The sequence below is a fragment of the Pelodiscus sinensis genome, chromosome 23, assembly GCF_052426305.1.
Source record: "Pelodiscus sinensis isolate ZL-2025 chromosome 23, ASM5242630v1, whole genome shotgun sequence".
NCBI lineage: Eukaryota > Metazoa > Chordata > Testudines > Trionychidae > Pelodiscus > Pelodiscus sinensis.
This window is the reverse complement of record NC_143074.1, coordinates 2,796,256-3,364,168: the sequence shown is the minus strand read 5'-3', so window position 1 is coordinate 3,364,168 and position 567,913 is coordinate 2,796,256. Positions and strand designations below refer to the sequence as shown.

Sequence of the window (567,913 nt, the reverse complement as noted above, 5' to 3'; positions counted from 1 at the left end):
CAACTCTTGTCACTTTTGGCCTGACCAAAGTCTCCTCCAAACGCAGGGTTGACTCTAGGGCTGTCAAATAATCACAGTTAATGCAAGTGATTAGCTCAAAACAAATTAACCAAATTAAATAGTCGTAATTAATGGCAGTTTTAATCACACTGTTAATAACAGAATACCAATCGCTAACATTGTTTAAATGTACAGATCAGGCTGCCTTCTTTTTATTTACGGTGCCACCTAAAAGTGAGAACAGCTGTTCACATGACACTGCTGTAGCCAGCATTGCAAGATATTTACGAGCCAGATGTGCTAAACATTTGTATGCCCCTTCCTGCTTCCACGTCAAGGCTCCAAAGTTTGACGTTGTTTTGGTTTTGAGGGCGGCTGGGTCAAAACAATTCTAATCTGTAAGGTGCATGTTCCCGACAAAGCGATTACACTTCAGTACTTGTATGAGCTGAACTGAAAAATACTATTTTTTACCTTTTTTTTTTTTTACAGGGCAAACGTATGAAATCAAAATGAACCGCGTAAAGTGAGCACGGTACACTTGGCGTTGTGTGTTGTCATGGAAATCAATACATTTGAAAATGTAGAAAACATCCAAAACATGTATACTGCAGTGAATTGATATTTTATTTTCACCAGGCAATTAAACCTGTGATTAGTTGAGGTCTTTTAGTCATTCGGCAGCTGTAAGGGTTGCTATGTGTGTTCAATGAAGATCTCTGTGCACCCTGGAGGGGAAGTCATGCCAGGGGTGCGGTGGAGGTGAGGCTTGCATTGCACTGGCCGATAGTGCTGCCTAGTGTCCTGCATGGAGCAGGCTGTACCATCCCCTTGCCTCTGGAAATGTAGCCCCACCCGCAGCTCTGCAGGCAGTGGTAGGGGCCTGCGCTACCGGCCATGCAAGTCACGGTGGAACTGGCGTAGTCTTGCCCTCCGAGTGGGACAGTCCATTCTCCGCCCCCTGTGGGACGTTCCTGTCTTACCTCTGCCTCTCTCTGCCACGGCCAGGCGATATCCCAGAAGCTGCCTATATGGATGGCTCCCCACATGGTGGTTAGCCCCAGAGCACGATCAGCGTGGAGCTGAAGGCAGGGAATTCGGCTCAGCACTTCCTGACCTGCACTAGCGCTCTGCCCATGCCCAGGGCACTACGGCATCGCTTTCTCTCTGCACCCTCTGCCGACTGGCACAGCCCAGTCTAGGGCCAGCCCCCTGGGCCAGCCAGGAAATGCTCTCCAGGAATGCCCTTTGGAGGAGCAGTTACATCATGCAAGCTGAAGGCCGAGGGGGCAGAGACAGGCCCTTTTCCAGCAATATGAACTGATTTGTAACAAAAGAAATCCCTTCTCTTACAGTGATAGAGATGTAGCCGTGTTAGACTGGTGTAGCTGAAACAAAATACAGGACGATGAAGCACCTACAGCCCCCAACTTAAACCTGTCCAACACATTATCAATAAACTACAGCCTATACTGGAACAGGATACTAAACTCCAAGAGGCTCTGGGAAACAGACCCATAGTCTCCTATAGACAACCACCTAACCTCAAGATGATTCTTACCAACAACCACAGGACATACCACACTAATACCAACCCTGGTACCTTCCCTTGCAACAAACTCCGTTGCCAGCTTTGTCCACATATTCACTCTGCTGATACCATTATTGGACCTAACCAAGTGAGTTATAAGATCAAGAACACATATTCCTGCGCATCCAGAAATATAATTTATGCTATCATGTGCCGAAAGTGTCCGTCTGCTATGTACATTGGACAAATGTCTCAGACACTTCGCCAAAGGATCAATGCCCACAAAACAGATATTAGACAGGATCACAAAGAAAAAACAGTTTCTTGCCATTTCAACCAGAAAGGACATTGTCTCAACGACTTAATTACCTGCATCCTATTTCAGAAGCCTTTTAAATCTGCACTTGAAAGGGAATCCTCTGAACTGTTATTCATGCTAAAATTCGACACTCTACGCGGGGGTCTCAACAAAGACTCTAGCTATCTTACCCATTACAAAGATAGCTTCCCCAATTATCACCTCTAATACCATTAACTCACATTTACCTTCCCCCCTCTGCCCCGCATCCTCCTCCTGTTCTGAAATTTGATTTGTCCTTTTCATATGTGTTAATTTTTTTTAATTGTATCCTTTGGTATATATGGTTGTGACTATTTTCTTCCACTATTTGATCAGAGGAAGTGGGTCTGGCCCACGAAAGCTCATCATCTAATAAACCATCTTGTTAGTCTTTAAAGTGCTACATAGTCCTGTCTTTTGTGTCTTCTCTTACAGGGCACTATTGTCCCTGCCACGCCTGAGAAAACCGACAGCCGTTTTCTTCATAATGCTGCTCCAGTCACCCTTCTCCACCCCTGGCAGCTGGAGGAAGGGCATGTTTGAGAGGCCAGACCAGCAACCATCCGTGCGCAGATGGCCCTGCCCATGTACCACCTGGGCCTGGAAGGAACACTGCTCCTTGCGGAACCGAGAGAGCAGGAAACAGCCAGGAGACACACAGCCAGAGAGAGCGCGCTCAGCAGGAAAGGGGGGGGGCGCATTTTGGCCGTTCGTACGATCAGGTTTTGGCAGTTCCTCGGACTCGTCTCTGGAGGACAGTTCGTGTATTTGTGCATCTCCATCAGTGAGCTTCATTAGCAGCCTCAGCGGAGGTAAAACAGGGTGGGCCAGGTCCCGAAGGAGGGATATTCATAGATTCCAAGGTCAGAGGGGCTGTTTTGATGATCTAGTTTGATTTCCTGAACAATTCAGGCCAGAGAACTTCCCCAAAACAACTCCTTTTGAACTTGGCAGTGCCATGGCAAGGAAGTATGGGGCAGGACCCCATACGTTTAGGCCCTGGCTTTATAGGCCCCATCTGTTCCTGCCCATCTGAGTCCATTGTCTTATTTGGCCATTTTAACCCGTCACCTGTGTGTGGTGTGGACATGCCATACAGGGCCACACAGCAATCCAGCCGGTTGGAACATGCTGAAGATGCCACCTTGTTCTTCAATACTGAGCACCTAGGTCGTCTACGTAGGATCTCTGAGACCGCGGTGCCCAGTGACAACCGCTGGTATCCGATACTTTTCTTCATTCAACTCTGACTTTTCTAGCATAGACATGGGCGACCAAACAGCTGCCCTCCCCCAGTTAGATGACAGCATCTGAGACCCATGCCAGCTGGCAACCGTCTCGGTCTGATGCTCTTGAAGCAGAGCAGCTCAGCACAAATATTTACCCCCATGGCTGGTCGTGAATGATTTCAAACAATAGAAAAGTGCCCAGATGCCACCATCTGCTGGTGAACATTTTTCAGAAGCAACCTGAATATTCAACGACGAGTTGAAATAATTCCTGAGCTCCACCCGTAACGTCCCCCACTTTCCTTCACCACGGGCACACCGAGGACGCCAGATTGGGTCAAACATGGGAGATGTTTGAAGATACGATACATGGGCACAGAGTCTGCAGGTCGTTGAATGCATTAGCAAATCAATGCATCAACTAATTACACAAATATCCCTGTTCTTGTTAGAGTCTTGCAAAGAGGTTCCAGAGATCAGGGCCCCATTGTGCTAGACTCTGCACAGAGCCCTCCTCCTCTTCAAACAGAACCCCCCCCCCACTCACTCACCCTATTTCCTCAAGAGATAGGGGGTGGGAACAGAGGTGGGGAGAGGGTTTTCTGGGCCCGGATCTCAGGTGGAGCTTGCATGTGGCTATAATCAGGGCTTGACAATTAGTGTAATCTACTCACCCGTGGCAAGTAGATTACTAGCCGGCACAGCCGTGCAGTGCGGTAAGCACATGTGCAGCGCGGTCTGTGCATGCGCAGCGTGCTGAACCACGCAGCTGGCGAGCGGGGATCACTACCGCTTGGCAAGCCCTGGCTATAATGATATTAAATATTGTTTTAGGCTCTACATCTCTGGCTACATTCTAGACTGCATCCCTCTGCTGACAGAGAGATGCAAATCAAGCACTTCAGAAGTGCAAATGAGCCCGGGATTTAAATATCCCGGGCTTCATTTGCATACTCATGTTGCGGCGATGTGTCAATCACGCGCCCTTTCGGAGGATGAAAGTAAAGCGTAGCCGCAGCTCTGTTGACAGCAGGGAGCTTTTTCGGCAGATCCTGTACTTCTCTGACCAGGGAGGCACGTGAGTATGCAAATGAAGCCTGGGATATTTAAATCTCGGACTCATTTGCACTTCTGAAGTGCTTGATTTGCATCCCTCTGTCAGCAGTGGGATGCAGTCTAGACAGAGCTCTGTTCATCCAGCTGCCCAGCTGACAGCTTATCTGACAGCTTATCTGGATCTCAGGTTGCCAAAAGAAGTTTTGAGAAAACGTGCCCTTCGATCTGCTCGAGGAAGGATTTGCACGATATTTATGGTCTCTAGATACAAAACCCAACATCGTAGGGACCATGAAATGAGAGAATCACAGACACTGCTCAGACGACCGTCTTTCTTTCTGCCGTTGGAACAGTTGGTACAGAGAAAGAGATCAACTTGCCAATGCGTACCCACCTCCGGCCTTCGCCAGACAACCCCTCCGAGGCTGCCAACTTCGCCAACCACTGCGGGTGAGCTTGAGAGAGACCTCAGTGCCCTGTGCCAACCCCAAGTGTTCAGAAATCAGGAATAACCGCAAAGCCCAGGTCAGGGTGAGTTTGGACACTAATTCAGGGCCTGTGAGCTCCGGTGAGGGTGGTGTTGTGGGGCACAGTTATCAAATGTATGAAATGTGCAGGGGACACCAAACTGCGGAGGTGGGTTGCAAACATTTTGGAGGAGAGAGCTAAAGCGCAGAAGGAGCTTGATGAACTGAGAACTGGACTAGAGACAACACAGTGAAATTCAACACAGACAAATGTAAGGTTCTGCACTTAGGGAGGATACAAAATGGGGGATAACTGGCTTGGGAACAGCACTGCTGAGAAGGATCGGAGAGTTGTGGTGGCTCACAACCTCCTCACGACTGGTAATGTGATGCTGACGTAAAAAGAAAAAAGAAGGACTTTTAGGGTTGCATTAACAGAGGTATGCCATGCAAGTCTGATAGTTCGGCTGTACTCCGTGTTGGTGACGCCTCAGCTGGAGTGCTGTGTCCAATTGTGGTCACCACAATTACAGAAAGGATGTGGAGAAACGGGAAAGGAGCCAGAGGGGAGCAAGCAACAAATAGGATCAGAGGGAAGGAATGCAAGCCATATGAGCAAAGGCTGTAAAAACTGGGCATGTTTAGTTTGGGAAAGAGGAGATTAAGGGGGACTGATAACAGTCTTCAAATGCTTGAAGGCTGCCATAAAAAGATGGAGAAAAGTGGTTCTCTCTTGCCACACTGGGCAGGGAAAGACGTGATGGGTTCAAACTACAGTTTTAGATTAAATCTCAGGAAAAACTTCCGACTGCGAGAACGGTCATCGGACAACGGAACAGGCGCCTCCGGCAGGTTGTGGAATCTTCTTCACTGGAGGCTTTCAAAATGAGGCTGGAGAGCTACCTGTTTGGAACAGTGTAGACCCAACCAATCCTGTTTTGGCAGGGGGATTAGCCCCGAGGCTATGGCAGCGCCTTCTAATCCCGTGGTTCCCTGGTTCCATGGCTCAGCGCTTGGATGTCCACATGATGCTACGAGGAGTCCTGTGGCACCGTAGGGTATGTCTAGACTACGTGTATCTGTCGACAGAGGCATGTAAATTAGACTACCCGACATAGTCAATGAAGCGGGGATTTAAATATCCCCAGCTTCGTTAAAATAAACATGGCCGCCACGCTGTGCCGGTTCAGCTGATTGTCGGCACAGCGCGCGAGTCAAGACGCAGATCGGTCAACAGGGGAAGCCTTTGTCGACCGTTCCTGTAAACCTCGTTCCACGAAGCATAAGGGAGCGGTCGACAAAGGCTTCCCCTGTCGACCCATCCGCGTCTTGACTCGCGCGGTGTGCCGGCAATCAGCTGAGCCGGCACAGCGCGGCGGCCATTTTTATTTTAACGAAGTGGGGGATATTTAAATCCCCGCTTCATTGACTATGTCGGGTAGTGTAATTTACATGCCTCTGTCGGCAGAGGCATGTAGTCTAGACATACCCTTAGAGACTTACACAAATATATCTAGTCTCATGCGCTTTCGTGGGCAAACCCCACTTCCTCGGATGAGCAGTTGCTTGACTCAAGGGGCTGAAGCCTTTTCAGTAAGACACTGATTTTTTTTTCTCTTTGGAGAGCAGCTTTTCAATTCTGGAGGGACTAGGTCCAAAAGTGACACCTTCCCTGCCTTTACCAAGGGGTCACTAGCTCAGCGCTCGGTAAAACGGCTTTTCTGAGTCTCAATCCAAATCAGACAGCTGGGACCCCCGGAGGAGAGCTACGGCACACACGAAATAATCGACTAGCCACGAAACAGAGCTCAGAGGAACTTCTATGGACATACTGAGGCTGAAAGTGACTTGACCCATTTGCTATCACGTTGCTGTTGCCTTGCGGAAGCCGGTGCAACTCAACTGAACACACCCAAGAGGGCGCAGGGCATAGCACACGTGTCCATCCAACACTGTTTCCAATGGAAGTTCCCCACTGGAATGGGATGTCCGAATAGTTTAAGAGCTGGAGAATGGAATGTGTGGTTGATAGACCACAGGGCGAAGGGGGACTGGTGTCTAGCAAGGGGAACAATGCCGGAGAATTCTGCTTATATCCGCAGGGCTCATTCCCGGGTCAAACCTAGGCCTGGAAAAGGCAAGTAGTCATTGGAGGGACTCAAGACCCTCCCCCAGGCCAATCAGGGATTGGGGGCGGGGGAGTGCGTGACGCGCTACATGCTCCTGGCAGGGCAGAGGAAACGTTGTGCACTTCCCCCGCCCCCAGGAGTTGGGGGAGCGTGCGAAGCCTCTTCCCACCCTGCCAGGGGCATGGGTGCTTAGTGGGAAGGGGGGGAGGGCAAAGGGGCTCCCCCACCCCCAGGCCTAGCTAGACTGCAGTCGATGCATGTGGTCCCACGTTGACGTTAGGTTTGATTGGAACTTGGAAGCTGTTGGCGAGGGAGTTTGCAAACCCCGCACTGAGGCCGAAGGGGTTAAAGGGCAGTCCTGGGCCCAGCTAGCCCCACCCCACCTGCCCAGGAGAGCAGGCGCCAACTGGCACAGGGTTGACAAGGGAGCAGCCCTTCTCAGGAGGCTGGAAAGGAGTGCAGATGTCTCCCTGCAGCATCTGGACTGGATGCTGAACCCTTGCGGACTGGCAGTTCGTTTTCCTATTCATCGTTCCTTATCTGGGCCCTGAAGCAGAGGGAGCAGTGGTGGGAAGTGTCCCAGGGAGGGTAACTTAGAGGATTTCCCCCACCAGGGGTCAATGTTGTTGACCTTCATAGGGCCATGGGTCTGAGCCCAGTGGAGTGGACTTACTTACCACTACCTTGTGACTGCAGAGGTACTAACCACTAGGCTACCCAGCCCTCTGAGGACCTGACTTCACTCCTTCACAAGTTTCCAGGAAAATTACCTTTAACAGCACAAACCCAGGATCCCAGTGGAAACACTTAGCCCCCTGTGATGTGTCCTCTCCCCTGAAACGGGACATTGGTTTGTATTTAAAGTGCAACTCTGAAAAAGCAGCCTGATTGCATTCCCACTCAGAACCTCTCCTGCCGCCTACGAGCGTTGGAGGATATGCTTGATCTCAGGCAGGCAGGTAGTGCACACGTGCGTTGCAGATTGACTCGTGCTGATCGCACGTGCAAGTCAATTGGGGAGGGGAAGGAGAAAGGAAAGAACCCCACTGAAAATCAAAGGGGTATCCCGGAGGGCTCTTCCTTTCCTGGCATGGGAAAAAGAAACAAAAGATTCCTGAGCTCTGCTGTGGACTGTACCATGCAGTGCTCATTGCTTGGACCTTCCAGTGGTGGATGTTCCACAAAGTACAAAGATCGGCATCCAAATGTGGGTTGGGGCCTAATTGCAGAAAAATCATTGGGGAGGGAATTTGCCATCCCAGTGAGCCGGTCTAAAATTGGAGTGTGGGGAGGCCAGTGAAAGCCAGGATGGAGCCCAGAGAGCGGTGTGGAAAGTGGGAGGTTGGCCCAAGGTTTGGGGCAGCAGCTGCCCCCCTTGTCCCATAGCAAATGACTCGCACTGTCCCATATCCCAGAAGCCTTTGAATGATGTGTTTCAAACAGGCAAGCAAACAAAACAAAGCATGTTCCCTGCAATACCTTCTGGGTAATTTGGGGCATTCAGTTCCTGTGAAGTTGGAAGCCTGAGGCAGTCGAAGCGTAATTGTGAGTTAGTGATGGGCCCTAACCAGGACTCTAAGGCTAGCTCTACACTACCAAGCTTTTGTGCAAAAACTCGCGGAGCGTCCACACCTCAAGCACGTTTTTGCACAAGTAAAATGAAAGAACAGAGGATTTTTTCTGGTGTAGATATTCCTCCTTCTACGAAGAATAACTCCTTTTTGCTCAAGAGTTTTTGCGCAAAAAGGTGTGTGTGGACGGACAACAGGGGGTTTTGCGCAAAACCAGGAAAGAGGAAAGGCACAGGTACCCTGGTGGCCATTCTGTGGATAGCTAACAGCACTTGTGCTTTTGCAGTGTGGACGTTCTCTTGTGCAAGATGTTTTTGCGGAAGGTCTCTTCCGCAAATAGCTTCTTGCGCAGGAAGCCTGCAGTGTAGACATGGCCGAAAATACTCAGTTAAATCTTGGAAATGCCAGGAAAAAGAACAATTCTCGGAGACCGTGCTGAGCATAATCTGGAGGGTCGGACCCATCTTTGCAGGGAGCGTAGAAACCAGCCTGCTCTTCAGAAACAGATCTGCAGTCAGTCTGACGGCTGCTGCCTTGTGCAAAATACGCCAGCTCCCAACATCGGAATTAAAACCTGTCTTATGAAAGGAGATTCAAGGAGGTTGGCTTGTTGACCTTAACCAAAAGAAGGCTGAGAGGAGACAGGATTGCTCTCTTTAAATATATTAGAGGGATAAATACCAGGGAGGGAGGGAGAGGAATTATTTAAGCTCAATACCAATGTGGACACAAGAACAAATGGATATAAGCTGGCTAGTAGGAAGTTTAGACTTGAGATTAGACGAAGGTTTCTAACCATTAGAGGAGTGAGGTTCTGGAACGGCCTTCCAAGGGAAGCAGTGGGGGCAAAAGATCTATCTGGCTTCAAGATTAAGCTAGATGGGTTTATGAAGGGGATGGTTTGATGAGATAACATGATCTTGGTAACTAATTAACCTTTCACTATCAGTGGTTGTGGCGGGGTGGCCCCGCCCCTCCCGGAAACCGCCGGGACGCCGCAACCGCGGGGGAAGGACTCACCCCCCGGAGGGGAGCGGAGCACCGCCCGCCGTCCCCGAACGGGGGGGCCGGCACACCGGCCGGGTAACGAGCCGGGGCCGGCAGGCAGTGCAGGGACGGGGGCGCCGGCACACCGGCCGGGTGACGAGCCGGGGCCGGCCGGCAGCGCCGAAAGGGGGCGGGGCCGAGCAGGCGTGGCGGAGCCGTCATGGGGAGGACGGCCCTGGGAGGGGCCGGAGTCTGACGAGGGGGGTGACGTCATCTGCCTGCGTCCGGCGGGCAGCTTAAAAGGTCGCAGTGGATCAGCCATGGGGGGGACGCCGAGGAGACGCATCCCCCCCGTGAGCCGGCGAGTGGTCGGCAGTATTGGAGACCCTGGGCAAGGTCAGAAGAAGGGCCGAGGTGAGCCTATGGGACCTGGGGGGAAGAAGCAGCCCAGGGCGGGGACGCGGACCCTGAGAGCAGGGGAGTTTAGGGGTCTCGACCCCCCCTGCTAGGTGGGGGAGTCTTTTTCCCCGACCTTAGGGCCCTGGGCTGGGGTCCGGAGAGAGGGCGGGCCCGGACCCCCTTCCCCCAACCGCCTAACCGAACCAAGCGGAATCGGGCGCGTTAAGGCGTCGATATTCAGAGAACCGAGGGGGGGCGGACGTAAGCCCCTCCGCACAGGGGGAGAACCCCTACAGCGGTAAATAGGCCAATGGAGGGATGATAGGAGTTACTATAGAGAACTTTTCCTCGGTGTCTGGCTGGTGAGTCTTGCTCACATGCTCAGGGTTTAGCTGATCACCATATTTGGGGTCGGGAAGGAATTTTCCTCCAGGGTAGATTGGCAGAGGCCCTGGAGGTTTTTTGCCTTCCTCTGTAGCATGAGGCATGGATCACTTGCAGGAGGATTCTCTGCATCTTGGGGTCCTTAAACCATTTGAGGACTTCAATATCTGAGATATAGGTGAGAGGATTATTCTAGGAGGGGTGGGTGAGATTCCGTGGCCTGCACTGTGCAGGGGGTCAGACTAGATGATCATAATGGTCCCTTCTGACCTTAAAGTCTATGAGTCTATTAAAGTGTAGAGGTCAGTTCCAAGCTCTCAGTTGCAGGGCTCGTTTGACATGGACGTTGAGAAGGCGCCCGGGAAGGAAGAGTTTCCAGTGATGGCATTTTGCACTTTCCTCCTCTTCCTTACGTGCATTTCAATGCAGAAACTATTCTGATGCACAAGGGCATAGAGGGGACGTGCCTGGCGTGAGCAGTACAATATGGGTATTGTACCGTGTAAGTGGAGGAACAGCACCTCCTTGTGGTTCCAGTGTAGAATCCACTGATAACAGGGGTCTCTTCCTTCGCACCCTAGAGACGAGATCCTTCAGGTGCCAGCTTAAATGATCGACAGCAGGAAGCATCTGTGCGTTGACGCCTGTGATGTATCAACAGCTATTTCACAGCAACGGAGGAACCACCAGTGGGAAGAGGCGCCAAAGGGAGTAGCTGGGAGGCAAAGCAAGGGGACCAAGGAAAAGGTTGGTTCAGAAAGAGATGCAGACAAGAGGCACTATGGAGTGAGAGGAGCAGGGGAGAGGGAGGAGGAGACCCTGGAGCGGGAGGAGCAGACTCCTGCAGCGGTATGGGGCAGAATCTGAGATGGGGCCCATGGCATTGGGAAACTGAGGCCCAGAGGCACCAAATCACATTGCCCCCTCGCCCACAGACCTTCAGATTGTCTGGGGACAAACGTCTGTGCTTAGGGACAACTCAGCTGACCCACAGAGCGTCGGAGGGCAGCGGAGGAGCCAGGCTCGCCAGGGTGAAGCAGAGAAAGGGAAGGGCGGGTGCTGTGAAATTCTGGCAGACGGCCAAAGGGGAACTCCCAGGGGCAGGAACAGAGCCATCTGCCCTTTTTGCAAATCACAACAGGGGACTTCTCTTACTCCCACAGGACATGTCTTCTTCCTCCCTGCTTGAAACAAAACTTATCCTGGGGTAATCCCCAGAAAAGTGCATTTCAGCAGGAGCCTGGATTATAAAAGGGAGGTACAAACCCGCCATAGATACTCTCTCTCTCGCTCACTGGGGAAGACAAAGGAACCAGCCCTTTGATTTGGGGACGAGGTGGATCCAGACTTGGGAATCCCTGTGTAAGGATTCGACATTGAACCAGGTCTGGCTTGCTCAGTTTTAACTACTCGGACGTGTTTTATCTGTAGGTGTCACATGTAACCATTTATGGCTTTAAAGCCTTAAACTTGCATGGTGGGCTCAGTGGCAGAGACCCCCTTGAGACTGTCACCTGATGTGCTGCAATACCACTGAGCCCGGCATCCTGCCCTCTGGGGCTCCCCACCACCCGTTCCTGCTGCGCCAGTCTCCTCCAATGATAGTACAAAGTTGGGGACACAGGGTCACGGCCCACCGCAAAGCAACACAGACACTGGGAAGGCTCAGTCAAAGAGACTTGACACAGGCTCCAGTGGGACCAGCACCCCAAGGTAAATCCATCTTACAGGGCATAAAGTTTTGTGCAGCGCAAGCTTATAGATTGTTTGTTCCCTTTGGCAATGCAAGAGAGAGATGCACAGCCGTTGTCCCCCTAGGCAGCAATTATCCACACTGCGTTTATTAGTAAATAAGCATTAATAAATAATATTCTGCCCTAGCTAGCCAGGTAATGATGGAGAGGTGAGTAGAAAAGCGAGAGACATGTCAGGTAATGACAGTGTGAAACTTTCCCAAATGGCCGCCCTTCCCGGAGCAAATTGTGATTTTCTGCTGCTCACGTCACCAGGCACAAAAATGGAGGCGGAGCTTTGCTGGAAACGGTGCTGGTGATGCTCGAGGCTGAGTAGCGTTCAGCTTGTTTTACCCCAGCTCCATTGTTTTCTTATGGGAAAACCAATAGATTTTCCTTGGACAGTGGAACTATTCGAGTCCAGAGGTTTCTGTGCGTGTCACCCGCTGGGTGTGGTGCACTGTCCCGCCTAGTGACACCAATTAAGAGAGAGACTAATGAGTTTGCTCTCCAGCCTCAGCAGCGAGCTGCTTGGCTTAGCTCACACTGTAGAGGCTCATCCATTAAGCTCCAGAGGGCCAGGTTCTGCCTGTCAGCCTTACGAGGGGTCATTAATACATTCGTTTTTCTGAGTGTAGCAGCTATTTTCACTGGCACACAGAAGAATAAAAATTAAGCGATCAAAGGCGCATCTTGCAGGAGCTGTTTGACGGGACACCCATTATGAAAGGCAATAAACAGCAATTGGTCTTACAGCCGCTGAATTATATAACTGGGTCAGACAAAGCGACGGAAGCGACCCCAGGAAGATCTGAGCTGTGACTTTTGTAACACTGTTACTTCACCGGTGACATCAGGGTTCGTAGAAACAGACTATTTAAAGGGGCAGAGCACATGTAATGAGGTCAGGTTGAATTGAGAGCCCGCCAGCCTTCTCAGTAAAAACGAAGGGTGAGCTTCGCTTTCATGACTCATCTGTAAGTGAAGTCAAGAAGGTGAGGTCAGGCTATTGTCCATGGGACAGTGTATGTCTCACAAGCGGTTGTGTAACACAGCACAGCCAGGAAAAAGAGCAGCCAGTGAGAGAGGCCTGCAGAGTTCAGAGTAAGGATGTTAAAGACCGACTAATTGACTAATCGAATAGTCGGTGCATTTTTGCATTGACTATTCGATTAGTCGATAGGGCGCCCTAGGGCTGCTGCTACACTTCAAAGGCAAAAGCGCCGTGCGGAGCCTGGGGTCAGCTGCAGGGAGCTGATCTCGGGCTCCACACGATGCTGCCGCTTTGAAATGCCACAAGGAGCCTGATGCCAGGCTGCATGCGGTGTTTCAAAGTGGCAAAGCCACATGGAGCCCGGGTCTGGTCCCAGGTTCCAAGCGGTGCTGCTGCTTTGAAGTACCCCCTCTTCTCCCCCCCCCTTGCTGCCTCTTTCTGATAGAGGCAGCAAGGGAGGGGGAAGCGACTAGTGGATAAGCCTGTTGACTAGTCCTTCACATCCCTAGTTCAGAGCTAAACATGTTGGGGTCCAGTCCTACCAACTCCTCCGTGAGCAGGCACTGAAACCCACTGCGTGTATTCAGCCACGGCTTGTAGATTTTGGACCCTGATTTAGACTCTTTAACCCTTGTATCTTTCTTTAAAACGTTCTTCTAAAAGCCTCCGTGGGCACAGGGCTCTGTGCCTGTTCGTGAAACCAGAAATCCTGAAGAAAAAAAAAAGTGGTGCAATGTTTTCCCTGAATCTTGCTTCTCCCTAATTTAGGGGTTCGAATCCTGCAGCCAGTTTCAGTAACAGGTTTTTTTTCCCATCGATTCCCAGGCCAGAAGGAACTACTGTGATTATCCACTCTGATCTCCAATATGGCAGGCCACAGCACATCCCCAAATTCATTCCCCCTAGGGCATCATTTTCAGAAAAATGTCCAGTCTCAATTCATAATTTGTCAGTGATGGAGAATCCAGCATGCCCCGGGTATATTGCGCCCAGGGTTATTCACCCTCACTGTTCAAAATGCATACCTTCCTTCTGTTCTGGCTTTGTCTAGCTTCAGCTGCCATCCACTGACTTCTGTTAAATGTGGCTCAGCTCGACTGAGGTGCCTGCCGTTAAATATCTGTTCCCCAGGTAGGTGCTGATAGACCAGGGAACACTTCTCAGATTGGGGGGAAAATTAGCTAGAGAAAAATCAGTCAGGGGCCATGTGACGGACCGGGCCGTGTCTGGGCACAGCTGAGGACGTCCGCTCAGGGTGAATTGCTCAAATCCGGGGCTCCTTACAGCCCCCAGACTGGTGACCTCTCCACACAGGCCACAAACCAGTCCCACAAAGCGCTTCAGCTGCCTGCCTGAAGCCTCACGAGCAAAACCCCTCCCACACCCCCAGCAATATCCGTGCCCCAGATGGCCCCGGGCCTCGTACACAGGTGGGGGGTCCTAACACCCAATCCCACCTACCCTGAACAAGTCCTGTCCGGTTCCAAGAAACCAGCCACAGATCCCTGGTCAATTTACCCTCTGGACCTTACCCACAAATCACGCTGGGCCAATCCTTTAGAATCTATATCTAAAGGTTTATCATTACAATAAAGAAAAGCATGAGAGTAAGGTTATTAAAGTACAGTACGTTACATGCACCGAATCTCCCAGTCCTCGATGCAGGCTCTAGCAGAGATGTTACAGCTGCTGGTTTAAAAGTTCTTGTTGCACATCCTAGGGTCAGGATGGGTTCACAGGTCTTCCGGGCTCTTCAATCCCTGCACTGCTGCCTCTGGGATGAAGTGCTGAGCTGAGAACAAAATGGCATCTACCACATGGCCTTTTTATATCTCCTCCCTGGCCTCTCCTTGTATGCGGCCGGTCACCTGGTCCTCAGCCTCTCTCTGCTGGCAGCTCTTAGGTCTCCGCCCTCATGCTTTAGGTGTGTCCTCGGCCCATCAAGTGCCATTGTCCCACAGGGCCTCGCTAATCAGCCTGTCCATAGCAATGCTCAACCACATTCAGAGAAATATTCAGCTTTCACACAGATTACAGATTCCTATCTACACACACAGACATTATACACATAAATAGTGTACACAGGATCAGCAAACAACAAGCTCCCATTCAATACCCCACATGGCCCCCTTCTATATCATTGTTGGGGCCAGCACCCCCACCTATGGGTGCCGCAGCTATCTGGCTGCTTCCCTCCAATTCGGTAATGTGACAGGCCACACATAAGTGAGAAGAAAAAAAACCCCACACTGACCTGGCCCCCCAAGTAAGAACCCTGATTGGCCACAACCCCACGGTGGGGGAGAGGGCACTGCGTATCAGAACTGCCCCCCCCTCCCTGGGCAAAATTAACTCTTGTCAGGGTCTTGGGACACTAGGGTGGGGCAAAAATAGAGGGGTTCAGTTGTGGGAGATGGGTTCAGCGTGCCCCCCCCCGAAAGGGAGCTTCAATGTGTCACATCCTCTGGAGAGAGGGTCCCAACTACGGGATTGTTTCTCTCTCTCCTCTTTGCTGTGTCCTTCCCCAGCCCTTCCAGCCTCTTCACTCACTCGGAAACTGTGAGACCGGGTGTGGGACCGCTCTACTGTGTGCCAGTAGCCTCATCGACCTGCCTCTGCCTCCCTGAACTCTTCCAGGTCAGCCACACCCATCTCCAGGGCCTGTTCTCGGTCTCTGAGGTCATGAGCTACGTGCACCGAGGGCATGTCGAGACTACATCCCCTTTTCGATAAAGGGATGTAAATTAGACAGATCGAAAGTGCAAATGAAGCCGGGATTTGAATTTCCCACACTTCATTTGCATAATGGCAACCGCCGCTTTTTTTCAAAACGGGACTTTTTTGAAAAAAAATGGCAGTTTAGACAGAGATCTTTCGAAAATAAAACCCTTTTTCAAAAGATCCTGTAAACCTCATTGTTTGAGGAGTACAGGATCTTTTGAAAAAGGGTTTTATTTTCGAAAGATCCCTGTCTAAACTGCAGTGGGGTTTTTTTCGAAAGAGCTCCATTTCGAAAAAAAGCAGCAGCCGCCATTATGCAAATGAAGCACAGGAAATTCAAATCCCAGCTTCATTTGCACTTTCGATATGTCTAATTTACATCCCTTTATCGAAAAAGGAATGTAGTCTAGACATACCCTAAGTGCACACGTATGCCACCCACCCTTACAGCAGGTCACCACAAGGGCTGCATCAGATATTCCCCCACCCCTGGACTTTTGCATATTCCTCCCGCAGCTTTGGTTGGGTTTTTTCAAACATAGCCAGACATTCCGCAGTCCCAAGAACCCACGGTAGCTCCAAATGAAACTGCATCAAGTCTCCGCGCTGTATAATTTCACTTCAGGGCAGGTAAAGCGCCTCTTGAACGAAATCAGAATTAAGTATTGCAGTGCATGTTCTTCCTCCCATCGCAGAAAACTATGTGTCCCCATCAGCTGGACAGAACAACATCTCTTGGACTTTTCTCCCCGCCCCAGAGTGATGGAGCTCTCCATAGAGTTTGTACAGAAATTCATCAATTCACCCAGAAGGAATCCAAAGATACCTGCAGGCATTTGACAAACAAGTGAGGAAGCTAATAAAAGCCAATAAGCTGCTTTGGACCAATACTGAAGAAAGAAGCCGTGTGAGAGCACATGGCAAATGCAGGTGTCCCAAACAGAAGCATGTAGGAAACGTGTTCAGAAACTAAGTGAAACGTGTCAGCTGGAAGCGCATGTCTGGTCTCTGAGAAACACGGGACTGAAGAAGGAAATCAGGCAAGTGACTGGTACAAACAGTGTTCAGATGTCTATTTGGACAATAACACAATTACAGCGTGTGAGTGCCTGAAATAGCAGCAGTGAAAGATAGATGCAGCTTCTAGTGGGAAATGAGGCTGCTGTTAATAGGAAGGGGCACTGGGGAGTTATTACACTCTTTTCATTATTTTCATGTGTGACTCACTTTTCTGCCACATTGTCTATCAACTCTAGCGGTCTCTAAGGGCTTGTCTATGCTGCAGAGAAGATCGAAGCTGCCGCAGTCGATCTTCCGGGGTTCGAATTAGCGGGTCTAGTGTAGACACACTATTTGGAAGTGAGAGGGCGCTCCTGTTGGTACTGGTAGTCCTGCTCCTCATGAGGAGTAATGGAAATCAGTGGGAATGTTTGCTCCCGTTGACTTCCTGCTGTGTGTACACGATGTAAGGTACTTCGAGTCCAGCTACCTAATTCATATAGCTGGAGTTGGGTATCTTAAGTCAACTTTCCTCATTTGTGTCAGCCAGGCCTAAAGCTGCTCTTACCTCTCCCTTTCCTCCTAAAACGTGAGGAGGGGATTGGTTGGTCCCAATTCCATCAGCGAGACCACAGTCTGGCCCAGAGTACAAAAGCGACTCTCTGTTCCAATGATGGGACCAAGTCTGTCCTCACTGACACCACATAGGGTATGTCCACACTACAGAGTTTAGTCAGAAAAATGGTCATTTTTCCAACAAAACTTGAGGAACCTCCACGCTGCAATCACGTTCGTCCGGAGGAAAATTGAAAGACCAGAGGGGTTTTTCCGGCTTGGTAATCCTCATTCTACTAGGAAGAAGTCTTTTTCTGAAAGCGCTCTTTCTGAAAAAGGTGTGCGTGGACGGGGGAGAGGGAGTTCTTTCGGAAGAAGAGGAAAGAGGAAAAAGCATGGGTGTCCTCCTGATGGCCATTCCGTCCACACCAATCACACCATTCAGTCTGGACACTCTCTTTCGAAAAAGCAGATGGCTTTTTCGATGCACTTCGGCAGTGTGGATGCTCTCTTTCGGAAGTTTTTTTGGAAGATCTCTTCCGAAAAAAACTTTTTCCAAAAGAAGCCTGTAGTCTAGACATAGCCATAGAGACTGGTGTCCCACCATTGCCCTCAATATCATGGCTCCAGATTTACTCTGGGATTTGATAACAGCCTTCAGCTTCTTGAAGGGAGGTTCCAAAGAGGCTGGAGAAAGGCTGTTCTCAGTAGTGACAGATGGCAGAACAAGGTTGGATATTAGGAAAAATTATTTCACTAGGAGAGTGGTGAAGCACTGGAATGGGTTACTTAGGGAAGTAGTGGAGTCTCCATCCCCTGGCTGGATTGATTTAGTTGGGATTGGTCCTGCCTAGAGCAAGGGGCTGGACTTGATGACCTTCTGAGGTCTCTTCCAGCTCTGATTCTATGATTCTACTCCCGTCTCTGAGAGCACAATCCTGCCACACATCCCCAACACAAACCTGACACTGCACGTTACCTCACCTGGCTGGAGTCCGGTGTCTCTGGGCCTCACTCTGGCAAAGCTGAGCCCCCAGCGGCTCCCAACCAACAGACACTTACACGCACAGTCGGATTTTGAAAGGGAGCTGCTGGCTTCTGAGCAAAGCTGGGGGCTTCCATGCAGGTTTCTCTCTGCTACGTGAGGTCTCGTACCCATGGACACTTTCTGAGATCTGTTTTCCTGGCGATTTCATGTTTCCAAACTGTTCTCAGCGCAGTGTTGGAAGGTTTCTGTGCACCGGGTAGCATAGGTGCTGCTATTGAGGGGCTACGTCTAGACTGGCATGATTTTCCGCAAATGCTTTTAACGGAAAAGTTTTCCGTTAAAAGCATTTGCGGAAAAGAGCATCTAGATTGGCACGGATGCTTTTCCGCAAAAGCAATCTAGACGCACTTTTGAGCAAAAAAGCCCCGATCGCCATTTTCGCCATCGGGGCTTTTTTGCGCAAAACAGTGCTGTGCTGTCTACACTGGCCCTCTTGCGCAAATGATTTGTGCAAGAGGGCTTTTGCCTGAACGGGAGCAGCATAGTATTTCCGCAAGAAGCACTGATTTCTTACAGTAGGAAGTAAGTGTTCTTGTGGAAATTCAAGTGGCCAGTGTAGACAGCTGGCAAGTTTTTCCGCAAAAGCAGCTGATTTTGCGGGAAAACTTGCCAGTCTAGACACAGCCAGGGTGTTCTTAGGCTGGCGCACCTATAGGAAAAACATAATGGGTGCTCAACCAACCAGCAGACCCACAATTAACACCTCCCTCTCCCCCCAGAAAGACCTGCCAATCAGCATCTCCCCCTCTCCTCCAGCACCTCCCACCCACCGCAGATAGCTGTTTAGCGGCAGGCAAGAGATGCTGGGGTGGAGATGAAGGAGTGAGAGCAGGGGGCGCTTGGGGAAAAAGACAAGTAGGGGCTGGGAGGGGCAGGGATGAGGATTGGGTGAAGAGGGGAGTGGGTATGGGGCATGAGACAAAGTGGGGGTCAGACACCCCCTGGGAAGCTGGCACTTGTGCTGAGCACTGTTTAGATGCTCCAGACGAAGTTCTCCCAGTTAGCTGTGGCTTCCCTGGGGAAGCGGCCTGTAACTCAGGGATCACTTGATGGCAACTGGTGGAGGGAACGGGATGTAGATAGGGTTTTCCAGGATTTCCTGGGTCAGATATAGGTATACTATTCCACCCATGCAGGGGAGGGGGGGAGGTGTTATGCGAATTCTCTACTACGACCCAGCAGTCCACTGGTCATCAGAATCGTTGCAAAATGCACAGGTCTTTAAGGGGCTATATGCTGACACTGAACATCATGTTCTGAAGATCTTGGCTTTCAGGCAGGCCACCTGGAGGGGACATGCCTCATCCAGGTTCCTTTCAGACAGTAGGTAAAAGTCGCCTTTCTTCCTCTCTGTTCATTTGTGTATCATGCATTGTGAGCTTCATGTTCTGGACCTGTTTGCATCCCAAGTCACAGGCTGAAAAAGAGAGTGTGGCATCAACACGGGAGAACATCCACAAAATGAAAATAGCTGGGCCGTACTGTGAATATAACAAAGGTTGGGACTGATGTGCCTGGAGACAGGGGCAAGAAAGAAACACACGGAAGCCTTTGCCTTAGAAGCAAGCTGACTGCATGTCTATCCTATGAAAGAAGGGTCCCTGACCATAAAATGTCGCAAGGATTTTTGGGTGAGGCATATTTGCTTAGACATGAGAGTATCTTGTGAATTAAGTCTAGACTCTAGCATGCAGGCCATGAGTTTATTTTATATGTAACCATTGCTTTCCAAAACGACTTCTTGCTGTTACTTGACTCTCTGGATCTTGTTGAATGAATTGCTCTTTGATTTCATTATAAACACCTCCAAGTGCAATGTGTTAAGCAGAGCGGCGATCAGAGGTGGAACAGGTCCGCTGGGTCGCACTGTTTCTTTGGAAGCAGTGGATCTGTGAATACCAGGCATGTCCCTGTATCGGGGCCTGGGAGATGCTCGGAAGGCAGGAGTGTCCTTTCACTATCTTGTAGAGCAGGGGTTCTTAACCTTTTTACCTTCACACCTCCCCTGAAAGTGAACTTCATGTTCACACTCCCCTGGGAGCCATTTTGTGCACAGCCTAGCCCCGCCCCCTCACCTGACAGGAAGCTAAGGGGCGTGGCTAGGACTATAAGAACTCTGCCAGGGAACTCAGTCGGGGCCCAGCCTCTGTGGGAGACAGAGGCCTGCAGAGAGCTCCTGGCTGACGAGGCTGAGACCTGGCCTGGGCCTCCCACAGCTGCCTTCCCTGAGGTCAGTGAAGGCTTCCCTGCCTGGGCCGCCGATCTCTAGAATTTAATAAGAAATTAATGTTTATAATTGTAATTCATAATATCAATTATGAAGAAATCTAAACCTTAGAATTTTATCCAGTGAGAAGGTAATTGCGATAAATTTTCTGGGAGGCACCTCACACCTCCCCTGTATCCCCTTCACACCTCCCCTGGGTGACAGGGGGTCCTGTGAGGCCTAGAGGCAGGGCTTGCGTGGCCGTAGCCATGGGGACGGGAGAGCTGACCCCTAGCAGGCAGAAACGTGGCTTCTTCGCAATATGGGCAAGTGGTAGAGAGATGCCTCACACAGCCTCAGAAGACTCTCCTAGAGCCTCTTAATTGCAGCTTTCTCCATGTTTGATCTGGTGACAGGCCAAACCCACTCTGGGTCCATGGAAAACGACTCTGCTTCTCCATCTTCTAGTACAGCGTTTCTCCACCAGTGGTACTAGCACCCTTAGGGGCACTCGAGAGAAGTCTGGGGGGTACGGCAACACAACTGAAATTAGGAGAAAACTGAATTTTTGTTTTAAGTTTCATAGCGCTTTATTATTTTTGTACTTTTTACACCCAAAAATGTCATCACCTGCCTGGCTACGATTAAGTTGTTTAAACAAATGAGTTGCAATGGTAGAAAAAAAAATTGTGTGTCTGAAAACTGTAGGTACTGAGGGTACTTATCTTTTATTTTTTTTAAAGGGGTACTTTATAAAAAAAAAAGGTTGAGAAACACGTCTAGTAGAACCCAACACGCCATTCTCCCTTCACTTTCTTTCCGCTCCTTTTTCAAGCATCTAAAAGGATGTTACAAGGAGGCAGGAGAAAAATTGTTCTCCTTGGCCTCTGATGACGGGACAAGAAGCAATGGGCTTAAACTGCAGCAAGGGAGGTTTAGGTTGGACATTAGGAAAAACATCCGAACTGTCATGATGGTTAAACACTGGAATAAATTGCCCAGGGAGATTGTGGAATCTCCATCCTTGCAGATATTTAAAAGCATGTTGGACAGACATCTATCGGGGTGATCTAGATGGTGCTTGGTCCTGCCGTGAGGGCAGGGGACTGGACTTGATGACCTCTTGAAGTCTCTTCCACTTCTAGTGTTTTATGATTCTTTGATTCTGCCGTACCAATGGACCTTTCCTTTAAAAATGCCTCACACGCTACCCAGAGGTGACCAGCAGGCTGAGGGAGTTACCTGCTCCTCAAAGCTGGCCCAAGGTACGGGCTGACCGGGCTACTGCCCGGGGCACCCCGTTGTAGGTGGCGCCGTGTGGGGCTGCCGTGCTGGGCGTGGGCGGGACCACGCATGTGCCCAGCGCCCAGGGGTGGGGCCATACATGTACCCGGGGGTGGTGCTGCGCTTGCACCAGGCACCCGGGGGCGGTGCCACACATGTGCCGCGCACCCTTGTGGGGCCACACTTGCGCCCGGGGCGGGGCCATGCATGCGCCAGGCACCCAAGGGGGTGGCACCATGCTCCACCCGAATGGCTCAGGCCGGGCCTGCTGCTCCTTCAGCTTGTGTTGATTTGTGTCAGTGAACGTTCTCACTTGGCCCCAAGTGCTATAGTGAGAGAAGACTTGGGTAGGCAGCCTGCATCCCGAACCCTGATGGAAGGGAACAGTGTACAAATTGGAAGGGGGAGTCTCGGTCTGCCTGGTGATTCTGTCTCCTTTCTGTATGGTTTTATGAAAACAATCCCAGTCCAGACACAATCCCCATTTCCTGGCACAACCAAACCCTGACCTATAATACTAGGAAACTGAATCCTAGCTCTGACCGGCGAGGAGGCGTTCTTGAACAGACAGGCAGACATACTCTCTCAAATATAAAGTCGTTTAGACCAACTACCCTGGGACCAACATGGGGACAACAACTCTGCACCCAAAAATCCAGCCCAAGAGTTAGGGAGTTAAAAACAGTTTCCCGGGGAGAAACTGGCAGATCTTGGAAAACTAAAATGTGACCCTTCCTCCTTATCTTTGAAGGCACCAGAAGGATTTATGATTCCATCATTAAAGAAACAGCAGGGCAAAAGAAATGAAACACAATATTTCAGGCGTCAGCACAAGACGCCTTCTGAAAGCAGCAGCCCAGACAGACCAGACCGGTTGCCCTAATAAATAAACAGACCGAAGACAGGAAAGCGTCTGTGAAGTGCTTAGCGGGTGCAGTTCAGTGGATTCAAAGACATGACGTGTGTGCTTGTCATGTGCATTCCCTATGGCACAACCTCAACCCGACCCCCCAAGTCCAGATACCAGAGAGCCCATCACAGGCAGACTGTCCACCCGAGGAAGAGCTAAGACATCAGCCAGCCAGTAATGTGTTTCATTGTTTTTAATTAAGGAGCAGCTCAAGGCACGATGGGTTAACGTGCTCTGTGTCTCCTCTGGAGGCCTTGGGCAGCAGCCTGCTTAGGTCGTTGAAGCAAAATGCAGGACAATGTAGCACTTTAAAGACTAACAAGATGGTTTATTAGATGATGAGCTTTCGTGGGCCAGACCCGTCGTGTGTGTAATGAATGTGGGCGACCGCAGTCCCATGTAAAACCCTGTTTAGTTCATTAACCGGCTCAACGTTAAGTTGAACGTTAAGCTCTGTTGGCAGGAGAAACCCTCCCGCTGACACAGCGCTGCGTGGGGAGGAGGGCGGCGGCGAATAGCACGGCTCTCGGTCAGAATGGCAGACCTGGCCGACCTCTGTCGTGGCCCTGCCTCTGTGACAGCAAGCCCAACCCACTCAGCCTGTGTTAAGGCCAAACCTTATGGTGCTTCTGGCCTGTTCTGCCCAGGGACCCGGTGCTGGGGCTGGCACGGGGGCTGTTTATGACCCAGTCCCGTCTAGGATGCTCTAATGCCGCACGAATGCCCCCTGGTCCGTCACTAGGGTGGCCAACCCTCCAGGATTGTTCTGAAGCATGGGTGGCGCAGGGAGGTTAGTCTGCTGGTCCTGCCCCCGGCACACTGGAGCGCCCAAAACACCACCCCCTGGACAAGGAAAAGCCCTGAAGGGCCCCCCCAAAGATGTGGAGCCCCACTACACCCCATAGTGCCCCCAGCACCAGACCAAGCCTCCCCCGCCCAGGTGCCAGGTCGGCCCCGGTCGGCCAGCAGCTTCCCTCAGCACCAGCTCCTTCTGCCCCTGAAACTCCCCCGGCAATCGCGGGGCGGCCGGCCCCAGCAGCGCCTGGCCAAGCCTCCTCAGCCGCCGGTTTCTGGCTCTCTGCGTTGCTCCTCACTCCCCTGTCCTGTGGAGAAAGAGAAAGAGAGAGAGAGAGAGAGAGAGAGAGAGAGAGAGAGAGAGAGAGAGAGAGTGTGTGTGTGTGTGTGTGTGTGTGTGTGTGTGTGTGTGTTTATAGGAGGTGGGGGGGTCTCCAAGAAGGGGGGCACTGCAGCCCAGCTGTCTGATGGTGGTCGGCGCCCATGTCTTGGAGTCTCCAGCAATTAGAGATTAATCTCCAATTAAAGATTGTCGTGGGATGAAATCTCCAGGAACACGTCCAACCCAAACCGGAAACCTGAACCCTGACTGGGACTCGCAGCGGCTACCACAAAACAGAGACCTCCCCCCCCCTCGCAATAATACCGGCGTCCAATGCACCGGCCTACTGTGCTGGCTGCGGCCTCGCCGGGTCACTGAACCACACGGGCCTGCAATGAGCCGGTCGGGCCCCGTCTCCAGCAGCTCCCAGGGTAGCAGGGTTGACGTCAGAGGCTGCTAGGAAACAGGAGCCCTGCAAGGTGGGGCAGAGCCTGCTCCGTGTGATGGATGCGGGGCTGCCAGACCCCGGTCCCCCGGCACGCTAACAGCTGTATCCCTGACTCCCTTCTCACCTGCCCTCTGAGCTGCTATTTATGGCTCCTTTGGAAACACTCTGAGCTATTTCTAGAGATTTGGGGATGAATGGCAAGAGTGCTCTCTAGTGGACGACAGAGTAGGCCAGTTCTCGTCTGCAACAGCTGCTCCATGGTAACAAAACCCTACGGCCAACAAGCTCCTCCACCAAGGACAGAGGCCTGAAAACTAGAGGTGGTTGAAACTTTTTCAGAACTTTTTCAGTGAGAGGCCTGAGTTGAATCCTACACACTAATCGTATCCACTCGTCCCTGCTCTGTGAATTCCCACCACATTTGTACGTCGATCCGACCCCGAGGCGTGCAGAGCTGCGCACGGTCTCTGAGGAAACTCTCCCCTGTGGCCAGGAATCTGCACGTGCAGCACCGAAGGACAAACTTTTTTTTTTTTTTTGCCTCACAATCCCTTTGCAAACTCCCGTGAGGTTCGTGGGTCACCCTCAGGGATGTGACTGTCCCAAACCGTAACACTAGGTAACGTGCAATTCGCACGGCCGGGTAACCTGCACCAGGGTTTTTCCATCACACTGCTCCACTAGGATAAAGACCGTCAGCCCTCTTGAAGCCTATTTGCTGCATCCCCACTACATGGGGTCAGCCAACTCCTCAGAACAAACACAAAACACCCCCGGCCGGGAAGGAAACGAAAAAGCAAACATGCAGGGGCATGTGGCAGAGCGATTTATTTTCCCATCAGTCACATGTCTGCAGACAGCAATCCCCTTGCACTGTGCAGAAAGGTGGAATGGGGAATGTTTTAAACAGCTGGCTCCAGAGGAATTTGTATTAATCAGTATGGACTTATTTTATGAAGCCCTCTGAGAGATGGTCTCCCCAGCTCATGTCGCAGCCAGGTCTCTCTGTGGTAAATGCTGCTGTATTTTAATTTGAACTCTTATCTCAGCTGGTTTTGCCCCTGATGGCACCATCTCTCTGGGTTTGCCTCTTCACCAGCAAAACAAGGGACCAATCTTTCCGAGTCGGAGAGAATTCCCAGAGCTGGGGGCTTGGGAGCATTCAGAACAAGGGCTTTGTCTCTGTGGAAAGACAAATACACAGGGGGTGGGCAGCATGTTCACGGCTAGCGGGAGTGTTGGGTCCTTCCACCAGTCACTAAGTCCCATTCCCCTCTTGCTTAGTACACAGGCTCACAAAGGAATATTGGCTCATCTTGTCTGTTCCCCTCCCCGGCTGATGAGTGGTCAGGAAGCAAATGTGTGTTCCTTCCCCTGTACTGCAACCGTCTTCTTGTGCAACCTTGGGAAAATCTTTGGCTACGTCTACACTGCAGGCTTTTTGCGCAAGAACAGCTGTTCTTGCGCAAAAACTTGCCGGGTGTCTACACTACACACGTGTTCTTGCACAAGTAAATGTACAGTACAGTGTCAGAAAACAGGGCTTCTTCCAGAAGGAGTAGTCCTCTCCCCATGAGGAATAAGCCCGCTTGTGCAAGAGCTCTTCCACAAGAAGGCAGTGTGGACAGGCAACATGATTTTCTTGTGCAAGAAACCACTATGGCTAAAATCGCCATCAGAGCTTTCTTGTGCAAGAGAGCGTGCACACTGCTGTGGACGCTCTTGCGCAAAAGCACATGGCAGTGTGGACGCGCTCTTGTGGAAGACCTTTTGCACAAGAACTCTTGCGCAAAATAGTTCTTGCGCAAGAAGCCTGCAGTGTAGGGCTGCGTCTAGACTGGCATGATTTTCCGGAAATGCTTTTAATGGAAAATGTTTCCGTTAAACGCATTTTCGGAACAGAGCGTCTAGATTGGCACAGACGCTTTTCCACAAAAGCACTTTTTGCGGAAAAGCATCCGTGCCAATCTAGACGTGCTTTTCCGCAAAAAAGCCCCAATCGCCATTTTCGTGATCGGGGCTTTTTTGTGGAAAACAAATCTGAGCTGTCTACACTGGCCCTTTTGCGCAAAAGGGACTTTTGCCTGAACGGGAGCAGAACAGTATTTCCGCAAGAAGCACTGATTTCTTACAGTAGGAAGTCAGTGCTTTTGCGGAAATTCAAGCAGCCAGTGTAGACAACTAGTGAGTTTTCCCGGAAAAGCGGCTGATTTTCCAGAAAAACTGGCCAGTCTAGACACAGCCTAGATGTAGCCATTGACTTTCTCCCCCCTTCAGCTGTAAAATGGGGACAGAAGCCAGGCCCTGCTCCCTAAGGCCTGGTCTACACTACAGCAGAATGTCAAAATAAGCTGGAGTCGACATATCTTAAATCGTGTTTCCGTGCCGTCCACATAGAGGGAGGCCGACGGGAGCAAACTCTCCCGTCGGCTTCCCTTGCTCCTCACAAAAGGAGGAGTACCAGCCACTGGCCAGAGCTGCCCTCGGTGTTCGATGTACAGCTCCATACGTGGTCCGCTAAGTCGAAAGCCAGAAGATCGACTTCTGGAGCATCAATCTTCCGCGTAGTGCGGATGCGCCGTAAGGGTGGTGCGCCTTTTTTACGGTCTCCAGGCAAGAGGCTCCAAATGAACACTTGGGCTTCCCTGACGGGAGCTCTGAAAATGACGTTCTCCTCAGAGCTGGCTCCTCTTCTGAGGTTGAGAACCTTTTAATTTCCTGTAGCAACTCTAAAGTTCCCCTGTGATGATTCAAAACAGCCACCCTGGCCTCCTGCTGCTATCACAGGGGTTTACAGTGAGCAACTCAATGCAGCAGGAACCTCCTTGGAACGGTCTGGGAGCATCTCTCCCTGCTCTGTGCTCTGCTCTGCCACGGTTATTGTGCGTGGATTCATTTAGGGCTGTTCCACAAACACGGCAAACGACTGCTCTTAGAGCTCTGCGAATTGCACCAGACCTGAGCTTGCCACAAACTGGTAACTAATGAAATAACAATACAGCCAGGTGAGTGAGTTGCCAGGGTGGGCGGTGCTATGATCTGTGTGCTCACCTCGGGGATGGCAGACTCGAGTCATTTTCCTGCTCCGCCACTGCCACCCTGTGGGGCCTTGGAGAAGTCACTCAGTCTTTCTCAGGGACTCCGTCTAACAAGGACGAATAGATTAAAGTTTGCACAGCACTAAGACACCACCATGATGGAGACCAGCCACAGAAGTAGCATCAGTATCCCCTGCCACTTAGCATTCGACAGAAGCTCCATTTGCATCATGGGCTCTTCAAAGATGACCCCAAGCTCAGAGGCCTGCCCTTAATGAATGTCAGAAGCTATGGATAGCATCCCTGGCCATCTTAGCTAATAACCATTGATGGACCTGTCCTCCATGAACTTGTCTAGCTCCTCTTTGAACCCACTTATACATTTAGCCTTCTCCATACCCCTGGTCAATGAGTCCCACTGGTGACTTTTACTGCCACAGAATTTCCTTTTGTTTGTTTGCTGCTATGGATTTCATTGGATGACCCTCTGGTTCTTGTGTTAGGGTATGTCTTCACTACAGTGTTATTTTGAAATATCCAATTTCGAAATAGTTATTTTGAAATAACTTATTTTGAAATAACGCGTCTACATAAAAAATGCATTTCAAAATAGCTTTTTGCTATTTTGAAATAGCGCGTCCACGCTGCTTGGACGCTGAATCACATTTAAGGCCAGCCGGAAATGGTTCTGGCAGGGCATCAGGTCAGAAGTTACCTTGTGGCCAGGGTGGCCAGCAGGGCACCCTGGAAAGGGCTGGAGGCCCCCTATTTCGAAATAGGCATCTACACGGCGCTTATTTCGAAATAGCAATTTCGAAATTGGCGCTATTCCTCGTGGAATGCGGTTTACCAATTTCGAAATAAGCCCTCCGCTATTTTGATTTAATTTTGAAATAGCGTGTGTAGATGCTAGAAAAGTTATTTTGAAATAACGGCTGTTATTTCAAAATAACTTTGCTGTGTAGACATACCCTTATATAAATAACACTTCCTTATTCACTTTCTGCAAACCAGCCCTGATTTTATAGACCTTTATCACATCTTCCTGTTTCTTTTCCAAGCTGAAAAAGTCCCAGTCTTTTTATTCTCCCCTCTTAGGCTGTGTCTAGACTGCAGGGTTTTTTCGAAAAAACTTCACCTGCGTCTAGACTACAGCCGTGTTCTTTCAAAAGTAAATCGAAAGAATGCGGCTTTTCTTTCAACGGCGGTACGCCTCATTTCATGAGGAAGAACGCCTTTTTTCGAAAGTGCTCTTTTGAAAAAAGGCGTTCTTGAATGCAAACATGGCTTTTTCGAAAGAGAGCTTCCAGACTGCCTGGGTGCTCTCTTTCGAAAAAGCAGCTTGCTTTTTCGAAAGTACTGCTTGCAGTCTAGATGCTCTTTTTTCAAAGAGGCTTTTTCGAAAGTATCTTTCGAAAAAGCCTCTTTCGAAAGAGGCTTGCAGTCTAGACGTAGCCTTACAGACACTGTTGCCCTTCTCTGTATCTTTTCCAGTTCTAATATATCTTGACCAAAACTGCAGTCAGTATTCGGGATATAGGGGTACCATGAATTTATATAGCGGAATTACGATATTTTCTTTCTTATTGCCGATATCTTTTCGAATGGTTCCTAACCCGCTGTTTGCCCTTAGACTGCCACTGTGCATTGAGCAGATGGCCTCAGGGAACTATCCACAATGACTCCAAGATCTCTTTCTTCAGGGGTAACAGCTATTTTAGACCCCGTCATTTTTGTACGTATGGTTGGGATTATGTTTTCCCATGTGCATTCCTTTGCATTCACCAGCACTGAATTCCATCTGCCATTTTGCTGCCATGTAGCCCAGTTGTGTGAGAGCCTTTTGGAACTTAGCAGGCCCTGCTTTGGTTTACCTGTCTAGAGCAGTCACCTGCAGAGTTGGTGCTCTCTTTTGACAGCTGCGGGCCGCTGTCAGGCTGGCTGTGGGATGCCGCTCCGGCAATGATCGGCGGCTGCTTTGTGGCACTGGAGTGTGGCTCTGTCTTTGCAATTTAATCGTCACACCTGGCTCCAAAAATCCTCCCTGCCATTCCGCTGCTCTTTCTCCTTTCTCCTCCGGGACTGAGACAATTTGACTGACTGGGTTCTGGGGGATATCAGGCTCATATGTCATAGCAAAGTGAACCTACTGCTCCATCTACAGGCTTCCAAGAAAACTGCTACCACTGCAGATTGGAGTTAAAATGATTGTTCCGTGTTTCCTCTGCTGTTGTCACCATACTGCACTTTCCTATATAGGATTTCTCCCCTGTCTCTTGTGCTGTTCTGCCCCTAAGTCAAATGGAATGATTGTATCTTTGCAGCAATGAAAAGCTGTCCATCAGTAATTGTCTGTGCATGAATTCATAAGCCACATTTTGTTGGTGGTGATTGAATTCCCTTCCTTGATGTCTCTGGAGCCAGAAGTCACTGAGCACAAAGTAAACTGAGGCAGGTCCTCAGAGCGTGTCAGTGGGTGTGGCCCCGTTCAGCAGAGATGAGGATCTGAATGTTAGCTGAACTGAATGTTAGGATGACATAGCGATTTACATTCTATAGTAAGTCTGAAAATGACAATCACCAGGTACACGGAGATGGAAGAAACGTGATAGTGCTGATACTGAATGGGTGGGTTACATTGAAAACTTGGTTGCAGACCAAAGCTGGTCAAATTATTAATTACAATTAATATTCATTTGAAAAATAATCCCTGATTTGTTTGCAAACAACTCACAGAATCATCCCATTTTTCACCCAAAAGTGGACGCTCTTTGCAAATATTCACCGATCCATGTGGATAATTTTCAGTCCGGGGGGGGGGGGGGGAAGGTGTTGTGAACTCTCTTCTAACTGGGACCAGACTTAGGAAATGGTATAATTTGTGTTCCTGTTGGGATGGCAGCACAATTTTCAAATAAGGGTCTGTCTACACTACAAAGTTAATTCGAACTAACAGCCGTTAGTTCCAATTAACTTTCATAGGTGCTACACAGGCAAACCGCTAGTTCAAACTTAATTCGAACTAGCCGAGCGCTTAATTCGAACTAGGTAAACCTCATTCTACGAGGACTAACGCCTAGTTCGAATTAACTAGTTCGAATTAAGGGCTGTGTAGCCACTTAATTCGAACTAGTTGGACGCTAGCCCTCCCCAGCTTGCCCTGGTGGCCACTCTGGGCAAAGCCAGGGAAACTCTTCTGCTCCCCTCCTGGCCCCGGAGCCCTTAAAAGGCCATGGTCTGGCTACGGTGCCCGTGCCAGGTACAAGCCTGCCAGCACCCAGCCAGCAGACCCTGCACATGGCACGGCACGAACCAGCCACCCGCTGCCACTCAGCCCTCCGCCTCTTCCTAGGACCAGGCTGGCAGCTCCCAGGAGCCTGCCCAGGGCCGCAAGAGGCGGGCGCCCGCATGGCCTAGTGCAGAGATTGTGGACCTCATCCAGGTTTGGGGGAAGCCTCTAACATCCACAATCTCTGCACTAAGCACAGGAAAGCGGCCGTCTAGGGCAGGATAGCTGCCAGCCTGGCCACCGAAGGCCACATGTGAACCCAGGAGCAGGTCTGAATGAAAACCAAGTTGGTCCAGTGAGACCCCCGACCCTGAGCCCTGAGCTTAGAACATAAGAACAGGCCGTACTGGGTCAGACCAAAGGTCCATCTAGCCCAGTAGCCTGTCTGCCGACAGCAGCCAACACCAGCTACCCCAGAGGGGATGGACCGAAGACAATGACCAAGAGATTTGTCTCTTGTCATCCATCTCCAGCCTTCCACAAACAGAGGCCCAGGACACCATTCCTACCCCCTGGCTAATAGCATTCCATGGACCTAACCTCCATGACTTTATCTAACTTCTCTTTAAACTCTGTTCTAGTTCTAGCCTTCACAGCCTCCTGCGGCAAGGAGTTCCACAGGTTGACTATTTGCTTTGTGAGGAAGAACTTTCTTTTATTAGTTTGAAGCCTGCTACCCATTCATTTCATTTGGTGTCCTCTAGTCCTTCTATTATGGGAACTAATGAAGAACTGTTCTTTATGTACCCTCTCCACACCACTCATGCTTTTATAGACCTCTATCATATCCCCCTCAGTCTCCTCTTTTCTAAGCAGAAAAGTCCCAGTCTCTTTTGCCTTTCTTCATATGGCATTTGTTCCAAACCCCTAATCATTTTAGTTGCCCTTTTCTGAACCCTGTCCAAGGCCAAAACATCTTTTTTGAGGTGAGGAGACCACATCTGTACACCGTACTCAAGATATGGTGTACCATAGTTTTATACTTCCCCTCCTCCTTCTTCCCCTGACTTCCCCCTTCCAGCTCCCTCCTCCCAGGTTTCCCCCTCCCCTCTCCCACCCTCTCACTTCCCCTTTCCCACCTCCTTTCCCCAGTCTCCCCAGAGGTTAATCTCCCTCCCCCCAGTTTTGTTAAATAAGGAGAATTTCTATTTTTGAACACACATGTCCTTTATTTTTTACATCAGTAAGGGGGGCTAGGGAGGGGTAAGTGGAAGGAGGTGAGGGAGGAATGGGGTATGAGCCCCCGATGGGGAGGACTGGGTTGGCTCTGCAGGCTCCTCGGGGTAGAAGCTCTCCTGCAGGGCCTCCTGGATCCTGACAGCCCCCCGATTGACCCCCCTGGATGGCAGCCTGCGGCAAGTGCAGCCGGGCTGATGGTCGAGTGCTGTGATGTGCCGAGGCACTCCAAGCCAGGACTGCTTTGCTGTCCCTCGTCGAGGTAGACAAGCAAGCGGGGAACCCTGAGAACTGTCTGTCCGTGGGGGGGTTGGGTCCCTTTAAGCACAGCCCTCGGCTAGCCTGAGGCAGCAGCTCCATACTCTAAGTCCTAACCTGATGCCCTGCTGGCACTGGTTCCGGCCAGCCTTAACTTCGGTTCAAGGTCCACTCAATGTGGACATGCTCGTTCGAATTAGCAAAACGCTAATTCAAATTAGTTTTTAGGTCTAGATGCACTAGTTCAAATTAGCTTAGTTTGAATTAACTAATTCGAATTAAGTTAGTTCGAATTAGTGCTGTAGTGTAGACATACCCTAAGAGAATAAGAGTGAATAGTGAACATTCTGGGGTGAATAGTCATTCATGCCAGAATTATGAGAACCTTTTGGAATTTGATTCCTTGCACAAAAACCCAGCAGTTGCTGGCATGCTAGTTAATAGCCAAGCAAACCCACGAATCAAACCCAAAGGAACTTACAGTTTTCACAGAAATAAAAGCACTTACCATTTCTTTTGCTACGAACCCAGCTCTGTTGCATACCATACTTTGCAGAGGCTGGCCTGATGAAACAGAACCAACTCCATATTCAGAGGTTGCTGGAGAATTAAGATGAAGTCTCAGAGAAAACTCAAGGGGACGCATTTTTTTTCTTGGCTAGTGAATAAACTACTGATAGCTATGATGGTGAAATGAAGAGGTAAAAATAGATCTCCATGAATGCAAGTTTTCTATGGTAAAAGCTAATGGCTACTGTTTTCTAAAATAACCTGTTAGCATTCACCACCTCAGCAAAAGCAGATGCAGGAAACGAACCCATAACAGAGTTCCCACCAACTCACACAGAGGGAGATTTTCTGATCCATACTGATAACGAAGTTCAAAAATAGATTCCAGCGTAAATATCCAGAGGCAGATCTAGGCAGTCAAACAATGAAATGCCAAGCGAGTGGGCGGGCTGCCCCGAAACCCCAGAAGTCAGTGCAGTGACCTCCTGAACCGAGCGATGGCTTTGGTGCTCCAAAACAGTCTAAGCGGCATGTGTCATTCCTGCAGAAACGGCAGGTCGGATTGCCCCTCCTTGGCTGACATTGAGCCTTTCATGGCTTGTGGTTTGTAATGACCATGCAGAAGGGTCCAGGAGCAAGTTCCCCTAAAGACTGAGGGGAAATTTTGTTTCCATCCAAGCATGCCTGTCTGGGAGGCACATTCCCCCCTTCATCCTTCATCAGTCAGGTCCCGAGGGTGCCGGACCAGCCTGTACCAAGTAAATTTGCTGGAACTATAGTAAAAATCAGAGTGATCAAACACCTAGATTAATATGAAGAGGGAAGAGATAACCTGGCTTTTGTAACAGGAAACCATGCTTCACCGATCCCTTAGACTTCTCGGAGGCGGTCAGCAAGCGTGCGCACAAGGTGATCTGGTGAATATAGTCTACTTGCACGTTCAGAAAGCCTTTGATAAGATCCCTTACAAAAGACTCTTAAGCAAATAAGCTCTCATGGCATAAAGGGGAAGTGACCATAAAAATGGCCATACTGGATGAGACCAAAGGTCCATCTAGCTCAGTGTCCTGTCTTCTGACAGTGGCCAGTGCCAGGTGCCCACAGAGGGAATGAACAGAGGGAATCATCACCCACTCCCATCTTTTGATAAACAGACACTAAGGACATCATTCTTATCCACCCTGGCTAATATCCATTGATGGACCTGTCCTTCATTAATTTATCTAGCTCATTCTTGTACTCTGTTAAAGTCCTGGCCTTCACAACACCTTATGGCAAGGAGTTCCACAGGTTGACTGAGTGTTGCATGAAGAAATACTTCCTTTGGTTTGTGTTAAACCTTCCACCTCTTAATTTTCAGTTGGCAACCCTTAGTTCTTATGTTATGGGAACAAGTAAATAACTTTCCCTTATTCACTTCCTCCACACCTGTCATGATTTTATAGACCTCTATCCTATCCCCCTTTAATCTCCTCTTTTCTAAGCTGAAAAGTCCCAGTCTTTTTAATCTCTCTTCTTATGGCAGCCATCCCAAACACTTCATCGTTTTTGTTGCCCTTTTCTGAACTTTTTCCAGGGATAAGACATTTTTTTTTAGATGAAGTGACCACATCTGCACATAATATTCCTAGACTAAGTCACAGGTACACCCATATCTTACGCTCCCGGGACCCTGCCTGCAAACCCATGCATGCCCTTTGAGATGTGCTAGGGCTCTCCACACAGGAGCCTGCTACCTGTGACTTTTAAAACCACAATTCTGTTTGAACCGCCAGAGGGCGTTGCCGTCATTCACGGTAGCATGGCAAAGTGGGAGACACAGAGTGAATGCCATGGCTTTGAAGTGTTTGTCGATAACATGACAACATCAAAATCCTGAATCCGTGTTCCTGGGCTGACACGTGGCAAATGAAATATGAAGTAAAAACTGTCACCTAACAAATGAGCTGCTGGAGACCTAGAAGGCTGCGGAATGAGCCAAGCCCGAGGGGAGACGCGGGCTTTGCAGCAGACTGTGCTGTCGGTGCAGCTAAGGAGAAGTGAGTTCTACAGACTGAGGAACAGCAGCCTGGGAAGGGAAGAACGGGAGAAGCCAACGCTGTAGAGAGAAAGCTAAAAAAACTGGCCCACAAACACCGGCCTGGGAAAGGACCAGCGAGACTCATGTACATTAAAGGGAGGCCACCGCCCTCCCTGTTTGACCTGTGGGCTCAATGCTGCCGTGGACACAAGTGCCATTGGGGGGTCCGCAGGGAAGACTCCTCCATTAGCACCCTCTTGGCATGGTGCCCTCTTCCTCTCTGGTAATTGAAGAGCTTGTTCCTCGGCCCACGCCTGCCCATAACCCCTCACGGTTCAGCTCCATTCCAGCTGCTGGCATTGCCCTTGGGCCTAGACACAGCAGGGAAGCCATTTCAAGCTAGAACTATTTTTTTTTTTGTCAGCTTTTCCATGGTGCCTGGTGGGACGGGATCTCTGAGGAGAGCCGGGCAGTGGTGGGGGAAGTGTGCGACCCCACGTGGGATGCGATGTCTAATCAGAAAGTTTGCTCCATGCTAACATATTGGGGAGCAAGCAGGCCCTTGGCTCTCCGGCTGGGTTAGGGTTTTGTGTGGCTTTCCGTGCAATCAAAGGGCCATTTAAAAACGTCTGATAGTTCTGTGCACGTAAACTAGAAGTTAGAGGGAGCATCTGTCCTGAAAGTGTCTGTGCCGGTGTGAAATGAGAAGAGCAGTCGGTGTAAATCAGCTTGTCGTCAATGGGCCGCTTTCATCTTTGGGGTGGTTGAATTTGAGCAGTGCAGCTACCTAGGAATTAACTCGAACCAGCAAGTGGAGCTGAATCAGGCCCAGACGAGGTCAGGTACCGGCTAAGGACGAAAGGCTGGATTGGTTGAATACCCGAGTTATACCCTTACCTGGTAGCATGGCTTGAGAAAAGGGGGTGAGGTGGGAAGTGAGAGAAAATGTAGAGCAACGATGTGTGTGGGGGTGCACTTAGTTCAGGGGGGGAGGAAACTTTTCTGAGTTGGGGGGGGCCACAGAAAAGATCAGTCGGGGGCCACACACCAGTGAGAAGAAAAAGACCCTCACTGACCTGGCCCCCAACTGAGAAGCAGAAAAAAAGACACCCCCCCTCATTCCCCTCACGCTCCAGCCACATGGGGGCAGGGTGCTGAGGGTTAGGAAGAACTTAACTCTTCTGGGGGTCCCAGGGCTAGCAGATTTTTGTGGGACCCTCTAGGCTCTGTGGTGGAGCCGAAAATGAGGGGCTTGTGGGAAGAGGCTGCCAGTGAGTGGGTTGAAGGTAGAGGTAGAGGGGTCTGGGTGGGAGGTAGGATGCAGGAGCGTGCTGAGGTTCTGAGGTCTAGGTGGGAGGTAGGGGATAGGAGCGGGCTGGGTGGGAGGTAGGGTGCAGGAGCAGGCAGAGGGGGCAGGATCTGGGTGGCAGGTAGGGTACAGGAGCAGGCAGAGGGTGCAGGGTCTGGGTGGCAGGTAGGGTGCAGGAGCGGGCAGAGGGGGCAGGATCTGGGTGGCAGGCAGGGTACAGGAGTGAGCAGAGGGTGCAGGGTTTGGGTGGGAGGTAGGCTGCAGGAAAGGGCTGGGGATGCGGAATCAGACTGGTGGGTAGGATGCAGAAGCAGGCTGGGGGTGAGGGGTCTGGATGGGAGGGAGCGTGCAGTAGCAGGTGGGGTGGTGGTGCGGGATCTCAGGGAGGAGGAGGATGCAGGAGCTGGGTGGGTGTTTGGGGTTGCTGGAGCAGAGTGGGGTGTGTGGAGGGAGGGTGCAGAAGCGGGTTGGGGTGGGCTCTGGGTGGGAGGGGAGTGCAGGAACAGGCTGGGGGTGCAGGGTGTGGGCAGGAGGGAGCAGGGAATGGGGTCACCCACCTGGTGCAGCTCACGGGGGAACACAGGTGGCTCCGTGTGGCTCTGCGTGGTGCAGGGAAGCTCTCCATGCAAGCACCGCCCCCTTCACTCCCATTGGCTGTGACTCCTGGCCAATGGGAGTGACGGCAGGCCATGCCCGCAGGTGGCACTTCCCGGTGGCACTGAGAGCCGACACACACCCACTTCCGGGCAGAGCCGGCTGTCCGTGGGCCATAGGTTCCCCACCCCGACTTAGTCCATTTCTCCCTTAGAAATACCTGTGCTCTTCGCGTTAGGCCCCTGCTTAAAACTGGGAAGCTGCTGATTTAGTGACAGTCTGGCTGTCCCTCTGCGGGGTGTGGTGTAAGGGGGGGGGCTGTCCAGCCCCAATGCTTCGTGTGCTGTTCCAATGCACGGCCTCTGCTTTTACCACCTAGCCACGTGCCGTGGCCCACAGATGTGCCTCACTGTCTGTCACTTTGTTGTGTGAAATGTACGGCAATTAGCTGCTCAGACTTCTGACTGTTTCCTGGTTTTTGCTTTTTCATTCATTTATTATTCATCTCCCCTGCTTGTAGGAGATGTTTGCAAGTCTCCCAGCGTTGAGCTGCGAAGAGTGCAGTTGGGCTGGAAATGCTGGATGGGGGTTTGATGCCAGTAGTTTCTTGAGCAGTTTTGCATTGAGGTGGGACATGATAGCCGTTTTCAGGTATCTAAAAGGGTGTCATAAGGAGGAGGGAGGAAACTTGTTCATCTTGGCCTCTGAGGATAGAACAAGAAGCAATGGACTTAAACTGCAGCAAGGGAGGTTTAGGTTGGACATTAGGAAAAAGTTCCTAACTGTCAGGGTGGTTAAACACTGGAATAAATTGCCCAGGGAGGTTGTGGAATCCCCCATCTCTGGAGATATTTAAGAGCAGGTTGGATAAATGTCTATCAGGGATGGTCTAGACAGTATTTGGTCCTGCCATGAGGGCAGGGGACTGGACTTGATGACCTCTCGAGGTCCCTTCCAGTTCTAGTGTTCTATGATTCTATGATATGAACATGGAGACAATGGGCTGCAGGCAGAGGGCTGGAGTTTGCCTGGCTTGGGGGCACTACTGGGCCATACTGCCCCATTGCGGGTGGCAGGGGGCTCCGTGCCTACAAGAGAGACAATGCTTCTTGGACCTCCCCGAAGCCCTCTGCATTACCCATAGGATGTACAGAGGGCCCCTTCCCATAGCCGGAGAGGTGGACCTGTGTCTGAGTCTGCTCCACCCCTCACTTTGAACATCCTGGATGCTGCATGAAAGGTTGCTGAGAGAGGGAGCTGGCCATAACCTGGACAAAATCATGGCACATTTCAGAATTTCCAAGTCATTTCTGGGAAGGCCATCATGTTGGGAGCAGCAAGAAGAAGTCATTTGCAGCACACAAATGCACATTTTATTGTGCAAGCAAAACCCAGACCTGTGCAACGTATCCTTGAGAACCCACAACTGGCACCTTATCGATGAAAGATTTCCATACCTACCTCTCGCCTTCGTAGAGCTCTCCTGCAGCAGCCTCCATTTCCCAGGATTCAGAATGGACCCCCTTTTCCCATCTAGTTCCAACTTGTTCCCAACTGTTGTTTTAAAGACACTGGCTGTTTAACAAAACATCGGTTCCACAAAACAACAACTTTCAATAACCAGTTACAGGCAGTCCCCGAGTTACGCGGATCCGACTTATGTCGGATCCACAGTTACGAACGGGGCTTTTCTGGACCCGGAGGACGGGAGCGGCAGGAGGCCCAGATGAGCCGCGGTCCCACCGCCCGTGTTCTCCGGGGTGAGAAAAGCTGCTCCCCGTCTCCTTGGTCTGCTGGTCAGACCAGGGAGACGGGGAGCAAAGCCTCGGAGGCCGCCCGCAGCGGGACAGCCGCGGTGCGCCTGGACTGTCCCGCTGCGGGCGTCCTCTGCGGCTTTGCTCCGCGTCTTCCTGGTCTGCTGGGGGAGGGGGGGCACAGCTAGTGCCCCCTCCCCCGCAGCAGACCAGGCTTTTCTGCCCACAATGCCTGGGGAGAGCAGCTGGGGTGCTGCTGGGTTGGTCCCGCAGCGCCGCTCCTCGGCGCTACTGGAGCAACCCAGCAGCACCCCAGCTGCTCTGCCCCAGGCCTCCCCAAGTCAGCCGCTGCTGAAACTGACCAGCAGCTGACTACAGTAAGCCCGAGGCAGAGTTGTTCTTAAGTTGAATCCAGCTGACTTGAGGACGCCTGGGGTTCTTAAGTTGAATCTGTATGTAAGTCAGAACTGGCATCCAGATTCAGCCGCTGTTGAAACTGATCAGTTTCAGCAGCGGCTGAATCTGGACACCAGTTCCGACTTACATACAGATTCAACTTAAGAACAAACCTACAGTCCCTATCTTGTACGTAACCCGGGGACTGCCTGTATATAACATTTTGATAAAAATTTCATGTACAATTTTGCAAAACAGCTAATTTCTAAAATTGGGGGGAAATGTTATTTTTGAAGGAAGGCCAGTTTAAATTAAAAACATTTTGCTTGTAACATGTTGCCCGATGCTACTGTGAAGGAAGGCCCTTTCCTTCTCTTTCTCCCAGCCGTGCACTTATTCATGAAGGCTATGTCTACACAACAGCGCTATTTTGGAATAACCTCAGTTATTCCAAAATAACATGGTGCCTGTCTTCACAGTAAGCCCATTATTTTGAAATAAATTCAAAATAACGGCCTTCTTACTGCGACTCCTGTAACCCTCATTGTATGAGGAGTAAGAGAAGTTGGAGTAAAGTTGAAATCAGTTTTGTTTCCATAAAACCATGTTGACTGGTTATTAATTAATTATATTCCTATTCTCAATACTTTGTTGATTGAATTCTATGTCAGCTTTTTCTGTTATTTTGTACAGTATTGATAATGGATTACCTAGATTATTTTTGATTCTCTTCTTGAATTTTGGCACAACATACGCACTTTTCTTGTTTCAATTCCAAAATATATTAAAACATTAAACAAGTGGGCCAGAGGTCTACTTAGTCAGAATTTTTAGAACAGTATAGTGGAAGTTATCCAGCCCTACTGATTTAAATTATTTTATCCCTAGTAGATGTCATACAACATCTTTCTTAGCTACTAGTGGACCGGAAAGTTATTTATCATCCTTGTGTGGCATGAATTCATCATTTTATTTCTTTCTAAATACAGAATAAAACTATGTATTGAATGCTTCAATCTTTTCCGCCTCATTATTGACCATTTAACCAATTCCATCTAATAGTGATACAATTGGTCAGATCATTGTGAGGCAGAAAAAGAAGGAACATTGAATAAATATTTTTGTCAGGCTCTACCATTGCTAGGATTTCTTTTGTTCCTGATATACTTCTTAATGTCCATAACCCAACTAACCATGTATTTTTCTCTGATGTCTTAAGCTTCCCTTATCAATCTTCTACTTCTAATTGATCTACTTTATCTTTTTCATGTTATATATATATTTTATTTCTAATAAATAAAATATCTGTCACTTCCCTGCATAAGTAAGGGTGGGCCCTTAATCAATTTGTGATGGCAGTGAAATTGTGGCTTAATAACCATCCAGTAAACTTTTCTTAAACAATTTCCAATTTTCATTCACATTTTCTTCTATATCTTTCCTCTCAATCAATTTTGCTCATAATTTTCTTCAGCTTTCTGCAATTAGCCTTTTTAAACTACCAAGCATATATATTACTGGTTGGGACTGTCTTCTATTAGCCCATAATTAATGTAATTAGGTCATGATCACTGGTCCCTAGGCAACCACCAATTTCTAGGCCAGTGATCAATTTATCTTTATCTGTCATAATGAAGTCTAAAATAGAGTTACTTCATGCTGGGTGCAATACCTTTTGTATTGGAAAATTATCGTGTATAATTTTTAGAAACTGTAATAATAATTTATTACTGGCTTTGAGACCTGTATTGCATCAATCCATGTATATATATATATGCACAAATGAAATATCAAGGTAATTTCTGTTATACGTCTATAAATAGTATTTTGCTATAGTGCACCCTCATTTCTGCTTTATTATATCTCCACTAAGATATAATATACTCAGATACACTCAGGAAACTCAATCTAAATTATCTAGGGGTGTGAATTTAAAGTGGATTAATTCAACCGAATTTAATCTCTGTGAAGATACTCTCATATAGAATTAAATTGACCTTAACTTGGTTTATTTTAATTCCCTTAAATTAAACCAAATAAAGGCCACTTTAATTCTGAATCAGTGTGTCCACACAGGGATGTAGTTCAGTTTAATTAATGAACTCAATATGTGAGTTTAAAGTGAATTCAGGTTAACTTTCCTGGGTGTTTCAGTGTAGACAGGTCCCATATAGGACACCGAGTCAAGTGTGATGACCCCTTGGTAATTTGCATAATGATCTAGATTACTCTGAAAGAGCAAAGCCAAATAAATCAGGAGATTTAAGGCTTCAACCTGCCATTAATTCATGTGCACAACTCCAGGGATATCTGTCATACACATAGCCCCGGTAGAGCTCTCCCTTTGGCTTTAAATGCTCCAGGCTGCTATTTTTGGAACCCACATCACTGGTCCTTTGTGGGCCCTTTAAGACTCCTGGCTCTCTGGGGTCTTGAGACATATTCTCTAATTAGTATCCCCTTCTAGGAACTGCAGCTCCCTGGACCAACTGTTCAGCCTTTGAGATTAGCACCGATTTCACAACATTGGCCTGGGTGCTCCGCTACACCCAGTGTAACGCTACAGGGGCACCTCAAAATGAAAGTCAGCAGACCCACCAATTCTAAAGTGTCATTGCTCTTTTCTTAGCAGCACAAGAGCTACACTGCTCCAGATGAAAATAACAAACACAAATGAATTTCCATGCCTCAGTTTCCTCCCCGCTATGGAGAGGTCTTTGGGTTTGGAGTACCCAGGATGCTTCCCCTGCAGTTCATGTTTTTTTTTCAGCATCATGGAGTCATTCTAGGTCTAGATTATTGTCTCTGACTTTGTTGGGTCAAGCATTGAAACTGGATATCCCTGCTACAAAAGCATGCCCATTTCATCCCCTGTTCAGGCCAAAACTTGTTGGGTGAGTCCCTGGCGTTCTTATTTCCCTCTGCAACATTTGATTCATAGCTGAGAATTTTCCACTCCCTCCTCTCTGCATATCATCTTCATCACTGCAAAAAGTAAAAATTCTCCTCAGCAAACAGGCTGCGATAGAATGTCTGACCCACACAAGGCCTGAAGGAGCCAGTTAACATATAGGTCACACCTGGAGGTGAGCCAGGGCATGCTAAGGCCTGATTTGGTGATGAAGGCCAGCTGGGGGGAGAGGGCTGGTTTTATAAAGCCAGGAAGCTGGCCACAGAAAGGGCATTTCTGGGAATGTTTGCAGTCTTCCCTGAGAGGAGAAGGGGGGATGTGCCTGAAACAACAGGAGTCTACAGTTATCAATTTAAGCTGGTAGGCCCAGAGATGAGAAAGGGGATCAGAAGGAAGGAGTCCAAGGAATGAGCAGCAAGGACAGAGGGAAAGCAGACCACAGCTGGCAGCTACAGGGCTGGAACCCGAAACAATGGGCAGGCCTGGATTTCCTTACTGGCCAATGGAGAAATGGCACCATTAGGGCAGTACTAGAGAAGACTGTGGCAGGGCTTTGGGGAAAGCCCCTAGTAACTCGCTAGAGGGCTGAGCCATGAAGAAGGGGCTGCAGGATGGCTGGGAGGAGACGCCATTTTCAGTGACTGGACCTTATCAAAGACATTTTCTGCGAAAGTTTTCATGACCGCATAAAAAAGGCACCTTTCTATCAAACTACAGAGTCAATGAAAATTTTGACCAGTTCTAGCCTTGAATAATTTTGACCAGTTCTAGCCTTCTAGCAAGTCTGGAAGTATTTATATTTCTGTGTGACAGGAGTGTGCCTTTCATCAAGAAATGGGCCAAATGTATTCGCACACCTCTAGACCAAGTCTTTGTAGAGACATAAGCCGTCTCTTTGTGGAAACAATGGATTATTACAGAAGGCAGAGAAGAGGATGGGAGTGGAGGCTGTTTAAAAAATATATCCTCTCTCCTACTCAAGCTACAAATGGATTATAAAGACTATGATGCATCAGACCTGGATTCATTATTTTATGGGTTTAAAGTCAGACTGTGGGGAATATGTTAAAATGGGAAACCTGGGATTTGTGATAGTTGGGAGGCATTTCTGCACCGGTGAGCTGAGGAGCGGTCATGGTGCCAGACAGCCAAGGTATGGAAACAGTAAGTACTGCTGAATTTCCCTGTTTTGTATCTGCCGCTTGTCCACATCAATTGCATTCTATTGCTCTGCTGCTTTATAAGAAAGTTAACTGGGCTCATCCATGTGAAAAAATGATAGGCTTCAAATATTGCACTTCCATTTGTTTTTAATATCCATTTTTAGCCACTCAATTTGTTGACTTAAAGAATCTGTGGCCATCTAGACTCCAGAATCTCTGATGCAGTAACCAAGGAGAAAGGAAAACTGTTGTATGAGATCTCTGTGACTAACTGATCAAAAAAATCTATTTTTACAAACAAATTCTATATTCGATAGCTTACTTTTGACATGTTTTGATTGTTCACTAGAACTTTAAATGGAACCAAAATGAAATTTTTATTCCATTTCAATTTGGTTTCCAAAATTGTGTGTGTGTGTGTGTGTGTCCCTACACCCCATTTCGTTTCTCCTTGCCACTAGGTGCACCAGAATGAATGTCTGGGGGCAGGTGTGAGGGAGATGTTCTGTGTCTCTTTTCTTTTTTCCATTCTGTAACTTCCAAAGCTTCCCCGAGCTTGGAAAACTTGGTGTCAAAAGGAGAGAGAGAACCTGCTGTGGGGCTATTAGGGGAAGACCTTTGCCTGTAGTTCAACACAACTGGCATCATCTCAGGAAAGAGGACTAACTGTTGTCTCCGTCCTACATAGTGAGATGGCCTTTAGCTCTGTAAGGGGCCCTCCTTGGCCAGCCCTGGGTCAGACCCTAAATGAGAAGGCAGTGCTTAATCTCTGGCTTTCCTGTCTCATTAGGAGTCTTTGCTCCTTGCCTTTAATTTCTCCAGCATGAGTCCCCTCTGTGAAACCAGCACCACTTCAGTCCCCCTGAAATTATCATCACAAAACTCAGTGGGCCTAGGCTATGTGCTGGTTTTCTGTGCTAGGCAACTTCTACCACCGTTGGGCATGGCCTTCATGGGACTTTCTCCCTCCAGGCAGTAGGACTATGTCTACACTCGCGGCTTCTCACGCAAGAACATCTTGCACAAGGGTTCTTGTGCAAGAAGTCTTGCGCAGGAAAACATCCACACTGCCATGTGCGAGCTGCGCTTTTGCTCAAGAGCGGCCATGGCAGTGTGGACGCTCTCTTGTGCAAGAAAGCTCTGGTGGCCATTTTAGCCATAGGGCTTTCTTGCACAAGAAAACCCTGCTGAGCATCCACACTGCCCACTTGCACAAGGGCTCCTGCACAAAAGGGCTTACATCTATTAAAGAGCGTAGCTCTTGCACAAGAAGCCCTCTCTTACCACGCTGTACTGTAAATTTCCTTGCACAAGAGCAGGCGGGCAGTATGGACGCTCTGCAGATTCTTGCGCATGAACGGCCATACTTACGCAATTACCCACAAGTGTAGACATAGCCTAAGTATGCTAGGGAGACACCGCGGTTGGGGTTGGCTTGGGAGGCAGGCCGCTTACATTTTGCCCGAAAAATTGTATATAATATTGGGAATGGTGTCTCCTCAGAAACAGCAGAGAAACTGTTAAAATATTAATGGTCTACAAGGACGAAAACGTCTCCAGGGAGCTTGCAAAGTGTACAAAAATCTCCCTTAAAAACGGTCCAAATGGGAGTGATTTAGAGAGAGTTAAAAAGGAGATTCAAGAATAGACTTGTTCTAAATGTCTCCATGCTGCGTTCAGTGCCTCCAAATGTGAGGTACAGGTATTTGTGGAGTCGTAAGTAGGTCAGTTATTTTTGTCACTCATTATTACTTGTGAAAAATGTGTGTAGTGAATGTACCGACATACTGCAGTGACTGACTTTGGGAAGCAAGCATTTTTTACACCTTTTTTGGATGTGTGTAAACGACATAATTTCCTGACCTAAAAGTGGATTATTTTCAATTCCAAAGTCCAGCATCTTTGGCCATGCTGTATGAAGTCTCGTTCTGGTGCCGTGAAGTGGCTTCTGCACGGATCTAACTAGCTTTGTGATAGTTTGGCCCTGAATGGGGCTGGATATATCGGGTTATTGAGCTTGGTGAGTAAAAACCTCTCCTCCTAGCCACACCTTCCCCTCCTCTATTGATGATGTTCTGGCAACATGCTCTGACCACAGCACAAAACATGCCACAGTCTCTGCCATGTAGCATGAACCCTGTGGGCCTAGTCAGTTGGCTCAGGTACTTGTTACCCAGGGTGGGGGACAGGGAATGTTTTTCTTCATTCATCGCAGTCAACCTGTGGAACTCCTTGCCAGAGGATATGGTGAAGGCTAGAACTTTAAGAGGGTTCAAAAAAGAGCTAGATAGATTAATGGAGGTTAGGTCCATCAATGGCTATTAGCTAGGATAGGTACAAATGGTGTCTGATACTGTTGGCCACTATCCCGTCTGACCCAGTATAGCTGTTCTTATGTTGGTGTAGATGTTCCCAATGTCACTTTTGCAAATTCTACCAAGGCTGACCAGAAATGACTAGAGTATTCCAGGTGAGGCTATGCAGCAGTTTCTAATGTCTCAGTCATGCCATTCTTCATACATCCTAGTAAGCTATCTGCTGTTTGATTGCTTTTGCACACTAAGCAGAAGTTTTCTTTGAGCTATGTGCAATTATGTCCTATGTGGTGACAATTAATTTAGAGTCCGGCATAGTTCACCTTATGATTTCCAGTGCGCATTACCTCATATTACGGGTGCTGACTGGCTTATTACTCCAATTAATTATATACTCAGTCTATGGCAAAATGTCCTGGTATAATTCCCTAACTCCTTCACCTCTCTTCCATCCCTCTCCATCCTACTTATTTATGTCAGTCCCCTGGGAGCGATGTGTCTGTTAGTCTATGCGCTCTTTGAGGCAGGGAATTACAATTTACTGTGCGTGAAATCGGTGGCCAAAAGTCCTATTGTCATCAATGATGCCAGGGTTTCATCCTGAATGTTTGTACAGCACCAAGCACAAAAGGGCTAGGAAGACAGCATGCCCCTAATCTACACACTAACTAATCAAAATCATTGCATCTTAAATGCTCTGAGATTGAGATGAATTTGTTAAATACCCCCCACCAAAGACTGAAAGAGCTTAGTCATGTTCAAACAAGAACTGAGCATATGTTGAACTATAGGACAAAATATTACTTCAGCATACATGCTTACAACTGCCTGAATGAAATGCCCCTCACTTTCCTTCAGTCCACAGTGTATTTAAATGTATATGAAAGCATACCTGACTTGAATTTGCCTTGTGGAACTTAATAAAAACAACCATCCCTAATTCCTGTCCCAACCCATGTTTTCTCCACTGCAGTGTTGCAGGATATTTTTAATAATTCAGCTGAAACATCAGATTGTGACCTATCCCATCACACTGCATCAGTCAAATTGTGTTACATCCAGCAATAAGCCATTGCAGATGATGTTACCCGTTGTGACAAGCCAAATACAAACACAGAGCTGGGAACAGAAAGAAAATTCTCTTGTTGGAAGAGGAAAAGAATAGGTGGGCTCCCGTGGCTGGAGATTGTGCTTGCGATGAAGACACACTCGCCTTTCGAGGCTGTGTACCAGATGCTAAGGAGGCCTATTTTGGCAGGCAGTGCTGGGTATGGTCTCATGTCTGGGAGATGGTGGTTTTCAAAAAGTTCTTCAATGTCTGTAGGGCCAAAAGTCCACCTACTCCTACGCAGGGTGAAGGGCGTGAGCTGGCTGAGAAACGGAACAGGAGGCACGACAGTGAGGAGAGGGATATGGTGCATTTTGTCACTTGTCACGGCTGCAGAGCATCAGCTGCCACAGAACAGAGCATGCTGTTAACACATGGGGCCTGATTCCCCGCCTTTACTCATACACCAAATATCCTCTTGTTCTGTCATTGCACCTGTGTGACGGGGCCTTGGTGCTGTCCTGGCCTAAGAAGGGTTAAATCCAGCGCTGGGAGAGGACTGAGCCTGTGGCGCCAGCAGTTTGCAGCAGATTAGGAGTACTGGCGCTGATGGGAGCGGGTGCTCTCAGCGTTTGATTTATCGGGTCCTGACAAGATTCAGAAAAATCAAATGCCAGAAGATCTATCTTCCCGCAAGTGGAGACATGGTCTGAGATTCAGGGAGCGTGCCTGCCTTTTGGCCTCTTTAAAAGATGTTGACACTAATTTATGGGTGCTGTTAGATTCTCAGTGCTTCCCAGATCTGCAGGTGAGCGTGTTTGGCCATCTTTGCTTGGCAAGAAGATTGCAGCCTTCTTCTCTGATGCAGGAAAGCTGATGCAGTCATCACCTTTTTCACATTCCAACTGAACTGTGGCCTAACTAGAGCCAGCAAACAGAGCTAGGGTGAGGGGGAGTTTTGTTGGAGGAGAATGGAAGAAGCAGACCCCTCCCCTGTCCTTAGGCACAGTGAGTTGCTATTGGTGGTGCACATTCGCACATGCCTCAATGCAGGTCAAATTATTCTGCACACGGATGGCAAAGATTAGAGGGAACACTGGTGGACGTACCTTGAGATCACCATTTTGAATGGTGAAAATCTTGATCCGTTAATTTTGATTTCTGCCATCTTGGGCCAAATATCTGTGGGAATAGGCATTCTCACAAGAATTCATCCATATTCAAATCAGAGGTGAAATACTGGTCACTTCTAGATTTGAGTCCAAACTGGATCTACATCCACGGGGGTATTTTCAGGCCTGAGGGTTTGATTCATTACAGTTGATTCCAATGGAAGACTAGATTTGACCTGTCTCTGCGGCTCTGCACCCCATACCTTGTACACTTGTTTGATTGTGTGCCATGGATGAACCTAGAGACTGGGCCAGAAAAAATGCAAATCACTATAATGAATTTTTTGAAGGTAAAACCCTATTTTCAATTAAAATGTGCAGTGAAAATAAAGAACTTGGCAATCTTGGAAACTATCTTATTTACAGCATCCTTTAATACTGAGGACACTTCTACTCTTTAATATTTCTTGTGTATGTGAGAAATAAAGGAAATCATTATAGATTCTGTGTTCTTCATCTTAGTCATTTTCCATTATTGTACAGAAAGAGACAGATTGATAGAGCTGAAATTTGAAGCTGGTCTCAGAGGATTAGGTTCACATTCACTTAGTTTCCTGTAAAGTTTCCAAGTTTATACTTATTTCTGAAGAAAAAGCTAAACTGAAGGTTGAAAGCCATTAATGATAACTCACTTAGATTTTTAACTCATTCTGATGTTTACTTATTTTGATTTTAATTTACTCTGATGTTTTGATGCAATTTTATTGGCAGGTCTCCAAGAAAGTAAGATCTGAATTGTTCCTACTTGATATTTGGCAGCAGAATGTACGCTATCCGTGTCTAGCTAACAACCTTTTTCTTCAGGATTGAGTCCAGTCATTTAATTTCTATTGACAAAGATTGAGGTTCACATTGATGCAGACTTGTTTAGATTCTATCTTACGCCAGGATTTCTTGAAAGTCTACAAATCTTAGTGCCTTAATGACCATACAAATCTTAGTGCCTAAATGACCATAAATATCTCTAAATTGTATACAGCCATGAAGGATACCGGTGTATCAGAAACCCACTCTGTCACGGGCTTTGTTTGATTTGAGCACAGAGGCATCAGACAGGCAAGCGACACTGTTTGGAATCCATGGTGTCAGTACATTATGTTGGTAATCGGTCAAAGTGACAGTGTGAGAGCCAGCTCCCGATATGGCATGATATAAATCCGCTCTCCGCATGAGCGGAAGGTCTGTTTGTAGAACAATAGTATGAATCGATTCACAGCAGGAATTCTTGTAAGTTTCCAATACAGCATGGAGTGAGTGAGTCATCTTTAACTCAGTGACTGCCTCCCATGTACGGTCAGAGTGGTACTTCATGCATCAGAAAGCAGTATATGTCCTAGAATAAAAAGTGAAGATAACTTGCTCTTCCAGCCCTTTCTTAGGAAATCTCAGTAGGACTTACTCATGGAGAATTCAGCATATGTAAGGGTCCTGATGATGAGTCAGGCATAGCAAACTCAGTGCCATATGGATGGACACGAAGTGAAGGTGAAAGTAGTTTAGCCAACGTGAAGGTAGAAATAGAATTGCTGTCACTGTTAACCTTGAGCAGAATGCTGAGGGTCTTAGTCAGTTTTTACTGACCTCTCTGAATGTTTATGAGTAAGAACTGCTCGGGTTTGGACGATTGTGAGGAATTAAGGGGCGGTGGCATCCTAAAGCCCTTCCTGTCATCCACAGAGCTAACTAAGAGTAGAAACAGAAGGAACTGCAACAAAGGCTGCAGGATCAGTTTCCTCAATATATCACTCTTAAGTGCCTCAGTAAACTTCAGTTTTGACAAACCTTCACAATAGAAAGACTGTCAGCATTTTATAAACTTTTGAATTGCAAACAATCTCCATAAAGAAACTGGAGACATCCAGATAGCTTTTATGTTTTGTCTGCTTCCCCCACAGCATAAATTAATCTGTAAACCCTTTCCTTTTAGTGAAGAAAGTCACAAACATGACTGTGAAGGGGTTCTAGCTATATTTCATGCATGATTTATACCTCAGAAAATATGAGACAGGATGGCTTTGGGATTAATGTATAAACATCTTCCAGAGTGTTTCTGTCTCACAACCTCAGACTGACTTGTAGCTAAAGTTCTAAGAGCAACTTGTCAAACTTGGAGAAATATGAAGCTGTCTTAGAAGTGATTAACTTCTGCAGCATGAGTGCTACAGTCATTACCATAAAAACCCAAGGGCAAAAAAGAACTCCTAAGCTAAGAGTGACGAATTCTAGCCTACAAGCACAAGTCCTATCCCAACAGAAGATATGTTTAGAAAGAGGCACACGGTGTAATAAACGCATGAAATATGGACCTTTTGCAGCTATTTGAAGCACCAAAGCAGTCAGGGAGTTGACTAATATTATAGACAATCGAGACATTGTTTCAGGGATCGATCACTTCCTGGACAATTAAACTGAATATTCATGGCGAGGGTGAGTTCAAAATTAAAACCATGGTATCAGCTCCTGAGATCTCAGAAGGCACTTATAATAATCTTCAACCCCTTCCAGAGCTGATTAATTGTGTGAGTAATCTTTCAATTAATCACACTGTCAAATAATAAGAAAATAGCATTTATTTAAATTGATTTTCAATTACCACACAATACAAAGTGTACAACACTTATTTTACATTTATTTGATTATAATTATTTGCACTGTAAAAATAGTATTTTTCAGTTCTCATAATACAGGTACTGCACTGCAATCTCTATCATGGAAGTTGAACTTACAAATGTAGAAGTAAAAAAAAAGTGCATTAAAAAAATAAAACCATGTCAAATTTTAGACCAAAATTTGACCCTGTCCTCCAGTTGTGGCCCAGCCAATGCTGAATAAAGCCTCTTTTAGTGCAACCTAAAATTGCATTTGCTTTTTGTGTAACAACATCACATTGCTGGCTCAGGCGGAGTTTGGGATCCACCAAAACTCACAGATTCTTTTCAGCAGTGTTGCTGCCAAACAAGTTATTCCCCCATTTTGTGTGGGATTTTTTTTCCATTTGATTTTTCTTCCCTAAGTGTAGCACCTCACATTTGCCTGTGTTGAATTTCATTTTGTTGTCTATAACCCAGTTCTCCAATTGATCAGGCTCCCTCTGAATTTTAGCTCTATCTCTAGCCAGAGTGTTGGAAAATCCTTTGGCTTTGTCAGTATGCTTTGATTCCTATATACAGCTCACTAATAAAGATGTTCTGGATCCAGAACAGATCTCTGTGGGTCCTCCTTGAGCGCTCCCTCCAGACTGACATCATTCCATTAATAGTTACTTTGTGCTTGTTTAATTCTATCTCCATTTAATGATACATCTACCAAGCCCACATTTCTTATCTGAATGTCTTGTGGTTCTGTGTCAAAAGTCTTGCTGAAGATCAAATGTAACACCTTGTACAGGCTCTTCCATTACTTTGCCCAGCTATCAGGCTAACTAGGCTATAATTACTTGGGTCATCCTGCTTTCCATTTTTTGAGTATTTGCACAAAACTTATTAAAATCAATGTCAGTGGGCCAGACTTCTCCCCAGCCAACTCTTTTGCAACTCTTGGGTGTTGTCTATCTTAGCCTGCTCTTTGAACAAATTCATCTCTACTCGGTGATTACTAATGAAGTGGAAAGTAGTTCCTCCTCCTCCTGGGATCTGAGCACATCGTGTCTCTTTTCCAAATACAGAACAGAAATATTTACTGCTTAAAGTAAGGTCTATGAATAAGTATCTTGGAAAATCAGGTCCATAGCTATCCTGGTGATAGGTATCTTGAAAGACCATAGTTAAAACTGCATTTGGAAACAAGCAAATAGCTTGTGTGTTTGTGGGCACATCGCTGCCAGCTACAGACTGGGAGCATGAAATCGGATGTGCTCCTGTTTTGTGAAGTCTCTGCTGATGATGGATCACAAACAGAGTGTACAAGAGCCGAATATAAGTGTATTCCTCAGCATGGTGCAATGGTTGGCAGGGAACGGTAGCACGATCTACATACCATCCATTGTGGCTATGGCCATAGACCTATTCTGTCTGGAGGTATTGGCTGTTAGAGTAAGGAGAGGTGAATAAAATACAGTATCTAACATCAATAAGAAATAAACAACATTTGGTTTATAAGCAGCAAGTCATGCCGAGCAAACCTGATGGCTTTTCTTTTGCTGCACGGATGAGTTGTTACAGTCCCATGGCTTTTTGGGGGGGGGGGGGGGGGGGGAATGAATCTGTTTCAAACCTTTCATAGTGAAGGTCAAAATACAAGGTGTTCGGGTCTGGGCATTTCAACTAGAAAGAGGCTGATAAATTCAGAAAAGAGCACCAAAAGTAACACACAGGACTGGAAGAATTGGCTCTAGGGAAAAGGCGAAAATATGCTGTACATGAACAGTACCAAAATTCCTTAATATTGTAGTATATTCATTGTGCTCTGTTAATTTTTTTTAAACAGGCAATAACAAGCATTCTGAAATAAGATACAACAATCAGTCCCCTGGTACTCGATGGATCTGCACTGTTGAGCAACCTGAAATGTTGATTAATTGCTTGGAAAATTGCCTGGGATGGAATCCAGTAGGGTTGTACTAAAAGATTGGGGTCACAATTCTGCGCTCAGACCTTGATGGCCGATCACATCTCTGATCTGTTAGCAATAGGAGATCGGTGCAAAGCGTGATTTCAAGACCAAAAAGTCCACTGGATTATTTACTAATGCAGAAGAGTGCTGATATGGAGAATGGATCAGATGCTACTAGTTGGAGAATCGGGCCCAGAGTATCTACATGATGTTGCCCTTTGTGGAGTCATTAGCACCTGTGCATTCAGACTTGCTCATCAACTCCATGAACCATGCAGGTAGCAATGGCTAGGTGGGGGAGTGAGGACTGCATGGAGGGGTGTGTTTAATAGAAAGTGGATGGGAGGTTTCAGATGTGAAAAATGGTGTTTAAATAAGGCATTGAACTCTACTAGCTAATGAGGCCCATTCTGCTAGGGTGACACAACATGTCTCTTGCTTGTGTAATTTTCACACTTGGCCTGTGGATTTTAACCCAATGGGTAATTTGGCCCTCACCGCAGAAAGCATGCAACACCTCTGGCATAAGCTGTCAGTACCTTGGGGTGGGCCAGCCTCTCGCTTGGAGTGTGCTGTGCCTAGGATAATGGGCACCATAACAATAACCACTCTACAGAGCACAGAGGCTGGGCTGGCCAGGGGATGCCGATAAGGTGCCTGCCTCAGGGATGTTGCCTGGGCATGTTATGCCTTTGAAAACCTTCGTGCCTCCTGGACTGTGGTGGAGGAAAACATAGTGAATGTTCATCTCCAGTGCGACTTGCACGTGCGTGTGGGCACTGTCCATATCCCACTCACCATTTTAGGCTACATAATCTCCTCTTCCCTACCCCACGCCTTCCAGAAGAGCAGTATGATGTAGCCCTAAACATTAACATATATTGCGACTCTACACCGTCTCCTCCAACGCACCCCCGACAAGCACTTGCTTTGAGGCCTACTGCTTCCGTCAACGCCCACCCGTGAAGCAGCCTCTGCGGCGGAATGAGAACACAAACCAACTGCCAAGCAAAAACCTGCTCCTGTGAATTTTACAGAAAGGGGAGTTTTCCCCACAACTGGGCACGTGACTTGGCTCAGATTTCTGATTATGCAAGTAAATTATTATCAGAGGCTATTCTACGCACCCATTGGAAATCAGAGAAAAGAGCTGAAATCTGTGTTAATCCCCAATTCTGAGCTCCCATTTCTGACCAGTTTGGCACATCATAACCAAGAGAGAATTTGACTTTTTAAGTGGAAATAATAAAATGCCTCTTTGAAAGTTCCTCATCTATGAGCCAATGTATTGTCAAACCTGGCTCTGCTGGGATTTGTAGGAGGTGTTAAATGTATTGGGATTTGTCATAAAATATTAAGTGTTACAAAAATAGGTTTGGATCACCTCTGAAAATGTTTGTCAAGGCTGTTGCCCACTCTGGCACTTTGAGTGCAGAAAGAAGGGACACGCAAGAGACTTTAAAAATAACACAAGCCTTTAGTGGCAGGGTAAAACAACCCAAGGTCACCGATTCCCTGGCCTTGGATTGGTATCACTGCTCCATCCAAATGCAAAACCCCTTTGATCACTTAGGAAGGTGCTCCTGGGAATGTTTTCCTGTAAGGTACCCTCAAGGTCTTTTAACCTCTCCTCTGGAGAGGGCTTCAACCCCAGCTGCTGAGATCTGATAAAAATGGAACTTTAGATTCTCTTAGAAGCTTGGCCTTGCAGTCTTCTGCACATGCATTCAGAACTTCCCGCCTTCTAGGACACTGAAATCAGATCACGATCTTAAAAGGGTGATTGTGTTTTAAATGAAAAAAAAACCACATTGGGAGGAACATTGCTTGTTTGGGAGGTGTTGCAGAGCAATTAAACCCAGAGCATTGCTTATTCTGGGATTCGGCTTGGAAAGTTAGTGTAAAAGGGTAGTTAAGTGTGCTCAGCACAGAAGTCCAACAAAGCCAAAAATAAGGAAAATAACCTGATCACGTCTGACTAAACATTCCCTGTTCTACTCACGCATCCTTCGTTTCAAGACTTAGTCCTTCCCCAGATGTGGATGTTGCTGGATTCTCCATGCCTGGCTCCCTGGCTTCTTACAGGCCTTTCCAGGGGTCTGGCCATGAAACAGGAACAAAGGGCAGCTGCTTCCAATTCAAAAGCCCCTATTCTGTTTTCATTTGCTCTCCTGGCCTCCTGCCAACTCACTACCTGCTTCTGTGAGAATTCCTGGGGACTCTCTAGGACTCGCTGTCTATGGAGGAGTTAACAACTTCTAAGAAGACTTTAGTTAAATAGATGGCTGGAACATCCAGAAAATGGTGTTGGGGACTGTAGTGAATGGATAAGAGGGTGAGGTAATATCGACTGGTGAGAGATAGAAACTTTGAGGTTACACGGAGCTACTTTTCTGTCTGGGAAAGGTACTCCAAGTGTCGCAGCTAAACACAAGGTACAAGAGATTGTTTAACACAAGTAGTTAGCACATATTCTAAGGACAATTCAAAGCGGAGAAGCTCATTTACTCACCACTTTAGACCTATGACTTCAGAGGTGTTAAGAACCAATGTCTAGTTCTCTGGGACACAGGCTATTATGTAGGCCCTAAACCTGCAGTTTGAGTTTTAGAGTTTTATTCTCTTGGTTTTGGCAGGTGTCTTCTCTGGTATCAGCAGAAGAGTCACCTCTAATTTCCATCCGCTCTTCAGGATTCTCAGCATTTTTATTTATAGGTGAGCCCATATTTTCATGCTTCTGCAGTGTCATCTTTTCATAGCTTTCTGCCGATCATGTTGACCTGATTCACTCTGAGGGGTCTCAGAGCTTGACAGCTGGCAAAAAAACTCCTGTCACACTGCTGCCTCCCCTAGGCAAACTTCATTCAATTAAGTCTTCATCGTAATCTCTTCGTCCAAACAACATAATCTTAGCTCCATGTGTATCAGATATTTGCCATGTCTCATGAGTGAGATTTTTTAACCTTTAGGTGACCTTCTATTTCCCATAAAAAGGCAAATGACAAATTAAGCAGAACTGAAAGGTAGCACATACTGCTGTATTGATTACTCTGGAGCAATATTTTTTTGAACTTTCCTGAAGATAAGATTATTGTGCATTGAAAGCTCTGCAGGTTGAGAGAGAACTTTCTACCTGTTTTGCTGGCCAGTTTTTCATTGTGACACTGGAAGAAAGGAACTATAGAAATATAAGGTGTATTTGGAGGCTGACGGGAAACTGATAAATCTACCACAATGAATTTAGTAGTATATTTATAAAACATTGAATTGAATTGTAGTAGTGTCCTTCAACCCACCTGTTTTATAAGATTGATTCTATTCAACTTGGAGACTTACACGGTGTTGCTTGAGTCCTTCAGGGCAGGGGACTGAGAGCGGGGAGTGTGCACAAGAGTTGGGGGCTTCAAGGTAGGTAGTTTGGGGTGCAGGAAGCAGGGCGTTGAGTTGGGGGGGGCTCAGGCCAGGGACTTTGGGTGCTAGAGTAAGAGCAGGGGTGGGGTGTTCTGGCCAAGGGGCTGGGAGGTAGGTGGTGGCATATACAGTTCTGCAGTTGCTCCCACACCTGCCCCCCATGACTCCTGGGGGAGGGCTGCAGTGCCCTACAGGGGGAGGGGCTGGAACTGCGTGGCCTGGCCCTGGTCCCCAGTGTTGCTCTGTTTGGGTGGTAGAGCTGCTGGCTAGCACCTTCCACCCCCCCACCCCCACCCCAATCTGGCACTGCAGCTGAGAGCTGGGGGAGGGGTTTGAGGCAGGAGGACCACTTACCTAGGCCGGTGGCTGTCAACATGGAGAGCCCTGGCCCTAGTAAGAAATTGCGATTTGTAATTTCCTTCCACATCTTACTCCAAAATTGGAAATTCTTGGAGGAACCTGTCCATTACCAGAGACTTTGCACCTTCTGAAAGCGCGCATTATTCCTCCCAGATCACGACGATCGGTGCACATTCCGATGTACTCTGCTGATGACACAAGACCTTTTCCACGAATACTGAAGCACCAGTGACAATTCTGAGATCCGCACTGATTGTTGTAGCTAGAGTAATGCAAGTACATTTTGCCCATGAGCACTGGGGAGGCTAGCCCCGCCCCTTCTTCCAATGGCCCCGCCCCTCACATGAGCCAAGCCTCCCCCCCCCCCCACCACCACCACAGGGGCAGGCCTTTAGGCCCCCCACATGAGCTGCCTCAGCTCCAGCCCCTCAGCATGGATGAAGCTGAGGAGCCATGCTGGGGGGACAATAGGAGTAGAGGTGGGGCCATGCCTTCCCCTGCCTCTTAGACCCCCCACCTGTGATTTTGCCTTAATCTCTACCAGTGAATTAAATCTCTGAACCTGTTTTTTTTTAATCATTTTATTCTATAATTTAAAAAACCCCAAAATTTTAGCTTGTACAGTGTTAAAGACTATATTATACTGAAATAAAATTACAAGCAGCCAAACCAGTCCAAGAGACTTAATAAACTATATTACCTACATGGTGAATGGCAATGTTTGTTCATATATCAGAAATCACGGCACTAGCACTATGGGTATCCAAATCAGGAATTTCGTGTGTGTGTGTGTATATTTATAAATGCTTGCAGGCATTTAAAAAAAATCAGCACAGCGTGCAAATATAAATTATTTCTGGTGAAATTACATTCAAAGAGTCAAAGTAGAAACAGATGTCTTGAAAATATACATACAGGGCTTAATAAATATTTTATCATCAAATATTTCAAAAATGTCATCTTTAAAAAATGTGAAAATTCTGCCTGAGGAGAATCCAATTATTTAATCACTCTCGAGAAATTCTTAAAAGGGAACCTATCTGCATCAGCTTCATTCCAGCAGGAGAATAAATGTACAGGTGCTCTGAGCTATATTTATTTTATTTTCATTAATATCTGTAACTTCACGCAAGGAGGTAGAGTAATCAGAGAGGTCGTTATTAGGTGAGATAACGACTTCTGAATGAGGGGTCTCATTAATCTCATTATGAAATGGGAATAGTGTTTTATTAATCAAGCCGTTAATTGAATCAGAAAATTGAATGCTATAATCACAGTTATCCAAAGTGCATGTGCCTGTCTGACACTAATGCTGTGAGAAATTCGGAGGAATTCATGTTTACTATGGATAGGGGCTGGGACAGGACTTCAGTCCCTGGCCTATACAGTGGCAAGTGCAGTAAGTACGCAAATAATTACGGTTAAAAGATTTTTCCTGCACTTCCCACCCACAAAAACCGAGCCTCAGCTAAGAACTGGCGGAAAATGTGGCCTGGCTCCATTGTGACCTATGATCATTACCAGTGGGCAGGTCCCATTTCTGGAGTGGGGTGGGGCAGATGAAGATCTCGTTTCTGCAGAGCTGCAAAGCCTTAGTTTGACCAGCTACATGCTTGCTCTGGCATTAGCTGCTGGTTTATTATGTGATCTTCCAATCGCTATTTGGCCCTTACCAAGTGACACCAAAAGAAGCCGTGCTGAGCAAAAGCCCATTACAGTTGTCAACCCTCACCACATAGACGCTGGCAAATCTTTCCTCTGTCGGAGGGTTTATAGGGAGAGGATTTAGCTGCGATGTCATGAGAGAAGCCATGAATTGCAAATGTGGCCAGTCAGCATGTTGCACGGAACTATTTTCATTGCAGAGTTTCATTCATTGCTGTAAGGTGCCCGGAACCTCATGTAGACACAAGGAGCATGAGATATGTGGAGTGAAATCTAAGTACAGCACCTGCCAGCCAGCTCACAGATTCATTGCTGGAAAGGTTGGAAAAGACTATGATGGATTTCAAGAAGGCAGATTTTAGCAAACTCGTGGAGTTGGTAGGTAAGATCCCATTGCGAGTCTGGGGGGGGGGGAGGGGAAACCAGTTTGGGAGTGTTGGCAGTTTTTCAAAAAAACATTAAGGGCACATGAGCGACCCACCCCAATGTGTAGGAAAGATAGGAAGTATGGCAAAAGACCAGCCTGGTTTAACTAGGAGCTGAAAAGCCAAAGGCTACGTCTACACTGAACATGCTATTCCAGAATAGTTACTTTGAAATAGCATGTCTACACAGCAGGGAGGGCTCAAAATTAGTCCTAGGCAGATTTGTCTAATGTAGATGGGTTATCTCAATTTAGAGCCCCAGGAGAAATAACTTAGCCCCTCCCCAGAGCTATTCTATTTCGAAATAACAGAAGTGGAGCGGCTACACATGCTTTATTTCAAAATAGTTATTTTGGATTAGGCATTATTCTTTGTAGAATGAGGTTTACAGAAGTCAGAATAAACCGTCTTGTTTCAAAATAACGGAATTGCTGTGTAGACTCTTGCACAGTTATTTCAGAATATCAGCCGTTATTCTGAAATAGCTTTGCTGTGTAGACGCACCCAAAGAGTCCTATGCAAAGTGGAAGCTAGATCATATTAAAAAGGATAAATACATAAAAACACCCCCAGTGTAAGGGACCAAAACTCAAAAGGCCTAGGCACAAAATGAGATTAAACCAGCTAGATCCGTAAAGGGTAAAAAGAAAAACCAATACATTAGTAGCAAGAGGAAGACCGAGGATAGAGTAAGCCCATTGCTCAATGAGGGAGAGGGGGGAAATAATATCCAAACATGTAGAAATGCCAGATGTGCTATATGTTTTGATTTTCAGTAAAAAGATTCATAGCCTTTGGACATCTAAAATAACAAACCCCTGTGGAAATGAGAGAGGCTCCGAGGCTAAAGGAGCAAGAGAAAGTTAAAAATTATTTAGACAAGTAAATGTTTTCAGGTCAGCACGGCCTGATGAAATACAGCCTAGAATACTCCATGAGCCAACTGAGGTAATACCTGCACATTAGCAATTACGTTTGAAAACTCATGGAAGGGTAGGAGAAATTCCAGAGGATTGGATGAGGGCAAATCAAGTCCCCTTTGTAAAATGGGAAACAAGGAAAATCCAGGGTTTTACTAAGCCATCTGGTTGAGCCAGAGCCCGTCTTTCTAGAAAGACGCTGTCGCTCTCCGTTGAAAGCCTGCTGGTGCCGGAGAGCCTCTGTGTTTATCTGATAAGCAGGACACATTTGGGTCCTTCTTGACTCCCCTCTAATTTTACTTTTTGTTGTTTGTTTTCTAGACACACCCTTTGGGACTCCCTGTGTTGCCCCTATGGCTCAGTCCCAGAAAAGGGCCTCCTAGCTCAGTCCTCACCATCACGGGCCAACCTTCCTCCAGAGCTGTCAGTCCGGTCCTAAGTCTGTCACAGATACCCTCTCCCATGCCCCCTGACTCAGTCTGCTGCATCCTTACCAGCTAGTGCTGGGGAAGGAGTCACTACAGGGCTCCTAGCAAAGTGCACCCACCCCTCTGAGGTCTGGGGAGCCGGTGCCATGACAGGAGGCTCAGAGGCAGTGCAGTAAGGAGGGCAGAGCTCTCGGTGGGGTCAGGTGGTCCTGAGTTCGTGCTGGTTCTGCTCCTTTGTTTGCTGTGGAAACTTGGAGATGTCCCCTCTTTGCCTGTCTGTGCCATGGGGGTGGGGATGACACTTACTCACCCAGCAGACAGGTGGTGTGAGGCTTTGTTACTCTGTGTGTGTGTGTGTGTGTGTGTGTGTGTGTGTGTGTGTGTGTGTGTGTGTGTGTGTGTGTGTGTGTGTGTGTGGCTTCGTTACTCTCTGTGTATGTGTGTGTGCGTGTGTGTGTAGGGCCCTGGCAACTGCGTGGATTGGGTGGGGAGACTGAAGGCCCCTGGAAACCAGGGGGAGACTAGGAGGGTGAGTAAAGGCCCCACGAAATGATCGCCCCACTCCCTCCTCACTTCACAGCCCTCACTCACACCCCCCGTGGCCCCAGCCTCCTGTCCTACCCCGCCCCCCATATAACCAAGGCCCTGCCCTGACTCCTGTACCCCTCCCCCTCCACGCCACCAGCTTCCTCCCCTGAAGGCCCCAGGCAATGCTGGGCAAGTCGTCTACTTACAGATAAGTTGATTAGATAGTGGGTAATGAAGCCCTTGTGTCTTTGGCAACGTGCTGCCGCCATCTGCTCCGGCATGGTGTGTTGCCTTGTTCCAGATACTCACGGTAGCAAAGGATAGAACTGCCCAAAGCTGGGCCTTACCGACAAGCCCTCTGCACAACTGCCCTGCACATACCAGGCTTTCCAGATGTAACGACGCTGACTGGAATGTATTTTCCTGACCAAATGTTTGTGCCTCATACTGCGTGGGTCTGGATGCATCCATTTGTAATGTTTTTTTTTTCTTGGCCAAAGTGCTGCCTGTAAATAAAAAATGAGCGTTTTTCAAAGTGGATAGTACAGCGACCTAACTCCTTTTTCCTTGAACAGCCTTGTGCATCAGCCACTGGGCCCTCTGCCCCATTGTACAGATAGATATACTCTGTCATCTCTGTCTCAGTCACTGTTTGTCATGCCACCTCTGTCAGGCAGGGAAGGTTTCCAAAAGAACAGCACCACCCTTGTATTTAATTGTTCCATGTGCTTCACTTTTGGGATGCTTCGCTTCAGACTCCTTAGCGCCTCAAAGCAGTAGCCACTTTAGAGGAATATGTTCTCAGAGGGGTAGTTGTGTTAGTCTGTATCTATAAAAACAACAAATTCAGTTCAGTCAGGGTGGATGTGGCTCCTTCCCAGGGGTTGATGGGAAGTGTGAAAGCCAAGAGAGGCAAACTGCCTTTGTAGTGAGAGAACCGTCATAAGTCCTTATTCAGTCCTAATCAGATGGTATTAAATTTGCAAATGAATTGCAGCTCTGCTGTTTCTCTTTGTAATCTAGTTTTGAAGTTTTATTGTAAAAGGATAGATTCTTTTACATCTGTTACTGATAAGTAGCTGTTTCAGATACGTGTCCAGGGAGGCTAAAGTGTTCTCCTACTGTTTTTTGTATGTTACCTTTCTTGATGTCTGATTTGGGTCCATTTATCATTTGGTGCAGAGACCGACCGGTTTGGCCAGTAGACATAGCAGAGGGGAATTGCTGGCACATGATGGTATAGATCACATTAGTAGGTGTGCAGGTGAATGAACCCTTGAGGGTGTGGTTGGTGTGGTTAGGTCCTGTGATGGTGTCTCACATGAAATATTGGTGTAGAGAACTTCTACATGCCATGGTGGCAGGATGGTGTTTTCTGGAAGATCATCGATGCATTGTAACTTCTGCAAGAAGTCCATGGTGTCTCTTGAGTGCTGGTAGCATAGGTTCTATCTGCTACCCAAGATCCATAAACCTGGAAATCCTGGATGTTCCATCATCTCCGGCATTAGCACCCTCATAGCAGGGTTGTCTAGTGATGAGGACTCTCTCCTCAGATCCTACGCTATCAGCTGATTTCAATGGAAAATCAGGGCATCCATTTGTAAGTTCCCTAAGATATCTACCTGTGTATCTGGGCTCCAAAATACCTCTGAAAATCTGGCCTTTTCTTACTGCACCCCTACAGATACTATATTTCTTTCAGATAAGTGTTCAGTTGCACTTATTAATGCCCTGAAGGCTAAAAGCCTGAAGAAAAATCTCTCAGCTATTCAGAAAAAGGTCAGGTGTATAATCTTTTCAGGAGATGCAAGATTTAAGTGGTGACCCAGTAGATGTTCCAATAGCTCCAGTTAAAATAGGACCACAGAATTCTGCACCACAGAATTTGAGGATAATGTATTCACACCCCCAAATCAATAGAAGTGGTCATATTTCCTAATGCTCGTTTAATAGGTCTATACACAGAGGGCTGCGTCTAGACTGGCATGATTTTCTGGAAATGCTTTTAACGGAAAAGTTTTCCATTAAAAGCATTTTCGGAACAGAGTGTCTAGATTGGCACGGACGCTTTTCTGCAAAAGCCATTTTCGCGATCGGGGCTTTTTTGCGGAAAACAAATCTGAGTTGTCTTCACTGGCCTTTTTGCGCAAAAGGGACTTTTGCCTGAACGGGAGCAGAATAGTATTTCCGCAAGAAGCACTGATTTCTTACAGTAGGAAGTCAGTGCTTTTGCGGAAATTCAAGCGGCCAGTGTAGACAGCTGGCAAGTTTTTCCGGAAAAGCGGCTGATTTTTCTGGAAAAACTGGCCAGTCTAGACACAGCCAGAGATGTATAATTCATTATGGGAACAATTTGGCAATGGGAGGTACATTCGCATCTTACAGATATAAGAACTTGTCACTGGGTATGTAGGCCCTTTAAGGGGATTTAGGCCAACTCTCCTGAATCCGTTGACTGGGATCCTCCAAGCGAAGCCCTGCTCAGAGGAAGCAAAAACAAAAGGATTACATGCCTTGGATTAGGCAGCTGTAGACTAGAAGTGGCGGGGCCAAATGCTGATGTGTTTATGGTGTTTTTACTGGGCCTTTAGTTTAGTTAACTGCCGCTGACATCAGGAACTCAGCTGGACTGTAACGGCTATGGACAAAACAGACACCACCTGTATGGCTGATAGCAGGCAGTAGGCCATGTTACAAATTGCTAACGCTTAACCGCTCTTACTGCATATGTGAGCCCCATGCAATTTTATACCTTGTGTTCCGCTCAGAGCCTCTGGTTATCCTCTCCAGCTTGAAGTAGCTCAAAACCTACTTGAACAAACTAGTTGAAGATATTACCTCAACTAGTTTGGGTCTCCCTTATCCTGGGACCAGCAAGGCTACAACAATTCAAACTGAAATCTGAGAGTTTGCTAGATGTAAGAGCTGAGTGATGACTAACTAACTAGGGTTATAGTTATAAAGGAGAAAATCTACCGTTACAATGAAGTTCTGTTTCACCGTTTATCCAGAGCTCCTACCTTCTCACTGCCTACCCTTAGCAAAGACATGGCGTGACAGCATTAACCAGAATGCCGCATTCAGTCCAAGCTTCTAATTAATAAGGCAAGGCCTACTGCTCCACTCAAATTCTCCAATAGTTAGTGATTAGTCGTTTCCAGTTTGGTCTCCTTCTGGCAAGTTTTTTCTCAAAAAAATTAAGCTGAATGCCAGCTGGCCAGACAGGCTGTTCTACTTTTACTAGCAGCTGCCTCATTGGACCAATTTCGCAGGAGCCGGGAAGACAGCTTAACATTTGACTTGTGTGTGCAAAACTAAGGATCAGCAAGAGACAGGGTGACTACATACACATTTTGCTGGCTGTTTCTCCAGTAAGCCTGGGCCCCTGGACAGACATGAAGGTGGGATGGCGCATCGGGGGGGTCCCCGACCCTGCACCCCCATCCATAGCCTAATGTGACTCTCAGCTGGCCAGTAGAGTAGAAAGTTTATTGGCTCACAGAGATGCAGCGTAGCATAGAATCGATGTTAACAGAGCCACCAAGAGCAGACTGCCTTCATCCTCGGGGGGGGGGGGGCCTTGGTCTAAAACCTCCTCACAGCCCAGCTGAGACTTCCCTAACTCACAGGCCTAGTTCCCCGCCTGGTGACAATCCCTGCCTATCTCCTTTGTCCTTCTCTCGGGGAAGAGAGTCATTAACTCCCCAGTATGGCCCCCCAGGTGTCTAGGCCTAGTACACATCTGGTGTGAGTCATCAGGACTCTCATGACACAATACAGCCAGGGAGAAACACAGGGTTACAGCAGTAGACAGCACCCCTACTACGTCACAGAAGGACACTCCTCGCGTATTCTTCACCTTGCTACATTGGGACTCAGCTCCTGCCAGCATCACCAGCCTTCGTCCACTGAGTTGGAATTAATATCTGCCCCCTAAAACAGCAGAGAAAATGTGCATCAAATTAACCAAAAAGGACAGCTGATATTTGTGAAGGATACAGTTATTATTCTGCCCAGACAAAATATTGTATCTATCATATGCAGCTGCACTGGGTTGACACTGGAATCTCTTGGTTATCTCAAGCAAAATGCAGGACAATGTAGCACTTTAAAGACTAACAAGATGGTTTATTAGATGATGAGCTTTCGTGGGCCAGACCCTCTTCCTCAGATCAAATAGTGGAAGAAAATAGTTACAACCATATATACCAAAGGATACAATTAAACAAATGAACATACATGAAAAGGACAAATCACATTTCAGAACAGAAGGGGAATGCGGGGGAGGGGGGGAAGTGTCTGTGAGTTAATGGTATTAGAGGTGGGGAAAGGTAGATGTCTGTGAGCTAATGGTATTAGAGGTGATAATTGGGAAAGCTATCTTTGTAATGAATGACAGTTAGCATGAATCTTAGCATGAATGACAGTTCAGAGGATTCCCTTTCAAGTGCAGATGTGAAAGGTCTTTGTAACAGAATGCAGGTAGTTAAGTCGTTGAGACAGTGTCCTTTCTGGTTGAAATGGCAAGAAATTGTTTTTTCTTTGTGATCCTGTCTGATATCTGTTTTGTGGGCATTAATCCTTTGGCGAAGTATCTGAGACGTTTGTCCAATGTACATAGCAGACGGACATACATAGTCCTGCATTTTGCTTCAGCTACACCAGACTAACACGGCTACATTTCTGTTACTATTGGTTATCTCAGTCCTTTCCCCTGCCAGACTCAGCCTCTCTTTACCGCGGACAATTCCTTCATGTACCATTTTACTAACTAGAAAGAAAAATCTAGTTCTTAAATAATCCACCCCCATTATCTTCCTTCTGTTGCAAAGAACTCCTATGTTAACACACTCAGACTATCATAATTATTGGCAAAGTTTGTAAAACAACCCCCACCATTAGGTTATAAAAAGAGGGATGTTCTAGGAGCAAATTTGGAGCCAGTATAAAATTAATAACTTGCAAATTATGAAATCTCAGACTTGTTTTTTGAAAACTACAACACAAAAATCCTGTTGAGGCCAATAAATGAATTTGAGCCAATGTTTGTTAATACAGCAAATATTAACGGAGTTTAAAATGAACTCTGTTACTTTCTAATTTTTCTGATCAGTGCCAGAATGTTTCCTACTTTTTTTTCTAATCAAAATTAATACTGGTCTGGTGGTTTTTAAAAATATATCCATTAGAGCATCTATTTGTCAATATTATTTAATAGCTGAAAACCTGATTATCACAAATCACTGTAATCCGCTATTTTCAGTTTAATGGGCCAATCCAGCAGTTACTCATTGATTTGACCTAGACTTCAGTAAGGCATTTGATACACTCTCACATGACCTTCTTATCAATACAGTAGGGAAATACAACCTAGATGGGGCTACTATACGATGGGTGCATAACTGGCTGGAGAACCATTCTCAGAGGATAGTATCAGAGGGGTAGCTGTGTTAGTCTGAATCTGCAAAAGCGACGAGGAGTCCTGTGGCACCTTATAGACTAACTGAAGTGTAGGAGCATAAGCTTCCGTGGGCAAAGACCCACTTCATCAGATGCATGCATCTGATGAAGTGGGTCTTTGCCCACGAAAGCTGATGCTCCTACACTTCAGTTAGTCTATAAGGTGCCACAGGACTCCTCGTCGCTTTCTCAGAGGATAGTTATCAATGGTTCATAGCCATGCTGGAAGGGCTAAACAAGTGGGGTCAGTTTTGGGACCGGTTCTGTTCAATATCTTCATCAACGATGTAGTGGCACAGAGAATACAATTATTAAGTGATCCCAAGCTGGAAGGGGTTGCAGGTGCTTCGCTGCATGCTGCCCAACACCTGGAGGCTGAAGTTAGACATTTTAAACCTGTTTACTGGGCATAAGCAATGTCCCTGTGTGGTTGTGGATCTAATGTCTCGAGAAAGCTGATCCATCCTACTATGGCTCACTTTTTAGTTTGTTTTTTGGGACTGGTACAACTTTGAACATTTTCAGCTATAACGTATGTGCTGTAGCAAGGACTGTGTTGAAAGGAGCTGTGCTTAGAGGGTTGGACTTGGTGACCTCCCGAGGTCTCTTCCAACCCTAGGATTCTATGAAATTGCAGCTCCTCCAGTTCTGAATGGGGGGGTGGAGGGCTGCTGGTCCTGCTTGCAAGCAAGGAGGCTCTGTGGGGAAGCTTGTGATCACAGTATAGAAAGAGCCAGCCTACACAAGGGCTGTGTCTAGACTGGCAAGTTTTTCCGCAAAATCATCTGCTTTTGCGGAAAAACTTGCCAGCTGTCTACACTGGCTGCTTGAATTTCCGCAAAAGCACTGACGATCTCATGTAAGATCCTCAGTGCTTTTGCGGAAATACTATGCTGCTCCCGTCCAGGCAAAAGTCTTTTTCTGAAAAACTTTTGCACAAAAGGGCCAGTGTAGACAGCAGAGATTTGTTTTCCGCAAAAAAGCCCCAATCGCAAAAATAGTGATCAGGGCTTTTTTTGCGGAAAAGCGCGTCTAGACTGGCCACGGACGCTTTTCCGCAAAAAGCACTTTTTGCGGAAAAGCGTCCTGCCAATCTAGACGCGCTTTTCCGAAAATGCTTTTAACGGAAAACTTTTCCATTAAAAGCATTTCCGGAAAATCATGCCAGTGTAGATGTAGCCAAGGTGTATTGTGCCTCATTTTCCTTAGGAAGCAGCCTGCTTTGTGTCTGTCTGTTTTCACAAAATGCAGGACAATGTAGCACTTTAAAGACTAACAAGATGGTTTATTAGATGATGAGCTTTCGTGGGCCAGACCCACTTCCTCAGATCAAATAGTGGAAGAAAGTAGTCACAGCCATATATACCAAAGGGATACAATTAAAAAAATGAACAAATATGAAAAGGACAAATCACATTGCAGAACAGAAGGGGGATGCGGGGGGGGGGAGGGGGGGAAGGAAGGTAAGTGTCTGTGAATTGATGATATTAAAGGTAGGGAGAGTGGGATGTTTGTGAGTTAATGGTATTAGAGGTGATAATTGGGGAAACTATCTTGGTAATGGGTGAGATAACAAGAATTTGAACTAAGTCCTTGTTGGCAAGTGTCGAATTTTAACATGAATGACAGTTCAGAGGATTCCCTTTCAAGTGCAGATGTAAAAGGTCTTTGTAGCAGAATGCAGGTGGCTAAGTCATTTAGAGAGTGTCCTTTCTGGTTAAAGTGGCAAGAAACTGTTTTCTCTTTGTGATCTTGTCTGATATCTGTTTTGTGGGCATTAATCCTTTGGCGAAGAGTCTGAGATGTTTGTCCAATGTACATAGCAGACGGACACTTTCGGCACATGATAGCATAGATTATATTTCTGGAATATGTGTTCTTGATCTTATAACTCACTTGGTTAGGTCCAAAATGGTATCAGCAGAATGAATATGTGGACAAAGCTGGCAACGGGGTTTGTTGCAAGGGAAGTACCAGGGTTGGTATTAGTGTGGTATGTCCTGTGGTGGTTGGTAAGAATCTGTTTTCAGACACTGTGTGAGTGTTCTGGATTCTGAATAAAAGTAGTGTGATGATGCAGCCTTCCAGCCAGCATATTTTTTGTTTTTAGAGTGTGTGTGTGTGTGTGTGTGTGTGTGTGTGTGTTTAGCTTTACACAGAATAAAGTGACAATGGCATCATCTGGCAGTAGGGACATCCTTCCTCTTTTTCATTATGTTGGAAAATTTTTGCAATATATATTCTAAGACTTGAGCAGTAGTTTTATGCAAATACTGTAGATGACACTCATAAACAAAGGGCTATCTTCCAACACTGGTGGGGAACACGCCATTCAGGCTATGTCTACACAGCAGCATTATTTCAGAATAACTAATGTTGTTCCAAAATAACATAGTCTGCATCTACAGAGCAAGCCGTTTATTTTGACATAATGTTGAAATCTTGTCGAGCTGGAGGACTTCTTACTCCAACTCCTGTAACCCTCATTTTATGAGTAATGAAATTGGAGGACTAGTGCTGTGACTCAGACTTCCTGCTTGTAGACAGCGCCGAAAGCCAAAATAAGCTATTTCGACCTAAGCTACACAATTGATGTAGCTCAAGTTGTGTATCTTATCTCCGCTTTAGCCCTGCTGTGTGGATGTGCCCTTACAGAGGTTAAAAATGTGTTTCCGCAACAACCTACTGAGCTAGAGTATGAGGACGAAATAGAGATTTTAAAGCAACATTATGCCCTGGTCTACACTAGGGCTTTATTTTGAAATAACCCCCCCATATGTCAAATTAATAAGCGGAACATCCACACTTCCAAGCCTGTTCCTTTGAAATAATGGGCTGCTTATTTCAGAATATGTGCTCCTGTTCTCCTCATGGAATAATGCTCATTTTGAAATAGTTATTTTGAAATAATGTTCATGTGGATGCTCCAATGCCATTATTTCAAAATAACTACTCCCCGTAGTAACTGAAACTAATTACTCCCCAGGGGTACCTGGGGCTCTAAGTTGAGATAGCACATCCACATTAATAAAGCCTGCCTTGGACTAATTTCGAGGCTTCCCCTTAGTAAGGACACGCTATTTTGATTTTGTTATTCTGGGAGTTATTACATTGATTTTAATTATATTTAATAGTTTCCTAGTATAGACATGCTCTGTGTTCTACTATCAGTTTTTTACTGGAAGGATGTAAGGTTCACTTCAGAAGCCGTATAGAAGGAAAAAGTATGTCTGAATTTTTGGTACACCTGCCTCTTTTTTTTTTTTTATATATATAACTTTCAGAAAGAGGCTTTCAAAGATCAGTTTGTTTTTGGAATCAAACACCCCACATTAAGGGAGAGGCTGTTGAATATTCTGTATAAAAAAGAGCCACTGATGGAGTACTGTGACTTGAGAGGGGTTGTGTGTAGAAGCAGGGTTGTTCCCTTGACAAAGAGATATGTGACACAGATTCTTCTACAGGCCTGTAGGTAGCAGCGAATGAACAAATATGGCAGCCCTCCCCCATATTACGCTGCTGTGAAGGTCAGTAATGTGATACTGGAAAGGGAAACGGGCACAGGAAAGGCAATGCCCATGATCACCAAAGACCATTTCCTGAGGTAAGATTAAAAGAAACAAACTGGCTTTTACAGAATTACAATAAAGCGCAGATAGGCACGTTAGTCAGTCTCCCTCGCACTGTAACGTACACAAAGGGATCTGTTCACCATTCGAGTTTGTTCGAAAGGAAGGAAAGGCCTGCCTCTGGAGGGTAGACGTGATCGACTACATGTCATTTGGACTGGAGTGTGATGCCCCATGTGCCAGACAGTTTGGGGGAACTGAGCAAACAATACGAAGGTATATTTAGTGCAGACGTGGGTTTGACAAGCATGACTGAGAGGCTGGTGCGCCCAGCAAGCTCCTGCCAAGATTCCTGAGGGACAGATCTGGACCATTTGCATCATGAAATCCGGGGGAGGTGGGGAATCAAATGAATTGCTAAAGCAGAGCCTCTTTTCATCCATGGAGTTCAGTGACTGGGCTGCACCACTGTGTGTATCCCAGAGGGGGATGGCAGGATTAACCTTTGTGGGGACTGTACTAAGTCCTTAGTTCGAGTTAACGTTTGACTGCCGCGTGTAGCCACGGGCAGTTAGTTTGGACTGAGGGGATTTAAAAATGGCGCCCAGATGGCAAGATGCAAATAAAGCCCGGGATATTTAAATCCCAGGCTTCATTTGCAACTTCGAATGCCTACGTTAAGCCTCCTTAGTTCGAACTAGGGAGCTAGTGTAGACATACCCTCTCTGGCTGGAAGTGGACCAACATCCAACTCCTAAACCACAGCACTGACAGCGGGGGTGATGTCTATCAAGCTAGACTTATCCTACTCCACCCATAGGCAGTGATGGAACCAGATTTAAAAACTACCCTAGTCCGGGAGACTGTCTTCGTTACAACAATCTTGTGGCCCACTGAGATGGAGGCCGCTCCATGGTTATGCTGGTTGCCAGGTGCTCTTTCTCCTGTGCCTTTGGCTTCCCATTTGCTCTTCAGCAATGCTCCATGTATCCAAGGTAACGATCCCTCCAGCTTCTGAAAACCCTGTGCGGTTTGCTCCCCCGTTGGGTTACTAGTAGAATAACTGTAACGTGAAAGTGGATACAGGGATGTGCTGAACCTGGACATGCGAGTGTGGGAGTGTGGAACTGCTGCTCAACCCAGCCAGCTGAGTCAAGGGGCATATGAAGATGAAGTGTGGAAGTGCTGTTTGACCTGGTCATGCTCTCTTCCAGTGCGGGGCACGTGGCATGTGAGGGTGGCAGCTTGGCCCATCCTATCGAGTCCAGGGACATAAAGGGGGTCATCTTGGGATTGCTGATTAACTAGACTTGCTAAATCAAATTCCAGAAGATCGATTGCGGAAGCAGCGATCTTCTGTGGAATGGACACGAGCCCCGAGTCTCTTTTCGCACATGTAATTAGCACATATTGGAAGGGACCACTGAAAGTGAAGGTTAAAAGACCAAAAGGGGTTAAGTGGGTTACAGTTGATTGTAACAAACCATAAATAGAGTGTCAGTTCAGTCCATGATTTCTAATGTTTAGCACAGTTACAAATGTAAGCTCCCAGGTCCATGTTTAGAACGTGTTGTACAGGCTTCCTTTGAGCATGGGGACAGCTAAGCCAAATTGCTCTGTGAAAAGTTTTCACCCACAAGTGATAGGGCAGGGTTTTTTTGTTTGATCATTTTTCCTGTGAAAGTTCATTTGGGGTATCGTGAGACAAGGATAGCCCATACTTAATGAGGACCCTATCCTGAAGGAAACCTTTCCTGGACCCCCACTTCTGATTTTCAAACCACCTTCCAAGCTCATCAGAAGCACGCTCCCTACAGACCAAGACAGATCGATTGAAGGCCACACCAGGCCCTCCCAAAACAACAGGTGCAAAACCCAGACACACGTCTCCACTGTTACAATGATCAATGCCCCACATAAGACCCCTTTCAAGACCCATGAGTACTATACATAGAAACATAGAATTCTAGGACTGGAAAAGACCTCAGAGGTCATTGAGTCCAGTCCCCTGCCCTCATGGCAGGACCTAGTACTGTCTAGACCATCCCTGATAGACATTTATCTAACCTGCTTTTAAATATCTCCAGAGATGGAGATTCTACAACCTCCCTAGGCAATTTATTCCAGTGTTTAACCACCCTGACCATTAGGAACTTTTTCCTAATGTCCAACCTAAACCTCCCTTGCTGCAGTTTAAGCCCATTGCTGCTTGTTCTATCCTCAGAGGCCAGGAAGAACAAGTTTTCTCTCTTCTCCTTGTGACACTCTTTTAGATAGCCATTTTCAGCCGTTTTCAGGTATCATGTCCCCTCTCAATCTTCTCTTTTCCAAACTAAACAAGCTCAATTCTTTCAGTGTTCTTCATAGGCCATGTTCTCTAGACCTTTAATCATTCATGTTGCTCTTCTCTGGACCGTCTCCAGTTTCTTCACATCTTTCTTGAAATGCGGTGCCCAGAACTGGACACAATACTCCAACTGAGGCCTAATCAGCGCAGAGTAGAGCAGAAGAATGACTTCTCGTGTCTTGCTCACAACACACTTTTTAATGCATGCCTATCGCAACCTGTGACATACTTTTTTCCAGTGCACGAAATGCCCCCGATAACAACTACGTGGGTAAAACCAGATAATCGCTGCGCTCTCAAATGACCTCCCACAGGAAAATGACGAAAGACAAAAATATCATCATTACCGGTGCATGAATGCCTTTTCAGGTGGCGGGATGAGTTCTGGATCTCTGACTTACAGAGCAGCCTGCTTTGTGTGTCAGCTTTTCATTACCATCTGTTATTGTTCCCGTTTCTACGAATGAAATTAACGCTGCACTGCAACCTTGCGGCAGAGTATTTTATGTTTTTATTTAATTATTCTGCGGGTGAGTAGCGATCATATTTAAGTGCCTAAGCAACCTGGCTACAGGTATTGCTTTTGGGAGCCCACTTTTTCATTTGTTTGTTTGCTTGTGGTTTTTGGGTTCAGATTTGTTTTCCTGGCTATTTTTCTTCAGAGTTGCCTTTCTTAAAACTCCATTTTTGGTGCAGTAGCAGCTTTAAGTGCTTTGCTGCTGACACGTGCACTGGGAAGGTCAAAGAAAGGCACCTCCAGCAAATGGTCTGATTTCAATGGGACGTGACAGTCGCAACGGGCCATGGCAGCGCAGGCTCTAGAGTGCAGGCCCAGCAGCCAAGCAGGGAGCAAGCTGCGATATTTGTGTCCTGTTTTCTCTGTGAATGTTATCGTATTGAAAAGGCTGGAAGGGCATGAGAAAATTAATTACACTTTCCTTGATTTTGATTTCAAATCCGCGTACAATTTAAGGATGGCACAGTAACGAAGATAACAGTAATTAGGAAGGCAGCCAGGCATATACTGGGATTTCGAAATAAACTTTAGCCTCCGACAGAGACAAAATTAAAACAGAGTCCCTATTCCACTTCATCAAAGACATTGCATTCATTTTCATAGGACCCCTGAGGCATTAGATACTTGTAGCTGTACTGAAGATGAAATACAGGAGGCCACCTCACCCTTTCTATAGAGTAACTCAGCAGATCACATCAGAGGCAGGAATACTCTGTCAAGTGGGCGATAGTTATCAAATAAGCGATTAAACAACTCACTGGGCCAATGAGATGATATTCCTTACCGAGCCCAGCTGTGAGCCTTGTGTAATATCCTACTTTCCCTGAAAATGGGGTAAGTTGGGAGGACCTTCTGAGGACCTAGGAGGGGAGTGGCTCTCTAAACAGCTATTCCCAGAATATTACAAAATCTGTTTCCTAAAAAATGCCATTCGAGGAGCTGTACCAGAAATATGCATTTTAAAGCTTTTGACACTCTCTTTCTATAACACACTAAGGCTACTTCTAGACTGCATCGCTGTGTCGGCAGAGGGATGCAAATCAAGCATGTTGAAATTTCTAACAAAGGAGGGATTTAAATATCCTGTGCTTCATTAGCATAAACATGACCGCCGCTTTTTTTCGATACGGAGCTTTTTAAAAAAAATGAGGTTTACAGGATCTGTTGAAAAAGGGTTTATTTTTGACAGGTCTGTGTCTAGACTGCTGCTTTTTTTTTCGAAAAAGCTCCGTGTCGGAAAAAGTGGCGACCATGTTTATGCTAATATAAAAAAAATATAATGGAGATATACCTATCTCCTAGAACTGGAAGGGGCCTTGAGAGGTCATCGAGTCCAGTCCCCTACCTTCACAGCAGGACCAAGTACTATCCCCGACAGATTTTCCCTGACAGATTTCATATTTGCATTTCATATTAAAATCCCTGCTTCATTAGCAATTTCGACGTGCCTAATCTACATCTCTCTATCGACAGAGAGGTGTAGTCTAGACACACCCTTTGTGAGAGGCTATAGTTCTGGCTCTGTTCAAGTCGGTAGTGTAATGTCTCATGTCCATTACAAAATGTAGAAATTCCAAGGATGTTCTGAGTTTCAAGCGTTATCAACTTTACTTAACGAATACTGTCCATGTTTTGTAATGGCGGGATCTTTCTAACCCTGTATTCCAGGGACCTCACATTGTAATCTTACATTCAAATGAACAAAGAGGCTTTGTGCAGGAATAGATTTTGTGAGCTACTCCCCCATCTACACATAAATACTTGAAAAGTAACAACCATTTGCTCCTGTTATAGGTATTGCTAGTCACACTGCCTGTCACTGAGTGCCTTACTCTTCTCATTATAAAAAGCATGTTGTCAATTACGTATACTTTTTTCTAAAATGTAAGCATTTGGGCTGAAAATGTCCCCTGCTGAATATCTGCTTCGGGTGAATATTTTTTGGACAATTTTAGCACAATCAGTTCCATCGTTTCTCAGATCAAGATTAGCAAAAAAGGCACTGTTGTGCCCCTGTTAAAAAGTTTTTCATAATTGTGCTAAGGAGTTCTAGCACTTGTATGCTTTGGAACCAGGTCTTGAGATAAATGGAAGAAAGGGGATTAGAAATGAAAATGAACATTAGAACTAAAGAAATTCCAACATATAGCACAGGGTGGAAAGCAGAAACGGATAGAAATTGGTGTGTTGGAGGAAAATGATCTAGTATCTCAACAGAGGTTTGTCGAGAGATGTTTGGTTTGGCCACAGAATTCACAAGTGGGTTACACAGTTTTCATCCCAAGCACAGCATGAGAAAATATTTTCACCAGACAGTGATGTCTTCTCATGTGCCTTGAGAATTATTTTAAAGTTTCTTTTGCTCTGATTGGAAGTCAGATCCAGTCTGTATTCCAAGTGCACGTGTGCCAATTGCGTGAGATGCAATTGATTTCAGTACTTCTCAGAACAATTGAAATGGGAACATAATTCACATACTGAAAAGGACACAGATGAGGTGAGGAGGACAAATTCACCTTATTATGGAAGTAAATAAAACCCTTAACGACAGTGAGTTTGCCATCTCTGTTATAAAGTAAATCAGGTAACGTTAATAAGCTAACTAGACAGGTCTTCCTTCTCGCACTACTCCTGCCCACCATTTTAATTCACATCTCAGGAGTTTTGGTCCAACAGCTGAGTCAGAGATTCACAATTGCCAAGGCCAGAAGGGACCATCGTGATCTTCTAGGCTGAGCAAAGGGGTTGGTACAAAAGGCATTCACGCTATTAGCAGAGCATGCAGACTAGCCATTGCAAAAGGGGTCAGTGAGACGATTTCACCAGGTGACTGATTCTAAACCAGAGGCGTATGATCGGAGACCCGACAAAGCCAAGTGCGTGGAACGACCCAGGGAAACACCCTTGGAGCATTTGACAGTAACAGTAAGGAAATGGGTTTTTTGCTCCTGTGTATCATTGTATTTAAAAATGATGAAATAACTAATTAGAATGTTCTCTCTGCATTTTTCTTTGGATAAAATTAAAAATGTATAAACCCCTCAGTATGTGTATGTATATTTTATTGCTGTATAATTGGGATCTTCGCTAGTTCCCCGGGTGGCACAGTGACAGCCTTTTCATGTGGTACAGACGCTAATGCAGCGAGATGCAGTTTTCTCCTTTAGCTCAGATGCTCCTTCCCAAAGAGCGCATCTTTCCCTAATGAGGATTTACATACAAAGCCTCTTTTGGGGGGCAAAATTAGCTGCTGTAGAGTAGTTGAAAGGAGACACTCCAATTGCAGCAGAAGGGGGGAGGGTTTGGAGACAGAGTGTTTAATCATGTTCCTCCAAACCCCAGGGTATAATTGCTTCTGCTCTCAGACAAAATGTTACTTTTATCTAAATTACTAAAGTGGGAAAGTGCCATCCTGTCTCATTTAGCACTGCCGCTCCCAAGCAGACACACAGTGCGGAGCTAAGGGGAGCTCCTGGCAGCAGGGACACTCCCCGCAGCCCCGGCCTTCTTCGCTTAAATCAGCGGTTCCCAAACGCAGGGCCGCAGACCAGTGCGGGGCCGCGAACCACGACCGGAGCTGAAGGCGGCTGTTGGCGGCACCTCTGGGGACCGGGGCTGAGGTGCATCCCAGCCCCCTGAGTCTCCGCACAGCAGCTGGTTTCAGCGTCGGCAGCCGCCACGGCAGTCTTTGGTAGACCCGTAACACTTAATTTGCATATTCATTACTCGCATAATGAATAGGCAAATCAAATATTACAAGTCCACCAAAAGTTTGTGAATGGGTTTGCCCGTCGGCGGTATAAAAAAGATTGGGAATCACCAAATTAAATTGCTCCAGATGGTTGCCATCGTTCATAGCGCCCTGCAGCGGAAGCTGGCCCAGAGCAGGCCTGGCCAAGAGTCAGCCAGGCCGAACCTAGGAGGTGGGGAGGGAGGGACAGGAACTTGGGGACATTGCTCCTCCACTCGGAGATGACAGCACCGATGAAAATGGCCTTGCTCATACAGCAGAGAGAGGCCCAGGGCGCCATTTCTTTTTCCCTTTCTCTGGGGCTTAATCCCCACAGTCCCACTCTGGTGGTCGACCTATGGCAGTAACGCCCGTGTTACAGCGGACCCTGACTTTTGAAATGGCACTTTGTGGCTCCCAGCTGCTCTTAGTTACACCGGAGGACTGGCTCCATGCCCAACCAGTGCACCAAAGTGGGCTTCAAATACCTTGGCACCCTGTTATGTACCATATGGCCCTAGCACAGACCTCCGGATCTGGTCTACAGAGCAGTCTAACATTGAAATACACAATTTAAATCAACGCAATCTGCATGTATAGGTACAACCCAATTATGCCATAAGGAAAAGGCTTGGAGAGACTCTTGCTCATCCTAGGGAGGCTGCAGGTGGGAGATAGCTCAGTGGTTAGTGCAATGGCCTGCTAACCCCAGTGTTGAGTTCAGCCCTTGAGGGGGCCATTTAGGGATCTGGGTCAAATCTGCCAGGGATGGTATATGGTCCTGCCATGAGGGCAGGGGACTGGACTGGGCTTGATGACCTCCCTTCTAGTCCTATGAGATAGGTGTATCTCCATATAAGTCTGTTCCTATGTTCCACGTGGGTTGATTTAGTTGGGATTGGTCCTGCCTTGGGCAGGGGGCTGGACTTGATGACTCCTGAGGTCTCTTCTAGCCCTAGGAATCTGATTCCTCAATCTTCTTTCTCACTTTGCACTTCTCCCCTCGCCACAGTCCCCTCCATGGGGTCAGCGTGAGGGATGATTCCTTCCTTTGTGCTACAGCCAATTTCCCTTTTTTTTTTTCCCGTGACCTGAACTGCTTGAAGCAAATATAGCTCAATGATGGAGGTGGAAGCGGCACCATGTACACATGCCTAAGGTAAGGTGCGCTGCTGGGGACGAGAACTTTACTTACAAGTTCGAAGGCTCCAACATCCTGGTTGCACTGAGGGTGCGTCTACACAGCAACGTTATTTCGAAATAATTTAGTCCACATCTACACAGCAGGCAGCTGTTTCAAAATGCTGTCCAGCTGGAGGACTTCTGACTCAGACTCCTTTAACCCTCATTGTACAAGGAGGAAGATGTCGGAGGAAGAGTGCTCTGTTTCGAAATAAGTGCTGTGTAGACCAGGCCTACTGAAATCTGGAAGCCCAGGGGGCCACAATGATACTCACTGCACATGCCGAGAGCAGCAACTTAAGTATGGTTGCATATATATGTAAAGAAGCTACAGCCGGTCCCCGAGTTGCAAACGGTCAACTTACGACCATTCACAGTTACGACCGAAGCTGTCGTAAATGACGGACCCCAAGTTACGAACGCGATCCACGCTTACAAACAGCGCGGTCGCGTGTAACTCTATGGGGTCCGACTTACAAACAAACCAAGTTACGACCAATTGTTTGGTCCGTAACCAGTTCATAAGTCAGGAAGAGGCTGTATTTCACACTGACGAGCATGAATAAAAAGATTAAGACAAGACTACACAACAAACAGGCCCCATTTAAGACTGTTCTGCTGATATTAATAAAATGCAATATTTACCCAATTTCCACCCATATGACAGCACTTTTCATGAGCAATGACAGTCCAGGAATTTCACTGCTAAAACACCTGTCAACAGAAGACCATTCTAGTGACTCGCTGTTGTGGAGTGTGTTCCCAGTGGGGGCCATGTTCACGTGTTGAGCCCTGTGTAAACCCAATCCACACCATGGGCTGCAAACAAACGGGCTGCGGGCCACATCCGGCCCATGGGCCGTGTGTTGAGTAGCCCTGGTGTAGACACTCCCAATTTTGAAATAAGATATGTTATTGACGTAGCTCAGTTTGTGTAGCTTATTTCGAGCTGAGCCCTGCTGTGTAGACGTACCCTGAGCCAGTTTTGGTATTTCTTGTGAGTCTCGGGGCTTGTCTACTCTAGGACATTATTTCAAAATAACGAAATTCGGTTTACCTCCTGATTTTACAAAATCAAAATGTGTCCCCACTACAGGGAAGCCTCAAAATTAGTCCAAGTCAGGCTCCCTTAATGTGGATGCACTACCTTGACCTACAGCCGCAGGACGAACTGGGGCGTAGTTAGTTTGAATTACTCTGGGAAGTCATTATTTTGAAATAGCAGCACCGGAGCATCCACACTGCCACTATTTCATAATTAGCATTGTCCCTCAAGGAAAGCAGGAGTACGGATTTCGAAATAAGCAGCCCGTTGTTTGGAATTAACGGGCTTGGTAGTGTGAACACTGCTTATAAACTTGATCTCAGGGGTGGCCATTTCAAAATAACACCCTAGTGTAGACCAGGGCTTGGAGTCCTCTTGCACAATGCTGTTCTTCCTGAAAAGTAATTGGTGTAATGGCATTGTGCAAGAGGGTTTTTGTTGTGCAAGAAGGGGCAGTGTAGACAGCTCCTTCTGGCGCAAGAGCCTCTTCTGCAAAAATGGCGGCTCATTAGGTATGCAAATGAGGCTCGGTGATATTCCACGCTTTGCCTCATTTCCATATTTCTGGCGCAAGAAGCCACGAGTGTAGGCATAGCCCAGGAGCTAAACAATGGGACGGTGGAGTATGATGGTGGAGGTCCAGCATCTATGAAATGACTGACCAGTCTCATTTAGGCAGCTCCATAGAGAAGAACTTTTCCATGCAGTGCTCCTGGTGCAACGTCTTTTCAGACTTCACTCTCCAGGAAAACGTGTACATGTGAGAAGCATTTGTACATCTCCTACAGCACAGTGATTAACACTGATAGATGCGTAGCCCTGTCACTTTGTAGCGATAATAGTAAATTGTCTCTGTTGTGTTTTCCTGTAATGACAGGCGTAAAATAATGCTCATGCCTGGAAGTCTGGATGTAAAGATAGCAGAAATATTTGAATACAAATCCCATGTAAGTACTGCAGATTCAAGGAGCGCATGGTGTATTGTACTGGATTAAAAGACAATATGATTCTTCTTCCTGATGTCATAAGTAAGCCTTTGGCAAGAGAGGAATGCATATCCTCTGTGTTACAGATTCCAGTGAGTGTAGAATAATCCAGCAACCCAGCATCTATATTGAAGCCATTCTCAAATTACAAAATGAATGTGCATAATGCTACACACTAATGCTGCAGGATACAGTAATTCCTCATTTAACACTATAGGTATGTTTCAGAAAATGATCATGCTAAGTGAAAACGTGTTATGCAGGGTCAATTTTCCCATTGGAAATAATGGAAAAGGTGGGGGTTGCATTTCAAGCGGGGGTGTCTGTTGGGACCGGGACATAAGGTTGGGGGAGAAAGGGGACTGGGTTCAGCAGGGAGGGGAGGGGTTTGGCTCTGGGGAAGGGAAGGGGAGGAGAGGGGAGAGGGATTGGGTTGGGATTATGTCCCTGTGACGTGTCTGATGGGACCCACACTGCATCTGGCGGAGGGGGGGGTCACTGGGGAACAGCACGGCGAGTGGCAAACCCTCCGCTGCTTTGTAGGGAGGCCGGGGAAGCCCTGCGCAGCCACCGGCAATGGGCCAGCTGAGGAAATCATGTTATTCCGGGGATGGTCGTGTAATTCAAAAAACGTTCCCTTAAAAAAAAATCGTGCTATCACGGAAACGTGTTAAGTGGGCAACTGTTAAATAAGGAATTACTGTACTGAAAACAAGAGTCTGTCTATGTATATGGCTGGCACAGGAATTAAAAATGGAATCAAAAGGAACAGAAGAAACTTGACCAGAAAGGAATAAAAATAATTCTAATTACATACATGAATTGTAGCAATTCTGATTAGAGAGAACAAGTGTCGTTCTTTGTTGCCCATCTTTTTCCCTTGTCAAAGGGGCATCCGCCCGCTCACTATACCCATCAAGCAGGTCAGTACAAATGTGTGACATTAGCATGAGCTCAATCAGCCAGCTTTTCCTGATGGAGTTGGGATGAAATGCAGGTTCCAATGGTAAAACCAGTGCTGGGGGGAATTCTGCAATTTGACACTGGCTCCAAATGCAACAATGGCAACATTCTTCCTGGACTGAGATGCCTCTTGAATTTAAGGGGCCAAGATTTCACAAGTTGGACCGAAGGTGCAGATTATCAAAAGCACAACAGGGAGCTCGGTGTTACACACCTTGTTGTCCTTTGTGCCAGGGCCGGCCCACAACATTTTGGCACTTGAGGTGGGGAGCTCAAATGACACCTCCATGCACCAGCAGCTGACACAATTTTCTACTTTCTGGGTCCTAGTGGCACCCCCCTTCCCCTCTCCCCCACAGTTTGGCACCTGAGGCAGCTGCCTCAGTTCACCTCATGATAAGGCCAGCCCCGCTTTGTGCCTCAGGAAGCCACCTTCTCAATGTCCCTGGGCATCATTGTAATCTAGGAAATGACATCTGCTCCCAGAATGAACTACTCTACACCTAAAAGGATCAAATATTACCACCTCCACTGCAAAATGAGCAGGCTTTAAGCCAGTTCTGACCACGCCATTTTGCCTCTGGCCCTGAATCTTGCTGAACCTCAGACCTGAAAAAGTGGAAGGAATGTATTTGATTAGCTCGGGAATAGTTCACTGGAAAACACAAAAGAGGACCAGGAAACAGAAAACTCCCTCTCCAGCTCTTATAAATGGCACACCTTCACAGCCGTGTGCGTGTGCGTGTTACGGAATAAAATCAACAGGCTCCCAAGAGATGATGTTCTTCTTTAAAAAAATAGTCTGGGCCTTGTTTTGAGTCTTCAGCAGAACCTGGAGCATCTCTGGGTACCATGAGTAGGGACGCCCAGTTGACAAGCATGGACATTTTCTGAGCAAAGGAGAGTCCACGGTATGGGGGCTATGGTATTTTTTGGAAAAAACATTATTGAATTTATAGAAAGAGTTTGAGAGGCATGAAGGGAGAAGAAATTTGGGTTTTCCACTGAAAGAAATGGGAAACCATGACACAGAAGAATGAAGGGAAGGACTTTGTTGATGGAAAGGTTCCCCAGTAACGCTCTGTCTCTCCTTGTGACATTTTCACATGGTCTGTCACTCCGTGTGTATTCTCCAGCTCAAGCTGAAGGTCTGAGTTCCCACTTGAGGTACCTAGCTCTAATCAAGCCAGGATACCCCCCCCCCCAAAAGTGTGAAGCCACGATGATGGGAGTTGCTACCTCTCGGGCCACTGTTCCATTGGTGCGGAATTTCGTTAAACATGCTGCATCACGCTCCAAGAAGCTGATGGTCAGCTTCATTACCCATAAAAAATGATGTAAACAATTCTTCAGTTAGGCTGCTTTTTTTTTGTTAGATTAGTCCATGGCCAGGTCTTCACTAAAGGGAAGAATGATGCTGCTGTGACTGATCTTCTGGAGTTTGATATAGTGAGTCTAGTTAAGACGCACTAAACCAAACTCCAGAAGATTAATCTCAGAGGGTGGTACCCCCATCGGCGTCTGGGCTTCTGGTGGCACAGCTCTGTGGTTTCCGGGACCTGGCTTTCAGTCTCATGGTCAGGTTGCTCCCCCCTCCTCCCACATACACTCTCTCCTCAGGGTCTTCCATCTTCTAGGGCTTTGCCTTTTTCCCCCACTGCCAATCACAGGCTCAGCTGAGGGTTCAACTGAGTTGCAGTCTCAGCTAGAAGGGACATTTGCTTCCTTCCCTGATTTGGCCCTGACTGCTCTTACATTTCCTGCCCCACCCTGAGTCCTGCAGAGAGTGTGGGGTGGGGTCACTTAAGCCCAAGGAGGGGAGTTAACCCCTCTGTAATGGAGGGAGGCAACTTGGCCTAACTAAAAGTATCCAGGCAGAATTGTTCATTGACTTAGCAGAGCCAGTTTCCTTTAACGTGCTACCAGAAATCGAAGTCCTCACGAGTGAGAATTGTCCAAGGCGAGGATTTTCTCGTGTATGTAGGAATGGGAGAAAATAAAGTAATTTTGTGCAAAGGAAATAAACACATTTCAGTGACCTTCAGATGAATGGACATCCTGTAAGCAGTCTGTAATCTCAAAGAGCCTGCAAATTGAGCCCTAGTATTACGATGTCATGTGTTGTGCTCCTGTAATTAAAGGTCTGTCAGTGTTTCCATTGTAAACTCAATTTTAAGGGATTTATACCTTATTTTAAGAGTGCATAGCAAAGACCTAGTTTTGCATTCTACGCATGTTTTATGGTCATTATTTAAGTGTTAATGTTCCGTTACAATATACAGTAATGAAATGAGACTTTCAGAGTAAGTCTTTCATGCTACTGGCAAAAATGAGTATATTCATCTTAATTTTAGCCTTCTGCACATTTCACAAGCTGTTCTAATTAAACATTTATTTGCTTCCTTTATTTGCACCCTGCAAATAATGGGAGAAAATCCTTGTCGTGAAAACAGTCCTGCCCCATCCGCATGTCCAGAGAGGAAAGGAAATAACTCTTTAGGGAACTTCTCCTTAAAAAGTTAAATGGTAATGTTGTCAGATGCATGCTATTTTCTCATACACACTTAGACCATGTCTTCACTACATGGAAGATTGATGCTGCCACGTTCGATTTTCTGAGGTTCGATTTAGCGGGTCTTGTAAAGACCCGCTAAATCAAATTCAGAGTATGCTCCCATCAGCACTAGTAGTACTGCTCCTCACAAGGACTAAGGGTTAGGGTTACTCCTGTTTGCTCCCACCAGTCTCCTGCTATGTTGTCAGCATGGAAACTCGATTTAAGATACATCGACTCCAGGCTTCTGAAGCAGGATGCAGGTAATTAAGTCGTTGAGACAGTGTCCTTTCTGGTTGAAATGGCAAGAAACTGTTTTTTCTTTGTGATCCTGGCTAATATCTGTTTTGTGGGCATTGATCCTTTGGCGAAGTGTCTGAGACGTTTGTCCAATGTACAAAGCAGACGGACACTTTCGGCACATGATAGCATAAATTATATTTCTGGATGCGCAGGAATATGTATTCTTGATCTTATAACTCACAACTGTTCCAGGCTAGGTATTACTTGATTGAATATATTCAGAAAGCTGTGAATGCATAAACCTTTCTGACAAGGTAAAGAGCTCTGAAAACAGAGATGGGGCTGTATGAATCTCGGCTGGTTTACACCCACATTTATACCATATGGAAGGTATTTCATTAGTTGACAAGCTAAATAACTCCGCTACTGTTCTTTGCTAAGGATAAAGCAGCTATTTTAAAGAATAGGCGTTCGAGGTTATGTACTCCTTCACTTTGTTTGAATTGATTTTCAGTGATTCTTTATTGACCTTGCTGTATAAAATAGCAGAAGGGAAATAAAATGTGTTAGAAACTCATTAGAAGGTCCGGTATGAACAAAAGCCAAATTGCTAGCATTAGCCAGCATATCATCCCTAGCTAACCTTGGCCTTTATTTACATTTACCTATTACATTGTCTCGTTTATGCCAATGATTATAGTTACTGATACATCTTTAATTTGGTCATTATGTCTCCTCTTCTGTGAGGCAATTTAAAGAAAGTCCTCATCCAAACCCCAAAACCTTCCTGTAACACAGCTGGGCCATAGAGAGGTCCCCCAGGAAGCTAGAGGGGCTCTGGAGGAACTGGCCAATCAAGGGCCAGGGAGGCCTACAAAAGATGCTGCAGGACAAGAGGCAGCTCATTTGCAGCCCACATCTGGAAGGGAAAAGGTCAGCAGTTGCTGGTAGAACCAAGGACAGCTCGGGGTGGGGAGGGGCACTCCAAGGTATGGGGGGCGGGGTGCAGGTACTATGCACTGACTAGGAGAAGAGAGAAGATTTTTGCATGAATCTGATTTATTGTTTTAGATGTATGAAATCCCCTCTAGGTGTCCATCCAATGCTCTTCAGACCCTACGTTCAAAGTAAATAAAGGTGGTCACACTAGTGTTTACTAATATAAATACATATTTCTCCAACAAATGATAAAAATGTAGGAAACCCAAACCTTGAGTCCCTCCCAAACATCACGGGTTACTTTGAGTTCAGGTCAGGCAAAGCCCCAAAGGGGCAGCACCCTATCAGAAAAAAGATATGAACCCCCCAACAATATCTTGTAGAACATGGAACTGCTTTAAAGCTTGGTCAGGGTTCTAAGGCCTAAAGGGGTCACTCCTGCACATGTCTCAGTTCTGAGCCCTCTGCGTGTTTTTTCAGATCTGCCTGGGTGGTTCCGAAATGACTCTCACCCACCTGTGTCCCATATGAACAAAGTGTTTGCCCTGCATCTCACTGAATTGGGACATGCCACCACAAGGGAAATTCTTCCACAACCAAACATTTTTATATGGAAATGAGTCGTCATTGATGTAAATGAGGCGTTAAATGCAGGGAAGGCTGATTTTATAATGCAACATCCAGTTAATGTCTTTGTTCAAGTCCGGGCAACTGGTATCAAATTTGCATATGAATGTCAATTCTGTAGTCTCTCTAATTGGTTAGTGAAATTCCTTTGCAGAAGAATGGCTACTTTGCAATCCATTAATAAAGTGCCCAAGCAGGTCAAATTCTCCCTAAATTCTCATCTTAATTTAATCCGATTATCCCTCCTTGATGCAGTACTGGGATGGCGATTTATTATACTGCCATCTAGTGGTGTTTTGTCAGATACCCAATTACAACTTGCTATGTTTTTGCTCATTTCTAGGTGTACAACCAAGTTATTACTGACAAATGGGCTGTCTTTTGCCTGACAATCTGCAAAGTAGCCAAAAATTACTAAATACAGGACCTTCAGAGCCCAAAATTTCACCAGCCCCATGGGAGTTTAAGCATGGGGAAAATAGTGATATGAGACTGCTACAAAGCTAAAGCAAATAACAGGAGTAGCCCAGCAAGCCGCATCTCTGACAGACAAAAGAAGGGGAGCATGCTATTTGTCCTTCATTTTTACAAGCAGAGAAAGAAAATGGCTGGGATGAAGTTCTGCCGAAGTCTGATGAGATTTTACCTTACAAAGGAACATAATCCAGAGGACTATGTTTCTCTGAGGCTATGTCTACACTGCAGGCTTTTGCCAGCAGACGGTATGCTAATGAAGCGCTCAAATAGGATCTTGTGCAAAAAGGGTTTTTGCACAAAACAGACCCGTCTACACTGCTTGTTTTTGCGCAAAATCCTCTTGCGCTAAAAGCATCATTAGCATACTCTCTGCCGGCAAAAGCCTGCAGTGTAGACATAGCCTAAGAGATGCAAAGTACTCCACTTAGGAAGGAACAATCAGTTCACACATACCGAATGGGAAGTGACGGTCTAGGAAGGAGAAAGGGATCTAGGGGTCAAAGTGGACCACAAGCTAAATATGAGTCCACAGTGTGACGCTGTGGCAAAAAATGCAAATATGATTCTGGGCTGCATTAACAGAAGTGTTGTGAGCAAGACACGAGACGTCGTTCTTCCGTTCTACTCTGTACTGATTAGGCCTCAGTTGGAGTATTGTGTCCAGTTCTGGGTACCACATTTCAAGAAAGATATGAAGAAACTGGAGAAGGTCCAGAGAAGAGCAACAAAAATGATTGGTCTAGAGAACATGAGCTATGGGGGAAGAATGAAAGAACTGGGCTCGTTTAGTTTGGAAAACAGAAGACTGAGAGGGGACATGAGCAGTTTTCAGGTACCTAAAAGGGTCTTACAAGGAGGAGGGAGACAAATTGTTCTCCTTGGCCTTGGATGACAGGACAAGAAGCAGTGGGCTTAAACTGCAGCAAGGGAGGTTTAGGTTGGAGATTAGGAAAAACTTCCTAAATATCTGGGGTCGGGAAGGAATTTTCCTCCAGGGTAGACTGGCTGAGGCCCTGGGGGGGTTTCTCCTTCCTTTGTAGCATGGGGAACGGATCACTTGCTGGAGGATTCTCTGCATGTTGGGGTCTTTAAACCATCATTTGAGGACTTCAATATCTGAGATATAGGTGAGAGGATTATTCCAGGAGTTGGTGGGTGAGATTCTGTGGCCTGCATTGTGCAGGGTCAGACTAGATGATCATAATGGTCCCTTCTGACCTTAAAGTCTATGAGTCTGAGAGTCAGGGTGGTGAAACACTGGAATAAATTGCCTAGGGAGATTGTGGAATCCCCATCTCTGGAGGTATTTAAGAGCAGGTTAGGTATCTGTCAGGGATGATCTAGACGGTACTGGGTCCTGCTGTGAGGGCAGGGGACTGGACTCGATGACCTCTCGAGGTCCCTTCCAGTTCTAGTGTTCTATGATTCTATGGCTGAAAGCTATAACATTCAAATCCAGTTTGAATTCAGGGTTTTACAGTCTGAGCTTATTTAAATATCTGTGTTGAAAAAAAAAAAGCTGTTTTGCAGTGAATCGAAATTTGTGTTAGAAACATTTATGAGTTTGGCAAAATACTGGTCAGGAAAGAAGAAAATATCAGAGACTTGAGATGGGAGTGGACAAGTGAACCATCTGAGAGTTTTACCACTAAAATTTGAATTATGTCAAAGAAATTGCTCACCCTGAGCAAAACCTGGAGCAATATTTGCAGTCTTGTCATATTCTTAATGCTTGGTAGGATTTCCTACTCTGAACTCTTAACATTTTAAAGATAGGGTTATATTCTCCAGGACCTCGAAGGATTGAACATTGGTTATGGAAGTATTTTCCTACAACCTCCAGTAAGACAGTTGTTGGAAGACAATTTCCGGTTATTTTTTAACTTTGCTCACTCCTCTTTATTTATTTAAGATGTGTTGAAAGAAAGGTAGCTAAATATGTTTGCATACCAGTAACTGTGGATGTACACAGATAGCTATTTGCGCATGGCCCTTTTTCAAACATGGCATCACTTTTGTATCTTTTCTTATATATGTCCTTCTCCCTCAGGGAAATCCTTAAGAAAACGTTTATAGAAAAATACTATTTTTAGCAATCTGGCAGCCTTCTAACTCAATATTTAGATTTTGTACTGTGCTTTTTATTCCTCTATCCTAAAATAATTTGAGAAAAGGGGTATTGCAACTGCCCCCATTCACAGACAGGGACGCTCAGAGGCACAGAGAGGACGAGAAGCAGAAAACGAAACGCAGAGAGCTCTAGAGATCTCCTATATTTAAGACAAACACTGGCTTTCTATCAGTCTGGGTAGAATACAGAACAACACACTTAGGCTGCGTCTAGACTGGCAAGTTTTTCCTCAAAAGCAGCTGCTTTTGCGGAAAAACTTGCCAGCTGTCTACACTGGCCGCTTGAATTTCCGCAAGAACACTGACTTCCTACTGTCTGAAATCAGTGCCTCTTGCGGAAATGCTATGCTGCTCCCGTTTGGGCAAAAGCTCTCTTGCACAAATGCTTTTGAGCAAGAGGGCCAGTGTAGACAACGGGGTATTGTTTTGCGCAAAAAAGCTCCGATTGCGAAAATGGCGATCGGGGCTTTCTTGCGCAAAACCGCATCTAGATTGGTACAGATGCTGTCGGCAGAGGCATGTAAAATAGGCTATCCAACATAGTCAATGAAGCGGGGATTTAAATATCCCCAGCTTCATTAAAATAAAAATGGCTGCCACGCTGTGCCAGATCAGCTGATTGACAGCACAGTGCGGCAGTCAAGATGCAGATCAGTCGACAGGGGAAGCCTTTGTCAACCTTTCTTGTAAACCTTGCTTCACGAGGCATAAGGGAGTGGTTGACAAAGGCTTCCCCTGTCGACCAATCCGCATCTTGACTGCCGCACTGTGCCGTCAATCAGCTGATCTGGGCCAGTGCAGCGGCCGTTTTAATTTTAACGAAGCCGTGGATATTTAGATCCCCGCTTCATTGACTATGTCGGGTAGCCTGTTTTACGTGCCTCTGCCGAAAGAGGCATGTAGTCTAGACATACCCTTAGATACTATCACAGTTTCCATCTACTGATCTCAGAGTACATCAGTGCCTGCGCATCATTAACTTCATTTTACTGACAGACAGAGGTGAGGTGACTTGCTCAAGGTCAGAGAATGAGTCACTGGCAGAGCCAGGAAGATCTCTGGTCCCATGAATTCCACATCTAATCCACAGACCATAATCACCCCAGAGATTATTCCCCAGATTACACATACAAAGAATAAAATCTGTTCTCCGTCTGCCACGAGCCACATCATCTTCCAAAAGTGACACCAGCTGCTGCCCTGACTTTGACTTTCTTCATTGACGTGGTATGATAGCAGGAAAGCCTGAAGAGCAGAACCGCAAAACGAATGTAGAGATACCGTATTTTCGTTAGAAAAAAGCTACGCTGTAGGCTTGGTGGAGTTAGAAGCAGAATTACGAGGTATCTGGAGTGCATATGCTCTTCGGTATGAATCCAGGGACACTGAAAAGGACACAAATTAATCATAGAAGATTAGGGTTGAAAGAGACCGCAGGAGTCATCGAATCCAACCCCCTGCCCAAAACAGGACCAATCCCAACTCAATCATCCCAGCCAGGGCTTTGTCCAGCCAGAATGTAAAAACCTCTGAGGATAGAGATTTTACCCCAGTGTTTTTTAAGCTTTTTAAGACCAAAGAACACCAAACAATAATTTTTTTTTATGAGGAACACCAAGGATTATATTTTGCCAGCAATCTTGTTGACATGTATCTTTTTCATTTAAAAAAAAAAGGTCGGGGGAAAAGTTATCGAGGGGGGAAAAAAGGGTCGAGGGAAAGTTATTGAGCAAAAAAAAAAAAAAGTCGCCTGCCCCATTTTGAATTTGGTTCTCCGTGGCACATCTCCAACTGCCTCGTGGCACGCTGGTGTGCTGCAGAACACAGTTTAAGAAACACTGTTCTTCCCCCTCCCTAAGGAACCCATCCCAGTGCTTCCCTATCTGCCTGATGAACTAGTTTTCCCTAATATCCAACCTAGACCTCCTGCACTGTAACTTGAGACCATTGCTCCTTGTTCTGCCACCTGCCCCCACTGAGAACAACCTGACTGCTATCAAATCCTCCCTCCTTTCTAGAGTCCATCACAAAAACCATAATCTTAGTGCTCCTGAATGTGTGCAGAGCTCTTCTTCCCCATTTCATCGTACACACCAGTATGCCTGCTGAGCAATGCCTTTAAGATGGCTGCCAAAAATGAAAGAGCTTCTCCCTAGGACACTGTGCAGCAATCAGTACAAGAAATAAACAGTTATTTTCAACTATTTCACCCCACACAATCCATCAAGATGCCTTGGCCTTCCTATGGTGTGACATCACCTGGTGTAGAGAGGGCATCGGACTTTGTCAAGTGGAGCTATATTTCAGAAAAAAATGGAGCAGGTGAGATGTGGGAAATTTTGGGTGCTGAGTATCTCCATTATACAAAGGAGCTAAGACTAATTTAATACTTATTCACTGATATCTGAGTCATTCCTTCTTTCCAGGAAAATGGCGTCTGGAATCCACCATTAGTCAGTCATATTCATCTCATATCGGTAGACTCATCAGCCAGTTTAATTAGGCAAGATTCTTTAGCTGTCCATTAAAATTGAGAACAAAAGTTATGAACTCCTGGTGGTGAGAGGGACGAACATTCAGCTTATGCAGAATTCTTCTTCAGATCTCTTGTTTGTCAAACAAAGTTTTGCTATCGACTCTTAATCCAACAGAATCGTTCTATCTGGACTTTCTGCTTATAAATGTATTTTGTCAGTATTCAGTACTAGGGATCGTTGGAGAAAAATCTGATGCAGCCTTCTCAGTAACAGTTTATTAATTAATAATCTTAAGATCTTATATGTAGCATTTTTCATCCTAGATCTCAAAGATGGGTAGCATTATTGCCACTTTACGGGCAGTGAAACTCAGCCACAGAACTGAGTCCGCGGTTTAAAAAGGATCTTGAAAAATGAGGGAAGGTTCAGATCAGAACCACAGGGACTCATCTTAAGAAGATAAATCTCTTCAGTTTATCAAAGAGAAGATTAAAGAGGTAACTTGAACAAGGTCTCATGGGGAGAAGATTTCGGCTAGTGGAGGGCTCTTTAACTTAACAAAGGCACAATAGGCCCAGTGACTGGAAATTGAATAATTAGATATTTACTCATTAGACCAACATGCCAGGAGACATGATTGATTCTCTCACACGACTTCTTCAAATCAAGCTTGGATGTTTTTTGTACAACATATGATCTACCTCACCCTGACACTGACGCCAAGCTGGGCATGTTTGCAAGTATTTGGAGGACAGGATTAGAATTCAAAATACCTTGAGAAACTGGACAGTCAGTCTGAAATGAACAAGGTGAAATTCATTAAAGATTGGTGCAAAGTATTACACTTAGGAAGGAAAAACATCAAATAGGGATGTGACGGACTAGTTGACTAGTCGATACGCTAGTTGACTAGTTGCTTTCCCTGCCCTTGCTGCTTCTATCAGAGGCAGTTGGGGGGGGGAAGGGGGGAGGCTTCAGAGTGGTAGCAAGGTGTTTCAAAGTGGCAGCGCCGTATGGAGCTCAGAGTCAGCTGAGGACTCCCCAGCTGGCCCCCAGCTCCATGCCGCATTTCAAAGCAGCAACACTGCGTACAGCCAGGGTCAGCAGGGGAGTCCCCAGCTGGCCCGGGCTCTACGTGGTGCTGCCACTTTGAAACGCCACGGGGAGCAAGGAGGCAGCGGGGGACTCAATCAATCCTCTGCTGACCCAATGCTCCCCATAGCACTTTTGCCTTTAAGTCAAAGGCGAGGCTTCCTTATAGACTAATCGACTAGGTGATGCAAATTGCATCGACTATTTGATTAGCCTATTAATCTAAATGTAACATCCCTATGTACAAATACAAAATGGGGAATAACCAGCTAGGCAGCTATGGCTGAAAAGGATCTGGGATTTATAGTGAAGCACAAATTGATGGGGAGTCAACAATGTGATGCCGTTGTAAAAAGACAAATAATCCTGGAATGTATGAACAAAAGTGTCATGAAAGACACGTTCAAATGACACAGGAAGTAATTGTTCTTCTCTATTTGGCCTCGACTGGAGTATTGTGTCTGGTTTTGGACACTCCACGTTAAGAAAGATGTGAATAAATTGGAGAGCTCAAAAGAGAGCGACAAAAATGATAAAAAATGTAGAATACCTGACCTATGAGGAGAGGCTTAAAAAAAGTGGGCATGTAAATTCCTGAGAGAATAAATCTGAGAAGGGGAACTGGTAAGTCTTCAAATATGTTAAGAGCTGTTATAAAGAGGACAGTGATCAATTAGGCAGGGCAAGAAGTAATTGGCATAGTCCTGAAGTAAGAGCAATATTACCAATAATTTCTAATAGTCAAGCACTGAAACAGGTTGCTATGGGAAATTGAAAGCCATTGGATCTGTTCTTAAAAATCTCCAGGGGTGAGGATTCTACCATCTATTTATCACTGTAGGCCCCAGGCAATATTACCTGTGTGGCCCCAAAGATGTCACATGTGCCGCAGCTGTGTGCTGATTGGGCTGCAGATGGTCTTACATTGCAGTGGGGGAGTTCTAGGCTGGATATTAGGAAGAACTATTTCCCGAGGAGGGTGATGAAGCACTGGGATGGGTTTCCTAGGGAGAAGTCGGAATCTCCATCCCTAGAGATTTTTAAATCCCAGCTTGACAAGTCCTGGGAGGAATGATTTTGTTAGGACCAGTCCTGCTTTGGGCAGGGGGTTGGACTACATGACTTCTGCGGTCTCTTCCAATCCTAATCTTCTGTGATTCCATGAGATTAGATCATCATAATTGTCTTAACATTTGTGATTAACGAAAGGTCTTACAATGAGTCAACAGCACAACTAGGTTTAGAATGCAGTGCGCCAAGACTGTTTCGTAGGCCAGAAGAGATCACAAAATTATCTAGAGCAACCTTTTCCATAATAAAGGCCATTTCACTTGGTTAACCTCATAGGCTTCGTCTTCACTGCGAGGTTTTCTGGCAGAACATACGCTAAGTTAGCATAAGTCATGACATCATTATCCGCGTCTTGACTCACGCGCTGTGCTGACGATCAGCTGTGCCGGCATAGCGCAGTAGCCATTTTTATTTTAATGAAGCCGGGGATATTTAAATCCCCGCTTCATTGATTATGTTGGGTAGCTTATTTTACATGCCTCTGTCGGCAGAGGCATGTAGTCTAGACATAGCCTTAGAGAAGACAATCGGGCCCGTGAGCCCTTGAGCTGTGTAAGAGAAAGAGGAGCACTCGGAGAAAGGAGAAGGCTGCGAGGCACAGTACTGCATCACAAGTCTGACGGGGCATAAAAGTAAGTTTCCAGCCTTGTCACTAGCTCATCTATCTTGACAATACAAAGGGAGGGAACCGGTATCAGCCAATCGCTGGCTTAAGGCTTGTCACGGATGTACCTAAGCAGCATTAAGTAGCCCAGTGCAAGCTTGTTTATGGGGAAGGCCTAACTTGAGATGGAGCTGGATGTCCCCAAATTAGATAGTTGCTCTGCAAATATTTTCTTCTTGCCCTTGTCTTCAGTGGAGTCTTTACTTCATAGACTGGTTCTGAACAACATCCTGGAGCTTTTATCTGCAGGTGACAAACAGAGCCTTACAAACTGGATTGGCAGGAAAACAAAGGAAGCTTTCATCTCCTCATTGCACAAGGTACTCGCAGTCACGTCTCTCGGAAAAAAAATGACGCATCAACATTGTGAGCATCAAGACAATTTAAAAGACATGTTAAGAAACTTCATGTCAGGAAAATAGAGAACATCTGCAAACAGACAAGTATTCAGTAATGTGTTGCCTCGATGATCTGGGAGGAGAGAGTCTGTGAAAAGACTTTAACATATCGTGGAGGGGGGTTTGGCAGACTCAGCGGATCTTGTGGTTAGGGAGATTAAAAATGGCCGCAAGCAGGGTTCCAGAAGTGTGTATGAAACCCAGTTTAACTTTTGATGGCAATGCTTTGTGTCAAGACCATCGACTTAATTCTCTGCCTGACACCTCCGCTAGACATTTACTCCACTGGTAAGGCCGCTGTTCTGATGTAGCAGTATGATGACCGCTGTTTTGGTCAATGTACCAGGGAGTTACAAAGCTAAACACAGTGGCCTCACTGAGGTCATTGGGAGTTTTGCCTTTCTCTTTGGTGGGACCAGGGATTTCAACAGTGCCCCCTCAGCTGGCCAAAGACAAGTCTTTGGGGTACGTCTTTATACAGAGGGGCAAACAAGTTACCCATCACTCCTGGCGTATCAGGTTGCCACCCTCTGATGTAGCTGAGATGAACCTTGAACGAGGGGGGTTCAATCACAAACTATCAAGTCTCTGCAGCTTGCGTTAAAGAAGTGAGCTAAGTAGCTGTGGTCAATCCAGACTCACGTTCTCTGTGGAACAGGCACAGAGATGCGCCCATGCCAGGGCTCGACAAATAATGTAATCTACTCGCCAGTAACGAGTAGATTACAACCTGGAAGAGCCGGCGCAGAGCAATCTGCACATGTGCAGGGCGCAGAACTGCGTGGCTGGTGAGTGGGGCTCACCGTCGCTTGGCGAGCCCTGCTGGGAGCTATAATAGGAGCACCTTATAGAAGCTGCAAGAATAGAAATACTAAATAAAAACTCAAAAAACAACCAATAGTCTTGCAGCACATTAGAGACTAACAAAACATGTCGATGGGATCATAAACTAGGTGGGCACAGCCCATTGCTTCAGATGAATGGAGTTATTAAAGGTCCATTTTCTAAATAAATAGGGGATGGAGTGGGGGAAAGAAGGGAAAAAAGAAAAAAGGGGGAAAGAAATACAGTGTTCATGCTACGTGGAGCTGACAAAGAAGGTGCTAATTGTTTGGGGGTTTTATGTCTTTAGGTTGTGGAATGAGTGGGTCATCCAGCCAATGTCTTTATTCATACCTCTATGATAGGAATCAAACTTGTAAACGAAGTTAAGTTCTAATAAAAACAGTAATGCAAGGACTATTAAACAATATTTGGACTGATCTGTACATCTCTGGCTTTTTATGTGGTGGATACTATTTACATTTCTGCTACTAAAGTTTTAAGTCTGTTTTCTGCCTATATAGAAAGCATGCCATTAAATTTCACATTCACTTGCTAACGGGGATATTTAACCATCCTTCTCCCCGCCCCCGCTCCACTAATGAAAGTTACCAGTGTGGTATCTTGACATGTCTCCTACTCCATCTATGATGCTAACCCTTTGGCTGCGTGCATATGGTGTGTTGTGCTGACTTTGTACAAGTAGTTGACACAGCAGACTCAGGGTCAGCCCCCAACCACCCCAAAATCAGATAAGGATTGAAGGCACCAGGCCAGGTATGTTGTCAAATGAAATACAACAACAGTTGTCAATAAACTCTACTCAGTCACTCCGCATATATACCCCCTGACAATGGATAAGCTCAGTCAGCTGGAATGCAACAGTGCCCCCTCAGCTGGCCAAAGACAAGTCTTTGGGGTACATTTTATACAGAGGTGCAAACAAGTTACCCATCACCTCTGACGTTGCTGAGATACACCTTGCCCAGGGCTCCGGCAATAATGTAAAGAGGCCACAACTCTGGCCATTGTCAGTATCTTTTAAATTGCCAGGCTTTAGGACAGCTGCCCTCTTGCCCCCCCTGAATTGGAGGCCCTCAGTACAGTGTGTATTTGCTGTGCTGGTTAAACTTCACTTTTTTCTTTTTTATGCTTCTGCTGTTGCCACAAGATAGACTATGTTGTACTCAACCTGCTCCCAGACCAGCCTGTTCTGTTTCTGGGAAAGAAATGCCATGAAAATACAACTTGTTACATTGATCACTTAGGCCATTGATCACAGTGCGTGGTCAACCTGTGGAACTCCTTGCCAGAGGAGGCTGTGAAGGCTAGGACTATAATAGAGTTTAAAGAGAAGCTAGATAATTTCATGGAGGTTAGGTCCATAAAAGGCTATTAGCCAGGAGATAGAAATGGTGTCCCTGGCCTCTGTTTGTCAGAGGCTGGAGAAGGATGGCAGGAGACAAATTGCTTGATCATTGTCTTCGGTCCACCCTCTCTGGGGCACCTGGTGCTGGCCACTGTCGTCAGACAGGACACTGGGCTAGATGGACCTTTGGTCTGGCCCAGTGTGGCCGTTCTCACATTCAGATGGTGCTAGCGTGGACGCAGAGTACCTGCCTGGGTGTGTACAGATAGTGAGTGCACTGAAATATTTGTACATAAGCCTCTTCTTCATTAATGGCATTTTCAGTGACAAAACATTGTTCCAGTTTCTTCCTCTCCGGACTTGGCAAGACACTGGTAAAGAGCATAAGTAGTCGGCTCTGCCTGCCACCAACTGCTTTTCCCAAGTTTTGACTGTATTTCTGCTTAGCTAACCCAGCTTTGTCACTTGGAGGATGTTCGGGCAATAAAATATGACAGGGTATGAATTATAGTGCAATAACTCACGCCTTGAGCATTGTCAGACACAAGACTGAAAGCTGAGTGCCATCTATGCAACTAGGCATGAATTACTGCGTCATAATTCAAGCCCTGAGGAAACCGTAAGGGACCAGCCAGAGACTATCAATATGTGGGCTGGAGGGGAGCATTACATCCATTCCTTTGAAGGAGGCGATGGTGTTGAATGGAAAAAGAATAATTGTGCTATTTAGGGCATTTTTTTCTGTCTCTCCCCATGTTTTCTCTGCAGAAGTGAGGCAAAAGCACAGGGCCTGGCTTAACCTAGAATGGGAAGGTGGTGCCTCCGAATCCTTAAGGGAATGCCTGGTTGTGTGCAGGCCGGCTGTCGTTTGGGAGCTATCTGTACAGTTCGCCATCTCTGTTTGGCACATTGGCTCCAAAGGGCTTGTCAACACCTTTTGAAGGGTGTACAAATTATAGGCCAGGATTGCTCCCGCTGTCATGGAAAGAGTCGGAGCCCACGAGGAGGAGACAGAAGGAACATCTGAGTTAGAGGGTGTGACTTGCAAGAGGAATTCATTTATATCACAGGTGTAGGTCAAAGCAGGTGACGACATGGTGACCGTGTTCCACACAGCTCACCTGACAGGCCCTTCCCAAGGGAGTAGGCTGTAGTGTACTGACGTTCTGCCAAGGTAGTAATGAAGGACAGAAGCAGACAGGAGGTTAGTTTGCAAGCATCCGATGAGGAAACGAGAGGTAACACAATTTGCATGGGAGTGCTCGCTACTGTGTGGCAAAGATGCGCTAGTGGGGCCAAACTGTGCTCCCCCTCACTGGGAGGAGAGAGCATTAGCCGGAATGGCCCAGGATGAAAGCTCTTGCCTTGGGCATCTCTAGCCTCTGACTGCCAGAAGTTGGGAGTGGACAACAGGGGATGGATCATTCAACGATCCATTTGTTCATTGCCTTTAAAGCACCTGGCATTGCGGGCAGATAGGATCCTGGACTAGATGGTCTGTTGGTCTGATCCTGTGTGGAGGTTCATACGTTCCTAAAGGCAGGTCTGCTGGGCGTGATGTTGACCAGCACTGTTGCTAACATGAGGCCTGCTAGGCTTTCGGCCTACTTCACATGTTACAGTGTGGACTTGAGACGCAGGATAGCACGTCTGAAAACCACATCAGCTGTCTGTTGCTGGACGAAAGGAGACGGTCAACATTGCCCTCTTCTCTCCGCTCCCCAGGAGGTTTCAGGCACAAGATTCTGTCAGAAGAGTACCACCGGTTTGACCCACTTTGGCCATTTTCTTGAGGGCCAGCAGCTTCGGGCTGCCAGATGGGCTGTTTCTGCCTTCAGGCAGGTGATGTCACAGGCTGTCCTGTAGCTGAAAAGAAGTGTGGCGTTGTGCTCCATTGCCCAACATGGAAATGTGCTGAATTATTCCCTGGAACAGAAACTGGGCTTGCCCAGAGGTCAGTAATCATGCTGCGATTTCATTCACGATGGGCAAATAAAGGACAAGCACCAAGCCAGAATCGAGCTAAATGGTTCTTTCCCCTCACCCTGGTGTATGAAATGCAATGTGAAGGAAATCTTTGACAAATACAAACATGAATATTGGAAATTGTTTTATAAAGAATTTACTACATAACTAATAAGTGACCATTCTACAATTGCAAAAGGGTTTTGTTTTGTTTTGTTTGGTAAACCCCCTCCCCAGTCAAGAAGGAAAGTGAAGGAAACAAGTTAAAAACAAACTATATATAAATATTGGAAAAATAAAAGGTTGATAACAATCAATATAAGTGAGCACTTATGAAGAGAAGCTGAAGATATTAGACAAAATTCATGGTCTATTATAGATATACCCCCATTTTCAGGATTCCTTTGTACCAGAAATTTTCAAAAAAAAAAAATTCAGGTACAAAGGAATCCTAAAAATGGGGGTATATATCTATAATGGGAAGGTTTGGCGACAAAAGTGCTGTCAACATGCAAAAGTTGCCAAAAGTAAAAACTGGTCAAACCAGGTTGTCTGCCACCCACGTCTAGATTTCATGACCACTTTGCTAGCACCCTGACAAGAGAGAGAGCAAAGCAACGTGGGTAAGCATCCCATCATGCCTAGCGTCACCTTCCATCGCTAAGCACTGTGGGAATGCGCAGTGTTCCCAACATTTTCGGAATGTAAAAAATGCCCTGTCAGCTGCCTCTTGGCTTCCCAGCCCTCCCTGGGCTTCGATCTTACTTTTGTGCCACTTGAACGACAGTCCTTGCTGCAAACTCCAGAATCTGCTGTGAGAAATCCTGGGTCCCACTGTTCTCTCCCGTGCAGTGTTCAACAGAGGACAAAAACTCGGATGTGGACGACAGTGGTGAGAAGACCAACAAATTGACATGGCATTGGGCCGTCGCAGATCAGCTGTGCACCATAGACCATCGCTTTGGGGCTGGGAAAACCAGCACTGAGTGGGATTGCATTGACAGGCAGGTGTGGGATGGAGACCAGTGGCTTCCTAACTTTCGGTTACATAAAGTGACCTTCCTGGATCTGTGCGGTGAACTAAACTGCGGCACAAGGACACCTCAATGAGACCTGCTGTCTTGGTAGAGAAGTGTGTTGTTTGGTGGAACCTGGCAACCCCAGATTGCTACCGTTCAGCTGCAAATCAGTTTGAAGCGGGGAAGTCAACCATCACGGCAGCATTTCTGCAGGTGTGCAGGGCAATCAATCACATTTTGCTGCGTAGGACTGTGACTCTGGGAAATGTAGATGACAGAGTGGCTGGCTTTGCTGGTATGGGCTTACCAAGCTGTAGAAGGGCAATTGATGGCACTTCTAGTCCCACTGTAGTGTCACTCACCTTGCTTCAGAGTACATCACTCGGAAGGGGTACTTCTCCATGGTGCACCCGGTGCTTATGGATCACTGTGGCTGTTTCACAGACATAAATGTGGGGTGGTCTGGAACGGTGCACGATGCATCTTCAGGAACAGTGACCTGTTCGGAAATATGCAGGCCGGCACTTTCTTTCCAGAAAAGAAAATTACAGTGGGGGATGTGGAAATGTCCATAATGCCCTTAAACGGGGCGCCTGGGCAGCAGTAAGGAGCGGTTCGACCACAGGCTAAGCAGATGCCACATGGTTGTTGAAGATGCCTTTGGCAGACTGAAAGCGAGGCTGAGGTGTCTCTAGGGCAGGCTGGATCTTTTAGAGGCGCTTATCCCCAAGGTGCGTGGCCACATGCTCTTGCTCACATATTTTGTGTGAGAGAAGGGTGAAGCATTTGGCCATGGATGCAACATGAGACACAGAACCTGGATATACAGTTTGAACAGCCAGACACTCGAGGAGCCCCTAGAGTGGCCATCCTTACCAGGGAGGCTGGGAGGAACCACTTTGACAATAATGAGGGGCGCTGCCATTTCTGTGTGTTGGGGTTGCCCCAGTCTACTGCTCACCCTCAATGAGGCATTCCCATGACACCCAAGGGATCGTTCAGGCTTCCACAGGGGCCAGAGTGATTGTGGGTTGAGTGTGGCAGTACCCAGGTCAGCAAGAGAAGCTCTCCTATGACATAAGGTGATAGGGAACACCCAGAAAGGATTTGTAAAAAATGAATCATGTCAAACCAATCTGATAGCTTTCTTTGATAGGATAACGAGTCTTGTGGCTAAGGGAGAAGTGGTGGATGTGGTATACCTAGACTTTAGTAAGGCGTTTGATACGGTCTCACATGGTATTCTTATCAATAAACTAGGCAAATACAACTTAGATGGGGCTACTATAAGGTGGGTGCATAACTGGCTGGATAACCGTACTCAGAGACGGCGAGGAGTCCTGTGGCACCTTACTCAGAGAGTAGTTATTAATGGTTCATAATTCTGCTGGAAAGGTATAACAAGTGAGGTTCCGCAGGGGGTCTGTTTTAGGACTGGCTCGCTTCAATATCTTCATCAACGATTTAGATATTGGCATAGAAAGTACGCTTATTAAGTCTGCAGATGATACCAAGCTGGGAGGGGTTGCGACTGCTCTGGAGGATAGGGTCATAATTCAAAATGATCTGGACAAATTGGAGAAATGGTCTGAGGTAAACAGGATGAAGTTTAATAAAGACAAATGCAAAGTGCTCCACTTAGGAAGGAACAATCAGTTTCACACACACAGAATGGGAAGCGACTGTCTAGGAAGGAGTATGGCAGAAAGGGATCTAGGGGTTGTAGTGGACCACAAGCTGAATATGAGTCAGCAGTGTGATGCTGTTGCAAAAAAAGCAAACATGATTCTGGGATCCATTAACAGGTATGTTGTGAGCAAGACACAAGAAGTCATTCTTCTGCTCTACTCTGCACTAGTTAGGCCTCAGTTAGAGTATTGTGTCCAGTTCTGGGCACCGCATTTCAAGAAAGATGTGGAGAAATTGGAGAGTGTCCAGAGAAGAGCAACAAGAATGATTAAAGGCCTAGAGAACGTGACCTATGAGGGAAGGCTGAAAGAATTGGGCTTGTTTAGTTTAGAAAAGAGAAGATTGAGGGGGAACATGATAGCTGTTTTCAGGTGTCATAAGGAGGAGGGAGAAAACTTGTTCATCTTGGCCTCTGAGGATAGAACAAGAAGCAATGGGCTTAAACTGCAGCAAGGGAGGTTTAGGTTGGACATTAGGAAAAAGTTCCTAACTGTCAGGGTGGTGAAACACTGGAATAAATTGCCCAGGGAGGTTGTGGAATCCCCATCTCTGGAGATATTTAAGAGTAGATTAGATAAATGTCTATCAGGAATGGCCTAGACAGTATTTGGTCCTGCCATGAGGGCAGGGGACTGGACTCGATGACCTCTCGAGGTCCCTTCCAGTCCTAGTATTCTATGATTCCATGATTCTATAATGCTGTCCACACTAGTACATATCTCAGTGTAACATATTGCTCGGGGGGGCTTATTTACACTCATGAGCTACCGAAATTTCGCCATCTTAATCTGTAGTGTAGACATAGCCTGGGTCTCGGAATGGCGCTGAACTACCAGTGCCCCAGTAAGACCTGTATTAGACCACCCAGTCTCATACAAGGGAGCTAATATCCAAGTGTTGGAATCCAGTCCCTACTGCAGTGATTCTAACCCCAAGCATTCAAAGAAAAAAAGTCACAAGTCAAGCCCACAAAATCATGAGATTCAATTAATTAGCTTATTTAAATCCTCATGATTTTTAATATGATGTTGGGCTTATTATTTACCTTCTGGTTTTGGAGTTCTTTGGTGGGGAGGGGAAGATTTAGTCTTTTTCTTCACAACCGTAAAGGGCAAGAAACATCCGCTCAACCAAAACCTACCAGTGGAGATTCTCACTACCCGATTCTAGGAGGTACCACGTATTTTTAATACTGAAGAGTATGACGCTTGCCATAAAATAGCAAGAGCTGGCAACGATACACCTTTAGGCCTAGTCTACACTAAAAGGGAAAGTCAACTTAAGATACACAGCTCCAGCTACATTAATTACGTTGCTTGAGTCAAAGTATCTTAAATCGCATATTGGCACCGTCCACACAGTGTGAAGTTGACAGGAGCACACGCACCAGTCAAATTCCTTTACTCCTCGTGAGGAGCAGGACTACCAGCACTGACAGGCACACCCTCTCAGTTCGAATTAGCAGGTCCTCACTAGACCTGTTAATTCGAACCCCGGAAGATTGACCGTGGCAGCATCAATCTTCTCAGTAGTGTAGACAAGCCCTTTGAGAATCAAAATGATTGATGCGTAATTATCCTTACTCCCTCTACCCACAATTTTAGCCAGTAGAATGTTACCTCTGTGTGCAAAAAAAAAAAAAAAAAAGAAAAGAAAAAAACCCACCAGTGCGGACACACCCTGCAGACTGAAAGGAGTGTCTGTGTGAAAGTTAGTTACCTCTCTCTCTCCATAACTACATCTATGTACCTAAGGCTTTGTCATAGTCTTCTCCCTTAACTACACGGGTGAGGTGTCTGGTTTACAACCATACTATTTGTATGAAGGGAGAACAAATACAAGTGAGGTGACTGAAGTTGGCATCTGGGAAGTGTTAGATTTTCTCTGTAATGAAAAACACAAGTTTCAGAATGCCAAAAAGCAATTTAAATGGTAGAACATTTGTGATTGCAAAAATGGTATGTATTATTACCATCTAATTGTAACAGGATACCTTTTCTAGAATAATACTAATAATTTATATTATCTTTAATAATATTAATTCTACTGAAATTTTTCCCTTAATGTTGTTCATTTAAGGGCAGCTACGTTGCGCTCCAGAACATTTAGCTCAAGGTAGGCAGCAAATCGCTTCTCATTTGCACAAGCGAGGATTCCGTTTAGTAATTTGCAGAGAAATAAAGATCAGTGTCTAGTGAAAGGAAGTCTTAAAAAGTATCATATTAAATAAATAGATATTAAGGTGTCATAGTTAGATTATGAAATAACCCATCATCCGTTCTGAAGTCTCTTCTACCTCCTTATAAGATTTCAAAGGGCAAAAATAAGTTTTTCTGCTATGTTACACTTTAGGCATTACGAGTCTAAATGTTAAAATAAAATTGTTAAGATAACATAAGAGAAATAAAAGCTTGGCAGCAGAATAATGCCCTTTGAGCCACGCATCACAGTTTGCTGGTAATGGAGTTGTATTAAAATTTACATTGTAAACCAAGGACTGAAGCATTATTTTACTAGGTACTTTGAAATTTCACCCAAACCAATGGAGCTATAAACATTTTACTAATAGAGAACTACAAATATTTGCTTATTACTATGTATTTACAGTTATTTAATATCTCACTTGCAAAGCTAATGAAGAGTTAGGACATGAAGTCACAGCAGGAAGTCTGTTCTTTTAGATAGCTGCTCCTTGGGAGAAGGCAGGAGGATAGGGGTAACATTAAGGAATTCTTGGGGGTTTGCATCAGTGAAAGTTTTCCGTGTGGCTTTTGGAATCCTTTTGAATAGCTCTGAGTCTGTGGCTGGTAGGTGGAGCTTTTGCAGGTCTTAATTGGTAACAATTCGCACTGCTCCTACGTAAGTGTAGATGAGAATTTGGACCTTTGGTCAGTCAATATTCCTTTCGAGATTCCAACCCTTGAGAAAATCTTCATGAATTCATGTTCTGAGGCAGGTGTTTGTTGAGCATCGAGGTTGCATTCAGGGTACCCTGTGGTGTAGTTGACTGTCCCTGTTATGTGATGGTAGCCTGATGAGGCCTTCCTAAGGGGATACACTAGATCCAACCCTATTCATTCCAAGGTATGTCCACCATGGAGAGAGGAATCAGGGTGGCTTTTGGTATCCCTTTGGGCCCTGCCAGCTGGCATTTGGGGAACAAGGCACAGAAATCGTGGATCTGTTTGTGGATCTCTGTCCATGAAAACCAAAATGCCACTTGTAAAGCCCTAAATATCTATGGATACTCACGTCATGTCTGTGGATGCAGGTATTCATGGACCATTTTCGTGGAGGTGATATTCATGCAGGGCTCTCTCCCCCTCTGCCTGGCTGTCTCGGGTGGAGAGGGAGTGCCAGGGCAGGCCCCCCTGCTGCCAGAGGTGAAGGGGCAAAATAAATTCCTAAATCTCCTTTCACGAGGGGCCAAGAGCCAAGCCAATCCTGTCCCCCCTCCCCACCTGGATTGGATGATGAGTTGAGCCTGGTAGATGCAGATCCACATTTTTATACCTGTGTAGGGCTCCAGTCACTTGTGATGGGTCCCCCCTGGGGAGCCAGCTGGAAATGGGGTAGCACTGAGCCCCTGACCCACCAGTTTGGGCTCCCTTCTATTATGCTGCTGTGACCAGCCTGCCAAGCGCTCTCCCAGATGCCAGCCTGTGCTCTCTCATCAGCTCACATACAGGTAAGGACAAACCCAGCTACAGTTTGGCTGTGATCAGCTGTGCATGAAGAGGCTTCGACTAGGGAACCTCCCAGCTGCTCAGGTACACACTCCCTAATGGAGTATAAAACCACAATTACACTCTAGTGTGTGGCACAGAGAATGTCACAGCATAAACACCAGGGCTGTGTCTACACTGGGCCATTAATTCTGGAAAATCAGCCGCTTTTCCGGAATAAGCTGTGAGCTGTCTACACTGGCCCTTGAATTTCCGGAAAAGCAACGATGCTCTACTGTACAAAATCAGCCGCTATTCCGGAAAAACTATTCTGCTCCCACTCGGGCATAAGTCTTTATTCCGGAACACTGTTCCGGAAAAGGGCCAGTGTAGACAGCCCAGGAGTCTTTTCCGGAAAAAAGCCCCGATCGCGAAAATGGTGATCGGGGCTCTTTTCCGGAAAAGCGCGTCTACATTGGCCACAGACGCTTTTCCAGAAAAAGGGCTTTTCCGGAAAAGCAGCCTGCCAATGTAGACGCTCCTTTTCCAGAAAAACTGAAAACGGAATAGTATTCCGTTTTAAGCAGTTCCGGAAATTCATGCCAGTGTAGACACAGCCCAGAGATCCAGGCAGTATGGTCTGGGCAGTGCTGAGGGCTGGCTGTCCCCAGTCCTGCCCCTTCTGATAGCACAGAGCTGCCCCCCCACCTTATCCAGAGGCCCAGCAATCCTGTTGGCCCCCCAATCAGTGGTAGCAGTTTGATTTTGATGAGAATGTAATCTGTCTTGGGGGGGGGGGGTGATGGATAGGAGGAGTGCTTAACTTTTCTGAATATCCCAGCATTTGGTGATTAAAGGATTAAACTCAGGTAGCTAGTGGGTGTTGGCAGGGAGCCAGGAGAACCAATTGGAGAAGGTGGTGAGATTTGAATTGGAAGATATACCTGCCTGCTGTACTTCTCTGTGTTACTTTTCAGCCAGAAGTTGAGGGAACAAGATGAATTGAACCAGGCAGAGCTACCATACCTACAAAGAACAGTGGGCATAGAAATGGACTAGACCTTGAAGCACAGATTGTAAGTAAATAGGGAAATGGCTATTTAGTTGTGATCAGGTTATTTTTGTTTTGTTTTGTTTGATTTGGTTAAACTTCTCTGTGCTAAAACCATGTCCCCCACCTCCACCTGTACTTTAAGCTGTAGCCCAGGGATTGAATTTTCTGTGTTTTTAAATTGTTCTTTTCTCGGTTGCTCTAAAACACCTAGCAACCAACTATGCTTCGTCGAGTATCTCTTTTTGTTTTCTTTAATAAAATCACCTTTTTTAGACAGTGATTTGACTCTTGTGACCTGGAAGGTAATAGGAAGTTAGTATATGCATGCCTAAGACTGAGAGCTCAGCTATCAGAAATTGCAGTTTTCTCTTTTTATTCAAGCTCTCTTATGTTTAGAAGAGCTTGGGGTACCCCTCGGGAAGAGGTTCCCAGTGCTTCTTCCGGGGTTCAAGAAGAAAGGGTTTTTTTCACTTGGTGGTGGCAGTCAGGGAATCTGTGATCTTGAGGAGCTTTTAAGCAGAAGTTTATAGAGGCAAAGTGTTTTAAGGTGTCTTGCGGACCCTGCCTTCTGCTCTTGGAGTGCCGGAGTGGGGAACAGCCTTGACGGGGACAGCAAATTAGGCATGTGAATGCTTCCTGGGCAGGGAAAGTATTAGGAGTCAGGGAAGTGGAGATGTTAGAGCAAGAGTGGTGTGGGGTGAAGGGAAGAGGGGATTGTGAGGATGAGTGACCGGGGAGGGGAGAACAACTGGAGTTGAGTTGAGTAAGGCCTAGCACCACCCAACTCTTCCTGTGCACCCCAACATCCTGTGCTCCTCACACCTGCATTCTGCTGCTCCTCCAAACCGCACTGCACCCCAGATCCACACTCCAACACACCCACCACCCAGTTAGCAGACAATGGCCAGCACTAGCGGTGTGATGGATAGGAGGAGTGCTGGCCAGCGCTCCTAAACTGTAAGAGCTAGGACCACCAAATTTGGTATGCAGCTTCCTTGGGTTGTTCCTGGAAACTGGGAAGTGCCTGGAATGGGACTATTTCCCATAACATGGAAAGGGAGGGGGGAAGAATGGGAAAGGGAGGGGCAGAGAGGGGAAGGATGCGATACTGAGAATGGCCACTGGGGGCAGTTGCAGCACCAAGAGAGTGACCAGCAGGGCTGGGACTCTGCCATCTTCCCGGACAGCACACCGGTAAGGAACCCTCCCTACCCCAAACCTGGAGCCTACCTGCCCTCCCGCCCCACTGGGGAGAGCCTGCAAGCCATGGGGGGTGGGAAAAAGCTGCTGGAGGAAGAAGCAGCCCCCAGAGCCTGGCCCTTCCCTAGACTGTCTGCCATCCAGGAGGCATTGGGATGGGAAACTACTGGGGGGAAGCCCCCAGAACCTGGCCTCCCTCTGGACAGCCTGCAAGCAACGGGGAGGGAAGCAGGATGGGCACTACAGGAGAGGGCATATATATATTTTTCATTTATTCAAAAACATCCTTCAGTTACAGACCCGAGCAATGCCAGGTACATCTACTAGCTTTATAATATTTGTATCCAGTCTTTTGTCCATGCAATAAGAAGAAATCCAGTCTTTAGGATCTCAACAAATGTTTAGCATTGTGGTATTCTTTGGAAATAGGGTTCCATGGGCCAGTGCAGGAAAATCTATTAATTCAGATACTTTATTCATACTAATACTAACTATTAACATGGGAATGAAATACCCTCTGTTTACAGCAGGTAAGTATGTAGATAGCTAAAGCTGTACATTTTAAATGGGAAAAATGTTATATTTTTGTTAAACAAAATAGAACATGGCCTAAAGAGAATCTTCCAAAAATTAATACAGCAACAATCAACCAAACACTGCTATAGAGGGAGGCAGGGTTTTACAGTACATAGCTGGGCAGAAAATTTCCAACTCGCGTTAGCTTTATTGCATGAAGACCCAATCCATACACTGTTAAGACAGTGAGGCTACGTCTAGACTGGCATGATTTTCCGCAAATGCATTTAACGGAAAAGTTTTCCGTTAAAAACATTTGTGGAAAAGAGCGTCTAGATTGGCACGGACGCTTTTCCGCAAAAGCACTTTTTGCAGAAAAGCGTCCGTGCCAATCTAAACGCGCTTTTCCGCAAAAAAGCCCCGATCGCCATTTTCGTGATCGGGGCTTTTTTGCGCAAAACAAATCTGAGCTGTCTACACTGGAACTGTGGGGTGGTTACCCACAATGCATCGCTATAAGAGTCGACCCAACATGATTATATCTTTGGACTAGAAAGCAGGGAAGAGCTGCAGGTTGAGAGGTATGGGAGGGGGTGAGGGCTCTAGGCTGGGAATACTGGCTCAGGGTGAGGACTAGGAATGAGGCGTTCTGGGTGTGGGGAAGAGCTCTGGTCTGGGGCAGGATGTGGAGGGACGAGGGCTGTGGGATGGTGCTGGGACTGGGGGCTCTGGGTTTGGGAGGGCTCAAGGCTGGGGCCAGGAACTGGAATGCAGGCTTACGGCTAGTGGCTCCTGGACAGCTGTGCAGCAGGGGTGCTGAGGCAGACTTCCTGCCTCTCCTAGAACCACAGCAGGTCCGGCTCCTAGGTAGAGGCATACAAACGGCTCTGCATGGCTCCCGTCTGAAGACAGCACCTTCCCCCCCACTCCAATCTTGGAGAAGGGGTCAGTGTGCCCCATTCTCCCCACCCCATTTAGGAGCCAGACCTGCTGCTAGCCCCTTTTTGGGACACAGCACAGTCGGCAGTGCCAGGACAGGCAGGAAGCCTGCTTTAGCACGCCCGCTGGTCACCTTACAGCAAAGTGCCTGACATTGTTACCTAGGGCTGTTGACAAATGCTGGTCTAGTCTACACTAGAGGCCTGGCTACACTGGTATAACTACCTTGCTCAAGGGTGTGAAAACCACACTCCCAAGGAACATAGATCTGTAGAAGGTCAGTGTTGGAAGAGACCTCAGGAGGCCATCTGGTCAAACCCCTGCCCAAAGCAGGACCGACCCCAACTAAATCATTCCAGCCAGGGCTATGTCAAGCCAGCACTTAAAAACCTCCAGGGATGGAGATGCCCCCCGCCTCCCGGTGACCCATCCCAGTGCTTCACCCCCCTCCTAGTGAAATAGTTTTTCCTAACATCAAGCCTAGACCTCCCCCACTGCAACTTGATGCCATTGCTCCTTGTTCTGCCACCACTGAGAACAGCCTCTCTCCATCCTCTCTGGAACTCCCCTTCACAGAGTCAAATTCCCCCTCATTCTTCTCTTCTGTAGACTAAATAAGTCCAGTTCCGACAGCCTCTCCTCATGAGTCATGTGCTCCAGCCCCATCATTTTTGTTGCCCTCTGCTGGACTCTCCAGTTTGTCCTCATCCTTTTAGGGTGGGGTGGGGGGTCGGGGACAAAACTGGGTGCAATACTTCCGATGTGGGCTCATCAGTAATAGTTATACTGACTTTCAATCCTGGGTGTCGATAGCTATTTGGGTGGGACAGTTTCTCTCCCCGATATAGCTACCCCCCTCTCACGGAGGTGGAATAACTGGGAGAGAGCCCTCTCTCGGTGTATTGGCTTAGAACGGCTTCCTTAAGCGCTGCAGTGGGGCACAGGTGCTGCTGTGCCTATGCCACGTTTAAAAGGTAGACGTGCCCTGGTTGCAAAGAACGGCCGTTTTGCCTTGCCTGCTCCAACTGAGTTTTGCAGAGGAGCTGGCACTGAACTTCATCTTGCAGCCAGGGAACCTGCTGGGCTGGTGGCCTGTAAGCAAGTCACCAGCATTAGTTTACTCGTTAGTTGGCAAATCAATAATATTTCCCATATTGCCTGGGGGCTTTGGGGTAGATGGCGAGAAAATGAGAAGTTTGGCTTTAAGCTGCTACTTTCCAAAATCTGTACTGCTGAAACTCATGGCAGGGGGGAGGGGGAGCTGTAGGATTCACCGGTCACCTCAGGTGTGCCAGGCTCAAAGAGAAGTGATGTGCTACCCATACTCTTCCTCAAAGGCTCTCCCATGGGAAGTCCCACAGGACAGAAGAGAAGGGCCCAGGGCTTGCCAGACGCCACACAGAAACTTCTTGGGGGCGGTGGAACTCTGCTCCCGGAAGACAGTAGAAATAGTTGCTCAAACTGACTTTTTAAACGCTCTGCCTGTCAGAGGTCTCACACCACAGATAGTTTTGGGGGAGGGGGTGGGGCGGTGATTATGAAACGAGCTCCTCAATTGTTTCCATGACAGGTAGCACTCCCAGGTCCTGCCAAGGTAGGCCCCTGCCCCTGAGAGGTGAACAAACCACCTTAGGCGGGGCAGGGGTGTGAACACCAGCTTCCCTTGTGGGGCCTGAAGGTGGGAGAGGGCTGTGGGGGCCAGGGAAGCGCAGAGCCCTGAGAGGACCCTTCTTTGGGGACTCGCCCCCATTTCTGGCCTGCGGGTGGGGCGAGGAGCGGCCCGTCCGCCCCTGGGCCCCGTTTCTTGGGGCACATGCCCCTGGCAGGGCCCCTCTCCACCAGGCTTGGCGATGGAGGGCACCCGCCACCCTGCTTCTGGAAACTTGCTGCTGTGGGGGGCTTGATGAAAAAGTAGAACCCCGCTGGTTCTTTATGCAGGTGGGTCCCTGGAGCGCAGCATCCCGCCCGGCCGCCTTGCTCCCCCCATGCACCCTGCTGGGGAGCGCTCGCCGGGCCGGGGCCCCCTGCCGCGGGGTGCTGCCCAGGCGGGGGACTCCAGCCCCTCGCCCCGTGGGAGCGGCGCTGCCGGGGGCCGCAGCCCGGGTCCTGCCGCGCCGCGCCCGGCCAGACTCAGCCCCCTGCTCCCGCCGCCGCCGCCCGCTCTCGACGCGCTGAGGCTGGAGCTGATGGCGGCAGCGCGGGCTCCGCACCGGGACGCGCCCTGCCCGCCGCAGCGCCCCCGCTGACGGCCCGCGCCCCCGCGGGGGAACCGGGCTGCGGCCGCCCACCCGCGCCGCGGGCAGCGCCCCCGCTCGCGTCCCCGCCGGGCGGAAAGGCGGCGGCGGCGGCAGCGCGCAGCGGATCGCAGGCCCGGCAGCCGCGGGCCCCCCGCCGCCCCCATGAGCCAGCCGGACGCCAGCGCCCCGGAGCCGCCGGGCGAGCAGGTGAGGACGCGCCGCGGGGCAGCCCCCGGGGAGGCGGCGCGCGGGGCGCCCGGCCCGGCCCGGCTGCGGGAACAAAGCGGCGCCGAGCAGCCATGTCAGCTCGGACAGCCCGGGCCGCCCCCCGCCGGGCGCCCCGCACCCCGGGGCCGCCGCGCGCCGCCGCCCCCCGGCCGCCCGCGCCCCCGGCCCCCCGCTTTTCGGGCCCTTGCTCTTTCCCAACACACACACAAAAAAAATTTTTTTTCTAATTTTTTTTTTCCCCTCCAAACGGTCGGGTTTTTATTTTTTTCCATTAAAACGGCGCCACCTAGAGGAGACTATTTCGTAAATAAAAAAAAAAAAAAAGAAATTAAAATTGAAAAAAGAGGAAATATTTGCTATTTCTTATTTCTTTTGGGGGGAAAAAAGTTTGGATCGCGAGGGTTTGCGGGGGGGAAGGCAAGGCAGGAAGGGGGATTCTGTGCTCAGAGCAGCTAGTTGGGAGAGCTAGGTTCGTGGGAACAAATTTGGTGTTTTTGGAAGCCAAGCCCTGTTAATATGTAAATGAAAATTAAGCTGGAATTTGGACGAATTCAGTTTTTTTCTCCTGTTTTGGAAGAAAATGGGGTTGGAAAACAGCGACTGCTTCAGAAGGGATCTGATTTGAGTTTTAGGCAAGCCCATGGAAATGAACTGCAATAAAATGTTACTTTGGGGAAAGTAGGAGAATTGCTGTTTATGAAGCAATTATGAATTGTGCTTCATTGTAATTTTTCAACTTGCCAGCGTAGGGTGGCAGGGCAGATTTTGGTATTTTGTAATATTTAAAGTTAGTTCTCTTAAATAATGAAGAAATAAAGAAAAATACAGAATTTTTTTTTCTGTGGACACACCCAAAAAAAATTTTTTTGGTGATTTTTGGATTTCATGCAAAACTGCTTTTAAACAATAAGATCCTATACACAGAGCAGAAAAACAGTAGGGAAAGCAAAATTAAGAGTAGAATGCCAGTTTGGGTTTTGAATTTCTGATTTTTTTTGTCTTGATTGTTTGTCCTGGGATAATTGAAACATAATTTCCAGTAATTTAATTTCCTACTTCTTCTTTTCTAAAGAGAAAAATTTCCATAGTAGGCTTTTTGCACATACCCTGAAACTATTCCAGATACTGTGAATCATACAAATATAGTATTACATGGATTGATTTTAAAATCTGCTTTGATCATACAAAATGTGCATAATTAACAATATCATGAACAAAATTAACTGCAGATTTGAATATTTTAATTTTTATGAAAAATCAAGTAGCTGGAAAGGGCGCTGCCATGATATTTTCCATAATTTTAAAAATCCTTGTCACCTCTCACTCTTTTATAACCTTTCTGGAGTTTGAAATTGAAACCTTTCCATAATTAATGTTTCTCTTACTTTTTTGCACACATTTTGTTATTAGGCTGCCTGCAAGTAGTGGGGCTACGCAAAGTGGGTTGTTATTGTAGGGTTGCCCTTGAATACTGGGTTTTTGGTATTGATCTTTCTAAAATAAATAACAAAGGAGCACTGAAGGTTTCATTGTTTCAATAAAAGCACATATAAACGATATACGTGGCCTTTGCACACAAAAGAGAATGTGGAAGATTAGGTCAACATTTGAGTCTTACCAACCTTGACACAGCCTCCTCTCTAAAATGGGGACAAAATAGCAAGATGGCTGGCTCCAGAGCTGCAGCATTTAATTTGAAAAGAACATTTTTGAATTTGAAACACAAGTTCCTGCAACTCCTGCGCTTCCTTGCTCCAGTAACTGAAATTTAGCCTCCTTCTTTTTAATTAAATTTCAGTCTGGAATGAATTTTTCTGAAATGAATTTTTCAAATCTGAATTTAACCCCCCTGAAAAGTGTTTGATGTTTGGATTGTTTCACTGTAACTTGATATTCGCTTGAAATTCAAGTCTGGACTTCCTGATAAATGCAGGGAGAAGGATCTATTTTTCACTCTGTTCTCATTTAGTCATTTCGTGTGTTGGGTTGTGCAGGGATGGAAAGACTTGCAAAGCAGGAAAAGTGTTGGGTGGAGGACAAAATGTTCAGAAATGCAACTTTATTTTTTTCATTTTGCATTGATCTCCAGAAAAAAGACCCACCCTCTTCCTGAATTTTTTTTTCAGCAAGTATAGAACAACCTCCCGTAGTCATTAGCAAATAGTGGCACAAACATACTGGAGTATCACGTGTGTAGAAATTGTACACAGTGCATTAAATTGGATTAAACAATCCTTGTCAATATTTTGTTCTTGGTTTCATTCAAAAGCCTTAAAGGTGGTGACTTTTCCAAATTCATGTCCTGCATTCATTCTTTTAATTGAACTGCACACTAGAACTTCAGATTAGTCTAAGAATATACCAAATTAAAACCATTTGGCTGTAATATTTTTGAAGATAAATTAATGTCATGCTTCCCCCCCCCCCCCCCCACTGGAGAACTTTTGACGCGTCTCTTCTTTCCTCCCTGCTCTGCCTATTCCCACATCCTCCCCCTAAAATCTTGGGAGAAGCACTGATAATTGGTGTATTCAGGGCCCAGGGATATAATAAATTGATGGCTTTATTATTGTGATTATAAATAGTGGAATATATTAAGTTACGGTACATAAGAGGTTCTGTTGCATTGTTTCACATTTATTTCTTGGAAGTTTATAATCTAAAATATAAAATTTGAAATTTCAAGGGGCTTTTTATATCTCTACATGTACTAAACTGCTAATGCAAATAAGTGACTTTCCTTATTATAAATAAATATATAGTTTAAAATATCTGTAGCCCATGTCCTCTGCAGAGACTGCAGATGCAATAGCATTAGATTGCAACTTGTGGGGATGTTGTAGGTGTGTGTACTGCAACCTTTACATCCTTTAACTGTGTGCATATCGGTTTCCTTTAAACAATGGCTTCCATTATATCTTTTACTGGTGGTGAAAGCTATAGTTTAGGTTACAATAGAATTCTCCACCCTAACCTTTTTTTCCACAACGCTCTTGCATTCTGGAGAAAGCCTTTTTGGTTGAAATTTTTTGTCTTAGACCCATTTCAAAGGGAACTTGTTTTGGGGAAAATTGAGCAAAAATTGTTTGCCTAATTTTGAGTTATTTGATGGTAGAAAAGAAAAGAAATTGCTGCAAATAGATTTTAAGACTGAATTTTTGTAGCATAAATTATAGAAAGACAGAACTTTGGAAATGGGAATTTTCCAGGAACCTGGTCCTCAGTGAGGTCACAAACATAAGTAAATAAAATACTAGCATGTTCAATGATACATAGTGTTAGCACAAGCACAATGTGACATTTGATTGTTACATTATTTCCAAAATTATTACATTGTTTAAATACATAATTTCCTAATATATTTCGTTATGTAGGTATAATTACACTGCTGGATGATGTGTAATTAAATTTTTGATTATGCAAGTGTTAGAGAAGTCAATAGAAACTAATATTTTAAAAAGATTTTCCTTTAAAAAAAATGTAATGTAAGATTTTATATTCTTTAGGGTACAGTCTTTGGACCTAGCTCTTGAAGCCCTCGCATGTAGAATTTGTGTATATAGAGGGTCTGTAGGATTGGGCCTTTCAATCCTCAAATGTTGCTACCTGCCAAAGGAGGGGTTACTCTGTACTGCCGTCATTACGTTCAGATCCTCTTGGATTCAACTGGAGGGGGTTGCAAAGGCCCCAGTCCTGTGGATAATTTATGCACGTGTTTAACTTTTAACATGCTAATATGACTATTGGGTTCAGTCAGGCGACTCAGATTCGTAGATTCTGCCTCCCGAGAGGACCATTGTGATGAGCTAGTCTGACCTCTTGTATATTTCAGACCACAGATTTTCCCCCAAATAATTCCTAGAGCAGATCTTTTCGAAAAACACTGACTCCCGCTATAAAAATTGTCAGTGGTGGAAACTCCACCATTCGCGACAGTAGGTTGTTAAAAGGATGAATGATTATTTTCAGTCTGAATTTGTCTAGATGCCACTTCCAGCCACTAAATTGAGTAGCCTCTTCCGGATTGAGGAGCCTGTTACTAAATATTTATTCCCCGTGTAGGTACTTCTAGGCAGTAGTCAAGTCACGCCTTAGCCTGGTTGGTGTTAAGCTAACTAGCTTGTGTTCTTTGGGCTTATTATGGTAAGGCCTGTTGTTGATATTCTCCGAGTCCTTTGCTGTTGATCAGTATCCTTTTTAAATGGTGAATGCTATAACTGGACGCAGCAGTCCAGCCTGGTGGCACCAGGATGCATTAGTCCTTGTGGCCACAGTGCTGCACAGGGAGCTCATGTTCAGTAGGTTATTGACTCTATCCCTTAGCCCCTCCAAACCCCAAACCCCAAACCAAAACATTCCACTCACAAAAATCTTGTACACACTCATTGCTTCCCAGGTAGAGTTTCCTATCCTGCCAGTCTGGCCTACATACTTGGTTCCTAGAAGTACACAACTGCATTTAAAAGTCTCAGAGGGGTAGCCATGTTAGTCTGTAACTAAAAAAAAATTAATGAATGGGCTTGTAGCACCTTAGTCTCGGAGGTGCTACGTCTACATTTAGCCATATTGGAATACATGGTGCTTGCTTATCTAGGTCTCTCTGGGTCAGTGATCTCTCCTCGGCGTTATTTTACCACTCCCTCACGTTTTGTGTCACTTGCAAACTTTGTCAGTGTTGAGTTTGTTTTCTTCCAGGTTGTTGATTAATAACGCATAATAGCGTAGGGCCCAGAACCAATCCCTATGGCAATCCGGATACACATCCGTTTGATTACGGTTACTTGTTTATAATGATAGCCTGATTATAATCCAGTTAATGTGTTCCGTGTCAATTTTATATCTTTCTAGTTTTTAATCAACCTGTCGTGGTACTAATTCAAAAGCCTTAAAAAAGCCTAAGAGTATTACATCAACACAGTTACCTTTATCAACCAAACTTGTAAGACTCAGAAAAAATTTGTTAGATTGACTGGAGCTATTTTCAATACACTTATGTTGATTGTTATTAATTATATTACTCTCTGTTAATTCTTTATTAATCAAGTCCCGTATCAGCTACTCCATTATCTTGCCTGGGATTGATGTCAGACTGACAGGCCTAGAGCTACCTACGTCATGTTGCTCATCCTTAAATATTTGCAGAACATTCGCTGTCTTCCATTCTTTTGGGCCTTCCTCAGAGTGCAAAGGCTTGTTGAAAATTAACATTAATGGTTAAGCGAGCACCTCCTCCAGGTCTTTTAAAACTCTTCGGTGCAAGTTATCCAGACCTGCCGATGTAAAAAACTCTCGCTTTAATAGCTGCCGTTTAACATCCTCCAGAGATGAAAGTAGAATAGAAAATGTGGTTTCATATGATATGTCCACATAATTTGTTTTTTTGCCCCAGTTACAGAACATAAATAATTGTCTGTATTATTATGGATAAATCTTACTTCAGTCTAGTTACGGCCAACATCATTCTTGTTCCTGATATGCTTTAAAAAGTCTGTTGTTTTGCTAGCCACATGCTATATTTCTGCTTATGTCCCTTTGCTTTTCTTATCAGTTTTCCACAGTTCTTGGTTTGTGGTATGTATTCATTACTGTTCATGTGCCCTTCCTTCCATTAGTTATTTTATAGGTGCCTTACTTGCCAAATAACACTGACTTTTTTAACCAATACAGCCTTCTTTCTTGACTGTGGGACTCTGGCTTTTCAGGCATCTAATAAAGTGTTCTTAAATAATTCCCAATTATCATGCATATTTTTCTAATTACATTCTTCTGGGCTGGTTTGATATGTAATTATTTCCAGGTATGTGACTGCTAGATTGTACTGAGAGAGATCTCTAGCTCCGTGGTTTGGTGTCAAGCTAGGAGGATGTATCTACTGGAATACTGCAAGGGTCAGTCCTGGATTGGGTACTATTCAATATTTTTAGTAATGCTTGGATAATGGAGTGGAGAGAATGCTTATAAAGCTGGTGGATGACACCAAACTTGGTAGCAAGCACTTTGGAGGAAAGGCTTAGACTTCAAAACAACATTGACAAATTGGAGAATTGGACTGAGATCTGCAAGATGGAATTCAGTTAAAACACTTGCAAAATTCGGCATTTAAGAGAGAAAAAATAAAGGCCCAAATGCAAATTGGGGGATAGCTGGGTAGGCAGAATCCGGAGGAGAGCAAGAAAATGGTAAAAGGTTTAGCAAACCTCCCTGACTGATGAGGAGAAATTAAAAAACAAACCGGGCATGTTTAGTCTTGAGAGAAGACCAAGACTAAACATAAATATTTGATAAATCTTCAAATATTTTAAGGGCTGTTATAAAGAAGACCAATGAGTGGTCCTGTGGCACCTTAGAGGCTAACAAAAATATATAGTATCAAGAGCTTTTGTGGGTAAAACCCACTTCATCAGATGATCTAGAGTGGAAATAACAGAAACCAAGATATTTACAATAGAAAAACAAGTACCTGTCTGTTGTAGGACTGGTGCTAACGATGCTAATTAGGCTGGAAGTGTCCCATTCTTAGCTTTTGATGTAAAAATATGTGATTGTTCTCCAGCCATTGAAAGAAGCAGTGTGTTTAATCTGCAACAAGGGAGATTTTGGTTAACTACTAGGAAAAATGTTTTGAATGATTAAAGGTCTAGAGAACATAACCTATGAAGGAAGGCTGAAAGAATGTGGCTTGTTTAGTTTGGAAAAGAGAAGATTGAGAGGGAACATGATAGCGGTTTTCAGGTATCTAAAAGGGTGTCACAAGGGGGAGGGAGAAAACTTGTTCTTCCTGGTCTACGAAGATGGAACAAGAAGCAACGGGCTTAAACTGCAGCAAGGGAGGTTTAGGTTGGACATTAGGAAAACGTTCCTACCTGTCAGGGTGGTTAAACACTGGAATAAATTGCCTAGGGAGGTTGTGGAATCCCCATCTGTGGAGATATTTAAGAGTAGGTTAGATAAATGTCTATCAGGGATGGTCTAGACAGTATTTGGTCCTGCCATGAGGGCAGGGGACTGGACTCGATAACCTCTCGAGGTCCCTTCCAGTCCTAGTTTTCTATGATGATAAGGACAGCTGAGTGCTAGTCTAGGGTTCCAAAGAAAGGCATGGAATCCCTGTTACCAGAAGTCTTTAGAAACAGAACAACAAATACCTGTTGGTGTGGTTGAAGTTTACTTGGGACCTGCTACCTGCACAGTTAAGGAGGTTTGGGTTGTTTTTTCTCATTCAGAGACATTCTGGTTAGAAGGAGGTACATTTCCTGAAATTCTGAGAAATTGAAACAAATCTTAATGTTACAATAATTTTAAAATTTTGCCTTACTCACTATGTCCATAGTGAATTGCTTCACTCGTACTGCATTTCTGGGAAGAAGTTTCTGATTTTTAGTATCTTATTTTTCTGTGTGGCTTAATTGCTTATGATCTGCTTCCTTTTTTGTTTTAGTTTTGTTTCTTGAATATTTCTTCTTTTGTACTACGTGATGCCAGTTTAGCGGTTAACTAGTAAAGAAAGTACATCTGTATGTGTTGACTAGGTACAAACAATCATGGATTTGTTGGGTATCGGGTAGAAATGAATGAGGCTGTTTATCATGAACAGTATGTGAGTGATAACCCTTTTGGAATAAGCTATCCTTGTTCTTTCTATTGATTGGGAAACTGACTTGGAGTATTTTGCTCCCTGCCCCTTTAGCCCATCAGATGGGAATTGGGTTTTTCAGCAATAACACAAGTAGACAAAGACAACATAAGCAACCAGTTTGCATGAGTTGCATGGGAAAGGTTTTGATTCTGTATCCTGTTTAGCAAAGGCAAGTGACTTTTCTTTTTAGTCAAGACAATGATAAGAGCAAGAGTGGAGTAAAGCAGGAAGGGAGACAAAAAGGATTTAAGATTTTATGTTCAGATAATGGAGTTGTGAAACGCCAATGGAAACAATAGAGAAACTGTGGGATAAAATAAGGCCAATATCAGTCATGACTATTGGACTTGATGGGGCGCGTCTGTGGGTGGCTCGTTTTGTTCAAGAACTGAGCATTGAGGACAGAAGCTGCTTTTCTAGAAGGGGAAAGAGGGGGAGACCATCCTTCATCCAGTCTGTTATCTAAGGAAGGCAGGAGTGAGCCTGCATTATTTTTGCATTTGGGTGAGTCAGATGAGATCCTGTCTTCTCTGGGCACATGGAAGGTCTGTAATGGCCTTCTGGCATCTTTGACTGACAAATTCATAAAGGTGCTCTTGAGGGAGGATGAAGGGAGGACAACCAATGAGTGCCTTTTACAAGGGTTGGTGGAGAAAAGGGACAATTTCTAAAGTGGGATTGGTAGTGATGGCTCTGGGCACGTTCTGTGTAGACCCATTGAATACAATGGTAAGTGATGGAGCTGAGAACAAAGCCTTCTCGGATGATCCCATTTCTTTAGTTATTGTATACGGAGCTGGTAGGTGGACTGCAATTAAGTATGTAACTAATTAGTCTGGAGCGGATTAGAGGTCTTGGGTCTTTATGCACAGGAATTGTGTTTCTGGGATCTGAATTGAGTATATTACGTGCAGATACCATAATGATGGGTCTGTACATTCCTGTAACATAAATCATAATAAAATTTTTGCATTCTAAATATGTATATACTGTGTCTAGATGCACATAGAATCACCATGGTAGGCTTATGATTGACCAAGCAAGTTATTTGGTTTTTAATTAATTTGCTGTCTCTTCAAGACTTCCAAAGTTAATGTAAAAAAGTCTCAGAGAGGTCGCCGTGTTAGTCTGTAACTTTAAAAACAACAAATAGTTCTGTAGTACCTTAGAAAATAAAAAAAACATTGCCCACAAAACCTTGTGACACTAAACCCACTTCATCAGAAGATGAGCAAAAATGTTAATGTTAATTACAAAAAGTTAATGTAAGATGTGCGGGGGAAAAAAGAAGGTTAGGAAGAAAAAGATACCTCCTTCCAATCCATGCACAGTTGAGGAGTATATGGAATGCACTTGTTAATTGAATGACAGGGAAGTGTACAGTGGGCCAAATTAAGAGGGGAAGTATAAAGATCAGGAAAGTTAATTGGACTTCACACGTAAGGTGTGAATTTTCAACCCTCTGTGGATGCTCTTATGCTGGAATAAAGCTGCTTTATTTCAAATAATTCTAATCCAATTTGGAAGTGGATTACGCTAATTCAAAATAAGGGATTCTTATTCTGGAATAAGAGCTTCTATAGAGGGAGTTAATCAGGAATGACTCCCTGTTTAGACAAGCCCTAAATTAGAACCTGATTTACCCTCGGAAGTCCCTTCATTGTGTCTCTCCTCTGTGTGTAAGGCCTTGCCCAAACAAATTGTGCGCAGCAAGAGGCGTGTGCTGTGCCCTAAGGCCGGGTCTATACTAGATCCGGCAGCTTAAAGTTTGCAACATGCGTAGATGGAGTCGGCTTAACCTAAGCGGAGCTGTGGCGGTGTTTGCACAGCAGGAGGTTGGCGGGAGCACACGCTCCCATCGGCTTTCCATATTCCTCACAAAACGAGGAGTACCAGATGCTGACGGGCTATCCTCAGTGTTTGATGTACAGGTCTATGTTAGAGGTGCTAAATTGAACGCTGGAAGATCAACTTCCCGAGGGTCGATTTTCTCGCTAGTATAGACGTGCTCAAACTGTCCTGGGGAACTTTTAGTGCAGAATCGCAAGGTCTACGCTGTCGGTATTTGACGCACCAGAGTGCTGTAACTTTACACCTCTACTCGCTGTGCACCCACTGTTCATCTAGAAAACCCCTAGAGGATGTTGATTTAGACTTTATTTTCAATGTCTGTTTGATGACAAATGGATCACTCAGTGATTCCCTGTTGTGTTCGCTCCCTCTGAAGCACCTGGCATTGGCCACTGTTGGGAGACAGGACACCGGGTTAGATGGACCATTGGTCTCTGTCCCAGTATAATTGCTGTCACGTTCTTATCCTGGAACAAAAGTTTGGGGGAAATCCAGATTAACCATAACAAACTTGAGTTAATTGGCTGTCAATTAATTACTCTACTGTAGACAAACCATTACACATTGGTGAAGTAGATAAAAGTTGTCTCAGGCCAGTTCTACACTAGAAACCTGCCTGCTATGGCAAAAAGAATTTTTTTTTCCTCTCTCAGAATGTTTGTCTCAGCAAAGGCTCTTTAAGGTTAGATTAAGCCTTAGTTACTTGAAGTGTTATAATTTACTTTACTGCACATTTTTATATCACTTCAGAATTTGGCCCAGAGTAAGTGAAAATAAAAGTTACAGCTGAGCCAGAAAAATGACTGGGTATTTTAAATAGCCTTACACCAGGTTTACAAGGGATAGAGGAAAATAAAACTGTGAATCAGAGATGGAAGCTATTGAATCTGCAGAAAACAAGGTTGTACGTTTTCAGGGTAGCATAGCAGAGAGTCCGGATTGCCTGTGAGCTGGCCCTGTTAGCCCGTCATTGCTGCTGCCCAGAGATCCTGCATACTCACTGGGAGGAGGGGATTCATTATCTCTCCCAGAAACAAACTATGGTGGGAGTGGCCCTAGAGATAGGAGAACAAGTTTGAACTGACCAGTCCGGCCTTAGGAGTCCTAGAAGCAAGATGGGAAGAAGGTTTAGGATGAACTTTAATCTGTTACTACAAATTTCTTTGTTAAAAAGTGTAATCGTGTGTGATTTACGTACTGTGTGGACTGTCTCTCAGAGCCGGTTATAATAGGCACCTGCTCTCATTTTGTGATGATAAAGCACACAATGGGTGTTTTTACACTTTCCCAATGAGTGTACCATTAGTTTGCAAGATCTAACAGGTTCAATTTTTTAATGATTTTAATAATTGTAATTCTCTGTTCCTCACACTCCCCTTGCAAAAACTGCGGTTGTCTTGTATTTCAATAATCAGTTACAAAAGATTTATGTCCCAGGAAATGTTTTCAACTTTCACATGATTTCTGTAGGTCGCCACATTCACAGCCAAAGAAATTGTGTTCCTAAGGTCAAAATATAGCCAAAGAATGTTGTTACAGCCTCAAAATCAATTCATGGATGGTATGAATGTAATAATACAATTTTTGTACTACTACAGGTAGATTCCCAGAAAGATTTCTGTAACACCATCTCTCAGTCTATGGGAACATGTTTAGTGGAAATAAATAATGTTGTCTTTCATAAAAGTTTGGGGAAAAATACAAGAAAAAATAAGGCTCTAATCCTATAAACACTTCTTACATTTTTTTGAAATAAAAATTTAATGTGATTCCCTTTAATAATATCCTGCTATTAAGTGATTTTTTTTGGTGGGCGGCAGGACAATATATTTACCAAAGATGTATATATTGGTCATTTTATGACTTTTGATTACTGCTAGTATTTTGTACGTAACAGTTATGTTGGTTTGCATGAGGTTTGTGGATCTTTCATTTTTCAAGTATCAGAGGGGGAGCCGTGTTAGTCTGAATCTGCAAAAGCCGCGAGGAGTCCTGTGGCACCTTATGGACCAACCGAAGTGTTGGAGCATAAGCTTTCGTGGGCAAAGACCCACTTCGTCAGATGCATGACTAACACTTCGGTTAGTCTATAAGGTGACACAGGACTCCTCGCGGCTTTTTCATTTTACAGAAAAGTGTGGCCTCCCCATTCCAGCTTAAACAATAAAATATTTGTAATTCATTATGTAACATTCATATTGTGTAATGTGCAGTTTTCCTGACTATAGCCATCAGATCTATGTCCACATTCAACAATTTAACCTAATTAAATATATATGTGGAACTTTATGAATTTCAGCTACTAGCATAAAAAATGTGATTGCCATCCATGAAATCAGGAAGGAATGTTTCGTTTGTACCTGATTTTCCTTTTAGATATCCTTTTGTCTTTAGTGCTTGAAATAATTTATTGTTTTCCTTGGACATTCACTTAGGTCCCAAAAACTACGCAAATGCTTATCTTCACATGTGAGTAGCTCCATTTGAAGTCAGTGGAATTGTTCAGTAGACATACATTGAAGCATGTATCTGCTTCTTTGCAGGAATGGTTTCTTAGATGAAGACAGCATTAATATGAGTATAATATAATTTTAGAATTGTAATGCCAGGAAAATGTTTATTTTCTCCAATTAAAAATAATGATTTTTTCTGAATATTGACTGACTGTCAAGTCTTAAGCTACAGTTCTTTTCAAGACACACACATTTTCAATTTTATAACATATTGCAAAAGATGCATTGGTATTTTTAAAAAGGATACTAGTAAACAAGGATAATAATAAAGAAAAAATGTAGGAAAACTCTATTGTTAGATGCTTTCAGTGTTAAGTGTTCTTTCTTTCAGGTTAATACATTTTACTTTCTGTTCTGCTAAAGTTTTCTGACCAATTCTAATGACTGGCCACATTATGATTGTTTCTTTATAATATGAGCAATCATTTAGTATGCTTTGCTTGTAAGAAGTTGAATCCATTTTATTTACATAATACTAAATGTTTCTCTTTCAAGAAGACCAACTAATGTACCAAATATAATGAAAGGCACTTGTTCTCAGCAATCCCAACAGAGTAAAACAAATATCCAGTTACTAGAGCAAGCCATTTTAGAGAGATCATGAACCAAAATAGCAATAGATTTTTTTTGTAAAAAAAAAAAAAAAAAAAAAAAACCTAACTGCAGCCAAATTGTTAGGAAACCAAAACTTTTATATTCTTTGTCTGATTTTGACCAAGCTTTCTGGAATAAGGAGATTGTAGAATGAGGTGTGAATTACAAGATTTTAGGAAGTCTGTCCATGTGTTGAGAAGTTAGGAGGATGAAAAGTGGTTTTACAGTGGAAAGGTAGCTTCTACCCCCTTAGCCGTGAAGCAACCTCTGCCATTGCATAATAAATAAAAAGCCATTGAAATTGCTGTATAAAGCCGGTGAAGTATTACATCATGTAACTGTTTTCTACCTTCTAGGCATTGGCGTTAATTTATCCTTCATTGACTTTTCCTCACAAACTTGCATCACGTTATCATTTCCTGCCTTCCATTCCAGTGCCTTCCATTAACTCTGTTCCAGGTTTTATCACTCATGGGCTTTAATACTGGAAGGAACTGTCGTGATCAGCTAGTCTGATCTGCAGAGAGATGGCCCTAGAACCTCATCCATTCACTCCAGTAATGGGCCCATAACTTTTGGCTGAGTTACTGAAGTCCTCACATTTTGATGTGAAAGACTTCAAGTTCATAGAATCCTAGAACTTGAAGGGACCTAGAGAGGTCATCAAGTCAAGTCCCCTGCCCTCACGGCAGGACCAAGTACCAGAGACCATCCCTGATAGATGTCTGTCCAGCCTGCTCTTAAATATCTCCAACAATGGAGACTCCACAACCTCCCTAGGCAATTTATTCCAGTGTTTAATCACCCTGACAGGAAGGAGTTTTTCCTAATGGCCACCGTAAACCTCCCTTGTTGCAATTTCAGCCCATTGCTTCTTGTCCTATCCTCAGAGGCCACGGAGAACAATTTTTCTCCCTCCTCCTTGTGCCACCTGTTTAGATACCTGAAAACGGCTCTCATGTCCCCTCTGTCTTCTCCTTTCCAAACTAAACAAGTCCAATCCTTTCAATCTTCCTTCACAGGTCATGTTCTCTATACCTTTTATCGTTCTTGTTGCTCTTTTCTGGACCCTCTCCAATTTCTCCACATCTTTCTTGAAATGTGGTGCCCAGAACTGGACACAATACTCCAACTGAGGCCTAATCAGCGCAGAGTAGAGAGGAAGAATGACTTCTCGTGTCTTGCTCACAACACTCCTGTTAATGCATCCCAGAATCATGTTTGCTTTTTTTTGCGAGAGAGACCTGTTGAAAACAAAGAACACTAATGAAGGAAGAAGCTATTATACCCAGGCTAGAGAAGAGATCAGCTCTAACTTGAAGGATTTTAGGTGAAATAAGAAATATGGAGGAGTTTTGTTTTGTAACAACTTCTCTTAGTGCATTAGGCTTATCTGGCATGTTTTGTTTTATTTTTGCTTTGTAGCTTACTTTGTTCTGTATGTTTTCACTTGGTCACGTACTTTTTATACTTAATAAAAGCACTTTTGTTTATTATCAATCCTCATGTAAATAATTGTCAAGTGGGAAGGGTCAACAGCTGGATGTATCTGTCTCTCATTCATAAAGGGAGCGAACTCTGAGCTTTGTGTGTGTGAAACTTTTATACAGAGTAAGACAGATTTATTGGGGTGTTGGTCTGTGCTCCTGGGTGCTATCAGGTCTGTGTAGCTGAGCCCCCCTAGAGCTGTTATCAGCGTCTCTGTCTCTTCTGGGGGGCTGTTACCTCAACTCTGTGCCTTTGTTATGGGAGACCAGAGCATCTTGCCCAGCAGGGCAGGCAGGGCCGTCCTTAGGATTTATGGTGCCCTACGCGAGATTATTAAACTGGTGCCCCGGTGCCTGACTTGCTCTTCCATCCCTACTCCCTCTCCTTCCCAGAGACCCCGGCAGCCAATCCCCTCCCTCAGACTGTGCTGCAGGCAGCGCATTCGGCTCTGTCTAGGACCCAGCCCTGCTGTTACATGCTCCACTGCTTCCTGTCATAGGCGTGCACAGCACATTTCAGTAGGGTGTGCACCTAAAGAATTTTTTTTAAATGTACTTTGACCCCCATTAGCCACACCCCCTGACCTCCATTAGCCAGGCCTCTGGAGGCAACACTCTCGGGGCAAGATGGACACATGACCAAAAGTAAAAGGTCATGTGACCCACCCCGCTCCCGAAGGACTTTTCCCACCATCCTCCTACCAATCGGGATTCGATTGGCCCCCACCAAACCTCCCTCATGCAACTATCCTGCAATTGCATTAACCCAATGTGTGTGACATTAACTCAGGGGCGGAGAGGCTGGGAGACGTGTTCCCTCCAAGAGTTTCCTCTCATGAGCAGAATGGATTTTGTGTTGTGCACCAGTACTGAGTTCATGTGGCTTGTTTGGATGCGCCACTGTGGCACCCAAGTTATTAATAAATATCTTATAAACCTCTACCTTTTCCCTCTGCTGCCCTGTCTCCTCCCCTTGCTCCATCAGCTCCCCTGGTGCCTGCTGCCCCCAACCCCTCACCCTCCTCTGCTGTCCTGATTCCTGCCCTTCTCACTGCCCTCAGCCCTCCTGCGACCTGCCCCCTCCACCAGCCCTTCTCTGCCCCCTGTGCCCACTCCTTCAATAGCCCCACTCTGATCATGTGAGCTACCCCTCCTCATCCCCTCTCTTAACACGTCCCTCTATACACCTGCACTGCCTCTCTCCTCTGGTGCTGGTCCCTGCCCTTCTGCTTCACCCCCAGAATCCCCTGGCACCTGCACCTTCCCTTACTCCTGCACCCTCCTGGTGCCTCCCCCTTCCCTTACTGCCCCTGCCCCGCCCCCTTTTTCCCTGATGCCCACCCCCTCACCAGTCTCTGCCCCCGTTCCCCTCTCACGCCCCTGTGCCCTCATACATGACTTGCTCAATCCTCACCCCTTCTTTGAAGCCTTCTCCCAGCACTCCCCCTCCAGCCCCCAATGCCCTTCCCCTCTCCTCTTCTTTCCCAGCATCACCCTGTCTCCCCTCCCACTGACACCTCCCCTCCTTCCCTTTTCCTCATTGTCTGCACTTGCCCCCCTTGGCATTAGTCTCTCCTCCACCCCTCCCTTGGTGCCTTCCCCTTTCTTCTCCTCCTGACCTGCCCCCTCCCATCAGCACGAACACCTTCCTCTCTCACCCCTTCCCCCTGTTTTCCTCCTCGCCCTCGCCTACCTTCTGCCTGCCTGTTTGCAGGGCTGGAGTCTGCTGCGATCGGGCCCCAGAAGTCCCTGCAGCCCAGGCTCCAGACCACCTGCCGGAGCCGGAGCTGGGCTGCTCGACTCTCGCAGCCCCGGCCCATCACAACAGGGCCGGTCCCGCCTCTAGCGAGGCTCCGCTCCGAGGCGTGGCTTGGCCATTTTTAATAATGGCGCTGCAATGCCAAGCCGCGCATGACCTCGCCCCTTCTGGCTCGCTGTGCGTGACCCCGCCCCCGGCGCAGCCCCGCCTCCTCCCGACGCTGCTGCCCAGGCTGACAGCTTCCGTTCTCCAGCCGGGGTCAGCTTGCCAGCCTCCTCGCCGTAGTCCCTCAGCCTGGTGGGGTCTTCTGGCGGGGCCGTAAGTGTTGGCAGCGCCCCTACTGGCTCCGGTGCAGAGCGCACACGGATGCTTCCCCTCCGTCCCGGGCTGGCAGAGTGGTGCCCCAGAAAGTGTGGTGCCCTACGCGACTGCGTACTTCACGTATGCCTAAGGACGGCCCTGAGGACAGGGTGGTGTGGCGTTCCAGAGGGTAGGCAGGCAGGCAGAGCGGTGTGATCCAGCCCATCGCAGCAGACATGAGGTGGGTTTGTGCAGTTGGCGTGGGCTTAGGGACAGATATTTTTCACCATTATGTGTTGTTGCATTATTGTTAACTGAGAACCACAGGATCTTGAATGTATGTGGATGGGAGAGGGAAGGAGTATTGATGGGGGGAATGGTCTGTTACAGACCACAGAATCAAACTAGAAAACAGGATGAGTTTCTTACAAAACAACCATCAAATGTGTAAGGGGGAAAATTGTGTTTAATTTGGGTTACATGCCTGCGGTCTCATACACCCAGCAGTGAAACATCATTTGAGTTTTAAAAATGCTAGATGATGGTTTTCTAACACAATCGGTATAGCAGCCAACATGGAAGTAACTGTATTTTGGACCTCGTTAGGAGAGATTAATGTTAAGTAAACACTGGATTGGAAATTGGTGGTTGCTTAGGGACCACTGATCATGGCCTGATTACATTCCATACAGGCAAACAGAGGACAGTCCCAACCAGTAATGTATATTCTTGCTGCTTCCAAAAGGCTAATTTCCTAAATTGAGAAAAATGATGAGCGAAATTGAGTGGGAGGGAAAATGTGGGCAGAAAAAAGTGAATGAAAATTGCGAGTTCCTTAAAAAGAGTTGATTAGGAGTCCAAAGAGTCACAATGCCACAATCAGGAAAGAAGAAAACTTTGCTTACACTGGTTCAGTGGCACAGTGTAGGCAGAATAGAAATAAAAAAACAAACAACACCCAGTGTGAAGGAAAGGGTGACTGGTTGAACCACAAAAGTCTCCTTAGGATTGCCCTCTGGTGTGCCCATCTGGCCATGGATGCCTACCTTCCTGCTCTCTGGGGCTCCCCACCACCCTGTCTCCCCCAGACAAGGCCCAGAGTTGGGGTTACCACCCCCCTGCAGAACAACACAGACACTGAACCAGCCCAGTTCTGGGAGAATTCAGTTCTAAAGGCTCAGAATCCAGGAAACCAACCCACAAATGGCACTAAAAGGCCAATTAAATCTGTCTTTGTGTAAAAGTTTTGCATAGAGAAAGTTTATAAGGTCCGCCCACTTTATTAATGAAAGAGACCTATGCACATTGGTTGCTCTTCTCCCAGGCAACAGTTATTTACACTGGGCTCGATAATGAACAAAAGTGCTTTTTTAAGTATAAAAAGTAAGATCAAATTAAGTTATTAAATTAAAATGAACAAAAAAAATGCTTAGCTAGTTGAAGAAACTTGTTACATGTAAATTCGTACCCTAAACAGCTGTTCTTATCACAAATAAAAGCTTCAGGTCAGACTTGATCTTTACTCTCACTTGGGTCTACAGCTTTTTCAGAGTTCTTTGTATCCTCCTAGGTAGTAGGGCCAGGTAGTTTCAAAAGCCAGCTGAAGAGAGAAGACTGATGGCTTCCCATTGGAAAAAGGGGACATGATAGCGATCAGCAAAAATTAGAAATGATGATGAATAGAAAATATATAAAAGAACCGAGAAACGGTGGGGGGAAATCTAGGGAGGGTGAGGCTAAGGACAGGCCAGAGGAAGGTTATTAAGTATGCTAGGAACAAAAGAAATCCTAGCAATGCTGTAGACCTATTAGTGGGTAGAGAGGGTAAAATTGTTAATGACGCAGAAAAGAAGTGTTCACTACAGATTTCTGTTCTACATTTGGAAAGAAGAGTGAGGCTGTATTTGTGTCCCATGTGGATGAAGCACTTTCTAGTGCATAAGTAATTAATGAGGAGGTTAAAGATCAGCTGCTAGAGAGAGAGCTTTTTAAACCAGTAGGCACAGATAAATAGCACCCAAGAGTTTGAAAAGAGTTGGGTGAGGTGATCAATGGCCCATTGATGTTAATTTTGAATAAAAGCTGGAATGCTGGGGAGAGTCCAGGAGTTTGGAAGAATGCCAATGTGATTGCAATATTCAAAAAGAGCAAGTGGCGTGACCTAGTTATTCATAGGTTCATAGAGCCTGCCATGCACCCCAGGCAAAATCACAGAAAAGCAGATACTAGCTTCAGTTAATAAAAATGTAAAGGATATGATTTGTGCTAGTCTACATTGTTTTCTGGAAAATAGATCTTGTCAAACAAACCTGATTTCATTTGTTGAGATTACACCTTTTTTAGATAAATGTAACTCTAGCGAGGTAATAGGCATAGACTTTTGTAAAGTGTTTGACTAAGTACCACACAACACTGTCTAAAAATTATATAGTATAAATAAAACACACATTACATGTATTAAGAATTCGGTAACTGACAAACCTCTAAGCGGAGCTGATAATGATCATTTAATGGGGGTGTTTTTGGTGTGAGATTGACACTATTCAGTATTTTCATCAGCGATCTGGAAGTAAAGATAAAATCACTGCTGATATAGTCTGTAGATCTGACAGAGACGAGTGGAATGATAAATAACAAGAATGGGGCAGAATGAGCTGCATCGCTTGGTAGGCTAGGCCCATTCAAACAAAATGTGTTTTAATGCAGCCCCATGCAAAGTGGTACATTTAGAAACAGGAGTGCAGGCCGTATTTACAGAATGAGGTATGTGTCCAGGAAAGCAGTGACTTTGGGAAGGAAGTTCCCAGTGCAATCTGTCCAAAAGGGCTGATGTGACTTTTGGGTGTTAACTGGGGGGGTAGGGAATAGCAGGGAGGAGAGTATTTTAACTGTGCCGGTGGCTGATCATGGAATGCTGCATTGGTCTTGTAAAGGGATGTTGAAAAATTGGGGAGGGTTCAGAAAGGAGCCACAAAAAATAGGACTGGAGAAAAAGCCTTTCTATGAGAGATGTAAAAAGCTCAATTAAAAAGAAGATGAAGAGGTGACAATGGCAGTTTATCAGGATCTTCACAGGGAGAAAACTGGGGATGCTGAAGGTCTCTTTAATCTAGTTGAGAGAGGCAAAACAGTAGGTGGCTGGAAGTTTAAAGCACAAAATTGAATTAGAACTGAGACGCATGTTTTACACTGAGGATGATTAACCATTGGAACAAACTTCCTGAGCCCTCTTGATGTCTTCAGGCCACGCCTGGATGTCTTGCAAGATGTGCTTTAGCTAAGCAAAATGTATGCTTTAGTCCAGCGTTTCCCAAACGACTGGGCCTCAGCGTGGCTTCCGGGAGGGGAGCCGCTGGGAGGAGGTGTGTGTAGGGGGGAAACTGGCCGCCGGGAAGCAGGGTTGGGGGCAGCAGGGCTGTCCTGCAGAGATGGGGGGAGACGGGCAGCTGGCAGAAGCAGAGTTGGAGGCAGCGGGGTTGTCCCATGGAGATCGGGGCTGGCATCCGGTGGAAGCAGGGTTGGGGCAGAGGGGCTGTCCAGCGGAGATCGGGGAGGGCAGGCGGCGGAACCAGGGCTGGCCGGGGTTGGAGGGGGGGGCTGGCCAGGGGAGATCAGGAGGAGGAGGACCGGAGAACCAGCTGCTGGAAGCAGGGCTGGACGGGGGCAGCAGGGCTGGAGTGGGAAGATCGGGAGGAGAAGGGGGCAGGGAGCGGTACTGACCCAGGCACATGCAGACCCTGGCAGACGGGTGAGTCCAGCCAGGGATTCCATCCCCCCATACCCTCCCTCGAGTAGTTGCGAACTGCCTGGCAGGTAGACACACTCAGGCAGCGTGAGCACATCTACCAGCCAGGCAGTTCGCAGCTATGGACTGATACACCTAATTATAATAAAACTTACCTAATTAGAAAATACCAGGCATTTTATATGTCTGGTAATTTCTCAATTTGTTTCCCAGACAAAACCCTCAAATAGCAGACTGTCCGGTACAAAACCGGACACCTGGCAACCCTACCCCTCCTTGTACCCTCCCTCTTAGCCAGATACCCCACCCCCAATCTGCTCCTGCTCCCGCCTCCTGGAGTGCCCATGCAGCTCCGCGTCCCACAAGCCCTGGCCCAGGCTGGGCGGAGGATGCAGCCGGGTGAAACACTGAACATTTATTCATTTTTCATTTTTTTTATGTGTTTTATATTTTTGGGCTGCAAAAAACCGTACTGAAAAAAGCGGGTTCCAACTAAAGTAAAAAGTTTGGGAACCCCTGGTCTAGCCAGCTTTCTATCCATCTTACAGTCCATTTATCCAATCCATATTCCCTTAACTTACTGGCAAGAATATTGTGGGTCACTGTATCAAAAGCTTTGCTAACACTGGCACTGCGGGCTTTGGGAGGACCAGAAACAACTTATTTGAATATTCATCATTTGCTTAATGAATATTCAAATATGCAAATGAATGTTACTGGTCCTCCAAAAGCTCAAGAATGGATTTACTGGTCCCTGTGTCAAAAAGTTCGGGAACCCCTGCTGTAGTTCTAGAGTGGGGAACCTTTTTTGGGTCAGGGGCCGCTGACCCATAGAAAAATCAGTTGGGAACCACATACACATGAGAAACAAAAAACACAAAAACCCTCATTGACGTGGGCCGTGACTGAGAAGGAGAAAGATCCTCCCCACCTCTCCTCACTCACCAGAGTCTACGGCAGGGATGTCAAACTCGAAGTCTACTGAGGGCTGCACAAAGGAAAACTGATAGCTTTCAGGGCCACCTAGGGTTCCCAAATGGTTTGACCAAAAAAGAAAAAAATTGTCATCGAGCCAAAAACAAAAAACCACATCTGGCAACCCTAGGGCCACCAAAGAAAATGTACCTTGTCGGAAAGTTGTAGTTATTTATTATTATAGATTATGTTTTAGGTATATTTTATAATATTACAATAATTTGATGTGTAAAATTGTAACTTGCTCATATTCAATCATTTTAAAAATAATTTTGCATAATTTTTAATTTAAATATAAATTTAAGGTACTTTTACATTTTGTATGATACATAACTTGTTTTGTTGAAATAAAAAGAAGTATAGACCGTGGTTAATCAAATAGAACAGGCTTCTGTGAAAATTTCAGATACTTTGTAAGTTTGAGATTTTGCATAAAGATATAATTATTCATGCAATTGCAAGAAATTGACCTATTTTTATGTAAAATTAATATACATTTTGTGATTTTATTTGGGAATAAATAAACAAAATATTAACAAAATAACCCTTTTCTCTCCCCCTGAGCCAGGCACTCCCATACCCCCATTCTAACCCAATCCCCTCCACTCCCCCAGAGCCAGCTCCCCCTAATCTAATGCCTCCCCCCCCCCTTCCCCAGAGCCAGGCACTCCCAGCCCCCCAATTTAATGTTCCCCCCCTCTTCCAGAGCCAAGCACTCCCAGCCCCCCAACTTAATGTCCCCCCCCCTCCAGAGCCAGGCACACCCAACCCCCCCAACCTAATGCCTCTCTCCTTCCCCAGAGCCAACCCCCAACCAGGCATGCCCACTTCCCACAACCTAATACCTCTCCCTTCCCCCAGAGCCAGGCCCCCCAACTTAATACCTGGGTCCTGGAGTTGACGTTGCCACCTGAGGTGCTGGGGCGGCGTGAGCACAGCGGCCAGCAGTGAGCGCCTGCTGGAGAGCCCAGTGCAGAACGCCTGGCTGGCGGTGAGCTCATGCGCAGAGTGTCCTGGCCGGCTGTGAACAGGCACTCGGCCACGTGCTCCGAGTGGCCAGCGGGCCGCGCTTCATTCTATTATAAAAATGTTCTGGCAGGCCACCAAAAAATTTCGATCGGGCTGCATGCGGCCCTCCAAATGCCGGTTTGACATGCTTGGTCTATGGGGGCCTGAGCTAGTAGATTTTGTGTGCTCCAGCTCCACCATGGGGTGAGAGGTGGGGAATGGAGTGCCAACGTGGGCTCCCCGATGCTGGGGGGGAAGCCCTGAGCATTGGGGAGCCCATGCTGGCACTCCAGCCTTTGGAGGCTGAATCCAGGCAAGCCGGGGGGGCCTCATCCAGCCTCTGGGCCTGAGGTTCCCCACCCCTGCTGTCGTCAAACCCAAGTTATTAGGCTTCATACAGGCGTAAGTGGGGACATTTTATTGTCTGAGTTCTACAGGAGGGCAGGCTAGGTGACCTCATGGTCCCTTCTGTGCTCAGACTCGATGATGATATGTGATGGAAGACCAAGGACAGGGTAGGCCCACTGCTCAGTGGGGAGGGAGACGCAGTACCAGGAAACTTGGAAATGGCAGAGATGCTCAATGACTTCTTTGTTTCGGTCTTCACCGAGAAGTCTGGAGGTGTGCCTAACGTAGTGAATACAAGCAGAGAGAGGGTAAGTTTAGAAGATAGGATACACAAAGAACAAGTTAAAAATCACTTAGGAAAGTTAGATGTCAGCAGGTCACCAGGTCCTGATGAAATGCATCCCAGGATACTCAAGGAGCTGATAGAGGAGGTATCTGAGCCTTTAGCTATGATCTTTGAAAAATCATGGAAGACGGGAGATTCCAGAAGACTGGAAAATGGCAAATATTGTGCCCATCTATAAAAAGGGGAATAAAAACAACCCAGGAAACTACAGACGGGTCAGTTTAACGTCTGTCCCAGGGAAGATAATGGAGCAGGTAATTAAGGAAATCATATGCAAACACTTGGAAGGTAATAAAGTGATAGGGAATAGCCAGCATGGGTTTGTGAAGAACAAGTCATGCCAAACTAATCTGATAGCTTTCTTTGATAGGATAACGAGCCTTGTGGATAAGGGAGAAGCGGTGGATGTCATATACCTAGACTTTAGTAAGGCATTTGATACGGTCTCGCATGACATTCTTATTGATAAACTAGACAAATATAACTTAGGTAGGGCCACGATAAGGTGGGTGCATAATTGGCTGGATAACAGTAGTCAGAGTTGTTGTTAACGGTGCTAAATCCTGCTGGAAAGGGATAACAAGTGGAGTTCCTCAAGGGTCTGTTTCGGGACCCGTACTGTTCAATATCTTCATCAATGATGTAGATATTGGGATAGAGAGTACGCTTATTAAGTTTGCAGATGATACCAAACTGGGTGGGGTTGCAACTTCTTTGGAGGATAGGGACATAATTCAAAATGACCTTAGCAAGTTAGAGAAATGGTCAGAGGTAAACAGGATGAGGTTTAATAAGGAGAAATGCAAAGTGCTCCACTTAGGAAGGAACAATCAGTTCCATACATACAACATGGTGATGCTGTTGCAAAAAAAGCAAATATGATTCTAGGTTGTATCAACAGGTGTGTTGTAAGCAAAACTCGTGAAGTCATTCTGCCGCTCTACTCTGCACTAGTTAGGCCTCAGCTGGAGTACTGTGTCCAGTTCTAGGTGCCACATTTCAAGAAAGATGTGGAGAAATTGGAAAGGGTACAGAGAAGAGCGACAAGAATGATTAAAGGTCTAGAGAACATGACCTATGAAGCCAGGCTTCATGAACTGGACTTGTTTAGTTTGGAAAAAAGAAGATTAAGGGGGGACATGATAGCGGTTTTCAAATATCTAAAAGGGTGTCACAAGGAGGAAGGAGAAAATTTGTTCCTCTTGGTTTCTGAGGACAGGACAAGGAGTAATGGGCTTAAAGTGCAGCAGGGGAGGTTTAGATTGGACATTAGGAATAAATTCCTAACTGTCAGGGTGGTAAAATATTGGAATAAATTGCCAAGGGAGGTGGTGGAATCTCCCTCTCTGGAGATATTTAAGAACAGGTTAGACAGACATCTGTCAGGGATGGTGTAGACGGAGCTTGGTCCTGCCTTGAGGGCGGGGGGCTGGACTCAATGACCTCTCAAGGTCCCTTCCAGTCCTATGATTCTATGATTCTGTGGGTGCCACAGCATCCTGGAATGTACTGGAACAGCCTGACCGTTGCGCAGCGTCTGTGTGTGGTGACACTGAAATGCCTCTAACAATCCGTGGTGCTGTTTGAACGTGTTAAACCATTGTCCGTGGAGCACGCTCCTTGTCGAGGTGACTAACAAAATTCAGATTTCCCCTCAAACATCATTTCATCACGACTCCCTTCTGACAGCAAACATTACAACACTGCGCCGGGGGGGAACCTGAGCCTTCCCATGCCTGGGCAAAAGCCAAGCCAAAATGGCAGCCCAAGAGTTTCAGCCCTGGAGGACCTTAAACCTGACCATGCAGGACTGCAGCCAAAGCAACAGGGATCAGCCTAGTTCATTGAGGCTTGGGCCCACACCTATTAAGATGGTGTCATGATTATGAGGGTTAGCCAGCAGCTTGGGCATAATCATGACAGATGGAGTCACAGCCCACTTTGGAGTCCTGGCCTATAGCTTGAGAACCGCTGGATTAGAACATTTGTTTAACTATTTATTGAGGAAAGTGATCATGATGGAAGGTAGAAGTAAGGGAGCGCATTGGATTCAGTTATTAATAACCAGTTTAGCATTCTTAATGCAACCATGAGGCTACTAAGAACTTGACACAAGCTGCATTGCGAATCTTAGGTGTTTGGGAACAGTGCTGCCGAAGTACTGGGGTATTTACAAACCACTGAAAAGATTAAATATATATAAAATATAATGGAGATTGCCTGTCTCCTAGAACTGAAAGGGACCTTGAAAGGTCATCGAGTCCAGTCCCCTGCCTTCACAGCAGGACCTCGTACCATTCCTGACAAATTTTTGCCCTAAATCCCTAAATGGCCTCCTCAAGGATTGAGCTCACAATCCTGGGTTTAGCAGACCAATATTCAATATTCTTGTTAGTCTTTAAAATGCTACACAGTCCTGTTTTTTGTTTCAATATTCAAACCACTGAGCTATCCCTCCTCCTATAATAAATAAATAAATTAAATAAATTCCCCTGCACAATAAATTCCCCTGGTGAGGACTGAAGATAGGAAGAAGGCAACAACTAAACTGAGATGGTTATGTGGAGATGTAAACAGTTTTAGAAGCTGTAAAAAGCTGGCTTTTAAAAAGTATAAACAGTCTGGTAAAGAGGAGGCTAGGAAGATTTGTTTAAAATAAGCAGAAGGCCGCTAAAAGGATAATCAGAGGAGTGAAAAGAAATAGGGACACTCTAATTGCTAGGAGTATTTTGACTTCAGAAGGGTACTTGAGATGTACTCATCGCAGACAGAAGGTAGCAGAGGCAACTTGTCCAGTGATACTGGTGTGAGGAATAGGAAACAGGCGCTTTAGAAATGATGTATTTGTTAAACAGTTATTTTATGTGCATCGAAGGAGGACTGTCCAATACCTGAAAGAGAAGCCCAGCGTCCTGGTGTGGTAGGGGAGGAGTTTTGTGCTCCAGGGAGTGTGATTTAATAAATTGGACACTCCAGCACACATGGCAAATCCTTCAACTGAGTCATATGGGCAACTTGCCAAGAAACGTAAGGCCCAGATTGCACACTTAAGAAATTGAAATTGCATCGCCCTCATCGTTAATATGGAGTTATGATTGTCGAGGCAGCGTAATATTGCAAGAAAGACTTATTATGCCATCTTCTTTTGGACCCGCACACCTGCACCTATTGGATAGTTTTTGGCACTATTGGATCAGAACAGATCCCTCACATTCTGAAGTAAACAAACAGCCATCTCAAAAATCCATATCCTTATTTGTGTTGTATCATCCAGCAGCTAGGGAAGGCAAATGCTTCAAAACCCTCCAATTCCATGTGGATCAGATGGTGGATCTTGGAGGGACACAAAGTGACACACACACCATCTGAACTCAGGATTGGCTTTCTCAGAACTATATCTTGCATGAAGAAGTCTGCAAAACAGCTACATAGTGAATCCATATAGTTCAGTGTTTCTCAAAGTGGTCCGCGAAACCATTTTGAGAAACACATTAATTGGCTGCGCTGGTTTGTTTGTTTATCGGTGCCACGGAGCCTCGTGGCTCCTATAGGCTTTGTTTTGCTATTTCCAGCCAAGGGGAGACACAAACAGCGAAACGAAGCCAGTAGGAGCCGCTGTGGCGCTGATAATTAAACAGACCCGCACAGCTAGTTAATGCGTTTCTCAGAGCCGTTTTGTGGCTCACTTTGCGTAACATTGAGCAAGTTAATAGAATCCATGGCAGGAGTGGGGAACCTCTGGCGTGCAGGCCACAAGCAGTTTCGTAGGGTTAGCTGCTGACGGGCTGCTGGGAGGTTTGTCTGCCAACATGGAAACCCTCCATGAGTAGCGGTGGTTTGTCATTGCCAGCCAGTGGGAGCTGCGGAGAGTGGTGGCATGGCCTGCGCCACTTCCTGTCGCTCTCCCATTGGCCAGGAACGGTGAACCACAGCCAGCGGGAGCTGCAAGCAGCCAGGCCTGCGGATGCTCAGGTAAACAAATCATTTCTCGGCCTGTCAACCGGTACCCTCTCCGAATCGATAGAACAGACCTAGACGTTCTGGTCAGTGCTGCTGTATTCAGAAAGAATGTCCATGTGGCGTACCTCCGTGTGTAAGCACCGAGTGTTATCCAATAGAGAGCCCTGCAAATCCACGGCTAGCCGCAGCTCATTTTGCGGGTACAGCGGTGGACACAAATTTTGTATCTGCGCAGGGCTCTAGTTATAAACTCATGTCTGTAGTTAAGGGCTCTACCCAACCTTGTGTCACCCATACGGTGCACCCTCATGTCACACTGCAGCCAAGGGGAGCCGTGGGAAACATCATGGGCTGGCTGCCGCTTCCCACGGCTCCCCTTGGCTGCAAATAGCGAACCGGAGCTGGTAAGTAAGTGTGGCCATTTAGCAGGTTTCTCAAAGTGGATTTGCGGCCCAATTTGATAAACACTGGTGTAGACAAGCACTTAATGGGGAAAGCACAATTAGGATTTTCAGGTATCAGTCTTTTCAATGGGGCTTATTACTTTGATCGGCAGTCCCAAGGAAATAAAGCCTCACCCCTAAAACAACATTCAGGGACGAGATTCAGATTTGTGCTCTGCAACTGACTTCCTGGATGACCCTGTCCAAGTCTTTCTGTACCTCCATTCTCCATCTGTAGTGTGGATGCAATAGCACTTACTGTTATAATGAGGATAAGTAAAGATGATGCAGAGATACTACAATAATGGGGCCATATAAGTGCCTTACGTTTGTTGTATCTATCTAATCTGACTCACTCGCAGTGCGTTCATGTGAAAATTAAGCATGAGCCCGTATTTCAAAGACTTAGTTTGACATCTTGAGAGTTTCGTTCCTTTCCTGAAAGACTTGTTAGGATGTTGATGGCTTCAAAGTGAAATGCTAATCTTAAATATAAATAAAATAAATAAATCAATAAATAATCCTCTTAGCATTTCCAGAGATAAACATATTTATTTCTTTTTTAAACCGCCTCTCTCCCTCTCGGGCCCCACTAAAGGATTGTTGGACTCTGATTAAAAACAACAGCACCACCACCACACACACGAATAATATTGTTTTCAAAAATTCTCTAACTCCAGTGAATTTTCAGTAATTGAATGAGCTGTTTGCATCAACTCGGAGTTTGATCAACTCTGATCAAAGCAGGTGCAGAGCTAACTTATATGCAGTATCTTATGTGATCTTCTGTCGTTAATGTGATGTGCATTAAATTACAGCATAGTTACAAACTAAATTATTTATTATTAAAAAGTTATATTTGTTAATGTTAACCTCCTGGGAACAGCTAACATAGCCTCAGAAGATTCTCTTGCCATACCAGTGGATGTACCCTTGTGTCTGGAGGCGCTGTCCAGGAGGACTTTATATTGAGTGCCAGACTGATTTTTTTCAATTTGACTACTGTAGTGTAAACAAGTGGTGTCCAGCTCCTGAATCCAGCCCATGTACCAATGTATGTTTGCAGCACCATGGTATGTTCAGATTCCAAAGAAAGAACTTTGATTTTAAAAATAAAGCCCATGTTTTTAGCTGTTTGCAAAGAGAGATTTCCAAATATGACTTGAGTGCGAACAGATGCAATGTTGGTTCCCTGAGGGTATGTCTACACTTGATTCCTCCTTCGAGGGAGCAATTCAAATGTAGACATCAGAAATTGCAAATGAAGCGGGGATTTAAATATCCCGTGCTTCATTTGCATAATTGTGGATTGCTGCTTTTTCGCAATAGCGCTATTTCGGGACATCAAACTACCCGTGAGGTTATTTCGAGAGGAAAACCCTTCCTCGAAATAACCCTTAAACCTCATTTTCTGTATCCTCATATTCTGTATTTAATCAGTGTGCAGACTTCCCCTTGACATCAGTGGGAGTTCTGCTGCTAATTGCTTGACATATGTAACCATAGGTTTAACCCAGTTCTCAGACAATAATTCAAAATGCAATTCAGCTCTCCCTGCAGGATGATTAGACTCCGTTGGTATGAAGATTTCTTAACTACATCTTCTGTCTTTCAGCCATTGTATATTGACTATGTGTGGATAATCAACTGTACTCCACACCTCCCGACTTAGCTTCGGAGTTCGTTTAGTTATTGGCTCAGATCCAGCTCTGAATCCCGAGAGGGTGACAGTATGTGTGTCCCTGTAGCATAAGGAGTTTTAGACAGTGCAGAGTGGTATAATATGTATCCCAAGAGGCCAGAGTATCTCAGTGATACAATTAATTAGAGCAGTGGTCCAAGTGCAGATACTGGGGGAGCCTATTACCTCTCTACCCTGTGAAAACTGACTAGCTATTCCTTTTGTTTCTTGTCTTTTAACCAGGTACTACTGATCCAGGACAGGACTTTCCCTCTTGTCCCATGACTGTCTACTTTGCTTAAGAGTATTTGGTGAGGGACCTTGTTAAAGGCTTTTGGAATGTATGCTGCATCTACTGGCTTACACTTGTCCATAAGTTTGTTTGACCCCCTCAAAGAATTCTAATAGATCAGTGAGGCACAATTTCCCTTTACACAAGCAGGGCTGACTCTTCCCCAATATATCCCATACATCTGTGTGTCTGATCATTTTGTTCTTTACTATCGCTTCAGCTCATTTGCTTAGTGCTGAAACTAGGTTTGCTGGCCTGTAATTGTCAGGATTGCTTCTGGAGCCTTTTTAAAAATAGGTGTTACCTTGACTACATTAGCTGTCCTCGCATCATCTGTTACGTAAATCAGTTTAAGTGTTAGGTTACGTACCACCCTGAGAAGCTTTTCAAGTTCATTTTTGTGTGTATCAATTTATTGCAAAACATTGTCTCTTGGCAGCTCAGTTGGGCCCTTAGATTTTCACCTAAAAGAATAGCTCAGGTGTGGGAATCTCCCTTAAATCTTCTGCAGCGAAGCAATGCAAGGAATTAATTTAGCGCCTCTTCCATGGCAGTGTCTTCTCTGAGTGCTATTTTAGTACCTCGGTTGTCCAGTGGCTCCGCTCCACTGCCTGTTTGGCAGGCTTTCTGCTTCTGGTGTATGTAGGGAAAAAATTGCTGTTAGTTTCTGTCTCTTTTGTTTGTTGCTCTCCAAATTCTTTTTTGGATTGCCTAATTGTACTGTTACACAAGGCTTGTCAAAGTTTATGTTCCTTCCTATTTTCCTCATAGATTTGACTTCCAGCTTTTTAAAGGATCTCTTTTTACCTCTGACTGCCTCCATTTCTCTGTTGCTTAGCTATGGTGGCATTTTTGGGGTCCTCTTATTGCTTTATTTTTAAATTTGTTGTGTATATGTGTGTGTGTTTATATATACAGAGAGAGACAGAGAGGTCTTTTTAAAAAAGCTTTCATGCAGCTTGCAGGCATTTCATTCTTGTGACTGTTTTTTCTCGTTTCGATTTAACGAGAATCCTCATTGTTATGTAAAGCCCTCTTTTGAAATTAAGTGCACTGTAGTGGGTTACGTTTCATTACATTATGGCCGTTGTTACTAAGTGATCCATCTCTTGGATCCATCTCAGCTCCTGAGCTCCATTAAGTATTAAATCAAGAATTGCCTCTCCCCTTGTGGATTCTAGGACTAGCTGCTCCAAGAAGCTGACATTAATAGTGTTTATAAATGTTATGTCTGTATCTGTTCCTGAAGTGAAATTTTCCCAATGTGGGGATTCTTTAAATCCGCCATTATTATTGGGGTTTCGGTTTGGGTTACCTCTCTAATCTTCCTGAGTATTTCACAAGCACAGTCCTCATCCTTCTTGGGCAGTCAGTAGCAAGCTGCTGCTCCTACACTTTTATTATTCAAGCATGGAATTTTTATCTGTAGTGATTCTGTGGCACAGTTTGATTCATTTAAGCTTTTTGTGATATTTGATTCGATTCTCCCTTTCACATATAGTGCCTGTTCCACCAGTGTGACCTGCCATGTTATTTCTATATATTTTGTACTCTGTATTATCATGTCCCTTCAATTATCATCATTCCTCCAAGATTCTGTGATGCTAATTACAATAATGTCCTCATTTAATGCCAGTCATTCAAGTTCACATGCGACTGGTCGACTGGCTGCCAGCTCTTGCCCCGGCTGTAAGCATCCGCGGAATGCTGAGAAATTCATTGCTGGAAACCAGACCAGCTCACCTGTTAGTAACGTTCTGGATGGGTGTGTCAGAGTTGTAAAGACGTGTTTAAAATTTAGACTCTGTAAAATGCTTGTCAGTTTCTGTATTAATTAATCTTATTTGTAATAGCTGCATCCCTTGCTATGAGGTAATAGGTAAGGGTTGCTATATTGCTATAAAAATTACTGCTCTGAATGTGTAAACTCCAGCAGGACGCGTGGTTCCTAGGAGTATCAAAACTAAGTGGCCATTTGGAAATCTCCCAGTACCAAGACTGGATTAAGGTGCTGTCACACTGTGAAGGGGCTACATGCACGGAAACTCGTCCCATCAGCTCGAATTCTGGAAGAAGGAATTAAAGATCAGAGACATGAAAATTCTTCAACTCTTAATGGTTTGGATTCTCACAGGACTGGAGCTAGGAAGCGAAAGCAGAGATTCCCAGGATCAAGAAACATTCAGTGCTGATAGATTACTCATCTCTGTTACTTTTGGAAACATAGACTATAACTCATGTGTATATGTGTTGCCTGCTTTAACCTGTACATTCTCATTTCTTTTTCCTAGTTAATAAACCCTTAGTTTACTATAGGGTTGGTTGCAAGTGTTGTCTTTGGTGTAAAATCAAGGGTACAAATTAACCTGGGGTAAGTGGCTGGTTTTTTTTATTACTCATAGGAACCTGCATCTTTTGTGAACTTTGGTGTAAGTGAGCATTTGTCAGTTAGTCGAGCTTGCATGGGTGGCAAGATAGATTGGAGTGTCCAACGGGTGTGTGTGTGAATCCCTGGGAAGGATCTGTAACTTCACACTGAGTTGGTGAAATGTAATTATACAACATACAACCAGTTGGGAGAGTCTGCCCTGCTTTTTGACAGTCTGCCTAGAGGTTGGCACTCAGGGTCGTGAACTGTTGCGGGCAGTGTGACGTCACCCATCTTAGTATTTAAACTTCTTGCAATTGCATGCTACCATGTATTACATTTGCCATTATTTAGCTGTCTGCCTTCACGTGAGGGAACAGAATAGGACTCTTTTTTGTGTGTGACTCTTTCTCTTCAGTTTCTACCTGTAATTTATCAACTTCTGTCATCTTCTGTTTACTAGAGTACAGAATATCCCCTTTCATAAATTCTCCCGTAAGGCATGTGGCATTGCAAATTATGCTTCTCTGGCGCCGTGAGCTTTCGCTGGGCCCTTCGTTTAAATATTCGTCTACAACCTTTTTAGTTTCACATGTCAGCAATCAGGTTCCATTTGGGCGTAGGTGGAAGCCATCCTTCCAATGTAGGCTCCTCCTTTTCCAAAATGTTCCCCTGTTCCTAAGAAACTTAAATCCCTCCTTCCCACACCATCGAGGCCTCGTCAGTGCATTGAGATCTTGCATTTCTGCCGGGTCATAGCTTGTTTGCCCAGCACACGGAACTGGAAGTATTTCAGAGAATGCTGCTGTGGAAATTTGATCTCTTACCTAGCAGCCCAATTTTGGTCTCCAGGACCTGTCTCCTAGCTTTTTCTATGTCATTGGTACCAACGTGTAACGTGGCAACCAGATCCCCTCCTCAGCATTGCACGTGAGCAGTTTGCTGAGCAGGTAGATCTCCCTGCCTTTCTTCTGGTCATCACAAACCCAATTATCGATTTTTAACAATCAGATCCCATAAGAACAGCCATAGTGGTTCAGACCAGTGGTCCTTCTACCTCCGTGTCCTGTCTTCTAACAGTGGCTGTTGTCAGATGCTTCCGAAGTGGTACCAGAACAGGACACTTGATTGAGTGATCCATCGCCTGTCATCCGGTCCTAGCTTCTATGAGGCAGGCATTTAGGGACATCCAGAGCATGAGGTGTGTCTCCTATCTTGGCTACTAGCCACTGACAGACCTATTCTCTGTGAAGGTACTTGTGTTTGAACTGAGTTATACTATTGGCTTTCACAACATCCCCTGGCAAGGAAGTTCCTTGCTCCCCTGTTTATTCCTCTTATTTGCTAGCTCCTCTGGTCAGTTGAGTGGTTTTTTTTAAATGTTTGTCTGTGTCAAACTGGGACGGAGAGGTGGTAGCTCCTGGTTGCAAACAGTGGACATAGACATACTGGACTTGCAGGACTCTTTGTCGGTAGTACCGCTATCCTTCCTTTAGTCCAGGCTGCAGAGCAATGGGGAGATGAGACACGCTATGGGCAGTTCTCATCCTACGGTTGGATCAAAATGTTTCTCTTCCCAGACTAGTAGCAACCAACTGGCTCCATCACCCTCTCACTCCAGTTCCTGAATGGTGGGCAGATCTCAGGCAGTTTCTTCACAATATGCGTGTTAAAATCTCCAAAAGTCAGTGAATTTCACACATACAGGTGACTCTTAAGCTGCCAGAGTTCCTTATCCTACGTCTCTTTGCCTTGACTGTTTCAATGCAGGGTTTCGGCTAACCTCACTGAATCTGACCCTAGATAATTAGAATGACTCAAGAGATCTCTTCTGGGTTGTAGTCTCTGAGATAAAAATATGGTGTTGTTACATCACTCTACTTTCATGGTGTAAGTGTCTCCTTTGCTGTTTTGCTACATAATCAGTGTTAGACTGGTTGACAGAGGACCGTGAATCATAGAATACCAAGGATGGCAGAGACCTCAGGAGGTCATCGAGTTCAATCCCCTGCCCAAAGCAGGACCAATCCCAACTAATAAGTGATGGAATATGCAAGCACCAGAGACTGGATCATCTTTAAACATGGGCCTCCTACTATATGTGGATTGAAGCTAGTTATTGGCACTACTTTCATGCCTCCTATTATGCTTTACGTTTATCTTGAGAGTAGTGATCTGGCTGGTGGGACAAAGCCAGAATTAACAGTCTCTTTCTCTACTGATTTTTGCCAGGGCTGCCACATTCAATTTTCAGTTTTACAGAGATTACAAAATCGGAGGAAGCTTTTCCCCTCTTGGTGGAATCTTTTCTTGGCTAAAGTGAAAAATGCAAAATGGAAACGCTAGCACTTTCTCCCAGCAATCTGGCCACTTGAAAAAGAAATAATCCATATGAGTAATCTATTACAAGTGAAACTTACGAGGTCCCTGCCTCCAACAGACAGACTTCTTAAGATGCTGTCCAAGATGTGACCACCTTGTATTCTCACTGTTCTGCTTTGACAGCAGCCCACACACAGAATTTGGGACTAGAGACGGCAGCGTTCATAACAGTGGAGTAGTGAGATTGACAGGATTTCCATTTGTGAGGTCAGCAACACGGAGTTCATTGTCAGCATTCTTTCCCTGCATGTTCTAAAGGCAGCCTAGAAAATGATCACACTTCTGTCCTAATGAAATATCCGTTACCCCTGTCCGAGAGCAACATGCCTATACGGCAGTGTTTTAGTCCTGCATCTTCATTGATCGCAGTAGCAGTGCTTATATGATGCCTCCATTTACAAAATTTCAAAGTACAATGTATAGGTTGATGTTGACTACAGTAGCTTATAGACTTGCTGGTGGGTGGGTTTAATTTGCATTAATAAAAAGTTACTGACATTAACACTACTGATCAGTGTATTTCGAAGTATTAAGTAGGTGAACTTGCCTCTTGAGGCTTGAAAGACTCATAGGAAATGTTGATACATCTCCAGTTGTTTCTAGAGTCTTTAAGTTGAAAAGAAAAGAAAAAGTTCCGGAGCTCGTTTGGTTGTGAAGGAAGCCTGCCAAGCGTGAGTTTGATCAGTGTCTTGATTCTGAAAACACAGGCAGATGAGCCTGAAACCATCTCTCCGAGGCGTGATTGGTTCACTAGGTGCTAACTCGAGTCTTCTCTGCGTACTGGGATAATGCTTTGGGTGCACACTCTTTATTTGGTCCATCTAGAGTCTGCTCCTGTGCACGACAAGCTTTGTCCGCTGTAATGCAGCAGTGTTTCAAATGCTCTGTTGAAGTGCTCCAGCATGGCGGTTGGGAGATATGGAAGGTAAAGTTTTGGGCTGGTGAAAAAGTGTTTCATACCTTTTATTACATGAATCAGAGGGTGAGCTCAGTAGTTTAAAAGACTAGAACGTCAGGGGTCTTTTGCTGTTCGATCAGTGCTCGAGTGAAGCTGAAAGCCAGATAGGGGAGCTGCTGGGTGCCAAGTGCACTTGAAAATCTGGCCACTTCATAGATGTCTAACAGGAAATTGATACCTTATGGAAAAGTGGTCCTGACTAGCGATGTAGTAGTGCAGTCGATTAACCGATTAACCTATAAACAAAAGCTGTAGACTAAACGTATTTCTCCGCCCCCCGCCCCTTGCCAGTAAATTTTTTAGTAGGCTGGCTAGCAGCCCAGCTTAGTCCCAACTTGCACTGAGTCCTGAACCTATCCCCACTGCAGCTCTACATTTAATGTTTATTAGGAGCCAAGCAGGCAGGCAGCCCAGCTCAGTTCTGGCTCGTGCCAGGTCCAGGAACTCAGACCCCCACCCTGGACAGGGGCTGCCCATGGACTATAGACTAGTTGACTAACCGATAAGAACTCACGAGGTTAATCGACTATTCAATTAACCGATATTTAACATCCTTAGTCCTGACTGAATGCCGAGCACTTGTGGAAATTCTGGCCACGACATTTATCCCACCCTACTGTTGCTCCCCTAATGATTTATCTGCTCTGATGGGTGCTGGGAAAAGAACCATGGGTCACTAAAATGGTAATTGGGTCGAGGAACAGTCAAGAGTCAGTCGAGCACCAGCATTGCCTTGTTTCCACAATCGCTGCTATTTCTGTTGATTTCTTGTAGTCCCTAATCATATGACAGCCCTTGTCCTGTTGCTGTGTTTGACAAAAATGTGACCAGACCTTTCTCATGCATGATAAGCAGCACCCATAGCTGTGTGTCCAGCTACCTGGCTCATCAGAAAACCCTTCCTGGCCTAGTTATTTTCTTGGTCTGTTAACTTGGTAGGGGGGCCCTTGTATGTTACCAGGAGACTGAGACCTTTAGAAAACATTCCTTTGTCTTCACTCTCACGTTCTTCCTGCCAGCCATCCTGAGTCCAATTCATTGGGACTTTAAAACTCTATTACTGCTCTATTAGAAACCACTTCCTCTTTAAAATCGGCAGGTTCTATGCCTTGTGTTCCACAGATTAATGGATTCCAAGGCCAGAAGGGATTACTGTGCAGCCAAGGCCAGAGAACTTCCTTGAAATAATTCCCAGAGCATATCTATTAGAAAAACATTCAGTCTTGATTTTAGAATCCGCCACAACCCTTGCCAAATCGGTGCAGTGATTGATTGCTCACTGGTGAAAGTATGTGCCTATTTCTAGGCTAAATGTGTCCAGTTTCAGCTTCCAACCATTGGATTGTGTTAGATCTTTCTCTGCTAGATTGAAGAGCTCATTATTAAATATTTGTTTCCCCATGTACGTACTTGCAAGGGAGTGTGATCAAGTCACCTTTAAGCTAAATAGATTGAGCTCCTGTAACCTACCATGGTAAGGCATGGTGTCCAACCCATTACTAGACCCACTAATTCGAACTTCAGAAGGTCAGTCTGGAAGCCTACAGTCTTCCCTGTAGTGACGACGTGAGTAAGCAGCGTCATCAAAACAACTTGTGTAGATTTTGCATGTGTCAGCAACACCTCATGTTAAACAGCCTGAAAGGCAGGTGAGAAGCCTAGTGAATTCAGCATGAGCTAACCTTTCCCCCTTACCGGAAGGAGCCCAGATAGAGAAACCAGTGTATCTCCATGATATTCTAAAGCAGGTAGGAACTGGCCAGTATATAGATTAAAATTTAGTTGCTCTGTCATGACCTTTACAGTGTGTTTTGCTCCAAAGCTGAGGATTGAACCAGGCAGTAATTCGGAAGGCTGTTATTGTCCAGTAAGGACTTCTGGAAGAAAGGCCTTACCGCTAGAGCCCTGCAAATCTGCAGATCTCTGCATCCATACACGCAGTTCATTTTTGCATCTCTGGACACCACTTGTGTATCTGCGCAGGGTTCTGTTTACTGTGCCTTTTTTTAAAAGGTGAAGTGTGACTTGCCCTCCTTGGTGGCACTTTGAGGAACGTTATTTGAGAGACATTTTAAAGCTACATTAAGGGTAACTCAGTCAGATGGCTAGTCACCCTTTTTTTAGCAAGGGAAAAACCCAAATAAATATTCCATATCGTCCACATCCACTTTTGACTTTTTTTTTTTCCAGAATGAATGATTGTGTTTCCTGGCCTTGTTGTTCAGCTAGGCAGTGCTGCCAGCGCTGTTGATTATTAAGGTTGCCTGATATTTTATAAAGTGCCTGTTTCAGTTGCTTAGAACGTTGCCAAATTTTAACCCACGTGGGGTGAAATTTTCCATGCTGGATGTCAACTTGAGACCAGTTAGTTAGTTATTTATTGGAGGCAAAATTGCAGCCAAAATGGTTCAGCTATTACAGAAAACACGGTTAGGGAAAAATACATTGCGGTGGTGTTTTCTGCTTGACCTTTTCTCTGCAAAGCTCTAGTCCAGTAGCTCTCAACCTTTGCAGACTTCCGGATTTGTCTTGGTGACCTCCAAGTTACACCTCACTTAAAAACTACAAGCTCACCTCCAGATGTGGGTTTTGCCCACGAAAACTCATGACACTGTCTATATATTTGTTAGTTTCGAAGGTGCCAAAAACTACACTCAGACATAAAAATACCAAAGTGCCGTAGCACACTATTGTTGAATACTTGCTGACTTTTTCGCTCTTACCATATAGTTATTAAATAAATCAATTGGAATATAAGTATTGTACTTTCAGCATATACTATATAAAGCAGTGCATATTGTCTGTATGACACTATAGTTTGTGCTGACTTCATTAGTGTTTTTTATGTTGCCTGCTGTAAAATTAGGCAAATAGCTAGATGAGCTGATATACCCCTGGAAGACTTGGGCGTTCCTGCATGAGTACTTGTGTGTCTGGTTGAGGACATTGTTCTAGCCTACCATACTTTGGAACAGGGACTTGAAATTTTGCCATGCCTCTGAAAATCTGCACAATTTTGGCCAAGGTAAGACTTCAAAAAAATTGACACAGCTCGTACATGTTCACGAAACATAAAGGATCTGTCGACGAAGGGTTGTGGGGTTGGCAGTTCCCCATCTAGACTGCCGCGCTGTGCCGACAAGCAGCTGATCAACACAGCAGTGGTGGCCATTTTGATTTAAATGAAGCGGCGATTATTTAAATTGCTGCTTCATTTCCTTTTGTCGTCCTGCGTCATCTACATGGCTCCATCGGCGGAGCCATGTGGTCTGCACACACCCAGAGTGCCTTCCAGTAGCTCATTAGGTGATGTGACTACACAGTTGGTGGGGGACGGGGAGGAACAGGCTGTCTGAGGGCCAGCATCTCTATGGCCAACACTAGTGTAAACACCATGGGGTTGTCCTTCAGCATGGTTTGGAATTCGTTGGAGTCCACGTGTCTTTGTAGTTGTAGAAAAGCGCAGGAGCAAATTGTTTTCCAGCAGAATTTGAAGCATTTGTGGTAAGTAAGGTGGGGGGCCATCCAAGAACTCAGAGAGGAAACGAAATACTGAATAGCTACTCAGTCTGAGAAAGATGGTCTCCCAATGGAAGCTCCCAACAGGGCCAAATTGGAGTTGCGCAGGCAACCTTGATTCTGCTGTTTCGTGCCTATCCAGTGCATGACGTTGCAATCTTAATACTCTTTGAACTTTTTACACGTGTTAATTATATTTAGGGTTGAGGCAATGCTTCCATTTCCACCCCCACCTTTTAGAGGTTTATGTACTTTTCTGCAACAATGATTATTTAGTTTGAATTTTCATGACATCTTCACCCAGAAGTGATTATCCTGGAGAATTTGATGAGTCTCCATTCAGCCATATTTGTCGATTTAGCATTCAGAGAAATGTTAATACTCTTTTTGATTAAACATTCCCCCTTCCCTCCCAAAATAAATGTGTAGCAAGCAAAGTAAAACAGTACCTCAGTGCAGTGTTAAAGATCTTAATTGTGGAATCATCAGTAAATTGGAAGCAAATGCTCCGGTTTGTTGGGTCTTTCGTTATGTAATCACACAACATTGGTGCGTGAGAATCTCTTGATTTACTTCATATCAGGTTGCCAAAAAGGTGCACGGAAACCAAAAACGTACATGATAGATGGAATAGACTGGTTGCTTAAGATCATGAAAAGGTTTGTTGGTTTAACTGGAATGACCGTGTATGTAGGCAGGTAAGACTGCTTGGCTGATTGCATGGACGTTACTGTCTATGACAGTAGAGCACCTTTTCGAAGAAAACGCAGTGGAGAAAAATTTTGGATTTTTTCTGCTATTCTTTAAGTCATTTTACTTCAGTTGCAAACATGTAAGAGATTGTTTTGAATCCAGTTGGCTGATTTCACTGCCCTCTTCAGAACAGGAAACAGAGAAGCTTCAGTGTCAGTGAGGATTCTATAATTAATTAAATTAAATACTTGTTCAATCTTGTTTAAACCAGCAGAACATGGAAATTTATTAAAAGTCAATTAAACATGACTTTACAGAAGGAGGAAGGCAAGGAAATTCCCATTTGTGGGTTTTTTCCCCCCACTGATATTGTTGCTGCATCTTGGATTTAATGGTAACTTCTTTTGACAACATGCTCTCCCAGTCATTAACCTTGCCTTGCAAAATTAAGAACATTTTGCCTCTCCGATATACTTTCGCTTTCCCCTCGAATGCTTGAGAATGATGAAAAAACATATCCATATTTTCCTTGTGGGTTTAAAAAACACTTGTTGAAAGTGAGTGATTGAGTAGAATTTTAGCCTTTCTAGCCAAGAAAAAATAAATTGTAAAGAATTTTCATACATGGGATATGGCATGAGAAATTCAGAAAAAGGGTTTTCTCCTCCTTCTCCATTATTTAGCCATTAATTTCTCTCACCTGTTTTATTGGCTTTTAGCTTGAGCACAGCAATATATTATGTAATTGGACTAATGAGCTCCAGCCCACATTCTCACTGTGTTGTAACAGCACAGTGCGCAGCAAGATCAGCATGCTTCTCTTTGCCCAGTTCATTTAATGATTTAAAAGTATCAATTAAAAAATCTGTTTCTGTTCACCACTAAACCCTTCTTTTTTATTCTTTGGAAAGAGAAACCAGGAATGATTGTTAACGAGTATCTAACAGGCTGAGGAATTTAAAATGATTCTCCTTGTGCTTAGCAAGGTCAGAAGAAGAATGCATCCACATTCCCAGTTGTAGGTTTTATTTGTTTTCTTGGGGGAAAAAAAGAAGCTGAAATACAAAGGTGGTGCTAAGATTTATAGTCATTTATTTTAAAAAATTCTGTTATTGCAGGGCGCCAAGCTAAACATTTTAGTACTTGTACTAAAGTGACAACAATTACTTTCCAATATGTAAGTTAGGAGGAAAAAATCAAAATGATTTACACAGTAGCCACTGGCAAGTCAGATGGAAGTTAAGCTGGAAAGAAGTTGCAATTGCTGGGTAGAGATGGCACTTGAATCGATCACAACAGAAAGACAGTTTCCTCAGTACTTTCTGTTTTTCAGAAAACCAAACCAAACCAACCCCTGAAGTTTACAGTGTTAAAGTACATAAAAGGAATATGGCCTCTAGTCCTTACAAAACCTCTTTTCAAGGAAGGACTTCACGACCCAGAAATAGCCGTCAGCCTGTAAGGATGAACTTCCATTACATTTTCTGGGAGGTTGTCTTTATACATTTTTTTAAAACAGTGAAGTATTTCCAGCTGAAAAAGATTTGAGGGGCAGAATCCCAGCCAGCATAAATCAGCCAATTTTTGCCATCTGAGAATCTGTCCATGATTATATTTTTATTTCTAATTAGGAACCATTCCAGCCCTAAGCGAAGACACGGGGATGTGATTAATCACGAAGCCTGGTCTAGTTGGCTACCGAAAGAAAAACGGTTCCAGGATTTCTGGGTTCTGTTCCTGTCTCTGCTGCTGCTGCTTCCTGTAAATTTGTGCGTGTCCCTTAATCAGTCAGTGTGCTGGTGTCTCGAGGTGTGGCTGACCTGCCTAGCTGGGGAGAGGGTGAACTTTGAAACTAATTTAATGTCTGTAAATCTTTGAAAGATTTTCCGATGAAAGGTGCTATGGAAGTGCAAAGTCTTCCTCTCATTGTTCCAAATTCTAAAGACAAAGGGAACTGGCTGTGTAGCTAGTTCTGCAGTTGAATATAATGGACTTGTTACTGTCCCACACTCTTTACAGTAACTTGTTTAAGAATAATCAAATCCCCACATTTTTACCAATCACAATTCCTTAACTTGGGCCAAGCAATTTTGATAGGGAAGAGATTCCTCTAATGGTGTTAGTGGGTATGTTTGTGTTATTTTCTCACTGTGGCAGGTCACAACAGGAATGGCTCAGCACCCAGCATTTGAGCAATCTGCTTAGCATGTGGGCCGTTATTATTGCCATTTGTTAAGTCCCAACAGTGCTGTTGGCCACTACTTGGCAGCTCACAGGGTGTGTCTAGACTAGAGGGTTTTGTTGACAAAAGTGGAATTTTGTCGACAAAACTATACTTGCGTCTACACTGCCACTGAGTTCTGTCAACATAACGTTGACAGAACTCAGCAATTTTGTCGATGGCGGTAAACCTCATTCTACAAGGAATAACGCCTTTTGTCGACAGAGTCCTGTTGACAGAAGGCGATATTGCATCTACACTGTCCTTTGCGTCTACATTGTTCTGTCGACAAAGCGGCTTGCTTTGTTGACAGAGCTGGCTGTAGTCTAGATGCTGTTTGTCGACAGAAGCTTTATCGACAGTATCTTTCGACGAAACTTCTGTTGACAAAAGCCTGTAGACTAGACATACCCACAGAGTTGGGCTGACGGAAGTCATCTTGCCACAACCTGTCTGTGCGTGTGGCTACACTCAACTCTGTCTCTGGCGGATGCTGAGTGCCCCAGAACAGCGATGCAGGAAAACCGCAGCCCCGAATGGCATTAAGACATTGTTGACCTACCCGTGTTGATACTGTGTGAGTGTAGGCGCTTCATGACCTCTGGCAATCCTAACCGAACCTTTATTGCCTTTCTGGTCACTGTTGCAAACTCCGCTCCCCAAGGGCCATAGAGGCTGGAAATCATCCCCACCGTTTAGTCCTTCCAGAATGTTTTTGAAGTGCAGTCGCCTGATTGCCCACCTTGGCGAAATCTCCTGCCAGCTAACCACTGTGGAGTGCCACTCCTCCACTGACTCCAAGTGCTAGACATTGCTCCTGCCTGGAGTAGACCGCAAGGTTTGGCGCTCCCGGGCCTCTGGGAAGAAGAGGCTGTGCAAGCACAGCTACAGACTAGCCCATAGAAATGTGGGCAGCTTGCATGGGGAAGGCAGACAGGGAGGGGGATTTGCATGGGGAATGCAGATGGCTGTGCCAATCGTGGAAGCGAAGGAACTTTGCCAGGGATGCCACAAGGCCAGAGAGCACAACAGTAGACCTGGGGCTGACAGACAGACAGACAGACTGCTGCTTCTGTAGTGAACTGCATGTCGTACTTAGAATCATAGAACACTAAAATTGGAAGGGACCTCGAGAGGTCACAGAGTCCAGTCCCCTGTCCTCACGGCAGGACCAGGCACTGTCTAAACCATCCCTGATAGATATCTATCCTACATGCTTTTAAATATTTCCAGTGATGGAGATTCTACAACCTCCCTGGGCAATTTATTCCAGTGTTTAACCACCCTGCCAGTTAGGAAGTTTTTCTTAATGTTCAACCTAAACCTCCCTTGCTGCAATGTAAAGCCCATTGCTTCTTGTCCTGTCATCCAAGGCCAAGGAGAACAATTTGTCTCCCTCCTCCTTGTAAGACCCTTTTAGGTATTGAAAACTGCTCTCATGTCCCCCCTCAGTCTTCTGTTTTCCATACTAAACAAACCCAGTTCTTTCATTCTTCCCTCATAGGCCGTGTTCTCTAGACCTTTCATCATTTCTGTTGCTCTTCTCTGGACCTTCTCCAATTTCTCCACATCTTTCTTGAAATGTGGTGCCCAGAACTGAACACAAGACTCCAACTGAGGCCTAATCAGTGCAGAGGAAAGGGGAAGAATGACTTCTGTCTTGCTCACCGCACTCCTGTGAATGCATCCCTGCTCCCTGCAGATCAGCATGGATAGCTCCAAGAAGCTTGAGGCAAAGAACCCTGCTGTGAACAGCAGGAGTATGGGGGAATGTGGCCAGGGACTCCAGCGATGCCATGAGCCAGCACCTGTTTGAGACTTGCCCACAGTCAGTCCTGCCAGTTTGGGGGGCCGGGGAAGGGGAGGGAAGCAGGTACACATGGGCATGTTCTTTTTCCTTACACTGTTACATTTCAAGCTGATTCCCAGCCAAGTTAATGAGACAAAAGTCAACTTTTCATTGTTTTATTCATGTAAGAAGAGGTAATAGTCCCACAGATAGGTAGAATTGTTATCTGCGTTTTCATTTCCTGTAGGATTAAGTGGCGGTGGGCCCTGTGGACAGTCTGTTTACAAAGGGATGTCCCTTTTGTCTTCCGGAGAGATCTCAGTGAACATTCATGGGGATACTCTGTAATCCTCTCCTGAAGATTTCTAGGGTAGGGTGCTTTCTTGTGCCACTCCACAATCATTTTAGCTGGCACCATTGCAGTGAACAGATTGTATAGGACCTTCAGTGGCAGCTGGGCTCTGTGTACTTTTGTTACCCTCAGGAGTGAGATATCGGCTGATACCACCATAACCTGTGGAAAACAGGACAATATTCAGTGTCACGTCCTGTACTTGTGACACGGGCACAGGCTAAAATGTGTAGATTTGTGCAGCAGAAAGTCCTTTTCCCTCTCTCCCTTATGCTCCAAACTTGAAGTTTCAATAAGCATTTCTTATTAAAAGTGTTTCTGGGAATAAGGAAATGGAAATTAAAAACTGAACTTCCCCTTTCAATTAAGAGTGTAGACCCAAAAACACATGTGTCTGTTTTTACCAGCAACTTCCAGGTCTCCTTGTCTGCAGAATCATATAATGATAGAACTGGAAGGGAGCTTGAGAGGTTAGCTAGTCCAGTTTCCCACACTTGTGGAAAAACAAAGCATTACCTGCACCATCCCTGGCAGGTGTGTGTCTTACCTGCTCTTCAATATCTCCAATGATGGAGATTCCACAACCTCCCTAGGCAATTTATTATAGTGCTTTAACCATTCTGACAGGAAGTTTTTCTTAATGTCCAACCTAAACCTCCCTTGCTGCAATTTGAGAACTTAATTGCTTCTTGTCCTATCATCAGAGGTTAAGGAGAATAACTTTTCTCTCACCTCTTTGTAACAACCCTCTATGTACTTGAATTTATTCTCATGTCCTCTCAGTCTTCTCTTTTCTGAACTAAACAAACTCAATTCTTTCACTCGTCTCTCTGACCTTTAATCTTTCTTGTTGCTCTTTGGACTTTCTCCAGTTTGGACTTTTTCCACATCTTTCCTGACATTTTGTGCTCAGAACTGGAAACACTACTCCAGTTGCGGCCTAATCAGCGTGCAGTTGAGCAGAAGAATTATTTCTCATATCTTGCTCACAAAACTCCTGTGAATGCGTCCCAGAATCATGTTTGCTTTTTTGCAGCAATGCTACTCTTTAGACTCATATTAAGCTTGTGGTCCACTATGACCCCTAGATACCTTTCTGCAGTACTCCTTTCTAGGCAGTCCTTTCCCATTTTGTATGTGGAAAACTAATTGTTCCTTCCTTAGCAGAATACTTTGCATTCGTCCTCATGGAATTTCATCCTGTTTACTTCAGACCATTTCTGTAGTTTGTCCAGGTCATTTTGAATTCTAAGCCTATCCTCCAGAGCACTGGCAGCCCCTCCCAGCTTGGTATTGTTCACAAACTTTGTAAGTTTACTCTGTGCCATTATTGAAATAGTTGATGAAAATATTGAACAGAACTAGACCCAGAACTGGTCTCTTCTGCACTCCACTCTGGCTGCCTTTTCAGTTTGCCTGTGAACCACTAATCACTACATCTGGGAGTGGCTTTGCCACCAGTATTTCACCCATCTTACAGTAGGTAGCTCCTTACAGACTGTCTGACCCCTGTGAGGAGGAGACAGGGGAAGACGTGTGCTGTGGGATCCTGCAAACCAGTGCTGATCAGACCATGGACAAAGGGCTTGGAGGCCCTATATGACCAACAGTACGAAGAAGGAAGAAGAGGACAAGAAAAAGGCTCATGAATCCCAGGAGGACAAAGAGTGGGAAGGGCACCAGGATGTAACAGGTCTTCTAAAAAAGCAGACACCAATGTTGACGATCCTGGTTGTTCCACAAGTCTAAACCCCAGACTGTCTCCCATTTGAAGTCCTTGGAGAACATGGTCACTGCTCCTTACACCCCCAACGTCCTACGTGGCGTTACATGCTACCTCCTTACTCATACCAGGTGTCAGAAAAGAAAACCAGTTTCAGATACGCTGAATTGCGAGAGCCATGACTGGTTACATAGTAGCCACAGTGGACTACATTTGTTTACTCAAATAGACATAAGTGGGTTCTTTTATCATTTTAAATGTTTACCCTGTTAAATGATGTTAAAATGGTCTATAACACTATCTGGGAATGGAGACCGGGCATTGATTCTCAGCACTGTTTTAGCAGTTGAATGTCCTTGATGCTGCAGAGGTGGCTAGTGTGTTGCTTTGTGAACTATGGGAGCAACAGGTAGGTTGGATCCCCTGGAATCGTAGAAGCAGTGCTTTTTTTGTTTAAAAAAAAAAAGGGGGCCAGAATTCCAGGGGAAAAAATTGTTGAGGAAAAAAAAAAAGGCAGGGGTGGGCCCACATTGTCCTTTTAAGACACACAGCCCAGCCAACTGTTGGACATTTGCATACGTTCCATTCTTTCCAGGTAAGCTCTGACTGGAGGTGCTGGTACTGCGTACCAGGCTGTACCGTCACAAAACCAGCACTGCATAGAAGCATAAGGTTAGAAGAGACCACAAGGGTCAGCTAGTCCCTTACCAAAATACAAGATTTGGAGTGTTTAAACCATCCAACACAGATGGCTGTCCCCCTTCCAATGAAGAGTTTCCACAACCTCACTCTCAATGTCTTGTCCATTCTCCTACTGTCCTTATAGTTAAGAAGCTTTTTCCGACATCCAATCTAAATCTGGTTTTCTGTAGTTTGAACCCATTGCCTTTTGTCCTGCCCTCAGTGGTACAAGAAAACAACTTCTCTCCCTCTTTTTTGTGGTGGTTTTTCACATGTTTGAAAACTTCCATGGTGTGCCCCTTTCATCTCCTCTTTTCCAAACTAAACATACCCAGTTCCTTCAGCTTTTGCTTGTATGACTTGCATCATCATCATTTTGTGTCTCTTGCATCTGCACCCTTTCTGTTTTTTTTACATTCTTTCTCTCTATTGGTAGTAGAGCAGCAAAATACGGACTGTAGACTTGAGAAAAGCAGACATTGACACCCTCAGGGAACTAATGGGCAGGATCCCCTGGGAGGCTGATATGAAGGGAAAGGAGTCCAGGAGAACTGGCCGTCTTATTAAAGGATGAACAAACCATCCCAATGTGCAGAAACAATAGCAAAGATGGTAGGCAACAGATGCTGAACAGAGAAATCTTCTGTGAGCTTAAACACAAAAGAAAGTGGGAACTTGGACAGATGAGTAGGGAGGAGTATAAAAACTTTGCTTTGAATATGCAGGTGTGTAGTCAGGAAGGCCAAAATGCAATTGGAGTTGCAGCTGGCAAGGAATTTGAAGGCCAATAACAAAGGTTTCTGCAACTATGGTAGCAACAAGAAGAAGGTTAAGGGAAGGACAGAACAGGTCAGTGGTGGGGGAGTGGCACTATATGTGAAAGAAAATGTAGAATCAAATGAAGTAAAATTCTTAAATAAGCCAAAATGTTCCATAGAATCTCTATGGCTAGTAATTCCATGCTCCAATAATAAGAATATAGCTGTAGGGATATATTATTGACTACCTGATCAGGACAATGATAGTGACTATGAAATGTTAAGGGAGATTAGAGAGGCTATCAAAATAAACTCAGTAATAGCGGGGTATTTCAACTATCATATTGACTGGGCACATGTCACCTCAGGACGGGAGGCAGAGATAAAATTTCATGATACCTTAAATGACTGCTTCTTGGAGCAGCTAGTTCTGGAACCCATAAGGGAAGAGGCTATTCTTGATTTAGTCCTAAGTGCAGCGCAGGACCTGATTCAAGAGGTAAATATAATTGGACTCCTTGGAAATAGTGACCATAATGTAATAAAATTTAACATCTCTGTGGTGGAAAAAACTTCTCAGCAGCCCAACACTATAGCATTTAATTTCAGAAAGGGGAACTACACAAAAATGAGGAAGTTAGTTAAACAGAAATTAAAAGGTCCAGTAACAAAAGTAAAATCTCTGCAAGTTGCATGGAAACTTTTCAAAGACACCATAATAGAGGCCCAACTTAAACGTATACCCCAAATTAAAAAACATAGTAAGAAAACCAAAATTGTCATCATGGCTTAACAACCAAGTAAAAGAAGCAATGTGAGATAAAAAGACATCTTTTAAAAAGTGGAAGTCAAATCCAAGTGATGAAAATAGAAAATTGTCAAATTAACTGTAAAAATATAATAAGAAAAGCAAAAAAGGAGTTTGAAGAACAGCCAGCCAAAAACTCAAAAAGTAATAGCTAAATGTTTTTAAGTGCATCAGAAGCAGGAAGCCGGCTAAACAACCAGTGGGGCCATTGGATGATAGAGATGCTAAAGGAGCATTCAGTGATAATAAAGTCATTGCAGAGAAGCTGAATGAATTCTTTGCTTCAGTCTTTATGGCTGAGGATATTGGGGAGATTCCCAAACCTGAGCCATTCTTTTTAGGTGACAGATCTGAGGAATTGTCCCAGATTGAGGTGTCATTAGAGGAGGTTTTGGAACAAATCGATAAACTTAACAGTTACAAGTCACCAGGACCAGATAGCATTCACCCAAGAGTTCTGAAAGGACTCAAATAGGAAATTATGGAACTATTAACTGTGGTTTGTAACCTACCCTTTAAATTAGCTTCTATACCTAATGACTGGAAGATAGCTAACGTGATGTCAATATTTAAAAAGGGCTATAGATGTGATCCTGGCAATTACATACCATTAAGTCTAACCTCAGTACCAGACAAATTAGTGGAAACTATAGTAAAGAGTGAAATTGTCAGATACATGGATAAACATAGTTTGTTGGGGGAAAGTCAGCATGGTTTCTGTAAAGGGAAATCATACCTTACTAATCTGCTAGAGTTCTTTGAGGGGGTCATCAAATATGTGGACAAGGGGGAACCTGTGGATATAATATACTTAGATTTCCATAAAGCTTTTGTCAACGTCCCTTACAAAAGGCTCTTAAGTAAAGTAAGTTGTCATGGGATAAGAGGAAAGGTCCTCTCATGGATTGATAACTGGTTAAAAGACAGGAAGCAAAGGGTAGGAATAAATGGTAAGTTTTCTGAGTGGAGAGCAGTAACTAGTGGGGTCCCCCAAGTGTCTGTCCTGGGACCAATCCCATTCATCTTGTTTATAAATGATCTAGAGAAAAGCGTAAACAGTAAGGTGGCAAAATTTGCAGATCTCACTAAACTAAGTGACTGGCAACAAAATGGCAAGTTAAATTTAATATTGATAAATGTAAAGTAATACACATTGGAAAAAACAATCCCAATTATGCGTACAATATGAGGACTAATTTAACTACAACTACTTGAGAGAGATCTTGGAGTCGTTGTGGATAGTTCTCTGAAAACATCCACTCGGTGGGCAGCGGCTGTCAAAAAAGTAAACAGAATATTAGGAATCATTAAAAAAGGGATGGAGAATAAAAGAGAAAATATCTTATTGCCTCTATATGAAACTATGGTTTGAATACTGCGTACAGATGTGGTCGCCTCATCTCAAAAAAGATACTCTCGCATTGGAAAAGGTTAAAAAAAGAGCAACAAAAATGATTACAGGTTTGGGACGGGTCCCATATGAAGAGAGATTAAAAAGACTGGGACTTTTCAGCTTAGAAAAGAGGAGGCTAAGGGGGGGATAGGATAGAGATCTCTAAAATCATGAGTGGTATGGAAAAAGTGATTAAGGAGAAGTTATTTATTTATTCCCACAATATAAGAACAAGGGGTAACCAAATGAAATGAATAGGCAGCAGGTTTAAAATAAACAAAAGGAAGTTTTTCTTCACTCACTGCACTGTCAACCTGTGGAACTCATTGCCAGAGGATGTGGTGAAGGCTAGGACTTTAACAGGTCTCAAAAAGGCGCTCGATAGATTCATGGAGGTTACATCCATCAATGGCTATTAGCCAGGATGGGTAGGAATGTTGTCCCTAGCCTCTGTTTCTCTGGAGGTGGGTGACAGGAGAAGGATCACGTGAGGATTACCTGTTGTGATCCCTCCCTCTGTACAGGGCAGCACAGTATGGGGAGGAGGCGGGCAGCCCTCCGTAGTCAAAGAGCAGGTTAAGGACTGTTTAGAAAAGCTGGACATACACGGAACCACGGGACCGAATCTAATGCATCCGAGGGTGCTGAGAGAGTTAGCTGTTGTGATTGCAGAGCCACTGGCCATTATCTTTGAAAACTCTTGGTGGTTGGGGAAAGTCGGAGATGATTGGGAAAAGGCAAATGCAGCTCCCATCTTTCAAAAGGGAAAGAGGGAAAATCCTGGGAAACTACAGACTGGTCAGCCTCCCCTCACTCCCCAGAGGATGCAGTCAGGCTATTCTCAGTGGTGACAGAACAAGGACTTATAGTCTCAAGTTACAGTGGGGGAGGTCTAGGTTGGATTTTAGGAAAAGCTCTTTCCCTAGGAGGTTGCGGAAGCACTGGGATGGGTTCCCTAGGGAGGGAGGAATCTCCCTCCCTAGAGATTTAAAAGTCCCCGTTTGACCAAGCCCTGGCTGGGATGATTCAGTTGGGGTTGGCCCTGCCTTGGGCAGGGGTCTGGACTCGATGACCTCTTAAAGTCTCTTCTAACCCTAATCTATGGCCAAAATTTTACACGGTACTCCAGCTAAGGCCTAGCCAATGCTTAATAGAGCAATACGGTCAGACTTGCATGCCTCATGTTAAGGTCATGATCCACCCCATCTCCTGGATCCTTCTCAGCAGTGCTGCTGTCATTCCCCACGTTGGGTTTGTGCATTTGTTTTCTTGAATGTCATTGTGTCTGTAGCCCTGTTCTCTAATTTATCAAGATCCTTGTAAAATTGATCTGTATCCTCCAAAGTTTTGGCAACCTCACTGGTTTTGTGTCCTGTGCAAATCTGATCAGTATGCCGTCTGGTTCTACATCCAGGCAATTAGAAGATATCGAGTAACACCAAACCCAGAACAGATATCTGTGGAGCTCCACTTCACGCCAGATATCCCATTAATAGTTACTCTTAATTTGCAATTGCTTAAGCAATTATGTATCCACTTAAAGCAGAGTGGAGCAGGCTGGGCTTTTTTCTTCCTGCCGCCATGTTCATACAGAGGAACCCGGCTGGCACATGAGCAGTGGAATGGAGGAGGCTGCCGAGTTGCTCCCACTGCTGCAGGGAGCGTGGGGGGCCTGCTCCTTGCTGCTGTCCCACTTCCAGGCCTCCCAATAATACCCTGCGTCACGTATGTTGGGGGAGTGGGCTTCGGGGAAGGTATGCAGTGGGGGCCAAAGGGAGCAGAACTGGGGCAGGGCTTAAGGGGTGGAATGTCATAGGGCAGGGGCAGAAGAAGGGTGGGAAGAGGCGGGGCAGGACCTGGGGTTGGGTGGTTTTGCCCAGAACACCCATAGATACAGCCTTGTCTGTGGGTCCTTGTTTCTCTGTTCTTTTGATATTTGCCTTTCGGAAGTCCAGTGTCCTTGTTTTGCTGTTCTCCTTTCCACAGGAGCTTGAATTCTATCAAATCATGATGAATCCCCCCTCCCCCGCTCAGGTTCCTGACCCCCTTTCAAGTGCACAACTAATTCATCCCTGATAGTCAAAACCACATCCAAAATGATGACTTTCTGGATGAGGAAGTTGTTCTCTACACTTGCTAAGAATTTGCAGGACATGTTATATTTTGCTGTAAGAGTCTTTCAGCAGATATCAGGGAAATTAAAATATCTTATTAATACGAACTCGTGTTAGCTAATCGTGTTGCTTACTTGTTGAATGACTCATCCACTTCCTCTTCTTGATGTAGTGATCTATAACAGACCCCCATCAGACCATTTTTACTCCTTTTTTCTCTTTTTATCGTAACCCAGAGACTCTCAGTAGGTCTGTTGCTCACTTCCTGTTGGACCGCACAGCGGGTGTATATGTTCTTACAGCGCAGTGCTGACTTCTTTCCCCCCATACCTATCCTTTCAGAACAAACTGTGTCCCTCAACGCTGGCACTCCAGTTTCAGGAGTTGTCCCACTAAGTCTCTGTAATGCCAGTTAAATCATAATTTTCTTCATACACCATGAGTTCGTGCTTGTTCCCCATAGGTCTTTTATGTGTCTACAGGAAGTGAAGATATTTTGCAGACTGCCCTGTTGCTTTTCTTCTTGTCCTTTTAATCCAGTTGATGTCTAGTCGCTTTTCTGGAAATTTGGTCTTTCCCTTTGTCATTACTTGAGCCTGGATGTGCATTGGCTGGACATTTGTTACCATCCTCCAGAAGATCTAGCTTAAAGCCCTCCCTTTGAAGTTAGCCAGACAATGCTTAAAGATGCTCTTCCCAGTATTTGATGGTCGGAGTCCATCCTAGCACATCCTGGCACGACAGTTCATTGTTGAAGAAGTCAGTGTCAAAACCCAAATCAGACCATGTCCTTGCTTTGGAACAAGATTTTTAATGCAATGGCTGTTTTTGTTTGTAAACTCTGAGTTGTTGATGCTGGATGGGTTGGTGGTTTGGCATTGGGAAAAGAGCTTTTCACTGCTTGCTACTGGCTTGAGCAGCAATGGAAATTCATCATAGTCTTGCAGCTGTTCAGTCTATAATGTGAAACGAATTTGTTCAGTCCAGTTTTTTGAAAGGATAATGCAAATTTTAAATTGTTTCATGCAGAAATGGTATTTGATCTCTAGTAGTGAGGGAGAGGAATTTGCATGTGATTATGGATTTTTAAAAAATGTGATTTTTTTTTTTTAACTGCTAACAATTCACCGTGGATGGTGCATTGATGGATGGATTTAACTGTCAGATTTTCTGCCTTCTGCATATTTACTTTGCCTTTAACAACTGTCTTTATTAAAGTATGACAAATAGAACTGGGCACTTCGATTACCTTAATTACTCTGGATTGGAAGTGCCATGTCCAATGTGATAGATGCAGAGAATAAATTAATAGAAATATTGTAAATCACTAGACTGATCTTCTAGTGAACTTTCTGTCCCCCTTGCCCGTCCCTATAATCAGCAGATGGTAATGAATGAGTTGTACCTAATTTTAAAATTGTAGCTCAGAAGGGCACTCAAATAGTTGTAAATCCCATAAAAAGATTGGTGAGCTGTAGGTTGTCTCTTGTGAAAATTTGAGATTTCTCCTGTACTTAGCAGCCTACAATCAAGTGAGCAAGATTTTACAGGTACTTAATAGAAACTTAGAAATAAGAAGTTTCTGCATTGCATGTGTCTAATTAAAGTTTAGAAACTCACCACACCTCTTAGCTTGTACTAAGAGAGCACTGACTCTCTTAAACATATTGTAGACTATAGGATCTTGATTTCCTCTCAGGCACGCAGATTTATTAGAAAAAGGAAAAAAGTCTACTTAAAACTTACTTAAAAATTCCTTGCTTATGCTACTAATGCTACAGTGGGTTATTAAAACTGAATACACTACAGTTATGTGGGGTGTTTTTTGCTGACTATGCTGTTATTTGCATTGCTGTTTGGATCTGAGGGTTGGCTCATCACATTTACTTTTTATTTTCTCAGTTCTCAGGTGTTGGCATAATGCTTCACAATTTGGATTGCAAATATTTCAACAGAATATTAAAAAAATGAAAAATAGTTGATAGTATTTAAAGTGTTGAAACATTTTTACTAATATTCCTTGTAAACTGCACCTTCCCCTCCTTCTCCCCCGGGAGCATCTTTTAAAAATAATAGCCCCTGTGTGTGGAACTCTGGTAGTATTTCTTTAAAGTGCCCAAGTATTTGACAAGTTTTGAAACCCACCCACCTGTCGGTGCAATTCTCTTTAACTTTATATACCTTTTTGAAAGACCCCCTCCAAGGGAGATTTCTTTTGCAGGATTGCAACTGAGGTTGGTGGATTCTCTCGGGATATCCAGAGAACATCAACTAACCTCTTGTTAATTGAATCAAAAATTCATTTCTTCCCCGTCTCTCCTTTGCTCAGTCTGCCAACTCACAATAAAAGCAATGTTTGCTAACTCCGAAGTGTTGCCATGGACAGTTTTGTTTAAATTTGTTCCTCATTTTATACATATTCGTCCAGGTGCTGTTTCAAAAAATAGCATGCAGTGCTCTTGCGATACAGTAGGCGGTGGGAGGGAGAAAAATTGCACAAAGCACAGATGCTGCTTCAGAGTATTTCTGTTGTTGTGAATTTAACGAGCATCATCTTTAAATAAACAGCGGAATATTGGACCCTGAGAATTGAGATAGACATGCCCTTTGTGCATAGAATCACTCATACAGCCCACAGTCCCGCTAAACACAACTGCTGTGGCAAGGCTGTGTTCTCACTAGCCTGAATTTACTCCCTAAAGCTAGAAAATAGGTAGAGCCTTGAAAATCCGTGGCTGTCTCTGTTATATCCACCGGTATCTGCATCCGCGTATGTGGATATCCGCAGCTCGTTTTGGTGGATGCGGCTGTGGATACCGTTTTTTCATCTAGAATCCTGCAGATTTGTCGATGTCCACGGATGTCAGTGCAAATGTTCACAGTTCATTTTTGCAGACAGGGATGCGGATGCGAATGTGGATACAAATGGGAATCTGCGCGGGGTCTCATTTGGTCACTGTTTAAAAAGCTAGGGAATGCCTCTAGTGGTACTCAGATGACACAGGTGAACAACTTGAGGGGCACTTGCCAAGCTGAACACACAAGCAGAATGAGAGAACCTGGCTCTCTCCAAGGATCTGTGCGGCTTCTGCTCTTCTGTTTTCTGTTAGGCATAATGTATGACCACTGTACTGAGCAAGGCATTAAATGGTTTCTAATGGGAATGGTTAGTGTCTCTTCCATATTTCATACACAACTGTTTACAATTTGGCAGGAAAGCTCATACACCAAGACTAACCAGGGACTCAGCCTGACTGTTTTTGGGCTTAATGTGATGGAATCTGTTTTAAGGCTTGACTCGTCAAGATGCTGAGGGCTCGGGCCCTGATCCAGCAAGATACTCCCGTGCATGCTTACCCTTAACACCGTGGTTCCTTCCAGTCACTTAAGTGTTCAAATGCAGAAAGTTATGCATGTGCTTAAATGCTATGTTAGATAGGAGCCACAGGATGTGTCTATACCACAGGGCTATTCAATTGTGTATCTTATTTCGAAATAGCTTATTTCAAAATTGGGAGCGTCTACTCAGCACTTATTTCGAAATAGAGCACTCTTCCTCCAACTTCCCTTACTCCTTGTACGATGAGGGTTATGGGAATCGGGGTAAGAAATCCTCCAGCGTGGCAGTGTTTTGACACTATTTTGAAATAACTGCCTGCTGTGTGGACGCGGACTAAGTTATATTGGAATAGCTCTAGTTATTTTGAAATAGTGTTGCAGTATAGACGCACCCCTAGTTTTGATGGCTGGCTTGAAGACGCTCTTACAGAGACATCCACCCTACTCCGCATAAAGTAGAAACTCTGCATTCCCTGTATGTTTCCATGACATAGCTAATACAGGGAGCTATTTTTTATTAACACACAAAAAAGGAAGAAATGCTAAATAGTAAAGGGTGAGTCCTGAAGCCATCAGTGGGTCATTATTGGCTCCATTCAGAAGACACAGAGTGAGAAAACAGTAATTTAATAGGATGCACCCGTGTGTTCTCTTTATTAATATACGGGAAAGCTTTATTCCAGCATTGGTAGCTGTCACGTCATTTAGTCCTAACACAACTCCCAGTCCGTTTTAGGAGTTATTTATTCATTAATTACAAGCATGGCAGTAGAGTGATTTATGGATATGAAAATGTACTGGATGCTAGGGGATGAAATCGACTAGCCAACAGTTGCCCAGTACTCCGTTTTAGATTCCAAGATCAGAAGAGACTTTTGTGACCTGTTAGTCTGATCTGTATAACACAGGCCAAGAAGAACATCCAGATTTCTGCTTTTGCTGAGACTCCAATGAGATTTGAGCTCGCAACCCCGGGTTTGCAGACCAGATCTCTAACTCCTGAGCATTGGAGTCAGGCCTGTTTTACTTACAAAGCTGTCTGTGATTTGAATCCTGTATAGCTCACCTCTTTAACTGAGCACGTTCCTTATCGGATGGTGTGAAAGTTGATGAGAAGTGGGAAGTTTCAAGCTGATGTGACGGTTTGAGTGCTGTCACTTCCACCTGCTGGGATTTCTACCAAAGGGTCATCTCTGGATCTGATTGGTGAGTTCCATTTTTCATATCAGTCTCTGAATAGCTCTACCTTTAGTGCTAGGAGGCAGAACAGTTGGTTGGTCTCGCCCCTTTCTAGAGCTTGCTGGCTGTTGAGAAGGGAAAGGAGCTCCATTTTTCTACCCCTTTATCAGAGGTTTCTGACTGATGTGTGATGGTTTTTTTGGGAGGGGTAGGGATATTAACTAGCAATTAATTTACTAGTTGAGTAGTTGATGGAATTTCCATTGACTCATCGACTAGTCGGTAGGCACTTCTGCTTTCTGCCTTTGAAATGCACAAGAGCCCCAATAGGGGCTCTTGTGCATTTCAAAGTTGGAATGCCAGGTGGAGCCCAAGGCCATTGGGAATCCTGCTGACTCCGGGCTCCATGCGAGCGCTTTCTCTTTGAAATGGACAAAAGTCCCCAGCTGATCCTGGGCTCCAAGCTGCTTTGGAATGCCGCGCAGTGCCCGGGGTCAGCTTTGTGCAGCACTGCCGCTTTGAAATGCAGCAGTTTCAAAGGGACAGCGCCGCATGGAGTCCGGGATCAGCTGTGCGGTGCTGTCGCTTTGAAGTACCCCCCTCTTGCTGCCTCTTTGTAGGGGGAAGGGCAGAAGTGACTACCGTAATTTAGCGACTATAACCCACGGGTTATATTCATTTTTACAAACCCCGCACCCCCTTCCCCCCCCCACGGGGTATATTCTGGTGCATGGTACACACCAGCGGGTTTTTTAACTCACCGGAGGAACCAGGGGGTAGGGGTGGGGGTTGGTTCTCCTCTGCCCCAAAGATGGTGGTTCCTGCTCCCTCACTCCTTCCTGCGGCTGCGGAGGAACCAGGGGGATAGGCGCTCCCCTGCCCGGAGGCTAGAGGCTGGCGGCTACGCAGGAACTGGGGCGGTGAGTGACTGGCTAATATAACCCCCGCACACCGTAAATTAGCAAATATTACCCCAGCACAGAAAAGTCTTGTATGCCCTGCGGGTTATACTCGTGCGCAGGACATAGAAGATTTTTTTTTTTACTGAAATAGAAAAAACCACGGGGTATATTTGGGTGCGGGTTATATTTGGGTGCAGGGTATATTCGCTAAATTATGGTAGTCGACTGTCTAGTCGACTATCCGATACACATATGCGTATCGGATAGTCGACCAGTCCTTAACATCCCTAATAGGGGTTGTCAGTGATTGCGGTAAGTATCTGCTATCCATGTAGAGGAAAACATTTCTGCTGATTGGCAGGGTTCTGAGTGGCAGCAGGGGCATTTGGGTTTCTTGTCCATAGACTCAGGAGACCGCCCTTCTTCGTCTACATTCAGTTCATGTTCAGAACCAGAAGTGCAAGACTGTTTATCGGTACAACGAACGTTTACATTGTGCAGAAGCCGATTGCTCAGGCTCTTTCGCTCGGCACAGCAAGTTTCCTTCTCGCCATAGAATTTTTCAAGCTCTTGACTTAAAGATTCACTTTCTTTCTTTTTGGCATGCCATGTGGCTTGCACTGATGCATTCAGAATTCACATTTTCCTTTTTTCCTACTGCTTCACTCAGTATCGAGAAGCATGTAGCAGCTAGTTATTGTTACCAACAATTTTTACGTCGATATGCAGCGTAGGTATGCAAAGGAATATCATTCCTCCCTCTTCCCCCAAGATTTGGCAATAACATCACATGAAAAAGTTACTTTATGCAGAGCCCACTTTGGGATGTCATTCTCAGGTTTCACCCTGGACTAAACACATCTCCAGCCTGTGGCTGTGACTATTAAAATGTAGAATGAGCCCAGGATATTGGTTCCACGCCACCAATGCTGAATTAAAGGCAAAAAGCCAGCAGTCTCATTATTCTTAATGTGCTCATGAGCCAGGCCTAGATGAGACCATAGAATAATGCAAGTAATAGACCAACATCGCTCTCCAGCTCTAGAAGGTGGTGTCTGTTACTTTTTGCACAAATGCTCAGTATGTATGATAGATACTACTGTACTACATTCCAACGCTTTCCTTCACTTTAAGAAAAGAGAGAGAAAATGTCCCAAAACCTACAACGGCCACATAGGACCAGAGAACAAAATGAGCTTCCTTGGGGGTTGTCCTATCTAAATCCAGTGGAGCTAAAGATACTCTGGCATTGCACAAAATGTCTGCTGTTCACTGGAAAGATGAAAGAACGGCGACTTCGGGTAAAGTTCTCCGTTGTCTATGACCTCCAAAGCGCGCGGGAGGGCCTCAGAACACGAAACTTCCAGTCCAACAGTCACAACACACTCCGCAGATGTCAGTTGTCCACTTTCCAGGTCTGAGATTCGCAATGGAAACACGTGAGTCTTAAATCCAGAGCAAAAACAGGCGTATGAAGCATTGAAGACTGGCCAGGATTGACTCCTAGGGTGTAAACCTCAGAAGGCCAATACGTAGGCCGAAAGCATAGTGCAGTGTGTGAATGGGAGAGAAAGAGCAGCCTGGAGCAATGCAAAGAACTGATCTGTCAAAACACTCAGTAATTTATCTGAACCTTGGAGGGGGAAGCTCTGCATTTATCCTAAAATGAGTCCAGTAAGGGCAACGGCAGGGCAAGCTTTTCCCCATATCACTTCCTGCTGCTGTGCTCGAACCCTGCCTAACGGAAATGGGGGAATTCATTCTCAGCAGACCCCAACATTGAATAGACCGTGAAGAATGAACTCTCCAGAGAGCGCCAGCAAGATCCTCACAAGTTGTGGGTGCCATTTTGTGAGGAGCGTAGTTATCCACTATTATCTGAGTTTGCATCTCTAAAATTAAGCGGCTTCAGAGGGGGAGCCGAGGAAACAGGAAAAACTTAACAAATACACCAGTAGTACCTTAAAGGCTAACAAAACATGTAGATGGTACCATGAGCTTTCATGGGCACAGCCCACTTCTTCAGATGACAGGAGTGTTAGAAGTCCAGATCCAAGAATGAATAAGGGCGGGGGGGGGGGGGAGAGAAGGAAAAGAGAAAGAAAAGGAGAAAAAAAGAGAGGAGGAAGAAAAAAGAGAGACCGTGAGTAGATAAGCGTCAGAGGGGTAGCCGAGTTAGTCTGTAACAGGAAAAACAGCAAGTAGTCTAGTATCACCCTAAAGACTAAATCAAGAGGCTGATAAGAACCACTAGCACCTCCATTGTTTGGTTGGTAGGCTAAGTCATAGGATGTGGAAGGTAGTACACGAGCCAGCTGATGGCTTTGTTGAGCAGTTACAGCAATATCTTGGTACCTGAATAAGAGACATGATTTTCAGAGGTGCTGGGCACCAGTGTTCCCTCCTAATCTTTTTCATGCATGTGTGGAATAATTTTTCAACATGCGCTGAGGCATATATAAGTGTGCACCACCAGTAGAACAGAAAACCTAGCTGTGAGTGCTGTACTAATCATCTGGGCTGCATCTGAATTTCTCCTGAGCAACCAACCGCACAAGTTCTCAGTTTACAGGGAACCCTGCTGGGCACCAGAAGCTCCAGTCAAGTCAGCCCATCACTGGTTAAATCAGCGCTTTGTCTGCCAACAGAGAGGGTGGTAGGACGAGTGGGAGTCCAGAAACCATGGAGATTTCAAGTTGGATGAATCATGGAGACAGAGGCCTGGACTGAAGAATAATCTTCCTCTGACTCGTTCTAGAAGCCGTCACCTTTCCGCAAAGTGCTGCAGTTTGGCCTTATAGGTAGTTGCATGTGTTGATAGAGTTTTACAGATGTGAGGAGCTGAGAACCTTTGGGAAAACGGCGTGTATTTTAGAGGCGCTGAGCTAAATTTCATTATTTTTCTTGCTGCTGAAAACTTTAAATTCCTTCTTCATTTCTTAGATTCATACATTGAGAGGCCAAAAGGGACTGTTGGGATCATCTGAATTCTTGCTCCACATAGGCCATAGCATCTCATCCAGATGCTCCGGTAGGAGCCCAATAACTTGGATGTGGGTAAAGCACATCTTCCACAAGGGCATCCAGTCTTGATTGAAGATGCCAAGAGCTGGTCTGCTCCAGTGGCTAATCACCCTCCCTATTACACATTTGTGCAATAGTTCTCATTTGAATTTGTCGGACTTGAGCTTCCAGCCACTGGTTCTTGTTCTGCCTGTCTTCACTAGATTAAAAAGACTTTTATTCCCTGGCATTGTGTCCCTTTGAGATAATGACACGTCTGTCAGTCAGTCATCTGTTTGATAAGCCTCCCCAGTTGAGTTCCAGCAGTGTCTCGCTATCTGCTCTTGCTGCAGCCACTTACCTTTATTCTTGTAATTAAGGCCACCCAATCTCTTTGTTTCTGACGGGTAGATTTTCTCTGTGTACCGGAACAGAGATGCCCTGGCAACTGTCAGGTGGGTCCTGCGTTAGTCGTCTCGATCGATTTTTTTTCTGGTGTCTACATCACACAACCTCCCTGAGTACTGATTGGCCGTCTGGATGGAGAGGCCAAGGATGTGATAGGCATGGAGCGCCGTTGCCTTTTCCTCACAGGAGAGGTGCTGGCTCCCGGTCAGGCCTGAAGCATTGGGCAGAGGGCTGTATGGGAAGCGTGTGCTACGCTGGCCCCTGCTTTGCCAAGCCCGTGGGCATACAGACGCTTAGTCTTCATCGCTGTCCATCTGGCACCCTTCTCTGGCACTAAGCTCACTGAAAACCAGCCATTTTTAAAGTTGCTGCAGCTTTGTTTTGTGAAGGGCTGATGATAACCTTTGAAAAGGTCCAGTTTTCCTTTCCAGAGCGGGTCGCCATGACGACTCTCTGTGCAGCGTTGAACAGCCTCTCCAGCAAATGCAGCAGCCACAGATTTGGCTTTTCCCTTTGGATGTAATGAATAGCAAGCAGCTGCGTGTTGGAGAAGAGAAAGCAACTTGCAAAGGTTAAGTGTTTCATTTCAGGGAGCTTCAACTGGATCAGCCAGGGATATAAAACAAGGAAGCTGGGCAGCAAAGGAGGAAGGGGGGGGGGGTTGTGTGGAAGAGGTTGATAAGTTCTAGCCAATTTCTTCTCTTCTGCTAGGCTCTCTGCAAGCCCAATCTTGGTTAGGATCCAAAATTTTCTAGCTGCGAAGGTCGTCTTTAGATGATCTCCTGCACCACCAAGGCAGAAAATTTCACTCTGATTTCTGCACCAAGCCCACAACTCCGGAATGTCTCTTTCCAAGAAATACAGTCTTGATGATCAGAGACCTCAAGTGATGGAGAATCTAAGGTGTTCCCATGGCTGGTTACCCTCCCTGTTAAATATGTGCACCTTAGTCTGAGTGCGTCTAGCTACACCTCAGCCATAGGACCTTGTTGGGACAACTGAGCCCTTGGCTGGATCCATCTTGTTTCCTTCTGGGAACAGGAAGGAATCCCAGGAATTTAGCTGAGGTCTGATCAAATGAGCACTTCCCCAAGTCAGAACAGAGACTTTATTGTTGTAGACCAGGGCTATTCTACTTTGGAAGCCCTGGGGGGCCACAATGATGCTCACAGCACATGTCGCGGGTTGCAACTTAATTGTGGTTGCATATACGTGCAAATATATATGCAAATAGCTTCTTTTACACTGACGGGCATAAATACAAAGATTAAGGCAAGACTACGCAACACGCAGGCCCCCTTTAAGTCAGTTCTTCTGATCTTAATAGAATGCAATATTTACCCGATTTCCACGCATCAGACAGCACTTTTAATGAGCAATGACAGTCCAGGAATTGAACCACTAAAACGCATCTCAACAGAAGACCATTATATTGACTCGCTGTTTTGGAGCACGTTCCCAGTGGAGGCTGTGTTCAAAGGATTCCACCTGCGGGCCGTGTGGTGAGCCCACATAAACCCAAACCGCACCACGTGTTGAGTAGCCCCGGACTACATTAATGAGGTCCCTGCTATCAGAAGTCTTTTCCCTTCACAAGTAGTTGTAGACAGTGATCCACTCACCTCTAAATCATCTCTCGGATAAGCTAGATTGAGCTTCTTTAGCCTTTTGCTGTCAGGCAGGTTTCTAGTCCTCTTTTTTTTTTTTTTTTTTCTGAACCCCTTTCAATTTGTCCACCTCCTTTTTCAAGCGAGAACACCAGAACTGGTATTAACTGGTACGTTGATTGCTAGTCACCTTTCTTTCTTGATGAAGTACTCTGCTTGTGGGATATATATTTTAACTGCTATTGGTAGGACAGATAAGGAGCACAGTACATGCCAATACTTTTAGACCTCTACTCAGCCCAAAGCCCAGAGGCTAACTAGTGATTTTTATTTCTTCTTAACTTTTCCAAAAAAATATATGTCATGATGCTCAGAGGAAGGTCAGAAATAAGCTGTTTTGAAGCTAAGTGGCTATAATAAATTACTTCTAGCATGTCAAACACCCATATTTAGGCTTGATTTTTATTTCTTTTTTTATCATTTTGATGCATTATATGTATGATTAGTTTAAAGCATTTTCCCCCATTTTGATCAGTTTATATTTTCTCTGTCTAAATGTTTATAGTTGTAGAAATTATGGGGGGGATCAGGCAGTTATTAAATGACTGGAGATATCGAGATTCAAAAAATTAAAGCTTTATAATAATTAAAAAAGAAATTAACATCACATGTCAAAACTGATAATTCTCAATTTTTTTATACATTACTTTTCTATAAATCTTGATGATCATTGATGGAAATATGTGTCCATTTGTGTGCATAAGGGAAAAATGACATTTACTAAAAAAAAACCATAATCCTTCCAGGTCTACCCATAATATTGTCTTTCAGTGGCCAGAGATTGAATACTTGGTGACCTTTTTATGTAATAGGCTTTTTATGCTACTTTTAAAATAAGTGCCAAGATACCCAGCCAGCAAGCTCATCCTGGTTTAGGAATTTTAGCATTAAAATTGGGTGGCCCAGGAACGTTCCGAGGGAGTTGTCGAGAAAGACCTTGGTCTGTCATTGTTGGTAGCCACCGGGTTGTGTTCTAAAAGGGAGATGAATGCTTTCTAGGCTATGGACGTGCAAGGGAACAGAAAAATGTGGGGTTCTTCTTGTAAGCAAAGTTACCTGCCTATGGCACGAGGTTGAGTTAAATACATAAAACCAACATGGCAGTCGATAGCTACACAGACACCTGACAGAGTGGGAATTGGGTGTCACCGGCATAGAAATGAGAGAGTAATATCCAGCCTGAAAGTTTGCAGTGAATGATCCAGATGAACTGTAGTAGTTAAAAAGCTTCAGCGGGGTAGCCAAGTTAGTAGGAGTTAAGAGCACTTAAGACAAATCCATGGAGGAATCCATTGTAATGCAAAGGAAAATCTGTGAAGGGAATAGAAGAGGAGCAGTTACAGAGATATTGTCAAATTTGAACTGTGAGACTAGATTGCTGGAACCGCTGGCTTCTTGTTTGAGACACTCTGGAAGAAGACAGTGCTCAGCTGATCTCACGCGTGAGTTTTGAAACTAAAAGAAGGTAGAGGAAATTGTGACGACTAGGTCGGTAATTACACATTCGTAATGCGTATCTGTATGACTTCCCGTAATACTATGTGTGGTTGTAGATTCACAGTATTCTGCCATATGCATTTTTGTTTGGTCTTTTTAAAAATAAATCTCAGAATCTTTTCAGTAGGGACAAGTATTTACAAGAGCTCTGTGTGTCATAATACATCGTATTTGTAAAATTGAAAGGGTGTTGAATTGTGCCTCACCAATGCAGAACTATGGAAAAAAACCATTATTCGCTACTAAATATAGCCAATGAGTCTGAGAGATTTAACCAGCGACGGAAAGGGCATATGCAGTAGCTGCATGTTTACAAAGGTGACAATCAGACATGTAGATCTGTTTGAGTTTATGAACGATCCTGGGAAGATGCATCTTGGCACAGTTGCAAAGCTGCTACCAGTATCGGTGGCGGTTGTGTTTATGTACTGGGGCATTTTGATTCATTCTGGTTCTTTAATACTCTGACAAGTCCTCACCAAAGGGCCTGCATTTTTCCATGGAGCCTAATTCTGTTCGTTACTGTAGCTTTAACTTTATTACTGTGAGCAACCCACGGAGGCTTAATCTTCTTGAAGGTTTTTAACAGTTTTGGTTCCTTGGGGTGGGTGGGTAGGGATAACAATAGGCTACATTCCCTGGGGCTGTGAGATGGCAAAATAATTAGGGACAGTGTTTCAGAGACTTCCAGGGGTGGGGGATGCTTCAGGAAGTGAGGCTCAGTGGGCAGTGCTTTTCCTTTTGTTTACTGAACCTATATGCTATAGCCTGTTGGGCAGTAGGAAGTGCTGGGCTGTCAGAGGCTATGTTTCGGGGATGCCATAGAAAACCAAACTGGTGAAAAGAGGAGGCTAATGGGAGGACAGACGTCTCTCATTTCTGCTATTCTCTGTCAGATACCAGTTTACATTGTTGTTTGGCACAACAGCAGAAAATTAAACAGCCAAGATAATTCAGAGAAGGAACTCCAGAAATGACCTTAATCTTTTAATAATCAAGGAGGCGTTTGCCTCCAACCTTGTGTATATTGGGATCTGTAGATTATGAGATTATGTAATAAATATGCTGAAATTATTAACTGAGCAGACATTAACCCTCTTAATTCTGAATTGGAGGGATTAGTATGCTAAATTGAAACAGTTGTTTCTTTTGGCACTTGATTAAAAAGCAAGCATCTTTCCTTTGGAATCCTAATTGGCTTTGGAGCGTTCATAAATATTAGCCAATGACAGTTTAAACACTGGACAGGGAAAAGGTAGAATACTAAATAAATAATTTGGTATCCTACCTATTCCCTGTCCAGCGTTTAAACTGTCATTGGCTGATACATGTGTTTGCGAGTGAAGACAAACCTGGCTCAAAAGTTTGTTTGGTTCTCCATCTCTCATTGAGTTGCTACAAAGATGATAGTGTTTCGTGAAGGTGTAGGTTAGCTGGGCACAAAAATCCCTCAATTCTCTAGGGTTATACTAAAAAGAGGCTAGTTGCCATTAAAAGAATTAATTTGGATAGATGAGAATATTTTTTTCAGTTGGGCTTGGGTGAGTTTAATTTCTAAAATGATGAAGCACGACAGATTCTGCTTGGATTTTTTTTTCTTCAGAAGGGATGATGTGACTAGAATTTTAGCTGAAAAAATGGACACCTGAAATCAAAGGATTGTTGTGGTTGATTGCTGGTTATGAGGGAGAGGTGATGAATTTTAGTGTTTCAGTTTTTTTGCTATGAGGAACTCTTTCCTTAATATGCTGAACAGGCCTGGCTGATATTAGCAGAGGCATGTTTAAATGTCACTTAGTTGAAATAAAGGTAATATTCTTTGTTACCAAATAACAGACTTGTTGCTTTATTTGTGAACAGCAATGATGTCGTGAGACTTAAAATTCTTTATTTGAAAAATTTGCAAAACCTCAATTTTCAGCTCATGTTTTTGGAATTAACATGATGGGGTCTACAAAAGTTTTATGTCCTAATACATTTCAGAGCTTCTCTCCTGGGGAGCATGCATACATGCAAGGTATCTAAAATGTACATAAGGGCTATGTCTACACTGGCAGCTTCTTGTGCAAGAACGCTCTCTTCCGCAAGAAAGCTCTGATGGCCATTTTAACCACAGGGGCTTCTTGCGCAAGAAATTCATGTTGCCTGTCCACACTGGCCTCTTCTGGAAGAGCTCTTGCACAAGAGAGCTTCTTCCTGGGAGGGAGCGTCAGAGTTCTTGCGCAAGAAGCCCTGATTTTCTACAGTACAGCGTCAATTCACTTGCTCAAGAACGCGTGGCCAGTGTAGACAGGCAGCATGTTTTTGCGCAAGAGCGGCCGTTTTCGCGCAAGAACGCGCCAGTGTAGACACAGCCAAGGGGCTCAGTGACCCCTGCCTTCAGGAGGACCACATTTCAAGCTAATTATTAAATGGTGGCTTAGTGTCTTCCTGTTGTCGCCATACAAAGATAAGCATGACAAAGTGGTTTATTTGTTTAAAAAGGCCCCACGGCGTTTTGGGCACACCTGAAGCAGTGCGCTGTGCCCATGAAAGCTCATGATACTATTTATATATTTGTTAGTCTCTGAGGTGCCACAGCAGGACTGGTTGTTTTCAGAGTTTGGGTGGGCTTTTTAAACTAAAGGTTATGCAGAGTCTGGAAGACAAGTATAATCATTGTAATGCTAAGTCTGCAATCCCCTTGGAAAAACTCTCTCAAGTCTTACACTGTGGTTTTGGGACATGGCTTTGTTTGGATGATCCTTTTAAGAGATTTGGGAATAACCTTTAGACTCAGTCCTCAGCCCACATGGGCATAAGCAGGGCTTGACAAATTGTACAATCTGCTCGCTCGTGGCGAGTAGATTGTAACCTGGAAGAGCCGGGTTCCGGCAATCTGCGCATGCGCAGATCGCCGGACAGCGCGGCTGGCAAGCAGGGCTCACCATGGTTCGGCAAGCCCTGGGCATAAGGATCCCCGTGCATGGAGTCGGGTGGAGGATTTGGGCCTTGTTCTGTCCCTGGCCTCTCTAGCCATTGTCAGTGTTGTCTGCAGAATGCTAGGATTCAGCCTTCTGATGGATCACGTCCTCTCTCTTTAGAGCTGTGAAGACATGTAACCCCAGACCGCCAGTTCCATAGAAATGCTTAGTGTGGCGGTGATGATTATCAGTCTGGTTTTGAAGAGAAATTCATGGTACGTAACAATTCACAGCTTTGAAGATCTGAATCTTCTGTTGACACAGATGGATGCAGTTGGAAAGTACTGGGACTGGGCAGGTATGGGCTCCCCCAAAACTGAAGGCCAGGTGGACCACTGTGAACTGACTTCTTGAGGCTAAAGCGAGAAGATAGGATGGGAATGAGGTCAGATGTAAAGACTCAGGGATCCAGAGGGGGACGCTGATCAGAGAGCCCTGGAGAGCACCTTCTGATCTACAGAGACGCCTCTTAATATGTTTAAAAAGCAAACACACGGAAGGGGGGGACAGAAGGAGGGGAACCAGGAGTGAGCTGGGACAGCTGTTTCCCGTCTTGCTCCCGGTCACCCTCCCTGCACCTCTGCTTTTTAAATGTATTAGGAACCAGGCGGCTCTTCATATATTTAAAAAACAGAGGTGCAGCGGCGGGGACTGGGAGCAAGCCGGGAATCAGCTGATTCCCCGCTCACTCCCAGTCCCCCTACCTGACAGCTCTTAATACATTTAAAAGGCAGAGCCACAGTGGGGTAGCTCCCAGGCTGGGAGCTAACCCCTCTGTGGCTCTGCAGTTCCCCCCCCCATCGACTACTCGATTAGCTGATTACACACAGTTTAACATCCCTAATAGGATATTGGCCCATGAGATGTCAGTTGCATAGATCAGAGCTAGTTGCTTGTGCTTGAGGAGGTCTTTCTTGAAGCAAGAAAGCAGGGTTTGTTTGTTTGTTTTCCCCATAAAGGAGCTTTTTCTGTCACAGAGCCACCGCCAAAGCACCGTGTTATTTCTGTGCTTTACGATGGCCATTAATGCTACAGGAAACAGAAAGAACTGGTTTGGGGCAGTTACGAGACTTCACATTAGCAGAAAAAGTGGCACTTGCACCCCTGAAAACTTAATAGAGTCAACAGTCTTCATCAGTTTCTTGTTTGATCCTCTGTAAGAACTATCTGGGAGTGCACACATGTACACTGCATTTCAGGGCTCTCAAAACTGCATTGGCAACATTTATACAAGATTTGTGTTTCAGAGCAGACTTGGTTATGAAATTTAAAAAAAAATTGAAGTCAGCTAAGCAATATGGGTGGTGTTGGCCAAAAACGAGTTACATGGTTCTGCAGCTAGAACCTAGGCCTAAGCGGGTCTTTTAAAGTACAACTCGGATTTCTATTTAAAAAATTGCCCTCCTTCTGAGAGGAGATTTGTATTGACTAAGACGGCGTCTCAAGGTGTAGCAAACACCATTTGATTAAATCAATCCTGGATACGGATTTAAACTCAGCTGGCACAGGAAGGACCTTGGTGTGACAGAGGAAGTTGCTACCTCTCATTTGAGTCAACAAGTATTGTGTGGAATACTTCTCTGTCCCTAGCGCAGGAGAAAGAAATAGTGACGTGACACTTAGGACTTGTCCACACCTACTGGGGATCGGTACTGCAGTGATTGAGCTAAGGATGGTTACATTGCAGTTATCTGGCTAATCATGTAGTCGATACAGTTTGTACCACCGTATCGATACACGATTTGTCGATAAGGGCCGCTCTGCAGAGCCGCAGCAGAGCAGCTCCCGGAGTTGGCTCAAGCCAGGACTGAGCAGTCCCTGTTCGTGCCCGCTCCAGGAGCCACCCGTGCTGTAGCTCTGCATTTTAAATGTAGTAAGCACCACCGGGATCTTACTTCATTGGAAATGCAGAGGCGCCGCACCCTGGACCAGCGCAAGCTGGGACTGCGTGGTCCTGTCTCGCGCTGAGTCCAGCAGCCCCTGTTCAGTGCAGCCAGGTCAACTTTGCCCTATAGTGTAGATCTGCCCTTAAATGAAACAATGTATGATTCGTGCTTGGTTGCTTTCCTGCATTCTTTTTTTTTTTTTTTTTTTTTTTTTTTTTTGAGATTTGTCTTAGAGGAATATACTGACATGTGGATTTTTGTGTAAAAGTAGATTGTTTTCACAGGTTTTCTGTTTTACACATTAATTTAGATTTGTACAAATGCAGGAAAAGGGCACCTTACCATATTCGTGGCAGATGTAAAAGCTCTAGATGCTTTTGACAGAACTTAAAAATATATCACCATAATACCTAAACGCACCTGTTCAATTTCATGACGAGTAAGACAGGCAACATAAAATCTCAGATGCCCTTCCCAGTCCCAACAATTAACAATTGCCCAGTGATTTCAACAAGTTTTAGATCAGGACATAATTTTGCACTGGTATGTGTTTAAAGCTAGTGCGATTGTTTTAACAGCTTAGAGCGGCTGGGTCTGTATATTGGGCCTCTTCTTAATGGAAACATTTTACCTATCATACAGCGCTATATCGTTGTCCTCCCATTTTAGCTGATAGATTGGGAAACAGAGAAAATATATTCACAAATCCATATACATTTCAACCTGTAGGTTGCCAGAGACTGGATTTCTCAAGTGTTTAAGTGGATATTTAATTGAGAGGGTCCCAAAAGAAGGAACACAGGTGAGAGAGACTGTAAGTCATGCAAAAGAAATCCTTTGGTATTTAATCCTGCAGAGGTGTTTCATTTTTCGTTGATTTCACTGTTTTGTTTTGTTTTTTGGAGGGGCTAGTTGTGTGTTTTTAATGTATATAACATGGACTTACACACCTAGAAGAAAATGTACTTGGATGTTGATAAAATATCCGAATAGCCCATATTCGTTAATTCATCACTTGGTTCTGCGTCAGTGGAAAAGTCCACAGAGCCATTACATGGGATCATCTTTCTGCGGGCAGCTTACTGAAGGCAGAACTAACCCTGTCAATCAAGGCAGGCCGGTTGGGACCACTCTTGCTTGAACAACCCTCTTTGTTCATTCTGCCTCCAGCAGGGGCAGGCGCCCAGAACAAAATGGGACTTGAAAAGCAATTAATTTGGCTGATGTGACCTGCCCTCTTGGGCTTGTAGTAGCCAGTGTGGCTCCTTTCTCTGGCACTAGGATCTCGCCCTGTGGTCTCTGCCTCCAGGCAGATCCATGGCGGATATAAAGCTAGAGAAAACAAAGTCCAAACAAAAGGTGGGGTGGTATGTAGGTGAAGCTGGTCCCTTGGTGGATTGTAGGGACAGGAGCTTTGCCTCTGTTAGCACAACCTTAAATGACATTGGCTTTTTTGGCACTAGCATCACCTTGCTGACTCATATTGGTCCCCTGCAACTCCAGATTCCTGCCGATCCAGTTATCCCTATGTGGTATTTGCCTAACATGTTCCATAAGAAGGCCCTGTTGTTCTACTGCTTCTAGCTCAGCCCACAAACTCTTCAATTTTGGCAGAAATTTTCCAAGCCAGGTTTTCAGCCTCTGGCTAATTTCCAGCAAAAATAGTCCTGCCCTTTCTGATAATGAGGTTTCAGAAAATGTGATTGTTTTAGCCATGGTAAAAATGAGTCTAGTTGCTTCACAGAGCCCTCGTCATTTGAAGCGAGGACTTGAAATTCCTTTGGGGAGGAGAGGAATGCCCTGAGATGAGAGAAGTGTCTTTTGTGTTGCTGTGAAAATGAACCCAGATTCGGCAGGGAAATAACCCTCTGAAATTCACTATGTGCGTAGGCTCAATAGGGACTGAGCGTCTTAAAATCCTCAAAGTTTCCATCTGGACTGGGCATGCTCCATTCCAGAACTGCAGGAGCGGAGCGGCATGTTCCCTCCACCTGCTTCTGCTGGCATCCAATGAGAATTTCTTTCCTGTGTTCTTAGTAATCCCACTTTCTTCCTTGCTGGAGCAGTTAGGGCATGAGACACAGCATGCGAGGGTGGGGAGGGGGCAGCGTGGGTGCATAAGAGAGAATCTGGGAATATCGGCACGGAAGGACAGAAAACAGAAGGGTCTATAGCCATTTGAGCCGATTCTTTCTGAGGAACTTGGAACAGAACTGAAGATTTTCAAGTGTCATTGTTCCTCCGCTGTCAGCAAATATCTGTGTTCCTCTGGCTACATATGTGTCCAGTCCATCTCGATTACTTTTACATAGGGGATGATGGCATGCGACTACTATCAGTTCCTCTGTTAACTCAAGTAGTAGCTCTGTTCCATGTGAATCTGAAGTTCTTACCATGCTGTCCACCTGTATGCCACCATTGTTCCAGATGATGGAAGTTCGGTGGGTTTTTTGGTTCTCATTCAGGCACCCTCCAGACCTGACCAGTGCCGAACTAGAGAATTGGCTGACCTTACAGAAGGTCAGTATTTTCTAGCAGCATTACCAACATGTCCACTGCTTAATGGGCTCTGAGAAGACATTTTGGGACAAATTAGAGCTAAATAACAGCACATAACACAGAGAGCCAGGTCCGGTGACTGTAAACAAACTTTATGGGACCACGGGAAACTTGGCCACACTCATAAGTGGACATCTGGCTAGTTAAAATCATGCCGGACCACAGATGTTGCCAGACCAGAGAATGCTTGACGAGAGGTTCCTCCTATGTTTGTTTTTAGTTTGCTTTTTTAAAAATTGAACACTGAGTGAGCCAGTAGTCCTATGTAAAAAATAATTTGTGGGCGTGTCATTAAATATTGTCATCGTAATGCATATACACCAGGGGGCTAAAAAGGCAGCCTTAATTCTGGAATTTCCTAATTTCTGAGCACTTGACTTGGCTGCCTTCATGTTCTTTTTATATCGTTTTTAATGTTAATTTTTGTTACCTCTCCCCTCTGATGTTTTCCGTATTGAGATTTTTTTTATCAGTGCCTTGTAAACAGTTCTTGTTTCTGTTTTCTTCTTTTTCAGTGTAATTGTAGTCTATTGCCTCTTACGATGTTGTTTTAAGATTTTCCATCTCCTTTCCTCGCTGGTGAATTTCCATAGTTTTTTCATTCCACTTTAACTTCCCAGATTTCTTAATTTCTACAGATTTGTTTTGCTTAAATCTGGTATCCACAACTGCTCTGTTTTTGAAACCTATCCCCTTATTACTGCAAATTCGTGGCTCATAATGACTGTTGCCAAGAACCCTGTGACTTTCATATTGTGCTACTTCCTGGGGTGAAAGTAACTTCAATTTCTTATAGGCACTGTACCGTTACAGCCCAGTAGCTGTAAGAAATTTAAGTGCTGGTGGAATGCGGAGGCTCAGGGCAGAGGGTTGGGTGTGTGGGGATGGAAGTGTAGGAGCCAGAGTTGAGATGTAGGAGGGGCTCAGGGAAGGGGGTTGAGGTGTGTGGGGGAGTGTGGGGGAGTGTGGGTGGGTGGGTGGGTGTGGGCTGGGTCAACTTACCTGGCCTGGACCAGGCTACTGCAGCCAATTCCACTCCCCTTCCTTCCCCTGCCGCACAGGAGCAGGATGGGGGGGACAGGGCCAAGCCGTCACGGCCAAATTGGGAGCAGAATGTGGGACCTACCCCAGGGCCAGGTCTGCAGTCAGGTCACCACAACTGCAGCTGGACAGGTGCCAACTCCGTGCCCCACATCCTGGCAGGAGCAGGCCAGGGCCAGGCTACCGCAGTGGGAGTGGAGCAATGGCCAGATGGAGGCCAGACTGATTCCACACCCCAGCCCTCGGCAGGAGCGGGGTCGGGCACCATGGCCAGATGGGAGCTGCTGCCAGTCCCTCCCCGTAGCCTGGCTGGGAGCATGCATGCTTTCCCTACCATGTGCCCTCAGCCAGCCCCTTTATATTGCCTGCTTGCCTCCAGCAGAGCGACACACCTCTAGGCAGAGCTGCACACCGGAGCGCAAACGCTGAATTTCTCCGCTGGCTACTTCCCTATTGCTAGGTGGCTGATCTTGGGTAGCAATCACTATTTACCCGCCTTATTATGTTAGGCACTTCTGCAGTATGAATGTTTCCCGGTTTGTTTTCCAGCAGATTGGGGGAGATAATATTATTCTGAAAATTTTAATTCCGTGGATTTGAGTACACTTAAGAGTTGTCCCAGGAATGTTTTGTTCTCCTTTTATGGAATTGGACAAGCCGAAAAGATGCTGTTTCTGGATTTCCCCCTTCCATGTCTGTATAAAATCCTAGGGTGCAGAAAGATGTTGTTTTTCTACAATTCTGTTTTATTTGTATGAATCTGCTATTTTGAAAGTAAAATTTTGTTTAATATTTTAATAGCTTTTAAGGTAATACATTTGAAAGAGGGAGAATGTGATTAGAGAACATTAAACACAGTTCGGATGGAGTGGCGGATTCCTTTTCTCTTTCACCATTTTGTTTCCCTTGATGGAAGAACAACAAAATGGCGGTTCTCATTATTGCTTGCTTGGTGAGACTATTTCTGAATAAACGCTGTGGACGAAGATGTGATCAATCTGTATAGGAGCAGAGCAGTGTTTCCTTCATGTCTTTATTGGATTTTTGTGAGCTTTCCCGTGCTGGGTCATGCATGCAGTGCAACCTCATAAATGTAGCAGTGGAATTTTTTTCCTCTGAATTGTGTGCCTCCAGCACACCCTAACTCCACTGTAAATGCTGAACAGGAAAATTGCAAAAAACCCTGCAGAATTGAATTTGTGTCAAAGTGGAGGGTTAGAATATGGGATTTAGCTTGGGTTAGAGTCATCGTTTAAATAAAGCAAAGAGGCTGGGATGGAAGGGAAGAAGGAAGCACAGTGAAATGATGAGATTAATTTTAGGATTGACCAACTAGAGAACATAAATCTGTAGTATTTAGAAATCAACCCCCAAAGATTCTCCGTGAAGTATCTCAGTGGTTTAAAGATTGAAAAGGAGTGAGCCCAAGAAACCAAACAACGGGTTCTTGTAGCCTCCAGAGTGTGTTGCCCTCTGCTCTCCTTTGAGAAAAGTCTTCTCTGGGCGTTTTTGGTCTGGTGTAAAATTAATTTAATGAGGCCTCACAAACCTGAAAATCATCTTGTTCTTAGAATTTTGTTTTTAAATACTGTAACTTACTGTAAAAAGTTCAGTATTCTAGCCATGAGGGAAAGGATGGGTTAATCCGTAAGGACATGAGCCATCATCTTCATCATTAACATATTGGCTCTAGATTCTTATAAACAAACAGGCTAAGAGAACAAGAGGTGTCTGGTAGGTATCTCATTTCCATTCCCAAACCCCTGTGATCAGGTGAAGCTGCTGTTTTGTCTGGAAGTGGAGATATTTCCCCTTTTACTTATCTTTACGGTGCTGTATCTCTATGGGATAACAGCTACTCTCCTGTACCTAAGTGTGTCACGCCAATAAGAGCATTAAGATTTCACACCTGTACAAGGGTTGTTTTTTGTGGCGGTTCATTATTAATGAGGCCAAATGACCGAAATTAGACTCTTGCTAGTGAGAAATGGGCAGACATCAGGCATTTTTGCAATCTTGCACTGGAAGGCGACTCTCAGGCTGTTTCGAGAGTCCTACCTTTCTCTCTCCCATCAGAGATTGTTTTAAAATGATTTCCGTTTTCCCAGTGACCTTCCCCCACCTCTTTCAAATCTTGCAAGTAAACCCCTGTAGATTCTGCTTTAAATAGGCAATTAAGCTAACAACATAATTATATCCCTTAATGCTCATTTTAACTGGTGTAGAGAAGAAACAAAGGGAAAAAATATCAACATATCTAGAAACAAAATCTTATAATTTCAAGATATTTTGATACCGCTTGTTAATCTACAAAGAAGTGGGAGTTTATTCACTAGTGGTAGTGAGAAAGCATTGAGGTTACAGTTTTATGGGCTAGGGGAGTTTCTAGTTATTTGTCTTCTAAATTTCTTTCAAAATGCTTTTTAGGTGGCTAATTTAGGGGAATCCCAGGAAACTAGAGTATGTCCACTTAATATTGCAACTTAGTGTCTGCCTAGCCATGGCATTGGTTTTTCTTTTCTTGGTACCTATGCAGTTATTCACAAGAGACCAATATGCTGGGTGAACAGACTGCTCTCTTCCCATATGAATGAGGGCGAAACGTAGACCATTGAAAAATGTTAATGAAAAATTATGGTACTGAGTCCATGCCCAGTGAGTGAAGCTCCTCTATACCTGGGGTGACAGGCAGCCAATCCGTGAGGAGAGCTGGTTTTTAAACTGGCTCCCCTCACAGACAAGTTCCCGCCTGGTTGCTGTCTCCACCTCTGGGGACTATAGAATAGTTGAGGAACCGATAAGAATTCATGAGGTTAATCAATTAACTGATATTTAACAACCCTAATTCTGACCCATGCACCTTTGTGGAGTTTGCTAAGTTTATTGATCATATTGTAGGATCAGGACCTTAGGATCGAATCTTATTCATAGCACGGACTCATTTGATCACTTCATGTAATTTTGCTTCTCTTTTTCTCTCTGTGTGAAATGATTATAATATATTATTACAAAAAATTACATGAGACATTAGTAGTGAACATTTGTGGAATGCTTTTGGATTCTATCATTATAGGCACTATGGAAGTGAAAAGCATTATTATTCATTGAACAGTATGGGCTCTGTGGGTTTTTTTCAATTCCTGTAGGTGCAAATAGTGTATGCGGTTTAATGTATAAAATGTTTTTTTTCAGTGTATTTCAAAGCTATTGGATTCAAATCCTATTGACGATTGCATTTTAAACCTTCTCTGTTTAGAACTGTGATACATCTTCCAAAATACATTTAAAATCCTTTTTGATGAAGTCACATAGCCACAATTTTCCAGAGAGGCAGCCAACTACATGCTGAGGAGAATGCACACCGAACTGTCTGCAGCATCCAGAGGGTTAAATCTGGTTTTCATTAAATTTTGCATAAAGCTGGTTTGTGCCCAGGAGCTTATATGTTCAGTGCACCCGCCTCCCCCGCATGTGAACAACTTGGTTTTAATTCTCTAGAAATTTTGGTCCACTTTTTCTAAAGAGTCGAATATTCCACTTGTTCTCCTGTGGGTTGCTGTGCTCTTTGGAAAATTAGGAAAATTTATTTTGAAAATGATGTATACTTCTCTACTATTTGCGGCTGTGGATTTGTTGCCGCATGTCGTGCGGCTGATTTTTTTTAGCCCTAAATTTCTCATTATGTTTATTGGAGCCATGATTTTTATTAAAATTTCTGTACACTTGTTTGCATCAATGCCACTCATTAATTCACTCATGCATCAGTGCCATTCATTAATTTTCACTTCATTTGTAAAGTATAAATGCGATGAAAAATTATCTCAACTGAAACATTCCACTGAAATGTATCAGGAGGGCAGCTGTGTTACTTTGGATCCACAAAAACAACAAAGCATCCTGGGGCACCTTACAAATTATAACAGATTTGTTTGGACATCTATTTTCATGGGGAAAAATTCACTTCATCAGACACCTCTGATGAAGTGGGTTTTTACCTACGAAAACGTATGCCCCGCTCTGATTTCACTGAAATATAACTGTTTAAACACCCACAGTTGAAAAATAAAAATAACTTAGATATTTTAAGGCCCCGTTCCTGCAACAATTTATGCATGTACTTAATTTTACTTATGTGGGGAAGTCTCATTGAATTAAGGGGTGCTATTCATGCACGTGTGAAGTTGCACATAAATCTGAGTTTGCAGGATTAGGGCTTAATGGTCAGGTTAAAATAAGGCCTTGTGTGGATGAGGAAGAGTTAGCATGCAGCAAGCTGGGGTATAAGTCAGTGTTTGCATGAGTGTGCCATGCACTCACTGTTCCAATGTAGTTTGCTCAAACTCACTAGAGTGCCTTTAGTGCACTTTAGCAGGATCCAGATGGCCAGGTGTGTGTGCTCTAGATTTATACCCCAGCTTGCCACACACCAGCTCTCCATCTGGACAGTTTGTCCTCTCCACCAAGAGAAGTTGCTCCAATGAAAGGTGTTATCTACATACCTTTTCACTCCCGGATTCTGGGACCTCTAGGACAACACCACCACTGCAAACAATATCTAATCTATCAACTCGTCCATCTCGTTTTGAATCACTCAAACAAAGAGTATCGACACCTTGTTATAATAAGAGTTTAGTAAACTCAGAGAACTGGTAGGTAAGGTCCCATGGGAAGCAAGACTAGGAGGAAAAACAATTGAAGAGAGTTGGCAGTTTTTTAAAGGGACATTTTTAAGGCCCAAAAACAAACTATTCAACTGAGTAGGAAAGATTAAAAAGTATGGCAGGAGACCACCTTGGATCAACTGGGAGATCTTGCATGATCAAAAAGTCATCTACAAAGTGGAAACTAGGCCAAATTACAAAGGATTAATATAAGCAGACAACACAGGTATGCGGGGCAAGATTAGAAAGGCAAAGACACACAAAGAGCTAAATCTAGCTAGAGGCATAAAGGGTAACAAGAAGATGTTCTACAAGTATATTAAGAGTAAGAGGAAGACCAAGGACAGGGTAGACCCATTGCTCAGTGAGGAGGAAGAAACAACAATAGGAAAGTGGGAAATGACAGAGGTGCTTAATGACTTTTGTTTTGGTTTTCATCAAGAAGATGAATGGTGACTGGATGCCTAACAAAGACTACATCTAGACTGCATTCCTTTTCCGGGATACCTCCTGGAACGCTGCATCCAAGGAACTCATCTGGTTTTCCAAAAAAATTTCAAAAAAGCGGAAATGCTCTTTTGCCGTCCCTGTAAACTTAATTCTACAAGGAATAAGCCAGGGATGTATTGAAAGAGCATTTTTTTCCAAAATTTGGTGCCGTGTAAATGTGCCAAATTTCGGAAAAGCCTCTTTCAAAAGTAAATTGGAAAAAGATATGCAATTTACCACAAATTGCGTATCTTTTTCAGATTTACCAGTGCAATCTAGTTGTAGCCTTAGTAAATGCCAGGGGAACCGGAGTAGGTTTAGAAGTTACAATAAAAGGACAAGTTAAAAATTACTTAGAAAAGTTAGATGTCTGCAAGTCACCAGAGCCTGATGAAATGCATCCTAGAATACTCAAGGAGCTGATAGAGGAAGTATCTCAGTCTTCAGCTATTATCTTGGAAAAATCATGGAAGTCAGGAGAGATTCCAGAAGACTGGAAAAGGGCAAATACAGTGCCCATCTATAAAAAGAGAAATAAGAACAACCCAGGAAACTACAGACCAGTCATGTTAACTTCTATGCCAGGGAAGATAATGGAGCAAGTAATTAAGGAATTCATATGCAAATATCTGGAAGAACATAAGGTGATAGATAACAGCCAGCATGGATTTGTAAAGAACAAATCATGTCAAACCAACCTGATAGCTTTCTTTGATAGGATAACAAGCCTTGTGGATAAGGGAGAAGCAGTGGATGTGGTATACTTAGATTTTAGTAAGGCATTTGACACGATCTCACATGATCTTATCAATAAACTAGGGCAGCTTTCAAGTACCTATAAGGGTGTTACAAGGAGGAGGGAGAAAAATTGTTTTCTTTGGCCTCTGAGGATAGGACAAGAAGCAGTAGGCTTAAATTGCAGCAAGGGAGGTTTATGTTGGACATTATGGAAAAACTTCCTAACTATCAGGATGGCTAAACCCTGGAATAAATTGTCTAAGGGGGTTGTGGAATCTCCATCACTGGAGATATTGAAGAGCAGGTTGGACAGACACCTGTTGGAGATGGTCTGATGGTATTTGGCCCCTTCTGTGAGGTGAGGGGTCTGGACTCAATGACCTCTCAAGGTTCCTTTCAGTTCCAGTGTTTAGGATTCTGTGATTCTATAGTCAAGGGCAACTCAGTCATTCTGCTTCTATTCAGAGCTTGTGCATTCGTGTCCACACAATCGAATCCTCCTTCCGCAGGATGGAAATATAGTTGTCTGAACAATGCCAAACACTTCCCTAGAGTATCTTCTTTGAAGCTTTTGGTTCAGCCTGAGGGGTGGGTTTTGCTCTATTTCTCTTGTTTGATGTGACCAATTAAATGTCCAGCCTTTTTCTTTGTGGCTGTTTCCTTGTATGTAAAATGATTTTGGATTGATTAGGGAGCAGAAGAAATGCTAGATTCTGTAGGTGCATTTCTTGTTGGAAAAGGTGTATAATGGCCACCCTGAGGAATGTATTCAGAATTCGTAATGGGGATAGAGAGACCATCCTATGCTGCAGTTCCCAATTAATTTTGATATCAGGGAAAGAAAATTGAAATGGTTTTACCCCAAGTAAATAAAAACCGATATTGGCAATTGGAGAGTGGTCTCTCTTTCTCTTTGCCTTTTGGGTTCTACTATCTGTATTTTCATAATGGGTAATTATAAACGAGCAGTTCGGAGACGGAGTCAATCTTGATAGGTCATGGTTGGCAAAGACGTACATACTAATCAAAGGATGTTGGTACATTGCTTCAAGAAGCACCAGTGAAGGAATGTAGATGGAGTACTTTTTTTTTCTCCTTCAGAATTTCACTTTTTGAAATATCCTCTTTCATTATGAGGAGACAATGTTTTTACTGTATAGAATTTATTGCAACATCCAAATTACTTCATTTCCAAATCTTGTTCAGAATCATAAAGGCATGTGGCTTCCAGTACTTTTGATCACAGGATCTGCTAAAAGTTATGTAGGCTTAAGAGGTTTGGAAAAAGTTCAGTATAGTAAATTTGTTAGACATTGTTGCACAATCAAGACGCAAAATTTGTCCTTTGTGAAAACTGATTTTGATGTAGCACACTGTGTTCTTTGGATACTAAGTACCTTTAAAAAAATCCACTTGTGGAGCAAAAAGTTAAGAACCCAAATAACTATTCTTTGTGTAGACTTCAGTGCACCGTAACCAAAGCAAGGTGAATGATTATCTCTTCCTTCTGCTGAAACAGCAACAGACAAGTTCAAACTAGCTAGAAACATAAAGGGTAAAAAGGAAACATTCTACAAATATATTAGAAGCAAAAGGAAGAGAGGCCCCTTACTCATGAAGAGGAGGGAATGATAACAGAAATGATAGAGCTGCTTAATAACTTCTTTGTTTTGGTTTTCACCAAGGAGGCTGGTGGTGACTGGGCACCTATCATAGTGAATGCTGGAGAAAATGAGGTAGGTTCAGAAGTTAAAATAGGAAAAAACTAGTGAAAATTATTTAGAGAAGTTAGCTATCTTCAGGACTTCAGGGCCTGATGGAATGCATCCTAGAATAGTCAAGTAGCTGATTGAGAACATATCTGAGCCATTAGTTATCACCTTTGAATAGTCTTGGAAGATGGGAGAGATTCTAGAAGGCTGGAAAAGGGCAAATATAGTGCCCATTTGTTGGAGAATCAAGGAAACTACAGACCAGTCATATCCCACATGGAGCTCTCCGGGGGAAAATCTGGCCCACATGGATACCAGGCAGTAGAGAAGCATGGAGTTTCTGGGGAACCCATCCTTCGGTCTTGAAGCCAGACAAATTCAGATCATGAATAATGTTCAATTCCTTAATAGTGAAGACAACAAGGAGTCCTGTGGCACCATAAAGATGAACAGATTTATTTGGACATAATCTTTCATAGGCAAAGACTTATTGTGTCAGGTGCATTTTGTTCTTTTTGCAGATACAGATTAACATGGCTACCCCCCGATACCTAACAGAGACAGTAATTATTCATTGGAAAAATGTACTAAGGGTTGTGGTCAACCAAAATGGCATTTTTCTGTGAATAAACTATTCACCTGAAAAACGTCACTTGGCTGTATTGATAAACCTGTGTTAGGTGCAGGGGAGATGATCGTGAGGTCACAGACGATTATGTCTATGTGGAGAATCGGTAGCCAGATAAGCTGAACAACAACGATTCTGTGTTCATGCACAGGGTTGCTGAGGGAGTTGGCAGATGTCATTGCAGAGCCTTTGGCCATTATCTTTGAAAACTCATGGGGATTGGGAGAAGTCCCTGACTACTGGAAAAAAGCAGATGTAGTGCCCATCTTTAAAAAATGGAAGAAGGAAAATCCAGGGAACTACAGACCAGTCAGCCTCACCTAGTACCCGTATAAAAATCATGGAAGGGATCCTCAAGGAATCCATTTTTAAGCACTTGGAACAGAGGAATAGTTAACATGGATTCACCAAGGGCAAGTCCTGCCTGACCAACCTGATTGCCTTCTATGATGAGGCTCTGTGGACATGGGCAGGTCGGTGGATGTGATATATCGTGACTTTAGCAAACCTTTTGGTACAGTTTTCCACATAATTCTTGCCAGCAAGTTAAGGAAGTATGAATTTGGATAAATGGACTGTAAGGTGAATAGAAAGCTGGGTAGATTGTTGGGCTCAACAGGTAGTGATCAACGGCTCAATGTCTGGTTGGAGGTCTTTTTCAAGCGGAGTACACAAGGATTGGTTCTAGGGCCAGTTTTGTTCATCATTTTCATGAATGACCGAGATGAGGGGATAGATTGCACCCTCGGCAAGTTTGCAGATGACACTTAGTTAAGAGGTGAGGTAGATAGGCTGGAGGGTAGGGATAGGGTCCAGAGTGACCTAGACAAATTGGAGGATTGGGCCAGAAGAAATCTGATGAGATTCAACCAGGACAAGTACAGCATCCTGCATCTGGAATGGAAGAATCCCACTGTTACAGACTGGGGACCAACTGTCTAAGCAGTAGTTTGGTAGAAACTGGGGATTATAGTGGATGAAATTATAGTGGATGAGAAGCTTGATATAAGTCAACAGTGTGCCCTTGTAGCCAAGATGGCTAAAGGCATATGAGGGTGCATTAGGAGAAAGATTTCCAGCAGATCTAGAGAAGCGATTATTCTCCTTTCTTCAGCACTGGTGAGGCTGCATCCCAAGTATTGTGTCCAGTTCAGGGCCCCCCACTATAGAAAGGATGTGAACTCATTGGAGAGGGTCCAGCGGAGGACAATTGAGATGATTAGGGGCTGGAGCACATGACCTCCGAGGAGAGGTTGAGGGATTTGGGCTTGTTTAGTCTGCAGAAGAGAAGAGTGAGGCGGGATTTCATGCAGCCTTCAACTACTTGAAGGGGGGTTCCAAAGAGGCTGGAGAGAGGCTGTTCTCAGTGGTGGCAAATGACAGAATGAGGAGCAATGGTCTCAAGTTGCAGCGGGGGAGGTCCAGATACAATATGAGGCAAAACTATTTCCCTAGGAGGGTGGTGAAGCACTGGGCTGGGTTCCCTAGGGAGGGGGTGGAATCTCCATCCCTAGAGGTTTACAAGTCTTGGCTTGACAAAGCCCTGGCTGGGATGATTAAGTTGGGGTTGGTCCTGCTTTGGGCAGGGGTCTGTACTTGATGACCTCCTGAGGTCTTCCAGCCCTAGGAATCTATATATCCACTATATATTTGAGAGAGTTTGTCCATCTGTCTGTGTCCGTCCATATGTCTGAGAGTTGGTTTGTTCAAGAATTCTTCCTAAATGGTAAGAGCTAGGACCACCAAATTTGGTAGGCAGCTTCCTCTTCTCCTAACTTAAAGCAAGGTCAGGGTTTGGTTGTGCTAGGACAATGTGAAGTGCATGGAATTCAGTTGTTTCTCATAACATGGAAAGGGAGGGGTCTGGTAGGAGGGACAGTTATATTGTAGAATGACCACAGGGGGCAGCAAGGGACCAGTGGTGGGGACCGGGACATGTGTAGACCCATTGGGCCTGCAGGGGTAGGGGTGGAGAAAGGAACAGCTATCTATTACATATTTCCAAGAGTCTGTGTGTCTGTCCCTTGACCAGGGTGACATGTACCTCTCCCCCAGCGGAGCCCGCTGCAGCAACCATGGACAGGCACTTCTCAGCTGGCCCATAGCTGCTGCAGTGGAAGAGGCAGGGGGTGTCTGACCTACATATAAAACCCTTCCTCTCCAGCCCTACCTCAGAGCAATGATTTAGGAAGAAAAAGCAAAATGTATATGAGTTAAGACCCAAGCAATACAGGGTAAATCAACTTATTTGGAAAGGAGGAGGAAAACACATTCCTGCAGAATGTTTCAGATTTTTCAGGACAGCGAAAGCAAAGTTAAAATTTAGCTGGTAACATTTTTCTTTTTGCTCTTCTTTCATTTTTCAAATGACTCTGAAGGAAACAGGCAAAGCCATCCTTCCAGAGAGCCTCTCTTTTTTGTTTTGTTTTTGTTTTTTAAATCTCAGAGGTTTTTTTTTTTGTTTATTTATATCTGCTAGGGGAGTTGATCTTGTGATATTTATAGTGTTTGCGGTTGGCTGGCCAGGAGTTATTTTGCAATAAGAATTTCTAAGATATCTACTTTCAGTCTGTCTAACTCCCCTCCCCCCAGCCTTTTTTTCCCCCAGCTTTCCCCCCCCCCCCCTTCATTTTTTTTCTTTTTGGTAACGTCTTTCTCAGACCATAGTCTTTCCCTCTGTAATTATTCTTCCTTTTTAAGTTTGAAAAAAGTCCTGCTGTATGTGCCTCCCTGCTCCCATCTTCATCTGTGAAGATCAGTTCAGTTTGACTGTCTTTTCCCTTTCCAAATTAGAACTGCCACCATTACACACTATTGGAAAACCATTAACCCCTCCCCCACCCCAAAGGAAAAGAGAGAACACTGAATATCCGTTAGCTAAACTTTCATTGTTAATTGTTTCTTCAGTTTCGTTCTGTCAGTCTTTTTCTAAACTCTTGCAGACTTTAAGACTTCTTTAACGTGGAAACCTCTGCAGATCTACTCTACGTACTCCCTTGTTAGGCAAGTGGTTGGTTCTGTGTTCTTATATGGGACATGAAGGGATATTGTGCTCAGGGGACATTGTGTTTCCTAGTGTTTTCTACCTTTGAATTTAGAGTCTGTACGGTAAATCACATCCCCCCCCCTTGTCCATTCCTTGCAAAGCCCTCAATGTGCAAAAAAAGTAATGATGTTCACATTTTTGCTTACCCTGGTACATCCAAGCTTGGTAGCCCTGTACAAGAATTCTCTCTTATTTTATTTTTTTTCCTTCTTCCAGTTGCAAAATGAAACACTTCCCTTTATTGTATTGTGAATACATCTTATTTAATCTTGTGGTAGCAGAGCTACAGCATGAAGGAGATATGACCATTCTTGCAGTCCCTTTATCTAGCACCATTTTATTGTGGTCCGGAGTGCATTCCCACAGGGGGTAACTTCTCAGAACAGTTAGGTTTGTAACGCTAGTTATAAATTTCCTGTTTGGATTTTCATGTGTTCATCAAATGCTTAGTGTTTCATTATCAGCTTCTGATTTAAACTAAACTAGGGGGCTGCGCCCCCCTGCTCTCAATGCTTGCCAGCCCTCCTCTTTTTGAGGGTAGGTGTCTGGGCAAGGGGCAGGAGCGGGCTAGGGGCAGGGTGTCTGCCTGCAGGGGGTGGGACAGGGGCAGGCTGGGGCAGGGTGTCTGGCCAGGGGGAGGGGACAGGAGCAGGCTGGGGCAGGGTGTCTGGCCAGAGGGAGGGGACAGGAGCGGGCTGGGGGCAGGGTGTCTGTCCAGGGGGAGGGGACGGGGAAGGCTGGGTGCAGGGTGTCTGGCCAGGGGGAGGGGACAGGAGCGGGCTGGGGGCAGGGTGTCTGCCTGCAGGGGGTGGGACAGGGGCAGGCTGGGGCAGGATGTCTGGCCAGAGGGAGGGGACAGGAGCGGGCTGGGATTATGGAGTCTCAGCAGAAGGGGTGAGGGTGTTAAGAGCTCGGATGGAGGTGGGGATGCGGGGCGGCCCCGGGGCCGGGAGGTGTCGGGCTTGGATGGAGGGAGAGGACGCAGCCCCAGCAACTCCACCCCAGTGGCACAGCCATGAAGCTTGAAGCCAGAGCTGGAGCAGCTCCTGCCCAGAGAGGATGGCACCGAGGCTGGCCACAACAAGCGGCTGAGGTTGACGCCAGAGACCGCGGCAGCATGCGGACTCAGACGATGTCATTCTGTCATCCTGCAGGAAAAAGCTTTTTCTTATATAGAGAGAGAGGTGACACAAATATTGTGTGTTGCTGTAGGCGGTGTGGGGGGAGGGCCAGTTATGGAAGTACTTTCCACGCTATCAGATACACAACGAAATCGAGATAACGTGGGTCACCACGGAACTAGTCTCCTCTGGCATGAATCGGGGCAGCAGCTGTGCACCGCACGGTGTATCCTCTGCAGATTTAAAGAACAATCAGCGTGCCGGTTGTGTGGCGATTTCCTCCTGCTCCTAGGTTATTACTGCCACGAAGATCTGGTCAGTGGATCTACGCAGGATGATGGTGTATTAATTTAGATGGAATATAGGGGCTTGAAGGAGTCAAGGGGGTTAACCTGATCCTATCCCGACATTAAACAGTGTTAAACAGGGTCTCTCTGCTCATCTGAGGTGTTCCTCGCGGAAGCTCAAACAGGGTTTGCATTCAGATACTTTACCTTAATATTACCATGATAAACCCTCCATCCTGTCCCTTCCCCCGTGGATTCCTCATCCCTGCTTCTCCCCTCCCTCCCCAGGCCCTCCCTGAACTTGCGGCACACTGGGAGAGCAGGGGAGGAGTTCCTGAGTGGAGCAAGGGGCTGCTTTGCCCCAGACTGCATATGGTGCTGGACTACAGAAATCCGGACCATGGAGGTGCACACATTTGGGCAAGTTTAATTAAACTGGTTTAGACACACTGGTGCATACCTCTATGTTTTCAAGGATGCTCTTATTTCAGTTTGAGGGTGGCTTATTTTGATTTAATGTAAACTGTTCCCAGTTGACTTGAAGCGAGATCAAAACATGCCTAGTTTAAACCAGAACTGTGTTTTGCACTAAAATGTTTTGAACAACACGCCTTTAGTTAAATGGGTGCAGTTTGTGTGTAGACAAGCCCTCATTTAAACATTTTTCACGCACTTATTCCTTGTGGGATATGTTTGTTTTACTAACTGGGGAGATCTTTAAAAAAATAAATAAATCCTGCCATATAAGCAGTTTCCCCTGAAGTTTCCAATGAAACTGGAAACCTGGAGAAAAGGGATTTTTTTTTTAGTGAAATACAATCATATGACTTTGCTTTTTTCCACCCAAGTAAAAAGTAATTTTAAAAATGAGCTACGTTTGAGCCACATGCATCCCCTCTGTAAAAATGCCCAGTTGTGTCTTAGTCGTTTATACCATTCGTTTCACTATAAAACCATACTTTGTTTATTACTATTCACGACCAGTAATTCTGCTCTCTGGTCTGCTCCTCTTACTTTCCAGCTTTTTATAATGTACAAGGAAGTAGTCGATGGCTGACCTCCCCCCCCCCCCACCTCCCCACCCAAAATTCTTCAGATTAAATTTTATTGTGCGTCTCTTTAAGAATTTAGGAAGAGCAGCATGAGACTGAAATTTTTTTTGTCTTTTTCTGTTGCTTATAACCAAGGTGGATCAATTTAAATTAAGGCAATTTAAATCACTGATTTAATTTGTGTTTTAAATCTCATAGCTTCTAAAAAAACCCATTGATTTAAATTAGGTTGAGGCTTTCCAAAATTAATTTGAACATTTGTGTTATTTAACTTTAGATTAAAATTTATAATGAACTATATTCTAATTGCTGTGGTTTTTTCTAAAATGCTACTTCCAGTAGGGTATCTTATTTGAATTTCATAAAACTGATAAAGGCAAAACCCAAAATATTGAAAATTGAAGCCTTTGTGCTGCCAATATGTAAGGAAATACAGGTTGAACCTCTCTGGTCCAGAAACATCCATCATTCGGAATGATTTTAGTTCTAGCTGGATGTCCGCTTTCCATAGGTGTGGGCAAGTTTCCTATAAGTCCTATAAAGTTTGTTTATAGCTACCAGTCTTAACTCTGTGTTCTGTGCTGTTATTTAGCTCTAATTTACCCCTAGATGTCCTCTAACAGCTCAGTAAGCAGTGAAAATGTTGGTAGTGCTACTCGACCGGGAGTGGGCAAAAGGGCCTCTCTAGGCCGGATTCGGCCCACCAAGTGTGCTCCTGGCAGGGCAGGAGGAGACTCTGCGCGCTCCCCTGGCCCCAGGCCCTGATTGGCCTAGGGGTGGGAGGAGCGCGTGAAGTTTCCTCTGCCCTGCCCCCGCCCTGCAAGGAGCACACGGTACTTAGAAATGCTGCATGCTTCTGGCAGGGCAGGAGGAGGCTTTGCATGCTCCCCTGCCCCCAGGCCCTGATTGGCCTGGGGGTGGAGGAGCACGGGAAGTCTCTTCCCTCTGCTAGGGGCATGGGTGCTTGGGGCGGGGCAAAGGGGCTCCCCCATCCCCAGACCAATCAGGGTATGTGGGCGGGGAAGCCCGAAGCATCTTGGCCCCGCCCCTTCCGTTTGAGACCCCACCCCTTCAGGTGCAGCCCGGGGCCACTTCAAAAATTTCTGAAGTGGCCCCTGGCAAAAAATTATTGCTCACGCCTGTGCTAGACAATATTGACCTCCAGTGGTCTGGACATTTTTCTGGTTCAGAACCGGTCAGTTCCCAAGGGTGCCGGACTAGAGAGGTTCAACCTGTACATAAAAGTAGTCACAAATAGTTCCATTGACTTCAGCACAAACTGCAGGGGCACAAGTGTTTTTAGCATCAAAGACTAAAATTTCATTTTGATTAAGATCTCTTTCCTTAGTGGCATCAAATCTGTTGCTTCAAAACAAAATTGCTCCATTTCTGAGAATGAAAGTTCATTTAAACATTCGGAACATTAACAAAGTTATTTTGGGTTTTTTTGGTATATGCATAAGACAAAGTTTTCAAAAACAAGAACCTAAGTTAGTCTCCTAAACCCCATATTTAGGCTTCTAAAGGTAGGCATTTCAAAACCACCTAAATGACTTACAAGGCCAAGTCCTACTGACTTTCAGCTGCAGACTGTGGTGGAGGAGTATAGGTTGGTTGAAGCGTTTCAGTTTGTTCACTTTGAGGAAGTTGAAAGTATCAGAAGATGGTGTGTATTGTAAATAAAGTGCCAATATTATTTGCTTAACAATTTTGTTTTTGTATTTGCATCATACTGAGGGAGTTAAGGCCTAAGGGAGCTAACTAAAGAACATAGGTAGAAAACATCCAAGTTAGTAAATTAAGACTATACATGGTAAGAAACAAAATAGCACCAAGCAAATTTAAAATAAGTAAATAAAAAGTAGATTTTTAGAAATTTTTAAATAATTTTTATTCATCCCACTGATAATTTTTTCAAATGTTTACCTTTTATGCTGAAGTTTTTCAGATCTGGTCTCATCTTGAGTCTGAAATTTTTGGGGAAGCTTGAGCAAAAATAGCTCAGCTGTTTTCAATAGCAAAAAAACCCCAACAATAACAAAAAAAAAAACCAGTTTAAAGAAAAATAGACTTAAGCCAACACACAGAACGTTGAAATTTGGCATAGAGAGATTCCCTGAGTTAGTCAAAGGAAGTGAATTTATGGGCAAATATCCCAGCCCAGGTTTTCCAGTGTGTTCTGTTGTGCCTTTTGTGTCTCCCTTTAGACAGTTTTGTTATATCAATCTGCTTGTATTTGTATTACAGAAGCTTCTAGAGACCTCGGAGAGATTAGGGTCCCATTGTGTTGCATGTTGTACAAACCTATAGTAAGAGAGAGAAACGGATGTCTTTTCCAGGGGCAGCTAGCAGTTTGAACTAGGCGCACACACACAGAGATGAACTGCACATGATAGTCCCATGATCTTGTGAGTCAGATCTGATGTAGCAGAAGGTTTGCTTGTGAAGGGAATAGTAATATTCAAAATGGCCTTGCTGGCCCATGAAGAAACAAGTCATGTATGTACCTAAGATATTCCACTCGCCATAGGCGTCTAGACTTAACGAGGAATAGTTTGGCTATTTCTCTAATCACAAATTTACACCAAGTATTACAGAATATCGCTAGCTAGATAGAGAGGTACAGATAAATATTCTAAAGGACACAAGACAGACAGTATTTCTTGAACACAAAAGAGAAAACCCTACTTTAAAATCTCCCTTAAGTTCATAGCTCCAGGGTGGGCTCTTCCAGTAACCGTTCTGTTTGTCTGTTCAAATTCACCAGGCAGATGGTCTACCTGGTCTCTTCATGCTTTCGCCCCCTTTTGCCTCACAGGTATGAGGTAGAACACTACATGTAGCTATAAGCATTGGGATGTTTTTCTTACCGAAATCCTATCCAATGAGCAGACAATTCCAGCATCTTGTCAGTCTACCGAAAGTATATTCACGAGTCATTTTGCACCTGTGGAGCTGGTCGTTGGCTGTTTCCTTGGCAGTGCTGAAGTGGCTAGCATAGGCTGTGTCCCCCAGAGTTATTGTTGGCTTTTCAGAAGAGCTTCTGGTCTGGAAAAAAGTCCTTGCTTTTGCTTTTTTTTTATTATTTTTTTTTTAATTTGAGTGTCATGAACCTTCTCTCCTTCTCTTACCCAACCCGCTCGGATGTCTGGGAAGGATCCCTCGCAACCCATGAGCCCATGAACTCCCAAAGGAGTCCTTTCTACTAAGGTGCTTTGTGACCAGGTAGGCTAGTGCCGAAATTGGGATGTGCATGCATCTCCACTTACAAATCCAGCCACTATTTTCTGTACAATGCCAGGAGTCAAGCCCTGCCTTGCAGGTGATGTTTAATGGTCTTACACTATCACAACAGCTCCCATTGTGGATTTTCCACCTCCAAAAGGATTTCTGACTGACGGATTGCAACTTGGTGTTGTAAGTGTCGCTACTCACTTTTCCACCATCAACGTTGCTCTGATTTTAATATCTCCACCCGGCAGCTGGAGGTGAGTTTGGCGCACAGCTCCAAGAACTTGGCATTTCGCGTCGGAAAGTTCTGCAGTTGCCACTCATCATGTCAAACCTGCACTATAATGCAGTCCTACCGATCCTTGGGCCCAGAAATGGTGCCCTACCGTGTGGAACTGCTCCAGGAATACTCGTAGCATCCAGTTACTGTGCTCAAGTATCTCCATACTGTCCCCCTTGCAATCCCAAGTGTGCAAATAGTGGAGAATCCTGCGTCCTGTAATTAACAAAGGAGAAGAGACTTGTGCTCAGCTCTGCAAGCTCCTTGCTTCTGTCAGTGTGGTGGCAGACACCAAAAAATGCCTCTTAGGCCTGTGGGCGTTTTTAAAAAAGATTCACAAACTATGGAATATGAACTCTAATGTGGGATGTAGAAGGTGGCATGGGCAGAACTTGATCTCTAGCATCCAGAGAAATCTCTCGGTGACTTGATACTCCTCTACAAAGTACTTCAAAAATGCCCAAAAGACACTGGGATGCTTACCCAGGATGCACTATGCTTTTTGTGGCATTACGTGGACACGTGTCCCCGGTGAGTATATATTGCCTTGACACATGCTGCCAAGTGTGCACACACCTGAACATTGTCTAGACTTCATAGGCCGTATGCCAACATAACTTGCATCTACCACATTTTGTAGCATGGACGTAGCCCTATGTTATCTGAGACCGAACCTTCCCTCGGTCTCTGACGAGAGGCTGCTAATGGTTTGGATTTTCTGGTTTGAACATTATAAGGATGCCATGTCTTTGGCTTTTCGACTGTCCTGGAAGGTGGGGTGTGCAGGTCAGGTGCTTTGTTGTACCACTGCATAACTTGGGGCATCTCAAATCTTGACTCCTCCTTTGTGCACCAGACCAGAAGCAGACACATTGACGAAGTTATCAAATGCCCAGGCTCATTACGTGTGGTGTTCCCTCTCGGGACACATGTTGTTCTCTAATGAGATTGTCCACCAGTGTCTGAGGGAAGCTGCCGATGGCCTGGAAAGGGCTTGGTGATACTTGTTTTGCCATCCTTTTATGAAAGACACCTACTCCAATGGGGCTTTATATTTCAGACTAGGGGTTTTAGAATGAGTTCAAGTAATTGTGTAACCACTGAAAAACTCCCTCGTTGCATGAACATCAACTTCTGTGGGTGTCACCAGGCGTGTTCGGGGGACCAGAAAAAGGACCCTCAGTAATAAATAGGTTGGGGCGAGCGGGGAGCCTGAAGGAAAGGGACAAGCAGCTCCAGAACAGGTGAGGACAGATCCCTCTCCCCAGTGGTTAGACTGGCCAGTTTATGGCAGCAAAGAGCAACTGGATAGCAGACTGGACCCCACTGAACAATCTCCAGCCTCACAACAATTGGTCACAGATTTACGACCTTTCTACCACTGCAGATGCCTGGATTTGGTGATCTGGAGGAAGGAATGAAATCCACAGCAAGATGCAGAACCCGGAGTTGGGCTGGAGGCTGAGTCACTCCCTTTGGAGCGATTAGTAATGAATGAAAGTGAAAAGATGGCAAAACAGCCCTGGCGAGTGCTGGATGATCGGGGAAACCTCCCCTCCCCTCCCCTCTCCTCCCCTCCCCTCCACACACACCCACCCACCCACCCACGCCCAGGTGCTTCAGAATGCTGTAAACTGTTGGAGCCGGTGGGGTTACTTCACAGCATCTGCTGTTGGCGGATCTGAGGGGGAGCAGTGGTTTTTAAAATAGTCTCCCGTTATTTTTCAGTATAACAGAGCGACACCGGCCTACACTAACAGGGAAGGTCGACTTAAGATACACAACTCCAACTACGTTAATTCTCTAGCTGGAGTTGACGTATCTTAAATCATGTTTTCGCACCGTTCACACAGCGGGAGGTTGTCGGAAGCAAACACTTCTGTTGGCTTCCCTTACTCCTCGTGAAGAGCAGGAGTACCGATGCCAATGGGGGAGCCCTCTGTGTTCGAATTAGCAGATCTTCACTAGACCCGCTAAATCGAACCCTTGAAGATGGACATGACCTGGGTGTGTACGTTGTGTAGGGAGAGTTCAGAAGTGTTCTTTTCGGTCTAATGGGGCATGAATGAAGCACAGGTGGCTGTCAGCTTAGCCCCTCCCCTGTGTTGTATAGCAGGCCCGGTTTGAGCTAACGTGAGCCATGAAATAAGACATTCTGAGTCTAAGTTCAGATTTTACAGGTGGTTTTCAGTGAGACCAAGGATATGTCAACACTACAACGCAAAACCTGTGTTGCTCAGAGCCTGGGCCAGCTGGCCAGTGTCGACATTGAGGCTCAGGGTGGAGCAGAGGTTTTGAAATCAGCAAAGGGGGCAGAGGGTTGTAGTCTGAGCCTGAATGTCCACCCTGCTGCTGTTAGTCCCGTAGTCTGAGTCGATTGACCCGGGTTCTGAGACTCAGTTCTTTGGTTTTTTCTTTGCAGTGTGGACATGCACTTAGGGTTCTGAGGGCCTATGTGAATTCTGAAAATGGGATTCTGGTGTTGTTTCGGGCCAGATTTCTGAGGTTATTTAGGTGCATAACGCCCACGGACTTACTTGGGAGTTAGGAGCCTAAACATCTTTAAAAATCTAGCCCTGAAGCACTTCTGAAAATTCTACTGCAGACTGCAAAAGGTGACTGCTGTTTCCTCGTGTGTTTTCCGTTCATTAGCTGTGTTGCTGTTTGTGCTCAGGAGCCATAGTCCTTCTCCGGGATCCCATTGGGTTAGGTGCTAGTCAAGCAAGAAATGAACCCAACTAGGCAAATCTGCGGCTCTCTCGGACCACGTTTGCAGATCGTGAATGGATGTAGATCCACGTTTTAAAACTGCAAATCTGTGGGTATCCGCTTTATATCTGCAGTCGCAGACTGCGTTTGCGGTTCAGATGCGGATACAGATTTTGTATCCACGCAGGGCTCTAAAGAACATGCAAGACCAGGTAAAGCCAAGCTCTGGAAAACTTTTGTCCAGTAATTACCAATGTTTGAAAATGTATCACCATGCATAGCGAATTGAAGATCTGTCGTTTATTTTTGTAAAGCAAGACACCTTTCATGATGAAGTGCTAATATAAACGGTGATAAATTTAAAACTGCAATTTAAAATTCATCAGATTTGGCTTAATGTTTAGATCAGAATGGGATCCCAGTAAAGAAGTCCAATTTTGGGGGTTCCATCAGCAGCAGCTTTCCATGAGTTGTAGTATGCTGTTAGAGCAACTGTCTACATGCTAAACAGTGCAGACACCCTGACACATGCTGTCTTAAGTCAGACTTCATCTCCGGGTAGCATCTTTGAGCAGAACTATTAAAGCTTCTTTTTTTCCTTTTCATTTCCCTTTTCCTTTCTGTCTCTCTCTCAATTCTAAAATTACATGGAAACCCTTTAAAGGAAGACTATTAGAGCCCCCTTTGTGTGTTGTAACGTGCAGGTATGTGCTACTGTGTCCAAGTGGAGCTCCAGTGATAACAGTAGGACTCTGTGTAGTTACACAATCTACTTGCATACTATGCATTGAAGGAATGGGACATAAAGTTCTGCGTGGAGGCCTTCAAAAGACAGGAAATGCTGAAGTTAAGGTGGCATTCTCTGTATGTGATTGTGATCGATGTTCAGTGCATGGTTGTGTGCTGTTTCTCAGATTAGTATTCTTTCTATAACTTTAGATAGCTGTCTTGTATTTTGTTGGTGTTACGCTTGACGGGGAGGGATCACGTGAGGATTATCCGTTGTGATCCTTCCCTCTGGGGCATTTGATATTGGCCACTGTCGGCATACAGGACACTGGGCTAGAGTGACCTTTGGTCTGACCCAGTCTGGCCGTTCTTGTGCTCTTAAGGTCAAGTAAGAAAAGAGTGTAAGGGTACGTCTAGACTACCGCGTTTTGTCGACGGAAGTTTTGTCGACAGATACTGTCGACAAAACTTCTGTCGACAAAGAGCGCCTAGACACATTGAGTTCTGTCGACAAAGCAAGCTGCTTTGTCGACAGAACTCCGTAGTCTGGACGCAATGTTACAGGCAATAACACCTTCTGTCAACAGAGTTCTGTCGACAGAAGGTGTTATGCCTCGTAAAATGAGGTATACCAGCGTCGACAAAACTGCTGAGTTCTGTCGACGTTATGTCGACAGAACTCAGCGGTAGTGTAGACGCTGGTATAGTTTTGTCGACAAAAGTCCACTTTTGTCGACAAAACTAGGTAGTCTAGACACACCCTAAGTGTTAGTCATGAAAAAGTTACAAAAAGTTACAAAAAGCAAAACAGTCAGTATTAAAAAACTGAAGTAGATGGCAAATTGTTAAGGGGTTAAAGTGCAAAGTGAGCAAGTAGACAAGGTCTGCAACACACACAGAGAAGAGGAATGTAAGTAAAAATGAATACGTAAAATTGTCTTCTGCAGCAGTCCTTCCTCCTTTGTCTATCTTGTCTGTATACTGTATAGACCCTGATCCTGCAAGGACTTACGAATGTGCTGAACTTTAGGTACCCGAGTAGTTCCACTGAAATATCTGGGAATATTAAATTTTCACACGCATATTCTGGCCACAAGTGCTTTTACATTCTTTAGTAATACACTATAAACAGGGAGAGGTTAAAGGAATCAGCTACTGTATTTGGTGGTGAATTATTCACTTAGCGCTAGATACAAACATAAAAAGGATTGTATATGTAATTACATACATGGTTCTTTGCAAACTAGTGGCTGCATTCAGTTTGAAGATCAGAAATAAAATAACACACGGACACTACAAAAAATAAATAGGAAATATAAGAAATTCTGTAGTCCAAGTAAAAAACTATAAGAATATTTCCCTTAGCAACAGCTCCTTGAAAGGTGTACCAGTGTGCACATGGGATACATGCCTGTTTGTGTGTGATGACAAAATAATTACAATACATACTGTTTTATAGAAAATAATTTCCCCGTTAGAGAAGCATATCACTAAAGATATACAATGTCATGATCATGAGGAGCTCTCTAGCGTGTTTAAGAAAAACAATGTATATCAGGGCTGTATAATAAAATGGTGGCGGTTCGCCTGGGGTAGTCCCTGGTGGGCCAGCGCCGCTATATTTACCTGCTCCTCTGCAGGTACAGGCAGTTGGAGCTCCTGTTGCTCATGGATCGCCATTCCTGGTCAAAGGGAGTTGCAGGAAATGGTATGGACCGGGACATCACTTCCTGAAGCTCCCATTGGCTGGAGCAGCAATCTGTGGCCAACAGGACCTGCAATCGCCTATACCTGCAAAGGCATAGGTAAATATAATGCCGCCGGCCTGCCAGGGGCTAACCCTGGCAAACTGGATCTGGCCGGCGGGCCAGTATTTGCCCACCCCTGCTATACATGTACAGGCAGTCCCCGGGTTACATGGATCCAACTTACATCAGATCCCTACTTACAAACGGAGTGAGGCAACCCTGCACTAACTGCTTCCCCCCAGCAGACCAAGGAGACGCGAAGCTAGTGCCCCCCCCCCCCCCCCCAGCAGACCAGGGAGACGCGGAGCGGCTTTTCTCAGCAGACACCTCAGCTTGAGAATAAAGGACTGAGGGAAGTGGGGTGTGGGAGAATAAAACTGAGCTCTGGAGAAATGTTTGGCTAGAGTTTCCCCTACAATATGTACCAGTTCCGACTTACATACAAATTCAACTTAAGAACAAACCTACAGTCCCTATCTTGTACGTAACCCGGGGACTGCCTGTACCTGAGCTTTTACAAACTATATATAATACTCAGGGGGGTGTGTGTGTGCGCGTGGGTGTCTATGCAGGAATTTGTGCATGTACTTAATTAATGTTCAGTTCAGTGGGATAACTTTCAGCGCATACATTTAAGCATATGTCTACACTTTTGCAGATTTGGATGACAGATTTTTAAAAATCTTGTGTTAGGCCCCAAACCTGCAAATGCTTATGCCCGCTTTATGCATGTGACTAGTCACACACCATGCAGTGGAACTTTGAATTTTAAAGTTGCTCATAGAATCATTGGTGTAGCAGGAACTGCAAAGGTCTCCCGGTCTAACCCTCTGCCAAGATGCAGGATTTGTTGTGTCTACACCATACAAGGCAGTTGGCTAACCAGCCTCCTTTTCAAAGTCTCCAGTGAAAGAGGTTTCACAGCCTCCCGAAGCATCTGTTCCATTGTCCTGCTATTCTTTCAGTTAGGACATTTTTTCCTTACATTTCATCTAAATCTGCTACACTGCAGTTTTAATCCAATGTCTCTTGTCCTATCCCCCGAGGCAAGAGAGAGCAACATTTTTCTCCATTTTTTTTTTAACGGCAGTCTCAAGTGTTGGAAGACTGCTATTGTGGCCTCCGTCATGTGTATTTCCAGCATCAGGGCTTTTAAATTTTTGAACAGTAGTTTTTCATCGTTGGTATAAGCAAGTACCATCATACGTATGCCCCCTCCCCCCCAGGCGCAGAGTTAAGGTTGTGTGTTAAGATATAGCTTTTGTATTTCTTTGAGTGTGTGCCCAGGCAAGTTTTAGCTACAGTAAACAATTCTAAGTGTGGAAATTTAATTAAAGGAACCCCCGACATCTCCCTTTGATCCAGGACTGAAGAGTACAGTGTCCCTTATGAGGGCATGTTTTAAATTAAGCATTTCAGACGGATGGAAATACGTATTGTCCCCTACACGTTGGGTGCTTTAGATGGTGGCAATGCCCTAGCACCTGACTCAGTTCCCTGCAGACTCCTTTTTTAGGCACACATGTAATCTTCTAGAAAATGCCCTGAAGGTTGAGCAATCTACCACTTGCAGGTCCCCTTACAGCCTTTTTTCCTGTTGTGTAAGCATGACAAATCATTAATTTTTGATTGATTGCTTTGAATTATGGGAGCTCTGACAGCCTTTTCTGTAGCTGAACAGCTGTATAACAAATGAACATATCAGTGCTCACAAAAGATTGGAGATCTAACAGAAGCAATTACATTGTCAACTCCTCCCTTTTGGCTTTTCCCAGGCAATGGAGGCAGGAAATTTTTTACTAGAAATTCCTCAAGTGACTTAAAAAAAAAAAGCTGGTTTATAATTGAATTAAATCTTTATCTCTTCATTTCTAGTAGACTGCCCCAGCCATCAGAACTCCAGATATGCCTGTGCTCTTCATGACGGAGATAAATCTCACTAACAAAATTTCACATTAAGAATTTAAAAGAAATAAAATTGCAATTTTTGTTTCCTATTCCTTTAAGATTTCCAAATTGCACCCAGTGCACTAAATGTGACCTCCTCAACTTTTAAATTAAGAATTTATGCTGGCTTGAAATTTATGAAATATTTCAGCATTAAAGAAAGCCTTTTCCCTCAGGAAAATTGAGCAATAAATCACAGCTCTCTGGATTTACAGCCCTACAGCCAGCCACGGATAGGATTTTTCCACCCTTCGTTCTGAAAAAAAAAAAAAAATGTAATCATATGAGACAGCTTAGCTGCTATCCTCCCACTCTCTAGAATTTTTAATTTCAGCTGTTTCTGCTTGGATTTATTTCCAATATTCCTGCTCGGCTTTTCAATTTCCTCAGTTATTAAATTTTAATTCAGTGCATTAGCATTTAAATTAAAAAAGGGTTTATTTTATCGAAATCCTTGGCTAGCCTCCATCTTGCCTGTTTCTGCCATTTGCACAAAATGTGAAATACAGTTAATGTCTTATAACTTATATTTGCACAAATTCAGAAATAAAATTTCTGAGATTGGAATAATATTGTCTTTCCAAGGAAACCTCTAATCAGAGAATGGGGGGGGGGGGGGGGGAGGAGAGGGAAGAAGGCACAGTACCTAGCAACTTTATGAGGAAAAAATAGTAGCAGCTTCTTGATAACACAGTTCAAGCAAAGAAAAGGTCGTGAATTGGACAATTCACAAATGGGTGAGGGAAAGGGAGTTTGACCCTTTCCAATTAGAGAGAGAGGCAGATTTGTTTAGAGCGGGGGGTGGGGGGACCTTTTTTGAGTTGGGGGCCACTGACTCACAGAAAAATCAGCTGGGGGCCTCTCACAAGTGAGAAGCAAAAAAAAACCCCTCCCTGAGGTGGCCCCCAACTGAGAAACAGAAAGACATCCCCCCCCCCCCACACACACACATTCCCCTCACACACCAGAACCTGGGGAAGCCCAGGCTATTAGATTTTGTGTGCCCTGAGGGCTGGAGTACCAATGTGCTAGAAGGGAGCCTTGAGCCTCGGGGCCTGATCCAGACAAGCTGGTCCCTGGTTAGAGAAACAACAAAGCCAGGCTTCTCGCTGATTCTGGGGATCCAGAAGTCCCACTTTCCACAGGCTGACTAGTTGGGCTGGTTCATCTACGGAGCTCAAGTGGTCGAAACACGTTTTGAGACCCAGAGCTCCTAGGTCCTGACCCAGCTCTGGCTCCGTGCCTGGCTTATGTGGCTTTGGCCAGGTCACTTATACTCTTGGTCTAAGCCTCCTCACTGCTAATGGGATTCATACTTCGCTACACAGCAGCGTTGTGCAGATTGACTGACAGGGAGACAGGAGAGCTTGTTCTGCTACTGACATCTTGTGTCCTTGGGCACTTCACTTAATCTCTCTCTGTCTCAGTTCCCCATCTGTGCAAGAGGGAAAATGCTACTTTTCACCTGTACAATAGTAGGGTGAATATATCATCTGTTAGGGATGTTAAATATCGGTTAATTGAATAGTCGAGTAACCTCATAGATTCTTATCGGTTACTATTCTGTAGTCCCTGGGGGTGGGACCAGCAGCCAATGTGCTCTGGCCCCACCCCCAAGGAGCTCCCTGCCACTCTGCACTGCTGCCTCTGAATCAGGTGGGAGCTGGTCCATGAAGGGAACCTGTTTAAAAACCAGCTCCCCTCGCGGATCAGCTGTCTGTCACCCTGCGCTGCCTGGTTCCTAGTACACTTTAAATATAGAGCCGCAGTGGGGGTAGGTCCTGGACCCAGCACAAGCAAGTACTGAGCCAGGCTGCTGGCCAGCGTGCTAAAAAAAAATGTCCTGGCATGGGGTGGGGAGGGGGGCGGGATGCGTGTAGTCTATCGCATTAACCTATAAGCGTTTGCTCATCGGTTAATTGACGGCACTATTACATCCCTGGTGTCTGTTAGTTTCTTGAAGTGTTCAGATGCTATTTAATAAAGGACAAAAGCCGTTGCTAGTCAAGCACTCCCACGCGGGCTGCTTTCATGGCCCACGGTTGCGCTGTCCCGTGGGAGCTCTGACCTAGTTATACAGCGTGTCAAAATGACCGGTCCTGCCGAGACCATATTTAAACCTGCATGGGCAGTTGCATGGCAGAAATATGCTGTGCCACCCTCTGTCTTGGGAGGGACTCTTGTCCTCCCTCCATCCTCTCCAGGAGGTCATTGAATTATGTGCTGCCGGGGCAGGTCTTTGAACCCTGCCCCTCCACCCCCTGGGTTTTTGCAAACTAGCTGTTGAGCGCAGGAAGAGCACAGGAAAGACAGAATGACGCCAGGATCCTTTTCGGTTAGGGAGTTCTGGCGTGCTCGCTGCCCCCGGCAACAAAGCTGCGTTTCCTTGTGCAGAACCTTCCGCTGGTCCCAGGTACGGGAAGGGAAACCAGCTCTTGCCTTTGCTCTTGCATGCGACGGTTCCAGGATTGTAACTGGTGTTGCCTTGGGAATGGATCAGCTGTAGCTAGAGGCTCCAGCTCCACATAAAACAATGCAGTTTGAATCCTAGAATCACTGGGTTGGCAGAGACCTCAGGAGTTGAGTCCAACCCTGTGCCCAAAGCAGAACCAACTCCACAATCATCCCAGCCAGGGCTTTGTCAAGCTGGGACTTGAACACCTCTAGAGATGGAGATTCCACCCCCTCCCTAGGGAACCCAGCCCAGCGCTTCATCACCCGCCTAGGGAAATCATTTTTCCTAATATCCAGCCTAGACCTCCCCCACTGCAACTTGAGCCCATTGCTCCTCGTTCTGTCACCTGCCCCCACTGAGAACAGCCTCTCTCCAGCCTCTTTGGAACCCCCCTCCAGGGAGTTGAAGGCTGCTCTCACTTGCCATTTAGCCGGCTATTTATATTTTAATTTCTGCAGAAAACGTGTCTGAGTTTGGGCCAAAGTAGCCCCGCTTGGAGACAAGGGCTGTGCAGGAGAGATGAACACAGCCCTAAAATGATCCTAAGACGCTTTGGTGTGGAAAACGGGGAGGGAGCTCATCTCCTCACTCCTCATCACCGTAGGGCTCCGGGCTCCGATCGTGGCTTGCCACAGTTCAGGGCCCAGACTCCCTTTTCCCATTGGGACTCCCACACACACCTGCGCTTCCTCCCATGCTGGCCCTCGCAGATGGAGCACCTCCCTGAACTGATCCCATGAAACTGCTTCCCTTCCCTTCCCTCCCCATTGCTTCTTGGCACTCACCCCTGCCGAGACTAGCGGGCAGGTGCAGGAGTCAAGGCAGCGGTCTAAGGGGCTCATTGGGATCACCTGCAGCAGCAAGGACATCACTGCAGCTGCCTCCTCCTCATGGGCTCCTTTGAAGGGAGGGTCTGCAGACCCTTGGTGGATGGGCTGCGTGGCCCAGCCCCAGCTACGGGCTCCTGAGGGGGCTTCCCACCCCAATCCTGGCAGCTCTTCTGCAGCAGAGGGGGGAGGCTGTCCGGCAGGTCCTCAGGGAGGGAAGGCAGAGCTGCCCGGCTTAGCCCCTGCAGGTCCTCAGGGGGCTGGGACAGGACTGAATGTGCTGGCCCTGGAAGCTCCTGAGGTGGGGTGGGTCCCATGTGGCTCTGGGGCTGAGGACTGGGAAGGGAGTGGTTTGGAGAACTAGGGGGGCACTTAACCGAGGCAATATAGAGACTTTTGGCCATTTTCTTCCTGGTGCAGCCAATCCTTTTGGTCACTCTGCAGTAAAACTGTCCCCTGCACTCCCTGCCCCCCAGGGGTCGTTGTGGAGCATAGCTGTTCCTGCCCTCAACCCCCTCCCTTTCCGGGTTATTTTCGGAATCCAGGCATATCCCACTGTCCTGGCCCAACCACACCTTGGCTTTGCTTTAAGTTAGGAGAAGAGGAAGCTGCCTCCCAAATTTGGTGGTCCTAGCTCTGACCGTTTAGGAGGAGTTCTTGAACAAACGGACTCAGCCAGCCAGACTTACAAACTGTCTAAAATATAGAGAGAGATTGTTCTGGGGGAAAAGTTACAAAGTGAGAGTCTCTGCACTGTCTGACCCTAACCAGCCTTTTTTGTCTTTTGTTCTCTAGGCTGATGAGAGCAGCAGTACGGGGAAGAGAAGCTCTTCAAGCAGGTATGTGACTGGTTCCTCTCACCTTTGGTTTCTGATGTGAATAGCTCTGGCAGGTCTGTCTTCGTCCGGTGCCAGTCTCGGGGGTAGGAGCCTTCTCTTAGGTGGGAGCCAGAGATGACTGGGGAAAAGGTATGCAAAATGATTGTTTGCCTTTGCTTTCAAGGAGGGAGAAAGGATTTAAATGCGTCATGGGAGGCTGATGACATGTATCAGAACCACCCGTGACAATGTTTTTGTTCCATCAGGCATTGGGAGTCTAACTCACAATTCAAATGGGTGGCAGGAACGGTGGGGTGTCTATTCACCGTGCCTCACTGTAAGAGTCGATGGTAGCGGGGATGCACTCCATCCACCAAATGTGCTATGGGTACGTCTAGACTACATGCCTCTGTCGCCAGAGGCATGTAGATTAGGCTACCAGACATAGTAAAATGAAGCAGCAATTTAAATAATCGCCGCTTCATTTAAATTTACATGGCTGCCGCGCTGAGCTGATCAGCTCTTTGTCGGCTCAGCGCGATAGTCTGGACGCGCGGGTGTCGACATCAAAGGTATTTGTCGGCCACCCAGGTAAACCTCATCCCAGGAGGCATCCCTGAGTGGTCGACAAATACCTTTGATGTCGACACCCTCGCGTCCAGACTATCGCGCTGAGCCGACAAACAGCTGATTAGCTGTTTGTCGGCTCCGCGCGGCAGCCATGTAAATTTAAATGAAGTGGCGATTGTTTAAATCGCCGCTTCATTTTACTATGTCTGGTAGCCTAATCTACATGCCTCTGGCGACAGAGGCATGTAGTCTAGACATACCCTCTGTGAGGATGTGCACCTTCAACTTCATAAAATCGGATGCTAAAAATCTACCTCAGTAAATTCATGTAGACATACCCTCAGGAAACTAATGAGACGTAGGCCCTTTTGAAAATAGGGTTTAGGCTCCTACGTCACTTAGACCCTGCTTTTTAAAAGTATTTGGTATTTGCTTAACTCCAGTCCATGATTTAAGTGTCTCATAACTTTGAAAATCTGGCCTTTGTGAACATTTTACCTGGCAGGTTTTTTGAAGGTTTTGGACTGTACTCGTGGCTGTCATGTGATTAATTAGCTCTTTGTCCTAATGCTGTAACTGAGCTGTACAATCCTAAATCTTATCTTCCTTTCATCTGTGCTGGGCAGTCATTTTGTGGGGGAGGTGAAACCGTTTCCACTGCAGTGCTGACCAAGCTGTAGGACACTGAGAGCAGATGCAGATAAACTCAATGGAATGTCTTCCAACAATTTTGCCTGCGCCCGGCTGCCAAAGCCACCGCCACCTTGTGGCAAGACCTCATATAACCCTCCGCCGGCATCTCTGTGGTGGTGGTTGTCGGCTGTAGGGCCTGAAGGCTGGAACACTGCTCCATCCGTGATAGGAGACAGAAGATGGCCGGCGCATGCTCACACACAAGAGAAAAATCACAGGATGGCAGGAGAAGAATCACAGAAGTTGTTGAGTTTGACCCCGAAGCCCACAAGTTCAGTCGTTTCTGGCTTACTTCCCCATTGTGTCTCCGGGGCACAGAGACAGAACAACCAGAATTCACAGAGTGCAGCAGTGAAGCAAATGTCTATCGGGAATGTTCTAGACAGTCTGGGTCCTGCCATGAGGGCAGGGGACTGGACTCGATGACCTCTCGAGGTCCCTTCCAGTCCTAGAATTCTATGATTTTATGATTAAATCATCATGGGATGCCCACTTAATCTGCACAAAGCCCATGCTATGTTTACACACTGATCTGTATTGGGATTTTATAGAGAATACATAGTTGTCGGAAACTTCTTAATACGCACCAGTTAGTGCAAAGAAATTCAGTGTGCGCTAATTCGCTCACCTCCATGTAGCCAGGGCCTGAGTCTGTTGTCAGTCGGGCTTTCTCATTATTCTTCAAAGGGTGCGCAGCAGCACTGGAGTATAATAGATCTCCTCTGGACATGATGCTCTTATCTTGGCACCTCTAGCTCCCTGACATTGGGCACCTGAAATCACTGCTCAATTCCTCTTTTAAAGCATTCTGTTGTGCTTTTGCTCCCCCACCCCCATTTGTTCACATGCGCAATTCCTGTCTGTTTACTAATAAATGATCAGCTAAAGTTTAATCCATCAGGTAGAGCAGCGTTTCTCAACCTTTTTTTTATAAAGTACCCCCTTTAAAAAAAATTATAAGTATCCCCAGTACCAAGAGTTTTCAGACACACACACAATTTTTTCTACCATTGCAACACATTTGTTTAAACAATTTAATCATAGCCGGGTGGGCGACAAAATTTTGGGGTGTAAAAAATACAAAAATAATAAAGCGCTGTAAAACTTAAAACAAAATTTCAGTTTTCTCCAAATTTCAGTTGTGTTGACGTTACCCCCCCAGACTTCTCTCGAGTACCCCTAAGGGTACTAGTACCACTGATTGAGAAACACTGAGGTAGAGCACCTCCTAGCATGGCACAGATAAGCTCTTCTCTCCCAACTGCCCTGTCGTATCCTTCGTTCCTCCATAACTAAGCCAGTGTCACTTGATCATCTGAAGAGTGTCATTTGTCTTTCCCTGTATTCACTTCCCACACTTCTTAGTTGTCTATTACTTTGTTGCTCTCACTTACTTAGAACTTCTGGATGCTTAAAAGTAATAAATAATGACAGTAGCTCAGGAGCATGCCCCATTGCATGTCTTGATGGTCTTTAGCAATTCTAAGTAGCCAGCCCATCTTTGGAAGACTCCTGGATAACCAGTCCTCTTATTGTAAATGTGTCTACTCAAGTGTCATTACTACAAGACTTACATATTGTTAGGCTCGGCAGAACTAAAATTTTGTTTGCTTTTTAATTCTGATGGATAATTTTGATGTTTAAAAATAAACATTTTGTATCCATATACATTTTCGCCATATGTGAAAGTGGTCAGGTGATAATTATTTTATACCAGTCATCACTGAGCTTCAAAAACGTAACGCTTTTATAACCCTTAAAACGCAAATCGTCCATATCCTATGTAAAAATGTCCGAGGTCGAGATCCTTGACTGAAACGCTAATAAAAGTTCTGAAGCAGCCACTATCAAAGGAAATATTTTTTTCATTTTGTGTGTGGGTGTGTGTGGGGGCGTGTGTGTGTGGTAAAATCGTTTACAGCCATTTACTGATAGAAATGGAGTCCTTCCAAGCCCACATCCTGTACATGCAGAAGATATTTGAGGAGGTGCAGAGAAAAAAATCAAAACAATACAGGGTTTGGAAAGTCTGATGGGCCAGAGACAATTGAAATAACAGAGTCTGGACAAAACATGGGAGGAACCAGCTTCGTATTGGCCACCAGAAGATGAATGGCTAGAGGGCTCTAGTAAATCTTTTCTTTCTCTAATGTCTCTTGTCCTGCCCACATCTAGTTCAGTTTCCTTAGTTTTCAATACAGATTTTTTTAGCATCGGAATTTGTGTGTGTGCTATTGCGAGTTCCTCTAAGCGTGGCGTGCTTCTCGCCTGCATTTATTCAGTAGTCACCTGCCTTTTGAATGTGCAGAAGTAACACTCATATCATTTTGTGCCTGCAGTTCCTTGTCGGTGCAAACCGTACCACTTAGGTGAGGACCTTGCTTGTACACACGCAGACCAGAGTTTATTCCCATACATTGTTGTTGTGCACAAGGAGTGAGGGTTGGCGTTTCCCGGGCCTGGTCTTGTCACAATCTTTACCTAGTTTTGGAAAATCAGAGCTAAGTCATATTAGTCATTTTATTTTATAGGAGGGTAAGGGAAAAAAACTTTCCCAAATTTTTAAAAAAATCTAGGAGTACCTTTAGACAAAGCTACAAAAATGGTTGTAGTTTCAAATTTGGCTTGGACGACATCCTCAACAAGGCTTCTGTTAGAGATATTTGTTACTGCTTTTATCAAGTTAAGTCCATTGGAAACTGCCCCTTGTTAGTTGTTAGCCATAATATAAGCCCTTCGCTATTAATGTGCAGTATATCATAAAATATACAGGCAGATTAGGGTTGCCAAAGCAACCTTATCTTTTTAGGGTTTCTGAATTTGGTGTGCTTGATCTCACAACCTTAATGGAGCTGAGCTCCTTTATAGTCATTTATTCATTGCATTTAATTGATTTTATACCATTTAAAAGTCTTACCTTCTCTGCTGTTTCAATCTGAAGTGTCTGGCACTTGCTGCCTTTGAAATAGCTCCAGTTCACTCGACCGCTGTTTTAAATTGCGAATTAGTGATGTGGGAGGGAAAAATCTCAACTCCTTTCTAACCTCTTCACCTGCCTGGGACCCCCACATATCAGTGCATGCTCGTTAATGTGAAATTTTGAGAACTGACAATCATGATTAAGGGCCTGGAAACCATTTGCTACGAATGGTGACTGAAAAAAAGAGGACTGCCCATTTCAGAGAGGAGGCAAATCAGAAGGCAGATGCCCATCTAGTAGAGAATGGTCTAGAGAAGATAGATCAGGAACTTCTATTTTCCATTTTATAATTCAAGAAAAAGCAGATTTTCAATTCAATCAAAACAGCAAATTCAAATCAATGAAAAGATGTTTTTTTTAATATATATTACTTACTTAAAGCCCTGTTAGTAGCTGGAACTCCTTGTCACAAGACATTGTTGAGGCCACGAGTTTAGCAGGATTAAAAAGATACTAGACAGTTATATGGCTATCGAGACCATCTAGAACTATAAGAAGGACTATTAAACGAGTAAAGTAGTTTGGAAAGGTTGTAAGCCATTCTGTTTTGGGGCAAAAGCCATGTGTTCAGGTTAGGAGGAAAAATTCCCAAGGGCAAGTTATTCCACATGTGTCTGCTGTAGCATTTCATGCACAGTCCTCTGAAATATCTGGTACCAGACTAAATACACCACTGGTCTGATATGCCTTACTCCACAGTGTGGCCATCCGTAAGTTCCCTGTGTACTTGACAGGAATCCTTTTGAGGGCTGGGAATTGTTCAGAAATACACTGTTTTCAGTTGTGAAGTATTGGGAATCTGGGTAATACTGAGTTGATGCTACTTCCAAACGGTAAATATCAGGATTGAATGTTGGGCTTTGGATCTTACAACAAAGATTCAATCATGTCTGACAAACCACTTAGTTCTTATACCTTCCTGCGTCACTAGGCTCCCATGGGGACTCGTGCAAGATCCAGTTTTGTGCAAGTGTTGTGATTGTACAGCGTGTGGCTGGGGAAGGAGAGCTGGCCCCTCTCTTGGCTGACTATCTTAAAGAACGGTTAGTTGTTTTCATCCTTCACTGCACTTCTGAAGTATGTGGAACCCCGGGTGAGATCAGCCCTGACCTAGGAGCTGGATCGGCTTGAGGCAGGGGACTGGAGCTGATGGAAGCTCTGGAGCTTGTTGTGCAGAAGTGATGTAATCGCTGTCCCTTAATGGAGCTAAACCCTCGTACCTTCCAGGCTGAGAACCAAGGTGTGAGGTGGTCTGTGTTACAGAGTCTGACAATGCTGTAACCGAGGTCCCCCAAACAGCTGTTGTTTAATGTGGTGTTTGCAGGGGTCTCAGATGCTTCCTTTTCTGGAAGGGCTGTGCTGAGCAGGTGAGTGGAAGGGAGCCCTGCAGTGTTTGAGCATCCCTGATGGGGATATGGGCAGTGTTCCCTCTCATTTTTGTGCCCATGTGTGGATTGGCTTCCCTTGTGTGCATCTCCATGCAGACCGTGTGTGGCAGGGGTATGGGGTTGGTGGGGTGGGGCTCCGGACTTAGGCACCTGCTCAAATGTCGGTGGTTCAGAGGGTTAAAAGACCCACATGCTGGAAGAATTTGAGCCTGTTTCATGCTAAGAAGCTTGCACCCAATGGTGGATGTTTATCATCATCATCATCAAAGAATTCCAGTCAGTAATTTTCCGACTTCCGACCTCATTGACCTCAGTGGCCACTCTAAAGTCTAGCCACTGAGGTTGCATCTACACAGCAAAGTTATTTTGGAATAACATCCGTTATTCCGAAATAACTACGCAAGCATCTACACAGCAATTCCGTTATTCTGAAATAATTTCAAAATAATGGACGGCTTATTCTGACTTCTGTAAACCTCATTCTACAAGGAATAACGCCTAATCCGAAATAGCTATTTCAAAGTAAGGCATGTGTAGACGCTCCACTTCTACTATTTTTAAATAGCCCCTCACCAGGGCCATTCTATACTATTCCTCCTGGGGCTCTACATCGAGATAGCATGTCTACATTAGAGAAGCCTGCCTCGGACTAATTTTGAGGCTTCTCTGCAGTGTAGACGCTCTCTTTAGAAATAAGGTATTTTGGAATAACTATTCTGGAATAGCGTATTCTGAAATAATTGTGCAATGTGGACATACCCTGTGGAGGTTGTTCCCATATTAGTGTATTCTCTAGTGCTTTGTATAGTGTAACTGTGAATGTCACCAGTGAACTGTTTCTAACACTTTGCACCAGTCTTCAGTCCAACAGCTCTTGTTATCATGCAGTTTTGTTTACTGTTCCATCCACCTTTTCCTTTGCTTATTCTCATCCCACTCATCCTGCAGGTCTCATCTCTTGGGCCAGCACAGTATCTGTCTAATCTAATCCATTTCAAGCATTTATACCATGTTTGTCTCTGTAGTTTCTGAGTACATACAAATATTTGTGGGTAGTTATCACAATCTCCCCTCCCCCATCATCTCTTAGTCAAGCAGTATAGATTGACTTTTTCATGTTTTCCTTATGTAAATCCTTAATCTGTCCTGTTCTATTTGTCCTTGATTTTCTTCCTCTTTGTTGACATTTCTATGCTTAACAATGTAAAGATGCTGGCAACTATTTTATTACAGACTGAAATTTAGGTTTTAACCTCAGTTTGCAAGAATTCTTTTTTTCCCCTTGACTGGTTACATTCTTTTCCATGTGGCAAACACTGAGCTTTTCCTTTTTTTTTTTTTTTTTTTTTTTCCCCTTTAACAGTGGCTAAACCAGTAAGTGTTTTGTTAGGCTTTCTTCTTCCAGCTATCCTCAAGGTGTCCTTAATAAGGACATCTTAGTTCTTGGAATGAATTTTGTTAATACCACATGGATTCACTGTGGCTCTTCTTTTTTGTTCTGTTTTGAATTTTAACTTTTGTTTGCTAGAATTCCCAATAAAGAACCTGATAAAGTTTTATACTTCCCCTTTTTTTAAGAAAAAGAGCTGAAACAATTCAGCTTCCCTGGAGGATGGGCAGACAGTTAAAATGCTGCATTTAGATTGCGGAGGAGATTTTTCAGCAGATATACCAATTGAAGTCAAGTTTTGAGTCTCTGTTTCTTGATTTCATATCATGATCCCGTTGTGTTAGTGCCATTGGTTTATATATCATAGTTAGGGCATGGGCAGTTAATTTATGGCATTTCTTTGACCGGACAAAGTTAGGATGCAAAGGCCCTAACAGGCACCATTAGGTGACTGAGACGTGTAGCCAGTCTTGAATGTGGTGGAGTGCACTGTGTTTGGCTCTTCTTTGAGACATTGCTGTTGTATATTTCACGAATCTAAAGCCCCTGTGAATATTACACCATGTACAATTGTATCCTCTTCCTGCCCTATGGTGTTGCATGACGTTGCTTTGGGCTCTCCAACAGCTGTTGCATTTTGCTCCAGCGCCAGCAGCATCTCCCTGGTGGGTGAAATGATTCTCTGCACTGCGTAATTGTAAAATCCTATTAGAGTCATCTGACTTAAAGCGCTATTGCATAATATTGGCATTTATTTAGCACCTGTCATCTGGGGAACCCTAAATCTTGGTCTTTGTGCCTTCGTCGTGGTGTCTGGCCAAACTTCTGCTTTTCAGCCCATGTTTTGAGGGGATGCAGAAGAGCTGGAAGTTTTCTGCTTTGGAGGCAAAAGGCAGGCTCATTCTTCTTCCACAGAGGCAGCATGTCACATTTCTCTCCTCTTCTCTAGTGAGAGCAGAAGCCACTTGGCAAACTCATTCCCTGTGCTTTCATGTGGCTTGTGGCCCAGCAGCTGGTCGGTGGGGAGCCTTTGCCTCTTCTGTGGCAGAGGGGAGGGAGGAGTTTTAGTTTCATCATGCACTGAGCCACAGTTTTGCCAGCGTGGGCCTGTTTCTAGAGTGCCGGGGTGTGTGGGTGGGGAGGGTTGTGGCTAATCAAACTGACCCTGAATTGGCGACCGATTGCTGAGGTTGATTTAAATCAAAGCCTAGGACGCTGTAAATATCCATCGTTGCCTGGAGCTAGGAATGGAATGCCAGAAAAACTGCAGCTCCTTGGACGTGCCAACCTGGAGTGCATGGGACCCAGCCTGTTTCCCGCTTAGAATATAACGCACCGTAGTCAGTTTGCCCTCCCAAATGCAGACCAGGCCTTGCCTTTCACCCCCAAATAATCAACTAAAAGCGAGAAAAACAATCGTCATGCAAATGCCACAGAATGCTAGCCTGCAACGAGAGCCTTTGCTCCAGCACTGGCCGGAGGGGCTGCTGCCGTCGGTCTCGGGCATGCTGGGATAGCTGTGCCCCAACAAGAATTCGGCAGGTGTGGGGCAGCAGCTTGACTCACATTGTGGCTCTTGAAAATGGGGTTAATCTTTGGGATTAGCGATGCTACCCCAATGCAAATAAGTGGGTGTAGCCTCTGGGTTTAAAGTTGGAAAGACTCTCTCTCCGCTGGAGGAATGATCCATTACTAATTGAGTCATTAATCATCAACTCACCTGACCAGATCCCCGTAACTGGGGTTGGAATATGGCTTAGCGTAGATGAAGCAAAACTCTTTCAGACGTTCATACAGAAAGCACGGGGTTGAGCACAGGGCCCATCATGTTTCTATAATGATGTTGAAAATGGTTGGATGTGTCTGTGCCCATTAGTAGTTAAGTTCCCGTCACCCTCACTTGAGGGTGATGCCAGAGAAGACCTGTTGTGGAGAACATTGTCGGTTGGGGTCACCTTCCAAGTGTAGGCCGACATGAAATGAAAGAGCTTAATGTCTTTAGAATTGTTTTGCTGAGCTGTCTCTAATGGGGCGTGTTGGACAAGTGGCAGTGTAGAGAACGGCTGGTCTATTTTAATGAGGAGAAAATTCTTTTCACCTCTGAAGTTAAGATGCTTGAAAAATTCTCAGCAGTAAATTTCATGGAAGACCTGTGGTTTATAAATGGACAATTTCAGTCAGCTGTATCAGAATAAAATGCTAGGTCACGTGATACAATCCCTACTTGTTACTTTACAGTCCCTACTACAGGACTTCCCCCGCCCATCCAACTATTCTTTCCACAACTCGAATGGGTTTTCATCACTTATGGAGAAGTCCAGCTCTGAGTTGTGCAACCTCTAAGAATTTGGGCAATAGTAAAGATGTCTTTACAGGTATCTGACACTGAGACCAAATTAGTGTGAATTCCTCATCTTTGCTTTCTGAAAGCACCAAAATCCTTCACATTTTTATTTTCCGGGGACGTATTAAGCTGCTTTGCATCTAAGAGCCACCCAGGAGAAATGCTGTGTTGCTCTTGGATACTGATTCGGGAGCGAGGTAGAGTGATCAGACATCTGGCAGTGGCAGTTTCAACCGAGTCTCCTAGTGCATGGCAAGAGGAATTGTCTGTCCCTTGTTTTAACGCACACGTGTTCAGGCCCATGTTAGACTGTAGCAAAGCTGTTTCCCTGAGTATGTAAACACCTCGTTTTTGCCCTCTTGTCAGAGATTCCCTTCTCATATGTCTCTTGCTCCTCATTTTTCGTGAGCTCTTCAAAACTCTCTTGGTGCTGTGTTTAGCACTTGGAACGTATTTTTAAGGCACAGTCCTCCATAGAGGGAGTGGCTATGCTACTAGGGCAAGGCTACCAGAAAATTGCAGGTGTGTCCTAGTTAATTTTAGTTTTTTTAATTCACGTATTAATGAGGAGGATCTTCATTAAACGTCTGAATAACAGAAGCTAGAGCACCAGCATTCTTATGACTACTTGTAAGAGCATAAACCAAACCAGCACTGACATTGCAACAACACTCACAAACTGACAACGGGAGCCTGTCAAAAGTCCAGGGTCCTGTGGAGATTGGTTCTTGGCATTATGCTATTTAACATTTTTATTAATGATCTGGAAGAGAGTGTAGTAGTTTGAAGCAGACACAACATTTGGGGGGAGTGGTAAGTAATAGGGATGCAAGAGCTTAATCTTTTGAATGGTTAAATCGGTGTCTGGTCCAGTTAAACTCCTCCCTCCTGGAATGACCAGCTTCCCGCTCCTGGCCCCGTTCCTGGGGAGCTGCCGGCTCTGTTCCTGGGGAGCTGCCGGCTCTGCTCCCAGGGAGCTGGCTGCCGGCTCGTGCTGCAGGCTCTGCAGTTCAAGGTTTATCCTGAAGAACCCAGAGCTCAGCTCCATTCTGAAAACTGACTATTCCTCCCCTCTGTTTCCTGTCTCTTAACCAGTTACTAATCCATGAGAGACCTTCCCTCTTATCCCATGACTGCTTAGAACAACCTGGAAGTTGAAATTATACAAATCCAGACTAGAAAGAAGGTGTCAGTTTTTAACAGAGAGTAATTAATCATTGAAAACTTTACCAAGTGCTGTCCGGTCATTTTTAAGTCAAGGTTGAATGTTTTTCTAAAGGTCTACTCTAGTTCAAAGAGAAATTATTTTGGAGAAGGTCTGTGGCTGGTTAGATGAGATGGCCATGCTTGGTTAGGTACACTTGGGTCCTTTCACCCCCCATCAGCCATTTCAGGGGAAGAATCCAGGATGCTCCACATCCAGTGTCCATGGAAAGCTGGACTCTCTTCACAACCCTTTTCACAACTGCACCTACGCTCTTCTCTGCTCATTGAGAAGGGGCAGAGGAACTGACAGCTGAAGGCTGGGTCTTTGTTGATCTCTTCCTACCCCCTGAGAGGCTCAGCAGGATGAGTGCTGTAAAAATCCCTCATTAGATGCCTCTGAATACATATGCAATCACAAATCACTCAGAAGGAACGTAGCGTGTGTATGCCGCTGTTGCTGTCTTCGGAGAATTACATGACAAATTATTCCTGGCTGGAAGAAATGTCCTTTTATAATTGGGGGTTTTCTCGCATTCTTTCATAAGGGAGGAGCGTGTGTATTTTCAAGTAGCTTTTAGTTACTTTCATTATTTATGAGAGCGATGCTCCAGATCAGAAAAAGCAAACGGAAACTGCTAGTTTCTTCTGGCTGCAGCAGTTGAGGTGTTCTGTTTGCTTTACGTCGTAGCTGGTTTCATTTGTCGCAGCCACAAAGATGGCTCTCCAAGGATGCAACGTGGTGTGAGACCAGGCAGGGCATGAGCCATTGGCTCCCCTAGGGAACGCAGCCTTGCAGTGGAGTGTCAGTGCCCTGTAGTCAGGCCAATGGTCAGTCATTCCTGTTTAATTCCTTAAATATTCCATGGGCCGGGTTCTCTGCTGTGTCTGGTTCACGCAGATTTTCTTTCCAGCCCTAGGCAGAGAAGCTAGAGGGCTCTCGAGGGACCAACTGTCATCTGGAGACTGCAGAATATATTGTGTTCCTACCACTCTCTGCTACCCGCTCCAACACATCACCTGCATCCGGGACCTCTACCACCTCCGGGCCTGTTCTGGACTCCCCTCGCTCTGGCATATGCCAAGCAGAGAGGTCAAGGGATGTTTCTGCTCCGTTTTTGCAACGTAGGGTAGGGCGTTGTAATTCACACACCTCCTGGCTGTGGTGTTCTGGCCCCTCCAGTGACACTGAGACCTCTTAGAGATGAGTCAGCTACAGCCTTAGCTAAGAGACAGGTGGGCAACCTATGCTGAAGAAGGTCCACTCCTGTGGCCCTCTCACTTCCTCAGTGGGCCACAAGATTGATGTAACCAAGATTGTCTCCTGGGCCAGGGTAGTTTTGCTCCCTGCGCTTGCGTGCCTAGAATTTGCGGGGGGTGCCAATGGAAGTGTAGCAGCGCTGTGATTGGATACAGAGAGATCACATGGCGCTCATAGTCAGTGCTGTGTGCAATCAGCACGCGCCTCACTTCACATGCCCTTGCTTTATGGGCACGTCACATTAGTAACACCGGTCGAAAAAAACTACACGGGCGGAAACCAGCGGAACCTGGCAACTCTGTGTCTGGGCAAGGGTAAACAAAATGTCTGGCGGGCCACACCTAGAGCCCCAATGGGCCTCGAGTTGCCTGCGACTGCTTTTTGCTCTTCCATTAGAGGCTCATGTCTTTAGCTCTTGAGGTCCCAGGTTTGATCCTGCTCACCGACGACCAGGGTCGGTCGGTGTTACACACTCAGAACTAAAAATTGGACCCACAGTCTTTATCTAGTGCCTCTTAACTAGGAAATTAGCCATTTTCCCCTATTCTTTCCCCAGGGTTTGTGGCACATGGACAAAGTAGTGTAGGAGCAGGAGGATGTGACCATGTCTGGAACAGTCTGGCGACAGGACTACCATTGTTACCCTGTATAATTAGGGCCCTGCCAGATTTGCGGCCTTGAAAAACATGTCAGACTGCAAAATCTGGTCTCTTGTGTGCTTTTACCCTCTGCTATACAGATTTCCTGGGAGAGACCAGAGTTTCTCCAGTTGAGAGTTCTGACCCGAAAGGGAAATATAGGGTCATTTCAGGGAGGTTGCCTTCAGAGCTGGGCGACCGGAAAGCAGTGGCCGTTGCCTGGGCGCCCGCTTCTAAAGGCAGTGCCCCACCAGCAGCAGCGCAGAAGTAAGAGTGGCAGTGCCCTATCTTGCCACCTTTATGCCTGTGTTGCTGCCATCAGCGCTGGGCAGCCAGGGAGTGGTGACTGCTGAGGGCCCATGTCTCCAGGCAATACCTTGCCATGAGCAGCTTCTGGCCAGCAGCCGCTGCTCTCCACTGCCCAGCTCTGAAGGCAGTGCCGCTACCAGCAGCAGCACAGAAGGGTAGCAGTATCGCAACGACGACACAATAACCTTGCAACCCCCCACAACGTGGCCGTGAATTAACCAAATGGAGTGTGAGTTTGGTAGGGTACTGTGTGTAATGTTGACTCTTCGAGGTGCTCCATATTTCCTAGAAAGAATTTGTGACAATTGTGACGCTGCTATGTAACGAACTAAGAATATAAATGTGTAATCTAATTACCGAGAGACTGTGTAACTTATATTGAGCGTAGTGGAGTGTTTATTATCCATCTGGACAGCTTGAATGTTATGGGGATTGGGTAGGAAGGCAGCACAGTTTCTCCTTAGATAAAACCATCCGGGCACTCTCCAGAAAGACCAAGGGGGAGGATTTGACTTTGAGGATCTTCTCCACTGAAAATGCAAGCCAGGATGGAAGCTCAGAGATCCAAAGGATACTAACTAGGTGAAAGCATTTGGAGGAGGGGTGTGTCAGTGGTGTGGGGTTGCTATAGGAGTTGGCCCCACCCAGAGAGTCTCTGAATAGGAGTCCACAGGACAGCAGTGTGGAAGATGGCAAGGTTTGTGATGATGGGGAAAACTACCTGGTGAATTGCCTGCAGGGTGCATAGATTGCAGATCTCCAACAAGATATCTAGATAGATGTATGTGCAATGCTGAGGAGGAACCTATGGCTGGCTGAGGTACAGGCGGTTTCAATGACAATGGGAAAGGTAGGAGAGAAGTCTTGGAGGACAAAGTTAGGCGTTTTGATAAGAGACTAAAATCCGGGACTTCTCTGAAATGCTTCCAGTTCCAGGAACAATCTAATTGGACAGACAGAACTACAGAATCTCAATGTGTGGATAAGATGATCGTATAGGGAGAAAGGTTTAAAGTTTAGTAGCATCTGGGGAACCTGTTGGGAAAGGAAGAGGCTATACTGGAAGGGTGCGCTCCACATGAACCAAAACCAAACTAGATAGCTGGCATGTAACATTAAAAAGGTTGCGGAGGAATTTTTTTTAAACTAAGCCCCGGGGAAGCTGACTCTTACAGCAGAGTACAGGCAGTCCTGCTCTGGGCGCTACTGGACCAACCTGGCAGGACCCCAGCTGCTCTGCCCCAGGCGTCCCCAAGTCAGCCGCTGCTGAAACTGACCAGCGCTGACTACAGGAAGCCCGAGGCAGAGTTGCTCTGCCCCGGGCTTCCTGGAATCAGCCGCTGATCAGTTTCAGCAGCGGCTGACTTGGGGACGCCTGGGGTTCTTAAGTTGAATCTGTATGGAACTGGCGTCCAGATTCAGCCTGTTGAAACTGATCAGAGGCTGATTCCAGGAAGCCCGGGGCAGAGCAACTCTGCCTCAGGCTTCCTGTAGTCAGCCGCTGATCAGTTTCAGCAGCGGCTGAATCTGGACTCCAGTTCTGACTTACATACAGATTCAACTTAAGAACAAACCTACAGTCCCTATCTTGTACGTAACCCGGGGACTGCCTTTATATCTATTTGGGGAAAGAAATACCTTAGGAATTAATTTCTTAACGAAGGTATTTTATATCAGAGTGAAGATGACGAGAGAAGTTAGTAAAGTACAGGCAGGACCCAGTTAAGAACAGTCAAATGTAAGAATCTCATTAAACAGAGCACATGAAGGCAAGCAATGTTGACAAAATGCTCCAAATGCTAGAAGTCTAAATATTAAGATGGGTGAATTTGAGAGGCTGGCATTAAGTGAGGATGTTAACGGTACAGACATGGAAGCTGAATGGAACAAAGATAATTAACGGGATGTGGTAAAACCAGGGTATAAAATATAAAGCAATGACAGAGAAGGCCATGCTAATGGAGAAGTGGCATTATGGGTAAAAGAAAGCAAAGAGTCAAAGTATCATAACATTTCTATGGATAGAAACGTGATGCTTGGCTGTTGAGAGCGTAGGAGTTGGAATATATTGTCAACCTCCTGTCCGTGATGATCGGTATTCCTTTTCACGCTCTGCAACCCAGGGACTCACTTGTCACAGCTGTGTCCACTTTAGGTTGGGGGACCCACCTCGGGGACCTCTCCATGCAAGTTATGTGGTTGACAGATGAACTGTTGCTCCACAACAATGTCCGCAAGCTCCGGGCAGTCTTCTCCGCATACCTCACTTTTCTGCCATACCTTCGGGGCGTCATGGTGTGTGGTATCATGATGGACACTGATCACCATGTAGTACATCAATGAACAGGCGGAGCCTGGTCATTCCTTCTGTGCCTGGAAGCCCTTCATCTGTAGTAATTGTGCGTAGCCCACTCTATTCACCTGGAGTTGTCATGCCTCTTGGGGGTCCACAACCAGCTGGTGGATCACCTGAGCTGCCACTTCACTCACTAGTGATCGACCTGACTGGATGTCCTCCACATCATTTTCCAGAAGTGGGGGGTTTCCCCAGCTCGATGGCTTTGCCATTTGGGCCGATCAGAAGTGCCTGAACGTCTGCTCATTTTCAAAACCTCAGCATGAAGTCCATAGTTCTTGATCCCGTGACACAACAGCCTGATGTACGTCTTCCTCCCGTTCTCGTTGGTTCACAAGGTGTTCCTCAGGCTTCTCAGAGACAGGGCAAACGTCTTCCTGATAGCCCCAGCGTGGGCCCATCAGCACTTCTACCAAAAACTACAAGAGAGTCAGATACAACTGCCCATCCCGCTTCCTCCGACCCTGGACATCATCACTCAGAACCACGAGTGTCTTAGCCACCCAGACTTCCGCTTCCTTCGCCTCATGGTGTGGCGGCTTTGTGGCTAAACCCAGACTAGTTGGCCTGTTCAGAACAGGTCTGACAAGTCGGAGTTGGGTATCGGAGGGACTGTTCTGCAGTGGTTCTGGATTTACCTTTCAGGATGCTTTCAGAAGGTAGAGCTAGGGGGCTGCTATTTGACCCGATTAATCAGCTAAATGTCAATTTGCATCGACTATTCGATTAGCTGACAAGGGCACCTCCACCTCTGAAAGCCGGCTCTTGCTACATTTCAAAGGCAGAAATGCCGAGGGGGAGCACGGGACCCACGGGGGACTCAAGCAGTTCCCTGCTGGCCCCATGCTCCCTGCTTTTGAAATGTACAAGAGCCAATGTACTAGGGACATTTCAAAAGCAGAGAGCGTAGGGCCAGCAGGAGACTGCTTGAGTCCCCCACTGGCCCCATGCACCATGTGCACTTTGCTTTTGAAATGTACAAGGGCCCCCCGGAGACGTTTCAGAAGCAGGGAGTGCAGTGCCAGGAGGTGACTGCTTGAATCCCTCCTTGCCCTCTGCTCCCGCGGCACTTCTGTTTTTGAAATGTAGCAAGAGCCCTGTTCTTGCTACATTTCAAAGGCAGAAAAGCCACCAGTTCCCCCACTGCGCCCCCCCCCCCCCCACCACCACCACGGAGACAGTGCTGGGGGGAACCAGCTTTTAAGCCGGCTCTCCCTGCACCGGCTCCTGCTCCCGCTCCGCGCCTTGCTGCTACTCTCTGATAGAGGCAGCAAGGGCAAGGAGCGACTAGTCGAGTCGACTATCCGATAAGCATAAGCATAGGGGGGTTCCCCAGAGTTCTGTAATGGGGCCAGTGCTGTTCAACATACTCCTTCATTATCTGAAAAAGGGGGGGACCAGTGAGGTGGCAACATTTCCAGGTGATACAAAATGACTCAAGATAGTTATGTCTGAAACTGACTGCAAAGAGTTACAAGCCGATGTCACAAACCCGGTGACAGGACGACAAGATGACAGATTAAATATAGTATTAAGTGCAAATTAACGAACACGGTAAATCATAATCTGAACTGTTTATACAAAATGCTGGGGGTCTAAATGAGCGGTTACCACTCATCAAAGAGATCTTGGTGCCCTCCTGGATAGTTCTCTGAAAACATCCGCTCAGTGTGCATTGACTTACATTGTACAGGTACAGTATTCTACAGCCGCCTTTCCAAATGACCGAGAAAGTTTTCAGAAAATAAGGAAAAAAGGCAGAGAGAGGAGAAAAGCATCTCACTTCACCGACTGTTACTTGCAAAATAGAAACCCCTGTCTGGGAACTTGCCACAAATTCTACCTCATTTGGCTTAGTTAATTGGAAGGAGCTCTTTAACAGTGGTATCTTTTGCAGAATCACACATCAGAGAATATTAAATTGCATCATACTTCCCTGAGTTACTTTGAAGGTTTTTCTAAATCCGTGGCTTTTTATAGAAGCAATCACTGTTTTACTTTAAAACCTAAATTAGCACCAAGTTGCCAGTCAGAAGGGATATGCGGGTAGATATTTTTATTAAACTTTTTGCAAAATCTGTGTAAATATAGTAATCAGCCTCCTTTGTTTTTAGTTCTGGAGAAGGAATAAAATGTCCATCTACATAATGCCTCTAACATTGTCTTTAGAAATTGCTGGACAAACCCTAATGGAATGCATACCTAACTTTTATGCCACCTTTCCTTATAAAGTAATGTATTTTTCATAAACATTCATAGTTACTGGAAATTAGCACCTTAGCTATAAAGGAGGCTTATTAATCTTACTAACGCTTGTCTGAGTAAATAGCCCAGCATGAAAAAGCAACCCCAACCAAACAAAAGCTGTAAAGACAGTTTACCAGTATATACAATTTGTAAAGTCTGAAGAAAGTTTTCCATCCCATGGGACGGTATAAAATCCCTTGTCATTTACAAGGAGCTTTACAATAAAAAAACCCCAACATTTTAAGAAAAACAAAGACTTTATGAAAGAGCAGAGATAAAACTGCTGGCATATGTCACCTTCTCATCCCCCATCTACACACTTTTCCTGTGTTCACTTTATGTGAAGTAACATGACCCACCCTTCAACAGGAGCATGCATGCAGGTGTTTTTATTAGACTTTTACAAAACAGATATAAATGTAGTAATTTATGGCTTACATCTTTTGATTTCTGAACCTGGAATAAAATTCCCTCTTTCTACATAATTTCATTAGCATTTGTCTTTAAAAATGGTAGACGGACACTCCCCGCCCCCTCATGCAAGACATATCTATCTTTTATGTCAATTTCCTTTATTCCATTTATTCACGGAAATGTAGTTCTTCATAGCCTGTTGTATTTATTGGAAATTATTGCCTATTAGATTAAGTTGCATTGGAGATCCCTCAAAATTTCTAATGTGTTGAAGGACAGATAATAAAAATAAATCAGTAAAACATGAAACACACAAATATCACCACTTCCTCTTCCATCCCCCACCGTGTTTTCCAAACCATTATATATACTCTTTCCTAGATAAACCCCTATAAGCATACATTCAGCTTAGATCAATCACTAATACATATTCATTTTTTCAGCATTATTTTTTTACAACACACATGCAAACTCTCACATCCTAACCGAAAATAAATCTGATGATGTACACATGAGTTAATACACATACATGAGACAAAATGCAGGCCTCATTTAAGCCATTTTATGTAAAACGAGTTGGTAACAGTTTTTACCAGTTTTCCCACAGACTGTGCCTTGTTTGTTAAGGTAGACTTGCGACTTTTGAGAAATTTACGGTATGGAAAGTAGCTTAATCAAAGGGATTAAACTTGGATTTAATAAATAAGATGAGGAATAAGGTATTAGGGAAAACTATATTTAATATGCAAGCGGCAGTAGATAACAAAAAGTTTATATTTTATTGTAAATGCTTTATCAGTAAATATATTTCATTATAACCTTATTTGGCACATTTAACTAAATAAATTAAGAGGAAATAAATCATGAGAGTGAACAAGAGTAATACAGACTTTTAAAGGTAATTCGAAAAAGTAGCCTGAGGATAAGTGTGTTGGTTTGGATTTTAAGGGATGTTTCAACAAATGTTGGAAGAAACAATCTTGTCTGTCCTCTATTAGGCTTTGTCTGCACTGGCAGACGGAACTGCCAGCACTGCATAGCACTGCTCAGAGCTCTCCCACAGAGCACCTCCTCGTCTTGCACCGCTGATGCTTGTGAGAAGGCAAAGCGGGGAGGTCATTGGGAATTCTGGGCTCTGTTTTGATGTCCCATGGTGCACCTCTTCGCATCCCAGCTGCCCTTTTGCTTCTGTCTGCATTTGGTGCCAACTTTCACGACTTTTGTGCTGTGCCCTCTACTCCTCTGTCTGCAGGAACGGAACCTGAACTGGAGAAGAAAACGCTGATCGGTCTCGCTAACATGTCACAAATGCACAGTGACGATCAGGTCAGACACTGATCCTGCCACGCCTAGTGCTATGACATGTGATGTCTTGTGGTGTTCGCCGAGGTGCTGACCCCAGTGGAACACCTCTGTTGGGCTCACGAAGCAAGCACGGAGTGGCAGAATCACATTGTCATACGAGTCTGGGATGACGAGCAGTGATTGCAGAATTTTCGGATGAGGAAAGCCACTTTCATGGGACTGTGATGAGCTCACCCTCACCCTGTGGCACGAGGACACGAAAACGAGAGCTGTCCAGGACACAAAAACAAGAGCTGTCTAGCCGGTGGAGAATCAGCCAGTGATTGCTGACTGCTTCAGACAGCTACCAGTCAGTCACCAATCAGTTTGAAGTGGGGAAGTTGCTTGTTGGATCCCTGTTGATGGAAGTCAATCAGTCACATCCTACTCTGAAAGACCATGACTCTGGGCAACGTGTGTGAAATTGTAGGTGGCTTTGCACAAGGGGGCTTCCTTAACTACAGAGGGATGGTAGATGGGTGGGTGAGATTATTCTAAGAGGGGTGGGTGAGATTCTGTGGCCTGCACTGTGCAGGGGGTCAGACTAGATGATCATAATGGTCCCTTCTGACCTTAAAGTCTATGAGTCTATGGCACAAACATTCCAATTCTGGAACCAGATCAGCTAGTCTCTGTGTGTGTTAATCGGAAAGGATATTTCTCCATGGTTCTCCAGGTGCTTGTGAATCACCACGGGCGTTTCATGGAGACTAATGCAGACAAGTCCAGAAAGGTGCAGCACACATCTTTTGGAACACTGGCCTCTTCAGGAAGCTGCAAGTTGGACTTTCTTTCCAGCTGAGATCACTGTTAGGCCGTGGTTCTCAATTCATTTCAGTCCACGGAACACCAGGCCAATCAAAACATTTTTGTGGACCACCTCCAGCACATGTAGCACAGGACAAATGACACAGCAACCACTTAGCATGACGGCGGCAGCTACACTGACGCTCAGAGCCTCAGATGGAAGTTACTGGCAACACAACACTATTGTGTCCTTGGTGACGCTATGGATGACGTGCCGTGTGCTTGTGAACATGGCGTAAAACAGCCTAACGGTGGCACCTGCTCACGCCATGTGACTTTGGACAGTGTTCCTGTGGACCACCGAAAAAGTCACCATGGACCACCAGTTGAGAACCACAGCTGTAAGGGAAGTTAAAATACCCATTGTGATTCAGGGAGACCCTGCTTACCCCTTAATGCTGTGGCTCATGAAACCTTATACTGGGAGCCTTGGCAGCAGTAAGGAGAGGTTCAGTAACAGGCGGAGCAGGTGCAGAAGGGCTGTGGAGTGTGGTTTTGGCCATTTAAAAGCCTGCTGGCGATGTTTGTACGGGAAGCTGAACCCGGCCGATGACAACAGCCCTACGGTTATCATTGTGTGTTGTGTCCTCCATAATATTTGTGAAGAGAGGCATGAAAGGGAAGGACTGCTAAGGCTCAGTGCCCGGAGGCTCATATTGAACAGCCTGAGACCGGGGCTTTTAGAGGAACAAAGTGTGGGACCATAAGGATGAAGGATGCCTTGAGGCAGCAGTTTCGGGCAGAAAGTCAGTAATATTTGTTGCCATGCACAAAAATGCAGTGGCTGCGAAGCTAGTAGGTGACTGTGATTAGTTCATACGCTGCACTGTTGTTTTGCTGGGGAGTCCTTGCTTCCTTTCAGGGAATGGAATAAAGCTTGCTTTCAAACCCAAGAATTTCATTTATTAAAAGCAGCAAACGTAGAATACATATGCAGCGCCACTGTGTGGGAAGGAGAAGGGGGAAGTGAGGAGGGGAGAATCTAGCACATTCACAGATGGTGTATGTCCAGGTATCACATGCAGCCATACCGTCCGATGTGCTAAGCAACGGGAGCTCCAGTTCAGCATGGCTAGCCTGCGTGGGGATGGGGTTTGAGTGCACTGGGTGCCTGTGGGAGGCTGCAGGGCTGGATGATGAAGGGGTAAGTGTGAAGTGCAGCGGGTGCCGACTAGGAACAGGATGGTGACCAATAGGGATGTTAAATTGCATGTGATCAGCTCATCGAGTAGTCGACTACTCGATTAGTCAATAAGGGAGGAAACTGCACAGCCCAATGGGGTTAGCTCCAGGCCCCCAAGAGCTAACCCTGCGGTGGCTCTGCCTTTTAAATGTATTAAGAGCCTGATGGCTCTTAATATATTTAAAAAGCAGAGCTATAGCAAGGTCTGGGAGCAAGCCAGGAATTAGCTGATTCCTGGCTTGTGCCCGGTCCCTGCTGTGCCTCTTCCTCCCCTGCCCCTCCCTTCCCTGAGATGGTGTTGGGGAGAACAGGCTTTTAATAAAATGTTGGAAGTCTTTATTTCCTCCCAGCACCGGCTCCTGCTTTCCCCTCCCCCGCCCTTGCTGCCTCTCTCCGATAGAAGCAGCAAGAGGGTGGGGAGGGAAGCGACTAGTCGAGTCACTACTCGATTTCCCAATAAACATATGCTTATCGGGTAGTCAACTAGTCGCTTGCATCCCTAGTGACCAAAATGTGTTGGCAATAAGAGGGGGACACGTGGAAGCCCGTTTTGGGCCACAGGTCGACCACTACTGTCCAATACCCGGTGTTTTAGATTAACATAAGAGCTGTCATGTAAACATGGAAGTCTTCCTTGGTAATGTTTTCCTGCCTGGAAATGAAGATGCTGAATTTAAATAGCTGGGTATAACTGTGGCTTAGTGAGGTGTGGATTCAGCCAGAGTAAAACACAATGGGTGTGTCTAAACTACATGGCTCCATCGATGGAGCCATGTAGATTTGTTTGTTCGGCAAAGGGAAATGAAGCCGCGATTTAAATAATTGCGGCTTCATTTAAATTTAAATGGCTGCCGCGCTGAGCCGACAAACAGCTGATCAGCGCGCTAATCTGGACCCTCCCGCGCCGACATGAAAGCCCTTTATCGACCTCCCCGGTAAACCTCATCCTACGAGGCATAACGGGGAAGTCGATAAAGGGTTTTCAGGTCGGCGTGGGAGCGTCCAGACTAGCGCGCGCTGAGCCGACAAACAGCTGATCACCTACGATTATTTAAATCGCGGCTTCATTTCCCTTTGCCGATCAGCCTAATCTACATGGCTCCATCGATGGAGCCATGTAGATTAGACATACCCAGTGACCGCTTGCCTCAGGCTATTTCTATGTGGATGGCCATGTGGTAAGCGCAGATACTGTATAAATAGCAGTGCTGGCCGTGTGGCGCTGCTCAGGTGTGTGAGGTAGAGACATGGCAGAATCTCCCCCATCTCTGCTGTTGGTTGTAGCGGTCATAGAATCATAGATCTGGAAGAGACCTCAGCAGGGCATCAAGCCCAGCCCCCTGCCTGAGGCAGGACCAATCCTAACTCAATCATTCAGTCCGGTGCTGCCAAGGGCAGCTGTGACTAGCTTTGGAAGTGAGAAATGTAACAGCAGGGAAGCAGAGGAGAGACTCTGGTAGTGCCCAGCTGCTGGAGCCTTTTCCCACTGCCTCTGCCTTGCTAGAGCTTTTCTCTGCCATGTGGACATAGCCTGCTTTTCACTGTGGCATGTACCTGTTAGTAATCTACATGCCACTGCAAGCACAGATGAGGCCTGCCATGTCAGATGATGGCTGGCTGGAAAGTCACTTGAAATAAGGTATTTAGGGTGCGTCTACACTTGTACTTAAGCGACATGTCATTCATGGGTGCTCAGCTCCCTCCCTCCTTGCATGACAAAGCTTGGCTGAAGCAAGTGTAAATGTGACTGGTGTCCTACCGACAAATCAAAAGCCACTCCGGCGGTGGAAGTATTTTGCGTTCACCCACGCTGACTTAGTGACACAGCCTTGTACGTGTGGACGTACCCTAAATGAGAGGAATAATGCAAGAATGTGATCTTAAAAGAAGAAAAATCTAGAAGCCCGTTAGGAATAAGCAGTGAATGTAAAAATTCTTGACTGAATTATCTGTGTCTATGAAACAGTATGTGACAGTAATGTGTGACTGCTGCAGAGTCACAACAGAATGGAAACTAAACTCACCCCAACTTAAAATGTGTTTGCATGTGTGACTGTTGTTTCTTGCATGCAGGAGTCCTGCAGTCTGGTTCAGTGGGGTTTTATAACTGCAAAAGAAACTCTGACCTCTGTAGTGAAGAACTGAAAACTGGCAACTTTTTAAAGCTGTGAAAGCAGCAGGAAGTGGTCAGGAGAAAAAAATCCAACTCGTCATCCTCCAGGATGCTGTCACAGATTAAGTAGTCATTTTATGTAATGAATAATGCCTGCTAACCTTTTTTTTTTTTTTTTTTTAATTAGTGGTTATGACCAAAAGAGAAGTAATTTTTTTATAACTGCCTCATTTTCATCTACATGCATCCCATAGTTTTTGCACAGTTGTGGGTTGAGCTATTAGAACAAATCCAGTAACAGTAGAAATGCTAAGGCCTTTTCCCCTCTTTTACCTTCTGAGATATGCGGGATACATCTGGTGACCTGTGCTGTATCTGAGCGTCACCCTTTCACTCGTAACAGGAACTTGTTGAGTATCTAGGAGATGAGAGAAAACAAGCTTGAGTGGCTTGAATATCAAATAAGGCCATATGGACAGTAACCAGAATATCATTTGTAGTTTGATTTTGATGTGGATGTGAAATAAAGATTTGCAGTCCCAGTGGAGGAAAATGTCTTGTGTGAGCATCGAGAGATATATAGAAAGGAGGCTAGCTGTTTATTAAATAGATGGGAGACCTGCCTTTCTGTTAAAATGGAGCCCTTTGTTAGTTTCAGAACTGATGCTTTAAATAAGTATGTGTTGGTGCCTGTTTGTGTCATGGGCACTGACTCATCAGTCAGGGGCTACACACAAGTAAAAAAAAACCCCACGGATTTGGCCCCCAGTAACCAAAAGAAAGAAGGGAGAAACTTGCCTTCATTATTAAACCTTTGTGTCTAATTTGAATTAATTTTAATTTGTCTGGTTTCAGCTTCCAGCCATAGATTCTTGTTCTGCCTTTCTCCACCTTGCATAGTTGTGGCTTGTACCCTTGCTCCTAGAAGTATGACTTTTCATTTAGCTGTTGTAAGACGCACCTTTAAATGGGCCTCGTTTACCAAGTGAGCCAGATTGTTATATGACTTAGCACTCCAGTCATCTTTTATTTGTTCAGCAGTGCTTTTATACTTACTTCAAGCTCACTGAAGAAAACTCAAATAGCTTCCGCCCTAGAGTCAATCCCGGCGAAACCCCACTAGAAACGTCCCATTCCATTATCATTTGCATAGGCCTGTGCTTTTTGGGACTTGCGAGGTCATCAAGTCCTTAATCCATTAAACTCGCGCTCTGTCAATATTCTCTGGTGCTTATTTTATCATATTATTTAACGTATTATGGTACTAAATCATCTGTCTTACAGAAGTCCAAGTATATTACATCTGCAGTTACCTTTGTCAGCCAAACTTGCAGTCTCATCAAAGAATGAAATCAGATTTGTTTGACAATATCTGTTTTCCATAAAACCTCTTAGCATTAATTATATTTCTCTGTTAATTCTTTTATTAATTGAATCCCATATCAGCGTTTCCCTTATTTTGCCTGGGACTGATGTCAGATAACCAATCTATAGATCATCCCTTTTTGCACATCGGCACAACATTAGCACCCTTCCGTCTTCCGGAATGTCCCTGTGTAACAGGATGTCCTCACCTCTTGCGAGCACCCCCGTGACCGGATGTCTGCGCCCTCTCTCTGTTTGTCCCTGCTTACAGGGCCTTGCCTAGGTCCTTTAATTGCTTCTCTATTTCCCTGCGGCCTTGCACTGTCTTCAGCCTTACCTCAGGGCTTTGTCCTAATGGAGTTCCCACAGCCAGCTCAGGGTGGCTCCTGGAAGCTCCGGTCAGCCAGCCACACACCATCTACAGTGCTGCAGCCACAGCAAGGAACTGATGATTGGCTCTGCCCCACACAGCTGCTCTAGGCAGCTCAAAGGGCCTTCTTCACAGCCTTTTTTTCGGGGTGAGGTGTGACGGGGTAATGAGATTTCCAGCTAGGAGTTGCCAGGTGTCCGGTATTGACCTGGACCATCCGGTATTTTCGCCTCCTGTCCGGTAAAAAAAAAAATTCAGAAAATACCGGACACCCAAAATGTCTGGTATTTTCGGATTTTTTTTCCCATCCAGGAGGTGAAAATCCCTGGTGTTTACTGGGTTCCGCAGGGGAGCTGTCTGGCCGGGAGCAGGAAGACAGAATAGTGGGCAGCCTGTTAGGGCCAAAAAGCATTTCTTAAAGGGGCCATGCTGGGGTTTTTTTTATTGTTATTATTTTATTTCTTAGCTTAACTCTCAGGGTCCTTTTTTTTTATTTATTTTTCGCTTAACAACTTTGGTCTCCCCCTTTTTTTTTCTCAACGGAATTTTTTCCCTGTTTTTTTGGGGGCGGGGGGGGGGGGATGTGATGGTAGTTTTGACTAAACAATCTGGCAACCCTATCTCCAGTAGAGAGTCTCAGAAGGTATGGTATATCCCATCACACCCTGGTGGTGAAACATGACCATCAGCAGGCCAGAGATTTCTTTACCAATTCTTTTAGGACTCCTGGGTGCCTGTTATCCAGGTTTGTCCATGGTAGCTGATAATTAACACTCTCCTTGGTTACTAATGGACTGTAGAGTACTTCATTATCCTCCTGTGATATAAGTACACCACCTTGCTTCTTCCCAAACACACAACAGAAATATTTACTGAATACTTCTGTGTTTTTCATATCATTAACAATTTTCCCATCTCTATCTAGAAATGGACCTGTGCCCTCAATAGGATGCTTTTTATGCCTAATATATTTTAAATATTCAAACAAAAAAAATCAAAGATGCCTTCCTGTTATCGTTAGCTCTTCCAGACATAGATTTTTTTCCCGTTATGTCCTTAGCTTTCCTTATCAATTTTCTGTATTTTATAACTTTTAATTTAGATTAGTTGTGACCTATTTTCCCCTTTTCCATTTGTTATATGTTACTTTTTTATTTCTGTTTACTGCCTTCATTTTGCCATAGAAAAACTTTTAGCCAAAGTTGTCAGGGCTTTTTGGCCATCTAATAAATTCCTCTTAAAGAACTCCTTATTTTTATTGACATGTTTCTGTGTAAATTCATCTTTATCAATTATAAAAGCTCTGAATGATTTTCAAGAAAATGTGGCTAGATAAGAGGAAGTGTGCCTCTATTGGCGATTTAGGAATGATTTTCCTTTCTGTTTGGAGGCCATTAATTATACATTTCATTTTTTAATGAAAATGAAGGAATGAGGGCGTATAATTTCTGACTTGTTGGAACTGACCCATTGAATCAGCAACTCCGTACCTGTATAGGAGGTTGTGCAGTAATTGTTACTAAAGATTGTTCGCATTGTTCAATTACTCCTCTCCTTGCCATCAACTCCCTACTGCCCCTGTGCATTTTTTCTTTCAATGATAGCGGTTGATAATCCTGATTAGTTGCCTCCTTTCAGTAGTATCGTGCTAGTTTGACGGTGTGTTTATTAGTGGTGTGGGATGTCTTCATTTCAATAGCCGAGGCAATGGGACGTCCTCCTCTTCCACTACTTAATGGTTAAACAGATCTCTGGAGTAGCAGATCTTAACCTGATGGTCATCCTAAGTTTTCTTTTATTTAATTTCATCCATTATTCCTAGTTATAATAGCACATCTTACTATTTTAGAAATGTGTGTCTGTCTGTCCGTCCATCTGTGAGTCCATTTGTTCAAGAACTCCTAAACAGTCAGAACTAAGACCACCACATTTGGCTGGCAGGTCAGGATAATGGGATATGCATGGAATTCAGTTGTTTCTCATAAAATCGTAGGGGGAGGGGTCTGGCAGGAGGGACAGTTATACTGCAGAATGGCAGCAAGGGGCAAGAGATGGAGACCAGGACAGCCATAACTCAACTGGACCAGCAATGGGACAGAGGTGGAGAAAGGGATACCTATAGCTGCTATATAATTCAGAGAGCTTGTCAATTTGTGTGTCGGTTTGTCTGTCTGTTCCTTAGTCAGGAGACATGCATCCCTCCCCTGGCTTAAAAGCTGGTTTCCCCTTCCCCCCAAGCACTGGATCCGCTGGGTGGGCAGACGGGAGCTGGTGATCATGGGGAGTCATTTTTAAAAGGGGCTGCATTCTGATGATTCTTCTGTCTAAGAAGACCAAAATTGTTTTCATTTTGTTTTGCTGCCATATCACATTACCAGAGGAGAATGAATTTGCTGCCCATTATTAGCTTTAGCTCTCTGTCAGACTTTTGATTTCCAGGTTTCTCCCTTCTGGTAAGTATCTGTGCTTTTAAAAATACTGTTTTCCTCCAACATAGTATTAGCTTTGTTTTTCCAACGTGGAATCTCATTCTGTTTCCTTATCCTATTTCTAAGCTTTCTGAATCTGAGTGAACAACATTCTAAGGTATATCCGAAGGAGTTGTGTAAGCAAGATGCAAGAATTAATTCTTCTGCTATATTCATCGCTGATAAGGCCTCAACTGGAGCCACATTTCAGAAATGATGTGGATAAATAGGAGAAAGATCAGAAGAGAGCAACAAAAATGATTAAAGGTCTAGAAAACATAACCTATGAGTGAAGATTGAAATAATGGGGTTTGTTTAGTCTGGAAAAGAGAAAACTGACATAACATTTTTCAAATACATAAAAGGTTGTTACAAGAGAAGGGAGACGTGTTCCTCTCAAGACAGGGCAAGAAGCAATGGGCTTAAATTTTCAGCAAGGGAGGTTTAGGTTGAACACTAGGAAAAACTTCCTGTCAGGGTGGTTAAACATTGGAACAAATTGCCTAAAGGGGGTTGTGGAATCACTGTCATGGGAGATTTTTAAGAAAAGGTTAGACAAACATCTGTCAAGAATGGTTGAGATAATACTTAGTCCTGCCTTGAGTGCAGGGAATTAGTCTAGATGACCTCTCAAGGTCCCTTTCAACTGTAGATTTCTATGATTCTCTCTTTTTTCACTTGTTCTCTGGCATTTGCAGCTCTTCACGCTTTAATATCATCCCTGATTTATGTTAATGTTTGGATTACTCTCTTCCATGCCATGAACGTGATGTTTAATCTGATGCAGGCCCATGTTGAAGGGTGGCCGTGTTGGGGTTTGCATTGCAGTGAAGGGTATGCAGCGGAAGGAGCTGCATTCTTTGGGGGCGTGCAATGAAAATGTTGTCAAATGTGGGGTACACAGGAAGCCCGGTGCATCAGATTCAGAGATTTTATTTTCTGAACCGTTGTGAAAGTTTCTCCAGGTTGTAAAGCAAAAGGGTGAGAAGCAAATTTTCTCCTTCGAGGACATATCACTTGGACTATTTGCTTTCCTCTGATGCATCAGATTCTGAGCTGTGTGGGAGCAGGTTCTGGACTTGGAAGGACTAATGGCTTGGTGCAAACATTTGCATTTCATGAGTGAGTTCATTTATGATAGTTAAGGTTGTTTTCATTACTAATAAACAGTTTTATGACTTTTCTAAGTACTTATCATTTATCAAAGACACATACAAACACAGTAATCTTAAATGAACCGTAAAAACAAAAGTACCTTTACTTTGGTGTCAGTAACTCAAAATTGAGCTAGAAAATAAGAATTCTTATTTTTTTCCTCTTTCCTGTACCCAGGGAGCACTTGAAAAGGAGCCCCAAGAGCCCGAAAGCAGAGGGCTCCGATTCTGTGACATCTCAGTCCTCGCCGAGCGAAGAGCCCGGCACAATGACTGAAGTGAAGGTGAAAACAGAGGTACCAGATGACTACATTCAAGAGGTGATCTGGCAGGATGACGCCAAAGATTCCAAGAAGAACGTAAAGGATGGGACAGGAGATGTGCCAGCCGAAATCTGTGTGGTGATCGGAGGGGTCCGCAACCAGCAGACACTCGGTAAGCTACTACCTGATACGTCTGTTGGTGGTTGGGTCCTTATTTCAGTATGAGTCTTATAAATTCCAAGGAGAGCAGAGAACCTCTGAGTACTGAGCTGATGCACACAAACACTCTCCCTTTCTGTTTCTCTCTCTACACAAAAGGATTTACAATCTAAATAGACAAGAGAAAGGAAGAATTATTATCCTCACTTTTCAGATGAGGCCCTGAGCTTCTGAGAGATTAAATGACTTGGGCAGCAGCACACAAGACCTCACAAGACAAAACTGGAGGATTTCCTTTTTGTAGAAATTTTATCCAAACCCTCAAACCCCCAAACTCTTGGGCTGGAACTGGGACACTTTCTGGATTTTAGCTGAAGTGTTTTGTTTTTAACAGCTGTGGACTGACGGCTTTGGGCAAAAGCTGCCAAACAGTGAAAAATGTTTGGTTTTTCTGACATAGAAAATTGCAATATTTTTGAGGGACACAGTCGCTTTTCATGAAAAGTGTAATAAAAACCCAAGTTTCAGTCAAAAAAAAGTTAGAAAAGTTTTGGAAGGTTTTTAACCACCTCCTGAGTCAAGTGCCTTGAACCACAAAGAGACCATCTTTCTCCTGAAAAGTATTCCAGAAACTGGACATTTCTGAAAGAGGGAGAGAGCTGCTTTCAACGGTGACTCCTCCACCAGCTGTAAATGGAGAAGCTTCTGTCGTCAGCTTAACAAGGCTGAGCTCCAAGAACAATTGCTCAAACAAGAATAAGTCTGTGTGACAGGAAGAAGAAGGAGTTACACCATGGGGAAAGTAGCTTATTAGATTTAGGGACTGGGAAGGAAACTAGGAAGATTTGCCTGTGGCCATCATGGTTTATTCGCTGTTAGTATTAATGTTTCATCTGCCCCAAGGGACTGTTTCTGATCATAGATGCCTAGGGCTGGAAGAAACCTCAGGAGGTGATCGAGTCCAGCCCTCTGCCCAAAGCAGGACCAATCTCAACTAAATCATCCCAGCCAGGGCTTTGTCAAGAGGAGACTTAAAAACCTCTAGGGATGGAAACACCACGACTTCCCTAGGGAACCCATCCCAGTGCTTCACCATGCTCCTAGTGAAATAGTTTTTCCTACTATCCAACCTAGACCTCCCCCACTGCAACTTGAGACCATTGCTCCTCGTTCAGCCAGCACTGAAAACAGCCTCTCTCCGTCCTGTTTGGAACCTCCCTTCAGGAATTTGAAGGCTGCTATCAAATCCCCCCTCACTCTTCTTTTCTGTAGACTGAAGCCCAAATCCCTCAGCTTCTCCTCATAGGTCGTGTGCTCCACCCCTTAACCATTTTGGTCGCCCTCCGCTGGACCCTCTCCAATGAGTCCACTTTCTGTAGTGGGGGGCCCTGAACTGGACGTAATACTCCTCCTAATGCACCCTAATATGCCATTAACCTTCTTGGCAGCAAGGGCACCCTGTTGACTTCTATCCAGCTTCTCCTCCACTGTAACCCCCGGGTCCTTTTCTGCAGAACTGCTCCTTAGCCAGTCGCTCCCCAGCCTGTTACAATGCTTGGGCTTGTAACCCCCGTTGCTGCAGAGAGAACCTCTAGAACTTGTCATTAGCCGGGGGCTGGTCCAGGGTATTGTTTTTTTCTTCTCCTCTGTGTTTGCCGTCCGCTCCCCGGCTAGAACAGCTGTTACAAAGGATACTTTCCTCGCTTCGGGTAGGAAGTACCAAGCAGCCCATGGGACCCAGCTGGCGACTTTCATCAGCCTAAAAAGGGAAAACTGGTGTCTATAGAGGGGAAAGAAAGGGTTGAGAGAGAGACTGCAGGCCTGCTTGATCCCATCGTTTGATCTACCTTCGTATGCGTATAAATTGGTATAAAATCTTTTCCAACTTGTAAGGGGCAGTGAGCACCCACAATTCCCTGCTGGTGAGGAGGAATGCAGAGCGGGGTGGCCTGCTGGCCAGACCAGAGCCCCTCAGGGTTGTGCTAGAAGGAAGGTGAGGATCAGGTGTCCCCAGGGATCTCTGTCACACCAGTCCCCGTGCTTTTTGGCAGGGCACCCCAGAGGGGCTGTGACTCCAGAAGTCTGCAGCGTGTCCTCCAAAGAACTGGGCGAGAGCTCCCCCTGCTGGCTCCATGTCAGCAAGCAGCCCACAAATATCGTTCCCACAGAGCCCTTCCCCAGATGACAGGGACAGTAGCCCTGTAGAAATGGACAGAGGGCAGCCATGTTGGCATATGCTGAACTTGCATCAGAATGCCATGTCTGGACCACAGCCCTGGGGAGGAGAGGGGACGCGACGCGGTGTTACAGGTCGGGAGAGGTTATGTTGTGGGCGGGGGAGGAGATGTTATTAACAGGTTTGAAGCAATACAGAGTGAACTGAAAAAGGCACCGGGAAAATTCTCCCAGCCAGTAGTGCCCCCTTGAAATGAATTGAGCATCGCGGTGGTTTTTAAATTTTATTTTATATCCTAGCTGCTGGTTTTCATTAAAGCCGCCTTGATCCCGAAGCCATTGGCTGCGAGCAGCTGATTCCATTGTCCTTGGAGTGTACCCACCCGTCGGGCCACTCGCGTTGCCCCTCCTCGCCAGGGAGGTGGCACGCTGAATACCTTTTCTGTGTGACCCCCGCCTGCTGCGCCCTGAGGAAACAGAAGGGCCTGGATCAGCATCTTGTGGCTTTTCAAACAGTTTCTCCCTCAATGCCGGGGCTCCACCATTCACCATTACTGCCCTTCAGAACCACAACCCGGCAGTAATCCCAAAGCTGCCAACATCATCTCTGCAAGTTGAGCACTGGCGGTATTTTGCTGCTGGGCTTCGTTTGGGGTTAGCAAGGCTTAGGCGGGTTGGTAAGGAAAGGCCTCGTGTTGTCTGCCGCCAGTTGAGGAGTTCTCTGTGAGAGTTGCCTTCTGAACGCTTGACTGTGAGTGGAACCAGGGGCCCGTTGTTTTGGTTGCTTCAGCAGTGAAGGCAAAGCAGGGCGGGTTTTACCCTTCTTCATTGAGATGTGGGCTCTCTGAAGGGGTAATTGGTCAGGGGTGGAGGAGTAAAGGAGCAGTGAGAGGGAGGGAATGTGGGATCCTTTCCGCCAGCCTCACACGGTATCACTTTCCATGAGAGCAGCGTTGTCCGTTCATCAGGAAATGGATTGTTCAGATCAGAACTGCTGCATGTCCCTCAGCGACCGTGACACTGGTGGTGACAAAGCAGATGAAGGCTCCACGGTGACAAGGAGCCTTCTTCATAAGACAGAGTTCTGACTCTGGAGGTGACTGGAAAATCTGGATAAGGCGGCTTGGCTCCTTGTCTGAGACAGAGGTCGCCCATCAGCTTGCCGCGTTGCTCAGCCTCAGCCAGGATGTCCCCTTTCTGTTGTTATTAGCTCTGCACTGTTTAAGGCAGATACCTAGATCAGCGGTTCTCAGTTCTCTGATTCAGTTACCTCTCTCTGGAAGTCTGGCCTGCTCCAAACTCTGTGGCAAGAGACCTGAGGAGTCATCAAGTCCAACCCCTGCTTAAAAGCAAGACCAATCCCAACAAAATCATCCCAGCCAGGGCTTCGTCAAGCCGGGACTTAAACGCCTCTGGGGATGGAGAATCCACCTCCTCCCTAAGGAACCCAGCCCAGTGATTCCCCACCCTCCTGGTGAAATAGTATTTTTTAATATCCAACCTGTACCTTCCCCACTGCAACTTGAGACCATTGCTCCTCATTCTGCCATCCGTCACTACTGAGAACAGCCTCTCTCCATCTTCTTTGGAACTCCCCCTTTGGGTAGTTGAAGGCTGCTCTCAAATCCCCCCTCACTCTTCTCTTCTGCAGACTAAACAAGACCAAGTCCCTCAGCCGCTCCTTGTAGGTCATGTGCTCCAGCCCCTGCATCATTTTTTGTGGTCCTCCACTTTGTTGAAAGTGAATACAGTTCAGTGTGATGCATGCAGTGGTCCCTCAAGCTTGTTGACATACCTATGCTGGTCCATCTCTGTTAGGAGCTCTTCATTCCCAAAGAACACTTGCACCTTCTCTTGGGCGTTGTCTTGCCATTTGGACATCACAAGCAATCAGAGTTTACAGAACAATTGGCAGCAGCTTTGGTCGATGACAAAATTCTGGCAACCTCAGGCCCTCTGTTCTCTAAATTTTGGCAGGCAGGCCTAAGGAATATCCTGATGATACCGTCTGTTATTTCTGAACTACACGCTGTTAGAAACTGTCATTTTACTGGTGACCTCACCTGCTGCCTTCGAGCCCCAGGCTGTCCGAATAGCTCCAGCGCTGCTGTTTCTTGGAAGGGCATAGCTTGGGAGGCAGGCAGACGTTCCCTTAAAAATCTACCTGGGAGCCAACGAGCAGAAATGGCTCGGGAAGGTGAGAGAATGGGGAACTGAGACTGGATGGGATTTTGTGAGTGGCCCAATGTCTGTCTTGTAACATTGGGGATTGGCTCATTCCAGTATTTGGATTTGGGGATTTTATCGTCTGGGGTTTGGTCAGGAGGAATTGTGCATGAGACTCAGTTTAAATGAGCACAGCAGGGCAGTGAAACGCCATCAGAACTTCCTGAAGAAGACTTGTCAAGTGAAGTGGTGGGGTTGTAACTGTTCGAGGAGGTGAGGCTTGTGATAGTGATCCTGTCTGATCCGAGACCCTCAAACTAATTAGATTTAATTCAGTCTAAGAGGCAGCTCCATCACCTGCTAAGCTACTTTGGGGCTTCCAATATTTATTCTGAATTAAACAGTGGTGCACAAACCTTTAGAAAATGCAGTGTGACCTTTAACATCTTGGCATAAGCACACGGCATGGCTCAAGTGTGTGACATTTTTACTTGGTTTCAACCCTCGTTATCTTTTGGAAATTCATCCACTTTAAGGGCTCTTGTCTGATTTTCTTTTTGTGCAATTTAGATGGAAAAGCAGTGGAACACAGCTCTCCCGCTGGATATACACGAACTCGATATTCGGGCACCTGGATTTTTGACCATGCATTGAGATACACCTCCGGTATGTGGAAGGGTGTGGCAGTTTAACCAGGGATCACAGAGCAAGGGGATGCTTTAGATGCAACTGACATGTTGCACGAGTTCCAAACACAAGACTCAGGGGGGAAAAAAAATCTAACGAAGTCTTGCGCACCCGTTAACCACACCTCTCCCCTCCCACTTTCATCTTTTTCCATGCTTTAGGCAGTTTTAACCCGCACGACAGGTCCCGACATGGCCAATAACCCAAGATGTACCCATGACCATAGTAACAGTGCCCAAGGCTACAGAGGCATATTCCTTGTAAGCCACAAGCATGCAAGATGTCTCTCTTCATCTTGTCTGGCCACCTCCTTAAATAACACATTGATTGGGGCAGTTCGTTACTGCTTTCTCTTGTTTTGGAGAGGAGCGTAGCTGTTTCTGCCTCCTCTTCCCCAGAAAGCCACTGTATCACAGGCTCTTTTTCTAAACACAGGCCTCTCCTTTTGGGCTTTCTCGGTTATAATCGGAGGACTCCAGTTCCACAGAGTACTTGCTTGCATCCCATGACTGTAGCCACACATTGTCCCGTCTTCAAGGCATGGAGCTTTAACGTTTCTCACCTTACCCTTGAAGGGCTCAAAGGAATTGGCTAGATGGACCCTCCTCTGAGGGTGTGAAGCAAACAGCCGCTGGGAAAATTAGCCGAGAGTCCAGGAAAACATCGGCACAAAGATGGTCTGTGCTGAGTCAGCCCTCCTGCTTCTTTAACGTTATGGAACAAGCAGGCCCTGTGCACCAGGTGTTTCTGGAAGCTGCTCTTTTAGGGTTCAGTACAGTGTAAGCTCAGAGTCTTCATTCGTGTATACACGGAGAGAAATAAAAGGGTCTCAGTGACAGTAAATTTAGAGCGCTGGCCTTTCACTTTTGGAGATTTCGAGTCCAAGTGCGGCCTTAAGGTGACGAGGAGTTTGGTGGGGCTTTCCTTTTGGCCCCGTGCATCCACGTCTCAGACCCTCACAAGTTGCTTCACTAGCGGGATCTGCCCTGGAGAAGGCAAAGAGTCAAAGGGTAACAGAGGGTCAGCAGCCTTGGCAAGCCATGGGCCCTGTAGCTTGCACTAACAGCCTGTCACCTCTTTTGGCATCCGATTCATGGACACGTGTTTAGATAAGAAATCTCGTGTGTTCGTGATGGACATGCACGTTCAGCTTCAGGTTTCTGCTAGAAGGCAACACGTGGTTACAGATGTGGGCTGTTTTTCCCCCCTTTGTGGAATGCTGCTCAACCAAATGTACTTATCTGAGGCAGATACCATTTCCAGGGGAGCGGGGAGAAATAAAAAAGAAAGATACCCGGGCAAAAAAATCAGAAAAGAGGCCCTTGCTCTCTTTGTTTTCTCCGTGATCTCCATGGCTATTTGGCTGGTAGGCCATTGGTTATCAGTCCTGTTTTCCTGTTGTTGTGAAGGAGTTTAACAGTCAGATGGATTGTTATTCTTTGTAACCTAAGTGGTGAGGCATATATTCATTGACTGACTCTATTTGGTTGTGAGTACTTGTATAATGAGAGAGTTTGGGTTTTGGAGCAGGTATAATGAATAGTTTAATATGCAAAATGATGTCAGAGGAGTATATCAACCTGTTGAGACCCGGAATTTGGCTACTTTTCATTGGTTGAAATCTGCTATGCTTTGACTCTTCATATTTTGGGGGGGATGGCTCTTGCTAAGATACAGGGAGGGAAGCAAACCAAATCCACTTCCATCCAAGTGTGATTCCCCTTCTGAAAATAGAGACAGCATTTTCGATACTGTTTCCAAAATATCTTATTCGGACATTGCTCTAGCACACTGTACTGTGGTGTATTCTTGTGAATGTCCCCTGAGCACCAGTTGGTGACCAAGACCCTTCCCAACACAAAGAACATTCCCATAACAATGTTGTTGGTTCAGAGACAAAGAAGACGGGTCATTGAATGAGAAGGAAAGAACATAGGCAAAAGAATACAGAGAACTGGTTGACGCTTTTCCCTTGAAAGACATCGCTCAGCTGAGCAAGTATAGAAACAAACAAACAAAAAAAGATGGCGAATATTGATTGGAATGTGTATGTGTGCACTTTGGCTCCTTTTATATTTACTCACTTCTATGAGGTTTTTCTGGCTCTGCATGGTCAGGAAAAGAACATTTAAAAGACACATTCTCAGATAGCTGTGGCGATCAAACAATGCACTCATATAAAGTATTGTTTTCCCTTCCACTCATGGGCTCTTTCTACCAGGGAGCACAAGCAATAGTCCATGATTAATCATAGCTAGCCAATACAGCACCAATAATGACTTATATGTATTGCAAAGAATGATTTGCAACCAATCCAGAGCCATCTAAGAATTCTAAATGACAAATATATTTGAGGGTGTCTCCAATTGCTTGTGAATTTTCCATGAACCGAAGAGGCTAAATTCATAGAAAAATAATTTTGTTGTTGCAGATTATTCTCCCAGCTCAACTTTGCTGTCTCTGCAACTGCTGACTGTAGATGTCTGTCTTCTGAGATTAGATAGGAAACCGAGAGGCAGAAATACAGCACTCAAACGAGTTTTCCCTATAAAGGTCTTAAAGTTTTTATCTATCTGGTATCCTGCAAGATACTTACCAGATCGCTCTGTGAGATAATTACATTGCTTGAGAAATTATGAAGATTAAAAAAAGCTTACAGGGGGTATTTGCGAGGTTTATTCTGACAACTAAAAAAATTATTTTGTCAACTTAAAATTCAGGCCATTTTTGGCTCTTCCAAACTAATAAAATGACAACGATGTAATGTAAATGTAGCAAAATATGTCAAATACTCTTCAATTAGTCGGCAAAAAAGGATCTAGAGGTAGCCAGTGAAGTACAAATTCCCTTCACTTAACTCCACAAACCTCCCAACCCTCTTTTGCTGACAGCTGCACTGTTATCCATTTGTGGTTGGGGGCCATCTGCCTGTTGTTGATCTAATATGGTGATCTATACTTTTCTGTCCTGTTTTTCAGGGTCTTATGAATGTGGAATATGTGGGAAGAAATACAAGTATTACAACTGTTTCCAGACCCATGTGCGAGCGCATAGAGGTATCTCTCTCCTGCTCAAACCTTTGAGAATCCTAGGTTACCACTCGGGCTTTTGCGATTCCTCTTCTGCTACTGCCTGTCATTGTAAGAAGCCCACCTTACCAAGTGCTACCACCTTGCCATTGTTGGGATGAATGCTTCTGCAGTCGGAGGGAAGGGGAATCCATCCTCCAGCTGTGTTCTTTCTGCACATCCCCGCTAGCTACTGCGTTCAATAAGATATCAGTGAGGTTTTCTACAGGGCCTTCTTCCTGGGAGGGATTTTGAGTGTGGGGGGGGGGGTGCTTTGCTGTACGTGGGCTGTTCTCTCTGATGCAGCATTCCAAAAACATCAGCAATCCAGTTGCTGTAGCAAGGATGGTCCATGGCACCCCAAACTCCTGGCAATCTGTATATTTTAATCCTTTCCTATTTTGCTGAAAATCAATTGGGTAATGACGGGCCAAGAGAAATCGTTGCGTGTCTCTAAAGATATTGGTGCATTATAAATAGATTATCCAGAGGCCTTGTGTATCTTCCAGGAAGGGAATTCTGTGCAAGTAACACATGGAAGAGTCTCTTGTTTGTCACTACTTAAATACTTACTGAGATTCTTTTAACAGTGGCTGCTAAATCCTTCCTCGTATTTTTCTGTAGTGGACTGTAGTGTCTCCCTATCATCTTTGTGCTGGAAGTTGAAATGGCACTTCCAGTCAAAATCCCTTTTTACAGTCAATTGCAACTTTCAAAATGTACCTCTGGTGTGAAATTTCTCATGCTTGGTCTAGTGAATATTGTGTGAATGTTTTCTAAAAGTCTGGCCGTGTTTAAGTAATCTGAGGGTTGAACGTTTAAAGTACGTGCTCAGTGAAAAACCAGTAAAAAGTGTAATAGCATATAGAGAGAATGTTATCTCTTGAGCCCAATATACTGGACCATTCCAATAATGAGGATGATTTAAGTGAAATTATAAAAGAATGAAAGCAATGTATTGCAAGAAGCTTTACATGTGTACATGCAGGGCTCGAAGATCACGGTGAAAACCCACTCGCCAGCCCCGCACCGCGCATGTGCCAGACCCGCACTGCGCATGCCTGCACCGCTGGTGAATGGGGCAACCGGCTAAAATCTACTCGCCCATGGGCGAATAGATAAACGGATTTGTCGAGCCTTGTGTATATGTATCAAAAGTTGTAGGTAAAAAGTAAATCTTATATTGTAATTCTTAACTGTATGAGCTGGCCATGTTAGGAGTTTATGGTCCGGTGAAAAGTTGTAGATGCAGCCCTACCTTTGGCACTTCTCACACCTGAGTTTTTAATTTCATAATTTTACATCCTGTAGTTAGATCTTAAACCCAAACCTTTTGGTGACACTGGTCCCCGCAGCTCTGTTTGGCCTTCTAAGGCACTGGTGCTTGAGTATCTCCCACTAGAGCTGGGCAAATAACTAACTTTTTGCTTTCCTTTGGCAATTTCAGAAAGGTGATAAACATTTGTTTGGGGCTGAACTGTGCACAAACATTTTGGAAATTTTCAACAAGTTTCAAGTGAAACAAAGCATTTCATTTTGATTTTGAGCATTTTAAACACTTGACTTTTTAATACAATCACTGGCCTCTTCTAAATGAAAAGTCATTTTACAGCAAAAAATCAAAATATTTCATTTTAAAATGTTGAAAGGGTCAATGTTTGATTTCTTTTTTCTAAATCGTTTGTTAAAACTGCATGAATTAATGAAACTGTGTTTTGAAAAAAAAATAGTTCATTGAAATTTTTCTCCAGCTCTACCCCTCCCTCCTTCGTGCACGTTGCATCTGCCAGTAGCTCACTCCTGGAATCTTGTAGTCACTTCCTCCTGACAGTAATCGGGGAGGAAGCCTTCTTTCAGTACCTCAAGCTTCTGACTTCATACACTACTGCTGCTTGGATTTCCAGTGCCTTTTCTCTGAACTTCCCAAGCCACCAGCGTGTCCACCGCATTTATCCTGTCTGTCTGTAGTGTTTGATTTCTCTTGGCAAGTTGACCTGACCACAACAGCTCTTTTTCAAAGCTGAACAACTCATTGGTGTGTGGTACCTTCACCACTTCTTTGGGGTCTTTCCTTCCATTGCGTGTGGGTGTGGGTGGTGTGGTTTTTTTTGTGGAGAAGTATCCAGTTCTCCTCTTCACTGAAAGATGGTTTTTATTTTTTTTCTGGAATAGACTAATGCCCTTCAAAGATCCTGCAGGTTTTTGTTTCTTTTGGCACCAAGTTAGTAGGTTTTTTTTCTGTCATTAAAAGGACCCTGTCTGACTACATGGTTTTCCATTATGACCTGGCTGGCCTGCAGCTAGAAGGTCTTGGACCCTCAGAGACAGGCCAACTAGCCCTCAGATCTGTTCCAGTTCAGAATACAAAATTGAAAACACTCGTACAGTGCACACCACTTTACATAGGGTTATTATTTCCAGGAAAGGCTTGTGGGAGGAATATCATCATTCAGCGGTGCCTCATGGACTCTCTGGCTTCTTTGAGTTTGGTTCCTTTTTGGGATGTTTCTTATAGAGGAGTTGGCTTTTGTATTATGGAGGATACATCCAGTGGAGTCTCTATATCTATAGCAGTTGGCAGATGTTTTGCCCCACTTTCGTTGCCGATTGGGCTTGTCTTTTTACTAGTTCTACTGCCTGATGCTTCACTTACTGTTTCTTTTTCTCTTTCAAAACCACTATTTTGAATGGTTCATCTCCATGAGCCAGAACCCTTGTGCTGACGTCTCTAAAAAAAATTGGAAAATGACTTTTTTGGGGGTAATCCTGGCTTTTAGAAGAACTTTCATGAACTTTCTGTCTTTATCCACCTCCACTGCCTTCCCCGTTTGTGGGGTGGAAGGTTCTATTTGGGAAGTGGCATGTTGCCCTTTAAACAGGATGATTTGTTCCTCCTGGGAATGGTTTGTTTCCTATTTGAGAATTTGGCATTTACCTACACAGAAGAGCCTTCCCTGTATAATTCTGAAATGGTCGGACAGTTGTAGGGAATGAGGTCCTGGCAGTTTGTGAGTTCCGAGTGTTCCTGGGGCTTTTGTTCAAGTGCTTGTGTCTGAGAGCAAAGCCTTGTAAAATTCCTGCCCTGAGTGTAAACACATCTTCACAGGCGCAGAAGTGCAGATAACAGATTTCTCTTCCATCCTTTTTCAAGTGCGAAGACTAACAGGGCAGAGGAGGGGACATGATGAAGTTAAAGTAGCTGAAAGATTCCTTTGTGGTAAGCTTAGAAGCCCTGCAAAAGCAAGACGACTTTGCTTCCTGTGCAGGTTCTAAGTCCATGGTGTCCAACACACTAGCCACATGTGGCTGTTTGGCTGGTGGAGCGTGGCTAGTTGGCTCACAAAATTATTTACATTTTCAGAATAATGTGGCTCGTTTGCTATAGCAGTAGCGGCTTCAGAATTGGTTGGACACCACAGTTCTAAGCTGTGCTGGAGCACAAAGATTTCCAACTATAATGCATTTTTGCAGCGATATCTCCACCATACCAACTAGCTGTGACAGTAGATATATCACACATGCCAGCATCAGCAAATGCTACTGCACGTGCATGACATCCAGTTCTTAAGAGCTTGTAACTCACCGTATTTTTTGTTTGTTTATAGCTTTTTAAACCACAAAAGGGCCGAATCATCAGTAGTAAGGAAGCACCCTGAATGTTATAAATTGTATCGTTCATTTATGTTTGAGTCAGGTGAGCAGAAAATCATCTAAACATTTTAAGTGGGACAACTGTCATTTCTTTCACTTTTCCATAACTCAAACATGATTGAATTTATTACAGACGTTCAAAAATAAATTTAAAATAAAAAAAATAATCTGAGCTGAGACCACACAGAGAAAACCTTTGCCCCAAGGAATATTTTTCAGATTGGTGTGAACAACTGAAAAGAGGGTTATAAAGCTTACTTTAATTCTAGCAAGAGCTATCGGTTCTGCTAGAATAATTTGAGGGTACTTGAAGATAATATCTTATCCTTGAATGAATGATAACAGTTTTTATGCAGCATGTTTTTGCTTGATATTAATTAGTAATTGTGCAGCAGACTTACTGACTGTTCTCTTTTGGCATGGCTACACCAGCTGTGTCCTGAGTCTATTGTAAATCAGGATAGCTCAATCGAAGTCAGTGTAGCTGTGTTTATTTACCCCATCTCAGGATGTGATTCATTATTGTGATTACAGCAGGTTCAGAATTGACATGTTTAATTTAGGTTTCTATTTTTGTTCTCTGATAACTTTGCAAAGTTTTCAGATTTAAATTGTTTAGCATTGGTATCTGCCCAAAGTTGATTTAAAAGAAACTGATGGGGGAAAAACAGGTTAGCTGTTTGAGAATGGAAATAATACACTTTTCCTAACATGCATATTTTGACAACCTCTTTTAGAGCAGGTCTACTGCTAAAATCTCTGGGTGTAGAAATCTGACTGGCTGATAATCCTTCTTGAGGAGAAATAGTGTATTTCTGGTACTGAAGGAAATTGGCTTTGATTTACCCAAATTATCTGGCTTTGAAAATCACATACCAAGAACATGTAGATTTTTTTTTAAAGCCAACTGAAATGCATTGATATAGATTTGATGAAGTCTAAAATTTTGCATCCTAGGTCTCAGCCAAAAGATTATTTGAGGACTGGTATAGTTTTGGCTTTTGTTCATTAAGCCTCTTTGAATTACACAAATAGGAAAAATATGTTTTTCCCCTTTAAAATAATTACTACTTTTCTGCACATATATAACTCAGAAATGGCTGAACTTTAAAATGTCAGAGGGGGCTTGTTTGAAAGTACCATAACAAATTATCCCAAAAATGCTTTTGTGCATGCATAGTTCTCAGTTTTCATTGTTTACTTATGTTGTTACTCATGCACCGCAGAATAGAATTCTACAATACAGCATTGTATCTCAGCTAGTTTTAGTGATAGAATGGTGTCATGTCCAACCTAGACAATTTGCGGAGAAGTTGTATGACTTGGTAGTTCCATAGATGACTTTTGTGTATTTTTAATCAGGTGTTTCAGTCTCCTGCAGTGTGCAAACTTTATTACACATTTTATTGTTTTTAAAATAATTACAAATGTGTATAAAAATCTTCTTTCCTATCCGATAGAAAGACTTTGAGAAGGTCCCTCACTAAAGGCTCCTAAGCAAAGTAAGCTGTCATGAGATAGGTCCTGCCATGGATCAGTAATTGGTTAAAAGGCAGGAAACAGAGGACAGGACTAGAGTCAGTTTTTACAGAGGAGAGAAGTAGAGGGTAGAGAAGTAATAGCTGCACCCCCCCAAATATCGGTATTGTGATCAGCACCATTCAACATATTTATAAAGGACCTGGAAAAGAGGGTAAAGAGCAAGATGGCAAAGTTTACAGAAGATACAGTATTGCTTAAGGTAGCTAAGTCCAAATCTGACTTGCTAAGAGTCCCAAAGGGATCTCACTGAACTGGGTGGCTGGGCAATGCAATGGCAGATGAAATTCAGTGTTGGGAAGTACAAAGTAATGCAAATTGGAAAACATAATCCCAAAGGTCTGTGCAAGATGATGGGGTCTACATTAGCTGTTGCCTCTCAAGCAGGAGAGTTTGGAATCCATGTAGTTAGTTCTCTGAAAACATCTGCTCATTGTGAAACAGCAGTCAGAAAAGCTAACAACGTTAAGAACGATTACAAAAGGGATAGGTGAATATAACAGAAAATGTCCTTATGTCAGTGGGTACATCCATGGTCTACCCAATTGCAAGCCATTCTGGTTGCCCCGTCTCTACGAACACACGGAAAAAGGACCTGCTAGAGTTAGGAAAGGTACAGAGAACGGCAACAACAACAACTGAGGCTATGAAGCAACTTCCATACGGAAACGATTCAATAGACCGGGACTGTTCCGCTTAGGACAGAGATGACTAAGAGGGGACGGGATTGAGGTCTATAAAATCATGGCTGGTGTGGAGAGGGTGAATGAGGAAGTGTTATTTACCCCTTCCCATAACACAAGAAGCGGGAGTCACCCAATGGGTAGCAGGTTTAAAACAAACAAAAGGAAGTACTTCTTCACACAACCCCGTCAACCTTGGAACTCCTTGTCTCTGAAGTCTGTGAGGGCCAAAAATGCAAGTGGATTGGAAAAAGGATTAGATAAGTTCAGAGAAGATGGGCCCATCAGTGGCTATTAGCCAAATGGTCCAGGACGTAACCCCATGCTCTGGGTGTCCCTGAACCTCTGACTGTCAGGCGCTGAGGCTGGGCAACAGGGAATGGATCATTTAATTCTTGCCCCGTACTGCTCATTCTCTCTAATGTATCTGGCACTGGCCACTGTCGGAAGCCAAGATGCCGGGCCAGCTGGACCATTGGTTGGACCATTGGTCTGACCCGCAGGGCCAACAGAATTGGACAAATCCAGAAGTTCACAACCCCATGTTTTTATTTATTTTTAAGGGGGAAATTTTTAAAAAAATGTCTGAATGAATTGGGGTTGCAGATATAAAAAAGCTATGAAATGCTACTGTTAAGGTTTTCACAGTAACAAACTTGCTTTTGTGGAGCATCCTACACATTATTATTAAATAAGTAGGTTTTGAAATATGGGACCAATCAACCTGTTTTTTTAAAATTCAAATGCTTAGGTTTACAGTTTTTCCAGCTTGCAGTCTTACCCGGCCTGGTTCACGCAAGCCCTTGAATATAATCACAATTTGTGCTATTTCTGGTCAGCGCTTTCTTTCCTACGTGCGACATTAAAAGCCAAAAACTGCAGTGTAATGCTAAGCAGTTGGAGAGGGAGACCCTCAGGCTTTTGTCCCATCTTTTGTACCGATCTTTCCCTCGCTCCGCTCCTCCGTGCTGCAGTTAGCAGGGTGCTTTCTCTGAATTTGGAGACATAGAGGGCTGGAGTCACAAAGGAATTGATGCCATAGGCATCGAAGTCCCAGATTTGGGGACCAGTGGTGTTCACTCTGCAGGTAGAGGTGCTGAAGTAGTTTGTATAGTGGGAGTGCGGAGAGTCACTGAATCAAACTGAAGGGTGTATGTGATGGAAACCACTTCCAAGTGCGGGGTGTGGCAACATGCCCAGCACCTGTGTGTAGGCACCTAAACTCATTCACTGCCTACATTTTTGCCGTGAAAGTGTGACAGTTTGGATCACACAAATCCTCATGAGACTGTCACCTGGGCAGATCGTACCACTGAGCCTGATTATCTGCCTCTGGCGCACCTTACCATCTGTTCTATGGTCTCCCCCAGCAAAGCTCCGAGCTAGGGTTACAAAGCAACACAGACACTTAGAACAGCTCAGCAATGGAAAGGTTCAGTCACAGGGACTTGACACAGCACCCAGGCGCACAGCCTCAGTGGGACCAGAAGCCTTGAGAAATCTATCTGACTCCGCATAAAAGTGTTACTCAGAGCAAGCTCTTATGTTTGTCCCTTTTATCAATGAAAGAGAGAGATGCACAGCTGTTGCCCTCTGTCCCGCGCCCACCCCTTAACAGCTATTTACACTAGGTTTGATAATAAACAAAAGTGATTTTATTACTTACAGGTATTTATGACAAGTAGGTTGCAAGTGTTCACAGACAGATCAAAGTAAGTTACAAAGCTCAAATAAAACAAAAGAGCCCAGCTGAGCCTAATACACTAAGCGAAGTTGTTACAAATGATACTTTATCACCCTCGTTCTCATTTCATGTGAAGTCTTTTCAGGCCAGAGCTGTTCTCTCTGATCTGGGTCCATTTCCGTCCCTATCACTCTTTTGTTTCCAAGTTTTTTCATGTGTTCACTCAGGATGGGGAGCAGTCTGCAGAGCCAGCTGAAGACAATCATCATTCATGTCTCATTGCTTATGTAGAATTTCCCCAGGTGGGAAGTCTTTGTTCAGTTCCCCAACCCTCTGTGGAAAAGTACTAAATTCAAGATATATTCCAGCACCAGGTGGCATAGTCACATGGCTTTGTAGGACCAACCATAATCCAGTTTATAGGAAAAACAGGGCTCTTCACAGATTATTGTCTTGAGCACTGGGCTATTAAGTTCCTTGAGTACTGCTAATGACTTCATTAGCATATCTATATATATGAACGGGTTTGTACTTCATCAAACACAGGAATGATACATGCACACAAATAGAGTATACACATTTCAGGGGATTAGCAGCTCTCCAGTGACAGGGTACATGCCCTTATTTGCGCAAAGCATATTTGCGTTATGCATATTCAAAAACTTAGTTCCATAAAAATATGGGGGCGCAATGCCACACAAAGTTTCTTAGTCATCTGCATTTCTGCCTCTGTACTTATGCACTGCAGACCCAGACCAGAGATCTAGCTACCTAAACCCCAGAGCAAGTCACACAAAAAAGTCCTCTGCCGAACTGTACACAGATAGCTCTGGAGAGAGAGAATTGTTGGAGAATGGGGATTGGATCCCTTACCTCCTAAGTGGATGCTTTAACCACCAGGCTGTAGCGTCACACCTGTGCTTGTCCCCTCTCTGGCCCAGTGACTTGTTCTCTAGCCACAGTGGAACAATAGGAGAGACAGAGGCAAATCTCAATCTCAGAATCTCCCTTTGTTTTGAGCATTCATGAGCGAGGTGGGAAGCCCCGGTTTAAATCCCTTTTCATTTGAGAGGGGCCTTGAATGTGAGGGGTCTACCCCATTCCAGGTGAGCACTGTAACCACAGGGGGCTTCTCTTCCTTCTCCCCTGGCTTCTGGCAGAAAATACCTTCAGCTCCTAACTCTGAGATGGTTCACAGCTGAGCCATACAGGGCCTCCTGCAGCCTGGGCATAACGCATAAGAACGGCCATACTAGGTCAGACCAAAGGTCCATCTAGCCCAGTAGCCTGTCTGCCGACAGTGGCCAGCACCAGGTGCCCCAGAGAGGGTGGACCAAAGACAATGATCAAGTGATTTGTCTCCTGCCATCCTTCTCCAGCCTCTGACAAACACAGGCCAGGGACACCATGTCTATCCCCTGGCTAATAGCCTTTTATGGACCTAACCTCCATGAAATTATCTAGCTTCTCTTTAAACTCTGTTATAGTCCTAGCCTTCACAGCTTCCTCTGGCAAGGAGTTCCACAGGTTGACTACATGCTGTGTGAAGAAGAACTTTTTTTTATTAGTTTTAAACCTGCTACCCATTAACTTCATTGGTGTCCTCTAGTTCTTCTATTATGGGAACTAATAAATAACTTTTCTTTATTCGCCCTCTCCACACCAATCATGATTTTATAGACCTCTATCATATCCCCCCTCAGTCTCCACTTTTCTAAACTGAAAAGTCCCAGTCTCTTTAATCTCTCCTCATATGGGACCCGTTCCAAACCCCTAATCATTTTAGTTGCCCTTTTCTGAACCCTTTCCAAGGCCAAAATATCTTTTTTGAGGTGAGGAGACCACATCTGTACACAGTATTCAAGATGTGGGCGTACCATAGTTTTATACAGGGGCAGTAAGATATTCTGTCTCTTATTTTCTATCCCTTTCTTAATAATTCCTAGCATCCTATTTGCCTTTTTGGCCGCCGCTGCACACTGTGTGGAAGTTTTCAGAGAACTGTCCACGCTAACTCCAAGATCTCTTTCCTGATTTCTCATATCAAAATTAGCCCCCATCATATTGTATGTATAGTTGGGGTTATTTTTCCTGATGTGACTTATCCACATTAAATTTCATTTGCCATTTTGTTGCCCAATCACACAGTTTGGTGAGATCTTTTTGGAGTCCCTCACAGTCTGCTTCTGTCTTGACTATCCTAAGCAGTTTGGTATCATCTGCAAACTTTACCACCTCACTGCTTACCCCTTTCTCCAGATCATTTATGAAAAAGATGAACAGGATTGGTCCCAGGACTAACCCTTGGGGGACACCACTAGTTACCCCTCTCCATTCTGAAAATTTACCATTTATTCCTACCCTTTGTTTCCTGTCTTTTAACCAGTTCTCAGTCCAAGAAAGGACCTTCCCTCTTATCCCATGGCAATATAATTTACACAAGAGCCTTTGGTGAGGGACCTTGTCAAAGGCTTTCTGAAAATCTAAGTATACTATATCTACTGGATCCCCCTTGTCTGCATGTTTGTTAACCCCTTCAAAGAACGCTAATAGATTAGTAAGACATGATTTCCCTTTACAGAAACCATGTTGACTTTTGTCCAACAAATTATGTTTTTCTGCGTGCCTCACAATTTTATTCTTTACTATTGTTTCGACTAATTTGCCTGGTACTGAAGTTAGACTTACCGGTCTGTAATTGCCAGGATTGTCTCTAGAGCCCTTTTTAAATATTGGTGTCACGTTGGCTACCTTCCGGTCATTAGGTACGGAAGCCGATTTAAAGGGTAGGTTACAAACCACAGATAATAGCTCAGCGATTTCCCACTTGAGTTCTTTTAGAACCCTTGGATGAATGCCATCCAGTCCCGGAGATTTGTTAACATTAAGTTTTTCTATTTGTTCCAAAACCTCCTCTAATGACACTTCAATCCGGGACAGTTCCTCAGATTCATCACCCACAAAGGATGGTGCAGATTCGGGAATCTCCCCAACATCCTCAGCTGTGAAGACTGAAGCAAAGAAATCATTTAGTTTCTCCGCAATGGCTTTACCGTCAGGGTCCCAAGAGGTGCAGGCCGTAGGACACACCCAGCTCCCTCTGGCTAGCTTTGGCAGCTCAGTATGCCGGCTCTTCTGAATCCCATTGCTAGGTGCCTGACTCCATTCATTGTCCGGGGTGGGCTGAGTGTGCGGGTGTTGAGCAGTCTGTCGTACCCAGGTCTGACAGGATCCCTTCTGGCTTTACCACTATGACTGACTCAGATGTAGGAATCTCAGTGTTACACTAGGCACCTAAAAGTCATGGGTTGCAACATGGAGCATCCCAGGGCCCTAAAAACCCTTGTGATTCGAGCCCAGAGTATCTGGAAAAGTGACAAAGTGGCCCAGAGTTCTGGCATCCCTTAGGGAGAGAGCATCCGCTCTCCCTTTTACATTTGTATTTGTGTGTTTACACCACTTGTCCAGACTTGAGGCATAGGGATTTCAACAGTCATTTACAGGTTGAGCCTCTCTGATCCAGAAACATCTGTGGTCCGGCATGATTTGAGTGAGCTGGATGTCCACTTTTCATGAGTTTGGCCAAGTTTCTGGTCCCATAAAAGTTGTTCACAGCCACCAGTCCCGGCTCTTAGTGTTCTGTGTTGTCCTTTAGCGCTATTGTACCCCTAAATGTCCTCTAACACCCTAGTAAGCTGTGGAAGTGTTGGTAATACTGCTAGACAATCTTGACCTCCCGTGGGCCATAAAATTCTCTCATTCGGAACTGGTGAGGTCCCGAGGGTTCCAGACTAGAGAGGTTCCACCTGTAGTAGAAAATGTTGGATTTACATTTACAAATTCAGTTGGTAATACCTGAACTGTTGAGCAAACTTCACCCAGCCTGTCTGGCCATTCCCGCCACAAATCCACTGGGACTATCTGCTCTCACACCAACACTTGTGCAGTCTCCAAAGTTTTGCATTTTTTTGAAAAGGGAGGACATAAAGAGCCAATGGGGCCTTGCAGAACCACTCATTCTCTGCTCATCTCTTCAGTGATAACATCTGGGGGAGAAGAATAGCTGGGGCTGCAGCCAGCCGCAAGGTGGGAGATCAGAGAGATCTCTGCCATCTAGCGCACCAGAGAGAGAGGCTCTGGTCTCCCGCCTGTGCTGACAGGAGAGCCTCTCCTGACCGACACAGGCACGCCACCTCCCTGAGAGAACTGTGCACCAGGAGTTGAGTCAGTATAACGGCATCGCTCAGGGATGTGGACAACCTGGGAGCCTTTCATGACCGAGAGCCCCCAAACAGCTGCACTTTGAGAGAGAGACCTGGGCAGGCCTCATTCCCCATCCCCACCTCCTGATTAAGCTGCTTAATCTGGAGGGAGCCTTCAGCATGAGGCCTGCAAAGACTCATGGTATTCTCCTCCCTCAGTAGGACCAGGCACACCCGGACTGGCTCTGCTGAATTAGGGCTGAGTTCAGAGCTGCAGTTAGTCAGAGTTGGCATCCCTGGGGGCTGGTCTCTGTTGCATCTGCTGTGTCATGCGTGTTCTAGAAAAAGGGACTTGCAGCCAGCTATGGCCTGGGTATTACAGAGCCTGGCGGACAGAGACTGCAGAGCCAGAAATTACAAAACTGCAGCTTCCCCCCTCTCCCCCCGCCCCGAGACCCAGGCGACGTCGCTGTGTGCTGTCAAACGTCTGGTAGGATGTGCTGGCAAGTCTAAGTGCGGCTCTTTCTCTTTGCAGACACTGAAGCTGCCTCAGGTGAAGGAGCCTCACAAGGCAGTAAGTACTAACTTCACTGTGTGTGTGTGAGGGGGGACTGGCACCCGGTGCCGTGGCTGCGGGCACGTTCCTGGGGAAGCCGTTCACCTCTCAGCCAGGGAAACCTTCCCGTTGAGTGGTACGGTTCGGCGCATGTGGGACGGTCCCGGCTCTCACGGCAGTATGGGCATGACGGAGTTTACCTCATCTGGCTGGTCGCTCCCCTCCCGTTTGTGGGGCTGAGATCTTTTCTGAGGTGACGGTGACTTACGCAGCTCAGAGGGGAGACACGGAGGGGCTGGGTTCGGTATGGCAGGCAGAGTTCAGTCGTGTGACCGTTCTCTCGCTTTAAAAAGCGGCAGGTGAGTTGGCTTGGAACGGGACAGAAGGGGGCGATGTCATTGTTATTGTGCGAGGCACAGACGCCTGTAGTCTCCTCACGAATTAAAATGGTTCCTATTAATGACAACAGTGAATTGTCCAGCCCGTCCCGCATCTTTGGTTGTAATTGGGCAGATCCCTGTGTTTGTGCTGATCTCTCGTGGGAGTTGTGCTGTGCTAGGCCGCATTCCCTCGGCACTTTTCCACAGAGTACCACAAGAGGGCGACTTGCACTGTGCTCACGAGCAAGCCGCGCGGGGCGCGCATTCTGAGTTTAGCGCACGAAAGGTGCTTTTTCCTGTTTCATTCTGTCCATTGAAATTTGTGGTGTTAAGCCAGTGCTTTGGGGTTGGCCCTGCTTTGGGCAGGCTGGACTCGATGACTCCTGAGGTCTCTGCCCGCCCTGAGATTCTACAGTTTGCTGCTGTGTGACCATTCAGGCAGTTCTGACACTTGAGGTGGCTTTACCACATGCCCTTTTACGCACCTCGAGTGATGCTGAGTTTGTCGGTGGAGCAAGGCCACAAGGAAATGGAGACATCTCAGTGTGCCCCAAATTCCCGCTTCTTTCCACACTTTCCCCAGTGCTCTAGCACGGTGTCATGGGAATTGGGTGATAGCCAAGTGACATGGTCATTGGTGATTCTGTCTCTACGGTGCGTATGGCTCAGGGAAGAGGCTCCTCTTCCTTCCCAGTAATGCTGTTGTGAGGCCGTTGACTCCTCATTCTCCAGGAATCTCTTCTGGGTGAAACACTTCCCTCTTTCTGCCGTGCTCTGAGCTGGCAGAAGCTGGTTCTGCTGCACAATGGCGGCTGGACCGTGAAGAGACACGTGAGAAGTCCTCCTGAAGGTCCTGGGAGCTGCACTCCACCAGCCCTCTCTCCAGGACACCAAGCACGGGGCAGTGGGGAGCCATAACAAAACAAAGCCATGTCCATAGAAACCCAGGAAGGGCTCATTGCCTTAGCCATCTTCCATCTCCACCCTGATGCCTGTCTCCCACCAGCCCCTTGACCAAAGCAATGAGCAGAATCCATTGAGTCCCAGTTTGCAAAAAGCTCTTCCTGGCTAGGAACGTATTGAGGGTTTCCAGTTAAAAAATGTATCAAGAGTCTTGAACTGCTGAGTGTTCTTCTTGAAGCCACAGCTCATGGAGGCCTGTCATTCCGTGATGCCCTGTGCTTTCATTGAAAAAGAGAAGCAAGTTTCCAGCCATAGTAGTTGTAGAACATATTGTGATTTTTATTTTTTGGGGGGGAGGCCAGATTCATGGTACCTGCAGGCTTGAGGCTAGTGATACGTGACCTCCAGGGACTGATGTTGGTGTCTCAGAGTTGCTCTTCCTCTCTTGGGGCACATCTAAACTACGTTTTAATTTCGAATGAGGATATGCAAACTCCACGGGAATTTGCATATCTTCTTCCGATTGCTTTTTCGAAAGCGGGTGTTTAGGAAGTGAAAGTAGTCTGGACGCAGTTTTTTCAGAAAAAGCCCTTTTTCGAAAAACCACGTAAACCTCCTTTTTCTTAGGAAGAGCAGTTTTTTTCGAGAAAGGGTTTTTTTTTCTGAAAAAAATGCGTCCAGACTACTTTCACTTTCAAAAGACCCGCTTTCAAAAAGATGTGCAAGTTCCCATGGAGTCTGCATATCCTCTTTCAAAATGAAAACGTAGACTAGACATGCCCTTGCTTCACTAAATGGCTCAGGGTTGTTATTCACCAGGTGTCTCCCTCTCCCGTTGACACTGGATGCTGCAGTTTCGTCTTTTATTCTGTAGCAGCTTCTCTGCAGCTGCCTGGTGCTTCCCTTTGTCCTTGGTGATACCCCAGCATCTTTCCAGCCTCTTCTCCACCATGCGTCTTAGTCAACAGACGCTTCTGTGTCCTGCAGTGCCTCGGGAACGCCCATTGCATGTTCTGTGGAGGAGGCTTTTATATGCTGCGCTTATTGTGAATTAAAATCCACATTGGTCATCTGTAAAGTCAGAGGACACAGGATCTAGCAAGGCAGGATGCCTGCTGACAGGCCAGGAAGGAAAACAAGAAATTAAGAAGAAACTGAAGAGTTTTAGTTGCTTTAAATTATTTTGTGCTCCCCGTACGATTTCCATTTGTCATGGAAATTATTTTCTCAGCTGAATATTAAGCTGTTTGGCTGGAGCTGCTGTTGGTAAATTCACATGGTTCTGATTTCCAATTACACTTTCCTTCCTCTTCCTCCTTGTTGCTATGATGATTCTCCTCATCTTCGTCATTTTCTCCCTTGTGGATGAATTGAAGCCCTGAGCAATACTGGCCTTCCCTGGACGTTCTCCATTTCCCTCTCAATGGCTTTCTTGTTTCCTCGTCGGTCTGTTTGCGTCTAATTTATTTTAAGAACTTCTTATTTATCTTTCTTTCCTTGCTATTTTTGTTTTGCTCGCTGCTCCAGTCCCGTCCCCATGACCCAGTTTGGATCTGAACTTCCTTTATATTAACAGACTTCCTTATTGTTTCAGTCTTTCTTTGCTATTTTTCCTCATTGGCCATTCTAGCCTTTTGGCTTTCCGTAGTCGTTGACTCTCTAGACAGGGCTCATCCTCTTCCTCCCCAGAGCTTCAAGATTTCAGGGGTGCAGTAAACTTCTGGTTTCTCTCACCTTGTGAGAGTTTCCTGCTTTTCCCATTAGTTCCCAAGCGGCAGGAATCCAGGGATGCAGTTTCCATTTACCCTAAACTGTTAATGGGACTCCCCCTTCATGCAGCCAGAGGGCCTGCAACACCAGCTCAAAAATCAAGGAGAAATGCCAGCTCCGCCACACGTCCTGTCCTGTACCGATTATTTTTGTAGTGACTCCCTGGAGCCAGTTCTTGTTCATGCCAGCATCTTCCACATAGTGTTCTCAGGAGGGGCACTTGTGAAATGCCAGCTCTCGGCAGAGGACAATGGCGTAAACGCTCCTCCCTCCTATGGTCTTGTTTTGCACAGTGGTTTGTCTGCTTGCTTTGTTGTGTTATCAGCAGGGCTCGACAAATAATGTAATCTACTCGCCCTGGGCGAGTAGATTACAACCCGGAAGAGCCGGCGCAGAGCGATCTGTGCAAAACGCAGAACAACGCGAAACCATGCGGCTGACGAGCGGGGCTCGCCGCCGCTTGGTGAGCCCTGGTTATCAGTATAGTGAATAGAGCTGTGAAGTGAGTGTACTGCCCCTTGTGTCCTGGAGGAGGAAGTTCTGGGAGTGCTTCACGGAAAGGGAAGGGCTGAGATACACCTGAAACCAGTTAACCTGCCTGCAGTCAACCTTAGCAAGAGATGTACGTGTTCCAAACTCCTGCCTGAAAGGAGCTTTGAAGACTCCCTTGGACTCATGATGGGTTAACCATTTTAAAAAGGCTGCACCTTGCTTTGAGGTTCTAAAATCAGCTGGGTAATCTCTGCATGTCATCTGCCTGTTTTGACTCAGGCTCTCTTCTGAATGGGACAGAGACCAGATTTGGAGGCAAGGAAGTGGTCTTGGGGAAGGCACTAGAGTCACTTCCTCCCAGGCTACTGAGCAAAGTTCCCAAAACACAGAGGACAGTGTTGCCCATGGGTCTCAGACCTGACAGGGTTAAAGTGTTAATAAAACCCTTGTTCAGCTGTTACAACATTCAACAGTTATCTCCTAGGGGAAAAAAAAGAATTTGAAAAAATTGTTTCACCGTTCTTTGACACAGGTGTCACTAGTATTTAGAGTCGCTTTTAGATATTTTCAATAATACTTTAAGGTATTTAGGTTACTTTATATTGTCCATTATAACAGACTTTTGTGGCCTTGTTCTGAGACGTTCTCGCATCCCCTTGCTTGGAGCAGGCCTTACATATTCAGCACGGAGAAACTTTTCAAAGACAATAGTGTTGATGTTATATATTTAGAATGCTGTCATCTGTTTGACGTGGTACTGCACAACATTTCAGTTAAAAAACCAAGGGCGATGTAAAATCCGCCTGGCACACATTAAATGGACACAACTGCTCATGGTTATGAAATGGATTGTGTAACCTAATCGATAGATCTCAAAAGCGAATGGCAAATGGGGAGTCACCATCAAGCAGGTATGTTTCTAATGGGGCCCCACAGAGATCAATTCTTGGCCTGATGCTCCTTAACATTTTTTATTGGGAGTGGGGCTTGGGTGGAAGGGGTGGGTTTGGGGGCTTGCCTCCCCCAGCCCTACCTTCACCCACCTCCCATTCAGATTATTTTACCTTTGCGTTTGGAACTGATGGTTGTGACCGCAGCTGTATCCTTTCTGGTGTCCACAATTCCAGGAGGACCTGGAACGATGGATCTGGATCCATGCATGGAGTTCCAAGGCACTATGGTCATACAAATAATAACCCATTTGGTATAAAAGGTCAGGTTGTACCTTCCAGCCGTAACAGAGCTCTCTGCTCAGGTTCTTAATTTCTTTGGCTAGTTTGAACATTGAACATCCAACTTCCACTCTTATCCCTCCCGATGACTAACTCTCCTTCCCTATTGCCAAATGTCGTAAATTCCCCAAGGGTGCATGTTTCATCGTGAGGCATGATTACAAATTGAAATACCTTTCCATATGTTCAGGCATTTGACCTATGAAAAAGGTGGAGGTGGAAGAAGGATTACTGCTGCCATACTGCTGGTTGAAGAGATGGTCCTGTGTGTTTTATCACTCTACTGCCTGGTGTGCGTTTGATGAAGTATGCCTATCTTCCCTACTTCATGTGTCCCTGACCTTGCTGTAGGGAACGTAAGAAAATGGTAACTTAGATTCAGGGTGTGAATTATCCTCTGTAAAGCACAGAGGGTTCACTCTCTATCAGTATGAACTGGATCTAAGAAAGTTGCGAAATAGGAGAGACATTTTGGTTTTTAGCCATGCATGTTCAGACACACCAGCTGTATCTTCCATGGTGCAGAACTTCATCCATAAGGCGTGTGATCTCTTTGTTGCATGCTAGAATTGAGTTATGAGAGGTCAAAAGAAAATTTAAACTCTTCAAAAGGCAATGCATTGTAAATATTCACAGCCTTATGAAACCAAAAATGATTGGCCTGCTCTTTTAAAACTTTATTTCCCTTTGGGCTGAGACTGAGCATGAGAAAATTCAGCCTGAAGGGAATTTCATGTAGAAAGCAATAAATGACTGGAAATGAGGATGTGGGCTGGAATGCCATTAGCAGATTTCACTGTGGAGTCCCAGGAATACCCTGCATGTGCAAAGAGAGCATTACGATTGTGAGTTTAAATCATAAAGTTAATAAATGCAAAAGTGAAGGGTTTCTTGCACCCACAAGATATATTGAATGTAACAGTCCAACTACTAATTGAAATGAATGTTCAAACTGGGGTAGTTAATGTTAACTGAAGATTAAATAAGAACCTTTAATATCTCTCTCTCTCTCTCTCTCTCTTTTAGCACACACACACACACTCAGATTTGCAAGTTGATGTTTCATTAGAATAGAGTTTGGCATTAAATTGCTGCTTGAAAAAAGTCAGATAGCAGAAGGTAGAACAGCTGACTGTGGAGTTATGCACTTGTGATTGGTGTAACTCATTAGTGCTATACACATTATCCAGTTCAAATTCTAGCAGAAATTTCATACCGTGTGTCTGGAAAAGTGAACGTTTAGGCACTTCTAACTTCTTAATTTAGATCTGAAAATATCCAAACTTATTACTGCTTTGATTCCCTAGTGGGAACTAGCCAAGTAGGTTTTTTTTAAGAGAGCAAGGGGGGTGGGGGGGAAGGAGAGGCAGGGCTATAAGTGGGTAATTGCCACAAATGGGTGACCTTACCAGCTGCAATCACCAGAGAGGAATCTCATTACTCTCAGCACTTGGGAAACATCAGGTGCATCTATCCTGAAATGTATGAAGGAACAAACAATCCTTCAACTTAGAGTGGACCAAATTGATTTTGGACCCCCTGAGATCACGTGTAGACCATATTGTTCTTCTGAGACATATTACAGAACAAGCACTTCTTGTGGTAAATTTTATAGATTTCCAGATGACCTTTGACAGCCTACCCAGCACAGCAAAAATAATCTGAATAATCAAGGATCGACATGATATTGCAGCGTGTGCAGTCAGAGCTGGTGACATCAGCTAATGATTTGCAGTGGTGTCTGGGGGAAGGCACTTTTGTTTGTACCCGCCATTGATTGTAGCACGGGTAAATGAACTGCAGAACTAAGGAATGTTCTGAACAAATGATGACGCACAATCCTGCCCAGGCTAATGTTTTGCTTAATGGAAGAGAAGTCCCATCTTTTGGCCGATACAAGTCGGTTTGTTCATCAGCAAGCAACCATCTATTTTGTCTTTCATCAGTGGGCAAAAGAGAACCATTAGAATTATGTCCTACTGTATTGACACTGCAACTGCCCTATAGACCTCCAGCTGGGACAACAGATCCTCTTTGGATGCATATATCCATTATCAGAACCCAAGCTCAGCCCTAAATGAATACCTGGCCCTCCAAATTCCCTGCTGGAGCTCCCAGCCTTTTTGTTAAAATGAGGATGAGACATTGCCCTTGTATGTTGATTAAGGGGCTCTCAAAATTATTACCATCAAGAATAAACACTCTCTTCTGCTGATCACATCATATTGGAGAACAGCGTTCGTCTCCCACTTTTAGCAGGAATTCGTCCTCCTTGTAGACATCAGGCCATGTCTCTGCAACTCCTATCATCTCCAAATAGATGGGCAGTCAGAATAGGTCAAACAAGTTTTAGAACAGTACCTGTGACATTTTATCAGCCTCTACCAGAATGACTGGGTCCAATTTTTGCCCCTCACCGAGTTCACTTACGACAGCCCAGCAAAGCCCCGTTTTTCCCTAATGATGGTTTCCATCCCTGGTTCCTCCTGCCCCTCCCTTGACTTCTCATGTCCCTGCCAACTTTGACCTGGTCAGACATCTCCCTCACATCTAGGAGTAGCTAAGACCCCAGATGGACACTGCCAAGGCAGATTTCAGGCTGTTTGCTGCCTGCTACTGCCAGGTGAAACACCCTTCACTGTCTCGGCAAGGTTTGGCTCTCCACAAAACACTTGGGCATCTCCCATTCCTCCCACAAACTTGACTGCTGATACCTTGGGCCTTTCCTTGTTATCCAGTAAACTAACGCAGCCACATTCCACCTCCAGCTACTCCCCTCTCCCCCACCAAGTGAATACGCTCTGTATTCCATGCCTGTTTGCAGAAAAAACACAGTCCCTCAGCTTCCTGTTGGAATGAATGCAGACCGCTTGGATGGTAATGGTGGATGGTCAGGAAGAATACCTGGAGAACTAAAGCCTCAGTTCCAAAGCTCTCCGAGGGAAGTTCCTCTACCTGGTAGAATGGGAAGGTCTTGACCCTAGCCTGTCCCTGGATCTTGATTCCAGTGTCACCCTTCGTCCCGTCCCAACCCTACATCTGGTTCCATCTCTGCTCCATCCCTTAGGCTTGACTACCAGGAGACGGTACATGACAGTACTGCCAGGCAAAGTTATTATTTTGGCACCTTATTTTTATATGGGGAATTGGATCTTTTTCTTCTGATTCTCCTGTCAGGGCCAGCAGTCCCCTCATCTCTTTTCTGCATGGGAATTCTGTTGCACATCTCCACATTAATGCACATTGTAGCCATACTAAAAGTTCTATAGTTCATGCAGATGCTGCATCCTAGAGGTCACAAAGCCCTGTTGTTTCTCTCCTGGCCTATATGATATTGCAAAGACCCTGGCACTGAGAAGAAAAGTGCTAGCATTTGGGGGTTTATAAATGTTGATGATCATCACAAATGATGTACAATAGACTGCCACAGAATTGGTAATAAACACAAATTTAAAAAAACCCTGAAAATTCCTACCATACAGAATGCATCGATTAAGTTACTATTCATAGACAACCAGATATTGACATTTGGCAAATTTCATATAAAGTCTCCAGACTGTAAAATATATTTATTCCAGCATAAGGAGGTAGAGTTGGAGTCAATTCTAACGTTTACTCTAATTCATCAGTTTGTCCCAGAAATGCCAGTAAAATCGGTTTTGAAGATTTTTTTTTAAAAAAAATCTCTCCTTTTGTAGTTAGTAAAAGATACAGCCATCATCTTCCAATGATGCTTGAAATTTAGCAGGTTGAGGGGGGCATATTTACTAGCCCCAGTTTTTTGCAAGTTCTTCCTTGTGCCTGAATTCTTGGCCAACTAAATTACACGGTGACTGTTTCAGTAAACATTACAATGTGATGAACCTAAAAAAAAGTCTTGCAAAAATCTATCACCGTTCTTTACAAACTGAAAAACAATTAAGACTCTAGCATTTCATCCTGTCTACTAATTCCTCTTCTCTTGAAGAATTTCTAGCTGTTTTCACATGTCAAATCTTTTATAATAAAGCAGAACAAGAGGATTATCATCTTCTGAGCTCTCCCTTAAACCTAGCACATCAATGTTGGATGTCCTGGATGTATTAGCAGTATTGCGGTGCATAGTATTACGTAGTAGTACTGAGGTGCGTCCTGTATCCCTCCATGTCAAATTGTAGAAGATCCTATAAGCCAACCCCTGTTGGAATTAATTTGACTCCACTCAGGATAGAAGGTAGGTTAGAGCTGCTCAAGGTGGAAGATAAAATTTCAGTGGGGAAATCTACACCAGGTTGTCTCCTCAGCTCTGCTCATTACATTTCTAGCCTTGTTTAAAGTTCTCAGCTGTCCAGCTTCCATCTTGGCGAGTGTTACCCAAAGAAGCCTCATCAGGAAGGAGAATCAGTAACCCTGGTGGCAATGACACACAGATGTAATCAAGAGAACGGGATAGAGGAACAGTCAAGACCATGACTATATAATTTTTTTAATGAGTAGGAAAATCAAAGTCAAAAATACACTTCTGCAACCAGGTTCTTTTGATTCCAAATAGGATAAAAATGTCTCTTTATGGTGTAAGAGCCAATCGCGGCTCCACAGTGAAGTCTGCATTGAGCTTTGCACTTACAGAAGGGATTTGGCATACTTCTTATATATGGAAAATACATTCTGTCCTTCCCAGCATTTATTCAAGCACAGAGGACTATTCTGAGGGTTTGCAAATAAATACATTACTGATGGTTTCATTACTCTGGGTTTAAATTCATTTGTAAATGGGTCCTTTAAGAAATGTAGACCCTTGGGTCAGATTTTTTTTTTCCTTTGTCTTGAATGCTCTCATCTCATGCGTTGTCGAGCCACACAGAAATGTTGTTGCCATGGATAAATTTTAAAAGCATCCTTTAGGGCATTTTGATCATTATCCTTCCTAAATGAAAATTCGTAAGTGGCCTCTGTGTATGCCCACTTCCGCAAGATAGCGCTGTTGGCGTTGAGCTGTGGAATTTTCCTACCAAGGAGTGGCACTGTCTGTTCCTTTGTGACCACTGATAGTACAGCAAGTTTGACTCACACATAGTGTTCTGGATGCTTTCCTCGTCTGTTTTTCTTTTGATTTTGCCCTTGAGCGCCTCTGACCGTCTGAGTTTGGTACCCCGGTCCTTTTCTCACTTCCGTTGATCTCTGGCAGGCCGCCAACCAACTTTGGAAAGCCTTCAGCGTGGTGGTTCTCCAGCCAAGTCACAGAGTCTAAGAGAATCCTTTCTGGCTTATTAATGAGTCCGATACATAGGTCTTCGGTCTCAACTCTGGCCCGTTTAAATTCATCCCCTTGTCCAGGCTCCCAAGTAAGCTCTGTCCCCTTGGGATTTCTGCCACTTTACTGAAGCTAGAAGAATCATGAAGAAATAGTGCTCATAGAGCACAGATTCATCTGGATGAGATGCTGCAGTGGAAGAGCTGCTCTCACACAACCCTACAGATAGGCAAAGCTCCTCAGGCAAAATATGCAAGTCGAGCACCAACTTTGGACATTCGCTAGCCTCAAGTGACTATGTGGCTGGCTTAAGTAACATCTGCTTCCTGGTGCCATCCGGATGAGCCAGTGGCTGAGCTCCCAGTGCCAGCCAGCACGTTGATCCCCGCAATGCTCTGCGTGGCCTACCTCTCCCCAGGTAAATCATCCAGCCTTTTGTGGAAATCATTCCTTTGGTGGAACCCCTTCTGGGAAAAATCTGTAGAACTCTAGTTCACGTTTCCAGAAGTTTTGACTAGTTCCACGACCTGGAAGTGTCTGAATGAGCTTGGAAGCGTTTCAGCCGGGTTCTCTCAGCAACGCGGCCTTCTGCACTGAAACCTTGGAAATGTTCCTTGGCCCAGATTGAATTAGCTCCAGTAACTACTGGCGTGCCAGGCAGTGGCTTTCCACCTACCCGCATGACTAACACTTCCAATCCGAAAGTAATGCCGAGACATCGAGAGTAATGTTAAAACATGGAAGGCTATGAGTACCTTAAGACATGCACTGGCATTAATGTTTGGTTTCTGAAGACAGAGCATCGAGAGCTTTCTTAGGCTTTGCTCCATCATCATCTGCTGATGCTGGATCACCGTGTCTGTGGACTTCCTCTTCCTGTGTGCAATGAACTGCGTGTGGACAACCCCAGAACTACCAAGGATCAACAATAAATACATTGAAAAATGAATGTGGCCACCCACTCCTGGAAGCACACTACTTAAGTACCAAGCCTTGGTTCTGGTCACTGTTGGAACCTCAGCTGCAAACTCCCCTGATGCTCTAGTCCTGGAACCTTTTCTGTTGTGGCGCCAGGAAAACCTTGGCCATCTGCTTCCCGCACAGGTGCCTCGGAAATGTTCTCAGATTGTTTTAAATGTAACTTACTGCCTGAATATTCAGGCAGTAACAGTGCCCAGTGGCAAAGCACTTACCATGTAAACCGACGGGTCCTGCCTGAGGTTCAGAACGCCAGTTTCTCAGAATTGTTGGATTGTAGACCAGTCCTGCAGGCAAAGCACGTGAAGCGACATTGACATTGACTCATGGCAGAAGGTGATCTAGACTCCATCTCTGTTACATCAGTCCAGCTAGTCACAAGTATCCAGGAGATGTTTTCCCTTTAAAGCCTTAAAATGAGAGCGAGAAGAGAGACCCTTGTTGTTCTGACTTCATATAGGCTGGTCATCAGAGCATTCATGTCTGTATCGAGACTTTGATCCTCAGGAAGATTCCTAAAGGGTGTAATTCAGGGCTTGGCAAAATACGGCCCGGGGGCCAGATCTGGCCCGCCAAGCCACCAGATCTGACCCGTGGACCATCCTGCCGGGACCCTCAGGCACAAACAGCTGCCACAGTTTAAAACACAGTCCCTTAGGCTCTGCTTTGCAGAAAGGGGGAGGTTTCATGTGATCTCCCCGTCCCTGGCCCAATCCTCAGATCCTATTGGCCAGAAACAACTGGCCAGTAAGAACTGACCTCAGGCAATCTCTCCACTCCGATTGGCTGGAAACAGCGGAGCTGAGAGATTGGCCTGACAGACTGGGGCGGGGCAAGCCTCTTCCCGCACCGGAGTTGAGAGCCACTTGGAGGGAGCAGCCTGCATTTTCAAGGGGGCTAGGGCTGCAGCAAGCCGGAAGCCCAGCCTGCCTTGGGGGTGCTGCAGTCTGCTGGCCAGGAGACACTTAGGTAAACTCTTCCCAGCCAGCGCCTGGCTCTGGCACCCCAGCCCCTCCTGCATCCCAGCCCCCTCCCCCAGATCACCGTCCTAACCCTTGATTAGCCTGCCCCAGGTAACAACTCCTTCCCAGACACTGTGCCCCCGCCTATACCTCTCCCCAAGCCAGAATCCTCTCCTGCACATATACCCACTCCCTGACTCTACACCTCAATCCCCTGACCCAGGTCACAACTGCCTCCTTCACCCAAACACCCTCTCAGATCCCACACCGTCTCCTGCACCCCAGTCCCTTACCCCATGCACCCTTCTGCACCCAGCCTCCAACCTAGACCCCGCATCTCCTCCACAGAAAAGTTCAGCCCTGGACCACTTCCCAAAATCTTGGAGTGGCCCCCCCGACCAAAAATTATTGCCAACCCCTGGTGTAACTGGATGGCTAGCCTGGCCTTTTCCTCGGCCATCTCTGTGGCTCCCATAAGATTGGTTATAAAGCAACATGCATTAGTAATGCTGCTTACTTGTGAGCCATTTATGTCGCAGGTCAGCCAAGATGCCCAAAGTGAATGTAACACGGGCACAGCATGGAATTGATTTCTTACCTCCCTTCTCGGTAATATTTCCAGATGTTATACTGCAACGGCACCATGTTCTCTGGGCTTTTTAAGGCCTTTGGGCTGTATTAGAAGTGAAACCTCAAGTTGAAGGCTCAGAAGTTGAGTCATCTGATTAGCTTGCAAGACTTCCTTCCTTTGATGAAGACCAGAGACTCATCTGCCAAAAGCACAGATGTCTGTCTTACATCTGTGTAGATTATCTATTATGTCCGGATCAGACCTCTTCATTACCATGAAGAGCATCTAACGTCTCCAGTTCTGCTGGAGGAGCCATTTTAAGATGTGATAGAATACCTCATGTATCTCAAGGACCAAGGCTTTGTCTCTCAGGGTTCATCTGGCCCGGCATTCCATCCAGCTGCTCTATCTTTGCAAGCACCCAGTTCCATCATGAGATCTCAACTTGGTTCTCTCCGTCTGCACGGGACCACCCTTCGAGACCGTGGTCACTTGCTTCCTCCTGTATCTCCCTTGCAAGGTGGTATCCATCACCTCAGCCTGGCATGTCTCAGAGCTCTGTGCTGTCATCTGAACCGCTGAACTCTGTATTTCATAAGGACAAGGTTCAACTGAAACCTCAACCAACTTTTCTTCTGAAAGTGAAGTCCAGCTTCCATACTAGCCAGGATATTTTCCTGCCAGTCTTCCACCCGAAACCTCATAAGAGTTTGTGGGAGCAACAACGGCACTCCCTTGACACCAGATGGGCTCTCGCCTTCTACGTCGATTGCACCAAACCCTTCTGGGAAGCCTCCCCAGCTCTTCGTTGCAGTGGCAGAATGAATGAAAAGTTTGCCCGTGTTGGCTCAGCACATCCCTTCCTGGATCACGTCCTGAATCCAGACATGCTGTGATAGAGCCAAGATCCCTATGGCACCTTTTACGGCACATTCAACCAAGGTTCAGGCCTGCTCAGCTGCTTTTCTAGCCCACTTTCCTCTCCAGGAGAGCTATAGAGCAGCAACATGGGAGTCTGTCCATATCTTCACATTGCATTACACCATCATGCACCAGGCTAGACCAGATGCAGGGTTTGGCACAGAGGTGCTCTGGTCAACGACTCGTTGACTCCGACCCCTCCTCCTGGGTCAGGCTTGTTAATCACCTGAATGGAATTGATTTGAGCAAGTACTCGAAGAGAAAATGGTTACATACCTTTGTAACAGTTGTCCTCAGGGATGTGTCGTTCATATATATCCCATACCCACCCTCCTTCCCCTCTAAGCAGGGCTGGCTCGAGCCATTCCTGCGCCCCAGGCAGCAGGTGCATGACGCATGCGCGGCTTCGCCCCCGGGCGCATGCGCAGCTCCGCCCCTTCCCCTCCCCTCCCCCCGGCACACTGCGCACTTTACAGCTGCAATCAGGCGTGCGGTGCCCGATTGCAGCTCTAACGGCCGCCGCGCAGCCCACGGGTGCACGGCGCCTGATGGAAGCTCTAAGGGGTGCCGCGCAGCCGGGTGCACAGCGCCCCCCATAGGTTGGCACCCCGGGCAGCTGCTCAGCTAGACCCCCATTAATCCGGCCCTGCCTCTGAGTAGCCAGCAAGAAGGAACCGAAGTGAGGGTCAGGGTTGCAGGGTCATATGGGCTACATCTACACTGCTGCGCTATTTCGGGATACCAGAGATAACCCAAAATAGCTATTCTGCATCTTTTGAGCATGCTCTTTATTTCAAAATATAACGGGCTCACTATTCCGACACCCCTGTAAACCTCGTTCCACGAGGAGTAAGGGACGTTTCGGAATAGCCGTTTATTTCGCAATAAGTGCTGTGTAGACAGTGCCAAATTTTGAAATAAGCTATTTCAAAATATCATCGAAATAAGAGACGCAGTTTGTGCAGCTCAAACTGCAAACCTTTATTTTGACCTATGGTGCAGTGTAAATGCACCCATGTAGAGCTCCACAGCCAACCTGACAGGTAGTACCTAGGGTGAAAAGCTTCTGACAGTCCTGCACGCGGTGTGCAAGCACCTGAATGGAATAGAGATGAGCAGCACATCTTGAAGAACAGGTTACAAAGGGAAGTGACCATTTTATCTGTGGCCTGTGCTCGTACTTTATGTTAAATAGTGTTGGGCCAAGAGCCAATCCCTGCGGAACCCTCCCAGAAACACATCGCTTGAGGATGATTCCCCATTTACAATTGCACGTTGCGACCTCTGGCTTAGTTTTAGTCCATTTAACATGTTCCATATTACTTTTATGTCATTCTCATTTTTTAACCAAAATGTTGTGTGGTACCAAGTTATACACCTTGCCAAAGTGAAAACATATTATAGCAACCCTCTCAGCCAAACTACGAATCTTGTCAAAAAAGAGAGCGGGTGAGCTTGACAGGACCTCTTTTCCATACACCCATGTTGATTTGAAATTAATCACATTGCTCTCCCTCAATTCTTTATTAATTGAGTCCTGCGTCCGCTGCTCCGTTATTTTGCCTGGGATTGATGTCAGACTGGCAGGCCTGGAATTACCTGGGTCATCCTGTTTACTCTTTTTAAAACTTGGCACAACATTTGTCCAGTCTTCTAGGACTTCCCCACTGCACCGCCTCCAGGCTAATTCGTTTTCTATGGATTTCAGTTTCCTTTCTAGGGTGGGCGGCTTCATCTTCTAACCTATCGTTTAGTCCCACTCTCCCTTTGCAACGTACTAGTTTCTCCTCTTCTGGAACTGTGAAGGAGTTTCATCACCTAAACGTATTACAGCCAATGTTGTCTTCTCATAGAGCAAATTCTACTCAGTTCTTTCTCAGACTAATTCCTCAAGGATAGGGAAGAATTGCAGTCAGACCGCTCCAATGCTTCAGTGGAGACACTACCTATGCTGATGGTTGAGGTTGGGCCCTCACTGTACAGGTAATCCGCTTCCCTGAGAGGCAGTAGCCAGATCGAAAGCAGAGTTGGTCCGTTGACCTACCACTGTTCACGCTGAGGGTCAGGCTGATATAGCTACGTCTCTCAGCGGTGTGGATTTTTCACACCCCAGAGAGAGACAGCTATGCCGATGTAAGTTCCCGGTGTAGACTAGCTATCACTGCCAGGTTGTGGGTGGCCAGACCCAGCAGCCAGTACCCAGAGCCAGCACCTGCCGTCACAAGACAGGAGTCAGCTGGATCAGGACACCGGGAAGTTAGGTAAATTGGAGATCAAGACCGTGCATCAGGAACCAGAATCAGGCTGAGTCAGGATTTATGAATCCGATGCCAGGAGTCCCACTGCATCAGGATGTGGGAGTGGGAGCAGGAAGCGCACAGTCCAAAACAAGGTGGAATTCAGACAACTTCCTGCTGGAGGCTTAATTAGGGCCAGGAGGCCAGTCAGCTGCTCTGGGCCTCCTCCATTTTTACTGCAGGATGATTTGCATGGTTTCTGGCGAGGGATCTGGTACAAGAAGCTACAAAGGGTCTCTATTGTGGGACGCGTTCGTGGCCACCAGAAGAAATTCAGTTGTCACCCTAAGAGTCCTGCGAAGGTGGTGTCGTGGCACAGCTGAACCGCCAGCTTCTCAGGTCTTTGGGGAGATCAGAGGCTTTCTCTCACAAATGTGATCCCCTTCCAGGTCGACGAGGAGTCCTGTGGCACCTTATAGACTAACTGAAGTGTAGGAGCATAAGCTTTCGTGGGCAAAGACCCACTTCGTCAGATGCATGTAGTGGAAATTTCCAGAGGCAGGAAATTCATGTGCAGTTCTCACTTGACAATGGCCGGCTTGCTAAGTGCAGTGATGGAGACAGCCGCAGAGCAGATGAGGGCAAGCAGGTCCTGGTGGCAAGATGCATTCAGAAAGTTATGGGACTTGAAAACGTGGGCTGGTTCCAGACTGGGTCCTCGTGGGCTAGAGCCGTATCTTTGGGGCAAAGCATCGGCCTTGCTGTTCCCAGTTCCAACTTTACATCAAGGTACAGTTGGACTGGGAGAAGAATAGGGCCCCTCAGAGCTGTGATTGGTTCAGGGCCTTAGCCCTGTACGGGTGCACCTGGTTCTTGTGGGCTACAAACACTTGGGCCAGCTGTGCTGTGTTGGGGAGGGCGAATACGGTGGAAGTGGTGTAGACGAGCCTCAGTGCAGAGCTGTATGCTGGGCCTTGGGTGACCCATGGAACTTGGCGTTTTGTCGGAGTAAGGCTGTTGGGTTCAGCCTGTTTCAAAAGAATTTGATATGAACCTGCAGAAGAAGTTTGCGACGCCTGAATAACACATCTTCCATTCGTCTCCTTCTCGGAGACAGAGGAAACTGTAAGCACCCTGGCGAGTCAGTTGCATGAATATGCCAACTGCCCCCGTGTGTCCAAGTAACTCCGGGATCGGGGGAGGGGGTAACGGCTCCAAACTGTCCTCTGCTTAAGGGTTTGGTGATCAGCACAGATGTGGGGGCTGCCAGCCTTCCTTTTACAAAAGAGACCAAGGTGCTGGCTTGTGATGTTAATTTGCAGATGAGCCCCCAGCTGGGTTCTCTTGGAAATATTCTTACAATGCCCATCAGTTCAGGCTCCGACATTGTATGTAACTGTCCGAACGATGGCTGGGCTACGTTCTTCTTCTCCAAGGTGTCAGTGTAGTTACGGTACGAGGAGGGAAGCTCCGTAGATCCCCCAGTGGGCAGCCCCCCTACTTGAGCCATTTTGGGTCGGGGCGAATGTTCGCTGGTCCCTGGCTCTATGGTCAGCAGAGGTCTGATGGGAAGGTGACTGTTCTCACCAATGAATGAGGGGACCATGACGGTTTGGTCAGGAGATGCCGAGGATCAGGGACAGTGCAGGGGATGGATCACCCCAAACTATATGAATAATGACCTCCAGCTGAGCTGCCTTGCTTGCTCCTGCAGCTGCTGATTCGCCATGGTCAGCTGCACAACTTGGTCATGGTACCAGCCCTCCGCTGTGTTGGCTCTGCAGAACTAACAAGTGTAGGCAGGAGTAAAATGTCTTGGTTGCTACAGCCGCTAGATCTGGCAGATGCCCCAGGAACAGCTCTGCGGAGCGTGACTGCCCTGGTCACAGTCCCTCCAACAGTGGAACTACACGTCACAGAGCGGGAGTGGTACCTTCCCCCCCGCCCCAGAAACATCAATATGTGCAGTGCTCCCGAAATTACCCTGCAGCCAAATATACTCTATGCCTAGGTTAGTCAATGGTTTGTCAATGGTCAACGGCGCTTCAGTATCTGCAGCTATGGAATTGCATGCTTGTTGTGGCTCTGTAGTGCTGTATGGGTCCTGTGTAGGTTTTACTGGGCAGCAGAACTGGTTGGCTTTTTCTGTGACCTGCACTCGTGAGATGCGCCCTCTGCTAGGGGGCGCGATGCATACCTGGCTAGGAATGAAGCAGTGATAACTCCAGTGGGTTAGCCATTGGAGAGAAGCCAGGAGAAAGGGGGCCTGGAGTCCTGTCGTTCAGAAGTGTCCGCTGGAGTGCTTGCTTTTCTCCCCCGTGTTTCTAAAATGAGTTTGTTCCTTCTTCCCACAGACAATTTTAGGTACACGTGTGACATTTGTGGGAAAAAATACAAATACTACAGCTGTTTCCAGGAGCATAGAGACCTGCACGCAGTGGATGGTGAGTCCTGCTTTGGCACCTTCTCAGATCGGGCTGGGCAATAGCGGCTGTTTTGTGTGGGGTTAGACGGGATGTGACTCACGGGCAAAATGCTGCCGGGGCTCTTCCAGTAGTGGACAGCCACACTCATTCCTCACAGAGAGCGCTCCCTCACGCGGGGGCCTGCCGTCTCAGCACACCAGGGCTTCATACGCACTTTGAGGAGTCCTACAAATTTGTTGTCGCTCTGGACCACAAGGTACATTGGCAGGCTAGCCCTTAGCTAGGCATGGTCAGGTTGTGTCTAGTTTCTGACCTCAGAAGGCCCAGTTTTAGCATGGTGCTGCAGGTAGCCTTGCCAGCCAACGCAGCGCTGAACAGTGGCCGTGGTTGAGCCAGTGGACTTCAAAGGAGACTTCGGCAAATTTTTTCTACCAAAACATTATTTTTTTAAAATGAAAAATGCAGATTCCGGTCCAAAAATACTTTGAGAATTTGCATCGATTTTGACAAATAGGCTTGGTTGAGAAAAATCTTTTTTTGGAAAGGTTGGCATGCTTTGTTTTGACATTTCTGAAAGGAATTCCTGGTGAAATTCATAAAGGGACTGAGGGGAAGTCTACTTGGACCTAATAGCCCAGTGGCCAGGCACTCACGTGGGGTGTGGAAGAGCTGAGTTTAAGTCCTTTCTCCAGAGCTGGGATTATTTATACAAAGACCTGGCCCAGAGCAGTGGTTTTAACCTGGAATTCCCCCATCCCAGGTGAGTGCCTGTGCTACAGGGCAGTTCGCCAGACTTTTATGAATGGTGCCTAAAACCAAAATATTGTGTGTTTTTTCTTTTAAGAGAAATGAAATTATTTTTCTGACTTTTTCATTTCCGGAGAATTCCATCTGAGTTCCTGTCAGGCCCAGAATGACTTTTTTGTTCCCAGAACTGCTGGTGAATTGAAAAATGCACTTATTCTCCTTTAAAGGACTGTTTTCCAGTGTGAACACCTTGAATTGGGTCAGTATTACTGCATTGCCCCAATGGTTTTCACCAAGCATTTAAATATATATAGGCTGTTTCTGATTGAAATGTTGGAACCCCAAGACTCGCTCTGAGCTCAGTTGGCAACCCGCCCCTCCCCCCGCACCCTGTCAAGGTGCTGGAATCTCCATCCTTCATGCAAGGTCATCGACATTAGGTCACTGGGATGGAAAGACAGGCTACACACGTCTGCTCCTCCCTGGAACGTGTCGTCCTTACTCTCTAGTTCAAACTTCATGAGGAAGCCGAAACTTTACCGATGGCTGCCGCTTGGGTTTCTCCAAGGCGCTGCTTGCGTGGGTGCCTTAGAGTGGCGGGGTGTGTTTCAGCAGACGTGGGTGTGTGGCAGGTGTCCATGTGCTCTAACAAAGGCCTTGAGGATCTATGTACACTAGGGCTGGGCATACTCAAGTATTTCCCTGTGTGAATGCTGCCTGGGAGATGAGGGAATGGGAGAAGGGAGCCCGGCTGATTCCGTGGTGCTGAGCTGTCCTGGCCCTTTGGCTGAAACACCGGAGTAAAACAAGGCCATTTAAGAAGATTTAATTTCTGTTTTGTTTCTTCCCCCACCCTTCTTCTATTCTGTGTTAGTTTTTAGTGTGGAAGGGGCCCCAGAAAACCGGGCAGGTAAGCAGCGATCCTTTGTGTGCTTTCTTTCACAGACCTTTCCCAGCATTCAGTATTCCCAGGCACAGTAAAGCCAGTTCTGCCCTCACAGAAGCCAATGGCATTTTGACCTTGACTTCAGTGAGCGCCGGCTCAGTCTCTCAGTGCATAGCATGGTTTCGTAAGCCAGTAGTGTGATGCCCAGCCCTATTAGATACCAGGCTTTTGTTGCAGGTGCGTTTAATCGAGACGTGCGAAAATCAGAGAAACGAACGATAAGTGTGAGTCCTTTTTGTGGCATAAATGATGTTAATTTATAAAGTGGGTTGGGTTCTGATTGGCTGCTAGCTGTGCCGTGAGATGGCCATTGGTCAGGGAACCTATGGCCCAGACCATATAGCCCAGTGTTTGCTGGTCTGCTCAGAATGAGTCCTGTATTACTAGGCCCAGTTTCAAACAAGGTAAAATGTTTGGTTTCTCAGGGAGGGGTGCAGTGGAAGACAGAAAATATAGACCAAGCTTTGAAATTTGCACCATCTTTCTCTGATTTTTGATTTATCTTCAGCTCATGTTGTTGGGTGAGAAGGGATTAATAGCTGGGTGGACATGAGGAAAGAGGTGTGACAAGGCAGAGGGACTGAAAGAAGGAAGCTGGATCGTTGTGTGTTGTCAGATAACAATGGACCTGCATGTGCCAATGCCTTCGGTGCCATGTGAGTGTGTACAGAAAGCCATGGGGAGTTGTCAGCTTCCAATTGGTTTTGTTCTTTTGCAGACCCTTATGACCAGACAGTCATAGCAGCAGATGAAGTGAAAGAAGAGGAGCCCGAACCATTTCAGAAGATTGGTCCAAGTATGATTGATAATACCGTTTTGGAGGTCATAAAACTTAGCCTAAGGTTTTGAACCTGGCACTTGCCAAGGTGCCTGCTGGGTGACAGTGGGAGAGCAATACACTCAGGTGAAGATGCTGAAACTGAAGTGGTTGCAGCGTGCGTCTCATTCCTTATCAGTGGGAAACTCAGCAGCTACGTAAACTGAGAAATGTAATTGAAACATCTGCAGAAGTCCCCTTTACATGTCTGTTACACATCCAGGAAATGGAGTTTGTTCATAATGCAAATCCCCTTCTTGTCTGCATTTTAATACAGTACAGGCTGGCGTTCCAAGGTGAGGACTTTCACCTTGGCCACCTGGGTTCAAATCCAGAATTAGGTGACAGATGAAAGGAAGTTTGGTAGAGTTGATCCGAGCTGCAGGTTGGGGGGTTGAGGTGCATTGGCAGAGCTGACTGCTTGGTGGATGGGCAAACCAATGTAAGTAAAACAAAGTGTATGTCTATGCTTGCTAGTAGATTGACATTACTGCAATCTTTGCAGCAAGTGTTGATTTACTGGGTCTGGCAAAGGCACACTAAGGCCAGGTCTACACGAGACCTGGCAATTCGGCTTAGAATACATAGCTGGAGTCGGCTTACCTTAAGCCGAGCTTGGCGGTGTCCCCACAGTGGGAGGCTGACAGGCGAATGCTCCCATTGGCTTCTCTTCCACCTTACAAAAGGAGGAGTGCCGGATTCCAGAAGGCATGCCCTCTGAGCTGGATTTAGCAAGTCTTAGCTAGACTCACTAAATCAAACTCCCAAAGATCAATCGCATCAGCGGCGATCTTCTGTGTAATGAGGATAAGCCCTAATTCTCCCTTCAATTTGTGTATTCCACCTCCCCAAGAAACGTAAGGGAAGTTACAATGTAGTGAAAATACCGCGGTAGCTAGATCTAAGTATGTCAACTTCAGTGACACTGTTCATGTAGCTGAAGTTGTGTAACTTAGATCAATCTACCTACCTCCTGTAGTATAGACCAGGCAAAATGACCAGACTTTGACCAAGCTTTATGCTGAACCTTTCCAATTTGCAAATGTTGAGTTAACTTGTTTGCTCTCTTTCGGTATTTGCGGTTCTGCATTGACCTGATCTCTCTGGCTGTGGCTGGAAGGGATGGTGCTAAACTACCAAGTCATTTTTGTACTATTGGCACCATCAGACACAGCCGGTACCGCAGGTCTTGCAAGATCTTTTCACCTGAGAGTTCCAGTCCCAATAAGCTCTGGAAATATGAATCCAAATTTGCACTTCTGGGTGCTTATGTGAACACTCCGTGGCTTATCCATCACTAGATGTGGGTAGCTGCTGCCTCTCCATCTGCAGAGGCAGTATGGCTCACTGGCTCCTACACGAGACAGGGAGTCAATAGCCTGGGATTCGCGCCCTTGACTTGCAGCTCTGAGTTTGGCAGCCCACTTAACCTCTGAGCATCTGGTGCTCTGTTCATATCTAGCCTCTGAGCTTTAATGTTCCCCTCTGTGGGAGAAAAAAGGCTGCAGGTGGTGGGCACCCATCACAGGGCTTCACCTCCCTTGGTGAAATCAGTTCTCGGCGCATGCTTGAGGTGCCCCGTCTGAACGAAGGCCCATGAGTCACGGGTTTTCTTTTTATCGAGTTCGCACCTAAAAAGGAAGAGAGCGAGTCATTCTGTGAGAGGCTGCTGGGTTCTTTTCTCACGGCGTCTTTCTTTCATCTTCACAGAAACTGGCAATTACACCTGTGAATTCTGTGGCAAACAGTACAAATACTACACTCCCTACCAGGAACATGTGGCGCTACACGCACCTATTAGTGAGTATCCTGCTGGAAAGCCATTTCATTGCCGAGTATGAGTTACCATGGCGGTCGCTGACTGTAGGGGCATACTGGAGAGAGGGATTCCGCCATTCCACCCAGTGTGCATACGGCTCTTAGGCAGCAGACCAGAGCGTTGTAGAGCAGAAGTGAAGCCATTTCTTAAAGGGATGCTGTTCAAGTTAGTAAGACCCATAATCTGACCGACCATTTTACCAGCTCTCTGGAAAAGCAATGCAGTTCTGGGGGTCTGGGTTTTTTGGGTTTTTTTCCAGAAAAAAACAACAAATGGTCTGGTAGCACTTTATAGACTAACAAAACATGTAGATGGCATCATGAGCTTTCGTGGGCACAGCCCACTAACAAGCACCAGTACTCTGTATACACAAGCATACTCCTGTACAAATTTCCGCCTGCCCTCCCAAGCAGCCATAACGTAACAAGCCAGCGTCCACAGCCAACCTCTCCTAAGCCACACTAAATAACACACGAGCCTGCGTTGTCTTACACGCTGCCGAGAAACCGTTACAGAAAGCTCCAAATGGTTTTTGAAATGACGAAAATGACTTGGGCAGGTTGCGGCTAAATCGCAGGGCCGATGAAATGTGTGTGCCGGGGAGTCGCTGCGTGCTACAGACACTGAAATCGACTCTAAAGGGCAGAGCTCTCAGATGAAGGAGAGGTCATGAGCAACTGTTACACAAAGCTCATATGTAAACTTCTAGTGAGCTAGTCCAGGGAAATTCTAATGACATTCGTTCTGGCAGAGTTTGGGGGCTGGTTCGGATACTTCCGCTTTCATCCGTGTGGTCCTTCCCCGGGTTTTGCCGCGCACTGTATTTTATTGCAGTGGCCAGAAGCCCATGTGGATGCTGGTTTGCTCTCCTTTCTTCATACAGCAGTGTGATGACTGTTACTGGAGGACGGATGTGCATGGCTCTGGAATTAGATTTTGATTAACTGCTCACCGTAGCCAGCAGGGGGAGCTCACACCCTGTATCTTCAATAGTTCACCAAAATCGTGGTTCCGATAGTGAGGTTTTGAATTCTCATTATTATGCTTATTTGGAATGGAGTGGGTGTAAATTTTACCCCCCACAGAGAAGTAAACTGGGGACACTGTCCACCAGCCGTCTGTATTTTTAAGGAAGGTCAAATGTAGTTGGCTCTTACCAGCGTGGCTGTTTCCTTACCCGTTTTGCGGAGTGTTGAGATGGTTTCCAGGACCGTAGTGCAAGGTAGGGAAGCACAGGTCATCTCTGGCACCCGCTCTCACCAAGTAAGTGTTCTAAGGCCCTAGCGACACGAGCCTACGTTCCCAGCTGTCCTCAGGAGGTCTCCCCTGGCTTCCCCCTGGTGCAGTAGGCAATGGTTTCCACTATAGGTGTAGGTGGCATCCAAGGAGCGCCACCACTGGTGCATGGATGGCTCCTCAGCTAGCCAAGGCTCTGGGGTCTCCAGTCCGAGGCGCTACACCGTAACCAAGGGGAGTCAGTACCGGTGTGAATAAGGAACATTGGACTGGCGTTAGCATGGAATCTCGGCTCACCTAGTGTAAACTCCCCCTTCCCAGGACGTGCCAGAATAAAGGTCTCTCCATTCTTCCTGGCAGTACGACAGTGGATTCTAGTCATGGCCCAGATTGCCCCGGGGGCCGAGAAAGACAAATTGATCATTATCATGGTGCTGCTGGATGACCCACCAGAAAATTTTCCCCTTCCTGTTTTCTGTGGAGAACATTTTGGATTTTCAATCCAGCGTATGACCCATACTCGCAAGGCAAACAGGGTGGCTGCATTTGCGTCAGTGGAATCCTAGATTCAGGGTCTCTTGTGTCTTTAAAAAAACCCTCATGATTTAGGACATTCCGGGAGGGGGAATTGAGTGGAGCGAGAGACGGTGGAATTTGACCCATTTCACTGAGAGCCAGGAGAGCTACTGAGGTAAAACCTGAGTTGCAGGGAGGCTAAGGGATCGGGAGTGCTCAGAAGTAGGGTGACGTCTGCATTCTAGGAGAGGCCCTGGATTCCAGAGAGGTCTCTGGTTGTTGGAGGAAGAGGACGAGTTTCCAGAGCTGGTGCGAGAGGCCTCCTCACACCCCGGCTTCTGCTGCTGCGTTAGCAAAGGGAAAGGCAGTGAGGCAGGGGTGACAGAAAGGTAGCCGGCCCTCTTCCCTGCTCTTCTTGGGTGGGAGAGTGGCTTTGTTGGTGTAAATGGTTTTTAATGAGTTTTAAAAGACATTTTAAAATAATGTCACCTGCAACTTGAAGGGTTTTTTTTTCGACTGTGCATTTTTGAGTATCCCCCTCTTATTTTCCTTGCCCAGACTTTTCACATAATTTACTGCAGGTTGAACCTCTCTGGTCCAGAACTCTCCCTGGTCCGGAAACGTCCGTCATCCCGAATGATTTGAGTTCGCCGGATGCCCACTCTTCATGGGTGTGGTCAAGTTTCCCGTAGTCCCATAAAGTTTGTTTATAGCCACCAGTCCTGGCTCTCAGGTTTCTGGGCTGTTATTTAGCTCTAATTAACCCCTAACTGTCTTCTAACGGCCCAGTCAGCAGTGGAAGTGTTGGTAGTGCTGCTAGACAATATTGGCCTCCCGTCATCCGGAAAATTCCCTGGTTCAGACCGGTCAGGTCCCAAGGGTGCCAGATGAGAGAGGTTCAACCTGTATGATAAAACTTTCATCTGACACAGTGAGTTTTTGCCCACAAAAGCTTATGCCCAAATAAACCTGTTAGTCTTTCATGTGCCACAGGACTCTTTGTTGTTTTTGCGGATGCCGACTAACATGGCTACCCCTCGGAGACTTTACTATGACAAGCCCTAGTGACTGAGAGAGACGGGCTGGTTATTAAAGCCAGCCAGCTTTTGGGGTTCTCCTGGGCCTCATAACCTCCTCACTCTCCAAAGTCCCCATGAGGTAACTTTGAACACTTCAGTTTTCATGCAGTGGGTGACACTTACCAATTATCAATGCCCTGGCAAGCTGGAGAATTAAAGGGGTGTTCATTTTAATCCCAGCCCGTGGCATTGCAAATAATGAGTCCTCCCGCCAATCCAGACGAGCCAGAGTGGGGCCAGGCAAGGAAAGCTCCAGCCGTAACTCACGGATTTTCTGTGTCTCCTCACTTGGGTCCAGCTTCCCTTCTGTAGTGTAGCTTTTTCTTCTCTGATGCCCTTTGAAAACGAGACCAATAGCAGGATGAGCAGAGGGCTCCCCTCCTCAGGCGTCTGCAGCAGCTTTCAGTGCGGTTGTGGGTCCACGTCACTGATTTCTGGGCAGATTGGAGACACATTCCCGCGTGGGATGGAGCATTTGCAGGGAATGAGGATCATCGCCAGGAGTTCTTAATGCAAAAGCGCCTCAGGAAGAGACACGTCTGTGCTGGGTTTGGGGAAGAGCGCCTATGGGAGTTGGGGGGTCATTTTCTAAAAATGTTCCTGTGTCACTGACAGGTCCATCTAGGCTAAATAAAAACCTGTGTTGGGGGACCCATGTACAATACAGTTCACACCAGGGAACATAGAATCATAAATCATAGAATACTAGGACCGGAAGGGACCTTGAGAGGTCAAGTTCAGTCCCCTGCCCTCACGGCAGGACCAAGCACCATCTAAACTATCCCTGATAGATGTCTATCAAACCTGCTCTTAAATATCTCCAGTGATGGAGATTCCAACAGCCTCCCCAGGCAATTTATTCCAGTGTTTGACCACCCTGACAGGAAGTTTTCCTTAATGTCCAGCCTAAGCCTCCCTTGCTGCAATTTAATCTTCTTGTTCTATCCTCAGAGGCCAAGGAGAACAATTTTTCTCCCTCCTCTTTGTGACACCCTTTTAGGTACATGAAAGCTGCTCTCATGGCCCCTCTCCATCTCCTCTTTTCCAAACTAAAACCCAATTCTTTCCATCTTTCCTCCTAGGCCAGGGCACCCTCCTTCCTTGTAAGTGAGTTTTAAACATTTCCCAGCCATTGCCGCACAGCTGTTCGTGGCTGACGAAGATTTAGGAGCATGTTGAAAACATGCATAAAGTCTCCACCTATAGTACAAGATGGACCTGTGTGTTCTCCATGGTAGAGGATGACTGTGTTGTGATTAGAGACCCCTCACCCAGTGGTTTATGGGGTAGCCAGAACAAGCACAGCTGGGATGCTGACCAAACAAAAAAGCCTCAAATGTCGTGGCTTGGAATCTCGCAAGGGAGAAAACCCAGAGCGCTACAGATGTGCTAGTAAACTTCAGAGTTGCTGGTACAGACTGGTAGGATCTGATAAAACCTGCATGAGCATCTGCATCCATCACGCGCATGAGGGAAACCTCTTCTTTAAGGCCAGGCCCATCCAGCCCTTCAAAAGGGAGGCATTATCAATCCCAGTTCCTGACCAAAGAGGACAAAGCTCTAGTTCTCATGAGGTTGGCTAGGCCTCTCCTTAAGCTTCTTCCATTTCAGGGGGCCATACTGGGGAAAACCACATCACCCGGTCTGTCGCTGCCCTGGCACCAGACAGGATGCTCCAGAGGAGACTTGGGGCTCTTCCCTCGTAGACAGACAACTAGATAGTTGTGAGCACAGATATATAGATATATAGATATTTATTTTTTTACCTGGACGGCCACTGTCCCCATGGCAATGACGTCAGCTCCGTGTCTCCAATTCCAGGCACTGGAAGCCGTCACCTGCTACCACGTTCTTCCAAGTTAAGAGAGTCTTGCAGAGCATCCCAGATTCCTTCCGGAGTTCACGGTGAGGTTCCGTCTCAATCAGGCAGCTGCCTCTCCAGCCTTTATTACCACAACTGTCCTTTAGCCTGGCAGGATCTTCCTTCAGAAACTTGATGTGGAAGGGGGGAGTCTTTTCCCTGGAGTGGACTAAAGTACTTAGAAAGCCCCTCCCCTTCCCCATCGTTTTATTTCATTTGACACTAAGTAGGTTTAGCACATTGTTAAAATGGTTGCGTGACTGTCTTCTACTGTTGCCATCTGGCAGGCGTAGAACTTGAAACTCCAGTCCCCTGATACAAGGTAACACTGCTATAGTGGAACATGGTTTGTCTAGCCCGGTCTCCTGCCTCTGCCCATGGCCAGCACCAGATGCATAAGAGAGAGGTGCAAGAAATCCTATGATGGGCAGATAGAACATGACCTACCCCCCACATTAGATCTGCCCCGGTCTCTAATATTTCGAGATTGGCTTCAGCCTTCCAGTGCTCTTGTTGTTGGTACTGACTGTTTCAACTCAATTGTCTTGCTATTCATGTACATGTCCAGTTTGCATTTGCATCTTGGCCTTCACAATATCTTGTGGCAGTGAGTTCCACAGGGGAGACCTCCGTGTCTGTTCAGGAGAGGAGCGAAGGATCCACACGAGCCTGTCAGCATGCAGTCATCAAGCATAATTGCTTAGATCTGGACTGCAGAGCGAAATTGCAGTTTGTTGTCTCAAAGAGTAAAAGGATCCTTTTGTCACAGGCCACTGGAAATACTACTGTGACACCTGGCAGGCTGTGGCCTGTCCCATAGGATTTGGGCTGGCCATCCTATTTCAGATGCGGTAGCTTCTGCTGCTGCCCTAGCTCCTCACTGAATGACGCTGAAGTACCACCACTCAGCATCTGGCAGGGAAGGAGAGTATAGTAAGCCCCACCCTGACCACGTGTGTCCTCAGGAGACGTGGCGAGACATAGTCTCCATTTGCACTGGCCAGTGTCCAGAGTAGGGATGTTAAGTATCGATTAATTCAGTAGTCGATGGAATCCCCCCCTTCCCCACTGCTGCTATGCTTCTTTAAAAATGCAGAGTGGCGGCGGGGGAGGGGAACCTCTTGTGCCGAAATAGAGAGGTGGGACCGGCAGCTGCCACTTAAAAATGCAGAGGGGCAGGGTGAGGGTTGTCTGAAAGCCGGCGCGAGACCAGAGAATGAGCCAGCTCCTCTCTGTCCCTTTAAGAGTTGGCGGGGGGGTGTTCGAGTAGTCGATAGGGCTACCCAATAAGCTCCTGCGTATCGGGTAGTCGACTACTCGACTGCTCCTTCTCATCCCTGGTCCAGAGAGGGGAGAATCTGTTAGAAGTTGTCAGGTTGTCCGGGCATCACCGTTCAGGCTTCCCAATGAGAGCAGTGCCTGGAGCGCAGCAGGACCTGGGCTAGCCTGGCATGGTCCTGATGCTGACGTTTGGCCGGGTCCCATTGCTTTCTCTTGGTGGAGATTGGGCACAAAGCAGGAATAGACAGGAGCAGCTCCCGGGGCTGCTCCTCGGCCATCAGGCCAGGAAGGACCATCATGACCTGTCTGACCTGCACGTCGCAGGCACAGAACCTCTCCCACCCAGGCTTGGTGAGACGTAGGCCGGGAACCACCCCTCCTGGCACTTGGGCAGCCGGATTTTCCATGAGGACTGGAACGAAGCCTGGAAAGCAAAATCAAGCCCTCCTTCCACTCCCCACCCCCAACTCAGCTGGCCACACGCTAGACCGGGGCAAACTGCCTGTGCCTACGCTGCCGTAGAGCCACCAGCCAATTCCTCTGCGGAAGCCCATTCAGAGAAATGCCACCCTAGATCTGGGCAGACCAACACCCTGGGTTGAAGGTTCTCGTGCCCATTGGGTGTCCTGGTTTGTAACGCTCAGATGCTGGCATAGAGTAAATTGATGAAGGGAGAGGGCGACGTCATAGGGGTCTCTAGCACCTGCCAGCTCAGCTCAGTGCGAACGAGCCGATATCCTGGGTCTGATGGAGTTGCTGGGCTGGGGGGGGGGATTTCTCCTTTTGTAATGTTGGCTTGCGCAGGACTTGGTTTTGCTTCAAGTGGTTGGGCTGTAGAGAGCAGCTTGTAACAGGGTGGCTTGTCCAGTCTGCAGAGCCAGGGGGTAGGCCAGCCCTAATTATGGAATGAGCCCTGCTGAGGGGAGCCAGGCAATTCCCTCTAAAGAGCAGAGGCAGCTGCAGTAAGTGGGGGAAGCTTAGGGAGCTCCAAGGTCCTACGGGGCCGTGTCACCACAGAGCTTGGATGGTCGAGCCCAACGACCAGGGGGCAGGAAACCCGGACTGCATTTGGGACTGGACTCCAGAGGCCCAGCAAGGAAGAGCTAGAGGGAGTGGCGGAGAAATCAGAACGGGGTGGGAGAAAATGCCAGTGCTAAGGCCGCGTCTTTGCTCTGCGGAAGATCGATGCTGCTGCAATCGATCTTCTGGGGTTTGATTTAGCGAGTCTAAGTAAGGCTCACTAAATCGAACTCAGAGGGCACCCTCACCAGCAACCGGTATTCCTGCTCTTTCGAGGAGTAAGGGAAGCCGTGAGGAGCATGTGCTCCCTTCAGCCTCCCGCTGTGGGGACCCCGCCCAGCTCAGTTTAAGGCAAGCTGACTCCAGCTATGTAGAATATGTAGCGGGAGTTGCATACCTTAAGCTGAGCTGCCAGGTCTAGTGTAAACCTGGCTTAAGTCTGGACTTCTCTTTGGGAGTTGCACTGGACTCTGAGCTGTTGTAAAATGGCTCTGGTATTAAACTAGTCCCAGGCAGGGCATTGCTAGCTAGAGAAAGCCTTTGGGAGTTCTTCAAGGGCTCTGAGGTGAGGAAGGCAGACACACACCCCGGCCAGGAGGCTGTGCTCCATAAGCAGTAACCCCATTCCACACGTGTTGGCGTCCGCCCTACAGTCTTGAGGGACTGCACTGGATCCTTCATCCCCTCAGTGAACAGAGAGTAAGAACGAGCTCTGGTTGAGGGGCAGGGAGAGAAATTTCTTCTCGGTGACCTTCTCTGGTGGGAGTTTGGCCCAGGGGCATTTGGCTCCAGGGGCTGTGTCTGAGCCTCGGCTGAAGGGCGTTTCTGAGAAATTGGGGCAATTATTGGGTTGCTCCGTCTTCTAATATTTTTTTTAATGTTTTGAGTGTGGACAGGGACTGCTCTGCCAAAGGACGTTTTGGCATTAAGAATTGCTGGTGATCCTCCCCGGTCCCTGTAGGTCAGGGGACACTCAGAGAACATAACCCCAGTAATGCCCAGAACTCGCCTACATCTCACCAGCTCTTTTGACTGGAGATGGCATTCGAAGGACCTCTCCTGACTCCCTCCCCTCCCGACTGACCATACCTTAAAAAAAATAGCCAAATTGGAGGGGAAAGCGAGGCAGACACAGATCTCCAAAAGCTTGGAGGCGTTTAAGGCCCAGGGCTCAGGAATGGAAATTCGTCCCGCTTTTTCACGAACAAAGACACAAATGAGAGACGCCATTTCATTGAGAGGCGAAGCGTAGCTGTGTAGCGACGCCCATCCAGCGCTTAGCATGTCCCCGTTCAGACAGACAGAGCCACTAGATGGCCTGGGTGTGGCTGACACGGTGGGAGAAGGAGCAGTGGGATTCCCGGCCGTTTGGGGTTGGCCAAGCAGCAGCTACCGGCGTGCAGTAAATCCGATACGCATGCAAAATCTGTCCTTTTGGGTGCGTGGGGAAAGCCAGTCTACTGTGTGGGACTCAGTGGCTCCACAGTCTCTGCAGGCCCCCTTGTAAGGGAATCATGAGCATGACTATGGGAACGCTACCCTCCCAGCCAGCACGCGCTCTGGGAGCTGACTGACTATCCTGGCACTAGTTCTGAGTCTTCATATCCAGAGTTCTCTCGATCTCCACTCTTCGTGGCAGTGAAGACCCAGGCGAGCCAATCCGGCAAAAAAACACCGGCTTCCATAATCCGCTGTTCCACCCTCCTGCACCGCTCCCCGTCCGGTATCCCACCGGCATCCCAATCCCAGATGTTCCGCGCTCCAAATTCTGGATCCCCCGGAAGCAAGGCCACCACAGGTACCAATTGCCTTTATATCGTCGCCTTTCTGAACCGCTTAGCGCCCCCTCCTGCCCTGGGTTGGCTGTTGCCCTTCACTAAGCTCCAAAGCCGCTGCCATGGAGGCCGTCCAGAGAGGCGGTCGCGGGGAGGAGCTGAGGTAGTGGCCATGTGCTGATGGTGGTTCAAATCAGCGGTCCTCCAGCTCTTCCCATCCCTAGCTGCGACAGATTTAGCCTTTCAGTGCAAGGGGATTGAAAAGCCTCGTGCTGACCGCAAGGCACCGTAGAGACCCTGGTTCAAATCCTGGAGTTACAAAGTGAGAAGAGCTTCCGGAGCGAGGTTTGTTCAGCGGGTCGTCAGGTTAGTTAGCCTCAGGGCATTGCTTTTTGGGCTTGCCCCTTAGCTGGAGGAGGGCAGAGTCGTACGCTGCACGCACTTTCTCACCGTGCTTCCTCCACCCAGGGGCTCCAGCAGCAGGCTGAGCAGAATAGTTGCATTGTGGACACTCAGGAAGAATCAGGCTGGATTATCTGTCCCCTCCTTTCCTGCCCCCTGTTTGAAAGGGAAATGAAAACCGCTGGGATTTTATTTTTTTCAAAGAGGCCCGAGATGTAGGGTTCACGTTTCCATACGATAGTGAGACGTTGGCTTCGGTCTCTGGAACGGGTAGTTGTCTGATAACTGGCCATCTACACTGTAGTACTGGGGATGGCTAGTTAACCAGCCTCTTCACTCTAGGTTAGGCAAATGTCTGTTTAACTCACCCCTGAAAGGTCTGGCCTGGGCAGATGCCTGGAATGTGTAGGTGGGGGTGGGGAGAGAGACCTCTGCTTTCCTGCCTTCAAACAGGGCCAGTGCTTAAGTCATTTTTCTGAGGTGACACATGCATCAGCTCCTACCTCAAAACTACAGGTGACCCCGTCTTCTGACAGCAGCCGTCACTTACGATCCTGCCGGTCCGTATTGTTACTGCAGTCCCTGTTCGTTTCTTTGATTTTGTTCCCTTCGTTTCATCTAGCGTAGGAGTCCAAGTGGAGACTTTTTGTTCTTTGTTAACTTGTGACAGCTTCGTCCAGTTTCCATGTTTATTATATATGTGAAAACAGCCTCATTAGGGGCTTTTGTGGTCAAAGGCCAGACTCATCCGGGCAATCACTGGGCAATATATTTTGGAAAGGGATTTTCCCCTTTTCTAGTCAAAAAATGTGTCAGGGAATTGGATAAACAGAATAACTCCCCCTCCCCTTCCCTCTCTCTCGAGACGTAGCATGAAGCCTGAGCCTTGCAGATTGAGCTTGGAAAAAATAATTTAAAACTAAGGGTTTACCTTGTCCATTTGGCTGCTTCAGTGGAATGGCACATGGGTGTATTTCCAGCCATCTTGTCCTAAGAGAATTTTAGCAGCTGCTGAGATTCCTAGCACAAGTACATTGGCCAAAAACTCTGTCCAGGCAGAGCAGCTCCCAAAGCAACGCCTCTTTAATGCCCCATTTAACCCAAGACCTTCCCTCTGGGTCCGGATGGGACCCAGAAAATGGTGGGAACCAATATGATCCTGGCAGACCCTCCAAAAGGGTGGGATTTTCCACAGGCACCCACCCACGGGACCAGTGTAGTTTCCTGAGGTTGACTTCAGGTTCAAGGTTTGGCTGACGTTTTGCTTTGGATGCAAGAGATTTCACTGTGGAGATTCAGGTCTCACGTGGGAAGTGGAGAGAAGCCCAAAGAGTCCAAGGAGAAATATTGGACCTTTGTTTCTCTTGTCTGTCTGGCAAAACATAGAAAAGAGAGAAAAACCAAAACCCTGGAACTATTTTTTTCCATACATGTCCAGAGGCCTCCAGTTCATTTTCACTTGTGACAAAAGCCAGGATTTGAACCTGGGTAACTACAGGTAAAGGTTACCCCATAGTGTCCTACAGTCCCTTCGTCCCACTCTGCCAGCCGGCAAAGCCCTGGCGTTCCTACCGGTTGTGTCTGGACTGCTGGAGTTCAACGACTAGGCTTAGTAATCGTGACTCAGCTGCTGAGCAGATTAGAAAGCAGCCTTGTCCCGCTCTCCCTTGTTTCAAAATATCGGTATTGGGGCTGCCCACCAATTCCGCCTTGTAACCTCAGAGCCAGTCAGTAGCCGCCTGTCTCCAGTGGGAATTGACTGGCCCGTATGACTGGACCAGCAGCCTCATACAATATGGCTCTCCTGTGGCCGGAATCAAAGAGAAGGTCCTTCGCCCCGGCTCAGCAAAAGAATGCGATGGTGCTTTGGCCAGGCACAGTCGGTTTATGACCCCCCCCCAAGCTCTCCCGGTGGGTTAATTCTCAACATTCTCAGGGTCTGATACCACTATTAAAGGGAATGGTTCGACCCTGTCACCTCTGACATCAGGTCTCTTTCCTCGCTTCACCCTGCAACTTCTCTGACCACAAAATCCATTTCTGCCCCCTGAAGAAAATACAGCAGAGCCTCGCTACTTCGCCTGGGCCCCTTGAGAGCTGCCAAGTCGGTGCACAAGGAAACACAGGGATAAAAGCAAGAACAGCATCCAGGCCGTTTGATTTTGGCAGCTTTAACTATTTATGATTGATCCTTCCTATGGAGGGCAGTGCATTTCTTGCCAACCCAGTGTGAAAACGTAGCCGTACGGATGAGATGAGACTTCACTTGAACCCGTGCTCCGGGTCTGCCGGTTATGGGATGAATTAGCCAGGTTCTGCTGTACATTAAGGCTCCAGGATGCTGCAGGGCTATTGACCTTGCTGTAGGATTGTCACATGCGCTCTCCTCCTACAGTGTGTGCTGAATTCCTTTGGGGATTGCCACCGGCGGTTTTGGTCACATGTCCAGAGTAGGTGACAGGCTGGGGATGCCCCTGCATGCTGGCAGAGCAGGGCAGGAGATCAGAGCCTGGGTCTATGGGGGTAGAAGGAACTTGCTCACTTTATGGACGCAGAGGGAAGGGACCCCTTGTGTTGTCTCTAGTTACCCCCAAAGCTGGTCTCGTGAATCATTCCTGATGGGCTTCCCAAGAATCTTTCAGTCCTCAGGTGTAGATGGTCGGGGAGAATCTGCAGAATCAAATGCTAGTTATTCAAAAAAGAGAGCAGGCTTGATGGTTGAGTCTCTACGCCCTGGGAAGGACCTCTGTTCATCCCCAGGCCTGGCCGCCTGCCCGGCAGGCCGTGAGGGCAACTCATTCCCTTGAGAGGGGAAAGATGAAAGGGAACGCCTCACACCGCTCTACTCCGACCCCTTTGGGCCAGCCAGGAATGGCGCTTGTAGGCTCCGTAGGAGTTCCATCCAGGCCTCCTCTGCCAGAAGGCAATGTGCAGAATACCTGCCTGTTCCCCCTGGGTGAACGTGGCCCGTTGCCTCCGAGATGCGGGACCCGACCATTCTGCTCTGTTCAGGGTCTCAGGTTGCATGGCACACGGGCATGACATCTGCCTCCCCTCTCAGCAACCCTGGATCCAGGATGGATCACTCACCATCCCCCTTTGTTCTCCACCCAGCAGAGAGCGCCTTCAGTAGGAGAGTGGAAAGCAAAGCGCAAAACAACTTTGAAGAAACCAACAGCAGCTCCCAGAACTCTAGTGGTAAGTATCCCCTCCCCCTTTCCAGTCTCCAGGGCCAGGCAGAAGTTGACTTAAACTGGGATCAAATGATCTATTTAGCAGCCGCCGTCTGTAAAGTTTGCCATTGCTCAGTGTTTTCCTCGGCATCACCCCAAGGTTTGTGCCATCCCATAGCCTGTTTGAATTGCGGTACATAGGTCCCCGGCTCAGATTCCTTTTGAAATGGAGACAGACGTCCCGATCGCAGGATCATATTGTTGCTAGGGGGAGCCTGAGGTAAAGTAGGCCTAGCTGTTTGTGGGAATACAGGTCACGTGTTGGTGAAGCCAAGCCGTTTTTCACACAGCAGCTCTCCTTGGAGGGATCGGGTATAAATATGTTATTGGTAACCCTTGTACCAGGAGCCTGTCTCAGAGCTCATTGGATCAGATATAACGCATCAACTGACAAATGGATGAGCATGTTGCAGTCCGCCCTTACACTTGGGGGACTCAGTTGTATCCCCCGTCCCCTTCCTGGGGCTTCCTTTGGTTAGGAACTGAAAACAGCAGCAGCAAAGCCTACCCCTCAGCCTAGACAGTCACCCCTAGTGGGGCTGTTCGTAGCATTTTTCCTGCAGCAACTTCTGTATCTCCCCACCTGGGAGTTCGCTCGGCCTCAGAGTGATCCTCCTGCCCTGAGATTGGCGCTAAAGGACACCTGGTGTAACTTGAGAGACTCCTCATAAATATCTCAGCACGGCCGATTCTCAGCCCTGTCACGTGTCAGACTCTTCTGTTGGGCTGTCGTGCGGTCGGGTCATTGAAGCTTGCCTAGAAGAGCTGTTTCAGGATAAGAGAAGCTTCCTTCACAATTCTGCTAACTGGACTTGAATGGCTAAGGGCTCGCAACCGTCTTGCTGCAGGGATAAGCCACCCGTTGCCTGCCGGGGCTTTCCTCTTCCCCCGGTGCCGCGGGTACAGCTCTCTGGGGCGGTGGCGGGAAGGGGTAGGGAACGATGTGGGAAATTCCACAAGCACCCATGCAGAGGGAGAGAGCTAGACGTTACTGACGTCAGGCCCAGCAATGGGGGGGACGAAAGGGGACAGCTGCCCCAGGGCCCGGAGATTCCAAGGGCCTGGCGCTCCCGACCTGCCGCTGCTACAGTAGCAGCGGCCAGAGTCCCAGGCCCTTTAAATGGCCGCCAGAGCAGCGCACTCGGGACGGGGCGGGTGGTGGGGGGAGAAGGAGATCCGGGCAGTGCTACGGACCACCCGAGAGAGGGGGACTTACCGGGGCAAACTGCTGCAGCTCCTCCTGGGGGCCCAAGGTTGCACTGCCCTGCTGGCTCCTCCTGCAATGTCCAGCCTTCCCCCACTCCCATCCTGGCTGACGGCGCCAGGTGGGGAGGGACGATCCGGTGGCTCCTTGGGGAGACGGGGCTGGGTTTTGGGGCTCGTGGGGAGGGGCAGGGTGCTGTTCAGAAGTCGTTCTTGAACAAACGGACTCGCGGGCAGACGGACGCACGTTTCTAAAGTATATAGCGAGACAGACAACCCTCCAATCCTCCTCCTCCAGTTGGGCAGCAGCTCCCACGGGTGCCTAGGCAGAGTCCTGGCCCCTCTTCATGTGTCTGGTGTCTCATCGCCTTGACCAGCCACGCCAGGCAGGGAGGAATGACAGGGAAGTCCTTCGGTCCATATGAAGCGGCGTGGCACGCCGCAGTTCTGTGACGCAGCCCCTTCCTACCTGAGATCCACTGCCCTTATTGGATCTCTGGCCATTAGCCTAAAAGCATGTCACTGGGATTTCAAACAGTGCGCTGTGGCGTTTAGAAAGCCCATGGGATTTGGGTGCCTAACTCCTGTAGAAACCCAAGCCAGGGTGTATCACTCTGTAATGGTTGGGAGCCCCCGAGAGCCTGCTCAGTTCTGGGAGCAGGACTCTAAGTTCTCTTTCCTCCTGTGCATCATCCCCAGAGCTGTTCTCTCCAGTCAGGCTACATCTACACTACGAGTTTTCTCGGCAAATGAGGGAATCTCATTTGCATATTTTCTGCCGATCTCTTTTTGCGCAAAAACAAGTCGTGTGGATATTTTCTTTTTGCGCAAAACCCCCTTTTTCCGCAAGATCCTTATGCCCCCAAAAAGGAAGTCTACCGATCTTGCGGGAAAAGGGGTTTTTGCGCAAAAAGAAAACATCCACACGGCTTGGTTTTGCACAAAAACCCCTAGCGCAAAAACAGATCAGCAGAAAATATGCAAATGAGATTGACCCATGCAAATGAGTCCCTCATTAGCATATTTTTGCCAAGAAAACTCGTAGTGTAGATGTAGCCTCAGTGAAAGACCAGTGCGTTACACCTGCACAAACTCCTGACAGGTGTGCACACAAGGCCAAATCAGAGCTAGTGGGCTGGGCAAACTTCTACTGCTGGTGAATCCACAAGAAAAGGGCCCTACTTATCTTTTAGATCAAGGGGGGTTTGTAGAGCTGGCAGTCAGACAAAAGTTATTTCTAAAACGAGTATATTTTATGTCCAGCCTTAGAAAACTATGCAGCCTTGCCATACCTGTTTTATAGTCACTTTTCACATGATCCCGTAACATAAGAACTAAGCATCACCAAATGAAATTAATAGGCAGCAGGTTTAAAATAAAAGGGATTTTTTCTTCATGCAGCGTACAGTCAACCTGTGGAACTCCTTGCCAGGGGATGTTGTGAAGGCCAGGACTTTAACAGGGTTCAAAAAAGAGCTAGATAAATTCATGGAGGATAGGTCTGTCAATCCTTATTAGCCAGCATGGGCAGGAATGGTGTCCCTAGTCTGTTTGTCTGAAGCTGGGAATGGATGATGGGTTAGATCACTTAACGATTCCCTGTTCTGTCCATTCCTTCTGGGGGCACCTGACATTGGCCACTGTCGGAAGACAGGACACGGGGCTGGGTGGACCTTTGGTTTGACCCAGTCTGGCCGTTCTTCGAACTCTAAAGACTCTGTCACTAGATACAGGAGAGTCATGTTGTAATGCTCCTGGGTTACGAACCTGTTCTATTGGCTTAGTTGTCAGGAGGAGAAATGAATGAGGAAATGAGAAATCAGCAGAGCCGAAAACACAAACCGTGAGAAAAGGGGTGACTCTTGGGGGTACCGTTAGGAAAGTCTGTTCTGCCAAAAATGCTTTAAATACAGATACATCCAGCTCCTCACACCAAATCAAAACAGTCTCCTGGCTCTGTTGAGCCCACTTGTGTCTGCAGCGCATTGCCAGGAACACCTCGGGGGAGCTCAGGATGCCCTGTGCAAAAATCTTTTCTCTGAGCCTGAGTTTTCCATGGTTTGTGCCTCTCCTGTCATCACGACAAGCCCTGCCGCTATGTTTGTTTTATTGTCGTCACCTCTGTCAGGCAGGCTGCAGGGAGAGGGTCAGTGGCTAGCCCAGGCTACTGCTTAGCCCGTGAGAATTGACTGACACCAGTGAGCCATTCCAGGCCAGTTCTCAGTGGGTCGGTGCCTGAGGGTGGAGAAGAGGGGGGGGGGGGCTCCTTCTGAGATGAGAAAGCAGGAAATCCAGGCAGCGTGTGCCTTTCAGAAGCCAGCTACTGCACCGTCGGTACCGGCCGTGGTCCTCTCTGGGGCACAGGCCATCACGCAGGTCACTGAGTAAAAGTAATGAAATGGCACCCTGCGACTATGTCTTGCCTCGCCCCCTCCCCCTTTCCTTCTCTGTGTCTCCTCTTCTCTTTCGACTCTCCCAGTTCCATTCTTTTTCTTTGCTCCCCACGCTTGGCGCCCTTACGTGCCATTTCCCATCCTGCCCTCCTCTTTGGCTCTTGCATCCAGCCACCTTTTTGTTCCATTCCCTGATACTCCCTATGACAGGGCGGACCAAGCCCCAAGACCCCTGCTGGAGGCTTGTGGCCTTGCTACACCCCGCCAAGCAAACCATAGAGAAGTCCTCCAGGAAGGCTAGAGTGGCACAAAGGACACGACCAATCAGGGCCCGGCAAGCCTATTAAAAGGAAGCCGTTGGCTCAGAGTGAGGCAGTTCCTCCTTGGAGAGCTGAGCTGCAGGAGGGCAGCCACAGCAAAGAGTGCAGGCACAGGCCCTTGGCCACACAGTGCCCCTCGCGTGTGGCAAAAGTGCCTCTGCAAGCAGGACTGTGACCTGTACAGTGACTGACCCCGAAGGCCGGACGGGCCACGTGGATACCTAGCTAGGTAGCCAGATGCTCTGTGCAGACCTGGTGTGTTAGCAGTTGCTGTGCCTTGTGCTGTCTCTGGCCTGCCTTCCGTTGCTTCTTCCTTCAGTGTGGTGTTAAAATTGTGGGAGAAACGTCGTTAGTGTCTCGCGCGCCTCCTGTGAGTCAGTGTTACAGTAACAGGCACCGTCTCTGGTTAGAGCTCCCGATGCAGCTGTTCCCACCGGCACTGGCCATTAAAGGCACGAGCCCAGCAGCCAGGCAAAGGCTGCGGGTGGGAGGGAGAGAAGTGGTACCCGGAGATGTGCCGTGGTGGGTGAGGGAGAATCAGGATGTGACATGCAAGCAGTGGCAATGGGGGGTCAGGAATTGAGCTTTGCAAGCCCAGGCAACATGCCAGTCTCTCTGTTCTGAGGCTGCCAGCTTCAAACCTGCTCCGCATTTAGATTTTTGTTGAAACCAAACTGTGTCCGTGGCACTTTTACCTTTTACCGTCTGGTTCCATGGAAACAGCAAAACCCTCTGGAGTCCACGCAGCCTACACTGAGACCCTGGAATGGCCTAGATCTTGCTGGCTTTCCTTCTGCGAGCTGAGAGAGGCAGAAAAGAATCAAATGGGAGTCACTCCCTGTTGGTTGTTTACAGAGCTAAGGCTCCACCCCGGCTAGAAGGGCCTTCCTGACCTGTATCGTTCCATCATTTCAAAAATGTTTTACATCCTCAAAACTTTCCCCAACATTGTTGGTGGATCGGCCTCCTGTAACCAGAAATGTCAGCTGTGTGAGGTCACTTGGGCCTGTGAGGAGAAGAGAGGGAGGAAGAGAGCAACAGGAAGGCAACCACATGTGCATTTAGCCTGTGTTTGATAGCATGCGCACACACACACACGTACGCGCACGCACACCGAAGAGGAGGCAGCATTGCCCAGTGGGTAGGGTTCTAAGCTAGGACTCGTAAGTTCCCGGGTCACCTCTGACTTGTTGTGTGACCTTGGACAAGCCATTTCCCCTTTTTGGCTTTCCTATTTCTTTTCCCATTCTTTTTGTTGTCTAATTAGATAAGGTCTTTGGGAAATCACTCAGTAACATCAGCAGCTCGGATGGGCATGGAAGAAGTCCAGGATGTATCTCCCCTGTGCCACGTCTATAGAGAAAACCAAGATTCTCTACTTGGTCCTGACCCCCTAAGATACCCGACTCTGTTGTCCAGCCAGGTGGGAGAGCCATGCCCCAGCATAGTGGCATCAGCAGCTGTCTAGAGAGACTAGAAGCAGCTGATTGCTTTGGGGTTGCTGTCAGCATGACCAGGCTCCATGGGGACCCCGAGTGGATGGATGCTCTGGCTGTTCTGGTTTCCCACGTAGCTAGCTGTGCTGGGCCTGGTGGTTGCGTGATGCTGTGTCACAGGAGCATGGTAGGGATTATACTGGCTACGTGTACAAACGGGTGTTTTGCCATCAGAACATGCTCCCCAGGGACATGGTAGCTTCTCCGTCTCTCCCTCTCTTCGAGACCAGATGCCTTTCTGAAAGGCGCTTTAGTCAGACTCAAGCTATTGGGCTCGGTACAGGGTAACTGGGTGAAAATGCAGGCCCTGTGTCATACAGGGGGCAGAAGAGAGGAGCTAACTGTCCTCTCACTCGGCGATTCGGTGAAAAGGGAGGTGTGTCCAAGGAGCGGCCCCTACTCTTGTTGCAGACTGTGGCATACCAGAGACTCAGCACGTATAGCCAGAGGCCATGCTGTGGGGCTAGGGGGTGGGGAGGACTGTTCGGCAGGCAGCGTGTGTGGCCCTGGGAGCATGGGAGCGTAAGGCCAAGTAGAATGATGTTGGGTTTTGCTTCTTTGCTCTACTGTCCCGGGCCTGGCTAGCTGCTGAGCGGCGTGGAAAGCCCTACAAAGGTTTTACTGACAGGGCTGGCTTTACCGTGAGGCAAACAGGTGGCCACCTCAGGTGCCAGACTGTGGGTCGGGGGGGGGGGCACTAGTTCACACTTTTTGAACAAGGCATATTAAGTTGTTAGTTCTCCTTTATTGGGGTAGGCAGCAGAGCAGTACCACGAGAGGAGTAGAGCAGGAAGAAGGCAGAATTGAGACCTTTCCAAGTTTGGGCCCAAGCGACAGGGGAGGGGGGCGCCATTTGAGCTCCCTGCCTCAGGTGCCAAAATATTGTGGGCCAGCCCTGCCCTTAGGACAATGTTTCTGAAAGAGGGGGCCTGGCGAGGGTCAGGATAGGTTGCCTGTCATTTCCGGGGGGGCCTGCGGGCCCCAGAAGCTCTCCCCCTCCTACGTTCCCACTTCACTGGCTGGGGCAGTATAGGAAGCAGTGTCCAGGCAGCAGACACAGGAAGGAAGGAGCTGGAGCCAGCGAGCGGGCAGCTCCCTGGAAGCAGGCGAGGGGCTAGCGGGGATTGCAAGGCTGGGAGAGCTAAAGCAATGGGGCAGGGAGAGGTTGCTTAATACAAAATCAATATCAATGTTGCCCATTTACAGGAATTTGTGTATAAAATGCCCGTTTCTGGGTTTGCACTGGCTCTGGCCACGTGGTCTAGGCCTGTGGCTGTCTTGCCAGCGTTCTTACAAAACATCCATGAACATTTCCAAATCCGAATTCCTCAGACTTCGAAAGAACCACACCCTCCATCCGGGGGTGCCTGCTGAGACAAAAGACAGGGCTGTACGTGTAACCCTTTGCTCTGGTTCTAGCGGTACGGGACAGGGGCAGAAAGAAAGGAACCGAATGGAGGGGCTAGACCCGTGGAGGATGCACCAAGGTCTCTGTCGGTCTCAACGTTTCAATTTCTTTCTTTTTTGCAGAAACCGCAAGTCCCCTGATTTCAAATCCTTTCCCGCTTTTACAAAGTAAGTGTGTGGAGGTGTGTGGTGCACACCGCCTTCCTGCTTGTCCTCTTAGTTTTTTCATGAATGGCTGTTTTTTGTGACTGTGCCAAAACAGAGAAAGCATCTCACCTCTGTGGCTCTTCAGGGTTTAAACGAGATCGGCCCGAACCCAGGGCGCTAAGGGGACAGCCTATGCTGTGGGTGGCTGCCAACCTTCGAACATCAGGTTTTAGCGAATGGGCCCCAAACACATGTTCTAATGGACCCGAAATGAAGCCGTCCCTGAGGTGCGTGTATAGACAGGAACATGTCCCTCGCTGGCTCCGCACATGGGGGTCACTTCCCAGAAACAGTCCCCTTTGATCTGAAACCAATACGAGAAATGTCAGCCAAAGACGGGTCTGGCAAGATGAGGGAAAGGGCGGCCGGCTTCGGTTGGATGCATTCCTGGGGATTTCATCCCATGACATAATCTTGAATTCTTGGAGTCTCCAGGCCAATCCTGGAAAATGCCCTAATAATGGCTTTGATCTGGATTGGCTGGGCCAAGCTCTGTTTGAAGGTTCTGCAGCTGTCACTCACCTTCTGCAGGAAATGAGACGCTAACAAGCGTCCCTGGGTTTTTAACAGAGTGCTGATTACATGGGGCAAGTTTTATCTTTTTGTTTTTGTTCTTGTTGCTTGGCTTATTGGTGTGTTTCAGTGGGGTTACCTGCTCTGCAGGGCTCCCGTTCCTGGGTCTTTAGTCCCTTTACATGAGACAGATGTAAAGTGTCGCGGTGCTTCTAGGCAGTGGTTTTACCCTGGAGGGCGGCAGCAGCAGGAGAGAATATTTGCTCTCTTTGTTCTTTAGGAACTTTAAAAAAAAGGGGCTTTCCATTGGTCAGTTTTATGCATATCTCAAAAAATCAAATTCACTCTGAACTAGATTAGACAATTGTCATGCGCTTGAGGTGATCGTCTGGAAACTTGTGTCAGCATAAAATCTTCTGCCAACGGCACATTAATACTGCGGTTCCAGAATCTGCAGCTTGCTTCCCATTAGGTACCAGGTGGAGTCCAGGGGGTTTATTTTGTCCTACAAAGGCCTTGATGCCTAAGACAAGGCAGGAGAGGTTCAGGGGACCATCTTGAAAGTACGAGCTGTAGGACTACAGCCAGTCGTTCTCAAACTGTGGTTTGGGACCCCAAAGTGGGTGCTGGCCCGCTTGCCAGGGCTGGCGTTAGACTTGCCGGGAATGAAGCCGGAGTCCCTCAGCCCAGAATTAAAGCGAACGCCTGAGGGACTCTCCTCAAGAACGAAGCCCAAATCCCTCCCCCCAGGATGACAGGGCTCAGGTTATAAGCCCCCTTACCTGGGACTAACACCCTTGGGCTTTAGCAGCAGCTCCCCATCCCGGGTGCAGGGGGTTGGGCCGGGCTCAGGCTTTGGAGGAGGGATGTAATAGTGTAGTCGATTAACCGATTAGCAAACGCTTATAGGTTAATGCTAGAGACCACATCCATTTCCCTCTTCTGCTTTGCCAGTAAATTTTTTAGCAGGCTGGCCAGCAACCTGGCTCAGTCCTGGCTTGTGATGGATTTGGGAGCTCAGACCACCACCCCCTTCCCCTGCCAACAGGGGGTGCTGCAGCACAGAGCAACAGGCAGCTGGTCCGCGAGAGGAGTTGTTTTTAAACTCGTGGCAGAGGGCTCCTCAGGAGTGAAGCCGGAGCGCACTGGCTGTTGGCCCCGCCCCCAGGAGCTATAGAATAGTCGAGTAACCGATAAGAATTCACGAGGTTCCTCGACTATTCAGTTAGCCGATATTTAACATTCCTACTTTGGAGCCTTCTCCTGAGGTGCTGTCGGGTTTTTTGTGGTCAGAAAGGGTTTGTTTTGCAAAGACGGAGGAGAACTGCTGAACTACACAGCGTCCTTCTGCAGGTCTGGGGACGGCGGGAGCATGCCTGGGCTCACGGATGGCGGAGGTGGTCACTTGCAACGAAATGGCCAATTGGGGGTTAGATTGTTATGCATAGAGAGTCTGTAGTGAGCGTTTAATGATAGCAGTGGAGTGTTATTAATCGTCGTAACAAGCCATAAAACCAACATCCCTGTCAAGTCCATGGTTTCAGTGGTTAGCAGAGTTACGAATTTCTGTTTCCAGGCTTGCCTTAGGAAGATGCTACGCCCTTGGGGACGAGTACTGGAAGATCAGACTAGAAGCGATCGCTTTGTAGAGGTGCTTGCTTCTGGGTTGCAGGGTGTTTTTTCTTCCATCATTTTTCTGAGAGTTCATTCAAAAGTGTAGAGATTATCTGGTTCCACCTACTTAGTTATTGCGGGGGAATCAGATGCACTGGCTAAAGATACAGTGACATGGATGAGGCCTTCATTACCTTTTGGAGTGTCCTTTGAAACTCATCTTTTTATTCAGCCCTTGGAAGAAGGTAGGGCCACACAAGGAGGGGGAGTTTGGGTTGTAGAAAAGTTCCATTTATCTTGCCGTGTTGCAGGTGCGGTTTTCCAGGAGTTGCTGTTGGTTTTAATTGTATTGTTTATGCAAACAATGGTAAGCGTGTATGGAATAATAGATTGATGCCCTTCTTATCGGGCTACCAATCAACCAGTACGTTATTTACGATTGGAAATAGTGGAAAATTTGAAGAAAAAAAAAAGTATGTGAATATTTTTGCAGCAGTTTATTGTATTGCTGTTGGTAAGATTTTAGCAAAAAATGTTGACATTTTCCATGACATCCTCAGCTCTGCCTCACCTTTGGTGGGACAGACCCCAAACTAAGTTGGACAGTTTTCTCTGGCTTCCTTGTGGGGCTGGGTTATTTGATTTGGATTCTGGTTTTGTTGGGGTTGGCTGATGCGATCAGTTTGTTGTTGAGTTTTGGATTTTTGTCCTTGGATCTGGTATATTTAAAATACCAATAAAAGGGCCTACAGCTGCTAGGGAAAGATACCTTACTGGAACCCAAGCAAGTGCTTGTGAATATAGACTTGGCGACCTACCCAGAGAAGTTAGAAGAATGGAGTAGTCTCTGCTCCTGGAGGTTCCTACAGAGGATTCACATCAAAGAAAACTTGCCCAAGCACTCTGGCAAGCCAGAAAGCCCCCTCTCTGCCCTCTCCTCACCTGCAGAGATGGTCCCAAAGGGAGTTAGCGGAGGAGAGAGCGAGCGGCTGGCAGGCCAGGAGAAAGGCAGGCGCCTTGTAGCTGCTGCTGCTCAAGAGAGAAGCCCAGGCATGCGGGGAGACGGGAAAGCGGAGGAGAGAGACGGGGAAGTGGATGGGGCAAGCTAGACCACTGCTGGGCGGGGTGGAGTAACTGTCAGATTTGGGGAAGGGATTGTGGAGTGAGACGGCTGCCTTGGACCGATGTGCAAAGGCCACATGTCTGTTGCATCGACTTTGTCCTGTGCCCATGTAGGGACCACATTTGCCATCTCAGGAGTCTTTTTCTTGCGCTGAGAATGTTCTCTTGACCAGGACTTTGCAAGTTGCAGCAGCCCCCTGAGACAAGGTGCCTGTAACACTAACAGTACCGTTAGAACCGCGCGCAGGCCAGCCATCTGCCTGTCCAGGTCACAAGCAGCCCAAGGCTCCGACCCCATCCCCAGCTCGACAGCTGCAAAATTCCCTGGCTGCAGAAGTGGGTGAGGCTCAGCTCCACGAGATCCGGGAGCGAGATTTGAAGAGTGGGAGTTGTGAAGCACAAAGGGAGTTGTGCTTTCTGTGACCAGCACCAAGCCTGCCGCTTAGGGGCTTCCCACGCGGCAGCATGTGAGCCGGACAGCATCGTGGATCTGCTTGTAGCCAGGATCGCTGGCCTCCTTCCCCCTGGCTTGTTCTACCCCTTGGAGAGCACACGCCCCTCATACACCCTTGCCTAGCTATCTGCTCAGGCTGGGCACTTCAGCAAGGTTTGGCCCTTAGAGCTGTATTGTGCACAGACAGCTGGGTGGGCGAGTGGGATCCACCCACTAGTACAGTGGAGCAATTAGCGATTTATGACACCAGGCATCGTGCTACTGGCTGACTCTGGTCATGGGTGAGTAGGATTCGGGTTGTTGAGTTTTCGACGCTCATTCTTCAGAGCGGTGAAGCTGCGTCTTCTACACTACACGGCAGCATTTCACCCCCCTGCAGGAGTCGGGTCCGTTTCTGCGCCTCGTGCACACAGGTACAGTCTTCCTTAGATTTTTGCAAGCCAGAATTTTATGTTGTTGGTTGATCAGCAGAGACAGCCTGCCCGGTCTCTCTGCTTGTCTGGAATGCGCTGGTTCAGTGCAGATGAATTAGAAAGACCTGACCTTTTTACGGGGCCAGAATTTAGAGTCCTACAGTCCTTCAAAACACAATCGGTCTCATTGTCTCCACTTGGCCTGAACTCGGCAACCAGAGAAAGAACAAAATAGAGAGTCAGTTCCTGACAGGGTTGTGTTGCCCTGTGGCAATTCATAATCCAGTGATAGCTGGGATTGTGTAGCATCATGGATCCCATTTCATAGCAAGCAATTGGGCTAATATTCAGCCGTGTCTGTCTTTGGGGCCTACAAGGCCTCTGATTTTAGCTTTAGACAAAATCAAAGTTTCATTTTAAGAGCTGTAAGTGGCTGGGATGATTTGAATGTGGAAGCAGCTTTCTGGGGCAGGGCGTTTGTTGCAGTAACGTTTCCCGAAGAGCCGCCGGACGTTCTTTCAGTTTCGCTCTCCCTGCCTCCCATTCTCACCTGTGGAAGATGAGCAAGGGGGATGATCCCTTTAGGACTAATGCAGGTCGCTTCCTGACCATCAGCTGGGGAAGAGGGGCTCAGGGTGCAGGCTGCCCTGGGGAGAGAGGACAGCCCCAGCCCTCTCTCTGCAGCAGCTTGGGGCCAGGTGAGAAGCACCTCTCCATGGCTGCTGTAGCTCCAGCGGGAGGAGGGGTGCATCTCCCCCAGCTGGGGCAGGTCCAAGTTACTCTGCCCCTGCGCTCCCCAGCCAGAGTGAGGGATGCAGCAAACTGTGCACTTTCCCCTCGCTCCCTGAGGAAGGGGAACAGCCAGGAAGTTGGGGCAGTCCCAAACAGGGTGGGGCAGAGGTAGTGCCCCCAGCCTCCTTTCGTCTGCCGATGATCTCGTCTTTTTTCTGCATGGTTTTTTGGCAATCCCAAGCCGGGGGGCGAGGGGGTGAGACTCGAGCCACCACCCCCAACCTTAAGTTATGATCAGAGGAAGCTGCCACCGCATGTGGTCATCCTAGCTCCTGCCAGTTAGGAGAAGTTCTGTCGAGTCGTTCCCCGTACGACCCAGGGAACACGTAACAGGTTCTGTTGCAGAGCGGAGCAGCAGCGTTCCAGCTTTGGAAACGTGACAGTAACTTTTTAAGGGTGAAGAAAACATTTGAAACGTGACTCATGTGTAAATGAAGGCGGTGCTGCCTTCCTGCGTCTGCCAGCAGCCAGAGCCACATTGTGAGCCCTGGGAACTGCCCCACTCACGTTCATCGTTCACACATTTCTGTTGGCTCGTCCACTGCTGATCGCGTCACTGGAAACACCCAGCATTCTCCATCAGCTTCCCCTTCCCAGCAAGTGCCCAAGCACCTACATGCATTGTATTCAGTGGCCAACACCTCCCGCTCTCCCCTCCCATCTCTTTCGATGTCGTGAGCGTATTTCCAAATGTCCGCACCATCCTAAAAGTGTGGCAGAGGCATCAAATAAATGCAGGAAGGAAGTCACGTTAAGTCAGGTGCTGAGTTGAACTGGAACAGCCTCAGTATTCTCGTTTCCACTAGACAGATGCTTATGCACCTTCTACCTGTTGTGTCTGCGGGAGGTTCCCTGCAATGTGTTTAATCCCTGCAGTTGTTTTCTGATGCCTCAGTTTCCTAGGTTTCTGGGAAGGGGGGGGGGGGCTTGTCAATTTTCCTGCTCCCACCTTGTACAGTTCTGTTGGTGACTTTCTGAGAGGGATGACAGCAGGGGTTGTAACCAAGTTAGCTGTCCATGGAAAGTGAGAGTTTGGGACCTTTTGAGATGCTAAGTCTGTGGTTCTCAACTGGTGGTCCATGGTGACTTTTTCGGTGGTCCACAGGAACACTGTCCAAAGTCACACAGCGTGAGCAGGTGCCGCCATTAGGCTGTTTTACGCCGTGTTCACAAGCACACGGCGCATCTTCCACAGCATCACGCAGGACGCAATCGCATTGTGTTGCCGGTAACTTCCATCTGAAACTCTGAGCGTCAGTGTAGCTGCCGTCGTGGTGCTGAGCGGTTGCTGTGTCGTTCGTCCTGTGCTACATGTGCTGAAGGTGGCCCACAAAAATGTTTTGATTGGCCTGGTGGTCCGTGGACTGAAATGAGTTGAGAACCACTGTGCTAAGTGATCCCTTTGTCCATATGCAGTCTACAGTGGCATTTCTCAGTTCTAGAACGTGTAACATCACGTTTGGTCCCCGCGAGTGCAGGGAAACATCTTGGCGTATTTTAGCACTATTACGCTTTGTGCCTGAGGGAGGCCGCAAGAGTCTTTTAGACACAGAAGATATGTCATGCTGTATTGCAGCTAGTGTGGGAACAGCGCCGGTGAACAGCACAAACGTGCTGGCATCTCTGAAGGGACAGAGCGGCATCACTACTTGGCAAGACATAGTGGGTAGATAACGCATCCCATGATGACGCGCAGTGACTTATACTGGTATGAAAACGCAACTAAAATCAGCTCCTTGCAAAATTAAGTTTTCAGTTTACTTGTCGGATTAGAAATAAACTAGCATTTAGCATCAGTGTCCCATGTCGGAGTTCCGTATACACATTCAAATGGCTCAAGATAGTTAAGACCAAAGCAAATTGTGAAGAGCTTCAAAAAGATCTCCCCAAACTAAGTCATCGAGCAACAAAATGGCAAATGAAATTTAATGTTGACAAATGTAAAGTAATGCACATTTGGAAAAATAATCCCAACTATACACACAATATGATGGGGACATAATTTAGCTACAACTACTCAAGAGAGATCTTGGAGTCATTGTGGATAGTTCTCTGAAAACATCCATTCAGTGTGCAGCGGCAGTGAAAAATAGAATGTTAGGAATCACTTAAAAAGGGATAGAGAATAAGACAGAAAATATCTTAATGCCTCTATATAAAACCATGGTACACCCACATCTTGAATACTGCATACAGAGGTGGTCGCGTCATCTCAAAATAGATATATTGACAGTGGAAAAGGTTCAGAAAAGGGCAACAAAAATGAAGAGGGGTTTGGAACGGGTCCCCTATGAAGTGAGATTAAAAAGTCTTGGACTTTTCAGCTTAGAAAAGAGGAGACTAAGGGGGGATATGATAGAAGTCTATAGAATTATGACTGCTGTGGGAAAAGTGAACAAGGAAAAGTTATTTACTTATTCGCACAATATAAGAACTGGGAGTCACCAAATGAAATTAATAGGTAGCAGGTTTAAAACAAACAAAAGGAAGTTTTACTTCACTCAGTGCACAGTCAACCTGTGGAACTCCTCGCCAGAGGATGCGCTGAAGGCTAGAACTTTAACAGGGTTCAAAAAAGAGCTCGATAGCTTCATGGAGGTTAGGTCCATCAATGGCTATTAGCCAGGATGGGTAGGAATGGCGTCCCTAGCCTCTGTTTCTCTGGAAGTAGGTGACTGGAGGAATCACATGAGGATTACCTGTTGTGTTCCCTCCCTCTGTGGCATCTGGTATTGGCCACTGTCGGCAGACAGGATACTGGGCTAGATGGGCCTTTGGTCTGACCCATTGTGGCCGTTCTTATGTTCTTATTCATACTGACTAAAGACCGTTTGAACAGCATTTCCACTAGAGAGATGAATGGGTAACCGGGTACCCGGTAAGCATTGCCCTTAACAGGTGATGCTTACCAGGTAATGGCTAACCGTTACGCGGGAGCAGCCCTGCGCCCGCCATTGGTGGTGGGCTGCTGCAGATCCATAGGGCTGCTGGGTCCCAGTATTGCGGGGGGGAGAGGAGGAGGTGGCCAGCCTCATGCACACGTGGGGGGGAGCATGCTGGGGAGCTGTAGTGGTGGAGATGGGAGGAGCAGCAGGGCAGCTGGGAGCCAGTACCCCCTCCCCCCCTCCACTGCCAAGTCCCTCCCATCCACATGAGGCTGAGAGCCAGCAGCCCTGCAGGCTGCTCACACATAACAGTAAACTAGCTCAATGGGATTCCACATCCCTCCTTTCCACCCTCGCCTCTGCCTGGTGACTGGCTCAGCTGCCTGTGCAGCTCCGTTGGCCATGCTGCCCTCCGGCTGGGACCCTCTGCCCGGCTTAGCTGCTCAGTGCTGCTAGGCTCCGGGCAACCCTGCTCTGCTCTTGGCTGGTGGCCGGAAAGTGAATCCTCACGTGCCCACGCAACACTCCTCCCAGCCCGTTCTGAGCAGCCGGATTTGTCCCAGGCTAATGTCCAGCTGGGAGGCCAAGCTCTGACCTCCTGCCTCCAGCCCAGTCTTGCTCAGGAAAGGAAGTAACAGAACTGCTTCTCAAGTTCCGTTCCGTTAAAGACGATAAAGGCTAAAGAGGAACGACAAAAAGGCTGAGTTACAGAACTGCTACTCCATGGGGGGGCAATAAGTTTTGTAGGGGGGCCGCTTAATGAGTTTTGCTATGTGGTCATGGGTTGGCTCCACCCCCGGAAGGGGCGGGGCCTGGGAAGGAAGGGGTGGGACTGGGGATTAACCTCCCCCCAGAATTGTCTGGGGCTGGAGGCTTTGAATTACAAACACAGCAAAGAGCTCACAGCTCCTGGTCCCGCCGCTACCGCGTTGCCTGGCAGTCGTCCGGGGTTGCTGCAGCTGTTTCACATGCTGGGACCTCGGCCCCTGCCAGGGTAGCACCACGGCTGAGAGCCATTTAAATAGGATCCTGCGGCCTGAGCCGCCGCCTGGGAATTCGGTGGCATGGGCAGCAGGATATAAATAGAAAGCTGCCAGGCCTCCAGGCTGCATCTTGCCCAGCCCTGTGTTATTCTGTAAACGCACCCGTACTTAAGCCCCAATCTTGCAAACATTTCTGCATGTGCCTAGCAGTACTTCTAAGCGCCTACTTCTAGGGGACTTCTAATGTGAGTCAAGTTAAGCAGCGGCATAAATGTCTGCTGATTTAGCACCTAAGACCATAATTCAGGCTATGGGCTCAGTTCTTCAAACCCTTGTTCACGTGCCTGATGGCTATAAGGAGATCAGGTCTTCTGCTGTGATGGATGGATTTCTGGCTCGGGTTCTAAGGCAGGCAGAGCCCCGCTAGGAAATGTGCATGAGTGCTCTTTCTCCACGCACACGGTATGACTCGTCTGAACTCATCTCTCCCACACAGAACCTTACACCTGCGGAGCTTGTGGAATCCAGTTTCAGTTTTATAACAACTTGCTGGAGCACATGCAGTCCCATGCAGGTAAGCCGGGTGCTTCTGATTTGTTTTTAAAGGCTTCAGGCAAAGTAGGGTATTAAATTCGTCACTTGATTCCTCGTGCCAGCCTGGTTGCATGTCCATAGAGCTCCCTGTATTTACGCTTCCCAAAGTGCCAGTAATGCCGCCTCTGCAGGAAAAAGGTAGACACCAGGGAGCATCAGGCAGTGGCTACAGGCGTGCCAGGCTCCGATGTGGAATTTGAGTGCCTATCTGAGGTCACTTTTCAAAGGCAGATTGAAAGCATTTGTACCGAGCATGTCGAATGAAATCTCTCCTGTCCCATTTATCCTTACAGTCTCCAGTAACCCAGGCAGATAGACTCCCTGGTCTACTCTGCATAGTTATTTTAAAACGGAGAGAAAGCTCTTGTCCCACACTTCCTGCCACATGTTTGTATGGACTAGTACTTTGCGGGGGGTGGAAGATCTATTTCACGAGGATTTCACAGTAGTTTTCCCCATTTGACTTCATTCCTGCAGAAACAAGCCGTGAAATCTGTACTTTCTCCATGAAAGACAGCTCTAGAAAACAATCCATTTTGAGTCAATCTAAGGGTGTGTCTACACTGCACTGTTATTTCGAGATACCTAGCGTTATTTCGAAATAACAATGTGAACGTCTACACAGCAATTCCGTTATTTTGAAATAAGTTTGAAATCAGACGGCTTATTCTGACTTCTGTAAAGCTTATTCCGTGAGGAGTAACGCCTATTCCGAAATAGCTGTTTCGAAATAAGGCGTGTAGATGCTCCACTGCTGCTATTTCGAAATAGCCCCCTTCCCAGGGCCGTTTTAAGTTATTCCTCCCCAGGTCCTCCTGGGGCTCTAAATCGAGATAGCGCATCCACATTCAGGGAGCCTGCCTCGGATTAATTTTGAGGCTTCCCTGCAGTGTAGATGTGCTATTTCGGAATAACTATTCCGGAATATCTTATTTTGAAATAGCTGTGGAGTGTAGACATACCCCAAGTGTTGCAAAAAGTCAAAAAGGGACATTTTGACATTGTCCACATTTATTTTTTCCCAAAAAAACCTCAACTTGGGTGAAATCGACATACTCTCCCAAAGCATTTCACCTTAGGAGCCGTATTCTCCAGCAGAAAAGCTTTCCATCAAGTTTTTCTTACCTGGTGTGTGCTGTGGGCAACTCTCCCCCTCTCCTTGCACTTTGGTAAACTGTAAACAAACAGCTGGGACTCGGCAGATGGGGTGGGAATGGCGCAGGGGTAAGTAAGAGATGGGGACAGGCAGGGAGAACGGTCAGTTTAAAGGCCAAATGTAAGTATTTCAGACACGTGATGGCACCTCTTCTTCGCGCCATCTCATCTTCTGCACTAACAAACTCACGGGCCTCGTTTGCATCTCTTCTGCGGCGTGTGCGTGATTAGCTTAGGACACGCTTGTGGTAACAGGAAGCTCCCTGGTGTGATTTTTATTCCTACTGGGCTGTGTCCTCACCCTGCTATCTGGATACTTACAAGTCACAGTGATCTGACTGGCTGCAGCCCTCAGAATGTCCCGTCCGCATGACCAAAGAAAACATAACACCTTCTGTGCCTGTCACCTAACCTGACCCCCGCCTGACCCCGGCACCCCTCTTTCTGCCTGTCCTGGATCTCCACGTAGTGCCTGTTGCATTAGCTTTCCTCTTCCCCGGGGAGCATTCATCTCTGCTCCCAGTTGAAGCGGGTACTGCTCGCTTGATATCAATGACTTTGTATTTATTATTGGGGTTTGAGGGACAAGTCAAGGTGGCTTATTGGGATGTCAGATTCTGAAGGCAGTAACCACCCAGGACAGTGGTGGAAACGATATAATGACCACCGTCAGAGAGACCTGGTAGTCACAGCTTCAGTGTGGCGGTCTGTGTAAGTGAGAAGCAAAGGCAGTTGCAAGTGAGTGTTCCTGTTGCATCCTTGTACTCCAAATGACAGGGGCTTTTCAGCATTCTGTTGAATGACTTAATTGTATAATCAGTGACCCACAACACGGCTTGACGCCCTTCCCCAGTTGTCCTGAGGAAGCGGGTGAAACTGTGGATTGTCGAGTGCAGTATAACGGTGCTGCTGGTAGAGCGGCTTGCCCGAGCTGTGCTGGGTCGGGGGTAACCACGCACACTCAATGCATTTCTGGTGCCCCTCTCCATAAGTGACTGAAGTCCAGGAACATGCTGCTAGCCCGGAGGAGTGAGAGCAGGGGCTTGTTGGTCCTTCAGTGATTCTGGAGGCTAAACGGGTAATTAGACAAGCTTATAGCCACACAATGGGAAGAAGCAATTAGAATGCAAATTGGCGGCTGAGATGCAGAACTAGAAGCGCAGAATCCAAGGCAAAGGAATTTGTTCTGTAATTACACAGGACAATATCCAGCTTTCCCTCCCTTTGGAGTACTTTGTTCAGGCCGAGTGCTGCCATATAATGCCCTTTCTGCAATCTAGTATGAAAATATAAAAAGGACAAGGAGGCTGAACCTGGATTAAAGGATTGGAGGCATGAAGAGAAATTAAGGAACCATGATCTGTATAGTTCCCAAACTGACTGATAAGGAGGAGGAAACTGAAATGCACAAATCTTATTAACTCCGTATTGAACACCAATGGATAATTGCACATAATAAATCCCCTACTATTATGAAACAGATAAAGAAAAAACTGTTTTCCCCTGCCAAGGCCAGAAGGCTGATGAGTGAATGGGCCTTAAAGGAATAAAATTAATAGCAGCCTTGAGGCGTGACTCATGAACCTACCGGTAGGCACGCAGCGTTAATGCCATTTTGGATGTTTGCGATGGAGCGGTTAGACAGACCTGGGCGGGGACCAGTCACTTCGGATATGCTATCAAGCAGGGACACCCACTTTTGCTGTCTGCCTGCCACGCCCCCAAAGATCTGACATGCTAGCAGCTTCTCTTCAGCTGATTGGCGCATGGCACTGGGCCCTGCAAACTCTGAATGGTCCATTCTTGGCACACCAGGTAAAGCTTTACCTCCTTCAGGCGTGTCGAGGGACCCATGGCAGGTCATAAAAGCGGCCAGTCTGGGTCCATCCGGCCCAGTGTCCGGTCTGCCCACAGTGGCCAATGCCAGGTGCCCCAGTGGGAATGAACCGAACAGGGAATCTTCACGTGATCTCACCCATTACCCATTCCCAGTCCCGACAAACAGAGGCCGGGGCACCATTCCCACCCATCCTGGCTAATAGCTACTGATGGACCTGTCCTCCATGAATCTATCTAGCTCTTTTTGGACCCATGTTAAAGTCCCGCCCTTCACAACATCAAAATGACAGAGATGTCCCATCGGAATAAGGTGGAAACTTGAGTGGCTCTCCCACATCCAAGCCAAGTGTCCTAACCATCTGGCTGTTAATTATTCTGGTCCACTGCAAATCCCCACCATGTTACACTTGATCTTCTGCGGCAAATAGCAGCTGTGTTCAGTTCCATGTTCAACAATTTCCCGACTCTTTTAAATGAGATCGACTGGGATGATGCGCCAGCCAGTGGGGCATGCAAACACGGTGTCTCTCTTCCAGCTTCCAGACTCCGCGTTCTCTGTCTGGCTGGTTCTTCCTCCATGAACTCCATCCATGCTTGTGACTGGCTCAGTGGACTGCTTGTCCGAATTAGTCCATGCAGAAGCCTCCCTGTCGGGCACAGGAGGGAGTTTTAGTTCCTTCAGTCCCTACCTTGATTCCAAGCATGCTGCTGTAAGTCATGCCTCCCTGGCATGTCCTCTCTCCCCCTCTCAGGGAGGCTGGCCCACCTAGAGGTTGATGACCGAGCTGGCTGCTCAATTACCTGAGGCCCTTTCTGCTCATTGAGGTAGCCCGTGCAATAATATGGTAGGGACTCAGAGAGGAGCTGGGAAATCCCAGATGGAAATTACCCACAGATCGGTTGTTTTCCCGTCCTAAAATAACATTGTTTTCTGCTGTCGGTAAAATATTCAGTAAACGCAACAGCAAATGTTTCTGGTGTCACACGATTAAGGAAAGCGAAAGTGAATGGTAAATAGTAAATGGAGCTTGTTCCCCCTTTTCTGTTCAGCTCTTTTATCCTGCTGTCTTCTGGAGAGTCGGCATTTCTTATAGCCCCACAACAGATGCTGGCACATGGCTGGCTGTGTGTGTGTGTCCCTTTGCATCGCGGGGAAATGCTCCTCTTGTGCCTCTGATTAACGCCTTCTTGTTTGTGCCCCACAGCTGACAATGAGAACAATATTGCCTCTAACCAACCCAGATCACCTCTGACTGTTGTGGAAGAAAAGTGGAAACCACAGCTCCAAAGAAACAATGCCAATAATAGTATGTAGCCGTGTTTTCTCGTACGTTTCCCTGTAGGCTTGGAACCTATGGCTTTGTGCCTTGGGGGAGGGGGTCACAGCAGTGGTCAAAGTCCACGTCCTGTACTTGTCAGCCATGCTTTCATCGTGTATTTTTTCTCAGCTAGTCCCACCAGATCTCAAGTGCTATTAGCATCCTATAACCTATTGCACTCATTCCCCCTAAAGCAGGGTTTCCCAACCTATGGGTCGGGACCCAAATAAGGGTGGCCATTACATTTCAACAGGGTCGCCAAGTGTCTCCCTAGGTGGCTGTGCCTCTCCTCCTTCCCCTGTTTTTGAATTGCCTTGGGTCACCAAGTCTTCCTGAATTGTCAAAATGGGTCCCCATCTGGAAAAGTTTGGGAACCGCTGCACTAAAGCATCTTTGAAATATGTGCAGAGGATATCTGGGAAGTCTGGGGGAGATGGTGGAGAGGTTGTCGTAGTAGGAAAAAGGCTGAGAGAGTGTTATTGTCTCTGAAGTACTTCACAAAGCCAGTCTTACTGGGAGTTGTAACTTCTTCTCTGGGGCCAGGTCTACACTACACCTGGAAGATCGAGTCGGGGTATGCAACTCCAGCTATGTAAAATATGTAGCTGGAGTCAGCTTACCTGAAGCCGAGCTTGGCGCCTTCTTCACAGAGGGAGGCCAACGGTCAGCTTCCCTTATTCCTCGTAACTGGGAGGACTACTGATGCTGACAAGAGCTGCACTTGGTGTTCGATTTAGCAGGTCTTAACCAGTCCTGCTAAATCCAACACCAGAAGATCAATCTCTGGTGCAGCAAGTGAAGGCGTGGCCACAGTTTGGATTTCTTTGCCATAAGGAAAGAAATCAGTGCAGTAGGTGTCACCAGAGGGCAGCCAACAAGATTTTTGATTTCACCACTGGACCTTGGGCAAGTCACATGATCTTGAGCTTCAGTCGCAATCCATGTGGGAAATGGGGGTATTTATAGATAAAAAAAGCAGCAATGCTAAAAAATCAGAGCTGAGCTTCCCTTGGATAAACCAGATGCATTAAATACCTAATATTTGTGTGGCCCAAAATGTCGGAAACAACACGCAAGCCTCAGAGCCGTCACAAAAGCAAACTAGAGCTGAGGAAGGAGAAAGAAAACGTTAAACTGTACAGCAGGGCTACTCAACTTTGCAAGCCCCAGGGGCCACAATGAGACTCACAACACACAGGCCCCATTTAAGTCAGTTCTGCTCATATTAATAAAATGCAACATTTACCCGATTTCAACCCATATGGCAGCACTTTTCATGAGCAATGACAGTCCAGGAATTGAACTACTAAAAAGCATCTCAACAGGAGACCATTATATTGACTCACCGTTGTGGAGCATGTTCCCAGTGGAGGCCATGTTCAAAGGATCCCACACGCAGGCCATGTGTTGAGTCCTGCATAAACCCAAACCGCACCGTGGGCATGCGGCTCACAGGCCATGTATTAAGTAGCCCTGCTGTACAAGTTTGACCATCAGGGTAGTTCACCAAAAAATCTAGACTGATTGTGCATATAAAACCTAGGTAGATGCAGCTCTTATTATAAAAATGTTGCGCGAACACGAGTCCCGACTTCTAGACAGAAGAAGAATGGAAAGGCCAACCTAGCTCACTGAGACATGCCAGGTGAATCCAAGACCTAACTGATAACCCTGATGCACAGTCAACTCGTACCGTGCGTAATTATAACTTACGTAGAGAACCCCTCGCTGAGTCCCTCCAAGAGGTCTCCAGGGAAGGACAGAGGACAGCTGCCTGGGGTATTGTGCTGAATCCTGCGTAATCCCCTTTTGCTGTGCTATGTCTGAGTCAGGGAAAACATACCGACGAGCTCCTTCCTGCTGTAAGCAAATGAAAATGTCTCTCCTTGGATCTGGAGGGGCCGCCTGAATCTAGAAGCCTGTTGTGGGGGAGGCCCACTGGGAATCTTTGCTTCAGGAATGGAGCTGTGCACCTGCCTTACCCTGGGCAAGTGCCGCCTGGTTGGGTCGCTCGCAGGGGAGAAATTCTGGCCTTGTTGCTGGTCCGCGTGGAGAAGGAATGACCCTGACCAATCCCTTTCTGCTTCCTGTTTTTTCTGCAGCATCTGCAGGCGGGTTGATAGCAAACAGTGCGATCCCCGAGAAGGAGCGGCAGCACATTGGAGAACGGCTGCTGCGGGTGATGTGCACCGACCTCGGAGCCCTGAGCGTGGTGAGCGGGAAGGAATTCATCAAGCTGGCACAGACCTTGGTGGATAGCGGGGCGCGCTACGGTGCTTTCTCGGTCACAGAAATCCTTGGCAACTTCAACACGCTGGCCCTGAAGCATCTGCCTCGGATGTACAACCAAGTGAAAGTGAAAGTCACCTGCGCCCTGGGCAGCAACGCGTGCTTGGGGATAGGGGTCACTTGCCACTCTCAGAGCATCGGCCCTGACTCCTGCTACATCCTGACAGCATATCAGGCTGAAGGCAACCACATCAAGAGTTATGTCCTGGGAATTAAGGGTGTGGACATCCGAGATAACGGGGATTTTATCCACCACTGGGTGCAGAACGTCCTGTCTGAGTTTGTGATGTCAGAAATCAGGACAGTGTACGTCACAGACTGCAAAGTCAACGCCTCGGCGTTCTCCAAGGCAGGCATGTGCTTGCGCTGTTCGGCCTGTGCCTTGAACTCAGTCGTGCACAGCGTGCTGAGTAAGCGCACGCTGCAGGCGCGCAACATGCACGAAGTCATCGAGCTCCTGAATGTCTGTGAAGATTTGGCGGGATCCACGGGCCTCTCGAAGGAGACCTTTGGCTCCCTGGAGGAGACGTCTCCCCCACCCTGCTGGAACTCCGTGACTGACTCCCTCCTGCTCGTCCACGAGCGTTATGAGCAGATCTGTGAGTTCTACAGCAGAGCCAAGAAGATGAACCTCATTCAGAACCTGAACAAGCATCTTCTCAGCAACCTGGCAGCCATTTTGGCCCCGGTGAAACAAGCCGTGATCGAACTGAGCAATGAGAGCCGGCCCACCCTGCAGCTGGTTCTGCCCACCTACGTGAAACTGGAGAAACTGTTCACTTCCAAAGCCAATGACGCTGGCATAGTCAGCAAGCTCTGCCACCTCTTTCTAGAGGCCCTGAAGGAGAACTTCAAAGTTCACTCTGCACACAAAGTAGCCATGATCTTGGACCCTCAGCAGAAGCTGCGGCCAGTCCCACCGTACCAGCACGAAGAGATCATTGGCAAGGTCTGTGAATTGATCAACGAAGTGAAAGAGTCGTGGGCAGAAGAACCAGAATTTGAACCTTCTACCAAGAAACCACGGGCAGCAGGTGAGGCCCCTCCAGCTCAGGAAGACGAGCAATTTGGGAAAAATGAAGTCTACGATTATTTGCAAGAACCCCTCTTCCAGGCCACCCCTGATCTATTTCAGTACTGGTCGTGTGTTACCCAAAAGCATACGAAACTAGCCAAGTTGGCCTTTTGGCTCTTAGCAGTGCCTGCTGTCGGTGCCAGAAGTGAATGTGTAAATATGTGTGAGCAGGCCCTCTTAATCAAAAGGAGGAGGCTACTCAGTCCAGAAGATATGAACAAACTCATGTTTTTGAAGTCCAACATGCTTTAAAACTGTCTTTTAATTAAAAAAAAAAAACAAAAACAAACAAAAAATTTTAAAACACTGTTCCAAACAAAGAAAAGAATTTTAAGTTCTAAACACTGTGGACCTCATTATAAAAGCCCCTGGAAACCAAGTGCTTATATATGTGTGTGTATGATTTTATATATATGTGTGTGTGCGTGTGCGTATACATACATGTATATGTACATACACACACACACACATATATATATATAAAATATAATAAAAAACGTAAGTTTCAGAGGGAAGCCGAGCACGAGTCAGACCCAGCCCTCTGCCAGGAACATGCTCCTTTCTGTTAGCTAGCATGTGGACTTGACAAACTTTCTAATGTTTTCAAGTGGGCGCACCAATGGGAGGCTGACATTCTAAAATCTTCAGGCAGCTGAGATCAAAAGTGACTTGAAGTTTCTTTTATTTCCCCTTCACCCCACCTCTCCTCTTGTCCCCTGGGCCACTTTGCCATGGATAATCAAACAGCATTGAACAGACCAGGTCTCTACTGGGCTTTGCTCCTATCAATAATTATACACCTTGAGGGCATTCGTTTGTAGCCTCCTTAACATATGTTGCATGTTATCAAGGCAGCTGTGTTTTACAAGCACTAATATCTGTAGAAGTCAGGAAGGAAGACTTTAAGGAAACACTTTTTTTTTTCATTTTAATTTAAGAAAAAAATATCAAAAAATATGCTCTTGAGTTGAACATTTTAGCTAGTCATTTTACCTTTTTGATTGAGAACAGAGAGAAATTATGGCAAAAAGTATAACCGTGATGTTTTATAGAATTATTTTTACAAGATAAACTTTTTCTCAAGTCCCGCTGTAAGCTTGCTCATCTCACTTGTACAGCTGATAGCAGTGGTTCTTAAACTGGTTCCTAGAATGGAACACATCTTCAGGGCAGGATTGTCATGGCCCATTGAGGACCAATGACGTCCCTGTGAGAACTGCAGCAATTGCTGACGTGGAGAGGTAAAGAATGAGTGTCGTTCAATACACTTTAACAGCTAGCACGGTGTGACTGGACAGGTCTCTGTGGACCACCACCAAGTAATCCATAGACCACTGATGGTCCACAGGCTCTACTTTGAGAGCCACTGATATACAACATTTCTGTAAGCTTTCCCGATACACATATCGAAAGAGTTTTCACTTGGTCAAGAACAAACCAGGGGTGTGATGTTTCAGGGCAGCAGAGGGTGTCAGGTTCCAAATGTAAGTTTGAAGGAAGCTAAGATAAGCAATTGGGCTCAAAGATCTGTCTGAATGTAAGTGTTCCCACTCAAGTTCAGAGCACTTCTCACGGTATTCTGAATGGTTTCCTCTGCTAGCACGAATGTCTTTTCAATACCTTCTAGTGCATTACACTACTTGTTACACGGCTGGATCATTTGGCTAATAAGGCCCTGTGACTTTAAGACTTCTTGTTCCCTGTCTTTTGAGACATGTATCCCATTCCCAACTGCAGTATAGGAGATCATCCTCAAATCCAAGTCCCATGAGTCATTTCTGCTGGCAGTCAAGGAGAGCTTTCTCGGGGTACTGCAAAAACTCACTGGGCAGCAGTGAGTCACAGAGCAGGGCTAAAAATAGCAGGGGAGATGTACCCCTTTGGGCTGAAACGGAGGCTCTGAGGCCTCCTCTGCTTGCTGAATCTCCGAGGCTGGGCACCAGCCCAAGTGGAAACATCAACACTACAATTTTTAGTCCCGAGCTGTGAACCTGAGTCGTTGGCCAGGCTCTGAGATTGACTGCTGCAGTGTGAGTGTGTGTGTGTGTGTGTGTGCGCGCGCGCACATGCAAATCCTGAAAGGTCTCGTGCCAGCACACAAAGTTGTGCGGTGCCCCAGATGACTTCTTAGCTCTGGTGTTCTTGGGCAAATCCAGGCTCTTGGTACCAAACGTAATTCTCCACCAAGTCAATTGCTTTCTTGAGGCCTCCTCACACGTCAAGCCGTTTGCTCCCTACTGGGAATCGCCGGGGACAAGAGATCGGTCTGGCAGATGTGGGTGCCCCAGAGGAGTGTCTAGAGCAGGTTGGTAACTGAAAGGTGGTGGGTTGAATTCCCTGAGCAGGAGGTGGGTATGCACTGCATCCTGCCAGTGTCTACTGGGGACAAGGAGGCAGGTGCACACTTAGAGGTACCATCCACGGAACATACAATAAGCCAAAGTCCCTTCTGCCCATCTCTGGTTCTGGTAACAATTACAGGTCTCAAGACACTTGTTAGAAACAGAGGTTGTAAAGTCCAGAGTCCTGGCCAATAAATCCGTCTCCCACTAGAACAGGTGAGGACACCTCTGTCGCTGCTCACTTGCGATCTCTAACTTCGAATCCCTGGTTATGGCAGGCACTGAATTACGTTCTGGGTGGCCTGTATTGCTCAGAGCGTTCTTGCAATAGTTCCAGGCTAGTGTCCAGTATCTTTGTTGGGTTTCAGGCTGGAGTGAAGGTTGTGAGCAAAGATTTGTCCGTATGAGAAAATGTGTAACAGTTTAACTAATTTAAGTCAGTTTTTTAAAAAAACCAATTTAAATCAATTTAGTTTAAAAAAAAGAGTCTTAGTGAAACAAGTTAAGCGATGACTTACGTACCTGGGAAACAAATATTTAATAATGGGCTGATCAATCTAGAAGAGAAACATCTAACAATCCAATGGCTAAAGGTGGAAGATAGAAAAATTCAGATTGGAAATAAGGCCCAAATGTTTAACATTGAGAAGAAATGGACATTGGAACAATTTACCATGTGTTGTGGTGGATTCTCCAGCACCCGATAATTTTTATGTCAAGATTAGCTGTTGTTTTTTCTAAAAGCTCTGCTCTAGGAATTATTTTGAGGACATAAATAACAGGCGGTCGTATCACAGGGGTCCCTTTTGTCCTTGGAATCTATGAAAAATTGGTTCAAATCCCTAATGGAGACATTTAAACCAATCTAAACAAATGTTAAATTGGTTTAGCTTGAGTCTGTAAATTACAAAATTAAGTGAAACTAATTTAAGTAGGAGTGAAACTGGCAACATCTACATTAGAGGTTTCTGCCAATTTAACTAGATTCATTTACTGAACACGGATGTCATCTTTCTCTTAAACAAGGTGTAAGATTTTAAAAATATCTAAAGGCCAGATTTAGACACCTAATCCCCTTTAAAATGTATTTAGACACCTAATCCCCTTTAAAAATGTGTCCTGGGATTACTTAGGAGCCTAAATCCCTTTTGAAAATGGGACTTTGGTGCTTCTGAAAACATGCCCAAGGTCTGAATTGCCATGTCGGAGAGTTCTTCTGGAGTCTTATATTTTGTTAGTCTCTAAGATGCCACAGGTCTCCTCGCTGGTTCCATATGGTGCCTCGAAGTTCTGTGGCTCTCGCACCCCAGGAAGTGGCTCTACCCTCCTTGTGTGTTCACACACTGTAGCAGTGGGAGGGTTTTCTGTAGGAAGAAATACGTTTGTTGAAGGAGGAATCCGTGCCGCCATGGCCAATCTGAAGCATACTTTATAGCACCTTGAATCCAACAGTGGCTGAACTGCCAGGTAATGTGACACAGAGGAGGGAGATCATAAAGAAACACTACACTAACGCGAAAAGACTGTGTTTACTTCTGGACACCACAAAGTTACCAACAAATCGGAAGCAATGGGAGTAGGTGGACTGACCAATGAAGAAAGATCTAAATCTAGTTTGGCTAAGTGACGGCCAAGAGAAGACAAGAGAATCTGAGTATTTGCAAGCTACAAATTCCAAGGGTGGAGAGGTGCGGCGTTCTTTAGGGTGGCCCAGGTGGAAGAACGAGCAATGGGTGGAAAAGAAAGGAAATGCAAGCTGCGTCTCAGGAATCCTGTCGTGTTGCAGAGGAATCTGTTCCATCTCGTCTCTTGAGAATGGGGTTGAAGCCCAGCATTTAAAACAAGACCAGACAGAGCAGGGAGGCCAGACTGCACAGTCCTGCGGTGGCCCCTCTGGATGGACAAAGTGACCCAATCGATTTTTTTCCCGTCTCGACTATTTATACATCCACTTTAGAAGTTGCTGGTTGGCTTGTGGGGTGGCACCAATTCTGAGAGTCTCTGGGTACAAACAATAAATGGCTGCATCTCATTCATTCTCCAAGCAACAGTGGGAGATGGCAGAGAGGTAAATCCCACCGTGCAGCCAGCTGTGTCCCACCGAGGTTCTGAGTCCACGGGATCAGCTGGGTGTCCATTGAAGCAGCAGACCCAATGAGACGCTGCAGGTAAAATTTTCAATGGGACGTGGGTTCCTAAATCACTTTAGGTGCTTTTGAAAATGTTGCCCAGTGGCAATAAGTTCTCCCTTGTTCAGCACCTAGGACGACGCGTCTATACATCAGGGAAATGTTAGGCTTATGGAAACTTCATGAAGCCAAATGTGATAAATTTGCAGTGGTAAAACAAGCACAGATCCTAGGTGGAATGGCCCCTTGATACTATTATTTTGCTTACCCTAGGCCAGATATGGTAAACCAATGAGAGTGTATTGCCCTCTATTTCCTATAATAAAAGTTCTTCTGGGATGTCTGTTTAACTGTGTTGATCAGTTAAATTTTCGGGGAGGGGGAGTTTTTTGGGGCAGGGAGTTGTGATTTTTTTTTAACTATTCCGTTTGTCCTTTGTTTTATAACTTGACAGAAGAGTTTTGCTCCCGTTAGAGAACACTGTATCCAGTAGACCTTTTAAGGTTTTGTAATCTGTAAGCAGCTGAGTTTGAAATTTTTAGTGTAACTTCTGCAGTCGGTCACATGAATGGCTCGTTGGTGCCCGACATGGTCCACGGACTGAAAGGATTGTTTCCTCCTATATTTGAGTGTCACAGACAGCAATTGTCTTGGTATCCAGATGTGCAGCATCGCCTTAACAAAAGGGAGGTTTATCTGTGGAATTGATGGATAGAGACCTGTAAAACTCTTGCTATGTACAACCAAAGTTCCTTAAAGAGACCCTTCCAGCCTCATAAGCCTTGCGTAGTCTTCTGGGGATCCTGGGGGAGGTCTTTGAAATGTGTGTGGTTAGGGTATATTTTTTTATTTGTGATGACGTTATCTATGGAGAAGGACCGGTCAGCTTGAGAAGGGAGGCGCGTACTCTCAGAAGAGCAACAGAATCTTAGGGCCGTTGCGGATGTTGCCAGAGTCCTTTTAAATTCACTGGGAGGCTTTTATTTTCACCGTTTTAAAAGGGCAACTGATAATTGATGGCAGGTAGGAAGACACCTCATCAAGACTCTGAGGATTCCAGTCAATTCTGTAGCTAGAATGTCTCCTACCAACAAAATCACCAGGAAACCCTCATCTGCAGCCAGTCTCAAAAGTTCTTCATTATGTATGTTAAGTTCTTGAAACCTCCTGTTAGGAGCTGAATTCCTCTGATTTCATCAGGAAAATTATTAGCAAAGTTCTCCTATTCCTCCCCCTTTCCCCTCACCCAGTAACTTGTGTGCATTTACCTTCCTTTCTGTAGATGCAGATGTTCTAGGCAATACCATAGATGCACCCGCATGTGTATCTCCACGTGCGAGTGCAAGAATCTCATGCCATCTTAAAAAAAAAAAAAAGAAAGAAAATATACAAAAAATATCTTTTTTAGGCCAGAGTTTTCTACAGGTATTAATGAATATTTTTCTTAATCCTTATAAGTTTTATGTGTTTAATATTTCTTAATACCAGTAGCATTAATTTATACTTTTGTAGCAACACAATATTTTTATAAACCGCCACCGCTGGCTTTATCTTCATAATGGGGAAAGGTGCAGGCAGCTGGGCCCGCACTGTACCATGTACTGTATTTAAAAGGTTATCTAATGTCACACTTGCTGTGTTAATAAACAAAACAAAACCTGTTTGAAGTCTCATGTATTGTTGGTGTGGATCGAATGACTCAACAGAGAGCAATATTGCACGGGATTGAGTTGCTGATTTTCATTGTGATATATGAATGCTTGAGGCTAACTCAAGTTCTTTTAGGTTTTTTCTTTCTAGAATTTTTTGTTTGTTTGTTTTTTACAACTAAATAAATTCAGTGCTGTTTGAGACATAGACTGACGTCAAATGAAAAGGATTCTTTAAAAAAAAATCAAGCTGTTTAAATGTTGCTGTTTCTACAAGTCTGTTGCTGCCCGAATGGAAATATTCCATGTGTGAAAAAGGAGTAATTCCACGTAGGATCCAACTAGCTCAGAGCTCCAGGACAGAGTTCAGTTACTTGGAGAGGTATCTTAGAGACATATTTCTGCAACATTCTTTTCAGAGTTGATGCCAAGGCAGAAGACAAACTGTAAGAAAGCATCCGTTGCTTGAGGATTTTCATGTCAGTGTTGTATTTATGGTTTTACAATAAAACAACCTTAGGAAAAAATAAGTGTGTCAGGTTTTCTCTTTTTTTAGGAACGTATCTGGGACCTCTTGGTAGCCCTTTGTTATTACAAGTGTGGAAGTGGTGATTACATTCCTTGAGATCTGAGACTGTAGCTGTATAGTCTTTGGTGGACTGTATGGACCAGCCATAAAACTCTGCAGTAGGCCTTATCCTGTGTTGTACCCAAAACGCCTGTTAAATATAACTGGTGTTCTGGGTCTGAGGAATGCAGAAGGAAGAAAAGTAAAAGGGAGGGGCATGCTAGCGGTTGGCTGTATTTAGCCCCAGAGCAAAATCAATCTCTGTTTTCAAGAGGAGGCCACATGGAATACGCGGGAGAGAGGCAGTGTAGGTGGCAGGAAATGTGTCCTTTTTATTTATTTTTATTTTTTAAAGGAAGACCAAGTAGTGAAAAGGTTTGCTGAGTATTACAGGTGTGGTTCAGAGCTGGGGGCGGAGGGTGAGCCCCAAGCCAAACTGTGGGCCACAAGTTCCTGACCCCTGCTGTAGGGTACAGACGATTTCTCAAGGGGAGTCTGTCTCATTTTCTCATTGGAGAGGGGACCCACCCAGAGCTGCCGTACAGTTCTGACCGCAAAGCCTATGCCAGGGCTTCTCAAACGGCGCGTTGGAACTCCCGAGTGGGATGTGACCCCATTTTAATGGGCTCATTAGGGCTGGCTTAGACTTGCGGAGACCCAAGGCTGAAGCCGAAGCCTGAGGCCCACCAGCCAGACCAGAAACCTGAAGGTTGCAGTCCTGTGTGCTGAGATGCGGGTGTGCAGGTTCATTATCTTGCTCTGAGCTTGAGTGTCACTCTCATTGGCGAGGCAGGGAGGAGCCTTTGGACAGCCAGGAGGCCCTCACCAGTCCAGTCCATCCTTCTGGCGAGTGAATCTAGTGCTGTTCTTGCTGTAAAATTGAGCAAACCAGCGTCTGTGCCTTTGGATTGTGGAATCTTCTTTGACCAGCAGCGGCTTAGAAAGATACTGCTTGTTATTCCAGATCATGATGTCACGTTCAAACTGTTGACGGGAAGAAGCAGAATTATGGTAAGTACATGGACCTTTGAACAAGAGGCTCATTCACGCTACCAGTTCACTGGTGATGCTGCTCGTGCAGCACACGACTGGATCCAGAGATCCCACTGGTTCTGAAAAAACTCAACCGTTCAGCTTTGGCTGACACTGTATTGAATTAGCTTTTCTTAGCCACAGAGCACCCACATTAAGTCCCGGCAACCGCGTCACATGTGCAGGGGGATCTTCACAGATTGGTGGTGGTCTTTTCTGCCCCACTCATGGAGGTTAGGTCCATCAGTGGCTATTAGCCAGGAGGCGTAGATGTCCTTAGCCTCTGTTTGTCAGAAAGTGAGAATGGGTGACAGGGTGATCACGTAATGATTCCCTGTTCTGTTCATTCTCTCTCGGCTACTATCGGCAGATAGGACACGGGGCTAGATGAACCTTTGGTCTGAACCAGTCTGGCCGTTCTCATGTTCATTTCTTTATCAAAAACCGTTTTTTGCAGCTGTGGGGGTTTTCTCAACATTTCTGTCATCCTGGAGGTCTGCCCCCTTAGCACCACTTCAGGTTTAGAAGAGTTTCTTTTTGACACTTCTCACAAGCTCCGGGGGGGCTGAATAATAGCGTTTCCCTTCCCTGCCTAACTATTCCAACACCAAGCAGATGTGGGGCTAAGCTTGGCATGGATGGGCCTTTTAACAACTCTGCAACTCAACCGCTCCGTCCACAGGACCACGAACAGGCAACAAGCCTGGACTCTGGCAGCCCAACATGGAAGGCCTTGTTCCAGAGCGGCTGGCCTTCCGGTAGGAAATACCCGGAATGCACGGCCTTCCCTCCAAGAGGGAGGGTGAACCAATTCAAGGGTTTGAGCTCGTCAGGCCGGTAACAAGCGCTCCCTGGGGCAGGCGCACTCGTGTCTAGGCTCCAGATGTGTCAAGACTTTAATGGGGTAAGATGAACAACTTAAATTCCACCCAAATATAAGATCAATGGAGCTCAATTTGCAACATGACCTCTGGTGAGACTAGTACTTCCAAAGGCTGTAATGGCCGCTGGCTGCTTCTAGCCAAGGAACCCTGCACCCTCTGAGCTACCATCGTCAGGCAGAGCAGCCGTCTCCAGTTTTCATGGAGTCTACACTGTCAGCTGTAAACTGGATGCAGGCCTGATGGGACAGAAGCCACTGAAGGAATGGCAGGGCCTGTTGTTGGCAGAGACTGCCAACGTCTCCTCAGAGAGCGGGGCAAGCGGCTTTCCTGGTGCCGTGCCTGCTGACTGAGGTGGGGGGGTGTTCTCAGGCACTGGGCAGAGACTCAGGAATTCTGGATTCAGTTAAGGGCACAGACTTTGGGCAAGTCACCTGATTCTTCTGCCTCCGGGACTCCTCTCTAAAACGGGGCGTGTCCTCCCCACACAAGTTCTGTAGGGCAGGGTGGGTGGGTGGGTCTGTCTATTAGGGCACTACAGGATGGGGCTCTGAGCTCAGGTGGGATTTTGAGAGGCTACCAAAACTAAATCAGGGCTTTGTCTTCCGTCATGCACTCTCCACCTGAGAGCACCTTGCGGCTGCAGCCAGCTCCTTCAGCTGCTGTTAACAGGGCTGGACTGGCTCAGCCGTGGGCCTATTCCTCTGTCAGAGAGGTCCCAGGTAGTAGCAATGGGCAGCACAGCCTGTCACTTCTCGGGGAGGCAGGGTGAGGAGGTAACCAGGAGTCAATGGAAGATTCGAGCACCATAGATTCATAGACTTCATAGACTTTAAGGTCAGAAGGGACCATTATGATCATCTAGTCTGACTCCCTGCACAGTGCAGGCCACAGAATCTCAACCACCCCTCTTAGAATAATCCTCTCACCTATATCAAAGATATTGAAGCATTCAAATACTTTGAAGGACCCAACATGCAGAGAGTCCTTCAGCTGTGATCTGTGCCCAATGCTACAGAAGAAGGCGAAAAACCTCCAGGGCCTCTGCCAATCTACCCTGGAGGAAAATTCCTTCCCGACCCCAAATATGGTGATCAGCTAAACTCTGAGCATGTGGGCAAGACTCACCAGCCAGACACCCAGAAAGTTCCCTATAGCAACTCCTATCATCCCTCCATTGACCTATTTCCAACTGATAATGAATGGTCAATTAGTTACCAAGATCATGTTATTTCATCCAACCATCCCCTTATCATAGAATCATAGAACTGGAAGAGACCCCAGAAGGTCGTCAAGTCCAGCCCCCCGCTCTAGGCAGGACCAATCCCATCTAAATCAACCCGGCCAGGGCTTTGTCAAGCCGAGACTTAAATACCTCTAGGGATGGAGACTCCACTACTTCCCTAGGTAACCCATTCCAATGCTTCACTACCCTTCTAGTAAAATAGTTTTTCCTAATATCCAATCTGGACCTCTCCCACCACAACTTGAGACCATTGCTCCTTGTTCTGCCATCTGTCACTACTGAGAACAGCCTCTCTCCATCCTCTTTGGAACCTCCCTTCAGGAAGTTGAAGGCTGCTCTCAAATCCCCCCTCACTCTTCGCTTCTGCAGACTAAACAGACCCAAGTCCCTCAGCCTCTCCTCATAGGTCATATGCTCCAGCCCCCTAATCATTTTGGTTGCCCTCCGCTGGACCCTCTCCAATGCTTCCGCATCCTTTTTGTAGTGGGGGGGCCAGAACTGGACACAATACTCCAGATGTGGCCTCACCAAAGCTGAATAAAGGGGAATAATGACATCTCTGGATCTGCTGGCAATGCTCCTCTTAATGCATCCTAATATGCCATTAGCCTTCTTGGCTACAAGGGCACACTGTTGACTCATATCTAGCTTCTCATCCACTGTAACCCCCAGGTCCTTTTCTGCAGAACTACAACTTAACTGGTTGATCCCCAGCCTGTAACTATGCTTGGGATTCTTCCGTCCCAAGTGCAGGACTCTACACTTGTCTTTGTTGAATCTCATGAGATTTCTAGTGGCCCAATCCTTCAATTTGTGCAAACTTGCTGAGGGTGCAATCTATCCCCTCATCCAGGTCATTAATAAAGATATTGAACAAGGACCAGGACTCCTGCGCCCAGCACCAGATCTTGTGAAGCACTGGAAGGAGCTGGTACACCCTTATTTGGGGGCATTTGCCTCCCCTTGCTCAGCAAACGTGATCTGAGGTAGTGGAGGGTTTTTGTTTCTCAAGGACTTCCAACCACCAAGGCCAGAAACTGCACCTGGCCAAGCGCCCATGGACTCCTGGAGATGCCTCTGGCCTTCGCTCCTGCCACTTTTGTGGAAGCCCAAGCCAGACTCACCCAAGTTTTGCACCAATCCTGCCCGCTCCAGCGCCTTGAGCATTCAGCCCCTTGGCCTGGTACGTGCATCTGTCCAGTGCATTTGCAGCATGGCCAAAGGTTGGGGGCAAACAGGAAACAGCCTTGCTGGTAATCCCAGCACCACAGAGTAGCTGTGGCTTGGCAGGTCTTACAGCCGCCCCCAGGAGAAGCAGTTCTTTGGAGCATGGGGGGAGGAGGGGGTAATTCCCACCTGAGAGACATCCCTGCGTAAGCCCAATTGGAAGTGGCTTTGGCGCGAGCAGTGGAAGGAGCTAGCTGCTCCGCATACATACCAGTGTCCGGACAGGACCATCCTCCCATGGCCTGCCCTGCCCGCCCTCCAGGCTTAGCCCGCGAGTGCAATCAGAACGAGGGCAGGAGTCCCAGCCCGGCTCCACTGGGCGCCAGCCCCTCGGCCACTTACCTGAATGCACTCCACGTTCAGGATGAACTTGGGGATCGCCGCCGGCATGGCCCGCTGATAATAGATTCTGTGGACCACATGCTGCAGGAGAGGCTCCACAGGAGTGACGCTCTGCAGAATGACCCCGCGGCCCAGGAAAGCGTGCTCAAAGGTCAGGAAGACAAGCCCCGGCCCCACCTTCAGAGAGAGAAGGAATCCGCTCAGTCCCTTCTGCATGCAGGAAAGGCAGTGGGGGTCATGGGAGGGGGGCAAAGTTACACCCTTTCGATGAGGATTCCCCATTTATAATTACACCCAAGACCTATTTTTCATTATGCTGTTTCTTACACCACCAGCCAGCACCTCGTCCAAACCTTTACAGGTGTCTGTTAAAGCAAACTCCTCAACCAAACTTGTAATAGACAAGGTCTATTTTCCGTCAACTCCTATTGACTGGGAATGATTCCCAGCCTTTAATGCTTTATTAATCAAGTCCCATATCAGCCATTCCATTATTTTGCCAAGGATCTACGTCAGGCTGACCTAGAATTACTTCAGTCATGACCATTTATCCTTTAGCTTTTCTTCGGTCCTGTGGAATTTCCCCACTGCTCCATGCAAACCATCGGTTTCTCCCGTAAGTTTAGACATAAAGAAACGCAGTCACTCTAAGGCTGTTTCTCTTCCTCGAGCTGCTAATGTTTTGCATCTTCAATCCTCAGGAGAGCGCGCTCTAAATGCGCCGGTTCCCCTGGGCCCAGAGATCTGTATGAAAATGTGTCATGCTTGCACGAGCCAGCTTGCCTCTCTTTTGACAGCTCTAGAACTTAGTGAAAGCCTGAGCGAACGTACGAAAGAGCTCAAGCGTCACCACGCTGTCCCCTGAACTCACTAGCACTTCCTTGGTTCCTGGAGCTTGTGAGTCCTGTCGTGTGAAGGGTGTTACATACCTGTCTGGCTCTAACAAAGAAATTCAGAAAGGAGAAATGCTTCCCAAAGACGGTGAGACTGTGTTGAACCACCATCTGGGAACAGTGCTTGTTGGGTTCTGGCTCCGGCTGCCATTCCGCCTAAAAGCGATTCAGGAGAAGTGACTCAGTCGAGAAATGCAGGGGAAAGTACAAAGCAAGACCGATGGGGCAGAACTGTAGTTTGAGCACATTGGAGCTATTCTGAAGTTAAGGTAGAAAGGGAAGAGGCTGGTTCTATTTGTGAGGAAGCTCTGAACATATCAGCGTGGTTGGAGGGCTGAAGCCAAGGGAGTGTGAGACAGGAGAAAGGCACTCAAGCCAACCCTAGGCATGTTAGCAATAAGAAGGTGGTCAGGGAAGGTATGGATGGAGGAAGTAACCTAGTGACAAACAATGTGGGAAAAGCTGAAGCACTCGATGCTTTTTTTGCCTTGGTTTTCACAGACAAGGTCAGTTCCCGGACTACGGCACAGGGCAGCACAGTATGGGAAAGAGCTGGGCAGCCCTGCGTGGAGAAAGACCAGGTTCAGGACTATTTAGAAAAGCTGGACATACACAGATCCACGAGTCCGGATCTAATGGATTTGGCCTATTTAGTCTGTAGAAGAGAAGAGTGAGGGGCGATTTGACAGCAGCCTGTAACTTCCTGAGGTGGAGTTCCAGAGAGGATGGAAAAAGGCTGTTCTCAGTGGTGGCAGATGGCAGAATGAGGAGCAATGGGCTCAAGTTGCAGTCAGGGAGGTCTAGGTTGGAGATTAGGAAAAACTATTTCCCGAGGAGGGTGCGGAAGCACTGCGATGGTTCCCTAGGGAGGGGGTGGAGTCTCCATCCCTAGAGGTTTTTAAGTCTCAGCTTGACAAAGCCCTGGCCGGACTGATTGAGTTGGGGTTGGGGTTGGTGCTGCTTTGGGCAGGGGGCTGGACTCGATTACCCCTGACGTCTCTACCAGCCTTGGGATTCTATGCTAAGGGTGCATGAGAGAAAAGAAAGGCAGATGTTACAGAAAACTCCAAAGCAAAGGGAAGTTTGAAGTGGCCTTGCTAGTCAGTGCGGTGACTCACACCTAAGAATCGTGTGACATTGATACTTTTACCTTCCAACAGTGCTTCACAGAATCCCACAGCTTGGAGCGGGTGTATCTCAGGTCAGTTCCACTCATGAACACAGGTCCGTGGAGAAAAGTTAGATGAGCAAAGTCTGCGGCATTTTCAGGGATTTCCTGCATGTGGAGAACACTAACTGTTACCATCCGTGCAAGTCAATTTGTTCCAAGTTAGCTGTACATTCAGACACTGGCAATGTATCTTTGCAATGTACTGCAGCAGCCAGACAGGACAGTGACAGTCCCTGCCTCAGAGACTCTAATAAATAAAGGACAAGTTGAAACGGATGGAGGAGACACGTGTGGGTACATGACGGGGTGTCAACACAGACTAGCAGGCTGTACAGCATTTAGCTATTCGGCAGCAGTCATCACAATTCCAGATAGAATCCTAGAACTGGACGGGACCTCCAGAGTTCATCAAGTCCACAACCTCCCTAGGCAATTTATTCCAGTGTTGAACCACCCTGATGTCCAACCTAAACCTCCCTGGCTGCAGTTGAAGCCCATTGCTTCTAGTCCTGTCCTCAGAGGCAAAGGAGAACAATTTTTTTCCCTCCTCCTTGTAAAACCCTTTTAGATACTTAGAGGTAATGCCTAGCTCACATGACGATGGAGTTAAGGTTACTTGTATATTAGTCATTTAGGGTAAAGACCAAGCATCATGAACCCAATGAGAGCAGAGCTAAGGTTAAGCTGAAAGAAGCACAAAAATGTTAGGCTCTGAAAATGCCCTCGGCCCTGGCATGGCATCCTGGGGCGAGTCAAGCACTGCAGCACGTGTGTTCCCAGAGGAGACTTGACTTAATCGATTTGGGGCCACTCCTCCCCCACCGCGCGAATCCTTAGCCAAAACTTGTACCAAGCCAGTAGATGGCAGCTGCGTTCAGGCCCTCCGCAGTAGCAACGGCAGCCTGGAGAGATGAGCCAAGCAAGCAGAGAGCGTAGAATTGATTTGCACTGGCAGCGCGATGCAATTCCTCTCCCAAACTCTCCATCCCGCTTGCTCTCCTACAGGCCCACGCACGCCTGCCCCAACGCACACATTCTGCCTCCTCTTTTCCTGGGCACCCCCCGAGTTTCCTCCTCTCTGCTGAGTGGACCCCGGGAGCTCTTGGAAAGGGACGATTTGGATTAACAGTCATTCTGCTCATTCCTTTTCATCCACAGACATTTCTGCGGGCACAGGCTCGTCAAAAGTCTTCAGAGCAGCTCAAAGAATTCCCCTTCTGTGCACACGGCCACCCTGGTCTTGGTACAACAGACAGAAGCCCCCCAACTCGTAGTGAAGATGCCCAGTTTCAAAGCAGCCACTGCTTGCCAGTGCTTCCAGCACGAATCCTGCCGGGCACCGTTTTGGGCAAGAGCATCTTGTGGGTTCGGTTCTATGTGGGATTCTACGTCGTCGAATATTTATCAGCAGCGGCTGAAGGAAAAAACCCTTTGTCATGAAGATTAGTAGCAGAAGAGTTACCAGCGATCAGACACGTCTCTTCGAATGTACGCACAAGCTTACAGTGCATGTTAACGAAGTTTAACGCATCTGTGCTATTCAGTACTTCATAAGAACAGCCAGACGGGGTCAGGCCAATGGTCCCTCCAGCCCAGCGTCCTGTCTGCCCACAGCGGACATTACAAGATGCCCCAGAGGGAGGAAACACAACAGGGAATCCTCACATGATCCCTCCCCTGTCACCCATATCCAGCCACGCAGAGGCTAGGGACACCACTCCTCACTTCGGTCGTCCAGAAGAGAGACCTCTTGCAAGGAGGAGTATGTTTCTTCGAGGAGCCTTTTGTAATCCCACGCTAAATTCGGAGTCATTTGTCAGTTCTCAAGGTGCCCTTTCAAAATTCAGAGAGAACCTGCCCTGCATGTGGGGAGCTTCTGCTGCACTCTCTGTACACAGCAAAGCTCTTGAACTCCTGCTTGAAGGCTGGAGGCCAACTAGCGCTTAACTGCCGAACGGCACAGCGGAGCCCCTGCAATAAGGGCTGTTCTTTCCATTGACTTGTCCTGGTGACCCGGCAAGAACTCGCTCCCGGTTCCAGGGGAAAAACTAGGCAGGTTGCGTGTTTGAGGGCTACAGCTCTGAGACAGGTTCTAGAAGGGTTGTATGGCCAAGTGAACTGGGCTACCTGAGAGAGGCAGCCCTTGCACCAAAGCCTCGTGTTTATTCCCAAGTGCCATTTAACGGAAGCAGAGAAATGGCCGCATCTTGCGCTGGGCTGAAATTTCTCAGAGGAGCCTGCAGGAGACGGGCTCCTATCCCCCTTGCTATTTAATTGCCTCTCTATCTTGAGTGTCTTTCAACAACTCCAGCCACCTCCACATGCACTGACTGTTACAACTGAGAGGCTGGCTCATGCATGCTAAGCAAAGCTCCTAGCAGTGTTGTACCAGAAGGGCCCAGTTGGGTGGGCCCTGACTTTGGGTGGATGGGCAAGAATGGAAGGACTGGGGGGAGCAGGACAGGAGCACCAGGGTGGAGCAGAGCAAGTCCCAGCAGTCTGGTCCCTTTCCCTGGCTAATTCACTGGGCAGGCTGGAGAGGGGTAGGCCTGGGTGCAAGGCAGGTGAGCCCGGGCCCACCTGTAGCTACGTCCCTGGCTCCTAGTGAAGTTAGTGGGCATTCAGCCTGCACTGGGCTGTAGGAGGAAACAGCTAACATGGAGCTAAGACCCTTTGTCTAGGGTTCTACCAGCTCCTCCCCTACTTGTAAGTTAAAGTCTAAGAGGGAACGTTTCAAGGTTGCAAATGACAGTGCTGTGCTAGTGACGGGCAGAGCTGGCGCCCTCCTCGGCTTTCGGGGGGGACAGTTTCCAGAGCACAAAACCCTGTGGTACAACCCAAAGTCTGACCGGACGCAGTAGAAGGCTGCTACCTGAATGTGGGCACTGACAAAATGCTCGGTGTAGCCACGATAGACCCATTCCTTGGACGTGATCTCCGCCTGTTCCGGGACAGCCCACTCGGGAGCCCCGCCATCACAGTGATACCAGACAAGGATCATTCCATTCACTTCGCACGAGGGCCAGGTTTTAATCTGTGCGAAGTCCGGCACTGCGGAGGGGGAGAAGGCAGTTAGTGCAAAGCAGAGGTTGCCACGTCAAACGCTGCGTCGTAGCTTCGCTGCAGCCCCCCCCCCCGCACAAAGGGGCAGAGGAGACGGACCCTGGGGGCCCAAACAGGGTGGCTACACATTGATGGGCTTTTAAAAACGTGTCACTGAATTTTTGAAGCTTTGATTAAAATTAAATCGGAAGTTATGACACCCTATGTAAGGCTCCAGTTTGCTAAATAAAATAATTCTCCACAAGCAGCCCCCGTATCTGAAGAGCTAAGTCGTGTTCTTTTCCAATTATATACAGACTCAGACGGGGGAGAATCATTTTTCACCTGAGGTCAACTCAAACGACGTGAATAACACGTCCTTCAAAGAGTCATACGTTCCAGAAGGGACCATTGAGATCAAGTAGTTTAACCTCCTAAAGAACACGGGCCAGAGAATTGGCCCAAAATAATTCCTGACCCAAAGCTGTAAAACCGCCTGTCTGCGATGGAGAATCCAGTAGGACCCCTAGTAAACTGTTCCAATGATTCACTACAGTCACTTAAAAATGTAGGCCTCATGGCCGGTCTGATTTGTCTACGTCAGCTTTCGGTCACTGGATCATTTTTGACCTCTCTCTTCTAGAATGAGGAGTCCACTTTTGAGCACCTGTTTCCCAGGTGGATCCTGACAGATTTTAATCAAGTCATTCCTTAGCCATCTCTCTGTTAGGTCAAACAGATTAAGTTCCTTAGTCTATCGCTGAGAGGAGGCTTTCAGACACTTTACTTCTCTTGTGGCTTTTCTCTGAACCCTGGCCACGTGACCCACATCCTTCTTGAACTCTGGACACGCTATTCCAGCAGCGCCAGAGACTGAGGTAAAATACTTCTCTGCTCCTCCAGAGTTTCCCGTTTCGTCATCGAAGGATTGCATTAGCCCTTCTGGCCACAGTGCTCAGCTGAATGGGAGTGTGGGGGCGGAAGGGCAGCAGGCTGGAGGTATGGGCGGGGTGCAAGAGTGAGAGTTGGGGGGTTAGGATGGGCTCAGGGCGGGGGGGGGTCCTATCTGGCAGGGCTTGCTTTCCTCCCGGCCTCCAGGGGCCTTCTGCCTACCACCCAACTCCCCTGGCTGCCAAGAGCCTTCTGCTACCCTCCAGCCTGTGAGGCCCCAGGGGCCTCCCCCTCCCACTCTGGTACTGCAGCCAAAGGCCAGGAGGAAAGGGTTCGGAGCAGCGGAGCTATTTACCCAGTCTGGTAGCAGGCAAGATAGTGGAGCCCCACCGTGCTGGACACTCCCTTGGTGGGGCAACTGCCCCCAAGTGGCCACTCTCATATTGCACTCGCTGTCCCCTCCCTTTCCATGTTATGGAAAACAGTCCTGTTCCTGGCACTTCCCGTTTTCTTGGCACAACCAAACCCGGACCTTGCTTTCAATTAGGAGAAGAGAAAGCTGCCTCCCGAATTTGCTAGTCCTAGCTCTTACCGTTTAGGGGGAGTTCTGGAACAGACAAGACTCACAGAGGGACAGACAGACATTTCTAAAACACACAGATCGATATGGAGACCTGTCCATGGTGATGTTTCCGGAATGTTCTGTATAAGGACAGGGCACTACCACTGCCACGAGGGCTTGGTTGCAGTTGTGGGGAGGGGAAGAGAATCACCTTTTTCAGCGTATGGGATTGTAGTGCATTTTCCATCTTCTCCCCGGAACTGCCATCCATGAAACGGGCACTCGATACAGTCACCCACCACGCGGCCACCAACCGCCAGGTTAGCGCCCAGGTGTGGGCAATAGGCATCGACGACATGCGCTCGTCCATCCATAGCCCGGAATACAGCCACCCGCTCCCCTGCACAGAGAGGTACAAAGACGCAGAGTTAGGCTGGGAACGGGGATCTCATTTGCAGGGTGTGGTCAATACGCCAGTCGCTGTGTCCCTTGCAATACTTTCAGAACTGTCAAGTGTCCTCTGCAGGAGTTGACGCAGGAGGTGGAACACATCAGGGCATCAAAATGGTACGTACCTTATATCAGGCATTCGTTTGTACACTCTACCGATCTGTAGACATTGTTAGCTTCAGCATTGCTAATATTATGCAGATTCACTGTAAACTGTGCTATGATAGTGGAGAAAAGTTAATAAAGGATTAAATTGCAATGCTGGCCTGGTCTCCTAATCCTGAAATGACCATTTTGATGTGGGGACGGAAAGGTGAGCTCTGATTCTCTGGACAGGTGAGCTCTTATAGGTCAAGAGGGCCAATCATGCAGTCTGTCTTATCTCCTGGGATACTTCTTGGGAAGCCTTGCTTGTAGCCCAGGCTGGATGCCCTGATGTGTTCCACCTCCTGCATCAACTCAGGAGTCCCCAAATCAAGGGAATTCCCAGTTTGGCATAAGCCACAGAAACAAGCCCTAGTAGATCTAATTCCTGAGAAGCAGTTCCTTCAAGCTATCGTGACTTAAAAGCTGGTTTTAAAACATAGCTACATATTTGTAAAAAGTTTCTAAAGAAAGGCAATTGTTGTGTTCTGCTTCAATGGACTTTTATTCAATGAAAATGAAGAAAAAAAAAGAGGCGGGGCCAAGAAAGTATTATCATTTTTAAAAGATAAGTTTTTAACTAATCACGGCCTTTCACATTTATATGCTCTTTTGCACTCAAGGAAGATGTATGATACATTGTAAACAAGATTTTGATCCAGTCTGGTTGGAATTGGCCATGGCGGTCATACATCAGATGGACTGTATTGTGGTCGTTGTCTTCTATCGGAGTAAGAGATGGGGCAAGAAGCAAATACTTGACTGTTCCGCCAATGGCTTTGGCCAGTCTCGTTTTAAGACGTACTAGTCCAGGGGATCATGCTGCTTGCCAGGGAAGATCAATACAAGATCAAATACAGCTCCCATTTAATCGCAAATACCCAGTCCTGGGTTTACAAAAGTGAAGGGCTTTTTGGGGAGGGAAGGGGGCTAGGGTGGGGAAGAGAGAGACAGGGTAGTAAAGTCTGATTGGGAAGAGGGGAGGTTTGTTTTAAAGACCAAAACCTGGAGAGGCGTTCCCCTTGCAGTGTGGCCACTGGTTTAGAGTGAGGACCGAATTAAATGGGGAAGCAGGTGTGCGTGTGGCACAACCGAGGGGGTCTTAGACCCTCCCAGGAGAGAGCACGGGGGGGCAACCCTGTAAATACCGTTATGAGGATCTGGCATTGGCGAGCATGGAAGGTTGTGTGCGCCTGTCCCAGAAGCCACAGAACACAAAGGAGAGAGGATTCAGGGTGTGCTGTTTGGCCACAAGATGGCACCACGCTGCAGCCCGACTCGAGAGGCTGACGAGGATGCCGATCTGGCTGGATTTTTGTCAGAGGGGAAAGGATCCTAGTTCCCAGCAGACTGTGGCCAGAAGGTGTTTGTCCAGGATTAGGGCAGGCCTGCGAAAGGTGTGAAAGTCCCCCCCCCCCCCCATGGTCCTCCAAGTACGCATGCTCTGGCTGGCCAGGGGAAGGCTGGGGCTGATTTCCCCCTACTCAGGGAACCATGGGGAGGGGGGTGCATTCACACTCTTGCGGTCCACATTTACAAAAAAAACACCCTTCCCCCCCCAGAAATTCCTGCCTATGGGCCTGAGGAGTGAGTCCCATACCCTTCCCTGAGATGTGTGTCAAGGGCATCCCGCCCTCTGCTCAATTGCTAGAGAAGGAAGGGGTCTCAGCCAACTCCTCTAATCCAGGGGAGCCCATCCCGCTCAATGCAGACCCTTCCGCGGCCCGCCAGCCAACCCCGATGATGACAAAATGGGTGCAGGAGGAGGAAGGAGTGCAAGGTCTGGACAGGAGGGAGGGTGCAGGAGCGAGCTGGGAGTGGAGGGTCTCGGTGGGAGTGGTGTGTGTGATGGAGATGGGGGTCAGAGTCTGGGCCTGAGAGGGATGGGAGACATTTACCTGGCTCTCATTGGCTGGGATTCTGGCCAATGGGAGCAGCAGGGGAAATCTTCAGGTGAGTGGTTTCCAGGCACAGCCATTCCCTCAGTCGGGGGGAGGGGGAGCAGAGGTATGTGGAGTCGCTTCCTGCCCCCACGAGCCAGATCCAGCCCGCGAGGCTCCGGGCTCCCCTCTGCATGGGGAGCCTGGCGCTTACATCCAACCTCATAGGGGGCTGCCGGGCAGAAGCGCCAGTGCAGGCTCACCCTGCGGGGATGCGGGCGAAGCCCCCAGCCCACCGCCAAGATGATCGTGGACCACTAGTGGTCCGTGGCTCACACTTTGAGAACCGCTGCTCCAGCAGCCTCTCTTCCCAGCCCCATTATTCCAGTCTAAGCCTGCAGCACAGGTGTCTTTCCAGTATTGTGACAGCATCGGCTCAGGAGATGGCAGGCAGCAGCATCCTCGTAGTAGTGGGCACTGGGCAGTCAAGACAGGGTCATCACCGCCTCTTGGAGAGGCCTTGGTGTGACGGCGCGTTGGGGGTTCCCCGTCTCCTGCACCCCGAAATGGCACAAACAGACTGCACCAGCCAGTGGAATTGAGGGTGGTTTATTGCTCCTCCAGCACAGCACAGATGTAATCTGGTTACAGGAACTGGGCTAGGATGCCTCCGGCCCCCTTGAGATGGGGGAGACTGGGCCCCTAAAACTCCAGCTCCTCTCCCTAGGCTGTCTCATCCATCCTCACAGACAGCCACCAACCAACTCACCCACTTCAAGCCCTGCCCCCGCAGTCAGGGCCGCATTCACCTTCCTTTGTTCCTCTCCATGGGGGGTGTCTGGCCACTGGTTCAACAAGTTTGGCCTTACCTCTGCCTAGTGAGGTTTTCCCTCCTGGGTCTTGCTCCAGACAGCAGGGGTCACCACAGCCCAGCAAGTACCCCCACTACGTCACACTTGGGTATTGCAGAGGGATTGGTGACACCAGCAGGGGCGGCTCGTCCATTTAGGCGAACTAGGCGGTTGCCTCGGGCACCAAGTTAAATGGGGCACCAAATGTTGGCGCAATATCGAGGGGTTTGGAGGTGGGGGCGCCGATTGCATGGTTTGCCTAGGGCATCAGTTGCTGGCAGCTAGTCTAGGACCGCCCCTGGACACCAGAGCTGAGCCCTGGAGGGCTCGTACGTGGCCCACGGCAAAACCAAACCCTGGAAAGCACCCGCTGGCTAAAACAGACGCCAACACCTGGCCCATGCCCCCATCAACCCACCTCTCAGGCTTCTACAGCTGTGAATTGGGCATGTTACTTTTTTCTAGAGATTTAGCACCTCGATAGCATCCGTGTGCGGTTCTGCAGTATCTCCCTGAGCCAAGTGAGCATGATCAGCCCCTGCACGCACAGGCCGACTGACCCAGAAGTCCCCGAGTTGCCGAGGGGCCCTGCGGATTAGCCTTGCTAGATCATCTCGGGCAAGTCCCATAACTCCCATTCCTGAGAACCGCCTCGGGAGCGAGTGGCTAACAAACACGTACCCAAGGGCAGAATTATTTGCCAAACTTGTCAGGGGGAGCTTCCAAGAGCTAACTCAGCAGCAGCTGTCAAAGGCAATCGATGCAGATAACATCTAACTAGCACCTACTGGTACTTCAATTTTAAATGGATTAAAAAATGTCTCCCTGCCTGATGGGAAAACTCTGCCTACTCCATGCCCATTCATGAGGGCATGCTCCAGAGCAAGCTGATCCTACATTTGTTGGAGAGATTTTTATAACATCAGGTGAAGAGCCATTTTCTCGAAGAGAAAGAAAACAACACCCAGCCCCGTTATGCTCAGCTACTGAAGTCAGGTTTACACGAGACCCAGCAGCTCGGCATAGGGTATGCAGCTCCAACAATGTAGAATACGTAGCTGCAGTGGGCTTACCTTCAGCCACGCTGAGCGGCATCCACACAGAGGTAAGCCAATGGGAGCAAACGTGCAGTAGCAGTACTGACTACTGGTGGGGGCACCCTCTGAGTTTAATTTAGCGTGTCTTCACTAGACTCGCTAAATCAAACTCCGGAAGATTGATCGCAGCAGTCCACAGTGAAGACAAGGCCTCAGAGTTGCTTCCAGAAACTGCCAGAGTTTTATATTGGGATGGTGCGACATTTGTCAAAACACTGCAGCCTTTTCTCCAGTTGCATGTTTACTTCTTTGGATTGCTAAAGAGCTACTGAAATTATATAACCCACAGTTTGTGTGCCCAGGTGTAGGAGATCAACCAAGCATGCTAATGAGGATGCCTGCCTAAATGTTGTGCCTACAGCAACTGAAAGTGTGTCAAAAATAAGTCTGGCACTAAGTCAAACAGCTGCTCTGATAGAGACATCAGCATGCCTGACACCACGAGGCAATCAGAGAGTACGTATGCCAGCTAGCTGTTGGACTCGGGGGTAATCAGATGCTGAACACAGCCCCGGGACATCAGCATGCCTGACACCACGAGGCAATCAGAGAGTACGTATGCCAGCTAGCTGTTGGGCTCGGGGGTAATCAGATGCTGAACACAGCCCCGGGACCAGCTTTAGAAGCAAGCCTAGATCTTTGACCAAGACGGAGAAAGACTTGGCAAAGGGAGAATCCAACCCGGCTACTCAGGACGCAGAGGCGGGCAGTGACCACTACATGCCACAGGCAGCAGAGTAGCATGCGGCTACTGGGAAGAATTATGGAGACTGAAAGCTTCCTACCTGTACAGCTGGGCTACTCAACGCAAGGCCTGTGGGCCGCATGTGAACTGCAGCCTGTTTGATTGTGGCACGCGGTGCAGTTTGGGTTGACACAGAGCTCAACACATGGCCCACAGGTGGGAGTTAAAACAAACAAGTACTCAATATGATGGTCTCCTGTTGAGATGCGTTTTAGTAGTTACATTCCTGGACTGTCATTGCTCATGAAAAGTGGTCATGTGGGTAGAAATGGGGTGAATATTGCATTTTATTAATATCAGCGGAACTGACTTGAAAAGAGCCTGTTTGTTGTGTGTCTTGCCTTAATCTTTGTATTCATGCCTGTCAGTATGAAAGAAGCAATTTGCATATATTTTTGCATGTCTATGCTGTGGAAGAAAACAGGTCCTCACGCTACATTTGTAAGCAACAAGTAGCCAGAGGCAGTTTATTCGAGCAATATTGCAAGGGAAGCCTGATTCGGATGGGGGGAAAACACCCTCCCCCCCCAACCCCAGGCAGATCGTGGAATACAAAGTTATGACGCAGCTTATATACTACGCAACAATGGCTAGACAATGATCTCTTAGTTCCTTCCAGATGCTACCTTATCTTCAAGGTTCTCACTGGAGTCAGCATTCCATCCTTGCCTCCGTATGGAGACAAGAGGCGAAGGCAGCATCTTATTACAGCTCTCGCGTTGTCAAGAGTCAGGATTAGCCAAACCCTTGCTCTCTTGCTAACAAGACTAGGATGGCCGCATACAAATCCCCTTATCCCCGTTTCCTGCTTCCATAATGCAACCATACTTCAGTTGCAGCCCTCGGCATGTGCTGAGAGTATCATTGTGGCCCCCTGGGCTTCCAAAGTTGAGTAGCCCTGCTGTAGAGCATCTATACCCGGAGCAGCCACTTAGGGACTTACAGTACCCTCCGGAAGTTTAGTTCTCCAATAATGCAATTCCTCCTGCTGCCCACAGCTGGTTATTTTTTTAAAAACTTCAGTGAGCTCTATTCCCGATTCCATTAGTGGCCCAGCGGTGGGCAGGGAAGTTCTCCGTTAGCACAGGTAGCAGGGCACACCTGGCTCTTAGGAGCTGAGTGCAAAGCCCCCACGAGGCAGGACAATGAGGAAGTGCCGGAAAAGCAGCACCAATGAGCCACTGACCTCAGGGTGAGGCGGCTGTTCCTGTGCCCCAGCATGCCACGGGCAGGATCGAACATGCCGCGTTTGCTGACACAGCACGCAAGCTGCTCCCTATTGAAATGCAGAAGCTGGGAGCTTTACCTTGGAACACCTTCTGTGGTGTGACTCCGCCTCCTAACCCAGTGGAGTTTTCCCGCGGGACACGGCCCCTGCATCCCGTGCTCTGAGCAGCCTTAGGGGCCAGCTATTAACTGGAGCAAGGATGGGGGAGTCCCGAGGCCGGCTTGCACCGATTCCCTGCCTGTGTCCAAGCCCACACACTGCCTAGGTGGTCGCATGCTTAGCCTGCAGTAAACGTAAAGAGCCAGCACCACAAAGGTAGTTGTGCCTGGAGCATCGTCGGGACTTCAGCACAAGTGGCATTTCTTCGCCCTCCCAGCAAGCCCGTGCAGACAGAAGGCTAATGCTAGGGAGGGAAAATCCCGTTTAGTTGGTTAGCCAGTCAAACTAACGATTAACCAGTAAACGGATTAAAAGGGGGCAGGCGGAGGGGGGCAGCTACAGCCTGGCTGGGCTGGAGTGAACCCCCCACCTGCTGTGGACAGGGACAGGCCAGGAGCTGCTCTCGAGTGCACGCGCCCACAGAGAGAGCCAGAACTGGTAAACCTCATCTGTTAAGGCTCACTGGCTAATGGGTTCACCAGCCCCAGCTGAGGCCAGAGCAGCCGCGTGGAGGGTGGGAGTAGCGCACTGGCAGTGCCCTACGCGAACACAAGCAGCTGCCTTAGGGGCTGACCCGATGAGCCTTGCGTGGAAATCAGAGGAGAGCAGTTGACTTCCTCTCTGCAGCCCCTAGCACCATTCTGGGCCCTTCCCCCTCTAGATCTTTCTTTAGCCCCGCTCTTGACTCAGACTCCAGGGGCGCAAACGGCGTCACCAGCTACAGTGGACACTGGGTGGGAACGAAACGGTGCAAAGATTCTACAAACGGAGCCACCCGGATACAAACGAGGACCTTTCCCGTGGGCGCCTGCTGGGGAAGGGGGGGTTACAATGCAGCACTTCAGTGCAGGCTACGAATTACATCCCTGGAGCCGGATGGATCGGGACCCGAGCGTAGATAAGCCAGAGAATGGGAAAGTCCAAGGCCGAGGTGCCATCTAGCAGTGAGATCACCCACGTTCAGACTTGCACGCGTGGGCTGATCCCTCGGGGTCTCTAGCCAGATAATCGAGGGTTGGACCATTGGGGTTCACTAGAAAACTATTTCCCTAGGCGGGTGGGGAAGCACTGGGGTGGGTTCCCTAGGGAGGGGGTGGACTCTCCATCCCTACAGGTGTTTAAGTCTCGGCTTGACAGAGCCCTGGCTGGGTTGATTGAGTTGGGTTGGTCCTGACTCCTGAGGTCTCTTCCAGCCCTGGGATTCTATGATCATAGTCTAGCCTGCTCCTCCCACTGCTCTGCCCTGGCCGGCTTGCTACGGGGACTCAGGATGGCTGGCACTGGGGCCCTGCTGCCCGCCTGGCCACCCGCCAGCATGCTAGGACTGGGGGCGCTGTGGCCATGGTGCGGGTGCTCCAGGTGCCCGTGGGGGAGGGAGGGCAGAAAGGAAAGGAGAAGACATGTAGCCTTCGCAGGGGAAGGGGCAGGAGCCAGCATCCCCCTCCAGCCCCGGTGCAGTTAGTGTCTCAACCAAGGCGCTGCAGCTGGCCCTGCTGTAGGACTGAGTGCGACCGGAACCAGGCAGGGAGGGGACCAGCCAGGCAGGGAGGGGCAAGGCCCAGGCTCGGGAGTTACAGGAACTAGCCCCAAGCGCCTCCGTTCCCCCTGCGCTGCACAGCTGGGCCGCCTCCCGTGAGGCCCCGCTCCGGGCTGCCGCGGCTGGAGCAGCTCTGGGATGGGGCCGGCAGGGAAGCAGCCGGCAGCAGCTCTGGCTCCTGGGCGGGGGGGCCATGGGGCGCCGCAGGTGGCCTTCCCTTGCAGGTGAGAGCAGCACAACCGGAGCCTCATGCACCCCCTTGTTGGAGCTGGACTGGCGGTGCCCCAGGCCAGACAGGAACCAGGCAGCCTACCTTCGTACGGCTGGCTAGGAGCCGCCCAGGTAAGCCTGGCCCCCAACCCCCTGCCCCACCCTCTGGCTCCCCAACCCAGAGCTTACTCCTGTACCCCAAACCCCATGGCCCACACCCCTCTCCAGAGCTTGCACCCCTTCCTGCACCCCACCTCCCAGGCCTGAGCCCCTCCCCAAACCTGGAGCCCTCTTGAATCCCAGACTCTCATCCTCAGGTCCACACCCATACCCTCGTCCTCTCCTGCAACAATCCTCCTGCCTCAACCCAGAGCCCCCTTCTGTGTTCTTGATCCCTCAGCCACGGCCCTCATCCTTGGGGCCACCCCTGCTCCACGACCCTCTATCCCAGCCCTGGGCACCTCAGCCCCACCCCAGAACCCGCACCCCCAGCCAGAGGCCTCCCATGTGCAGAACCCTTTGTCCACCAATTGGTGAACCCCTTGGTTCACCAATCTGAAGGTGACGTGTTGCACATCACCACCACATCGCACGGCCCCTCCACATTGGTGCGCAAAACAAAATTCATTCCGCTCCGAGGTGGGAAAAATTAGCAGGAACATTCCAAGCAGCTAACGTTAGCTGTCCCTGGGTGGCAAAAACAAAGTCAGTGGAGACACTGAAACAGAAAACTCCTGTCTTGGAAAACTAAGGAAGGAGGGAACCTCCTACCCTCGGCCCCTCACACGGGGATAGTCAGAGAGAGAAGAAAGCCCAGCAAACCCTGTGGGAAGGGAAGGAGGGTGGAGGGAAGGCTAGCCAGAAGTGGGGGGCCAGCACTGACGTAGGGGGCTGTCCACGAGCGCTGGCTCACCTCTAGGATGGCGGCTGCGTTAAACTGAGGCTAGAAAAGGGGATTTAGCCAAGATGGAAGTGGCGTTTGAGCTTGGGGCTCTGGGTAAGTCGGCGGCGTTGGCGGTTCCTGACTCGCCGGGGATTGGAGTCCCGCACCTTCGCTGGCCACGGCCGGAGGGGGGTCGGTCTGTCAGGCCCAGCGAGGTGCGGTGGGACAGATGGGAATCCAGCGCGGGCCGTCCGGCTGCCGCTCCTTCCGCTCCAGGCAGACACGGGCGTCCTGCCCTGCTGAGACTCCGGCGCGTCCCCCGTGGCAGCACAAGGCCACGCTGTCCCACCGTCCCACGAAGAGGTGAGAAACTCGCTTCCCCGACCTCTGACCCGGGGGGAGAACTCACTGAGCGGGGGAGGGCGCCATGCTCCGGTGCGCAGCTGGAAGGCAGCATGGCCGGGCAGGACGCCATCTGAGGAATGAGAGAAAACCAGCTGCCGCTCAACAGAGGTGGGAGGCGGCCAGGGGAATGCTACTCGTCAAGGCTGGGCTGCCTGGCACTCAGTGACGAGCTCTGGTGGGGGGGGAGCTGCGATGGGGGAGAGGCCGGGATGGAAGCCAAGTTCCTCTTGCAATTACCCTCAGGAGAGGAGACAAGAGACTCCTAGATAACTAGCACTGGAAGGACCCTCGACAGGCCCCCAAGTCCAGTGCCCTGCCCTCGTGGTAGCAGGGCCAAGCACCATCTAGACCATCCCTGACAGGCGTCTGTCCAACCTGCTCTTACGTATCTCCAGGGATGGAGATTCCACAACCCCCCTAGGCAATTTATTCCACCCTGAGAGTTGGGAAGTTTTCCCCCAGGTCCCACCTCCACCTCCCTTGCTCCAATTTAAGCTACTTGGCACTTGCTCCTTGTTCTCTGACCCCTGCCACTTCCTCCCTAGCAAGAAGTTTCAGGTTTTTCTCATCCGAGGAAGGTCTATTTCGGAGGCACAGAGCAGCCTCCTGCTCAGCCTGAAGAGTGTTTGGCTGCTGGTTCCTTGCCAGATCCAGCTCATTAAGATCAATGTGATTAGAACATGCTGCAATTTATTACACTGGGGAACATCCTCTTTTTATTCTCCTCCTGGCGGAGGCCGAGTCTTATTCTCTGTCCTTGCGCACAGAAGCTTCTCACCATGGGCAGAGGGTGAAGGTAGGGATGGGGGAAGCAAGCCCCTAGCCCCGCCCCTCCTGCCCAGGCCCCGCCCCTCAGCAGCACAGGGAGGTAGGGTGGCACGTGGCCCCAGCCCTGGAGCACAGGGAGGGCGGGCGCTGGGGGGAGCCACACTCTGCATGCAGTTGGGACCAGGCTGGTGGTGTGGGAAGGCAAGTCCTTCCCCCACCTAGCATAGCCGCCGCCCCTGCCTGTCACCACTGTGCATGGCCAGGTCCCGCCTCTATTGCACATCAGAGCCTCTGTCCCAGCCTTCCAGTTCCACCAGGTTTTCCTCGGGCCGTGCCTCTCCGGCCGCGAGCACCACCGTGCCCCAGTGTTTCCAGGTTTCCCTGTTCTCTTGAGTTGGGTTAGTTCTGTCCCCACCTCCTTGTGCTGCAACCAAAGGGCACCCTCCAACCAAACCTGACACTTGCTTTGTTCCTTAGACTCACAGGTCCCAGCTCAGGAAGCCAAGGCCTCTTTGACCGAAGTAGAGTCCAACCACCGTGAGAACCTGTTTGGATTTCACTGCTCCAGGCAGCCCAAACCCACCTCTGCCCCACTCCGGCAACCTGTTCTTCACTTGCTCCGGGCAGCGAGAGAGCTGAGGTTACCCGCTTCCTGTCTCGAGGAATTCCAGCTCATAGCAAACCGTCCTTCGGCAGCGATCTCGTTTTTCAGATCGGACTCGTCATCGAGCATCTAGGACCTGACCCCGAAGAAGTCAAGCACCTCGTTCCTCCACATCCCAGTGACACTCGGAGGGAAGGAGCATGGTGCAAAATTCATCCCCAGCCTGATCTCTTCACCTGGTTTGTGGGCCAGTGGCCAAGCAAGCTCCAACTCCTGTGCATGTAAGTCTCACTCTTGAGGTTGGCAGTGGCATTGCTCCGGTGTGAATGCAGCAGCTGTGGGAGACCAGGAACCAATCAAGTGACTTGGGCCAAGCCCATGAGAACATGGTAAGTCACGCCTCCCCCCCATGCTTCATGAAAAGTGGCTTATAAAGATGCATAACTCAAAGATGCTTTATGCAAAACAGGGCCTGGAACATCCATTTTAAAGTTCCACTCTGCTGAACGTGTCTCTTCTAGTTTTGTGCGTGTATCATTCTTGCATGTGACGTTAGAAAAATGAATCTGCTTTTAATTCTAAATGTGGGAATAGGGGCCAGGAGTGATACTTGAGGGACTTAATGGTTCAGTGCTCAAAACAATGACCCATGAATGGTTTTATTTTTCCTGTGAGCCCAAACTGTGGTTAGTCCAAGAAAGCTGTGACCAGGCCACCTGGTTCTAGAATCCCATGGGGATGGGGAGACTGAACAAAAGGTTCTCACCTCCAGGGAAAGTCTATTTAAGGAAGGGCTACTCAACTTTGGAAGCCCCGGGGGCCACAGTGATACTCACAGCACATGCCAAGGGCTGCAACTTAAGTGTGGTTGCATGTGCATGCAAATATATATGCAAATAGCTTCTTTCACACTGAATGGGCATGAATACAAAGATTGAGGCAAGACTACACAACACGCAGGCCCCATTTCAATCAGTTCTGCTGATAGTGCATTTTATTAATATCTACCTGATTGCCACTCACATGACAGCACTTTCAGTGAGCAATGACAGTCCAGGAATTGAACTACTAAAATGCATCTCAGCAGAAGACCATTCTATTGACTCCCCATTATGGAGCATGTTACCGGCAGAGGCCATGTTGAGTCCTGCGTAAACCCAAACCGCACCACGGGCCACAAACAACCAGGCCACGGACCGCATGCAGCCCACAGGCCACGTGTTGAGTAGCCCTGATTTAAGGAATGGAAAACAATTAGGTTTTTGTCTTCAGTCAGCTTTTGAAATTCCCTTCCCTATCTTAAGAGGATGCACGTGAAAATTTTTGGAAACACAAACGTGTAGCAAAAGGGTGAAGGCAAAACTGCTAGGCCCAGAAAAAGATCAACTCTGGCCTGAGATAAGAACAACTGTTTAGCATAAGAATTTGCATGCAACAAAGTCTCTGAGGGTATGTCTACACGACATGGAACGAGGTGTACCGGTAGTTCGGATTAGAGAGCCTAATCCGAACTACCTACTCTGTGCCGCGTGTAGCCGTGGGCACGGAGTCCAAACTACCGGGGCTTTAAAAATGGCGGCGCACAGCAAGATGCAAATGAAGCCCGGGATATTTAAATCCCGGGCTTCATTTGCAACTTCGGTTGCCTACATTAACCACCCTAGTTCGAACTAGGGTGGTAGTGTAGACATACCCTTAGTGTGTTAGAATTAGCTGGCCTGTTTTGTTTATTTTGGCTTAGTAATTTAGCAATCGCTTAATTCCTACTTTTAATAAACAAAGGTATTTCTACTAAGTATAATCAAGCCCCAGTGTAAACAATTGTTACCTGGGAGGAAGTAACCAGTGTGCATCTCTCTCTTTCATTGACAAAGGGGGTGAAAAACTTTATGAGCTTTCTCTGTATAAAACTTTTCCACAGCGCAAGAGAGGGGTCCTCCCAAAACGGAGTTGGTTCAACATCTCTATTGCTCTGCAGCGGGGCGGTACCCCAGCTCTGTGTCTTGGCTGGGGAGACCAGAGCTTCTAGCCAGCAGGACAGAGTGGGGAGGAGCCTCAGAAGGCATGCATTGGTGGCTTGATCGTAAGAACCAGCATTCTGGCTAATAAGTATAGATGGACCTAACCTCCTTGAATAGATCTTGTTCCTTTTTGGACCCTGTTAAAGTCCTGGTCTTCACATCCTCCAGCAAGGAGTTTCACAGATTGACTGTGCACTGCGTGAAGAAGTACTTCCTTTGCTTTGTTTTAAACCTGATTAATTTCATTTGGTGACCCCTAGTTCACTAGGTGACAAACCCAAAGTTTTACATGGGAGAAGTTCGAAAATCTGCCCCCTTTATCAATAAGAGAGAGAGATGCACAGTGGTTTCTTCCCCCAGGTAACAATTATTTGCACTGGGTTTGGGCTTGATCTGCTTTAATCTCCTGAGTTGGCCACTCTCCAGCTCTGTGAATCCCAGAGCTTTCCTAGGCACCTGGAAGAGAGACGTGGCATCGCTCCATGTGCCCAGTGCCCGAGGGATTTCTCCCTTCGATCTGTGTTCCTGGCTGGGTTCCTTAGGAACAGCACGAAAACATCCAACGTTCCACCCAGAAGTCATGAGACACCCACAACCCCAGAGGCAGAGCGAAGCCGCAGGCTTATCGCCCCATCAATGTGCTGGCTCATAGACCCATTTCTCAAGTTTAATTAAAAAAGAAAATCTCTTAATTTAGAACGTGGGGAGTCAGGCTAAGGCCCGGGGTTGGCAGGAGACCCGAGTGGTGCGAGAAGGAAGATCCAGGGGAGGGTTGTAAAGACCAGGATTTTAATAGGGATGAAAAAGGGTTCGATAAAGTCCTGGAGGACAATTGTTATTAGCCGGGATGGTAAGAACGTGTAACAATAGAGGGATCACCTGATTCTGTGTTCTGTTTGCTCCCTCTGGGGCACCTGGCACTGGCCACTGTTGGCAGACAAGACGCTGGGCTGGATGGACCTTTGGTCTGACCCAGTCTGGCCGCTCCTATGACTGGTTTATATGGGACCAAGATTGTCCAAAGTTATCACAAGGAACCACTGAATGTGGATGGCTGTGAACTCTGGACAAGCTCCAGCAAGGAGACCAGTGGGGCGGGGGGAGGTTGTCCCTTGTTGTGTTTGTAACCACAGGGCTCTTGCACCTTCCTCAAGCATCTGGTGCTGGTAAAGACACAACGTTGGTCTAGATCGGGGTGGGGAACTCGTGGTCTCGGGCTTCCTTTGATCAGCCCCATAAGGCTCCCCCTACCCCTGAGCGGCGTAATCTGGTGCTTCTGCTCCAGCCACGCTGGGGGGGCACCATGGTGAGAGCACCAGTGGTAGGCCCCTGCTGCGGGGGTGGGGGTGAGCCTAGCGGGCCCAATCAAGGCTCTGCCAGGCAGGGCCTAGGAAGCAGCTTTGCGTGCTGCAGGGAAATGTTCCCTGCCCCCATCAGTCCCACTGTCTGGGGAGCCGTCCCTGCAGCATGCAGAGCCGTGCTAAGCCACCTGCACCCCACCCTGGAGCTGCACGAGGGAGGTACCCCAGCCCCCTGCCTGATCCTGCCCAGACTTCTTTCCCCCAGCCTGCTCCTGTCCTCTCCCAGACCCTGAACCCAACTCCTGCACATACCTCACACCCCCACCAATGTTCCAATTTTCCTCTACCCGTGTGTGGAATACATTTTATTCTGTGCACCAAGGTATGTGCAGAGGTGCACCACCAGTAGCAACTCCCACCACTGGCTGTGGATGCTCTGCTAACTAGCTGGGTGGCTGCCCCAGCATTCAGCTTACAAAGAACAATGACCCTCCCACCCAGACCTGCCCGCAACCTGCTCCCCAGCGGCCCCCTCCCACACACTGAACCCTCCCTTTTGGCCTCATCTCAGAGCCTAGGGGGCCCGCAAAAAATCTACTAGCTGTGACATTTCCCCCACCCCCGCAAAGAGTTAATCCAGCTCGGGCAAGCCCAGAGCCTCGATTCCTCCCTCTGCCCCACCTGCAGTGGGGCTGGGGCTGGGGGTGTCTTTTCTCCTGCTTCTCAGTTGAGGGCTACATCTGTGAGGAGGTTTTCCCTCCTCAATTGGATGCCAGGCCAGTGTTATTCCCCTCCCCTCCTTGTATGCAGCCCCTGACTGATTTTTCTGTGGGTCAGTGGCCCCCAACCCAAAAATGGCTCTGCCCACCCCAATCTAGATGGACCTGGGCTCTGATCCAGTCTAATCCTTCCAGAAAGCGGGGGAAGCCAGAATAGGTTGGAATGGCCCAGAACAGCATTGGACTAAATAAACCCTCATTCTGCAGGCAGTGGATACAGACAGACAGCCTTGAGGAAAATATTCGAGGAACGCAAGCCTCTGATTGGCAGCCAGGAAGTAGCGTGCTCCGCAAAGCTTCCTTTTACACGGAACCCTGGAACAATCTGTCCCAAGCGGCACACAAACAAGAAGTGATACATTGGCCCCACGTGGGCGTGAACACCAGCGGGCAGGGAAAGTCTGTTTGAATCCACCTTTAACTGGCCAGTCCATGCAATAAAGAGCTTCATGGCTAAAACCACTCCCCCGGGAAGTCCCCAAGCGGCACAGAATGAAATGAAACCGATCACACACGCTGCAAGGACCCCCACGCTACGAGAGAAAACCTTTGCCGAGTTAACCTTCATGGGCCCCTTCCGGGCACTAATTAATAAAACCGCCCCGAATACTCTGTTTCAGAGTGACACAGAAGACAAAGAATGATGCATAAAAAGGAGCTCAGTTTTTTCAGGGGGGGGGAATGCAGCTGAACTGACTTAACTATCCACCCCTGGCAACAAAGGGTTAATCATCAATAAACTACCCAGAAAACTTCGTCTGACATTGCACAGAGAACCTAAATATTGCATCTAGCGGAACTAAGTGAGAACCTAATACTGCTGGACATTAGAGGCTATGTCTACACTCGGCGGCTTCTGCGCAAGTAATACGCAAATGAGGCTAAGCGTGGAATATCGCCAAACCTCGTTTGCATACCTAATGAGCCACCATTTTTTTCAGATGAGGCTCTTGCACAAGAAGGAGAGTCTACACTGCCTCCTCTTGCACAACGCCGCTACACCTCTTACTTTTCAGGAAGAACAGCGTTGCGCAAGAGGGTTTTTCTTTGGAACGGTGGAGTTCCTGGGTCAAAGGAGAACATGCTGGTTTTGCTTGCAGATTTCTGTGGACTATTTAGGGATGTGAATGGTGACCTTACCAGGCGATGCTTACCGGGTAACGGCAGCAGCGGATATAGGGCAGGGCGAGAGGGGCAGCTGCCCCGGGCCCCGCACTTCAATAGCCCCCACACCCTGGGCCCCGCAAAACTCTCATCCGCCCCTGGGTAACCGTTAACCAGTGCCTGGAAGCAGCCCCCACATTGGCAGCCTGCTGCGGGAAGAGGGCTGCTCCAGCCCCATCAGGCCCCTGGCTGGGCCAGGAGCTGCTCCCACCCCCACCTACGATCCCGCTAAGTCGGTTACCCATTAGGTACACTGGTTAAATGTGATGTGGCTATTCTGAGGTTTCTTGTGCCAGCATCAAGTGCCTGGTCACTCCTCAGAACGGACGCCAGCGTCTGCAGATCGTCCTGTTAGCGTGTTTCCGTACAGCCAGATCTGCCTTCTCTTGCATTTGGGCTGAGTTTTCGGACGACCCCGCCCCCTTCCCAATTGCACATCTACCTGTTCACTTATGCGCGGCCAACACAGGGCAACATGTTTGAGAAGTGTTGCAGGAACATGTTTCAATTGGGATTAATGTAACCACAAACACCTTTTTTGCTTCATTTGGCATCACCCTTCGATTGTAATGCAGCCAGGCTATGCTTGTAAAAAAGAAATCAACAACGGTGATACATCATCAGCGAGACTGCCCGTGGTCTTTGAGCCAAGCACGTTCTGTGTTACGTTGCCCCGGCTTTGTGAAGTGTACGATCTTGTCTACTGGGGTGCTGTTAGCCGGCACCGCCAAAGGATCAGGATTTCGCTTTGTTAGCAAGCTGGGGTTACCAGCTAGCCATTCCCAAAGTCACACTGTCCTAAACCCTGCAGTTAAAATGTTTGCTGGCAATAGAAAGCCAGCCCCGGAGTGTCTATCTGCACTTCCTGGAGCACCGTTAGCCTTTGCAGCCCGGAATTCACACTTGGATACATTTGTTGTAATTCTGCTGGTTTTCCCACGTACCGCCCTTTCTTCCAACAGCCGTTTTCCAACCAACAGGGGAGTCACAACCGTGCTACCTTCCCATACTGCTGACAGGGAAGAGCCTGGCCCAACATTTCATTTGGCCCACCCCTGAGCTTCATGCCACTACAACTGGGGCTAGCCCCCCTGGACACAGAGCCATGGGAGCTGGACGGGGTCCGGAAGTTGCACCCAAGAGGAAGGAGATGCAAAGGGCCTGTCGCAGCTGCAGCATCCAGGACAAACGAGCCAGAGCACGAGCTGCTCCCATGGGAAATGCTGCCTCGCTGCACGTACGGAGAACTCTTGTCCCCCGCTTTCTCTGCCTCCCGGTCCAGGGAAGTCACTTGGTGGGGTGGGCAGGCCTAGGGCCACCCACGCTGGTGGCTCCCATCCTGCCTCAGGCTCAGCTGCTGGTCCCAGCTGGGATGGAGGCAGGAGAAGCCAGGACTGCAGGAGGCAGCCAAGCCGGGTCAGACCCGGCATCCAAAATCCGCTCCCTGCTGTAGGAAGAGCCTCACCCTGTCCCACCCCCACCCTGCTTCCACCGCCACCCCACCCCCACAGATCCAGACCTCCCCATAGCCAGATGCCCCTGCCCCCCAGAGCACCCCACTCCCCCTGCATCCAGACTCCGCTCAACACTTCACCCGGGGAAGGACCCATCCCCTGCACCTGGATGCGCCCCATGCACCTGACGCGCTGCCCCCCCATAGTCCTGCCAGCTGCACCCAAACTTTCTCCCCACTTCCCCAGCACCCAGACCACCTCTGCCAGCCCCCCCCCCCCGCTTGCTTGGCCCCAGTCACTGTCACCTGGGTGATCCTGCTGATCCTCCTGGCCCCGTACTCAGAACTAGGGTTGTAAAATCCCATTCAAGTGGCTAACCAATTGTGTGGGTGTGGGGGGGGCGTGAGTGGGGCTGCACTGCCCCTCCCCCCACTGCCAGAAGGGGCTGCACTAGCCAGCAGCCCCTGCCTGCAGCAGGCAAAGGCACCCATAGGCTGGGACTGCTCCAGCATCCCAGCCGGAGCTGCCCCTGTCCATGGTGCCCCCCCCCCCCCCCCCAGTTAAGGGTGAGGCTTACCAGGTAACTGGCTAAACCTTCACACCCTTACTCAGAACCCCCTATGAGCCCCTTTGCACCCAGATCCCTGCCCACCCCAGGCCCCCGCTGAGCCACCCACCCCCAGGCTGCCTCTCACACCCCCTCACCCCCCAGGCTGCCTCACACACCCCCTCACCCCACACCTGGATCACACACCCCAGGATCCTGTTCGACCCATCCCGCCTGCCTCCTCCTGGTGCAGCTGGCAGAGAGACCAAGGCCCTGGGGGTGTTTCCGGGGCAGGCCCGGCCGGCGGGCTGTCGGGACTGGGTGCAGCCTCGCCATGGAGTCCCTGTCGCGGGGGAGGGAGGGGAGCTGCAGGTGGATCTCCCACCTCCATGCAGCCAGGGGCCTGTGCTCCCCCCTGCCACGCCGGAGCCTCCACATCTCTGTTTGGACAAATACAAGGAGCAGACTGAAAATATCGCGCGTGGCCCTTTTCATGGGTCGGTGCCAAATTCCAAGCAGTGCACGCACAAGGCCCACCAGCCCGGCAGCACACACGGCAAACCCCTGGTGCTGCCCGCTGCTTCGTGCGCCCCTGGTGCAAGCACCCCACGCCAGTGCATCTCCTCCACGCTCGCTCAAGGCCATGCCAGCAGGGAGCATCTGCGCCGATTCCTGCCAGCTTGGCAGAGCGCCCATCGGACCCGCTCAGGCTGTGGGAGACGGGCCTCCCCAGCCCCAGATGCCCCGTCTGCTCAGGGATGACTTGCCAGCCAGAGGGACAGCCAGGAACGGCACCCGCCAAGAAAGGGCCCGCTGGGCCGTGCCAGGCTGCCTACAGCTCCCACTCAAGTTACTGCCAAGTCAGAACAACTGCCCCGTTGAAGAGCAGCCTTTCCTCCCGTCTGCCCCACGGGCACCAGCGCCGCAAGGCAGGACAGAAACGCTCACCCGCCAGGTCTGAAAAGTTCCCCCCAACGTGCTGACCCAGGACTGCTCCCTTGACTCGGACAAATGGCCCCGTGGGATCCCCCTGCCCCGTTGGTAAGAGAAGAGCCGCAGGGCTCAAATCGTTTACCTTTCATACGCGAGGTGGCAAGCCCGGGGCCACCAGGGCTACAAACCGCCCAGGGTAGGGGCCCCGGGACTCAGACCTGGCCCACACTGAGCTCTGCCCTGCACGCAGGGAAAGCAAAGGGGCACCCTGCTGCCATCGCCCAGCGTGGGGCGGAGGCCAGGACGGGCCATGGCCTTGGGCACCAAGATGAGCCAAGGGGCCGGAGCAAGCAGGGGGCCGCCCTGGGGCCCAGGGGCCGGAGCAAGCAGGGGGCCGCCCTGGGGCCCAGGGGCCGGAGCAAGCAGGGGGCCACCCTGGGGCCCAGGGGCAGGCCCCTCCAGCACACCCCCCCCCCTCCGCCCCCACGTCCAAAGGGCAGAAGGAGGCAGCCCCCTGCCCCGGCCCGGACTCACCCAGCACCGCCAGGCTGCGCACCCCGCCGCGGGGCAGCTCGGGCGAGTCCAGCAGGCGGTACCAGCCGTTGGGGTAGAGGGGCGGCAGCGCCCCGACCCGGCGCGCCCGGCGCCGGCTGCAGCCCGCCTCGGGGAGGAAGCCCACGCTGTCCGGGGCGCGCCGCACCACCAAGGGCCGGGCGCAGCGGCGCAGCAGGGCGGCGCCTGCGGCCACCAGCAGCAGCAGCGGGGGCAGCGCTCGGCCCCAGCCCCCGGCGGGCAGCAGGAGCAGCGCCCCCGCGGCGCACGGGAGCAGCAAGCGCCAGAGCCCCATCGCGCCGCGCCGCGCCCTGCCCGCCCGGCCCCTTATACCTGCCGGCGAGGGGCGGGGGCTGGGCGGCTCCAGCCCGACCGGTCCCTCCGGTAGAGCGGGGCCGGCAGCCTCTCGCCCTGCTGGGGGCAGGTCCCTGGCCGGCTGGGACCACAGGGCCAGGGTTCCCCCGGAGCCGGAGGTGCTGGGACCACAGGGGCAGGGATCCCCCGGAGCCGGAGGTGCTGGGACCACAGGGCCAGGGTTCCCCCGGAGCCGGAGATGCTGGGACCACAGGGCCAGGGATCCCCCGGAGCCGGAGGTGCTGGGACCACAGGGGCAGGGTTCCCCCGGAGCCAGGGGTGCTGGGACCACAGAGGCAGGGATCCCCCGGAGCCGGAGGTGCTGGGACCACAGGGGCAGGGATCCCCCGGAGCCGGAGGTGCTGGGACCACAGGGGCAGGGATCCCCCGGAGCCGGAGGTTCTGGGACCACAGGGGCAGGGATCCCCCGGAGCCGGAGGTGCTGGGACCACAGGGGCAGGGATCCCCCGGAGCCGGAGGTGCTGGGACCACAGGGGCAGGGATCCCCCGGAGCCGGAGGTGCTGGGACCACAGGGCCAGGGATCCCCCGGAGCCGGAGGTGCTGGGACCACAGGGGCAGGGATCCCCCGGAGCCGGAGGTGCTGGGACCACAGGGGCAGGGATCCCCCGGAGCCGGAGGTGCTGGGACCACAGGGGCAGGGTTCCCCCGGAGCCAGGGGTGCTGGGACCACAGAGGCAGGGATCCCCCGGAGCCGGAGGTGCTGGGACCACAGGGGCAGGGATCCCCCGGAGCCGGAGGTTCTGGGACCACAGGGGCAGGGATCCGCCGGAGCCGGAGGTGCTGGGACCACAGGGGCAGGGATCCCCCGGAGCCGGAGGTGCTGGGACCACAGGGGCAGGGTTCCCCCGGAGCCGGAGGTGCTGGGACCACAGGGGCAGGGATCCCCCGGAGCCGGAGGTGCTGGGACCACAGGGGCAGGGATCCCCCGGAGCCGGAGGTGCTGGGACCACAGGGGCAGGGATCCCCCGGAGCCAGGGGTGCTGGGACCACAGGGGCAGGGATCCCCCGGAACCGGAGGTGCTGGGACCACAGGGCCAGGGTTCCCCCGGAGCCGGAGGTGCTGGGACCACAGGGGCAGGGATCCCCCGGAGCTGGAGGTGCTGGGACCACAGTGGCAGGGATCCCCCGGAACCGGAGGTGCTGGGACCACAGGGGCAGGGATCCCCCGGAGCCGGAGGTGCTGGGACCACAGGGGCAGAGTTCCCCCGGAGCCGGAGGTGCTGGGACCACAGGGGCAGGGATCCCCCGGAGCCGGAGGTGCTGGGACCACAGGGGCAGAGTTCCCCCGGAGCCGGAGGTGCTGGGACCACAGGGCCAGGGTTCCCCCGGAGCCGGAGGTGCTGGGACCACAGGGGCAGGGATCCCCCGGAGCCGGAGGTGCTGGGACCACAGGGGCAGGGATCCCCCGGAGGCGGGGGTGCTGGGACCACAGGGGCAGGGATCCCCCGGAGCCGGGGGTGCTGCGACGAGGGGTGCTGCGGACACACCCCTGGTCTTGCAGCTGTTCCATTCTGTTCAGGGTTACAGTTTGGGCCAGTGGCTCTCACCACCTACAACTGCGCACCTTGGTCTAGCCCCCTCACCACTAGAAGTTGGGCCCTTCCGAGCCGTCCCACGTGAGCGGGGGCCGTGGCTACTGATCAGCCAGGGTGGGCCGGGAGGGCGTCCCGAGCCTGTTTGCCAGGGGCCGGGATCACGTGAGGATTCCCTGTTCTGTTCAGTTCCTCTGGGGCACCTGGCGCTGGCCGCTGTGGGCAGACAGGGCCCTGGGCAACGTGGGCCTGTGGTCTGACCCCATCGGGCCGTGCTGATCTTCCATCTCAGGCCAGGCTCACTGGCCACAGGGCTGAGCTGGCAGCCCGGTCTCCCCATGCAGGCCTCCCGCTCCTGTGACCTCCAGGCACACATGACCGACCTCACACACCAGCTGCTCATCCAGGGCTCCCCCAAGACCCGGAGTTCTGGCTCCCGCCCGTCACATGGCTCTTGCCTCGGCTTGCTGCCCTGGGGAGCCCATTGGCAAGGGAGCAGATTGATAGGGGACCTGGATTCTGTCTCCCCTGACCTTGGGGAAGCCACTTCCCAACTTTAGTCTAGGCTAGAACAGGGCCCTTGCTTAGCAGGTACATTCTCACCCTCTCTGTACCGTACCTGCCTTAGCCGAAAACACCCGCCTTTCCCTACCGCCCTGGAGGGGCGTGTGCCTGGATGTAACCTCTCGCCTAGCACCCTGTCTCCTCCCCTTTTGCATCCCAGCCTTCTCCTTTCCTTTCACCAGCTGCCTCATCTTCCCCCCTCTGCTGGAACCTGCTTTCCACTGCGCCTGTGGTTCTGCACACCAGACAGTGGGGGTGTGTCCAGGAAGATGAGGTTGTCCGGGGCCGGGTCTCACACTTTTCAGGTTGGCAAGGCCTTCCTTCTAGCTCCTCCCTCAGCTTCCAGAATTCTGCCCCTCCTTGTCCTCTCCCCCACCGGGGTGCATGGGCACAAGCAACTCCGCGCTGGTGCCAGCGTGGCGTTGGGTTTGCTGGCAGTGGGGAAGAGAGGCTGATGTCCCAGCTGATAGCGTGGCCTGCCCTGGCATCTTCCCCAGTGGTGCTCAGCATGTGGGCTGCAATTGTTCATGCCTGTGTAAAGACAGCACCTGGTTGAGTCCCCTGGGGGGGGCTTGAACCTGGGGCTCGCGATACAAGGCACATCTGCCGGTTGTTGCATGCTGGCCTGATTGACATTTATCGAGGGCTCTGTTCCGGGGGGCTGTGTGCCGAGCCTAGTGGCCTGCTCTGTCAGGAGAGCTCTGGGGGTGACATTAATTGAAATGTCTTACAGCTACTGTCCTATTGCAACCCAGGGCCCTGCCAGCTCTTCCAAAAACTCCCTGCAGGAGCAGTGCACCGGGGCGCACCCTCTTACCTTCACCTCTGCTTTGATCCCCAATCCCTTTGGATCCCTTGATGGGGGGGTGCAGCTAACTCAGGGAGAAAGGGGTTGGAAAGCCAGCATGTAAGTGACCAGAGGAGCTCGCAAATAGGGGCAGCAAATGGGTTTAGAGAGGGCTCGTGGGACCCAGCTACCCAGAAATATTCTCTAGACCGGTAGTCACCGGCCAATAGATCGGGATCTACTGGTAGATCTTGGAAACTGATAGGCAACCCTAACAGGTTTGGCACTTTGTCTGTCCCTCCCAGCACTACCCTCTTCCCTGGAGGTGCCCCTCGCTCCCGGAAGCCTCCTGCTTGCTGTGCATGGCACGGGAAGAAGAGGAGGGTGCTGCTGATGTCAGGGTGCCCCTCCCCTCACCCTGTACCCCATCTCCACAGAGCAGAGGGGGGCAGGGATGGAGAGAGTTTGCTGGCTGCTTTTGAGGGCCAGGGGAGGGGTGAGCCTGCCTTAGCCCCCTGCACCACCACCCAGAAGCCACATGTGGTAAGAGGTGCCCAGCTGGAGCCCACATTCCAAACCCCAGCCCCAGTCCTGAATCCTTCCTGCCCCCCAAACCTCTGCCCCCAGCCTGATAAAAGTGAGTGAGGATGAGGGAGGGAGGATGGAGTGAGCAGGGGCGGGGCCTTGGAGAAGGGGTGGGAAGGAGGCGGGGCCAGGGTGTTTGGGTTTGAGGTAGAGCCTGGATTGCACTTAAATTCCAAAAGTGATGTAGTGCTTAAAAAGCTTGGAGACTGCTGCCCTAGAAACCAGTAGTTCCCAACCCGTGGTCCGCGGACCCCTGGAGGTCTGTGACAGTACTGCAGGGGGTCCTTGGAAAGTTTAAGAATAAGGATCAGGCCCACCATGAGGGGCCCGATCCTTACTTTTCTTTTCTTTTTCTTTCCTTACTTTTCTTTTCCTTTTTTCCCCTCCCCCAGGGAGGGAGGGTCCACGGAATTTTAATAGATTGAAAAGGGGGTCCATATGCTCGAAACAGTTGGGAACCCCTGCTCTATACATGGGCCCCCACAGCCCTAAGTTATGTGCCCAGTGACAGGATGAAAATAACTTCATGCAGAACAGGTCCTATAACATCAATTTTACAGTTACAAAGTGCTGAATCAGTATATCCTGTTTTTGTGCATGTATCATTCTTGCATGGGAAATATGTATCAATATGAAGCGTGAATCTGTTTAGAATCTGACTGTTTTCACTTGCAACCACTTAAATCCTATGTCTGTATTTAACAAAACCCTTGTTTAAGACAAGCCCAGTGTAAATAATTGTTACGTGGAAAGGGAGGACAACCACTGTGCATCTCTCTCTTTCACTGATAAAGGAGGCAGATCTGACCAAATGAGCGTTCTCCGTGTAAAACTTTTATACAGAATAAAACAGATTTATTTGGGTTTTTGGTCCCTTTTGGGGGTTGGTTTCCTGGGTGCTGAGCCCTTAGAACTGAGCCCTCCTATAACTGAGATATTTCAATGTCTGGGTTGTTCTGCAGGGGGCGGTAACCCCAACTTGGTGCCTTGTCTGGGCGCAACCAGAGGATCTGGCCCAGCAGGACAGGGTGGTGAGGAGCCCCCAGGAAGGTGGGTGTCGGTGGCATGATCAGCACACCGGGCAACCCGCAGGGGCTGTCTGTGATTCAATCCATCACAGCGACGCAGCGAACCAGGTAATGTGCACAGCGGGTTGCTCCGGATGCTAGCAGGGATTTGAAATGTGTTCTAATTGTGGTGGCTGGCGAACAGGCAGAATGGTTACCAGTTTATTGTTTTCTGTTTGCTTATTTTGGGCAAGGGAAATAGAGGCAGAAAAATCAGCAGAGTGAGAGTGAGGCTCAAAATAAAGTGAAACTTCACAGGGCCCAAGGTGCAGTGGAGGAGGAAATTCATAAAAGGCCAATGGAATTAAGGAGGCTTGAGACAGAAGCACACACTCCCAGCGGAAAGGCTGCCCATGAGAGAGCCACGGAAGCCCAGGCTACGTCTACACTGCAGCCTTTGTCGGCAGAGACAATGCAAATAAAGCGCTCATTAGCATTTCTCGCCCTCTCATTTGCATAGTCTCTTCTGATCCATTTTGCAGAAGAGGTTTTTGCACAAAAAAACGCCGTGTAGACAGGGCCATTTTGTGCAAAAAAAAAAAACCCCTTTTGCGCAAGAACCCATATTCCTCAAAAAAGCAGGGGGTTTGCCCTGTCTACACTGTGGTTTTTGGAAGAGACTATGCAAATGAGACAAACAGGACTATGTAGCACTTGAAAGACTAACAAGATGGTTTAATAGGTGATGAGCTTCTACCACTATGCAAATGAGAGCGTGAGAAAAGCTAATGAGCACTTCATTTGCATTGGCTCTGCCGACAAAGGCTTCAGTGTAAACGTAGCCCCAGAGATTAACCTGCAACTGAAGGAGAAAGAATTAGAAACCCAGAAAGCTGCCCATGAGAGAGCCGTGACACTGAAACTATTTGAAAAAGACAAAGAGGAGAGAGCCCAAAATGCCGCTCCTGAACTGGCCCTCGAAGCCCATAAAGCTGCCCATGAGGTTATGTGTAGGCTACACAGTTCTTCCGGAACAAGATACACAAATTGTGAACCACACTGTGCCTATCTTTTTTCAGAAGCAGCTTTTCTGACATTTGGCCCGTCTACACTGGGCCAAATGTGGGGGGGAACATCGCATCTTTTTCGGAACATCCCTTCTTCCTTGTAAAACAAGGTTTACAGGGAGGCTGAAAAAACACATCTGCTCTTCCGAAAAAAAAATTGTTCCTTGCACGCGGAAGAGTTTTTCCGGGATACAAAAGTCTGCAGTCTAGCTGTACCCTGAGAGAACCTGGGAAGAATTAAGCCAAAAGGTGGCTTGGCAGGAGAGGGAGAAGGTAAGACACCATGAACTGGCTGGATTGGACTAGAACTAGTCAGCGCCCCCAGAGCGGCAAAATTTGGGATTGACTGCACCATGCCTCTGCAGACGACGCCGAATAGTTCCCCACCCCAGTAAGCCTGCGCATCGTGCCTGTGGTTCCTGAGGATCAGGAAATGCCCATTCTGGGGGCAAAACTGAAAGGCAGAGCCTTGGCCTTAGGCAGTAAGATGCCTGGTGCTGATGCTTAGCCGTGGGAAATGGAAAAGTTTGGTTTTCAAGCCATTTCAGGTGACAGCTGCAACGTCCAGGGTGCAATGTAGGTCCCATAAGAGAGCGGCGGGGCTCAGTTCAGTCCCCAAATCTCCTGTGCAGACAAAAGAGGCCAAGATGTCCCCACTGTGATTCCACCAATCACTGGAGGAACAAATGCCCAGCGCTGGAGGGGAGTGAACAGCAAGGAACACGTGGGAATGCTGCTTCCCAGACCGTCGCTCTCTCTCACCGAGCCAGCTAATTCAAAGCCAGGCAGCACACACATGAAGCCTGTCGGGGGAATGGCCAAGACATCCCTGCATGGAGGGATATTGGGGCAGAAATGCTGTAGTTTGAAGGGACTTGCTTAAGGGGAAGATCTCCTCCTTGGGGCTGAATGAGATTTGGTTGGTGGCCATAAGATCCTTGAACCCTTGGCCAGGTTACAGGTGCGGGCAGGATAAAACAGCGCTCATTTAACTGTTGCTACTGTTACTTTGCACTTTTATTTTGGGAGAGGACTTTTTTGAAGTGGCCAAGTCCATCCCAGGAATTGTTAGCAACAAGAAGGACCCTTGAGGGGTTGGACTCGCTGACCTCCTGAGGTCTCTTCCAACTCTATGATTCGATGACTGAGTTGAAATCCCAGAGGGAGAGGGGAAAACCCTGGGGCTAGAGAGGAAACAAGAGCTGGCCTCTTTAATTCTGAAGAAGCTGTAGACCTGGGCTAGAGTGAAGATCAACGCTGAGTTGAAACGTTTTGCTTTGGGGGGAGAAGATTGTCTCACCAGCCATTTCTGCAAGTGCACTGGGCCTGGCAAGCCACATTGCTTCACGGTGCTTTTCACCACCGCGCCTTTGTGTCGTCACCTGTCCGTATTTCACTGTTACGTCCAGCTGTCGCTACAGTGTGATCCATACAATCGGAGCGGGACAGGGGAGAGGGAAAACACCCTGGCTAAGTGCAGTTGCTAGGCAACTGAACCCCCATTGTATGGTGATTGGAGGTGATCTGCACCTCGGCATCTCTGTGTTCTCATTAGCATGAGTGTACCTTATACTTCGAAATAAATTAACGGCCATATTTCATATAACAAACTCCCACCAGTTTTTAAAGCTTTGAGGAGCTGGTGATCAAACTACATAAAATCTACCATGACACAAATTCTCCTGCACCCTCCCCCGCCCCCCTATACCTTGTGTGCCCCAGGGGTATGCATGCCATAGTTTGAGAATCCCTGCCGGAGCGGTGATTTATTAAAGGGGATACTCTATAGCAGTGATTCCCAACCTTTTTCCCATGGAGGAACCCCTAAAATAATTTTTCATATCCCGAGGAACCCCCACCTATGAAAATTGTTTGCTAGGCCAGAAAAAGTTGACAGTGGGGAGCACAATTCAATTACTGCTAAATTTTTTCAATAAAATGTATTCGTAAAGAGCTGGTGTGTGTGTGTGTGTGTGTGTGTGTGTGTGTGTGTGTGTGTGTGTGTGAGAGAGAGAGAGAGAGAGAGAGAGAGAGAGAGAGCTAGCTTATACTGTAAGAAAAAAAATTGGAGTATTTTTCCTGTCTGTTTTTGTATTATCTAATCTTTTTTTTCAAATAGCAGATATCCTCCCTCTCCGGCCTCTCTCTCTTTCTCTTCTCCTCCCTCTCCTGCCTCTCTCTCTCTCTTTCTCTTCTCCTCCCTCTCCTGCCTCTCTCTCTCTCTTTCTTTTCTCCTCCCCCTCCTGCCTCACACTCGCAGAGCCCAAATGGCAGCTTGCTCCCGCACAGCAGCCCAGCTGAGCAGCGCAGAAGTCAGCCAAGCTCCAGGGTGGGAGGCGAAGGCCATGACAAAGGCTCCAGGCCCCCCCAGCTGAGCAGCGCAGAAGCCAGCCAAGCGCCAGGGCGGGAGGTGAAGGGCATGACAGACGCTCCAGACCCCGCCCAGCATTATTTATTCCACGATTTCTTGCGGAACCCCCAACGATGGTCCACGGAACCTTGGCTGGGAAACACTGCTCTATAGCCTGGTGAAGAGGAGAAGATAGAAGCTAACAAAGGGCAGGTAGGAGCTGAAGAGAAACCATCAAATGAGGGAGTCTCGTTCAGTTACACCATATGAAGGCAGACAGCTAAATAGTGACACCGTTTATGTGCATGTTTGTGCAAACTCTAGAAATCTAAATGCTAAGATGAGTGAACCTGAGTGCCCAGTATTACAGGAAGATATTGATATAACAGGCATCTGTCAAGTGGTCAGCTCATTACTGCCTCCTTGTGTCTGGCCCTGGCATAGCAGCTCTGTCTGTCCTGGGGGCAGCAGCCACCTCTGCGGTGATGAGTCTCCTCCTGTAACTTGGCCCTCCGGCTAGGGCCCATCCATGTCTCTCGCCCTCCAGCATCGTTCTTAAGCACAAAGGGCTTGTCTACACTATGGAGAAGATCGACCCTCCGGAGATCCATCTTCTAGCGTTCAATTTATCAGGTCTAGTGCAGACCCCCCAAGTCACACACTGAGGGCAGCCCCCGCTGGCGCTGTGTACTCCTCGTTCTGTGAGGAGTACGGGAAGCCAACGGGAGCATGTGGCCCCGTCGGCCTCTCGCAGTGAAGACTCCACAGTGGCTCGGCTTAAGGTAAACCGAATCCTGTTACGCATTTTGCATCACTGGATGGCGGAGCTTAAGCCAACCTGCCTGGTCTAGTGTAGACCAGGCCAAACTAGCTGAGTTAGTTAATGTGAGGGGAGATAGAAACTGCAAGAAAAAGTATTAATGTGAGGGGAGATAGAAACTGCAAGAAAAAGTATCAGAGGCAGGTCCTCCCTTTCCTGAGGGAACCTTGGGGCAGTTGTGGTGTGTGTGTTGTTATCTGATGAAAATATTAATCATCTGATTAAAATGTGGCACATAGCCAGAAAGGGTTAACCGGCTCAGAGGTTGACTGATCCAGGGTCAACCTGCAAGATGCAAAATGATAAATGGGCTGCCAAGCTAGGTGAGAGTAGAGTAGCTATTGTTCTCTACATCATCAAAAGAAAAGCTTTCTATTGAGCCTCTTCCAGTCTTTTCTTTAGGAAAGGAAGGAGAAATGTCTAACACTAATTCCTGTGGCACACTGTGTGCTTTGAATTGAGAAAAACAGAATGTGGGCTTCTCTGTACCACGGCTTGCTTTATGCGTCGGCGTGGGCCTTCAGAGAGTCCGCAAAGCAGTGCATTCTTCATGCAGGGATTACCCCAAAAGTAACATGATAGCCAAGCCTGCTCCCCTTGAAATTACTCAGCAAACTGGCCTGGTGAGAGCCGTCGAATGTTACATGTTTGTTTAGGGTCTTGTGGTATGAACAGACAGTCCTGGCTGGTTACTATAGCGTTGATTCCAGATCAGAAGGGAAGACTAACATTGGTGATGAAACTTGACCAAAGCAGTAGTATTGTTCATAGGTCTCTTAGAACGTGGGGGCAAATTGTATGTAAACTAATGGAAGAATTACCTGCTGCTAATTGCCAGGAGGTTTGGGAGACGGGAGGTTTCCTCAAAAGCCAAGAGACTGCTGCAAAGATATAAAGTCTCTTTGGGCAGAGTCCTTTTTCCTCTCCAATGATGCTCTGTGCGGTGTGGGGGGGCGAGCTGCAAGCCCTAAGGGGTGAGATCTTAAGAGATCCTGGGTCCCTTACAAAGAACTTTGGCTTAATAACCCTGGACTGAGCTGAAAAACGTCCATCTGCAACTTCCGGAACCCCATCTCTATTATGTAACTGAACCTCCAGAACGGAACGCATGCCTGGAAGTATACTGATCTTTTCTTGCTTTCTCTTTTCTTTTCCAATACATTTCAGTCTAGTTCGATGCTTGTAGCCAGCTCTTGCTTTTTGGGATATGGGCTGAAATGTTGATTGCCTTGAAGGGCACTTAGTAACCTGAACTGTGACTCACTGGGGGGTTGGGTTGGGTGTGGGGTACCTCCGGGGAAGGTTTGGTGTGCAGACGCTCGTTGTTCCAGGTAACGAGAGTCCAACTGCTCTCCTTACATAAAACTGTTCATAAAAATCAGCAAAGGTTAAAGACCAAAGGATCGGATCAGTCTAAGCCAGGCCTGGGGAACCTTTTGTGGGTCAGGGGCTGCATACAAGTGAGAAAGGAAAAAAACCCAACAACCCTACTCCTCACCAGCATGGGCTCCCTAATGCTGGGGGGAGCCCTGAGCCTCAGGGACTGGATCCAGGCAAGTCGGGGGCTGCATCTGGCCCCCTGGCCTTTGCTTTCCCACCCCTGGTCTAAACAGAGACACTCTGTTGTGCTGGAAATGGAGCCTATTTGCTGAACAGAGTAATGGGCTGTTCCACCAGCCCCCTTGGGGCTCCCTCCTCCCGTTGGGGGAGAGATGAAATCGGGGGCACAGACGGATTGAAAGGAGTGAGCACGGCCAGCCTAGCGCCAACCCCAGAGTCGTCTTGGATCCGTCGTGACACAACAGCCGCTTTTAGAGTCCTGGTCCAGCGGGGTGTCCTGAACAGACCCGGCCAGCGTGAGGGACCCAGGTGACTCCGCGTGGAATGTGAACACGGTCTGTTCCCGCTCTCGTACCTCCCTCCTGACTCCTCTTCCTGCCTGGTTCCGCCACGCCCCGGACACGAGGGCCAAAGGGCAGAAGGCACTTTGGAATCCTAGTGCACTAGAACTGGGAGCGACCTCGGGAAGTCAGCAAGTCCCATCCCCTCATGGCAGGACCAAGCACCATCTAGAGCCGTGGTCCCCAACACGGTGCTCGCGGGCGCCATGGCGCCCGTGGGGGCACTTGCATGCGCCCGCCAGGTGCTCGGGGCTGGCCTGGCCCCAGCCCCAGGCGCGCGGCGCTTGTGGGGGGGGGGGAGCGCCGGCCCCGGCCCCGGCCCCTGGCGTGTGGCGCGTGGCGCTTGTGGGGGGGAGGGGAAGGGGGAGCGCCAGCCCCGGCCCCGGCCTCGGGCGCGTGGTGCTTGCGGGGGGGAGGGGGAGCCCCGGCCCCAGGCACGCGGCGCTTGTGGTGGAGGGGGGTCGCCGGCCCCAGTGCGCGGCGCTTGCGGGGGGGGGCGCCGGCCCCGGGCATGTGGGGGCTATGGGGGGGGCCGCCCCCGGGCTAACGGCCATGCCCCCTGGCGCCCGGCGGGCTAACGGCCACGCCCCCTGGCGCCCGGCAACCTGAAAAGGTTGGGGACCACTGATCTACAGCATCCCTGACAGGTGTCTGTCCAACCTGCTCTCAAACATCTCCAGGGATGGAGATTCCACAGCCTCCCTCGGCAACTCATTCCAGTGTTTCACCACCCTGACAGGTAGGAAGTTTTTCCTAATGTCCAGCCTTGCTGCAATGTAAGCCCCTTGTTTCTTGTCCTATCCTTGGAGGCCAAGGAGAACAATTTTTCTTCCCTGTCCTTGTAACAGAATAGTGATAGAAATGGAGCCGTGTTAGTCTGGTGTAGCTGAAACAAAAAACAGGACTATGTAGCACTTTAAAGACTAACAAGATGGTTTATTAGATGATGAGCTTTCGTGGGCCAGACCCACTTCCTCAGATCAAATAGTGGAAGAAAATTGTCACAACCATATATACCAAAGGATACAATTTTTAAAAAATGAACACACATGAAAAGGACAAATCAAATTTCAGAACAGAAGGGGGATTGGGGGGGAAGGTAAATGTCTGTGAGCTAATGATATTAGAGGTGATAATTGGGGAAGCTATCTTTGTAATGGGTAAGATAATTAATGTCTTTGTTTAAACTTAGGTGTAAAGTGTTGAATTTAAGTATGAATGACAGTTCAGAGGATTCTCTTTCAAGTGTGGTCTGAAAAGGTCTTTGAAGCAGGATGCAGGTAATCAAGTCGTCGAGACAGTGTCCTTTCTGGTTGAAATGGCAAGAAACTGTTTTTTCTTTGTGATCCTGTCTAATGTCTGTTTTGTGGGCGTTGATCCTTTGGCGAAGTGTCTGAGACATTTGTCCAATGTACAAAGCAGACGGACACTTTCGGCACATGATAGCATAAATTATATTTCTGGATGCGCAGGAATATGTGTTCTTGATCTTATAACTCACTTGGTTAGGTCCAATAATGGTATCAGCAGAGTGAATATGTGGACAAAACTGGCAACGGGGTTTGTTGCAAGGGAAGGTACCAGGGTTGGTATTAGTGTGGTATGTCCCATGGTTGTTGGTAAGAATCATCTTGAGGTTAGGTGGTTGTCTATAGGAGACTATGGGTCTGTCTCCCAGAGCCTCTTGGAGTTTAGTATCCTGTTCCAGTATAGGCTGTAGTTTATTGATAATGTGTTGGACAGGTTTAAGCTGGGGGTTGTAGGTGATGACAAGTGCTGTTCTATTGTTGGTTTTCTTGGGTCTGTCTTGAAGTAGCTGGTTTCTAGGTATTCGTCTGGCTCTTTCAAATGTAACTTGTAACAAGTTACTGAGGGTGGTTTGCTGGTGCAGCCTGATACAGCCTCAGTGTGAGGCACAAGGATCTCAGTCCCACCGGGAGTGGCACGGCCGAGTTTCCTCCACCTGGGCATGGCGAAGGGGCTGTCGTCTGGCTGCTAGTGGCACCACATGCTCACCAGGGTGTACCGGATGACAGTCCCCCTGGGGCTGGCTGTGGTGGCCTGGCATTTCTCTGTGCCCAGCCAGCTCTGCACACCCGAGGTGACGCTACACTCCGCCCAGCGTCAGGCACTCGTGAGGCTCCAGAGTGGCGTGGAAGACGGGCGCCTGCCGACCGTCGCGCACCCGCTCCAGGCTGGGGTCCGCACAGAGATGTGAAGCAGATGGAGCTGCGGCCCCTCCTTGCCGACCCAAACGTCTCACCCTGATCTCAGCAACCCCCAGCAACTCGGCCCGAGGCCTGGGGTCAACAGGGCGGCCACCCCACCTGACAGGGTGTGATGACGTGGCTGGAATACACCCTGTCCCCCCTTTCCAGCCGGCTTTGGTGGTCAGGCCAGTGTGAGTCTCCCTCAGGAAGGCCCAAGCACCTGCCCGCCTGCAGAGCCCCTGGTTCCTGTGAAGACTCCCCTACCGCCCCCGAGTGAGGTGAAGGGGTGGGTCTCGTTGGTGAGGGACTGAGGTTCCTCCTGCTTGGGAGCACTAGCCTCCCCTGCGGAGCCACCCCCCTCCATGGACAATCCCAAAGGTCGTCGGGGACTCACAGACGCTGCCGGCCTGCTGGGAGGCTGCGGTATCCAGCTCCCCTGGCCAGCGCGCGAGGCCTGGAGGATGAACTCAAACTCCTGCCAATCCTGGGGAGCGAGCCGCAGCGTCCCTCTGGCTCCAGGGAGGGCTGCCAGGCACTGGCACAGCCCAAACGGCAGCGTGTCAGCGGCCCACGAGCGCTGCAGACTCAGCCGAGCCCACGGACAGCTGGATTCACTCGGGGTCAAGCAGCCTTTGGGCGGGGACACGAGGGCCCCTCCTGCGAGGGTAGCAGTGCCCCCCGCGTGGCCGTGTCCGGCTCCGCCTCTGCAGCGCGGATCAGCCGTGGAGCCGGAGGGAGAACAGCTGCCCCAGGCTGAGCCGGGAAAGGAATTACCAGTCCTGCCTTCCAAGTGCTGCCTTTGGGAGGGGGCCGGCCCCAGGGACAGCAGTGGTGCAGCACGGGGAAGGCTCAGTGGCTTCGGGCTGCCGGTGGCAGAGCCGTCGTGGTGCAGCATGAAGCAGCGAGGAGGGGACGGTGGGGGGCAGAGCCAGGACATGCTGAACTTTCCCAGCCGCGCCAAGCGGAATCGTGACATTTCTGCCCCGCGCGGGCGGCGAATCCAGCAGGACGCGGCTGTCTGCTCCTCGTTTCTCCCTCCCGCTTCCCCAGGGCCACTCCCCCCGCCCCAAGCCACCTCCCCGCCCCCACCTGCTGTCTCCAATCTCGGCCTTGGCCTCCCAGCTGTCCACTTCTCTACGACCCGCGCGCCTGCCTGAGACGCCAGCCAGCGCTGCCGTGCTGCGGGGCCCAGCCTTCGCCACCCACACGTTGAATTCGGACACGTGCCCGGATCGGATGCCTTCTCCCACTGCCAGTTGCGACTTCGGACTGGAGGATGAACTCAACCGCTCCCTGCGCCTCTTCTATGCAGAAGCTTGGCCATTTATTTAAAGGAAAACATTGACAAAAAAAACCAGCATGGCCTGCCTGACTATCCTATCACATTCCCTGCCCATGCCCCATCAGACACTGGGACGGGTTCCTGCTTCCTTCTGGAATCCCCTCCGTCTGCCCCAGTGACCGTGGGGCTGTGTGAAGTGGATAGGGGTCTGGGATGGAGTAAGGAGTTCAGCCACAGGGGGCATTACCCTTGAACGTGCTCTTGCCCCTTGTTTTGCAGCCTAGAGAAATAGATGAGCATCCGGCTGCTCTGCTTAGTTGCCTCTTTTGCTTCTCTTCATTGGCTCTGTAGAAAATATTTTCAGGGTTAAATTGCTTGTCATCTCTGTAACCTGCTGATTTGGAAAGTTTGTAGTGTTGCTTTGATTAGAAATTCTGTGCATAGTAATTAGGGGGAGGGCTAGCTCAGTGGTTTGAGCATTGGGCTGTGAGCTCAATCCTTGAAGAGGCCATTTAGGGATCGGGGTAAATCTGCCAAGGATGGTACGTGGTCCTGCTGTGAAGGGAGGGAACTGGACTGGATCACTTCTCAAGGTCCTTTCTAGTTCTAGGAAATAGGTAAATCTTCATTTATAGGGGCGGGTATAATAATATTCATCACCTGCTTATTAATATTCATTGTGTGGGAGTTAACATTACTAAATAAGGTTTTAGGAAAAGTAGTGACAGACGTGTGAATTAACGCACTAAAATAGATAAAAGGGTGTAACTGGCATCAGGTTGTTGCCACTCGGACGTTGTGTTGAATGTCCGAGGTAAACGTGCGTGGGCAATAAAGCAGTTCCGTGTCCCCCCACTGCTCCTGGGTCGACTTCATCCCATCCCCCCAGCGACTTCATCCTGCCTTGTTTCTGAATCCCCCTCCCCCACCCGGCCCCCTCTCTTCGCCTCAGCCTCTCGCTCTCCTCACCCCCGGGCACAAACAGGCATTGGTCTCTCCTATCACCTCGCACTATCATTGGTCCCCATCTCGTTCTTCTCTCTCGACTCCAGAGTGCGCCATCTACAGCTGCTCTCTGGAGTTCCCCTCTTCCAGCTCCAGGTCTCTAATGGCCTTTTCCTGGCTGCTTGTTCGGGCCGGTTTTCCATTCTCACTTCCTCGGCCTATTGGCTGTCTTTGACTCTAGTGACCGTACTTCTCAAAATCCTTTCATCCCTGGGCTTTCCAGGCTATGTCCTCGCCCGGTTCTCTCCTTGCAGGTGACCCTGGAAGACACCACTCAGAGGGTTAGTTAATTCAGGGCAAATTGCTCAGAGACAGAGCTACTTACAGCCCAAGACTGGGGGGTCTTCCACTGTAAGACACCAACCCAGTCACACTGAGCCCTTCTGTTCGCCACAGTGGCTAGCAAGAAACCATGCTAGCAATTCCCGAAGACTCTCCAGGTCTCCCGTGCCACCACCAGGAGCACTCTTGGTACAGGGGAGAGGTTCTGAAAACCAGTCTCACTAAATCAGTGGTTCTCAACTCGTTTCAGTCCACGGACCACCAGGCCAATCAAAACATTTTCGTGGACCACCTCCAGCACATGTAGCACAGGACGAACGACACAGCAACCGCTCAGCATGACAGCAGCAGCTACACTGACACTCAGAGCCTCAGACGGAAGTTACTGGCAACACAACGTGGTTGTATCCTAGGTGACGCTATGGATGACGCACCGCATGCTTGTGAACACGGCGTAAAACAGCCTAACCGTAGCACTTGCTCACACCATGTGACGTTGGACAATGTTCCTGTGGACCACCGAAAAAGTCACCATGGACCACCAGTTGAGAACCCTAGCACTACATGAAAAGGTTCTTCTGATCCCAGAGGATCAGCCACATTCCCGGGTCAACTTATACCTTAGATCAGGACTACTCAACTTTGGAAGCCCCAGGGGCCACAATGCCGAGGGCCACAACTTAAGTGTGGTTGCATGTACATGCAAATAGCTTCTTTCACACTGACGAGCATGAATACAAAGGTTAAGGCAAGACACACAACTCGCAGGCCCCATTTAAGTCAGTCCTGCTGATCTTAATGAAATGCAACAGTTACCCAATTTCCACCCACCTGACAGCACTTTTCATGAGCAATGACAGTCCAGGAATTGAACCACTAAAACCTGTCAACAGAAGACCATTACTTTTTTGTTTTGGCTCCCACCCATGGGCCATGTGTTGAGCCCCGCATAAATCCAAACTGCATCGCAGGCCACAAATAAACGGGCCGCAGGCCACATGCAGCCCACAGGCCGTGTGTGGAGTAGCCCTGCCTTAGATCTTGCCCCAAAAGCACGCTGTAGTCCATCCTTCTTTGAAATGCACAAGAATCCCCAGCAGGGGTCTTGTGCATTTCAAAGCCACGGTGCCCTGGATCAGCAGGGGAATTCCCCCCCTCCCCCGCTGGGGAGTCCCCAGATGACCCCAGGCTCCCCCGCTACTGCCCCTTTGAAGCGTGCCGATGCATGGTGTGATGGCGCGTTGGGGGTCCCCAGTCTCCTGCACCCCGAAATGGCACAAACAGACTGCACCAGCCGGTGGAATAGAGGAAGTTTATTGCCTCTCCAGGATACAGCACAGCACAGATGGAATCTGGTCACAGAGCTGGGCTAGGATGCCTCAGACCCCTTGAGATGGGGGGAGACTGGGCCCCTAAACTCCAGCCCCTTTCCCTAGCCTGTCTCCTCCATGCTCCCAGCCAGCCACTAACCAACCCTCTTCCAGCCCTGCCCCCCAGCCAGGGCAACATTCCACCTTCCTTTGTTCCTCTCCATGGGGGGTGTCTGGCCATACTGGTTGAGAGATCCCTTTGCATAGTGAATAGTGATAGAAATGTAGCCGTGTTAGTCTGGGGTAGCTGAAGCAAAATGCAGGACAATGTAGCACTTTAAAGACTAACAAGATGGTTTATTAGATGATGAGCTTTCGTGGGCCAGACCCACTTCCTCAGATCAAATAGTGGAAGAAAGTAGTCACAACCATATATACCAAAGGGATACAATTAAAAAAATGAACAAATATGAAAAGGACAAATCACATTGCAGAACAGGAGGGGGATGCGGGGGGGGGGGAAGGAAGGAAGGTAAGTGTCTGTGAATTGATGATATTAGAGGTAGGGAGAGTGGGATGTTTGTGAGTTAATGGTATTAGAGGTGATAATTGGGGAAACTATCTTGGTAATGGGTGAGATAGTTCAAGTGTTTGTTGAGTCCTTTTTGGAAAGTGTCGAATTTTAACATGAATGACAGTTCAGAGGATTCCCTTTCAAGTGCAGATGTAAAAGGTCTTTGTAGCAGGATGCAGGTAGTTAAGTCGTTGAGACAGTGTCCTTTCTGGTTAAAATGGCAAGAAACTGTTTTTTCTTTGTGATCTTGTCTGATATCTGTTTTGTGGGCATTAATCCTTTGGCGAAGTGTCTGAGATGTTTGTCCAATGTACATAGCAGACGGACACTTTCGGCACATGATAGCATAGATTATATTTCTGGATGCGCAGGAATATGTGTTCTTGATCTTATAACTCACTTGGTTAGGTCCAATAATGGTATCAGCAGAATGAATATGTGGACAAAGCTGGCAACGGGGTTTGTTGCAAGGGAAGGTACCAGGGTTGGTATTAGTGTGGTATGTCCTGTGGTGGTTGGTAAGAATCATCTTGAGGTTAGGTGGTTGTCTCCCTACCTCTAATATCATCAATTCACAGACACTTACCTTCCTTCCTTCCCCCCCCCCCCGCATCCCCCTCCTGTTCTGCAATGTGATTTGTCCTTTTCATATTTGTTCATTTTTTTAATTGTATCCTTTGGTATATATGGTTGTGACTACTTTCTTCCACTATTTGATCTGAGGAAGTGGGTCTGGCCCACGAAAGCTCATCATCTAATAAACCATCTTGTTAGTCTTTAAAGTGCTACATTGTCCTGCACTTTGCATAGTGAGTGACTCGTCCTGTTTTGCTGGGTCGTGGTACCCACGGCAGCCAGTGGGGGTTACCCCAGAGCCAGCAGCATAGAAACCAGCCAGGTACCCCCCACTACGTCACTCATGGTTCAAAGGGACAGCCACCACAGAGGTGATCCATGGATTCGTGAATCAGCTGTTCGGCAGCTGTCTCTTTAAACCACGCATCTGCGTGATACAAAGGGGCAGCTGCCTGGAGCCCGAGGTCAGCTGATCCTGGGCTCCCACAGCATTTCCCCAGAACTCTGGATTCGCTCCAGGTTTCCTAAAGTGTGAAGCCCAGAACTGGACTCCAGCTGAGGCCATGGAATCTGTGAATCTCTGTGTGTGGATTTACCTTCAGAGGAAGATCTGATCCTGCACATCTAGACTGCAAACAGGCGTTACCCCCCTGTGGCGCAAATAGGGCATTAATATTAATACAAGTTCCCATCTGACTGTCCCCAGCAAGTTCGTTCCAAGTGTTGCCAGACATAAAAAGTGGAGCTGGCCCATGCACTTCCCTGTGCCTTCTCTTATGTGCCCGTGCGGTAAGCGTTTGTAACTCAACAGAAAATCCGCCCAGAGACCGTCTTAGTGAAATTCCGTCTTAGTGAAAGCCACGGAAGCCGCCACACGGGCAGGACACACGTCCCCTTGAGAGGCTAATGTGGTTGTGGGGCCAAGAAGAAAGCGTTTCTACTCCCTACAGGCTGATCCCACTACGCTACCCAGGGCCGAGCTGTGGTCGTGGCTGCTGTTTACATAAGTGCCATGCTGGGAAAACTCCCATTGTGCACCCCGTTGTCCTCCGATGATCAAAGAGCCGGAGGACACAGCAAGTCAGCTTGTCGTGCGGCGATGCCTTCCGCACCGGCTGAGCCCGGCTTCTGCGCTCTGTGACCTCGCCGCTCTGATGCAGGGAGAGTGCAACCTGGCAGGAGACGGGGCTGTGGAGGGGCGTGGGCACTGCTCGGAGCTCTGGGATGCTGTCTGCCTGGAGCGCTGGTCGGTGGGCATGGAAAAGAACTGAGCAGAGAGCAGAAAAAAAAGGCAAGTCCCGTTCTCTAGCCAGGTCCATCCCCGGCGCACAGGGCCTCGGAGACGCCTCCCCTCTTCTTGCAGGTGGCTCCATGTGCTACTGGGGCTCCAGAGTTTCCGTGGAAAGTGCAGGCAAGCCGGACAACGTTTCCCAGATCTGCCTCTTCCGCGCAGGCCGGATGTGCCCCTGCCTTGGCCAGTGCTTACTGTTGTTACTCCTGCCCTCGGGGCTGACACGTGACGATGCGGCTGAGAGAAAACACTGATTGCCGTTAGCTGTCGCATGCCGGATGAGTGTGTCGCTGTTTGGCTCTTTCGGGGTCCTTAATTTCATGCCCTTTGCTCACACATGCCTGTGCTGTCCAGTCAAATTCACCCTTTAATGTCGAACTGGCCAGGAGGGGCTCTGGGACTCTGTTGGAGAGGAGGGCATGTACACACCCCTAACAGCGGGTGGGCCGTGTCTCAACTGCCCCGTAGAGGTACCCGGCACGGAGACGATCAGCGGCCTGCAATCCTGATGAGGCAGGCCAGGGCCACGGTTCTTGCTTCCCAAAGAAATGCGAGTCCAGCTGTGTAACTGCATCCCTGGCCGCCCCCAGAATCCAGCCCCGGGGAATTGATTGGAACTGAGTGGGAAGGGCTGGGCGGGGTGTCCATGCTCGGAAGGGCAGAAACAGCCCAGCAGCGGGAAAAAGCAGGGACTTGGTGTCCCTAGTGCCCGGCTGGCCTTGCGTGGGGCGCGGAGGGTGGCTAAGCTGTCCGTGCCTTGCTGCACAAAGCTGGGCAGGGGCTGAAGTCAGCAGGGCCTGTTTTTGTTTTCGGAGCGGGAGCGCCCCAGCTGCGATCCACCTTCGTTGCAGGCTTTGGGGGTGGGACCCCCCCCTGCAGCCGCTGCGGGATGGGCTGTTCCCTCCACCTTCCGCATCGGGCGTCTGCACACAAAGGCCATTTTGCTTCAGCCTTTTCCACCGCATCCATTTGAGCACATGGGACGCTGACAAAATGGTTTCCATAGCAACTTGCACTTCAAAGACGTCAGCAGGGAAATTTGCAGAGGGGGAAAAGAATCCCTTCGACTCGTGTTCGGAAAGAAACCGGGGGCGGGCTGGGGCGAGAGTCTGGAAATGGCCCATATAAACATCCCAGTGGTTTTCTCCACAGCGCTCTCGGTCCTTTGTCCTGTATGCACCGGGGACGCTGATGGCGTCTGGCCCGTGCTTCTAGAAGGGCAGGTCTCTGCACTCGCCCCAGCTCACATTTTTCTTTTCATTTCTTGCTGCTGAAAGCAAAGTTCTGGGGATCCCTGCAACTAGAGACCAATCTGTGACTAACCCTCCTAGCCACGGGCCACGCCCCGACTTGGAGAGACCTGCCCCTGGGTGATTTCCGGACCCGTTCAAGCTGAGACGGCTGCGCTCGAAGAACTGTCAGGTGAGCCCCACTGTCAGGGGTATGGACCCAGCACCACGGACCAGAGCCCCACTTTCCTTATGGCCCAGAAGCCTCCCCTGGCCAAACAAGTCAGCTGAGTGGAGGGCCCCCCCCCCAAGATATCCTGTAATTTACCAATCCCAAAGTCCCAAGAGTGGCCTGCACAGACATTCGGGGGAAGGTGATTATTTCCTGGGCTCACCCCAAAAAGCCCAGCCAGTAACTGCCCTCCCCTCAGCCTCCAGCAGTTAGCTAGTGCACCTAGAGGGCAACATGACCCCGGCAGAAGGCCTGTGCCAAGCCTGCGCACCAGGTAGGTCTCCCTTGAAGCCTTTCTGGCTAAGAGGCATGTAGGCCTAGGGCTGGTTGTCTGGACCAGGGAGAATTTCAGCCCTAGATCCTGAGCCTCCTCCCCACACGCACTCCCCAAAATCACTGTCCCCCAACCCAACTCCTGTAACGGGAGCCCCAAATGTGTATTGGCCAAAGCCCTGTAGACCTAGGAACCCTTCACTGCTTGGAGGCTCCAGAGGCCTTTGCCCACTGGAAGCCTCGCGCAGCTGGATCCTGCCAAGGGGGTAGGAAACCTCGGAGCACAAAATGCTCCATCGTGCCCAGCTCCGTGCAGAGTGAAATGAGCTCCCGCAAGACAGCATCTGCTTTCTGCTGCGGCCGTGCGTGGGATTAACCCTTCCCTTGCTGAGGAGTCTCGAATGCACACGCCCTTATCTCCCCTGCCCTCGCTGGCCTTAGCAAGTGCCCCCTCCTCACCGCAAAAGATCTGACCCCTCTTCTCATTCCTTATCCTGTTGCAACCCTCCAGCAGGGCTGGCTCCCTCCCTCTGCCCAAGCACATGCCCTCAGAGCACCGCAGCTCCCCACATTGGTTCCCTGCCAGGCAGCCATTTTGGGAGAATACAGGGTGTGGGAAGGACCTGCCAAAGATCCAAAGCTGGGCCAAGGCACAATAACCTCCAGCCTCGAGCCCCCTGTTCTCCCCACCTCCAGAAACCCTTCCCCCGCCCTCACGCTGCCACACCGGGCCTGCAAAATTCTAAGGCGACCCTCCCAGATGCCCCCTCCCCGTGCCTGGCCCAGGCTGTTTATGGGCATCACGCCTCCTGGGGGGGGGGGCTGTTTGTTCGCAGAGCCCCATGCGGTGCTGTGGAGAGGCACTTCCTTAGCTTGTGCTTGCGGCCTGTGTTCTCTGGAGCGGTGCAGGGTGTTTAGCAGGGTGAGGAGCGGGAGGTGCACACACCGCCAGAGGATGGAGAGAGGCTGTTCTCAGTGGCGACAGGTAACAGAACAAGGGCCAATGAGGGATTGGGGGAGGTCGAGGCCGGATATTAGGAAAAGCTATTTCCCTAGATGCATGGGGAAGCACTGGGATGGGTTCCCTAGGGAGGGGGTGAAATCTCCATCCCCGGGGCTTTCTCCGCCCACCTTGACCCAGCCCTGGCCGTGATGATTTAGTTGGGGTTGGTCTTTGGAAGCCAAAGCATCACCGTAGCTCATGCATGGTGACCGCTGCCTTCCTGTGGCTCTTCTGCCAGACTCACCCAGAGCCAGGGCATTTAGCAGAACAACCGGCCAAGACACACACGTGCCCAGTCCTGAAAACATTGCACCCCAAGAGTCCACACCCACAGGCAGGCCCCGGCCCACTTCAACGCTCAGCGTGAGCAAGGCTGGAGCAGAACGAGTTGTGAGGATCAATCTAAAGCCCAAGGAGTCTGTCCCCAAATGCACCAGCTACCTAGGGGCTGCTCTATTGAGCCCAATACACTAGCTCTCAAGCCATTGAGCATAGAACCCTAGAACTGGAATGGACCTTGAGAGATCAAGTCCAGTCCCCTGCCCTCACGGCAGGACCAAGCACCATGTAGATCATCCCTGACCCGTGTGTGTCCAACCTGCTCTTCAACAGCTCCAGCGATGGGGATTCCACAACCCCCTTAGGCAATTGATTCCAGTGTGTAACCCCCCTGACAGGTAGGAAGTTTTTCCTAATGTCCAACCTAACACTCCCTTGCTGCAGTTGAAGCCCCTTGCTTCTTCTCCTGCCCTCAGAGGCCAAGGGGAACAATTCTTCTCTCTCCTTGTTACACCCTTTAGGTAGGGAAAGCTGCTATGGCCCCTCATACACACCACGGATATATCATTCGATCTGCCCCCGGCAGACCAGCGCTTGGCTCCCTCTCCCCTTACACTTCTATCCCCACTCCCCCTCCCCCCCCCCCCACGCACACACACTCCAGCTATCGCTGGCTTCCCCCAGACCGCTTGGCCGGGTATCTCATGACCACCTTCCACCCCAGCTAGCTGTTGATGATCTTTCCCGCACACAGCAGCTGTCGATCGACCTGTGCGCCTTCCCCCACCCCAGTTCTCTATCAAGCACCCCGTGCCTGTCCATACCAGCTCTCTAGGCTCGACCTAGCCCCACGCCCACCAGCTCTCTGGCCAGCCCCGGGACCGGACCTCCCTCCGGCAGTGGCCCCAGGCCCCTGAGGCGGGGAGCGGGGTTTGCAGGGGACCAGAGGAGCTGAGCCGGGGGGTCGGTCCCGTTGTCTGGTGCTGGGGGGTGTCTCTGGGGGGAGCAGCAGCGGGAGCGCAGGGCAGGGAAGACGGGTCTGTCCGGCTCCTGGCAGCCCGCGGGCCGGGCAGGAGGAGTCTTCCTCGGTGGGGCCGGGCGCAGCGGCCCTTCCCCAATCCCGGGGCCAGAGAGGGGCGGGCGGAGGCTCCGCAGCGCGCTGCGGTGACGCGCCGGCTCAGTCCCGCGCCTGGCGGGCAGCGCAGCGCAGCGCTCTGAGGTGGGAGGCGGCTGGTGGGCGCAGCGCGGACCCCGGCCCGGGGCGGGGGGCGCAGGAGAGGCCGGAACCGCGCCCTGCGCCATCGCCGCGCAGGGACCGGGCAGTGGGGCGCGGGGCAGAGCCGGGCAGCGGGCGCGGGGCGCGCCGGAATTTCAGCACCTCGGAGAGCGCCGTGCGCCCGGGCCGGCTCCCGCCGCGCTGCCCGCTGGCCCGCGGGCCGCATGGGGCGAGCCCCGCTGCTGGGCGCGGCGAGGACCGGCGCAGCCTCCTGCCCCCGGGGGGGCGCCCCGGGCCGGCGCTGAGCCGAGCCCCCGGCCCATGAGCACCATGCGGCTGCTGCTGCTCGCCCTGCTGGTCTCCTTCTCCTTCGCCCGCGCCGGCTGCGAGCCCAAGATCGTCAACATCGGCGCGGTGCTGAGCACCAGGAAGCACGAGCAGCTGTTCCGCGAGGCGGTGAACCAGGCCAACAAGCGGCACGGCACGTGGAAGATCCAGCTCAACGCCACCTCGGTCACCCACAAGCCCAACGCCATCCAGATGGCCCTGTCCGTCTGCGAGGACCTCATCTCCAGCCAGGTACCCGCCCTTCCCGGCCAGCCCCGGGCTCTACCGGCCAGGTACCCGCCCTTCCCGGCCAGCCCCGGGCTCTACCCGCCAGGTACCGGCCCTTCCCGGCCAGCCCCGGGCTCTACCGCCAGGTACCGGCCCCTTCCCGGCCAGCCCCGGGCTCTACCGCCAGGTACCGGCCCTTCCCCGCCAGCCCCGGGCTCTACCGGCCAGGTACCGGCCCTTCCCCGCCAGCCCCGGGCTCTACCGGCCAGGAACCGGCCCCTTCCCGGCCAGCCCCGGGCTCTACCGGCCAGGAACCGGCCCCTTCCCGGCCAGCCCCGGGCTCTTCCCCAGCCAGGTACCGGCCCCTTCCCGGCCAGCCCCGGGCTCTACCGGCCAGGAACCGGCCCCTTCCCGGCCAGCCCCGGGCTCTACCGGCCAGGTACCGGCCCTTCCCCGCCAGCCCCGGGCTCTACCGGCCAGGTACCGGCCCTTCCCCGCCAGCCCCGGGCTCTACCGGCCAGGAACCGGCCCTTCCCGGCCAGCCCCGGGCTCTACCGGCCAGGTACCGGCCCTTCCCCGCCAGCCCCGGGCTCTACCCGGCCAGGTACCCGCCCTTCCCGGCCAGCCCCGGGCTCTACCGGCCAGGAACCGGCCCCTTCCCGGCCAGCCCCGGGCTCTACCCGCCAGGTACCGGCCCTTCCCCGCCAGCCCCGGGCTCTACCCGCCAGGTACCGGCCCTTCCCGGCCAGCCCCGGAATCTACCGGCCAGGTACCGGCCCTTCCCGGCCAGCCCCGGGCTCTACCCGCCAGGTACCCGCCCTTCCCGGCCAGCCCCGGGCTCTACCCGCCAGGTACCGGCCCTTCCCCGCCAGCCCCGGGCTCTACCCGCCAGGTACCGGCCCCTTCCCGGCCAGCCCCGGGCTCTACCCGCCAGGTACCGGCCCTTCCCCGCCAGCCCCGGGCTCTACCTGCCAGGTACCGGCCCTTCCCGGCCAGCCAAGGGCTCTTCCCGGCCAGGTACCGGCTCTACCCGGCCAGGTACCGGCTCTACCCGGTCAGCCCCGGGCTCTACCCGGCCAGGTACCTGCCCTTCCCCAGCCAGGTACTGAGCCGGCCCCACGGAGCCCTACTGGGGGCAGCGCGCTGGGCACTCCTCAGACCGCCCAGTCCTTGGTGCTCACCTATCACCACCTCCTCTCCCAGCCCCTCCCTCTCCCCCAGCCATGTCCCTCCAGCCTTCTCCCTGCCCCCAGCCATGTCCCCCCAGCCCCTCCCCCTCCCCCAGCCATGTCCCTCCAGCCTTCTCCCTGCCCCCAGCCAGTCCCAGCCCTTCCTCACCATCATTGCAGCCACCTCCCCTCCCCAGCCATGGCCCTCAGCCCTTGGTCTGCTCCCCCAGCCATGTCCCCTCCCAGCCCCTGATCTCCCCCCTCCCCCCCCCGCCATGGCTCAGCCCTTCATCCCCATCTCTCCATCCTTCATCTTTCTCTCCCTGCAGCTCCCTTCCACACACCCCTGCCCCCCATCTCACTGCCAGGGCAAGGGGCCACTCTACAGCCCCAGCAAATCATGTGTGAGAACAGACAACCAGCCCTTGCATTCCCCCAGGTGCATGGGGCCAGGGTTGGCAGGGATATCTGCATGTGAAGGGCAGGTGGGCTAGTGAACAGGTTTGACGTCTGTGTGAGTGACCTGCAGTGTGTGCTTTTGTGTGGGTGCATACTGCATATGTGTGAATGTCAGTCAGGGAGTGTGTGCACTGTGTGTGTTTGTATGTCTTTGTGTGTGTGCGCGTGCAGTATGTCTCCGTGTGTACACTGTATGTCTGTTTTCTCTGTGTGTGTGTGTGTGTTTGTATGACTTTGTGTGTATGTCAATTGTGTATGTGCTGTAGGAGAAGTCAGTTCATGCCAATAGATAAATCTCTAACATTTGGAATATTTCTGATGCTTTTTAAAATCCTTTATGGAAAATCTCAGAGGTAGGTAATCATCTATAGCTGTCTCTATTTTTTTCCTATCTCCCATGGAGAGGCTCAATATTCTTCTTTGCTGTAGGGGGTTTTGCTCTATACAAACATATATTCAGATCAAGTGTTACCGAAGGAGAAATAAATGTGAAACCTTTTCCATCTGGGTCTTCCGAAATGGACGCATTCAGCTTTGGGGGAAATAAATCCAAGTACAGAGGCACGGGTAGTGATATGGGGCTGAGATGCAGGAGGATACCATGAGACATTCACATAGAAGCTGAAAACAATGTGCCCAGCCCTTCTTTGTGTGCCCAGCAGGAATATACTTCCAAATGCATCCGGCGACTGCAGCTGGTCCAGCCATTTGCCTTTATTTTCGAATGCGGTCATTGAGGGTGACGTTTGTCACCGTTAAATCAAAGGAATGATCCCACATGAATTTTGTCACTGTGTTGGGCAGGACCGGACCGCTGCAGGGCGACGGGGTGGGGGCGGAGGCCTTGTGTTTGCGTGGTTTTTCAATATGGCGATTCGCACGGTGCTCCGGCAATTTGTGCTTGTTCTTGTGTCAACCGCTGCGTGACACCAAGGCAGGGCCTTGGCACAGGCAGGAACAGCCGCTCTTCCGTGCCCACGCGGAGCCTCAGTGCTCACACATGACTCCGGGTGGCCTCATTTTGTGTGACAGGCTCTCCCCTCCCCCACCCGCGGCTGCCTCGCTGAATTCCAATGAAGCTTTATCTGACTGCATTGCAGCTTTTTATATAAGAGCATTTCGGGCTGCTCACACATGGCACTCGCATGCACGTGCGCACACGCAGTTAAACACTCCCTGTTCCAATGCCCGCCATAAAAGCTACAGGATTCGCTCAAATATTTGGGCTAAAAAATAATGACTCAAACTAATTCTCAATACACAGGACCAGGCATTACTGGGGAGGCAGCCGAAGGGCTGTGAGCTGTCTGCGTGGTGCTATAAAACCTTCAGCGTTACAAAAGCATTTCATTAAATGCCAAAGATCAACCCTTTAAAACACCTCTCTCTGCCACACACACACACACCCCCGCCCCCCGCTGTGCATACCAGCACACGCAGAGCATCATAGACATGCTGGGCTGCAGCCAGGGGACCTTGAGAGGTCATCTAGTCCAGCCCCCTGGGCTGAGCCAGGACCAAGTAACCTTAAACCAGCCCAGCTGTATTTGCCCAACCTGTTCTTAAACTTTACAGTGATAGGCAATCCCCCCCTTCTCTTGGAAGCCTATTCCAGAGCTTAACTGCCTTTATAGTTAGAAAGGTTTTTTTACACACACACACGTGCACATACACACGCGTGCATACACACACACACACACACACACACACACACACACAGGCTACATCTAGAATGGCATGATTTTCCGCAAATGCTTTTAACGGAAAAGTTTTCCGTTAAAAGCATTTGCAGAAAAGCACGTCTAGATTGGCATGGACGCTTTGCCGCAAAAGCACTTTTTGCGGAAAAGCGTCCGTGCCAATCTAGATGTGCTTTTGCGCAAAAAAGCCCCGATCGCCGTTTTCACAATCGGGGCTTTTTTGCACAAAACAAATCTGAGCTGTCTACACTGGCCCTTTTGCCCGAATGGGAGCAGCATAGTATTTCTGCAAGAAGCACTGATTTCAGACAGTAGGAAGTCAGTGTCTTGCGGAAATTCAAATGAACAGTGTAGAAAGCTGGCAAGTTTTTCCGCAAAAACTTTTTTCTGCTTTTGCGGAAAAACTTGCCAGTCTAGACACAGCCAGGGTGTGTCAACACTGCACCCTTACCTTGAAATTAAACTATGCACTTTGAGCTATGCAGATTGCGTAGCTTATTTCAAGGTAATTTTGAAATAGCTTATTTTGTACAGCGCCAAATTTCGAAATAACCTGCTACTCTGAAATGTCGCTCAATCCTCGTGGAACGAGGTTTGCAGGGACATCAGAAGAGCGAGCCCATTATAGTTCAAAAGAACGGGCTTGTTTCAAAGACGCAGAATAATTATTTCAGATTACCGGAAATATCCTGAAATAGCGCTGCAGTATAGACGTCCCCACATGCACACCCTGGAAATGTACATGGAGAGACCAGCTCTTGGAAACTGGATGAGTCTGTCACATCTTCTGGCGCCTCTTATTGATGAGGGGGCTGGAGCACATGGCCTTACAAGGAGAGGCTGAGGGATTTGGGCTTGTTTCATCTGCAGAAGAGAAGAGCGAGGGTGGGCTTTGAAGCAGCTTTCAACTACCTGAAGGGAGGCTCCAAAGAGGATGGAGAGAGGCTGTTCTCAGTGGTGATGGATGGCAGAGCAAGGAGCAATGGTCTCAAGTTGCAGAGGGGGAGGTCTAGGCTGCATATTAGGAAAAACTATTTCCCTAGGCAGGTGGGGAAGCACTGGGCTGGGTTCCCTGGGGAGGGGGTGGAATCTCCATCCCTAGAGGTTTTTACATCCCGGCTTGACAAAGCCCTGACTGGGCTGATTGAGTTGGGGTCGGTCCTGCTTTGGGCAGGGGGCTGGACTCGATGATGCCTGAGGTCTCTGCCAGCCCCGGGGTTCTAGGATTGCTCCCATTCAACTCACACCGAGAGCTGAGCAAGTAATGGATTTTTCCATCCTTCGCCCCCAGCCCAGCCCTCACCCCTGCACCATCTTCCAAAGGCCAGGCTGGGAGGTCTGACGTAGCACCTGCCAATGCCTCATGCAGCCCAGCCTGGATACTCCCGCTCCTGCCGCATCATGCAGGGACAGCGGGACCGGTGCTGACATGTAGGGACTTTGGTAGGAGGCTGTTTATTTATCCCCCGTTTAAATCTGAGCAGATTAGGGCTTTAACCTCCAGTACGTCCGTTTCTGGGATTTTCTTTATTATTTGCTGAACATGGAGCCTGGGATTCCCCTTCTGCAGCTGCCACCATTTCTAATTGCTGCAGGACAAGCACCCTATTGCTTGTCCATAACTGACGGGGGGAGGGAGGGCCTGCCTATTTCTCACCTAATTCACAAAGGGAGTTTGGGTTAGATACTAACATGCAAAGCAATTACCCTGCAAAGCCGCTGCCAGCCTGCCAACGCTCAGAGCCCTGCACAGACATGGAGCTGGGGGGCCGTCTATAGTGACACCAGGGTTAAGGCGTCTAAAGTAGAACTAAGATCCCTTTGGCACAAGAACTCTGCAGGGCACAATTATAATTGTGATATAATTATTAAGATGAAATATCTTCAAACTTCTGCAAAGAAACAGTTTGGATGCTCATTTTTTGCAGTGTTGTTCTATTGCCTTCACATTTTGGGGGGTAGTTGGGTTCTTTGCCCACACAAGACACAACTCTTACAACCCCCAAACGTGTCACACACACACACACACACACACACACACACACACACACACACACACACACACACTGATACTATCCTGGACATTTTAAACTTTTAAAATTAAGCATATGCACGTCCAAGGCTGTCATGGGTGGGTTTGCAGAGGGAGGGGACAAAGGTGGTGAAAGGGATGGAAAGAAAGAAGCAGAGGAAAGAGTGGTTAATCTTTTTTGGTCCAAATAGTAGCTGGATATGGCACAATTTTCCAAAAAAATACCATGCAGATGTCTGGCAGCCAAGGAAAGTCAGAGAAAGGTACAGGAGAAAGCAAGGAGAACCCCTGAAAAAGGTATTTCCCTCCATAGCAACTTATGCTGATAGCTCATTAGAACAGCAAAGAGACAGTGTTCATGTGTCTCAATATAACAAAGGACAGTTTTCAGAGTAATTTAGAGTTCAAGTAGGGACTATCTAGTGATCTCTCTATCCCCATACACACACTCCTATCTATAGTAATAGAAATGTAGCCGTGTTAGTCTGGGGTAGCTGAAGCAAAATGCAGGACAATGTAGCACTTTAAAGACTAACAAGATGGTTTATTAGATGATTATCTAATAAACCATCTTGTTAGTCTTTAAAGTGCTACATTGTCCTGCATTTTACTCCTATCTATCTATCTATCTATCTATCTATCTATCTATCTATCTATCTATCTATCTATCCCCATTGACCGTCCTGTCTGTCTGTCTGAAATCCAACCACCAGACAATGATCAAACCAGCAGACAAAGGGGATGCCAGTGTCATCTTCAACCATGATGACCACATCAGTGAAGCCAACCAACAACTCTCTGGTGCCACCTACTACAAAGAGCTCAAAAGGCCTCTCCCTGTCTCCCTCCCCCACCCCAGCACAGTTCACACAGAAATTTAATGACACAAACAACTCTGACATGTGCTCCAGCCTCCTCATCATTTTCGTTGCCCTCCGCTGGACCCTCTCCAATTTGTCCTCCTTTCTGTAGTAGGGGGACCCCAAAACAGGACGCAGTCCTCCAGATGTGGCCTCCCCAGTGCGGACTAGAGGGGAACGATCACTTCCCTGGATCTGCTGGCAATGCTCCTCCTAATACAGCCCAATATGCCGCTAGTCTTCTTGGGGACAAGGGCACCCTGTTGATTCCTCTCCAGCATCTCATCCACTGTATTCCCAGGTCCTCTTCTGCCGAACTGCCACTTAGCCAGTCGGTCCCCAGCCTGTGACAATGCCTGGGGGTTCTTATAGAATCCTAGAATCCCAGGGCTGTCAGAGACCTCAGGAGGTCCCTGAGTCCAGCCCCCTGCCCAAAGCAGGACCAGCCCCGACTAGACTATCCCAGCCAGGGCTTTGTCAGGTTGGGACTTAAACACCCCTAGGGATGGAGATTCCACCCCCCTCTAGGGAACCCAGCCCAGTGCTTCCCCACCCTCCTAGGGAAAGAGTTTTCCCTAATATCCAACACAGTCCTTTTTTAAATTATGCCCCCCTCCCCCAATCGTGTGTCGAAGGCTGCCTTTCAACAGTTGGCAGCGAGGTAGCTGCTCTCCTACATATGAAACCCTGACCCAGAATTGAGTCAGCTACACATGATTTAGCACCAGGTTCCCCACGAACATGCGGTGCACAAGAGGTGAGAGGCGGCTCTCTTCTGCCGACGCTCTGGTCCCGACGCGAGTGGCTCTCCTCACCAACTCCTACCTCTTGCAGTTCTTCTAGTGCTGAGCAGGTGCACTATGGCCTGGCTACTCTTCCTCCATCCCAAGGGCCGGATGCTTCACTTGTCTTCCTTGAACCTCACTGGGTTTCTTTTGACCCAGTCCTCCAATTTGTCCAGGTCACTCTGGTCCCTCTCCCTACCCTCCGGTGTATCCGTCTCTCTTCTCAGCTTAGCATCATCCATGATCTCGCTGCGGGTGCAATCCATCTGAGCACTACATTGTTAACGGAGGGTACGTCTACACTACAGCGCTAGTTCGAACTAACTTAGTTCGAATTAGTTAATTCGAACTAAGCTAGTTCGAACTAACGCATCTAGAACTAAAAACTAGTTCGAACTAGCGTTTTGCTAGTTCGAACTAGTAAGTCCACATTGAGTGGACTCTGAACAGGGCTTAAGGATGGCCGGAAGCAGTGCCAGCAGGGCATAAAAGGAGGACTTAGAGCATGGAGATGCTGTCTCAGGCTAGCCGAGGGCTGCGCTTAAAGGGTGCCGACCCCCACCCCGGACACACAGTTCTAAGGGGTGCCCCGCTTGCAAAGAAGTTCTGGCTTGGAGTGCCCTGAGTGCCCACACTGGGCACATCACACCACTCGGCCATCAGCCCGGCTGCACTTGCCGCAGGCTGCCATCTGGGGAGAGGGAGTAATTGGGGGGCTGCAGGAGAGCTTCCACCCCCAGAAGCCCGCAGAGCAAGCCCAGTCCTCCCCATCGGGGGCTCGTACCCCATTCCTCCCTCACCTCCTTCCACTTACCCTTCCTTAGCCCCCCTTCTTATTGATGTACAAAATAAAGATAACGTTTCTTCCAACATTGACTCTGTCTTTATTGAAAAAAAACTGGGGGAGACTGGGAAAAGGAGGTGGGAGAGGGGAAGAGAAAGGCTGGGAGAGGGGAGGGCAACTAACATGATCAGGGGTTGGGAACAGGTCCCAGATGAAGAAAGGCTACAGAGACTGGGACTGTTCAGCTTAGAAAAGAGGAGATGGAGGGGGGACAGGATAGAGGTCTCTAAAAGCAGGGGTTGGGTGGAGAGGGTGCATTCATAAAAGTTCTTCCTGAGTTCCCATAAAGAAGGACTAGAGGACACCAAAGGAAAGGAATGGGTAGCAGGCTTGAAACTAGTAAGAGAAAGTTGTTGTTCTTGACAAAGCAAATAGTTAACCTGTGGAACTCCTTGCTGCAGGAGGCTGTGAAGGCTAGAACTAGAACAGAGTTTAAAGGGAAGTGAGATCAAGTCATGGAGGTTGGGTCCATGGAGTCCTATTAGCCAGAGGGTAGGAGTGGTGTCCCTGCCCACAGTTTGTGGAAGGCTGGAGAGGGATGGCACGAGACAAATGGCTTGGTCATTGTCTTCGGTCCATCCCCTCCAGGGTCCCTAGGGTTGGCCGCTGTTGGCAGACAGGCTACTGGGCTAGATGGACCTTTGGTCTGACCCAGGACGGCCATTGTAAGCTCAGGGCTCAGTGTCGGGGGTCTCAGTGGACCCCCTTGATTTTCATGCACACCTGGTCCTGGGTGGCCAGGCTGGCAGCTCTCCTGCCCTAGACGGCCACTTTCCTGTGCCTAGTGCGGAGATCGTGGACGAGGTCCACGATGTCCGCACTAGCCCAGGAAGGTGCCCGCCTCTTGCGGTCCAGGGCAAGCTCCCGGGAGCCGCCAGCCTGGTCCCGGCAAGAGGGGGTGGGGTGGGGGGCATCGGGTGGGTGGCTCTGTGCCGTGCCACGTGCAGGGTCTGCTAGCTGGGTGCTGGCAGGCTTGCACCTGGCACGGGCACCGTAGCCAGCCCGTGCCCCTTTAAAGGGTCCGGGGCCGGGAGGGGGGCATAGAGTTTCCCTGGTGTTGGCCAGAGTGGCCACCAGGGAAACCTGGGGAGGGCTAGCCTCCCACTAGTTCGAACTAAAGGGCTACACAGCCCTTAGTTCGAACTAGCTAGTTCGAACTAGGCGTTAGTCCTCGTAAAATGAGGTTTACCTAGTTCGAACTAAGCGCTCCGCTAGTTCGATTCAAATTCGAACTAGCGGAGCGCTAGTGTAGCACCTATTAAAGTTAGTTCGAACTAACGTCCGTTAGTTCGAACTAACTTTGTAGTGTAGACATACCCGGAGATAGTGAACAAAACTGGACCCAGGACTGACCCCGGGACACTATATGTGGTACCGGCTGCCAACTATACACCGAGCTATTGATCACTCCCCATTGAGCCTGATCACCTAGCCAGCTTTCTGTCCGCCCTATAGTCTGTTCCTCTAAGCCAGCCTTGCTGGCAAGGATTCTGTGGGAGACCGCATCAAAAGCTTTTCTAAAGTCAAGGTCTATCACGTCCACCGCCTTCCCCACGTCCACAGAGCCAGTTACCTCGTCATAGAAGGCAACCAGGTGGGTCAGGCAGGACTTGCCCTTGATGAAACCATGTCGACTCTTCCTGGTCACCTTCCTCTCCTCCAAGTGTTTCAAAATGAATTCCTCGAGGATCCCCTCCACGATCTTTCTGGGGACTGAGGTGAGGCTGACTGGTCTGTAGGATTTTTTTAGTCTCCTTTTCCCCCTTTTTAAAAGATGGACACTGCATTTGCCTTTTTCCAACTGCCCAGGATCTGCCCTGATCACCACACGCTTTCGAAGATACTGGCCAGTGCCTCTGCTGTCACATCAGCCAACTCCCTCAGCACCCTCGGATGCGTTAGATCCAGCCTCATGGCTCTGTGTATGTCCAGCTTTTCTAAACAGTCCTTAGCCTGCTCTTTCACCGCCGAGGGCTGCCCGCCTCCTCCCCATCCTGTGCTGCACAGTGCTGCTGTCCGGGAGCTGACCTTGCCTGTGAAAACAAACAAAAAAAGCCCTGAGTGCTTCAGATGTTCCCACCTCATCTGTCCCTAGGTTGCCTTCCCCATTCAGTGCGGGTCCCACACCTTCCCTGACCTTCTTCGTGTTGCTACCATACGTGTAGCAACCCTTCTTGGTCCCCTTCCCATCTCTTGCTAGCTGCAATTCCAGTTGTGCTTTGGCCTTCCTGACTACACCCCCGCATGCTCAATCAATATATTTACACTCCTCCCTAGTCATCTGTCCAAGTGTCCCCTTCTTGTCAGTTTCCTTTTTGCGTTCAAGCTCTCAAGAGATCTCTCTGTTAAGCCAACCAAGTTTCCTGCCAGATTTGCTATTTTTTTCTGCACACTGGGATGGTTTGTTCCAGCACCCTCAATAAAGCTTCTTTAAAATCCAGCCAGCCCTCTTGAACTCCTTTCCCCTTCATCTTAGCCTCCCAAGGGATCCTACCCATCAGTTCTCAGAGGGAGTCTGTGTCTGCTTTTCTGAAGTCCAAAGTCCATATTTTGCTGCTCTCCTTTCATCAGGATCCTGAATTCTCCCATCCCATGGTCACTGCTGCCCAGGTTACCACCTGTCTACGTCCCCAACCAATTCTTCCCTGCATGTGAGCAGCAGGTCACCCGGAGCATGGCCCCTAATTGGTTCCTTCAGTGCTTGCTCCAGGAAATTGTCCTCAATCCTCTCCAAAAGCTTCCTGGATTTTCTGTGCCCTGCTGTATTGCTCTCCCAGCAGATGAATTCCCCCCATGAGAACCAGGGCCTGTGCTCTGGAAATGTCTTTTAATTGTCTGAAGAAAGCTTTGTCTACCAGAACCTCCTGGTCTGGTGGTCTATAGCATGCTTCCACCACGCCGTCACTCTTGTGCACACCTGTGAAAGTCTCTAGAACACGCCCACGGCAGCATCAGCTCCCTGGACACCAGGGTCAGTTTCAACAATAGAAGCCTGCAGACAGCTACGTGTAAGACACAGATCAGCCCACCTACCATCAGAGATCCAGTACCCCCCTGAGCTAACTGCTACCTACAGCCCAGCACGCAGAAACACAGAGTTGACTCAAGCGAAAGTCTGGCAAACGCGCCTTCATACCCGTCAGACCACTGTCGCCAAGCAAGGACACCGCCACAAAGCAGAAAAGGGGAAAAAGCCTCCGCCAGCAGTTACCACATAGGAACTCATAGAGGGTTCCGCCAAACAATTCCTGATGGGGACCCCCCACCCCGGATGGAATCGTTCCCAACCCCTTCTCCTGGCCTTCAAGCAAGCAGCCCCAGATCCTGCCAGGACAAAGTTGAAGCAATATCTCTAATGCTACATTGATCAACACCTTTCAAGACCTGGGGGTCCTACCCATGCCTATCACAACATCGGGGGCACCTCGGCCAGTGCATTAAATACCCCGACATCAACAAAGATCTCTTGGCATTGGAAAAAGTTCCAAAAAGGGCAACAACAATGATTAGATGTTTGGAACTGCTGCCATATGAAGAGAAAGTACGGAGACTGGGACTTTTCAGCTTAGAAAAGAGGAGAGTAGGGGGCATAGGATAGAGGACTATAAACTCATGGCTGATGTGGAGAAAGTGACTAAGGAAAAGTTATTTACTTGCTCCCATAACACAAGGACTAGGGGGTCACCAAATGAAATGAATAGGCAGCAGGTTGAAAACGAACAAAAGGCCGTATTTCTTCAGCAGCGCACAGTCAACCTGTGGAACTCCTTGCCAGAGGACGTTAGGAAGACCAGGGCTTTAACAGGGTTCAAAAAAGAGCTAGATAGATTCATGGAAGACAGGCCCATCAATGTCTATTAGCCAGGATGGGCAGGGATGGTGTCCTGAGCCTGTTTGCCGGGGGCTGGGAATGGGCGACAGGGGAAGGATCACGTGAGGATTCCCTGTTCCGTTCACTCCCTCTGAGGCACCTGGCACTGGCCACTATTGGAAGACAGGACACTGGGCTACCTGGAGCTGTGGTTTGACCCAGTCTGGCTGTGCCTTTATTCTTATATTCTTATGCAACAGCGATGGTGGGTGCGGAGGTGAAAGGAAGCTAGTGCGCCCCAGGGCATCGCTCTGGCAAGATACCGGCTGGCTGTTGCACTTGACTGGAGAGGGACGGGTGGCACACTCTATCCTGGCTCCTGGGGTTTCCTACAGGCTGCCGCACTGAGCAGCAGGCAGCCAGGCAGGTGAAAGGGGCTGGCTGAGGCTACCCTCCCTTCCGGGACTCCCCAGCCCTGAGCCCCCTCTCCTGGATGCTGTTTTGGGAGCATGGAGGCTGCAGCCGCACGTTCGAGATCACTGCTGCTCTCCTTCCCCTTCCGCTAACTAGGGAGCATGGGGAAAGTGCCCCAGCCTGCTGCATCCCCTCCCTGCTGGCTGCCCAAGGGCGGGGCAGAGGCCAATGCAGTACACTGGCATGCAGGAGGTGCTGGGAGGCAGGGAGAGGAGGATGGGGGGTACTTGGGGGAGAACAGGACGGGGCAGGAAGTGGGAGAAGCGGGAGAAGGGAAGAGTCACAGTGGGCTGGTGGGTGTGGGGGAAGGGATGGAGTGGGGGTGGGGCAGGGATCAAGTCCCCCCGCAACTCCCAAAGATGGCACCCAGGGTCCGCTGGCACAGGCCCGCCATGGGTGGCTTATTGCAGTGTAACACCCTGAGCTGTCCCGGGGCTGAACTGCCCAGCATGGGCAGCTCCCAGACTCTCAATTCTTGACTCCTTCCCGGCTCTGCCAGAGGGCTGCGTCCTTCTCCGTTTCCTCCTTGCGCTGCGCTGTTTTCACTCGGGCTGCCATGCCCCCAGCCCATCGGGCAATGCCCGCTTGCATGCCCCCAGCCCATCGGGCAATGCCCGCTTACATGCCCCCGCCCATCGGGCAATGCCCGCTTGCATGCCCCCGCCCATCGGGCAATGCCCGCTTGCATGCCCCCGCCCATCGGGCAATGCCCGCTTGCATGCCCCCCGCCCATCGGGCAATGCCCGCTTGCATGCCCCCCGCCCATCGGGCAATGCCCGCTTGCATGCCCCCAGCCCATCGGGCAATGCCCGCTTGCATGCCCCCCGCCCATCGGGCAATGCCCGCTTGCATGCCCCCCGCCCATCGGGCAATGCCCGCTTGCATGCCCCCCGCCCATCGGGCAATGCCCGCTTGCATGCCCCCAGCCCATCGGGCAATGCCCGCTTGCATGCCCCCCGCCCATCGGGCAATGCCCGCTTGCATGCCCCCCGCCCATCGGGCAATGCCCGCTTGCATGCCCCCCGCCCATCGGGCAATGCCCGCTTGCATGCCCCAGCCCATCGGGCAATGCCCGCTTGCATGCCCCCAGCCCATCAGGCAATGCCCGCTTGCATGCCCCCCGCCCATCGGGCAATGCCCGCTTGCATGCCCCCAGCCCATCGGGCAATGCCCGCTTGCATGCCCCCCGCCCATCGGGCAATGCCCGCTTGCATGCCCCCTGGCCATCGGGCAATGCCCGCTTGCATGCCCCCCGCCCATTGGGCAATGCCCGCTTGCATGCCCCCAGCCCATTGGGCAATGCCCGCTTGCATGCCCCCAGCCCATCGGGCAATGCCCGCTTGCATGCAGCCCAGCCCATCAGGCAATGCCCGCTTGCATGCCCCCAGCCCATCGGGCAATGCCCGCTTGCATGCCCCCCGCCCATCGGGCAATGCCCGCTTGCATGCAGCCCAGCCCATCAGGCAATGCCCGCTTGCATGCCCCCAGCCCATCGGGCAATGCCCGCTTGCATGCCCCCCGCCCATCGGGCAATGCCCGCTTGCATGCCCCCGCCCATCGGGCAATGCCCGCTTGCATGCCCCCCGCCCATTGGGCAATGCCCGCTTGCATGCCCCCAGCCCATCGGGCAATGCCCGCTTGCATGCCCCCAGCCCATCGGGCAATGCCCGCTTGCATGCCCCCTCCCATTGGGCAATGCCCGCTTGCATGCCCCCGCCCATCGGGCAATGCCCGCTTGCATGCAGCCCAGCCCTTCCCGCCCAAACTCGTCCCCTGGCAGAGCCCCGGTGCACGTCTCATGCGCCCTTTGCTTTGCCCAGCACCGTGGAAGTGCTGCTGCTACGGCGTCTCCCTCCCTCAGCTCCGGCCAGTGAACGCTCTGCCTTAGATCCCTGCCCCCATCTGCAGGCCCGTCTCTGCTTTCCTTCCCCCACTGCTCCCCTGTGCTCCTCTCAACACAGACCATTCCGCGGGCCTCCAGCCAACCACCCTGGATGACAAAATGGGTGCAGGAGGGGATGGGGGGGGTGAGCTCTGGGTGCAGGAAGGGCTGGGGGTGAGCTCTGGGTGCAGGAGGGGATGGGGGTGAGGGCTGGGTGCAGGAAGGGATGGGGGTGAGGGCTGGGTGCAGGAGGGGATGGGGGTGAGGGCTGGGTGCAGGAAGGGATGGGGTGAGCTCTGGGTGCAGGAAGGGATGGGGGTGAGGGCTGGGTGCAGGAAGGGATAGGGGTGAACTCTGGGTGCAGGAAGGGCTGGGGGTGAGGGCTGGGTGCAGGAAGGGATGGGGTGAGCTCTGGGTGCAGGAAGGGATGGGGGTGAGGGCTGGGTGCAGGAGGGGATAGGGGTGAACTCTGGGTGCAGGAAGGGCTGGGGGTGAGGGCTGGGTGCAGGAGGGGATGGGGGTGAGGGCTGGGTGCAGGAGGGGATAGAGGTGAACTCTGGGTGCAGGAAGGGCTGGGGGTGAGGGCTGGGTGCAGGAGGGGATGGGGGTGAGGGCTGGGTGCAGGAGGGGATAGGAGTGAACTCTGGGTGCAGGAAGGGATGGGGGTGAGGGCTGGGTGCAGGAGGGGATGGGGGTGAACTCTGGGTGCAGGAAGGGCTGGGGGTGAGCTCTGGGTGCAGGAAGGGCTGGGGGTGAGGGCTGGGTGCAGGAGGAGATAGGGGTGAACTCTGGGTGCAGGAAGGGATGGGGTGAGGGCTGGGTGCAGGAGGGGATGGGGTGAACTCTGGGTGCAGGAAGGGATGGGGTGAGGGCTGGGTGCAGGAGGGGATGGGGGTGAGGGCTGGGTGCAGGAGGGGATGGGGTGAACTCTGGGTGCAGGAAGGGATGGGGTGAGGGCTGGGTGCAGGAGGGGATGGGGGTGAGGGCTGGGTGCAGGAGGGGATGGGGTGAACTCTGGGTGCAGGAAGGGATGGGGTGAGGGCTGGGTGCAGGAGGGGATGGGGGTGAGGGCTGGGTGCAGGAGGGGATGGGGTGAACTCCGGGTGCAGGAAGGGATGGGGTGAGGGCTGGGTGCAGGAGGGGATGGGGGTGAGGGCTGGGTGCAGGAGGGGATGGGGTGAACTCTGGGTGCAGGAAGGGATGGGGTGAGGGCTGGGTGCAGGAGGGGATGGGGGTGAGGGCTGGGTGCAGGAGGGGATGGGGTGAACTCTGGGTGCAGGAAGGGCTGGGGGTGAGGGCTGGGTGCAGGAGGGGATAGGGGTGAACTCTGGGTGCAGGAAGGGATGGGGTGAGGGCTGGGTGCAGGAGGGGATAGGGGTGAACTCTGGGTGCAGGAAGGGATGGAGTGAGGGCTGGGTGCAGGAGGGGATGGGGGTGAGGGCTGGGTGCAGGAGCGGATGGGGTGAGGGCTGGGTGCAGGAGGGGATGGGGGTGAGGGCTGGGTGCAGGAGGGGATGGGGGTGAACTCTGGGTGCAGGAAGGGCTGGGGGTGAGGGCTGGGTGCAGGAAGGGATGGGGGTGGAGATCTGGGTGGGATCAGCGTGTGTGATGGAGTTGGGGGTCTGCACCTGAGCGAGATGGGAGGTGTTTACCTGATGCGGCGCCCCCCCATCACTCCCATTGGTGGGATTCCGGCCAGTGGGAGCAACGGGGAAAGCCTGCAGGTGAGCCGTTTCCAGGTGCTGCCATTCCCCCAGCCAGGGGCAGGAGGAGCAGCAGCGCACGGAGCCGCTCCCTGCCCCTGTGAGCAGGCTCTGGCCCGCAGGCTCAGGGCTCCCCCCTGCAGAGGGAGGCTGGTGCTCCAACCTCGCAGGGTAGTGCGGTCCTGGAGCGCCAGCATGGGCCCCCGCTGCAGGATGGTCGCGGGCCACTAGCGGCCTATGGCCCACGCCGCTGCTCTAGCTTTACGCTTCCTTCCGCTCCCAGTTATTGCCCGGCCTTGCACGTCCCTTCCTTGCACCCCACCCCAAAAGCCCATTGCTTCCGAGCAGGAGGAGTTCGAAGCTGGCTTGGGCACTCTGTGTGTGCTGCTGTCACCGCGCTGGTTGCAGTATGGACAGACCCCCAGCCCGGCAATGCTCGGGGGGCAGAGAACGTGAACAGGGGCTTGGGGCTAGACCCTAACCAGTGCAAATGGGTCTCCCTCCATTGACTTCAATGTGGTTCCACTGAGTTACCCCGGCTGGGGAGCTGTTGGTCAGGTCCCAGGGACATTATGGGGCTGGAAACGTGAGTTCACATACAATAATATCGTCACCTCGGCCATCACATCAACCCTGCTTTGCTGGGAGAAGAGAACGCAGCTGCTCAGACCTATTTTAGCCACGTTGCTTCACGTCCTTACCTGTGCGCTGAGCATTCTCCCGTGCTCCCCCCGCCCCCGGCTTTGTGATCTGTGTGCATGCTTGGCAGGCAGCTGGCTGATTTTCTGTGTTTCGACTCCCTCCCTCTGTCTGTCTCTGGCGCTCTCGCGCACCGAATCCCAGCTGACCACTTTGTGTGTAATAGTCCTCAGAGGGGAATTAGAGGGGAGTATTAAATGTGCGGTTAAATAAATCGCATTACCTAGCGTGCCTGCAAGAGAGAGGTTTCTCTTTAATCAGCAAATCCACCAGAGCGAGGCGCTTCGCTTGCCAAGCGGTGCGTTTCCATTCCGAGGAATCCCCAAACAGACCCCGCTCTTCCCACTGGCAAGGGCTTCAGGCGAAGGGCAGAGGCAGCCTTTTCACACACCCCTTCCTCTATCCACCAACCCCCCACGTCGTGTGTGGCTCATGGATGGTTTGGTTATTTCTGTCTCCTGGTGTCTGAATGCCCCGACCGGGCTAGCCCTGGGCTGCTTAGTGTCTAGCAAAGACAAGGACATTCACATTTCAGGATTGTTCTGCTGCTGTCAAATAACGTTTGTATCATGTGTCCTGTATCCTACAGGTCTATGCAATATTAGTTAGTCACCCACCTGCTCCAAATGATCACCTAACACCAACACCCGTCTCATACACAGCTGGCTTCTACAGGATTCCTGTCATTGGTCTGACAACACGCATGTCTATATATTCCGATAAGGTAACTGATGCATGCTTCCTAGTCCGTATCTCATACATGTGGTGTAAATGAAGAGCGTCCATCAGAAGTGACTAATGATTTCTATACTCCTTTCTCCAGAGCACCTCTCTCCATCTCTCTCTCTCTCTCCTCACATGCCACCGCCCCCTCTCTCTCTGTCCTCTCCAGAATGATCGGATGCCTCTCGCTTTTTCTCTCCTCTGGCTCTCTCTCAATACCTTCGCTTTCCTGTCTCACAATGGTGACCTACATATGGCTGGATCAGTTCGGCAGCGTGTCTGGCTCTGGCTGCCGGCTTCACAGTTCTGTGGCCAAATCAAATTCATGGGCTAACCCCTGAGCTGCTGACTAGTGACAGCCGCTACCTCCCGGGTGGTCCCTGGATGCTGGAGGAACGGCAGAGATGGAGGAGGAGACTCATCCTGCCTCTTTTGGTCTTCAAGGCTGTTTGGTGTTGTTCAGTCTGGGTGTGACTGGAAGTTACCACCGCTAAGGTGAAGTTTTCCTCGGGTTTGAGAGAACACCCGGCCTGCCAAGAAATACCAAGTCCAGTTGCAAACTGAGCTCCCCATCCCTGGGAGACTTTGGGGTGGTCACTTTGGGGTGAGGCGGCCAGGCTAGGAAGAGGTGCCATTCATATCTGACACCCCCCCTATTTTGAGGGTCTCTGTTGCCTTCTTGCCTAGGGTTTGTGCTGGCTTCCTGCAGAGAGGTGAGTTGGATACCTGTGGCCATGTGCCAGGACAAGTGGGGAGTACAGGGGGGGGCTCCTTCGTGAGTCACTTCTCACTTCAGAGCTGCCCTCACCCAGGGTACATCTAAACTACATGGCTCCGTCGATGGAGCCATGTAGATTAGGCTGATCAGCAAAGGGAAATGAAGCTGCGATTTAAATAATCGCGGCTTCATTTAAATTTAAATGGCTGCCGCGCTGAGCAGACAAACAGCTGATCAGCGCGCTAATCTGGATGCTCCCCCGCCGACATGAAAGCCCTTTATCGACCTCCCCGGTAAACCTCATCCTACGAGGCATAACGGGGAGGTCGATGAAGGGCTTTCAGGTCGGCGTGGGAGTGTCCAGACTAGCGCACTGAGCCAACAAACAGCTGATCACCTGTTTGTCGGCTCAGCGCGACAGACATTTAAATTTAAATGAAGCCGCAATTATTTAAATCGCGGCTTCATTTCCCTTTGCCGATCAGCCTAATCTACATGGCACCATAAATGGAGCCATGTACTTTAGACACACCCCTAATGTCCTTTTGTGACAGCAAAGAAGTACCGCAGAGTCCTTGCAGGTGACGGCTAGCTTAGGGTTGTTGGTGGCTATTAGCCAAGGTGGCCAGGGATGCAACCCCATTCTCCGGCTGTCCCTCACCTCCGTTTGCCAGAAGCTGGGAATGGGCAACCGGGGACGATTGCTGGTGGTGTTCACTCCCACCGAAGCACCTGGCACTGAGGGCAGGCTGGATACTGGCCGAGATGGAATTACGACCGGTGTCCACAAAACCAATACAAGTTCCTAACCCTAACCCTAACCCAGGCTAACGCTTCCCAGAGATCTGCCCTCAGTCTCATGGGACCCTGAGAGGTTCCGACTTTCCAATCCTTCCTCAAGGACAGGACAGGAGGCCCTGGCTGTTTCCTGGATCTGAAGAAAGGCTCTGTGCCCGCTTGAGCTCCAGCTTCCAGACTATTGAAATCCAGTCGTCCCTCCTTTGTCTGTCGGCTACTGGAGAGCCCAGCATTTTGGAAATGTTGAGAAACCTTGACCTACTAAGGCCCTATAAGACTGATCGGTGCCACCAGTAAGCAGGTCGCCACATTAGTCTGTATCTGCAAAACCAGCAAGGCCTCCCGAGGCACATTAGAGACTCACAGGTTTATTTGGGCATCAGCTTGCGTGGGCAGAATCCCACTTCATCGCTGGTAAGCTTTTTCTCATGTGTGTGTAGGTTCTTGTACTGGTTTTCTTGGGTGTTCTTTGTGATGCTGTTACCTTAAGAATAAATGTGCTTGCTTAGAAGAAGCAGTCGTCTCTCATGCTTTTCAATCAGAAACACGGTCAACAATATTATTGACAATGAATACCAAGGTCAGCTCTGCTTCTTCTAGGCCACACATTCAACCACCCCATGCACAGGTCTAGCCCCAGAACACAAGAGTGTCCGACATTGGCGCGAGTGTCTGCCGCTCCACCCAAAAGGGGAATTCCAGACTGCAGAGGCCAACTAAAGATTTGAGAGCCAAAAGCCTCTTGCTACGAGTCACAGAAATGCCTGCGCGGCGAGACTTCCGGGCCCGGCCCTGAACTTGTGGAGCTGAGTGGTCCGTGAGCCCTCGGTGGGCAAGCATGAGCTGCAAAAGTCTATGTCTAGCCTTTGTTGTTCCTTACAGAGCATCCACCTCTCCTTCCTGCGCACTGTCCCGCCCTACTCTCACCAGTCCAATGCCTGGTTTGAGATGATGCGTGTATACAACTGGAATCACATCATCCTCATCGTCAGCGACGACCACGAAGGTCGCGCCGCCCAGAAGAAGCTGGAGACGCTCCTGGAAGAGAGAGAATCCAAGGTCAGTATCGAACCATTGTCGTGTCGTTTTGTTAAAGAGCAACAACAAAACTAGGAGTCTCAGGCTGTTGTTTGTATGTAGATTCCTGTATGTAAAACACCTTTTTCTTTCCATTGTAACATGGCTAACATTATGCTTAAAGCATCAACAGTGTCTGACTAGTACCTGACAGAACTTTGTACTTTATTCATTTCACTTGCTTTGCCATGGTCAAAATCTCCTACGTGTAAATCGACTACCAAACGAAGGGCAGAATAACCTGGAGCTCTGCAAATACCTCGCCCGGGCAAGGCCCACCCAGGGAGGGAACCAATCGCGCAGCTTAAGGAAACGCCCACCCCCATTTGCACTTCCTAAGGGTACAGTGCAGGCTTGGCAGAGCCAATTAGGAAACAGAGTCCGAAGAGCAGCTTGATTGGCCAACTGGCACTTGCTTAGGGGATTAGGCGATAAGGGGAGTCGGTGTGCAGCTGTACAATGGTACAGAGCCTTCTCCCTCCCTAGAGGTGTGTAAGTCCCTTCTGGACCAAGCCCTGGCTGGGATGATGGAGTTGGGGTTGGTCCTGCTTTGGGCAGAGGGCTGGACTCGATGACCTCCTGAGGTCTCTTCCAACCCGAGGATCTGGCAATTCTACGATAACGTGTCCCCTCCACACAGCTCTCAGCTCTTCGGCTGTCGTTATATGCCCAGGCCCATCCCCACTGACGCACACGCTAAACATGCTTCCCTGACATGCACTGCACCCAGTTTCCGTGTCAAACAAAGGGGCGCATCACCAAGTCCAGCCTAGTCGAGGTTCTCCAGGTGCGCCGGGGGCTCATCTGGTTCATCAGGGGGCCAGGGGAGCCGGAGCTGCATTGCTAAACGGGAGCAGGTACAGATAAGACGGGAAGCCCCAGGGCTGCAGTCCTACTCGGAGACGTTTCCGAGGGAAAGCCTTCTTCACGACTGGCCTGTGGGAGCGACCATTCCCACCCACCGGCAGGGATAGGCTCAAGCCGATCTCAGGTAGGACACGGCCAAGTCTCTCACCGCTACATTCCTGCCTGCCCGGCAGCCCCGGTGAGGGATTCCGCTCCTCGCCTGTGCCTGGCGACGCCTGTAATTCGTTAGTGTCCGGGTATAACAGCAGCGGCTGGGCCGCCCGCCAGTTGTGGCCGAGCGGGCGGTGGATTGGCAGACACAGCTGTGGCTTGTGGTGGCTGCTTAGAATCAGAGAGACCTTGGTGTTGGGAGGCGCCTCTTCTAGCTCATGCCCATTTCTGCAATGGCCCGGCACCAAATGAGCCATCCCTGGGTGCATCCTGTCAGCATGGGCTATCCGCACTGATGGGTCCCCTTGCAGCTTCTTCCATAGCCCAGAGGGTCCTCAGAGTCCAACATTCCCCCCAAAGAGGAAGCCTGTGGGTTCCTTGCGGCAGCAGTTTCATAGACTCCTAGACTTGGAGGTCAGGACTACCCAGATCATCTAGTCTGGCCTCCTGCACTTCACAGGCGGCAGAACCTTCCCCACCTGCCCCTCAGACAGACCCTGACCTCTGCCCACGTGAGGGAAGTCCTCAAATCATGGGCTACAGATGCCACGTTACAGAGATGCCACCACTGACACTAGCTGAAACCTGCAAGTGACCCATGCTCCCTGCTGCAGAGGAAGGTGAAAATATCCCAGGGCCTCTGCCCATCTGCCACAGGGGAAAATTCCTTCCCGACCCCAAATATGGGGATCAGTTAGACCCTGAGCTCGTGGGCAAGACCCCCGCAGGCAGAAAGAAGCTCCGAACCCTCCTTGACTGGTGCTTCATCTACAGCTGCTGGGGATTTTGCACCAGCTCATTGACTCTTCCGCGTGGTGGCATTTTTGCTGAGACCTCCCGCATTGGGTCCAGCTCACCCGCCTCATTATGTTCCCGAGGGCTTTCAGGGTCAATGTCACCCTCGTTCTGAGCCAATGTGCTTGTGTCCCCAGCCTCAGACCTTCCGCCTACAACTTCCACGCTATCGTCTCTGCTCTGCTCCCGGCACTGTCCTTTGGCTCAAGCAAAGAGAACATCCCCCCGCTCATGGCCACATTCTGGTCCTTTGTCACCTCTTGCCCTCAAGGGGGTGCTGCCCCAGCTCTGTGTTATCCTCTTTGTCAGCTGATCTCTTGGAAAGGGGAACCACCACAACTTGGGGGGGGGTCTCTCTTGTGGCCTGCACTGGGTTTGAGCTGAATACATGACACTCCCCTGTGTCTGCTGCGGCCTGCTTCAGACCGTGGGACCCGTCTCTTGGATGAGAGGCTGCCTTCTCCTTTGTCCCTTCTTTGACAACTCCCAGGCTGTCCTCCTCCCTTTCCCTTTTCTATGGACTAGGTTGCTCTAGTCTGCTCTGGACTAGTCAGAGTGCATGACGTTCTAGAGCAGGCTGATAGGTTCCGAGTCTAGAATGGACTCTTGTGACGATCTAGGCCAACCTGCATAATGTCGGTGATCGGTTGGGTTCTGCACTTCTCCCCCAGTCTCTCCTGGTTCTTTGCCCTTCTTATCAATGAGAGGTTGATCCCTGGGCTTTTGTCCAGTTCCTTTCATTTCCATGGCCTGCACCCTGCCTTGGTCCTGTCTCCAGCCATACAGACCGCACATGGACCTGGTGCAGAAAGGAGAAGCTGCTGCCCAACCATCAAGCATTGCTGCCATCCGTCTGGGCAGGCTGAGTATTCGTGGTGATTGCTCATTGTAAAATTCATCTTAACGCCAACCCCGCATTCCCTTGCACTTGGGGACTGAAACCTCTGGTGGCAGCAATAGGATTTCCGGTCATGTCACCTGAGAGCCTCAGATTGTCCAGTCAGGCTCTGAGCGTTACCCTGTGATGGTGCATCGGGGACCCCCGACCGTGCACCCCCGTAGCAGCACGATGAGTCTCTGCCAGCCAGTAGAATGGAGGGAGTTTATTGCTTCTCCAGGATACAGCACAGCACAGACGCGATGTGGTTACAGGAGTCAGGGCCAGGCCGCCTCAGGCCCCTTGGGGTAGGGGTCCACCGCCCCCCTCTACCTCCAGTACTCAGCTTAGTCTCTTCTCTCCATGTTTTTCCAGACTGTCCATCTCCCAAGCCCTGCTCCCCACCCAGGTGGCCACCTCCACCTCCCTTCCTTTGTCTCTCCTTCAGGGAAGAGCCTTGTTATCTGCTCAGGCTGGGACTAGGTGTCTGGGCCAATCCACGTGTGAGTGAGTCAGTGGGAATCCCATGTCACAGCGCAGGGGGACCGGGTTACAGAGCAAACAGCCCCCCCCACTGCGTCACACCCCCAAACACTGTTTTGGTGCCTGAATAATTTAAACATGGGCATTTCTGCCTGGCATTCCTATCCAGCGCGGACTTCTCTGGGACCAGCCGAATTTCAGGTTTGGTTCAAGTCCATCTCCAAGGACTATCAGCCTGATCGAGCTGGTCTTGGTCACACGGAGGCGCTCTGCCGGCTGTGAGCAGTGCGATTGTTCAAGACTGCAATAAATTCCCCCCACAGACATTTGCCTTGGTAAGTGACTCTGTTCCGACTGTGCCCTGGGTCTGTTGTGCTGCCGTTCTGCGAGTGAGCCAGAAAACCAGCACGCTGGCAGGCGCCTCTGGGTAAAACAATGCTTCGAAGCAAATGCTGGAGAAAAGTTCTGGAAAGTGCATTTTTAATTTGTGATGGTGAGTCTTTGCTTCAAACGCCTGAGTCTAAAAGATACGCGTACCAAACAGGAGCCAGCTACTCAGAGAGACACTCATCCAATCAGGAGCCAGCGACTCAGAGAGACACTTGCCCAATCAGGAGCCAGCTGTAGAACCCTACAACCCATGCATCCCCGCCACACATTTTGAATCTCAAACCAGCGGCTGCACAGAAATGCTTTGATTAGTTAATGCAAGATGGTGGCTAAAGGATCCACATGGAACAATGCGAGGGGTTCTGCTGTGCTGTGGGGAGTCCAGCAGGGACGTAGAGCAGCGAACGGGATAAGGGATGTGTAAAGGAGTCTATCGGGGTGCCCCCGGACACCCCGCACTCTCCGCCTGAGTCTCATGTTCCCCTCGCCCAGAGGTTCACCGTTGGGCGTCCCCAGTCAACTATCTCCCTGGCCTAAGGTGCCCCTTTTTACACCAGGGGTCTCCGAGCTTCCCGCAGCAGGGAGAGGGGGGTCCGGGCCCGCCCTCTCTCACGGACCCCAGCCCAGGGCCCTAAGGACTCGAAACGCTTATGGCGTCCGGTCCGGCTGGTGGGGCGTCTGCCGTAACGCACCAGCCCTCAGGCTCCCTTTGCCTGCCCTGGGCTGCTTCCTCTCCCTGCTGCGCTGCCTCACCGAGGCGGGGGCTTACCTCCGCGGTTTGGTGTCCTCCCCTCTCAGGCAGCCATGTCCGGCCTTTTTAAATCTCCGCGCCGCTTGTGGCCGGGGGTGGGGGTGGCTCCGCCCCCTGTACGTGGGCCTACTTCCGGCGGGGCGGCGCACCCGCCCTCTGGTACCGCCCCTCGCGTGGCGTCAGGCGTGGCCTCAGCGGGTGTAGGCGTGTTGCCGCTTCTGCGGCCTGGGAACACCCGGCGCATCGCCGCTCGCCCCACACTGGGGCCGCCCGGTTTGTCCTCGGCGCCTCCGGCTCCCACCTGCCCACCACCGCTCGCAGTGTGGCTGGTGTCGGGGCTTCTCGCTCCGACCCCTGGGGTTCCGCGAAGGCAACTTCCAGGGGGATCAGAGTGCGGGGCGCCTCTGCCCCGTCACAGGATGGAAATTAAGGCTGGGCAAGACGAGGGCTGTAGGTTTGGCATTTTGCATCAAAAATCAATGACTGGTCCCAGTAGATTTAGGACACGTCTGGGTTCCAAGGGAAATGGTGACTCATATCACGGGAATGTCATTTCCAGAGGGAGGCCAGGTCCTGCCCCTGGGGTGGGTTGCAGAGGGGCCCCATCCTGCACTCCCCTGCAGTGATGGTATCTGTTCCTTGGGGACACCCTCCTGCTATCCCCCCAGCAGGCATGCGTGAGAGCGTTCCGAAAAGGGCAACAGCAATAATGTGCTTGGGACGGCTGCCATAGGATGAGAGTTTAATAAAATTGGGACTTTTCAGCTTAGAAAAAAGGAGACTAAGGGGGGATAGGATAGAGGTCTGTAAAATCATGGCTGATGTGGAGAAGTAAATAAGGAAAAGTTATTTATGCTTTCCCATAACACAAGAACTAGGGGTCACCAAATGAAATGACTAGGCAGCAGGGTTAAAACAAACAAAAGGAAGTTTTTCTTCATGCAGCGCACAGTCAACCTGTGGAACTCCTCGCCAGAGGATGTGGTGAAGGCCAGGACTTTAAGAGAGTTTAAAAGAAATTAGATAAATTGATGGAGGAAAGGTCCATCAATGGGTGTTAGCCAGAAGGGTAGGAATAGTATCCCAGAAGCTGGGAATGGGCGACAGGGGAGGGATCATGTCATGATTCCCTGTTCTGTTCACTCCCTCTGGGGCACCTGGTGCTGGCCACTGTGGGCAGACAGGGCCCTGGGCGAGGTGGATCTTTGCTCTGACCCAGTCTGGCCGTTGCCATGTTCTTATGTTCATGGCCCTCCCCCGCGATGCGCTGCTTTGCCTCCTTTCTGGCCCTGCTGAATCACCCGCCCCAGCCGGGATGGGCTGGTAAAGGAGCCGGGCCGTGATCTGGGTCACACCCACCACAGCGCGACAGCCCATGAAATCCCAGATTCAAAAACAAAAATCCCAGACGCCGAGCAACGTGCCGGACAAAGCAAGAACTCGCAGCGCCCATGAGGTTGTGCGCCCACGTCAAGCCTGCAGGCCTGGGACTGAGTCTTTAGGTCCCGTCTTATCTAGCACGAAAGGTCCAGATAGAACCACTCCCCTCTCTCCAGCCTTTGGTCCAGTCCACTTCCGGGACATCAGCACAAGGTCTCTCCACCTGGAAACCAGAAGGCCGAGGAAACCAGGGACCTGCTGCCTGAGCGAGGGGACCACCCAGTCTGGGAGGGAGAGAACGGTTCACGTCTCCTGCCACCAGGCCCGGCTTTGCGCTGTGTGTCTCCTGGGGTGATGGTGAGACGTGGCAAAGAGGCACCAGACAGTCCTACCTTGGCCATCGGGAGACGGAGCCTGCCATGAAGACAAAACTGGGCTCGGGGTGTGACGTAGTGGGGGTACCTGGCTGGTTTCTATGCTGCTGGCTCTGGGGTAACCCCCACTGGCTGCCGTGGGTACCACGACCCAGCAAAACAGGACGAGTCACTATGCAAACTAGTATGGCCAGACACCCCCCATGGAGAGGAACAAAGGAAGGTGGAATGCTGCCCTGGCAGGGAAGAAGGAGCTGGGGAGGGGGGCTGGGACTCCCCTATCTCAAGGGGGGCACTGAGGCCTCTTAGCCCCAGTTCCTGTAACCAGATTACATCTGTGCTGCGCTGTGCTGGAGGAACAATAAACAACCTCCATTCTACTGGCTGGTGTCAGAAGTGGGATACACTGCACCCCGTGGATGAAGCTCCCAGCGGCAAGCGACAAGGCGCCGTAGAAGCAAGAGCCCTGGAGCCAAGCGTGCTGGAAGCAGAGCGAAGCGGTTCCGGGGAATCGTGGGGCGCTGCAGCACTAGACTGGTGAGTCTGCACCAAGGGGACCAGCGGGCCGATGGCCTACGCCCGACTCTTGAAGGCAGAGCTGGTGGGGCTGTGCAGGAGACGGGGGACCCCCAACGCGCCGTCACACGGGGTACAGTCTGTTTTCTCAGATTCCTTTGTACCCCAGACACAGGCACGTTGTAACGTTCCAGATTCTTAGGGAAATCAACCCCCTGCCAGATTTATCTGGAGGTGGGTTCAAGGAGGAGAAAGACAGAGGAAGGGTCCCCCCCTTTCACCGTCCAGCACCCTGCGAGCATAGCGCAGGCAGGAGAACTAGCAACGACTCCTTAAGAGAAGCATCCACCAGAGCCCGGAGGGGGCGATCAAGGCTGCGTGAAGATCAAGCCCAGAGACGAACGCGACGGCGCTTGTCAGGGATGCCTTGGGGAGAAATGTGCCCCAGGGCCCCTTTCGAGTAGGCGCACGGCGGAGCCCCATCGGGGATTTCGTTCGACAAAACGTGGAACACAGGGTTGAACCCCCCGGCCTGAGCCGTTTGGAACTGGGGGGGGGGGTGGCTGAATGCCGTCTCTGGCTTTCGTGCACATCTGCCTGGATCCTGCATGTCCGAGCCGTCCGGAGGGGTAGGGGGGGAGCGCGTGAGCCCTGGCGTGACAAGTTGCTGCAGGGTCAGGGCCGCTGATCCCCGGAGCAACTGGGAGGAGGCCAGCCCAGAGGGAATCCCGCCCCGCTACAGCTGGCTCCTCTGAGTCCCAACCTTCTGGGACTAGCAACAGAACATTGCTCAATGCGCGAAGGGGAGGGGAGAACTCGTCTATCCAAGGTCCGGGCCAGGGCTTTTATCCACCGTGCCTGCCACGGCTGCTGGGAGGGCTCCCCAGACGGAGGGCCTGCCCGGTGCACCGAGGCTGTAGCAATCCACAGAGCAAAGGGGACCGTTTTCTCCTCTCTCTGTACCGGGCCAGGGCAGGTGCCCAATCTGTAGCTGGATCGCCGGGGCGTGCTCTGGTGACCTGCCCTCCCGCCTGGCCCCATGCAGCAGGGAAAGGCCGGCCTGTCCTGACCACCATGGCTTGCACATCCTCACACGTTGCTCCGGCACCGACTGTAGCTACGTGGAGGAGAGTCTGGCTCCCTGCAGCAGGGCCCCTACAAGCGTTTCCCTTTCAACTCTGGCTCAGGGGGAAAATGACCGTCATCAGATAATCATCATCATCCTAATAATACAGCAATAATAAAGTTACTCATCCTAAGACTGTGCATTTTTCTAGCGCTTTTCCATATAAAACGTTTTGTCCTTCCACCGTAATTCGATGGAATTACAATAGCTCAAGTCCTTATAGACACGTAACTTGTCTCTGAATTTAAGGGACCCATTTCATGCTGAAAAAAAAATCCTTACTCCTACATGGCAACATACAACTGCATCGCACCCATCATGCCATTCAGGCGTGTTTCAATAAATGTGGCCCGGCAGGCTCCTCTGTTAGGAAGGGTGTTTGCAAGCTCCAGCGTTATAGAGACCCTTTAGCAAACAGTGGAGGAGGAGGTGGATGTTGGATTGCTTTACTACACGTCATTTTCAACTGTTTATAATATTCTTCTGTGTCTACATATTTTCTCTGTGCACATTATTCATCAGAGTAAAAAAAGGAACTATGAAAACCTCGACCAACTTTCCTATGACAACAAGCGAGGACCCAAGGTATATATGCATGGACATGCACGCCGCCCACCAATCTAACTAGCCAATGACAAATAGCCACAGCCACCAAAAAAAGAAAAAAAAAGAAAAGAAAGAAAAAAAAAAGATCCATGACTATGTTTCTTGGTAGCACGTTTTTATGTTGACATAGTTTTGGTTTGAACTTGAGAATGGAAATCTAGCCAACTGACCCCGAAGGATTTCTTTTTGAGACATGCATGTGAACCAGTAATTAACTTGCAAGTTTTTCTTTTTGAAAGCTGAACCGACCCCCTTTCCTCCCCAAAGGAAATGGTCCCTTGGTGTAAGCTGTTCACTTGTCCTCCTAAAGGTTACCCCCGTGCGATATTTTTTTATTTCCCATGTTTTTGAAAAACAACACTCGTTTGAGTTTTCAATTGCATTGCAAAAGCCTTTTTCTCTCTCCTGTACAATGCACGCCTCTTTTTGGGTCTTGACTGACTTCAGTTTGCATGCACAGTGCAAAAAACCCCCCTAAAAGCAAGCAAACAAAAAAAAAAACCTTAAAACAGAAAAGAAAGAAAGAAAAGCAAAGAAAGAAAAGAAAAGAAAAAAGAAAAAGAAAAAAAACCTAGTTAACCTACCATATCTAGCAGAGCTGTATCAGTTTAATGAATTCTCTTGAACCTTTTCTAGATAGAATGGCTCTCACCAGCAAGCGTTAGGCTGCTGCACTAACCAGCTTTGCTCACACTAATCACAGGCTGAGAAAGTTCTTCAGTTTGATCCGGGCACCAAAAACTTGACGTCCCTGCTGCTTGAAGCGAAGGAGCTGGAGGCTCGAGTTATCATCCTCTCTGCCAGGTAAGGAGCGGCCCGGCGGATCGGTCCTTCTGGCTTCTGCTCCCGCCCGCTCTGGGGAAGCGGAGTGACCCAGCTGGGAGCGGGCGGCAGGGCAGAGCAGGCAGCTGCATCACTCCAGCTCCCGCTGCCGCGGCAAATGTAGAGCAGGGTGTGTGTGACCCTTATACAGGACGGCTCTGTGACACGCCCATCGCTGTGCCCGACACCAGGGCCGGATTAAGGGGGGGGCTAGCCAGGCAGCTGCCCGGGGCGCCAACCTATGGGGGGCGCCTGACTGAAGTGGTGAGGGGCGCCATGCTCCCGGGGCGGGTCCGCGCATGCGCCGTGCACCTGGGGTCGGGTCTGCGCATGCGCCGTGCACCTGGGGTCGGGTCTGCGCATGCGCCATGCACCAGGGGCAGTTCCGCGCACGCGCCGTGTGCCCGGGGTTGGGTCTGCGCATGCGCCATGCGCCGGGGGGCGGTTCTGCACATGCGCCGTGCGCCGGGGGGCGGTTCTGCGCATGCGCCGTGCACCGGGGGCGGTTCTGCGCATGCGCCGTGCACCGGGGCGGTTCCGCGCATGTGCCATGCGCTAGGGGTGGTTCTGCGCATGCGCCATGTGCCCGGGGTCGGGTCTGCGCATACGCCGTGCACCAGGGACAGTTCCGCGCATGTGCCGTGTGCCAGGGGCGGTTCTGCGCATGTGCCATGTGCCCGGGGTCGGGTCTGCGCATGTGCCATGCGCTAGGGGTGGTTCCGCGCATGCGCCGTGTGCCAGGGGCGGTTCTGCGCATGCGCCGTGTGCCCGGGGTCGGGTCTGCGCATGTGCCATGCGCTAGGGGTGGTTCCGCGCATGCGCCGTGTGCCAGGGGTGGTTCTGCGCATGTGCCGTGTGCCAGGGGTGGTTCTGCGCATGCGCCGTGTGCCAGGGGCGGTTCTGCGCATGTGCCGTGTGCCAGGGGTGGTTCTGCGCATGCGCCGTGTGCCAGGGGTGGTTCTGCGCATGCGCCGTGTGCCCGGGGTCGGGTCTGCGCATGTGCCATGCGCTAGGGGCGGTTCTGCGCATGCGCCATGTGCCCGGGGTCGGGTCTGCGCATGTGCCATGCGCTAGGGGTGGTTCCGCGCATGCGCCGTGTGCCAGGGGCGGTTCTGCGCATGCGCCGTGTGCCCGGGGTCGGGTCTGCGCATGTGCCATGCGCTAGGGGTGGTTCCGCGCATGCGCCGTGTGCCAGGGGCGGTTCTGCGCATGCGCCATGTGCCCGGGGTCGGGTCTGCGCATGTGCCATGCGCTAGGGGTGGTTCCGCGCATGCGCCGTGTGCCAGGGGTGGTTCTGCGCATGCGCCGTGTGCCAGGGGTGGTTCTGCGCATGCGCCGTGTGCCAGGGGTGGTTCTGCGCATGCGCCGTGTGCCAGGGGCGGTTCTGCGCATGTGCCGTGTGCCAGGGGTGGTTCTGCGCATGCGCCGTGTGCCAGGGGCGGTTCTGCGCATGTGCCGTGTGCCAGGGGTGGTTCTGCGCATGCGCCGTGTGCCAGGGGTGGTTCTGCGCATGCGCCGTGTGCCAGGGGTGGTTCTGCGCATGCGCCGTGTGCCAGGGGCGGTTCTGCGCATGTGCCGTGTGCCAGGGGTGGTTCTGCGCATGCGCCGTGTGCCAGGGGCGGTTCTGCGCATGTGCCGTGTGCCAGGGGTGGTTCTGCGCATGCGCCGTGTGCCAGGGGTGGTTCTGCGCATGCGCCGTGTGCCAGGGGTGGTTCTGCGCATGCGCCGTGTGCCCGGGGTCGGGTCTGCGCATGCGCCGTGTGCCCGGGGTCGGGTCTGCGCATGCGCCGTGTGCCAGGGGCGGTTCTGCGCATGCGCCGTGTGCCCGGGGTCGGGTCTGCGCATGTGCCGTGTGCCCGGGGTCGGGTCTGCGCATGCGCCGTGTGCCAGGGGCGGTTCTGCGCATGTGCCATGCGCTAGGGGTGGTTCTGCGCATGCGCCGTGTGCCCGGGGTCGGGTCTGCGCATACGCCGTGCGCCAGGGACGGTTCCGCGCATGCGCCGTGTGCCCGGGGTCGGGTCTGCGCATACGCCGGGCGCCAGGGGCGGTTCCGCGCATGCGCCGTGTGCCCGGGGTCGGGTCCGCGCATACGCCGGGCGCCAGGGGCGGTTCCGCGCATGCACCGTGTGCCCAGGGTCAGGGCCACGCACGCACCGCGCGCCCGCTGCCCAGAGCACAAGTATGGCTCGGTCCGGCACTGCCCGACACACACAGGTTGTGAGCCTGTTAACCCACTGCGTGGGCAGCTGCTGCTTTAGCATGGGCAGCTGGTGTAGCCCTGGCTGAGGAAGGCAAGCCCCAGCCCCGCCCCTTCTGCCCGAGGCCCCGCCCCTTCAACAACCTTCCCCGCCCCCTGGAGCCAAACCCCACCCAAAACCAGCCCAGTCCTTCCTGGCCACCTGCAGGCCCGGGAAGCTGGGCTGCCGCGCCCCCAGCCCTCCCCTGGCAGCCCGGGGAGCGTAGGCCGTTTTGGGAAGGCACTTCCCTTGCCTACATTACCCGCCGCCCCGCTTTGAGCTCTGGCGTGAGCCGTCTCAGCTGCCCCTTACTCGGAGACTCGCCAGGTGGAGAGCTCAGGCAGCAGGCCAAGCTAGGGCCACAGACCTGGGAGACCACAGGCCTCTGAGTCTGGGGTTAGGACCAGATGGATTATGGGAGGAACGCTGATGAGCCACCGGGTCTCCCTTCAGCTGTTCTCTCCTTTTCCTTCTCCCTTCTCTACAGCAGCCAGGTCCTGGAGCAATGGGTACTCGCATGGCCACTGCCCATTGCTGGATTCCTTCTCTGTTAGAACGGGGGAGAAAAGAAAAGCCAGGAACTCTCCCCCTGAAGCCAGCAGGAGGCGCATTGGCCCCCGGGCCAGCCTCCCGGCTGTCTGGACTCTCATCCCATGTGCAGCGTAGCCCTGTGACTTTCTCCCCTCTGCCCCTGAAGCTTCCCTTCGGCACAGCTCTCTCCAGGCCCCGCCAGCCTTGCCGGCCTGGCACGTAGTGCGACCTTCGCTCCTGGCTGCTCAGGGCCGGGCTTGTCCATGGCACCCCCTTGGTGAGGTGCGGCTGATGGGCCTGCGAGCGGTGGAGGGCGGGGCGCTGTCCGCAGGGACACAGGATGGGAACAGAGGAGAAAATTGGGGTCGTGTGTCCAGCTGTGGACACAGCATTTCAGGAAAGGTGGAGACATTGGAGAGGGTCCGGAGAAGAGCAGCAGAAATGGTGGAAGGTCTAGAATATGGGTTCCCAAACTGGGGGGGGTGCCCCTCTGGGGGGGCGTGAAGAAATTCCGGGGGGGGGGAGGTGCGAGGCGACCCAGCCCCACACACCCCGTCAATCTCACCCCAAGTTTTGCTGCTATTTTTGGGGGGGGGGCGTGAGGGTTTCTCAACAATCAAAAGGGGGGGCGTGAAGCCAAAAAGTTTGGGAACCACTGGTCTAGAAGACAGGGCCTGTGAGGGGAGGCTGAGAGAACTGGGCTTGTTTAGTTTGGAAAAGAGAAGGCTGAGGGGACGTGATGGCGCTTTTCAAGTATCTAAAAGGGTGTCACAAGGAGGAGGGAGAAAACTTGTTCCCCTTGGCCTCTGAGGGCAGGACAAGCAGCAATGGCCTGAAACTGAAGCAAGGGAGGTTTAGGTTGGACATTAGGAAAAACTTCCTGCCTGTCAGGGGGGTGAAACCCTGGAATAAATTGCCTGGGGGGGTTGTGGAATCCCCATCACTGGAGAGATTGAAGAGCAGGCTGGACACACGCCTGCCAGGGATGGTCTAGATGGAGCTGGGTCCTGCCGTGCGGGCAGGGGACTGGACTTGCTGACCTCTCGGGTCCCTTCCGGTGCTAGGGGTCTGTGGTTCTAAGCAAAGACGGGACGAGGCTCCTCTGTGGTAACCTGTGCTTGAACCTGCCATGGGCATCAATCCCCAGGACTCAGTGGAGCCAAGGGCTCCCGCTACGGACACTTCTCAAGCTCAGGAAGCCGCCCAGCCTGACTCCCCCTCTCCTCCCCCCTCGGAGACGGGGAAATGGACAGAGAGGTCCAGGCAACATGTCTGGCCTCCATGGCTTTGGGGAAACTGAGTCCAGAACGAGTGACGCCTGGGGATGAGCCCAGCTTGTCAGCCAATCACCATTGCTTGCGGCTAGGATGACCCCCTCCCTCTGCGCCTGGCTTTGCAGGCGGTGCAGTGGGGTGCAGGCAGGGTGGGCCTCGGAGGGAAACCCCTGCCCTGTCCGGGGGGGATGGGCGATGGAGCTGGGTCCTGTGTCAAAGGCCAGGAAATTCCCCCTCTCCCCAGACAGACCCTAGTCCCGGCTGGGCTCCTTCCTGCTGTGATGGAGCCAGGCAGAGTGAAAGGGGAGCGAAAAGCCACTCAGCACCCCCATGCCGAGCCAGAGTCAGACCCAGGGAGGCCCCGGGCACACTTGGGTAGCCTGGCTCGTTCCTGCTTCCGCCAAACAGGCGCCACGTGGCGCCCTGCCACGCCCGCTGGGAAACCCGAAGGCCGTTGTCTCTGGAGAGGGAGGGGCTGGGGGCACCTGCTGGCTTTCTCGGTTTCTTTATCAGTTGTAGAAACCAGGTTGTTTCTGCCGGGAGAGTCCATCTTCTTGGGCTAGTCACCCCCCACGTGCCCGGGGCATTTCCAGACCCGGGGGAGGGTCAGGGATATCCCGACAGATCTCCAAGCCCTCTCCCCCTCTGCCTGCCCCCACTGGGCGCGCGCTCATGCCCCCGGGGCTGGCTGTGACACACCGGTGTTTGGGGGGAGACTCAGGGCCGGCTCCAGCCATTCCTGCGCCCCGGGCAGCGGGCGCGTGACGCATGTGCGGCTCCGCCCCCGGGCACACGGTGCCCCTTTCAGCTGCCATCGGGCATCCCCCATAGGTTGGCGCCCTGGGCAGCTGCCCAGCTAGCCCCCCTCTTAATCCGGCCCTGGAGAGACTCCCCAGGTGCCGCCAACCTTCTGCCTTTCTCCTCTGGAAATGGCGCTCGGGAGCCCCAGCCCCGCGTGAGAGGAAAGGGGGCAGGGAATTCTCTCTGCCCCAGCCTGCTGGCTCTGAATCAGAGCAGGGGAAGGGAGGCTGCTAGGACCCCCGGCGACCAAGACAGAGGCTCATCCCCTGCATTCTCTTGTGTCTCTCTCCAGCGAGGACGATGCAGCCACCGTGTACAGGTCGGCGGCCATGCTGAATATGACGGGCTCGGGATACGTGTGGCTGGTGGGGGAGAGAGAGATCTCTGGCAATGCCCTGCGATATGCTCCTGACGGTATTTACTCCCACGGCTCTCTGCGAGTGTTTTGCCATGGGGGCCGTGCAGCGGGCTGCTGGCCCCTAGCTGGGACTCCTAGGCGCGATGGTCATATGGCCGCTAGGAAGGCAGTTCCAGCCGCCCCACACCGGCTGCGCTTTGCTCGGAGGGTGTCTGGGCTGCCCCAGGCCAGGCTGAGAGAGGACACAGCTTGTTGTCCAGGATGTTCCCCCCGATGCAACCCCCAAACCGCGCAGGCCCAAAGAAGCAGCAGCAGAACACACAGGTACGTTGTCAATCCACATAGGTATGAACCACGAGCCAGGGAGGGCAGCGACCGTGGGAACAAAGCTCCGTCATGATCCCCCCAACAGAGGGGCAGCCGCCGGCACTGAGTAGCCGTGCACGCCCCGTGCTAGGCAGGCGCACGCGTGCACACTCGCTGACTTCACCTGCTGCTCACCTTAAAGCACCGTTGTGGTGCACCGGCCCCAGCTGGTCACATGAGATCCTACGCAGCAAGGGCATCCTCTTCCTTGTGGGTCACCCCTCAGTAGGCAGCCTGTCTCGCTGGCTAGCTATGCGTTCTCCCAGGGGTACCACGCTCCCCACACTTTGGACCCTGAAGCTCACAAGATCTTGCCACAAGGACGGAAAGCACATCCAGGCCCTCCCCTGACATGCCCTCCCCCTCCAGAACAGACCACACAGAGCCTGGCATGGCCACGCTTGCTGAAACGGGCACGTTTCTGCCACACATCAGTTGGCTCTGAGGATGGCGGTGGCATGGGAGGAGGTGGAATCTCCATCCCTACAAGGTATTTAAGTCTCGGCTTGACCAAGCCCTGGCTGGGCTGATTGAGTTGGGTTGGTCCTGCCTTGGGCAGGGCGCTGGACTCAGTGACTCCTGAGGTCTCTCCCAGCTCTATGATTCTATGGGGTGAACCGTCGTCAGCAGCATAGACAACTTGGTCCTCCTAGTTTGGCTGAAGAGCCAACAGAAAAGGGTTTCTCCAGTGCTGTCACGAGAGGTACCCCCAAGATAAGTAAAGCCCATCGTGCAATGTAATGCTCTTCCCCCAGCATGTGAAATACGTGCTTTCCCCGATTCCCATGCAGCCTTCACTCTCTTGTTCCCTTGGGCATGGTACAGAGCAGAGGTATAAAGTACTTGTACCAGTCCTCATTGGAAAGACCTCCAATACAAGAGGCGTCCCACTGCCTGGGAAAAGGCCATCTGGGAGGCCAAATGGAGTGAATACAGTAGGTAGGTAAGAAACGAGCTTCTCTGAGACGCCTTGTGAAATTGTGCCTGCAGTGGAGCAAAGTCATAGTCGATAACGGTAAACCAGGCACAGCCATGCAGTGCAACTGAAGGGCCGCTAATATCCACTGAAATATTCTGCCGTGGTCTGTCTGCAGCCACTGGTTTTAAAGGTGCCAGAAGAAACAGTTCTCTGCGTGTCCCTCCGTGTCCTTGTGCAGCCCTGACCGCCAGGCATAACTCCGCAGACGTTCCTTCCTCTTTAGTGACTCCCAAATCTCCTTCATGCACCGCATGCGGGATGCTCGTCGCAACACTGCTGGGATGCTCGCCCAGGCATCCCGGTATTAGATATCCAATAGCACCTTTCCAGCAGGAGCTCAGAATGAGCGTTGTGGACTGTCAACACGTCTTTGGCAAGGACTGGCTCTGCCCAACCTCCTTGCACAGCTCGGCACCTTTATCCGGCACATCCTTCAGTCAAAAGCCTATGGCGCACGCTGCCGTTTCTGCCAAACCAGCAGAATTTCTCCAGAGAGGATTGGCAAGTATGTTACATCTTCCTTTGATATGCACCAGACCCAAGTCAAACCTGAAGAACCCACCAACGCAGCCTCATGGGCAGCAGATCAATGGCCTTATAACAGAGGCTTGGAATAGGCAAATGATCAGTTTCAAAGGTGAAATGTCTTCTAAGTGACCTTTGAAGCAAGTCATAGCAAAACCGATCGCCAGGAACTCTAGCTCCGCCTCGGAATACTTTGTTTCTGCTGGGTGAGAGCAGGGATTGCAAGCAGAACCGGTCCTCCTTCCCAGAGCTGAGCTATGTCCAAACACTGGCTAAATGCATCACTTTCACTTCCGTGGTTCAAAATAAGCACAGGATTGGATCTGACACAGAGCTTGATGCAGGGTTTCCAATCCAGGATGAAGTTTAATAAAGACAAATGCAAAATGCTCCACTTAGGAAGGAACAATCAGTTTCACACACACAGAATGGAAAGCGACTGTCTAGGAAGGAGTACGGCAGAAAGGGATCTAGGGGTTATAGTGGACCACAAGCTGAATATGAGTCAGCAGTGTGATGCTGTTGCAAAAAAAGCAAACGTGATTCTGGGATGCATTAACAGGTGTGTTGTGAGCAAGACACGAGACGTCATTCTTCCTCTCTACTCTGCACTAGTTAGACCTCGGTTGGAGTATTGTGTCTAGTTCTGGGCACCACATTTCAAGAAGGATGTGGAGAAATTGGAGAGGGTCCAGAGAAGAGCAACAAGAACGATTAAAGGTCTAGAGAACATGACCTATGAGGGAAGGCTGAAAGAACTGGGTTTGTTTAGAAAAGAGAAGATTGAAGTTTGAGGGGGGACATGAGAGCCGTTTTCAGGTATCTAAAAGGGTGTCATAAGGAGGAGGGAGAAAACTTGTTCATCTTGGCCTCTGGGGATAGAACAAGCAGCAATGGGCTTAAACTGCAGCAAGGGAAGTTTAGGTTGGACATTAGGAAAAAGTTCCTAACTGTGGGTGCGTCATTCCACGAGGAGTAGCAGTAGTTCGAATTAGGATCTTAAATTCAAACTACCTACTCCGTGCCGGGAGTAGCCGCGGGCACGGGGTTCGGACTAAGGGAAATTTAAAAATGGCGGTGCCCGGGAACATGCAAATGAAGCCCAGGATATTTAAATCCCGGGCTTCATTTGAAACTCCGCTTGCCCTCATTACCCTACCTAGCTCGAACTAACGAGCTAGTGTAGACGTACCCTGTCAGGGTGGTCAAACACTGGAATATATTGCCCAGGGAGGTCGTGGAATCCCCATCTCTGGAGATATTTCAGAGTAGGTTAGATAAATGTCTATCGGGGATGGTCTAGACAGTATTTGGTCCTGCCGTGAGGGCAGGGGACTGGACTCGATGACCTCTCGAGGTCCCTTCCAGTCCTAGTGTTCTATGATTCTTTAGTCCGAACCAGCTGTCCCTGGCCCTGGGTTAAATCCTGTCACACAAAAGCGCAGCCACCTATGTAACAAGCTAGTCCAAGGAATAAGCTCAGCTGCTCCGATCAGCAGGTAATAGTGACAAAGTGACACCTGGTGGCCGTTCAGGTGTTGCATTCACACCGTGGGCTGGCAGAGAATGCCCAGGAACTTCTACCGCATTTTTTGCAAAATTGCATTTGGCCGTCTTCAATTTTTTGTGAGCTAGTTGGGGTTGGGTTAGTGGCTGGTCCAGAAGAGCATTATGCTCAGGAAAGGTTTTAGCAAAGATGAGAATGTCCTCCAAATAGCAACATGTTATGAAAGAGCTGAGAGAGAGAGAGCGAGAGAGAGAGAGAGAGAGACCATTCTCTGAAATGCTTCTGGAGCAGAGACTAAGCCAAAGGGGAACCATGTTGCAAAACATGCTATTGCTGGGAATGCCTGCAAAATGTCCCTAAAACATCCAAAAGCCTGTTTCTCTGTGAAAAAGACAAGAGGGGTGGGACTGAAAGGGAGTCCCAGGCAGGACTCAGGACAAAAGTATGTTCCTTCTCAAAGGTCATGTATGATGTTGCAAATATGCAAGTAATTGTAGGGCCTGATCTCGGCTGCTTCTGCCAGCTTCCCCCCCACCCGATGGCAGGAGGGGAATCGCAGCTGCTGTTAGAGCAGCTCTTAGTCCTTCTGTGCAGCCCAAGGGGTACAAAGAGTGTGCCAATGAGACCAGGGCTATAGTCCATGCACCACTGACCTCCTGGTTCACCGAAACTAACAAGCAGCCTGCCTGGTCCGAGAGGCACACTCGGAGCACGGAGAGTGAAAGATCTGTGTTTTCGGCTGGTCTTGCACGAGAAAAGTCTGTTTCTCCTGGCTTGTTCTCAGTTTGGTCTGGTCGCCCTTCTCCCTCGTGCCCAGACATCACCTGCCCAGGCGTGCGCAAGGAGATCCAGGACCAGGCAGAGAAGCTGTCTCAGAACCAGAACTTCTCCATTCCACTGCTGCACTTGATCCCTTTCCCTCCCCTCCCTGTGGGTATGGTTCAGGATCCCAGGAGGAATCAAGGGAGCGGAGGGTTTCCGAGACCTTGTGGGGGAAAGCCAGCCTTTTCATAGGCCCCACCCTTTCCCAAACTGGGATTGGCCAAAGCAAGTGCCTATCACTTCTGATTGCACCCTGAGAGCACGTTGCAATAGCAGCAGCCCAGTATTTGCCGGAGGGGACTCAGCGAAACAGGCCCTGAGGAGCATTCGTGGGGGTTAGTGTTGCTTTGCACTGCAGCACTGAGTTCCAACAGTCATCGCTCACCAAGCTCCCTTCTCTGGCTGCTTCCAGGGGAACACGAACTGCTGTAGCAGACAGCTCTCCTGGATTCACTCCCCCCTTGCCCAGAGCAAGCACCCCGGCCCCGCTGCGGCCACCCTGGCCTCTTAAACACCCATCTGACGTCTAGTGCTGGGGCTTCCTCATACACTGCCCCCCCCCTTGGGCCACCTGTGGCTGCCTGAGTTCCCAGCGTGCTCCGCAGAACACCTAGCAGAATAGCAAAGAGCCCTCCCTGGCCCCAGCCTGAGTCTCATCCCGGCTCCCTCAGCACCAAGGCTGTAGGGAGTGAGTCTCCCATGGCCCAGAGTTTGTTGGCCACGTGGTGGAACCCTGCTAACAAAAGGACTCCAGAGCTGGTGAGACGGACCTGTGGGGGGGCACGTCCGCCTGGAGGTCTCTGACTTGGGCCCTGTCTCTGTTCGCTGCAGGGGTGATCGGTTTGCAGCTCATTAACGGGAAGAACGAGTCAGCTCACATCAGCGACGCGGTCGCAGTGGTCGCTCAGGCAGTGCACGACTTATTCGAGAAGGAGAATATCACGGACCCCCCGAGAGGCTGCGTTGGGAACACCAACATCTGGAAGACGGGCCCTCTTTTCAAGAGGTATGTGGGCTCCTGCATTGTCCCTCCCCCTCTGCACCAGTATTTACCACCAAACGTGACTTTGGTAGCATCTGGATTTATGAGTTCCCCAAATGTTTGAAGAGGCAGTATGAACTAGTGGTTGGAGCACAGGATTTGGTGTCAGCCTCCCTGAGTTCTGATGCTAATTCTGCTGGTGAATTAATCCACTGATGAGAGAGGGAGGCAAGGAGATCTGAATTGCTATTCAGACCATGTCTTCACTAAATGGAAGATCGATGCTGTCGGGATTGATCTTCCGGAGTTTGATTTAGAGAGTCTAGTTAAGACACAGTAAATCAAACTCAGAGGGCACCTTCCCTCCTCAGCACAAATGTTCCCATCAGCCTCCCGCTGTAGAGATGGCAGGGAAACTCGAAACAAGGTACGTTGACTCCAGCTATGTAATTAACGTAGCTGGAGTTGTGTGTCTTGATTCAATGTTCCCTTTTAGTGTAGACCTGGCCTCAATATTTTAAATACAACTACATGATTATGCCACTCAGAATGGAAAGTAAATCTGGAAAGAATAATTAAGAGCAACAACCATCACTGCAGGAAACTGGGGAGAGGGGGCCATGGGTATAACCACTTTCAGTCTTATCATCTCTTTTCAGATGCTAATTTTCCAGGGAATTGACTTTCCCTTGGGTATCTATGAATCCCTGAGCACAGAGTCTATTAATCTGGGACTCATAGGGAATGAAAAAATACAAACCGGAATCTTGTTCACAATAGAAGAAAATGCCAGCAACGTAGTTATATTTGTGTTGGTCTACAGCACAACAGCACGTCAGCTTGAAACGTCACACAGGAATAAATCCAGCTGGGGGTCGCAAAGAGGGCTGGGGGAATGGCTTTTGTTTTCAAAAGGTGTGAGTTTTAGAAAATTGGGCACTACGCAGGCAAAGTAGATCTGGTCATGGGATCGGCAGCTTTACACCTAGCAGGCTAATTGCTCTGATCGGGTGTGGGGGTGATCTGTGGAGTTGGGGGTGCCTGGGAGAGCTATAGGCTGGATTTGGTCTGACCGGGAGTAGGGGTGCTCTTTGGAGTTGGGGGTGCCTGGGAGAGCTATAGGCTGGATTTGGTCTGACCGGGAGTAGGGGTGCTCTTTGGAGTTGGGGTGCCTGGGAGAGCTATAGGCTGGATTTGGTCTGACCGGGAGTAGGGGTGCGCTTTGGAGTTGGGGGTGCCTGAGAGAGCTGCAGGCTGGGTTTGATCTGACCGGGAGTAGGGGTGCGCTTTGGAGTTGGGGGTGCCTGAGAGAGCTGCAGGCTGGGTTTGGTCTGACCGGGAGTAGGGGTGCGCTTTGGAGTTGGGGGTGCCTGAGAGAGCTGCAGGCTGGGTTTGATCTGACCGGGAGTAGGGGTGCGCTTTGGAGTTGGGGGTGCCTGAGAGAGCTGCAGGCTGGGTTTGGTCTGACCGGGAGTAGGGGTGCGCTTTGGAGTTGGGGTGCCTGGGAGAGCTATAGGCTGGATTTGGTCTGACCGGGAGTAGGGGTGCGCTTTGGAGTTGGGGGTGCCTGAGAGAGCTGCAGGCTGGGTTTGATCTGACCGGGAGTAGGGGTGCGCTTTGGAGTTGGGGGTGCCTGAGAGAGCTGCAGGCTGGGTTTGGTCTGACCGGGAGTAGGGGTGCGCTTTGGAGTTGGGGTGCCTGGGAGAGCTATAGGCTGGATTTGGTCTGACCAGGAGTAGGGGTGCGCTTTGGAGTTGGGGGTGCCTGAGAGAGCTGCAGGCTGGAGGGATCTGGTCTGACCGGGGTTAGGGAGAGCTGCTGAGGAGAGCTGCAGGCTGGGAATCTGAACTGCGGGGCTGAGTTGCAGATCTCACGCTTGCTTGGGAAAAGGCAGGCGTACGTAGCCTCACTCGCTTGCTATTCTTTCGGCGCCCAGCGTCCCAGACCAGCTCCCGTGGTCTGGCTCATTGGGATCTGGGTCTGCCCCAAAGGTCAGGGCTTAGAGTGACACTGGCTGGACTCCATGTCCCACCCGCTTTGAACCCTTCAGGGCCGTTCCTGGGCTGGTTGCAAGCTGCCGGGGCCTAGCTCGTCTAGGGAAACCAGACCCACAGCGTTTATCTCACTGACTAACGGAACGTCTGCTCCCCGGGCTACCGACCCTCTTCCCCAGAGAGCAGGGCGGCTTCTTACCACCCTGCTGCCCTGGGTTCTGGGAGCAGAGAACACGAAGAAACTTGTCCTGGCACCTAACCATGGGTCTTCTTTGTAGAGTGTTGATGTCCTGCAAGTACATGGAGGGGGTGACCGGGAGACTGGAGTTCAATGAAGACGGGGACAGGAAATACGCGAATTACAGCATCATGAACCTGCAGAACCGGAAACTGGTGCAAGTTGGGGTTTTCAATGGCAGCCACGTACGTATGGCCCTGCGGGAGAGCCGGAGACGGAGGTGTGGGCCCGGCCCCAGGCATCTAAAGTCTCTCTCGATGACTCTCGCAGGTCCTGCCCAATGACCGGAAGATCATCTGGCCGGGAGGAGAGACAGAGAAACCTGCGGGCTATCAGATGTCAACCAAATTGAAGGTACCAGCAAACGGCCTGTTCGTGGTGCTCCAGCAGCACCGTGGGGCTGCACCGCGGGAGTGCCCTGGGTTCCTGGCACTGCCCAGCCCCCGGCCATCAATGCAGGCCCAGACGCGCTCAGGGTCACGTTGTCAGTGGGTCCCTGCGCAGGGCTGTCCGGCACAGTCCCTAGGGCATAGCTCCAGGGGAGGTGTTTTAGCTGGAGCTGGTGTGACCAAGGCGGCAGGAGACCGGGCTGCTCCTTCTGGCTCTCCCACTGGATGGTTGAGTGGCCCTAGATAAGCTCCTTTGCTAGTCACTCTGCACCCTGGCTGGATGCCCCCGGCCCTGCTCCTCCACGGCCCTCGCAGGCTAAAGGGGCCTTGGGCTGGCTGTGGAGGGCAGCGAGTGCAGCCTCCTCTGAGCACGGCTCACCAGGCAGTTGCTCACAGAACCCCCCTGGAAGGCAGCCCCCCCCTCCAAAAAGCGATGCCTCCCCGTACCAGGCCACGCTCACTTCTGTGCTGCTGCTGGCGGCGGTGCTGCCTTCTGAGCTGGGTGCCCATCCAGCAGCCATTGTTCTCTGGCACCCAGCTCTGCCACCAGGTTTCACGGTGGAGACCAGATGTCACAGTCCGTGCTGTGGCTTTCGCGGCTGTGAATTCGGTAGGGCCTGTTCACTGGTGATGGGCACGGCGGGATCCTTGCCACAAAGGAGAGACTCCGGCCAGTCGAGGCAGTTTGTGTTTGACTGGAGCCGGCGTGTATCCCTCCTCCCCCTCAGGGAATGGGAAGGCCCTCGGCAGAGGCCGAGACTGAGGCAAACGGTCCTTTCCGCTTCCTCCCCAGATTGTGACAATCCACCAGGAGCCCTTCGTGTACGTGAAGCCGACCCAAGCCGACGGGACGTGTAAGGAAGAAATTACCATCAACGGAGACCCTGTGAAGAAAGTCTTTTGCACCGGGCCCAACGAGACCATTCCAGGTAACGGTGCGTCTGGGGAATGAAAACGCAGCCGCAACTCATCCAAAAAACGGAGGGAGCCTAGTTCAGGGAGCAGCTCCCTGGCAAATATGTGAGCACCAGGCCCCCTTTCAACCCTTCTCCAGCCTTCGCGTCTTCTTCACTCCCTGTGGGTGCTGGGAATCTCAGTGGTCGCTGCTCAGAACCTGGTAGCCCCCTCATAGCTCTCTCCTCTCTCTGCATTTCTCTCCTCTTCTCCGTTCTCCCTCTCTCCGCCTCGTCGCAAGCCTCTTTCTTTCCCCCACTCACTGGCCCCTTCCTCTCTTCTCCCCTTACTTTTGTCTCTTCCCCCATACTATGGTCAAACAGCCTTGACAGTAAACTCCACGGTGGGAGGCGAGTCCCCCGGCAGCATCTGCTGAACTCGATATTCTCCTTCGTTTCCTACCCAACGGTGTGGAAAAGTGTTGCTGTGAGCTGTTCCACAGCCACTGCATTCCACCCCAGTGGTGGATGCATTCCTGTGGCATGGAAAATTTTTCTGGATAGACCCAAGAGGGTGTGAATCTTGTCCATTCCCTGCACACATAGTTCATGCAAAAATCAAGCCTGGGTGTTTCTTGTCTCTGAGCACGGGGCTGCAGCGCGATCTCAGTGCTGTGACTTCACCCCGTGAAACACCAGCGCTCCTGCAACAATCCCCACACAAAAGCAGTGACGTGGCACAGAGCGGCCGCTTTCCGTCTGCAGTCACTGAACTTGTGGGTTAGCTCACATGCCCGCAGCACTCTGCTGCATACCACAGGCCTCCTCCCGTCCTTCGCACGGGCTCTGCAGGCTCAGGCACCGAGGCGCTGAATCTCCGTGGTCTTTATGGTGCTACATCACCATCCCTCCTCCCTGCCCCCTCTTCCCACTGCAGGCCGCCCCACTGTGTCGCTGTGCTGCTATGGCTTCTGCATTGACCTCCTCATCCGCCTGGCCGGGGTGATGAATTTCACCTACGAGGTTCACCTGGTGGCCGATGGTAAATTTGGCACCCAGGAGCGGGTGAGTTTCGATGTGCCCTCTGCCCTGAGTTGAGAAACGTGCCTGGGCAGCTGCCGGCAGCAGCGGGGGTGGCTGTGAGGAGCCTCGGCCAAAGCCCCCCCTTTGCCCGGCGCCGGAGGAGGCGAGCCCCTTGCGGCAGCCACAGTGGGGGGCTGACCTCCACGCTGGCTCCCGCAGGTCAACAACAGCAACAAGAAGGAGTGGAACGGGATGATGGGGGAGCTCCTGAGCGGCCAGGCAGACATGATCGTGGCGCCCCTCACCATCAACAACGAGCGGGCGCAGTACATCGAATTCTCCAAGCCCTTCAAGTACCAGGGCCTCACCATCCTGGTGAAGAAGGTAAGGGGTGCAGTTGGGAGGCGGGACTTCCTCCGTCCACAGGGCATTAAGCTCTCCTGGCCCAGTGTGGGGCCCACACACCCCATCACACTTGCACGGCGGAGACAACACGCTGAGCTCACCCGGGTGGGAGGTACCACTCGCGCCGCTTCCCCGGGTCGCTCCCTACCCGATCTGGCTTTGGGGTGACCCACATGGCTTCCGGGTCCTCTGATTCCGCAGCACCAGTCTCCCCCGGAGCTTCCACCGGCTCTGGGGGCTCAGTGCCGCCTCCCACATCTCTGGCTCTCAGCGTCAGGAACTCTGACTGGGTTACCTCTGGGGCTCCTGTAGCAAGTCCTTCCTCCTTGGCATCCAGCCCAGACTGAGCTGAGCTGCTCCCTTTTATACTGCTCCCACCCCTGGAGCATGCCCAGTGCAGTTGGGAGGCGGGACTTCCTCCGTCCACAGGGCATTAAGCTTTCCTGGCCCAGTGTGGGGCCCACACACCCCATCACACTGCCTCAGGCCTCTCATCCGTCCTTCTCCATTGAAGGCCCCTCCTCCTGCCTCCCAAGATCTGCCCTGCTCTGGAGTCCAGGCCCTTTGCAATGCAGCGCCATGGGGGAGGGAGCCTTGTGCTCAGTTGTGGGGATTGGTCGGGGGTGGGGTGGGCATGAGACACTGGTGACTCCAGGGGTGGGACTGACGCCCCCTCCCTCCCACCTTTCAGCACTACCCGGAGATGTTCCCCCCCGGGCTCTCTCGGCCCCATGGGTAGAATCCGGCCCCAGCCTGCCCAGTCTGTTCCCTGCAATGGCTGGAGTGGGAGGGGCAGTATGGCTGGCCCTGTGGTTTGTTACAGGGGCGCTAAGTGACCTGGGCATGGGGGGGGGGGGTCAGTTACTGCTGCGCGATGGACGAACATCAGCACGGTGGCCTTTTAGCAGCACTAGCACCGTCGCCGGCCTCCTCAGCCCCTCCCCCCAACCTCCCTGGTGCAGCCGAGCCTCCATACCCACCATCACCCCACCGCCCGCGGGACCAGGAGCAGGGGGATCCCTAGGCCCTGCCCTCGGGTGTCTCCACCTCAGAGCTAGCCACGGCAGCGCGGGCCCAGCTCCCAAGCTCCCCCCGTCCCCGGGCCCGGCTCTCTTGTGGCGGTGCCAAGGCAAAGCAGCTTTCCTGAGCTCGATTCGAGAGCCCTCTCGTCCAAGGCTGGAGAATGGGCATGTGTGACGGCGCGTTGGGGGTTCCCCGTCTCCTGCACCCCGAAATGGCACAAACAGACTGCACCAGCCGGTGGAATAGAGGAAGTTTATTGCCTCTCCAGGATACAGCGCAGCACAGATGTAGTCTGGTCACAGAGCTGGGCTAGGATGCCTCAGGCCCCCTTGAGTTGGGGGGAGACTGGGCCCCTAAACTCCAGCTCCTCTCTCTAGGCTGTCTCCTCCATCCTCACAGACAGCCCGCAACCAACTCACTCCCTTCCAGCCCTGCCCCCCAGCCAGGGCAGCCTTCACCTCCCTTTGTTCCTCTCCATGGGGGGTGTCTGGCCACTGGTTCAACAAGTTTGGCATTACCTCTGCCTAGCGAGGTTTTCCCTGCTGGGTCTTGCTCCAGACAGCAGGGGTCACCACAGCCCAGCAAGTACCCCCACTACGTCACAGCATGTCCCCTGGTCCCTCTTTGCTGTGGGAGGGGGACCTCTCCTGGGGGCTGAATGAAAATCAAGTGTCTTTGGAGCCTCTTCTTTACAGCACTGGCTGCAGGCCCCCAACTGCAGGCACAGCGAGCGCCATGGGTCGCTCCAGCTCCACCCCAGAGAAAGTCTGTGGCTCCCCTTGCTCCAGTGAGGAGGGGCCAGAAGATCTGAGCGCCCAGCAGGGAGGGGCCAATACACTCGAGTGCCCGGCGGGGTGGGGCCAATACACCCGAGTGCCCGGCAGGGCGGGGCCAATACACCCGAGTGCCCGGCGGGGTGGGGCCAATACACCCGAGTGCCCGGCGGGGCGGGGCCAATACACCCGAGTGCCCGGCGGGGCGGGGCCAATACACCCGAGTGCCCGGCGGGGTGGGGCCAATACACCCGAATGCCCGGCGGGGTGGGGCCAATACACCCGAGTGCCCGGCAGGGCGGGGCCAATACACCCGAGTGCCCGGCGGGGTGGGGCCAATACACCTGAGTGCCTGGCGGGGCGGGGCCAATACACCCGAGTGCCCGGCTGGGAGAGGCCAATACACCCGAGTGCCCGGCTGGGAAGGGCCAATACACCCGAGTGCCCGGCAGGGCGGGGCCAATACACCCGAATGCCCAGCGGGGCAGGGCCAATACACCCGAGTGCCCGGCGGGGCGGGGCCAATACACCCGAGTGCCCGGCGGGGCGGGGCCAATACACCCAAGTGCCTGGCGGGGCAGGGCTGATACACCCGAGTGCCCAGCGGGGCGGGGCCAATACACCCGAGTGCCCGGCGGGGCGGGGCCAATACACCCAAGTGCCTGGCGGGGCAGGGCTGATACACCCGAGTGCCCAGCGGGGCGGGGCCAATACACCCAAGTGCCTGGCGGGGCAGGGCTGATACACCCGAGTGCCCAGCGGGGCGGGGCCAATACACCCAAGTGCCCAGCGGGGCGGGGCCAATACACCCGAGTGCCCGGCGGGGAGGGGCTGGGAGAGCGGGGGACCGGCAGGGATCTGGTTTCCCAGCTGACTCTTTCCAGCCAATGCGCCTGCCCTCTCCTCCCTGTGTGCTAGGAAATCCCCCGCAGCACCCTGGACTCGTTCATGCAGCCCTTCCAGAGCACGCTGTGGCTGCTGGTGGGACTCTCCGTGCACGTGGTGGCCGTGATGTTGTATCTCTTAGACCGGTTCAGGTGAGTGGCCGTTGGGGGGAGGGGCCGTTTTCCCCGAGGCTCCGGCGACTGCACTGGCCCCTGCTCACGCTGAGAGCCGTGGGGCTCTCCTGGGTCGCTCCAGACACGTGGGCACCTGACTCGGCATGACACCGGGGTGACCCGAGCTCCCAGCCCTACAGGGGAGGTAGCGGGGGCTCTGGATATGCCAGAGCCAGTGGCCGCTGGAATTGGCTTCCCTCCTTTCCCGAGAGGCCCAGGGTCCCGCCCTCTGTGCTGTGACGCCCCCCTCCCACGAAGCCCCGTTGCTGCGGGGGCCGCGCGCCCGTTCCCGTGAGGGGGGCTGAGTTCGTTCACGCCTTGCAGTGGCTGATGGGCTGGGAGCCGGGGGGGGGGGGGGAGGGGTTAGCATTTTCCCTTCATGGGCCCAGAGACTGGAGCTGGGGCAGCACGAGGGGCTAAACCTGCCCAGCGCAGACGTGCCCCCCCCGGCTCCGGGAGACACTGTAGGGGGCAGGGGGCTGTAGGACTGGGACAGGGCCCACCCGGAGGGAACACCCAGGCAGTGGCTCACCAGTGGAGGGGAATGGGAAGAGCTACCAGCACAGACAAGTCCTGGGAGGTGGGAGGTGGGTGTGCAGTGCTGGGGAAGGGGCGTGAGGTCCATGGGGCGTGGCCATGTGTGGCTGGAGATTCCGAAGGGCGTGGGCCCGGGGTGGGGGGCTGGGGAGCAGCATGGGCACAGGACATGCCGGGCAGCCCGGGTGCGCCGGGGCCGGGGCGTGGCAGCAATGCGGTTGGCCGTGTCTTGCAGCCCGTTCGGCCGGTTCAAAGTGAACAGCGAGGAGGAGGAGGAAGACGCGCTGACCCTCTCCTCGGCCATGTGGTTCTCCTGGGGAGTGCTGCTGAACTCTGGCATCGGGGAAGGTGAGAGCTGCTGGAGGGCAGGCCCGCAATGCAGGGCGCCGCTCCGGGCCCGTCTCGCTCGGAGCCCCGCGACTCGAGATGGCGTGATGACGGGAGGATGCTGCAGGGTTCCCTGCTGGGGCACCTGGCACTGGCCACTGTGGGCAGACAGGACTGGATGGACCCAGCCTGGCCACTCGGAGGGTCGTTGCATTCTGGCCTAACCTGTCTGCCCCTCCTCCAACACCGTGCTGGGGAGCGGCCGTGGCCACGGGTGGGAGGACACAGCACTTGTGCCACGCCAGGGAACTGGCTCGCTGCTGACTCAGGAGGATGAGTGCCCCGGCTGACACCACGTCCCCTCTGCGTATAGCACCCACTCAAGCTCTGGGCTGCCCCGCTTGGCCACGAATTCTCTGCTGCAGCTCACCTCCTGAGGAAGGACCCACCGACCCAGCCAGGCAAATGGTTTCTCTGCCACGTGAGCTGGGAAACGGTTCCACCAGGTCCCTGACCCTCAGTAGCTGCTCCCCATTGTGGCGAGAGCTGCCCGAGCCTTTTCCGGGTTGGGCAATGGGGCGGGTGGGTCTAGTATCAGCGTCCGGGCTGCCGGGAGCCCGGCTCTCCCTCCATCCTGCCAGAAGGAGCTCCAGCGAGCCACCGTCTTGGCACCAGGGCCCAGCCTTCCCCCTGCCAGGGGATCCAGCCTGGCGCCCCCACGGCCCCGCTCCTTAGAGAGAGACGCTGTGGTGGGGCAGGCAAAGTCTGGCCCCGGGGTCTCCCCAGCAGCTCTAGCCTGGAGCAGATGTTTCCAAGCAATGACTCTGGTAAGTCTGGCTGAGCTGACGGCTCTGAAAGCGCCATACGGGGGAGCAAGCAGCCCCCAGAGCCAGTGTCCTCCCTTGGTGCCTGGAGCCAGCCCTGGGACTCCCGTCATGCCCCGGGGCTGGGAGCCCCAGTGGGGTTCGTTCTCCAGCCCGGGGGATGAGATCCTGGGGCCCGTCCTGGGGCCTGTCTGCTCGGGGCAGCCCCTCCTGGCTGGGACACGCGGCGCCGCAGCTCGGTGCCTACCGCCGCCTCCTTTTCTCCCACAGGGGCTCCCCGGAGTTTCTCGGCCCGCATCCTGGGCATGGTGTGGGCCGGCTTTGCCATGATCATCGTGGCTTCCTACACTGCCAACCTGGCTGCCTTCCTGGTGCTGGACAGACCCGAGGAGAGAATCACCGGCATCAACGACCCCAGGGTAAGGGGGTGTTCGGGAAGGGCTTGGGGGTGTCTCGTGTCACCCAGGCAGGAAATGCTGAGGCAGAGGATGGGCCGATGTGCATCTTGGGGCCGGGCAGCAGGGCCTGTCGCTGGCTCACTGGGTGCTCAAGCCATGGGTCTGTCTAGACTGCATCCCTCTGTCGGCAGAAGGATGCAGATTAGGCAGGTCGACATTGCAAATGAGGCAGGGATTTCAATATCCCACGCCTAATTTGCATAAAAATGGCCGCCGTGTTTTGCCGACTCAGCACTTTGTCGGCAGAAAGCGGCCATCTAGAGGGGATCTGTCGAGAAAGAAAGCCTTTTTCCACAGCTCCATTATGGCTCCTGCAAGGAGGTTTACAGAATCGGTGGGAAAAGGCTTTCTTTCTCGACAGATCCCCTCTAGACGGCCACTTTTTGCTGACAAAGTGCTGAGTCGACAAAACGTGGCGGCCATTTTTATGCAAATTAGGCGTGGGATATTTAAATCCCTGCCTCATTTGCAATGTTGACCTGCCTAATCTGCATCCTTCTGCCGACAGAGGGATGCAGTCTAGACATACCCCATGAGTCCTTAGGGCCCCACACAGGTGCTTAGGAAACGGTCCCCGTGGGTCCCTCCCAGCTCAGGTATCCCGCCTCCCCAGAGCAAGCGGGAGGCCCAGGTGAGCCTGCTGGCTCATCCCACCTGAGACATGAGGCCTGTCTCCCTGCCCATCTCCCGGTCCTGCTGTTCTCCAGCGGGAGAGAAAGCAGGTGCCCAGGGGAAGGGAGACCCGCAGGCGAGGGCAGGAGCGGGGAAGGGTAAGAGCCGACACCATCCCAACCCCCACATGAGGAGCTCACGAGGGATCGGAATCAGTGACGGGGGAGGAGTGAAGGTCCCAGTGAGTCCTGCAAAGCTGGTGGCTCCTGTTCAGCACGTATGGCGGAGGACAGACGCCCTGCCCCTTCCCCCCCCCCGCCCGGCCCGGGTGTCTCAGAGGCAGGCGCAGGCTCTTGCATGGAGCAGTGAGAGAGAACAGATGGACGGATGGACGGGGAATCTCATCCAGAACTAGCACAGAGCCAGGTGCTGTGGCAGTTGTTAGGGAACTTGCACTAATTGGACAGGAAACGACTCGATAGTCTCATTATAACAAATCCAATCGTGGCGCCTGTGACGTAGTGGGGGTACCTTGCAGGTTGCTATGCTGGGCAGTGGGTTGTGAGTGACCTCCACTGGCTGCAGCACGGCCCAGCAGGGCAGGGGGTGAGTCATTATGCAAGGGGGCTCCGAACCTGTCTGACCAGTGATCTCCCAGGGAGCGGAACAATGGGAAGAAGAGGAGTGGAGCCCTGGCTGGGGGGCAGGGCTGGAAGTGAGTAAATTTCTGTCTGGGAACATGGAGGAGACAGCCTAGGGAAAGGGGCTGGAATTTAGGGGCCCAGTCTCCCCCATCTCAAGGGGGGCTGAGGCATCCTAGGCCTGCCCTGGAACCAGATTACATCAGTGCTGTGCTGTATCCTAGAGAAGCAATAAACTCCCTCTATTCTACTGGCTGGTGGAGTCTGTCCGTGCCACTACGGGGGTGCAGGAGATGGGAAAACCCCAACGCGCCATCACAGCGCCCCGCACTTTCCAGCGCCAGGCCCTGCCACAAAGCATTACACCCAGTCTGGAGGATTGCGACCGGTTCTGGGCCCCCCACTACAGAAAGGACGTGGACACATGGGAGAGGGCCCAGGGGAGGGGGCTGGAGCGCATGACCTACTAGGAGAGGCTGAGAGCTCTGGGTTTGTTTAGTCTGCAGAAGAGGAGAGTGAGGGGGGATTTGATGATGCCTTTAACTCCCCGAAGGGGGTTCCAAAGAGGCTGGAGAGAGGCTGTTCTCAGTAGTGGCAGAACGAGGAGCAATGGGCTCAAGTTGCAGTGGGGGAGGTCTAGGGTGGATATTAGGAAAAACTATTTCCCTAGGAGGGTGGGGAAGCGCTGGGTGGAATCTCCATCCCTAGGGGTGTTTAAGTCCCGGCTGGACAGAGCCCTGGCTGGGTTGATTGAGTCGGGGTTGGTCCTGCTTTGGGTGGGGGCTGGACTGGATCTCTCCTGAGGTCTCTGCCCGCCCTGGGGTTCCAGGGTTCTACGATTACCGCGCCCAGCTGAAAGCAGACGAGCCAGACCCCAGCGGACAGGGTGAGCTCAGGGCATTGCCGGCGAGGGCCGGGACTGGCAACGGGAGTCAGGTGCCAGGCGCCGGCGCCCCAGGGAGCAGAGCAGTTAGGGCGAGAGAGGGGGCCGGCAGCTGGGCCTGCCGGGCAAGGTGGGGGGACAGCAGGCACGCAGGGAGCGTGTGACCCCCCCGTTCCCAAGCACCCCCTCGCTGCGCCGGCCGGGCTCACCGCCGGGCCCCCCTTGCCTTGCAGCTGCGGAACCCCTCCGATAAGTTCATCTACGCCACGGTGAAGCAGAGCTCCGTGGACATTTACTTCCGGCGGCAGGTGGAGCTGAGCACCATGTACCGGCACATGGAGAAGCACAACTACGAGAGCGCCGCCGAAGCCATCCAGGCCGTCCGCGACAAGTGAGCGAGGGGCCGCGGGCCAGGCAGGGAGCGGAGCCGGGCCCAGGCTGTCTGTGGTGCTGCAGGCCTCGCCGGGTCCTTCCTGGGAGACGAGGCGGGGACCTGGCGCTGAGGGAGGCATCGGCAGTGCTGCTTGGTGGCCAGGCGGGCTGGGGCGAGATCCCTGCACAAGGCTTCGCCGGCTGAGGCTGGACCCTGGGCCGCAGGGCTGATACCTGTCATGACAGGAGCGGGGACACTCAGCGGTTTCCAGGACTGTGCTAGTCCTACAGGGCAGGCCCAGGGGGATACGGCCTGGGGGTGCTAGTGCCGTAGGGACCAGTGGTAAATGCCTGGGGGTGTTAGTGCAGAGTGGGGGGTTCCCGGGTGTGTGAGTGCTACAAGGGTACCGGAGTACCCAGGCGTGTTAGTACTACAGTGGTACGAGGTGGGGGGTTACCTGGCTGTGTTAGTGCTACAGGGGTACGGGGTGGGGAGTTACCTGGCTGTGTTAGTGCTACAGGGGTACGGGGTGGAGGGTAGCCGGGTGCGTTAGTGCTACAGGGGTACGGGGTGGGGGGTAGCCGGGTGCGTTAGTGCTACAGGGGTACGGGATGGGGGGTAGCCGGGTGCGTTAGTGCTACAGGGGTACGGGATGGGGGGTTACCTGGCTGTGTTAGTGCTACAGGGGTACGGGGTGGGTGGTAGCCGGGTTACTAACCTGGCTGTGTTAGTGCTACAGGGGTACGGGGTGGGGGGTAGCCGGGTGCATTAGTGCTACAGGGGTACGGGATGGGGGGTAGCCGGGTGCGTTAGTGCTACAGGGGTACGGGGTGGAGGGTAGCCGGGTGCGTTAGTGCTACAGGGGTACGGGGTGGGGGGTTACCTGGCTGTGTTAATGCTACAGGGGTACGGGGTGGGGGGTAGCCGGGTGCGTTAGTGCTACAGGGGTACGGGGTGGAGGGTAGCCGGGTGCGTTAGTGCTACAGGGGTACGGGGTGGGGGGTAGCCGGGTGCGTTAGTGCTACAGGGGTACGGGGTGGGGGGTTACCTGGCTGTGTTAGTGCTACAGGGGTACGGGGTGGGGGGTAGCCGGGTGCGTTAGTGCTACAGGGGTACGGGGTGGGGGGTAGCCGGGTGCGTTAGTGCTACAGGGGTACGGGGTGGGGGGTAGCCAGGTGCGTTAGTACTACAGGGGTACAGGGTGTGGGGTAGCTGGGTGTGCTCGGGGACGGCATGTGGAGCAAGCCCAGAAATGTGGCATGTTCCTCTGGGTGGGGCGGGGTAGGGGTCACAGGTGGGAAGGGCCGAGAGCGGGGCTGGCACTTGCCTTTCCCCTGGGGACCAGGCGCTGGCGTCGCTGCGGAGCCGCGGGATTCCGGCACCGGATGAGCCCCGCTGGGTTTCCTGCTGCCGTGTAGAGCAGCTCCGCTCCTGCTGCTGGTCGGGGCGGGCCGGCCAGGCTGGGCGTCGCTTCCCGCAGGGAGCCAGCACCTGGCCGGCGGATGACACTCAAGCCGAGCGCGCCTTCTGCCGCTCCCTCGGCGACCAGCCAGGGCCCAGGGCTGCACTGACTCGGCTCCTTTCTCCGTGCCGCTTTAGCAAGCTCCACGCCTTCATCTGGGACTCAGCCGTGCTGGAGTTCGAGGCCTCCCAGAAGTGCGACCTGGTGACCACGGGGGAGCTGTTCTTCCGCTCTGGCTTTGGGATCGGCATGCGCAAGGACAGCCCCTGGAAGCAGAACGTCTCCCTGGCCATCCTCAAGTCTGTACCCGCTCGCGGCGCTCTCTGGGCATTGCCTGGGCTCGAACGGGGGTGGGGAGGGCAGGGCGAGGAGCTAGCGCCGCCGCCTGCTGCAGGGACTTGGGGGACCAGGGCAGGAGATCCCAGCTGTGGGATCAGAGGCCACGTGAGCCTGATTCCACGTGACAAGCCAGGGCTGGTCCCTGGTAGCGTGAAGGTGACGGTTCCTGCCCGGGTCTCAGGATCGGCACCAAGGGCTGCAGGCGCACTGAGCACACACGTGGCATGTACACATGTGCGGTGTAATACCCACGTGGCGCTCTGCCTGGAACCGCCGGGAGCTCCTCTGCACGTTTGCACACGCAGTGTGCACGCCGTGTAACCGCCACACCCACAAGTTCACTGCAGGCATGCTTGTGTGTGCACGTGTGGGTTGCAGACACACGTGAAATGTACACACGTGGCGCTCTGCCTGGAGCTGCCGGGAGCTCCTCTGCACGTTTGCACATGCAGTGTGCACGCCATGTAACCGCCACACCCACAAGTTCACTGCAGGCAGGCTTGTGTGTGCACGTGTGGGTTGCAGACACACGTGAAATGTACACACGTGGTGCTCTGCCGTGAGCTCCTCTGCACGTTTGCACACGTGCCCCACCTGCCACAAGCAAGTGCCGGGTGGCTCTTTCTAGCCTCTGGCCGACGGGGCACGGGGGCTGCTGAGCAGAGTGGGGTTGCCCTGGGCTGGAGTGAATAAGAGGGGCGGGCTGTCTGCTCCCGGTGTGTCCGTGCGAGCTGCCGCGGGATCTGCCGGTGCCCGGCAGCGGTGCCCAGTGAACGCACTACTGTCTCCTTGTGCTGCAGGTCGCATGAGAACGGCTTCATGGAGGATTTGGACAAGACCTGGGTGCGGTATCAGGAGTGCGATTCCCGCAGCAATGCCCCGGCGACACTCACCTTTGAAAACATGGCAGGTTTGTTCTGAAGCCCCTTTCTTCCTGCGGGTCTCCAACCGCTGCCCTGCCCTGCCCCCAGCCGCTCTCTGGGGGCCATGCGCCGCGGCCGGGGCTGGGGGAGCGTGCGGGGCCCTCTTCCCCCGGGGCCCACAACAAGCCCTGCCCCCGCAATCTTCCCCTTGGAGTCCCAGTAGCGTTCCTGGGCTTGGCGCCATCACCATCACGCCTCACCGCCCGCTCCGGGGCAGGGACGTCCCTGGCAGGCCCCAGCCACCCAGCTCGGGGCTCCAGGGAGCCAGGCAGGAGAGGGCAAGCTGAGCAGCTGGTCTAATGGCTAGAGCAGGCGGCTGGGGGCCGGGACCCAGGCCCACTATGTGACTTTGGACAACTTGCTTCAGCCCAGGGTCTCCCTCAGAACATGGGGAGAATGAGACCTGCTGGGGGAGGGGATGGGTAAGAAACCGCCCTTCGTTTGGCCTGCAAAGCGAGAGCCGGGGTGTCAGAGCGCCTCTCCCCTCCGGGACGCGCCGGGGGGTCACAGCAGCATTGCTGCCTGCGTGGCGCCTTCCCCAGCACATTTCGGGCAGGGGGGTCGGGCAGGCGGGGCAGACTGGATGCAGCGCTGGCCCGTGTTCCCCGAGCAAGGGTAAGACCTGCCCAGAGAGGAACCGGGTTCCTCCACCTCCTCCTCTGGCTTGAGACGCCCCACGGCCCCGTCCCTCTGCGACCGATTCCCCCCGCTCCTGCTCCAAGCGGGGCCACAAGAGGCTGCCACGGGTAAGGGGCACCAGGCACAGCCTCCCCCGCCCCCGATTGGCCACGGCTCCCCTGTCTGTGTCTGTCCCTGACTAGCCACGCCAAAGCTCCAAGAATTAGGGGTCCAGGGCACCCCTGTGCACTCTGTGGGCTGGCAACGGGCCCTTCTCCCTCACCACAACCCCTCCGGGCCACACATGCCCTGCTCAGAACTAGCATCCCGTTCACATGCTGCCTTGTTCCCTTCGAACTCCCTCTTTCCGCAAGGGCCGTAAAGGGTTAACCGGTAAACCGGGAAGCATTGCCTTACCGACATGCTTTCCGGGGTAACCTGCTGACCGGCCCCGGCCCAGCCGGCGCACTCCTACCCCCACAGTGGCCTGGCCAGGCTGGAGCGGCCCGCTGGGCCCGGTTCACCGGTTAAGCCTAACATGTTACCGGTTCGCTTTTTCATGGGAATTTTCCACCCCAACTTCCCGTGCCGGTAAAGTCGCCACTAGCCCGTGTCCAGGGAGCGCGCGCCGAACGGCTGTCGGCACGGCATTGAATCACCGGGGCACAGCAAACTCAAAGACTCCGCGCGGCGATCTCCACCTTCGGCCGCGCCAGCGGGCAGCATTCACGGCGGCAGGACGCGCCCCGCCTCCGCAGGGCGATTGTGACCCTACGACGGAAATGAAACGTCACGAGGCTGTTGCCATTGTCCTCTGTGTAACTGTCCTGCTTATTTCAGGTGTATTTATGCTGGTGGCTGGAGGTATTGTGGCCGGGATATTTTTAATATTCATAGAGATAGCTTACAAAAGGCATAAGGACGCACGGAGGAAGCAGATGCAGCTGGCGTTTGCGGCCGTGAATGTGTGGAGGAAAAACCTGCAGGTAGGACAACCCGTTTTTAGAGCAAACCTCCAACAGGTGCGTTTTCCATTACTTCACCACCTCAGGGAGTACAGAGCTCTGGGGTAGCACAGGGCCCCTCCATCCCGCCCCCAGGGTCCCGACTAACGCTGGGGGTGGCTGTGCTGCTAGTGACCAAGCCAGGCAGCCCCTGCTTTCCCGTGGGAATTCCCCTTGGCACTAGCACACCGGCCGACGCGATCTCTCCCGGGAGGTGAGTTGTGCACCCATCTAAGCAGGACACAAATCACGTCATTCTCCACGGGGCTCCCAGGGGGATCTGGTACCTGGCTCGGGTCTCGTTCTGTTTGAGCAAACAGTGCCTGCCCCGCCCTTCCAAACGCCAGCTGCTGTCGGTGAGCGAGTGCCCCCGTTCAGCTGCTGCTCTCGGGGGGGGGGGGGGGGGGCGCTCGCGGGACCGTTAGCCAAACCGCCAAAGCAGCCCCCCTGCGTAAGTGCAGCGGCAGCCTGGGACCGAGGCCAAAAAGCGGCGGCGTGTGCTCTCGTCAATTGGAGGCCACAGATCTGGAGACACGGGCATCTTGCCACGGCCCCCATTCCTGCGGGGGCTGGCAAGGCCCGTTCCCGGTCCACCCAGATTCCCCGTGGCTCGTTCCAAGGGGCCGTTGCTTGCTACGAACTCTCGTGGCTCCGGAGGGGTCATGTCTCCGTGCCCCTGTTGGGTCTGACACCTTGGCATAGTGACATGCAGGAGCCAGGGCCGGGCTGAACTTTCTGGCTTTCCGAGCTGCTCTGGGATTAACCCTTGGCCCCAGATTAGGACCTGTGGCCTCTCTCTCTGAACTCTCTGGGCTGGTTCTCATGTTTGGGGACGCAAGCCAGCGCTCAGCGGGGCCCGGAGCCTTGAGCTGACCGAAGGAAACTGCTGTCCAAAGCCAGAGAGAGAGAGGCCCAGCGACAGGACCCCCGACAGCCTCCCTGCCGTGCGGAGGGGAACGAAAGGCCCGTGTGACGGCGGCACGGACGGGGATGGGGAAAGGGCTGCTCGGGTGTAAACGGCCTCCCTGGCAGCAGCAGAGGGCAGGAACAAGAACCAGCTGGTGGATACTCTATTAGACTGAGTGCACGTTGCACTCGGCTCCCTAATACAGTATTGCAAGAGCCGTCTCCGGCCCCCTTTGCTTCCCAAAAGCAGCAGCACTGAGGCGGTGGTGCCCACGGGGACGGAGCGCTAGGGTCACGCTGCCATTTTTCACTTGCCAACCTTCTAGAAAATACTGCACTGGGTCACTGGGCAGAATCAGTGGGACTGTAAGCTACGCATGTCACCCTGTGGGTATAAACAGAGTCTCCTGATAAAGATCCGTTTGACAATGTAAGACTTTTCCACAGGAGGAAACGTCAGACCACTAGTATCTGGTACATTACTAGAAGGTAGGCAAGTGGAAAGATTTATTTGTTCAAACAAACAAACAAAAATAATGGTTTGGGGATCACAGTTTTGCCATGGCTATTTCCTGAGATGCCATGGAAGAAAAAGACATTTCATTCCATCCATCTGGCTTTCTTTTCTGTTTCTGCATGTCCGCAGCAGAGAGTACGGAGGAGGAGGAGGAGGAAATGTATCCCCGAGCATGCACTACGCACCAGTGGGATACATTTTGGTTACCCCCGGGTGGGGGGAGAGCCAGCCCTGGTTACACCACCCCTTCCAAAAGCTCACGCACGTGGGCACCAAAGCAAGTGGGGAGGAAATGTTTGGCCATCGTGGTATCTGGCTGGTCCCCACGGCTTCCCCCTCCCCTGCCCCAGCGGCTGGTGCTCCCAGTCTGTGCTAACCAGGTCCGGCTGTCCGACACCCATGGCTACATTTCTGAGTTCTGGTTTTCTTTGAGTTCATGCCAAGCCCCGATGACATCATAGCGCTAATGCTTTGCTTCTTTCCTTTCTTTTCCTTTTTTTTTTTCCTTTTCCTTTTCCTTTGGAAAACGTTCTGCTTTGCTCAAATGCATCATTGAAATTTTGGAATACATTTTTTACAGAATATTCATACAATGACTTCTCTTTCAATGCAGTCCTCTCTCTCTCTTGTGGCGCTAGGATTCAGCTTCAGAAAAGGCCCAGAGCATTTTTTTTTAGTGGTAGGTGCAGCATCTCACCTCTCGGTCTAGCTAGACTAGTTCTGGAAGCAAGGGGCAGGCGTCTTGCAGGCATGTCTCTTAGGAACAAAATGTGATTTAGCCGCTGATTTTTAAATGGCTCCCCCGGGAATGGAGGTTAGCCATGCAGACTTTCCACGGACACAGAAGCGAACAGGGCTGCTTCCCCCACGGGGTTTGCATTTCTCCAGCTCCTAGGCCGTTCCACCTAGTCATAATATTTCAGCCCGTTTGTAATTGTGTATTGGAGTTAGGGCCACGCTGGCCCCTCATGGAGGAGTTGGGAGTAACACCAGCAGAACCTCTCCAGTAGCCGTCTTACCTAAATGAAGGACAGAAATGGGGCAGTTTTCAACTAGATTTAGAGATTCCAGCAACACACTAGAGATCTAATCACTTATACATATTCATTTTAGGATAGAAAAAGTGGTAGAGCAGAACCTGACCCTAAAAAGAAAGCCACTTTTAGGTCCATCACCTCCACCCTGGCCTCCAGCTTCAAGAGACGTAGGTCCTCCAAAGATACGGTAAGAGGAAGAAGAACGATTCTGCCCTCTCTCTCTCTCTCTCTCTCTCTCTCTCTTTCTCTCTCTCTCTTCTGTCATCCCATCGACTACCACACACCCATCCCGAAGCTGCCAGTGTACATGCATAGCCTCATGTTCGTCAACAGTCAGTCAGTCAGTCAGTCAGTCTTCCCGTGGACCTGAAAAGGTTCGGGGACTCCTGAGCGCAGGCAGGAGCCGGTCTGTAGTCCTGTGATGAGTTTGGAGACGCTACGCAGTTTTTTTGTTGTTTTTGACTGGATGAGTTTGGAGTTGACTCTGTTCTTTGCTCACCCCGCTGGCGCGGACGTTTGGAAACCAATGACTTGTTTTTTCCCCCCCTGTTCCTGAGCGTTCCTGTAACTGTTTGTCATTGTATGCCTAAAACAATCACCCAGGTTTAATTTAGGCACTGTCTCACCTCACTGAGAGCCATGCGTGTCACATTCTCTACATGTGATTTTTGTTTGTGCTGGGTAGCGTTCCGGACGTACTGCTAAGGGCCAGGCTGCAGCGGTAACTCCCTGTGGGGAGAGGTTGATTCAAATCGTGGGTTTCTCTGCTCCAGTGCAAGTGCTCACCCGAACCTAGCGGGAACCTGTCCGTTGCCCTGCTAAAGCCCCGCTACCATCCACTGGAAATACCAGTCAGCGTCTCACACAACCCAGGCAGGCCGGGCTCAGAGCCAGTCCCCCATCTGTGCCCACTGCATGGGGCTTTTCCGTGGATGCCAGCTGGGCTAATCTGCGGGGGTCCCTTGGGGCCAGGCCTCGCAATGAACAGGCTGTTGCATTCCCCTGGCAGATTGGCTCAGGGCAGGGCCATGTGGAGGCCGTTCCAGGCTGCCCGGCTGCAGCCAGAGAGCCAGCCAGTGAGCCAGGGTGGCTGAAGCACGGCTCGCCACACTCTGCCATTTGCTTAATCTGTAGCACCCAGGCGCAGCCCAGAGAGTCGAGGGACGTTCGGGGCGCTGCTCCGCCTGTTTCCCAATGCACGATGGGGCCGGCAGTCTCCCTGGGCCGCGGCTCTGGATACAGCCGGAGGCGACTGAGTGTTAGGCTGAAGCAGGGGCTTGCTCCCTAGCAATGGGGGGCAGCACTCGGGTCACACCCGCTGTGCTGTGGGGGGCTGCCGGCCAGCCGAGCCCTGCGCCAGGCCAGGTTGGGCTGCCCCTTCCTCAGACCCCGCGGCTGCTGCCTTCTCTCCCGTGCGGCCCTTCCCTTGGCTGCCCTCTCCGGCTGCGCAGCACAGGCCGGCCGGGTGCAGTGCGAGCAAGCTCGGTCCCCAGAGCCAGGCGAGCGCAGAGGAAGCGAGGCCCTCGGCTCCGGACACGATCCCTGCCCCGGAGCAGGGCTGGGGCCTGTGCCCTGGCAGGGGTGGAGTGTGCTGGGCTGGACTAGCACAGGGGAGCTGGCTGCCCTGGATGGGGCATGAGGGCCGGGGCCGGGTCAGAGGCAGAGCAGCTGGGGTCAGGGAGCTGTTTGGGGCGGGAGGGATCCGGGGCGCATGTCAGGGCTGCCTGGGGCCTGCAGCTCCCCCTGGCGGGAAGGAAAGCCACCCCAATCCCTGCCCAGTTCTCACGGAGCCACGCCCCTCCACCCACCACTGCTCTCCAGCACCTCCCAGCCCGATGCCCCCCCGCCCCGGTGCTGCTGGCCCAGCCGCATGGCACCGGCACCCCACAGCGCAGAAGTGCCAAGATCACCCCCTCTAGCCAGTCCCCCAAGCCCCGGCACCCCGAGATCTCCTTGGGACTCCTTCTCCCCAGCACTGGAGTGGCCACGGCTCCCTGCCTTGCTGGGAGGAGGGGGTGGGCAGAGGCTGTGTGGCCGCCACGGGGGAAAACATCCCTCTACGCCCGCCTGGCCTGGCCTGGCCTGTGTCCCCGGGCTCCCAGACGAGATCCGGGACGTTAGATCGTTGTCTGTTGTTTGTCGCGCCAAGGCAGACGTCGGGTCGTTTGGGCACCTTCATTTCCATACCGTAACATGCTCGAGTTTCTTCTCCCTTCACGTTAACGCTGGATTGCGTGGCTTCCCGGCACTTGGGTTGGGGGAACCGACGCCGCCCCCCAGTCCTGATAAGTGCTCGCAACGTGTACGCCCGCTGACCGCGGCTGCTCTCTGGACACTTCCTTAGCTCTGCTAGGATCCCGGGTCTCGGGTCGGGGCGCTAACCAAGAAACCAGCCACCCGCGGCCCGGGCGTGCTAGCGCTCGGCAGATACGGCCTTCCACTCTGGAAGCATTAGCTTGGCCAAATCACCGAGCCACCGGGTACCAGACTGGGGCAGCCGGAAGGGGCTGGCCAGTTAGAAAGGGCCTACAGCTGCTTTGTGTTGCCAGTGCAGTGCAAATCAGCCAGAGCACGCTTCCACGTGCGCCCCCCTTCCTGCCAGCCAGATTCCCCGGAACGCCAGCTCTCTCCTGCGTTCCATGCAGTGCCTTGCACACTCGTGGGCACGGGCACACCCACGTGCAAGCAGGCACTAGTGCCAGCTCTAGGAGCAACCCAATTTTCAGGGCTGCTGGAGCCGCTGAGCTCCAGAGAGGCTCTGTCTGCTCCCCATCTCCCCTTGCCATCCCTGCCACACCAGGCCTGCGAAGGGGGAGAAGAGGGCCCGCCTAGCCCTGACCCCCCGCGTCTGGGGGAGGGGTAGAGAGAGCCTCTGCAGAACGGGCCCTCGGGGGCAGGAGGGGCGCTGAGCCAGCAGAACCGAGGCGGCTCCGTGGGTGGACAACACAGAGATCTTGCCATTGGAATAGTTGGGCTGGGCAGTAGCTAGAAGCGTCATCGCCTCCGGCAGCATTTTGTATCCAGGCCTGTGCTACGGCATCAGCCACGGGGCTGGTCCTGCCACGCCGCACAGCCGGGCGAGTAGCTGACGCGCGCCCCCGCCGGGCGGAGGGGAGGTGCAGAGTTCAATCGAAAGACTGACCAAAACCCACGCAGGCCAATATAACCCCCAGACTTGGGGCCAAGCTCATGATATTTGGGCATCAGACGCCAGATGACAACGTGTTGGAGTTGGCGCTGCCGTGTGTGTAACACACACACACACACACACACACACACACACACACACACGTCACTGTCCCTCTTCAGCCAGGACTTCCTCCCTACGTGTTCGCGCCTTCAAAATGGTGTCGCCACTTCCTCTCCGTGGGTCTCAGGCCCTTCCCAAAGACGGCCAGCGCCTCTCGGGTGTCTTCACTCAAAAGGAAGCCAAATTGCTTTCGGAGCGGGGCAGTCAAAGGCCAGCCAAGAGCGCTGTGCAGTACCAGTGAATGGAATTAGGCAGCATTTTTCCCACAGAGAGGGCAGGAAACGGAAGCCATTTTGACTGAGCGAACACTCGTGGCGCGCTTCTCCAAGGGGCGGGAGTGTAGCGCTTCAGCCTCTGCTCGGGGACAAACGTTCATTTATGAACAATAGCAGGGAAACGTCCTTCAAAGTTCTTGCCTCAGATACACTCGGGATTTACCTCGGCTGGGCGCTAGGCAACCAGCCCATGGTTGTGGGTTTGGGACCATTAAAGGTCCTTTCATGAAGGCCCAATTTTAACATTAATTTTACCTCATAAACATATTACAGGAACTGCCTGTCAGGTCCTGAACATTCATTTAGTGGTGAAAGAACCACAGCTGGACTCTTTCACGCCAACGTGTCTTCTTCATGTAGCACAAAGCGATGGCAATTGGGCTTTCAGTGTAAAATTCACGTCGGCTGTAACGAGGGAGCCTTGCCGAGTTCCTCCTATCTAGACGTTGCTTGTGAGGCATGTCACAGCCCCTGGCCGAGCACAGAGTCCCCCACGACTTTCCTTAAAACCGGACCAAGGCACACGGGCCATGCAGAGTCAGCTCCCATCGCCCTGTCGTAGGATGGCGTTGGAGGGGCCGTAACTCCCCAGACAAAGAGAGACTCAGCCCAATCTCAGGAGATCCAGAACGAGAGGGACACAGTCATGAAAAACACAGCACAAGGCAAACTAACGCCGGACACGCCCCAAAGGTCCCGCCGAGAGCACGCAAGCCACTGAAAAGCACTTGGATGGGCACCCAATCATTATAGACCCCACATGGCCTGGACAAGGCCTCAGCATCCCTGTCCCACACACACAGCCAGGGCGCTGTTGATTTGTACTCTGTTCAGGACAGACACCCGGCCCCTGGTTAGCGGGGGCAGGGCTGGGGGGGAGAGGGGTGTCTCTGAGACTGGATTTTTCTGTAAATAGCAAGTGAGGCCCACATGGCGGACAGGTGGAGGTGCCTCTGCAGGGCCTGGTTCATCGCCCTGTGGATTCACCATCCTTTGGTTTCCATGGGCGCTGGCTCGGCCCTTAGCTGTGGAGGAAGGTCCAATTGCACCGATGCAACAAGGAGCCGGGACTGATGGGCCCTGGCTGGGGTCCGTAAATGCCCTCAGTTTCCTTCTGGGTAACGAGGGCCCCCTTCTCGGAGCTGGGGGGGTTGGTTGGCAGCCAGCGGCCTGGGGGGTCCACGGCCAGGAGGGAGCGGATCAGCAGAGAGGAAGTCTGCCTGTTTGCGAGGCCTTTCCTTGGGGAGGGAGCCGTTCGGGGCACTAGCCGTTCCTGCCCCCGAGAGGGGTGGCCTGTGCAGCAGGGAGGGGGCGGGAAGGGGCGTTCCCCAACCAGCTCTCGCCAAACTTGCACAGTAGGAAAAGCAGAAACCAAATTCCGGGCGGCGGCCTGGGGCGTGTGGGCGTTTCTCACGGCTGAGTCCCGGGGCACGGAGGGGATGGCGTGGGGCAAGGAAACTGGGGGAAATCAGGCAGCCCCAGGCTCCGTGACCCCAGGTGCTGGCTCCCCTTGGTTCGCTCCAGACTCGCTCGGGGAGCTGCCGTGGCCCGTCAGCACGCGGCTGCCTCCGGGGCGCTCTCCTCCGCGCACAGCTGTAGGGACTTGGCATTGACACGGAGCCTGGGAGCCAGCCTGTAGGGGCACCTGTGAATGCGCTGAGCCGGGCAGGCCACCGCCAGGGCTGCCTGACACCTGGCTCTCCCTGTCTGTCTATTTGTCTTTTGCAGCAGTATCACCCCACGGACATCACCGGGCAGCTCAACCTCTCCGACCCCTCCGTCAGCACGGTGGTGTGACCTCCCGCAGCAGGGGCCACGGGGCCCTCCGCGCAAGTGGCCCGGCCCAGGACTTCCTTTGCAAGGGACGCAGCTGGGTCCTTAGCCGTGAGCCGACCGGGACGCCTCCTCCATCCGTTCGCAGTGACTCCCTCCTCCAGCTCCCTCCCGCCCCGGGCCTGCTGGCACGGACCGCCCCGGCTTGCCCACGGGACCGTTCCGGAGCGGGACGGGCGGGCGCTCCCACGTCGTGGGGTTTCTGTGCTCAGCGCTGCCCCGGGCTGCGGAGGAGCTGGGATGAAGCAGGCGGGGGCGGCTCCTGCGGAGCCCACGGAACAGCAGCAGGCGAGGCCGGGAAGGCGTGGCTGGTTGCACCCACGTGGCAGGGGGAGGGGAGCATTTGCTGCGCCCTTGTTTGATCCCAAGCACGTGCATGGAGCAACCTAGCCTGGGCCACGGACGTCACCTGACACAAGAGGACTGCGCCGGGGTCCGGTAGCACTAGCACTGCTGGCCCCTCCGTGCAGCTCCGCATGCGACGGACGCGCCTGCCTCTGCTGGAACCCGTCCTTTCGGGGAGCCGTGCGACCCGCCGGCGAGACCCGGCCCCTGGCTGCAGCTGGGACGAGCCTTTTCTCCGGCTCTCTTCATGGCCAGCCGACGAGAAAGCCCTCAGCTCCCTATTCGCCCACCTCTCCTGCCTGCCCCCGGCTGCTCACACGTTAGCCGCCTGGTTTTAGGTGGCACTTGCCGGATGGGTCACACCGGTCCCGTCTCCTCCCCCCCTCGGCTCCCCCGCAGCTGGCCCCCTCCATGCAGCTCTGCACAGGCCTGGCTGCCGTTGGGAGCGCCTCTCACGCCGCCGGCACACCAGACATTGGGAAGGGCCAGGCCACGCTGCCGTGTTCCATCACAAGACAGGGCGGCCCTGGCCCCGGGCACTGGCAGACGCTGGCTTGGCTCCAGGATCACAGGCTGCTCTGTCCTTTGGCTTTGCCCCAGCACCTCCGTAAGCCACGTGTGTCCCGGCCAAGGGCTGGCAATGAGACGCCCGGACTTTCTGCCCAGTCCCCGCCACCGGGGAGCAACGGACGTTCCTGCTGCATCCCCCGCAAGCGCTTCTAGCAGTGCAGGGTGGCCTCCCGGTGCTGCTGCCTGGGTCCGCTGTGAGCCGTGGGCCCGTGGCAGGAATCCACCCGCCCGGGCAGGATCCAGGATCCAGACCCACCGACCTGAGAAGGGAGCTCACTTCCCGCCCGACCAGGCCTCCCTGGAGCTTGCAACAAGCGCTCCCAGTCAGCCTGGCATCGCTATGAAAGGAGACGGGACCTGGCCCACCCATGGTCACCACGTCACCCCCACCCAATGGACAAGCTCTGGAGGGGGGGGGCGCAGAGGGACCTTTGCCCATGCCCAGCGTTCTTGTCTATGCTCTGCCCAAGTCGTCCCGCCCAGCTGTGCCCGTAGGGTCAGCTCCTGGCCCTCCCTTTGTGCAGGCAGTGGGGAGTTCCCGCGGCCTGTGAGGCCGGCCTGGGCGCCCCGTTGCAATGTTCCCAGCAGCTGCACAGCCGGCGGGCCCTCCCCGTGTACAGCGTGTGTGCACAGCGCTCTGGCTGTCTAACCTCCTGCATGTGGAATGTAGATTCGTTTTCAAAAGCCTGTCTGCAGCGGGACACTGAAACGCCGACCTGCCCGGCTGCCCTGCCCGGTGGCCTGGCGTAGCAGCAGCTACCTCCCTCCACCACAGGGAGGGGGGTTAGCCCCCAGGTTGGTGGCCCTTGCAGAAGGAATCGGACTGTACAGTATTTTTTGGGTCCCTGGACCATACCCACAGGTGGCTTAACGCGGCATCTTGCCACGGGCTGCAGCCACGCCCCTGAGGCCAGCGGGGTGAGGGCCGTTTGCCCCCTGGGGGCCCGCGGGCCGCACTGCGTATACTGTGATGTACTGTAACTGAACACTGTTTTGCAAGCGTCGGGTAACGTTCGAACTGGCCCATAAAGAGGTTTAGTCCAGCGCCTAATGCCTCCCTTCATTTGTAGCCAGGCCACCTGAAGACCCCGCCAGCCAGCCCAGCAGCTGCCACCAGCTCTCGCCCGCTCCTGGCATCACTGCCAAAGGGTTCCCAGATTAGCGACCAAAAGAAGGGATGGAGCAATGCAGCCGGGGATGGAGCAATGCAGCTGGGGATGGAGCAATGCAGCCGGGGATGGAGCAATGCAGTTGGGGACGGAGCAATGCAGCCGGGGATGGAGCAATGCAGCCGGGGACGGAGCAATGCAGTTGGGGACGGAGCAATGCAGCCGGGGATGGAGCAATGCAGCCGGGGACGGAGCAATGCAGCCGGGGACGGAGCAATGCAGCCAGGGATGGAGCAATGCAGCCGGGGATGGAGCAATGCAGTTGGGGATGGAGCAATGCAGTTGGGGATGGAGCAATGCAGCCGGGGACGGAGCAATGCAGTTGGGGATGGAGCAATGCAGCCGGGGACGGAGCAATGCAGCCGGGGACGGAGCAATGCAGCCGGGGATGGAGCAATGCAGCCGGGGATGGAGCAATGCAGTTGGGGATGGAGCAATGCAGTTGGGGATGGAGCAATGCAGCCGGGGACGGAGCAATGCAGCCGGGGACGGAGCAATGCAGCCGGGGACGGAGCAATGCAGCTGGGGATGGAGCAATGCAGCTGGGGCAAAGCTGGCAGCAGGTGCTGCCTAAGGCAGCACTTCTCAAAGCTTTTGGCCCGTGACCCACCCCACTGAACACAGACCTTTCTGCGGCCCACCCACCAACCACCCATGATGACAGCATGGGTGAGGAGGGTTGGGGGTCTGGCCGGGAGATAGGGGGCAGGGGAAGGCTGAAGGTGGGTGGTGGGAGGGAGGGAGGGAGCAGGGGAAGGCTGATTGGGGTGTCTGGCAGGAAGGTGCGGGAGGGACATGGGGAGCCTGGGAGGGAGAGTGCAGGAATGGGGTGGGGGTGCAGGGCCTGGGTATGAGGGGGTGGGGGGCGTTTACCTGGCTCCGTGCCTCAAGTCACTCCCAGGCACCGCCCCTCCTCTGCTTCTATTGGCTGTGATTCTGACCAATGGGAGCAGCAGGGAAAGCCTCCAGGTGAGCTGTTTCCTGCGCTGCTGTTCCCAGTCAGTGGGGGTGGGGAGCAGCAGTGCATGGAGCCGCTTCCTGTCCGTGCATGCTGGAGCCGGCCTGCGAGGCTCCCCCCCCCCCCCCGCCCCCCCGCAGCAGGAATCCGGCGCTGGTGCTCCAACCTCGTGGGGGCATGGCTGAAATGCCAATGCTGGCGGGGAGGGGGGCAAGCCCCTCGCCCGCAGCCCACCTGCAAGACAGTCCTGGTGCTCAGCCCACGCTCGGGGAGCCGCCCCCCTGGAGGGGAGCCCCTGCGACAGCGTCAATACAGGCCCCCGCGCCGGGGGGCCGAGCCGGAGCTGGCTCCGCAGGGCGCATGGAGCCCTGCAAGTCGAGCCACTCCCAGAGCTGCGGCAATGTGGGTCTTGAACCCCGGCGATGGAGCACAGCCTGAGCACCGCTGACCACAGCTGCACCCAACCCCGGCCCCTCCGGCCCCGGGCCTCCTGCTAGTCAGCTACAGCGGTTCTGAGCCCGGCCACCAAGTCACTAGCCGGCTGGAAGCCAGGGCAGGCAACGGGCCACATGCCTGAGATGAACACACCGGAGAGCTGGACGGGCAGCCCGCCCCGCTCTAAGGCCGCTGCTCGCCGCGCAGGGGAGAGCTCCTGGGCCAGAACGGACCTAGCCAGCAGCCCCAAAACACTCCAGCTGAGAACTCCACCATTTCCGGCTGCTGCCCTCCCCAGCCCCCATCACGGCATGCAAGGGCCTGGCAGGCTGGGGCCTTGGTCCCGGTACACAGGGGTGGGGGCTGGGGCGATGGGGGAAATCTCACCATTGCAGCAGGTTTGCAGCGTCCTAAGGGGGTTGGTGGCTTCTCAGCCCAGCTGGTGTCAAGTGATGGAGGGCTCTGACCCCAGGACACCCAGCACTGAAGATCCGCCCCAGGGGCTCAAGCTCCGCTCTGGCTGCAGGGGCCCTGCCCAGCCAGCACCCCGGACGGAACCTGGCCTTTCCTAGGAAATAACGGGAGAGCTGGAAAACTCAGCTCTGGGCGCAACGAGCCAGGAATCCTGCCCGTGCTGGGGACCCGCACTTGCTGCAGGACTGAAGTCACATTGCGCTGGCGATACACAGAGGCACCGCTTCTTCTTGGCGCTCAGAAGTGCATTTTGCACCCCTTGGCTGGAGCGACTTGTCACGGTCAGCACCCTGCGATAGCCAGGTCCCGACCCAGTCAGGGTTTTGGAGAGGAGAGGCAGGCCTTGGACCGGGGGGCCGGATAGGGGAGGGACGTGGCGGACCGTCCAGAGCACTTCCGGTCAGCCTGCTCCAGTAGCAAGCAGGCTGCAGCCAGCGCGTCCAGGGAGAGGGGTTAGTCAGACGCAGGGACAGACGAGTCCAATGGAAAGGCAATGGAGGGGGTGGTGAGGTCTTCCTGAACCTGGTACAGCTCTGGGGTAGATGCAGCCTGTTACCTAGGAAGCCACCTAGGAAAAATTCAAATGACACCCAGCTGCTTAGCAGAGCGCCCACAGTCCCGCTTCCTCCCCCCGACAGCAGCATGTGTTTCTATTGGTGGTGCCCATTTGCACATGCCTAGGTGCACGTAACAACGTTTATGCTGCATGTGGATGGAAAAAATTAGAGGGCCCATTGGCTGTGAGGACGGGCGCTGAGCCAGAGGGACCCAAGCATGGTGCACGCTTTGGGACACGGGCTGGGCCCTCGGTGTCATGGCTGGTCTGGCTAACCCAAGAGCAGGCCTCCCTCTGCCTCTCAGCAGCCCCTCGGTTGCGCTCCTGTGGTGCTGGAGATGGGCTAGTGGGCGCCACAAGGTGCCCAGCAGAGCCTGAGCCAGCACGGGCCAGGGAGTTTACAACCAGGGTGCTAGGGCCCACTGGAACACATGCGCAGCTAACACCCTCCCCCCCCCAAGCTTTGATTGGCGGGGACTCGACATCTACCCGCTCCCAGCTCCTCTGCTCTGACCCGTCCTGGCACCTCTACCAGCCACCAGAGGGCAGCAGGCGCCTCCATCTCCATCTGGGGGGGCGAGGCTGGTGCCGCTGGGGGCTCAGCGGCAGTGCAATGTGGATCCCGGGGCAGTACCCCGTGGGGGCAGGGTCCTAGATTCCTGGGCCAGCAGGGCCATTGGGGTGTCTGGTCCGAGCTCCTGCCCAGCCTGGGACAGCGAAATGCCCCATACGGAGCCTGCGGGCCACCGGCAGCGATTTCACAAACTCCAATCATGAGTCGCAAATGGCTGGTGCTGGAGGCGCTGCCACGGCTCTTGCTAAATGGTTCATTCCCCTCCAGCCGAAAACGTGCACCCCCGTCTAGCTGCCCCGCCCAGCCATCGGCTCCGCTTGGGCCCTGCTGCGCACCCATCGCTAAATCTGCATGCCCCACGCGGATACGCAAACACGGGGGCCGAGTCGCTTCTCTTTGGCAAGCAGGCTAGAAGGGGTGCCGGGCACCGGGCGCTCCAAGGCAGGCGTGCCAGCCCTAGTAAAGGCCTTTCTGGCCCCCTCCTCTATCAGCAGCCTTCTTGACCGGAGCGCGCCGATGCCAGCCGCAGTCGCACCAGGGCCAGGCTAACGCAACCGCCCGACTCCCGCTGCTACAGAGACGGACGAAATAACGAAGCGACCAGGCTGCATGAGACAGAGTCAGTGTTGCCCCTTGACATTAAGTCCATAAATCATCGTTAGAAAGGCTCCCCTCCAGGCGTTCACAGCCAAGGGCCCCCCCCCCCCAGCTTGTCCCTGCCCCCCGGCAGGGGAACAGGAACCTGCGTGCCAAGCTGGAGAACCACAGATCTCTGCATCCCTGGACAGGAGCGAGGCCCCCTCGTCCCGGGGGTGAGGAGTGACTGGCTGGGGGGGGTCGGCCCCTGACGGGATGGGGTGCAAAGGGAAGGGGTGCCAGCTGAAAGCCACCCAAGGCCCCAGAAGGGTGCCAGGCCTGTCTCATGCCAATTCCAGCTGCACCTGCTTCTGAGCAGAGCGTGGTCAGATTAACACCCCCCACCGCCACCCCATGGGCACACAGAGCGGCTGAGAGAGGCAGTGTTCAGTAGGTGCAGTGGTGAGGGGGGGCAGCCTGCACGTGGGGCAGTGTGTGAGGCCAGGGCAGCAGGGCAGGGGAGATGGAGGCCCTAGGGCCGTAAGGGAATGGGTGGAGACAGGCTGCTGTCAGATAACAAAACTACTACGCACGCCTGGCGGCCGCACTGCATCCAGCAAGGCTGTGGGAGCGGGAGAACCGTCTCTCCTTGCCCCCTCAGCGTGGCCCTGGCAAGCGCCCTGGGGCCACAGCTCTCCTGGGAAAGGAACCCATTTTCCACAGGCGCTGGAGAGCCCCTCTGCGGCACGACCGCCTGATCAGTTGGCCACCCCGAGGCTGGGGTGCACCCGGGCTCTGGGAGCACAGGCCGGCAGGAAGCGCTGGAGCCATGACTAATCGGTTTGCCGGGCAGCCGTCCCTGGCCTGTGTGCGCCCTGGCGCGCTCTCCGGGTGTGAACGTGGCACGCTCGCCACAAATGGTCTCCACCCAGCACCCTTCTTAGGAGGCCAGGGGGCCGGTTTTGAACCAGACAGTCCAGTAGTGGCGCTTTCTGTTCGGGAAACAAACAGAGACAATAGAACTGTCCGGGAATTTCGAAATAAGCTGGAATGTCGATTGTGATGGAATGTCGAGTGTGATGGAATGTCGAGTGTGTCCGGTATTTCTGCTGAAACCGTTCGGCGTGCTCAGGCTCCCCCACCAGCAGGCCAGCGAGGCGGCGCCAGCGAGACGGAGCGCGCTGCAGACCTAGCGGCACTGCTCCAGCGGCCCGCGCCAGGCTCCTCGCGTGCCGGCCCAGTCGCGTTAGCCGGGAGCGGGGTCGCCTGGGCACTGGGCGGGGCAGGCCGGGAGGCGGCGTTGCCCTTCGGCTAACGCTGCTGGCCCGCAATGCTGGTGACGCGGGGGGGGAGGGTCCATCTCCGTGCGGGGGGATCGAGCAAACGTGCGGGCAACTCAGGAAGCAAAAAGGGGCCTGTATCCTCCGGGGTGCTGGTGTGAACTGGGGCAGGGGCAGAACACAATGGGGGGGTGTCTCAGCCCATGCCTGGGGGTCGCTCGCTCGCTGGCAGGCCCGGGGCGAGAGCTGGAGGGCCCGGGGTGCTGCTTGCCGGAGCTGGCCAGCCCGCGCACATGGAGGGTGGGGGAAGCCTCGCTAACACCTCGGGAGCTCCCGTTGGTTCATTGCTGCCGCTCCAGGGCGACAGAGCAGGCTCGGCAGCCCTGGCCACCGGCCTGCGGGACACAGCCAGCCCTGGGCCGCTCCCTGGCCCGCCAAGCTCCTGCAGCCAGGCTCCGGCCCCGGGCGCCTCACCAGCTGCGGCGCTGCCTCTGCAGGTGGTCGGCGAGCACGGCCAGGGAGCCGGCCAGGAGGCAGAGGAGGACGCTGGCCAGGAAGGAGGCCGGGCCGACGAGCAGGAAGAAGACGTAGTCCCGGGGCTGCAGCGCGCCGGCCTGGCAGCGGCTGAAGGACTCGTTGCCAATGGCCAGGAGCGGGAACTGGTCCAGGTGCGCCGGGAAGCTGCACGCGACCGAATTCTCGTCTGCCGGAGAGAGGCACAAAGCTCAGGCCGGGCCCTGATCCCTGGAGGCAGCAGCACGTGGGCGGCCGCTGGGGGGGCTACAGGCTGCTGCCCACACCGGGGAGGAAGGGCAGCCCCGGGGAGGGGGGCAGGGCAGGGCAGGGCGGGGTGGTAGCAGTAGGGAATACCTATGCCCCTGCCCCGCCCCTTCCCTGAGGCCCCGCCCCTTCTCACTCCATCCCCCTCCCTCTCTTGCTCGCTCCCCCCCACCCTCTCTCATTGTCACTGGGGTTCGGTGCAGGAGTGGGAGGGCTCTGGCTGGGAATGAGAGTTTGGGGTGCAGGGGGGAGGCTGGGGCGGGGGTTGGGGTGCAGGGGGGGAGGGGAGGGTCCTGGCTGGGAATGAGGGTTTGGGGTGCAGGAGGGGACGCCGGGGCGGGGGTTGGGGTGCAGGGGGGGAGGGGAGGGTCCTGGCTGGGAATGAGAGTTTGGGGTGCAGGAGAGGACGCCGGGGCGGGGGTTGAGGTGAAGGGGGGGAGGGGAGGGCTCTGGCTGGGAATGAGGGTTTGGGGTGCAGGGGGGAGGCTGGGGCGGGGGTTGAGGTGCAGGGGGGGAGGGGAGGGCTCTGGCTGGGGGTGTGGGCTCCGGGATGGAGCTGGAGATGAAGGGTCTGGGTACAGCAGGGGGCAGTGTGGGAGAGGAGGGGCCGGGGTACCGGGTCTGGGGGCGGGGTATTGCAGTCGCTAGGTGGAGGTGCAGCCAGGCGGCTCTCGCACTCGCTGCTCCCGTTGGTCATGGCTCCCAGCCAGGGGCAGCAGAGGAGCCTCCCATCTGCCCGTGTGCCCGGGGGCCCTTCACCATTCCCCAACTGCCCACCCTTGGCTGGGCCCCGGGGCCGTCCCTTGGCCTAGGAGCCAGGGCGGGGGCCCCTCCCTCCGTCAGCCCGAGTGTGGCTCCCTGCGCACCGTGCCCCGCCAGCCCGGCCTTGCTCCTGTTGTCGCCAGTGCCAGGCCCCAGCGGCTTCGTTCAGAGGCGCCATCGGCCCACGTGGAACGGGCGTGTGCCACGCAGCCACGTGCCCAGCTGCAGGGGGAGGGGCACCCGAGGGAGGCCACTGGCCCAGGCACCCTGCCGCTGGCCGACAGGCTGGAATGAGTCTGCCCCGTCTCCCAGCCCTGGGAGCAAGGCACTGGAGTGGGGCGAGCTGGACACGAGCGCTCGGCGGCAGGAGGGAAGCGAGACCGTGTCCAGCCAGCCAGGCCCTCCAAGTGCACAGGGGTTGGGCAGAGACTTCAGCCTGGCTCCCTGGCCTCCCGGGTGGGGCTGCCCCCCCGCCGGGCCCACGGCTCGTCTCGCTGGCCCGCGGCCAGAGCTCGGCGAGGGAGAGACGGCAGCCCGGGGCCTGGCAGAACCGGGGGGAGCGGCGGAAAGGGAGCCAGACTCGCCCACGAGGAAACCCTTCCGCCCCCCTTACCTCGGAGCGTGTCCCGGTGGCCCAGCAGCCAGAGGAGCAGGGGCTGGATGTCGCAGGTGCAGGCCCAGGGGTTGCCGTGCAGCGTCAGGGCGCGCAGGGCGGGCAGGCCCCGCAGGACGCCGGCGGGCAGGCCCCGCAGGGCGTTGCTGTGCAGGGACAGCTCCTGCAAGCGGGGCAGCGCGCTCGGCACCTCAGGGGGCAGCTGGCCCAGCCGGTTGGCTGCCACGTTGAGGCTCACCAGGCCCGGGAAGGGCAGCAGGGTCCCGGGCGCCAGCACGCTGAGGTAGTTGTGGCTCAGGTCCAGCGCCCGCAGCGCCCCGAGCCCGGCCAGCGCCCGGCTGTGGAGGCTCAGCAGGAGGTTGCTGCGCAGGCTGAGGCTGAGCAGCGCTGGCTGGGCGGGGAAGGCGTGAGCCCGGAGCAGGGCGATGCGGTTGTTGCTCAGCCACAGGGCGCTGGCGTTGGCCGGCAGGTCTCCGGGCACGGCGCGCAGGGCGCGGTGGCTACAGTCCACCTCCCCCCCGGAGCAGCTGCAGGCGGCTGGGCAGCCGGGGCAGCGCGGCAGGCAGAGGAGAAAGGCCAGGAACGTGGCCGGGCCCCTCCCGCCTGCCATGCTCAGCTGCTCAGCTCCTGCTCCTCCCGTTCAGCCAGGTCTCCCGGGGCCGGACCCGCCCAGCCTGCCCGGCCCTGCTCAGCAGCCCAGGCGGGTTGGCGCGGGAGCCGGGCCGGGGGGTGGGCGGCGCCTCACCCGGACTCAGACGCCCGCGGCTCCTGTTTGCGCTCGCATTCCCGGGCAGCGTCACCTGCGCTCGGCAAACACCCAGCGGCTGCTCAAGGCCAGCGGCTCGCCGGGTCCGGGTGCCTCAGGGCGGAGCTGCACTTGCTTAGCAAATCTTTTCACAGGGCAGCCCGGGGCCTCCTCCCCCGGCTCCAGGGCGGGGTGGGCAGCCGTGCGGCCACGCTCCTGAGGGGCTGGCCAGACCCCCGGCATCCTACCCACGCCGCATTCTCCCCCTCGGCACTTGGCCGCTCAGCCCCAACCCGGCAGGGCTCTGACGCAGGAGCCTGGACCAGGGGCACTAGCCCGCGCGCTAACCACCAGGCCGCACAGCCAGCCCCCGCCTCATGCCCTCACACTGCCACTCAGTCGCTTGGGCCGGAACGAGAGGCCCGGCGCCTGAGCCGGGCTCTGCAGCCTAGTGGTCAGAGCGAGCACCCAGCTCCCAGGAGCGCCCCAGTCCCCCTGCGCCCGACTGGTTCAATAAGTGGCCACAGTGCACCAGCGTCACTAGGAGCGACTGAGGGGCCCCGCACCGCACTAGGCCCCCGCCAACCTCCCCTCTCCCCATTAGGCAGCCGGGTCTTCATGCCCTTGGGCTCAAGTTCGGGCCGCGTTCCAGGAGGGGGCGGCGACTGCTCCGTTTGCAGAGGAGACACGTCAGGGCGGAGGGTGCAAGTCCTGCATGGATGCATGCGTGGAGGGGAGTTAGGCGCCTGAGGGTTTCAGCGGGGGGAGGGGTGCAGTGCAGGGAGGTTAGGCACCTGCAGGTGGTCTGTGGAGGAGGGGGTTGCACTGGAGGGGCAATGAGCGCAGACAGCGGTGTGGAGGGGGGGGAGTTAGGCGCCTGCAGCGTTTCCATGGGGGACAGTGGGGGGGGGCGGGGCAGTGACACAGAGCGCAGCTGGAGGAGTGCAGGGGGGTTAGGCGCCTGCAGGGTTCCCACGGGGGGGTGCAGTGACACAGAGCGCAGCTGGAGGAGTGCAGGGGGGTTAGGCGCCTGCAGGGTTCCCACGGGGGGGGGGGTGCAGTGACACAGAGCGCAGCTGGAGGAGTGCAGGGGGGTTAGGCGCCTGCAGGGTTCCCACGGGGGGGGGGGGTGCAGAGACACTGAGCGCAGCTGGAGGAGTGCAGGGGGGTTAGGCGCCTGCAGGGTTCCCACGGGGGGGGGGGTGCAGTGACACAGAGCGCAGCTGGAGGAGTGCAGGGGGGTTAGGCGCCTGCAGGGTTCCCACGGGGGGGGGGGTGCAGTGACACTGAGCGCAGCTGGAGGAGTGCAGGGGGGTTAGGCGCCTGCAGGGTTCCCACGGGGGGGTGCAGTGACACTGAGCGCAGCTGGAGGAGTGCAGGGGGGTTAGGCGCCTGCAGGGTTCCCACGGGGGGGGGGTGCAGTGACATAGAGTGAGCTGGAGGTGTGCAGGGGGGTTAGGCGCCTGCAGGGTTCCCACGGGGGGGGGGGTGCAGTGACACAGAGCGCAGCTGGAGGAGTGCAGGGGGGTTAGGCGCCTGCAGGGTTCCCACGGGGGGGGGTGCAGTGACACTGAGCACAGCTGGAGGAGTGCAGGGGGGTTAGGCGCCTGCAGGGTTCCCACGGGGGGGGGTGCAGTGACACTGAGCGCAGCTGGAGGAGTGCAGGGGGGTTAGGCGCCTGCAGGGTTCCCACGGGGGGGGGGGGGGGCAGTGACACTGAGTGCAGCTGGAGGAGTGCAGGGGGGTTAGGCGCCTGCAGGGTTCCCACGGGGGGGGGTGCAGTGACACTGAGCACAGCTGGAGGAGTGCAGGGGGGTTAGGCGCCTGCAGGGTTCCCACGGGGGGGGGTGCAGTGACACTGAGCGCAGCTGGAGGTGTGCAGGGGGGTTAGGCGCCTGCAGGGTTCCCACGGGGGGGGGTGCAGTGACACAGAGCGCAGCTGGAGGAGTGCAGGGGGGTTAGGCGCCTGCAGGGTTCCCACGGGGGGGGGGGTGCAGTGACACAGAGCGCAGCTGGAGGAGTGCAGGGGGGTTAGGTGCCTGCAGGGTTCCCACGGGGGGGGGGTGCAGTGACACAGAGCGCAGCTGGAGGAGTGCAGGGGGGTTAGGCGCCTGCAGGGTTCCCACGGGGGGGGGTGCAGTGACACAGAGCGCAGCTGGAGGAGTGCAGGGGGGTTAGGCGCCTGCAGGGTTCCCACGGGGGGGGGGGTGCAGAGACACTGAGCGCAGCTGGAGGAGTGCAGGGGGGTTAGGTGCCTGCAGGGTTCCCACGGGGGGGGGGGGGTGCAGAGACACTGAGCGCAGCTGGAGGAGTGCAGGGGGGTTAGGTGCCTGCAGGGTTCCCACGGGGGGGGGGGTGCAGAGACACAGAGCGCAGCTGGAGGAGTGCAGGGGGGTTAGGCGCCTGCAGGGTTCCCACGGGGGGGGGGGTGCAGTGACAGAGCGCAGCTGGAGGAGTGCAGGGGGGTTAGGTGCCTGCAGGGTTCCCACGGGGGGGGGGTGCAGTGACACAGAGCGCAGCTGGAGGAGTGCAGGGGGGTTAGGCGCCTGCAGGGTTCCCACGGGGGGGGGTGCAGTGACACAGAGCGCAGCTGGAGGAGTGCAGGGGGGTTAGGCGCCTGCAGGGTTCCCACGGGGGGGGGGTGCAGTGACACAGAGCGCAGCTGGAGGAGTGCAGGGGGGTTAGGCGCCTGCAGGGTTCCCACGGGGGGGGGGGGGTGCAGTGACACTGAGCGCAGCTGGAGGTGTGCAGGGGGGTTAGGTGCCTGCAAGGTTCCCATGGGGGGGGGTGCAGTGACACTGAGTGAGCTGGAGGTGTGCAGGGGGGTTAGGCGCCTGCAGGGTTCCCATGGGGGGGGTGCAGTGACACAGAGCGCAGCTGGAGTGCAGGGGGGTTAGGCGCCTGCAGGGTTCCCACGGGGGGGGGTGCAGTGACACTGAGCGCAGCTGGAGGAGTGCAGGGGGGTTAGGCGCCTGCAGGGTTCCCACGGGGGGGGGTGCAGTGACACAGAGCGCAGCTGGAGGTGTGCAGGGGGGTTAGGCGCCTGCAGGGTTCCCACGGGGGGGGGGGTGCAGTGACACTGAGCGCAGCTGGAGGTGTGCAGGGGGGTTAGGCGCCTGCAGGGTTCCCACGGGGGGAGGGGGTGCAGTGACACAGAGCGCAGCTGGAGGAGTGCAGGGGGGTTAGGTGCCTGCAGGGTTCCCACGGGGGGGGGTGCAGTGACACAGAGCGCAGCTGGAGGAGTGCAGGGGGGTTAGGTGCCTGCAGGGTTCCCACGGGGGGGGGGGTGCAGTGACACAGAGCGCAGCTGGAGGAGTGCAGGGGGGTTAGGCGCCTGCAGGGTTCCCACGGGGGGGGGGGTGCAGTGACACAGAGCGCAGCTGGAGGAGTGCAGGGGGGTTAGGCGCCTGCAGGGTTCCCACGGGGGGGGGTGCAGTGACACAGAGCGCAGCTGGAGGAGTGCAGGGGGGTTAGGCGCCTGCAGGGTTCCCACGGGGGGGGGTGCAGTGACACAGAGTGCAGCTGGAGGAGTGCAGGGGGGTTAGGCGCCTGCAGGGTTCCCACGGGGGGGGGGGGTGCAGAGACACTGAGCGCAGCTGGAGGTGTGCAGGGGGGTTAGGCGCCTGCAGGGTTCCCACGGGGGGGGGGGGTGCAGAGACACTGAGCGCAGCCAAAGGGGCCTCACGCCTTTCACACGCTCAGCCCCCCCCCCCCCAAGGAGCCGCTTGCCAGGCTCCGCTCAGGCCGGGCTCCCAGCCCCACCCCGCGAGATCCGGGAGGGGAGGGGCCTGGCTCTGCAGGTGCCTGTGCCAGCCGAGGGCTGAGCCTGCATCCTGGAACTGGCACTTCCTTGGCCCGGGTGATCTTGGCTACGTTCGACTGGCCCCTTGGTGCAGCCCCTCCTGCCCCTCCCCTTGCGCCCTCAGGTGCCCCCACGTGGCCCTGCCCCCCCCCCGGCGGCCGCGCAGGGATAGGGGTGAGGGTGGCCGCTGTGCGCACTGGGCCGGGGGGCCGGTGTGCCGGGACCATCGCCCCTGGCCGCGCCCTTTATTGGATCCCACATGGGAGTCAGGCTGGCTCTGGGCCCTTCCCCGCCTGCCCCCCAACTCCACGCTGCCGGCCCCGCCCCACACACAGACCAGAGCCACGGGCCGGTTGGGAACGTCCCAGCACGTTTACCGCCCGCCGGCAGCACAAGGCCAAGGGGGGGTCGCGGCTCCGCGGGTCCCAGCCTCCCCGGCGCGCTCAGGGCAGCTGGCGGCTGTAGACGATTTTCGAGGCGTTGGTTTGATCCTGCTCGTTCTCCGAGGTGAGGCTGAGGGACTGGGACACTTGGAACTGCACCATGGACACCAGGGCCAGCTCCTCGGGGTCCAGGGAGCCGAGGCTGGAGGCTGGAAGGGAAGGGAAGGGAAGAGCGCGTGCTGCACGCCGCCCTGCAGAACACAGCAGGCCCCGTGGCTGGCAGCTGGGCCCTCCATGCACCGCTGGGGCCCGGGGGCAGCTGCCTCCAACAGCCGGCCGTGCACAGGGCCCTGCAACACCAGCCAGCTGCCCTGGGAGCTCCCATGAGATCCTTTGGGGCCCAGCCCCTGGCACACAGGGTCTACCAGGCACTGAGCACCCCCGGCTGCCAGCGCCACGGGTCCCTGTGGCACGTCCAGCCCAGCAGTCCCGGGTCGGACCCTGTCCCTGGAGAGGATCAGCTGCCCAGATCCCAGGCCAAGGGCCAACTTGGGTTTCTTCCTGCCCCGGCAGGCCTGGCTCCCACAGCCCCCGGCCATGTCCCTTGCGGGGCGCCAGGAACCAGGCTCCAGCCCTGGGACTGGGTGGAAGCCCCGGAAGCGCCAGAAAGAACCTGCGCTGGCTACTGCCCCAGGACTCCCCTCCGGAGAGCAGGGAGCTGCCCGGGGCTGGTCCTCCGCTGGCCATGCCTGGGGGCCGGGGGCAGCGAAGGCTTCGCTCTGGTGCCGCGTGACCCTGAGTAACCAGGAGTCCCGGCTCCCTGCGGGGTGGAGCCACCATCGGAAGAAACCCTGGAGCCTCCTGGCTTTGAGGGGCTGCCACTGGCCAATGCTCTGAGCCAAGGAGCGGGATGGCTGGAGCCGGTCCCCCCCCCCCCCGTGCTTGGGAAGGGGGAGCAGTTAGCAGATCTGCCAGCCCTGAAACGGGGCCCTGGCAGCACCCGGGGCCGCCTGTGACCAGCCAGCTGGGGTTGCCGGGGCCAGGCCCCATCTACACTAGTATTTAGCGCCCAGTCACTACCCCCCACTGGCTCACACACGACTAGGGCCCGGCCCTGCCCTGCCCAGAGGCAGCGACCCCGCAGCACACCCAGGAGGGGACAGACCCTGCACGCCTCGCTGTGCCAGACCACAGGCCACAGCCTTCACCCCCCAGGCCCCCGCGGGCTGGCTGCCCTGCCGCTCCCTGGCTGCTCGCTGGGGCTCTGCCTCCATGGCGGGGGGGGGGTGCATCAGGGCTTTGTGACCAGTTGTCAGCCAAAGGCGCCCCGGGTGCGCTCGGGGGAGGGGACAGGCGAGCCCAAAGCCGGACACGGCCAGGAGAAAAATGGAGCCGGGGGCGCCCCGGTGCCAGGCCTGGCAGCACGGCCTTGCCCGCCGTGCTAGGAGCTGGTTCCCCCGCCAGCCACGGGGCGGGGGACTCACCGGAGCAGAGGGGCAGGCAGAGGGAGCAGTTGCTCCGGGCTGTGGTGCGGCGACATGACTCCACACAGCTCTGCACGGCGACACCGCACACTGCGGAGGGAGGCGGCGGTTACACGGCACAGCGGGCACACGGCCGGCCCCTCCTCCCACCTGCGACCTCCCAGCCCAGCTGGACACGACCCCCCCAGCTGCCCTGGCCCTCTGCCCATTCCCAGGTGGGGGTTATACCAGCGTGACGGCAGCAGCCCAGAGTCCTTGCAGGAGCCTGCAGGGGGCACCAGCATCAAACGCCCAGCCCCCGCCCCTCCATCGGGGGCTCAGCCAGGAGGGGCAGCAGTCGGGGTGTCTGTCCCGCCCGGGGGGGGGCAGCAGAACGTGAGGCGCTAAGGAAGGGCGCCCGGGAAGAAGGGGGCTGGGGCCCGAATGCCGAGGGAGGCTCTGGCCGCCCGCAGCTCCGTCCCAGCAGGGCACTGAGTGCTGGTGCAGGCTTGAGGGGAGCGCCCTGCCGGCCCCCCACCTCCTCCCCACTTGTGGCAGCAGTGGGGCTCCGGGCTGGCAGAGGCTGCGGGGAGAGCCGGGCTGGCAGAGGCTGCGGGGAGAGCCGGGCTGGCAGAGGCGCCCCTGCGGAGGGGGCTTTGCCCGCAGAGGAGCACACGGGGCCCCGCTCTGCCGAGCCGAGCCAGCAGCGGTGCCTGGGGCGTGTCCTGGATGGGGCCAGGCCGTCACGCTCCGACCGGCCGGTGGTAGCCAGCCTGCAGCTCCGCGCACCACGGGCCCTGGCAGGGCACAGTCGCTCCCGTCCTGGCGCCGCAACTCGGCTGCGGATGTCTGGCCGGGGACTGCAGCGAGAGACGGGGCACTCGAGCCGAATGTATCGCTTCGTAGGCACCCGCGCGCGCACACGTACCTCCACACACACCACATGTGCACACACAGCACACAGCACATGCACACACAGCACATGTGCACACACAGCACACGCACACACAGCACATGTGCACACACAGCGCACAGCACACGCACACACACCACATGTGCACACACAGCACACGCACACACAGCACATGTGCACACACAGCGCACAGCACACGCACACACACCACATGTGCACACACAGCACACGCACACACACCACATGTGCACACACAGCACACGCACACACAGCACATGTGCACACACACCACATGTGCACACACAGCACACGCACACACACCACATGTGCACACACAGCACACACACCACATGTGCACACACAGCACACAGCACATGCACACACAGCACACGCACACACACCACATGTGCACACACAGCACACGCACACACAGCACATGCGTGCACACATATGTGCATGGACACACAAGGCATGCACCCCACCGGTACACAGGAACACTCGCGAACATGCTCGTTGCAATGGTAACAGTAACCAGCAGCCAATCCTGCGGGGGGGGGGGCAGGTGCCCAGTTGGGGGGCGGGCGGCGCAATAATGTTCCATAGGGGCCACTCCAAACATTTGGCAAGTGGCCAAGGGCTGCACTTTTCTACAACTCTCATGGAGGGAGTCTGGGGGGGCGTTTGGGTGCGGGGGGGGGGGGGGGGGGGGTCTAAGCTGGGTCAGGGATGTAAGACTGTCCCGGGGCAGGGGACTGGGATGTGGGGGGGTACAAATGGGGGGTGCAGGAGGGAGCTGTGTCCTGGGGCGGGGGGGGTACAAATAGGGGGGTGCAGGAGGGAGCTGTGTCCTGGGGCGGGGGGGGTATGGGGGGGTGCAGGAGGGAGCTGTGTCCTGGGGCGGGGGGGGTACAAATAGGGGGGGTGCAGGAGGGAGCTGTGTCCTGGGGCGGGGGGGGTACAAATAGGGGGGGTGCAGGAGGGAGCTGTGTCCTGGGGCGGGGGGGGTACATGGGGGGTGCAGGGGGGGGTGCAGGAGGGAGCTGTGTCCTGGGGCGGGGGGGGTACAAATAGGGGGGGTGCAGGAGGGAGCTGTGTCCTGGGGCGGGGGGGGGGCGGGGGGGGTACAAATAGGGGGGGTGCAGGAGGGAGCTGTGTCCTGGGGCGGGGGGGGGGGGGTGCAGGAGGGAGCTGTGTCCTGGGGCGGGGGGGGTACAAATAGGGGGGGTGCAGGAGGGAGCTGTGTCCTGGGGCGGGGGGGGGGGGTACAAATAGGGGGGGTGCAGGAGGGAGCTGTGTCCTGGGGCGGGGGGGGGGGGTGCAGGAGGGAGCTGTGTCCTGGGGCGGGGGGGGTACAAATAGGGGGGGTGCAGGAGGGAGCTGTGTCCTGGGGCGGGGGGGGTACACATAGGGGGGGGGGGGGTGCAGGAGGGAGCTGTGTCCTGGGGCGGGGGGGGTACAAATAGGGGGGGTGCATAGGGGGGGTGCAGGAGGGAGCTGTGTCCTGGGGCGGGGGGGTACAAATAGGGGGGGTGCAGGAGGGAGCTGTGTCCTGGGGCGGGGGGGGTACAAATAGGGGGGGTGCAGGAGGGAGCTGTGTCCTGGGGCAGGGGAGGGGGTGCCCGGTGCAGGCTCTGGCCAGGAGGCGCTTACTGTAGGCCGCCCAGCGGACCCTCAGGCAGACTCCAAAGCTGCCACGGCCCCACACGCCACTCAAAGCAGCTGGAGCCAGCGCGTGGGGCTCTGCTGCCCACGCCCCTGCAGCGCCGGCTGGCTGCTTTCTGGCCAATGGGCACTGCGAGGGTGTGGCTGGGGCGGGGCCGTGCACCGACACCCTCCTCCCTCCACAAGAGACACCCGCTGGCCCCACGTGTGGGGCCGCGCCAGGCAGGGAGCTGCCCGGGGGTCCCGCTGGGCCGGAGCCGACGTTCGATGGGCTGGATGCAGCCCGTGGGCCGTACTGCACCTGCCCATGTCCCAGCTGCTGGCAGAGAGCTCTGCCCCCCCCCCCCCGCTAGGGCATCAGGTCTCGGTGTAGCACTGCCCTGCCCCTCCTGGGAATGCCTCGGGCCAGGGAGCAGCGGGCAAGGGGGAAGCTGGGGCTGCCACCATCCACCGAGCCCGGTCTGCCAGCTGCCGCGGGCGCGACATTGGCACCTGCAGGAAGGGGGCTGGCAGCGCCCGGGGCCAGCTCTGGGCACCAGCTGCACAAGCCCTGCCGACGGGTGGGGATCGTGGGAATCGTTCCCCCGTCGGGGCCCTGGCCCGTCGCTCCGCCAGCGACAGCTCAGGGAGGCAAGAGCGTTGGCGAACACGCGCCTGGCCCCCGGCCCGCCGAGCCCAGAGCCAGAACCGGTGTAACCACCCTGGCGGGCGGGGGCGGGATTCCTCCGTCCTGCAGAACAGCCAGGGCTGTGACACTAATCCCCAGCAGGAATGTGCTAGGTGCCTTCCGCCACGCAGGCTTGCCCACGCACCACACCGCCCAGAGCGCGCGCACCACACCGCCCAGAGCGCACCGCACCGCCCAGAGCGCACCACACCTCCCAGAGCGCGCCACACCGCCCAGAGCATGCACACCACACTGCCCAGAGCGCACCGCACCGCCCAGAGCGCGCACCACACCGCCCAGAGCATGCACACCACACTGCCCAGAGCGCACCGCACCGCCCAGAGCATGCACACCACACTGCCCAGAGCGCACCACACCGCCCAGAGCATGCACACCACACTGCCCAGAGCGCACCGCACCGCCCAGAGCATGCACACCACACTGCCCAGAGCGCACCGCACCGCCCAGAGCATGCACACCACACTGCCCAGAGCGCACCGCACCGCCCAGAGCATGCACACCACACTGCCCAGAGCGCACCACACCGCCCAGAGCATGCACACCACACTGCCCAGAGCGCACCGCACCGCCCAGAGCATGCACACCACACTGCCCAGAGCGCACCGCACCGCCCAGAGCATGCACACCACACTGCCCAGAGCGCACCGCACCGCCCAGAGCATGCACACCACACTGCCCAGAGCGCGCACCACACCACCCAGAGCATGCACACCACACTGCCCAGAGCGCACCACACCGCCCAGAGTGCACCACACCGCCCAGAGCATGCACACCACACCGCCCAGAGCGCACCACACCGCCCAGAGCATGCACACCACACCGCCCAGAGCGCGCCACACCGCCCAGAGCGCACCACACCGCCCAGAGCTTGCACACCACACCGCCCAGAGCATGCACACCAAACCGCCCAGAGCGCGCGCACCACACCGCCCAGAGCGCACCACACCGCCCAGAGCGCACCACACCGCCCAGAGCGCACCACACTGCCCAGAGCATGCACACCACACTGCCCAGAGCGCACCACACCGCCCAGAGCATGCACACCACACCGCCCAGAGCATGCACACCACACCGCCCAGAGCTCACCACACCGCCCAGAGCGCGCACCACACCGCCCAGAGCGTGCACCACACCGCCCAGAGCGCGCACCACACCGCCCAGAGCGCGCGCACCACACCGCCCAGAGCGCGCGCACCACACCGCCCAGAGCGCACCACACCGCCCAGAGCATGCACACCACACCGCCCAGAGCGCGCGCACCACACCGTCCAGAGCGCGCGCACCACACCGTCCAGAGCATGCACACCACACTGCCCAGAGCGCGCACCACACCGCCCAGAGCGCACCACACCGCCCAGAGCGCGCGCACCACACCGCCCAGAGCGCACCACACCGTCCAGAGCATGCACACCACACCGCCCAGAGCGCGCACCACACCGCCCAGAGCATGCACACCACACCGCCCAGAGCGCACCACACCGCCCAGAGCATGCACACCACACCGCCCAGAGCGCACCACACCGCCCAGAGCGCGCGCACCACACCGTCCAGAGCGCACCACACCGCCCAGAGCGCACCACACCGCCCAGAGCGCGCGCACCACACCGCCCAGAGCGCACCACACCGCCCAGAGCGCGCGCACCACACCGCCCAGAGCGCGCGCACCACACTGCCCAGAGCGCACCACACCGCCCAGAGCGCGCACCACACTGCCCAGAGCGCGCGCACCACACCGCCCAGAGCGCGCGCACCACACCGCCCAGAGCGCGCCCACCACACCGCCCAGAGCGCACCACACCGCCCAGAGCGCACCCCACACTGCCCAGAGCGCGCGCACCACACCGCCCAGAGCGCGCGCACCACACCGCCCAGAGCGCACACCACACCGCCCAGAGCGCGCGCACCACACCACCCAGAGCGTGCGCACCGCCCAGAGCGTGCGCACCACACCGCCCAGAGTGCACCACACCTCCCGTCAACGGAGCTGCGTAGTCTAGACATACCCCAGGGCACAAATACCTCATCGTGGGCTCCCCAGTGCAGCGGGGAAAGGCGCAACACAGGCCAGGGGCTGGAACGCGCAGCTGGACAAATTCACAGTGGCCGTATGGCCTGGGTGCCGAACGAGGAGCCTACGGAACCCTTGGAACAACGGCCTGAGGGTCGCGGTGGATTCCCCCTCCCTGCCTGGACGCTCTTGTCACCGCCCTGCGCCAGGAGTGAGCGGGGGGCAGGTTTCCAGCCCCGGTTGTACTGGGGGGCGGGTTCCTGTTCGCAGGGCGCTTTCTGGCCCTAGAATGGGGGAATCTGAGCCTGTTGCTCCGTGGCTGAAGCCCAGCCGCTCCCAGCCGTTCTATCCAGCCGTTAGCTCCCTCCTCAAGCGCCCAGGTTACCCTTCCCCCACGGGTCAGGTCTTCGGGACCCTCGGCCATTTGGGGGCTTCCCCCGGGCCTCAGAGCTGGCCACAGAGCTCCCCGGAGCCTCGCAGAACGAGCCGGTTACCTCCCGGAAGCTCTCCTGAGGCTGCTGCGCCAGGGTAGCCGCGAGCTCGTCAGCGAAACCGCCGCTGCCCCGACGGCTGCTTCTCCCCGCAGGGCGGCTCACCCAGCTCCGCGAGTGGCCAGGGACGGGCGGCGCCGCCCAGCGCCGTGTGTGGACGGAGCGACCCAGAGTGCGGCTCTGGCCGTGCACACAGCGCTCCTCTGGAACCGCCCGCAAGGGTATTCCCCTCTCCCGCAGCTTCAGTCCCTGGCCCGGGGTGATCCCAGGCCCTTTGCGCGGCGGGCCAGCTGGCCAGTTCGGCCCCGGGCTGCGGCTGGGCGGGGGACTCTTCCTTCCCTCGCAGAGGACGCCGCACCCGCCGGGACCGAATTCCAGCCCGCTGGCGGCGCCGGGGCTAGCGAGGGGCTGGGCTGAGGTGGACGGTGGCTCCCAGCCATGTCTGGCAATGCAAGGCTGAGAGCGTTCGACCCCTGCCCCCCAAAGGCCCCCCCACAGCGCCCAACACACCCAGCCCCCTTCTCTCCCCCAGCACAGGCCGCGGAGGGCCAGGGCCCCCCAAAGGCCTCCCCACAGCGCCCAACACACCCAGCCCCCTTCTCTCCCCCAGCACAGGCCGTGGAGGGCCAGGGCCCCCCAAAGGCCTCCCCACAGCGCCCAACACACCCAGCCCCCTTCCCGCCCAGCACAGGCAGCGGAGGGCCAGGGCCCCCCAAAGGCCTCCCCACAGCGCCCAACACACCCAGCCCCCTTCTCCCCCCAGCGCAGGCAGCGGAGGGCCAGGGCCCCCCAAAGGCCTCCCCACAGCACCCAACACACCCAGCCCCCTTCTCCCCTGCAGCGCAGGCAGTGGCGAGCCAGGGCCCCCCAAAGGCCTCCCCCCCACAGCGCCCAACACACCCAGCCCCCTTCTCCCCCAGCGCAGGCAGCGGCGAACCAGGGCTCTCACCTTGGGTGGCCGACACCCGGACTCTGCCGCTGCAGTCACACAGGGGGGGCTCTGGGGGCGCCGAGTGGCTGTGACAGCGTGGGCCGCTCCACCCCTCGGCACAGACTGCAAGCAGAGAGGGGAGGGCGCTCAGCAGCCGGCACCCGCCCGGTGGCTGGGGGAGCAGAGCCGGCCTTCGGCCCCCGCCCAGAACTGCCCTCCCAGAGCGGAGCAAACATTGCGCAGACCCTCCTGCCCTGGCACCGGGGCCACGCCGTGCTGGGTCTGGCTGGCACCCCTGCTGGGCTTGGTACAGAATTCACAGGGCACGGGCTTCCCTAGCCCTACCTCTTCCCTCTCCCTCCCCACAATCCCAGCTCCCACTGGGTCTCTGCCCCACCCCTGGCCCAGAGGATGGACAGGGTAATACAGAGTCTCCCAGCTTGCCTTCCCGGCAGCTCAGCAGTGAATCTAGGGCTGGGGGAAACTGAGGCACGGATCGACGTGCTTCGCTGAGCCAAGGGCACACAGCAGGTCAGTGGCAGCGCTAGCACTAGAGTCCCCAGGCTGGATTCTCTCCGCCCTGCACCAACACCTGGCACGCCCCTGGCAGGGTGTCCGAGACTCCACAGGGAGCCTGGCAGGGCAGGAGGCGACCAAGGCCCTGCGACCTCTCTGCAGATGAGGACAGGAGGCATCCGAGTGGGGATCTGCCCTTACTGGTCCACACGTGGAGCGTGGAGTTGGGTCTCGAGAGGATGCCAGCCAGGGAGCCGATCAGGTAGAAGCTTGTCCCAGCCTGCCAGACGGCCGCGCACGCGCTCCTGTCACGGAGGCACTCCTGCTTGGCCTGCTCCAGGCTCTCGGCAGAGGGGTGCAGGGACGCCGGGTCTCCCGCCAGGCCCCGGCCACGCTGCTCCACAAACCACTCGGTCGCTGGGGAAGCAGAGGGGAGACGCAACGTCGCCGGGTCTCGTGGGAAACACTTGCCTTGGCAGAGACGCGGCTGGGAGCCACGGGCCACCTCCCTCAGCACAGCCCCACACTGGCTCCTGGCGTGCGGCCCAGCGGGAGGCGACGGCCCTGCAGCGCGTGACAGCGACCAGGAACCGAAACCCGGAGCCGCCCAGGGAGCCCAGCCCAGCGCTGTCTGTGCAGCCCCAGCCAGCAGTAAAGGCCAAAGGGGCGGCAGGGCCCGGGCAGCGCAGGAGGATGCTTACGGCCGCGGGGCCGGAGGACGTGTGAGCAGCCGCAGGGAAAGTCGATGCAGAGAGCCGCTAGCCGGCTCCTGCCAAGCCAGCATGGGGCTCAGGCCCTGGGCCCGTCCCTTACCCTCGCTGCTCTTGCAGAGGAACGGCTTTCTCTCCTCGCAGCCGGCGTCCGCGAGAAGCCCGCTGGCCGTGTCCAGCCACACGCAGTCCTTCGGGCCGCCGTCCGCCAGGTCGTCCCGCAAGTGCCTGCAGAGAGGAGCAGCAGAGCTTGTGCGACGGGCAGCCCCGGACGCCGCTAAGCCCGGGCCCCTCCAGCCAGCGCTGCCCACCACTCCTCCCTGGCGGGGGCCTAGCTGCCTGGCAGGCTTCTCTCGGGCAGGAGGGTGGCACCTCCCAGGCGACCCTGGCCCTGCCTGCCCCTGGCTCCAGAGCGAAGCTGCACTAGGCTCTCTCTGACGCTCCCTGCCCCCGCACAGTTATCTGTGGCACACACACACACACGCACGCACACGCACACACACACACGCACACACACACACGCACGCACACACACACACACACACGCACACACACACACACGCACACACACGTACACACACGCACACACACACACGTGCCCCGAGCCACTGATCGCTGAGGAATCTTTTCACCTGGGCACCCTGGACGGGCAACCAGCCGCCTGCTCCAGCTTGATTGACTAGGGACCTTTAAAGCTGGGGGGCCATCAAGTGGCAATGCTGGGAACTGACACTGACACATCCAGGAGCTAGGCCCTGTGCCCAGCGCGCTCCAGCCCTGCCAACCCGCGGCTCCCCGCTTCATAGCCACGTCCCCCCCACCCGCCGATACAGATGGGAGCATCCACGGCTCCCCGCTTCATAGCCACGCCCCCCCGCCCGCCGATACAGATGGGAGCATCCACGGCTCCCCGCTTCATAGCCACGTCCCCCCCCGCCCGCCGATACGGATGGGAGCATCCACGGCTCCCCGCTTCATAGCCACGTCCCCCCCGCCCGCCGATACGGATGGGAGCATCCACGGCTCCCCGCTTCATAGCCACGTCCCCCCCGCCCGCCGATACGGATGGGAGCATCCACGGCTCCCCGCTTCATAGCCACGTCCCCCCCCCCCCGCCCGCCGATACGGATGGGAGCATCCACGGCTCCCCGCTTCATAGCCACGTCCCCCCCGCCCACCGATACAGATGGGAGCATCCACGGCTCCCCGCTTCATAGCCACGTCCCCCCCTGCCCGCCGATACGGATGGGAGCATCCACGGCTCCCCGCTTCATAGCCACGTCCCCCCCGCCCGCCGATACGGATGGGAGCATCCACGGCTCCCCGCTTCATAGCCACGTGCCCCCCGCCCACCGATACAGATGGGAGCATCCATGGCTCTCCGCTTCATAGCCACGTCCCCACCGCCCGCCGATACAGATGGGAGCATCCACGGCTCCCCGCTTCATAGCCACGCCCCCCCACCCGCCGATACAGATGGGAGCATCCACGGCTCCCCGCTTCATAGCCACGTGCCCCCCCCCCACCCGCCGATACAGATGGGAGTATCCATGGCTCCCCGCTTCATAGCCACGCCCCCCCCGGCCACCGATACAGATGGGAGCATCCACGGCTCCCCACTTCATAGCCATGCCCCCCCCCCCCCCCGGCCACCGATACAGATGGGAGCATCCACGGCTCCCCGCTTCATAGCCATGCCCCTTCCCCCACCAATACAGATGGGAGCATCCACGGCTCTTGGGCAGACACAGACGCGGGGTGGGGACACATGCACCTGCATGGGGCTCTCTCTAGAGAACTGCCCCAAATCAGCCCCAGTGCAGATCTCCGAGCAAACCCCCCAGCCTTGATCTGAAAGGGGCCAGCGATGGAAATTCCACCGAGCGCTGCCGGGAAGCTCTGGGGGAAGGGGGCGGCCCTGCCCCGAGCAGCAGGAACGCATGCAGCGCGCTTACGCAGTGCGCCCCTTGGCCCCCGTGCGGCTAGACCACAGACAGCCGCCAGGGCCAGCACCCCCAGCTGGGATTCCGGGGGAAGCTTTTCGGATGAGTGTTACCCCTAGCGGGGGGGCCCAAACACCCGCCCTGTTGGAAGGGCCTGGCCTGGCCTCTTCCGGGGCAGCTCACTGGGCGGAATGGACGGTGTCTGCTCCGGACTCCTGGTGCCTCTGCCTGGCCAGGACTCGGACAGGCCCTGCCACGACAGCATCCACGGAGGGCCCGTGGCAGCAGTGCCAGGAAGCCAGGCGCTCACTCTGCAAGCTGCCTGGCGATGGGCTCTCCCGTCGTCCACTGAAACACCGATTCCTCCGTCTGATCGTTCAGGCCTGTCCAGAAGGGCCCCTGGAAGTGGGAACAGACCCAGTCCTGGAAGGAAACGGGCCGGCTCAGGACTCTCGCGCACGGTGCCTGGGCAGCCTTCTGCAGACAGCCGGGCCCAGCGTCCTCGCCTAGGGACTAGGGCCAGCTCTGCGGTTGGGTGCAGGTTCGGAAGCAGTGGCCTGGCTGACAGATGGGGCCTGTTTCCTACACGCACAGTTACAATCAGCCTGTTCCAGCCCTGTCCCGTTCCTCCCAGCCGGGGCTACGCTGGGGGTGCAGAACCCCGTGAGCTCGGCTACACAGGCAGACATGCGGCTAGCCCCACGTTTAACCCACTAAAGGGGGGGCGGGGATGGAGCAGCTGCCCCACCCGCTGGGGCCCGGTTGCTCCCCTCCCCACCGGCAGGGTCACACCTTCTCCTGGCGGGAGGCCAGGTACAGCAGCTCGGTCTGCCTGAACCGCCGACACACTCGCAGCCCCTCCTGCCAGGTGCTGGCCAAGGACGCGTCCCAGTAGTAGCAGCTGCCGTTCCAGTGTCGCCAGCCAGGCTCTGTGGGGCAGCGGCTCCAGGGAGCTGCATGGAGAAAACCCTGGGAGTCAGGCCGTCCGGAGCCCCGTCCACAGGCCACAGGCCACCTCTGAGCACAGCTCCCGGGAGCCTTCAGCCCACTCCCTGGTGTGGACGGGGCACATTCCCTGCCAAGCCTGGCACAGCAGCCAGGGCACCTCACCCCCCACCCACAGAGCCAGCACTGGGGACTGGGGAGCTGCCCCCCTCCAGTCCTTGGGCTGCCCCATGAGCCCCCCCTGCCCTTGGGGCTGGCACAGGAGACCAGCTGCCAGAGCAGGCACTGCCGCGTGGTGAGTGGCACCGAGTCTGGCCGGTGCCCCAAGCCGCCCTGAGCATCCCGGTGCTGAATTCTCCATCCGGGCTGCACGGCGGGTACTTACCCTCGGCTCCTTCGCACACCCAGGGCTTGAGTCCTGAGCAGTTGGAGACGACCAGGCCAGGCTGCCCAGGGGCGCTGATGCCCAGGCAGCCCCCCGGGGGGAGTGGCACCCCGGCCAGCCTGAGGGGAAGCACAGACAGTCTCTCCACAGCAGCCGGGGCCTTGCCACACCGGGCGGAGCAGGGCAGGGAGCTGGGGCAGCTCACACCCTCAGGAGCCCCACCCTGTGGGACTGGCCACTGCCTCAGCCCACCCGAGACACACGGAAAAACGGGGCACCTCTCCCTGGGCACGTGGGCCTCCTGATGGGGGCAGGGAGAGCAGGGCTCAGGCGGCACCTTGGCCCCTAAAGAAAGGAGAAGGCTTCCATAGGCGGGGGGAGAAACATCCCAGTGGCCAGATACATACCCCAGGCCCCTGGCCCCATGGCGACGGAGGGAAAGAAAGCACCTGGCCCCATGCATGAGGGGAAGAAATGACCCAGGCCCCCAGCCCCATGGGTGGGGGGGCAAAGGAGGATGCCACCCCATGTGCCGATCCAGGCCTGGATTAACTCTTCTGGGGGCCCAGGGCTATTAGATTTTGTGGGGGCTCCTAGGCTCCAGGGTGGGGCCAAAAATGAGGGGTTCTGAATGCAGAAGAAGGCTCCAGGTTGGGGTGTGGGCTCTGGGGATGAGGTTTGGGGTGCAGGCGGGGAATCCAGGCTGGGGCAGAGGGGCTTGGAGTGAGGCAGGGACCCAGGGCTGGAGTTGGGGTGCAGGGTCTGGGCAGGAATCGGGGTGCAGGAAAGGGCTCAGGGTTGGGGCAGAGGGTTGGGGTCGGGGTGCTTACCTGGGGCAGCGCTCCTTTGTTGGCACAGGCTCAGGGAAAGGACAGGGGGTGCTGCCCACTGCGGCTGCCATGCGCTGGCCTGCAGGGCACCACCCCCCACAGCTCCCAGGGGCAGCAATTGCCAGCCAATGGGAGCTGCGGAGGCGTAACCTGCAGGCTAGAGCATTTGAGGCAAGGCAGCTCCAGCCTAGCCGAGGGGGGGGGGGAATGGCAGTGCACAGAACCCCTCCCCCAGCCAGGCAGGGCCAGATAACATGCAGGGGCTTGCGTACCCGCAGCCCAGAGCCTGGGGACATGATCTGCACCTACAGTCCCTCGCCTGCCTTTGGAGCACCAGCCGCCCCAGCCGCTGGCCGCACGGTGGGACTGGCTGGAGAGAGCCCCAGGTCTCAGTGGGGCAAGCCCCAGCCGGGGTGTGAGGGATACCCCCAGCTATTACTGCCCTGCCCTGCCTGTGCGGGGTAGCCCCTTCCCACAGGAGCACACCCAGGCCCCCTAGCAGGCCCCTCTGGCACCGTCAGCCCCTGGCTCACCAGGCGGCCGCACCATCCATGTGCTGACCCGCCGCCCACGTCCAGCGGCCGTCGCCGTCTAGGTTGTTGAGCCCGATCCAGCTGTCCCTCTGCACCATGGCTGCCAGCCAGGCCTGCGTGGAGCCAGCCGCGGGTTAGTGCAGGGCCCAGCTCCGCGCTCGGGCTCAGCAGTGCTTGGGGGGGCCCAGGGCAGCCCACGAGGAAGGAGACCAGGAGGACAAGTCCAGGGCAGGGGTGGGTCAGCCAGGAGGCACTTACCCTGCCCCGCGGCCCCTTGAAGCTCCTTCCTGGCTCCCTGGCACCCTGAGCACATCCTGGGGGGTGGGGTGTAGGTCACAGAGTGTATCCCTCCCCCTCCCCCGCACTGAGAGGGGACTGCCCCGGAGCCTCCCCACTCTACCTGCTGGGCACATTGCTGTTCCCCCGCCCCTTCCCCCTGGGCCAGCTCCAGCCAGGCCATGCTCCACGTCACCCATGAGGGAAGCAGCCAGCAGCCACGGGCCCCGAGCACGGGAAGGATGCGCTGGATGCGAGGGGACAGCTCAGCCACACAAGGACAGGCCAGTGCAAGCCCCCCCCCCTCCCTGCCAAGCCAGCTGGGGGCAGTGCGAACGCTCAGCTGGCCTCTTGCCTCTCCCAAGAGGCACTGGCTGGGGGAAATGCGGAGGGGCCCCAGGATGGTCCGTAAGCAGACCCTGGGAACAGGAGACCTTCCTCTGCACCCGAGGGAGCAGCCAGGCGTCGGAGTCAGGAAGCCCCCTCGGCTTCCTCCCTGCGTCCCAGTGTTGTGCTCTAGGAAGGGCCCCGGGGTGCTGCCTCAGGCTGCACTTCTCAGGTACCTTCTCCTCCAGGCTGTCGAGAGCCAGCAGCCCCACGCCTTCTCCAGCGGCGCTGCAGGCTGCCTCCGCCTGCTGCCACGTCTTGGCCTCGCTCTCCTCCACGTAGTAGCAATGTCCGTCCCAGTACCACCAGCCAGCGCGCCCAGGGCACCTCCCGCTGACCAGACCTGGCGAGGCAACCAGGAGATGGCTCCTGCTCCTCACCAGGCCCATGGCCACTGGGCCAGGGCCTGCAGCCCTCGCCCACTGACCTGTCTGCACCAGCCCAAGGCTGGGGCAGAGTCAGAAACCAATCTCTGTCCCGACTCCCACTCCCAGCCCCCGTCCCCTCACAGACACTCCCTGGAGCAGCCACTAGCCAGGCCGGGCAGAAGCCAGGGCAAAGGCGGGCTGTGACCCTGGTCACGTCTGGCTCACACCCTCCACGTATGCACCGAACGTGCCTTGCGGTGCCACAGGAGAGCGAGCGACGCCCTCGTTACTCACAGCATGTAAAGGGCAGGCGCTAACCTGTCACGTGACCTTATGAGTCCATGCGCCTGGCGCTTTGAGAACGTGTTTGAGACCAGACAGCCCAGCCCAGGAAAGGAGACAAATGTGCCTGTCCCAGACAAAGGGACGTGGTGCCCTCCGTTGACAGACTAGCAGCACACAAAGCCTGGGGAAACCGGGGGGTTGTCCTGCTCCCGAACCCAAGAGACAGAATTAACATGGCTGCCGCCCCCAGGGCCTGCGTCCGGGCCCCTCCTGACTTGTAAGACACGTCCCTGTGGGGCAGGGACACCTCGCTGCCCTTCACCTCTGCAGACCACGCGAGCCGATGGCCGTGCTGGGGCCCAGCCAGGCCGGCCTCTGGGAAGCTGGCAAGGAGACTGGAGATGACAGAAACAGCCCACCCCTGCCTCTTGCTGGTAAGGGCGTCCTGCACCGGGACGTGTTCTCACCAGCGCCGTGGTGCCAGGCGGGAGGCCGGAGCCAGAGGCTGGGCCTGCCATGCCCCTGACGCCGGCTGCCAGCCACGCTACTCCTGGGGAATACGGGAGGGAGCAGAGCACACAGGCCACAGGCCAGAGCTGCCCCTGCACTCTCGGCCGGGGCTGCAGCCAGGGTGTCCCGGAGGGGGCGCTTCCTTGTGCCCTGAGTCCCAGACTCCCCTTGTGCCCTGGAGCAAGAAGCCAGATGGGCAGGGGGTTCTCCTCTCCGGGGCGAGTGGGGGGGGCGGCCGCAGGGCTGGTCACTCGGCCCAGCTCCGTTCATCTCCTTTCTCCTGGGCTCCACCCCTTCCATCCCTAGGTCACAGAATGGAGATACCTCCCCCATTGCCCTGCCTGAGCACACTGCCCCCCCGCCCTCCTGTGCTGCCCCCCGCCCGCACACACTGCACCCCGCCCGCACACACAGCCCCCACCCATCCACACTGCCCCCCGCCCTCCCGTGCTGCCCCCCACCCATCCACACTGCTGTGGGGAAAATCAAATAACTCCAATTGTGTCAAAGAGGGGACTGTGCAGAAATCAAAACTCTCTGAAAGAAAACAGCTGGAAGGGTTAAAAGTTTTCCAGGCCTCTCTCCCTGTAACAGAGAGAAATCAAATTAACTCTAACCCTATCTCAAGTTCATGGATACTCCTAGTCTGTCACAATTTGTCATGTAAACCCTTATCTTTGTCACAGTTTGCCTTGTAAACCCTTATCTTTGTCACAGTTTGCCTTGTAGACTCCTCCACTCCACATTCTCATATGGCTTTGTTCTGTAAAACTTACGTCTAGCTCTCCTGGGGGGAACAGAAGTCTCAGAGTGCTTCTGCTGAGACTTTGATATGTTAAAGAAGAACAATCCACAACTGAGCTGTCTAAGCATTCTGTATAAAGGATCCCTGAATCTGTCTGTCAGGGCTGCTGCTTCACTCTTGGTGTAACAGCCTGCATGCATGCATCATAAAGTTTTCTCTTCTAGGTTTCTCTCCTGCCTCACTGATTTGACCTCCGGCCTCGGACCCTTCTGGGGGCTCTGTACCCCAGGGGAGCGAGATTTCCCCCTCACTGCCCCCCACTTGCACACGCTGCCCCCACCCATCCACACTGCCCCCCACCTGCCCGCGTTGCCCCCACCCATCCACGCTGCCCCCCGCCCGTGCTGCCCGGTGTGAGAAGGGCTGCACTGTTACCGTGGAGACAGGATGGGCCCACGCTGCGCACACAGCTCAGCATCCCTTCGCAGCGGCCGCTCAGGGGGTTCCAGGTGCGAGGGCGGGGACAGGGCAGGCAGGGCCTGGCGCACCCCGCGCCGTGATAGCCAGGGGAGCAGGCTGCAAAACAAGCCCAGGCGCTCAGCGCCACCGTGGTGACGGGCCCCGTCCTGCTCTCGCTTGGGCGGCACTTTACCAGCGACTGGCGGAGCCGGAGCGGCCAGGCCCGGCCTGGAGAAGCCATGACAGGGATCCAGTCTTCCCGACGCCCCAGAGCCCCAGCACCCGGGTCTGAGCCCACGGGGGGAAGCGCCCCGCCTCACGGCCGCCCTCTGGCACCCGCCCGCCCCGAGTGGCCTCGCCACCTGACTTGACGTAGAGGGTGACGCCGGAGCCAGGGCTGTCGACGAGCACGGTCCCGTTGACGGTGTAGTAGGCGCCATCCCGCCGCACCACCCCGGTGCAGTTCTCTCGCTGCAGGAAGCAGGAGTCGGTGGCTGCCCCCAGTGAGGCATGGCTCTGCCACGCAAAGGCCTTGAAGGACACCAGCAGCTTCTCTCGAAGAGCCGGCAGCCGCACGTCTGCAGAGAGGGGTCCCCACAGCCCCTGTGAGTGACAGCCTCCCTGCCCACCCCCTGCACCCTCCCACTCCCTGCACCCACAGCTCCCCGACCCACACCCACAGCCTCACTGCACCACAGCCCCCCGGCCCACCCCCTGCGCCCGCCCGTGCCCTGCACCACAGCCCCCCGGCCCACACCCACAGCCTCAGCCTCCCTGCCCACCCCCTGCACCCACCCACTCCCTGCACCCACAGCTCCCCGACCCACACCCACAGCCTCAGCTTCCCTGCACCCACAGCCCCCCCGGCCCACCCCCTGCGCCCGCCCGTGCCCTGCACCACAGCCCCCCGGCCCACACCCACAGCCTCAGCCTCCCTGCCCACCCCCTGCACCCACCCACTCCCTGCACCCACAGCTCCCCGACCCACACCCACAGCCTCAGCCTCCCTGCCCACCCCCTGCACCCACCCACTCCCTGCACCCACAGCTCCCCGACCCACACCCACAGCCTCAGCCTCCCTGCCCACCCCCTGCACCCACCCACTCCCTGCACCCACAGCTCCCCGACCCACACCCACAGCCTCAGCCTCCCTGCACCCACAGCCCCCCCGGCCCACCCCCTGCGCCCGCCCGTGCCCTGCACCACAGCCCCCCGGCCCACCCCCTGCGCCTGCCCGTGCCCTGCACCACAGCCCCCCAGCCCACACCCACAGCCTCCCTGCCCACCCCTGCGCCCGCCCACCCCCTGCACCCACAGCCCACTGGCCCACCCCCTGCACCCGCCCACTCCCTGCATCCACAGCCCCCTGGCCCACACCCACAGCCTCAGCCTCCCTGCCCATCCCCTGCCCCTACCCACCCCCTGCATCCACAGCCCCCTGGCCCACGGCCTCAGACTCCCTGCCCACTTCCACAGCCTCAGCCCCGCTGCCCCTACAGGCATGTGGGGGGGGCTCTGCTTGGCGATCCCTGCTAGATCCCTGCTGCGGGAGCACGGAGAATGGGAACCGCCCTCCCCCTGAGCTCCTGGCCCCCGCCCAAGAGCAGAGAAAGATGCCCACAGGGAGGCCAATGCTCTGACCTTCGGCTCGCTGGCAGGACCAGAGAGAGCCGGAGGGGCAGGGCGCCGCAGGGCCTCGCCCGCCAGAAGGGGTCCCGCAGAGCTGCAAGAAGCAGAACGTGAGGGTGCCGCGCTGCAGAAATCTCCCCTAGGGCTAGTGCTGCCCTGCCGGCCGCTGGGCCCGCCCAGGCCAGAGCTCTGAGCTGAGGAAGGCGGAGGCGAGAGCTTGTTCTTCTGAAGAACGTGTTCCAGGCCACGCCCAGGCCTGCGCTGACCGACCCCTGGCGCCTCCCGTGCCTTGCTGCACACAGCCGCCCCAGACTGGCCCCTTGCAGCCGCCCTGGGCTGAGCACAGGCATCGCCTTCTTGGGTGTGCGGCGGAACGAGCCTCGCCCGTGTCCATGCAGCACCAGCCGTGTGCCGCGGGAGGTGTGCAAGCCGTGTGCCGCGGGAGGTGTGCAAGCCGTGTGCCGCGGGAGGTGTGCAAGCTGTGTGCCACGGGAGGTGTGCAAGCCGTGTGCCGCGGGAGATGTGCAAGCCGACGCTGCGCTGCTTCCGCTCCCGTTGTCCACACGCAGGGCTGGGGTTTGTATTGGGAGTTACGAGTCGTGGCTCTGCGCTTGAGTTGCTACCGTTTGCTTCTGGGAGAGGCACACGGCCCCGCTCCTGCGAACGCTCGCGCGGAAAGCAATACGCACTGACAACGGGCCCCACGAGCGGCCAACGCCCCTCGCAGGAACCCCCCTGCGAACCTGCCGTCAGACGGGCCCCCCAGGGCCGCTCGCCTAAGGACGTGGACCGGAGACTCACGCCTGTGACAAACTCCATTTTGGGGAGGTACGTTCACCCCGGAGGACAATGGGATTCCCCCCACACGGGCAAGATTATCCAAAGGGCCCTAGAGGTGCCTCCATTTTTGTCGCGTTCCAGCTCATTGCTTCAGAAGCACCTTTGCTAGGTGCAAAGGGCCCGGAAGCTTTTGTTGACCCATCCTCGCAAGGGATGATTTCGGAGACTTTCACGAGAGCAGTTTCTCTCTGTACGAGCCTGTGCGACACGCGTGTGCAATGTGTTCCGTTAACAATTGGACGCTCACCCTTTGCTTTCTTTTCAAAGCCTTTAGAGCAGTGAGCAGTGGGTCCCAAACTTTTCGGCATCACGCCCCCTTTTTGATTTTTGAGAAACCCTCACACCCCCTCCCCCCACCAATAGCAGCAAAACTTGTTGAGCAAAGAAAAAGGAACTGACCAGGGCCGAAAAAACAAGAATAGCAGCGAAACTTAGTGGGGGAGATTGGCAGGGGGGCTGGGTCACCTTGCGCCCCCCCTGGAATTTCTTCACGCCCCCCAGTCTGGGAACCCATGCCTTAGATGGTAGATGCTAAAGGGCTGGCCCGGCGTGCTCGTTTGGGTCAGATCGGAGGTACCCATTGCCCTGGGAATGGGGCTGGTCCTTGGGACCGGGGGAGCCTGCTGGGAGTTGGTGAGATGGGTTTTCATAGGCTCCCATTGACCTCTGTAAGCTGCGATACTGGTTGCGGCGCAGGAAGAGCTGCAGGGTCTAGAGGGCTGCTTGCGTGACGGGAGACAGGCTCTCTAGCAGCAAACCCAGGCAGGACAGGACCCCTCTGCCCTGGGATGCCGGTCCCCATCAGACAGACGCGCCCAGCCACCCTCGGCTCCAGACTCAGGGGTTAGTCAGTATTTCCTCACCGCATCCGGGGAGGGCTTGATCTCCAGCACATCAGCAGCCAGATACCTCTTGCAGACGGACTCCGCTTCCTGCCGACTGCCCCTGAGCTCCAGCCACACACAGGATCCGTGCCTGAACGCCCAGCCGGGGAAGGGCGGGCATTTCAGGGAGACGTATGCTGCCGAAGAGGGGAGAGCCCGGTCACCCGCACACTCAGAGGGGATGAGGCAGGACAGGAGGGTGTGAGGGCACTGCTGGGAGGCTCAGGAGCGCGGCCGGGAGGAGGGTTACCCTGACCCTCTGTGACGTAGTGGGGGGTACCTTGCTGGTTGCTATGCTGGGCAGTGGGTTGTGAGTGACCTCCACTGGCTGCAGCACGGCCCAGCAGGGCAGGGGATGAGTCATTATGCAAGGGGGCTCCGAACCTGTCTGACCAGTGATCTCCCAGGGAGCGGAACAATGGGAAGAAGAGGAGTGGAGCGCTGGCTGGGGGCAGGGCTGGAAGGGAGTTAGTTAGTTTCTGCCTGGGAGCGTGGAGGAGACAGCCTAGGGAAAGGGGCTGGGATTTAGGGGCCCAGTCCCCCCCATCTCAAGGGGTCTGAGGCATCCTAGGCCTGCCCTGGAACCAGATTGCATTGGTGCTGTGCTGTATCCTGGAGAAGCAATAAACTCCCTCTATTCTACTGGCTGGGGGAGTCTGTTTGTGCCACTACGGGGTGCAGGAGGCGGGAAAACCCCAACGCGCCGTCACCCCCCCCCCCTCCACCAGGGCTCCTCCTGCCATTAGACACTCAGAGGACGCACTGGGCACGTCCTGGTGTGGCGCGGGGGGGTGGGGGGCTGTCTGCTCTGTAACCTGGGTCCCCCCACGCTGGGCTGTGATTCCCACGGACTCCCCCACATGTGGATTGGCCCAGACACTAGGCCCAGCCGGAGCAGGTAACAAGGCTCTTCCCAGGGAGAGACAAAGGGAGGGAGGTGGAGACGGAACACCTTGCTGGCTGGGAACCATGAAGCTGAGGGGCTGGGGGGCGGTGGACCCCTCCCCCAAGGGGTCTAGGGCTGCCTGGCCCTGACTCCGGTACCCACATCAGTCTGTGCTGGGCTGTGTCCCGGAGAAGCAATGACCCCCCTGTCCTACTGGCTGGCGGGGTCTGTTCTTGCTGCTATGGGGATGCAGGATCAGGGGGACCCCAACGCGCCGCCACATCTGGGCCTGAGCGAGTGGTGCCCCGAGGGGGCCTGGGGAGCTGGGCCTTTCAGGAAAAGCCGACTGTCCTTGGGATGAACAGAGCCGGGTGGGGCTAGGGAGGCCCTGCCGCTCCACAGGTGCCAGGAGAGGGCCGGGTTTCCGGCACCGGGGCAGCCCAGAGGAAGAGGGGCTGGGATGCGCTGGCAGGCGGGTGCTCCACCCCAGGCAGGGTGGGCTCTTGCTTGTTCACGGCACCCCAAGAATGGACACAGGGAGGGAGAGCAGCCCCAAAAAGAGGAGGAGACCTGGCTGGCCACAGACCGGGCCCCAGCAGACAGCAAGCTCCATGGTCAGCTGGGGCAGTCCCCCCCCCTCCCCCCAGTCCAGCAGTGGCAGTGCAGCCACAGACCTTCATCCCCCCCATTCCCCCCAGTTTGTGGGCAGGGCAGCCCCTGGGAGCCCCAGGACGGGAGCCCAGCACCTGCGAATGCCCCCTGCAGCTCCTGCGAGGTCCCCTGGCCTTCGCTCTTGGGCCTCCCTGCAGACAAGGCTGCCGCACTCCCCTGCCGGACACAGCCGGCCACTGGGCACTGCCCGGAGTCCTGCCCACCTGCCTCTCCCCCACACCGCTGACCTGCTGCCAGTGGGCCGGCCGGCTGGCTGGAGAACAACAGGCCGTCACAGGCGCCTGTCAGAGGGTTGCAGCTGACTCCAGCTTCACACGCAGGGCACTGGGACTGACAGTCCGGCCCCGCGTAGCCCGGAACACACCCTGCAGCAGGAAACAGACACACGACCCAGCCCTGGCACATCGCTCTCCGGCTCGGCAGCCCCCCATTCAGGGCCAGAGCCGGGAGGTGCCCCAGGCAAGGGGAGCAGAGACGGGGCACAGCCCCCCGCTGCACTGACAGTACCCAGGCTCCCTGACAGCCAGGGGGAAACCTCCCGGCCCTGCTCCGGGCGTGAGACGGCCCCACCGCGCCCTGACGGCTGCAGGTACCTGCTTTGACGTGCACAGCAGCTGCCGGGTCCGTGGCTGGATCCTCCAGGCTCACCAAGCGTGTCCCGCGATAGAGGTAGTACGCGCCGGCCGTGCTGACCACCGCGCTGCAGGCCCTGCCCAGGGCGGTGCACTGGGCCTTGGCAGCGGGCAGGGAGGCCAAGCTCCCCTCGGCAGACAGGCTCCCGTACAAGGATTTCCCGGGGATCTCCACGTAGAACCCTGCGGGTGCCAAGGAGCCAGGGGCGGCTCTCAGCCTCACACCCTCCACTGGGCACGGCCTCCCAGAAGCAAAGCCGCTGCCCCTGCAGCCGGGGCGGATGCTCGTGCCAGCCGCCCTGCACGCCCGGGCACACCGCAGCTCTCGCTGACTGCACCACCCGGCGCCGTGGGGGGAGCCCGGCCCCCAGGGGAGGATGCTACTGCAGCAGCGGATCACCCCTCAGTATAGTCCGCCCCCTCTAATTGCAGAGCCCAGCTCCTTTCCAGAAGCCAAGCAGGTGCCCCGCAGACTCTTACGGTTCCTCTGCGGCGTCTGGCACACCCAGCGGTGAGGTCTCCGGCACGGCTCCTCCCGCAGGGAGCCCGACGGCAGCAGCAGGCCACAGAGCGTCTCACTGGGAGCTTCGGCAGGGAGAATCCGGCTGGCATGAGAGGGGAAACCAGTGAGGAGCAGCACGGGAGGAGGTGGGGCCCATCCCCCAGCGGGCACTAGAGGGGTCTCCTCCAGGGCTCAGCGTGGCCACGGAACCACCCCAAAGCGTATGGCCAAGAGCACAGTGTGGGCCTAGCCTGGTATGCGCTGCAGCCAAGGGCTGCTCCAGGCCTTGGGGCTGGGGAGGGGCGTTCCCATCACCCCCTACCCGTCTGCAGAGCTCGTGCGCCATTCCCAGCCATTGCAGCTGGGTACTCCATGCACAGGCTGCACCGGCACCGTGGCACACACACCGCCCCCTCCCCAAGCACAGTGACCGACGGCTTCCCCTCGCTGGGGGCGCTGCGCGTCTCACCTCTGCAAAGCCTCGTTCAAGGAGGTCCCGTCGGCCCACCTGCGCGGAGAGCCCCCGCGGGCGCCAGGCAGGCCGGTCCAGACGCTCCAGGACAGCTCCTCCTGCCACCAGCTCTGGGGTTAGCACAAGGCGGCTCGGTCCGGGTGTGACGGAGAACCAGACACCCACGACACACGCCAACGACGCCTCGGCACCAGCCCCTCGCCTGCTCGCGGCCATTTCCGGAGCTCTCTGACAGCCACGCACAGGAGGAGACCCTGACCCCCTGAGCACGAGGGGCGTGTGTGCGTTGTGCGTGCAGGTGCACCAGGGCCGGCCTTACCATGAGGCGAACTGAGGCGGCCGCCTCAGGTGCCAGACTGTGGGGGAGGTAGTGCCACTACGACCCAGAGCGTAGAAAACTGTGTCTGTTGCTGGTGCAGATGGATTCTCTCTGCTCTAGGTGCACAGAGATGGGGGAGTGCTGGGCTGGGGGAAGGAGGGCACAAGAGAACTGTCAAAGCTTTGGCCCAAGTGAGGGGGCCTGGGGCGTCCTCAGGTGCTAAAATGTTGTGGGCCGGCCCTGGTGTGCGTGCATGTGTGTGCATGTGCGTGCGCGCTTGTGTGTGCGCGCGTGTGCGTGCGTGTGTGTGCGTGTGTGTGTGCGCGTGTGTGTGTGCGCGCATGTGTGTGCGCGCGTGTGTGCGCTTGTGTGTGTGCGCGCATGTACGCTTGTGTGTGCGCGTGTGTGTGTGCGTGCATGTGTGTGTGTGTGCGCGTGTGCGCGTGCGCGTGTACGCTTGTGTGTGCGCGTGTGTGTGTGCGCGCGTGTGTGTGTGCGTGTGTGCGCGTGCGTGTGTGCGTGCGCGCGTGTGTGTGTGCGCGTGCACGCGCATGCTGGGGGGACGGAGAAAAGGCATGTTCCCTGTGACACAAACACCTCCAGCAAGGGGGAGGGCATCAGACATCCGCAGGGGCCTCCCCAGAGCCACTTCTTTCCTGGGGAAACCCTGCTGCAGAGATGGAAGCGGCGCCTCCTCGCACCCGCCAGCCACCGCCCGGCCTCCGGGGAGGGGGGCACTGGAGAGACGGCGCCCTAAGGCATCTGGGGTCCCTGGCTCCTTCCCGTGGAGACGCCCGTTCGGGGGGCAGAGCACGGTCCCTGGCGAGGAGGCCGGGAGTCCCATGCCCTCCCGCCGGCGATGCTAAGGGTAGGGGGCCTAGCGCGTCCAGCTGTCAGCCCTGGGACCGCGGCAGTGGGGAGACCCCAGCCAGCCCCGGCCACGGCTCACAGGCGCAGGGAGGGGTCGTCTGCTCCGGCTGTGGCCACGTTGTAACTCGAGTGAACCGGCTGCCACGGGCGAGTTACAGCGCGCGCCGGGGGTTGCCAGGCTGCCCTGCGCACTGTGTTCCAACGCCAGCTCCCCCTGGCGGTGCCACGGCTGCACACCGGTGAGCTGGCGGATTAGCGCCCTTGGCACGGGGCAGCCTAGAGCCCGGTGTCCGTCCCCTCCAGCCCGCGGGTTTCAAACGAGGCGCTGGGGGGTGGGACGTCAGGCCCTGGGGCTCGTGGCTGCTGGGGATCAGGTGACCAGTGCAGGGGCGTTAAGGCAGCTCCCTGCCTGTCCCGGGACCACAGATTGTGCTGCACCCCAGAAGCAGCTGCCGACAGGCCCGGCTCCTAGGCGGGGGGAGCGTCCAGGGCTCCGCGCACCGCCCCTGCCCCGAGCACTAGCCCCGCACTCCCACTGGCTGGGAACATGCTGCTGGCTGCTTCTGGGGGCAGCGTGGCCTGCAGGGCCAGGAGAGGCAGGAAGCTGCCTTAACCCTCCCCCCCCCACTGCACCACTGACCGGAGCCGGTCGAGGTCGGCCCCTCCTGCCCCAGCCCTGCCCCCCCAAAGCCGGAGCCCCCTCCTGCACCCTAAGGCTCCATCCCCAGCCCCACCCCGGTCCCATTCCGTGGCATGGTCATGAGAAGCAAAGTGGGAACCCCTAGGCTGGCGTCTGCGCCCCCCGTCCCGGGGCAGAGGGAGCTCACCAGATCCTCCGGGCCGCTCAGCGTGAGGAGGCTCCCGCTCCGGAACCGCTGGCAGTGCTGCAAGGCCTGCGCCCATCCCAGGGCGGCGCCCGCCACCACCCGGAGGCATTTCCGGGCCCTGGCGCGCCAGCCCTGGCCCGGGGGGCAGTGCACGTCTGGCGGGAGAGAAGCGCGGTCACTGGGGGCGCAGGCAGCAGGGCCCCAGCTCCCCTCGCGCTGCCCTGATGCCAGGAAAGGAGCCACGTCCCTGCCCCGGGACCCGCCACCTCCCCCTGCCTGGCCAACCATTTCCCTAACTGACCCCAGCCCCTGTCCCCAGGCGGGGGCACCCCGCTCAGCGCCTGCTCCCACCGGTGCCCAGAGAGAGGCAGGGCCGGACACCTGGGCCCTGCTGGGGCTCCCCTGGCCGGGAGACTCCAGCCGGGCTCCCAACTGCCCACCCGCCCCTTGCCACGGCCCCCCTCAGCTCCCGTGCGTGCCGGACCCGTGTGCTGGGGGGGAGGGACCCGCTCACTCCATGGCAACGGGCCTGGCCCTGCCCAGGGCAGCCGGAGGGAGCTGCGTGCCCCCCCCACCCGCTGGCACTGCCCCAGAGCCCCCCTCACTGCACAAAAGCTCGGTTCTGCCAAAACGGGTGGGACATCCAGGCCAGGCTTAAAAAGGAAACGCCTGGCCAGAGTGGGACCCGCTGTGCCCGCGGCTGTAGGCACAGGCGAGGGGAGGGCCAGGGTGCACTGGGGAAAACAACCAGTTGGAGGAAGTTAGAGCAGCCCCCAGGCTACCCTAGCCTGCCCCAGGAGCTGGCTGCTTCCCCTCTCCCCGGGGCTGTCCAGAGCCAGTCAGCCCCTGCCCTGCTCTCCCCGGGGCTGTCCAGAGCCAGTCAGCCCCTGCCCTGCTCTCCCCGGGGCTGTCCAGAGCCAGTCAGCCCCTGCCCTGCTCTCCCCGGGGCTGTCCAGAGCCAGTCAGCCCCTGCCCTGCTCTCCCCGGGGCTGTCCAGAGCCAGTCAGCCCCTGCCCTGCTCTCCCTGGGGCTCCTGCAGCCCCGCCGGGAAGCAGCGGAGAGAGCAGGGGCCCTGCCCTGCTGCGGGGAGCCAGCTGGGAGAGAGACCGACAGGGGATTCCCACCCTGGGCTGCGTGCTCCCAGCGCGCCCACGACCCAGCCCAGCGCCGGGCGTGTGGGGCGTCGCCTGCGAAGGCCTGGTCAGAGCGGGCTGGACCCCTGGAAGTGGGGCAGGGTTCCAAGCGAGGGCCCCCTCTAGCCAGGACCCGTCCGGCTTAGCCCCAGGGCAGGGCAGGGGGTGGCCCCCTCCTGGCCTGGCCTTACTCCCAGCCAGAACACCCAGGGCTCTTGCTGAGTCAGTCGCTGCAGATGGGCCGGACCCCCCAACAGGCACTTGGGGGCGGGGCGCTGGGTGGTGCCCGTGCGAAGGGCATTGCCACCATCACCTTCATGGAGGGCGAAGTGCAGGGCCCGGGCGGTGCACGGCTGCAGGCGCAGCCCGGGGCTCCGGGCTTTCTGAAAGACGCAGTAGCCGGCGTGCAGGCTCTGCAGCCGCTGGTCCGGCAGCAGGCGGAAGGAGCTCCGCCCATCGGCCGAGCAGTCGGGGCTGCACCCGAGCGAGACGCCGTCCAGCCCCACCTGGGGGCAGACACAGGATCAGCCGCGAGGCGGGGAGAGGGGCTCTCCCGCGGGAAGGAGCCAGGGCAGAGCATCTCTGGAGCCCCCCACCCGGGCTGTAGGCTCGCTCCCAGCATGCCCCCAAGCAGTGGGGCTTGCCAACCGCCCGGAGGGGGCGCACGGCCTCCCGCCCACCGGCCAGGGACCCCTCCCCCACCGCGGGGCGGACGTGCAGCAACCCCCGGCCACAGGAGGTGCCGTGTATCCGCCAGGCTGCGCCCTCGCTCGGGAGGGGGGACAGCCCAGGAGAGGGGAGCTGGCCGGGCTCCAACGTGGCTGTGGGGCTGGGTCCGCAGGCGCAGCCACCGCGCAGCGCCCTGCCGCCCCGGAGCGGGCTGTGCCGTCTGCCAGGCCGCCGGAGACCCAGGTCTCCCGCCTGAGCCGGCAAGAGGGGCTCCCTTGGCGTTAACCAGGACCAGACCCGCGATCAGCCTGGCGCCCCACAGCCAGCCAGCTGCCCGGCCTGCGCCCCCTTTACCAGCAGGCAGGAGGACGGTGCCGCCAGGCTGCGGAGTCGGCCATCCAGCTGCAGGCCCCAGAGGGAGCCCTCGGGGCAGCGCTCCACAGCAGGCGCCACGTAGGGCAGGGCACGCGCCGGGTCCGCGCACAGGAGCGAGGGGCGTCCCGCCAGCCGGAGCGAGCCGAGCCACACGAAGCCGGCAGCTGGGGAAGCAGAGCAGGCTGGGGTAAGGCCCTTGTGCGAGGGCGCCCCGCAGCCAGGGCAGAGACGGGGCGCGCACACGCTCGCACACACGTGTAGCCCACACCCCTAGGGCGGGTCACTGGCCCCTGGAGTGGCACTTAGGCCACAGCCAGCCGGAGGTAAGAACAAGGGAGCTCGACAGCCCCAGCTGGGGGCCAGCTGGCTCTATAGCTCAAGCTGTAAATGTGCCTCCATTAAGCCCCTGAGATCCCCCTTTTAAATCCACCTGCTGGTAGTTCCATAGATATCCAGTCAGAGCCCTGGGGCCATGGGTGATCCAAGTAGCCCTTCAACTCCCAGGGGGCTGCTTTGGGGACACCTCATTGGTGTTTTGCCCCCTGTGGGTCTATCCACCCCCTCCCAGCAGAGCGTGGGGGGGCTGCAATCAAAGCGAGCCCACCCAGCCCAGGGCAGGGGCTAATGCCGGGATACCACTGGCAACTGCAGCCCCCCCACCCCCCCACACACACACTTTGCAGTGGGGATGCAGTCTAGCGAGGCCACCAGTGCTGTCCCACAATGCACTGGGCGAGGATCAGGGAGGTGCTCAGCTCACTGCAGCGCACAGCATCATGGGACATGCCCCAAATCTCCCTGCGACCCATGCGGGGGCAGCACTGGTGGGGGAGGCTGGGGTAAGGCCGGTGCCCAGGCCCGGCTGCCGCGGGCTCCAGCATCCCCATCCACCCCCAAGGGCAGGGAACCGGGACTGGCTCTGGGAGACGCTCCTAGCCTGGCACGGCCCCGCCCTGCCACAGGGATGTGCTGGCTCCCCAGGCCGGCCCCCGGCGCACTGGGCTGGCCTGAGATGCGACTGGAACCGACTCCCGGCTCTCCCAGGCCCCTGGTGCGTCCTGGGCAGGTCGCTGCAGCTGTCTCAGTGCCCCTCTGTACCTGCCTCCTTCCTCTCCTGGCCTGCAGCAGCTCCCCCCATGGGCCTGGGCAGCCCCAGCCCCACAACGACCTGCTCTCCACAGGAGCCGTTTGGCGTCATCGGCCCAGTTATACCAGCGCCCCGGGGGCCACCCAGCAAGGCCACGTTCCTGGGACCCGGAGCACCACGCTGGGGACTCTGCTCGCGACTCCTGGCCACTCCCCCACCTCGCCCCCCCAGGCCTGAGCCAGGGGCAGACCCCTGGAGCGCCCCGACTTGCAGCCCCGCCTCCAGGCTCCGAAACGGCCGCTCTGGCAGCCAGGGAGACAGACAGTGAAGCCCGGCGCCCGGGGAGCCAGGCAGAAGGGGCGGGGGCCATACCGGACAGGCCACGTGCGCCTCCTGCCACGGGCAACCTCCTCTTCCCAGCTCCGGGAGCTGCGGGCTCTGCCGACGGGCTGGGGCAGCTGTGCCCGCGGCTCCTTACCTGCCCTGGGGCGGGCCGTGCTGAGCTCCACGGCTCCAGACCTTGCCTCCGTCAACTGGCTCCAGCTCACCACGTTCCCAGGGAACTTCCATTTCTCTCCGGCGGCTGCCAGCTGCTTGGCAGAGAGTCTGGGGAGGGCTCGGTCCCACAGGTTCACCTCACGCAGCTCCCCCGCGTACGGGCTGCCCAGGGCCGAGCCCCCTGCAAGGCCAGACCCACGCCGTGAGCTCAGGTGCCTGGGGGGGAGGGGCGCAGGCACCTCACCACCCTCGTGGGACAGGCCCCGGGCAGCGGTGGTGCCCATGCCTGACCGGGGAGGGGGCAGGTCACCTGCCCCGCGCTGAGGGGAGAGGAAGTAAAGAGGAGAAATGTCCCTGGCTGAGCTCTGCAACTCCCCGCCGCCACCCCGCTGCTTTGGAGGCTGTTCCCACTGTCACCACCACCAGTACAGCCCCCAGGGGGCGCTAGTACAGACGGGGGGGGCATGGTCCGAACTTCAGCTCCCGTGTTTTCTATCCTCCTCCCCTCCCCCCGAAGGGCAGGTCCACAGGCCATGCAGATGAAACGGCCGGTGGGTCCCCCCTCCGCTATGCCAACACAAAGCAGCTGCCTCAGGATTAGCAACCCGGAAAGAAAGCAAGCCTGGGGGTGAGAGAAGTGAATGTGTCTGCGGTAAATACAGGGGCTCTATCCCTCCAACACACAACACAAACACAGCAGCACACACACACACACACACACACACACTCCCCACCACCACAGCACACACGGGGGTTGTGTCCCCAACACACACAGCACTTTTCTGGGATAAGGCAACGCCGCATGCAAGGAATGAATCTGCTTTTCTGAAAAAAATGTGGAAAAGCGGACGCGTTCTTTCGCCATCCCTGTAGCCTTGCTGTCCGAGGACGAAGGGACGGCTCGACCGAGCAGGTTTTTCTGAAATTTGGCGCCGTGTGGACGCACCACATTTTGGAAAAGCCTCTTGCGAAAGAAAAGTGGGAAAATGCTATGCAAATTGCGAACCACGATGTGTGTATCTTTTTCCGACTTTTCTTTGTAGTGTAGACGTAGCCATACTCACACTGCAACTCTCCCCCACACGCCATATCAAAACACAAACCAGCTTCTCCACGTGGACACACACACACACCTGTACATTCAGCATACACCAACACACCTTGCTATGCAGACACAAGGCTTTACCACTGTGACGTAGTGGGGGTACCTGGCTGGTTTCTATGCTGCTGGCTCTGGGGTAACCCCCACTGGCTGCCGTGGGTACCACGACCCAGCAAAACAGGATGAGTCACTATGCAAACGAGTAGGGCCAGACACCCCCCATGGAGAGGAACAAAGGAAGGGGAATGCTGCCCTGGCTGGGGGGCAGGGCTGGAAGAGGGTTAGTTAGTTGCTGTCTGGGAGCATGGAGGAGACAGCCTAGGGAAAGGGGCTGGAGTTTAGGGGCCCAGTCTCCCCCCATCTCAAGGGGGCCTGAGGCATCCTAGCCCAGCTCTGTGACCAGACTACATCTGTGCTGTGCTGTATCCTGGAGAGGCAATAAACTTCCTCTATTCCACCGGCTGGTGCAGTCTGTTTGTGCCATTTCGGGGTGCAGGAGACGGGGGACCCCAACGCGCCGTCACAGTCACACACACCCCATCACATTCCCCCAGTAACAACAACTCGCTGCATCCGACGCACAACACACACAACACACACACCGCAGCACCTCATACACAAAACCACCACCAGCGGCTACGTCACAAACAACACACCCACAACCACGCACACCCCACCACAGTGCAGAGCCAACACACACACTTGCACTTAACAGTGCTTGCGAGTTTGCAGCCACCCCATTTGTGCGCCCGTGCCCGCCGGTGCCAGGGCTCAGCTTGCTGCAGCGGGCAGGCGGCACGGGAGCGCGCCCCTCAGCTGGGCAGCCTGCAGGCAGAGCGCTCTGCCCCACAGCTGCGCGTGTCAGGCGGCGGGTGCAAATGTGGTACCCGCAGAGGGCAGACACTACCCAACCCCCTCCCGCTTGCTCTCGGCTCTGGGCTGCTTGGGGCAGGCAAAGAGCCGGGGTTGCAGTGGGTAGGTGAGCTCAGTCCCACACAACTCAGCGCCGGGCTGGAGGGACCGGGCACTGCCCAGGCACGGGCGCCGAGAGCTGCTCCCCCAGGACGGAGGGTCCCACCCAGGCGCCGGTCTCCTTTTCGGTCCCAAGAGACGTTTGTCAGAACCCGGCCGCCGCCCAGCTCACCTTCATCCACGGCCTCCCGGCATCCGAGGGTCAACTCCCCTCCTGCTACCAGGCCCCTCTGCAGAAACCGGGCGCTGGCTGCGAAGTCTGGCTCCCAGGGCTCCCCGTCGATGAGCACCAGGTAGGGGCTGGCGGCGGGGTCACTGGAGATAGCAATGGCGAGATGGTGCCAGGACCCGTCTAGGAGAAGGCCCGCGGTGCCCCTCAGCATCACAGCCCTGCAAAGAGAGGCAATGGGGGATTGAAGGTTGAGCAGACGCCCAAATGAGTCCCCCTTTCCAGCTGCCCCTCGGGCCTAGCTCCCAGCAGGGCAGGGCCCATCAACTCTTTCGCCACTGGCCCTTGGCCCCGATTGCAATAGGAAGAAACGCATGTGGAAGGCTCAGCGGCGAGTCTATGGCCACCCAAGTTAAGGACAAGCAGATTTTTTGAATCTGTCTGGAGCAGTAGGGAATCTACAAGCAGTGCAGGGCCGTTCTGAGACGGACTCAGCAATCTCGTCTGCCATGACGCGGGAAGGCGCAAGTCTCCAACCGTGCGTCTCTGGAGGGTGAAATAGTTTCATTCCCAAAGGCAGCGCGCGTGGCTTTAAACAGCATCAGTTCAAACATGCTACACTCAGCAGTCAGGAAACTCAAGAGTTTTAAAAGAGCTGGCTTAGGCGCATTGATGTTCCTGTTCAAACAGCCTTGGACAAATGTGGAATTTCCAGAAGGGGAAGAGACGGACAGTTGTGCCTGTATTTTACCAGGGAAAATAGCTTGAGCGGAGTAGTTAGAGGCCAGTCTACCTGGCACTGATCCCACACAAGGGCATGGAATGGCTGCGAGAGGGGAAAGGCCGGCCCCCTGGCTAACTCTGAGAAGCCCCCCACGTCCCATCCCGCAGAGGGAAGCAGACACCCCCCCACACCTTGCCTAGCCCCGGCCCCGCACAAAGCCACCCCGTGGTGCCGAGGGACTGCACTCACCCTTTGAGCCAAACCTCCAGGCCCGCGGGAGCCAAGAGGGAGAGCGCGAGCTCGGCTGGCCTGGCTCTCAGCACGTAGCTGAGGAGGCACATCCTGCCGGCAGAGGCAAAGGGGCTTCGGAGCCACAGGCCCAGGGTGAAGCTGCGCAGGTAGCGGGTGACGGCGTTCTCCAGCCGCACGCTGCTGCCCAGGGCGGGGTCGCCGCCGGGGAGACGCAGGGTCGACGACGCCCCGTACTCTAGTGAGGATGCAAAGGGCAGGCATGAAACCGAGGCTGGGAAGGGGGACGGCCCAGGCTTCCCTTGTGTATCGCCGCTGGCTCCAGATCCCACAGGCTCGGCCGGCCCCCAACCGGAGTGACACGCGCAGAGGCAGTCACCACGTCTGGGCTCCTGCACACGGCAGGCACCGACCCCCAGCCCCGCACGCTGCGCCCCACAGCCGAGCAGAGCCGAAGGGCAGTGCCCCAGGAATGCCCTGGCAGAGAACAGGAGGGGGGGGCCCCACAGTGCCAGGGAATTAGCCCACCTGTCACCAGCAGTACGGGACCAGCAGGCGCGAGCCCACACAGGCTGCCTCGCGGGCAGGACTCAGCTCCTCAGCCGGGACTCGGGTTTGGGTCACCAATCTGCATGTGCAGGAGCCAGGACAAAACCCAGCCCCGCGTCCCCCCAGCCAGGACAAAACCCAGCCCCCCCGTCCCCCCAGCCAGGACAAAACCCAGCCCCCGTCCCCGCAGCCAGGACAAAACCCAGCCCTCGTCCCCCCAGCCAGGACAAAACCCAGCCCCCGTCCCCCCAGCCAGGACAAAACCCAGCCCCCCGTCCCCTCAGCCAGGACAAAACCAAGCCCCCCGTTCCCCCAGCCAGGACAAAACCCAGCCCCCCGTCCCCTCAGCCAGGACAAAACCCAGCCCCCCAGCCAGGACAAAACCCAGCCCCCCGTCCCCTCAGCCAGGACAAAACCAAGCCCCCCGTTCCCCCAGCCAGGACAAAACCCAGCCCCCCGTCCCCTCAGCCAGGACAAAACCCAGCCCCCCAGCCAGGACAAAACCCAGCCCCCCGTTCCCCCAGCCAGGACAAAACCCAGCCTCCTGTTCTCTGCCAGGGCACTTCCTGGAGCACTGTCCTTCGGCACCTAGTGCAGGATGGGCAGCATCCTGGGATCTGCATGCGCCAGCCCCGCTCCCCACCAGCTGGTTCCCCCCCCCCGCCTGCTCCCCCTGACCTCCTCCCAGCCAGTCCTGCTCCCCACCAGCCAGTGCCGCCCCCCCATCTTCCCCGGCCAGCCCCGCGCTCCCTGCCAGCTGGTTCCCCCCCAGCCAGCCCCGCTCCTCCCGACCCCCTCCCAGCCAGCCCTGCTCCCCCCAACCCCTTCCCGGACAGCTCCACTCCTTGCCAGCCAGTTCCCCCCAGCCAGCTCTGCTCCCCCCAGCCATTCCTCCCCACCCCCACCCCCCGACATCCCCCGGCCAGCCCAGCTCCTCCCAACACCCTCCTGGCCAGCCCTGCTCCTCCCAACCCCCTCCTGGCCAGCCCTGCTCCTCCCAACCCCCTCCTGGCCAGCCCCCCGCCGCCCCCGCCCCCAGTCTGAGATCATGTGTGTCTGGTATTTTTTTGAAACCCATCTGGTAACCCTACCTCCAACCTGCCCTGGAGCAGCGAGAGGGGCAGTTTGCCTCTGGCACTCTGCTCCCTGCCCTGCGTCCGGCCAGGCTGGGAGGTGAAAGTCTCCGTATCCCTCGGCGCCAGGGGCCGGACAGTCCCCACCCAGCCGACCCGGGCTCGCGGCAGTGGTGCATCTGCGCTGCTACACCTGGTCCCTAGGAAGTGAGCAGAGCCCAGCAATTCCCTGGGCACAGCCCGCAGGTCTGCCTGGGGCCAAGGAGCCCGGGTTTCCCTGCCTCCCCCGGCCCCCAGCACAGGCGCTCACCCAGAGACGCGTTAACCACGGCCACCCCGGAGACCAGCAAGGCGCCCAGGCTGGCGAAGGAGACGGGCCGCTCGCTGGCCACGCGGAAATGCTCCTGGTGGTTGAAGAAGCCGATCACGCCAGCCGGGAGGGTGATGAAGCCCCATGTGCTCTGCCCAGCGGAAAAGGGCACCGGAGCCAGCTCCTGCTGCAGGGACGCCCCGGGGAATTCAGCAGCCAGGCTGCCATACACATGGGTGGCGTTGGACTCCAGGCGCAGCTGGAGGAGCACCGCCCGGCTGGAGGCCTTTGTCAGCACCACGGTGCCCACGGCATGGCAGGGCATGGAGAAAACGACATCGGCTGTGGCATACGGGCCCATCCCGCCGGGGAGGGGGAACTCCACGGGAGCGGGGGGCCCGCAGGAACCTGGCAAGAAAGCACACGCTGGGCTGGGCTGCATTGGGAGGCTCTCCCCTGGCCTCAGCCTCTCCAGCTCTCCCTCTCTGGCCGAGTTTAGAAGAGACAAACGTTAGACCCGCTGGGCTCTAGCAACACCGCAGCTGAGATCGTCTGGCCGGTCACTTACAGGACACGCTCAGCCTTACACAGGGGAGCTGGGCGAGGTGTGGGGAGCGGCTCTGCGCCCCTGAAAGAGGCGGGGCCTCAGGCAAAAGGGGCAGGGCATCGCCCGGACATGCCATGCCACCCCTCCCCTCCCCCCGGCTGTCAGAGCCACTGTGCCTGCACCGTGCCACGCAGTGCTCCGGCAACCATTGAAAGCCTCATCTCGGCCTCCCTTAGCGGCTCCAGTTCAGCCACCCTGGTCTCCCAAGCCCAGACACGGCCCCTGAGGGCCAGGGCCTCCTTGCACCGAGGACACACCCTCCACCACCCGTCCAGAGGGCAGGTCTCCAGACACGCTACACTGGGTGCCATGAACTGGGGAGCCCCTCTCTGCTTTGCTGGGCTCCGGCCTGCAACCTCTGCGCTCCCAGAGCTCGTCCTGCCTGGCCGTTTGTTGGAGTGAAATCGGGCGGTTTGGGTTTTAGCTTAAAGAAAGGTAAAGACTGAAGTGCAGCTCGCCCCCTCGACCTCCGCTCTAAACCACGTGCGCCCGCCCTCGGCCGCACTCCTGGGCCTGCAGAACCCGGCAGCGCTCACAAGCCTTCGGTATCTTAATCCCCCCGCCTCTGCGTCGAAACAAACTCCCTACCGCAAAGCTCGTGCTGCTCCCAGCTGCCAGATTCGGCCCACGTCACACTCCGGCTGGGCTGCATGAAGAGCTGTATCTGGGGCTAGGGTGGGTAGGGGTGGGGGCTACAGCCCCTCTAGCCCCCTGCCCCCATGGCACCCCGGCCCTCCGGTCCTATGTTCCCCTGAATTGCCCTGTACAGATCCCGTGTTTGCTGGCCAACAGCCGTGCCCTGAACTCGTGGCCCAGTGCTCAGCAGCAGAGTTCTGGCATCCTCAGCTTTCCCTGCTATGAGAAACCCCCCGTCCGGATTGCCTGTTTTCTCTGCACACCCCGGACACGTCACCCCACGCGGCTGGCACCCAGTGCACACCTGACCCCAGGCCCAAATGTACCGGGGAGGTGAAATGGGGCCCACAAGTCAGCCCCTTTGTGCACTCCGGTCACCTCACCATGGCTGGATTTGCAGAAGAAGCCGGTGGCTTCGGCATGGGGCCGTGTGTCGCAGCCTCGGGGCTCCCATGTCCCGTGTCGAGAAAGGTCGGACGGGTGGAGAGACATCACTGCACACTGGCCGGGCAAATTAGCCACAGCTGCTTGGAGAGAAGAGAGAAACTCCATTTGCTGGGGACTGCGGACTCCTCTGCCCAGCGGCCTCGGTCCAGACTCCAGAGAACCTGAGCAGTAGCTGGAGCTGTGGGGAGGGTGGGGGGGAGCGTGAGATGAGCCTTGCTCTGGGCCCTGGCAAAGGTGGGTTGGGTGAGCCTGTCGTAGCCCTTCCTGGAGGGGTGCTCTTATCCCAAAACTGTCATGGAGCAAGGGGCATGTCCTGGCTTAAAGCAGCCAGGGGCTGCGGGTTCTGGCTGAGGGGTCTCTCTGGAGCTTTGGGGGCAGGGCAGGAGTGGAAGAGCCGGGCGTGGGGCATCTCTTCCTCGGCAGAGGAGGAGGGCCGGCCCGGCCCGGCTGACAGACGTTTTCCGGTTTGCTCGGGAGAGCCCCGGGAGAGCCCGTGGCGGAACACGTACGGCGATGCCACTTGAAGAAGACAGGCTCCGAGGAGTCGCTCCATCGCCACGCCCTGCTGAACTGCAGCCCAATCCACATGTGCCAGCCGTCTGCAGGGGCGGCATCTAGGGGACACGCAATGCCCACAGCCGCCACTGAATGCCACGTGTGCTGGGTACCCCAGGACAGAGCCTCTCCCAACCCCAACCTGTCTGAGCGGAGCAGGGCTGGAATCGCCGGGACAGACGGGCAGCAGGGGCCCAGGTTTCCCCTGGTATTTAGGCACCGAAAGGTGCAGCTCGGATGGCAACCGGGCTCAGCTCTGCACCGGTAGGTGCCCGAATACCTTTGCCAATCTGGCTCTAAGCAACTTGCCCGGACATGGGGAATGAAGCTGGGGCGCGTGAGGGCCAGCCCAGCACCCATCAGCGCCACAGCCTCCCCGTGGGGCCGAGCCGTACCCCACCCTGCTGCCAGCTGCACAGAGCTCTCTCAGCCACTGGCGATGCCAGAGACCGGCGCAGCGGGAATACTGACTGCCGTGTAGACGCACCCAAGGGGGCAGGCCAGCCTAAGCCACTTTGGCGGCAGACGAAGCCAACGCGCACACAGGACTCCCGGTGCAAAATGGGGTGTCCATGGGGAGCTTGCGTGGAACGGCTGCTGGGCCCCCCATTCAGACAAACCCGGAGACTTCCAGAGTCCAATTCCCTCTGCTGCTGGCCCACGGGAGACCTTCCTTCACTGGGCTCTCGCGGCACTGGGGCCCCTTACCAGCCAGAAAGGCATTCTCCTCCTCATCTCCGACACTTGCCAAGCTCCCCCCCCACTGCTGGCAAAAGGCCAGCGCTTGGGGCCAGGTCCGCATGCCCCACGGGGCCGGGAAGTGGAAGGCATAGCAGTGGGAGCGGAAACGCGCCAGCCTCACGGAGCCAGGGAAGGCGTCTAGGAGAGAAGGATCAGACACTAACCAAGGCCTGCAGGAGCACCTGTCCCCATGGGCCTTCCCCAGCCCATCCCGGCCCTGCTCTCCCCACAGCCCCAGGCCAGGCCCCCGAAGCGCTGGCCCTCTGGCTGCATCTGTGGCTCCCGACAGGGTTCCACAAAGCGCTGTCTGTCCGTCCGTGTGGGCCCTTTGGGGGTCCGAAAGGCTCCCTGAAGCTGTCCGCACACACGCGGCATGACAGAAGCGGGGATTCCCCAGTTTTGTCCATCTGTCTGTCCCGCTACAGCCGTGGCTCTGGAGAGAAAGCCTCTTGTCCCCCAAAGTCATGCGTCAGCTCTTCCGAGTAGGCACATGGCTCCAGGGCTGCAGGGACCCCAGAGCCCTCCACCTGTCCGCTGGGAATATTCCCCGGAGGGTGCCTCTGACCAGCCGGGCGCCCCCCACCTGCAGCGGGCATCTCGCAGATGAAGGAGCAGCTGCGGTCGCAGTCCCAGTCTCTCCACTGGCTGAGGTAGAAGCCCACCAGCTGCACACAGTGCTTGTCCTTGGGGTGGCTCCACAGCCAGTTCCTGGAGACAAAAGGCACCGAAATCCCAGAGGGGGGTTAGGCCGAACTAGAGGCATTGGAGGAACAAGAGGACACGGCTCAGATGGCTGAGAACTCCCGACCAAGCAGGGAACGTGCACAAACCAGAAGAGAAAAGGCTTCTCCCCGCCCCCCCATTTTGTTATCAGTGGGAAAGGCAGGTGCCCCCGGAGCTGCTCACAGAAAGCAGAGCGGAGCGACGGCCCATGACAGCGCGTCGGGGAGCCCCAACCCTGCACCCCCGTCTGCGGCCAGCTGTGACTCGCCAGTAGAATAGAGAGGGTGTATTGCTGCTCCGAGGCTCAGCCCAGCATAGGACCGATGCAGGCGGAAGAGGATGGGCCGACAGCCCTAGTTCCCTTGGGAGAAGGGGGTTATAGGCCCCTGAGCCCCCTACACTGGTTAGTCTGCTTCCTCCACGCTTCCCCACGCTCTCCCTGCCCCCTCCCCACGCCACACCCGTCCTTTGGCCAAAGCCCTTCCCTGGTCATGTCTAGGAGACATGAGGGCCCTCAGGGCGCCCCCACGCTGGGCCGTGCTTACAGACAGAGGCCAGTAAGGGTCAGCCACCGCCCAAGCCTAGCGACCAGCGAACGCCCCACCAGAGTGGGCCTAAGGCCACTAGAGTAGACAGCCCCCCACTACGTCACATGGCCCCAAACAGAGCTCCAGGGCCAATAGCACACCTGGGCCACCCCCTCCGCCTCCGCTGCCCGTGTGCGTCACGTGCCACCAGCCGACACGCAGGGCTCCGGTACTGGGCAGCACGTTGCCCTGGAGGGGGCAGAGAGCGAGGGTTCGGAGGGCGCTCCCCGCGGGTGAATTAAAACCCAGGGGTTTGGAAAGGAAAAGTGGGAAGAACAATTCCCTCCCTTGCAGCCAAAGGCTCCAAGCACAGGGACCATCCGCAAGGTTTGGACTGCACAGCCACGAGGAGGGGGCCTCCTGTCTTCTAGACCAGCCACGTCACGGGGAGGACACGCCCTGGGAGACACCAGCCAGGTGCTCCTGGGTTCTCGGCCTGGCTCGGGGAGGACAGTGAGCTTAGGCACTGCAGTACAGCCCCGTGGCCCGAAGGCCCGTTTGGACGAGCTGGGAGCCCTGCTGCCCCAGTGGCTCTGCCCCAGCACAGAGGCCGCACTGCAGCCGCGCCAGTTCCGCCAACCCTCCTGCTCCAGCCCTGCCCTGCAGTCCTTGGCCCGTCCCCCTGGAGATCCCCAAAGGCCCCTGCTCCGGGCCAGGCTGCTGCTAGGAGCTATGGGCCCGGAGCGTCGGGACTCTCCCCATGCCCGGGGCCCGCAGGGGCTGTCTGAGCTACTGGGGAGGTGGCAAACAAGCCAGCCCGCCCCTTCCTTCCCAACACGCCTTTCCCAGGGACACAGCCATTCGCTCCATCTGCTGCACCCGGGGGAGCAGCGGGCTCTGCAGTGCCCCGACCCCCGGCCTGAGCAGTGGCCTAAGGCTGCTCGAGGACCCAGCAGGGAGACGCCGTCGCCTACCTGTACCAGCTCTTTGAAATCGGCACGCCATCCACCCAGGTGAGCTCCGCCTCTCCCGCCAGCCGGGCCAGCCCCATCCAGTACTGAGAGCCAGGCCCCCCTCCGCTGTCCGTGAGCTCCGCCAGGAACATCTGCCCAGCAGAGACCAAGGGGAAGGAAGCTAGAAAGGCCAGCGAGTCGGGCAGGTGCTGGGAACGTGCCCCATGCCCTGGCCTGCTGCGGGGGGAGGGGAAGAGACAGGGTGGGGCAGCCCAGCAATGCAGCAGGCCCCCGTATTCGGGTTGGGCCGGGTGAGTCACTGGGCACCTGTGATATAAGCCCTGTCCCCCACTCGTCCGAGCCCTGAGTCTAACCCTGCCGGGGGGCTCGGACGCCGGCCGACTTAGCAGCTGGGCCTTAGGAACCGAGCCTGCAGCCCCTCCCCAACGCGGACTAACCCCAGATTAACCCTGTGGAGCGGGTCCCCTCTCTGATCCCGATCTCTGCCTGTCCTCCCTCCCTCGGTGCCGGGGGCACCTGCCCACGCGGGCGTCCCTCCAAGCCTGCCTCCTGGCACGTGCCCCGGGGCTCAGCCCGTACCTGCTTCTTGTGATCCCTGATGACAATTAACTCTGCCCGTCGCGCCTGGCAGAAGGCCCTGGCCTGGCTCCAGGAACGGCCAGGCCCCCGGGCGGGGACGAAGAGGCAAAGCGAGGCCCCGTATGGCACCCAGCCGGAGGGGCACAGCCCCCACCCTGCAGGACAGCAAGAGAAAGGGGAGGGCTTGCGACCCAACACGGAGCCTCCGCCTCACGGGCCCCGGCCCCCTCGCTCCCCCAGGGGCCCAGACGCTGCAGGCAGGGGCTGGCAGCGGAGGCCAGGCCAGGGCAGGGGCTCGGGGCTGCCACGAGGGGGGCAGAGAAACTCCCGTCCGAGCCGGAGCAGAGGCTGCTGGTTCGATCCGGAGGCTCCCCGGGCGGCTCCGCTGATGCCGTGCGCAGGGCGTGCGGGGGCCTCTGCCAGGCAGATACCCGGGCAGGGGGCTCCCGGGGTGAGGCCCGAGGGGGCTGAACCGGAAATGGGCTGGGGCAGGACCAGGAGCCCTCCCCCCGGGCTGGCTCCTCGGAGAGCAGGGAGGGGCACAGGCCACCACGCGGGACCCGCAGCCATCGGCTGGGCAGACTCAGTCCCCAGCCCCACCCCTCCTACGGCCCCCCAGTTCCTCACCCCAGCTGGCCAGGGACAGCGCCAGGGCCAGGCAGACAGCCGGGCGCCAACACCAGCCAGGCCTCCCCATGGCAACGCCTGCGTCCGGCTGGAATCAAAGCACAGTCACCTGCCCAGGGCCCCCCGCCACCAGGGCGCACCCCTCACCCGCCCAGACCCCCCCCGGGACGCCCCTCACCCGCCCAGACCCCCCCCGGGACACCCCTCACCCGCCCAGACCCCCCCCCCCGGGACACCCCTCACCCGCCCAGACCCCCCCCGGGACACCCCTCACCCGCCCAGACCCCCCCCAATGCCTGGGACACCCCCGGAACCCCCTTCACCCGCCTAGACCCCCCCCCCGGGACGCCCCTCACCCGCCCAGACCCTCCCCGGGACGCCCCCTCACCCGCCCAGACCCTCCCCCATGCCTGGGACACCCCTCACCCGCCCAGACCCTCCCCGGGACGCCCCCTCACTCGCCCAGACCCTCCCCCATGCCTGGGACACCCCTCACCCGCCCAGACCCTCCCCGGGACGCCCCCTCACCCGCCCAGACCCTCCCCCGGGGCGCCCCCTCACCCGCCCAGACCCTCCTCCATGCCTGGGACACCCCTCACCCGCCCAGACCCTCCCCAATGCCTGGGACACCCCCGGAACTCCCTTCACCCGCCTAGATCCCCCCCGGGACGCCCCTCACCCGCCCAGACCCTCCCCAATGCCTGGGACACCCCCGGAACCCCCTTCACCCGCCTAGATCCCCCCCGGGACGCCCCTCACCCGCCCAGACCCTCCCCAATGCCTGGGAAACCCCTCACCCGCCCAGACCCTCCCCGGGACGCCCCCTCACCCGCCCAGACCCTCCCCCATGCCTGGGACACCCCTCACCCGCCCAGACCCTCCCCGGGACGCCCCCTCACCCGCCCAGACCCTCCTCCATGCCTGGGACACCCCTCACCCGCCCAGACCCTCCCCGGGACGCCCCCTCACCCGCCCAGACCCTCCCCCGGGGCGCCCCCTCACCCGCCCAGACCCTCCCCCATGCCTGGGACACCCCTCACCCGCCCAGACCCTCCCCCGGGGCACCCCTCACCCGCCCAGACCCTCCCCCATGCCTGGGACACCCCTCACCCGCCCAGACCCTCCCCCGGGGCACCCCTCACCCGCCCAGACCCTCCCCCATGCCTGGGACACCCCTCACCCGCCCAGACCCTCCCCGGGGCACCCCTCACCCGCCCAGACCCTCCCCCATGCCTGGGACACCCCTCACCCGCCCAGACCCTCCCCCGGGGCACCCCTCACCCGCCCAGACCCTCCCCCGGGGCGCCCCCTCACCCGCCCAGACCCCCCCCAGGATGCCTCCTCACATGCCCAGACCCCCCCCGGGACGCCCCTCACCCGCCCAGACCCCCCCCCCCCCCCCGGATGCCCCCTCACCCGCCCACGGCGCTCGCCTGCTTCCCACTCCTCCCCCCGAGCATTGTGGGGCCTCTGCAGGCCGCCCCCAGCGCTGCCCCCCAGCCCCCAGCGCTGCCCCCCAGCCCCCAGAGCAGCCCCGGGCCCCGGCCGTGACGAGCCGCGAGGGGCCGACGTTACCTCATGAGCCCAGCCTGGCCAGGCTCACGGTGCAAGCCCCCCCCCGCCCGCCAGCCCCCCCCCCCGTCCCCCCCGTGCTGCTAACTGGGCCCCCAACGCGCCTGCCTGGGGGCCGAGGGGCCTTTCCCACCCCTCCGCCCCCAGCTCGCCCCGCTGGTCACAGGCACGCGGCTCGTACCGGCACGACGCCCTTCTGCTGGGGCAGCTGGTTCCCGCTTCCCCCGGGGCGCTAGGACCCACGCGGGTTCCTCCGCCCTTCAGCGCTGCGGGGGGAGGCCAGGCCCCCGCCCTGCGCCGGGCTCCAGCTAAGGGCCCGTGAAGCAGGCGGGAGACTCCTCCGCTGCCCTGGGCCCCTGCCTCCCGGCTCTGTCGGCCCGTCTCTGGGCGCTGTCCCCGGGCTGCATCTCACCAGCGTGTGGGCAGGACGTCCTGTCCCCAGCCTGCTTGCTCCTCCAGCAGCCGCCCTCCTCCTCTGGTCTTCTACCGGCAGCTGTGCCAGGCCAGCACTATACGCCCCAGGACTGTCACCTCGGGCAGCGGCGCTAGCGTGCGTGTAGACGCTTCGAGCGTTTGCTCGGTCATGCTCCGACTGCAGGAATATCTGGGCCTGTTTCACAGGGGCTGGGGGGCTCCGCTTTGTATTGCCAAACCGCTGGGCGCAGCCGTCCAAGAGAAAGGGGAGTTGTCCTGGCGCACGCACCCCCCAGCCCGCGAGGCGGAGGTCCCAGGGGTGCGTGGACACCGCGTGCACTGTGTGCAGAACACACGAGTGCGTACGAGCGCTGGATACCCGAGGGTGCTGCCAGTGAGGGGCAGAACCGCTCCGGCAGGCCCCAGTGTGAGTCCTGCTCAGCAGAGACCGAACATTGTTGCCATCTCGTGGGGGCGTCGGCGTCCGCCTGAGCTAGGCCCGTTGTTAGGTGTAGGAGGCTGCAGGGCCCTTGCTGTGCTATTACAGGTTAGGCTGCTCCGGGCTCTGGCCTTGCAGCTCCGCTGTTATTGGCGCGAGCAGCCAGAGCGGCCGGCTGCGTCAGCAGACCCCAATGCTACTCATAGAGAAGGCGCACAAGCCCTGTTCGGCGACAGAGGGACCCGGACAATGGGCGGGTTTCTTGCCATCAAGACACAGAACCAGCGTCCTGTCCCAGTCTGCTGCCCCCATGGCCCCACCAAGGGTTACGGCTAGTACGCTGCCCCCCATTTCCAGACAGAGCCAAACAGCGCCCCAGCACCCTGGGCATTTCTCAACCAGTGGGACGAGTTCCCTGAGGGGCACTCGAGAGAAGTCTGGGGGTGCGTCAACACAACTGAACACTGGAGAAAACAGAATGTTTGTGTTACGTTTTCCAGCGCTTTATTATTTTTGTACTTTTTATCCCCAAAAATTTCATCACCCGCCCGGCTACGATTAAGTTGTTTAAACAAATGTGTTGCGATGGTAGAAAAAAATTGTGTGTCTGAAAACTGTAGGTACCGGGGGTACTTCTAATTTTTTTTTAAAGGGGTACTTTATAAAAAAAAAGGTTGAGAAACACTGTTTTACGACATCTGCTTGTTACCTCGCCTGCAGCCTGAGATCGTGGATAAAACCCCCCTGTTCATTATGTGATCAACCCGTCCTGGACTAGGGGTGACTGCTGGGGAGCGACACAAGGGGTGCATCCGCCACGTGACTGCCCCCCCACGTGACTCCTCTCTGTGCCACCCTTAGCCCCCTCTTCCTGCCCCCACTGCACCCCAACTCCATCCCCCACTCCTCCTCTGTCCCTCCATCTCTTCCCCAAGCAACATGGCCCGGGGACTAGCAGTGCACACGATGCTGGATGCAGAGGTCAGGGCCTGCCCACACTCACCAGTGATGGCGGCAGGAACCGGAGCTGCCCAGCCCCAAACTGCTCCACTCCAAGGACCCCAAGCCGTGTCGCTCCACTTCCGGCCGCCAGTGAGTGCAGGGGGGGTTCCCCCCCTTCTCCCAAGTCCCCTCCCCAAAGCAGTGTGGCTGGAGCCGGGTCACTGTGCATCCCACCGCTGCTGCCGATGAGTGAGGGTGGGGGGCTTGGTTTTTGCTGTGGCCGCCAGGCCCCTCACTAGACCCCCCCCCCCCCCCCCGGGCCGTCTAGTGCCCCAGGAGTCCCTCAAAGCGCCGGGCCTGGGGCGGTTGGATGAAACATCCTATGGATGGGACAGTGCCCGCCTGCTGGCCCCCGCCGCCCCAAGGCATTTGGGGCACATAACACTTCACGCACGCCCAGCATCGCCCCCTCTCGGATGTAGCCGCACTTGCCGCAATATATTTACATCCAGATGTCGGGCCTGGTGCTTTCACCAGAACCGTGCCGGGCTCAGGCACCGAGCTGCCGTGGGTTCCTGGCCCTTGGTTCAGGCTTAGGCCGTGCACCCGGCCCGTGGCCCAGGCTCCTCTGCTCTGCATTCCCCTTTTTGGCTTCTGTGGGGAGGATGTTCCCCCCAAGCCACAGACAAGGCGTCGCCTCCTGTTTGAAGGGGTGCACCCCTCTGCCTGCGCCCGCTCCGCCTCGCCCTGCCACCCACGAAGGAAACTGCCTGGCCCGGCCACCTGCGTCTCAGCCGTGCGCCTGGGCACCCCATCCCGCACTCCCCCCACAGGGCAGCTGTGGGGCTGGGCCCACCTTCCTGCTCCAGGCATCGCAAGGGTCTCAGGTTTGGCCAGGCCACGTTTCAGTGGCTCTGACCCCGAGGGCCGGGTTCCCTGCGTGGCAGGCTGGGCCCAGCTGCTGTGGGTGTTTCTGTGGGTTCAGTCGCACCCCTGGGCCACCCACAGCCCGGGCAGGCTAACCGGCAGGGAGACGGGCCAGGGTCCATCTCTCTCAGGAGAGCAGAGGCAGGCTGGAACGAGGAGGGCCCACCAGGGAGCCACGGCCCCGTGGGATGAGCCAGGTGGCTGAGAAGTCTGCAGGCTCCAGGCCCAGGGAGTCGACAGGGCTCGATGACTCCCCCTCCCCAGGGGCGACAGAGCCAGGGGCTGCAGCGGGGCAGCCTGCCCTCAGAGACCCGGCCTGCTCCCTGCCCAGCCACGATGGAGTCTCTCTTCACCCCTGCGAGCCGGGCGCGGCCTGGCTAGCCCTCAAAGGCTGCCACGGCCCCGCAGCACACACACTGGCCGCAGCAGCGGCTTCGGGGGAACTGCGGCTGGGGCACCGTGTCCTGACAGAGCCCCACGGGCTGCTGGGTGACCGGCGTCTCTTTGGAGGGCGCTTTGAAGGAGGAGTCGGACTCCGGCCGGCCGGCCGCCCGGGGCTGATCCTTCTCGGCCTTCACCGCCAGGAAGGTGGCCAGGTCCAGGTCGAGCATGGCGATGCCGCCGCGGGGCGTGGGCGTGCTCTGGCGGCACTGCGGGCAGGGGATCCACCGCTGCTCGTTGGCTACGGTGTCCAGGCGCTTGAGGCAGGCCTGGCAGAAGGTGTGGCCACAATAGAGCCGGCGCGGGAGCCTGCTGGACAGGTTGTAGGAGGAATAGCAGATGACGCAGTCGATCTTAGGGCCGCCTTGGCTGGGAGGGGGGGCGTCAGCCTCAGCTCCAGGCTCCGTGTCCTCCGCGCTGTCCCTGCCGAGGGACTCAGACATGCTGGGGAGGGGCAGGAGAGAGGGTCAGAGACTTGGAGAAGGGCTGCAGAGAGCAGCCTGGGCATGGATGAAAGGCCAGGCCAGCAATGGCACGGGGGAGAAAAGAGCTGCTTTGGGTCAGGAGCCGCCAGCCAGGCAGGATCCAAGCTGTGCTGGGGTGACCTGGCAGCCAGGGGTGACCCCAGCTCTGCTGAAGCGGGGCAGGTGAGACTCAGATGGTCGAGCTAGTAGGGCCCCAGCTGCTCTGGACCGTGAGGCAAGACCCCAGCTGCTCCAACTCAGCCCGAAGCAGAGCGGGCAAAGAACACAGGCTTTCTGGCCAGAGCGTGGGGCGGAGAAGTGGGGCGCCCCAGGGCAGAGCAGCCGGGGGGGGAGTAGCCCCTGCCGAAGGGCTGGCGCTGAGAAGGCTTGTGCACCCCACACTGGTCAGGGGAGGGTTAATCCCACAGGCCGGGCTGGGGAAGGCAGGCTCCTGCATTCCCGTGGGGCTGGCCGCTCCTCCCTGCCCGGGCTTTGGGGCGCGGATAGTGCCGGGCATGGAGGACAGGAAGGGTCTTGCTTCTGTGACATCCGGCATGAGAGCTGCACCCTCCGGAGTCTCCCCTTTGCAGGATAATTTGGGGGGTCAAGACAGAGCCAGGAGCTGCCAGCCCTGCCGAGTCCTACACTAGGCACAAGGCAGACTGGACCCACAGCCGGGGCCAGAAGTCTGCAGGGCTTGCCTGGCCTGGGGAGCAGAGAGGCAGGCAGGTGGGGGTGCGCGGCAGAGCCGTGCAGCGGTGCCCTGGGACCCTGCAGCTGCAGATTGGAGCCCCACTGGGCAGGAAAAGGGGTTCTAAAGAGGGGGTCCCAGCAGAGTGCCCTGGGGAGCATGTGGGGAGCATCTGAGGCCTGGGAGACACAGGCAACCCAGGGAGGCGACCCCCAGCAGCTGGTCTCTGCTGCCCATCCCTAGCCTGGGTGGCAGGCACGCAAGAGCCCCCGGGTGCAGAAAGCCACACTCCTACCTGTCCTGGCGGCTCTTTCACCCCCGGCAGGGCTCAGCAGAGGGAGAGAGAGAGGGCTGCACCGGGCCGGGGGGCTGCCACCTCTCATGAGGAGCAGCGTGGGGCCTTGGCATACGGGTGGCTCTTCGGAGGGCGTCTTCACGCAGCTCCCAGCTGCCGCTCCCCTCTCCGGTAATTCTCCGGGTTCACATTTCAGGGGCAGGCGCGCTACTGTATCTGCCGGAGGGAAGCCAACCCAGCCAGGTTGTGTTACCAGAGCCCGGGCTAACAATGGCCTCCGGAATCCAATAGCTCCCTCCCTGGCTTCGCGGGCGGATTGAATACCCGGCTCGCCCCGGCGCAGAGCGCTCGCCCGGGAAAGACGCGAATTGCAAGGCGCCCCGGGCTGCCCCGGCGCAGGAGGGGTTCGGAAAATCAGCTTTGCCCTGTGCGAAGGCAAGGCGCTGTCCGCCCGCCCGATCTTCAGTGGCAGCGGGCACCACCGGCAGAGCGAACACCAGCCGCCTCCGGGCAGGCGCTTGCCCCACCGTGGAGGCCTGTGTGCTCGGTAGAGCCCTGGACCGAACGGCTCCGGGAGCCCGCAGCGTGCCTGCCGCTTGCGAGCGCGGGTCGTACCAGGAGGCGCTCGGTCAGCTCCTCGGTAAGAGCCAGGAGGCCGGGCACCTCGCTATCCCCGTTAGCAAACACACGACGTCCTTGCGGCTTGCCCACTGCGGCAGAACCCGCTTCCACGACAGCGCACCCGGCCTCCCAGACAAGCTTTCCAGGCTCGCTGCTCCCAAGGCCTTGCCTCGCTCTCTCCCCTCCTCCCTGCTGGCCACCTTTTGCCTTTGCCCCCTGCATTTAGGCCCTGCTGTTGAGATAAGGCTGGTATACGGGGTGGGAAGGGCCAGGCTGGCTTATTCTTGCATGGCCCCTCTGAGACCTTGTACTTAGAGCTTCCCTGTACTTCGTTACCACACACCTCCAGCCCCGGACAGCAAGCGCACCCCCCACCCCCACTCCTAGCCTGGCGGGTGGTGCGCGCCCCCCTTTGCTGGTGTGGACGGGAACTGGGCAGCTCACTGGGGAAGTCAGGTCACCAGCAGCAGCGTCCCCGCTCCGGGGGTGATGGCAGAGTCCAGGAGGAGAGCAGACAGCCCTGGAGCTGGGCATTGCCCCAGGCAGGACTCCATTGCTCCCTTGGCTGCATCCTGCTCCTTGCCAGGTGCAGCTTTGCAGGGACCCTCCGTTCCCAGCAGGCCAGGGCTGGAGACAAAGCTGTCCATGTTCTGCAAACTATGGCGCAAACTCCAGCCCCGAATGATTGGCGGCTCCTTGGCTGAGGCCCCACAAGGGGCGTGGGTCTGCACCCCCAGACCACAGGACTCCTGGCCCTGCAGGGCTGGGGGAGAGAGAAATGGCATTGTCCATCCCTCCCTCCCAATTGCCAGAGGAATGGGCATACGGCACCCTGCCTGGAGCCAGGAGCGGCTCGAGGTGGGCTGCGGCAGCTGGCGCCCCAGGGGGAATGCGTGATCGGCACCCCCGCCTGCACGGCCGTCAATGGCTGTGATGTAATCATCGGGCGCCCCAAGCGTCCCGTTGAAGGCGGTCCCTAGGCGACCACCAAGTCTGCCTATACTCACGGACTGCCCCTGCCTGGAGCACAGCCTCCTCGCCACGCGGCCCAGGGAGGCATGCACATGTGCGGCGGGAGGGATTTTCATGGTACTCAGAAGTGCACAATCGAGCAGCAGCACAGACCAAGAAAAGCAGCAGCAGCACACAGAGTAGAGCAGCGTTTCTTAAACTTTTTAAGACTAAGGAACATCAAACAATGATTTTTTTTTATGGGGAACACCAAGGATTTTTTGTTGAGCAAAAAAAAAAGTCACCTGCCCCTTTAAGGGTGGGGATTTTGAAATCCAGTGTGCCAGGGAACACAGTTTAAGAAACACTGCATGAGAGGGCTGAGTTAGAGCATCAACTGTTACAAATGGCTGGGGGAAGGGCAGGTGCTGTGTTAGTCTGTCACTTTAAAAATGAGAGATCCTGGGGCACCTTAGAGTCTAACCAAAATATGGAGGATCATGAGCTTTCATGGGCAAACTCCACTCCTGCTCCAATTCATCTGAGGAAGTGGCTTTTGCCCAGAGTCTGTATTTCGGTTAGTCTCTAAGGTGCCACAGGATCACTCGTCATATAAAAAAGGGGAAAGTTAAAAAAAGACTTGACAACGCCAGGAAACGTTCTGGGCTTGTTTCTTTTAACGCCAAGGGCATTGCAATTCCACGTGGAACGGTTTTAAAGCTATTTTAAGTCGATGTGAGTTGTAAACGTTTGGGAGAACACCCAGAACGGTTTGTGCCGCTACCGCCCAGCTGCGTTCTCGGGGGGTCGGAACGCTGATGTTCCGTCTACTGCCCGGCAAGGAACGGTCACTAAGACAAGGGATTTACGTGAATACACAAACCAACAAACAGGGTGAGCTGGGGGTGGGGGAGCAGGCTGGGATTAGGCTGGGAGGGGCAGGAAGGGATGTGACAAGAGGCCTGCCCCAGACCGAGATGCCAGCTGAGGGCTGGGCAGACTGGTCAGATCACATTCCAGGCCCTGGGGATCTTTCTGGAAGAGCAAAAGTGAAAGCGAGCAGGAGACCTGGGGCTATCCAGGCTGCCCACAGCAGGGCAGGGCCGGCTGCTGGCAAAAGGGATCCCTTTCAGTGGCGGCCCATCAATACAGGCGATCTAGGCGGTCGCTTAGGGTGCCAAGAAAAATGGCCGTTGAGGGCTTTGGAGGCAGGGGCGCCAATCGCACGCTGATCGCGCGTTTCGCCTAGGGCGCCAGTTGCCGGCAGCTCCTCTAGGGCTGTTCCCTTTGGCACTAACTCACAGGGTGGAGGGGGCAGCAGCAGCTCCCCACGTCCAGCGTGGGCCATGGCTGGAGTTGGGAGTAGCTGGTGGCTCAGGGCAGCTTGAGGTATCCAGCCGTGTTTCTATCCCCGCCGCCTGCCCCAGCCCCTTGGCGCTGCTCCGAGCTCCGATTAATCATTGCCAAGGAAGCAGGCAAGCAGGGCTGTGCCCAGCGCTTCCAGCTCCAAGGTGCAACCTCCCAGGCAAAGTTTAAACAAACAGCGAGTGACAGACAGCGCGTGACGTCACCGTGCTGACTGGCACGCTCAGGGCCCTGCCCAGCCGCAGACAGGCAGGCGCAAGCCAGTCATGTGCTGAGCCACAAGCAGAGGCCCCTCTAGAGTCCATGTGGCCCAGCCAGGTCTTAAAATGCTGCTGTTTAACATTCCATCCTTAGGTTTCAGAGTCAACATGCTCCAGGGGGCGGGCCGGTCACTCCTCTCCCAACCGTTGTTTCCGGCTGTCTGGCAGAGAGCCCCCTGGGTTTTCTTTGTAATCACACGGGCAGGTTTGGAAAGATTAGACTTTTATCAGCAAATCTCCACGAACATCGATTTTACGAGATACACCCAAAAGCACCAAAACATTTCTATGGTGAATCCCTGAAATTTACAGCTAAATTTACAGTCGCCTAGCACCGTGCGCCCAGCCATGACACATCCCTGGAGCCAAGCCCAGCTCGGAGAATGCGCTGCCGTGTGTGTTTGCCCTGGGGCGAAGGGGGGGGTCTGGAGGGGAGGCAGCCGAGGGCTGGCAGGATCCGTGTGCCAGGCAGCTTGGCAAACAGAGTTTGCCCCACTCGGCCGTGGCAGCCAAGGGTGCGTGTTACCTGCCCGGTTCTACCAGCCCGAGTCCCGTGGACACAGGCAGAACCAGATCCAGGGGCTGTGTACCAGCATGGCTCATTGCCCTCCCCCGCCTGGCACGGCCAGATCCATAGGAGCCCCCCTCTCCCCCAGGCTAACTGCAGCCCCACACACCGCAGCTCTACAGTCACCCTGCAATCCAGGCTAATATAGTCCCAGGGCGCAGCAGAGTCTCAGGCAGCATGGCCCTGGGGCTGTCCGTCCCAGCCTCCTCTGCAAGATGCCACTTTCCTGAGGAGGCTGCGGCAGGCGGGGGTCTGAGCAGGGACGGCTGGGGTCACGGCGCGCGGGATTAGGAGACGACGCAGCAGCATTTCCGGCAGCAGGGGCAGAATTTACAGCAACAGCAGCCGCCGTCCGAGCCCGCCTCTGGGCCCTTGTGGTGCTTGTTTAGCTCGATGGTGTAGAGCCCATCCGGGGACATGCCGTTCTTCCGCTCCAGGCTGGCGTACGGGTTATACAGCTGGGCCAAGGACTCCTGCGGGGCGACTTTAAAGCCATCCCAGCTGGCCAGCCCCAGCGGTTTGCTGGCCCCGTTCAGCAGCTCCGAGGCTGGGTACGTGGGCACGGCTCCGGGATTGACGATGACCGTGGGCGAGGGGGGCTCGTCGCCCAGGTAGCGCTTAATGAAGCTGTTCTCGAGCTGCGCGCGGGGGATGGTCACGCTGGCATAGGGGTTCTCGAGCGTGAGGCCGCCGCGCTCCATGCCGCCCCGGCCCACGACGCGCTAGCCCGGCTCCTCTCCAGCAGCGCGACTGCCCGGCACCGCCAGCTGCCTGAGACACCAGCCTGCGCTAGCGGGAAGCCTGTCCCACCATGGGCCCTGGCCCCAGCACCGCTCTCTGGGGGCAGCAGTGCTTCCCGGCTCCTACAAGAGAGACCCCGTTAGCCCCGGAAGGAGGTCGGCAGCCGCCCTGGACGGGCCTGGGCAGCCGTGCCAGGCTCGTGACACATGGCAGCCATTCCCCCGGGCAGCGACGTGGCTCCTGGGCCACTGAGCCCCTCCCCCGGGCTCCAGCTAAAGCCAACCCCAGCCTGAGGGGCACATGCTGGGCACGGAGAGCGTGCCAGGAAATCACGGCCCTGGGCCCAGGCCCGGCCGCTGGGCACTGGCTGGGGCGTGTCCCTGGGAAGGGCCACAGGCCCCACTGGCAGAGGGGTGTGAAACAGCCAGGCCTGACCAGGCCACACAGACCCACGCTGGCTCGTGGCACCTGCCTCTGGGGGCTACTCAGCAGCGACCGAACCCAGGCCAGGCCCCAGCTTGCACTGGCAGGGAGTGGGCGCAGCGTGGCTGTACCCCACAGCCAAGTGCTGCCAGCTTGTGGGGCGCTGGCCCGGCCAGGGGCAGGGAGGGGATCCCAGCTCCCGGGTTCTCATTCAATATGGCCAGAGAAACGTGCGCCAGGACAAAGCCGCCAGCCTGTGCCCACCCAAGGGCCGCGGCGGGCAGAGACGGGCTCAGGCTGGGGAGTGGAAGGAGGCAGGCATGCCCCGCTCAAGGGACCACTCCGCCCCAAACCAGCAGGGCCCTAGGGCTGGAAAGCAGAGAGGCTCATGGCCCAGGGCCCTGGTGGGGTACAGAGAGGAAGGAGATGCAGAGTCATGGGGGAGAAGGGGGCTACATGCTGAAGGAAGGGAGGCTGGGAAGAACCAGGCTCTGCGGGGAAAGAGAAAGGAGCCAGGCGCCGATCTGGGGGGCATGGAGAGAAAAGGACCAGGTGCTGGGCCAGGAGAGAAGACAGAAGGGGGCCAGGTACAAGGGAGGGGGCCTGCCAGGGAGACCGAGGGCAGGAGCTGGTCAGAGGGAAGACCAGGTCAGGTGCTGGCCCAGAGGGCAGGGAGAGAGAAGACACGTGGTGTGGCGGGGGGACAGAGGGAGCCAGGTGTGGGGTGCAATGGGAGGGGAGAAGAGGTCTGGGGCGGGGGAGGAGGGGAGAGAAAAGGGGGGGAGAATGGCCTGGGGGCGGGGACAGAAGGAGCCAGGTGCAGTGGGAAGAAGGGGATGGGGGGCAGGAGCCAGGGGCGGGGGGGGGGGGAAGGGTCTGGAGATGGGGGTGGAAGGAGCCTGGTGCGGGGGGGGGGGGGGGGAGGAGCCAGGGGCCAAGGTGGGAGAAGGGGTCTGGGAATAAAGGAGTCAGATGCGGGGGTGGGGGGAAGGGACAAGAGGTCTGGGGGCAGGAGCCAGGTGCGGGGGGGGGGGGAGAAGGCGCCTGGGGTGGAAGGAGCCAGGTGAGAGCAGGGGGGCAGGAGCCGGGGCAGAAGGAGCCAGGTGTGGGGGGGGCGGGAGAAGGGGCCTGAGGGTGGGAGTGGAAAGTGCCAGGTGCGAGGACGGAGCCAGGTGCGGGGGGCGGAAAGAGCCAGGTGCGGGGGGGGGAGGAGAACGGGACTGGGGGGGCAGGAGCTAGGTGCGGGCAGGGGGAGAAGGGGTCTGGGGGCGGGGAGGCAGGAGTCAGGTGCGGGGGGAGAAGGGGCGGGGAGGCAGGAGCCAGGTGCGGGGGGGAAAAGGGGTTGGGGGTGGGGGTAGAAGGAGCCAGGTGCGGGGGGGAGAAGGGGTTGGGGGCGGGGGTGGAAGGAGCCAGGTGCGGGGGGAGAAGGGGTTGGGAGCGGGGAGGCAGGTGCCAGGTGCGGGGGGGGAGAAGGGGTTGGGAGGCAGGAGCCAGGGGCGGGGGGGAGAAGGGGTCTGGGGGCGCGGAGGCAGGTGCCAGGTGCGGGGGGAGAAGAGGTCTGGGGGCGGGGGTGGAAGGAGCTAGGTGCGGGGGGGGGGGAGAAGGGGCGGGGAGGCAGGTGCCAGGTGCGGGGGGAGAAGGGGTCTGGGGGCGCGGAGGCAGGTGCCAGGTGCGGGGGGAGAAGGGGTCTGGGGGTGGGGGTGGAAGGAGCTAGGTGCGGGGGGGGGGGGAGAAGGGGCGGGGAGGCAGGTGCCAGGTGCGGGGGGAGAAGGGGTCTGGGGGCGCGGAGGCAGGTGCCAGGTGCGGGGGGAGAAGGGGTCTGGGGGCGCGGAGGCAGGTGCCAGGTGCGGGGGGAGAAGGGGTCTGGGGGCGGGGGTGGAAGGAGCTAGGTGCGGGGGGAGAAGGGGCGGGGAGGCAGGAGCCAGGTGCGGGGGGAGAAGGGGTTGGGGGCGGGGAGGCAGGAGCCAGGGGCGGGGGGGAGAAGGGGCGGGGAGGCAGGTGCCAGGTGCGGGGGGAGAAGGGGCGCGGAGGCAGGAGCCAGGTGCGGGGGGAGAAGGGGTTGGGGGCGGGGGTGGAAGGAGCCAGGTGCGGGGGGAGAGAAGGGGCGCGGAGGCAGGAGCCAGGTGCGGGGGGAGAAGGGGTTGGGGGCGGGGAGGCAGGAGCCAGGGGCGGGGGGGAGAAGGGGCGGGGAGGCAGGTGCCAGGTGCGGGGGGAGAAGGGGCGCGGAGGCAGGAGCCAGGTGCGGGGGGAGAAGGGGTTGGGGGCGGGGGTGGAAGGAGCTAGGTGCGGGGGGGGAGAAGGGGTCTGGGGGCGCGGAGGCAGGTGCCAGGTGCGGGGGGGGAGAAGGGGCGCGGAGGCAGGAGCCAGGTGCGGGGGGAGAAGGGGCGGGGAGGCAGGTGCCAGGTGCGGGGGGGGGAGAAGGGGCGGGGAGGCAGGTGCCAGGTGCGGGGGGGGGAGAAGGGGCGGGGAGGCAGGTGCCAGGTGCGGGGGGAGAAGGGACGGGGAGGCAGGTGCCAGGTGCGGGGGGGGGAGAAGGGGCGGGGAGGCAGGTGCCAGGTGCGGGGGGAGAAGGGGCGGGGAGGCAGGAGCCAGGTGCGGGGGTTGGGGGCGGGGGTCCCAGGCCAGGCTGGGGGGTCCCCTCAGGGCCACTCACGCCCGGCTGGTTCCAGCTCCGGCCCTTCCGCGGGACGCTCCTGCCAGCGGCAGCTCGGTGCCCGGAACCTCGGTGGCTTCCTCCTGCCCTGCGACCGCACCCCGTGCGGGGCAGGGCTCAGCCGGAGCGCGGCTCCCGGGCCGGCCCCCCGCCCCTCCCCGCCCGGGCCGAGCCAGCCTCCCCCCTCCCCCCGCCGACACTTTGCTGCTCGCTCCTTGGCCCTGCCCAGCCCCTCACCGCTACCTGCCCCCGGACCCACCGAGCTGGGGCCAGACCCCGAGTCACCGCCCCGCGGAGCAGCAGAGGGGCCCGAAGCCCTGAGCTATGGCCCGAGCGCACGAGCCAGCCGCAGGGGGATACCGCGGCTACAGCGGGAGGGGAGAGACAAGCGGGGGGGGGGGGGCAGCATGTCCTGTGCCGGGGGGGCTGGACAAGCCGGGGGGGGGCAGTGCCCGGCAGGGATCCCTTGGCCCTGGCCCCCCTCCCGGAGCAGCCTGAGCGCATCCCACTCGGCTGCGGTTCCTCGCCTTTCGGGGGGCAGGCGGGCAGTCTCTGCGGGTGTCCCCGTGTCCGTGCCGAGGTCCTGGCCCTTCGCGGCGGGAGGAAGCCTCCCCCTGTCCCGGGCCACCCGAGGAGGCGAACGGGAGCCAAGGGAACAGGAACCAGACGGGTGCTGGGTGTCAGGAGGACGGTCCGGGGAGTGCTGGGGGGGGAGGGGAGGGGAGGGGGGGAGAGGCCCAAGCCGCTAGTCCCTAAAGGCCTGGGCCCTCGAGCCTGGTCGGGCATGCGCCCCCCCCCCCCGACAGCGAGCAGGGCTGTGGACGCCCAAACCTCCAGGGAGAGTTCTCAGGCCTTGCAAGAGATGGGGGCGCCCCACGCCTGGGGGCGGGGTATCGGGGGCGCTTTGGGGAGCGGGGTGCTCGATACAGCAGGTCCCCGCAGAGGGGGAGGACAGACGTGGGGGGGGGGAGAGTCGGTAACTCCTGGTACTTGGGGAAACTGAGGCCAGGCCGGGCAATGCCCTGCCCAGGGAGGCATGTCCCGAGCGCCCCACTCTGCGGCAGGGCGAGCTCCCCGCTGGCGGGGCCGGGCGGCCAGAGCCCCCCAACGCGCGCTCCGCCTGCAGCCAGGCTGCCCGGGAGGGGCCCGCAGCCCGCCAGCGCCCGGGGCCGCGGAACTACGTTTCCCACAGGCCCTTGCGAAGCGAAGCCGCGTCCCCGGATCGCGCGCTCGGCTGCTGGAAGCCCGCAGGGGCGGGGGCGGGGGAGGCGCTGGGCGCTGCTCAGACCCGCCTGGGGACTGGCGCTCCGGGGGGGGGGGGCTGTGCTGGCTCCAGCTCTGCCCATCGCGGGCGCGGGGCGCCCTGCAGGTGCCCACGAGCTGGGGGAGGCTGGGGGAGCTGCAGCTGTGCCCGCTGCCTGGCAATCCCTGGGGCTCCCTTCCCAGTTGTGCTTTCCTGGAGGGAGGAGGAGGAAGAGCTGCATGTCCCGGATCCCAGGGGCTTGGGGGAAACCCGCCTCCCAGGTGAGGGCTCATTCAGCCCAGCAGCCACTGGTGAGCGACACCAAGAGCTGGAAGCCAAGAAGAGCCGAGCTGTCCCGTTCCTGCCTCTCCTCATCAGTCCCTTCTGCCAGGGCTGAGGCCGACGCTCTGGGTACCACCCTGGGGCTCTGCTGCTTGGTCAGCCTGACAGAGTCTCCTTCGTGTGCCCCCGGGGTGGGGCTGCAGCGCACCCTTATTCCGGACATCTCCTGCGGGTTTGACTCTGCAACTTCAATGTTTTCTTTGTGTCATTTAGACCGATTTGTAAGACCCTCTCCAGGGCCCAGTTCTGTTAATTAGCGCACGTGCTGCACCACATGGAATAACGAACCGCTCACTCAAGGGTTAACTGGGGGCCGTAAATAACCTTAACTCTCCCCGAAAGCCTGGCTTGGAGACAGCTAATCAGTGGTCTCCCAGGGCCGGAGGGGGCTGTGTGGGAATTCTTTCCCACCCCATCCTGGTTAACACGGGATGCTGGCCCCTGCTCAGTCGGAGCAGGAGTACAAATGAGATTTTCCATCCTCTGCACTAGAAAGTGGGTGCGTTTTAACTGAAAGAGGGAGGATGCAAACTCCTGCATGTGGACATTCTGATTGTGCTCTAGAGTGGCTTAAACCTGTGCCCAATTGGCTTAGCCCAGACTGAAAGACACCTATTCACTCACCTTTTGACACTGGCATGACCAAATCGATTGCAGATCGATGTGAAGTCAGATCGGTGCCACTCTGTGTAGACAAGCCTCAGCCCTACTGAACTGCCGTGCCTGGGTCTGTGTGCTCCCCCCACCCCGGTTGGCCTTGGCACATGGGCAGGGTCATGTCCAGATTCTCTTTCTTCCAGCAGCCAATGGGCTTTGGGGTGACAACGTGGAGGAGACGCCTGATCCCGTGAAAACTGACCTGCCGGGGATGCTGCTAGGGGGATCCAGTGGGGACCTTCTCCTGAGTCCTGAGAGCGACTGTGGGGTGGGCTGGGAATGGCCAGGCCCTGCGAGCCAACCCACTCCTGGTGAAGGAGCTGCAGGGAAGCCCCACGATACTGCTGCCCAGCCAAGAGCCTCCACAGGGGACAAGCCCTACAACTGCACCGAGTGCGGCAAGGCCTTCAGCCAGGGCTCTGACCTCATCCGGCACCTGCGCACCCACACGGGCGAGCGCCCCTACCACTGCCCGGCCTGCGGCAGGGGCTTCCGCAACAGCTCCACCCTCATCAAACACCAGCGCACGCACACCGACGAGCGCCCCTACACGTGCACCGGGCATGGCAAGGCCTTCAGCCTCAGCGCCTACCTCCTCCTGCACCAGCGGGTGCACAGCAGGGAGCGAGCCCACAAGCGCGCCAGCTGCAGGCGATGCTTCGGCTGGAGCGCGGAGCTGGCACAGCACCAGCATGCCCGCCTGGGCGAGTGCCCCTATACGTGCACTGAGTGTGGCAAGGGCTTCAGCCAGAACTCCGACCTCACCCGGCACCAGCGCACGCACACGGGTGAGTGCCCCTACCAGTGCCCGGCCTGCAGCAAGGGCTTTAGCGACAGCTCCACCCTCATCAAGCACCAGTGCGCGCACACCGGCGAGCGCCCCTACGTGTGTGCCCAGTGCGGCAAGGCCTTCAGCCTCAGCTCCACGCTCTTCCAGCACCAGCGCACACACACGGGCAAGCAGCCCTACCCGTGCGCCCAGTGCAGCAAGCGCTTCAGCGACAGCTCCACCCTCAGCAAGCACCGCCGCACCCACCTGGGGCCGTGCTGCTGTGCCAAGGCTTTGGGGGACTGTGCCACGCTCCTGCAGCACTCACACACCTACCGGCACGAGTAGCCCTACCAGGGCACCCAGTGCAGCCAGGCCTTCATCCAGAGCTCTGGCCTGTCCCAACACCAGCACACCCCCAAGGTCTGGCCCCTCTGGGCCATCGTGCCCTGCCCCTGAGCTCAGGTGCCAGGTCCTGGGAAGTGCCACGGGCCTCCAGGGAGGGAAACCCCCACCGGAGGCCCTGCAGCCCTCTGGCAACACCATAGCAGCATGGGATACGAGGGCTGCAGGAGCAGAGGGAAGTTGAGGCTGCAGCCGTGCAGTGCTGGCTGTGAGAGGGGGCTAACACAGCACGTCCCACTCCACGTGCCATGGGCACTGCCCTCCCGGGGAATTGGGGGAGAACCCATTTGAGTGCCAGGGGCCTTGGCGTTCCACTGACGTACGAGAGGCCTCTCTGAGAATGACAGAGGTCAGCAGAGGCTAATTCCCACTCCCAGCAATGGGCTAGAACTGAGGAAAAGAAAATCTAGGCCAAGTCCTGAGGAAAAGCTTCTGCCCGCGAGCTCCGGGGAAGGCGGTGGGGTCGTTCCTCTGAGAGGGCGCAGAGTTATTTAAAACTCAGCTGGATTGAAAAGGGCTTTCCTGAGAAGTCAGGCCTTCAAAACTGTCTCTAAACACGGGTGGAATTGGGCCTGTCCCGAGTAGAGCGGTTCAGGACGGCAGCGGCTGTCCCACTCTCAACGTGCCGCCACCGCGGGGGGCCCGAAAGCCGGGAGGGATTATCGTCCGGGGCGGTTTGGGTCTGACTGGGAAGGAAAGGTGCTCTGCCCGGGGCATGTGCAGTCTGTGGGGAGCCAGCACAGGCGGGAGGGCTCGGGCCCGGAAGGAGCAATTTGTTCTCTCTATGCTCGTTCTCTTTCTGGGTTCTGCCCAGACTGTGTGTGGGGTTGTGAGACGCTTCCGAGCGGTCTGACCTAGCGCTGCTACAAAGTGAGTCCAGCAATGAGACAAGGTGCCTGGTAAAGCACAGAGCCCATTTTAATGTTTTCCGGGGAATCCTTCCTTTCTATCCTTCCGTTATCTGTATCCCCTGGAGCCCCCAAGTCGGCCAGGTACATCTGTCAGCGATCAGAAAACAGGGCCCTTCCCCCATGAGTTCAGAAGACTCTCTTCAAAGCTGTGGTCCAAGCCCAGAAGCAGACAGCCGGCCTTCAGCTCCTGCTGCGGTTTCTGACTTGCTGGAGCACGGAGCACGGAGCAGTGAGCCAAAGCAGGCCGTGCAGAGGATCCCTGCTGCTCCAACAGAATCTCTGTGATCAGCTGCCAGAAGTTTAACACTTCCTGGGGAGGCTGGATTAGGACAGGCCATAGCCGCTGGGAGCGTAAACAGCCCAGTGGGGTGAAGGAGCAGAAGCAGGGAGCCTCCACCAGGCGCAGTCTGACTGGCTTTTGGGAGTGGAAGCCGGTAGGTAAGTCTACCCTCTGAGCCCCCCCCGAGTGCGGAGTGTCACCACTTCACTTCTAAGATGGCCAAAAATGGGTCCATTCTGTAAGTAATGGGATGAGCTATTTAGTAGCGCTAAGAAATTCCATGTGATGAACCCGAATTTTATGACAGAAGCGTCTACGTAAATCGGTTAGGAAATGGAAGCCTAATGTAAGTGACGGGAATTACTGAATATTCTGAAACCAGACAAGTCATGAGCAACCTTAAATCATTTTTCAACATATTCATAAAGGATCTGGAGAAAGGGGTAATGGGTGAGGTGGCAAAATTTGCAGCTGATACCAGTTTGCTCAAGATAGTAAAGTCCACAGCAGACTACAAAGAGCTTCAAACGGATCTCATAAAACTGGGCGAGTGGGCAGCAAAATGGCAGATGAAATTCGGTGTTGATAACTGCACAGTAATGCACATTGGAACATATAATTCCATCTATACGTATAAAATGCTGGGGTCTACATTAGCTGTTACCACTCAGAGAGATGTTGGAATCGTTGTGGATAGTCCTCTGAAAACATCCACGCAATGTGCAGCGGCAGTCAAAAAAGCAAACAATGTTGGGAATCATTAAGAAAGGGATACAGAATAAGATGGAAAATACCATATTGCCACTATATAAGTACATTGTATATCCACATCTTAAATACTGTGTGCAGATATGGTCGCCTCGTCTCAAAAAAGATGTACTGGAATTGGAAAAGGTTCAGAAAAGGGCAACAAAATGATTAAGGGTATGGAACTACAGCCATATGAGGAGAGATTAATAAGACTGGAATTTTTCAGCTGGGAAAAGAGAGGACTAAGGGAGATATAGAGATCTATAAAATCATGACTAATGTGAAGAAAATGAATAAGGAAAAGTTACTCCTTTCCGTAACACAAGAACGAGGGGTCACCAAGTGCAATTAATAGACAGTAGGTTTAAAACAAAGGAAAGGAAGTATTTCACACAATTCACGCTTCCTGTGGAACTCCTCGCCAGAGGATGTTGTGAAGGCCAGGACTTCAACAGGCTTAAAGAAAAACTAGATAAATTCATGGAGGTTAGGTCCATCAATGGTTATTAGCCAGGATGGGCCAGGAGGGTGTCCCTAGCCTCTCTCAGAGGCTGGGAATGGACAACAGGGGATGGATCACATGGTGATTATCTGTTCTGTTCGTTCCGTCTGGGCATTGGCCACTGTCGGCAGACAGGATACTGGGCTAGATGGACCTTTGGTCCGACCCAATATGGCCGTTCTTATGTTCATATTAAAGTGCAACCAATTAATAGTTCAGCTGGGAAGATACTATTATAAAATGAACTCCCCACGCCCAGATCGATGCTGGAAGTCTCATGCAGCCAGTAATGAAACAACATCAGAGTTTCTAGAAATTGTAGATGACCATTTCCTAACACAAACTTGTTTGCTTCAACACATGACAGGTTTACTTTGAATCTCATGAGAGAGAAAAATGTGGCAGTCGGTGGACTGGCAGTTGGTGGCTGCCTAAGAGTCAGTGATCATGACCTGATTAGCATCACTATGGGCAAAGCTGAGGAAAGCTACTAATGAAGTTGATTGGGGGAAAACATTAAACAACGTGCATTGGGATTTCTTTGAGCGGAATACGTTGACTGGCCAGAAGTCCCTCCAGCCAAGTTGTCCTTAGTGACTGGGAACTAAGTCAAGAGGAGAAGGGAAGATCACAATTCAAAATCTCACACCCAGACCGACATGTATGGGGAAATGGGGGAGTAGGTTGCAATCAGTATTGAAGTGTAGAAAATGGATAAGGGAATCTAAAGAAATAAAGAGGACAAGCCCATGGCTGCAAGGGCTAAGGGCAAGAAAGGGTTCTTTGGCTGAGTGAGGTGAGGGCCGTGGCTCCCCCGATGGGCATAGTCTGTAACTCAGTAACTTTGGAACAACCCCTCTGCTCGGTGCCAGACAGGAGGAGACCATTCTAGGCAGCGTTAGCAGGAACCCTCCAGGGCTCTTGTTTCATATGTGACTGTTCATACCACCTCAGAGCTTCCAATGCCCCTCTGAGCCCCTGGTCTCTCCGAGTCCACCCCCACTCAGGCCTCGTGCCTCCAAAGGGAGTGGGATCACCCACTTCCTGCCCCCCCGACACTGGGCCCTGGCTGCAGTCCCCTGGTGTTACTTCAGCAGGTCTGTCTTAGGCCCAATCCCCGCAGCGCTGCTGTCAGCAGTACTCACTGACCAGCCCCCTTGAAGGAAAGTGTCACTCAGGGCCAACGTATGTCAGAGAACAGGTCTTCAAACTCCGCCACGGCCTGGCATTGCCTGCCGGTGTTTGCTGGGGGCAGGGGGCTGCTTCGCTCAGGCTGCCTCTCTCCAGGGCCTTGCACAAGTCTCACAACTTCCCCAAGTCTCCTCTGCTTAGCCCACTCCCTGGTTTCTGCACCTCGGAGCCCCAGCCTTCAGCAGCACCCTGAGGTGGTGCAGCCCGGGAAGGGGAGCCTGGCTCGGCCCTGCCTTCGGGCGGCCAAGAGGTCACATTTCCCTTAAACAGCCCAAAGGGCTAGAAACGTGCCGCGCTGACAACGGAGCCTGGACTCAGCGTTGCTGCTGTTTTCACGTGACTACTGCAGGCCCGAATGCCCCCGCCCTGCTCACATGCCAGGCGCCAGGACGGGACGTGCCATGGCCCAGGAGCAACGTGGCCAGGTCACCTGCTTAGAGCCTGGGGCCAGGCCCAGCCCCCCCGAGCGCTCTCGCCGGTCTCCCACCTACACTGGTTTGCTCACGTCCTTATTGGCATCGGCCCCAGCTGGTCCGCTCAGGAGGCCGCCCGCTGGGTCGGTCCTGCCTGGAGACGCCCCTCAGAGGGGAGGCAGCCTGGCCGTGCCAGCGCCCTAGGCCCGGGGGTGGGGGGACGTTCACAGTCAGCAGGGGGGAGGCTGGACTGCGGACACCTGGCCCGAGGAGAGTGAACGGCTCTGGGGCTGGGCGTGAGCCAGTCTGCCTGCCATGTCCCCTTTCCGCCACCGGAGGGCACGGCAGGGCACAAAAGCTGGGACTGCGGCCGGGCGCACGGGGGGCAGGCCTGCGTGTGGCAGGCTTCATGCTGTGCTGCAGCCTTGACGCCCGGCGCTGGCATGACCGTGCCCCAGACCGCGCTGTCCTGCCCTGCCCGTAGCGCTGCCTGGTGGCACGGGCCCAGCGGGGCTGCTCTGCTGTGCACTTGCAGCCTGAACCCGCCTGGCCGGGTGCGTCGCCTCCAGCGTGGCTGGCAGGTGGATGCAGTGACGCCGGGTGCTAGGGCTGGTGCCGGTCCTGCCCCACTGTGGCCCCAGGAGCAGGACCGGCCTCCCTGGGCCCAGGCGCGCTGGTTTGTCGCCCGGTTGCACCGGAATCTTTGCAGCGCCCGGCCTGCCTTCTCCGCGGGGGCGGGTCTCCTTTCCTGGGACCGTGGGCCTGTTTACCCCCCCCCCCCGGAGGCGGTGAATTGGCTGCTGACAGCCTCAGCCCAGCCCCGAGAGCAGGGTGGCATCTAGCAGAGCCCCCTCCGAAAGGCCGGAGCCCTCGCCTCTGCTGGTGGCTTTTGGCAGAATCTTCTGCTCGTTTGGAGTCAGGCCCCTGAATGCAAAGCCAGAGCCCCCGCCCCCGACACAGGGACCCGGCTCTGCTCCTCGGGTTCAGCCACCGAGGCGGCAGGCTGGGCCGGGCGAGGGGCAAGAGGCAGCAACGTTCACGCTCGACCCAAAGCGCTAAGTCCGCCCTGTTTGCTGGGGGTCGTGTGTGACTGTTAGCGGGGGATGGGGGTGGCGCGGCTTGGGGAGTATTTCGGGCCTGGGGGTGTCCCAGCCCGGGGTCCTGTCTCCAGTCAGGCAGGGACACGGCTGCGTTCCTGGTACGTCCATGCTGTCAGTGTCCATCTTGCTTTGTGCCGGCCGGCAGGCACTGGAGACAAGCTGATCTCCGCAGCCCGAGCCCAGCAGATGAAGGCTCGGTCCATCCAGCCCGTCATGCAGGGCCTTGGTGCAAGGGGGGAAGTGCGCACTGGGCTGCCTGCCGGGGCCTGGCGGGAGCAGAAAGCAAGGATTCCCTGTCCCCCAGGGCCCTGGCAGGCCCTTCCCACCAGGCCACGTGCTGGCAGCAGGCGGCCCACAAAGCACCGGCCGCACCTCCTGGCCCTTGGCTTGACCTGAGCTGCTGGAGGCAAGTCCCCCTCCCCCACCTGCCGCTCTCCACTGCCGGGGCGCCTCTCGCGCCAGCTCGGGGTGCAGAGGGGACCAGGGGCCATTGCTAGCTGGGGGGGACAAGCTAAAGGTTCAGCCGCCCTCCCAAACAGCCTGAGTCACGGCCCCCTCCGGGCAGGCCCAGCTGGGGGGTTCTGCCCATTAGTCACCCCTGACTCCCTGTGCAAGACCAACACGCAGCAGAGCAGGTGACCAGCCCCATAGGCCAGTGAACCCCGCCCTGCAGCCTTGGGCGGGGCAGGATTTGCCCCCCATGTGCAGCCCTCAGGCCCTGACTGGGGGAGGGGCTCCCCAAAAAAGAAAAGTATCAAACTGGCAGAAATGCAGGGAAGGGAGCCCCGCCGGAGGCTGCGTGGCTGCTCTTGGCCTGCAGGGGGCGTAGCGAGAGACGGCATGTGGAGGTGCTGCCCCCCGGGAGTCCCGACCCCAGCCAGCCAGAGCCCCTTCCTGACCCGGCCCCGCAGCACAGCTCCAGGCACTCACCCCGCCAGACCGAGCCTGCAGGGAGCAAGCAGACGGGGCCGCGCTCAGGGGCGGGAGGGCCCTGTCCAGCAATGGCCAGGACTCGAGTAGGGTTGCCAGGTGTCCGGCATTGACCCAGACACGCCGGTATTGTCACCTCCTGTCCAGTAAAAAAATTCAGAAAATACCGGACACCTAAAATGTCCTAAAATGTCCAGAATTTTCTGATTTTTTCCTGGCCAGGAGGCAAAAATACCGGACACCTGGCAACCCTACGACACGCTCAGCAACCGGGCCCAGCCCCTGGACCCCCCGCCGGTCCCCCCTCCCGCTTACCTGCTTCTGCAGGGGCTTGTCTTGGGGCTGAAACAGAAAAACAAACATGGCCACTGGCAAAAAAAAGCCTCTTCTTAAAGGGGCCATGCTGATTTTTTTTTTTTCTCAACAACTTTGGTCTCCCCCTTTTTTTTTCCAACAGATTTTTTTTCCCGGTGGGTTTTTTTTTGGGGGGGGGGAGGGGTGTTCGGTATTTTCGTTTAAACCATCTGGCAACCCTAGACTGGAGGGGAGCATCCTTCTGCCTCCCACCCAAGCCAGGCCCTTGGGCACAGCCCCCTCTGCTTTCCCTGAACAGCATGAAGGGCTGGGGCAGAAGGGGTGTGGAGAACTCCACCCCCACACCCGGGCCCCCTTCTGTTGAGAGCCGGAATAGAAGGCGTCCCCCACTGACTGAGGACAGGGCAGGCCATGTTCTGTTTCAACGCGGGACCCCCTGATGGCAGCACGTGCTGGGAGCCAGGAGCTGCGGAGCCCGGGTGCAATGCCTGGGGCATCCCAACAGGCCCCATGGGATGGCCAGGGAAACGGCTGCCGTGTGACGGCGCGTTGGGGGTTCCCCGTCTCCTGCACCCCGAAATGGCACAAACAGACTGCACCAGCCAGTGGAATTGAGGGTGGTTTATTGCTCCTCCAGCACAGCGCAGCACAGATGTAATCTGGTTACAGGAACTGGGCTAGGATGCCTCAGGCCCCCTTGAGATGGGGGAGACTGGGCCCCTAAACTCCAGCCCCTTCCCCTAGGCTCTCCTCCATGCCCTCCGACAGCCAGCAACCAACTCACTAACTTCCAGCCCTGCCCCCCAGCCAAGGCAGCATTCCACCTTCCTTTGTTCCTCTCCATGGGGGGTGTCTGGCCACTGGTTTGCATAGTGACTCATCCTGTTTTGCTGGGTCGTGGTCCCCACGACAGCCAGTGGGGGTTACCCCAGAGCCAGCAGCATAGAAACCAGCCAGGTACCCCCACTACGTCACAGTTCTCCCCCCTCCGAGAGCGAACTGAGCAGGGTCACTCCGCTCGTGACCTAGGGAAGTTCGGGTCCTCTGCGTGGGAACCCGCCCTGGGGACATGGGTGCTCCCCTTGACTCGGGCCGGCCGTGGCGAGGCCCCACATGAATTGGCTTCCCTCTGTCCACTCGCCGCCCCGCTCCAGGGCGACTGGCAGAGGCCTGTCCTCGGGGGTCACACCCACCCTTCCGCTGGCCTTGATCTCTGGCCAGGGTCTCTCGGGCCGGGGCCATGAGCCCAGTGAGCCTTCTCTGGACGGCCAGGGCGGCTTCCACCCCCGATGCTCCATCCAGGGAGGACTTCCCCTCCCATAACTCTCTCAGCCAGCCCAGAGGGTCTATCTGGGGTAGAGACCCCCAAGCCGCTTTCCTCCTGTCTTGGGCCTTCCCGCCCCTCTGGCAGGAGTCACAGGACCGGCAGTACCGCTGCACGGCTGTAAAGATTCCCGGCCAATAGAAGTGCTGGAGCAGCCTCAGCCGGGTGCTCCGGATCCCCCGGTGGCCCCCAACGGGGGAATCGTGGGCCAAATACAGCAGCTTGAGGCGATACTTTCGGGGGACGACCAGCTGCCGCTCTACCCTCCATGCCCTCACCTTCCTGGGGGGGAGCCACTCACGGAACAGGAGCCCACGCTCCCGCAGGAATCTCTCCTGGCCACCTCTCCCCCGGGGCTGAGCTGCATGGAGGCCAGCCTGGTCCCTCAGCCTCTGCAAGGAGGGGTCTGCCTGCACCTCAGCCTGGAATTCAGCTGCTGAGGCAGGGATCGGGACCTGTCCCCCACCTCTGCCTAGGTCCGGAGTCCCAGCCTGGCTGGACCCCGTGTCCACTGGGATGGGACCCTGAGGATGCTGCCAGGAGTCCTTCCCTGGACCCACGTTGTCAGCCCCCCGCTGGCTCTGGCTCCAGGTAGTGACTAGAGCCCGCTGGGATTCATGGGGCCACTCCTCTAGGTCATTCCCCATCAGCACCTCGGTGGGCAAGTGCGGGTGCACCCCCACTTCCTTGAGGCCTTCCTTCGCCCCCCATTTCAGATGCACCCGGGCTACAGGCACCTTAAACGGGGACCCGTCTATGCCCTTCAGGGTCAGCTGCGCGTGGGGTAGTATCCGCTCCGGGGCCACTATGTCGGATCGGGCCAGAGTCACCTCCGCCCCCGTGTCCCAGAAGCCCGTCACCTTCCTACCATCCACCTCCAGGGGTATGAGGCACTCGCTCCGCAGGGGCCGTCCTGCCCCCACCCGGTACACGGAGAAATCCGCCTCCTGAGAATCAGACCTCCCAGGGGAGGTGCACTGAGCATCCTTCCCCTCTCTCTGAGCTGAGGTTTGCCTGCCAGCCCCTGCCTCTGGGGCAGCCTGCCCTTCCTCCCGCCCCAGCCAGTTAACCCTGGAAAGTCCCCGGTCCTGGGACCTGGTGCACTGAGCCCTCTTGTGGCCTTTTTGCCCACAGCGATGGCAAGTTAGGCTTTGGGCTGTCTCTGTCCCGGCCCTGGCTGGTTCTCTGGGGCACAGATGACCTGTTCCTTGGTCTCGCCCCGTAGTTGACTCCCTCCGTCGCTCAGCCGAGATCCGGTCTCTGCGTGGTTCCCTCTCTCTCCGGGACTCCCGTTCACACCCGGACCGGCTCTCCGTGAACTCATCCGCCAGTCTCCCGGCCTCCTGGGGGTTCTCTGGTCTCCGGTCCTTGAGCCACAGCCTCAGTTTGGGTGGGCACGCTTCATAGAACTGCTCCATCATGACCAGCTTGAGCAGCTCCTCTGCGGTCTGGGCTCCGACTCCAGACACCCACTTGCGGCAGTATTGCGCCAGGCGGGAGGCCAGGTCCACATAGGTCTCCCGTGGCCCTTTCTGTACCCCCCGGAACTTCTTCCTGTACATCTCGGGGGTCAGCCCGAACTTGTGCAGCAGGGCCTCCTTGACTCGGTTGTAATCCCCTGGCTGTAGGTCCTCCAGCTGACTGAGCACTCCGGCCGCCTCCTGGCTCAGTGCGGGGATGAGCTCCTGCAGCCAGTCAGCTGGGGGAACCCGTTGCAGTCCACAGGCCCTCTCAAAGGTACTGAGGAACCCGTCTATGTCACCCATGTCCTTCAATTGGGCCACCACGGGCCTCTCCAAGCATCTGGCAGTCCTGGGACCCTGGGGCCCATCCGCACTTGGCGCAGCCGGTGCCCCGCCGGTTCTCCGCTCTGCCATGGCCAGCTCATGCTGCCGCTGCCTCTCTCGATCTTGGCGCTCCCTCTCTCGGTCCTGGCGGTCCTTCTCTCGGTCCTCTACTTCCAATTCCCTGATCCGCAGCTGGATCTCCAGGCGCCGCAGCTCCGCTGGGCTGGCCCCTGCCCTAGATGGGCTACGGCTTGCAGGCCTCCCGGGAGACGCTGTCTCATCTCTCCGTTGGGTTCCAGCGCTCCTCCCCCTCTCTGAGCCTGACACACTCTCAGGGGGGGTCTGGCTGCTTCCCCTGGGGACAAGATCCTGGCCCTGTGGCTGGTCATTATCTTCCAGCTGGGCAATCAGCTGGGCCTTGGTTGCTTTCTGCACAGGCAAGCCCCTCTCTCTGCACAGCCCCACCAGCTCTGCCTTCAAGAGTCGGGCGTAGGCCATCTGCCCGCTGGTCCCCTTGGTGCAGACTCACCAGTCTAGTGCTGCAGCGCCCCACGATTCCCAGGAACCGCTTCGCTCTGTCTCCAGCACGCCTGGCTCCAGGGCTCTTGCTTCTACTGCGCCTTGTCGCTTGCCGCTGGGAGCTTCATCCACGGGGTGCAGTGCATCCCACTTCTGACACCAGTGTGACGGCGCGTTGGGGGTTCCCCGTCTCCTGCACCCCGAAATGGCACAAACAGACTGCACCAGCCAGTGGAATTGAGGGTGGTTTATTGCTCCTCCAGCACAGCGCAGCACAGATGTAATCTGGTTACAGGAACTGGGCTAGGATGCCTCAGGCCCCCTTGAGATGGGGGAGACTGGGCCCCTAAACTCCAGCCCCTTCCCCTAGGCTCTCCTCCATGCCCTCCGACAGCCAGCAACCAACTCACTAACTTCCAGCCCTGCCCCCCAGCCAAGGCAGCATTCCACCTTCCTTTGTTCCTCTCCATGGGGGGTGTCTGGCCACTGGTTTGCATAGTGACTCATCCTGTTTTGCTGGGTCGTGGTCCCCACGACAGCCAGTGGGGGTTACCCCAGAGCCAGCAGCATAGAAACCAGCCAGGTACCCCCACTACGTCACAAGAACTCCACCCCCACACCCGGGCCCCCTTCTGTTGAGAGCCGGAATAGAAGGCGTCCCCCACTGACTGAGGACAGGGCAGGCCATGTTCTGTTTCAACGCGGGACCCCCTGATGGCAGCACGTGCTGGGAGCCAGGAGCTGCGGAGCCCGGGTGCAATGCCTGGGGCATCCCAACAGGCCCCATGGGATGGCCAGGGAAACGGCTGCCCCCTTCCTGCTGGCTGTGTGCCGCTGCTGTGGTCTTTCCGCTGCCAGCCCACACCACAGCCTTCCGGCCCTGACTCAAACCTGGCCCGAGGCAGGGCTCTGCCGGAGGCCGCAGAGAGCCTGGGACAGCAGCCTCCCTGGGCTTGGTCGGCCGTGTCACTGCTGATGAGGCAGCAGAAACGCTCAGCTACGGCGCCACTGACTGCCGCGGGGGTGGGGGGGGGGGCGTGTGTGGAGGGGGGCTGAGGCGAGGACTAAGCGAGTCATCTCCTCCCCCTGCGAGTCACCTCCGCCCCTGCCCACAAGAGGGAGTCAGCGGAGACATGCCCCTCCTGCCCCCGGCCACCCCTCTGTTCGCTGGGGTCAGGTGGCCCAGGGGTCCCACTTCTTCAGGGCAGCACCGCCAGGCGACGCGTACGAGGGTCTCCCTTCTTCCTAGCCCGGCCTCCTGCTTTGACCCCGGCAGCCTCTCTGCTGAGCCGCCTCCGCTCTGGGGCCAGGCCGGCCCCTGGGAGAGTAATCAGGGATGCAGGGTCTGGGTAGCTCACTTTGGTCCTTGCTTTAGTCCTGCAAGCCGGGACTCCGCCAGTGGAACAGGAGGGTTTATTGCTTCTGCGAGATACAGCCCAGCCCGGGTTCGATGTGGACATGGGAGCAAGCGGCAGGCAGCCTCAGACCCCGTGGAGCAGGGGTACCCAGGCCCCGATCCCCAGTCTCTTCTCTTTGTGTCTGCCTCTTCTCCAAGCCACAGAACACTCATCCCCCGCCTTTGTTATACCCCTTCTCATGGGCAGGTGAGACGCCTCTGCTGGCCATCGCCTACGTGTGTCTGATCTGGGAGACCCCCCCCCCCACACACACCCCGCTGGGCAGTGCTTACAGCCAGAGGCCAGTAGGGGTCACCCACAGCCCACACAGCAACCAGTCACTGCCCAACCACAGTGGACCCAACCCACAAGAGTAGACATCACACCCAGAGCCGGCCCAAGCAACAGGCTGACCGGGCTACCGCCCGGGGAGCCCCATTGTAGGGGGCGCCAGGTGGGGCTGCTGGGACGGGCGGGGGTGGTTCCATGCATGCGCCGGGCACCGGGAGCTGGGCCACGCTCCCAGGGTGCACAAATGGCTCAGGCTGGCCCTGAGTACACCCCAGCGTGTCCTCCCGACTACATCACACTAGCCTAACTAAAGGTAATCTCTTACCCAAAACTGAACATTGCTTGCACACTAAGGCCATGTCCAGACTGCAGAGCTTATCCGGGACAACAGAGGTATCCCAGAAAAGCTCTGCTGCGTCCAAGGAACGCGTCCACTTTTTGGGAACAGTTTCCGAAAAAGCGGACGTGTTCTTTCGGCATCCCTGTATTCCTCTCGGTGAGAGGAGTAAGGGCTCTTCCGAAAGAGGAGTTTTTTCCAAAATTTGGCCCTTTGTAGACGGGCCAAATTTCAGAAAAGCCTCTTTCAGAAAAAAAGCGGAAAAAGAAAAAGAAGCCGACTTTTCCGGGCAGTGTAGACATAACGTAGGCTGGGAAAAGACCATGTGTGAGTGCACCACCTGGTGGCACCTTCCACAGTAACAACAAATAGCTCGGGATCCTGCGCTGCAAGGCTGGCCGGGGATTAGAGGGAGGGCATGGGACAAAGCTGCTGTCCTGGGAAGCTGAGATCCCCGCTCCGTAGGGCTCTGGCTGTGCTAGGCACACGGGGTGTGTCCGAGTGACGGAAGAGTTGCGTTTTGAAGCAGAGAATCCCCCTTTGATATGGCTGAAGACTGCAGCGTGTCCTCCTGACACAGAGCAAAGAAGGGTTTTTCTGAGACTGAACCAGGCGATCCAGCCATCAGTTCGTCACTGTGCAGGGCCGTGCTCTGGGCCGTGCTTTGCTCGCCAGCAGTGGCTGCAGGACAGCGAGACCGGTGTGATGACCAGACGTGCTCCCCCCGGGCCGGGTGGGCCAGGCGGGTGCCCTGCAGCCAGCCCCAAGTGGCCAAACACCCTGAGTCAAGCCAGCAAACCCACAGAGACCGGGCAGGGTTTTAAAGCCAAATCACTGCAGCGAGGATCTGTTCATTGCAACGGGCATCACTTGACTCCTGGGGCTGCGGCCTCAAGGGAACAAGGCTTGTGAGGAGACCCAGACAAGAGCAGGAGTTGGCCACACTAGTCACTGCCCCAGTGCAGCCCCAGTGCAGCTGTCACAGGGAGGTAGAGTGGGGGCAGGTCTCTCCTGGAGAGCCGGGAGCTCTGGGCCACGGCTCAGCTCGGCTCCTGCTCTCGGCGCGGGCTGGCCGGTTGCTGACCCGCCGGCCGTTTGTTCTTCCCCTCTTTGAACAACCCCCGTTTCTTTGGCTAGAACTGGGGCCTTTTGTCTGGGCCACCCCCTGACAATGGTTCATTGTTTCCCCTCTGCTGGCTCGGCTTGTGCCCACACTGGCCTGTGTCTGCTTCAGCAATTATCCCAATTAACGCAGCCCCCTCCCAGGCTCCCCAGGACACCCCCCACTCCCTGGTGCCTCGCCCTGCCTGGCAGACGCTGCTGCTGGCACGTAAGTGCAGCACCGCCGTCCTGGGGCCCGGGAGCACAGCTCTGTGGGGCGCTCAAGGGGCAGCACCTCACCGTGTGCCAAGGGGCTAGGCCAGGCCCACCCTGCTGCAGCGGGACACTCCCGGAGAAGTGGTTGCTGAGATTCTGGGAGCCCAAGGGGGTGAAGATGCTGGACCCACTGGCCTGTAAAACTTGCTGGAAGGGCTGAACGAGTTTGGTAACTTTCTCGTCCGGCTTCTCCCAGCTCTGCTCCCGCCAGGCTCCTCCCTGTCTAACCAACGCTTCCCCCCCCCAGCCTCTTGGTACCTCTTCTGGCAGGGATGCAGCGGGTGACAGCCGGGCGAGAGCCCCATCGTGTGGCCTCCCTCCTTTAGAGCAGCCCCTGCCACGCGGGAATGGACAGCAGGCTGCGTACGGCGCTGCGGGATCTCACGGCACGACCCGGCGCCGGCACAGTGCGGACTCACTGGGTGGGAAATGGATCTCCAAGCCCTGGGCAGGTCTCTGAGCTGTTACTGATGCTCCAATTCACCTCCTCTGGCTGAACCAGCCCTGTGCCTAGAACTGGGGGGAGGGGAAGCTGCTGCCTGGGCAAAGCTCAGCTGAGGCCTAAACCCAGGGGCCTGACCCCTGTCAGTTAGAAACCCCATCATGACACCTTCCGTAAGAGCAAAGAGCAAGTCCTGGCCACACGCCACTCTGTGCAACTACCTCCTGCATTTCTAAAGCCCCGGAGCACCGACCTAATGCAGTGTTTAGTGACACTCCTTGCCCCTCTATTGTGGACTGTTCCTGCGCACTGTTAAACAGCTGCCTCATTCCACCCCAGAGGTAGGCGCATCTCTGTCTGTGCCTGCACTGGTCTTGGGGCTGTGGGACATGCACATGCTAGCTTTGAGCCAGGGCACTAGAAACAGCAGTGCATGCAGCAGGATGGTCTAGCCCACCCGGGCACAATTCCATGTAAGATCCTAGGTACAGAGACACATAGTCTGTCCTGTTACCCATGTTGCTGTGGCTCCTTGTAGCCCGTGTACCTCTGCCCAGGTTGGGAAATTGAGCTCCAGCTCCAGCAGCCGTGGGAACAAGGTTGCTTCCTGTGCACTGTCAGTTCTGTTCTGACTGGGGCCTCCCTCGCACTCGGGTCAGGTAACGCCTCCAACGTGTGGCTGAAGTTTCCACTAGCAAAGCTGGGGAGATGCTGACGCTGCTTGTGCTGTAGCTGCTCTAGTTTTCCAACCCGTGCTGTCAGCAGGATGCCCCGTGAGGGGAAACTAGCTGGGGGAGGCCTCTCACCTCGACAGCGACAGGCTTTTGGTGACAAAGCAGCGAGAGCATTCACACGGTGATGCAAATTGTCAGAAAAAATGCCCAGTTTGGGTGACAAAATCCTTCCAACAAGAGACTTTTGGTTTTTCCCCTCAATACATTTGTACTGACAAACAGCCGGTGTAGGGAGCCCACTTACTGCAATCACGGTGACTTCCAAGATGTGTCCCACCAGGCCCATTCTGACCGCTCTGAGCAGCAGTTTGAACTCCACGGCTCTGCAGCCGAGTACACAACTACCCGCCCCGCCCCCTTGCAAGCCCTGGGAATTTTGAAACTCCATTTCCTGCTGGCTAGGCATGGCGAGATCCCATCACAATTTCCCTATATGATCTAAAAATCAAAAAGGAGTCGTATAAAAAGTGGAAGCTAGTCAAATCACAAAGGGTGAATATTAGCAAACAACACAGGTATGCAGAGGCAAGATTAGAAAGGCAAAAGCACAACATGAGTGAAATCTAGGTAGAGACATAAAGAGTAACAAGAAGACATTCTACAAGTATATTAGAAGCAAAAGGAAGACTAAGGGTTGGGTAGGCCCATTGCTCAGCGAAGAGGAAGAAACAATCAGAGGAAACCTGGAAATGGCAGAGGTGCTTAATGACTTCTTTGTTTCAGTTTTCATCAGGATGGATGGTAACAGGGTGCCTGACTTAGTGAATGCCAGTGGGAAGGGGGTAGGTCTAGAAGTTAAAATAAAAAAAAATGAACAAGTTAAAAATGACTTAGAAAAGTTAGAATGTCTGCAAGTCCCCAGGGCCTGATGAAATGCACCTAGAATACTTAAGGAGCTGATAGAGGAGGTATCTGACCCTTTAGCTGTCATCTTTGAAAAATCATGGAAGTTGGGAGAGATTCCAGAAGACTGGAAAAGGGCAAACATAGTGCCCATCTATAGAAAGGGAAATAAGAACAACCCACGGAACTACAGACCAGTCAGTTTCACTTCTGTGCCAGGGAAGATAATGGAGCAAGTAATTAAGGAATCCATTTGCAAACATCTGGAAGATAATAAAGTGACAGGTAGCAGCCAGCATGGATTTGCAAAGAACAAATCATGTCAAACCAATCTGCTAGCTTCTTTGATAGGATACCGAGCCTTGTGGAGAAGGGAGAAGCGGTGGACGTGGTATTCCTAGATTTTAGGAAGGCGTTTGACACAATCTAACATGACCTTCTTATCAATAAACTAGGGAAATGCAACCTAGACGGGGCTACTATAAGGTGGGTGCATAACTGGCTGGAGAACAGCTCTCAGAGAGTACTTATTAATGGTTCACAGTCATGCTGGAAGGGCATAACAAGTAGGGTTTTGCAGGGGTCTGTTCTAGGCCTGGTTCTGTTCAATATCTTCATCAATGATTTAGGTATTGGCATAGAGAGTACGATTATTAAGTCTGCAGATGATCCCAAGCTGGGAGGGGTTTTGGAGGATAGGGACATAATTCAAAATGATCTGGACAAACTGGAGAAATGGTCTGAGGTAAACAGGATGATGTTTAATAAAGACAACTGCAACGTGCTCCACTGAGGAAGGAACAATCCATTTCACACACACAGAATGGGAAGTGATTGTCTAGGAAGGAGCACTGCAGAAAGGGATCTCGGGTCATGGTGGACCACACATTAAACATGAGTCAGTGTGACACCGTTGCAAAGAAAGCAAACATGATCTGGGATGCATTCACAGGAGTGTTGTGAGCAAGACACGAGAAGTCATTCTTCCGCTCTCCTCTGTGTTGATTAGGCCCCAATTGGAGTCTTGTGTCCAGTTCTGGGCACCACATTTCAGGAAAGATGTGGAGAAATTGGAGAAGGTCCAGAGAAGAGCAACAAGAATGATGAAAGGTCTAGAGACTGAAAGAATTGGGCTTGTTTAATTTAGAAGAGAAAAGACTGAGAGGGGCCATGAGAGCAGTTTTCAAGTATCTAAAAGGGTGTCACAAGGAGGAGGGAGAAAAATTGTTCCCCTTGGCCTCTGAGGATAGGACAGGAAGCAATGGGCTTAAATTGCAGCAAGGGAGGTTTAGGTTGGAGATTAGGAAAAACTTCCTATCTAACAGGGTGGTTAAACACTGGAATAAGTTGCCTAGGGAGGTTGTGGAATCTCCATCACAGGAGATATTTAAGAGCAGGCTGGACACACACCTGCCAGGGATGATCTAGATGGTGCTTGGTCCTGCCCTGAGGGCAGGGGACTGGACTTGCTGACCTCTCATGGTCCCTTCCAGTGCTAATGTTCTATGATTCCCAGGTGATCGTGGCTGGCTACCACACCACACACTTTCCTGCTTGGACCACTGCGGCGCTCTTGGATCTGATCAGTAACGGGGAGCGGAGTCTGTAAGTCCCAGCTGTGTGTGACTCATAGGAGTTGGGACACCTACTTGTCCTGGCTTGCAAGAGAAGGGCCATGGTTGGACACACTGCCGTGCAGGGTGAAGATACAGGAGAGGAGAAGACCTGCCATTTCCAATAGGGAGCGGGACACTATCATCGGTGGTGACCCCACCTCCACCGGAAAGAGCCCTGGGGATACTTCAGAGGCAGTGGACAGAGGACCTCACCCAGCAGGTTGAAGAGGTGGAGTGGGACACGGCTGTGGCGCTCCTGGCAGGGTCGCTGGTGGGGCAGGCACCCAGGAACTATTCTTCTCCCCAGAGGTGCCTCTCCACCCTCAGCAGATGCTCCCTGGGGAGCAGGAAGCAGGAGGTGAGATACAGGGTACGTGCCTGGAGTGTGTGCAGTGTGGAGGCGGGTTTAGGGTCTGGAGGAGTGGGAGTCTGGCTGTGTGTTTGGGCGGGACAGTTCCCTGGGCAGCGAATCAGTACAGCAGAACAGAGGTAGAAACCCACCAAGATCTCCAGAGAGAGCTCCAGGAAAGTTTCCTAGAGATGCTTGTCAATCCTCTGCTGCAGGTTCCATGGCAGAGCAGCTTTGTTCCTCCCCCTGGTAGGACGCTGTCCCGGGCCAGGCTGCAATCTTGTGCCGGGACCCAAGCAGTACACAGGGAGGCAGCGTAGAGAGCAGGACAGATGCTGCACCCTGCTTCCCCTGTGTATTCACAGCAGTGAGATGTCTGCTACATTCAGCATTTGCTCCCTGGTGCGCCGCACTCACACCTTGCAAAGCCTGGTGCACTTTTGTCCCCGTGGAGCCCTGAATCCCAGCAGCGCTCACCAAGCTTTGGGTGCTTGCAGAGATGTGTGCCATGCACGGGTCCGTGGGAACGAGGTGTGCGTGGCGCAAAAGGTGCATGTAATGGAAATATTTCTCTGTTTTGCTGGAATTGAACCATCCTGCTTCTGTGCATTGTCCCCTATGCTGCACCCCTGTGCTGCTCCAGCCGACCGTCCCTGCCAGATATGAAAGCGCCCAAGAGGCGTCCCAGATAACATGCGTCGGAGGGACTGCAGGGCTCCCCTCTAGAGAAAAGGGAACGCAAGAAGCGCTGGGAAGCCGAAAAGAGACTCACGTGTTGTGACGTAGTGGGGGTACCTGGCTGGTTTCTATGCTGCTGGCTCTGGGGTAACCCCCACTGGCTGCCGTGGTTACCACGACCCAGCAAAACAGGATGAGTCACTATGCAAACCAGTGGCCAGACACCCCCCATGGAGAGGAACAAAGGAAGGTGGAATGCTGCCCTGGCTGGGGGGCAGGGCTGGAAGAGAGTTAGTTAGTGGCTGGCTGGGAGCATGGAGGAGACAGCCTAGGGAAAGGGGCTGGAGTTTAGGGGCCCAGTCTCCCCCATCTCAAGGGGGTCTGAGGCATCCTAGCCCAGCTCTGTGACCAGATTCCATCTGTGCTGTGCTGTATCCTGGAGAGGCAATAAACTTCCTCTATTCCACTAGCTGGTGCAGTCTGTTTGTGCCATTTTGGGGTGCAGGAGACGGGGGGCCCCCAACGCGCCATCACACGTGTTGGTTAAGGATGCAACTGAGCGGATGATGAAAGCGATGGAGGAGCAAACACAGATGCTCGATTCTTTAATAACGCTGCAGACAACGTCAGGCTCAGCCTCCACTGTAGCACATTCACAGCCCTAACCATGCCCCCCACATTCCTTTCCCTTCCTGGGACTCCTCCGTTTGCCCTTCACTCCACCCTCAGACAGTGTTCACTGCGATAGCTGGACTGACACACAGCTGTGAAGGTTCCTGCTTTACCAGGGTTGGTGTGTTCAGTGGGCTGGTTCTTGATGAATAAAGACAATGTTTTATAATGGTGAATCTTCATTTTGTCTTCTACAGTCAGATCGCAAGCGCTACTCATACACGAACAGGCATCCTAATCGTTGTCTTACTAGGGTGTGCAACCCCAAATGTCACTGTTGCCGCTTAGGATAACTCCATGAAATGTAACACGGAAGCACCTCTGACAGATACTTGTCAAACTGCTTCCTCAAAGCCGCCCTGATTTGAATTGCTGCCCTCTGGGTCCCTCTGACAGCCGTGGCAGCTGCCTGCTCAAACTCAGCAGCCAAGCACCGAGCCTTAGCACTCCACCCCTGAGCAAACATCACAGAGATTATGCAAAGTACAGCACGCAGCTATGACCATGGGCATATTAGCCTCACTAAAGTCTGATCAGCCTGCCTTTAATCTGTAGGCATGTTCAACTGTCACCTGACACCTACTCAGTGTACTAATGAATCGTTCCTTTCTTCTGTCCAGGTGCCCCGTGTAAGATTTCACAAGCAAGGGCTGTACGAGGTAAGCTGGGTCTCCCAGGATCGCTATAGACACTTCCACATCCCCACTGTAATCCTGAGGTCGGGAAAGAAAGTCCTGCGTGAAGCTTTCAGTACAGTCCAGTGTTCCTGAAGATGAGTGCATCATGCACCTTCCCAGACCATCTCATGTTGGTGTCAGTGAAAAGCCCACAGTGGTCCACAAGCACCTGCAAGACCATAGAGAAATACCCCTTCCTATTGCTGCACTCTGTCGCAAGGTGGTCTGCTGCTAATTTCAGAGCATGTGTGCATCTGTGGGCCCTCCACCCATTTCTGCAAAGCAGCCCGCTATTTCACGCACGTTTCTCAGAGTCACTGTCATCCGTAGCAGGATGTGATTCATTGCCCTGCACCGCTCCAACGGCCAACTTCCCCATTCCAAAGGGACTTGCAGCTAACTGGCAGCATCCTGGCATGGCCCCTTTCCAGACAGCAAGTGCCACGTGCTTCTGTGCCCGTAGGACAGCTCTCATTGTGGTGTCCTTGTGCTGCAGGCCTGGGACAAGCTCTGCACCGTTGAAGGAATGTAGATTTCCACTTCCAAAAATACTGGAGCCGTTGCTCTTCGTCCCACACCTGCCTGAGGATGCGATCCACATTCGGAGCTTGTCTCCCTGGCCCACAAGTGATGACCTACCCTATACAGCTTCTCTGTGAATGCCAAAAGCAACCTAAAGTTGCTCCTAACCATAGCACACAGAACGGCACATGCCTGCGAGTCTTCCTCTGCTAGGAACATCATGGTTAACCGCACTGTCATGCAGATGTCTTCACGACACTTGGCAGAATCCATCCCTTCTCACAAAAAATGGCCATTGAAAGAAGAGCCTGAAAGAAAGCCAGAAGCCCATGGAGGACAGAAAACAATGCATTATGGGACAGTTAGCATCGTCCCCAACTGCACCACGATCCACTCCGCCTTCCCACAATACCTAGCAACAGAAGGTACTGTGGGATACGTATCCACAAAGCATTGCTCACACTGTTGCTGACGGAGCTAGCATGAACAATGTAGTCCAATTTCTCCAGTCATCTGAAGAAGTGGGCTGTGCCCATGAAAGCTCATGATACCATCTACATGTGTTGTTAGTCTTTAACGTGATACTAGACTATCTGTTGGTTTTTAAGTTTTTCCAATTTTTAGTATGTCGACTTTTGGGTGCCGACATAAGTTTGGTCGACAAAACTTGGTAGTGCAGACAAAGCTTTAGGGAATTCTCGCAGGAGCATAACACAGATGTAAAGGTTTTAAGGTTCCTCTACCTACCGTGCCAGAATGCAAGTGAAAGTCCTAGACTACTCAGCTAGGAAGTTGTGTGTTTTCTTGCTTCGTTCCTGGGCCAGAGTAGTATGGGCGGGATGGGGGGGGGGGGAGGGTGTTAGATCCCAGCTCAGGATTGATTTTCCTTGCCCATTTTTTAAAAAGACAGGGAGTGTGAGGGTAAATGAAGTGTTTATCAAGCTGTCAGTTAAACGACAGGACAGTCAGAACCAAGCATTTCCCAAAGTAGCCAGCCAAGACTCTACCCGGAATACAGGGCACAGAGTACCAACTGGTTGTAACTTTCACATGTTTAGGAAATGGAGACTAGTCAGTCCGACTTGTTCCTGTTTTGTAGTTTCATAAATTACCCAAATAACTGAAATGGGCTTGGTTACAGCATTATTTGGACAAGGCGTAAGGGAAGCTGACGGACACATTTGCTCCCATCAGCCTCCCGCTGTGAAGACCACACAGAAACTCAAGTTAAGGTACCTTGACTCCAGCTATGTAATTAACGTAGTTCGGCCTTCCCCTTTAGTGTGGGCTGTTGCATTCGGCAGCATAAGGCAAGATCCATTAAACAGCTCAGAGACAGTTTATGAAACTTCAAAGAAAAATACGGACAAAGAAATTACTGCCTCCAAGTTTCAGCTAAACATCAATGCTCCCTCCCGAGCTCCGATCCGATCGAGTCCAGTCACCGACAGGAACCATCTGGTTCCAGCGTTAATCTCTAAGGGTCTGTCTACACTACCCCCTAGTTCGAACTAGGGTGGTAATGTAGGCAACCGGAGTTGCAAATGAAGCCTGGGATTTGAATTTCCCGGGCTTCATTTGCATCTCGCCGGGCGCCGCCATTTTTAAATGTCCGCCAGTGCGGACTCAATGCTGCGCAGCTACACGCGGCACGGAGTCTGCACTAGCAGACATTTAAAAATGGCGGCACCCCGCTTTATGCAAATGAAGTCCGGAAATTCAAATCCCGGGCTTCATTTGCAACTCCGGTTGCCTACATTACCACCCTAGTTCGAACTAGGGGGTAGTGTAGACATACTCTAACGAGGCAGGCAAGCACTGCCCCATGCAAACTCCCCCACCACGCCAACAGGACGAGTCTGCGTCTCAAAGCTCTGCCCTGTCTAACATGGATTGGTCAGCAATGGGCCTAATCACCACCCACGTACTCCTCCCGTGTCGCCTGGCAGTGCCACCGGAGGCACATGTGCCGTGAGCCAGCACCGCCAGGCCGTCGTGGTCCTTCCAGCCAGGGCCCCATCTCAGCCCAGGGCCGCCAGCGCCAGGTGCGCCCACGGGAGCGAACAGAGGTGCCGGGAGTCGTATGGGTTGCGCTGTTTGGTTGGTCTGAGTGCGGAGCCGCCCACTCGGGTGTGGCACTGCCACGTGCCCTCCGCACAGGGAAAAGAACATGCTCCTGCCACTGGCACTGCCTCTGCTCCCAAGGGGCCTGGAATGACCCTCCTGCACATCCCACACGGGCGTCCTAGGCAGTAAAAAGAGCCCATTACAAATATTTCTTTCTCTGGGAGGCCCCTTTGTGAAGCTGTGAGCCGCCTGTGGGCAGATGCGATTGGCTGCCATTAGCCAAATTGGATGGGGAGCAGGTGGGGGCAGGCCCGGCAGCTGCCTGTTGTGAACGAGGATCAAGTTACAAGGGCAGCGTGCGGCAGACAGCCCGGAGACACGGCCCTGACAGACAGACAGACAGACAGACAGAGACGGTCTTGCTGCCTGCTCCATGCTGAAATCCATGGCCCCTTGGATGGAGGGGAGCAGCAGGCCTCCATGCACCACCTGGGGCAGAGGTAGAGCCCGGAGCTGCCTCCCCCAGCTAGAGGCATCCAGACACGCGCCGGCAGCCAGTTGCTTCCAGAAGTGGCCTGCCTGAGCCCCACTCAGCTGCTGCATTTTGGGGGCCTGCCTGTTGTGGGGGGCCCCAGGACACCACACATTGTGTCATTGGTAACGCTGCTCCTGGGCTGCATATGCTCTGCTGATGGCAGAACCTCTCCTCCCACCTTCTGGGACCTCACGCTGGCCACGGGGTTAGACTGGTTTAACTGAACTGGATTTCATTTGCAAATGTAATACTATCGTCTTAGGACCGAATAAGGATCTGACCTGGTCAATGCTGTACAAAGGCAATTTCCTCTCTCTTGATAATCAACTCTCCACATCAACTGCTGTGAATGAGCCACTTCCCCCGTACTGGATTAGCCTCATTAACACAACTTCTTTTTTTTGTTGTTCTTATATACACCCCTGCCTCTGCAACTTCCACTCCAGTTCATCGGATGAAGTGGGTTTTACCCACAGGAGTAATGTTATCTGTTAGTCTCTAAGGCTACGTCTACACAGCTACGCTATTTCGGGATATCGGAGTATCCCGAAATAGCTATCCTGCGTCTTCACAGCAAGCCTGTTGTTTCAGGCTCGCTATTCCAACGTCCCTGTAAACCTCATTCTACAAGGAATAAGGGATGTTTTGGAAAAAAGATTTATTTCAAAATTTGGCGCCGTGTAGACAGCGCCAAATGACGAAATAAGCTAGTTTGAAATAGCGTCAAAAGAAGATGATGAGGTTCAGCAAGGACAAGTGTAGAGTCCTGCACTTGGGATGGAAGAATCCCAAGCATTGTTACAGGCTGGGGACCAACTGGCTAAGCAGCAATTCTGCAGAAAAGGACCTGGGGATTACAGTGGATGAGAAGTTGGCTATGAGTCAACAGTGTGTCCTTGTAGCCAAGGAGGCTAATGGCATATTAGGTTGTATTAGAGGAGCATTGCCAGCAGATCTAGAGAAGTGATTATTCCCCTTTATTCAGCTCTGGGGAGGTCACATCTAGAGTATTGTGTCCAGTTCTGGGCCCCCAATTACAGGAAGGATGTGGACGCATTGGAGAGGGTCCAGCGGAGGGCAACCAAAATGATTGGGGGGCTGGAGCACATGACCTCCGAGGAGAGGCTGAGGGATTTGGGTCTGTTTAGTCTGCAGAAGAGAAGAGTGAGGGGGGATTTGATGCAGCCTGCAACTTCCTGAAGGGGGGTTCCAAAGAGGCTGGAGAGAGGCTGTTCTCAGTGATGGCAGATGACAGAACGAGGAGCAATGGTCTGAAATGGCAGAAGAGGTCTAGGTTGGATATTAGGAAGAACTATTTCACTAGGAGGGTGGGGAAGCACTGGGCTGGGTTCCCTAGGGAAGTAGTGGAATCTCCATCCCTGGAGGTTTTTAAGTCTCGGCTTGACAAAGCCCGGCCCGGGTTGATTGAGTTGGGATTGGTCCTGCTTTGGGCAGGGGGTGGACTTGATGACTCCTGCAGGCTCTTCCAGCTCTAGGATTCTATGAAGATACACAATTTGCATAGCTCAAATTGCATCTCTTATTTCGAGTTATGGTGCAGTGTAGTGTGTAGACGCACGCTAAGGTGCCACAGGACTCCTCGTTTTTGCAGATACTGACTAACAGGGCTACCTCGCGGAGGCTTTCTTGTCCAGTCTCATTTTCTTTGTGTTCTGTCTCCCCAGCCCCACACCTCCCGCCCACCCAAAGCAACACTTCGCCAACGCCTCTGGGTGGAATCACACATGCTTTTGCTAACTGCAGGGTGGCTTCACACCTCTCAATCTCAAAGCAAGGGTTCACCCAGCTAATAACAGTCGTTTTTCAGCCAAAACTATTTGCCGAATTCATTTCAAATTTGCAAGTCGTTCCGGTCAATAGTTCCGGAAACCTCATTTTGGTGGATAAATTTTGGTGGTCATTGAAAAATGTAGCCCAGGCCCAGCTCTCATTTACATCTTGGTAGTTTCCTGCTTTTGGAAGAACCTCCCCTTCCAGGCAAGAATGCTCACACCCCTCAAGAGCAGCAGCGAATAACACTGGGGCTATGTCTAGACTACGGGGGGTTTCCAGGAAATGGGGGTTTCCCCAGAGGTATCCCAGGAAAAATTCTTCCGTGTCCAGGGAACACGTCCACTCTTCTGGTTTCTTTTTCGGAAAAGCAGACACGCTCTTTTGGAAGCCCTGTATTCCTCCTCCCATGAAGAAGAAGGGCTCTTCCGAAAGAATTTCCCCCCCGAAATTTGGCCCAGTGTAGATGGGCCAAATCTTGGAAAAGCCTCTTCTGAAAAAAATATCAGAAAAAGGTTTGCAACTTGTGGAGCACAATTTGTGTAGCTTTTTCCGATAAAGCCCCATAGCGTAGACATAGCCTGATTCGAAGTTTCAGAGGGGCAGCCGAGTTAGTCTGTAGCTGGAAAAACGTAACACACAACCAATAGTCTTACAGCACCTTAGAGACTAATCAAACATGACTGTAGACGGTATCGTGAGCTTCCGTGGGCACCACCCACTTCTTCTTCCGTCTCCTGATGTCAAGAGTGTTCCTCGTTCCAATCTGAACAGCCCAGAGACGAAGGATCTTTCTTTGAATCCATTCTTAGATCTTCTGACAGAAGACGAGCTGACAGAGTCTGTCCCCGTGTGAACTTTTCTTCTGATGACAATGCAGTGAGTGAGGAATTCCTTTTGGCCTCCAACCATCACACGTAAAGGCAACTTGCTTTGACATTAGCATGTTCTGTTCGGCTATGTCTACACTACAGAGTTTTTTTTCGGAAAAACAGTTGGGTTTTTTTCAAAAAAAACTCATGGAGCATCCACATCTCAAGCATGTTTTTGCGCAAAAAACCCGAAAGAACAGAGGGGTTTTCCAGAATAGGTATCCCTTATTCTACGAGGAAGAATGCCTTTTGGCAAAAGAGCTCTTACACAAAAAGGTGTGTGTGGACGGGGAAGAGGAGTTTTTTGCACAAAAAGAGAAAAGAGGAAAAAGCATAGGTGCCCTGGTGGCCATTCTGTGCATAGCAAACACAGCTTACTTTCAGGAGAGCGTCCATGCAGTCTGGATGCGCTCACAAAAACACATCACCTTTTAAATGTGCTTTTGCAGTGTGGACGCGCTCTTGCACACAAAGTTTTTGCAGAAGATCTCTTCTGATAAAAGCTTCTTGCACAAAAAGCCTGCAGTCTAGACGTAGCCTTGATGTCCTTAAATCCTTCATTAGCACGTCACAAGTTTTCTTAATGGATTATTTAGTTACCTGGGCATACACAACATAAATGTGTGCTATTGCGTTAGCACAGGAACAGATCTGTGAAAACAATACAGGTAACAGCCCATCAGTTTTCATGAAGTTTAACGATCTGCATACTCACTTACCGATTACTCATCTCAATCTATACTAACACACAAGCAAATTGGCCTGTGACCCTGACCTGACCTGGTCTGCCAGCATCACAATCATCATAGTCCTCATTGTCATGAATGTATCGACTCTTTGGCCACTCGGTGGAAATTATAATCGCATATTCCCAAACGTACCCGCTTCGAGACCATTATGAAGTCTGCAGCCTGCCCTGGGGAGTTTATAATTGTCAATTCCAGAAATCTGGATCCAACAGCATCTTTGCAGAATGTGCCATAAGCCAAGAAACAAGGACTTGTGAACTACTCTGAGCCCTGTAACAGTAGAAGTAGCCCATTCAGGGCTATTGCAGACTGTACTGTGAGCACGGGACTGGCTGGATCTTCTTGACCATTATAAACGTGCGGGTCTCTATGCTGGTTTATGAGCCGCCAGAGCAGAAAGAGCTGGCTTGCAACCCTACATTCGGCTGGCTCCCTGGCAGACTTTTTAATAGCTTCCAGCCTTGAAATGTGTTTACGCCCCTTGCTAGAGCTGTCTGCATTATGAGCTATGGCCAATTTAGTCAACAGTTATGCTGGGGGTTGGGCAAAACCTCTCAGAAGCTGGTGACGTGCCAGCTGCCTTTCATTCACGATGAATGTCAGAAGCAGGTAAACTCCTTTGGGGACTGAGATAGCAGCAGCAATAGGAGCGGCTTCCCAGAACACCGCACACAGGCAAGGGTGGTCAGAGGCTGGGTGGGGGAGCGCTTTCGTTGGGGGCTGTATCCGAGTCTGGGAGCTGGATGTTGTTCTGCGGGAGGTGGGTGTCTGGGAGCAGAAGCAGACCGCAGCAGACAGCCAGAGAAGCACTGATAACGCGGCTGGGAGAGAAAGCCAGGAGGGAGAGCTTTCATGGCCAGGGATGGCTGGAAAGGGGCGTGGAGCTCCGAGCAAAGCAATTGCCCCCCGTGGTTTGAGTCCCTGCTTGGGCAGGGCAACGGCACTTTGTGGACATTTTTGTAAATAAACAGGATTTCATCAAAGAAGTTCCTTTGTCATCAGCGTCTAACGGAAACGGCCCACAAGGCCTCGCACGCTGGCTAGCTGCCCAGGTCAGAAGGGATAACACAATGTGCAGCCGCCATTATTCTCTTTGGGGATCCGTTCTGAAAACGCTTTATTCTCTCCCAGCGCCTCTGCTGCTCCGAGCGGCGTGGCCCACGCGCGCCGAACGCCGACGCGCTTCGTGCTCTGGGTTCTTCAAGAACTTGCCGCCCTTTGGCGCCGCGATGCGATTGCTCAGCCCCGGTCACGGGGTTTTGTTTCCAGCGCCTGGCTGGGCACACGTGATCGCCAGTGAGCCTGAGGGCATGATGAACAGGCTGGGCCTTGGATTCCCTCGGGGAGTGGGTGGGATGTGGGGGCCGTGAGGAGCAGCGACTCTGGAAGGATTAGAGAATCTTAAAGACATTTTCAATCCTTCCCTGGCCTGAGACATCCCTGCATGGAGAGCTGGGCTACTGTACTCGCACAGGCAGATAGATTGCACGGGAACCGCTCGTCACACCCGTCCAACGTTCCCGCTGGCGGGATGAGGCCTCTGCTCCCAGCTCCATAGACTGGGGCAAATCTCTCATTGAACTGATGCGGAGACGTGGCTCTGGCCCCGTGCTAGCCATAGTGCCCATGTTCCCAACGCGCCCCTGCGGTCAGGGCTGGCCCGTGGCCCACTGATGGCCATGCAAAGACCCAGGCACGCAGACTTCGGGGGGAGCTGGACGGGCCTTGCGCCAGACCTGCCTGCAAAAGATGCAGAGAAGCAGCCGATCAGCACAGAGCAGGCTCAGATAAACGGAGCTTCAGGGGCTGAGCGGGTCAGTTGCTGGCAGGGGCAGAGGATGGGGGGCTGCCCTCTGGCCAGAGGATCTTGACCGGGTGAAGTACAGGCCCGAGGACGCAGAGGGCTTGTAGCCCTTCAGCGAGGGGTGGCAGGAGAGGGGCTACGTGGGAAGAGCCCAGGAGAAAGCAGCAATGAACTAGGGGCAGTGAGATGGGGCACTGTGTGTAGGGTCTCTGGGCTGGAGCATGGAGTAGTGGACAGGCCTCAGTTCCCCCATCAGCCACTGGGGAGGTGGCCTGACCCCCACGAAGGGGACAAAGCTTGCTGAGAAGCCCGAGTGTTAATGGGCCCCTCATTCCTGGCCCCACCCCAGAGCCCGTACCCCCAGACAGAGCTCTCGCCTCCTCCCACTGCCCCACCCCCTGCCCAGCCCAGTGAAAATGAGCTAGCGAGCAAAGAGTGAGCAACAGAGGGAGGAAGGATGGAGTGAGCGGGGGTGGGGGCTCACATAAGGGGTGGGGCTGGGGCCAGGGAAGGATCAGGGCAGGGGGTGGGCGGTTTTCTGCAACCAGAACGTCGCACATGCTCCGTTCCAGGCCGGCTGAGTCCCACGAGTTCTGTTCTGTTCTAGTTTGTATTCTCCATCTCCAACACATGCGAGAGCCGGGTCCTGTCACGGAACAAGGAGAGCCTCTCACGGGCGACCCACCTTCCCAGCGCTCTGGGGAGAGCTTTCCAAATGTAGGCCAACAAAGAAGGATTTCTGTTTTCTCAGGGGAGACCCCAGACCTGGGTTCCAGCATGTGCCAGCTGCAAGACACGAGCCTCGATCTTTTTCTCCTTTTGGTGTGTCCAGGCAGCACTGGGACTGAGCGATACAGGAAGGGAATCACCACCACAAAAATCAACTGACCCGAGGGGCATCCAGGGGCGAACACGCCCTCAGAATCTGGTGGAGGCTCAGAACGTTCGGTCTGCTGACGGTGTGAAGACGGATCCTCGTGTCCCGTGCAATAGCGGAGATACTTGGTAGCGCTGCCGTGGCTCTGCAGAGGGAGGCTGGTGTCTTCATTGCGTGTGGTCTGGGCCCCAGCTGCCGATTACACAAGTGAGAGCTAGTTGACAAGGCACCTGGTCGGAATGTTAATTTAACTCCTGGCTAAATCGGCACCGTCCAGGGGAGGAGACAGTCCAAACGAAAGAAACTCCTTCAACCTGCACGGACTTTTATCTCCCTGGGCCGCAGCCTTCTTCTAGGGCGGGGTGGGCAATAATTCAAACATTTTTTGAAGTGGCCCCAGGCCACACCGGAAGGGGCGGGGCCTCAAATAGAAGGGGCGGGGCCAAGATGCTTCCAGCTTTCCCGCCCACAGATCATGGTTGGTCTCGGGGTGGGGGAGCCCCTTTGCCCCCCCGTTCCCACTAAGCACCCATGCCTCCGTGCTCCTCCACCCAGACCAATCAGGGCCTGGGAGTGGGGGAGCACACGAAGACTCCTCCCGCCCTGCCAGGAGCACACGGTGCTTCTAAGTGCTGCATGCTCCTTGCAGGGCGGGGGCAGGGCAGAGGAAATGTCATGCGCTAATTGGCCTAGGGGCAGATGTACCTTGGCCTTGTGGCATTCTTGCTTGGATCCCAGAGACAGGAGAAGGTCCCACAGGCCCTTTTGCCCACCCCTACTCTAGGGCCTGTGGGACCTTCTCCTGTCTCTGGGATCCAAGCAAGAATGCCACAAGGCCAAGGTGCATCTTCTTTACAGGAATTGAGCTGCCTGGTGAGACTTGCCTGTTCCGTTAGAGACCTACCTATTAAAGATGCACTATATGAATCTGAACAGCGAACGGGTGACCTGATTACCTGCGATCTGAGAGCAATGCACAACGAGTGCGAGAAGGAGACCGGAGGTAAGAAAGAACCGTGGATATCTGCAGGGCTAGTGAACATTCTACTTCCCAGCTGCAAGTGTTCACAGGGAAACAGAAACGCATCCAACGACAGAGGCACAGGAAGGCACAAAGAGCGAACTCACGGGACACAGACACAGTAAAGACCAGAGCTGTTCACAATCAACACGGAGGCAATCGCAACGCAACCCCAAGAGCTCACTCCCAGGGACCTGACCAACATCTGTATCCCATGGACGCACATCTGGGGAGTGTCCTCGTGCATATGTGCAAAGCGCTGGTCAAAACTGCAGCCTAGCTATTCGGAGAGGGGCCAGCCCAGAGTGACGGTGTTAAAGCAGCCATGTCGTAAGGGCATCACTCTGAGCAAGACCTGCAGGGAAGTGCAAAAGCAGAATAAACTCCTGAAAATGCAGCTAGAGGCCAAAGTTCTGATGCTGATGTTGCTGATGATGCTGGAATTTAGGGCCAAATTCTCTCCTGCTATAATTGATCTCAATGGAGTTATGTCAGCAGAGAGCTTGGCACACAGCCCTTTGTCTCTTCATCAATTTACAAAGCAAGGGGCGAAAGGATCGGGCTTTGACACGATTTCCCAGGTAGACGCTGGAGTCGAATGACAGCAACCACAGCCAGAGAAACCCACAAGCACCTGATCTTAAGACAGGAGGGCTGCGTCTAGACTGGCATGATTTTGCGGAAATACTTTTAACGGAAAAGTTTTTCCGTAAAAGTATTTCCGCAAAAGAGCGTCTAGATTAGCAAGGATGCTTTTGCGCAAAAAGTGGTTTTGCGCAAAAGCACCCATGCCCAGTATAGACGCGCTTTTGTGCAAGAAAGCTCTGATGGCCATTTTAGCCATCGGGCTTTCTTGCGCAAAAAATTAAGGTGCCTGTCTGCACTGGCCCTCTTGCACAAGTATTCTTGCACAAGAGGGCTTATCCCTGAGCAGGAGCGTCAAAGTATTTGCGCAAGAAGCACTGAATTCTTATATTAGAACGCCAGTGTTCTTGCGCAAATTCAAGCTGCCAGTGTAGACAGCTTGCCAGTCTAGATGCACCCCAAGTGTTTGTACACAGGCATAAAGGGGGCCTGTATGTGGACTGGCAGGACTTAGGAGAATTTGAACAGTTGAACGGAAGGCACCTGAAAAGCTGCCTGCCAATGCAGAAGAGCACGAGGGGGCATAGTTTGTCTGGGGAACAGGATGCAAACGAACCTCTTAAAGAATTCAGCGAGGCTTTTTAACGGACCAAAACACGTAAACGATAGCACACATCTGTCACGCTGCCTGGGTGGGTTCATGACCATGAGTGCCTCTCTCAGGGTGGACTGTCCAAAGCTGGACAGACACCCCAAAACCGTGGTGGGTTCTATAATTAGATTTCAACCCAGCAGCAAACGTGAACTCCTTGATCAGTGTAACTGTCTTACCACGGAGTTACTGGCAGTCTCTTTGGGCTCTCCAATGACCCAGGCAAGCTGAACTTTGTGATAAGTGGTCACTTACATCAAAAATCACAAACTATTCAAGTTGCTTCCAGTCTCTAGGAGTTAGTCACTGACCCCAGATTAATTTAGATCTCAGATCGAAGACAACACTGGTAGCCAGGCCTAGCGTAAACGAATTAAGGGTTCATTAATTAGGAAAAAGAAATGAGAGTTATTCACAGGTTAAAGCAGGCAATCTATATGCAGGCTATGGTTCCAAAAGATGACAGAGATAGTAATCTGTCAGCAATGAATGTCTTTTCAGGGCTAACCCAGGTTGATCCTGGGAATCTCGGCTGTTTTTCCTTAGCTTCAGCCCTTGGAAGAGTCCAAACAACAGAGATGAAAGGTCTTCATGTCTGCTAGCTTTATTTCACACTTCCAGCATTCTGACTGATGGAACGAGGCCTTTTGCATGCACTTCTCCAGGGGTTGATGAGCAATCGTTTTTGTCCCACAATGGCCCACTTTGGATATGAGTGGACGATCTAAGCTCAGAAATTCAGTGCAGGCATTTTTACAATTATATAGCAAACGCATTTTACCTTGTTGCACGGAACACAGACGTCAGAGTTCCCTCTAAGAGCCGTGTGCTTGTGCAACCACTCAGGAGAGATTCACATGCCACCTAGCTGATGAGCAGAGTGCCCACAGCTAGGTTGTGTGTTTCTACTGGTGGTGCAAAATCACACATATCTCGGTGCACATCAAAAACTGTGTCCCCGCTAGCAGTTTGTCGGTGCTCAGCTGATGCCTACAGACTTAGCAAGAGCTGGCGCTGGTTTACCAGCATCACAACATCACATTAATATAGGTCCCACCCTAAAACAAAAATACACACACATGCGGCTATGTCTACACTGCAGGCTTTTTGCGCAAGAACACCTATTCTTGAGCAAAAACTTGCAGAGTGTCTACACTACACACGTGTTCTTGCGCAAGTAAATTCACAGGACAGCGTCAGAAAACAGGGCTTCTTCCGGAAGGGTTAGTCCTCTCCCCACGAGGAATAAGCCCTCTTGTGCAAGAGCTCTTCCACAAGAAGGCAGTGTGGACAGGCAACATGAATTTCTTGTGCAAGAAACCCCTATGGCTAAAATGTCCATCAGAGCTTTCTTGCTCAAGAGAGCGTCCACACTGCCATGGATGCTCTTGCACAAAAGCACATGGCAGTGTGGACGCGCTCTTGTGGAAGACCTTTTTCACAAGAACTCTTGCGCAAAACAGTTCTTGTGCAAGAAGCCTGCAGTGTAGACCTAGCCACAATGTAAAATGCCATTGGCACCGAAAAATCAGTAATAACGTGGCTGAGACACGAGTAGTTTTTACGTGGGGTGTAACCAAGACAAATCACAGTCCTGAAAGGGTTACAGTTGTTTGGAAAGTTTGAATGCTTCTGCCTAGCATGTCTTCACCGAGTACTGTTCTAGGGTTTGGTTGTGGCTGTTGTGTTCGGGGGTAGCTTGGTTGTTCGGATGTGGATATTGGTTGCATTGCTGGCTGTCTCTTGGGATCAGGTGTGACTTTGGGGTGAGGATCTAGCTCTTGTGTCTCTGTGGGGTTTCGGTGTAGCTGTGGAGTTAAGGATTTGGACCTTGTGGCTGGTGGATCTGGGTGTCACTACTGGGTATTGGTGTGGCTGATTACCTTTTGGGGTTGTACATTTTTTTTCTAGAAGGAGGAAGCGGAGGAGGTGGGGGGTGGGGGAGATTGCTGGTGTGATCGGAAACTGAGCCCTGACACATGACAGAGCTGTGAGCATTCGCAACACTGCCCTGTGTGAGACGATTGGGCTCTGGAAAAAACGAGCCATTTCTTATCTGCTCTTCTGGGCACCACATCCCCTTTTCCCTGGCCAGAGCCACCAAGCAGGCGACACGATTGTGAGATTTTCTCCCTCCCGACCGAGGGACCGTCCTGCCGACCCGTCTCCAAAGCCGCCCTCAGGTACTGAATGAAGGGCCGAAAGCACCTGGGCCTAGCGGTCCCCGAGCCCCCAGCGGGGCGAGCGTTGGCCCAGGGCGGCTGGGCCTTGTCGCCACTGCAGAGCCCGGGGTGCCAAGAAGACCCCCTGGGCAGGCTGTAGGGACCGGCCTGGCAGCAGAGCCCCTGGGGCCAGGCTCCTAGCTCCGCACAGCAGCATGGGCAGGCCGGGATGCTGAGTCACCGCAGGCCCCTCCGAGAGGCCGGGCCCCTGTCCGTCCGGGGGGCCCCAGCAGGCCGCGCCAGGGGTCCAGGCTCTGGGCCAGCCCCCCCCGCGGCAGGGGGCACGTGCTGGGCTGGGAGGCTGACCTTGGGCGGCCACGGGGCCGAGCCTCGCTGCAGCAGCAGCCGCCGGCAGCTGCAAGGTGGAAAGCGGGGGGGGGGGAGGAAATCCAGCCCCAGCGAGCGGCGCGCTGCAGCCCGGGGGGCCTCCCCCGCCCCCGCCCCCGCGATCGCAGGCGCTGAGCGCCAGGCTGCGGCGGGAGGGGGAACGGCTGCGGGAGCCGGCTCCGGGCACTAGGCGCTGCGGCCCGCTGGGCTCCGTGCTGCTGAGAGGGGGAAATGTGAGCCGGCTGCATCACTGCAGTACCCACTGCAGACACCGCGCGGGGGGAGCGAGCGGCCAGCCCCGGCGCTGAGCATCCGGACCGCCGGCAGCCCGGAGCATCCCCCGCCAGCCCCGCACCTGCCGCCGGAGATGAGCCCAGGCGAGCGCCTCGCCCGGTAGCGGCGGTGCCCGGGCAGCCTTGCGCCCGCCGCGGCTCCGGGAGGCGCAGCCCTCGGGAAACGCGTTCGCCCTTCGCCGCTGCAGCCTTGGCGGCGCCGCATCCCGGGGGGCAGGCGGGAGCAGCGCTCACAGGCCTGCGGGGCCCTCGGGGGCTGCCCCCCGCGCAGCGTCCGGAGCAGAGCGCGGGGGGGGGGGCTGCCTCGGCGCCCCTCCGGGGATCGGCGCCGCCTCGCAGGGCCCCGGGGCCGCTGGGCTGGGACTGAGCAAGAGCCGGGCTGGATTTGGGGAGAGCGGGGCCCACGGAGCGTCCCCCGAGGGGCCGGAGCCTGCATCGCTGCCTTTCAGATAACCTCTGCCGCGGGGCCTCCAGCCGCTGGCCCTGGCCTGGCCCCAGAGGAGCCGGAGCCTCCGTAGCTCACGGCCGCCCAGCCCAGGTAAGGGCATCCCTGCCTGCCGGGGTGGTCAGCTGGGCAGCGCCTGCAGGTGTGTGCGCCCTGCCTGCGCTGCCAGAGGGCTCGGCTGCGTGTCTGCCAGGGGCCCCCGTGCTGCCTGCCCTGGGCCCCCGTGCTGCCTGCCCTGGGCCCCTGTGTGTCTGCCCTGGGCCCCTGCGTGTCTGCCCTGTGTCCCTGCGTGTCTGCCCTGGGCCCCTGCGTGTCTGCCCTGTGTGTCTGCCCTGTGTCCCTGCGTGTCTGCCCTGTGTCCCTGTGTGTCTGCCCTGGGCCCCTGCGTGTCTGCCCTGTGTCCCTGCGTGTCTGCCCTGGGCCCCTGCGTGTCTGCCCTGTGTGTCTGCCCTGTGTCCCTGCGTGTCGTCCCTGTGTGTCTGCCCTGTGTCCCTGCGTGTCTGCCCTGGGCCCCTGTGTGTCTGCCCTGGACCCCTGTGTGTCTGCCCTGTGTCCCTGCGTGTCTGCCCTGGGCCCCTGCGTGTCTGCCCTGTGTCCCTGCGTGTCTGCCCTGGGCCCCTGCGTGTCTGCCCTGGGCCCCTGCGTGTCTGCCCTGTGTCCCTGCGTGTCTGCCCTGGGCCCCTGCGTGTCTGCCCTGTGTCCCTGCGTGTCTGCCCTGGGCCCCTGTGTGTCTGCCCTGTGTCCCTGCGTGTCTGCCCTGGGCCCCTGCGTGTCTGCCCTGTGTCCCTGCGTGTCTGCCCTGGGCCCCTGCGTGTCTGCCCTGTGTCCCTGCGTGTCTGCCCTGGGCCCCTGTGTGTCTGCCCTGTGTTCCTGTGTGTCTGCCCTGTGTCCCTGCGTGTCTGCCCTGGGCCCCTGCGTGTCTGCCCTGTGTCCCTGCGTGTCTGCCCTGGGCCCCTGCGTATCTGCCCTGTGTCCCTGTGTGTCTGCCCTGGACCCCTGTGTGTCTGCCCTGTGTCCCTGCGTGTCTGCCCTGGGCCCCTGCGTGTCTGCCCTGTGTCCCTGCGTGTCTGCCCTGGGCCCCTGCGTGTCTGCCCTGGGCCCCTGCGTGTCTGCCCTGTGTCCCTGCGTGTCTGCCCTGGGCCCCTGCGTGTCTGCCCTGTGTCCCTGCGTGTCTGCCCTGGGCCCCTGCGTGTCTGCCCTGTGTCCCTGCGTGTCTGCCCTGGGCCCCTGTGTGTCTGCCCTGTGTCCCTGCGTGTCTGCCCTGGGCCCCTGCGTGTCTGCCCTGTGTCCCTGCGTGTCTGCCCTGGGCCCCTGCGTGTCTGCCCTGTGTCCCTGCGTGTCTGCCCTGGGCCCCTGTGTGTCTGCCCTGTGTTCCTGTGTGTCTGCCCTGTGTCCCTGCGTGTCTGCCCTGGGCCCCTGCGTGTCTGCCCTGTGTCCCTGCGTGTCTGCCCTGGGCCCCTGCGTATCTGCCCTGTGTCCCTGTGTGTCTGCCCTGGGCCCCTGTGTCAGCCCTCGGCTCCTGTGTGTCTGCCCTGGGCCCCTGTGTGTCTGCCCTGGGCCCCTGTGTCAGCCCTCGGCTCCTGTGTGTCAGCCCTGGGCCCCTGTGTATCTGCCCTGGGCCTCTGTGCTGCCTGCCGTGTGTCCCTTTGCTGCCCCCGGCCTGCCAGCCTGGGGGGTGCAGGGCCTGCGAATGCTGTGTGTGAGTTTTGTGGTGTGGGGTGTGCTTCTTGAGCCAAGTGTGTCACTGCTGTGTTGTGTAGCTGGGTGTGTGCTATGTCTGTGCTGGCTGTGTCATTCCCTTGTTGTGTAGTGGGGTGTGCTGTGTGTACTGGGTTTGTTGTGCCTGTGTTGTGAGATGTGTGCTATGTGTCAGTGTGTGCCGAGAGCCTCACTCTTGTGTTGTGTAGTAGGGAGTGTGTTGTAGCAGGGTGTGTGCCAGGAGTGTCACTGCTGTGCCATGCAGCACGATGTGTGCTATGTCTGTGCTGGCTGTGTTGTTCCTGTGTTGTGTAGTGGAGCGTGCTGTGTGTGGTGGGTTTGTTGTGCCTACGTTGTGTTGAGATGTATGCTATGTGTCAGTGTGTGACTGTCACTCCTGTGTTGTGTAGCAGGGTGTCTGCCAGGGTGTCATGTCTGTGTTGTATAGCAGGCTGTGTGCTGGGGGTGTCACTCCTGTGTTGCATAGTGGGGTATGTGTTGGGGTGTCACACCTGTGTTGTGTACCAGGGTGTGTGCCTTGTGTGCTGGGGGTGTTGCACCTGTGCTGTGTGTGCGGGGGTGTCACACCTATGTTGTGTACCAAGGTTGTGTGCCAGGGTATCATGCCTGTGTTGTGTACCAAGGATGTGCGTCAGGGTATCACGCCTAAGTTGTGTGCCAGAGTGTGTGCCAGGGAATCACGCCTGTGTTGTGGAGCGGGGTGTGTGCCGGGTATCACCCCCGTGTTGTGGAGCGGGGTGCGTGCCGGGGTATCACTCCCGTGTTGTGGAGCGGGGTGCGTGCCGGGTATCACCCCCGTGTTGTGGAGCGGGGTGTGTGCCGGGTATCACTCCCGTGTTGTGGAGCGGGGTGCGTGCCGGGGTATCACTCCCGTGTTGTGGAGCGGGGTGCGTGCCGGGTATCACTCCCGTGTTGTGGAGCGGGGTGCGTGCCGGGGTATCACTCCCGTGTTGTGGAGCGGGGTGCGTGCCGGGTATCACTCCCGTGTTGTGGAGCGGGGTGCGTGCCGGGTATCACTGCCGTGTTGTGGAGCGGGGTGCGTGCCGGGTATCACTCCCGTGTAGTGGAGCGGGGTGCGTGCCGGGGTATCACTCCCGTGTTGTGGAGCGGGGTTGTGCCGGGGTATCACTCCCGTGTTGTGGAGCGGGGTTGTGCCGGGTATCACTCCCGTGTTGTGGAGCGGGGTGCGTGCCGGGTATCACTCCCGTGTTGTGGAGCGGGGTGCGTGCCGGGGTATCACTCCCGTGTTGTGGAGCGGGGTGCGTGCCGGGTATCACTCCCGTGTTGTGGAGCGGGGTGCGTGCCGGGTATCACTCCCGTGTTGTGGAGCGGGGTGCGTGCCGGGTATCACTCCCGTGTTGTGGAGCGGGGTGCGTGCCGGGTATCACTCCCGTGTTGTGGAGCGGGGTGCGTGCCGGGTATCACTCCCGTGTTGTGGAGCGGGGTGCGTGCCGGGGTATCACTCCCGTGTTGTGGAGCGGGGTGCGTGCCGGGGTATCACTCCCGTGTTGTGGAGCGGGGTGCGTGCCGGGTATCACTCCCGTGTTGTGGAGCGGGGTGCGTGCCGGGTATCACTGCCGTGTTGTGGAGCGGGGTGCGTGCCGGGTATCACTCCCGTGTAGTGGAGCGGGGTGCGTGCCGGGGTATCACTCCCGTGTTGTGGAGCGGGGTTGTGCCGGGGTATCACTCCCGTGTTGTGGAGCGGGGTTGTGCCGGGTATCACTCCCGTGTTGTGGAGCGGGGTGCGTGCCGGGTATCACTCCCGTGTTGTGGAGCGGGGTGCGTGCCGGGTATCACTCCCGTGTTGTGGAGCGGGGTGCGTGCCGGGTATCACTCCCGTGTTGTGGAGCGGGGTGCGTGCCGGGTATCACTCCCGTGTTGTGGAGCGGGGTGCGTGCCGGGGTATCACTCCCGTGTTGTGGAGCGGGGTGCGTGCCGGGTATCACTCCCGTGTTGTGGAGCGGGGTGCGTGCCGGGGTATCACTCCCGTGTTGTGGAGCGGGGTGCGTGCCGGGTATCACTCCCGTGTTGTGGAGCGGGGTGCGTGCCGGGTATCACTCCCGTGTTGTGGAGCGGGGTGCGTGCCGGGTATCACTCCCGTGTTGCGGAGCGGGGTGCGTGCCGGGTATCACTCCCGTGTTGCGGAGCGGGGTGCGTGCCGGGTATCACTCCCGTGTTGCGGAGCGGGGTGCGTGCCGGGTATCACTCCCGTGTTGCGGAGCGGGGTGCGTGCCGGGGTATCACTCCCGTGTTGCGGAGCGGGGTGTGTGCCGGGGTATCACTCCCGTGTTGCGGAGCGGGGTGTGTGCCGGGTATCACTGCCGTGTTGCGGAGCGGGGTGTGTGCCGGGGTATCACTCCCGTGTTGCGGAGCGGGGTGTGTGCCGGGTATCACTGCCGTGTTGCGGAGCGGGGTGTGTGCCGGGGTATCACTCCCGTGTTGCGGAGCGGGATGTGTGCCGGGTATCACTCCCGTGTTGTGGAGCGGGGTGTGTGCCGGGGTATCACTCCCGTGTTGTGGAGCGGGGTGCGTGCCGGGTATCACTCCCGTGTTGTGGAGCGGGGTGCGTGCCGGGTATCACTCCCGTGTTGTGGAGCGGGGTGTGTGCCGGGTATCACTCCCGTGTTGCGGAGCGGGGTGTGTGCCGGGGTATCACTCCCGTGTTGCGGAGCGGGGTGTGTGCCGGGTATCACTCCCGTGTTGCGGAGCGGGGTGTGTGCCGGGTATCACTCCCGTGTTGCGGAGCGGGGTGTGTGCCGGGTATCACTCCCGTGTTGCGGAGCGGGGTGTGTGCCGGGTATCACTCCCGTGTTGTGGAGCGGGGTGCGTGCCGGGTATCACTCCCGTGTTGTGGAGCGGGGTGTGTGCCGGGTATCACTCCCGTGTAGTGGAGCGGGGTGTGTGCCGGGGTATCACTCCCGTGTTGTGGAGCGGGGTGTGTGCCGGGTATCACTCCCGTGTTGTGGAGCGGGGTGCGTGCCGGGTATCACTCCCGTGTTGTGGAGCGGGGTGTGTGCCGGGTATCACTCCCGTGTTGTGGAGCGGGGTGTGTGCCGGGGTATCACTCCCGTGTAGTGGAGCGGGGTGTGTGCCGGGTATCACTCCCGTGTAGTGGAGCGGGGTGTGTGCCGGGTATCACTCCCGTGTAGTGGAGCGGGGTGTGTGCCGGGTATTACTCCCGTGTTGTGGAGCGGGGTGTGTGCCGGGTATCACTCCCGTGTTGTGGAGCGGGGTGTGTGCCGGGTATCACTCCCGTGTTGTGGAGCGGGGTGCGTGCCGGGTATCACTCCCGTGTTGTGGAGCGGGGTGCGTGCCGGGTATCACTCCCGTGTTGTGGAGCGGGGTGCGTGCCGGGTATCACTCCCGTGTTGTGGAGCGGGGTTGTGCCGGGTATCACTCCCGTGTTGCGGAGCGGGGTGCGTGCCGGGGTATCACTCCCGTGTTGTGGAGCGGGGTGTGTGCCGGGGTATCACTCCCGTGTTGTGGAGCGGGGTGCGTGCCGGGGTATCACTCCCGTGTTGTGGAGCGGGGTGCGTGCCGGGTATCACTCCCGTGTTGTGGAGCGGGGTGCGTGCCGGGTATCACTCCCGTGTTGTGGAGCGGGGTGCGTGCCGGGGTATCACTCCCGTGTTGTGGAGCGGGGTGTGTGCCGGGTATCACTCCCGTGTTGTGGAGCGGGGTGCGTGCCGGGGTATCACTCCCGTGTTGTGGAGCGGGGTGTGTGCCGGGTATCACCCCCGTGTTGTGGAGCGGGGTGCGTGCCGGGGTATCACTCCCGTGTTGTGGAGCGGGGTGTGTGCCGGGGTATCACTCCCGTGTTGTGGAGCGGGGTGCGTGCCGGGTATCACTCCCGTGTTGTGGAGCGGGGTGCGTGCCGGGTATCACTCCCGTGTTGTGGAGCGGGTGCTGTGTTGTGGCTGTGATGGAGGGCCCGGCCGGCCCAGCGGATTCCCCAGCTCTTCCACCCACCTCCTGCTGAGGCCACAGGGCGGGTGGGGTAAACTCCCTTGGCCAGTTCCCTCAGCTGGCCCCTGGGGCTGCCCCACAGCCAGTCAGCCCTGTTGCGTGGTCCTGTGGCCAAGCAGCCCCCTCTCGGGGGTCCCGTGGGCCCCTGGCCCCCAGGCCGGTCCGTGGGAGCTTGGCCGGAGCAGGCAGCTCTGTGCTCACACAGGCTAGGAATTTGCTGGGCCTGCAGTGAAGGAGCCTTTGGCGTCCTCTGCCGAGGGGCAGGCTTGTTTGTCTCCTTGCCACTGGGCAGGCAGCCCCGACAGCCGGGCGCCCCTAGACCCTGGGGCCTCCTCAGCCCCGTCCCGAGAGCACTGGGGGGCACAGAGAAGCCCGGGGGGGGATGTGGGGAGAGTGAAGCAATCGGCGTGGGGGTGCACGTGGACAAAGAGCGCCTGAGACCTGGGCCTGGGGGGAACAGGATACTTTTGCATTGGGATTTCGAGGGGAGGCATCGGAATCCGCCCCCAGCCTTGCCCAGGGTGGGTGCGCCCCTCCCGCAGGGCCCTCTCCTCCCGGGGAGCTGCCAGGTAGGCCCCAGCGAGCCAGGCCTTGCAGCTGTGCTGGGCGGGCGCCCGGGGGGCTGCCGAGAAGCGGAGCGCGAGGCGATTCCCCACGGGCCACTGGCCCATGTCACCTCTCCCTGGAGCCGCGGCACCAACTTCCTGTTGCTTTGTGTTTCCAGCTTTTTCCTGCAAGTGGCTGCGGGGCCCAGAGAGCTGAGGCCGGAGCCGCGGGGCGGCGTGGCGGCTGCATCCCTGCAGCGGGGCATGCCAAGGTGAGCCCCTTCCTTCCCCCACCCCGGCAGGACGCTCCCCGGGCTGGGGCCCCGGGACGGCCCCGCAGAGCTGCAGGCTCCAGGAGCAGCGACAGCGGCAGTGGGAGAGCCGGAGGGTCAGCGCGCAGGAATTCGCACACATTCTTCAGCCCTGCCAGGACCTTCCCCAGCCAGAGAAACACCCGCCGGGTGGGGGCAGGGCACCTGTGGGAGCTTTCCTCGCTGCCGGCTGCGGATCGGAGCCCTGACGCGCCCGGCCTGGCCTGACCCCTCTTGCCTGGCTGCTCCGTGCAGCGGATGCTGCTCTGGCTCGCACAGAGAGAGCGGGCGCTTGCTCCACGTCACGGGCTGCCGCGGACCCAGCCCCCGAGGAAGGGACTGCGGGGAGGAAGAGCTTTGATCCTCACCCTGGAGCCTCGGCGGCGAAAGGCTCCGCTCGGCAGGATGGCGCTGTGACTCCAGCCGCTTCCTGTGCACGGCTCCGACCACGCGGGCGGCACCTTTCGGCTCAGCGGGGGCGCCCGAGGGGCTGGAGTCCGGCGGGAAGGTGGCTGCCGACAGCTGCTCCTTTCTCCCAGGATGTGCCCCTGCACCCGGGGCTTTCTCCAGCCCTGCCGCTTCGCCGCCCGCCCGCGATTGAAAGCCCCGCCCGCTGCCGGCGCGCTGTAGCCTCATGCAGGCGCCCCTGGCTGAGCCCCGAGCAGCGGACAGCAATGTGAAAACGATCCTCATGTCGTGTCTCAAAGGGCAACAGGTCATCCTCAAAATGGAGGCCATGAAGATCATCCACCCCGAAAAGTTCTCGGAGCTGCAGGCCTCCCAGCCGCGCTACGCCCCTGCCTCCCGCCGGGAACCGCCCCTCGTGGCCAAGCGCGCCTGGCCCTCCGAGTCCGAGATCATCGTCAACCAAGCGTGCGGGGACATCCCGGCTCTGGACAGCACCCCGGGCTCGCTGGGGCTGCCCCGGACGCCGCCCCTGCCCCGGCGAGAGCGACTCTACCAGGGGCAGCGCAAGGGCAGCTCGGAGGTGTGTTACCACCGCCAGCCGCCCTCCGACGAGGTGATCGTCAACCAGTACGTGCTGCACCCCTCCACGCCCTGCGAGCCCCTCGAGTGCCCCACCTGCGGCCACACGTACAACTTCACCCACAAGCGGCCCCGCATCCTCTCCTGCCTGCACTCGGTGTGCGAGGAGTGCCTGCAGATCCTCTACGAGTCCTGCCCCAAGTACAAGTTCATCTCCTGCCCCACCTGCAAGCGGGAGACCGTGCTCTTCACCGACTACGGGCTGGCCGCGCTGGCGGTCAACACCAGTATCCTGAACAGACTGCCCGCCGAGGCCCTGGCCGCCAACCCCGGGCAGTGGAGCAGCGACGCCGACCGCAGCTGCTACCAGACCTTCCGCCAGTACTGCGGGGCGGCTTGCACCTGCCACCTCCGAAACCCGCTGTCTTCCTGCACCATCATGTGACCGGTGCCCGCCCAGCCCCGCACCGCCGGCCAGGCCCCGGGGACGCCAGGGCCGAGCGAGGGAGGCGGGTCTGACTCGCTCCCCTGGCGCTGCGGGTGCTGTGCCCGTCCTGCCCCGGCCCGGCTCCCTTCCAGCGCAGGGCCCCCCGCTCGGCTGAGCAGAGCACCCGCCTGGGCCTGGCTTTGCCCCAGACTGAGGGTCGTTCTCTTGCTCACCAGGTGCCACTCCCTGGGCAGCTGCTCCCCGGGGCCGAGCTGTGCGGAGGCCTGAACGTGCCTCCCGCCGGGATGGGCCGGGGACGTGTCACCGGGCCGCCAGCTCCTCCCTGCGTCATTTGCCAAAGCTTTGCTCTCTGGGGCCAAGCCCCCCGCGCCCACGTCCCCATAGCCAAGCAAACCCCCTGCATTCGCGCACGGCCCGGCCCCCCGCAGGCCCTGCAGGAAAGTTCCCATTTGTCCTCGTTTTGGAGGATCCGTGTGCGTCCATCCCTGCCCTGGGGCGGTTTGTGCGGCCAACGCCGTTGGGTTGGGACCCAGCTTCGTGTGCCTCTGGGAGGGGCCGGGGCTCCCCTCACACGGCTTTTCTGCTCCCAGCAGCCAGCTGAGCAGATGCCGTGCTCCCCGCCCCTCGGCTGCCGGGCCCATCCAGCCCTCCAGCGAGGCTCCCGCTCCCCAGCGGACAGCCCAGGAGTGGGGGCCCCCCCCACATGCTGCTAGCGCCAGAGGAGGGGTGACCCCTGTGATGACAGGGGCTGGGGCGAGTGGCTACCCAGCCCCCTGCCCTCTGTTTTCTTGCCCAGTGGGGCGAGCCGGGGAGCAGCGGCCCTGCTAGGAGACTCTCCGGGACATTTTGGGGAGGGCTTGCTGCAGAAAAGCAAAAAACAAACCCAGAATAAAACAAGCCATAAGCTGCGAGGTGCCACAGAGCGGGCGCGCCGGCTGCACGCTCCCTGGCCACGCTGCCCCGCCCGGGAACGAGGCGTGAGTCCCGCTCGGCTGTCCGGGGGACACGCCGGGATCCTCGGGGCCCTCAGGCCAGGCTGGCTCTGCCCCAGGCGCTCTGGACGCCCAGCTCAGCTCCCCCCACAAAGGCCGGCGTGAGATCCTGCCTGCTCCTTACACTGCCACAGCCCAGAGCCAAACACCCAGCCAAGAGGCCCGAAGCCACCCCCTCTCCCGGTGGCCAGAGCTGGCTCCCTGCCATGTGGAGAGGGGAGGGGAGAGCCGGCAGCAGCCCCCCTGGGCTCCCATGGACACGGGTCCCGCAGGCGGCCGAGGGCCACGCGCCCTGGCAGGGGTGGGACAGGGCTGGGGGAGAGCAGGGCCTGACATTGTCTCGTTTTCGCTCTGCCGATTCTCCTGCTGCTGGTTGTGACGATGCTCCTGTTTTCTGCCCGGCCTTGTGAACCCTGCTCCATCTCCCAAATAAAGATTATACCGGAACGAGCCGCCCCGAGCAGCTGTCACGTCTTGCACGGGGCGCAGAGCGGGGGTCGGGCCAGGATCCCGGCGGAGACGTTTGCAGACCACCCCAGAGGCCTGCTCCCTGCCCTGGCTGGCAAGGCCCCGGAGCAGGCTCTTGGGCGTGAGCCCTTGACGGGGACCTGCGTCAGCTCCAGCTCTCGGCCCGGGACTGGGCTCCCGTGCCTGGCGTGAGTGTCAGAGCTGGTGCCAGGAGCTCGTCCTCATGCAGCTCTTGTCCGGCCTGAGGGACGGGGCCTGGTGGGTCTCCCAGTGGTGCCTCTTGTTCTAGCCCGGAATAGCTCTCTTCGGGCTGCTAGTCTCCCACAGGTGTGTGTGTGAGGACCGGGGCGCAGTGGGGGTGAAGGTAGGGTGCAGTGGGGTGAGGGTCAAGGCGAAGTGGGGGTGAGGGCCAGGGTGCAGTGGCGGTGAGGGCCAGGGCACAGGGGAGATGATGGCTAGGGTGCAGTGGTGAGGAGGCCACAGTGCAGTAGGGCCAGGGTGCAGTGGCGGTGAATGTAGGATGTAGTGGGGGGTGAGGGTAAGGGTGCAGTGGGCATGAGGGTCAAGGTGAAGTGGTGGGGAAGGCCAGGGCGCAGTGGTGGTGAGGGCCAGGGTGCAGTGGCAGTGAGGGCCAGGGCGCCGTGGTGGTGAGGGCCAGGGCCAGGGTGCAGTGGCAGTGAGGTCCAGGGTGCAGTGGCGGTGAGGGCCAGGACCAGGGTGCAGTGGCAGTGAGGGCCAGGGTGCAGTGGCAGTGAGGGCCAGGGCACCGTGGTGGTGAGGGCCAGGGTGCAGTGGCAGTGAGGGCCAAGGCACCGTGGCGGTGAGGGCCAGGGCACCGTGGCGGTGAGGGCCAGGGCCAGGGTGCAGTGGCAGTGAGGGCCAGGGCGCCGTGGTGGTGAGGGCCAGGGCACCGTGGTGGTGAGGTCCAGGGTGCAGTGGCGGTGAGGGCCAGGGCGCCGTGGCGGTGAGGGCCAGGGCCAGGGTGCAGTGGCAGTGAGGTCCAGGGTGCAGTGGTGGTGAGGGCCAGGACCAGGGTGCAGTGGCGGTGAGGGCCAGGGTCAGGGTGCAGTGGCGGTGAGGGCCAGGGTCAGGGCGCTGTGGTGGTGAGGGCCAGGGCCAGGGTGCAGTGGCGGTGAGGTCCAGGGTGCAGTGGTGGTGAGGGCCAGGGCCAGGGTGCAGTGGCGGTGAGGGCCAGGGTGCAGTGGCGGTAGGGCCAGGGCGCAGTGGCGGTAGGGCCAGGGCGCAGTGGCGGTAGGGCCAGGGTGCAGTGGCGGTAGGGCCAGGGCGCAGTGGCGGTAGGCCCAGGGTGCAGTGGCGGTAGGGCCAGGGCGCAGTGGCGGTAGGCCCAGGGCGCAGTGGCGGTAGGGCCAGGGCCAGGGCGCAGTGGCGGTAGGCCCAGGGCCAGGGTGCAGTGGCGGTAGGGCCAGGGTGCAGTGGCGGTAGGCCCAGGGCCAGGGTGCAGTGGCGGTAGGGCCAGGGCCAGGGCGCAGTGGCGGTAGGGCCAGGGCGCAGTGGCGGTAGGGCCAGGGTGCAGTGGCGGTAGGCCCAGGGCCAGGGCGCAGTGGCGGTAGGGCCAGGGTGCAGTGGCGGTAGGGCCAGGGCCAGGGCGCAGTGGCGGTAGGCCCAGGGCCAGGGTGCAGTGGCGGTAGGCCCAGGGCCAGGGCGCAGTGGCGGTAGGCCCAGGGCCAGGGTGCAGTGGCGGTAGGGCCAGGGCGCAGTGGCGGTAGGCCCAGGGCGCAGTGGCGGTAGGGCCAGGGCGCAGTGGCGGTAGGGCCAGGGCCAGGGCGCAGTGGCGGTAGGGCCAGGGCCAGGGCGCAGTGGCGGTAGGCCCAGGGCCAGGGCGCAGTGGCGGTAGGGCCAGGGTGCAGTGGCGGTAGGCCCAGGGCCAGGGTGCAGTGGCGGTAGGGCCAGGGCCAGGGTGCAGTGGCGGTAGGGCCAGGGCGCAGTGGCGGTAGGCCCAGGGCCAGGGTGCAGTGACGGTAGGGCCAGGGCACAGTGATAAATAAGTGAAAGCAAAACCACAGCAGAGTTGCTGCTCTCCCGCTACGTAACAAAGCCAGGATGTGGTGAAGCAAAGTGCAGCTTCCCTGGGGCTCCTGGCGCCCTGCCGGCACGGTTCACCGCACGCCGGGGCATTTTTGCCGTAACGGTGACCATGAGCGGCATGTGCCAGTGGGGCAAAGGCGTCAAGTTTCCAGTATCGACGGGGTGCGTGGGGGGGTGTACGGGTGCGTATCCTTCTGTGTGTATGGAACTGCGTATGTGTGTGCATGCACCTCTGTGTGCAGGTGCATGTGCACACCCAGCTCTGTGAGTGTGTGTGCATGGATGCACCTCTGGGTGCATGTCTCCCCTCCCCCCAGACACTGCAGCACGAGGCTTTCCTGCCTCTGGCTAGCCCCAGCGCACCGCTGACCTGCCACTCGTAGCCCTGCACGGGGGGGGGCGATTTCCCAGGAGCCCCTCCAGCCAGTGGGCGGCGCTGCCCTGCACTGGTGCAGCTGATGCAAGGGAGCTGCAGGACCATGGAGAATTCAGCCCCCTAACTCCCCACTGAACCAGAGCTCACCCTCCCTAGGGCCCTGGGCTCTGCAGTGCAGGCAGGGGACAGCAGAAACAGACCCTTGGAGTCCAGCACAGAGAGGACAGATCCCACAATGCACCAGGCCGCATGCAAATGAGGCCCCAGGCCAATGCCCTGGGCTGGCGCTCCCTGGAGCTGGGCCAGGGGCAGTGCTGCCTGGGGCCCGTTCCAGCCGAGCCAGCCCCCGTGGGGCAGAGGGGTCTCGGCCGCGTTAACAGCTCTGGGACCCGCCGGCCACGGCACGTGCTAGTGAGCAGGCGCGTGGATCGGGGTCGGCCAAGGGTCACTGGCTCTCCCCCCCACCCGAATGTGGCTGGCCTGGCACCCTGCCCCTCACCTTCTCCCCAGCCACGGAGCCCAGGCTGCTGCAGAGCCTCCACCTGCCAGGGGCGGGGGGCCATGTCCCCCCCACGGCCTGCCCCCAAAGGTGGGGGAGGTGAGCACAGCGGGCCTGGAGCCTGGGGCGCGCTCACATCCTGGCTTGGCAAAGTGAACCCGCCGGAGGAGACGGCGCCGAGGAGGATCCGGCGCACGTGGGGCTAAGAGGCGACACACTCGTGTGCTCCCGGGGGCTGGGTAAAGCCACGGAAAGGTGGGCGCGAGGGCCAGAGCCAGGCGGGTTACTTAGAATACGCCGAACTTCGCCAAGGAAGCAGGGTTTGAGCCTCCCCCGACCGCCGCGCCGGGTTGCAGCTCCTCCCTCCAGGGGCTGGCGCCACCTCCCCCAGCACAGAGTCTTGGTCCGCCAGACGTGGAGAGGGGAGGCAGCGGCCCAGGGAGCCTCCCTGCTGAGCCCTGGGGGTCAGGCAGTCTGCCCGGCTCGGCCAGTCGCGCTGTCTGGGCGCTGCCGCCACACGGCGTATTTCCGCCACACAGAGGACAGTATTTCCTACCGTCCCACACGACGCCCGCGCTCACCCGCCAGCAGGACGGTCCCGTGCAGCAGATCAGGATGCGGAAGACGCGCGCCCAAGACGGACTTTAACAAACCCACCGGCAGCGCCGGACCCTGGTGGGCAGGAGTCCGGGGGCTACGCTGGCGCTGTCTTTGGGGAGCCGCCGCCGGCGCCGGGAGCCAGGCTGTGCGCGGGCGCCGTGGGGGGTGTCACACCCCCGCAGCACAGTCCAGCGCGGTAACATGCCAGTGCGGACAAGCCCCTTCGGGGGAGCCTGGCGCATGGTTCGCGTTCAGTGACCCGAGCTGGCTGTACCAGAGGCACCCGCGTAGCGGCGGCTGCTGGCGCCCCGGGAGCTGGCGGCAGGTGCACGGGACCGTGTGGCCGCTGAGTTCCCAGTTCCCCGCATGTTCACATCCCTGGTACCACGTGGCCCAGGGTTCGCCGGCCTGGCCTTCAGCGCACTGGGTGGCAGCTCCCCCCCGGGGCCGCAGGGCAGAGCTTTTGGAAACGCGGCCAGCCTGGAGTCACAGGCACTCGGCCTGGACCCCCCAGCCCGTGGGAAGGCCCTGCCCCGCTACACACTCTGGGGCCGGCTGGCTTCCACTTCCAGCCACGGGAGCTGGCCTCACCTTTCCCAGGCAGGTGCCTACAGGGGCCCCGCCCGGCTCCTGCTGTCAGGAAGGCCGTGACGCTGCCCAGGAAGTGCAGGTTAGCAGGGTCCTCGTGGGCCCCAAAGGCCCTTGGCTTTGGCCCCGGAGCCGGGGCGAGCCCCATGGCTCCTTTCCTGGCCGATATGCAAAAGGGGCTGCCATTGGGCCATTCATATGACCCTAACGAAGTCACGCCCCTTGTCTGGCCAAACCTGCCTGTCCAGCCGGCCTGGGACAGCGGCTAGGAGCTACCTGCGGTGGGGGCCGGAGCCTGCTCCCTCGGCACGTTCCTCTTGCAGCCACGTGGGTTCAGCTCGGAGTGAGTCCCCCCCCCGCCCCGGCTCTGGAAGCAGCGTTGGGTGCAGTGAGTTTGTCAGGCCTGGGGGCGTTGCTGGCGCAGAGCAGTGGCCCCCTGGCCAGGGGCTCGCCGGGGAGGGTTGCCCCGTGTCGAGCCTCCGTCCTCTCCGGGCGGATCTGTCGCGTGCCAGGCCAGGCCCAGGGTGTCTGCCGAGCAGAGACGCTGCCAGTCAACGCGCTTCCCAAAGGTCCCCCCTACGGCCTCAGCTGCTGGGTCCCGTCCACCTAGCCCCCGGCTCCCAGTCCTGGGAGGGGTCCTGCGCGGAGCCGCTGCCCGACGGTGGGTGGCGCGTCCTGCACTTGCACCAGCCCCGGTCACCGTGACAGGGAGCAACATTGCCCCCACCTCTAGTGAGCACCCCCCTGCGGTAACCCCCACCTGCCCCCCTCCCCCCCACGGTATCCCCCACCTGCCCCCTCTCCCCCACGGTATCCCCCACCTGTCCCCCTCCCTCCTGTGGTAACCCCCACCTGCCCCCCTCCCCCCCACGGTATCCCCCACCTGCCCCCCTCCCCCCCACGGTATCCCCCACCTGCCCCCTCTCCCCCACGGTATCCCCCACCTGTCCCCCTCCCTCCTGTGGTAACCCCCACCTGCCCCCTCTCCCCCACGGTATCCCCCACCTGCCCCCTCTCCCCCACGGTATCCCCCACCTGTCCCCCTCCCTCCTGTGGTATCCCCCACCTGCCCCCTCTCCCCCACGGTATCCCCCACCTGTCCCCCTCCCTCCTGTGGTAACCCCCACCTGCCCCCTCTCCCCCACGGTATCCCCCACCTGCCCCCTCTCCCCCACGGTATCCCCCACCTGTCCCCCTCCCTCCTGTGGTAACCCCCACCTGCCCCCTCTCCCCCACGGTATCCCCCACCTGCCCCCTCTCCCCCACGGTATCCCCCACCTGTCCCCCTCCCTCCTGTGGTAACCCCCACCTGCCCCCTCTCCCCCACGGTATCCCACACCTGCCCCCTCTCCCCCACGGTATCCCCCACCTGTCCCCCTCCCTCCTGTGGTAACCCCCACCTGCCCCCCTCCCCCCCACGGTATCCCCCACCTGTCCCCCTCCCTCCTGTGGTATCCCCCACCTGCCCCCCTCCCCCCACGGTAACCCCCACCTGTCCCCCTCCCCCCCACGGTATCCCCCACCTGCCCCCTCTCCCCCACGGTATCCCCCACCTGTCCCCCTCCCTCCTGTGGTAACCCCCACCTGCCCCCTCTCCCCCACAGTATCCCCCACCTGCCCCCTCTCCCCCACGGTATCCCCCACCTGTCCCCCTCCCTCCTGTGGTAACCCCCACCTGCCCCCCTCCCTCCCACGGTATCCCCCACCTGTCCCCCTCCCTCCTGTGGTAACCCCCACCTGCCCCCTCTCCCCCACGGTATCCCCCACCTGCCCCCCTCCCCCTCACGGTATCCCCCACCTGTCCCCCTCCCTCCTGTGGTAACCCCCACCTGCCCCCTCCCACCGCAGTATCCCCCACCAGCCCCCTCCCCCCGCGATATTCCCCACCTGCCCCCTCCCCCCCCGAGGTATCCCCCACCTGTCCCCCTCCCTCCTGTGGTAACCCCCACCTGTCCCCTCCCACTGCAGTATCCCCCACCTGCCCCCTCCCCCCCGAGGTATCCCCCACCTGTCCCCCTCCCCCCCCACGGTATCCCCCACCTGCCCCCTCTCCCCCACGGTATCCCCCACCTGTCCCCCTCCCTCCTGTGGTAACCCCCACCTGCCCCCCTCCCCCCCACGGTATCCCCCACCTGTCCCCCTCCCTCCTGTGGTAACCCCCACCTGCCCCCTCTCCCCCACGGTATCCCCCACCTGTCCCCCTCCCTCCTGTGGGCCCCCCTCCCCCCATCCCCCACCTGCCCCCCTCCCCCCCACGGTCCCCCACGGTAACCCCCACCTGCCCCCTCCCCCCGGTAACCCCCACGGTATCCCCCCTGCCCCCTCCCCCCCCGACCTGTCCCCCTCCCTCCTGTGGTAACCCCCACCTGCTCCCCTGCCCCCCCCTGCCCCCTCCCCCCCGAGGTATCCCCCACCAGCCCCTTCCCCCCTGCGGTATCCCCCACCTGCCCCCTCCCACCGCAGTATCCCCCACCAGCCCCCTCCCCCCCGCGGTATCCCCCATCTGCCCCCTCCCCCCGAGGTATCCCCCATCTGCCCCCTCCCCCCCACGATATCCCCCACCTGCCCCCCTCCCCCTGTGGTAACCCCCACCTGCTCCCCTCCCCCCCACGGTATCCCCCACCTGCCCCCCTCCCCCTGTGGTAACCCCCACCTGCTCCCCTCCCCCTCACGGTATCCCCCACCTGCCCCCCTCCCCCTGTGGTAACCCCCACCTCACGGTATCCCCCACCTTCCCCCCTCCCCCCCGCAGTGTCCTCTTCCTGGGAACTGGAACCTGGCATCCCTCCGAGGGTCACCCCAGCTTCACTGTGCAGCGCCCCTGCCCGGTAGCCTGTGGGCGTCTGCAGCCTTCTCCCTGGCCGCCAGGCCCCCCCGGACCATGGAGCTGCGGGTCCCAGTCCGGCACATCCCAGGCTCCTGCCAGGGCGCTGCGTGTCGCAGGGCTCCCAGGCTCCGGGGCCGCCTTGTGGGGCACCCGAGGGTGGAGAAGCCCCGGCCTGGCCCCCGTGCAGTGGAGGCAGGAGGAGCGTGGCTTCTGGCCTGGCCCAGCACCCAGCACGGCAGCTCAGGCTGCCAGCAGGAAGGGGCCCAGACCAGGCTGTCTCCTGTGGCCCTGGGGGCCGGCCCCCCACGGGGACGTTTCCAGCCCAGGTCTCTAGCCCAGGTCTCCGCTTGCCCCCGGCCTAACCCTGGCCGGCGATCTCTGTCCCCGGCTGCACAGACAGATGCTCCAGCCACGTGCCTCCCAGCACGGCCCCCTCGCGGCGCCACACTCCAGCCGGAGGGTCCCAGCGCCCGGGCTGCAGCCGGAGCCCAGACGTCTCACCACAATTAAACAGCCCTGCAGACGGAGCCGGGAGTCCAAGCCCGGGGTCCAGTCTCAGGCCGAGGCACCCCCAGGGACGTGGGCTCCTCCGGGCTGTGGCACGCCGAGGCACCACCCTGCCCGGGCCACGGGACCCAGCTCCGCTCCCCCTGCTGGCCAGTGGCCGGGGAACGGCTCAGCAGAGACAAAACTCGCCCTGCTGAGATATTCCTGGCCCTGCCCAGCCCAGCCCCCCAGCAGCGGCTGCTTCCCGGAGCAGGAGGCTGTGCACAGGCAGAGCCCCTCAGCCCTTGCCGCTGGCTGGTCCGCCCGGAGAGCCGCGCTGCCCGGGAGCAGTGGGTGGCACAAGCCCGGTCTGTGCCTAGGAGCGGCGAATGCAGGACGCCCCCGGACCGGGTGCTGGATGAAGGGCGGCTGGAGGCCGCATGCTCTGGTCCAGGTGCTCGCCAACACTCTCTGCTGGAGTAGGGGTCCCTGCTTGGCAAAGGGTTATGTTATGTTATGTTGGCAGCTCCGGGAGTCTGAGGGCCTGCTGCACTGCTAACCTCTGCTGCCTGGCGGGACCCCTCTGGCCACACCAGGGCCCAGCCATGCTCCTTGCCCACATCCAACCCCCTGACAGGTCACGTCCCTTGCTCAGGGATGTACCTCTGCCAGGAGCCATGGCAAGAGACGTCTCGTTCTTTCCTGGCCCCAGGCCGATAGGTAGTAGGTTTCAAACAAACAAAAGGAAGTTTTTCTGCACACTGCCAACCTGTGGAACTCCTTGCTACAGGATGTTGTGAAGAACCAGGACTTTAACAGGGTTCAAAAAAAGAGCTTAGATTCATAGAGGTTAGGGCCATCCATGGCCATTAGCCAGGGATGATGTCCCTGGCCTCCGTCTGTCAGGGCTGGGAACGGCAGTGGGAGAAGGGAGCAGCACAGACCGGACCCATGGACGTGGGAGAAGCCCTTCCTTGGGGAAAGGCGGCTCTGATTTTTCCCAGGACTAACCTGGAACAATGAGCTGAGTGGCTGGGCACAAAGGCCCCCTCTGTCCTCCACCTGTGAGTTCCCAGGAACTCGTCTCCCCCGGCGTCTCTGCTGCACTAGCTGGCCGGGTCCAGGCCCGTGTCCTGAGCAGCAGCCCGCTGGCCTCCCAGCCCCCTAGCGACAGGGCCCAGCCCTCCATGGAGCGGGAGCTGGCGGTGGGAGCCCGTTGTGCTGCTGGCCAGACCCAGCGTAACCAGGCCCCGGTGGCTGTGCAGCCAGGATGGGGGCTAGGAAGGCCGGAGCAGGGCAGAGCAGTTCTGGACAGTGGGACCCCTGGGGAGGCCCCTGTGGGGGGGCAGAGAGGAGGCCCTGGGAGGCCCCTGTGAGGAGTCAGAGAAGGGTCCCTGTGGAGGCCCCTGTGGGGGGGACAAAAGGGGGTCCCTGGGGAGGACCCTGGAGGGGGGACAAAGGAGGGGTTCCCTGGAGGGAGGGGCAGAGGGGGGTCCCCGGGAGGCCCCTGTGGGGGGGCAGAGGGGGTTCCTGGGGAGGCCCCTGTGGGGGGGAGGCAGAGTGGGTCCCTGGGAGGCCCCTGGAGGGGGGGGCAGAGGGGTTCCTGGGGAGGCCCCTGGAGGGGGGGCAAAGAGGGGTTCCTGGGGAGACCCTTATGGGGGAGGGGCAGAGGGCTGTACTCTCTCAGCCCTGGTTGCACAGAAGTTGCACGTGGGTCTCTGGCGGTGCCTGGGACAGGCCCAGCTCTGACTTTACCTGCCCTTGGGGGGCTGGGCCGCCAGCTCCCTTATCTCTGCGCGGGAAGGACAAGCAGCAGCCTGAAGGGCACGGCCAGCGAGGCAGAGGCAGGACGCGGGACCAGGCAGCAGCTGCCAGGGACAGCCAGGGGCTGGCTCTGCACTCAGGGGCCTTTCTGTTGCTAGGGGCAAGCCGGCGTGGCACCCCTCCCCCAGCACTGCAGCATACGGGCGGGAGGGGGCAGATGGGGCCCAACACAGCTCAGGGCTTTCCTGGCCCCAGGAGGGGGCGGTAACAAGGCCCCGGCTCAGCAGAGCGTCCCGCCCCCAGGTGGGTCAGGCTCCCCCAGAGCGGATCTGAGGTCAGCATGGGCAAAAGCATCACCTGTGCAACCCCAAGATCTCCCTTGCTGTCCCCGCCATGGGGCGATGGGGTCGCAGAGCCCCTCTGTGCTGGAGAGGGGGCGCCCAGCAGCACGGACAGGCAGAGGAACCAGCCAGTCCGTGGAGCAGGCACCAGTGGGCTGGCGGCAAGACCACGGACACGGAGCCGCTCTGCTTTACAGCCTGCGCTTGCTGGGACAGAGATTCTGGGGCTGGCAGGGCCCCCAGCTGCACTGGGCTTGTGAATCCGGCTGCCTCCCAGCTGGCAATGTGGCCCCCA

The 567,913-nt window shown here is 52.4% G+C and overlaps 9 protein-coding genes across 46 annotated transcripts; 4 read left to right on the top strand and 5 right to left on the bottom strand.

Annotated features, from left to right (window-relative positions):
• Window positions 1-108,241: 108,241 nt before the first annotated feature.
• On the top strand, window positions 108,242-322,813 carry ZNF618 (zinc finger protein 618). 28 transcript variants are annotated; one of them, XM_075905287.2, is made up of 17 exons: window positions 108,243-108,505; window positions 208,123-208,166; window positions 236,921-237,177; window positions 242,076-242,171; window positions 245,171-245,248; window positions 257,555-257,593; window positions 275,609-275,698; window positions 277,302-277,337; window positions 278,092-278,169; window positions 279,901-279,990; window positions 284,662-284,745; window positions 288,612-288,800; window positions 292,297-292,377; window positions 299,355-299,399; window positions 308,711-308,788; window positions 313,008-313,109; window positions 315,224-322,813. In XM_075905287.2, the coding sequence occupies exons 1-17, from the start codon at window positions 108,461-108,463 to the stop codon at window positions 316,735-316,737; spliced, it is 2,946 nt and encodes a 981-aa protein (XP_075761402.2). In that variant the 5' UTR covers window positions 108,243-108,460; the 3' UTR covers window positions 316,738-322,813. The 28 variants fall into 28 exon arrangements, with proteins under 28 accessions (XP_075761405.2, XP_075761407.2, XP_075761406.2 ...); XM_075905286.2 differs by having other exon boundaries at window positions 292,294-292,377; XM_075905290.2 differs by lacking the exon at window positions 257,555-257,593 and having other exon boundaries at window positions 108,242-108,505; window positions 292,294-292,377.
• Window positions 322,814-323,142: 329 nt separating this feature from the next.
• Window positions 323,143-354,488, bottom strand: LOC102455749 (cholesterol 7-desaturase nvd-like). Its single transcript, XM_075905320.2, has 7 exons — window positions 354,155-354,488; window positions 334,672-334,860; window positions 332,838-333,016; window positions 329,945-330,070; window positions 328,831-328,950; window positions 327,902-328,078; window positions 323,143-324,157 (listed from the first exon to the last, which is right to left on the bottom strand). The coding sequence occupies exons 1-7, from the start codon at window positions 354,465-354,467 to the stop codon at window positions 323,996-323,998; spliced, it is 1,266 nt and encodes a 421-aa protein (XP_075761435.2). The 5' UTR covers window positions 354,468-354,488; the 3' UTR covers window positions 323,143-323,995.
• A 23,606-nt stretch (window positions 354,489-378,094) lies between these two features.
• GRIN1 (glutamate ionotropic receptor NMDA type subunit 1) lies at window positions 378,095-444,323 on the top strand. Of its 8 annotated transcripts, none has more exons than XR_016347763.1 (22): window positions 378,095-378,502; window positions 395,486-395,620; window positions 398,018-398,194; window positions 406,444-406,506; window positions 407,231-407,331; window positions 412,485-412,606; window positions 417,581-417,755; window positions 420,004-420,148; window positions 420,234-420,317; window positions 421,146-421,281; window positions 422,183-422,310; window positions 422,488-422,652; window positions 425,388-425,506; window positions 426,300-426,412; window positions 427,486-427,634; window positions 430,043-430,200; window positions 431,782-431,943; window positions 432,784-432,893; window positions 434,365-434,510; window positions 435,882-435,923; window positions 437,065-437,175; window positions 442,242-442,256. XR_016347763.1 is itself a non-coding variant. In XM_075905404.2 (22 exons), the coding sequence occupies exons 1-22, from the start codon at window positions 378,245-378,247 to the stop codon at window positions 442,308-442,310; spliced, it is 2,892 nt and encodes a 963-aa protein (XP_075761519.1). In that variant the 5' UTR covers window positions 378,095-378,244; the 3' UTR covers window positions 442,311-444,323. The 8 variants fall into 8 exon arrangements, 6 of the variants coding, with proteins under 6 accessions (XP_075761519.1, XP_075761512.1, XP_075761516.1 ...); XR_012897173.2 differs by lacking the exon at window positions 442,242-442,256 and adding an exon at window positions 436,565-436,630 and having other exon boundaries at window positions 437,065-437,089; XM_075905404.2 differs by lacking the exon at window positions 435,882-435,923 and adding an exon at window positions 436,565-436,630 and having other exon boundaries at window positions 442,242-444,323.
• Window positions 444,324-448,035: 3,712 nt separating this feature from the next.
• On the bottom strand, window positions 448,036-453,051 carry LRRC26 (leucine rich repeat containing 26). Its single transcript, XM_075905730.2, has 2 exons — window positions 451,439-453,051; window positions 448,036-449,986 (listed from the first exon to the last, which is right to left on the bottom strand). Exons 1-2 carry the CDS (start codon window positions 452,046-452,048, stop codon window positions 449,754-449,756), a joined length of 843 nt encoding a protein of 280 aa, XP_075761845.2. The 5' UTR covers window positions 452,049-453,051; the 3' UTR covers window positions 448,036-449,753.
• Window positions 453,052-455,839: 2,788 nt separating this feature from the next.
• Window positions 455,840-499,303, bottom strand: LOC112547246 (uncharacterized). Of its 4 annotated transcripts, XM_075905644.2 has the most exons (33): window positions 499,029-499,303; window positions 497,276-497,363; window positions 496,649-496,803; window positions 496,070-496,200; window positions 494,429-494,553; window positions 493,813-493,983; window positions 493,059-493,163; window positions 492,486-492,626; window positions 490,860-491,267; window positions 488,928-489,165; window positions 487,958-488,175; window positions 485,692-485,892; window positions 484,106-484,290; window positions 483,396-483,588; window positions 481,950-482,104; window positions 479,931-480,043; window positions 479,440-479,564; window positions 478,921-479,142; window positions 478,555-478,692; window positions 476,749-476,906; window positions 475,058-475,139; window positions 473,779-473,994; window positions 473,393-473,533; window positions 471,226-471,392; window positions 470,387-470,499; window positions 469,024-469,142; window positions 468,486-468,646; window positions 468,004-468,116; window positions 465,854-465,978; window positions 465,242-465,457; window positions 464,543-464,647; window positions 457,853-457,942; window positions 455,843-456,577 (listed from the first exon to the last, which is right to left on the bottom strand). In XM_075905644.2, the coding sequence occupies exons 2-33, from the start codon at window positions 497,343-497,345 to the stop codon at window positions 456,429-456,431; spliced, it is 5,049 nt and encodes a 1,682-aa protein (XP_075761759.2). In that variant the 5' UTR covers window positions 497,346-497,363; window positions 499,029-499,303; the 3' UTR covers window positions 455,843-456,428. The 4 variants fall into 4 exon arrangements, with proteins under 4 accessions (XP_089629044.1, XP_075761763.2, XP_075761759.2 ...); XM_089772918.1 differs by lacking the exons at window positions 457,853-457,942; window positions 499,029-499,303 and having other exon boundaries at window positions 455,840-456,577; window positions 497,276-497,418; XM_075905648.2 differs by lacking the exons at window positions 464,543-464,647; window positions 499,029-499,303 and having other exon boundaries at window positions 455,840-456,577; window positions 497,276-497,418.
• Window positions 499,304-500,621: 1,318 nt separating this feature from the next.
• RNF224 (ring finger protein 224) lies at window positions 500,622-503,100 on the bottom strand. Its single transcript, XM_089772912.1, has one exon. It carries the CDS (start codon window positions 502,451-502,453, stop codon window positions 501,947-501,949), a length of 507 nt encoding a protein of 168 aa, XP_089629038.1. The 5' UTR covers window positions 502,454-503,100; the 3' UTR covers window positions 500,622-501,946.
• A 3,763-nt stretch (window positions 503,101-506,863) lies between these two features.
• On the bottom strand, window positions 506,864-511,209 carry CYSRT1 (cysteine rich tail 1). Its single transcript, XM_075905441.2, has 2 exons — window positions 511,043-511,209; window positions 506,864-508,088 (listed from the first exon to the last, which is right to left on the bottom strand). The coding sequence occupies exon 2, from the start codon at window positions 507,924-507,926 to the stop codon at window positions 507,513-507,515; it is 414 nt and encodes a 137-aa protein (XP_075761556.2). The 5' UTR covers window positions 507,927-508,088; window positions 511,043-511,209; the 3' UTR covers window positions 506,864-507,512.
• Window positions 511,210-512,689: 1,480 nt separating this feature from the next.
• Window positions 512,690-515,945, top strand: LOC142819322 (uncharacterized). Its single transcript, XM_075905440.2, has one exon. The coding sequence runs from the start codon at window positions 513,496-513,498 to the stop codon at window positions 514,399-514,401; it is 906 nt and encodes a 301-aa protein (XP_075761555.2). The 5' UTR covers window positions 512,690-513,495; the 3' UTR covers window positions 514,402-515,945.
• Window positions 515,946-555,418: 39,473 nt separating this feature from the next.
• Window positions 555,419-558,608, top strand: RNF208 (ring finger protein 208). Its single transcript, XM_075905506.2, has one exon. The coding sequence runs from the start codon at window positions 555,831-555,833 to the stop codon at window positions 556,626-556,628; it is 798 nt and encodes a 265-aa protein (XP_075761621.1). The 5' UTR covers window positions 555,419-555,830; the 3' UTR covers window positions 556,629-558,608.
• Window positions 558,609-567,913: the final 9,305 nt, after the last annotated feature.

Coding starts and splice junctions, on each gene's coding strand:
- RNF208 (XM_075905506.2), top strand. CDS start 555,831: ATGCAGGCGCCCCTGGCTGAGCCCCGAGCAGCGGACAGCAATGTGAAA.
- LOC112547246 (XM_075905644.2), bottom strand. CDS start 497,345: ATGGGGAGGCCTGGCTGGTGTTGGCGCCCGGCTGTCTGCCTGGCCCTG. Junction 493,984..494,428: donor CTGCGAGATGCCCGCTGCAG/GTGGGGGGCGCC, acceptor CTTCTCTCCTAG/ACGCCTTCCCTGGCTCCGTG. Junction 456,578..457,852: donor CTGCCTGCCCCTCTGCTCCG/GTGAGTCCCCCG, acceptor CTTCCCTTCCAG/CCTCCAGCCTCGGCTCCCTG.
- LOC142819322 (XM_075905440.2), top strand. CDS start 513,496: ATGCTGCTAGGGGGATCCAGTGGGGACCTTCTCCTGAGTCCTGAGAGC.
- ZNF618 (XM_075905286.2), top strand. CDS start 108,461: ATGAGCCAGCCGGACGCCAGCGCCCCGGAGCCGCCGGGCGAGCAG. Junction 275,699..277,301: donor AGACCTGCACGCAGTGGATG/GTGAGTCCTGCT, acceptor ATTCTGTGTTAG/TTTTTAGTGTGGAAGGGGCC. Junction 308,789..313,007: donor GCACATGCAGTCCCATGCAG/GTAAGCCGGGTG, acceptor TGTGCCCCACAG/CTGACAATGAGAACAATATT.
- GRIN1 (XM_075905404.2), top strand. CDS start 378,245: ATGAGCACCATGCGGCTGCTGCTGCTCGCCCTGCTGGTCTCCTTCTCC. Junction 378,503..395,485: donor AGGACCTCATCTCCAGCCAG/GTACCCGCCCTT, acceptor TGTATCCTACAG/GTCTATGCAATATTAGTTAG. Junction 406,507..407,230: donor ACAACAAGCGAGGACCCAAG/GTATATATGCAT, acceptor CACTAATCACAG/GCTGAGAAAGTTCTTCAGTT.
- LOC102455749 (XM_075905320.2), bottom strand. CDS start 354,467: ATGGGGCTCTGGCGCTTGCTGCTCCCGTGCGCCGCGGGGGCGCTGCTC. Junction 328,951..329,944: donor CTGTGAAGCACTGTTGGAAG/GTAAAAGTATCA, acceptor AATCGCTTTTAG/GCGGAATGGCAGCCGGAGCC. Junction 328,079..328,830: donor TCTTTGTTAGAGCCAGACAG/GTATGTAACACC, acceptor CTCTCTCTGAAG/GTGGGGCCGGGGCTTGTCTT.
- LRRC26 (XM_075905730.2), bottom strand. CDS start 452,048: ATGGCAGGCGGGAGGGGCCCGGCCACGTTCCTGGCCTTTCTCCTCTGC. Junction 449,987..451,438: donor CCACCGGGACACGCTCCGAG/GTAAGGGGGGCG, acceptor TCTCTCCGGCAG/ACGAGAATTCGGTCGCGTGC.
- CYSRT1 (XM_075905441.2), bottom strand. CDS start 507,926: ATGGAGCGCGGCGGCCTCACGCTCGAGAACCCCTATGCCAGCGTGACC.
- RNF224 (XM_089772912.1), bottom strand. CDS start 502,453: ATGTCTGAGTCCCTCGGCAGGGACAGCGCGGAGGACACGGAGCCTGGA.